Below are 576716 nucleotides of genomic sequence, written 5' to 3'. Positions count from 1 at the left end.
CCTCCTGAGTGTTTATTTAGGCTCTTTAAAGAACAATACTCCAGGGTTTATGTTTCTATTTCACCATCTATGAAGTAGAACTTGACTCCTGATCAGGTTATTGGAAACATTCCTCATTTAATCTATTTGTATTATATCTTTAATTGAATTTTTACCACTTTATTTTGAAATGATTTCATAAATATGAATTTCATAAAAACTATTTCATAAATATCATAAAAATGTTAGGTATAGTTTAATTACAAAACTGCATCTACTTAAAGTATATAACATATGAGTTTTAAAAATGTATATACATGCATGAAACCATCAATGCAATCAGAATACAGAACATTTCCACCACCCAGCTTCTTCCTTACACCGTTGGGATACTTGCCTTAATACTGATATGACTTTTGTTGCTCTAGGCTAGTGTACATTTTCTAGAATTTTATAAGTAAACTCATACAGTGTGTGCTCTGTTTGTGGCAAACTTTTTTTACCCAGCCTAATGATTTTAAAATTAGTCAGAGTTGTTTCTTTGGATTAGCAGTGTATTCCATTTTATTGCAGAGTAAACTTAAGATGAATTTAATTGACACAATTGTCCAGAATAAGTCAACTTTGCAAGAGTCAAGATGAATTGCAGAGTCAGTGTATATGCCTTGATATCTCTAGTAGAAAGTTTCATGAAAGAATCTCACGAAAACATTTTAATTCTGAATTACCCAAGAGGGATGTGGTAATTCCTAATTGAAGGGGATATGTGAAATATTTTTATTGTTAGTTTATTATGGTTCACATAGTAGTGTTGAAACCTAAGAAACAAATTCAACCAATGTCCCATATATATTACTTGGTCCTTTAGAAGAGTAAAAAAGAATATGTGAAAACAATTTTTTAAAAAAATTTTTTCCTCCATCACTTTTAATGTAAATATTTAAAAAGCCTTTATGAGAACAAAAGTTGTGACAAATTGGTCTCTTTTAATGAATATCATCAGAAAGAACATAAACTTTAGGTATTCCCTCCCTCACATAAATAATCATTTTGGTAATTTCTATATCATCTTCAGAATTATATGATTTATTTTTAAATAATGGCCCACTTCTCTTTTTTTCAGGGCTTCTCTTGCTTGGAGTCTTATTTCTGCTCTAATGTATTTCAGATTTTGTTAGCAATTTTACTATTATATTAAGCTGTAAGTTTTGTTCTTTGTTACCGTGTTCGTCACCCTTGCCTACTGAGTGCTTTAGTCTCATCCCATTTGCTATGATGCTAATAACGTTGTCCATCCCTCACATTTCCTCTATCTCCTTCTGGTAGCATTGACCTTGTAACTCTTCTCTGTAAAATAGGCAGTTCCCTTCTCGCCCTCTTCTTTGACATATACATATATCATCATAAAAATCCAGATCTATTAATAAAACGTATGCCTTAGCTCTAGTGAGGGTCTCTATTATTTATCCTTTATATTGAAACTCAGATTCCACCTAGACTGTAACTGATGTGTCTTTCCCTCTGGCTTTGACCACGGGCCCCAGCTGTTCTCACACAATGCCTCTCTGCCCACTTGGAAGCCCTCACCAAGGCATCCAGTTGTGTTCACGTGGGCCCTTCCATCCACTCTGGTTAAATGTCCCTCCTCACTGCTTCCTTTGTCTTATTGCCCACACTTGTCTTTATGACTTTTTTCCACTTAAACTTTGACATATAGCATGGCATGCCATCAACAAGTTGGTCCTTTGCATTCCTCTCTTCGAAATCATCCAGAAACCCCACCTATTCCAAGAAACCATCTCATTCCTGCCCTTCTCCCTGACCCCCTGCACTGTTGGCTGTGTGTTGTCCTCTGTCCCTGGGGCCTATAGACTATAAGTGAGTGCCTTTAGGGACGAGGCTTTGTTCTTTGTTTGAAACAGTCTTTTCTTTTCTAAAGTTTTGTGTTCATTTTTGTTTCCATAGAAATATAAATTCCAGCAAACACATAATCAAATGAATTCCAAAAATAGTTACTTGTGTTGTTATGATTTTAAGCTTTATGGCACATATTTTCAAAGAACAATACAGCAAGACAGAAATTGAATTTTCAAAAGAAGGGCTGATATGTAGAATTTCACATCAGGCACACTAACAGCTAAATTCATGAATTGAAAAACTGACGATATTGCTTATTGTTAAAAAGGTTTTTGAGTGACAAAGCTTTGAATTTTTCTTTAGTAGTTGTTTTAAAATTTTATAATTTGGCTTAAATTATCAGGGTTTTAAAAATTGTCTCTCAGGAGCTCCTTTTGAATTCTTTTTTCCTCTCACTTTCCCAGAGGACACCAAGCTTCTAATGTGTGTTTTAAATATTTTATAATTTGGATTATATTGTACATATCCATCTGCAAAACGCTTTTTCACCTGATGTTTTTGGAAACTTATCTATGTTGAATTACAGACATCCAATGCATTTGTTTTAACTGCTGAATAGTATTTCACTTATTGACCGATTCTACTATGTTTTTTTTTGGGGGGGGGTACCAGGGATTGAACTCAGGGACACTCAATCACTAAGCCACATCCCCAGCCCTATTTATTTTATTTTATTTTATTTTTTTTTCTTTTTCTTTTTTTTTTTTTTTAATTTTTTATTGTTGGCTGTTCAAAACATTACATAGTTCTTGATATATCATATTTCACAATTTGATTCAAGTGGGTTATGAGCTCCCATTTTTACCCCATATACAGATTGCAGAATCACGTCAGTTACACATCCATTGATTTACATATTGCCATACTAGTGTCTGTTGTATTCTGCTGTCTTTCCTATCCTCTACTATCCCCCCTCCCCTCCCCTCCCCTCCCCTCCCCTCTTCTCTCTCTGCCCCCTTTACTGACATTCGTTTGTCCCCCTTGTATTATTTTTCCCCTTCCCCTCACTTCCTCTTGTATGTACTTTTGTATACCTCTGAGGGTCTCCTTCCATTTCCATGCATTTTCCCTTCTCTCTCCCTTTCCCTTCCACCTCTCATCCCTGTTTAATGTTAATCTTCTTCTCATGCTCTTCGACACTACTCTGTTCTTAGCTACTCTCCTTATATCAAAGAAGACATTAGACATTTGTTTTTTAGGGATTGGCTAGCTTCACTTAGCATAATCTGCTCTAATGCCATCCATTTCCCTGTAAATTCTATGATTTTGTCATTTTTTAATGCAGAGTAATACTCCATTGTGTATAAATGCCACATTTTTTTTATCCATTCATCCATTGAAGGGCATCTAGGTTGGTTCCACAGTCTTGCTATTGTGAATTGTGCTGCTATGAACATCGATGTAGCAGTGTCCCTGTAGCATGCTCTTTTTAGGTCTTTAGGGAATAGACCGAGAAGGGGAATAGCTGGGTCAAATGGTGGCTCCATTCCCAGCTTTCCAAGAAATCTCCATACTGCTTTCCAAATTGGCTGCACCAATTTGCAGTCCCACCAGCAATGTACAAGTGTACCCTTTTCCCCACATCCTCGCCAGCACTTGTTGTTGTTTGACTTCATAATGGCTGCCAATCTAACTGGAGTGAGATGGTATCTTAGGGTGGTTTTGATTTGCATTTCTCTGACTGCTAGAGATGGTGAGCATTTTTTCATGTACTTGTTGATTGACTGTATGTCCTCCTCTGAGAAGTGTCTGTTCAGGTCCTTGGCCCATTTGTTGATTGGGTTGTTTGTTCTCTTATTGTCTAATTTTTTGAGCTCTTTGTATACTCTGGATATTAGGGCTCTATCTGAGGTGTGAGGAGTAAAGATTTGTTCCCAGGATGTAGGCTCTCTATTTACCTCTCTTATTGTATCTTTTGCTGAGAAAAAACTTTTTAGTTTGAGTAAGTCCCATTTGTTGATTCTAGTTATTAACTTTTGTGCTATGGGTGTCCTATTGAGGAATTTGGAGCCCGACCCCACCGACTGTAGATCGTAGCCAACTTTCTCTTCTATCAGACGGCGCGTCTCTGATTTGATATCAAGCTCCTTGATCCATTTTGAATTAACTTTTGTGCATGGCGAGAGAAAGGGATTCAGTTTCATTTTGTTGCATATGGATTTCCAGTTTTCCCAGCACCATTTGTTGAAGATGCTATCCTTCCTCCATTGCATGCTTTTAGACCCTTTATCAAATATAAGATAGTTGTAGTTTTGTGGATTGGTTTCTGTGTCCTCTATTCTGTACCATTGGTCCACCCGCCTGTTTTGGTACCAGTACCATGCTGTTTTTGTTACTATTGCTCTGTAATATAGTTTGAAGTCTGGTATCGCTATACCGCCTGATTCACACTTCCTGCTTAGCATTGTTTTTGCTATTCTGGGTCTTTTATTTTTCCATATGAATTTCATGATTGCTTTCTCTATTTCTACAAGAAATGCCGTTGGGATTTTGATTGGCATTGCATTAAACCTATAGAGAACTTTTGGTAATATCGCCATTTTGATGATGTTAGTTCTGCCTATCCATGAACAGGGTATATTTTTCCATCTTCTAAGATCTTCTTCTATTTCTCTCTTTAGGGTTCTGTAGTTTTCATTGTATAAGTCTTTCACCTCTTTTGTTAGGTTGATTCCCAAGTATTTTATTTTTTTTGAAGATATTGTGAATGGAGTGGTTGTCCTCATTTCCATTTCAGAGGATTTGTCGCTGATATACAGGAATGCCTTTGATTTATGCGTGTTGATTTTATATCCTGCCACTTTGCTGAATTCATTTATTAGCTCTAATAGTTTCTTTGTAGACCCTTTTGGGTCTGCTAGGTATAGAATCATGTCATCTGCAAATAGTGATAATTTAAGTTCTTCTTTTCCTATTTTGATGCCTTTAATTTCTTTCGTCTGTCTAATTGCTCTGGCCAGTGTTTCGAGAACTATGTTGAACAGAAGTGGTGAGAGAGGGCATCCCTGTCTTGTTCCAGATTTTAGAGGGAATGCCTTCAATTTTTCTCCATTCAGAATGATGCTAGCCTGAGGCTTAGCATAGATTGCTTTTACAATATTGAGGTATGTTCCTGTTATCCCTAGTTTTTCTAGAGTTTTGAACATAAAGGGATGCTGTACTTTGTCGAATGCTTTTTCCGCATCTATCGAGATGATCATATGGTTCTTATTTTTAAGTCTATTGATGTGGTGAATAACATTTATTGATTTCCTTATATTGAACCAGCCTTGCATCCCAGGGATGAATCCTACTTGATCATGGTGCACAATTTTTTTGATGTGCCTTTGTATCCGAGTGGCCAGAATTTTATTGAGGATTTTTGCATCTAGGTTCATTAGAGATATTGGTCTGTAGTTTTCTTTCTTTGAAGTGTCTTTGTCTGGTTTAGGTATCAGGGTGATGTTGGCCTCGTAGAATGAATTTGGAAGTTCTCCCTCTTTTTCTATTTCCCGAAGTAGCTTGAAAAGTATTGGTATTAGTTCCTCTTTAAAGGTTTTGTAAAACTCTGCTGTATACCCATCCGGTCCTGGGCTTTTCTTAGTTGGTAGTCTTTTGATGGTTTCTTCTATTTCCTCAATTGATATTGGTCTGTTTAGGTTGTCTATATCCTCCTGACTCAATCTGGGCAGATCATATGACTTAAGAAATTTATCTATGCCTTCACTATCTTCTAATTTATTGGAGTATAAGGATTCAAAATAATTTTTGATTATCTTCTGTATTTCTGAAGTGTCTGTTGTGATATTGCCTCTTTCATCCCGTATGTTAGTGATTTGAGTTCTCTCTCTTCTTCTCTTCGCTAGCATGGCTAAGGGTCTGTCGATTTTGTTTATTTTTTCAAAGAACCAACTTTTAGTTTTGTCAATTTTTTCAATTGTTTCTTTTGTTTCGATTTCATTGATTTCAGCTCTGATTTTAATTATTTCTTGCCTTCTACTTCTTTTGCTGTTGTTTTGCTCTTCTTTTTCTAGGATTTTGAGATGAAGTATGAGATCATTTATTTGTTGGTTTTTTCTTTTTTTAAGGAATGAACTCCAAGCAATGAATTTTCCTCTTAGAACTGCTTTCAATGTGTCCCATAGATTCCGATATGTTGTGTCTGTGTTTTCATTAATCTCTAAGAATTTTTTAATTTCCTCCTTGATGTCTTCTATAACCCATTGATCATTCAGTAACCTATTGTTCATTCTCCAAGTGATATATTCTTTTTCCTTCCTTCTTTTATCGTTGATTTTCAGTTCCATTCCATTATGATCAGATAGGATGCATGGTATTATCTCTACTCCTTTGTATTGTCTAAGAGTTTCCCTGTGACATAATATATGATCTATTTTTGAGAAGGATCCATGTGCTGCTGAGAAAAAAGTGTAACTGTTTGATGTTGGGTGGTATATTCTATATATGTCAATTAAATCTAGGTTATTAATTGTGTTATTGAGTTCTATAGTTTCCTTATTCAACTTTTGTTTGGAAGATCTGTCCAGTGGTGAGAGAGGTGTGTTGAAGTCTCCCATGATTATTGTATGGTGGTCTATTAGACTCTTGAACTTGAGAAGAGTTTGTTTGATGAACATAGCTGCACCATTGTTTGGGGCATATATATTTATGATTGTTATGTCTTGTTGGTGTATGGTTCCCTTGAGCAGTATGTAGTGTCCCTCTTTATCCCTTTTGATTAACTTTGGCTTAAAATCTATTTTATTTGATATGAGTATGGATACTCCTGCTTGTTTCCGAAGTCCATATGAGTGATATGATTTTTCCCAACCTTTCACCTTCAGCCTATGTATGTCTTTTCCTATCAAATGCGTCTCCTGTAGGCAGCATATTGTTGGGTCTTGTTTTGTGATCCATTCTACTAGCCTGTGTCTCTTAATTGGTGAGTTTAAGCCATTAACATTTAGGGTTATTATTGAGATATGGGTTGTTCTTCCAGCCATATTTGTTTATTTATGTTACTAAACATGGTTTGTTTTCCACTTTGATTATTTTCCCCCCTTTAGTGTCCTACCTCCCACTGTTGGTTTTCATTGTTATTTTCCATTTCCTCTTCCTGTAATGTTTTGCCAAGGATGTTTTGAAGAGATGGTTTTCTAGCTGCAAATTCTTTTAACTTTTGTTTATCGTGGAAGGTTTTAATTTCATCTTCCATCCTGAAGCTTAATTTCGCTGGAAACACAATTCTTGGTTGGAACCCATTTTCTTTCAGTGTTTGAAATATGTTATTCCAGGATCTTCTAGCTTTCAGAGTCTGTGTTGAAAGATCAGCTGTTATCCTGATTGGCTTACCCCTAAATGTGATCTGCTTCCTTTCTCTTGTAGCTTTTAAAATTCTCTCCTTGTTCTGTATGTTGGGCATCTTCATTATAATGTGTCTAGGTGTGGGTCTCTTATGATTTTGCACATTCGGCGTCCTGTAGGCTTCTAGGATTTGGGGTTCTGTCTCATTCTTCAAATCTGGGAAGTTTTCTCGAATTATTTCATTGAATAGATTGCTCATTCCTTTGGTTTGAAACTCTGTTCCTTCCTGTATCCCAATGACTCTTAAATTTGGTCTCTTGATGTTATCCCATATTTCTTGGATGTTCTGCTCATGGTTTCTTAACAGTCTTGCTGAGCTGTCTATGTTCTTTTCAAGTTGATATACTTTATCTTCATTGTCTGATGTTCTGTCTTCTAAGTGTTCTACTCTGCTGGTAGTATTCTCAATTGAGTTTTTAAGTTGGCTTATTGCTTCCTGCATTTCTAGGATTTCTGTTTGTTTGTTTTTTATAACCTCTATTTCCCTGTATAGTTGATCTTTTGCTTCTTGGATTTGTTTATGTAATTCATTGTTGAAGTGATCTTTCATTGTCTGATTTTGCTGTCTGATGTCTTCCTTGAGACTCCAGATCATCTGAAGCATGTATATCCTGAACTCTTTATCTGACATTCCATCAGCTGCAGCTATTACCTCTTCTAAAGTTGAGTTGACCTGCAATGCTTGTGGTCCTTTCTTTCCTTGTCTCTTCATACTGTTCGCGTTCCTTTCTTCTTGGTGAAACTGTTGTGGTATTGAATTTTCCCCCTATATATTTATATTGGTCTTGTATAGTTGCAAAGTCTCCCTCGCAGGCACGGGCTGCGGCTCTGCCCCTCCGCCAATTGGGGCAATGTGCCTACCACGCCGGCAGGCCGCTGGGCCTGCTCTGCCAGTCGGTAGCAGGTCCGCCGTCCTTGCAGGCGCGGGCGGCGGCTCTGTCCCTCTGCGGGCCGCTAGGCTTGTTCTGTCGGTGGTCGCAGTTCTGCCTACTTTGCAGGCGCAGGCAGCGGCACTGCCCCTCTGCAGGCCTCTGGGGCTGTACTGCCAGTGGGTCGCAGGTCCGCCTACTTTGCAGGCGTGTGGGGGGGGGGCGGCTCTACCCTTCCTCAGGCCACTGGGCCTGTTCTGTCTCTCGGTTGCAGGTCTGACCTGTTCTGATGGTGGTCTCAGTTCCGACTACCTTGCAGGCGCGGGGGGGAGGGGGCGGCTCTGCCTCCCAGCAGGCCGCTGCTCCTCTTCTGCCGGTGGGTCGCAGGCCCGCCTACCTTGCAGGAGTGATTGGAAGCTCTGTCCCGCCGCGGGCCACTGGGCCTTTTCTGTCGGTGGTCACCCTTCCCCTACCTGGCAGGCCAGGGGGGTGGGGGGCGGCTCTGCCCCTCAGCAGGCCGCTGGGCCTGCTCTGTGTTTGGTCCCAGTTCCCTCTACTATGCCGGCGCAGGGGGAGGGGGCGGCTCAGCCTCTCAGCAGGCGGCTGCTCCTCTTCTGCCAGTGGGTCGCAGGCCCGCCTACCTTGCAGGAGTGATTGGAAGCTCTGTCCCGCCCTGGGCCACTGGGCCTTTTCTGTCGGTGGTCACCCTTCCCCTACCTGGCAGGCGAGGGGGGTGGGGGGCGGCTCTGCCCCTCAGCAGGCCGCTGGGCCTGCTCTGTCTTTGGTCCCAGTTCCCTCTACTATGCCGGTGCAGGGGGAGGGGGCGGCTCAGCCTCTCAGCAGGCGACTGCTCCTCTTCTGCCGGTGGGTCGCAGGCCCGCCTACCTTGCAGGAGTGATTGGAAGCTCTGTCCCGCCCTGGGCCACTGGGCCTTTTCTGTCGGTGGTCACCCTTCCCCTACCTGGCAGGCGAGGGGGGTGGGGGGCGGCTCTGCCCCTCAGCAGGCCGCTGGGCCTGCTCTGTGTTTGGTCCCAGTTCCCTCTACTATGCCGGCGCAGGGGGAGGGGGCGGCTCAGCCTCTCAGCAGGCGACTGCTCCTCTTCTGCCGGTGGGTCGCAGGCCCGCCTACCTTGCAGGAGTGATTGGAAGCTCTGTCCCGCCGCGGGCCACTGGGCCTTTTCTGTCGGTGGTCACCCTTCCCCTACCTGGCAGGCGAGGGGGGTGGGGGGCGGCTCTGCCCCTCAGCAGGCCGCTGGGCCTGCTCTGTCTTTGGTCCCAGTTCCCTCTACTATGCCGGCGCAGGGGGAGGGGGCGGCTCAACCTCTCAGCAGGCGACTGCTCCTCTTCTGCCGGTGGGTCGCAGGCCCGCCTACCTTGCAGGAGTGATTGGAAGCTCTGTCCCGCCCTGGGCCACTGGGCCTTTTCTGTCGGTGGTCACCCTTCCCCTACCTGGCAGGCGAGGGGGGTGGGGGGCGGCTCTGCCCCTCAGCAGGCCGCTGGGCCTGCTCTGTCTTCGGTCCCAGTTCCCTCTACTATGACCTATTTATTTTATTTAGAGACAAGGTCTCACTGAGCTGCTTAGAGCTCGCTTTTGCTGAGGCTGGCTTTGAACTCGTGATCCTAACTGGTGGATTTTCTTAATGCATATGTCCAATGTCTCTCCTTCATTGTCCTTTCCTCTGCCCACCTGTTCATTATTGACTAAGCTAACTAACAACTGTCTAAAGCCCACTTATATTTCACAAAATTATGACTTTAAAATGAATGTTTTGATGCCAAAGAATAAATTCACACATGTATAAGGCTGGAAAAAATGGCAGAAAGGAAAATACACAATTATGTATTCTGCCTTAGTCTTTGTAAGTAAAAGTAAGGACATTCTCATTATGACTGATTAAGTTTGTAGCTAAATTATAGAGAGTATAATGCTGATCAAAGAAACAAAAGATAAAGCACAGAATGCAATAGGATAAAGATCCTAGAAAGCATAGAGTAATTTTTAATGTTAGTGCCCTTCATGTCTCCTATTATTACATGGCTGAGAGTGCTCCTTGGGTGGTTGGCTGGCAGGCTTTATTGCTTTTACAAGGTTAAAAAGGCTCAATTGCTATTCTACTTGGAAATTGCATATCCCATAGGGAATAATTAAGAATAATAAGAAGCTGGAAGCAGAACCATTAATTGAGTTAATGTTTCATTCTTTTTTCCCTCCTAGGATATTTTATTTGAAAAGAAGGTAAGCACCACATGCTTTGATTACTATGAATGACTCTGAAAGCTTACATTATCAGATCAACATTATAATTCACATTAGAAGCTAAGGTGTGACTAAACAAAAATGCTTAATTCTTTTCGAACCACTCTCTTTTAAAATAGTCATCTGATTTTTCTGCCACTATATCCACTGTAGGTTGAAAAATTTAGGAAAAGTAGGGACTATTTAATATGATTAAAAAATAATTTTAGAAATCAGTGATAACCAAATGGCATAGTTTTTGCTTACTTTGACATGGCTTCTTTTATTCTAAACTCATCTCTGACATCAGCTACTCGTGGAGTCCCTGTACTTGGGGAGATGTTCCCGGTATTGGCTAGCTTATGGTTAGTGCTAAGAGAAAAGAGCTTAGAATCATCCCCTGCTGCAGGCTGGTTGACTATAAGCTCATTGTCTTTCCTGTTGTGGAGAAAATTGGGCCTCATGATGGCAACCAGGGCATAGGACAATGGAAGCTGGCCAACAGCAATAGATTGGATAGGATATTGCCCAATAGATAATTATGAGTTTGCTGAGGATTCCCGAACAATGTGGGCATTTCTTAAAAGAAAGAGTTTGGAACATCTGAACTTTTTTCAATAAACTGCTTAACATCAGGACATTTACAGTTATCATTGCATAAGATAATAGAAGTCAACCAAACCTTGTAAAATATCAGGTTTCATTGAATTATGCACAGATACAACATTATTTTATGTCCCATCAATAAAGGAAACATCTTTGCCCATTAAACAGTGATACAAATGCCTTCTCATCAATTGCAACTTTTATTTTACATTTATGGAAAGAATCCTTTTACATTTATTTAGATACAGACTTTTAAATCCTGTATTACTTTTTTGCATATATATGGAGAAAAATATAAGCAAAATAAATTGTTTTTTTTTTCCTAAAACTTCACCTCAGTGTCTAAATCTTGAATCAATGCCCTTGTTTTTCCACATAATTCTGGCCTCTGCACCATCAAAACCATTGTCAATGAAGCATGTTTTTTGGTGTTCTCTGGCATTTTCTTCCATTTCATTCTGTAAGTCTTGAAGTGCATGTGCAGAAAACAAATACTTTGTCATATTTGACCTGTTAGCTATTCTAAGACTCACTTTGATTTCAGAGATGTTAATATGAGGAAAAATGTGCTTCTTAGGATTGACAAAATGTGGTATAAGTTAAATGTTTTCTTTTGCTAAGTAAAGGAGAACTTAATATTTGTCTATAATGAAGCGTTCATGTGTTATATAGAAGAGTAGAGCAGATATTCCAAAAGTCCACTGAAAATGTTTATTTTCCTATTTTAATTGGTATCTATAAATCTTTGACAGAATATCTATTTTATTTAACCATAGCAAAGTTTAATAATACTTTAGTAGTTGGCTCTTAATAGACCTGAGTTTGCCTGGAATCATTTAATAGAGCAAAATCTCCATAAACTTGCAAGGTCAGCTTTCTCTAAGGGAGTGTTCCAGTTGTGTATTGGATAATATTTGAAATGCTATCCTAACTATATTTCAATGTGTGCTTAATACTGTGTTTCATTATTGATTTAGTGTGAACGCAAGATCTGTGAATGTGAGAAGGGGGATCCAGGCGAACCAGGGCCTCCTGTGAGTATATTATTACTTCAAACTTGAGGCTGATGAAGACGGTGATGGCACAGTGATGAAACTGCTTTCAGAAAGGGCTTTTCAGTGTCATTGCTTATTGGATAATGGGGGCCCATGATTTCTGAATAATGAAGTGAAAATGCAGAAAACGATAATACAGGTCATCAGTACTTTAGGAAAGCTTTGTTTTACTAGAAGCAAGGACACAGTCCTCTTGGGAAGCTCTTGCCTTCACAGCAATGCAGCAACTGGAGAGGCCAGTAGGGCATTTTGGGAGATTCGGTAAATTCTGTCAAATGGAAGCAATCACTGGGCAATCAAAGATAAATGGTGGGATTTAGTATGACAATTCGATATCTGATACCATCGTCCATTCTAGCCTAGGATCAATAGTGCCATCTGTGTAGTTGGAAACCATTTGAAATGACACTAAGACTGCTAGAGATGCTGAATATTTTTCTGACTGATATCAGAAAGCATCCAAGCTGCTTATCACGCATTTCATTTATTGATGGGATTGCAAACTTTATCCTTAGAGTTCAGAAGCCTGGGGAGATGTTTCACAAAATACATGGATTCGATTTTGAACTAATGCTCCTATTTGGGGGTGGGGAGGGGTATGCATTTTGTGAATATCTGAGAATATGACACATTTTACCTTGAGACTTGATTCCAAAGCTTGTTCCTTTTCAAATCAGTCTAGCACTGAAGGTGTTAAGAAGTGAACTTGTTTGTCCCCACAACCCCAATATAAAGTTGCCAGAGGAAAGGATATTCTGTTTTAAAATGAACAGTGCTAGTAAGAAAGTTTACAGTTGCTAAGCTAAGCTACCATTTCAGCCACTTATGTTTTAATAGGGGTAAACCATAGAGCTATGTTATTTAATATTTATTAAGCTCTCCAAAAACAGTTTTCAGAAAAGCAACATTTTGGGTGGCTTGAGCCTAGTAAAACAAAGTGCTTTTCTGGAACAGGATTGGGGAGCTCCCTTCTCCTATCTTTTGAGGTTGTTCCCTGTATATCAGAACCTCTGTGACCAAAGACAAGCAAGCTGGTCTGGTTCTTTCAAAAGTGACTCAGAGGTGGGGGACTATAGTGGTCCACAATGAAGTGAGAATAGGAATAACTCCTATATTTTTGCCTGTTCAGTCATTCCTTTCAATCTTTGAGTTTGATTTTGTTTACAAAGCAACTGAAAAGTAATTATTTGGGGAAGAAGTAATTGTTGGGAAGAAAGAGATATTATCCTTTTAAACAATTGCAGAATTTGTCCATCTGAGACAGTACAGTAGTAAAGGGGAGAAAAGAGTCGAATCTCTGTGAAGGTTTTATAATCTTCCTTTGTTTGTGGGATGTGACAGATCATAAATTATGATAAAGAAAACTAATAGAATACTTGCTCAAAATAATTTTTTCTCTCTTTGCCTTCAGGGTAGACATGGAAACCCAGGTATTAAAGGTGAGCGAGGACCAAAAGGAAATCCGGTAAATGAATAGACTGCTTTCTTTTAAATCAGTGTATATCTGTCTAGACTTACTTAAAGAATAAACATAAAGAAAATAAAGAGCATTGCAATATATGGCAAGAATCTGATGAGTTTTAAGAAGAATATAGGACATTGACTTCCTGTATTATCTATCTTGTTTTTGTTTGCTTGCTTTTACAAATTCTAAATAGAATTTGAAAGTTTTAGACTGTAAGTTTAGGAAATCTAGGGACATTAGCTAAGCAGAATTTTTTACTTGAATAATAATGGCCCAAATTAATTAGGACAATGTTTCATGAACCACTAATACATGTGCCACATCAGATTCACATTGGCACTTGTGTTTTTTATGGATCTGCATTATGGATAACTGACTTATACCAGATGTTTTCTCTGTCCTAGAACATCATTTGTCGTTTCTCTTAATTCTTTTTATTTTTAAATGTGTATACCTATCCAAAAAATCACAGATTAAAAAAAATTACCTATTTATATTACTGTTGGGACAATAGTGTTCTAAATTCAAGAAAGATTGAAGGAATCACAAAGAGAGAGAATAGAAAATATAACTATGTGAAAACTTAAGGCAAAATTCTGTACAGTGAAAATAATAGTTAAAATGTGAAGACATCGAATACAAGGGACATTGGATTAACTTCTATAGTACATAAAAAACTTGTAAAACTGATGAGAAAATATAAAGTTTTTAATAATTGAGTGGGCAAAGGACACAATTTTCAAGAGAGGACATAAAACCAGTAAAGAAAAAAAATAGAAAAACATTTAATTTTATTAGGTAATGAAAGAAACTTAAATAAAGACAATGAGATACCCTTTAACACTAATAATTCACATTTTAAAAACTTGGAATCCAGAGGCTCCTTAGAAGTAGTTTTCTAGTTTACCTAGTTTGCTTTTTGGGTGTTTTGAATTTTAAGAACATTTCTTTTCTTATAGCAACTAACATGGCAATTTTAAAGTAATAACTAATGATAGTGATATGGTAGTGAAGCTGGTTTGCTCTTCATTGCAAAGATAACTTGGCACAGATATTTTGGAATAAATTGGGCAATAAAGAGGAGACATTCAAATACTTGAAATTTTGACTCAATCTATTTCTGAAAATACTTTTAGGAAAGTATGGAAAATATAATGTTATATGCATGAAAGTATTTTTGGCAATTGCTTGCTTGCCAAGTAAAGGGAATGTATAGCATCTTTGGTTCATTCTAAAACACACACACACACACACACACACACACACACACACACACCCTATATTCACTCATCTTACGTAGGCTTGAATTGATGCCATCATGCTGTTTGTTGTTGTTTTAAATACCTGTTATAAGTTAATGTGTACCAGTCATGTATTTAGTTTGTAATTTCTTGCTCCATAATTTATTTTCCTAAGTCTTGTTGACATCAACCAATCACTCCTAAACACATTTTGGAAAACATTCCAAAGCCTCTTGGAGAAAAGCGAGGGTGTCCGGCTCAGAGCAAATACAATGCTCTATTTGAGAAAAAAAAATGACCATGTTGTGAAACTGGGATGTGTCCTAAGCTGCAAAAATGTACCTGAATCCTGTATATTTAGCTTTATACTCAAAGGGCAAAGTTTATCTGAGCTGCTGTTTTCTTCCTTATATTGTATGTGATAGTGCCAATAGTAAAGTCTTAAGATTCTTCCCTAACTGGGTTAACCTATTAGTCTGAGACTTCTGAATTGAATGCATTCATTCAACTGAGCAATAATCACTCTGCAAGCCTGTGGAATTTTGACTGATTTTTGTTTGTTGTAGGGTGATGCTCAAAAAGGAGAAACTGGAGAAAGAGGTCCTGGGGTATGTACACAACTGGAATGCCTTCATATGGAAGTGATCTCGGGATGCTAACATTCTGGGATTGACCATTTTGATCCCCTCAGGGCAAATGCAAACCCGACTTTCACCTACCTGTGCTCTGATGGTTCAGGCAGGCAATCAGACATATATGACCTTGGGAAATAAAAATGTGAGGAGAATATACTTTGATGGAACCAGGGGTTTTCAACCCTATGACAGTCCCTGAAGCTTAACTGGACACTTGTGAAAGGCTCAAATGACAAAAGCAGTTTGCTTTATTTCTTGTGTCCTTTTTCATGATGAAGAATAAGTTGAGTTTCAATGTCATAATAATTACATTGTCTAAACTATGCTGTTGTCAATACAATCTACAAACAAAATAACATTTATCATTTTAGTTGATTTCTTATCTCCCAAATTAAAAGATAACAAAGATTGCTTGAGAAATAATATAGTGCATGTCTTATTTTTCATTTTCCTGAGCATTTTGGTAAGGGTAGCAAATAGCAGAGAAAGTGAAAAAAGGAGGCCTTGTTGTGTGGTGCCTCTCTGCTTGTCCCCTTGGGTATAAGCCCTGGACTCAGACCAAGAGATTTAAGTACTGTTCTCTTGGTATTTTTAATTAACTTTGTGAAAGAATCTGATAGAAACTCTTACAGTCTCATTAAGCATTCATTCAGAAATTTGTGTTATTTTATTCAGGGAACATTTCTTAGGGTTCTTATAGATATATGCATACTAGTAAGAAAAATAAAAGTATATTTTTAAAAAGCTTATTATGTCTTAGGAGAGATAAGATATTCCAAATAGCTACAGTTTGAAACAGAATATCAAAATATTGTTAAAAGGTCATGAACAGGTACTGAGAGGAAACTGGAGTCATCCAGGTATATTTTACAGGATGATTCCTAAAGATATAAGGCTGCAACAGGCAAAGATAGGACAGGTTGGGGAAAAGACAGGCAGATGGAGAGAATGCCATAAACACCAATCTAAGGGAGGATACTGATGGGGAATGGTGAAATGGGTTTCTTGTGAGACTTAGTGTGAAGGGTGGATTGGACAAAATGCCCAATCCTGCTGCAAGGTCTGGGTTTTACTAGGTGATGAGAAGCCCCTGAAATTTTAATGAGGTACAATGACCCAAAAGCTGTGTAATGTGATGATTAATCTAATGAGACTCTAAAAAGGAGAAAGAGAAGCACTTAGAAGAAGGTCTGCTACTGTAGTGGACAGGAGAGTTAACACAGACATTGGCTCAATCTGCTCTGGCCAGTATGAAAACCACCAATCAAATGTGGCTATCGAGCCCTTGACACATGGCTACTCTGAATTGAGGTGTGCTATAGGAGTAAAATATACATTGAATTTTAGAGCCTTAGTTCAAAAAATTATCTCATTGGTAATTTTTATATTGATTAAATATTAAAATGACAGTATTTTAAACCTGTTGGTATAAACAACATATAATATTAATTCCACCTCCTTATTTTTACCTTTAAAATGTGACTATTAGGACATTTAATATTATATATGTAGTTCACATTTTTGGCTTACATTAAGTAAACAATATCAGGCTACAGCAAAGACAAAATAGAAAAGAAGACCATTGTGAGAATCCATGAAGTGGTGGAAATGACCACATGTGTTGACTAATTCTAACTCATATATTCAACAAATATTTATTGAGTACTTGCTATATGCCAGGCACTCTGTTAGGTGCTGGGGATTCAGGCGTGAGCAAGACAGTCCCTGTCTTAGCAAATGTTTCAGTGAAGGAAACAAGAAATAGCCATACAAATAGATAATTTCAGTCAGAGAAGTACTATGAAAATATAAAACAAGGCAATGAAAGTAGTCTAAGAAGAAGGAGCAGAGACAAAGGCCCAGAGACAGGAACATGCTTGGTAGACTCAAGAAATGGAAATAACCCCAGAACATGTTAATGAGTGATGGGCGACAAGGCCTTAGAGATAGGCAGGGGCTAATCATATAGGACCTTGCAGGCCAGGATCAGAAGTGTGGGCTTAAAGTACAGCAGGAAGCGGTTGCAGAATTTTGAACAGGTTGAATTAAAGGGATATAATGGTAAGACAAGGAGAGAAAAAACAAATGATGATAAAATTTTGATTCTGTGTGATTTGAAATGTGGTGGTGCCATTACTAGAAATAGGAAAATGAGAAATTTTGCAGTTTGGGTGCCATTTTGGATATTATAAATTTGACTATATAAAAACTAGTAATTAAGAGAGGTCATGTATAATGGCCAAAAAAAAAAAAAAAAAAAATGCCCTGATGTAACAACCAAACAGTAAATTGACCATGATTTTCAGAAAGAAAACAGGAAGAAAAAGAAAGAAAGAAAGACAAGACTACTTAAAAACAATATTTCTTTATTTTGTAAGGCTATATTGTCTCCTTCCAAAATATAATCTTAACTCTTTTAGTATAAAGTGATGACAGAATTATAAATATGGATGTGTGTTATAATGGGTGGAGAGTGCCCTAAGGTTCCTGAGATTAGAAGAACAGGCTTTTTTAGCATGAATGGTTTTAATAGGAATTCCATTATAGGTGGTTATCTATAATATGACCTTTAATTTTAAGCACACTCCTAATTAAACAACATGAACAAATAAATATTTCTAAACTGGATTAAATTGTAGTTTCACCATGTCTTCCACTAATTCTACTTTTATGTTCTATTCCTCAGGGACCACTCATTTGGAAAGAAGGTTTATTTCCTTATTGAAGTTTCCTTTTGTTAAAAAGTCATAACAGGACAAAATGTTGTAGTCTGACTTACATGTAACAGCAATAATAGCTTGTTTATGCCATTGGTTTCTCCAGCTTGATTTAAATATGCCATATAATTTTGTTTTTGTGCTTGAAAAATATAGTTGTATGAAAGAGGTATGAAATCCAATTTGGAAAAGATTAATTTTGCTTAGAGTGGATAGCTTCCTGGTTCATTTAATATTCAATACTGTATCACTTAAAGGGCTTATGGGTAGAGTCACAGTGGAGGAGGCTGTATGAGATTTCCAGGACTGACTCAGAAGACAGCAGAGGTGCTGGCCCCATGTCCAGCTTGATATAAAAGACAATAACTTAAAAGGCCACTGTCTCATCAGGTTGATAGAGGAACCATTCATTTTCTCAATGTTATATATTTGAAACCAAATTTGAAAGGAGGGCCATAATAGATACAGTTATTTACCTATATTCCAAAGGCCATTATCTCAGCTCATTTTCAAAGCCAATTTCTCTAATGGCCTCTGAGAGACATTCTCAGCTGCCATAGTTCACAGTTTAAAAGTAAATATAACAATTTTGAAAGAATTGTTATGGGTCATCACTTTTACAACGACTTTCAGTATAGCTTCTCTCCTTTAGTTTGATGCCAAAGAGTAAGAGATTAGGGTTGGAAAAAAAATGTTTGAAATAGAATAGAAGACAGTAGGGAAACATAGGTTCTTTTCTTCTCAATAAATGCGTACTTCCCAAACATAAAGTGAAATAGTTCACATGTGTATTATCTTATTTTCCAAGACTGCATAGATATGTATAGGTATGTTTTTATTATATCTTATATATGAAAAACATCTAGCTCTTCCTCTAATTCTGCTTTATAATGGTTTACTTTTTTATTTATTTTTTAACTAGGGAATTCCTGGGTACAAGGGTGACAAGGTAAGAATTGTCTATGGGTTCCATTTGACCTCCCCACTTCCCACAGAGTCTGCAGGGGGAAAAGACTGTTCCTCTTCTAGATCGTATTTTGAGTAACCAAGACCTCAGAAATTCCTGCAAAATGGCCCAAACCTGCTTGAAGGGCACACATAAAATCATTCCTGTATCTATTTTCTTCCTAAGCCTGAGAGGGAAACAAGAGATGGCTGTTTCTAGGGTCAGGAGGAGTCAAGATATGTACTGAGTATCTATAAGTCCTTGAACAACTCAAGATCTCTGGTAATACAGTCCTGTCTAGAATAAATGGAATAATGGGTGTGATAATGTATTGTAAATTGTTTGCAGGACTATAAATGTAAGGTTCAATTATGAAGAGGCAAGGAAAAATGTTAACATAGGAAAGTTGAAATTTTTCATAATTATAAAATTATAAATTTATCCTGAGTAAAATATGAATTCCCCCATCTTGATTTAAACAATGAGGTAGTTATTCAACACCAGAAAGCTCTACACATGCACGCGCACGTGCACACACACCCACATATATTTAAAGATTCATATAACCTTCTGGAGAATTTTAGATTCACTGAAAGAGTTCTCACTTGGAAAATACAATTTTTTCAGAGAAAAGTGACCCTGAACCTTCGACATTCAAACCAGAATTTCACTAGGAGAAGCAGTATCAGAAATCCAAGGCTAGGAACAGAGCTAATCTGTTTATAGCTTTCTGAAGTACTTGCTCCCTAGAACTATATAATTGTGACTATTCCACAGGGATTGATGATCCCACCAAAAAAATAAAACGCCTTTCTGAGGCAAATAACATGAATACAATATTTTCATTGATGGGAATCTGCCCCCCAAACAAATGCTGTTCCTCAGGACCCTAGAGCTAACAAATTTGTCTGGACAAATGGAATGTGAATTCTAGCCAAAAGGATTTTTGAATGTATTTTTGGTACTTTTCTGTTTTATATTTTAGTGGTTGACTCATTTTGTTTCCATCTAACATTACTAAATTAATTGCTTTCTAATTGGGTCTTCAAGAATGATTTTCTATTTACATTCAGAAATTAATGTTCAACTTGTTCTGAGTGAAGACTCAATTTTCCCTGAGTTAGTCATGTTCAGCCAGAGGAAGGAGAATTTGTGCTCCATTCCTGTGCCATGTGTCAAAATGCATTCTACTGTCATATAAAACTAATTAGAATGAATTAAAAAATAAAATAAAAAAACAAAATCTGAAAAAAATGATGTAGAGAGAAAGATTGCTTTTTAACAGATAGCTGACTCAGAGAATTACACCGTTTTCTTTTCTGCTCCTGATGTCAGTGAAACTCCAGGTAGACCTTGGGTAGAAATGCCAGGTCAATGACCTTGGGGGGAAAAATAATACAAGGGGGACAAACGAATGTCAGTAGAGGGGGCAGAGAGAGAAGAGGGGAGGGGAGGGGAGGGGAGGGGGGATAGTAGAGGATAGGAAAGGCAGCAGAATACAACAGACACTAGTATGGCAATATGTAAATCAATGGATGTGTAACTGATGTGATTCTGCAATCTGTATATGGGGTAAAAATGGGAGCTCATAACCCACTTGAATCAAATTGTGAAATATGATATATCAAGAACTATGTAATGTTTTGAACAGCCAACAATAAAAAAAAAAAAGAAAAAAAAAAAGAAATGCCAGGTCAATGGAAATAACTTATATCCCATGATAAAGTGCCCTGTTTGGCTATGGTGACTGATACATGAATCTGGAAGTCTTAACAGACTCAAGTCTGTGATTATAGGCAAAGAATTTAATCTTTCTGAGTTTCATATTCCTTATATATGATTGGATATATGAATATATGTGTGTATATATACATATATCTTGTATATGTACATTATGTACTGTGCAAGGTGATATACTTATGGAGATAGCAATCATGTAAAGGCTTTAGCACACGCTTTACACCCATAATTGGTGATTACAATTGTTATTTCCTTCCTTAGGGGAGTGCTATTCTACATGTGGTCTTCAGGCTGGCTGCCAGTCTTGTTAATGTTTGCTGTTTAGCAATGAGAAAAAGCTTAAACCAGAATATAAGTTTACTGTATTACTATAAACACTGCTAAATTCAGCTGAGAGTTATTTCCCATGACACAACTCCCTTGATGAAGGAAGCAATGCATTGAATTACATTCTGGTGCAATTTCCTTATGTAATAGTGACACACCAAGTAGCATGTCCTAGAACAGCACGTAGGTAACAAAGCTGCAGCAGAAGCAGAAATTGATATTGAAGGCACTGGGTTAGGAGTTATAGGCTAGCATGTATGTGTCATAAGTAAAACATTTAATCTCTCCAATTGTTCCCTTATATTAAAAATAAGAATTGATTTGAGACTCAGAGTAAATATATATGAAAGCATTTGAAAATGCTAACATTTTATAAGTAAGAGATGATTGTATTATGATTGTGAAAGTTTAGTCATTTTTCTAATTGGATGTGACTTTTTACTTTTAACTCCTAAAAGTCTTCAAAGTCTGATGTGATGAGTTAGTATTCAGAGATTCCAATTCTCATCTGTTTGGGCAAACCACTTAACCTTTTTTTAAAAATAAACATTTACTTTTATTGTAAAATAATTTTGATTGACAAAAATTTTATAGTTTGTAAAATACAATATGATGTTTTGAAATATGTATGCATTGTGAAATGGTTAGATTGAACTAATGAACTTATGTGTTACCTAACAGTTACCATTTTGTGTGTGTGTATGTGTGTGTGTGTGTGTGTGTGTGTGTAATGAGAACACTTAAAAATATTCTCTTCTAATGCTTTTCAAGAACACAAGATGCTGTTACTAATTATGGTCACCATGTTGTACAATGGGTCTTTTGTAGTTGTTGCTCCTGTCTAATTGAAATTTTATATCCTTTGAGAAATTTCTCCCAAACTCCAACCTGTTACCCCTGGTAACCACCATGCTACTCTCTGCCTCTGTGAGTTCAACCTTTTTAGGTTCCCCATAGAAGTGAAATCATGAAGCAGTTTTCTTTCTGTGTGTGTCTGGCTTATTTCATTTAACTTATGTCCCCTAGTTTCATCCATATTATCATGAATGATAGGATTTCCATTTTGCAGGCTAAGTAGTGTTCCATTATGCATATAGACTACATTTTCTGAATCTTTTTGAATTGCAAATTTTCAGTCTGTAAAATTGGATTAATAATATCTATAGCAGACAGGTAATATCATAAATGTCTGTTAAAACCATTAATAATTTCTAAAGCGTAATTAAATGTTAGTTTTTTAAAATCAACATTCTAGAGAAGAGGGTACAGTAGAGCATAATAGTGGAAAATATGTAGCATGCTCACTGCTATGCCCCTGTCTCTCAGCTGACCTTGCTCACTTATCACGGTACCCTTCTAATACATGGTGGATGATCAGTTACTTTCCTTTTAATTTCATTCCTCTAATAATATGTCACAACTCATTAGGTGGCATGACTGGTTTGATCCTGTCAAGTTAAGGACAACTGATGGAGAAAGGTTTTCAGAGTTCAATGCCCATGCAAATCTCAGTATTGAGGATAAAATTGTAGAGAATTTGCGTGGAGTGCTCATGTCCCATAAGATTTTGCTGGGAATCTTAAGAAAAATCCTACTCTTGACTGACTGTAAATGTCCTCTTATTCACTTTATGCATTTATTTTTTAGGGTGAACCTGGAGAATGTGGTAAACCAGGAATAAAGGGTGACAAAGTAAGGAGGATGTTTTATAAATATTAACAGCTGTGATACCTTTTGGTCTGTTTTCTTAAAAGGAAATTCCTGGGGTGAATTATGTGGATCTAATAGAGATGGAGAATCAATGGACCAATTTTCACATATGTGGAACATGAAGTAGCAAACAAAAGGATGCCTAACTTAGGGAATGAAGGCCCAATGCCTTTCTTATAGGGCATAAGACTTTTTTCTGCAATACCTTAACATTTGAGGTCATTTCTACACAAAGTCATGGTGGGAAGAATGAGATTACCAGTAAAGTCAATTCAAACTCCAACACTGCATTTTAATCTATTTTCTCTCTTGATGTCAACACTGAGATCATACACATTCCAAAGAGTGAAGAACTCTGTTAAATTAGTGAAATAGTTAAAAACAGTTTGGAAGAACTAAGCATGGATAGTGGCTTGAAATTTTGAATTTATTTTAGCTAAAATAAAAATACAGATAAAGAACTTAAACTAGAGACAGTATTCAGTACGTTAAAAAGTTTCTTAATAGAACAAGAATATAGAGAATATTAAAAAACATAACGATAAAAGATCCAAGAAAGTACAGAGTAAAACTAAATAGCTTTCATTATAGCTAAGAACTATTAACAATAGGCCCCCAAGATATTAAACTTTTAAAATATCTTTAATTATGGGAGGAAGACAAAGAGAGAAAGTAAAGCAGAAGGTTAAAAGAAGAGGATAGAGTAATGACACCGGTCCATGGAATTAAACACTTGAAATAGCTTGAGACTCCCTGGAAGCTTTTAAACTACTATAGAGTTAAAGGTCAGGTGGATCTGCAAAGTGTAGGCTTAGTAATTATCTCTGGGAAAAATGAAAAGTTTAATGATGAAGAGGTTCTTCCTAGAGGACAACTGAAAAATGTGAGATGAACATGGGGTCATGGAAATACAGAAGAAAGGACACTCAGGACAAAAACCAAAGTCAAACAATACCTGAAAAAACATGAAGTAAAAAATGTCAGAAAAATAATTAATATAGTTTCATTGAGTAAGATGCCAGATATTAAGTATTTCATTGTTTTCTGTACCAAAAAGAAAGAAAATACTGCCAATTTGATGTGATTGTACAAATGTATGATGTGTTTGACTAAGAATCTCCAATGTCAGAGATCCAAATATATGAAAAAAAATGTGTCTTATGTTCAATGAAAGAGGGTCGTTGATACAAAGAGTTCACACAAATTTATAAGAAAAATATATTAAGAGCACGAAGAGATACAAAAGAGAAATGAGAAAAATGTCCAAGCATAGTAACTATCAGATAAATGAAATTAAGACATTAAAATATTATTTCACAAATCAGATTAGCAAACACTGAACTAGTATATGATATTCAGTCTTCATGGGTATTCTATAAGATAAAGATGTGCTTTCTATATTCAGGTGGTAGGAATGGACAAAAAACTTCACAGAGGAAGTTTCTTTCTATATGTGGTTTGAGAGACAAGGGAGAGTGATGGAGAACCCTAAATGTGTTTCTAGTCTCTGCCTCAGTTTATCTTCTTCTAGGAAACTATTCTTAGGAATGAATCACAAGTTGGACAAAAATTTGTACACAGAGATGGTTGTGATACTACTACTTAAAATAGCAATCATAAATACTTCAATGTCAAAATGAGGCAGATGAGTAAATAAATTGATAGTTCTCTATTCATAACAAATGGAATCTGGGAAAGGAGATATTAGATATTATTCGTATAATATCTAAAATAACAGTATTTTGCTAAATCCCATATCTTGAAGAGGGACAAAAGAGCAATCTAGATACAATGATAACTCACTAAATTGTTAACTAGTGACATTCCTTATTGGAAGGAAACTATTCTACCAAAACATGCTGCCTTCCAAAGGATTTTGTGAAGTAATTGCTTTACTCTGATCAAAATGTCAATATGTAGGCTAAAAACTGACATGTACAATTGGATTTTCATGGAGTTTGTTTATTAAGACAAAGTCTGACCTGAGGTCTCTTGTTAAATAATCATTTCAACTTGTTGGCTTTGGTGTTTGGATAACCAGGGAAGACTGGCTGTTGCCACATGACATTCCCTTTCCTCCCACCTAAAATAACTGCCCTTAGGAGATAGATATTTATAGATACTTACTATTAATTTCATTCCACAGGGATCTCCAGGGCCACCTGGACCAAAAGGACCAAAAGGACTTCAGGTAAGGTTACTAAAACCAGATCTAGGTTTGGATTAGAATCACCTGGGAAACTTTTTTTAAAAATCCCTTTACCCACTTGTACCCTCTTCCAATTAAATCAGAATGTCTGCAGATTGGAACCAGATATCAATATTTTTAAAGATCCCCAGATGATTCCAATTTTTCAGCAAAGTTTGAAAACAACTTTCCTCATGTTTTGATTAGCTAACTCCAGGCTCCCTAAAGACAGGTACTGGCCAGCAAATCTACTTACTGAGCACCTTAAGGAGACGAAAATAATTCAGAGTCTGGGTACGTGTAGAAAGTCAAAGTATTTTTGCATTGCTACTATAATTGGAAGAGTTGTGCTTTTCTCTAAATTATAATATTTGTATTTTTCCATTACTATAAGTACTTAGTCCTCTATAATATGGAATGATCATTTAAGGAATTTGTTTAATTTAGACAAATTGCATGGATTTCAGAAAATAATCTGAATTTGTTTTTCCAGCCTAGGGACTTGTCTCTTCTAAAGTTACACTGAGTGTATATATGTGTGAAGAGTTAATTTTATTTAACCTTTCAGAAAGTTTGCTGAAAGTTGTACTTTTACCAAAGATTTCCTACATAGAATCTAGCCAACAACTTCTTTGCTTTGGCCTGAAATTGTCAGAGCAAGCCAGTATCTCTGGTTATTGGAAATGATTAATTTCAATTATATGGTTTAGATACTAAAAAAAAATTGCTTAATAGGAAAAAATTTTTTTTTCAAAGTCTGGCATGGGAATAAGTTTAGAAACACAGGTTTAGGTAACAAATACCTCATTAATAAGATGTTTGCTCTCAGCTTATGTGCTATTTTAGAAGCTGTTCATTCAACTCAGAATTTTACGTCAGTCAGTTTCTTGACTGAATCTGATGCCAATGTAACTCTGAGCTATATAGTCTGACTTCTAACTCTAGGATATCTAGGAACCTTAAAGAAAGGTTCATTCTTGGTTAGCCTTTTGTACACAGAACTAATTCTTTGTTTTCATCTTGGAGCAGGGCATTGGTGGACCTCCAGGAGATCCAGGCCCAAAGGGATTTCAGGGCAATAAGGTAATCTGACCCTGTGATTAGAGACAGGCAGAGTGCCTTCCACCCCGTGGCTTTATGGTAACGCATGTTTTTATTAGACTGACATCAATGGACTCTTTGAGGAAGCATCTTTGGAAATACTTAATAACCTGCAGGTGTACACACAGAATCAATCAAGTATATGCAGGAAGCCAGTGGCATAGCTTTATCATTTATTAGTCTATTACTCAAGGGGGACATTGTTAAACATAAACCATTATCTAGATTCTTCACCGTGTTGTTTTCCTACTCATGTCCTTTAGTCATTTTATGGCTCACTAGAAACTGAAAAGCACTTACCAAATAACACAATTCAAATATTCTCTTTTCCACCTACAATGCCATCTTAGTATACAGTTTATTAGGGAATGGAGCTTATAACTGTTATACCGACAGAGATTAAGCAACCACAACTATCAGTACCCTGCTTGTAATGTCACCCATTGATGATAAGGCAAGACAGACAGGGAGGGATTTAGTGAGAACCAAATACAAAGCGAGGACGCCAAGAGGGGTCTATAAAAGACCTGGTTATAAGACTCCCTTTCCCAGTAAGAGCGACTTTGATTTGTTAAAAGCAATCCTACTGTTTTCAATGCTTAGTACATTTCACAGATGTAGTAAATATTCCAATAAATGGTGTTGTCTTCATGACTGAAGTTGTGTGGAATTTGTAGTGATTGTTAGCTACAGAAGCTGCTCTCCCAACTGACCCTAGAAAATGCTAATCTTTTAAGGGTGCAATATTGGACTTAAGTTGTAGGAGCAGTTGGGCTATTTAAGTGTTAACTTTTCAGAGAGAAGAAAGGGAGTGACAAGTATAGTATTTTAATGAGATAATGACAGTTTGAGATTTCCCAGGCCACTTTTAATTGGCAAATTAAAATAGAATGGGCTTCTCAGAGGGAGCAGGCTCAAGCTTCATCTGGGGAGATTGTCTTTTCCAGTGCTTGCCCCTGATTAATTTTCTCTGGGGGAAAGAAATGCCTTGTTGAATACTGAGTAGAAGTTCTCATGAAATTGCTTTGACTATAGGTGAAATCCCCCAGCAAGCAAAAGATCTATATTTTGATGGTACGTGCATGTTTCTAGAATTCGTTGGTTACCTAAGATGATAATGTTCATGTTTGTGAAATAGAGGCTTAAAATCAGGGATCAGGGCAGGAGATTGTAACAGCAATAGAATTATAGAATGTTTGAGCCATAAATGATTTTAGAGATCATTCCAGTCCAATACTTTTATTTTGGAAATAAGAAATAAAGCCTGGAGATCAAAGGCTTGCCTTAGTAGCACAGGCCACTCCATCAGCTCCTGAGGGCTCTGGGGAGGTGCTGGGCTGGGAGCAGTGTGTGTGTGGTAATGGTGACTGTGCAACAGTGGTGATGAGGACAGGTCCACAGAAAGCTGGCATCATGTGATTATATCTCTTTGTGTTTAGTAGATTTACTTAATACTTAGGTGGTTTTTTAAAAATATTTTTTAGTTGTAGATGGGCACAATATTTTCATTTTATTTATTTATTTTTATGTGGTGCTGGGGATTGAACCCAGTGTCTCATGCATGCGAGGCAAGTGCTCTACCACTGAGCTACAACCCCAGCCCCAGTTTTTTTTTTTAAGAACAATTTATCTGAATAAAATTTGGTTTTTAATTCAGACAATGCATTAGTTCTTAATAAATAATGAGTCAAGTGGGGTTTTCTGGGAAGGAGGAGTGGCTATGATTTTTCTGACATAATAGTACTTTGTGTTTGAGTTTTATAGCATAGGCATAAAAGAAGTAATTTTTTCCAAAAGTATTGGAGGAGTTCGTCTGTTTCCTAAGGGCATCTCTTTAAATTGAAATTTTAATTGTAATAAAATATATGTGACATAAAATTAACACTCGGGTTTGAATCACAAAGTTCACTGCCAAGTGAACACAGATCATTGCCAATTGAAAAGGTGTCACTTCTAGGCAATGTTGGGAGTTGTTAGGAGGCTGGAAGGAGGGCATGTGAGCTTCCCTGTCTCCCTCTAGTGCTATTTCTGGTTTAAGGTCACAGATGTAGATAGAGGTCTCTCAACTCTTCCTTTCTTAGAGTATTACTGCTTTCTATATGATTTCTACTACTCTTTGGATCCATTAGCTAGAGATCCATGTCACGTTGATCATTAGTGGACCCTTATTTTGCATTTTATACATTTATTAGTGTGTTGTCTTAAAAGTCAGCTTTCAGGGAATGATTTCATCTTGCCTCCCAGAAAGTACTTCTACATTTTGAAGGCATAATAAACGAATTCGTTCCTTGGCCTGTAAACAATGTTGTATTAGATAGTGGCTTCTTTATTTTCACCCATTATCTTTTTATTAGAAAATGTTTTCAAGAAACTGATATTGTAATTTATGTAAATAATCTCTAAAATCCAGTAATTGTGCATTTTAAAAATATATTTATTTTTTAGTTATAGGTGGACCCAGTATATTTATTTTATTTTTATGTGGTACCGAGAATTGAACCCAGGGTCTCACACATTCGAGGTGAGCGCTTTCCCTTGGAGCCACAATCCCAGCCCATAATTATACATTTTCTAATGAGCATAGGGAGGATTATTTATTTTGTAATTTCTGTAATACTTGTTGATATCTTACAAATTAGGCTACCAAGGCACAAGGAGTTTAAGGAAAGGGTCCAAGTCTATGAAATTAGTAAGGGACAGAATCAGAATTCAAACCCAGAAGTCTGTTCTTAACTACCCTGTGCTATTTATCCCTTTACAAAAAATGGCTGAATTTCCTGAATATTTTTTTCTGAGATAAATGCTTTACTTTTAAACAGTATGGAAGTTGCATATTTTCTCTTCTAGTATATTCTGGCTGAGCACAACACTCTGTTGAAAGGTGCATTTCTACTTGACTATAATGTTCATCTGAAAGTAACAGGAAAAGAAGGAAGGGGATCACTTGGGGAAAAGAAAACAGCAATTCTAATTTTGCATTTTCAAATACTGTATTTCTTATGAGACCTTAAAATAGAAACCTTAGGCTTGTAAAATTTGCAGATTCTGTGAGTTTCTAGATGGTATATGCCCATATTTTTGAATTTATGAATGGTCTCTCATCAACTACAGTCACTTTCTGTTGCTCTGGGAGTAGAATGTTCTTCATCAAAGGGTTTTTCAGAAAAGGTGGCCAAAGGACAAAAGGAAAAAAAATAACATGGGTTGAATCAAGGGAAAATAGGCTTCTGGCCATTTTACAAATAATTTTTGTCATTAATATTTTCCACATGTAAAGTAGCTCCTATTCTGCACTGAATGCCCTTGTTGCCTTAGCAACAAAACATAGATGTTTCTCAGAATGACACATTGGCTCAGAGGCCACCTCAACTTCTTTTGCACATAAGGCTCACGTGGTGGTATTCATGAGAAGAACATCCCAGTAGTCTGTATGTGAAATAAATTGGAATTATAATCACATCGGTGGCCAAGAAGCCTTATACCTAGTACCAAACTGAAATGTAACTCAGGAGACAGCACTCTCTGGGCTCTGAGGAAAGACTGGAGTCCCTGTGAACCCAAGGCTACCAACTTCCATGGGGCTGCAGTGGCAGCCCAGGATGCAATCACATCTGGCTGCCAAAGGAGCTCTCATAAATAGAAAAAAAATGTCTCACTGGATAGACCTTTCAAATCACAGAGAACAAGTTACCAAAATTAATTGTGAACAAATAAACCCAGTGGAACATTGGGTGGGTCCAACCCAAATTAGGTCATTTTTGCCATTTCTTGATGTCTTTCTGAGGTTATTTCTGAAGCATACTTTCTTCACAAGCCTCATGCAAATCTGCTCCTTCCAAGATAGCCTTTGTGTTCCTGGGAGCTAGGGATGGACTGTGGCATGGATGGAAGCAGCTGTGACACTCAGAGGTATCCTAGCATTAAAGCTGTAGAATTAGGGCCAAAAGAGCATAAGAAGATATCCCTGAAAAAATGCTCACCATCTCTAGCAGTCAGAGAAATGCAAATCAAAACCACCCTAAGATACCATCTCACTCCAGTTAGATTGGCAGCCATTATGAAGTCAAACAAGAACAAGTGCTGGCGAGGATGTGGGGAAAAGGGTACACTTGTACATTGCTGGTGGGACTGCAAATTGGTGCAGCCAATTTGGAAAGCAGTATGGAGATTTCTTGGAAAGCTGGGAATGGAACCACCATTTGACCCAGCTATTCCCCTTCTCGGTCTATTCCCTAAAGACCTAAAAAGAGCATGCTACAGGGACACTGCTACATCGATGTACATAGCAGCACAATTCACAATAGCAAGACTGTGGAACCAACCTAGATGCCCTTCAATAGATGAATGGATAAAAAAAATGTGGCATTTATACACAATGGAGTATTACTCTGCATTAAAAAATGACAAAATCATAGAATTTACAGGGAAATGGATGGCATTAGAGCAGATTATGCTAAGTGAAGCTAGCCAATCCTTAAAAAACAAATGCCAAATGTCTTCTTTGATATAAGGAGAGTAACTAAGAACAGAGTAGGGTCGAAGAGCATGAGAAGAAGATTAACATTAAACAGGGATGAGAGGTGGGAGGGAAAGGGAGAGAGAAGGGAAATTGCATGGAAATGGAAGGAGACCCTCAGAGTTATACAAAAGTACATACAAGAGGAAGTGAGGGGAAAGGGAAAAATAATACAAGGGGGACAAATGAATGTCAGTAGAGGGGGCAGAGAGAGAAGAGGGGAGGGGAGGGGAGGGGAGGGGGGATAGTAGAGGATAGGAAAGGCAGCAGAACACAACAGACACTAGTATGGCAATATGTAAATCAATGGATGTGTAACTGATGTGATTCTGCAATCTGTATATGAGGTAAAAATGGGAGCTCATAACCCACTTGAATCAAAGTGTGAAATATGATATATCAAGAACTGTGTAATGTTTTGAACAGCCAACAATAAAAAATTTTAAAAAAAGAAGATATCCCTGAAGTCTTTTCCCAAGATGAAGTACCTTATGTAAATCCTCAAATAGTTAAAAATACTAGGATATTGTATTATGTATTAATTGATCTTTATAGATAAATTGCCTTCTTTTTCCACCTTCCACTGTGCTATTTTAGAATGTTCATATTTCCTGTAAGTTTTTTCCTGTTTTCTTCTTCTGCATTTAAGAAACTTGAAGTCCTCTTACACATGAAATTGGGTCTTGCTTTATGTTCAATTTAGCCTCTTCAATATTAAGAAAACCCATAGAGAAATTGGAATATGGCGGTGGTTTCAGAGGGAGGGAGGTAGCACTCAGGGATGTTGACCATTTTCCCATCTTATTTGGGTAATACAGAGTAAGTGAAGTGCTGATGTGACCCATTAAAAGCTTTTCATACATTAATAATATAATAATAATAATAACATAATAATTATTAATAACATAATAATAACACATAATAATCTAATGTGTTATTTCTACTTGTACTTTCTTCTAAGAGTGTCATAAAGACTTGGGATTTTTTTTGTTTTGCCTATATAATTTGTCACTTTTTCATAGTTACTATTTTCACTAGAGCAGAAGAATCACTACTGAAGATTTGGTTGTTTTAAAGACACATTTCTGTTTTGATCATTACTTAAAAACTTAAGTTGGTCCAAAGTTAGCTTAGTAGCTTTAGTAGGTCAACCTATAAAATATAACTAATATTTCCGAATTGTGGTTTGGAAATAGCTCAACACCACAAATTCGAACACCTATACAGAATTTTAAACTTTCTCCTCAAACAGGCATCTTGTATAGATTTATTTCAGCTCTCATATAACTCAAATACCTAACAATCTCCTAATATCATGATGTTGCTATCAACCAGTTAAAAAATCAGGATTTGTTACAGGATATTTAATTCCTCATAATGTGAGGTGGAGTAAATGAGGTGAAACATATGTAGTGCCTGTAGTTTCTAGTAAAGAATAATTAATCAAACAGAAAGGTCTTGAGTTCACAACTCTCTGAGCAGAATTGACTACCTGCAAACCATTTTTAAAAACAGGGTCCTTGAATATGTCAGCTTTTCTAGTTATCAAAACCAATAATGCTTTCTGGTCCTTCTGACAGGCTAACAACTTTGAACACAGTTGTGACTGTTCAATCTACAGGAAGAATCCTTTTATAATTGTAATTATAAGTATCCATTAAAGGAAGATCATAGCCAAATTACGTGAATGTTTTTCCTTCAGAGATGTCAAAGTCTAAATGCTATTTCTGTACTGGGCCTAATTAAAAGGAAAGAGTCATTAGTAATCTAGCAATTCTTATTGTGGAGAGTGCTGTGACCTATACACACATCTGCCCACCAGGACTCTAAATGAGCTTATTAACTCACTTGACATGAGACAACTGATACAGTGACAACGAGAAGTGGCTGCCAGAACATGTGGAATGTCAGCCAGTAGCTTCAAGGTAGATGATTTCCATGCAAATCTCTGATACATATGGTCCTTAGCAGCTGGGCTATGATGTGTGTGTGTGTGTGAGTGTGTGTGTGTGTGTGTGAGTGAGTGTGTGTGTGTGAGAGAGAGAGAGACAGAGAGAGGAGAGAGAGAGAGAGAGAGAGAGAGAGAGAGAGAGAGAGAGAGAGAGAGAAAGGTAGACATATGTACCTGAAATGCAAGTGAATCAGTTTGTATAAATTATGTTTAATCTTGGCTCATATTTTTTCTTTTAGAGAATCTTTGTCTTCATATGATGGGCCTTCAGTTATAAATAGATTATAACTATCTGGTTTTGTAGTTTTCATCCAATTCCAAAGAAATGAATTTAGTCTGTAATGAAATTATTTTTGAAATTCTTTAAGAATAAAATGGAAAAGTCTCAAGAGGCAGTTTATCATTGTTTTAAAGCCAAATTGCTGGGATGGAAACCAGGCCTTGGCTTTATTAACTCTGTGATTTGGGCAAGTTCCTTGACTTTCCTACGACTCCATTTTCTTGTCCATGTGGCAAGTTGATAACAGCAGCCAGCTCTTACGGTTGTGAGGATCAGATGAGTTAAAACACAAGATAGCCTTTGTGTTCCCGGGAGCTAGGGATGGACTGTGGCATGGATGGAAGCATCTGTGACACTCGGAGGTATCCTAGCATTAAAGCTGTGGAGTTAGGGCCAAAGAGCAGAAGGAGATATCCCTGAAGTCTTTTCCCAAGGTGAAGTACCTTATGTAAATCCTCAAGTAGTTAAAAATACTGTGATATTGTATTATATATTAATTGATCTTTATAGATAGTTTGCCTTCTTCTTCCACCTTCCCTTGTGCTATTTTAGAACATAGAACACTCAGCACCTGTCTCATAGTGAGAACCTTGTGTGTTGACAATTTTTATGAAGCAGTTAATTTAACAATATATATATTTTTTACAATAATGTAGACCAAGTGTATCCTGATGTTTTCTGAAAAATAGCCTTTTATTACACATAATTCCTCTGAAACAAGAGAAATTAGGTACAAAAATGGAGCCTGATTTAAGATTTACTTGATAAATATTATCTTCTTATCCCCTGATTGTTTGCTCTCTCCCTCTCTGCCCCCCCCCCCCCTTCCTTCCTTCTGAAAAGGGACTTTTCTGATTTTTCCTCCAAAGCCTCTGTATGTATTCATGACTTCATGGAGTTTCAGCTGAGGATGGAACCTGGCTGTGCTTGAGCCACTCTGCACTTACAAAAATACTGTCCCTCACTTTCTTCCCTTTGGAATGCATGAGCATAACTGCCACAAGACTTAGCATATAGTAAAGCTGGTGTCATCCATATCTGAGAAATGATTTGAATAAGTTGCTAATATATCTTTATCATAATGTTGAAAAGATCCCAAGGAATGATTAAATTATTCATAATTGTATTATCCAAGAAAAGGTAAAGTTCTGTTCCTAAACAACTCAGTATTTCAATAAATTGGATAACCATTTATTGTCTTAGAAAAAAAGAAGATTGCTTTGGTTACAGCTAGTGCCAGGAATGGGGGGATTGGGTTTTCTTTTGCCTAAACTGTTCTTTAACCTTAAGCTATTTATTGTGATTTTGTTACTTTTTCAGCTGGAAAAGAGACTAATTGTATTTTGGGTGAGTTTGTAGAAGAAACTGTTCAATAGGTCCTTGATATCATTATATAATTTATGTACAACTGCTCCTGATTGAAACTTATATGACCCTAAAGGAGCATTTACAGACACAACTTCTCCTGGTTTAGACCAACTTTTCCTTTCATTTGTCTTAGACAGCTAGCATGATCCTTACTCCCTAGCTGATGTTCAGTAAATGTTTAATGCATGGGTGGTTCAGTGAGTGACAATAGTTAGCTTTGCATTGAAAATGCAAAGCAAAGTGAAATTACATGCATCCTCCCTATAGTCTAGGGGAAAGGCATATTAACACACTTAGAAATGCAAAAGCTCCAGGCTCTTTAATTTCTATGAAACCGTCTAACAAAGTAGCCACATATAATTACTGGGCAAAGTTGCCAATGTAGTGAGTATAAAGAAAAAGAGAAAAATGGTGCTATTTATACTGTAGTGTCTACAACAGAGATTTCACTTGATCAGAAAAACCCTCCTTTAAGCCATGGTTCTTAAATTAGTATAAGAAAGATGAGAAAGAATAACCAGATAAGAGGGAGGTAAGAGCATCCCAGACAGAGTGTCATGTGCAAATATCCTGTGGCAGGAGGGAGTAAGTCAAGGGCAAGGAACCAAAGAGACAGTAGGATCATACCATGTAAATATCTCTGTTTATATCCTGTGAGCAAAGGAAAAAGCCTTGAAAGGTTTTGTTCAGACTAAAATTAAAAGATTTATCTGATAGCAATGGAGGGAACAAACTGGAGTGTGCAGGTAAGATATTATAAGGACATTGTTGGTGTTTGAACAAAAGGTGTTTTGATTTTGGTATAGACTATAGAGATGTAGATGGAGAAGGGGATAGTTTGAGACACATTTAGGAAGCATACTGACATGTACTTGGGATATAATCATTACACATGGTGGGAGGAGGAGAGGAAGAATAGTCCCCTCAATTCTGGTTTGACACAGGAAAGATTGTAAACCCCTTCCTTAGGTAGAAGAGACTGGAGGATGACCAAGTCTGTGAGTGAAAGGTACTACGTCTGTCTTCAGAAATGACTTTTGAAATGCTCCTTTCCTCCAGCCTCCTGCAAGATATCTTGCTAGACTTCCATGTTTCCTCCACCTAAATGTTGTTACTGTCCATGGTTCTGACCTGAAGCTCCAGGCTTTTTAATTTCTATGAAACTGTCTAACAAAGTAGCCACATGTAGCTACTGAGCATTTGAAATGTGGCTCATCCAAATTGAGATTGCTGTCAGAATAAGACTGGGTTTCCAAGGACTTAATATTAAGACAAGTGAAAAATATAAACATCAATGCTTTTAAATTATTGATTCCATGTTGAAATAATAACATTTTAGATATTTTAAGTGAAATATATTTATTAATTATAGTCCACCTGTTTCTTTTTATCTTCTTAATAAGACTATTGAAAAATTTAAACTACATACATAGTCACTGTGTATTTCCACTGGACATTGCAGCTCCAGACAGTGACCCAATTGTCACTCTGTTTCTGGCTCTTTGTACTTACTTTCTGCAGAACATTTCATGTCATTTTATGCCTCACATTTTCCTCTCTTTGAACGTTTGCTCCTTTTCTTTCCCACCAGGTTCACTATGATTGCTACCTCTTCATTCAGCTCAAGTATTCCCTCTATTATCATGAAACTTTCCCAGTTCCTTGAGGCAGAATTAAATATTTCTGCCTCAGAGACTTGTATGCTCTGTTAATATCTTTATTATACATAATTTACATGCTTGTATTTTGTTTCATATTCATTTGTGTCTCCAGCCAGATTGTAAACTTCTGCAAAGTGCAGGCGCAATCTGATTTATGTCTCTAATTATGTAAACTGGTACTCAATTATAGGCATAGATTTTTATTCACCAGACCTTTTATTGAGCACAAAACCTGGTGTCAGCTTGGTCAACAAAGACCTGGTGAATAACAATTGAATCTACATATATTAAACAGCTATTTTACACACAATATCTTGAATCTTCTCAACCACCCTGCAAGGTAGATATAATCATCATCATTTTTCATTTTGGGATCTTGCAAAAGTTCAAATTATTAGTAAGTGATAGAACCAGGGATAATTCCAAAGCCATACCTCCCACACCCCATAGATTCCCTGCATGCTGAAAAGTCAATTAAAAAATAAAGATTATATTCCTACAGTATAAATGGAATCAAACCCCTATTTTCTAGGATTATCATAAGATTAAAAGAGATAATGAAATAGTCGGTCTCATTAAACATGGGCTTCCTCTGTTCTTGAGGTCCACAGAAGTAGGGGTGTTCTTAGTTTCCGAGGAGGATCAAGGTGGTCTCATTGCTCCCACACATGTTCACAGTCACATTCATGTATATTCACAATCACAGAGATTATGAAACAAGACTTTCTTTGGGGCTACTCCTCTTTGTTATCCTCACCTGTTGACCCAGGTCATCAAAGAAAGTGAAGTCGAGAAATAAGTACAGTTGGTACTATAGGCATTGTGGGCATGCAATCTCTCTCTCTCTCTCTCTCTCTCTCTCTGTGTGTGTGTGTGTGTGTGTGTGTGTGTGTGTGTTGGTGAGGGTTGGGGGCAGGAATAATAGGAGGAAAGGAATCAAGCCTATAGTATCACCCACGGTGTGTTGTCTCAGTAAATTTCCAGAAAACTATTCCAAGTAGAGTGCTGCCTCTCCTCCCATGCTTGGTCTTGTCTCAACATCATCTTTTACAATGAGGACCACCTCCATTACTACTATAAGAGTTTTTGTAGGAAAGGTCAAGGGAAAATAATAATTATGTACCGATATTGGTCAGTGGGTCCTACATTGAGATGTTAGGCTCCTGAGAAATCAATATAAGCAAGGGAAATGTGAAGTTATGTTTCTGAGGGACTGTGTTAAGGTAAGGGAAAGCAATCACTCTGAAATCTTTGGATTCCTGTAATTCCCTTGAAAAAAGTAATAATAAAAAATTTCTCAGTTGTTTTTGGTACTTGGCCAATCCTAAGGGGAACCCATAGACTCAAGAGTAACAGAGTTGCTTCTCTTGATTTCCTGGTTCACACGTTTAATATAACAACCAAACCATGCCTTGAAAGTAGTCAGAAAATACTCTGTCACAGACCTGTGCTGTTGGTTTGTTTCTGATCAAACCTGTAGTTAAGTACTGAGTAGGGCAGAGCTCCCACTAATCAAAAATCCTTAAGTTCACTACCAGATGCATAGTTTAAATGCCTTATCACCTCTTACAAAACCAAAGGTACATATAGGAAGTATAGAAAAGAAAATAAATGAACTTAGGGTTTAAAATTATTATTGCAGTTTTTTGATGGTGCATCTCTTGAGCCAGTTCTCTAAATTTAGGAACCGTGTCCTAGACTTCTCAGTATTTACTTCCTAACCTTCCACAGAATAAGTAGTTGGTGTTCATTTGTAGAGTGAGGGCAACAGTCCCCCATGTGGGACTTCTACAATTTACAAGGAGATTTCAACTTGAGTAGAGAGCACAGAAGTTGTTAAACAAAGAAAGAAGAAATAAAGGTTCCTTGAAGCAAAAAATTTGCTCTAGAAAGTTGAATAATTTCTAGCGTTTACTTTTACTTTGATGTTAAGAAACCAGCTTCAAATTTAGTGCAAATTTTTATGTCTGATATTATAAAAAGAGAGAAGTTCCTTGACAAAGAACATGTAAAATAAGAATGGCTGTCATCCGTCTACTCTAGATTTAAACTACACAGAAAAACAAGTACAACCCAAAGATTTTAAAAAGTAAATTCTAGTTGATTTATCTGCCAGATTGACTTGTCCTCAATAGCATGAACAGTAAATACATTTATATCAAACCACTTATTTGCCAAAACATCAAAAATTCTGGCAACTGATTTTTTTTTTTTTTCGGTAACAGGGAATGAACCCAGGGACATTTAACTGCTGAGCCACAGCCCCGGCCCTTTTAAAACAATTTATTTAGAGACAGAGTCTCACTGAGTTGCTTAGCACCTTGCTTTTGTTGAGGCTGGCTTTAATTTGCAATCCTTCTCCTGCTTCAGCCTCCTGAGCCACTGGGATTATGGTTGTGCACCACTGTGCCCATCTCAGGCAACTGATTTTAGGACATGTTTCTTTTGTTTTAATTTATCTTGAGTTTGGGTAAATATTTTGGGGAGCTGATTTCTTCTGTCCCTTCTTGTTCTCCTTTGCAATGCTCAAAGTTAACAACTGCTCTAAAATAATTCCCTTACTAACAGCACATTGCTCTGATTGTTAAGTGTCCCCTGCAAAATCACAAGTCTCCAGGGGAAAGGGAGATTTTAAAATTAATGAAAAGTATTTTATTTCCCTTAATCTGAGAGAAGGCTAGTCTCAATTTATGTTCCACTTTTCTGTTTTCATGCACAAAGAGATAAATTTGTAAGTTGAATGAAATTTTCAATAGCAAGTATTCATTAACTCAAACACAAGAGTATTCAGAACTCTTCCTTAGCATAAAGATTCACGTGTATTTACAAAAATTGGAAAGAAACACACCAAAAATTAATAGGAATTATAGTTAAGTGATTTAAACATTTCTTTAAGTGTATGCTTTTTAATACATGACAGGTCTTCTACAATGACAATATATTATTTTAATAAATGAAAAAAACTTAGCAGTATTAAAAAAGGCAATTGGAATCCTTTTTCCTATCATCATGTTATAGGGCCAGATGCCTGAAAGACTGGAAAAGTCCTATCTGTAAGTGATGTTGAGGTGTGAATTGGGACAGATCAGGTAACTGTCTGGACTCAGGTTTACCATTTGGGAAATGGACAGGGTTGAGTGTCATGGTCCCATCTAGTTCTGAGATGCCTGAGTTCTATTATGGGCATGCCCCATGGTAGTCTGAATTAATAAAAAATGTTTTGGCTTTGAGTTACAACATCTTGACTAAGAGTGGCTTAAATCACAAAAAAACTCTCACTGTTGAGTGAAGAGAATGTTCGCAGTAGGTAGTCAGGGACGGGACTGGCTGCTCAGCAAGATTATCCAGCAGTCAGGCTCTTCTCCAAGTGCTCTGTGTGGTCCTCTTCTGCTCTTGGCTTCTATAGTAGAGATTGTTTTATCATGGATACAAGACAGTTGCCACATCTCCATGTAGCAAAGAAAAGACAGAGGCAAAAGTTTTTTCCTTTACATCCATCAAGGTCCCTCCCATCTCATTTGTCAGAACTGAGTCACGTGATCAACCTAGACTAATAGGTAGCAATGTGAAAGGGGATCCCAGGCTTGAGTTAGATTACTTATCATTCATCCCATACCTGTGAGAGCAAAGAGCAGCTGCCCTTGTCATGAGCAGATCAGAGTTCTTCTACCAGCAGGCAGGAGACAGGGAGAGAGGGTAGCCATTGGAGTCTGCCAAAGCACGGAACAAAAATATTGATGAATGAGTGAGGGCTACACTGCGACTTTCATAGGTCCTAGAAACGTTTGCCTTAGAGGATCACTTCATCCAGGAAAAAATATTTAAAAATGTATGACTGAGTTGATATAAAGATAAATATAAGCCAGGCTCAATTCATTATTACATATTCATTATTTATGATATTTATTTTTGTAATAATTTAAAAATTTAAAATGGAAACATGTTCACAGGTTCCTACAAGTATTGTGGGCCCTAGAGACTGTGCCCACTGAGCCTAGGAGGTAATTCAACTCTGGGACTCTGTTGTCTTTCCAAATGGATTTTAGATGATTGAGGGTAGAGGCTGTTTTCTAGGTTCCTCTGTTATCCCAAAGCCCCTATCTCAACACTATACATCTCAGAGTTGCTCAATGACTACTACTGAGTTGACCTAACATAGCACTCTTTCTCCCTGCAGGGTGAGCCAGGTCCTCCTGGCCCGTATGGTCCTCCAGGAGCCCCTGGTATTGGACAACAGGGGGTTAAGGTAAAGATGATTGTTTCTTTGTCTATTGATGACTATTGAATTTATTGTAAAACCTGGGGAAGTGTGATTTGAACCCAATTCAGCCTAATTGTAGTAAACATGAGGAGATTCCCTGCAGAAGTTACTGACATTTGCATCTTTAGACACAGCAATGCTCTGACCAGGGGCAGTTGTCACAAGAATAATCAATTAATCATATTTTGATTGAAATGAAAAATTTGCTTATCTCTAAATATCCACTCACTCATAAAATATGTGTAGCTCTTTTGAGTTTCCACACTTTAAACATTAACATACAAATATGTTATTGCGAAGTGAAATATCTTAACACATCAACTACCACTTGCTCTAATTAAAAAAGCATAGATGGGCAGGAACTAGAGAAACTAGGACACTGAATAAATAATTGTTGACAGAAAGGTTTGCAGGGAAATAGAAAGTAAGAAACATCCCTCTTGGGATGCTCTGTACCATACTGGATAGAATGGAGTGGAAGTGCTTATTTTAAATGACTCTTCTATGTGTTTGGGACAATAACACCTTGATGCAGTAGTAAAATAAGACTTTGATGCAGCACTAAAACTGTACTCTGAATGTAATCCAGTGTCAGCATAGGTAACATTTCAACAATAAGTACATTGAGACTCCAGGGAAAGCAGGGTTTCTATGGGCAGAGTTATTGGAGAAGCATTCTAAAGGAGATCAAGTATGAAACAGAGTTTAGGCAGAGGGAAAGGGACAGAGTAGGGACAAGGGACAAATACATTCCAGGATCATGGCTAGGAATAGCATAGATATCATTAGTTTGTCCCATTGGTGTCCAAAATGAATTGCCATGCCATTCATCTTACCATTACTATGGGATAGATTGTGAAAGAGAAAAGTGCTGTACTGCATTTAAAGAAGAGATGATAAACATCTGAGGGTAATTTGTTTACTTAAATTTACTTAAATTCAAATTAAATTCATTTTCTCTCTCTAGATTTTAAACATGTTTATGGATATTAAAAGTTTGGCTATTTTGTATTTATCCTTGTTGAAATCTCCAGATTATTTTATGCTATGTTTTATTTTAAAGTGCCCACTGTACTTTTTCAGGGAGAAAGAGGTCAAGAAGGAAGAACAGGAGCTCCGGGACCCATTGGAGTTGGTCAGCCAGGACAGCCGGTAAGTAGCAAACATACAAGATGGAACAAAAAAAAAAAAAAGAGCCACACTATTTTCATGTGTTCTTTTGGGTCAGAAAAAATGCTTTAAGCTATAATAACAAAAATAGCATGGCATTGACCAAAACAGGCAAGAAGACCAATGGAACAGAATAGAAGACACAGAGACAAATCCATATAAGTACAGTTACTTCATACTAGACAAAGACCCCATAAACATGTATTAGAGAAAAGATGGTCTCTTCAGCAAATGGTGTTGGGGAAATTGGAAATCCATATGTAATAGAGTCAAAGTTCACTCCTATCTCTCACCCTGCACAAGAATCAACTCTAAGTGGATCAAAGACCTAGGAATTAGACCAGAAATCATGCACTTGCTAGAAGAAAATGTAGGCCCAGAACTTCAACATATTGGCTTAGTTACGAACTTTCATAAAAAGACTCCTAAAGCACAAGAAATAAAATTAAAAAATCAATTAATGGGATGGCATCAAACTAAAAAGCTTCTTCACGGCAAAGGAAATAATCAAGAACATGATGAGACAGCCTTCAGAATGGGAGAAAATATTTGCTACCTGCACCTCAGATAGGGTGTTAATTTCCAGGATATACAAAGATCAAAAAGCTTAACACCAACAAAAAACAAACAAACAAACAAAAACAAAATAACCAAATCAATAAATGGACAAAGGAACTGAACAGACCCTTTTCAAAAGTAGAACTACAACTGGTCAATGAATATATGAAAAATATTCAATATTTCCAGCAATTAGAGAAATGCAAATTAAAACTATACTGAGTTTTCATCTTACTCTAGTCAGAATGGCAACTATCAAGAATACAAATAACAATAAATGTTGGTGAGGATGTGGGGAAAAGGGAACACTCCTACATTGCTGGAGGGACTGCAAATTGGTGCAATCACTCTGGAAAGCAGTATGGAGATTCCTCAAAAAACTAAGAATGGAACCATCATTTGATCCATTATCCCACTGCTCAGCATGTACATCCAAAGGATTTAAAATCAGCATACCACAGTGATGCAGCCACATCCATGTTTATAGCAGTTCAGTTCACAATAACTAAGCTATGGAATAATCTAGCTGCCAGTCAACTGATGAATAAAGAAAATATGGTAAATATACACAATGGAGCATTACTTAGCCATAAAGAAGAATGACAATGACATTTTCCAGCAAATGGATGGACCTGGAGACTATCATGCTATGTGAAATAAGCCAATCCCCAAAACCCAAAGTTTTAATGTGTTTGCTGATATATGGAAGCTAAACCACAATAAAGGGGCTGGGGAGGGGAAGAAGAGAAGTTCAGTATATTAAACAAAGAGGAATGAAAGGAAGGGAGGGGGGGGAAAGAATTAGGAAAGAATGTAGAGTGAGTCTAACTTTAAGTGAATCCCACCAGCCTGTCCACTCACAAGAATAGGGTCCAAGGCAGGGTATGGTGGCTCACACCTGTAATCCCAGCAGCTTGGGAGACTGAGGTAGGAGGATCACGAGTTCAAAGCCAATCTCAGCAAAAGTGAGACAACTCAGTGGGACCCTGTCTCTAAATAAAATACGAAAAAATAGGGCTGTGGATATGGTGCAGTGGTCAAGTGCCCCTGAGTTCAATCCCCAGTACCAAAAAAAAAAAAAAATGTGGTTCTAATTAGAATAAGATATATTCCATACTTGTATAATATTATCAAAATGGTTTCTCCTGCCATCTATAACTAAGAAGAACCAACAAAAATTTTTTTAAAAAGAATGAATAGTTAAATGAATCCACCTTGTATCTTTTTGGATAAAAAGAAAATATGTATGCAAGGACCAGATCCAAGCATTATTTTTCATATACTTGAAGTGGGGTTATATATATTATCTATCTATATATGTATAACATATACACTTATATACATGTGAACACACCCATATATATGTGTATATGATACTTACATCTGTCTCTTACTATAATCTCTTAAAAATAAATCAGCTTGTTTAAGAAGAAGAGATCTTATATGTCAACATTTCCTAGGAGTTGATAGTTGTGGATTAAAGCTTAATATCCATACATTTGTAATGGACTTTCCTATAATCATGAGAAAGATTCCTGAGACTAAGGATATTATTATCAAATCCATGTGTGTGATTTAAAGCTAGGATGGATGATTGTAAAAAGATAAAACCTGTTTTATTCACTTCTGCCTGTGTAGCTTTGAAGTTTGTTACTGTTGGATAAAAGAACACAGGTTATCAAAACAGATCTGAAGATAAAGTGAATGAAACCCAACTATTCTGGTATAAGAAGCTTCTTAACTTCTCAGGTAACCATTATTTTCCTAGAAAATAACTGTAGCTGACTTACTGAGGAGTAGTAAAAACAACCAATTGTGCATAGTTGTTGTCCCAACTTCGTTTTGCATGGCATAGTTACTCACATGTAAATAGTATCAGGTTCATACGCTTCTTCCTTGCTTTACTCTGAGTGAAATGGCTGCATGTTATTTGTGCACCAGAGTTTTCACCAATGCCTGGATATGCTAATTTACGAAAAACTTAATGTGGAGGAAAAATACACAGGATGAAAGTTTTGAAAATAAGTGATGTAGTCTCAATTTCCATTAAATATTGCTCTTAAAAGTGAATCACTAACTTCTTTGAGTATCCAATTTAGTAATGCATTACTGTTTAACAAATCATCTTAAGATTTAATGCTTTAGAACAATAAATAGTTATTTCTCATGATAATGTGGGTGGATTTGGGAGTTTCATATAGTGGGAAGTCAGTTGGAATGGGTGAAGCTGGGTTTGCCCAGAAACCTCAGTTCTCCTCAGTTTGCCTCTACATGTGGTCTCTGGGCTTCCTCACAACATGGTAGCTTAGATAAAAGCAGGAATGTTCCAGCAGGCAGAAACTACTTGTCATGTAAAACTCAGTATCAGAAATCACCTGGTACCATTTCTGTGATGCAGTTGGCTAAAATAAGCATAGAATCAGCTCAGATGTGAGTGGAATAGAGATTCCTCCTCCCTACGAAGATAGAAAACTCATGGATATTTTAATACACCATAGTCTCACATTTTAACTTTTGTAAAATTAAAATATTAATTTTATGGTTTTTAGAGTTTGAAATATTGAAAAAAGTTCTGTAAATGTTGGGAAAGCAATTCAGAACTTTTTATTCTTTAAGTTGATGGATATTTTTCTCAAAGAACTGTATTAAGACTTTTCACACTCAGCAATAAACTTAAAAATTTATTTCACTTATTCATTCTAGCATTGAAAACATTTTTATTTTTAAGTAATGAAATATTTTAAGCATATTTAAAAAGCAAAAAAAATGATTTAGCAAACCTCCAACAAGACAAAACTACCTACCCTTGATTTAGATTATCTTTAAACTGTAAAATATTGTGGATGGCAGTAAAACTTTCATGACCTCTTCCAGAAAATAAAGATGAGGAAAGAGCATTTACCAACTTATTTTATGAAGCCAGTTTTTCCTGACACCAAAACAAATAGTAACAATACATAAGAATAAAACTACAGACCAATATCCCTCATGAATATAGACATAAGAATCCTTAGCAAGGCATCGTCAAACAGATTTCAACAACATATAAAAATAATTATATAGCTTCACAAAATAGAGTTTATTCAGTGGATGCAGGACTAGCTTAATAATTGAAAGTCAATGTAATATATCATATTAATTCACTAGAGAAAAAATCTCATAATCATATCCAAAGAAATCAAAAAGCATCTGACAAAATTAAATCCCTCCAAGACCCTAATAAAACTTTGACAACACCTCTCAGAAAACTGAGGATAAAGAGGAATATCCCCAACTGCTATAAAACTTTCAGCTAATATCATATTTAGTAACTAAAAACTAATCATGCTGCATAATCTTTTTAATGTTGAATTTGGTTGAAAAGTATTTTATTGAGGATTTTTGCATCTAGGTTCATCAAGGATATTAGTCTGCAGTTTTGTTTTGTGTGTGTGTGTGTGTGTGTGTGTGTTCTTATCTGATTTGGGTATGAGAGTGATACTTGCTTTGTAGAATGAGTTTGGAAGCATTACTTCGCTTTCCATTTCATGGACTAATTTGAGGAACATTTATATTGGTTCTTCTTTAAAGATCTGGTAAAATTCAGCAGTGGATATATTTGCTCCTGAGCTTTTCTGTGATGGGAAACTTTTTATTACTGCTTCAGTTTCATTGCTTGTTATTGATCTGTTTAGGTTTTATATCCTTTTGACTCAATTTTGGCAGATTGTATGTATAAGTTTTCAAAATAGTCTTTAATGATCCTTTGGATTTCAGTGGTATCTGTTGTAATATACACATAGACAAGTGGAATAGAAAAGAGGATAGAGACAAACCTACAAAGCTATAGCCATTTGATTCTTGCCAAAAAGGTGCCAAAAAACATGCATTGGAGAGAAGAAAATGGTGCTAGGAAAGCTAGATATTCATATGTAAAGAATTGAAGCTCACCCTGTATAAAAAATCAACTCAAAATGGGTCAAAGATGTAAATGTAAGACCTGAAACTTTGAAATTGCTAGGACAAAACATGGGGGAACCACTTCAAGACACAGGCACAGTCAACAACAACTTCCTGAATAAGACTCCAATAGCTCAGGGAATAATAGTGAGATTCGGCAAGTGGGAAGGCATCAAATTAAAAAGTTTCTGCATACCAAAGGAAACAACAGTGTGAAGAGACAGCGTATAGGATGGGAGAAAATCTTTTCCAGCTACTCTTTGGGAGAGGATTAACATCCAGAATACATAAAGAACTAAAAAAACCCTTCACACTGAAGAAACAAACAACCTAATCAATAAATGGGCAAATGAATTGGAGAGACACTTCTCAAAAGAATACTTATGAATGGCCAATAAATATATAAAAAGTATTCAACATCTTTAGTCATTAGAGAAATGCAAATCAGAACTACATTGAGATTCCATCTCACTCCAGTCAGCATGGCAATCAGCAAGAATACAACAACAACAAATACAAAAAACAATAAATACTAGAGAGGATACAGGGGGAAAGGAACCCTCATACACCATTTGTGGGGATGTAAATTAGTACACCCATATGAAAATCAGCATTGAGCTTCCTCAAAAAACTATATATAGGACTACTGTATGATCCAGTCATACCACCTTTTGGGATATAACCAAAGGAATTAAAGTCAACATATATAGAAAAACCTGCATACCCATGTTTACTGTGGCATAATTCCAAATAGCCAAGTTATGGAATCAGCCTACATGTCCATTGGATGAAGAGACAAAGAAACGTTTTCTCCTGCACATGGACTTTAGGGAAAAAAGATGGCATATAAGCAGTAGGGAGACTATTAGAAAAGAAGAAAGGAACCAAGTTGAGGGATGAGAAGAGGGCAAGATTGGGCAATGGGGGCTGGATACAATCAGAATATGTTATTTGCATGTGCAGAGGTACCACAATGAAATCCATTGTTCTGAATAATTAATATGTACTAATAAAAATTAAAAATGATAAATATAATTGTCTTCTAACTTCCCTAAGGTATGGTAATCATTATCATTGTTATTGAAATAGCAACAAGTTGAATCAGTAGTTCAGAGCTGACTTAATTGCTGCAAAGATGCTTGAATCTGCATTATGACACTTCCTTATACCAAATATTTGAAAAGAAGTAGGTAAGACATTATGTTCTTTAAGTAGCCCAATTAAAAGTGGGCTAATAGGTTTTAAACACAATTTCTGGAGAATATTTTGTAGATTATTTAAAGATGTGGAAACATGCCAGAATAAGTTTAATTTCATGTGGTTTTCTATGTAAAAGATGTTGGGCATATTTATATATGCTGTAAAAAGAAATTTTATCTTTTTCAATATGTCTCATTGATGAAAAACTGGGAACATAATGTCAACATCAGTGTTTAGCTGATCATCTAAACACATAGTAATAATGTAATAAATATACCTGTGGTCTATTTATTAAAGAATCTGAGGGTTTCAATAATCTATTATTTGTACCTTTAGAAGTATTTGTGTTTTGTTTTATTTTTGCTAATAAACTGTGTTATCAGGGTATCAAAAATACCATATGATTTATGATTGCTATAAAAGAGAAATACTTGAATATATATATATATATATATATATATATATATATATACACACACACACACACACACACACACACACACACCAGTTACTGTGGCTTATGCCTGTGATCCTAGCAGCTCAGAAGGCTGAGGCAGGAGGATCTCAAGTTCAAAGCCAGCCTTAGCAAAAGTGAGGTGCTAGGCAACTCAGTGAGACCCTGTCTCTAAACAAAATACAAAATAGGGCTGGGGATGTGGCTCTGTGGTCAAGTGCCCCTGAGTTCAAACACTGGTACTTTCCCCACTAAAAAAGTATACAATTTGTATAAGACTACAAAACATTGGTGAAAGAAATTAAAGACTATTTAATAAATTGAGAAGACATGCCATTTTCATAGATGGAAAGATTAAACATCATAAAGATGTACATTCTTTCTAAAGGTTTAATGGAAGTCTTTTCATTATACCACCAAGATTTTTTGTAGATATGAATAGGATAATTAAAATTTACATGCAAAGACAAAAGAGCTAGAATAGCTAAAACAATTTTGAGAAAGAATACACTTGAAGAAATCACACTTCTTGGATTAAGACTTAATATTTAGCTACAGTAATCAAGAATGTGTGGTATTGACAGAATATAGATAATGATCAATGGAATAGAATACAGAACCCAGATATGAACCCACATAAGTATAGTCAACTGATTATTTGATAAAAAAAGTGCAAAACTGATCCAATGGAGTAGCATAGTCTTTTCAACAAACAGTGCTGGAGAAATTGAATATCTATGAGGAAACAAAACAAAATCCAAACCACCTCAAGTTAAGTCTCACATCTTATACAAAAATTTACTCAAAGTATTTAAATACGCAATGCATTTAAATATACAATGTAAAAACTATCAAACTTTACAAATAAAACGTAGGGAAAAAATCTTTGGGACTCAGTGCTTGATAAAGATTTCTTAGACATGTCACCAAAAACATGATTCAAAAAAGAAAAAGGTAGATTAACTGGACTTCATCAAAATGGAAAATATTTTTTTTTTCTGTTAAAGATTGTTAACAGGCTAAAAAGACAAGCTACTTACTGGGAGAAGATATTAGCAAACCACATATGTGGCAAAGGATTTGTATCTCGAACATACCAAGAACACTCAAAACTCATTGATAAAACAAAGATCTAATTAGGAAATGGCAAAAATATCAAATATTTATTAAGAATATACACATATATGTATGAAGTTACATGGTATGTATATGACTACATAGGTATGTATATTTGTTATTTCTTAAGTGGTCTCTGGACTTTGTCATGTATTATAAATTAGCAAGTTTGAAATGTCATCAGTAGTACTACCCATTCCTGAAAACACACTGACCACAGAAGGATTTTACTCCAATCATCTCTTCTACCTTCAAAGTATTATTTTCTGTTAGCTTTGATCTACCTTATTTTATCCCATCTAACTTATTATTTTTTATCAGTATTTAATTTAGTTTTACCCACATATTTGCCAATTTTTTGGCTCAACATAGTTTATCAGTTTCCCTCTTTTCTTTTTTTTTTAAGGAATATATTTCTTAGTTGTTTCCAATCAGATTATGTGTAAACTCTTTCGGTTTTTAGCTGAAATGTCATTCTTTTTTTTTTTTAATGATATAGTTTAGCTGGTGTGAAAATCTTAGTTGTGTACTAATTCCACTGTCTACTAACAACAGTGGTTCCTGTTGATTTGTTTGCAGTTCGTTTATAATTTCTTAGTAATTTGCCTTTTATCTTAGGCTGCTTTTGTAATTTTTCTTATTAATATTTTTTCTTAAAGTCATTATGATACATGTAAATATGGATAAATTTACAATTTTATGACTTTAGATGCACTGTTCTATGAATCTGAGGATTTGACAATTTTTAAATTTCTTAGCTGTCTCTTCAAATGCTCACCCTGCCCTCGTTCTATTTATTTTGAAATCCTATTGGACATTTGGAAGCATTTTGGGTAATTTCTTTAAATGTAACTTGTAATGTATAAATTTAACTTCATTAGGTTATTCAGGTTATAAAATGTCTTAACTCATCCATTAAATTTTTAGTTTAATGAGTATTTTCAAAATCTATCATCTATGTATCTATCTATCTATCTATCTATCTATCTATCTATCTATCTATCTAACTAACTATCCATCCATCCTTTTTACCACACTAGACTCTGATTCTTGTGTTTTTTACTCTTTTTAAGACATTAAGCATTAAAGTACACATTTAAAAAATTTTTTTAGTTGTAGATGGACACAATACTTTAGTTTATTTGTTTATTTATATGTGGTGCTGGGGATTGAACCCAGTGCCTCACACGTGCTAGGCAAGCACTCTACCACTGAGCCCCAAGCCCCAATCCCCAGCCCTAAAGTATACATTTTGTCTCCTATTATTTGTCAGTTTGGGGGGATTTTATGTTATCTTGGTTCACTTTTATTCATTGTGAATTATTTTCTATTATGTTCTGAACTTTGGAATCTGAACTGATTTTCAGTAGGACTTTAGTTGTGAAAACTCCAAGTGTCCTGTGTGAAGGGTGTTTGAGAGGAGTTTGTGTTTGCACCTTTTAGGAAGTCCAGGAGTTTTCTTGATGATAAAGCGTTGACAGAAGTGTTCAGAGACTGCCTAGGTGGTGTCAATAGAAGTTTCGAACCCAAACACAGCACAAGTCTAGTTTGGGACTTTCTAGTCTTTCAGAGGCCTCGCCAAGGCAGACACAATTCTTGTTGCCCACACCCCTGTGTCAATGTAAATGACTATTTGCTAATGTCCTTTTCATTGAAGTTTCACAACTTTGAAGGTCTTCACTTTTTGTGGGATGTCAGCACTGATTTGCTCCTCATTTTCCATTGGGTGAGCCAAAGTCTCTGCTACTATTTTTTTCTCTAGGCTTCCTTGACTTCTTTCTACCCCACAAATGTTTTTTTTTTTTTTTCCCCCTACCCAGCACAGCCACAGCAGCATCTTAGATGCATACACAGTTTTCATCTCTATTGTTGAGCCCTACTTTATTTTCTCTGGGCTCAGGTATATCTTTATAATTCATTTTGGAAAAAAAAAATCATATTCCTTATCTTTCTGTCTGGAGCGAGAGTTTTCACAATATTCTCAGAATAGGAAATTCTTGTTTGTTGGCTTGTTTTCTAAGCCACAATTACACCAATGAGAGTGATGCTGTGAAGTTCTGACTTATTTGGAAACAAAATACTAACAAAGATGAGAAGAATCCCAAATAAAGTGTCAGACTATTGCAACAAAAATGTCATAATAAAAAAAATCAACGAAGTGAGTTTTTTAATAATTTAGAAGTGACATAAAGACTTACCTGAGGATTGACAGAGATTCTGCTGAAAATCCTTTACTTTGTTTCTTTGCGCCAATCATTTCAAATAATTTCAGGTCTAGGGCTACTCTCGCCAATGCGGCAGTAATGTAAATCTACCAATAGATGGAATTAATATTCTCACTCTAATGCCTGCCTTTGAATAGTTAGCTATCATTTTTGTGTATCACTTGTTTTGTGCTGATATGATAAGCATAGTGATTTATAAAAAGTAAATCAACTGAGACTCTCAAAGTGATCTGCTTTTTATGCAAGGTCATTCAGAGTACTCTCAGGGGAAAAAAGATATCCCCTGAAGTATAACTCTAATTACTTTGAAGTTAAAAATAAAGTAGATGACACTGTTTGAATATAATGGGCAATTTTTATTATTATTTCACATATTTATCTTTAACGCTTGCAAGTAGTCTGAAACCATTTTTAAGGTTATTAACACTGTTGATATTATTAAGGAAAGTAATAAGATAAATATAATGCACAATCATTTTAATTTCATTGCTAATGTTTCAATAAAGCATTTCACTGATTAGACTGTGTTAACTGGTAATTGGGATTAAAGTATAAATGGAGGAACCTAATTATATAACTAATATATATCTCTAATAATTAAATATTAATCTATTATATCTAATGATATGTTAAAATATATTATATAATAGATATAATCATTATATAAGTAAATATATAATGATTATATATATTTATAAAAATATATAAATAAATATATTTTAGAGATGTTTGTTAAAAACAAACAAATATGCCATAGTTCTAACTGGTTCTCATGGCTTTGAAAAGGACACTGACATTTTTATAGAAGCATTTATTCTTTTTTAAATGACATACAATTATTATCTGTCAATAAAAATATTTTTAAAAAATTATCCTCTGGTCTTTCCTGACTACTAAATTAAAAGTATGGTTCATCTAACTCAAGTACCTGCTACTTCTCTTCTCTGGTTAATAATCATCTTCTATCCTGACTCTTTAACTGGAAAACTTGAGAACATACTGATGGTATGGAATATTTCTCTGACACTTCACAGTAATTAAACCTTGGATCACTGATTTTTTAATTCCCCTAAGTGCTGGCCCAGGAGCCTTAACTCCATTCTCAACAGACTTAACAGACTTAACTCCATTCTCAACACATGATTCCTTAACTCCTCCATTACTTTCACTTTCATTGCTGTATTCTACAAGTGCAGAGGAGGAGGGAAGAAAATTCATTTATTCTGTGCAGCCAGAATAAATGCCTGTCACCACTTTGCCTAATGTAGACCAACCTCTGAGATTTCCTTATTTCTAAACACTCCACAAAGGAAATTTGTAACAATGGTGGAGCTGAAGTAAAATTAGGTTTGATAATTGCAGCAGGCATGCAGTCATATGTAAGAGCTCTAAATGTCTCTGAATCTTTACAATAATACTAGTGGCTGAGGTAGTACTGTCATCATCATTCTGAAGATGATGCTGAGCTTTGGAGAGATTGAATTATCTGATCAAGGTGACATTGCTAATATATAGCAAAAGTCAGACTTGAACCTTGGTTTAAAAGACACCAAAATCTCCTTTTAACTAGCATGCAAGACTAAATTCCATGAGACAAGGAGATCTGTCTGCTATTCCTAGTACAATTCCTTCCACTTCTTGGGTGTTTGGTAAGTATTTGTTGAATGAATGAAAAAAAAAAAAACTGAGCTGGGAAAAAGACTTTACTATGTTTAATATAATAGGTTTCATTTTAATTAGTCCTATCATTAGGGAAGAAGAAAAATTTGCTGTTCTTTGAGAACGTGTATGATTTTTACTTGGCACTTTTCAGTTTAGTTTGCAATCCAGTTTCATGCTCCTTTTTATTTCCTCCCTAGCTGACTGCTCTACCATTAGAGTAAGCTGTCATGGATATTAGTGCTTTGATTAAGATTTTGGATTGTTAAAGGTCACAAGCATTATAATTTAAATTCAATTAGATGTTAGCTTTTTCTTTTAATTAAAGTCTTTACTGAATAATAAAAAAAAGACTGTCTTTAAAAATATGCAATATTAGGGCAAAGCACAAAGAAGTTAAACGCTGGGATACAGTTAGTTTTCTTTCTTAAATACAAATTCATAATGGGTCTGCTACTGCTGAACATAATGCTGCACCCTTGTTCTGCCACCAGTCTAATGCATCTCTTAGGTAATCCTGGATTAGTGTACCTAGAGCCCAACGACCTTGCAGCCTGCAGTGTGCTGGCTTTGGGCCTTGAGGGAAATTTATTAGACTGTTCCAGGACTTCCCTAGTTAGCTAATCTGAATCATCTGAAGATCATTAGAGGAAATTCTCAAGTTTTTGCTTTTAAGAGGTTTGTTGTTAGTTCCTTTACATTTCTTTCTTTTTAACCTTTTGGACAAGAAGAAAAGGGGAAAATTCATAGTTTAATTTTTTTTTCTAGTTTAAATGAAAATCTTGCTAGTGTTTTATGTTTTCCAATTAGGGTGTTTTCTGCCAGTCCATTTCAAAGCCTAGGACCGAGAAGTCCTCTCCTCTTCTAGTGCCTTTAGAAGTGCTCCTCTTCTGAGCAATAGTTATCCAGACTTAATTTTAATCATCAACATGGAAAACCATGTTTCCCTTCATTGATCTATCAAGATATCAGCTTATGCATAGAACTGCCAGTGGAGTCAATGGGTTCCTGAAATAATTCAAGTTTTAGTCCAAGTATATCAGGACAGAAATCAAAACACATGTAAGTAGTATCCAATGCTTTGCAACAGCTGTGCAGTGATTTCTTCACTGGGCTCCCTTAAAACTTAACCAAATTTTAAAATAACACTGCATCCTTCTCCAGATCACATAGTCTTGAATTTTTAGCCTTTCCTCATAGGGTTTATTTCCTAATCCTTATTCTGAAGCATCACTTAATTTCAATTTTCCTCTAATTTGAGGATACTAGAAGTGCTTATGCCAATCAAACAGAATAAGTATTTGAATACAATGTGAATTTCTTCTTTACAACTCTACAATTCTGCTGATCAATGTAAATGGTTTTCCAAAATACTTTGGGAGATTACTAGAAGGACACTCAGGAAAAACTTAGGAGGACTATATCTCCGCCATATCCTTGTGAACTGAAATATAACTATTCTCTTTCTTCCCTCTTCTTCCCTTTCTCTTTCTGCCTTTCTTTCTTGCTCTCTCACCTGCTCCTCATTCCCTCCTACCCTAACCAGGGTCCCCGTGGTCCTGAGGGAGCACCAGGAGAGAGGGGCTTACCTGGAGAAGGATTTCCAGGACCTAAGGTAATAAAAGCCTCTGAACTAGGGAAAAAAAAAAAAAAACCCATAGCACTTTGTCCTGCATAGTCATGAATCACAAATTTTTAAAAACACAGATTATTAGAAGTTAAGTATTTCCTGACTATTTGCACCGTATTGTGTGAAGGAATTTGTCAATTTTCTTTTAATGTAAAAGTATGGTGAAATATTTAATTATAAAATAAGTCATCAACAGATTTCTATTTCATGTAATTACCACATATGAAATTAGAAACTCTCAGTTTGCAGTCATTAACGCTCCAGTGATAAATAGCATATTGATGCCCAGAAGTCAAGTTATTCAGTGTAGCTATGGCAACACTGCTCACAGCTTTGTTTTATGAAACACAGATAGGATACAAAATCTAATACATCAATTTATACTGCCATCAATATCATAAGAAAACTGATTTTTTTTTACCACACAGACCAACTCTTATGAATTCAAACTTTCCTACTGCTTCCCACATATAATTCTTGGAGCTCAAGTTCCTCTGCACCAGGGCATGTCAAACTTCTGTAAAGGGCTGGATAGCAAATATTTTAGGCTTTGTAAGCCATATGGTATCTGTTGCAATGACTCAACTGTGCTGTTGCTGCATGGAAATAGCCATAAAAACGTATCGATGAATGAATCTGGCTGCTCCAACAAAACTGTGTTTACAAAAAGCTGGCTATGGGATTTGGCCAGTGGGCTGTAGTTTGCTGTCCTGTTGTCTAGGTGGTTTACCCATATCTATAACACATCTGCCAAACACCACATAGGAAATGGTTCTCCAAAATACGTTGGGCACTATTAAAAAAATTTCACAGCAAACAATAATGCATTTCTGGGTTCTTTCTTCATTTCTAAAGTCTTCCCCACCCCCCACGTAGACACACATCCACACAGCCCAGAGAACCATATGCTGATTTCTCAGACCCTGCACAAGTTATTCTGTCAGGTCATTCAGTTCTGACCTTCTCAATATGGCCTCATACTCTAAAATTGTATCTCATTCTCAGATTCTTTCATTATGATCAATACTCAGTTGTCTCTGAGAAACCCAAATCTCAAAAGAGGAAAAGCAATTGCTGTAACAAATAATTCATACTATGTTGTGAGCTGAATTTTGAAGAGGACCTTGTTAAGACATTAAAGTTGCCACAATAATGTTAGTAATATTTTGGATAAATATGATATTTCATAACTAAAGTATCATTCTTAGAAAACAGGTCAAAGACTTAGAACTACATTTTAGAAAGTTTTATGATACATAGTTTCATTAAAGTTTTGGCACATCACAAATGTCTTTTTTTATGTGCAGCCCAAACAATCCGGAAAATTCAAATTGTGAAAATTATTTATCTTTATAATCTCTGTGTGTTTGTGTTAAAGATAAAGAAACAAATGAGGGCTGGGTGTGGTGCTGAACACCTGTAATCCCAGTGCCTCAGGAGACTTAGACAGGAGGATCACAAATTCAAAGCCAGCCTCAGCAAAAAGCAAGGTGTTAAGCAACTCAGTGAGACTCTTATCTCTAAATAAAATGCAAAATAGGGTTGGGGATGTGGCTCAGTGGTCAAGTGGCCCTGAGTTCAATCTCTAGTACAAAAACAAAACAAAACCCCCACAAACCTCAAAACAACAACAACAACAAAAATAAATAAATAAATAAATAAATAAATAAATAAATATGTGAAACACTAAGAAGTATATTCCAGGGAATGCCTTAGTGACATGTTCAACATACTTTTATGTTAAATGAAGTATAATGTGATGATATACTCTTTATAATAACCCCAGGCTCTGCATTGGCCTCTGTTTCAATAAGGAAAGAACACATGGTTTTCAGTGTTTCATTAGGGTCAAGTACATGGAACTTAGCTCTGTGGTAATGATCAGAAGAACCCACCAGTCAGAGCACTTCATTCCCCAGCCTGGCAGACCTGTTGACTCAGTCAGATTGTGGTTAATTTGTAGCGAGTAAGTGAATAAATTATGGATAGAAAGATATAGCTATATTTTCCTTTTTCTTAGGTTTCTTAAAAATGTTCTTTGATTTTATTCTTGGTTCTAATGAATTTATTAAATGAATGTTGTTTCTGATTGACATGGTTTATTTTTTATAACAAAGGCATGACGTGCTATGACTTCATAGATATAGTAAGAACAGCTGTTCACAGAGATCATTTGATCATAGAAGCAAATACAAGGTTTTCCATGAAGCCTTCTAAACCTAGATTTTCAATGAATGTCTCTGTAAGTTCAGATATAAAACATTTAATAAGTAATCCAATCTTGCGAGTGTTGGTTCACATATATGAGAGACAAATTTTCTTGTACCATGGATCCAATTGTAGCCATGTTAAGGAACAGGAGGCTTGATCCAGGTAGTTGTACTACATGATTTATTGATTAGGTTCCTGGTTTCAGTATTTCTATTGAGATTGGAAATTGAGCTCTTTTCCAATTTCAGCAATGCTATATATGTATTCTGCTGGGACAGACTCCTTCCTGTGAAAATGATATGACTAATTTTTTTTACAAGTTGCAAATCTTAGAGTCAGTGGGCAGTGAATTTGGATACTTGATTGAAAAAATCAATTTGAAGTATAATTCATAGTAACTTTAATGTAAATCTTTTAAATAATTTTTATCAATGCGCTGATAACCCTTCTATGCACTTTCAGGGTGAAAAGGGTTCTGAAGGACCAATTGGCCCACAAGGGTTACAAGGCCTGTCAATCAAAGGGGACAAGGTACTGTATACAAGGTGTATAATGGAAACAATGCCAGTAAAATTATTTTTGTCATTGCTTTTAATGAGTGTACACTTTAAAACCAAATATAACATGACAATCATGACACATAGGTATCCAATTAATTATAAATCTTGTCTATGCAAGGTATATTTATTATATTGGATGAATTATGATCTGGGAAGTCCCATTATTTAGAGTAATGTGTTACTTATTTGGTTTCTAACTTTCTGTGACTTCAGTCATCAGCAAAGCATCTTTGAAGACAGACATTAGCAAAAAAAAACACCTGTCCTTAGTGTAATAGAAAATAGTTGTTAAAAACACTTTGGCCTCATTACAGTCCATCTCTACCTTCAGGCATTCATTCAAAAATATTTACCTTAAAATGAAGTTAAAATAATAGAACTCATTTAAGAAAACTAGTGTTGATACCCTACAGCAAGAAACAATAGGAGTCCACCTTTAGTTAAACAAAGGTTTACTGACTCATTGCAACATGGAGACCATAAACCCTGGGCGACCAACTGCAACTAGGAAGGAAGAAGAAGAGATTTTTTATAGAACTTGGGTTTGTGTTGGGTGACTTTTGGGAGCTTTCAAGACAGCATAGGTTGCTTTGCGTTGGATGCTACCAGAAAGTGGGAATAATTTTAAGGTTGAGTATTTTAACGAGTCTCATCTAGAAATTGGGAAAAATGGTGTTAGGTTGAGATGTAATAGTCAAAGAAGTAGCAGCAACTCATTTCAGCCAGAGCAGGAGGATGTTTGGCCATTTCTAGGGATTTGGACAGTGTTTGTGGTTTTGTCTGTGCTCAGACATGAGTACTGAGTAGTCTTGCTTTTGTCTTGGTCTGTCGCTTTGATGAACTTGTTTATGTTCAGCACTGCAGCCCAGCTGCCAGGGTCAGGTCAGCTCCAGGCCATCAGACGTTGCTTTACTCTTTAGCATTAGTTACTCATTTTCTTTAAAATATCTGAAGATCATGACCCTGATTAGAAGCGGGCGGTGAGGCTGGTGACAGAAGTTACTGCAAGCTGCTCAGATTCTAAAAAGCAATGTGAAGTGAAAGTTGTCAAGGGGAGGAGACAGAAGATATGTGCAAAAACCAGAGACCTCATATCAATTTGGAGTCATTTATATGCCAACCGTTAAGCACACATTATATTATTTATTAAATTAGAGTAATAACTGATACTCATGATTATCCTCAATCTTGAAATGACTTATTCCTTTTATTTTCTGGTAGTTATTTCTTCTGGTTGTCTGTATTTGAATAGCAGAGATAATGATAAGTAATGGATCATATAAATTTCTTTCTTGCTTCAAAGAGCTCAGCTCTGGTTGTAACTGCAGTTCCAAAATACTTCCAAAATATGTAAGATGTTCTTTTTTCTTTGGGGGCAGTGGGAACTGAATACAACAGAACCATTGTTTTGTGAGTTCAGTAAATTAACTTTTTCAAGGGTTGTTGTGACATGGCATTTGTGTTTTTACATCTGGAGCTCATGCAAAGAAAACGCTCTGCATAAAAAGCTTTTATTTGCTATCCCCTTCCTAAATCAATACTGTCTTCTCTTTCCTTTCCCCCTCTCTTCCTCTCCTACTCTTTTAGGTGTAGCATTAGATTCAAAGACTTTGGTGTGATTCAAGCGATAACATAAACACCCTATGATGAGGGCTCACAAATGCATATATTTGCAACAAAACAAAAAATTAGTTATGACACAGACTTTAATTGTAAAAAAAAACTGTACAAAAGGATATAATTTTTATGTGTTTATTGAATACATGCAGAATAGTGGTTATGAGTTGGGTTGAGGAGTGAGACAGAGTGTAGATTTGAATCTCATGTCTGCTACTTAATAGGTATGTGACCTGGAGCAAATTACTTAAGGTCATTTGGAAAATGGTGATGCCCACCATAGAGAGTTATTGGGAGGATTAGTGAGAAAAATCATGAAAAGCATTTAGCACAGTGACTCTTGCATAATGAACAATCAAGTACTGAATCAGAATAATCGGGTTCTGAATCAAAACTTGAGTCCATAATATTTTCCTTATTTATTTAGACCAAGGTGGACAATATACTAAGAAGTATGTTCCAGAGTGTGTCTTGGTACAAGTTTTATATAATTCAATATTATTTATATAAAGTATGAGTAGCATTTACTTTTGTTCATAAAAACATATTTACATAGCCTAAGCTGCCTTTCTGTGACAACATTATTGGAACACAAGCACAACTGCTGCTTTGTGTATTGTGTATGGCTGATTTCACACTCTCAAAGCAGCATTGATCTGTTACAAAAGAGACCTAATTTTCGTCCTCAGGCCCAAAACATTATTATCCCACTGTTTAAGAAAAAGGTCGCTGACTTGAAGTTGTCTAAATATAGTTGCCATTGAAATAAGCACACCTACCCATGTAGCTCAACCCAGTGGTCAGTTCTCAGTTGTCATTTTACTTGACCTATCAGTACCCTTTCTTGCTCCCTCACCTTCTTGAAACCCTCTCTTTGCTTGGTCTCTCTGGCTGCTGCTCCTCAGTCTCTACTGCTGTTTCTGGTTCATTCCTCTGACCTCTAATGACTGGAGAGATTAAAGGACTCAGTCCTTGGACCCTCTCTTTTTTTCAACTCTTGGTGAAGTCACCCAGTTACACCACTCAGAGAAGAGCAAGAACAAGTACCATTGTCTCACAGGACCTATTGATCCTTCTGCCTGGCCACTGCCATGTGTCACCTACCACTCTCCCTCATGGTCCCCATCTCCACCCATACAGTCTCCTTGCTGTTTCTGAAATGTACAGGGATCATCCTTACGCCGGCTGTGTGCTCTGCCTGGAATGCTCTTTCTCCAGGTTTCTACCTGGCTCATTCCTTGTCATCAGTGAGGCCATCTGGGTTCATTTTCCAATTGTTACTGCCACGCCATTTTCTCAATTAGTTTTTCCCCTAAATCATTATTCAATGTAGCATTTATCTTCTTGTCTTGCTTATTGTCTTCTGTTTCCCTTACTAATATTGTAAGCTCTGTTAAGGATAGAATTTATTTCATGGGAGTAGAAGGTAGGGTTCTTTAATTTTGTAGGCTTCACTTTAGATTTTTCTTAATTTCAAAATTGAAATACTAAGAAGTACATTCCAGAGTGTGTCTTCGCACAAGTTTAATATAGTTCAATATTATGTAAAGTATGAGTAGTATTTACTTTTGTTCTTTTAATAAGATTTGGAGAGGAAAGTTACTTAGAAAAATTTAAAAATATCTTCTTCAATTTATCTTTCAAATTCCAGTTTTCTTATACCCCAAGAATTTTAAACTCTTAAATATTTATGTTATGGTCCTAACAGGAAGTTTTTATATTATTATGATAACTATTCAGAAATTCTGGTTGTGAGAAACATAATTTCTAAATATAAACCCATGTACATACCAACCAGTTTAGACAAAATAGTGAAAATGTCATTGACTCTTTTGGCAAATTTGATCTAGAGATCATCAAAAGCAATGAGGTCTTATGATTTTACTTGTTGAATTTTTTGAAGTGTAAATATAGATTTTAATCAAGCCTAAATTCAGATTGGAAAGCATAAAAGAAGGAGGTTTTATTTATTGTTGTACTTCTGACGTTTTCTATACAGGGAGATTTGGGACCTGTGGGACCTCAAGGACCAATGGGCATCCCGGGCACTGGGAGTCAAGGAGAACAGGTAACTGATGCTTGTTTTCATTCTCATGGTACCAAGCATTCCAGCCCAATCCTGGTGTTCATTGAAGGCCAATCCTGCAAATATCTATGAATACATTTGACAGTCAAATTGCAATGAAATATATGTTAAGTCCAGAAATGAATGTAGAAGGAGAGTTTCATGGAAACATTTTCATTTTACAACTTTCCAAGACTCAAATATAAATTTTATGTTTCTTGGTGCTTTGACTTTTATCACTAAAACCTAATTAACCAGGGTATGAGTTTGGAGGTAACATTTTATATTTTTAGTTCCCCTTGCGAGAGCAGTAGTTACTTACGTGTCAGTTTGTATGTTATTTCCCCTCAAAACTTTGTGATTATGTCCCACTCGGTCCCAATGCCAGGGGAGTTCTTCCCATCCTTATCTACACACCAAACTAAAAATGGTATTAAACTTAAAATAAGGACCAGAATTGGAAGTGATCAATTTATTTAAGTGGCGTCCTTCCTGGATATAAGCAAACTACAAGTAGGATTTTATAAAAGTCACCTGGCCCCTTTTGGTCAGAAGAAAGGAAAGACCTCTGCTTCTAAGATCTGATAACTTTTGGAAAAACTGGATAATTGTCTAAATAATGTGAAAATAGTATAACAGTAATTTTACTATTATTATTTACCATACACTTTGAAAATTAAAATAGTGTGTTATATGTCATAGTGGGGTTCATTTTGACATACTCATAAATGCATGCCACATAGTTTTACCATATGCATTTGTCTACATATCTCATTTAATAAAACGTCAGCAGCAAATACAGATTTATCATCCAGGTTAGAAAGTGACAAGTTGGTTTGATGAAAATTTATGGTTAAGGTTTGGATTATCCTGTGGCCTAGAGCATGACTACTGCTTCCTTTATCGAGGGTATTAAGGAAAGAAGAAAACCTTGAGACAATTCCAAATCTCACTAGACATTTAGCTGTAAGTTTGTTTCTAACCATCTGCTAACTTGTTATTATTATTACATATTTTTGTCATCCCAGGCAACAGTGAAGTTGGCTATTACTCCTCTTTCCATTTCCTTGCTCTTGGCTGTGTTAAGAGGATTAAGGCGCAGAAGAAGCCAAGATAAATCTGTAAATAAATATTTAGATAATAATTAAGATTTGGGTGTTTTGACTCCTGAAGGATCCTGGATTGACTCTTCCACCAGGCCTTCTCAGGATTTCTAGTGTATTTTATGGGTTCATCAGGGCTCACATTCTGGTCCTGAAAGCTGCTAGATGGTACTGCCACATCCTGTGTCTTATGCTGAGTTACCACTCTGGTGGAGAATGAGGTTCAAAGAGAGACGGGTCTGTCCAGAGGGCCAGTGGATCCCAGCCCGCCCACCTGTGGCTTCCTGTTTCCTTTAATGCTGGTCCTTGATGGAGTTTGTTGCAGCTTAAAAAGCAAGCAAACAAACAAACAAACAAACAACCCCAAACCTCCTTGACTTCCTTCATTTTCTTCTCCAAGAGAAAAAACCAATTTTTGAGTAAAAATGTCCTTATAGAACTGACCCCTAATGGATAGGAAAGCAAATGGAATGTATTCTTTGTAAACTGCTTTAAACAAGAATTTATTTACCCCATTAAGATAAATGACATAAATTCTACTTAAATTTAACCTGTGTATGCAGTTATTCAATTTTCTTCTTATCCTTAATTTAACAAGTTTATCCACTGAATTATTGTGATTATTATTTCCTCCAATGTCACTTATAGAAATGAGTTTTCCTACTCATCTGTTTACGAGTGAACTTCTGTTTCCATCATCATGTTTACAATTTTTTTAAATGACCTCCAGATTTTCCCTAAATATTTGGAGGCTTGATAGCTTCAGATGTTTTACAAAATAAAGTGGAATATAAATAACCACATACACACATGTACATCTACATATGGTACATCCTGTAATTTTTTTGTCCTATTTGTATGCAACTTGTGGACTACTGTAAAAGTCAGAAAGGGTTATGTTTTGAAACCAGTCCATATTGACAGTGCAACAACCTTAACTTCCCTAAATTGTTTGGGCTGCTTACCTTTGTCAACCAGAGAAAAAGGGACTAGTATTTGTATTTTTAAAATGAAAAAGCAGTGGTATCATCTAAGGGAGAAAAGGGTATAACATCTATTACATTATAACTGTATAAAATAAACATTATTTGTGGGATATAAGCAAAACAGATTTTTTTCTCTCTAATCATCCTTTAATGTCCCCCCCTCCCCGTGGGAGACTCTTTTTCTGTCTTGAAAGAATTTCCAACAGACTATAGACTTTAAAAAACAAATAAATCACTTTTAAGTAATAGAAAATTGTAGGGTCGTTGCAAGTTACCAGTCTCTTAATTCTGTAACAAAAAGTGTTCAGTCAATATGTTACTTTGCTTTTAGTCTTCATTATCTGGTACCATCTGTAGGGAGGGAGTATTTCTCAATTCTCTGGGGCTGAGCCAGGGAGGAGGCTGGGTGTGAGGGCCTGAGGACTCTTTCTTGTTTGGTGCTATAGCAGGTGGCTTTGGGCACTCAGAGCTTTGCAGATGTGTGAAGCTGACCTCTTCCTTGTGGGGCTCCTTCATGGGTCTCTTTGACTGTCCCTTCTAGGGTGTGGATGAAGAGTCCCTTCCTACAGCTGCTCCTCCCTCTCTGCCTCTGCTTTACTGGGGACTTTCTCTGTTGGAGTTCTGTTATCCTTCCATGTCTCTTGGGCAAGACTGATAATAGTTCCAGGCTAACGCTGTCTCACACTTAGCATACAATTTCTTTGCAGGGACATCTCATGAGACTTTTGCTCTGGTAGACTCTGGATCCACAGACGGCCCCTGGCTTCTTTTGGCTACCACAGGCCATCTTAGCTTTCTCAAGCTTGAGTTGGACTCTGGCCCCTTGGGTCCCCAAAACAAAAATCAAACTATACAAGTAAGAAATATCCACTGAAGTCCTCTTTCTAGACCAGTATAAAGAAAGAAGTAACTCAAACCCCTTCCATTTTCTAAAAAACAACAACAACAAAAAACCCTCCTTAAAATCTAGACTACTGGAGAACTTTACAAATCCTCTCTTCCTCCCACCTTTTACATCTGCAGTGTGAGGGAGAGAATCAGTCTGGTCATTCTTCAGTGTGGCATCTCCTGGCTTGTTGCTTCTTAGAGCCCAGATAAACTTTCAATTTAACATCTCAAAATATAATCGGTCCAAGTTAGGGGTATAGGGTTTGCTTGCATGTGACAGAAATATGAATTGGGTCAACAATTTGATGAAATTTTACTTTTCTTACTCAAAATTCCAAGCTGGCCTGGTGACTCTCCATCAGTGTTAGGGGTTCAGGCTGTTCTCTTCTGTTAGTCTGCCATCCCATCTAGGTTTCAACTAAAAGCCCTTGCCACTCCATTTGAAAAACATTTATGTCATATAAATCATCTATTATGGAATGAGAACTAAATCATCGCGTTAGAGGACTTGAAACTGTTCTTACCCAAATATCTTCTTGATTTCATTAATAACATTCTTAAATTTTTTATTTCAAAGGGAATCCAAGGTCCTACTGGTCCCCCTGGTCCACAAGGACCCCCAGGACAAGGCTTACCTGGTTCTAAGGTAACTTTCTAAATGACAGCAGAGTTTATCTATAGTAGAATTGCTGTTTTCTGGTCAATGTTATTTGGAAGAGAACAGATAGAGTGAACTTAGAAATCAGAGATCTTTATACCAAATATTACTGATATTCCTAACAATTTATAAATTGTAATATATATTCTTTATGCTTTAAGAAGGTTTTACTTACACAGACTTATTTATATTCTTTGATATTTTGGGGTAGTAGACCCTATTCTGGCAACGCAAACTGTAATGTCAGTAGACTGTGGCCTGTGGTTCCAGGCCTCTCTGGGTTTTGGCTAATTGGTTTTCTCATAAGCACTCCCCCAGGAGTGCTGTTAAGGAGACAGTCAGAAATGAGCTGAATGGAACCATTACTTATCATTCTGCAATATATTTATACTTAGCCTTACATTTTATTTGTGTTTTTATATACCTCTAATTCTATGAACATTGGTATCAAGTTACCGCTTTATTTGGAACTGTTATTTATCTCTGGAGGAAAGGCATGCCACTTATTATTTAGCTAACTACTTTTAATGTTGTTTCAAGGAATCACTAATCGGTTAAATAAACCAAATGCTCCCAAGAGACTTCTCACCTGAGAGTAAACTTCCTACAGCTGTCCATATGAGAAGTAGCTCCATAGAAAACTACTGCTTTCCTTGTGGTTTTTATTGAAGGCGTATCATTGAAAACTCAGGTTGCTCTCTCTGGTTATGATGTTGCTCTTGATCAGACATCATTTTGGCTTTCAATGTGTCTGTTTTAGTTGTTCTAGAATGTAACTGCCTATCTTTTCTAGGTGCCTCCACAGGAGCTCTTAGCCAATTGTGAACATACTACATACCCTATATTTTAAGTCGGTTCACATTTATATGTTCCAAATATGATAAAAATCCATCTAGCCTAGAGGATCCCAGGCAATACATGTATGAATTAAGCACATGAAACTATTTTATCTCACTTTGTTGAAAGAAGACAACTCTTAGGAGATCAAAGGCAGGAATATGTTGTTTTTATTTTGCTGCAATATTTCAGTACTCTTTCCTTACCAGGGAGAAGTAGGCCCCATAGGACCTACAGGCCCTAGAGGACCAGTAGGGATTGGAGCGCAAGGTCCAAAGGTGAGTTGACTCTGCTGTTCAGATGCTATTAAGAAAGTTATGTAACATTAAACCTTCCTTTATGTCCAATTGCAATACAGATCAGCATGTGCCATCTATCTAACTTGATACAACTTAAAATGTGACTAATAGAAGAATTCTGATTATATGCATGGCTTGCTTGATGATTGGTATTATACAGTGCCGTTCCAAAAGAAATGCTTCACTTGGGGCTTCACTTGTTTATCTTGTTGATTATTTTGAGGACCTGATAGGCACTCAATAAATACTACTGAAGAAAAGGATTCACCCTTCACAAGTTCTGTAACTCATTCTCAAAGTGTGTAGGTCTGATGAGCCATGCTGAGCACTACACTTCACCCTTGTTCTATTGTCATTGCCTTGATTCTTACAAAGCATTTGGGTATTAGAAGAATATGTAAAGTAACCTGGGCATGGTGGCGCATGCCTGTAATCTCAGCGGCTCAGGAGGCTGAGGCAGGAGGACCTCAAGTTCAAATCCAGCCTCAGCAAAAGCGAGGTGCTAAGCAACTCAGTGAGACCCTGTCTCTAAATAAATACAAAATAAGGCTGGGGATGTGGCTCAGTGATTGAGTGCCCCTGAGTTCAATCCCGGGTACTACCCTCCCACCAAAAAGAAAAGAATATGTAAGTTGAGGGTCTAAGAATAATTGACATGTTATATGTGTAATTATAAAGAAAAACATATTAATATAGCATAATAGCTACAGTTTTGTATGGTATTGATGTGCTACTTAATATGCTAAGTGCGTGGCATATGTACATACACATTATGTCATTTATATATTAATTCCAGAGAGGCAGTCTACAATATAGCAAGGCTAAGCCTTACCACCTAAATTCAAATCCCAGTTTTGTCACTTACAAGTTGTGCAACCTTAAGTTTCTCTCACTTTTAAAAAGAAAATATTTCAAATATGCTCACCAGTATACATAATAATACAAAGAATGCACATGTATTCCACTGCCCAGCTTCATCAAATGATAACATTTTGCCGGGTTGACTCAGAATTCAGTTTTAAAGAAGCACTACAGATAAAGCAGAGACACAGGCTCCACCCTGTCTGAGGGCCTTTGCTCTGCCTCCCCTCCCCAGACATACCCCTATCATGACTTTGGTGTTTATCATTCCTTCAAATTTTTCTAGTTTCCTACATGTGTTTTTATACATAAACCACATATTACTATTTTGTGTTCTTAAACTATACATATCCTGCAATGTAGTTATACTTAGTCTTGTGTGTTTTATTAGTACTTTTATATGCCTATAATCAATTAATTCATTTTTATTGCTCTATACTCTTCTATTGTGTGAAAAATCTCATTCTATGTTTACCCATTTGTTGATGGATATTTAAATTGCCTTTCATTTTTTTGCTTTTGTCAACCATGCTCCATTGACATTGTTCTCTTTTGTATAAGTTAGAGTCCAAGGTTCCCTCACTTGTGGAAGATAGAGGTAGGACTGGAAGACTGCACAGTATGCAAGTCTTCAACTTTGCTTTGCCAAAGTCCTGTTCAACAGGGGTGCCATATGATGCTCCTAATAGCAACAGGCAGTGACTTCAGCACAAAATGTGTAAAATATACCTCATTGTTTTAGTTTTTTTCCCTGTTACTAAATGAACAGTTTTTCATGTGCTTAATGGACCTCTAGCTTTTCTCTTTGTAAATTGCTATATTCATTCTTTTTTTTGAGGTTAGGTTTTTTTTTTTTTTTCCTTGTTCTTTATCTGGATGTTATTCTTTTGTTAGATGGGTTGCAAATATCTTCTCCTAGTCTGGGGCTTGCATTTCCAGTTTGGAGTATCTTTTAGTGTATGGAAGTTTTACATTTCTATCACCTTATGACTTCTGCTTTAAAACTATTATTTAAAAAGTATTTATTGGCCTTATAGCCATAAAGATATTCCTGTGTTTCTGAATATTTTTTTAGTGTCTTTTAAAAAAATTAGGTCTTAAATCCACATGGAATCTGTTTTTGTATATGGGCTAATGTAGGATTTATTTTTTCCCTCACATTGATAACCAGGTGTTCGTGCTTCAGTTCTTGAATAAACCATCTTGGTCACACTGATTTGTAATGCCATCATGTTCTATGTCAGGATTCTGTATTTGTGAGGATCAGTGCCTGAGCGGCCTATGATGCTTTCTTTGTATATCTCTCTCAGTGCTACTTCCTGCTATTGACTATGACAGATTAAAAATAAGTTTTGCATTTGATGGGAAAAATACATCGTCTTCTTTCTTGCTTATTATCTATTGATTCTAACATGTATATTAGGATTAGATTGCCAAATTTAACAAAATGTCCCATTAGGATAGCATTGAATCTAGAGACCAAACATTGAAACTTTTAAACTACAAGATAAAATTCAGATTTTTAGGAAAATATTTATCATTTTCTCCAGAGATTTCATAACTTGAACTTCTTTTGTTAAAATTATTCTCAGATATCCAGGAAAAATGTTTGTAATTGGAATTTTTCTCTTTTTCTGTATCTCCTAGTTATTAGCAATCTATAGGAAAAGTTTTTAATTTGTTTGGTATTAGTTTTGGTATGTTGATTTTTTAATCTATTCACAATGTGAACTCACTTATTCTAATTGTAGAGTCTCTTGCTTTTTTTTTTTAACACCGTGTGTACATGATAATGTTGTCTGAAATTGAAAACAGTTTTTCTTTTTTAGTCCTTCTGTCTCTTATTTATTTTTATATTTATTTCCTCTTATTGATTTATTAAAGTGCTAGGATCTTAGGTAAATTGTTGAAAAGAAGTAACCTCAAAGGAAGTGCTTCTGAAGTGGCACTCTTCAGTGTGATGTTTGCTGTAGTTTTGGGAATATACCCTCTATTAGGTCAATGAAATTCTCTTTTATTTCAACTATACTAAATGCTGTTTATTAATTATAAATGAATACTAAATTTTATATAATTCTACATATTTTTAAATAATTGTATCTTTTTTTTTCCTTTTAACCTGTTAAACGGATACATTAACAGAATTTTTAGATGTTGAATCATCCTTGTACTTTTGAGTTAAATCAATTGATAAGTATATTCTTTCATGATGATGATTCAATTGACTAATATTTTATTCAGGATTTTGCAAACATCTAAAATAATTGTTTATTATATGATTAGCATATAATAGCTATACATGCTTAAACTTCACTATTTGATGAGTTTTAGTATATGTTTATGCTAGAAAACCCTCTTACAACTAAGATAATAAAGGCATCCATTACCCACAAAAGTTCTGTTACCTTCTGTAATACCATCTTTCCCTCTCTCCCTCAATATTCCTGTATAATAATACACTTTTCAATGATCTGCTAACCATTGATCTGCATTTTGTCAGTACATATTAGTTTACGGTTTTTAGAATTTTGTATAAATGGAATCATATACTATGTATTTTTTCCAATTTCTTTTCACTTAGCAAAATCATTTTGAGATACATATTGTAGCATTATGAATGGTTTATTTTTCCATGTTGCTGTGTGGTTTTCCATTGTGTAGATACATCACAACTTATTCATTTGCCTCTGGTAAGTTCATTGTTTCTAGGGTTTGGATAATTTAAATAAAGTTGCTATGAACATTTATTTATATGCTTTTGTGTGGACAACAAGTGCTTTCATTTTTCTTAGATAAGAACTCAGAAGTGAAATTGTGAAATTATTGAGTCACATCAAATTGGGTAGATTTCCTTCTTTTTCTAGTTTTTAGAAATCCCTTTTTTTAATTGAAAATGCATTTGTTTATTTTTTTACAGAATTTTTTTGTTGATTTTTTAAAAATGTGAACAACAATGGAATGCATAATAATTCTTTTTTAAATTTTTAAAATTGATTTTTAAAAATAAATGACAGCAGAATGCATTACAATTCTTATTACACATATAGAGCACAATTCTTCATATCTCTGATTATATATAAAGTGTGTTCACACCAATCTGTGTCTTCATACATGTACTTTTAATAATGATGTCAAACTTTTTAGAAAACCTTGTATAAAATTTTAAAATTTTCTTTTTTAAATGTTAAAAATTCCTGTTAGAGATTTATTTATTATTATTAGTTTTTAAAAACTGTTGCCTTAAAAAAAACTGTTGCCTTTTAATTTTGTGAATCTTTGTACATTTTATTTTCAAGTTTATTTTTTATTCTTTCATGTTTGTTGTATTCTACTTTTTTAAAAAAAGTTTTACTATGTTTTTTACTCCCACTAGCTTTTTTTATATTAGCAGAAATGTTTTTTGATTAAGTCAATATTTTTTTGCTTTTACTAAATGCTGTATGAACACTTTTATGCTCTCTGAAATTAGCATTTTTAATGAATATTTTAAATAACTTTTTTTTTCTTTTGGGGGGGGTACCAGGGATTAGACTCAGGGGCACTCAACCACTGAGCCACATCTTCAGCCCTATTTTTGTGTTTTTTAAATTTAGAGACAGGGTCTCACTGAATTGCTTAGTGCCTTGCTTTTGCTGAGGCTGGTTTGAACTCATGATCCTCCTGTCTTACCCTCTTGAGTTGCTGGGATTACAGGCATGCGCCACCACACCCAGCAAGTACTTATTTTTAATCACAAATTAAGTTGAAAGCAAATAGAATGATTGAATATGAGAACTGGAAGTGGTGTTGGGGCCCAATTTTTCATTTCATTTTATGTTAGTTTTCCAGAGGTAATGTTATAACAAAGAACCACAAACTTGGTGGCTTAGGAAAACAAAAAAATCATTTTCTCATGGTTTTTGGATGCTAGAAGTCCAAAGTCAAAGTGTTCACAGGCCTTGCTTTCCCCCAAGCCTGTAGGCAGAATCCTTGCTTGTCTGTGTAGCTGTGGTCCTGATCCTTGCTCTACTATTATTTTCACTTTTGTCTTTGCCTCTGTGGCCACATGATAATTTCCCTATGTATTTTTCTTCACTTGGAATTTTCCTATTTTTATCAAGACACCATTAATACTTTATTAGGACTCATCTTAATTACCTGATCTTAACTTGACCATATCTGCAGACTCTATTCTAACCAAGTTCACTTTGGGGGGCTTGCTATTGAACCCATGGCCATAGAATACAAAACTGAGGCACATAAGGTGAAGTAATGTGCCCAAGGTCAACCAGCTTAGTTACTATTAATTACTAATCATATTTCTCCCCTCAGAGACTTTTCTCAAACATTGTAAGTGTATCTAATTGCAAGTACCTCGGAATGTAGGTGGTTGGTAACTACAACCTTAAAGGAGATAATATATTTGTTTATCCACCAGGGGGAGCCAGGTTCAAAAGGTTCCCCGGGTCAACCAGGAGAACCAGGAGAAGATGGAGCTGCAGGGAAGAAGGTAAGAGTAAGGTTTTCATATTATTGGAGTCCAAACCATTGGACCAGACTGGTATCTTGGTCCTGAAGGAGCTCAAATTAAACCATCCGGGACAAAGAGTATCCTTAAAAAGAAAAGTCACACAATTTTAAATTTCCCTTTCACTTACTCTGGATAGAAAGAGTACCAATTTAAAGGCTAAAATAGTGTTTCACATTCTCTGCCTCCTCTCTGGTATTTTGGCCTTGGCATTTTCCAGTAACCTAGTTCCTTCAGGATTTCTAGAAAGCACATTAATTTAAACTTAAAGAAAAATACCCCTTTTACCCTTTCCAAAAGGAGAGTCTGTAAATGCATTCAGGAAGTAAGACCATTGTAAAGATTTCCTGAATAATTTTGAGTTGACATTTGAAATACTCATTTTTCAATAAAAGTACTGAAAAACAGCAGATGGAAAGGCTGAAGGTCTTTCTTGTTAAAAATAATATCCACCAAATGTGAATGAAGAGCCAAAGGAAAGTGAGCTTATTGCTTTGAAAATTGGCTGAGAAATTAGACTTTTTCATGATATTTCAGCTGCTCTGGTTGAACTGAAGTTTAATGTTAATTTATTCATTGATATGCTTCCAAATTAATTTTGAGACTAGAGTGGAGGGTCTCAGCTGAATCTGCTGGCAATAAGAGGAGACAAGGTAGAATTATGTATTCTGTCTATGGAACGTTAGCTAAGACTTCAGTGTGATTTCCTCTAGGGAGAAGCCGGGCTTCCAGGAACAAGAGGCCCAGAAGGACCGCCTGGAAAAGGACAACCTGGTCCCAAGGTTTGCAAATGACGAGGTGTTGGGGGAAACAGCCTGTCTATGTTCTGGTCCTGATGCTATGGAACCAACCTATTATTCTTGCTGTGTCAAATGTATTTACATCTGGCTTTAAATTATGGATACTATCTTGTAAGCTTTTGGAAGACAGCAATGTATTATTCATTTTTATCTTCCTAACATCTATCATAAGACACAGCATAGAGAAGAGTTCAACACATGTTTTCTCAATAAATGGTCACATTGACATTTAAAAAACACATAGAAGGAGAAGAGGCCTCAGGACACATTGTTGAAACTTGAAAGTCCATAAATTTTCTTTAGATCTTTATAGAATCTCATACAATAGTAAGAAATATAACTTTTTTTAATGGCCATCTAGGGGGGCGCTGTGTAAGCTGTGTGCTTGGCCTGTGCAAAGCCCTGGGTTTGCTCCTTGACACCACAAAGTAAATAAATAGATAAGAATTAAAAAATAAAATAAATGGTGATTTTATTTCACAATGTGGTATGTTTTACACCCTGTAGAAATGCTGGTTGAATGACATCTTTCTGTGTGAAGATGAGAAATATAAATTCATGAGTAGGGTGAGGCTAGTAGTGACATAATTGACAGCCTCCAAGGTGCCAGATGTCTCTGTAACTTTTATAAAATAGTCATCAATATGCATATAAAGATTCTTATGGATGATATATGAATAAAGTAAAAATGAAATTTGTATACTTATTAATATTTTATTATAATTCTAATAAAATTATGATTGATAGCTTAAGAAAAGTCTATGTCCTGTGAAACTATAAATACTACAAAATAAACAAGGAGAATGTGCACTGCAGGGAAAGGCCACTAGACTTGTGGCTTTGAAGTGGTCTGTGGCTTCTGGAAGGCCATTGGAGAAGAGGGGGCAGGATCATCTTACAGCCCAGGCAGGTCATGGTGCAGTGTTGACACTTCATTTCATTTAGTTATGTTCCTTTTCTTCTGGGGTAATTGAGGCCAATAAGTAGGTTTGGAAGAGAGTGGAAGAAAATAAATAGTGTTGGTTATGTTTTGTCTCTAATGACAGTAATAATGATGTGATAGTGATAATTGGACACCTGTTTTTTTAACCTATGTTGCTGCTGTCCGTTAGTATGGACTCTGGGAGTTCATTTCATCTGTCCATTCCATGGGAGTCCACCTCTTCTTCTTGATGGAACATTTTCTTTGTTGATGACTGTAGAATAGTCTATTGGTCATCAACGTGTGGTTCCAGGACCAAAAACAGTCACATCACCTAGGAATGTTAGACATGCAAATTAAAATTGGGCACCATTGAAGACCTACTAATTAAGAGGTGCTGGGTGTGGGGCCCAGCCATCTACTCTAACAAGCCCTTAGGATTCAGATGCTCAAGTTTGAAAACCATGGTTTAATCATTTATATCATGAATATTTAAGTGACCTCAACTGCAAACCCCAAAGAGCAATTCCTTTGGTGGGGTGGGTCCACACATGGATTTGACAGTGTTAGGCAGTAGTTCAGGATGCCAAGATGGTGGAAGCAGGGTTTAAGAAAGATGCTGCTGAAGAATAGACAGGGGATGCACTCTCATGTCCCTGTGTAGGGTAAGTCCCATTACCATGACAACTCCCGCCACTGAGGCCTTAGAACCATGACAACTTCCGCCACAGGTTTGGCATTTTAAAATGACCAATGGGGATAAAGTGGGCAGTATTGTAATTAGGTTTTCTAAAGTAACCAATGGGGGTAAATTGGACCATATTTGAATCAGGTATATAAGGTAACCAATAGGAGCAAGTGAGGTAAGGCCTTGAATCAGGTCCATCTAGGGAAGACAGCACCTCACAGCTCCACATATAAAACTCTAATTTCCAGACATTGGGCCCCTCTGTTCTACCTTAAGGAGTGCTACTTTTACCTTCACCTTCAATAAATCCATACTTTGCCTGTTACTTCTGTACACTTGCTCAATTCTTTGGGGCACCAGGACCTGAACCCCAACTGGACACCCTAATGATAACAGCAGGAGAGCCTTAGTTGAAACAGTGCATAAAGTTGGGAGGCTTCCTGATTGAAGGTAACAACTGCTTTGGGGGAGCCCTGCCTGACACAGCCATGCTTGAAACATCCAGAAGGCTGTTTTTGGATCTGCTTTGGGTTAATGCTGAAATATCTTACTACAGAACCTATGTTACCATGATTTGTCTCCTTGGGAGGAATGAACTAGACTCCCCACTGGGGAAGAAATGGGATTGTAAAAAATGTCTTTTTTTAATGTTTTAAAACCGAAATAGCATTAAAACAGAAAGACAAGATGAAAAAGCATAGTCAGATCTCTTTCCCGAAACTCTGAATGCCTCAGAACCATCTGTTAATAGACCAAGGGCGCAAAACAAGTATAAATTCAAGTAAAAGTTCTCAAAGATTCAGAATGTAGATTTTTAAAAATATTAAATCATATTGAATAATTGATGAAGACAGAACAATTCTGGAGTTACTCAGTTTTTCTGAAGAACATTGACAAACCCTGTACAACTAAGCTGGGCTCAGGCATATCGCCTTAAAATTGGTATTTGTTGAGAATCTGGCTTGGAGGTGGTCATTGTTAGGTTGGGAGAGGGTTTGTTACTACAACATCTATATTTTCATAATTATTTTGTCAGGGTGATGAAGGAAAGAAAGGAAGCAAAGGAAATCAAGGACATATGGGATTTCCAGGACCCGCGGGACCAAAGGTATGTTTCTTATATTCTAATTTTGCTTTCAGGAGATTGTAATTGTGTCTGGTTTCAATAGATTAGAATTCCACTGCAAATTTGATTACTTGTTTCCTTCCCAACAAATACAAAACAAAACCCCCCAAATAATAATTTTAAAAAAGCCTTTAGAAAACATTCTACTCCCAGACCCAAATAGAATTCAGTAAAGAGATCCATGGAGTATGTAATCTTCACAGGAATATTTATGCTTCTAAGAGGGAATCTGTATGTCAACCTGCTCAATTACCAAACATTCAAAAGTTGAGATAAAGCTGGGGCCATAGAAAATACCAATTCTTCATTATATCATTTTGCTGAACAAGAAGTTGGGGGACTGAGAGGCAGCACGGCCTGAGGAGGAGCAGGCTTCAGGAGGCCCCTTCCATTGGACTTGGCTCCAGCTTCTCAGAGCCAGTTGCTTCCCATATGGAAAGAACAAAATATGATTAATTTCACAGAGTTATTGTGAATATAAGGAGTTAATAAAGCATTCAGCATGGTACCTGGCACCTAGTAAGTATTCATCACATGGAGTTATTCAGAGAGAAAAAATCCATACTGTGAAATAGAAAATAGGGGCCTGTGATCCTCATAAATTGTCCAGAACAGGGAGCTGAGGAGGAATTGAAGGAGATTGTAAGGCAAGGAGGTGTCCTGAGTCAGGTGAGAACATTATGACTGTTTTGAATATGTCAAGAAGTAGACTGCAACCCACTTGAATCAAAGTGTGAAATATGATTTGTCAAGAACTATGTAATGTTTTGAACAACCAACAATAAAAATTAAAGAAAAAAAAAGAAAAAGTAAAACAAAATGAAACAAAACTAAAAAAAAAGAAGAAGTAGACTGCAAATTCAAGAGAATTTATGCCCCTCGGAAGATGCTGATTGTAAGAAAAGAGATAAGGAGTATATTCAAGGATGAGATGATTGAAGAACAAATGTTGAAGAATGGTATTAGCAAGAGCAGGTAAAAAACCAAAGCCTCACCTGTAGACCAGTGATTCTGAAATGCTAGCGTCCATCAGTGTCACCTGGTGAGTTTGTCACAAATCCATATTTCTTGGTCCTATTCCTAGAGATAAGGATTCAATTAGTGGGTGGGTCCCCGTAATCTGCATTTCTCCAAGAAAGTCCTCAGATATTGGTAGTTCAAGTAGCACAATTTGAGAAATGTCCACTATATAAGAAATGTGTGGTATTAGTGTGAATAACGGGGCTTACTTTTAATGTTTTTGTTGCTCCTACTCAAAGTGAGTATTTTTATATTTTGAAATAAGGATTTTTCCCCCTTAAGGTGGAGTTGCAGAATTGCCATATTTTAAAGCATAATCGTACCTTCATCCAGGGGCTTTGTATGCCTAAAAACTATATACTTTCTGTGATACTTTTTATAGTTTAAAATGAGCCTTTAAAAATAAGGACAAATTAAATCTAGAAGCATAATTTTTCTTTGCCTCTCATTTTAGTGAGGAATTTTAACAGGTATCTTGTTTCTTTGTCACAGGATTGAATAGGGGGTTTATCTGTGGCCAGATCCTGACTGACATGTATGTGCCAGTACTGGTTATGCATTGTGCCAAACCCTACAGGGTTCAGGTTTAAGGACTGGCTTGTACATGGCCTCACAAGGACTGGGCCCCAGCAGATCGGTGTTCTTACCTTGTGGGTTGTAATGGATAATTTTACCACCCAGTAGAGGTCTTAGGTGGGAAGATGGACACTGGCTCTTCAATGGTGAATCAGACCCATGGAGTCCCTCCTGGAGGAAGTGGGAAACCCAAGAGACAGCTCAGAGGACATGAATCAGGCAGAGGAAGGATTAGTCATCAATCTGAAGTCCTAGCGGGTCAGATAGAAGCATAGCATAGAAATAGATCAATCGCTAGTGCAGTTCTCCACGGTTTTGTTTTTGTTTTTGTAAAGGGCAGATGGTAAATATTTAAATTCGTGGGCTAAGAAGCAAAATTGAAGACATTGCATCCATGAAAACCCATTGTTAGCCCAGTGCTCTTCAAAATCTGGGGGCAGGGTGGCTTTGGCCACATCTACTCCAGAGCAATAGTTTCCAAATTGTTCTGGTTGTAAAAACTCTGGCAGTAAAATTCTGATCACACTCCAGTATAGATTTGTTTATTTATACATATTTGAAATTGAACCCAGGGGCACTTTAACACTGAGCTACATCCCTAGTCCCTTTTTAATTCTTATTTTGAATTAGGGTCTCAGACCAGTCTCAAATTGTAATCCTCCTGTCGTAGCCTACAGAATTACTGGGATTATATGTGTGCATCACAATGCCTGTCTTGTTTATTTTTAATCAATTTTATTCACAAACTATCTTATATGTTATGGATTTTCATAAACAATGGGATTTGTGGTGTGTGCAGTGAAAGTTGCTTTGAAATATGGTTTTCTAAAGTATGGTAATGGGGTCCATGTCAGAGTCATCAGAGGTACTTCATGAACATGCCTGTTCCTGGGCTGCACCCCTAGATCAAATCTGAAGCTCTGGGACTTGAAACCTAGGGCTGCATATCCACCTAACTCTTTTGATAATTCTTATACTTACTAAAATTTGAGAATTGCTGGTTTACATTTCAGGTGAGACAGAGGAATTACCTCTTGCTCCAAATTGAGTCTCTATGACTTACTATTAAATCCAAAAAGGTAGTTAGGGAGGAAGAGAGCAGAAAGGGGAGGAAAAGAAAAAAAGTACTTTAGGTTTTCTATCCAAAGTTAATTTTTTTTATATTTATTTTTCAGTTTTTGGTGGATACAACATCTTTATTTTTATGTGGTGCTGAGGATCGAACCCAGCACCCCGCGCATGCTAGGCGAGCGCATTACTGCTTGAGCCACTTCCCCAGCCCTATCCAAAGTTAATTTTTTAAAAAAATCTATGAACTCTCAACTTCTAAAAAAGGATGTAAGATAACATACAGTGGAAGATTGAGCCCGGTGCCATGGCACACAACTGTAATCCCAGCAGCTCCAGAGGCTGAGGCAGGAGGATTGCAAGTTCAAAGCCAGCATCAGCAAAAAGCAAGGTGCTAAGCAACTCAGTGAGATCCTGTCTTCAAATAACATACAAAATAGGGCTGGGGATGTGGCTCAATGGTTGATTGCAACTGAGTTCAATCCTCTGTACCCCCTGCCACAAAAAAGATATACTATAGGCCATTAAAATGAAACAAAAAAAAGGAAAAAAATTGAAATTTGAAGTGTACTCTAAAACTTATGTGGAAGACATTGCTATAATTTAACAAAACATTTCTTTCTGAGCTTCCTGGCATACAATACAAAAGGGAAGGACGGTGGATTGCAACATCTGTATTAGCTAGTGAAAAGTTGCACAAGAGATTAAATTTCTTCTAACACTCAGGAATTAACTGAATACATTTAATAGAGAACACTGAAATCTTATGGATTGACTACTTTAGCAATGATTTACAAAAGGTGCTCAAATTATTTTCACATTAATTTATGAAAGACTAATATTCTAAAATCTTCAGACATTGAAGTTTTTTTTTTCCTCTTTTTAAGGGTGAACAGGGCATTATGGGCCCTTTTGGAATGCCTGGACCATCAATTCCTGGACCACCTGGGCCAAAGGTATATATTCTTAGAAATTTTTTCCTTTTACTTGGATCTGTGGCAGTTAGAGGGGAAAAAATTTTATATTTTATGATCCCAGTGGATCATGATTTAGTGAACTAGAATTTCTATTTTGGGAGATCCCTAAGAAATGGTCTCATTTAACCCTGATATTTCACAGATAAGCAGACCAAAAGCCAGCAGTAGAGTTAGCCACTGCAGTTAGCAGAGTTTCCAGTGTTAACTTCATCCTGTACTACTTCTTCCAAATCCTAGACCCCAGGGCAGGCAAGAATTTTATTGCATTTATTCAGAAAAAAGTCTACTAGGATGTATAATTGAAAAGCTTGGCAGAAAAGAAATACACTAAGTTTTAAGAACATCCCCAGGCATTCTTACAGCTTAAATATTTGAGTCTAAATTGCCACTTATTATTTCAGTGAGTTTTCTCCAAACAGCTGTAGTAGTCTTTATTGGCAAGTTTTATTAGGATTTGAACTTCCCCTCAAATTTGTTAAAAAAATATAATATTTTAAGACTTGAGTTGGTAGATTAAGCTCTTTCAGATTGGCCAGTCTCTTTTATGCTGTGTGCCTTGTGGTTTTTCACACAACCTGGAGCCTGTGAATGTTATTTGAAATGTACAGGGAGATAGAGGAGGTCCTGGGATGCCTGGATTTAAAGGAGAACCTGGACTTTTTATTCGAGGACCAAAGGTACGCTTTATTCATGTTCTTTTCCTTTCTTTGCATGTGAGAAGTCGACTTAATGCCTGCTGTGTTAGCTTTTCATTGCTATGACAAAATACTTGAAATAATCAACTCCTAAGGAGGAAAAGTTTATTTTGGCTCATGGTTGCAGTCCATGTTTTCTGGGCCTTCTTGCTTTGGGCCTGTGGTGTCATAGTGTATGATGGCAAGAACACATGGTGGAGGCCTTTTCAACTCCAGGCAACCAGGAAGCCAAGAAAGAACAGGAAGAGGCCATGCAAGGTCCCATTGTCCCCTTCAAAGGCACATCTACAATGATCTAGCTTCCCCACCTCTTAAAGTGTCTACCACCACACAATTTTAGTGCCACAGACTGTGGTCTAAGCCTTTAACACATGAACCTTTGGCGGACAGTCAAGATCCAAAGCCTAGTACTTATTTTTTTGTTTGTTTTTTTTTTAAATTTTGTTTTTAATGATGGAAACAACAACAAAAATATCTAAAACCGAAGCTTCTGGAAGAACCATTTGTTCTTGCCTGTCTTGTACCTCTCTTCAAACTTAATCTTGGCTTCCCGACGGGCCTTACGTTTAAGAGCAGGGTCTCTGAAGACATCCTTGTTGACGACAGTTTTGTCCAAGGGGATATCGACAGAGTACCTTGTGGGCATGAGGTGATTGTAATTATAAACTTTCACAAAAGACTTGATCTTTGATCTTTTGGCGATTTTCTTCTTGCCCATGGAAGCTGTCACTTTGCAGGTATAGCGGTCGATTCCAGCCACCAGAGCATGGCTGTAGGGACGGTCTGATGTGCCATCATCAATATTCTGTTTAGTCTTAGTAAATTACTTAAGTCCTCTAAACCTTAGCAATAGAAAGGAATTCTTTCATAGTTTAAGCAGAATTATATGACTACACCTATAAGGCGTCCAGTAAACGTAGACCACTATTATAATTTAAAGCCTCTTTGGTGGAGAACGTCTCACATTTATTTTTATTTTGCATCTTCCCTTCCTCTCTTAAAAACCCTCATGTATCACCATTCCCTGGAAGTAAGTCTAAAAGCCTAGTACTTATTAAGTGGATTTTTCTACTTGTAAATTCTCTGTATTGATGAAATAAATTTTAGAACTATATTCTTTAAAAATCAGTTTATTTTTTTACATATGTGGAAAACAGTAGTTCCTATTGTTATATTTTTGCTGATTAGACAATTATTTGAAAATGCTGTTTTTGCAATGTCTGTGATATAAGGGTTTTAATGGCCTCTGGCTCTTTCATTTATTTACCAATGAGAGCATAGCTGTTTGCAAGACACTGTCCAAAAGAGCTCACATTTGGAAGCTTTATTGGATCAAAGTTTTGCTTGCTTTGATTTTTCATCCTTTTGAGTTATTTCAGGTGAAAACACAAATAATTATACAAGATCCTAACCAACTGGTTTTCCATGATCACAAATCACCATTTCCCTTTTCACACTATACCCAACATTGCAGCAAAATTTAGCATTTATAACATTCCTAGGTATCAACCATCTCTGTTTATGGGAACAGACTTCCAGGCCCCATAATTAATACTTATTAAATGAATAGCATATTGCCATGGAGCTTTGAGGCACATTTCTATATTCTCTTATCATATGTCGTATCTTATGTCTCATTTAGCTAAAAAGGTTAAAGTACTTAAACTGAAAAAAAAAAGTTGGAGTCGTCTTTTAAATTAAACATAATTCATAACCTATTAAAAACAGACATAAATTGGAGTGTTGAAGATCCTCCACTCTTCTTACTGTTTTAGCACTTCTTCCTGCTGGAGTGCTGAGTGCCCTAGTTTGTCCAAGATTGAGGGTTCTTAGGATGCTAGGCTTTCAGGACTGAAGCTGGGAAAATCTTATGCAAACTGGGATGGGTTCTTCACCCTACCCCAGACTTCGTGTTATATGGAACCTAAGCTATGTAGATAGCTCAAGAAAATAAAATTCCTTTATTTTTTTTTGGGGGGGGGGTACTGGTGATTGAACTCAGGGGCACTCAGCCACTGAGCCACATCCCCAGCCCTATTTCGTGTTTATTTAGAGACAGAGTTGCTTAGCGCCTTGCTCAGTTGCTGAGGTTGGCTTTGAACTCATGATCCTCCTGCCTCAGCTTCCCAAGCCACTAGGATAACAGTTGTGCACCACCGCCCCTAGATAAAAATTCCTTTTTTCTGGTGAGAAACTGCAGACATGACTTTCTTTAATTATATCAGTGTGACAGTTTTCATCCTGTTTGATAACTGTGTATGCACAATCCATGATTTATACTTATCTCTCTGTACTTCCTTTGAAATAAGAATAAAGTCTAATTAAATGTGCTGCTAGAGTTTTCAAACCTCACTTCTTTCCTGCTGATGAACACTGGGCATTGTAGGTAATTGTATTTAAAGATATTTGCTTTCAACCAAACATTTTCCTAATCCTTTGGGCTCTAATGCTGTTCTTTCTGCCATTATTTCCTAATTCATTAGCTTTTACGGTTTTGGAAGGTCACATTCTTCTTTGAATGGCCAATGGAGGTTTTGGCATATGAATTCACTTTTGTGTACTATTTCAAGGAACTCTCGGACCCATTTCTAAACACCAGATTTCAATTTTCATCCAAATTTCTGTTGAATGAAAGACTTCAAAGTAAATCATTTTTAGGACATTCCCTTGAATCCAGTGCAGAAAGGCCAAGTGGCAAAATTCCATATATAAAAACACTGTGAAGAGTTCAAAATAAAAGTCTACCCCTATTCTCTTGATATTTCCTATTAACATTAGAAGCAACTAGTTAAGTAAAATTTTTTGCAGGAGAGAGGGCAAAGATATCTAAGAAAAGAAAATGTTTGTAAACTGTGTTTCTATGTTTTGTTTTGTTTTTTGCCCCATACTGTGGGTGCAGAGGTTAATCAATAACAGCTGATGATTGATTATTGCTTGGAACTTAGATGAGAGATTTGAAAAGTGAATTTTGATTCCAATTTTTTTTTTTTTTCAGCTTAACCAGGGAGGCAGTTATTGCTTTATTTTGTTGCAGGCCTTTTCCTGGTATAAGGATGGGAAGAAATGGGAATATTATTTGGGGACAAGTCTTATACATGAATGTTCAGAGCTTAAACCTTAAATGTAATTGGAATAGCATAAAAAATTGCTTCTGAGTTTTCAAACTCAGTGACCAATTTCCTGTAGCAGGGGACATACTAAAATTTACCTCCTCTAAAGATTATGTGCTTTTTCTTTATTGTACATCTCTCAAAAAATCATAAGTTTTTGTTGATGAAATAGTGCATTAAGTTTTTATATGGGGCTACACATTTCTTAAAGATGATCATTTTTAAGAAGTCTAATCACATAAAACTAGTCTCTTAGATTTACTAGGAGAAAACAGCTGCTGCATGGTTTCAAAATAAATTTATCATTGCTTTAAAGGTATGTGCTATTTTTCCTTCCCCTAATCAATCATTCAGTCATAGAATTAGGAAATTTTAGAGAGTTAACTTTTGGACAACATTTTGGGTTGGAGTAGTACCAATTTGATCTCAGAATTTGCTTGTATGTAAAGAAAATTCTTGGGTATTGTTTATTTTTACTGTTTGAGGAAAATAAAGTCTGCCTATTTTTAGAGTTTTCTCCTAATGTAAAAAAACACATATTTTAAAACATGAGCACCAGGAAGGGTGGTTTACTTTGATTGACAAGGTTGTAGGAGTTGCCACAGTAACTGAATGGCATGGTTTATTAGACTTTATATTTAACAAATCTTCTAAAAGATTCATTTTTTTCCTTCCTGTTCCCCAATTTTACTTTAGTCAAAAATCTTTTGGATTTCTATTTGTAAGAGAATTACATATTAAATTTTGTGTAATTACAATTACACAAAAATTACCTCTCCCTAATCTCTGAATGGAAAGTGAATGACTGCTGCTCAAAGTTTTGATGCCTGAGATTGTCACTATTAAGCAATATTTATAACTTTTCCTTAGTTCCAAAGATAGTGAACCACAAACTATCAGTGTCCCATCCTTTCATAACTTAAAAAAAAAATCTCCTTTTGTTTTCGTTTGGGTTTATTCATTCCCCCATGTAATTTGGGTACCATCGATGAAGATAATAGGTTTAACACAACAGCAAGGAGTGTAGAATTATCTATTCCACCCTGAAATTTTTGCTATGAATTTACTTTGCTTATCTCACATTGTGCTTACTGAATTTTTTATGTTCCTCCCAGATTTATGATATACTATTTATTATTTTGAAAATTGAAATATTACCCGCAAGCCATTTTCTAATTCCTGGTAATTGTGTTTCCAATCGAGGACTTTATAATGGTTTCTATATATTCCCTACATTCAAACTGTACTTCTTCCCCCTGAGCTCAGGTGGATAAGGCTTCTGAAGAGGTAACAAATTGTTGAATGTGGTAGGATTATCTCCTAACATTTTTCAAATTATTCCTTTGCACTCATCAAATATTTCTTTGGTATATTGAGTTGGTGTTGCTTAAGTTTTGCCAGGTGTTTCATGCTTTAGCCTCATGATATCACCTGGTATTGAAATTTACCTAGGGTGCCCAAGGCCCTCAGGGACCCAAGGGTGCTCCAGGACTCAAAGGCGACGGCTATCCTGGTGTGGCTGTAAGTGTGGATATTTCCCTTTTTTCTTTATATTTGTATTTTTTTTAATTTTAAACTTACACATAATTGTCCATATTTGTGGAATACAATATGATAATTTGATACATGTACGTAATGTACAATGATCAAGTCAGGATGTTTAGTATTTCAGTCTCCTTAACCATTTATCATTTCTTCATGTTGGAAACATTCAAACTACTCTCTTCTAGTGTGTTATAAAATATGTAATAAAGAGTGTTAAACTGTGTAATGTTGAAAATATTATTCTCCTACCCTTCTTTCCTCTGTTTTTTCTGAGCATTGCATTTTACAAAGATGCTCATTGCCCCATTTTGATGTTATCTCAGGGACCTAGAGGATTACCAGGACCCCCTGGACCAATGGGTTTACGTGGAGTGGGAGACACTGGAGCAAAGGTGAGATTTTTTTAGCAGGCAGTATACTAGTTTCTAAAAATGCACCTATAAGTACGTGACTTTGGTGAAGGTGATTTTAGCATAACAGAAGAACAGAGTAGTCTGAAGCGATTGATGAAGTTATTTATCTTTACCTATGGACTTCCTGGGGCACTTGCACCATTATGAACTTGTAGATTGTATGTTTTTTTCTCCTGCTTTTCTGGTAGCAATTCTCACATTCCCTTGCTGTTTCCTATTTCTGTTCCTAGATCAGGGTCTAATTCAGAGTCCGTCTCACTGTTCTAGCCATCTCTTTCCTAGGAACTTTCACTCAGCCCTGTGTCTTTAACCATTACTCATGTACTGATGGTTTTTACATTTCTAAGTTCACTCCCTTAAGCTTAGGCCTCATGAATCTAGTTTCTTACCAGATGTCTTCTCTTAGATAACTTATAGACATTTCTATCTTAACAACCAGAATAGAACCTTGGCTTTTATTACCCCCATAACCCTATCAAAGGCATTTACATCTGCCTCATGCTCAAGCTAGAAGACCTATAAGTTATCCTTGGTCCCTTCCCTTCCCTCTTCTTCCTCCATATCTGGTCCTTTGGCAAATGCTGCCAGGTCTAGCTTCAGAATGTATTTTGACTTTTGTTCCTTCTTCCACCAGGCAGACTACCACCATCTTTTGCCTGGTCTACTAACATGGCCTCTTCACTGGTCTTTCCTCTTTCAACTCTGCCCTCCTAACTTAGCAGGCAGAATAATCTTTTAAAACCACAAATAAGATCACATTCCTTTCTTGTGGGATATGACTTGGTGACTTTCTCTGTGCTTAGAACAAACTTCAACCACTTTCCCTGGCCTTAGAGGCTCTTCAGGCCCCGACATAGCTTCTGTCCACTTCTCTCTTCTGCCTGTGTCTGGCCAATGCTGGCCTACCCTGTTGCAGCTCCTCCAAGCTTAGGGCCCTTGGCTCTGTTGGATGGCCATTTCTTCAGGTCTTAGCTCAAATCTCACCTCTCTGATCACGCATACAAAAAATCACTTTCCTCCCTTCTGTGTATTTCCTGTGTAGAATGAATCACCTTCTGAAATGATTGTGCTCATTTATTGCTTTGCATATTTCATGAGAATGTAAGTTTTCCTGAAGGCTGGCTCTTTGTATTGCCCCCTCCTCACTTCCTGGCAGAACTAAACATGCCACCCATTAGGAGCCCTATGATCTGTCGAATGAATGGAAAATGAATGAATGATCAGTATCATTCCAAACAGAGAACTTTTCCCCCAATATAATTACTCACTTAGTTTTTTTCATGCTTCTAAGTCTCTTGAGAGAGAAGATATTATATATGTTCCATGACAGTCTTTTTCTTTTTCCTCTCTGCTACAGCACTTAGAGATACTGCTCCTTTAAATGGAGCTGGTGACAATGGAGCTATTCCCCTGTCCCAGCTGGAATAAAAAATTGGAGACCCATGACACTAAACATCATCTCTAAAGGAGATCGTAACACTTGCTCCATTTCTGTTTCTTGAGTTAATTATGAGAGTCCAGTGAGAGGATGTATGTGAAAGTACAATATGAACCACAGACAGAGGACAAACGGGACATGGTTTGTTCAATGTTCCAGCTTGGCCTGACTTAGGACTAACTCAGATCCTTGAACAAGCCTTGACATTTTCAGTAGATTATACTGAATTTAGGTATTAAGATACTATTTTTTTTCTTTAAGGTATAGTAGCAATCAAAATGTTAAAAAAAAAAAAAAAAGCCTTTAATAGAGGGCTAAGGTTGTAGCTCAGTGGTAGAGTACTTGCCTAGCACATGTGAGGCACTGGGTTTGATCCTTAGCACCACATATAAATTAATAAAACAAAGATATTGTGTCCATTTACAACTAAAAAATATTTTTAAAACTTTAATAGAGAAATGCAATAGGTAAAATCACAAATAGGTAAAATAACTTTGTTATTTTCTGCTGAGAGTGAAACATCGATAAAAACTTTTTTATACTGAATACTTCTGTAGTGAAGTAGAAGCTTATTCTTATTTAAAATAAGACACAAAATAAAATATTAAACACATACTGGACTGTGTTTGTATTCCAATTGAAACCGGTGATCATTTACATTTTCATGGAGTAGATTTTGAATGTTTTATGTAAGGATATATTACGTTATATTAAATTGTACTATTATGTTAGTGCTTTACATTTAGTATTAGTAATAAAGGAAAGTACTTAAGCACTGATGAAGAACATTTAAAATTTGGATTCTTGTGAATATTCCACTCTGATTATTTAAGATACAGACCAAAACATTTGCTGAATGATTTCATATGCAGTTCCCTCTAAAAGCTTCCCATATTTGCTTTTCATGTATATCTTTATTTTAAAACACCAAGAAAAAAGGTGTTCCTTGCTAGACGTCATCCTGCCTTTCTATTCTTTTTTTTGAAAGACTCAATGTATCCCCAGAAAGTGTGTCATGAGTGAGACTCTCTTGCCTTTGTTAGCCCATAAGGAAGGCTGAGCGGAAGCATTAACTTCCACTGGCTTCCAATTGTGGGTAGAAGGGACAGAGGGAGCATTAGCCAGGACTTGCCTCTCTGTTCCCTGCCTCCCTCAGAGGTACTTTCCCTTCTCTCCATTACCTCTTATCTCTTCCTGTGGAAAGTATGATAATCTAGACACACCCAGCCAGCCACAGGAGGTGTTAGGGGAGTGAATTGGTCTTGAAACTTAGGAACTTGGATCATAAACTTGAAGGAAATTCTAAAAGCATGTATCAGCTTAAATAACTTCCAAAATCATCATCTCTTCTTCTTTTTTTTTAACAGAGGCCTTGTGGCCTTTCTTCTGAAGAAAACATTTGGAAACACACACACACACACACACACACTCACACGGTAAAGAATGGAAGAAATTTTGAAAAATCTAATTCCAGTTAGCTATGTTCCTCTGATAAAGTGGAGGTGAGACTCAAAATAGCAAATATAGTCAATGACGGTGAAAAACTGAGAATTCAAATGTGTGCCAAGTTTCTCTCCTTCCATTTTGAGTTAAAATGACAGAGAAACTAAGTGTGTTGGAAAGGGAGAGCAAAAGGGAAAGAGAGATTATATAGGTATGTATATCCTGGTATGTTTTTCATTTAAACTCTGTGTAGTTACCTTAAAATTTTGGCCTTAAGGCATTAGCTTGCAAAACAAATGTGTTTTGAAATAAGGAAGCTATTAAGGTTGACGATTAATTTATGGTGGGTTTTTGTGATGTTTAGTTAAGGTCACATGTGTTTAGCATATGATACAGGCATTAGAATCAAAGTTTTTATGTTTTAAAACATATAAAATGCAAACCCTGACATCTAGCACTCTTGTGGTACTCTACGGCTTTTCCCAAGTGGAAAATTTTTTTACAGCATTGGTGGTTACAGTCCTTTTACCTTGAATTTAATTCAAATTTTGACAAGACCTTCTGAGATATTTCAAAATTTCTAGTAAGAACTTTCAAGGATAGGGTAGATGTAATTTTAAAATCGACTTGCAAAATACGCTGGGAAGAGGAACTGACAGTTGGTTTCCTGTTAAGTGGGAAGTGTTCACCCAGTGTCCTATGTCTGAATGCACACTCCTGATGGGGAAGGCTAGTTTGGAGATTGCACCCATCACATTCTGCATTTCTTCACTGGAGTCCTGGAGGTGTTAGGAGGACTCCCGATGATTTAAGAACAATCATGACATCTCATGTCCTTTTCAGAAGCTGTAGATAATTCTTGGCTCTTGAATTGTCACCCCAAAGGTCCGAGAGATACTTGTAGCCCAAGGGCCGATTTTCTGTGTCTGAGCCTAAGAGTTTGTTTCTGGCCCTTATAAAAGTGGACTATCAGGCTGTCTCTCCTGAGCTCCTGAAGTACAGAAACCTCCCTGGTGTTCTCTCAGTTCTTTCAGCCCTGTCAGTGTCCTAACTCATCATAGGGAAAGTCATGCCTTCCCCTAAAGCTCTGGAATGGTTTATCTTAGGCCAGTCTTTAAATCTAGTCTGGATTTGGGGGCCTTCCAAGGAATTTTTAACCATCAAATGCTTAGAATAACATCTGTGGATAGAAAAGACTCACTGGATTGTTTTTTTTTTGAATTATTATTATAATTATCACATATTACCTAAATGTTTCCAAAACATCATGGTATTTGTAACAACTCCCCTATTTTATACATAAGGAAATCAAGACCAAGAAGGTTGAGCAACTTGCCCCTTTTAACATTTTGGATACTAGGTTTTGTGTATGAGAGGTAGACCATGAATATGATGAATGAATGAGAGACTGAATGGGTGAATAAGTCAAAGCAGAGGGAATGACTTACCCTGAACTACAGATGCTCAATCTCTAATGCAGTCCATCTTCTAACCATCTCAACTTCATACAGATGGATTGTTTTCCTTTCTATCCTAGCTTTTCCATGGTCAAAATCTGTATTACATAAGCCTTATAAGCATACACTCAAACCCAAAAGAGTTAAACATTTTTCAAAAACTTTAAATGTTTGAATATTGTAAATACATGCTTTATTTAACAAAAGTGGCCCATAGTCATAAATTAAAATGCAAGTCCATGTGAAAATTCCACTGAGTGTCATTATTCTAAAAATGTTCCCAGTGTCTGAATCGCCCCTCTGTTCTCTGCAATGGCTCACATATGTGCACACCACCAACAGGCAGTGATCGAACAGAGGACCGATTCACACAGATGCATTAGGAATTTGTGGATTCCACTGGCAGACATGGACTGGACAAGGAACTCCATTTTGAACAGGCCTGACAAAGAAGGCTGGCTTAATGATAACAAAGTTAAGGGTCTGTAACTCCAAGTGGACTTGAAACCCACCTCCCTCTAATATGCCTGCAAAATTGCTACAGGCCAGACCCATTATTTCAAAAGAGGGCTAATTAAAAACAGAGCCATATAAAGTTTGAATGTCAGGCAATTTGACCCATAGGTTTCAGAAGAGGTCAAATTCAAGACCAGGAAAACTTGACTAGGTGACTTTTCAAGGTTACTCCCTGATTCAGCTCTATGCACAATGCCTGGAGTCTGAGCTCACTTGAGGTTACCTTATGACTTTCAGTGTTCATTTAGTCTCTTCTTGCTATTTCCCTACACTCCATTTTTTTTCTCAAGAGTACCTGCATCCTTTCCCTGTAGTCCTGAAGATGCACATTAAATTCTCTGAACATTCACTGCCCACATCCTGTTAAACACATTTTTGTTTTTAATAATGCAGTCTGCAGAAACTTGCCCCCAGTGGAAAATTATGTTGAGAATGAGTACCAGAGAGCATTCTCTTCTCTTTTCACTGGGAGCACTACCAGTGTTTCTAACTTAACTAAATGAGAAAGACTTTCTCCAGTGAGATTCTTGGCACAGGACAATCATGAGTTGATTTTGAGAAAATGAAGAAACAATAAAAAACAAATACCCAAAAACCTTTAGCAAGTTTTAAAATTATCAGGGACTAGTAGATATGGACTATTTTGGGTGAATATTATAAAGTTCTAGGAGAGAAATTGATTTGAAGACTTGAAATTATTTTAAATACTTTAAAATTTAAAGTTGGGAAGATACCAAAGGAAACCTGATAGCAATTTGAATACTGTGTTTTCTAGCATCTTCTTAATTATTTCTTCATTCCCATAATAATCATGCTGGTAATTGTCACTGTTTCCCTCTTTATATCAAAGCCTGTCAGGAGAAATGACCAGGTGATATGACAGCAGGCAGTCATTAGTCAATGCTCATGGCCAGGACCTGGGTTATGTCTATAAACTTAGAATAAAACCTCTAAATTTTCCATTGCCAATTCTGGCAGCCACAGGGAGGTATTCAAGAGTTACTAAACTGTGACATATGCTGAATTACATAATTCATTCCAGAGTGGTATTTATGTTTGTGGAAGTTGAGGACTTAGTAGTTATAACTTAATTTTATTTAAAAGCCAAAAAGAAAGAACATCAAGCAGATGTTAATTATCACTTTGACGTCTCCTACCTTATTTTAAAACTCAGTCACTCCTTGGCTTCACCAGTTAGTGGAATCTTCAGAGTACCATTCTTTGAAAAATTCTTAAGAGTGATTTTTTTTACAGTGAATTTCATTTTGTTTTTATTGTCCCCAAAGTGAAAAAGCATGAAATCTCTTTGTGAACAACTGTAATTTGCTTTCACAGTCCTCTCAAAGAGTGTCCTGGATTTAACTGGCACAAACAAAGGAAGAGATAATGACTAAAGCTTTGTTAATATGTGTGTGTTTTAGGGTAGGGGGAAATAGTTTAATGGGCTAATTATTTCCCCAAATATTATATTTAAATTTTTATAAAATATGTAGGATATAATAATGGGTTATTTTCTTATCATTGCTCTGCCCTGAAACCTCTGCCACTTATTTGCTGTGTGACCTCAGCAAGTCATTGAATCTCCCTGAGACTCAGCATCCTCATCTGTGATTGGGGACAATAATGTCTACTTCACAGGGTTATTCTGAGAAAGTAATAGAATAATGTATATGAGACTTTTTAAATGAAGTCTAATATATGAAAGCGTTATAGTTAGAAGTATTCACCTATGCTTTACTCTGCCAAATCAAGCACATTGTAGGATGGATGAAAAGAGAGATTAAGAATTTGTGTCGGTAGGATGCCCGGAATTAGACCAATGAAAACCTTGGGGTAAACCACAGAATTAAGGAATGGCAGTGGAGGGAATATGTAAAGGGAAGCCTGAGGCAGCTGGTGTTTGTTCAGGTGTTATGGGCCTCATATAATCCCAGATGAATTTTTGTAATCCAGGATGTCTACTTCTTGAGCATACAATTGACTTAATGTAGGAAAAAGACTTTCACAATCACATTGGTGTGGTCTTTGCATTAAATGGCAGCTGGAAGAAAATCTATGGAGAAGTTAGCCTCTTCCATCTAGTTCTAGCCAATATTAAAATGGTAAATGGGCTTGGTATCGTACCTGGACTTGACTTGTGTCAGGTGGCATGAGTTTGGACAGTTTATGTACCCTATGTAGCCTCAGTTTCCTTACCTATAAAATGGAATAATTTGATATTAATAGGATCAGCTGAGATAATAAATGATGAATACTTGCTGTGTAATAAACTTAATACCTGTTCATTATTATTTATAATTATAGTTTCAATATTAACCAAAGCAGGGATTTGCTAATGAGAAGGTGCATGTGATAGTGTGCCTGATTTCTTTTTCTTTTTTTTTTTAAAGGTGAAGGTTTTGATATATCTTATTATAACATCATAAAAATTTGTATGTTTTTAAAGGACTTAAAGTTAACCATTCTTCAAAGTTATGATCTAGGTAAGACCTTCACTGATTCATTCACATAAAGAAGTACTGCAGATAATCTTAAACCTGCCCATTTCAAGTGAAAATGAGAGGAATATCTCCCATCTTGAGTCATTTTGTGAGCCCAGAGGAAGTGCAAGGCCATCTAAACAGTTATTCTTTTCTTAAGGAAGTGAAGACAGATAGCAGTGGAACTTAGGCTGTAGTCCTATGGACTTGATGGATGTAGTTACAAATGGAAACTCCAGAATTTGCTCAGTTCTGTCCATTAACTCCTGGTACAAGGGCTCCCTCTGCAGGCTCCAACAACCCTCAGACGTTACACGGGAAGCTAAATCCATGCAAGAACCTATTGTAATTTCCTTTACTTGAGAATGTCACTCTGAATACTGACAACAAAGTGCATATCTGAAAATATCACAGGTAAACACACTTCTGATTAGGCCCCAAAGGTGCTGTCAAGCGGCAAAGACACTTGCACGCAGTCTTCTTGCTTACATTCGTCAGGTTTCACAACCTAACATGAACTCATGGCCTATGAAACAAGAGACTTGACACATTTTCCAAGTGCCCACTATATGGAGAGCCACTATCTCTGTGTACTTGCAGTCCATTAAGTGCCTGATACTCAATTGAGAGTATGGTACATATACATTGTAGAACAACTCTAGCATCTGCACGACTGTTAAGCCTGTCAGTTTCATAAAAGAATAGGTGAATACCATATTAAATTTTTATAGATTGAAATATACAAAAGATTATTTTGATAGATGAAACATAGCTATTTGTCTACAATTATATGGATAAGGCTAGGCAATTGTGTGAGGAGCACCCTGAAATTCCACAGATGACAGAGTCACATCTCTGAGCTCATTGGTTGCAGCTGCAGGTCAGAAAGGGCAGTAAAGCATCTTCAGGATCAGCTGCCTTACTGCAGTTAACCTTCAGATAACCCTAATGTGGAGTGAGAATAAGAGAATATGAAGAGAAAGTGAGTAACAACACTGGCACTGGCAGGTTTGGTCTAGGTATACTCATAATTCATTTCAACTGTTTTTCCCACTCGGTTTCTTATCTCTCTGTGTGTTATGTTTTAATATGGTTAAACTAATCAAATAGGAGGTTTTAACTAAAATCATCAAATTTTTCATAAATTGAATAATAAGAGTGTTAAATTCTTAAATTTTACTTTCTAAGAAAAATCCCTGCCTTCTTTCTATATCCTTAGTTTTTTAAAAATTAGGTAACATTTAGCACATACCAAGAGTACATGGCATACATATAAGTTTTACCAATAATGTTAATCTACCTGAGTGTTCCTCTCCTATGGCCATTTAAAAAAATCTTTAAAATCTTGTATTCTTCTCCTTATTAAGGGTAAATATTATAGTAGTACTTGGTCATGCTTATTGCTGAAATTTTTGTTGGATGTTGTTCATGGCTTTTAAAAAATGTTACTTGAAGAATTCTATTATAAAAATTATCAAGTATATACAAAAGTAGAAAGATAAATGAGATGAACTTTCATTTAGTCATCACAGTTCAACAATTTTCAACACGCAGTCCATCTTGCTTTATCTGGATTCCTCACTCCTTCTCTAACACATTATTCTGAGGCAATCCCCTGACATCATCCATCTAAAGCTTTAGTATCTGTCTCTGACACAGAATGACTCCATTTCAAACATAACTACAGAAACATTATCAAACCTAAAAAATTAATTCCTTATTATACCAAATATCGAGCATGCAATTTTTCCAGCTTATCTCAGAAATTTGTTATATTTATTTGTTTGAACTAGGATCCACTTGATGTCCACACATTGCATTTGATTGAGCTGTCTCTGAAGTCTCTTGTAATCCTGGTTTGCTCCTCCCTCATTTTTTTCCCTTGCATTGTCTTTGTGGATGTGTTATTTGTATTTGGGGATTTCGCTGATGGTATGTTGTGGTGTTGTTTAATGTGTTTCTCTGTCTTCTGTATACTCTTGCAAACCAGGAGATCTGGAGGCGGGCTCTGATCCCCGTCTAGTTTTTCTTGGCCAGGCTATACATAGGTGGAGCTGTATATTCTTCAGGAGGCACAAGGTGTCCAGCTATACCCTTTCTAAGCTCTAAACCACATCCTGGAAGGTCAGAGGAGAGCAGGAACAAAGCAGAGAGAGCCATCCTGTTTGGGATGGGGTTGGACTGAAGAATTATTTTGGATAAAACATTTAATAATTCTAGGTAAAATCTATTTAACGGCATTCACTCATGTTCTGTTTTGTTAGGGTGGGTCAGAATGCTTGGAAGAGAAAAGATCTGTCTCTTTTAGGAGATATCAAAGTCTGTGAATCAGCCAGGTGTCATTGGAGGCATCACACAGTGAACATACAGATACCGCCTTTAAAACATTTCAGAGCTACTCAAGAAAGAAGAGATCATAGACATACAGCTCCATGTGGGAATGACCATTTAAACAGGGAGGAATTTGAGAGTCCATAGGAGAGAAGTGTTAGAGAAACAATTAGTACCTGGAGCCTCATAAGAACCCAAGCACTGAGTGGAAGGGATGGAGATAGGAGACCAGAATCATTTGCCCGTTGGCAAAAGAGAAGTACGTAATTATGAAAGAAGAGATTTAGACAGTTAAGTCAATAATAAAGTGTGGTTTTAAAGTAACCCTCATTCTTTTGATTTAATCTAGAAGTATTTTGGAAAGGCATAGATCTTGGAAAATAGAGATGCAAAGTCTGGCTCTGGTTCTCCTATTTTTTTCTTTGTAACTTTATTGAGGCATATTTCACATTCTAGAGTAAATCTATAGTTCGTGCCTTACCACATTCTCTATCCATTTGCTAGCTAATGGCATTAAGTTGTTTCCAATTTTGAGCTACTCTGAATAATGCTGCTAAGATCATTCATTTGAAGGACTCTATATGGACATGTGTTTTTATTTTCCTTGGATATATGCCTAGAAGTGAGATTGCTGTATCATGTGGTAAATATATATTGAACTTTTAAAGAAATTGTCAAACTGCTCTCAAGGAGCTGTGCTAGCTCTTGTGAGGGTTTCTGCTTCTCCATATCATCTAGCCCAGTTTTTTAATAGTTATGCAGAACTGGGTAAACTTTGGTTTTCTCCTGAATAAAGCAGGGTAGCAAAGTGAGCTGCTCCAAGTGCCTACTCCATGTTAGACAAGGTGATAGGAACAGTCTCATGCCTTGCACCACATCATTCTTATTCCTATGAAATATAGATTTTTATCTCCTCATATCTGATAAATTCACTGGGTTGGGTAGACTAATCATCATTGTAATCAGGGTTGTTGTGGATACTAACTAATATGAAATAACATACATGGACATGCCTAGCATAATTTTAGGCATAGAGAAGGTGATTAATGAAGAGGCTTTTATGTCTCTGCTTCTTTCCTTTGTTAGCATTTCAGGGAGACCCTAAGCACAGGGCCTGAACTATGTTTATTGGATCTCATCACTTTTCTGGTAATACTGGTAGTTTTCCCTAATGAAACTGCCACACCTTGGAGAAACAGAAAAGGCATAGAATGTACACTGTGGTCATAATCTCCCTAGGGCACAAATACCATAGAGCCAATCCCTAAGTCCAATAGCATAATTTCTGTTGCTTAAAACAGTAACAGGAACTAGTTCAGGCTGTGGTTATGTCTCCTAATGGCTGCTTTGTATTCTCGTGTGCTCTTTTGTCCTCTATTCACAATAGCAGTAATTACTTTCCCAAAATCTAGAAAAGGGAGTTCTGAAAAAAGTACATAATTAATGTTGCCAAGAAGTTAATTAACTTGATTGACTTAAAGTGAATCTTTATTAGTTGCTTTAAATATTGTACAAACGGCAATAAGAAATGAAAAAAAAAAGGGAACAGAGTGATAGTAACAAAAACTGCATGGTGTTGGCATAAAAACAGACATATAGACCCATGGTACAGAATAGAAGACACAGAGACAAATCCACACATCTATAGGCATATCATCCTTGACAAAGGTGTCAAAAACATACATTGAAGAAAAGGCAGACTTTTTAAAACAGAATTAAATTTATTATATATGACAACAGAATGCATTACAATTCATATTACACATATAGAGCCCAATTTTTCATATGTCTGGTTGTACACAAAGTAATGTCACATCCTTCATGTCTTCATACTTGTACTTAGGATAATGGTGACCCACACATTCCACCATCTTTCCTACCTTATTCCCACTCCATTCCCCTCCCTCCTCTTTTCCCCTTTGTCCTATCTAGAGTTCATTTAATTCGCCCATCCCCGCCCACAGAGCATATTATGAATCAGCACCCTTAAATCAGAGAAATAACTGGGCATTTGGTTTGGGGGATTGACTAATTTCACTTAGCATTATATTCTCCAACTTCATCCATTTACCTGAAAATGCCATGATTTTATTCTCTTTTAATGGTGAATAATATTACATTGTGTATATAGACTACATTTTCTTTATCCATTCATCTATTGAAGGGCATCTAGGTTGGTTCCACAGTTTAGCTATTGTGAATTGTGCTACGATAAATATTGATGTGGCTGTGTCCCTGCAGTATGCTGTTTTTAAGTCCTTTGGGGTAGAGACCGAGGAGTGGGATTGGTGGGTCAAATGGTGGTTCCATTCCAAGTTTTTCAAGGATTCTCCATACTGCTTTCCATATTGGCTGTACCAACTTGCAGTCCCACCAGCAGTGTATGAGTGTGCCTTTTCCCCCACATCCTCACCAGCACTTATTGTTGTTTGTATTCTTAATAGCTGTTATTCTGACAGGAATGAGATGAAATCTTAATTTTGATTTGCATTTCTCTAATTGCTAGAGATGTTGAACATTTTTTCATATATTTGTTGATTGATTGTAAATCTTCTTCTGAGAAGTGTCTGTTCAGTTTCTTGGCTCATTTATTGATTGGGTTATTTGTTTTTTTGGTGTTAAGATTTTTGAGTTCTTTATATACCCTAGAGATTAGTGTTCTATCTGATGTACATGTGGTAACAATTGGCTCCCAAGATGTAGGCTCTCTATTCACCTCATTAATTGTTTATTTTGCTAAGAAGAAGCTTTTTAGTTTGAATCCATCCCATTTTTTATTCTTGATATTAATTCTTGTGCTATAGGAGTCTTATTAAGGAAGTTGGGGCCTAATACGACATGATGAAGATTTGAGCCTACTTTTTCCTCTATTAGACATAGTGTCTCTGGTTTAATTCCTAGGTCTTTGATACATTTTGAGTTAAGTTTTGTGCATGGTGAGAGATAGGGATTTAATTTCATTTTGTTGCATATGGATTTCCAGTTTTCCCAGCACCATTTGTTGAAGAGGCTATCTTTTCTCTAATGTATGTTTTTGGTGCCTTTGTGTAATATAAGATAACTATAATTATGTGGGTTAGTCTCTGTGTCCTCTATTCTGTACCATTGCTCTATCAGTCTATTTTGGTGCCTATACCATGGTGTTTTTGTTACTATTGCTCTGTAGTATAGTTTGAGGTCTGGTATAGTAATGCCACCTGCTTGACTCTTCCTGCTAAGGATTGCTTTAGCTCTTCTGGGTCTCTTATTTTTCCAAATAAATTTCATGACTGCTTTTTCTAATTCTATGAGGAATTTCATTGGGATTTTGATTGGAATTGCATTAAACCTGTATAGTGCTTTTGGTAGTATGGTCATTTTGACAATATTAGTTCTGCCTATCCAAGAACAAGGGAGATCTTTCCATCTTCTAAGGTCTTCTTTAATTTCTTCCTTTACATTCTCTAGTTTTTGTTAAAGAGTTCTTTCACCTCTTTCAGTAAGTTGATTCCCAAGTATTTTATTTTATTTATTTTTTTTAATTTTTATTGTTGGTTGTTCAAAACATTACATAGTTCTTGATATATCATATTTCACACTTTGATTCAAGTGGGTTATGAACTCCCATTTTTACCCCGTATACAGATTGCAGAATCACATCAGTTACACATCCATTGATTTACATATTGCCATACTAGTGTCTGTTGTATTCTGCTGCCTTTCCTATCCTCTACTATCCCCCCTCCCCTCCCCTCCCCTCCCCTCTTCTCTCTCTACCCCCTCTACTGTCATTCATTTCTCCCTCTTGTATTATATTTCCCTTTCCCCTCACTTCCTCTTGTATGTAATTTTGTATAACCCTGAGGGTCTCCTTCCATTTCCATGCAATTTCCCTTCTCTCTCCCTTTCCCTCCCACCTCTCATCCCTGTTTAATGTTAATCTTCTTCTCATGCTCTTCGTCCCTACTCTGTTCTTAGTTACTCTCCTTATATCAAAGAAGACATTTGGCATTTGTTTTTTAGGGATTGGCTAGCTTCACTTAGCATAATCTGCTCTAATGCCATCCATTTCCCTGCAAATTCTATGATTTTGTCATTTTTTAATGCAGAGTAATACTCCATTGTGTTTAAATGCCACATTTTTTTTTATCCATTCGTCTATTGAAGGGCATCTAGGTTGGTTCCACAGTCTAGCTATTGTGAATTGTGCTGCTATGAACATCGATGTAGCAGTGTCCCTGTAGCATGCTCTTTTTAGTTCTTTAGGGAATAGACCGAGAAGGGGAATAGCTGGGTCAAATGGTGGTTCCATTCCCAGCTTTCCAAGAAATCTCCATACTGCTTTCCAAATTGGCTGCACCAATCTGCAGTCCCACCAGCAATGTACAAGTGTACCCTTTTCCCCACATCCTCGCCAGCACTTGTTCTTGTTTGACTTCATAATGGCTGCCAATCTAACTGGAGTGAGATGGTATCTTAGGGTGGTTTTGATTTGCATTTCTCTGACTGCTAGAGATGGTGAGCACTTTTTCATGTACTTGTTGATTGATTGTATGTCCTCCTCTGAGAAGTGTCTGTTCAGGTCCTTGGCCCATTTGTTGATTGGGTTATTTGTTATCTTATTGTCTAATTTTTTGAGTTCTTTGTATACTCTGGATGTTAGGGCTCTATCTGAAGTGTGAGGAGTAAATATTTGTTCCCAGGATGTAGGCTCCCTATTTACCTCTCTTATTGTTTCTTTTGCTGAGAAAAAACTTTTTAGTTTGAGTAAGTCCCATTTGTTGATTCTAGTTATTAACTCTTGTGCTATGGGTGTCCTATTGAGGAATTTGGAGCCCAACCCCACAGTATGTAGATCGTAGCCAACTTTTTCTTCTATCAGACGGCGTGTCTCTGATTTGATATCAAGCTCCTTGATCCATTTTGAGTTAACTTTTGTGCATGGCGAGAGAAGGGGATTCAGTTTCATTTTGTTGCATATGGATTTCCAGTTTTCCCAGCACCATTTGTTGAAGATGCTATCCTTCCTCCATTGCATGCTTTTAGCCCCTTTATCAAAAATAAGATAGTTGTAGTTTTGTGATTGGTTTCTGTGTCCTCTATTCTGTACCATTGGTCCACCTGCCTGTTTTGGTACCAGTACCATGCTGTTTTTGTTACTATTGCTCTATAGTATAGTTTGAAGTCTGGTATCGCTATACCGCCTGATTCACACTTCCTGCTTAGCATTGTTTTTACTATTCTGGGTCTTTTATTTTTCCATATGACTATGCTGAGATTTCATCTCACTTTAGTCAGACTGGCAGTCATCAAGAATACAAATACTAAATGCTGGAGAAGATATAGAGGAAAAGAAACAATTTTGTGTTGTTGGTGGAATTGTAAATTAGTACAACCACTATGGAAGTCAGTATGGAGTTTTCTGAAAAGACTAGGCATGGAATCACCATAACCCAGCTATACCACTCCTCAGCCTTTGACCTGAAGAATTGAAGTCATCATTCTATAATGATACATGCATACCCATGTTACAGCAGCACGATTCCACAATAGACAAACTATGGAATCAGCCTAGGTATCCATCAATGGACAATGGATGAAGAAAATGTTATATATATATATATATATATATATATATATATATATATATATATATATATATATATACATATACATACACACACACACACACATACACATATGCATGGAGTTTTATTCAGCCATAAAAAAGTGAAATTATGTCATTTGCAGGAAAAACAGATGGAAGTAGAGATCATTCTGTTAAGAAAAAGAAGTCAAACTCAGAAGGTGAAGGGTCGTATGTTTCTTCTCATATGAGAAAGCTAGATTGGAAAAGGAAAAGAAAGATGGGGGTGGATCTCATGAAAATCAAAGGGAGATCAGTAAAGGAAAGGGACCAAAGGGAAAGTGGCGGGATATGTGTTGGGGAGTGATATTGGCCAGGTTATATTATTATATTTTGTGCATGTATGACTGTGTAACAACAAATTCTATCAGTATGTACAATCATAATGCACCAATAAAAAATGTGGAACAAAAGAGAAATTAAACAAAAGGAGATAACACATAGAGTCAAAATAGGAAAGCGATGTAGGAGAAACGGGCTCAATATCTTAGTGAAATTCAGGTGTTTATAAAAATGTTTAAATATATTTTTGAAAATGCATATTTAACATGAGATATACCCTAAACATTTTTAAACCAATAACTTACCATTCATTTTGTCTTTTCAGGGAGAGCCTGGAGTTAGAGGCCCTCCAGGTCCTGTCGGGCCTCGGGGAATAGGAACCCAAGGGCCAAAGGTGAGTTCTCAGGTCTGTGCTCTACGTGAGAGTCAGATGCAGGTTGAGCATCCCTAAAAATCTAAAAAGTCAAGAATCTGAAGTGCTCCAACTTCCAAAACTTTTGAACACCAACAGGATAGTTCAACATCTGACCTCATGTGATGTGAGGCAGTCAAAACCTCGGCCTAAAATTATGCCCAGCTATATGTATAAAGTGCGTATGAAACATAAATGAGTTTTGTACTTATATTTGGATACCATACACAAAAGGTCTCAGTATATATATGTAAAAAGATCTGAAAAAATTCCCCAAAATCTGAAACACTTCTGGTCCCAAGCATTTCAGATAAGGGATACCCACCCTGTACCTGTGCCATCAATGCCAAACAAGTGAACAGCAACTTCAAAGTACGTGTTTGTGTTGGTGTTGACTTGTTCTTTCCTTGATTACCTATGAAAAGTCTTATTTTTTCACATCATATGAACTTTCAGTAAAATGGACCATTTAAATTTATAAAGCCATGTGCTTCCTCAAAAGAAATTAGAAAGCGGCCTCCCTTAGGTAGTTGCCAAGAGCTCAGAATATTTCTAGGTTTCGTATAGGCTGTGCTGTCATCAAGAAGCACGTCTTTGCTTTGGCCAGAGGTGCTTCAGGTGGCCTTTCAGCAGGTCACTCAGGGGCTCATGTATCTACTGTGTCATATGCCACATTCGCTTGGGCAGAGCCTGGGTGCAAGGATCTAGATTTATTGTCCCCATAGAAGGTGAGAACTTCCTTTGTCCCCTTTGCCCTTATTTTTATGTCTCCTTCTTTTTCTCCTCCAATTTTAAGATAATTCATCCTTTTATTCTTTTAATCCAGTATTTCTCAGTGAGGGAGATTTTGTCCTTCCCCCTGACCTCCAGAAGGACATTTGGGCTGTCACAGCTCGGGGTGCTACTAGAATTTAGTGGGTAGGGCCCAAGAACACTGCTAAATATCCTACAATGAACAGGATGGCTTTTCATAATAATCATCTGATTCAAAATGTCAATATGTTTTCATAGAGTTTGGAAAACTGTTTTGTTTATTCATTTATTTAGGAAATGTTTTTGATTTGTTCAAAAAAATGAGGTGAGACGTATCAGACATGTTCATAGGGAAAATAGGTATCAATGAACTGTCATCATAGATTCAAATTTCAAATAGATATATGCACACCCCAAATGTACAGAGTGAATGTGAACCCCATGATCAGAAAAAAAGACTTTCTGAGTCAAAGATTTTACTGAGAATCCCAGAATTACCAGGATTGCAATTTATCCCTTATTTGTCTATTAACTCCATGTGGCAGCAAGCTATTTTTGAGCCCTAATAGATCCCTTTATATATAAAGATCCCCTACCATCCCCCACCCCCAGATGTTAAAAATCATTATCTCACTGGGTGATGAGAATATGGATCCACTTATCTCCTTATTGTCATCTTCATTTCTGGTCTTAAATAGTTTTGCAATGAGGAAGTAATCAAATAAAATAAACTTTTTTTCATATTGAAATGAAAAAGACTGACTTATATGGTAATGTATATTAACCCACAATTTCTCAGAGTTTGTTCTATTCAATGTTAATATAGGAGTTTCTGAGATAAACAAAGATAATCCCTATTAGGAGACTTCTTTGAACCTTTCATATATGTGCCATATAACAACCTTTTGGTCCAGATCATACTGCACATATGAGGGTAGGTGTAATGCCTAGTGATGTCACAGCCATCTTAATTTGTATAAGTACATTGTGATGTTTGTACAAGAAACAGTCACTATGCATTTGTCAGATCATATCCCCATCCTTAAGGGCTGCATGGCTGTATTAATGGGCACTGGAGATTTCCATGGGGAGGCACATAGTGTTTTCTAATCTGACTCCACCATTAAAGAGTCTTTCCTCAGAAAACATGGGGTCATCTTATGAATATACCCTGGGAAATGCTGCACTTACTTACTATCTCATGTTTTCATAGAAAGTTGAATACGGGCCCACATCAACATTCACTAAACCTTTAGCGCCATATTGAAGCAGAATAACATGTCACAGGTCCCACAGAATCCTGCATCAGTGGTTGTCAGATTTGGTGTGGGGCAGAGGAGCCAAGCAGGGCCTCTCCTTCTGTCTACTCCTCTCAGCTCTGCCTTTACCTCTTTATTTATATTTGGATTACATGTAAGATTTTGTTTGCAAACCATCTGAGTAGCCTAAAAATATTTAGAACAACACTGCTTTAAATAAAATATAAAATAGCTTATGGATAGCAAGAAGCTCCTAATTAGGCTAAAGAAAGAATTTAAGCTGAGAGTAGTAATATTTACAATTTTTTCTCCCTCAATCTTCTTACACTTTATTTTCAGTTTCTCTCCATTTTCTCACAGGGTGATATTGGGCAAAAAGGTTTGCCTGGCCCCCCTGGTCCCCCTGGCTATGGATCACAAGGAATTAAAGTAAGTGAATGTGATTGTGCTGGAATCCTTGCTCAACTCCACAGGGCGATGAGAAGAGGCTGTGGATAATGCAAAATGTGGCTATTATGAAATGGATTTAATGCAAGGTTAGCAGTTAAAATTGCATCTAGTATTTAGAGAGATCATCCAGAAGTGTAGAAATGGTATAAGCACAATAGTTTCATGGAGGCTTAACATTATCAAATTGGTTGGTGGAAAAATCTGGTGGTTTCTTCTTTGTGGTTTCTGAGCTGAATGGAGACTTCATGCCAGCTCTGTGTTCCCTAGCTCTCACCTTCCTGACCTGTAAGCTTCCTTCCCTGGTTGGGCACTTTCCAGTCTTAGCTATGAATGGAATCACATGGGGGAGCTTTCTGAATAGTATTTATATCCTGCACTAGAAGACTAAAATCTGAATCTCTGGGGGGCTAGCTATTGAGTACTGTTCTTTGTTTGCTTGTTTGCAGTACTGGGGATTGAACTCAGCGTCTCCTGCATACTAGGCAAGCACCTCAGCACTGAGCTACATCCCCAGTCCTTTTCTGAATTTTATTTTGAGACAGGGTCTTTCTGTGTTGTCCAGTCTGGACTCAAACTTATAATCCTCCTGCCTTGGCCTCCTGAGTAACTGGATGGCACATGTGGGCCACTGTACCAGGCTGGCTGCTGTGGTTTTAAAACTCTCTGGGTGATCCTCCTGAGTAGCCTGGGTGAGAATCAGTGCACTGATGGCCTGAGTCTTTGTTACTGGAATTCATGGTCATTTGTATTCTGCTTTATTTCTACTCAGCAACAACAAGGCAATCTAGAAAGAGGGTATTGTTAGGGTGTCCATGTCTCAGTAGACAGTTTGATGTCTACATGTTACTAGATAATTTCAAACAATTCCCTTCCTTCTTCTAACATATTGGTTTTGTTTTTTAACCATCCCATTCCCTGTAATAAACTGGCTTTTATTTATTAACATGCAAAAACTTTGCGAGTGGGCAATTGAGAATTGATAATTGAGATTGACTCTAAAAAAAGTAGAAACATTCAAAACAGACTCTTCCAAGTAGCAGAACTTCTTAGTAAGTAGGAGACAGCAGGGGCCTAAGATAATAAATGTGAAAATCCTGTGATGGAATTAAACCACCTACTCCTGTGTAGAGAGAGTGAGCTAAATCAAGAGCAAAACTCACTGAATCTGTGTTAAATCTTACAATTCATCACACAACATCTAGGGTTTCCATGGCAGGTCTTTTAAATAACAGTTGTTCATCTGTCAGACTAAGTATCTAAGCAAACAGCAGGCCGCATGTTGTTGATAGTACACAAGCGCTGGAAAATAAAGCAAAAACTCTGCTTCCTATAAACAATAACACTCTCATACTTAATCCTTAAATTCTACAGTTAAAAGAGGTTAACACTTTACATAATGTTTTGTATGAATTTTTATAGAAAACAAACGAGTGTTAGAGCCCCGGGCTTGTTATCAACATGAGCCCAGCTCACATGTGCTTGGAGTTCATGTACCTTTCTACTTCTTTAAATCTGGTGGTAATTTTTTCCCTTCTGTTTTCAGGGAACACTTTTATTTATTTATTTTTTAATTCACATTGAAGCACCTTGAGTTGCATTAAGTCAGTCTTCACCAACCATGACTCATTTGGCTGGGGGCCTTTCTTATGCCCTCCAGGTTATGCCATGTTCAGATCTATCCTGAGTGAAACTAGGTCATGAAGCCCAGCATCATAAGGAAAGAAGCAAAGTCAAAACTGCCACATCACATATTCAGAGATGAGAAGCTTTCTCTCCACGTAGGGCTGTGACCTGATGCTACTTGACCAAGGCTGACTCATAAAACCTTTCAAGACCTGTTGGATTGCCTGGTGCTGGCTGGCAGCAGGCAGAAGTATTTCCCTCAGGACACCTACCTCATCTCCTGACCCTTGGTTATACCATCACGGCCAAAGGGAGGGAACTAGAAAACAGTTGGCGGCATTGCTCCGAGTCATGTTAAGACTACATAATCAGTGAAAATTCACTCCTTACAATTGTTTGTGGGTGTATTTCCCACAACTTTCCAAAGGCTTTTTGAATCAGAGAGACTTGGTCCTGCTTTTATTCTGCTTTGCAGGCTTTGATGGGAGCCTTTGTCGCTGCTAAGCTTTAACATTGGTCTGAACTACACTCTGTCTCTCTGGGCCTTCTGAGCCATGGGGACAAGAGGGGCCAGGGCTCAATCACGGAAGTGATCTGCTTCAGCATGCACCTGACTTTGTTGCTGGAATATTGTTTCTTTAGTTCCGGCATTGCACCCACCCAGCCAACTGACTGAACACCATCTGTGTTAGGCAGGTAGGCTAAGTGCTGACATAAAAGGGTGAGTGAAAAGACATGAACTTAGTCTTTGTGGAATTTACAGTCAGAAGATAATCAATCTTTCCATTCCAGAGAGAATGGAGGGCAACACAATGTGATGAGTGGAGGTCACAGGGAAAGAACCAATGTCAAAACTCTCACATCACATACCCCGTCCTCACAGAGATGAATAAGCTTTCTCTCCACTAATCATGGTTCCTACAAGATCCTAGAGACCTCAATAATAATTTTGATCTTAACCTTAAGAGCAATTAAAAGTCAGAGAAGGATCATGTGATTGATTCAGAAATGACTGACACTGGTTACCATCTGTGGAAGGGATGGACATGACTAGAAGGAATGGGGGGATAGAGGGGATCCCCTTCCTATGCCCTTTCTCATTCATTTGATTCTTCATGTGGAAGAGTGTATTCTTTTGGGATATTTTTCCTCCTGCCTTCCCTGAGACTCTGGGACCATCCAGGTTGCTGCTGTGGCAACCTTGGGTACCATGACAGCATTCCAATGTTTCCTGCAGCCCCTCCTGAGGCCTAGCTGGCTCTGCATAGCAGAGGACTCCAGCTCCTTGAGGGCCTTAGTGCTTTTCCTCAACCATGAATGTCTGCTGATTGAATGAATGAGTATGGGGATGTGGTCTTTGATCCCCAAATGGCCTTGGCTTTTCAGGTCTGTAGTCTGGGTGAGGAGGTTATATAATGCCACCATCTTGTATCATTGTGAGCCTCCAGTATCCACCACTGCTTTAGAGATAGACACTGGATATGTTAATCATCCCATAGATTTTTGGGAGGGAGAAGGGATGGCATTGTGTCTTAAGGGATTCCTTGATATGCCCACGAAGCTCTTGTGAGGCCAGGAGGGACGTCATAAGACAGTGGGACATTCAGGTGCAAAAGCCAAGTGTGGGCCACCAAGGTTGCTGTTCTCCAGTTCTTCAGTTTCCTTTTCTTCATCTATTCAAGTCAGTTTCAGTGTTCTCTCAGCCCAGACATTCATTCCCCTAGTATTAAGTAAGGATCAGGAGGTCCTTTCATAAATAAGTTTCCTGATACCCCTCCTTGACTTTAAAGAGTTTCTCGGTTAGATTTGTGGACTGGTTTCTCTTATAACTCTTCTTATTCCTGAATTCTTCATTCATTGAAAGGATTACCTTCTATACAACCAGTTTCAGTTCTTCCTTCGAGCTTGAGGTTACTGATCCAACCCTGGGGCATTGATGGTACTTGCCACATCATGAGTCTGGGGCAGAGGATGGGTTGATTATTTTAGGCCTGGCCAGTTTATTATCAGTGTGTAAAAGTCCTCTCCTTGACGAGCTGGGGAATCTGGTCTACGCTGTTTAACAGAAACCTTAATGTCTCCAAAGCAGACACATAGTCATGATTTCAGTGGTGAAACTGTTCCAGGGCTGGCAGACCAAACTCCAGATCAGCTGGACCCATAAATGTAAGGCAGTTTAGTCGATATGACCTCTGTCTTGTATCTACATTCTGATCTTCATGGTGAAAGAGTCTTAGAGCTGCTCAGACCTTGGTTGGATTCTTTCGAGCTGTATAACCTTGGATAAATCATTTATTTTTGTTCAACATCATCTTTCTTACTTTTAAAACAGGAGTAGGGAGGCCTCATTTACAAGATGCTGTGAAGATAAAATTGTATCAAATGTTGAGTACTCAGTGGTTGTTACTCAACAACATGGGCTATGGAGTCAACAGATTTGAATCATGATTCCTCCACTTTCTGAATACTGCATCTCTGCCTCAGTTTCCACATTGATTAACAAAAGATAATAATAGTACTATCTTCTAAAGTTGTCATGAGGCACAATAAAAATAAGATAGTATACATAATATACTTAACCTATGGTTATGTATGTAGTAAATCTTCACAGTTATTCACATAATTATCTCTTCCTGCTTTCTTTCCCTTTCTACTAGTTCTTGGAACTTTCTAAGAGGAAGGTTTAGGATTCTAACATTCAAGTGATTTAATATTATTAAACACAATCTGCTGGTTTCATTAGCTAGTGTTGTCCTGACTCCAGTGCCACATATATATAATGACTCATATAACAGTCCACTGTGGGTTCCTGGTTGATGGGCAGTTTTCTTACACACAGAATTTCATTGAAACTTGTCTTTCATTTCTCGCTGCTCCCTTAGCTGAGCCTCTTTACTGTTTACATCCTCAGATAGAAAAAGCATGTGTGGAAGGGGCACAACTGCTTCTTAAAAGTCTTGATCAGGAGGAGGCACACATCCATTCAATTTTATTGCATGGCTGCATGGCCATAGTTAATTGCAAGGGATCTTGGGAAAGGTGATCTATGTGCCCAGGATGAAAAGGAATCACCAGTTTGGTAAAGAGCTGGAAATTGCTGCCACACATAATTGAACCCATTTCTAGAAAAGATGGAAAATATAAAGTTATTTGTTGCTCGGAAGTATGTTGGTGCTTCTAGAAGAGAACAGAAAACACGGGTGGGCTCCAAGGCAGCTTCACACACTCTCTCATTCTCCTGATACTGTGGGAAACAGACACCGGAGCTTCTACAGACTGAGTTCAGTCCTACCGTTTCTTTTATCCTATTCTATAAAAGAGAATCCTAGAGCCTTGATCATCTTATTTCAAGCATCATCGGAGCACCTGATGGATTAGAACTTGTCCGAGGAGGCAGACTGAGTGCCAGCCAAAGAGCTGGGGGAGGCTGGAGGTTGGTAGGACCAGGAAACGAAGAGGAAATGCTCATCCATGTCAGTGGCAAAGCCATGGACAGAGGAGGTGGGACGCGTGACATCTGGGAGGAGAGCTGGACTCACAGGATGGGAAGAGATGGCAGACCTCAGGGAGGGCATAAAGATGGAATGAGGAACACAGTGTTGACGTCGACAGACAAGGCCAGCACTCAGGCTCCTGTGGGGAGTCGGGGAATTGTTGGAGACCTTGGGGATTACTTGGGAGGTCAGTAGCCTTGAAGCCAGCAGGAGTGTGGTGGTGGATGGGTCAGCCCAGTTCATAGAGCCTAACATGGGGAAAGCCTAAAAAGTGGCTTCTCCTGCCAAAGCTCTCTGATTCCGAAATTTAGGATGGAACCCAGACCCTGTAAGATTCTTTACTCACTGTTCAAGATTCATGTAATTTCCTAGGTAGGTTTCTTTTGGTTATCTCACTTGTGCTGAAATATCTGTGTTTATGTTCAGCCCAAGCTCTTTATTGATGAAATCAAGTATTTTTGCTCATTCTGGTGTCCCTTCACCAAAAAGGCTGTTTCAAAGAATGTCAGGAATCTGTAGTGGAAACTTCAAGAGCCCAGCTGCCAGCCTCCTGTTTGGCTCCTACCTGTGACCTGATTGCTTTGAATGTGTTTCCAGAATCCATTTGACTAGATTTGTGGTTAGAATGGATCTATTATAGTACAGAAAATTGCCACCCTTAGAGGACAAAGAGAAATGATTTATTCATTGAAAAAACTGACATAAGGGGAAGAAAAGAATTTCACTTATAAAAAGCCAGGGGTAGATTTGATATGTACAGAGTTGCAAATGCCTCAAATACCTGCAGAGAGGTTAAGAACTATTAATTTTTTTTTAGTCTCTAAACTCATAAACCACCATAGATGGTGTTAATGTTAGTTGGGGAGAAACATGTATACAGACACATACATTAAATTAGGACTCTTTCTTGTTTGAACTTGGAGTTATTTCCTCCTCTTTTGACTACAAATGAATAACAGCATAAAAAAACAGAAAATAAAGCCAACCTTGGTAATAATATGATCACTGCATTCTATTTGCATATACTTCAGAAATTAAATAGAAATGTTAATCAATGTAGTTAACAGCATAGTAAAGACGATGTGGATGTGCTTATGCTAAAACCATCTTTGAATTAACTTCTGATACTTATCCTTTATTGTAACTTTCAAAACCCACACAAAACACAACAATTCTACATAAAAATAAAAGTCAAAACCCAGAAAGGAGTTGGATTTATAGTAGTTTGGTGTTTTGAGCCTATACCTGCCCCAAACTGATAGTGGTAGGGGAGACTGGCTACAAGACGATCTTGATTATAAATGTCCATAAATGTTTCTTAGGCTCTCTAAATCCCATGCACTGTGTGAAGGCATCCCCATGTTTTTATACATTAAGTTTTAATGTACAAATTTTAATGTATAAACTGAATACAATTATATGGATTATAAAGCAATCCCCAAAAAGCTGAGTGTGCAGTATTCAGAGGCGTCCAGGTGGCTCACATCAGGGAACGTTGGTGTTATTCAGTGGGACTGGCCTGAGACCAAGAGCATTTCCCACTTGCAGGTTCAAACTTGCATTTTCCTTCTGGGCAAAGTTGTTTTTATTCCTTGAAGCCAGTGAGGGAAAAAGATGCTTCTTCCCCTCCTCTCTTCTTCCTTATCTTTCCCCCTTCATTTTCTTTCTTTCTACTTCCTGCATTGGGGGATAGAGTAGAGTGTGTTCCTCTTTCAATCTCATTATTAAATTTTTCCTTTTTAATAGCCAATTCCCCAAATCAGAATTGGAATGAAATCTTGAGACTTTGAACTTAGCCAGACTTGAATCGTCGTTAGTAACAGCTTATCCTTCAAGCTGTTTACTGTGAATAAGGACCCGTGCAATGACCAGTGGCCATAACAGATTTGCTGAGCTTCTATAACACTCCTTACATTGTTGTGAACCTAAAAGGAAAAACAATCTTGAAATCATTTTCCCCCCAAAGTTAATATGGTTCTCTACACCAGGCTTTGTTGTGGTGTCCCAACCCCAAAGGAAAAGTTGAAACAACTACTGACTTAGGAAGAAGACATTATTGTCCAATGCCATGTGCTGATGCTGAATATTTTAAAAAGAGATTGGAAATGTCACCAAAAGCTAGAAAATCATATGAAATATTTCACTTGAGTCGTTATATATCAAAGCTACTCATCATGCTATAATAGCACATTATTTAAATTACAATCATTTGGTTTAAACTGCTCTTTCCTTTCCCTCTCCTTCCTCTCTCCTGTCCTCCTATCCATCCACTATCTGTCTAGTATATAAAAGTAGGGACACCATATATATATACTTATTCCTTTACATTCTTGTAACAGCATCCATATAAAACTCAGTTGAATAAAAGACATGATTAGCTAAGCAACTCAGTGAGATCCTGTCTCTAAATAAAATACAAAATAGGGCTAGGGATGTGGCTCAGTGGTCGAGTGCATCTGAGTTCAATCCCTGGTAACCACCTACCCCAAAAGAGACATGGATAAATTAGGTGCTATTACTGTCTTTCTACTCCCTGAATTTCAGTATAAAAATTTATAAAATGCATTTAATTTTTTACCACCAGAAACAATTGTTCAGAAATAATTTTACTAGTATATATTTTCACCCTTTTTCTTTCAAAGTTTAGAGCTCCTAGAAAGAACAAGGACCTTCTTATGCTATCTAAATACCATACATTATTTTATTCAAGGCTCACCATCCTGTGAGGTAGGAAGCCAAACCACAAAGATGGTAAGTAAGACCTCGGAGGTCTGAGTGACCTAGGAAGCCAAGGTAACCCAGAGCTACTGTTTCTCCAAACTCTCTGAATTACCAGATAATAGGAGCAATCAAGTCAAGGCAGGTTTCAGAGAGAGGAAACATAAATTTGAGCCTTTGAAAAGGAAATGCCACTCAAAATTTTAATCTGCATCTTAAAATTAAAAATTGACACTTCAAGATGTGACATATATGTGATGTCTCCCCAGTCCCAACAATGTAAATTAAAAAAAAAATTCCCTCGTCAATCTAAATTTTTTTTTATAAAAAGCAATTATTTTTCTGCAAATGCAGTCCCATCAGAATTTAAGGATTGGAGTTAGTGACCTTTTGATTTTTTTGCTAGGTTTACTGAAGTCTCAGTGGGATCTGGCTGGATCTGTAGCTGCATCATGTGAAACTGTAGCAACTGCTGCAATGTCACACATTTCAAAGGCTTAGGGAGTCCTTTCCCAGTTAGCTTGTGGAAGGGTGGACTCCTTTGTAGGCAAGCTTCTGTGACATATCTCTAAGGAGTCTGCAATCCACGCTGGTTTTCATAAACACATGAAGAACATTATGACTGTTGGCTTTTTATGGTTAGCACCTTTCTTTATCCAGTTGCAGAATATGACTTGTCATTTTGAATATAAGAAGTGAGAGAAAGTAAAATAAGTTACCTGTTCAGGGTCAGAGAATCCCCAACAAAAGAAAGATTATGAAGTTTTATGAGTATTTATGACTTAAACTGGCAAGCCATAAAGACAGCTCCATAATAATCTTTCCTTCATCTTATAAAAAATTCTTCAACATCCATTCTTTAGGACTGCTTTTCACTTCCTAGTGAGATGGGCAATACCAGAACAGACATCTACCATGCCCTAAGGATATCCAAAGAGAAGACCAGAGCTCTGAATGAGGAGAAACAGAGGCAGAAAAATATTCCACTTCTGAGATAGAGGGAATTTGAAGGAAAAGGAGAAAGATACATTTTTTGAAAATCTATATATAAACATTTAATATATATGCATTTTGTATATATACATATATATACATATATGTGTGTATACATATTAAAATAAAATATATTGAACAAATATTTATTAAGTGCCTACTATTTTGCATGCTGACATCCTAGATGTTAGGGAACTTGAGACAGATAAAAGAAACCAAGTTTAAATACACACACACACACACACACATATATATGTATATATATGTACATACATATATACACAATAAATATATTTTTTAAAATATTTTTCTAGCTGTAGATGGTCACAATACCTTTATTTTGCTTATTTATTTTTATGTGGTGCTGAGGATTGAACCCAGTTCCTCACACGTGCGAGGCAAGCATTCTACCGCTGAGCCACAACCCCAGCCCACACAATACATATTTTTTAAAAGTGGGATTGAACCCAGGGGCACTCTATCACAGAGCTACATCCCCAGTCCTTTTTATTTTTATTGTTTTAAGACAGGGTCTTGCTAAATTTCCAAGTTCAGCCTTGAACTTGTGATTCTCTCATCTTAGTCTCTTGAATTGCTGGGAGTACAGGCATGTCTGCCACACCTGGTACAAGTTTATTTTTGACTATTGCATTTTTTTACCACACTATCTTACCTCTACTCCATTCTCCTTTGTTCTATTATCTTGTTTTATGGTTTCATAGTACTTTCATTATCTGAAAACATTCGTCTTTATTTACTTGGTTAATTATCTGCTGTCTTCTGATAAAAAGAAACTGTAAGAGCAAGGGTTTTGTTTCTTTCATCCGTCTCTAATTCCCTCACACCTAGAAGGATGTCTGCAATATAGTAGGCACTTAGTAAATATTTGTTCAGTGAATGAACAAAGTAGTGAATATGTGAATGGAAATATGGAGGTTACGGGACAGGTGATGACAGAACTTCCCTGTAACCATGCTCTTTGACCCACAAAAAAAGATTTATTCATGTATACAATTCAATAATTATTGAATTCTATCAGTAGAGAGAGCCCTAAACTTGTGAAATGATTAATTCTTTTCTAGATTCTAGTTTTTCATAGAATGGGGTTACTTGACTCTTTGGTAGACCTGATTGGCCTAACAGGTAAATATTTACTTAGAAGAGTTGGATTTGGCTTTTTGTATGTGTGTCTTTGTAATCAAATTATCTATTGCTAAAATAGGATGAAAAAACAAACAATTTACTTGTCTGACAGAAATAAACCTGAGGGTATTGTGTGTAGTCGTTCCTTTATATGTCCAGTGCATTCTGCTCAGTGATAGGGTACGTATTCAGTAAGTTCTTGATTGGTCCTACTTTTAATATAGGTCCTACTTTTAATATAGGTCCAACTCATATTGTCTTAATTAAAGATAGAGGAACCTTAATATATCATTGCCTGTCACTAGATCAGCCAATAATTATGCAATGTTATTACATTTCCCATGATTCTCTTAGGTTAATAAATTAAAAATAAATGAGACATCTGGTGCTATCCACTTGTTAGATTTTCACAACTGTGGTTTTTACCAGGAAGTTTAAGCCTTGGGAATGGACAGATTTTCCTGTGAATTCTTATTTGTAGAGATGATATTTAGAGTAGTACTAACACATTCATTATAATTTATTTTCATTGGCATAGACTATGAGCTATTATAAGACTTTTTTTTGGTGTATGCAATTAAGGCTTTAAATGGTTTCAAAGCAGAAAATAGATTTTTAATCCATTGGAATACTAATCTTTTAAAAGTTCTCTAACTGGCTTCTGTTGGTCTTGAAAGAAGTAGTTAATGAGTTAATAGTTTCCATTGTGTTTATTGTGCCAGTTTTAGAAAGAAATTAATCTTTCATAGCCCTCGATCTGTCTTTGCTTCTTAAATTACCTTACTATTGTGATTTTTAAAAGTAAGCCATCATATTTGCTTTGTTTCCTGATATGAATGTACTTAAATAATAACACACACATACTCTTTGCTAGGGTCATGAGACAAATAATGTTAATGTGCTTCTCAAAGTAGAATTTGCTTTCATTTTGCATATCAGGAAGACAAGTTAATATACATGTTTACATGTAAATTCATCTGTTCTTTCTGCTTCAAAAAGGAACATTGATTCCACTAGTAAGTATTGGCTAATTGTATGCAATTTTATTTCAAGCAATTCATTTAATAAATTTTTCTTGAACTCATGCAATATAACAGGCTGGGTTCTAGATGCTTGGGGTGATATATCAAAACAAAAGAGGTAAAGATTCCTGACTCCATAGGAATTGAGTTCCATTGGTAATAAGTATAATAAAAATGGAGATTATATAGTATGCTTGAAGATGAGAACTTTTGTAGCAATGACAAGAGCAGGAAAAGGAAGAGGGAAGGGTGTGATGAATCTTTAAATGGATGGCCTTATGACAAGATCCCATTTGAGTGGAGACCTGGAGGAGGCAAGGGGCTCTTGTGGATTTCTGGGAAAGAACATCCCAGGAAGAAGAAAGAGCTCCTGAAAAGGCTTTCTAGTGTCAGGAGTGTGCCTGACGTGTTCAAAGAATTGCAGAGAGTCCAGCATGGCTGGAGATGAAGTCAGGGAGGTCACAGCAGTGAGGTTGGGGAAGGGCCTGTATCACGGCGACTTGGGAGAGCCTCTGCTTTCCCACAGAGAGGAGTGGGGAGTAGTTTGCTGGGTTTTGACCAACAATGTGATACGGTCTGACTTACTTTTTGAAAGAATGACTATGACTACTGGGCTGAGAATAGACTGTCACAGGGCCAGGATTGCACCAAGGAGGCTATGGCAGGAATCCAGGCAATGACAAATGGCATTTAAAAATCTAGCTCACATAAATCTAACTCCTTTGGAAACGATGTGTATCTAGTGGCCAGTGTCTGAAAACTGAAGCATGCAATGGAAAACATTCTATTATGACAGAATTGATGCCAGATCCATAAATCTGATTATAAATCTACCCACAGAACTTAAGGATGTTGAAGCATATCAAACTGTATTTGATATCTGGATTGTAGCCCAAGATAATAACCATAACTCTGGATTGTAGCCCAAAATAAAAACTTTAATCCTAGATAAATATTTTCATTTTACCTTTGACAAGAACAAAGGTGAAATCTGTCCTTTTTCTTTCTTGTTCAATCTATGATTATGACATGCTAAGACATTAGAGGTGAAATTATCAGACCTAGGATATACATTTAACACACATACCACTTGCCTTACTGGCATCCCTGACAAAGTCCTACAAGTGTTTGTATTCTGTTGGCTGTTCACATTTTTCAGTATACTTTTTTTTGGAGTAGGGGTACTGGGGATTGAACTCAGGGGCACTCGACCACTGAGCCACATCCACAGCCCTATTTTGTATTTTATTTAGAGACAGGACCTCACTGAGTTGCTTAGTGTCTTGCTAAGTTGCTGAGATAGGTTTTGGATTCAAAATCCTCCTGCCTCAGCCTTCTGAGCCGCTAGGATTACAGGTACACACCACCACGCCTGGCTGCAGTATGTTTCTTAATGAATTAAATCTTCATCCATAGTAACTGTGGGTGTGAATATTTTATCCAAAGGCATTATATAATTTGAAAAAGGCTGTATTTATTTATCAAGAAAACAAGTCTAAAAATGTTTTTAACATGTGCCCAAATAACGATCAACTTTAAGAATTAGCAAGACACATATGATCTGAGTGCTCATTCCTGACTTTTCTCAATCTTTCAGTCCTCTAAGATCAAAGTCCTACTGATCTTTACATTCCCTATGACAGCCCTTACTCTTGGCCCTTTACCTTATAAGGATACTTAAACTATACCTTGTTTTGTATCTTGACTTAATATTTATCTAATATCTGGTAGAGTTAGTTCTCAGATGTTCAACTTGTGATGAAAACTGCAAGTCCATGTGGTCTGATTCTCTAAACATTTGTACAAAACAATTATCTTTAAATCTGAAATGTCTGCATTTAGCATGTCTCTTATGCTAATTTAGTAATGGATGGTGTTTGTGATCAAGAGTGATATATGAGGTGGGACTGGGAGCTAGTAAGACTGAATTCATATACCATACACTAAAATGAGTCCATTCCTTCTGAGTCACAGAGTACATGTATTTATAATCTACCATTTCTCATTGCATATGGTGAATGACATTGCAACCAGATTTGACAAGCGGAAGCAAAATGTTCTGAGGTTTAACCTTGGTACTTTGCTGATGAGATCATCAACTGTAACTAATCCTAATAATGTCAGCCAATGTGCAAAAATAAACAATTTCCCAGAGTAACCAGTTTTATTAAAGTGGATTTTAAAGTGTGAATTAAAGGATCAAAAGACTCAGGGCCACACCTTGCTCACTGGAAGAATTTCTTATTTCCTGCTTTTGCTTATTTTGTCAAAAACACTTCCTTGTTAGCAATGATCTTTGTCCTTTATTCTATGGTCTTGACCTGTGATGTTCAATGCTGCATGTTTAAAAGTGGGGTAGAAGTTCAGGCATTATAGGAGGAAACTGGGGATTTCTTAGGGATTTGGGTAAGAATCCATGCCTGGCATAGTTGGGGAGCATCAGTGACAGCTTGACTGGAATGCGGTGAGCTATGGGTGATATGAGAAGTTCTTAGAGGGTGTCACACAGAGCAGTGACCTGATATAAATCATGTTAAGTATGGTTCTGGTAGTATGTGACAGTAGACAGTGAAGAGATGAAGAAGTGAGATAGAAAGCTATTGATGGAAAGCAGGTTAGGGGATGGGGATGTAGCTCAGTTGGTAGAGTGCTTGCCTTGTGTGCACTAGGCCCTGGCTTCAATCCCTAGCACCACAAAAAAAAAAAAAAAAAGAAAGAAAGAAAGAAAGAAAAGCAGGTGAGGGATGATGATGGCTTAGCCAGGGTGGCAATAGTGAGAGCAGCGATTGTATTCTAGGTTGGATCTGAGGTCTAATATAAACAAAGGAGTCAAGGAACATGAAGATTTTTGACTTGGATGACTGGAAGGCTGGAGCTGCCATTTCCTGAGGTGAGAAATATAGAAAGAATGGAGGTAGAAATTTAGACTTGTTCCTCTAAAGCTAAACCTATCAGTGGTGCTATTCCATAGGTATTTGAGAGCTAGAAGACTACAGTTTAGGGAAGAGGTCAGGATGAGAAATGTAAATTATACTTAACAATATATAAATGGTATTTGAAGTGTTGAGACTAGATGAGAACATGTGGAGAGTGAAATTAGAGAACAGAAGAGATCCTAGGACAGGGCTCAGCTCATCCTGCAGTGCTGGAAGGTTGCATGATGAGGAGGATCCAGCAAAGGAGGTTGGGAGGTTGGGACAGTAGGGTGGAAAGAAAACCAACCGGAAGTGATGTCCAGAAGCCAAGTAAAGATGTTTTAAGGAGCACTGATTTTGGTACTGCTGATGAGATGAGAATTAAAACATGATCATTAGATTTTTTGACAATATGGAAGTCACTGGTGACCTTGAGGAGAGCTATAGGTACACACATATCCTCCTCCTATCTTCAAGGATGCAGAGAGAATATGTAAAACAGATGTGGGAGATATTAACAACTGATTAATCTGGATGAAAGTAATCTTGGGAAAACATTCATATTATCCTTGCATACTTTTGTGAGTTTGAAATTATTTTAAAAAGAAGTTTTTGAAAGGAGAGAATAGTGAGGAAGGAAGCAAAGATGGAGAACATAGGCAACACTCCGAAAAGAGGAACAAAGAAATAGAGTAATTCAGGGAGGAAAGTATATGATTAAAGAAGATATTTAATTTAAAGATGGGAGATATTAGAGTATGTTGTATGCTGATGGGAACAACTGAGGAAACAGGGATAAAATTGTGATTGCAAAAATAAAGGAATTGCTAGGTGTGTCTTTGATCTTTCAAATCAGAAAAGATTTCCTCTAAGCCCCCTCCCATCCCACACAAGATTTCATTTTAAGTCTACAACATTTTTTTTTCTTGCAGTACTGGGGATTGAACCTAGGGGTGCTTTACCCCTGAGCTATATCTACAGCCCTTTTTATTTTTTATTTTGAGACAGGGTTCTGCTTAATTGTCCAGGCTGGCCTTGAACTTGGCAGTTCTCCTGCCTGGGTCTCCCAAGTAGCTGGTATTGTAGGCATGTGCCATTGCACCTGGCCATTCTACAACATTTTAAGAATACCTGACTGTTCAGAGTATGAACATCCCTGAGAACAGAAGCATTCTTCTTTTATTGTATGTTTTCCAAAGACCTCGTAGCTATTTTACAAAACTTTGTTAGTTTAAAATATGGCTATAATGCATCCTTGTATTATATCTGCATCCCTCATATGATGTAAAGTTGTAAAATTTTCCCCTTTCCCTTCATTCCTGTCTCTATAGAGACGATCACTGTTGCAGTTTGGTGTGTTTTCCATATTCTAGAGTAGCTGTGTATACATACAGATAGCACAGTGTCTTTAAAAAAAATCATTCTATGCATAGTTTTTTCAACTTTCTTTGCTTCCTCTTCCAGTTGACATAACTTGGATGCCCTCTTAATCAACATAGAATTTATTTGTAATAGCTATATTATAGTACACTAAATGCTTGTAATGTCATTTATCTATATATTTTTCTCCCCCTGCCAGAGATAACTTCTCATATTTTCTCATACTATACTAACATTTTCACTTCTTTGTGTCTTGAAAGGCTTATTCCTTTAGCTATTGGTAGACTTCCCTTTCTTGTATGCAAATGAAATCTGCCTACCTGAAGATTTTTCTGCTGCTGCTTGCTAATTCTTTGATGTAATTTTTCTATTTCACTTTGAGTATGAGTCTAGGTTATAAAATTTTGAGAATACAGTTTCATTATCCATATACTTGCCTCTTATATTATACTTTGACTCGGGGGTTTTCTTGATATGTCCTTGAAGTAAGCATGATGCAAGAAAAACTGAGTTAACTTTGGTAATGAATGACTTTAAAGGTATGCTTTTATAGGAGACTCTGATTCTATGGATCTTTTCATAGTTTTATTTCTTGGCCTTTGATGTGCTATCCATACATGCAATGGTAGAGGAAGACCTACTATTCATGTGTCATTAAGTAGCTTATGAAGAAAATCAAGAGAAAATCGTCCCTGAGTGGGTAAGAGTTGCCTCTCTGAATCTGGTCTGCATTGTCAGGAATAATTTCTGTGTTAAGTTGGAAATGAGAAAGGAAAACAGGGCATATAAATGAGTGAGGTTAAGGTTTGCTTACAGGAAGTGTTAATCATAAAGTTCTCTTATTGAAAGAATTCATAGGACTTTATAAATATTACTTCTTTAATCCCCATAGTATATCCAAAAAAGTGATTTATAAAAGGGCTAAAGTTGTGAATCCTCTGCTGAAAGACATTTCCTGAAAATTAGTTGATAGTCCTTTTTGCACTAATTCCTGGTGGAAAATCACAGGTTACAGAATGCACTGTCTTCTAGTAGCTATGATCCTTTCTGAAGATGATACAACTATGAGAGCAATGTAGAACTTGTACCCTATAATTCATGCCTCAAACAGAAACACTTAGAAGCATCCATAATTTCTGCACAGGCAGATATGTTTTTTTTTTTTAATTGACAATGGTGATAAGTTTATGTCTAATATGTGGGCAAAAAGTGTGAGAGAGGCCAGGTGCAGTGGTGCACACCTGTAATCCCAGTGGCTGAGGAGGCTGAGGCAGGAGGATTATGAGTTCAATGCCAGCTCAGCAACTTAGCAAGACACTAAGAAACTCAGTGAGACCCTGTCTCTATATAAAATACAAAAAACGACTGGGGATATGGCTCAGTGGTTGAGTGCCTCTGGGTTCAATCCCTGGTAACTTCCCTTGCCCCCACCCAGAAAAGTAAGAGAGCCAGAAATAGATGTGTGTGAATGAGGATTAAGGTGAGATGAAGCCTACAGAGAAGCTGGCTGGGGACACAGGCAGAGCCAGATGGTGCAGAGCCTGCCTTCATGCCACGCTGCAGAGCTTCTGCAGGATCTTGTCCCCTGGCAGTTCTCTAGGCAAGCTGCCTTTGCCTCTCACCCCCCACCAGTGTCACCTAAGGACCTGGTAGACACTCGGTTCTTGGGCTCTACCTGAACCCCCAAAGCCAGTAACTCTGAAAGTGGAACCCAGAGAGTAGGATCCTTATTTTCACAAGTTCTACAAATATTTCTGATGTTCATCAAAGTTTGGGTTTACAGCTCTGATGACAGGAACCCTAGAAAGGGTTGTTTGTTGAAAAAGAGCTCTCGGCATGAGAAGAAGATCACCATTAAACAGGGACGAGAGGGGGGAAGGAAAGAGAGAGAAGGGAAATTACATGGTAAAGGAAGGAGACCCTCATTGTTATACAAAATTACATATAAGAGGAAGTGAGGGGAAAGGGGAAAAAAAAACAAGAGAGAGAAATGAATGACAGTAGAGGGGGTAGAGAGAGAAGATGGGAGGGGAGGGGAGGGGAGGGGGGTAGTAGAGGATAGGAAAGGCAGCAGAATACAACAGACACTAGTATGGCAGTATGTAAAAACATGGATGTGGAACGGATGTGAATCTGCAATATATATACGGGGTAAAAATGGGAGTTCATAATCTGCTTGAATCAAATGTATGAAATGTGATATGTCAAGAGCTTTGTAATGTTTTGAACAACTAATAATAAAAAAAATAATAAATAAAAAAGAAAAAGAGCTCGGATATTATATAGTTCACTCCTTGAAGGTAGATACTTCGATAATTTTTTAGAATTTTCACAGAACTGTGCAAGTATCACCACAACCTAATTTTAGACATTTTCATCATCCTCAAAAGAAAGCTCATGTCCCTGGCAATCACTCACATTCCTTTCTCATTTAACCCTGAGGCCTGGAAAACACTAATCTTTCTGGCACCATAGATTGGCCTATTCTAAACATTTAATACAAATGGAATCATAAAATATGTGGTCTTCTGCGTCTAGCTTCTTTTGCACATCATAATTTAAAAAAATGCATCCCTGATATATCAGAACTTCCTTTCTTTTTTAAATTAATTTTTAAAAATTTATATATGACAGCGGAATGCAATACAATTCTTATTATACATATAGACCACAATTTTTCATATCTCTGGTTGTATACAAAGTATGTTCACACCAGTTTGTGTCTTCATACATATACTTTGGATAATAAAATCCATCACATTCCACAATCATTTTTAACCCCATGCCCCTCCCTTCCCCTCCCACCCTTCTGCCCTATCTAGACAGAACTTCCTTTCTAAGGCCAAATTATATCCCATTGAATGAATATACTCCATTTTATTTATCCATTTGTCCATTGATGTATATTAGGGTTATTTCCACTTTGGGGCTATTATAAATAGTGCTATCTTGAACATTCATGTGCCAGTTTTTGTGTGAACATATGTTTTCATTTCTTGTGGGTATATAATCTGGAAGGGTTTTAAGGACAGAGTGACCTGGTCAGCTGAGTGTTGGACTCTATTACAGCTTGGGAATATACTTTCTTCTCGTTTTTCTTTCTCTACACCATTTGCATGCTCAGTGCATTAACTCAGCAATGATTCCTTGTTTGACAGAGGTATGGGGAAGAGGAGGTGGACTGTGTAGTTAGAAGTATCTACCTCCCTCAGATTCTCAGGGTCTTCTGAAGTATCATTTCCTGCTTCCTCACTTTTGAAGATCTCTGGAATGGATGGATGTGAGCTGAAGAAAGACATAGATTAAAAAAACTATTGCAACAACTTAGTTCACAAGCAATGTGAGTCTAAACCTGAGCAAGTTTAAAAGAATAAGTGTGATGTTTCTGAACCATTGGATTTAGTGATTCATAGTCTTCTTCCAACAATCTCCAGCCATATTGCAAAGGCAAGCTGATACATTGAATAGCCTTCTCTTCCTCTTAGTGTGAAATATTATTTTTCAGCATTGCTTTTTCTCCTGAAGAGAGAAAATTTACAGAACACCACTCCCTGAAGAGCCATCTTTGGAGCCACTTGCCTGTAAAACCCAAAACTGCTCTGAACACTGCTGATGGCCTCCTCATTTTAATGTCAGAGTGTGCACTTCTTGGCACTCAAAATATTTTGGAGCCAAATTATTTTTTCAATAATTTAATGCAGAACACTCTTGTTATGGTTTGATCTGCTAAAAGTAGGAGGGACAACAGTATCCATTTCCATAAATTTAGTGGCAACTAAATGCAATTTAGTGGTAACAATTCAAAATTATTCTTTTATAGTTCTGGAGCCCCGAAATCCAAAATGAATCTTAGTGGGCCAACATTAACATGTTAGCTCTGGGAAAGAATATACTTCCTTGTCTTTTTCAGTTTCTAGAGACACATGGCTTGTATCTCATCATGCATGTTTCCTTCTTCCATCTTTAAAGTCATTATTATATCTTTTTGATTTCTCTCTGCTTTTATCACATGGCTACCTTCTTTGCTGTCAAATTTATTCTTCTTCTCTCTGATCTGATGTACCCAGATAATCCAGGATAATCTCCATGTGTCAAGATCTTTAAAGAAATCATGTCTGAAAATGACCCTATTTTTATTTAAGATTATATTCACAGGTCCCAGGACTAGGACCCAGCTATATTTGGAGGCCATTATTCAGCCTACTCCACTATTAAATCAGTATGAAGGAGGCTTTGCCCTTTCCACTGCTTCTGGGTCCATTCTTATCTGGCATATTGGGGAAAAAAGAGCAGTTTGAAAAGCATACAACATTTCATGGAAGTCTTTCATTCAGCAAATTCAGGCACAAGGATTGAATATTGCACTGAGGCCCCATTTCCTTCTGCTGAGACCTTGGCTGTGTCTGTCCTGGTCAGCATTTCCTGCTGTCTTTGCACCTTGCAGCACTGCTTTAGTGGCATGTGCCATCAGCAGAATGCTTCTTAAATGAGCCACAGTGGTTTTCTAACTTGTAAAGATCCCCTTACCTGTTTTATTCAACTATCTCAGAGGCCAATATGACAGGAGCTATTAGTAAATTGGCTTGGACTCAGTTCTACAGTCTAAGTCCAAAGAACCTTCTTCAGTTGATCCACATAATGAATGATCGGCTGGCACTTTTCCACACATTCCTATTATCTCTTTTTCACATTGATCCCTGCAAAGTTATCATGAAATTTGCCTTGAATTAACCTGAGCAGCACCTTGACATCTATGGGGTATGCAAGGCTAATTAAGACAAGAGTTTAGGGTGCCTGGTCTCCAGGTAACTTCTACTAAAAAGAAGGTTAGCCTCTGCTTCCACTGACTCAGCACGACATGCTGTCCAAAATAGGCACCTTAGATAAAAAGGCAGAAAGATAAAATGCATTGCCTCTACTTTGGGAGTTCATGATAAGTAGAAAAGAGATGATGTGAACATCCAAGCATCTTAGGAGATGAATGTTACAAGAGAGGTTTAGGTTGATATGAGGGCATTCATCTGGACTGGGGTGAGGGCAGATCAGGGAAACCTTCTTAGAATAGTTGCAAGGTCTGGGACTCACCTACAGATTGAGTGAGGGTGTTGGGGGAGCACAGAGGTCAGGACACAAAATCATTAGCATGAGAGACTGAGAGGTAAAGGAAAGCAAACATGGCTCAGTAAGATTATTGTAGTTGACAGATTTGGTTCTGAGATGTTTAGTATGTGGGAAGCTCTAGAAAGTACATAGAAGTCAGGCATGGAGTTTGGAGACAAAAATGGAATTGGGGACTAAAGGATTAGAGATTAGCCTTCTGAGATCACCACTAAAATCATAGATGTGGACAAGATTGTTAAGGATATTAAAGTAAAAGTGAAGGACTATGGCAGACTTTGTGAGGACACAAGGAGCACCAAGAGAGAAGTGTGGAGGTCATCAAACCCAACTAAGAGCATGGGCTACTAGAAATACAGGGAGAACTGGGAGACTTGTGCTATGCAGATGGCCAGCAAAGGGAGCATTCCAGATGTCCTTGTCCCTAGCACAGTCAACTGCCACTCAACCAACCCTGTCTCTTTGTATTTATCATTGGCAGTACAAGTGTATTCAAATGCTATGTAAGATGTTCATAAAATTTGGCAGATTTTATAGACAGCTATTTAGACAAGAGGGCAAGACGTGTTAACGTATGCAGCTGAGACCAGCTGGTAAAGCCCTCAAAACCACGGCACTCTTTGCACTGTGACCTATCAATGCATTTAATTTTCGGATTTAAACTAAGAATAATTATTATTGGAACACCGGACTAAGTTTTGTCAATCAGATAGAAAATCAACAGTGAACACAGGTTCATGAAACAAACAGCCCAGTTACCGGGCTTGATTTTGCTGAGATTGTTTGCAAATGTTCATCTGTTACTTGTTCACTCATTTTATCACCTGCTAGTAATTATAAACAGAAAAATGGAAATAGAGACTAAAAGTTTGAGAAAAATGATGTGGAAAACTTGACTCACAAAAGTGAGAATAATTTGGTTGTAACTTACATGAGCTGAGTGGGACCTAATTTGGATATTTATATTTTTTACTCTCTTGGTATCAGTGGCCTGTAAATATTTACAATAACCTATTTCTTCCTAGATAAGCCTGCTATCTCAGGTGGTATGTTTTCATTAAAGCAAGTTTCAGATAGAATTCTACTCTAAGTTTAACTCCTTATTAGCAAATGGGCCCCCACACAACACATTGAAAGGTTCCAATTCCATGTCTTCTTCAGCATTTTTATAAGCACTACATAAATAATCACTGTGAGGAAAATGCAACCCTATTCCCAGGTCCAGATCAAGTTAGATCAGGTGAAGAGTTTCTTCATTATGGAATGAATGTATGAAGCACCTGTACTGAAGGGAGTTTTGAAATTGTGGTGCTCTACCAAAAGTATATGGCTTATGGGTTCACCTGACTCTTGGGCCCCATTCATGCAGGGGCAAGTGACCTGCACATTTCTAGCCACCACCTATCTTGAACACCCCATATTTCACCAAAGATGAATTGCTTTTTTTATGTCTCTGGAACAATAGATAGCAATATTTGAAGTATGCTTCTTGGAAGTATGGACTACTGATTATGGTACAGTCATGCTTTGCTTAAGGACAGGCAAATGTTCTGAGAAATGCGTCACCAGGCAATTTCATCATTGCACAAATATCACAGAGTATAGTTACATAAACCTAGATGGTACAGGTCAGTTACTTGATATGGCTTCTTGATGCAATCAAGCAATGTAGTAAACATGAGATGTATGAGGCTCCTCCTTGTGCATATGTTTTACAGTAAGGATGTTACGCACACACACGTAGGAGTATGTTCTAACAATGATAAAAAGTATAGTATAGTAAGTACACAAATTAGCACCTAGTCATTTATTATCATTATTGAGTTATGTACTGTACAGAATTGTATTGCTATACTTTTAGATGACTGGCAGCACAGTAGGTGTGTTTTGGGCAGCATCACCACAAATGTGTACAAAATGCATTGTGCTGTGACATTATTGGAATATGATGATGGCAATAAGTAATGGGAGCTTTTCAGCTCCATTATAATTTTATGAGACTACTGTTGTATACATGGTCTGTTGAACAAAATGACAATATGCAGCACATGACTATATTTTAAGTTTAAACTCAGCACTCCTGGAGTGCAAATGACATTAACCTGCACATATACATATTAATCTTGTCTAAGAGAAGTATATTAAATTACAGGCAACACAACAGTGATCTTACTTTTTTTTGCATGAATGGGACAAAAGCCATTGTGGTAGGCCGAATAATGGCTCCCAAATATCTATGTCCTCGTTCCTGGAATTTGTGTATATCACCATACACTGCAGAAGGAATTCTGGGGTGGGGAGATTATCCTGGATTATATGGGTGGGCCCTAATAATTACAATTAAGAAGAAAGCAGAGGAAAATAGACTACAGAAGAGGTGAGGTGGTGGTGGGAACAGACGGGGTACAGGAAGATGGAGAGAAGTGGAAGACTGTGGACAGGTACTAGAAGATGGAAAAAAAAAATCAAGGAAACAGATTATTTCTTCAGAGTCACTAGGGGAACCTGGCCCTGTCAACACCTTGACTTTAGCTCAGTGGAACTGGTTTCAGACTTCTGACTTGTGGAACTATAAGAGAATAGATTGGTGGTGTTATCAACCACTAAATTTCTGGTAATTCGTTATGGTAGCCATAGAAAATGGATACAGCATTATCTTGGTCCAGCTCATGGAAGTTTCCATGGGAGCTGTTTAGAAAACCCTTGTTATGAGGCTGACTGTTTTCCCGGTTTCAACAGAGGCTCTGAAGAAAGAAATACAAATCACCAGGGTTTTAAACTGTTTCTACGAACAGACTCAATATCAGTGTTTCAATCTGTAAAGAGTAAATGCTTTTCTGGTCTCTCACCAGACACAATGGAGCTAGATCACCATTTGAATGACAATAAAATATATTGAAGCCATGTTTTTGTTCTGTTAAGCCCATTGGGACTGTATTTTGGCCAGGTACCACATGCATCAGAGCTGCAGTCCAGCAAATGCTCCTCTGATAACGTGTAACTCACTCATTCAGTCTACTCCCAGCCAAATGGGCTGCTGTATCGAACAAGCATTAGCCTGTCGTAGTGCCCATTAGAGAATGTTAATGTATGAAAATGGGACATTAAGTGAGAAGAGTTTAATTCCTCAAAGGAAAAGGATTTAAACAAACTAGAAACTATTGATTATCAGGTTAGAGAAGGGGAAACTGCCCAGCTTCTACTATACTCTGTTCCAAAAGGAAAAATCAGTGGACCTTTTGTTTTGTTTTGGAGGGACTGTCAGCTTGCAGTTTAGAGAGAGAATTACTGTTGAAAACATTGTTATGAAATCAGATATAATCCAGGGTGCTACGGAAGAATTGCAAAAGCCTAGCTTTTCTCGTTTATATGTTTGTTCCCAGGATTATTACAAAAATTAAATAGGAACATAAACTCAGTCCTCTGCACATAGGGATACAATAAATGTTTCTAGTTGCAACAGGAGATGATTATGATCAGAATTTCTGGGATAAGGAGATAATGCCAAAGTTTGGTTGTTCTAGGAGTCTGTGGATAAGTGCTTCTGATCGACCTGCATGATTTTATGTACTAGAAAGGCCACAGAGAAAGTCCATTTTTCTTCTCAAGTGAACTGGCTATTACTAAAAAGGAGAAAGCAATCCCTTTCAATACAAAGTAGTTCCTGGATTCCACATTAAACACCAGATGACTGTTCAGACAGGTCACTGTTCTTTCTTTCTAACTCTTCCATGTCCCCACTAGGTCAACCAGCATCTTAGTTCAACATTGATTGCGCTATTCTAGCTGCAGAAGGCTTTCACTCCCCATCTTCAAAATGTATAACTCCTTTTTTTCCTTATTAGCAATACAGTCAGCACCATCAGAAAGGAGGAAAGGCAAACTAGAGAAGAAGCTGAGGAAAGAATTATAATTTTTAAAAAGTTTGGTACATGTGAGGGCCACTACAAAGTAATGGGGATAGGTTTGGGCTTTCAATAGGTTATATGATTGCATCTTAGCAAAGAATATTCCTTACAAATGCAAAATGCCCCCCCACCCCCCCCAGTGCTTCTACAGCTAGCCCTCTCAGCCTAGAGTGCCCTGGTTAACCTGTAGCTGTTTAGCTAGAAGTGCTGTTTGTTTTCAATATATAACCAGGTCGTGGCAGTTTCTCAGACAGGACTGCAGCCCTTGACAGGAGGAACTTGAATTCCATTTGAACCGGAAATACTGGACTTTGGACATTTTTTATAATTACTGATTTTAACCTTTTTTCTTTGAGCAAGTTATAGAAAATGATAAGAAAACAGCTTAACAGTAAAATTGAAAGTCATAAAGTTTGTTGATAAAAGTGTTGTCTCTACATTGAGCCTGGGTTTTGGTTAAAATTCCAGTTGAGTCTGTTTTCTCTCTCCTTCCACATTTCAGTCCAAGACAACAGGCCTGTGTTGAAATCTTAGAATAACTTGTTTCTTATCTTACTTAATAATGGGCACCTTCATACCCTTTGGTAAAAATGAAGTATGTATCTCTTTAGATATAAGTATTGCTGTGTTATAAATATCTCTATTATCATCTTCGGGATGACAGAGGAAACTTGGGAGATGTGACTCAAACAGGAAGGGAAAATGGCTGTTGAAGGCTCCCTTTTTGCCTTGCAGCCTAAGTATCTACTTTCTGTTAGCATTGCCCTTATGCCTAGGCAGGCAAAGGTCGGTCTGGTGGTGGTGGATAACCAGTGCTGGGCTTATGAACTGGCCGTGTTCAGGCAGGACAATGCCATCTCTGGTTCAAGTGGTTGAACTGAAGTCCATCTTCGGTTCAATCCTGGGGAAATACAAAGGTTCTTGGTGATGATAGAAGCCTCCTGTATATAAAGAGCTGGAGTCACCTCAGGAAACCCACACCAGGGCTTTGTTTTAGGTCCCTTGGTATTCTTTTGGCCTGTGGGTACCCAAAACTTTGGGTAGACAAAACACTTGTATACTTATATTTTTTAGCTGCTGCCGGGATGATAGCCGATGCCTGTGTGCAGTCATTTAATGCATTCATTTACCTTTACACTCATTCATTTTATATGCTGTTTTAACCTTAAATGTTATTTGAAGTAATTCACACTTACAGAAAAGTTATATAGTACGAAGAATTCCCGTATCCCCTTTACCAGATTCCATAAAAGTTAACATCACCACATTTGCTTTATCAAAGTATGTGTGTGTACCAACATTCATATTCTTTTTCTCTAACTTTTGAGAGTAAGTTCCAGCTACAGTGTCGTTTTTACCCTAACTGCAGTCCTTTTGCTACAAACACATTCTCTTACATAACACAGTAGGGTGATAAATAGCAATTATTATTGATATAATACTATCAAATCTAGAGGCATTATTTGCATTTTCCCAAGTATTTAATTGATTCTTTTTACCTTAAAAAATTATTATTTAGTAAAAAATGATTTAGTTAAAGTAACTTTCACCCTCTTTTAAGTGTGTGGTTCTATGAGTTCCAGCAAATCTATAGAGGCCTCTAACGGTCTTGGCTGAGCCTGACTTTATGAACCTCCCCAAGCAGTGTAGCTGCTCTACAGGTCGGTGCCAGGATTCATTCCCACAGATTGACTCTGTTTCCGGCCCCCAGTGGGCATGGGTCATCCGCTGTGCCCTCAAGATAACAATGTTTGCTGCCTTTCCCTAGAGTTTTAGGACTTTTGTTTCACAGGGAGTGTCGTACCCTGCCCTGGGTGGTATAGTCTGAACATAAAATCCATGTTGAAATGCTACCAGGCACTCAGGGGCCTTGGGGAGGTAATTAAGAGATTTGCCTTGCCCCTTCCACCATGTGAGGACACTGCAAAAAGCACCATCTATGAACCAGGAAACAGGCCCTCACAAGACAATGAATCCTTTAATGCCTTGATCTGGGGTTTCTCAGCCCCAGAACTATAAGAATTAGATTGCTGTTGTTTATAAGCAACCTATTTCCATGGTATATTGTCAGCACAGACAGGCCAAGACACTGGAGATTCCTACTTCCCTCTGCCTGCACCAGAAGAGAGTTTCTTCAGACTCTTACTTGCCCTAGGTTTCTTATGAGCACTGGTAAGGTCCCCAAAGAAGAAGAGCCTGTGATGGGTGCCATTTCCCCTTGTGCCTCCAGCTCTCCTCCTCTCCTGGTAGCCTGTATTGGCCTTTAGCAATTTATTAAAAATTTTAGTCAAATCCTCCTTACCAATCCTGGGCTCTCCCCCAGGTATTGAGTGGTCAGGTTCTGCCTCTCTGTGGACGATTCGTGCTTCCTTATATGTGGAGTTGGCCGATTTCCCTGAAACCACAGCTCTATGACAGATTCAAAAAAAGCTGTGACTCCACAGGTTGTAAGTCATTGTAAGAACAAGGGAAGGATTGACTTTTTACTTTTCTATATTCTGAGCAGAAGCCAGATGTCCCCTTTACATTCTTTGATTATCTATGAATTTTATTTTTTTAATTACTGCATCTTATAGAACATTTAGAAAAAAACACTATTGTTTCCTGACATCAGTAATAAAAAAAAAAAAATCATTGAAGCATTCAGGTAGTTGTGCATTACACTTAAAAACTTCTTTCCTGGAGATTAAGCAATCATCTGAAAACAAAACTATCACATTGTTAACAGGACAGATTTAAGAGTCAACAAAGTGGTACAGTGATTAAGAAGCTAGGTTTAAAGTTTGCACTTAATCATACCTTCTGAAAGGTTGTTTCCTGCAGTTGCTTTGACTCGCGCTAAAAACATTGTTTATCTTTTTCCTGAGACTTATAAAGGGAAAAAAACAAATCTGATTGTATAGTGTCCACCTCTGCCAAGCTAAGATATGGACTTACGTGGTAAGAGGCTTTTAGCCTGGTAATCTACTCTGAAAGTTATAGGAAGCCTTCAAGTATTTTGAAGGGAAACTGGTAATTTAAAGTGGGGGAAAATGCCTTCACTATAAGGAAATCCAGGTGCCTGGAATGACTATAGTTCTAGCAATTATATAGAAAATGTTTATGTGTGAAGTATCCCAAAATAAATTCCTGAACATAGAAGGATCCAAACATGATAACTGGCTCTCTGAGGTTTTCCCCTCAGGGTGTGGTGAGGAAGCCACAATAGCTTTTAACTTTGTTAGGAAATTGTGTCATTTCTTAAAAGCAGCTAGTTAGTCACCAACTTTTATTGGACGTCTTTTGTATTAGCTGTTGTGGAGATCTGAGATGTTGTCAAAGAATAATTATTCTGAATAATTGTTGAAAGGTGGACTCCCTTTGTCTAAATATAGATGTCCCAGTGATAAGTCACCACTGCAGCTGGGTCCCACAGTGATTCGCTCTCTGGCTGTCCTTTGGGGTTGGGACAGAGCCAACCATTCGTTTCTTTTTAGTGTTCTCCCGTGAACTTTTAATTTCCTCATACCTGGCCAGAAACCCTCCTGGATCTCTGATCTCAATTCTCCCAGTTCTGATCCCAGTGTCTGAGACTCCCTGACAAGCCAAAGCTACCTTCCACAAATAGCTCATTCATCTCATAAAAATCTGAGAAAACAAACCTCCATCAAAGTGTTTTTAACTGGAACATCTTCCTTAAGAGAATACTTCCTTCTCATATTTTTTTTTTTCCTTTACATTTACTTAGAGCAAAGCACAGTAGAATTCTAGGCATGCAACTCCTCGGGGTGTTTCAGGCCACTTTAAGCTCTGGCCTTCCAGTCTGTATGTAGACAGACCTTCTGCCTCCTCCTCCAGATGAGGCTGCAGATTCATTCCTGCTGAAGCATGGCTTTCAGTGTGTGTAGTGAGGGTGATCTGTTTCCTGTACATTCCTGCCTCTTTGTCTTCCTGATACCTACCTGTGGGAGGAGTGCCTTCTCTGAAAAAGAGAACAGATTTTTCTCCCTTTCCTTGAATCTTCAGCTTCACATCCAAGTGTTGACTTAATATTTAGGGTATATGTAACCGATATCAGTCCCTATCCAGGTTCAGCACCTCTTAAAACCTCCAGATTCCCTGGTGAGAAAAGAGGATTCTCTCTTGACTCTAAATTGAATAGAGACCAATAATCTTTACCTGTCCACTTCAACCAACTAAGCAATTAATAAAGAAAGCACTCCTTCTTCAAGCATGAGTCTCCTTAGCTGAGCCCAGGATTTGTACAATACTGCATAAACTTTCCTGGTGGGTCCGCTATATTATAGCACTGGGCTTGGCCCAAGGGATACCAAGGTGCAATGCCATTCAGGGAATAAGTTCTGAGAAGTCTGACCATGGTAGGAAACTTGTTTTAAGTCCTCTTGTGTTGAATTGAGGAGGCAAGAGTGTAACACCACACTTGCAATCCATTTAGAAACACAACATGTCAGAGGATTAAAAAAAACCTTGGAGTCTAGTTGTGAAAATCTGCTGTTAGATGTTAGGGCTGGGCTCATGAAGAACTGAGTATTTCAGTTCAACTTCAGAAAGTATTTACTTGTGTTCATTTTATTTTGTACTATTCTGTATATTTGTTTTGATGTAAAGGTTTCCTCCTAGGGAAGTGTACAATTGTGCAAAGGTATGTAAAAATATTCATTGAAGCACTATTTTTAATATAGAAATATTAGAAATTAATGTTCATCCATAGGATAATGGATAAATTATAGTCCTGTTATTTAATGGGATACTATACAGCAGAGAAAGTCAACAAAGTCCAAATATTCTGAGTTATCCTGGACAATTAATGGAAACATTCTTTCTTACATCCTGTATAGGGAGAACAAGGACCTCAAGGTTTTCCAGGGCCAAAGGGCACCAGGGGCCAAGGCCTCCCAGGTCAGAAGGTAAGTATTTCAGGATATTAGAGAAATGCTGTGGCTTAAGCTCTCAATAGCTTAACTTTGACTTTAAATGAGCTCTCACGTATGCATCACACTTCTTCCTAACACTCTCAGACACCCATGTGGAATTGAAACCTTGTGCATAGCCCTTTCTACTTATAAATGTGCTCATTTTACAAAATCTTGCCTTCATTCTTAAAAGCCAGCCAATGAAGGGATAAATCCTTACAACACACATACAGGAGACAACAGATAACTCAGGAATCTGGACAATTGTGCAATAGCCTTCCCTGAAGTTGTGGAGTTGATCACATGGCCACTTCATATCTCTGGTTCATTATAAATTGGATAACTATGGCTGAGGGAGTGTAAACAAATTGCTCTCAATTTTTTTTTCATATTATATATTTGTATCAACAAGAGCTCCAGGTCTTGAAGAGATACCAGCTGCAAATAAACCAAGTTGCAGAGTTTTTGCTATTTGACTTTAATGCTTATACTTTAAACTTGTCTTTTTTATCATATTTTTAAAGGGTGAGCATGGAGAACAGGGTGATGTGGGAAAGAAAGGTGAAAAGGGGGAACTTGGAGACCCAGGATCTCCTGGAAAACAGGCAAGATGCGATTTAAAAAGTTGTGATTTTATACTCATGACTGGTTCCAACTATATTGACTGTTAACTCTTCTTGCACTATGTAGGGATTACAAGGACCAAAAGGAGATGCAGGACTTACAGTGAGTATCTGCTCTAGTGGGTAATTGAGGGTTTTGTGCTTGCAAAATTATTGCATTCATGTTTTAGCTTTAGAATTATGAATTCTTTGGATGCAGGATTCTAGTTGGTATTTAAATGATGGTTACTGCTACCAGCCCAGTGTTGAATTAGATGCATGAGGTAATTGCATTGGACCGTGGAGGAGAAATTACACCAGGCAGCCTTGGCTAACTTGTGGTGGAGGTGTGACCAGTCCCCTCACACCCCCTGGTAGAAATGCTCACACTGCTATTATTGGCAACAAGGAAGTGAGCTGTTTACAAGAAACTGAATGTCCAAATGATTTCTTATTTTATCTGATCCTTCTCATTTCAGAATGGGGGCTCTTTTTCCTGAACTGGTTTCTGTAAGAAGTGTTCCAAGGAAAACAGCAACACAAAATCAGGATTATGCTTATGTATTGATTTACCTTTCAACAAATATTTGTTAAGCAGCCACATTTTCCTGCTCGTTTCCACACAATTAAAAACAGAAAAAAAAAAAAACTGACTCTTTAGACACACATGGATGGGAAGGTTCTAGAGTTTCTGTAGTAAATCCTAATTCTTCCTTTCTGATTCATTCTTGTCTGATCGGAAGATACTACATCTCTTGGAGTAGAAGAGGAAAAGGGACCTTTTCTTCTTGTTGATTTTTCTCTAGGTCATGGTCTGGAGATGCTGATGTTCTGTGCCAGGAAAATCCAAGTGTGAGGGTGTGGGAGTTCAGGTGCTGACAACAAGAGCAGAGAGGCACACATGGAACCTCTTTTCCTCCGACCCCAAAGATGCCTACAGTGGATGAAGCAGCTATATAGACAATAATTTCCTCCCCACAAAACAAGCAGCAGGGGAAAGTGTACATAAATGACCAGTGGGACTTTACTATTTTATCCCAGCATGGGGAATTGGACTTCATCCATGTATTCTTCATCCATTTATTTGCTCATTTATTTCTTTCTTTCACCAGTATTTTAGGGGAGTGTAGTGAGTCAGGCTCTGAGATAGAGAGGTACTAGGGAAATAGTAGAGAATAAGAGTCTGTCTCCCTGTCCTCAAAGAGCTGACAGCCCCGTGGGAACAAAGACATAAAGGTTGTTTATCCACAGTGTGATGAATGCCATGACAGAAATAGTTAGGAGAGTCCAGAGCGCACGGTGATGTGTGATATTGATACCACTGGTTACGGGTGACGATGAGTTCTGTTTCCCAGAGGTGAAGATTAAGCACCAGAGAAATGCAGAGGTAAGCGTAGAAAGCAAGTTTTATTTAAAGAATAAAACAGACTTCTCCCAGGAAGAAGGGGGCCATAGCTGGTGGGAGTGTCCTGTCCCTTTTATACATCTTAGATTTTCTTGTTCTCCTGCCCTCTTCCTCCTTATCTTGCTCCTTCATTTCGCCATCTTGCCTAAGTGATTGGAGGCCAGGAGATGCCCATGGGATGGCCAAAAAAGCAGCCCAGGCAGTATCAATTAACAACTTGTAGGAGGAACCTTGGGGCAGGTCACCTTAGCAACAGTTTGGAGCAGGAGCAGGAGGAAGGGCTTTGAAAGGAGGATGGGGAAAGGGCAGCATTTGATTTTCTTACTGACCGACCCCCACCTTCCCCATCAGACCCAATTATTTATTATTTACATTGATTATTTTTTTGCCCTCCGGCCTCAAAATGTTTGGAGCAATAGATAAAGGCTCCAAACTTTATCTGTTGAGTGCAGGGTTTTAAACCATAAAGCAATGATCTTAGTAATGGAGACGACATCATTTTATTGACATTGGTTTTCAAGATTTTAGAACAAGAGGCTAGCAGGATGGGAAGAGTGAAGGGAAAGAGAATGTACATTGTTAAAATCTAACAGGTGACAGGCACTGAGCTAGGCTCCTTAACATCAGTATCAGCTTTTCTCAGCCACCTAGGTGCTCAAGCTTTGGAGAGCTGTACTCCTTCTTCTGGTGAGCATTCCTTGGGGCCAAAGGGCATGGCCACTCTATGCATAACCACCACCTCCACCATTTGCCATAGTCTAAATACACCTGACCCTATTCTTTCTACCACACACCCTGTGCTACAAATTTAGTGAAGTACTACCATAATGCAATGTGATTTGTGTGACTGCCACTCCTTCTGCCTGGAATGTTCCTCCTCTCTCCACCCACCCCACCCCAAAGGACTCATAGTTTGGAAAGTCAACAACATTGGCCTACATGCCTTGGCCCACCTAAAGGGTCATGTATTTTCAGAGGATCTGGGTTAAGTTTGGGAGTAAGGACTAGATTCACTGCATGAATGCTGGCCAAGGCCTAATGCAGTGTAGGGTTGGTGAGGATAAGGATGTTAAAAAAAAAAAAAATAAGGCAGGCTGATTGGCAAGGCCTTCTCAGGTCTAATACTCCATATTTAATGTACATGACAGCTCCATGTGGAAGGTCGTATTGTCTTTACTTCTGATGAAGACATACTAAGTCAGACAGAAAGATTGAGCAATATACCCAAAGTCACCTAGTGAGCAAGTAAGCAGGGCTTTTTAACTAGAGTTGGCCTGTCCCTGCCAAATCCAGGCTGCTCCCCCAGGAAAGCTCCCCTTGGAAGGCCTCTCTCATTTCCCTACCCTCATTCTCTTCCTGAACAAATGTATCCCCCAAATAGCTATCAATTACAGATTCCTTCCAGACTAACAAATGCTTTTAAGAGGAAAATACTATTGATGGAGTGAAATATTTAGATAATTCTCAGCAAGTTATGTAAAAAGATTCTGTTATTCCACCTGTCCCTTCAATGTTGGCATTTCCCAGTGACAACCCTCAGTCTTCTCTTCTCCATCTTCAATCTCTTATAGAGGGACAGCCACGAAAGGCAGGGGGATGTACAGTTCGAAAAGGCTAATTGAACAGCACAGTAAAATCATAGGATAAATTAAAAATTATTATTTTTTAAAATTATAACGTAGAGTATGTTTGTCAAATGGGGGTGGTTGGTCACATTGGTAAAAGCATGGCTGAGAGTCCCTCTTCCAGGCAATCTAACTGTGGTCCCTGTTTGAACAACTAAATGAACACTAGCATTTCTTTAATCTGTCTCCAGCGGGGACTGCACCAGAACTTACATCCTACTGCTACTGGGCTTCTCTAGTTGGATGTCCTGGAGGTCCACCAAATAATTAGCCAGGCCCAATCATCTTCACAATCCCACCATGCCCCTATTCCACTCCTCCCTACCTTAGAGCAAGGCTCCACCATGTTTGCCTTCTCTTTGACCCCTTCTTCCCCTCATCCCTTCTTTCAGTTACTCTCCAGTTCCCTTCATGCTCCATCTGGAATGTTCTTCCAGGCCTGTCTTCCCCACCCATCACTATCACCACTGCCTTCTGGTATCATTTTCTTTGCCTGAACTATTTAGGAACTTCAAACCCCTCCACCAGTTGCTGTGATCTTCTTTCTTAAACAGGAGTGAGACCAGAGCTCTTCTGCTCTTAGGGATCACCTGTATTCAATGTGCAGCTCAAGTTGACACCTTCAACATAACACCAAGGCTCCCTGACTGCTACATTTCTGTTCTTCCTACCACACACCTGGAGTCACCAGCTTACTCAAGTACTATAATGCAGTGTTCTTTGTGTGAGTGCCCTTCCGTCTGCCTGGGATGTACCTCCGGTCTCCATCCACCCCAAATCAGTCAGAGCCTGCCTCTCTGGACCACTGCCCCAACCCCAGCAGACCTCGTGGTTCTCTGGCTCTCTGAGCACTTATATAAGTCTTTGCCTATTTGTTTACTTCCTACTAGACTGTGACCTCTTTCATAGAATAAATTTGATGCCTTTGTTGTTGGCACCAGATAGCCAAAGTAGTTATTCAGTGACTTTAGTGAAAGAATAAACTGTTCCAGTCACTTAATAGAAAAGGGAAAGGTTGATATGTATACAGCCAATTAAAGTATTTTAAACCTACTCATGCCATAAAAACATGTTGAAAAGAATTAAAATCCAGCCTTAATATATACAGTGCCCTTATAGGCCAACAAAGGACCAACTTTATAATTAAAGAAAATGGGACAAAATACAGACTGTGTGTTCAAGAATATAACTTGGAAACATGCATATGAAATAAAATTTGACTTCACTAGCAATTCAATAAATCAATTTAAAACAATGAAATGTTTTGGTCTATGAAATTGCAGTGATTAGAAAATAATAACAACTAGCATTGTATGTCTAAAATAAAATAGGTTTTCTTATATAACTCTACCATTTACCCACTAGGTCAGCCATCATCTTAGTTCAACACCAACTGCTTTATTCTAGCTGCAGAAGGCTTTCACTCCCCATATTCAAAATGTGTAACTCCTTTTGTTCCTTCTATATTGCTATTGGAGATGTCAGTTACTGTAACTTCTCTGAAGGATACCTTAGCAGCATTCATCAGAGAGCTATATATCCAAAAATGATCACATTTTTTACTTTAGAGATGAAGTTTTTTAGAACATTTAACAATATGGGAAATTAATTATGATATAAGGTCAAGTGCAAAACTATAATCATAAAATTTAGTATAGAGTTATTTTCTCTACATTAAAAAGTTAAACATGAAAATATAAATTTATGTTTCCCCTTTCTAGTTATACTTAATATAAATTCATACATGTTCCTTTCCATATACATTCTAATTACAGATTTATTAAATGTCTCTCTGAACATGGAAAAGTATAGCAAAGTTCTGAGAAAACATGGTTGAACTCTTCATTTTATGTAATTTTGTAATGTAACTCAGCATGGTATTAGAGGGTCTTCTTACATAGTTACTTGGAATGATTGTTTTTTGCTCAGTTTACGATTTAAAAACTTAGATTTAAATGACTGAATAGTTCCCATCTCATTGCTGTTAATCCATGTTACCAGATATGTCACCTTTATCCCAATTCTGTCATTATAGATTAATTCCTTAAAATTTTGTTCCTGAATCTGTTAAATTTTATCTTCTTGGATTAGGTCCAATGGCTCCTTCCTATTGAAATCTAAGCTTCTGTTAATCATCCTTTTCAGCTTCATGTCTTTGGCAAATGTGGTCTCCTGCCTTCTGTAGTCTCATCTCAGTCACTTTAAACCTGCCACACAGGGCAGGACATCACAAATTGACTTCTGGTACCCATGTGATCTCAGGCCCTTCTGTGGAGCTGACGTACTGCAGGATGAAGGAAGGAGCATTCAGAAACACAGGGACATTTCCTAGAAGAGCCAAAGTGAGAGTAGTAGGAAGCTGAGGAGGGGACTTTCAAAACTGAGGATTGGTACAGAAGAAACAGGAGAGACTTCAGCCTGGAATGAATTCTTTTAGACCCTGAAGCATGCCTTGGTTGCTCATTACACTAAGCAACTAAGTGGTTTAAGTCACATTACTGAACGCGCACGTCTGCACCTCGCTATTGTGTAGGTAGTGCTTAGTGGGGACAGACCTCGGGCTAAGAGCTGTATGTGTATTTACCTCATTCCATCTGCACCACAGCCCTGCAATCTAGACACTGTTAGGTCACCTAATAGCCAAGGTTACAAGCTGATAAATGCTGAAATTGCAATTGAACTTTAGAACTCTGAGCGATTAAGTTTCACAACTGAACCTCATTTCAGTTATGATCTATTATACCCAACTTTTAAACCTCTGTGCTATTTCATTTTCTGCAATGGAAGGATTACATCAAATGGCTCACTGCTGATTATAGTAAGACAACTTTTAAGACTCTGGGAAAAAAATACTATAGTCATACATTTAATGCTAATACATTTTCCTTTTTCTCCCCAGAGAGAAGAAATTATTGAGCTCATTATTAAAATATGTGGTAAGATTTAACTATCAAAGAAAAAAGTCCATCCATTTAAGGTACCATCCTCACTATGGTCTGTGTTGGTGTGGTAAGGAGTTCCCTCGGAGGATGTGTATTATATGGCTAGTGAGGGGTGTACAAAGTCAGAGAGAAACTGAGAGGAAGCAGTGAGCGAGGCTGTGGGAACCCTGACTGAGCAAAGGAAGTTGTCTTTGCTGTGGTTAGGGAGCCTGAGGTTCCTGACTTAGTGTGTGTGGGTAGCCTGGTCTTTTGTAAGCTCAGTGCTCATGTCTGTGACATTTACCTGAACTAGGGAAGGGAAAAACAAACAAACAGGAAATATGACTACAAAAACCAACTGGTACACAAGTCCAGTCTAGCTGGTGGCTTAATGTCTGTGTTTTTCCTGAAGTCAAGAAGTCTGAGTTGAGTTTTGAACATGATTTCTAGGGCTATCCTGAATCTCAAAGGCAGAAGGACATTCAGTCGTTCATTTTGCTTCACAGTGATATCTAAATGAATCTATGATGGACCACTTTAGACTTAAAATAGTTGTCAGAAAGAGGAAGTAAAGAAAAGAGATCAGCCAAAGGCAAATAATAATAATAACAAATAATGAAATAAAGATGAGAGAGACTCCTGTGCTTAAAGTGGTCGAAGGCAGGGACATCACTGTCTTGCCATACAGGGAATCCCAGAACTGGCTTGTCCCCTAAAAGGCATCTGGACCTAAGAGCCAGCCTGAAACTCTATGATGACAGACCAATATGGACATGGGTTCTGGGTACTAAAAGCCCTGTGAAAATAACACCAGTTTCCTGATGACTTTCTATGGTTGGTTGGTGAGCAACAGGAGGAGATATATATATATATATATATAAAAGAAGAAAACTTTGATAATTTTTTATCCTCTGGGGACTCTTAGAATTGCTTTGAATGATTGTTTACTGACTTAAACAAAAGCTGTTTATTGACCAGTGCTCTCTGGAATCCCTCCTCCCAAACAGTTTCACAGCTTGGATGGACTAACAGTCTCTTTGATAACGTGGAAGCCACAACAGTTCTCATTGTGGGTGATTAGACATAAATAGAGTAGTTGTGGGCAGCTACTCTTGTGTATAGTTTATGACCTCAATCCTTCCCCCACACAATTAAAAATTCTCATCCCAATACTTCCTCCATGCCAGAGAGCAAATCTCCAGTTTCATGTAAGGGTTGAAGCTTTCAGCTGTAGATTAAGAACAGATGTTGAAATGATGAAGAACAGATTTTGGACAGTAGTTACCTCTTAGAGGAAGAGTAATAAAATTGGGAAGGCACACACTGGGCATGCTAGCTTTTATTTTTTATTTTTTTTATTTTTTATTGTTGGCTGTTCAAAACATTACATATTTCTTGATATATCATATTTCACACTTTGATTCAAGTGGGTTATGAGCTCCCATTTTTACCCCATATACAGATTGCAGAATTACATCAGTTACACATCCATTGATTTACATATTGCCATACTAGTGTCTGTTGTGTTCTGCTGCCTTTCCTTTTAAAAAATATATTTTAATTTAAGAAATGAACACATAGGTGTTTATTATTTGTTATGGAATCTGAGTCAAGTATAGAAGCCTGGAGGGAGACAGATGTCAGCTGTTCCCAGTCACAGGAAAGTAAAATAATAGTTCAGGTCCCAAGTTAATTCTTTCCTCTCTTCTCCTAATGTGGTGCTAATCAGTGATGGTTTGGTTTCATTCCTGCAGTTTTTTTTTTTTTTTTTTTTTTGGTCTCAACATTTGTCTTGTAGGTTGTGGTCGCAAATGCAAAGACACTCCCCTGGAGTTGGTGTTTGTGATTGACAGTTCAGAAAGTGTGGGGCTAAACAACTTCCGGATCATCCAAAATTTTGTGAAGTCTCTGGCTGACCGCGTTGCTGTGGATCTCGCCACAGCCCGCATAGGCATAATCAACTATAGTCATAAGGTGGAAATAGTGGCTGATTTGAGGCAGTTCTCCAGCAAGGATGATTTCAAGTTGGCTGTAGACAACATGCAGTATCTGGGGGAAGGTACCTATACGGCCACTGCCCTGCAGGCTGCCAATGACATGTTCAAGAGTGCCAGGCCAGGCATCAAGAAGGTGGCCTTGGTCATCACGGATGGACAGACAGACTCCCGAGATAAAAAGAATCTGACAGAAGTGGTGAAAGAAGCCAAAGACACTGGTGTGGAGATATTTGTGATTGGGGTGGTGAAGAAAAGTGACCCCAATTTTGACATGTTCCTTAAAGAAATGAATCTAATTGCTACTGATCCACAGCATGTATATCACTTTGATGACTTCTTGACCCTGCTAGGTAAGGCTGGGTGCCCCAGGAGAAAGGAATTTGCGTTATTCTTTCAAATATCATGTCACTAGATTTTTACCGAAAATGAAAATCAGGAGATTAATGAAGCTTATGCCAACATTAAATTGTAACTCATAAACTATCAATGTTCAAAAAAAATTTTAGTATCCTCCAGTTTGGGGGGTAGAATACCATGTCTTTATTCATGCGTAGTAAGGGCTGAGTTGACCTTGGAGTTGTTTAACTGAAGTATCCATGGTCAATGGACAGGAATGAAAAAAAAGACTAGGACTTGGGGATATTGTTAAGACTGGTTAATGTTCAGAAAGTTACCTAACTAGAGTAAGGGATGGAACAAGGCAGGACATAACCATGGACAAAAAAAAAAAAAAAATGTAGTTAAAGATGCTCGTCAAATGATAATGTTACAGTTAGCTAAAGAGATGGGAAACACAAGTAATTGGGATTAGTTAGAGAGCTTGTTCTGCTCTGTGGTTTTATGAAAACGTGCTGATATCAGGAATTTATCTTGGAGAACGGCCTTTTGGATATGCATCATACTAATGCTAATCTGATGGGCTTCCCTGTGCTGAATTTACCCTTTCACATGAACTGATACTTACTAATGAAACTGCCTAATATCCTGACTCATCTCTGTTTAAATTGTATCACTTTACAGTGAAATATATTCCAGTTCTTTGGAAACTGATGACTGATGCTGGCAGGGCCCAGACCTGGAAAGCTTGTGATGTAAAATTATGCTTAATGCATTTGCAGGCTTCAGTTTGTCGTTATCTTTCCTCCACCATCTACCTGGGAGTGGGGCCTGACATGGCCGGGCACCAACTGTCCAGGCCTCATGCCCTGCCCATGCCTTAGTGCCAGCACCACCAGTCCTAAGGGTAGCATACCATGCTCAGAAAGCTTATGCTTTCTATTCCTCCCTTCTCCAAGCTTCCTGATCTTAACCCCCTGCCTGGTGACTGGTGGGTCTGATATATTCAGTCTCACTGGGCTGTTCATGTGTTAGAATGGCCAGAAGTAATTCATGTTTCAGGAAAAAAATTCTATTTTAATAACCTAAGAGCTTTATCATCTTATCTGAAGGAGTTTTTACTTTGCTACAGGCAGTGAGGAATATACTTCTTTTGCATTAGCTGGCTTTTTACTCTCCCTAAAACCAGACTAAGTGCCTATATAACTTAATGTGGACAAAGCTAACCCTTTACATAGAGTTAGGTTTACATTCACAGCTAACTGACACTTTAGATAAGTAAGCATTTAAGTTCCTCTTTTGCCTCTTTGTGGTGGTGTGTATTATGAAATTAAATAAAGTTATTTTAGATAACCTCTTATACATAATGAAAAAAATGAACTAAATCAGTTCACTTTAGCAGTCTATTTCAAAGAATGGGGAATTTCTTATTATTTCTTATGCTGATTGCTTTAAGCAGGTTTTAAGTAATGTTTCATTGCTCCTACTTTCTCCCTTTCTTTTAAAAGACACCCTGAAGCAGAAGTTGTCTACAAAAATTTGTGAGGATTTTCCTTCCTATTTAGCTAAAGTTTTTGGCTCCTCATCATCTCAACCTGAATTTGGGGTGCTGGGGGAAGAACTTGGCGTATCTACTCCAGAGCCCCCAGAAGAAATTTCTGAGTCAGTAAGTAACTGTTTTGCTTACTTTTTGAGCTAATAATGGTGTATTCTATTTTGTATCAAAGACCTTCTTGCTCTGCGCTGTCAGAATCAGCTGGGATATGGATATTTTCATGTGCTTGGCTCCAAATATTACCACCTTGACCCAAGATTTCCAGTTCTGAAACAGCTCTAGGGCTTATAAACAAGAATATGAGATCTTTTTAAAATTCCATATTTGATAAGTAATTACCCACTAAATATTGCAAACAATATTTATATATCACAACTGTCACTACCAAAGCAATCGAGTGCACTAGAACAGGTTAATAATACACTATTTGCAGATTTGTTTATACCAGGGCCACAACTCTTCTTCTTTCATCTGTGCTTCCACTCCCCACTTTGTATCTTTTCAAGTTTTTCTGAAGTATGCACGTGTCCAACTGGTCACTCTCCCATGTTCCATGCCACATTCTTGCTTACTGAGCTTCCAGCTCTATGCTTAAAGTGGGGATGGAAGGGAGGTATACATACATGACCAGGGCTTCCTGGTCATAGGGCATGAAAATAACTAGCTCCTGAATGAATTTTGAGGTAAATGTGACTGTCCTTATAGCAAGCTTCTGGAAACAAATTTAAGCCAATCATACCATGAGCAGTTAGTAGGTTATTTTAGGTGCAAACTAGTAAGCAACTCCTACAGTCTCTTCTTCACCAATTTATGACTAAAGCAAGTCTAGACTGGTGTCTGCTACATATACGGACATCCTTTAGCAAGTGGGCAGGCACAGTCATGCCCTGTTCTTTAAGTTTCATGAAGTCCCTGTGTTACTCTCTCTCTCTCTCTCTCTTTTTATTTTATTATTTTTTTGGTACTAGAGATTTAACTCATGGGTATTTTACCACAGAGCTACATGTACCCCAGTACCCAGGCCCCTTTTATAAAATTTTAAGACAGGGTCTTGCTAAGTTGCTTAAGGTCTCACTAAATTACTAAGGCTGGCCTTGAACCTGCAATCCTCCTGTCTCACCCAACCAAGTTGCTGGGATTACAAGCATGCACTACTGTGTTATCCTCTATATACTTGTTTTATTTTTATGAGGTGTTGGGGATTGAACCGAGTGCCTCACACGTGCCAGGCAAGCTCTCTACCACTTAGCCACAACCCCAGCCCCTGTGTTATTCTTTTATAAAGACTTCATTGAAATGAAAGAGCATCATGAACAAGAGTAAAAATAGCTGGGTGTGGCGTGCTTGCTTCTGATTCCAGTGACTTTGGAAGCTGAGGCAGGAGGATCGCAAGTTAAAGCCAGCCTCTGAAACTAAGGGAGATCCTGTCTCAAAACACAAAATAAGGATTAAGAAAGGCTGGGGATATGACTCAGTGATTAAACACTCCTGGGTTCAATCTCTAGCATAAAAAAAAATTCTAACATCACCTTCTATTAAACTGAGGCCTCAAGAAACATTAGATCAGTAATGGGACCAAGGGCATTCAGCCTAGGATACAAATCTTAAGGGCACAGACTATAAGTCTCACTAATTTTTATACCCTGTTCCAAAAAGAACAGAAAGGCCTGCAACATATTTTTGAGTCCCATAAACACTGACTTCAAGATGATTAATACCAATTAGGGCCACAAACTGCCCCTGGATTGTTTTGAAATTAACACACACTTTTATACCATGTGGTCTATTCCAGGGTCAGCACACTTTGCTTTTCATAAAGGGTCATATATTGAACACTGTTGGCTTGAAGGTCATTCAATTTCTGTTCTAATTAGAAGTCTTTGAAGTACGAAAGTAATCATAGATAATACTTTAATGAATGAACATTACTGTGTTCTGATAAAACATCACAAAGATAGGCTTTGTGCTGTGGTTCAGTGGCAGAGTGTGGTTCAGCATGCATGAGGCTTTGGATTCAATCCCCAGCACCAAAACAAAACAAAATAAAACAAAAACTTTTATAAAAACAGATAGAGACCCAGACTTGGCTCAGAGAGATTTGCTGGCCGTGGTCTATACTGAGCATTTTAAAGTAAATTATATACAATAATATACATAGTCTATCTCCTCCTGAGTACCATCTGCTGCTGGGACCTTGCCTCCTTGTGTGACTTATCACTTTGTCCCTCTTGTCAACCCATGTAAACAATCAATTTTCCAATAGGTATTTAGATGCTTCCTAATGTCTTCCTTAAAAAGATTAAGCTCAGGATTCATCTGGCAAGTAGTGTTTAAACTGAACCCTCCTCATAATCATTGAATCACATTTCTGCTGTATTAATACTGATGAATTTCAGTAGCACATATTGATCATTTACTGCTATGCTAGGTTATGCAAGGTGGTAACTCTTAACACATGGTTTCTGCCTGAGAGAAGGTCACACAGTCCAGCAGGGAGATAGATAAATACAAGATGCACTGATGCTTTAAGCGTTTTCTCAGAGCTATGGATGAAGCATGAGAGATGGAGCATTTAATCTCAGGGAGAATAGTGGAAAGTACCTTAGTTGGCTTGGGATGAGGGTAAAAATATCATGAACTGGGTGGCTTAAACAACATTTATTTCTCACAGTTCTGAAGACTGGGGTTTAGGTTTCAATATATGAATTTTGGAGGGACGCAGCATTTAGTCCATAACTGAAGGTTTCACAGAGGATGTGGCACTGACCCCAGAGTTGACAATAACTAAGAGTTTTTCAAAGGAAAAGTAAAAAGGGAAGCGTATTCCCAGCATAGGGAATATCTAGGCACAGGCTGTATCGACAGGGGCATGGCATTTCCGGAAAAGGGGACAAGTTCAGTCTAACTGTAGCCTAGGGTGTGTATGGAAGAATGATGAGAGTTAAAGCTGGACAGGTCATTTGAGGACTGATCATAAATGGCTTTATGTGCCAACCCAAGGAGTTTGAACTTCATCTATAGGCCAGCTAGCCTGGAGACAGCAGAGGAATTTGTAAAGTAAGGGTCCTGTGGTCATATTCGTTCACAAAAAGAATAACCCTGGTTGTAGTGTGACAGGTAACTAGGAAGAGGAGTGAAGAAACCAGATATGAGGTCTGATTGTCTGGGCAAGAGATAGCAAGGCCCTAAATTGAGGCAGGGGTAGTAGGAATAAAACAGAGGCACAGGTAGGAAAGCCTTTCCTAGCAGAATTAAGCAATTGAGGGTTAGGGAGAGGGATGGGTTTTGATATGACAATTGGGTGCCTGGATTGGAGATAGGCTAGATTGAAATATGGAGATTATAGGACAGGGTTTTTAAAGTTATAAAATAAGTTTAGTTTGTACCATGTAAAGTGCCTGAGGAACATTCAAGAATGTTCTGATATGGAATGAGGAACATTAAGGCATATGCCTCTGATGTCATGTTGCAGGAATTTGATGACTCTGAGAGTCGAGTGACATTAACAGACCATAGCAGATGAAGCATTCTAGTAACTGGGGAGGGGAAGGAACAAGAAGAGAAAATCCAGAATAGTTTGGATTTATAAAACCAATTGCTGCAAGGAGGGAAACTGAGCATTGGCCAGGTCTCTCTAGGAGGGCTTTGGTTGAGGTAGTGGGAGCTCACAATGCACCTGAGCTTCTTAGCCCCTCTTGTTGCTAGACCTTCTCACACTGGTTCTCTCTGCAGAAACACCAAGTCAATTGTGAATTTTTAAGCAATTAGTTTCTTAGTAGATATTTTAATATGAGAAAACATGTATGCATTATTTTCATCTTTAAATCTGAAATATCCTTTTATCTATAGTCTGCCTACATATAAATATAAAAACATTTGTATTTCTGTGCCTATGAAGCTATCTTTGTTTAATACCTATCGGTTCAGGTTGTTTCCTAGCTTACTCTAGGGAATAATGGAAAACCAGTAAATAATCTCAGAAGTTTTTTGTGTTGCTTTTTCCTTTCTCTGTGGTTTTTATTGCTTCCTTCAGATACCTAGCTTCTTTCAGTCTTTCATTCTGTCTTTTCTTCTTCCATTTCTTTCAAAAATCTGTTCTTAGGGGAAAATCTGACATCAGTTATTTACACTTCAGTGTGCAATCTAAGTCTGTGATTTCTACCTCAAAGAAGGACCAGCATTTTAAGCATTCTATTTAACTGTGGAATGAGATTTGATCCTGATTTACATGTGCTCTAAGTATCTGGGAACAGGTATGTTGGGAAATATGGAATGCAGAAAGATCTCTTCCTACTAAAATTTGTGACATTAAGCAACCCCCTGCTCTATTTCGCTCACAGGCCAGTTTCAGGAAGCTAAATATGTATGTCCATTAGAACTGTATCTCTCCTGAAATCTCTGGATAATTTATGTTTTCTTCTGGAATCTATTGTGGTAATAATTATTTATGTGTGTGTCTTAATTTTCCTAGTGCATTTAAATTTTTTAAGGACATGATCTTTGTCTAAACTTTGTGTCATACTTATTTAAAACAGTGCTTTGTTTTACACACAGTAGATGCTCAATAAATGTTTATGACCAAATAAATGCCACACCAGTTGTTGAGTTAAAAGAGAAATCTGAAGATTTTTTTTTCCAATGAAGGACAACAATTATACTGTAATAAAAAGATCCTTATTTTTATGGTAGTAATAATGTTAACACTTTCATGTTCATTTATTCTTTCTGGTCCAGTTGGGTTAAGGTTTCCAAATAGGAATAGGTCAATAAAATTCCATAAATAGGAACAGGGCAATAAAATCAAGTGAACTTCATTTTATTAGGCCAACTGGTCATATCCAGTAATGGTCCATTAAGCCCATAAGCATATTAATTTCCTGCATGAAGTCACTTTTTGTCATTCTGAAAGCATTAATAAATAATGTCAGTGTCAGTTTATTTGTAGGAGTTGGTTTCTTATAATAATACCTTAGGTATTTTCTCTTCTTGAAGAAGTAGAAAGAAACCCTATATACCCTTTCTGAAAGTTTCTTTTTCTGTTATTATGAAAAATTATTCCTTGACTGCAAGTAACTTAGATAACTGGCAGCAAGACTTTTTCCTCTCGGTAGAAAGGAGACTGTGGCATTCCTGTGCAGAGTGATTCCACAGCAACATAGTGATTGACACAGCCAAGCTGGCGTGGGAGGTCCCTCTGGTTAGCTCAGCAGGAGGAGGCACAGTGGAGGAATAAGAGGGCGTTGTTAGTCTCCGTGTTCTGAGAGCATCCTGATTCTTCCTGCCAGTCTTCAGTCTAGCATGCAGGCTCCTCATTTATATGAAGAAAATGTACATTCTGTGCCAACATATATTACAGAAAATTAGCCTAGTGGCTGACTGCTGGCTGTCTCGCCGTCTTTGTCTGACTTCTGTTTTATTTTAGTCCAACATCTCCATTTCCATTTCACTCTCACCATCTCTCCCATCTCATACCTTCTTTTCCCCACAATTATCATTGTTTCTTACTCCATGTCAAGATCCATTTAAGTAAAGCCACTTCTGAGACCAGACTCCACTGGACATTTTTTTTTTAAAGAATGGGAGCACTGAGCAGATTCAGACTTGATGTTGGAATTGAATGTCTTTTCCTTTCCAAATCTGACTTTGGGCTCCATCCTCAACTCTGATGTGAGACCTTTTAATCGTCTACCTGTGCCCTGAGGCCTGTTCCCTTCTACCTCTTGTAAGGTCAGAACTTTGCTCCAATGGTGTGCCATTTCCTACTAATATTTCAGACTTCTTCCCTAGAGTCAGTAAAGAGACTTCAGACTCACCCATCTAAAAGATACCCCAAACCTCTCTTAATTTACACATCCTGCTTGCTAATATCCTATATCTTTCTATCGTTGTATAATAAAATTATTCCTCAGGCCAGTCGTTGCTGTCTCTTTGTCTCTCTTTCTCTCCTGCTCCTTGCTCCCTCCCCTCCCTCCATCTTCCATTTCTCTCTCTCCTCTCCCTGTTTCTCTCCTTCCTCTCCCTCTTTCTCCACCTCACAGTCCCACCCAACCACCCACTCCCTCTCACTGTCATTCATTCAAAGCTTTCTGACTTCCCATTCACTCAGGAAACCCTCTAAAGTCAGGTTACTACCTCTACTATGCCATTGAAATTCTGCTAGAAAGGCCACCAGTGACCTCCTTAATTTCCAGATCCTTACTGGACTGCTCTTTTGCATGTAACACCATGGCCACTGTTTCATTGAACCTGTTTTCCTTGACTGTGAGAGCCCTCTCTTGTTCTCCTGCCACCCCTCTGAGCACTCTGTATCAATCACTGTTGGGGGGTAATCTTTGCCTACCCCTGAAACATCAGAGTCTTGATTTTTCTGATCTCTGTCCTCAGTCTGCTTCTCCTCTTCTTCCATGTTCTCGTTCTGAGTTCCAGTGTTGTCCATGTCAACAACTGTCACATTTGCTTCCCTAGACCAGACTTTTTCTTGGCCTCATAGTCACACATAGTCTTGGCCTGTGCCCGGGGATTCCACAGACATGCATCGTGGAATATATTCACAGTGCTGCTTCTCCAGATGTCCTTGTCTCTCCTTCCCACCAACTTGCCAAGTATCCATAAGAAGACTGGGATGAGGTGGTAAGCCTGTCCTCACAGCACTACTGTCTCCTTCAGAAAGTTCCTATCATCCCTCTCTCTGCTCGCCACCGCTCACCCTCCTCTCCTCCTTGCCTCTGTCACTTTAGATCAGAACCGCTTCATTTCTCACCCACATTAATCATATCATATGGCCATAATTTGTGTCTTTGCTTTCTTTTCTACATCCTTTCCAGCTTATTTAATACCTGTTAATAGTGTCATTTTATTTATGTGTTTCCCCTTTTAAAAATAGCATCATCAAATTATTTCACTTACACATAATTTCATTTTGGTTGGATTTTCTTTAAAAACCTATATAAAACACAATGGCATATATTTTAGCTTGGTACTAAGCCTCTGTGACAGGAGAAATAGTATAAAGTCTGAGTGCATCTATATTTTCTTTGAATCTTCTATGCAAATAAAATTGTGTAGAATGCTCAATCATATTATACTGACTACTAAGTAAAGTAGCCTATTCAGAAGCCATAATCAATGCTATTGAAAACCTCAAAAGACATGGGACCAGGCCTAGTGGTTAGTTTAATTTGTCCAATGACCAAAAATAAATGGATTTCCAGAAATTAAACCCAATTAAATAAAATGGATTTCCAGAAATTAGACCCAATTAATTATTCACAAATGGCCTTAAGTTAGTCACATATATAGATATTGTTATATTGGTTAATATAATAATTTACTTATTTATAAAATAAAATTAATATTTTAATTGTGATCAAAAATGCAATTCTTAATAAAACTCTACATAACAACTAACTCTTATTATGTAGAGATGCTGGCTAAGCATCATAAATCACTGAGAATATATTTATTACCCTTAGAATCTGAGATGCTTCTATACCTGGAAAATTTGATTTGTAGTCTCAATACTGAAACTAAATACTTAATTTCCTCAGCTCCAATGGCTGTATTCTTCCTATTTTACTTCTGAAATTAGGACGCATCTATTAAATATGTGTGGTCTTTTTCAAAGACTGTTAAGTTTATCCTGTTATCTCACAATGAATGAAATTCTAGAAGTGAAATCTGATAGAAGCCTGACATCTGACTGAATCATCTCTTCTCTTGAGGTCTGTTTTCTTACCTGTAAAACAAGGGATTATTATCAAAATGTTCTTTTTTTTAAGTATATGATTACAGCAGTTCAAAACTTGTACTGGGCAATGTCATAGTAGTGGGCATTATACTAATGTGTGAGAGGGGTTTAACAGAATAAAATCCTGCATTCCACCTTCATGAAAGAAAGCTGCAGTGAATCTGGGAGGTGTAACCCAAGCTCAAGGTGTTCCTGAGGGTCTTGCAACCTTGAAATATAAGTAAAGAACCTTCTTTTGAGTACTTGGATTTAAGTGCTGAGAGTCCTGGCAAAGAAGTGTTCTCCCCTGGGAAGAGTCCACCAAGAAGGACTCCTGAGAAGCCGGACACCTTGAAGGTGCTGGCCGTGGAGCCATTTGGCAGTAGCAGAATCCTCACACCCAAATGGGAGAAATTTGACCTGCAAGGCTAGGACAAGGCTGAATCTGAACACAAGGGCTAATGCACAAGATAATTAGCATTCATCCAGAGCAGACATGAGCTCAGAGTTGAAGAGCTTGTCTGTGATATATAAAAGATTCTGGGTAATGAATTAGGAGGTAAATGTTTGGAAATCAGAAACCAAAAGACGCTTTGGAATGGTATGTGGCATGGTCAGCGATCCTCATTAGCTCATGCATTCATATTCTGCGGATGTGGCAAAGTCTGTTTTCCTCCTATTGAAGATCAGCGTGAAGGCTGAAAGAGCATGATGATAACAGATCTGCTTGTCCAGCTGCATGGAGCAGTCCTGGACTCCAGGTGTCAGCCCCCACACGCCCCAGACACCTCTTTTGCGCCCTTTGCTATGGTGAGCCCCTGCTTGGAACTGGAACCATCCTTCCTCACTAAGGGGAAGCGTGGCAGGAATAGAAACGTGCACACCCATAGGCAGGCTTGTGTTTTTAGGTTTAATATGTATAATATAATAAACACCTGAGTGCACACCCTGCCCCCAGAAGTGACCAGTGTTTCCATTTGTTTACTCTCCAGAGATCGTTTTTTATCCTCCTCTCCAGAGGCAGCCACTAGCAATGAATTGGTGTTTATTTTGCCAGTTAAATATGAGTGCTTAAGTCCCCCTCTTACAGTTGGAAGGTTATGTTAGGGCTGATCTTTTTTATTCTAAAAACTATGACCTTAAAGCCTAGAGGAGTTGAGTAATCCAAAATTGTCTTTCTTTCTTTCTTTGCACATCCTTATTAAGTTTGGCCTGAAGAGAATGTAATAGGAAGACTCTAACAGTCTGTGAATTTATTCAGTGTCTTCTCTACGCTATTGAAATAAAAGAAGAGAAAATAGAGAATAAAAGGAAGATATAAAGAAAAAGAACCAATGGCATTGTTCAATATCTCTTATCAGGGCTGTGATGTTTATATATGTGAACTAGGAAATGGTATAAAATAGTGGCAGGGAGGAACATTTTTCTTTTTCCTCTACCCTCTTAAGCTCTAGTCTGGAGCTCTGTAAATTTGACTGACAAAAGACAGATTAACAAGAAGAAAACAAACAGAAGTTTATTAACATGTGCAGCGCACAACACATAGGGGCATTCAGTGATGAATAACTCAAAGGGATATTAGCACTGGGAGCTTGTATAGAATCCTAACAAAAGGACAATAAATTTGTAAAAAAGTGACAAGACAAAAAGGATTTCGAGTTTCCAGGGTAGCAAATTGTGGGAAGGTGAATATATGGGGGAGCTAGTGGAAGATAAGAACCAGTTATGTAGAGTCCTCTGGTGCCAACTCTGGGATAAGAATCTAGGGTGGTCTTCAGTGATTAACTCTGTCCTTCCTGATAGAGAAAGAAGGACATCTTTATAAATTTAGGTCCTGCTTTTAGGCAAATGGAGAAAGGGCAGATAGCTTTTTCTGCATCTGCTTCTTCTCAGTTGCCTCAAAATAAATCAACATGCAAAAGTGGCATATTTGGGGCTGGCATGTTCTGCTTCCATACAGGGTAGGGCTAAAGGGTACACTCTGTATATTCAGAGCCACGTACAGAAGAGTCAGAAGGTATTATGCATTATCTAGAAGAGGAGACTCTGTACTGAGTAGTTACTGGAAGTTTTATAAATGGAGAGCAACTCTAAATAGGTTGCAGTGAAGGGTTGGTTTTGAGAGCCTGAGGCAGAATGAAGAGGAAGAAATGAAGGGTCCTGGAACATTATCATCCTACAGACAGTATATCTGAGGGTCATAGTGGCAGGTGAGATCGTATTGTGTGGAGGGGGCAGATTATGCCAGGGGTCTATAGATCAGCTGGAGAATTTTTCAACAGTGACACTGGTAATTTATATATCTTTTCAATCATAATAGCTAGTAAAGGGTAATAGTTTAGGAAATACACTCTCACTGAATGTTCAAATTTGTAAAAAAAACATGTTTGAAGGGGACTTTGTCTCAAAGCCTTAAATATATGTGTTCTTCAGCCCACAAAGTAGACCTGAGGTTTATAATAGAAGAAAAAAAAAGGAAATAAATTTCAAAAAAGACCATTGTCATTATAGATATTCTATATTTAAAATAGTGTTGCAGTCATGGTAAAATATATGGAATGATCATAATATATACTAGGAACATAGTATATATTAAGAATGAAAAGCATAGAAAAACAAACATGCAGCATTTTTTTTAAATATGCACATTAACTGGGAAAAAATTATACCTTAATATTAACAATAATTATCTCTGGGGGGTAGAATTACTTCTGATTTCTATTTCTTCTTTTTCCTTGTTCATGTTTTCTAAAATTCCTTTCAATGAATGTTTGATTTTATAATAAGTAAGAAAATTATAAAAATTACAAACCATAACAATTATGCATTTGTTCAAATATCTGAAATATGTTGATCCCGAAGATTGATGAAAATAGTTTCATTTATAAAAGAAGTTATGCTTATTCTAGAATGTGGTGTAAATTACAGTTGTCAAAATTCCCAAATGACCATGTGACTGAGAAAAAACCCAGACATTCTTAAGCTTACAAGACATAAAGAATAACTTAGGCGGTCTCAGAACAGAGTTAGGTAAAGATTTAAAGGCTGAGTTAATTCATTTAAGAAAACGGTGCTCCCCAGAGCACTTCAAAGGAACATTATCATCCTATATACAGTATATCTGAGTTAGACTAATATCAGTTGGTTTTTAATGTTTGATAAACTACTCTTCAAACTCTTATATTTTGCTTATCATGACATATGCAAGCAAAAAACAATGGTACTTCTTTCCTGATATGGGACTTAGTTCTCCCCAATGCAAGAGACTGAGAAAAATTTCTTCTAGCCTTATAATTCTCAAGTTCTATGATTGTAGCAAAAGCTAACATTCAGATTGCTGTGTTACTCACAGTATCATTCTGAAATAAAGAGGAACCTCAAGTGATACAAAGTTGTACATTCATTTAAACCACTTTGTGTTTTGAAGTCAGTGAAAAGTTACTATTATATTTGAATTAAGTGCTTTTTGTGTAGGGCCAGTGACCAATTCTAATGGACTTAATCTGACTCATGTAGCAGTACTTTAATAACTTTAAAAATACACATACATGAGTATTAGAATTAATTAGCTCTTCCACCATGGGGTGTGTGTGTGTGTGTGTGTGTGTGTGTGTGTGTATGCACGTGCCTACACATAGGTATGCACACAGCATCAGATGCAGGATAGCTGAGATAGAAGAGAGCAACTGATGACGACAACTGCCTCTTGTTACAGTGTAACAAGGGTAAAAAAGCATCCCAGGTAACTATGTTACCTCATTCACAGATATACCTATTTAAATAAATTAAAAAAAAAAAAAAGCAAGCAAACAAACAAACAAACAAAATAACAAACAAGTGGGGAACATGCAAGGATAAATAACCATACTGGACCAGAATTGAGGTGAATCACTGATTCAACTTCGTATAGTTAGGATCCAAATGGGGGGAAAAAGAAAAAAAAAGAACATAATTGTTACCCTAAAAGATTTGCCTAACTGCTGGAAATACAGTCAAGAAAACTGACACAACTTTTCTTTTTTTTTCCAGCAAAAACTTTTCTTCCTTGTTCCATTACATAAGGTGAATTTTGATGAAACCTGAAAGTTTTAGTCCCAGAAATTTGCTTTTGAAATTATATTGTTTGTTCCTTAGATGTCCAACATATCTTAGAAATTAAGTACCCACAGCCTTTAGCATCAGCTGGGATCTGGGTGACAGGAAGGGCAGGTGTTTTCAGCTGAGACTGGGCAGCAATCAAATTAGATGACAAATCATTGCTATTGTTTTCATCTCAGCTGTGTTATTGTCCTCTACCACCCTGATTTCCATTCTCAAAATTGATTGGAATCATGGCACATATTTTGGAATGCATTGTTAAAATCTCTAGTGTTATAAAATGGATAGAAAAGGCCACGAAAACATTAAATTAGTGGTTATTTTCCCTCCTTATAGCAGTGACTAAGAAAAGAATGAAGTTAACCCCCTCCCAACCTCACATCATTCATACCCTGTACACAGAGCTCTCTGGAATGCATCTGTGCTTGGAGGTGGGCAGTGTGTGTGTGTGTACATAAACACTTACGCAAAGTGGTAGGGAAATTCACAGCCCAGCTATTCAGAGATGCCTGACACAGAGAAGGGGCCTTATTTCCTGAGCTTTTATTTGAAATAGTAAGTATCAGAAAGTTGGGGGTACATAGCCATGCGGAATTTTTCCTCAAATGTTCCCAGAAGCAAATTAACTTTTTTATTTGATATTATCATAACAAAAAAAAATATAAATACTTTTGTGTGTGTGTAGTTCAGTGTCCCTGGACCCGAGCATGAGGAGAATGAGCCTCCAGAGCCAACGTGGGCTCATAGTTTGGTTGTTACTTCCTCATCTGAGGCTGTTGCCACTCTTGGGCCATTGCTCAGCACCCTTGAGAGTATGAAAACCAGAACTCCAAGTCCTGGACTGATTTTATACCAGGATAATTTGGTGCACAAAGGTAAGAGACACCTAGCAATCAACTGCAGTACCTACCACATGAGGCAGGCACAGAAAGATGGTCTCTAAAATCTCATTTAAAAAAGAACACTCTGACTCTAACCAGGGAGGACAAAAGATATTTTTTGCTGGGTTATAGATAAGACTTGTAAACTGGCTGACTGTGGAATAAATTTTATTATAAAAGTTTTAAAGCTGTTTATTTTATTTTAAATGTTATTTCAAACTGAATGCCTTTAGAGAAGATTGTGTTCTGTTTGCCATAGTCCAGCTGCTCCCTGTTGTCTTACATGTGGCTTCCATACAAGTAGGCATTTGAGGTTTGACCTCTTGATTGCACAAGAAAGAGAAAAAAAGATAAAAATTTAGATTTTGATTTATCAACATATTTTCTTTTTTTAAAAAATTGGTTTTATTTTTTAAATACATGACAGTGGAATGCATCACAATTCTTATTGCACACCAACATATTTTCTATGGAGTTAATATATATGAAAAATTATATATATGCATATGTATATGCATTTTTTTGTGAAATATGCAAGAAAAACAACATCCCTGTTTAGATTGGCTTGAAAACAAGTTATACAATATACAATATTTAGTTTTTAAGAGCAGAGGTAGAGGAAGTATGTTTCTTCCTATTTGGTCTAAGGAGCCTTTATAAGAGCTGGAGAAAGAACTCATTTGCTACAGAGAAATGAAACTTGTGACTCAAACCAACTCACACAATAAAAGTCACAGGCACAGTTATCCATTTGGTCTTTTAATTAATTTATTTATTGGCTTCTCCCACCTTGGATTAACTTCAGGTAGGAAATGTGAATCAAAGTACTATGGAGAATCACAAAATAGAAAGGGATTTAACATTGTTGGCATGGTGGTATGGTCTTGTAGTCCCAGCTACTCTGTCGGCTGAGGTGGGAGAGTCACTTGAGCCCATGAGTTTGAGGCCACATGGTGAGACTCCATTTCAAAAAAAAAAAAGAAAATAGAAAAGGATTTAGCATATTGAAAGTTCTGTGATTAGAAGAATCTCATTAGTATAATATGACTTTATTGTTATGACTCACCTTTGCTTTCTTACACTGGGTACATTTCTGAAGTTTATTTGTAAATTGACTTTAGAATGTCATATTTTTAGCATCCTATAAGAGTTGTCCTTTAGAGGAATTGTGATATAAAGAGCCTCTCATTTTCCTGCCTTTGGTGACTTACAGGGTTTTTCTTTTTAGGCACACACAGTGATACTTTCTATGAATAAACTGAAGGTGTAAGTCATTTTCATTCCAAATATTAGCTTGATTTAAAATCAAATCCAAAGTAAATGGAAGAAGTCCTATCTTTCTCATATCAACAAATCCCCACAAAAGTATTAATAAATAAATTCTCACACTTTCAGGGAAATGTGCATTTTTATTGGGGTTTCATAAAGATCAAAAACTTTTGTTTTAAATGAATGAATATGAAGTGGTAGAGTTTCAGGTAGTAGGCAGAATATTTGGGGTTTTTTGGATCCCTTGTTTCACTCATTTAGAATCATATTTTCTTAGTTGGTCTGCTAATGTGTCGAAAGCATATTTTAAAAACATAACTTCATAAAGCTTTTACTTTTCATCCCAGTAAAGAAAAACCTCTAGTAATGCATTATCTTTTTCCCATCCCAGATCCTAGATGTTTGGAAGACTTGAAGCCTGGAAACTGTGTCGATTATGTAGTTCGATGGTATTATGACAAACAGGTCAACTCGTGTGCCCGCTTTTGGTATAGTGGCTGCAGTGGCTCAGGAAACAGATTCAACAGTGAAAAGGAATGCCAGGAAATCTGCATTCAAGGATGAGTAAGTAAATTAACCTATCTCTATTGAAAGCCCAGAAAGAATCCAATACAAAGAGGGCACCATTTTGTGTTTTTATAATTTAAAAATGTAATGAAATCCTCACAACAACCTTATGATGTGGGTGGTGATGTTAACTTCTTATATAGATGAGAAAGCTAAGACACTGACAAATTTAGTAGCTTGTCAATTGTCAATCAACTAAAAGGTGGTGGAGCTGGGGACTGGAACTCAGGGCTGTATAACTTTGATACACAGGCTCTATCTGCTTCATGACCTGTGATCTGAGTTTGATTCCTGTTAATTCCTGTCATACATATTATGTTAGGTCAAACACCCACCTCTGCCCATGGCCCCACTCCCTCACACCTTCACACCCTTGTCACTAGCAGAAGGTAAGTGGTGGGAAGGACTTTGGTTAAAATTAGAAGTGATCAGGATTTTTTTTTTCTGTAAGTGGACACAATACCTTTATTTATTTATTTTTATGTGGTGCTGAGGACCAAACCTAGTGCCTCACACGTGAGAGGCAAGTGCTTTACCACTGAGCCACAACCCCAGCCCAGTGATCAGGATATTTTTATGCATGAATGCTGGTTAGGCATGGATAAGGTGAGGGCAGTGAGATTTTTGCCATACATGCCCCAAAAGTGATAGTACATAGAAATCAATCTGAATTAAGATTACTACAGTGTATTATAAACTGTTACTTCCTGTTTCTCCAACATGTTTGATAAGACCTTCATTGTATGTTTCAGTTAAAAATTTAGACACAGCAACTTTAAAAGTACATGAATGGAATTTTTGATTTGATGGGAATGGAATGAGAAGGCACTTGGCAGCCGAGAACTACTTGAAGCCCACATCTACTTTTGAGCAGGATAATTTAAAGATAGGACTCACACTGAAAAATGAGCCATCGAATTGAAATATGAGTAAATGGAGAGTTCAGTCTGTCATTTTATAATAATTTTGTGACATCAAGTCTGGGAAGACCATTAGTTCTTAGCTGAGCTCAGACAGCATTTGTACGGATCATCTGACAGCATACTTTCTCCTTCTTTCAGACTGTGACTCTCATTCAAGTTCAACAATACAGAAAAGAACTTTCAAGGAAGAAGGAAGTGGAAGAATAGCCATCTTATCAAAAATAATATTATAATTCTGGGATGTAATTAAAATTGTATTATGTAATATTTGATACTACAAAAGAGTCCTTGTAAATTTAAAAACATAATTGGATGAACACCAGTGAACACATCATCACCTAGGGAATGAACCAAACATTACCCACTCTATTGAAGTTTTTCAGTGCCATCTGCCACCACAGCCCCCCATTCTATGCTAGGGACATATTTTGAACATATACAACTGTTGCTACTGGTTTTATTGGTACTTTTACACGTAAAACTATATGTATCTCTAAGCCATGTTTAGTCTTGAATATTTTAGAGCTTTGTAAAAGTGGCAGCAGACTTTAGTCTTCAGCAACTTCAACTTTATAATTAATCATATATTTTTCCCATATAAAATATATTCCTAAATAACTTATTATTTAGTTTTTTGAGCTTTAGAAAATTGGTGTTATAAATGGATGTGGTGGCATATACCTATAATCCTAATGACTTTGGAAGCTAAGACAGGAAGATTGAAAGTTCAAGAATGGCCTGGACAACTGAGTGAGACCCTGTCTCAAAAATCAATCAAGCAAGCAACAAATTAATGAAGTAATTAATTAATTATATGGGCTGGGGACAGCTCTGTGATAGAGCACTTGCCTAGCATGCTCAAGGCCCTGGATTTGATACCTATCACAAGAAAAAACAAGTATTAAAATTGTGTTATATAGTTCTCCATTGTTTGCTAGACTATTAATTGTTTATATGCATTTATTTCACAGTTGTGTAATGTTTATGTGAATATACCACAATATATTTAACCCTTACTTTGGAATGATCAAGTTGTTTCTATCTCCTTTTTTTCATTATTTTATCAACATTGTCATGAAAGCTTTTATTCATGTCACATCCACATCAGTGTTTTTCTAGTGTATATTGCTTGGTTGCAGGGCATGTGAATATTCAAAACTAGTATATATCATACCAATTTTTCCCCAAAGTGTTTGAACCAATTTATTATAAGTTCCCAGGAGTTATACAGAAGAGTTATCAGAGTGCTTAATTTTGTTAAGTTGAATGAAAATGGTATCTTGTTTTAAGGTAGCATTCTCTGGTGCCATCCTACAATGCCTAGTCAGCATCTGTGCTGCTGTTTCTGAGAAATGCCTATTTATAACTGTGGGAAATTTTTTTTTTATTGGACTTTTTACCTTATTGAATTCTTGGAGTTTTTTTTTTTTAATATAGTCTGAGTTTTAATTCTTTGCTTGGATTTGTTTTGCTGACATCTTTAAAGCTTATCTTTTAAGTTTTCTTTCCCTCCCTTCATTTCTTCCTTCCTTTCATTTTTCTGTCTACCTTGATTGTAGAGCAGTGAGATTTACCCATCTCCCCTTTTGCAGTTAACACTTTTTGCTCCTTCTTAATGCCTCTCAGCTTCTCGACCATCTTTATTGGATGAGAAACTTCTCCAGGACAAAAGTCATTGAGTTCTCATCATTTCTCTAGATTCCCATCTTTATACCTAGTTATTCCTTATTAACTTCTTCACTCCTTGATAATTTCTAGATGATATCTTTTCAATTTGTTTAATTTTCTTTAGTTGTCCTTGGCATGAAAGTATGAGCTATATAAATACCTCCCCCCCCACCGCCCCTCGGCTAGGGATCTATCCTTGCTAGGCAAGTGCTCTACCAATGAACTATAACCCCTAGAATTCTATCAGTTTTGGGTTAGGGCTTCACATGTTTTCTCATTTCCTGGAAACTCATCAATGCATTAAAAAGTATATATCAGCCACCATAGTTTGTTGAAAAGTAGGACACTTCAGGGTATCTAGGCTGTTATTTTAGTGGGATAAAAAGTATTTTTATTCCTCTTTCAAGCTTTTCATAACTGTACCCCCACAGAAAATTGATATGCAAACATATTATAAGGTCAGTTTGGGTATTTGTCTCTTCTTCTGAAATATCCTTGTTTTTCTTCCGTAACTAGCAAAGTCCTAACACTCCAATGACAACTGGGAGGTTTCTTCCTTTGTGGTTCCTTCTCATCCCTATCTTGCTCAACACCAAGGACCCAAAGTACTTGGTTTATGTCTCCGTTCTGCACATTCTCCACAAGCTGAGCCGCTTTGTACTTTTTTTGAGGCACATCTGCATTAATTTCCTTTTGCTGCTATAACAAAAGACCACAGGTTTGGTATCTTAAACAACAAAAATGTGTTATCTTAAAGTCCTGTACCTCAGAAATCTGTTGCGGGTCTCCATGGTCTAAAATCAAGGTGTATGTAGGGCTGTGTTTCTTCTGGAGGCACTGGAGGAGAATCCATTTTCTTGCCTTTTCCAATGTCTAAAGGCCACCCACATTCCTTGACTGTGGCCTCTTCCTCTGTTTTTAGAACCAGCAACTGCAGGTTGATGTCGCTCATGTTGCCATCTTTCTGGTTTATAGTCAGGAAAGGATCTTTGCTTAAAGGACTCATATGATTAGATAGGTCCACTTAAATACTCCAGAATAATCTTCCTGCCTCAAAGTCCTTCATTTTGGTTACACCTACAATGTCCTTTTTGCTATGTAAGATAGTGTATTCACAGATTTTGGAGATTAGGAAGTAGACATCTTTGGAGCCCTTACACTGTCTAGCTGCTCTTGGAGCAAAGACGTCCATACCTTGTTTGTCTCCATGTCTCTACTTCCTTACACACAAGACAACCTCAATAAATTTCTTAAAAATTGAATTCATTTTATAAAAGTCATTACATAAATAAACAGCTACTTGCAAGAGAAATATAGGAAAATTAGGGGAAAAATCATATCAGTTTAAAAGGAGGCTAAGAGAAAAGTGACATGTCAATGAGTGAAAACTATTACCTTCTGATTCACTTTGAGATTAGCACCCACTCTCTCCCTCCTCACCCACCATTAGCAACCCAAAGGGAAAAGTCAGAGGGATTATTGTCTAACTAGATTAGAGATCAAAGAAAACAAATTGAACTTTGTGTGAATTAATTCTGGACAAGAGGCTGATGGTTTACATTCCATTATTTCCATTTTAGCATACTCTTAAAACTCCTAATGAGAACATTTCTTGACAATTAAAAAGCCAACAGAGATGGGAGAGGTACATGACATTTTGTTTTTCTATTCTCATGAAAAAAGGACAGAATGTGTATATGACATGCTGAAAACAAGAATATGTATCTAAAGAAGTCTCCATTTTAAATTAAGACATGAAGAAATTTTTAGAATTTTATTAAGTATTAATGATGTTTCACAATTTTACTAATAAAAAATCATTGGTATGTTAAATATCTCTGATGATTATTTCTATTATATTTATTTACTGGAAAACTCAGCTTTAGTAATTCCAATAAATCCTCTAATCAGGTGTTTGTAGAGTATTCTAAATGTATAAAATGATAGGCTTCATGACTTTAGTCTTAATACTGATCTTAAACACAATATAAGTAAAAAAAATCAATGAGAGAAAGTTATTTGCAATACCGTGTAACAGAAATTTTTATATGTCTAGTTAGCCCAGAGATCCTGCAAATCAAAGAGAATAAAAAAAGAAAACTAGGAAAATGAAAAGAATTAGCAATTCAAAGAAAATGGACAATAAATATATGGAAAGATATTCTAATTAAATTATGGTAGAAATGCACATTAAAACAGGCCCAGATAGGGTCAGGGTATATGAATAAGTACAAGTGATTCTCCTGAGAAGCCCTGTTGAGAACCACCAATGGGTATTTGAATTCTGCCAGCCTTAACAGACAGCCTAACATTTGACTTGAAATGTTAGCTGTTTAGCTTGTAAGGGCCCAGCTAACACCGGAGGAAGAGACCACCAAGAGACTGACTTTATACAATAAGCAGGAGGGGGTTTATTGAGATTCCAGCATGCTGGGGCTCCGTGCCCACTCGAGAAGGGAGAGCAGCCCAGAGCCCAGAGCCGGGGTTGAACAATGCTTAAGTACACTTTTTGGGGGGAGGGCGGGGACTTTACATACATCACAGTCTCCTTTAACAAATCACCATACACCACGGGAAAGTCAAACAACAATTCTTAGACTTGATTAGTACATACATTGGCGGGAACAGGGCAGGCTGGAGTGATAGGTCATTCCTAAGGAGGGGGTTACATTCAAACTGATTGGTTCGGGCCCTGTATGCCTACGTGACAAGCTGCACAGAGCCCTAGGCTATTAATCAACTAAATGGCCAGTAGGGCATTGTCTTAACTGCCTCAGGAATTTCAGGTTCTGGATGTAGCAGAGGAACTTAACAATTCCTGGTTCTTCACTTTTTAACTCAGGCCTTGCAGCTTAGAAACTTTACAATGCCCGTTCTTTTACATTTTAACTCGGGCTTTGCAGTTTAGAAGCAGCTTAGAAACTTTACCCTTTCAAGCTATTTTATGCCCTTTCCTTCTACGAATCAATAATTTAATGTCTTTAGTGAATAGCATTGCAAAGACATATTTTGTTGAAATGTCCAAGATTTTTTCTCCTCCTCATGGCATCTTGAAGTGAAATGTCACTAAAATAGGTTAGAATAGTCCAGAAATGTGTGCATGTGCTTGCTAAAATAATGACAGTCACAAATCATCTTTCACACATTTATTTGTGACATTTCATTTTTTATTTTTTTTTTTAAATACTGAACTGACTTCACTCTAGGCAATGATTATTTCTTATCATTTCATAGAAATCAGTGCTCTTTGAAAAAAAATCTTTGAACAATTTACTTAAAGTCATACCTGATTCTAAAACATTAGAAATTTTTGATCTTATTTTAATCTGATTAAGAAAATAATGGCTCTTAGACTCACCCAGATTCCTTTAGAGTCATGTATCTCCTTGGTTGTTTATCAGATTTAGACAAATACCCTGAGGGACTTGTCTAATACTGCTTGGGTTTCTGGTAGGACATTTTCTCCTCCTGCGGCAGCCCATTTCTAGGGAACACTGACTCTCATTGCTGTAACTGGAGCTGGATGCCTCCTGGCTTCACCCCTCACACATTCCTGCTCCGACCTCGTGGAGCCATAATAACGATTGTGTTATTATTTTAAGATAGCCAATATTTTAAAAAAAAAAAAGATAGCCAATATATCCTCTTTCATCTGACTTTGTCAGCAGCTTCTCCTGTTTCCAGCTCTTTCCAGTCCTATCCTCCAATTCAGAGCATGCCCCTCCAGCTTCTGAAGATATTCTTGGTGACTAGAGAGGGGTAAGTTAGCACATCCTGTGTTCCAAGTATTATATTCAATAGGGATTCCACCCAAGATGGCTGCCACATCAATTGGAGACAGGAAAATTTCCCTCTATCTTGGAAGCAAAAAGAAATATAAGAATTACATAATAGGGTATGCATCCCCCCCCACCCCCATAGTAGGGGAAATAGGTAGTAAGGTAGTAGGAACTCAGGGACTTGCACTTGCTAGGTAAACACTCTACCACTGAGCTCCACCCCCAGCCCCATAAAGGGAATTCTAAATAGCAAATTAGGAATTGTGGATTGCAAAGACAGCCAAGTACAGACTTCTCTCCATACTTTTCTCTGAAATTGACTGGAGGCTTCAATTTTATTTTTACCGTCCTTCAAATTTGCCCTTACACTCCCCACTCAAGAGTTTCTTGACATTATTTTAAAATACTAATGAAATTCTCCAGTTATTTCCTCCTTGGCATATTAGTTGGTGTTATGTTAAATTTATCATTTGGCCATTTTTCCTCTCTTGCATTTTAATGAGGAGAGCTATGTTTTGCCAGTATCTGGAACTTGGGATTTTTTTCAAACTGATTCTATTATGAATAGCACTGCTCAGACTTGCCTTCAGCTGTTTAAAAAGCAACAATAACAAAACCAGAACATGTCCCTGCTGGAAAACACAAAACCAACTCCTTCCCTTATGTAATTATCTCATTTCTAATCTTCTAAGAAATAAATATTGGAATTAGTGCAGATTTTCTCTGTGGTGTATTACATGCTTTATTATTAGAAAAACATTGACAAATGCTGTAAAATTGATAAAAATTGTGCTGCTTCAAATTTTGGCATATTATTTAAGCTGTTCCCATGCGAAAAATTTGAAGCAAAGTCTACTAAATTTTGCTTCATTGCAAACCTGAAGTCCCTCTGTATTCCATTTTTACATGAGTGTACAACCCCCAGCCAGTGACCTCATCTGACCACAGAAACATTCTAGACTTTCTTCTTTCTCATTCCTCATGTCTGATTGCTCAGTAGCTCTGGACCAACTTACTTCTTCCTGTTCCTCTCCACTGTGGACTCTTCCTTGCTCCTGGCTTCCCAATTGGCTTCCTCACCTCCAATCTTACCACTCACCTCTCATCTCTACCTACACAGTGCTGGGGAATTATAGTAATTCAGACCCAATCATCTTCCTCCTAAAAATGTTCTAGGAGATCTCCATTTTATTCAAGATAAAGGGCAAGCCTTTTAGCATAGTATTCAGGGCTCTTCAGGACCTCACCACTGCTTATATTTCTAGTTTGTTTCCCTCTGAGTCCTTGGACATGCTCTTCAACGCAGCCGTACTCAACTGTAGGCCCTTTTTGAGAGCACCATTCATTCTGTTTTGGAATTTCCTCCTTACTTTTTTACTGCCATTATAGGATTCATTCCCTATCAGAAGACAAAGAGCTACCTTATTTTTTTTAGAGTATCAGAGCTGGTCTTTTCATTAAGCAATCAATTTTTGCTGGACATCTAAATGTTTCTAATATCTTGCTATGATGACCAATGCTTCATCAAATGCCCTTGTACCCATTAGTCTTCAAGTCAGTATTGAATATATTTACAAAGACAAATTGTAAGGACAAAGAAATGAACTTTTGACAGATATACCAATTACCCTCCTTAAAGACTGTACAATTTGCATCCTCCAACTTATAAGCATGGCTGGCTTTCCTCCTCCTTACCATCCATGAGTATTATTAGGTTTTTAATTTTTGTCCATTTGATGGGTGAAAAAAGAGTTTCACTTTAGTTTTAATCTGTATTACTCCCATTTTCAATTTTTTAATATTGTGAAATATTGGATCTATATAATAGAAGTTGCATGTTATATATAAGCAGGTTATAAGTTGCATAGTATATTAGTGTACATTATATATAAGTAGGATATAAATTGTATGTTTTACATAAGTAATCATTTAATCATACAAAATCCTGTGTATCTAGCCCCTCAATTAAGAAACAGATCATTACAGTACTGTTGGATTCCCCTCAAAGTTTGCCACCAAGTGGACGAAGTTCAAATTGATGTGAAAATAAGTTATAATGATGATTTGGGATGTCCAAGGATGTGTTACATAAATCTCTAGGGCTTATTTAGTCAGCAATGTGCTATGTGGATCCTGAGGTTAGTTATCCCTATAATACCCTGTGTGGGTCCCTAAAGGTCATTACTTTGGCACAAGACAGACATTAATTAATTGCAACCTGGGACAGTAAGTTGGGCTCCTGCAATGGTTTGGGCTGGGAGAAGTTACTGAAATAATTCAAAAGGAAGTAGCAGGAAGTGAGGGACTGCTTACATGGGAGGTTGCAGTATACCCCTTTCTTGAATCCACTTAGACACTAGAACATTTTTAGAAAAACAGCAATAAAATAGAAAGAGCAGTCATTTTTCTTAAAATAGACATAAGGAAAAAAACTGGAGCATTTAGAAGTATCAATTATTAACATACCTGGGAAAGAATTTAATGATAAAGGGAACCATATCATTCTAAAGGAGACTATGGCCAGGTATTTTTATTTTTTAAGTAACTTTTTAAATTTATATATGACAGTGGAATGCATTACGATGCTTATTACACATATAGAGCACAATTTTTTGTATCTCTGGTTGTATACAAAGTATATTCACACCAAATCATGTCTTCATACCTGTACTTTGGATAATAATGTCCATCACATTCCACCATCATTTCTAACCCCATACCCCTTCCCTTCCCCTCCATCCCCTCTGCCCTATCTTGAGTTCATCTATTCCTCCCATGCTCCTTCTCCCTACCCTACTATGAATCAGCCTCCTTATATCAGATAAAACATTCAGCATTTGGTTTTTTGGGATTGGCTAACTTCACTTAGCATTATGTTCTCTAACTCTATCCATTTACCTGAAAATGCCATGATTTTATTCTCTTTTAATACTGAGTAATATTCCATTATGTATATCACCACATTTTCTTTATCCATTCATTTACTCAAGGGCATCTAGGTTGGTTCCACAGTTTAGCTATTGTGACTTGTGCTGCTATAAACATTGATGTGGCTGTGTCCCTGTAGTATGCTGTTTTTAAGTCCTTTGGGTATAGACTGAGAAGAGGGATAGCTGGGTCAAATGGTGGTTCCATTCCCAATTTTCCAAGAAATCTCCATACTGCTTTCCATATTGGCTGCTGCAATTTGCAGTCCCACCAGCAATGCATAAGTGTACCTTTTCACCCACATCCTTGCCAACACTTATTGTTATTTGTCTTCATAATAGCTGCCACTCTGATTTGAGTGAGATGAAATCTTAGAGAGTTTTGATTTGTATTTATCTAGTTACTAGCGATGATGAACATTTTTTTCATATATTTGTTGTTTAATTTTATATCATCTTCTGAGAAGTGTCTGTTCAGGTCCTTGGCCCATTTATTGATTGGGTTATTTGGGGGTTTTTGGTGATTAACTTTTTGAGTTCTTTATATACCCTAGAGATTAGTGCTCTATCTGAAGTGTGAGGGGGTAAAAATTTGCTCCCAAGATGTAGGCTCTCTATTCACCTCACAGATTATTTCTTTTGCTGAGAAGAAACATTTTAGTTTGAGTCCATCCTATTTATTAATTCTTGATTTTAATTCTGGTGCTAAAGGAGTCTTATTAAAGAAGTTGGGGCCTAATCCAACATGATGAAGATTTGGTCCTACTTTTTTTTCTAATAGGAGCAGGGTCTCAGTTTTATTCCTAGGTCCTTGATCCACTTTGAATTGAGTTCTGTGCATGGTGAGAGATAGGGGTTTACTTTCATTTTGTTGCATATGGATTTCCAGTTTTCCCAGCACCATTTGTTGAAGAGGCTATCTTTTCTCTAATGTATATTCTTGGCACCTTTATCTAATATAAGATAATTGTAATTTTGTGGATTAGTCTCTGTGTCCTCTATTCTGTACCATTGGTCTACCAGTCTGTTTTGATGCCAATACCATGCTGTTTTTGTTACTATTGCTCTGTAGTATAGTTTAAGGTCTGGTATAGTGATGCCACCTGCTTTTCTCTTCCTGCTAAGGATTACTTTAGCTATTCTGGGTCTCTTATTTTTCCAGATGAATTTCATGACTGCTTTTTCTAATTCTATGAGGAATCTCATTGGGATTTTGATTGGAATTGCATTAAATCTGTATAGTGCTTTTGGTAGTATGGTTATTTGGATAATATTAATTCTGCCTATCCAAGAGCAAGGTAGATCTTTCCATCTTCTAAGGTCTTCTTTGATTTCTTTCTTTATGGTTCTGTAATTTTCATTATATAGATATTTCACCTCTTTCATTAAGTTGATTCCCAAGGTTTTTTTTTTTTGAGGCTATTGTAAATGGGGTAGTTTTTCTCATTTCCCTTTCAGAGGATTTGTCACTGATATACAGAAATGCATTTGATTTATGGGTGTTGATTTTATATCCTGCTACTTTGCTGAATTCATTTACTAGTTCTAGAAGTTTTCTGGTGGAATTTTTTGGGGTCTTCTGGGTATAGAATTATATCATCAGCAAATAGTGCCAATTTGGGTTCTTCTTTTCCTATATGTACCCCTTTAATTTCTTTCATCTGTCTAATTGCTCTGGCCAGTTTTTCAAGAACTATGTTAAATAGAACTGGTGAAAGAGGGCATCCCCGCCTTGTTCCAGTTTTTAGAGGGAATGCCTTCAATTTTTCTCCATTTAGAATGATGTTGGCCTAAGGTTTTGCATAGATAGCCTTTATGATATTGAGATATGTTCCTGATATCCCTAGTTTTTCTAGTGCTTTGAACATAAAGGGGTGCTGTATTTTGTCAAATGCTTTTTCTGCATCTGTTGAAATGATCATATGGTTCTTATCTTTAAGTCTATTGATGTGATGAATTACATTATTGATTTCTGTATGTTGAATTCTGTATGTTGCATCCCTGGGATGAATCCCACTTGATCATGGTGCATGATCTTTTTGATATTTGATTTGCCAGAATTTTATTGAGAACTTTTGCATCTATGTTAATTAGAGACATTCGTCTGATGTTGTCTTTCTTTGATGTTTCTTTGCCTGGTTTTGGAATCAGGGTGATATTGGACTCATAGAATGAGTTTAGAAGTGCTCCCTTTTTTTCTATTTCCTGAAATAAATTGAAGAGTATTGGTATTAGTTCTTCTTTAAAAGTCTTGTAGAACTTGGCTGTGTATGGCCAGGTATTTTTAAAAGGAGCTCTTGTACCAGGAACAAGAGGATCAGTTGTTTCTCTACATTGACCAGTGTAGTTAAAGATTAATTGAAAGATCGTACACATTCTTTTTAGCTAGTGTGGACATTGTGATTCATTTTAACCAGAATTTAATACTACCTGAGAAAAGCAACCTGGTATAAGGAAATACCGGGTTTTTAATATTTGTAATTAAGTTGGTTTGTTTGATAAAGATAGATACAAGCTAAATATATTAAGATTATAAAGCTTTTAAACTTAATCTTATAGACAATATTTATATTGTCAGTATCAAAATGCTCTGGAAAATAATTTTTAAGTGGAATTTTGGCACAAAGAGGTGGAAAGTTTTCCTGTGGTATATTTTTATCTGTTTTTTTGTTTTCCTCCATAACAGTTTGTTTCAAAATTAATGAAGATATCTCTTAAACAAATTACCATCACAAATATTGGCTGTACCTTCAGGTCATTTTTATTTTACATTAAGCTAAAAGAGCATCAAAAATGAATAGGTTTTTTATTATTTTATTTTGAGGAAAACCTCTCAAATCAATTTCTACAGGAAATTGAAGGTTATCATTTGATTTCTGGAACCATCAACTGCAAAATAGAGTGGAACAGTTGGAAGACTTGAGAAGTTTTCCAGCACTTTCTGTGTGTTTTCCTTAGCTTCCACTTCCACAATGGAGAATTGTCATTTTCTTTCCAATACAAACAACACTGTGCGGCCATTAATAAACAGAGCTATTTTATTCTCTAGATTCTCATTATTTTAGAAAGAATATGTGTCTTTTTTGGAAGTGTTCTCTAGTAAATATGGGTTCTTTTTTTCTGTGGTTCTGGGGATTGAACCCAGGGCCTTGTGCATGCAAGGGAAGCACTCTACTAACTAAGCTATATCCCCATCCCTAAATATGGGTTCTTATTTAGTAATCAAAAGCATTTTGAACCTATTTAAAATTAGAGACTTATGTTCCTGGTAATATGTAGGGCTACTTAATTTGGTGAAATCTTTATGCTGAAAATAACTAATTTCTTGAAAAAATAGAGTTAAGTTTTTAAAAAAATATTTTTAAATCCTGAACTTTTCCTCTTAAAATCAGCTAATGGTATATTAAATCATCACAAGGCCCCAAAATCTGAGGGAAAATGAGAAGTCAGAGATTAGTAGAACACTGGAGTTGGTCTTGCCATTGAAAACTCATTATTTCAGAATGTCTTAAAGTTTGGTCTCAGTACTTTTGAAGATGAAAAAGACAAAATTTAAAGATCAGGGTCTCACAAAACAGGAATTTTAACCAGAAGTTTGTGCCAAAGGAATAATGACTGCGAAGGGACATGAAAGAGCTTCTAGTATAATGAAAAGAGTCTGTACTTAAAGAAGTTGGAATAATTATAGACCTAAGAAGCTAAGGAAACTCAAAAAGGATTCATGCAGAGAAAAGCACACCTAGATGTATCATAGTCAAACTGCAAAGCCATAAATGAAGATAAAAATATTGAAAGCAACCAAAGAAAAAGAACACATTACATACAGGGGAACAACAATAGATTCATAATTGACTTTGTTAACAAAAGTAGTGATGTCCAGAAGACAGGGTCTCATTTTCAAAATGCTGAAAGGAACTGTCAACCTGTGTCTAGTGAAGCTATCTTTTAAAAAGTTCAAATTTTAAAAAGGACCCAGAAAAATAAAAACTGCAGATAATTCACTTTCATTAGATATACACTAGAAAAATCATGAAGGAAGCTCTCTGTTACCTTCAGGAATACTATACCAGATTGCAAGCTGAATTACAGGAAGAAATGAAGAACATTAGAAATGGTAAGTATATAGATGAAAGTAACATACAAATTAATTAGTACAGTATATTGGATTGTATCACTTGATTTCCTGAGTCACAAACCACAAAATAGTAGTGAACATATTATTTAAAGTCTTGAATAGATTTTTAGAACTTACTATATGCTTTTCAGTTTTTATTTTTAGTTTCCACTTTCACCATGGAAAATTATTTTTCTCTCAGTACGAAAAACATTGTATGACTTTTAACGAGAGATTTTTAAATTCTCTAAATTCTCACTAGAAAGAATTTGTATATACCTACATATACATATGTATCATATACATATACATATGTATCATATACTTTAATGCATTTAAAAGATATATGAGGGCTTAAATAAAAATTATTGCTCTGTAATTTTGGATTTTTACAGATATATATGACAAATAGCAAAAAAGAAGATGACAGAGATACATTAAACTGTATTGTTGTAAGGTTTATATATTTTATCTGAAGAAATTAAATAATAACTATAAGAATGTTGAGATACATTTAAAAATATATATTATAGTTACTAGATCAACTTATACTAAGAATAATGCAAAGAACAGAACTAACGAGGTGGTACAGGATTAGCATGAAATTCTAAAAATAAATCTAAAAAGCAAAAGAATGAAAATAAATACTTTAAAGAAATAACACAGATACAACATATGATCAATAAATCTGATTCTTTGAAAATACTAATAAAATTGACACACTTATGATGCTGATCAAAGGAAAACTTGGAGAAGGCGCAAATCCTATCAAGTCATCCTTCTATAGGAACCTGGAACCCTGGAATTTCTCCCCCAAATGGTTTCAAGTTTGTTTTCAGAGCCTGTCCATGCCTTAAGTGGTCAAGTGGCACTGGTGTGAGGGCTGGCTACATATGCATGTGCATGACCTTTTGGGGATATGTATAGAATATGGTAGAAAAAGAAAGGATTGGGCCTTGCTCTGAAGCTGGTATGAGCAGTTCTTCCCATGTGGCCAGATTCAGATGCAACTCTGACGAGTCCAAGAATTCTAAATTTAAACTTGGCTGCCTAGTTCATTATAATGGCATATTTACCAAGGTGGGAGGTCAAGCTTTTATAGTGTGTGTGGGTCTATGTATTTACTTTTCCCCAGAATGCAAAAGATTATAGATGGGCTTAGAGGAAGGACATATAGCCTGAAAGGAACCAGACAGTATTGTAGGTACAAGATAAAAGACAGATTAGAGGTCAAGCAGGATCTTGAGTAAAGGGGAAACATAGAAAGGGATTACTTATACAAGGTGCTAGTGCTTAAGTGCAAATCAGTGATATTGAAGCCTATAAGGAGCCATTGAACTAACTGCCTAGGATGCTATCATCCCTAGCTAGGAGGTTGCATCTTCAGATAAGCCAGGTGGCTCACCTGTAGAGGGTGCCACCTATGGGAAAGGAATCATGAAGTTCTTTTTGCTGTGAGCTAGAAAAGAAAAACAACAGTAATAGAAATATAAAGAAGCCCTAAGAATATATGTTAGACCACACTCTTGGACTGAGTTAGTTTAGCAGGGGTTCTGCTGTATGCCAGCATTATTCACCTCCCCAGGAACCTTGTTGGAAAGTTCAAACAGGAGCATGCTTGATGCGTTTTTCATAAATATTGAGGTGATGCTTTTAAAAATTTTAATTTGTTACCAAAAAACAATAATGGAAGGACTATCAAACCAACATTTGTGGAGGACTTGCAAATTATTTCTCTTAGCTACTTTCAGATTTTCATGAATGAGCAAATGTTCTTTCTAGGTATTATAATCATTGTAGAAACAATCTGAAAAAAAAATCCAAAAAGCCAAAAAAAATTTAACTTTCTTACATTTTCTTATTTAATATGTACTACTTTTTCACCACCTGTAAAGTACTAAAATTTGTGGGACAAAATAGCAGGGTGATTCTCATGTGGTAATTAAATAACGTATCTTTTTTTTCTTTTTAAATGGAAATTAAACTGTAAAGACTACACGAGGACACAGTGAGAAAATGGCCATCTGCCAGCCAAAGAGAGAGGCCTAAAGCTACTGAGAGACTGATCTTGAACTTCCAACTTCTAGAATAAGAAGATACATTGCTGTTATTTAAGCCACCCTGTCTTTATGTAACAGTCACTCACTGCAGTAGTCTTTTTCTCTGTGCACATGTGTGCTGCATTCTGCTCTCCTCTTCTTATAAGGACACTAGTCATATTGGATTAGGACCTGCCATGTGTCCTTAGTTTATCTTAATTTACCTCTTTACAAATGGTCATATTCCCGAAGTACTGGGGATTAGAGCTTTAACATGAAATTTTGAGGCACACAATTCATTCCTAAACTGAAACTGGAAGTGAAGGTGTTCAGGAGACAGTGGCTTTGCTCAAGTTAAAGAACCAGTGTCATTAGAATAGAAAAAAGAGAACTGAAAGAACATGGTTTGTGCATAGAGAGTTGGGTGTTTGAATTTATTGCTTATAAGGAGCAATTGCTCCTCAGATTATGACAAAGTGTAAAGAGGGCCATGAGAGTAGGTAGCTGAAGAGGAGGAGTAATCAGGAGCCCAAGAGGACAGAGTCCTGGAAGCGTTTTCACATGGAACTGGAAGAGACTCCAGTTTAGGCAGCACTGGGGGTAGAAGGTAGTGATGAGGGAGGATGAAGACCTTTGGTGACTATGAAGCTTTTAGGGACTCTAGGCCCCTTGGAAGGAATCAGCTCCAGACTGGCTTGAGTGTGAGGATGTGAGGACTCAGGACAGAGTCCCTGAGCCCAGGACCCTGGATGACAGGCTCTGGGGTCCTGGCAGCCCTCCAGAACCCAGAGATCTGTGAAATGGTGGTGATTTCTGTGGAGAGGGGACAGGGAGGAAGGAGGCACAAGGCCCTCACACTTTTCCCTCTGAGCTAACTCAGGTTGTAATATCACTCCTTCATTTACACTTTCCAGTCAGCACACAGCAGTAGAAAAGAGCAGCAAATACTGCAATATTGGGAAAATAAAGATGACTCTACCTATTGTTAAATCACACATTTTGAATTCTAGAGATATAGTTCCTGGTGCCTCCATTACTATGGTTACCATATTTTCCAAACCCCAAACCTGAGACACATTGACTGGAAAAAGACAGAAATTCCAAACAGTAGGGTCTGGGACATTTGTTCTGATAACTGCTACACATACTAGCATATATCAAGTTTATGCAACATTCTATGCTAAATTCTACTGTAAACCTGTATTAATTTATTTAACCTTCATAACAATCTGTCTTTTAAATGGATTTTTGGGGTATTCAATATTTTGGATTAGCATCAATTATATATGTGTTGGAAAAATCCTTTTCTATGGATTGACTATTCACTTTTAATAATTCTCTTCATGAGCTTAAGCATACAGTCTTATTTTTCTTGTAGTCCTATTTTTTTCCTGCATTATAGCATTTTCCTTTTTAGTTTAAGAAATACTTGTCTATTCTAAGGTAATGAAGTTGTTCTCCTGTAATTCTAAGCATTGTATTGCTTTCTATTTCACATGTAAGTCCTCAGTACATTTGGAATAGAATTTTAGGAAAGATGTGAACTGAAGATTAACATTGGTATCTTTCCACATGGGTACTCAGTTAACTGAGGCCTGTTTATTTAAGTGATTATCCTTTCCTGCTGCACAACAATAACACTTTGTTATAAATCAGGTGAGCAGATGTGGGTGATGTCTCTGGATTCTCTATTGTTTCACTGCTGTTTGCCGCTGTAAGGTTACTACATTAACCTAATGTTACAGATCAGGAAACAGGCACATGAAGGTTGATGACTTGCTCAGGTCACATATTACTAAGTCTATCTTGTTAATCATATAATATATGTATTTCAAGAGCAAATTTATCAGAAGTTATTGCATCTTTTTATGGAGGTTCCTGAATTGATTCTTCAAAGAATACTTTCCCCTACATTGGAAAATATATTAAGAGCTAATGGCCAGGCGTGGTGGCACCCGCCTCTAATCCCAGCAGCTCAGGAGGCTGAGGCAGGAGGATCATGAGTTCAAAGACAGCCTCAGCAAAGGCAATGTACTAAGCAACTCAGTGAGACCCTGTCTCTAAATAAAATACAAAATAGGGCTGGGGATGTGGCTCAGTGATCAATTACCCCTGAGTTCAATCCCCAGTACCAGAAAAAAAAAAAAAAAAAAAACACGAACTAATGCAAGAAAGTTCAAATCAGACAGATATAGGAATAAATCACCATTCCAGCATTTGTCAAAAAGAATACAGGCAATTACACCCTCCAAAATATTTCTTTATGTGTGAAATGAGATAAGCAATACCTACCAAGAAAATTGGACAAAACCAAATCAGACCATGCATTATAACCTAGCACATAATGTAATTTGTTTCTTAACCCCTTGACAAAACTGCTTAAACCTGAAGAAATTTATAGATGATTTTTTTGACATAATATATTCTGTGAAGTTACATGTGTTTGTTTTGCTTTTGGGACTGACTTCAATCTGAAATCAAGTATTGGCCTTACTAAGAGAAATAAATGAGTAATTATCATAACTAATGGCAATAAATAAATAAAAATGAAAAGAAAAAAGAGTACAGCTGAAGGAAAAAAGACTAGTAATTTTGGTTAGATACCATCGTGGCTAGCTAAAAAGTCTTGATTTTCATTTCCATTTTACTTTGCAAATGTTAGTTTTTTGGGGATTGTGGGTTAAAAATACACAGAAAGTCAGCAACTACCTAAGGCACTACTGTTAGATTGACCTAGGATTAGGATGCATTGCTTGTTTCTCAACTTAGACACTAGTATCATTTAACTTGCTCCCAGGAACCTGTGATCAAGGAAGTAGTTTTTTGAAGCAATTTATATCTCCAACAAAAACAGATTCTTTTTAAAAATATTGTTTCTCCTCTTACCTGCCCCCCACCATTTACATCTTCCAATTCTACTCTTTCCCCTTCCGGTTCATCTTTTTTTCCTCCTGTGATTTAACCTGATGTTCATAGAATACCACCTGTAAGAATTTCCCTCTGGCCTACTCAAATGCTGCCTCCTGCATCAATATAGAACAGAATTTTGGAGTTAAGCTTATTCTAGACTAGTGAAAAGTACTTGTACAGCAACCCAATCCTACTCACAGTGGCTTTGCAAAATTACTTTTATTCTCGAGATACTCCACTATTCTGAAATATTTGCAAACCAAAATAATTTTAATTCTACCTTAAAACTGCATATCCTGTGCTGGAGGAAGTATGAGGGGAATACCACCACCTAGCTCCAACTGGCATCTGGATGACCCTGCTGTGGATATCTGTTGTCACAGCCTGATGTTGGCAAATATTTGCATCATCCAAAGTCCTCTTCCTCTGATTCAAGGCTCTTGAACATCCTTTGACTATAATTTCCATGAGATGTGCCTATGGGGAGAGATGAAACTGATCTTATTTGCCTACTAAAGAATAGGAGAGACTTAAATTTCTTCAGGCAGTAATTTTTTTTTTTTTTTAAAAAGACTTGAGCTAATGTAATCCCTCTGAAGAACTGGGAGAACAAAACAGAAAAAGAAGCACAAAATTTGCCCTGGAGTCACACTCCAAACTTGTTAATATGCAGAAGTCATCTAAATGGAATAAAACGTTTAATTTCAGAATATATAAAGAATGTGTGAGAACCATTTTAAAAAGCAGAATAGGTCTTACACTAACCATTTTTCTTTCACTTGCAGAATCTGAAGCTGTTTTGTAACTTTATTAAATAGTATCTGCCTCAGGCTTTGCTTTTTAATAATTCCATTTTCTGTGGAACTCTCTGAAACATTCCGGGATCTAATGGTACACTAGAATTTTAAGCATGTGAGGAGAATAATTGAGAAACACAGGTCTGCTTGCTTCCCCCAGCACATTAGAAATCAATTACAGGCATGTCTGGCACCATTGAAAAGACACAGCCCTTGACATTTTGGGTAAAACGTAGGTTTTTCCACCTCTGTGTTCTCACCAGATTAGGGCTAATGCCTGGGAACTAAGGGGGAAAATGGAAAGAGACCTGGGAGGCTTTTGAGTTAAAACAGAATAGAATGGTCTCAGCTCTGGAAGGGGAAGAATTCATGGTAGCTGTCTTTATTCCCTTGAGGGGATCTAGAAAACAAAACAAAACAAAAAGTTCAGATCTAAGAAGCAAAAGGTGCTACCTGAGGTTTATCTCTGAAAGTTCCAGGTCTTGTCCCATCTTCCTTTTTATCACCCCAGCTTCTCTTCCCGCTCTGTGTACTAATGTCACTGAGGAGAGAGAAAGCCTGCCAGGACCTTTAGTGAACAAAAGCTCAAATTCAAGGGGTTATGTTTGTGGATACACCAGTTCCTAGAATTCACTTCCTCTTGGCAGTGGTTTCTTAGCAGCACCTAGAGGATGAAGGCTTAAACTTGAGGTGAGTTCAATGCCTCACTAGCTCTAAAAACAACCAGTGACGGGTAGACAGAATCTTATTTCCAGGCTACTAGGAGAAAGGAGATTTTGTCTTGGTCTCAGTGACAGGCCAGCACACTTGTCTGCTCTGTCCCTAAGATGTAGCTCCATCAACTACAGATGTAACTCTGAGGCCTATTTAACAGTGTGGAGTCTAATGAATATAAAACTGGAGGAGATTTTTGTAAAGTTGCAAACAGACAAAAAGAGAAGATGCCATTGAGGCAATTTTATCTCCTTGGGCAACTGAGAGACTAAATGTATTTAGCTGCGTGTATATCGGGGGAGGGGAATGATGAGTTTACAAAACTTTCTTGGACTTATGCCTCAAGACTCAGCTCCAGGGGAAATCAAATTTCTAATCATTGTACAGTGAGAAGAAGTGTACCACCTGGAGAAAACCAACAGGTCTATGCATGTAGGTAACACCAATATGCCAATTTACTTACTAAACTTTCTTTCTCTGTTGTCCTAGAGAGACTCAAAGCAGAAATCCCCTAGCACCACAGAGGTTTGCACGCTGTTCTCTTCTTACCCCTTGATGTTGGAAGCAATACTTTTTGGGTCATGCGTTTTTTATTTCTGTATAGCCTGACGACCAACATATAATAATCATGGAGCAAATTTCAAAGCAAGATTCAGTGAGAAGATGCAGAAAAAGATGAAAAAAAAAAGTGTTTTTCTTTCAAATTAGAAAAATCATAAACATGAGCACTGTTTGTTATTTGAGTACTATTTACAATAACGAAACAAGAACTTGCAAAAGTTACCTAGAATTGTCAAAATCCTTTTTTTCTGCTTTGATATGTGCGATAATTTTTTATGTGTCACAATTGCCTAAGTTTTAGTGCCCAGATGTTTTGGGCAAATATGAGTCTAAATGTTGTTTTGAAGGAATTAGAAATTAGGTAGGATTAGTATTTAAACTAGTAGAACTTTGAATCAAGCACATCACCTTCTACCATGTGTGGGGGCCTCCTCTAGGCAATTGAAAGCCTTAAGAGAAATGACCAAAGTCGCCTGAGTCCTCAGGTCTTGGGCCTGTCAGCCTGCCCTGCAGATTTTGGATTTACCAACAACAACTATCCTGTGATATTTCCTTAAAATCAGTCTCTCTCTCCTCCTCCTCCTCTCCCTCCCCCTCCCCCTCTCCTTCCCCCTCCCCCCTCCCTCTCCCTCTCCCTCTCTCTCTCTTTCATCCTCACCCTCCTTTCCTCCCTACTCTCCCGGCTCTCTTCCAAGAACCCTAATATAACAAATAACAGTTGCCTTTTAGAATATAATCAGGCATTGACAGTGAGAGTGTGGGGTGTTGGGACCGCTCTAGAAATGTCAAAACTTCAAGGATAGCCCACAGGGAAATGTGGGAGGCACCTGGACCTTTTATCTTCCCTGATAGAGTACACATAAAATCTTCCTAATAGGATCACTCTGGATCTCATTCTCGGCCGTGACCTTCTTTAAAGGGGAAGATGAAGCATGTTCTATGGTTAGTTTGCTGACTGATTAGCTAGCAAGGCAAAAGTGGCGTTTAATCAGGGGAATGTCCACACCAGTAGCAATGTCCTTCCCCCCTGACTGCCTAGATTGAGTCAATAATTAGATTATTGAATGCTGACTATATTTAGAGTACAGAGTTAGGTGTTATTGGAACTTAAAAAGAAATAAAAGATATCTTTTATACCCTCATTGAGCCCACATAATAAAGGAGTCAATTTAAGATGAAATCTACATGTAGACAGTCAATACAATATTTCATAAAATCATCATTGTCAGGGAATGTCAAGTACTATTCAAAATAATTACAATCTAAACATTTTCATCTAAAACTGAAATTTTATTCTATCTTAGACTAAAAATATTAGGGGTTTTAATGAAGTATAGGGGTTTTAATGAAGTTTATAACCTATTATTAATGAAATCCAGGATTCTATCAGTTAAACATCTTTTAACTCCCAAGATTGACTTAATGGAATAATTTTAAAAAATACCTTAGAGAGCTTCAGATGAACAAACCTAGAATTTTCATTTTAATACTTACTCCCTAAATTACATAAAGTTGATGTTTCTTGTCATAAACCTGAATAGAATTTTATAGTTTACTAGCTGTCACTGCATTCAAGACTTTTATCTTATAAATGCTATAACTCAGTTCCTGGAAGTGAAATGATTTGCTCACTTTTACTTAGCTAGTCACTTTAGTTAATTTAGTTAGTCTATATAATAAAGTTATCAATAAAGTCACTACTAGCTATATACTAAAGTTACTACTCAAATTTATAACTAAGAAATATGTTGCTGTTGCTTTCACTGCCCAGGTTGTAGCTCAGAGTGTTTAGAAATGGGGTAACTGACCAGCTAGACTGGAACCCACTCTTAAAAGCTGATCCAGTTCTGACTCACTTCTGGTCCACCTCAGGGTACAGTCCACTCTATGGTTGTTAGGGCCTCAGAGTCTAATGGTGAAGAACTATAATTTCTAGGCTTTCTTGCTCCAGGCCATTCCTGGGTTACAGGTATCCAGAAGGTTTGAGCGGCTATACGTCATACCTGTGGTTTGGTTGAGTTGGCAGCCCAATTATGGAAACAGAAACTCAACTTCTTTTTATATGGGAAATGTGTTAGAAATATGAGTCATAAAGCAGTAGTTACTTGCAATACTTCTTTTTGACCATTAAAAATGCCTCTTAAAGTTGAGTTGGAATTGAAGAGATGTTAAAGGGGTCTCTTGAGTGTATGGTCTAGACCTAGAGTGTGACCTAGAGCTGGGTGTCTTAGAATTTTAAATCTAAACAAACTCCTAACTCCCTTTTCCATGGTACCAACATAGGTCCTTTCCAGTGCTTGATTTTCTGGAAAGCAATTGTAATTTATGAGGGACCCAGAGCAGGTATTATCAAGACTATGCCCATTTTCTTGCATGATGCTCTAAGTATTAATTACATTACAATTACCATTGACAACTATTTGTAAAACACCAGCTATTCTTTACATTAATACTGAATCTCAACTGCAATTTTCAATTAGGAAGTTTTAGATGAACCAAACCTATAATTTTCATTTTAATACTTTAATTTTATTTTACTTAATACTTTAATACATTTAATACTTCTCCTAAGAGTCTGACAATGTCCCCATAAAAATTGGACTCATAGCTGGCCCTGATATTCCAGAACTACCAAGAGAGACATGAAAACAAGATCTAGCTATGACCTTCATTTCATACATATAAAAATCACAGGTGAGAACCTATGGATTGCAAAATCAGCAATTGCTTTTCATTCAATAGTCATTCTACATTCCTTAAGATTAGGTTAGAGGTGAGCACTTCAACGTTACAGAGGAAAACTGATGTATCATAGAATGAAACCCAAGTGCCTTAGTAAGTATTAACATAATAGGTGAGAGTGGGCAAAGGTGACCCACTGAGTGTTTTACTCTTTCCACCTGGATGTAGTATCAGGCATACTTGTGAGTAGATTGGATGTTTCCTAAGAAAAGGTTATGTCCTAACAAGAGGTTACCACTGAACAAGATCAGGTGTAGTCATCTGTGTATCACCAAGGCATCAGTGGAACTTATCTTCCAGGGAGTCCCAGTACTAATTGTGTTAATTAGTTAATACTTAGAATACCACTCAGATCCTGGTCTTTGTTTTCCATAGGGAATACCCTTATCATCAGATGATACAAAATCCACATCTTCTTGCTCTTGGCCCATTGCCCTTTCCGTACTGCCTTCCTGTACCATTCTGTCATTCACAGACAGCTCTTTAGTGACCCAGATGTGAAGAGAACAAGGTGACTCCCAACACCATTTGTACAACAACATCATATACAGGCAGTAGCTGAAACACTTAATGCATCCACTTTCTTATGGCAAAAGTGATTTCATGCTTTTTCCGTGGTTTTTTAATTTGTTTTAATTTTATGCTTTTCATGTTCTGCATCCACTTTTTTGTTCCCAATTCTCTCATATTCCCTTCAATTATAAAACCATAGACTTAGTCTTCTTCAACTCTTCTGAAAACAGAAGTAGAAAACCATGAGCCTGGAAAATCTACTTTCCCTTACTTTCTATAGAAGAGTCTAACTTTGGGGAAAGATCATATTCCTTCTCTTCCCACATACAGGGAAATCTATCCATCATTTGGCTTGCCTTGTGAACAGCAAGATAGTCATGCTTGCTTCTATGGAATCTGGTTCTTTTAAGTTATATTATTAGTTAGACTCTTCCAAATAGTGAGGAAGAAATTTGATGATATGATTTAGCTGATAATACCCACAGAGAGAGCAGACAGCATGGAAGCAATCTCTTGACCAAGTGTTTGCTCCAATCGCAGTACTTCCAAGACTAGGATGTTCAGAGAGCCAGAGGGAGAACAGACAGAGCAGAAATCTCATCATTCAAGTTAGAGAAGTTGTGTTGGTGACCCAGATGTGGTACCATCTACCATTCATTTCTGCAGCTAATTGAGTAATGATTTGTTCTTAAGTTGAAATCTTAAAAGTAATTAGTGGTATTTGAAAAATAATTATGAAGAAATGAGGCTGATTTTGCAATCCATAGGTTCTCACCTGTAATTTTTATATGTGTGAAATGAAGGTCATAGCTAGACCTTGTTTTAATGTTTCTCTTGGCAGTTCTGGAATATCAGGGCCAGCTGTGAGTCCAATTTGTATGGGGACATTGTCAGACTCTTAGGAGAAAAGCCAAAAGCAACTTGAGATTGGAGGGTAAGATTCTGGAGGTGGAGTGACTAGGCTGGCCAAAAGGTGTGTCTACAGAAGTCCCCAAGTCTTTCTCACAGGGAATCAAGGAATTGTAAGCATTTGGGGCTGGCTGTAGATTCTTTGGTTGCAGAAATGGGGAGGAACAAACCAAGTAGGGGGTCACAAGGAAAAAGTTGATGTTCAAGTACTAGAAAAACTTTCTATAAACGGTCATTAGCAAGGATAATGGACTCTGTCAGATCCACAGTCTAGGGTCAGAATCACAGTGATTTGAGAACAGGATGGGACTATGTGAGGGAAACGTGGCAGTTATTGAGGTAACTCCAGAGTTGGTTGTTAGAAGTAAGTGGAAAGTGGATTTATTGGAGCTCAGAGAACTAAAGGCAGGAGCACCCAAAACACTCAAAAATTCGATCTATCTCTGGATGGATAGTGAGTAGCAGCAATGAGAGGAAAGGGGAAACATGAATGTCCAGACAGGAACAGCTGTTGCTAGGTGGACATTAAGCAATGAGAAGAATGTGGTCAGATACCCCCAGTAGGAAAGACACAGTGGTCACTAGGGAAAACCAAATGCCATTGAGATCTTTGGAATCTGGGTGGGGATGGAATAAATATGCTTCCCCAAGCTGTGGTTCTTTCTCCTTAGCTGTTGAAACTGCAGAAGGAGGCTGAGGGAGGAATTCCCCAGTTTCCCACAGTCATTCTCTACTCTCCTCCCTCTAGCCCCAGCACATAATGTGTTCTCCCATGACTGCCCTGTGGTCTTGTCCCTCTAACTTATATAGAACCATGGTCCTGCAATGGATCTTTCAGTGGCCTCTCATTAAACCAACAAGGCAGTGCCCACTGTGAACGGGTTCCTGCCTACTTGAGTCTTTCCCACTTCTTCATCTTCATTTTCGATGCACGCCGGCCACACTGGTATCCTTTCTATCCCTTCACAAACATGGCTCTCTCCCACCTCAGATTGCTTACACTTACTATTCCTTAAATCTGGAAGTTTCTTTTCCAGTTATTGCATTGGCTGGTGTGGTCTTCATGTCTCAGGTTTTCCTTGATATCCCATCTAGATTCAACTTTACTACAATGGTTACTTTTTATTACCTCTTTTGAAGACAAGTGCCTTATATGTCTTGCTCGCTCTATCTCCCCAAATCGAGTACTGTGTTTTGTGTATAGTAGGTGCTCTAGTGAATTTGTATTAGTTGAATGGATGAATCAAAGAATTCTCATTTAGGAGATGAGCAAAAGGTTGAAGAAGGAGAACCACCAGGCAGTTATGTTTTATTGAGGTGGTTCTGTAACATTGCCACCTTGTTCTCCCCTGGGGTCATTTCTCTCCTCTTTCCTGTTTGTTGTCTCTAGTACCTTAAACCTAATGAACAAGCACAAGGAAGATAGTAGCAGCAGCCAGAGCAGATTTCAAACTAGATGACACCAGTCCCAGGGTTCTATAGGGGAGGGTAGATATCTTTTTCTTTACCCATACTGGGTTCATTGCTAAGGCCCCTATAACACAAGGTCGATTAACAAGAGAAAAGTGCACAAATTTATTTAATGTAAGGTTTATTCGACATGGGAGCCTTCATCAGGAAATGAAGACACAAAGAAATCTAAATAGGTGGAATATCCCTTATCTAAAATACTTGGAAACAGAATTTTATATTTCAAATTAGTTTGGATTTTGGAATATTTACATAATGAACTATCTTTGGAATGAGACGCAGGTATAAACACAAAATTCACTTATGTTTCATATGTACACCTTGCCTGCATAACCTGAAGGTGATTTTTATTATAATACTCTACATAATTTAGTGCATTAGACAATTTTGTGGTATAGAATTTTCCATTTGTGGTGTCATGTTGATGCTCAACAAGTTTCTGATTTTGGAGCATTTCAGATTTTGTCTTTTTAGACCAGAGATGCTCTGCCTACAGTAGGTTTGATGAGGGAGTATGAGAAGCCATCTGTGAACTATGTGTGAAATAAAGTGATGAAGCCATTAGGCAGAAAAGCTGGGTATCAGAAACCCCCAGTAGGAACCCTGCTGGTTTGAGAATGTCATTTGTGGCATCCTGCCTAGCTCCATCTCAAATTCAGCACAGCACCAGAGATGGGGTGATCCCCTGCAGCCACACAGCCTCTCTGAGATGGGTGTAGCTTGCCAAAAATGCCAGTCAACCTGTTTACTGCAAGACCCTTGCCACACTGAGAAGCAAGTACCAAATCAAGATTCCTCCCACTGAAATCTTATCCCTGCCTTTAATGTACTCCCCTTAAATAAAGAATCAGAGCCCTTTTTCAGTTGTTCAGTTCTAGCTCCTATCAGGACTGGAAAACCTCTCAGGCGCTCACCTTTTCATATCTCTGCATCTCTGTGGGTTCAGTTTCTTTCCCCCAGCTATAGGGAAACAACTATCACATGAGGAACTTATTATTTGCTTCTGGAGCTGATCAGAAAATTCTTCCTATGATTCATGAAGGGTAGGGGAGAAGATGAGAGGTGACCTTCTGGCTTCTTCTGTTTTCTTAAATGCCAAGATGCCACATTTGGGGTAGTGTGTCCCATCAGTTCTGTGGGGTTGGGCAGTTCTCTGTGATCTTTAAATATCTATTCCATCTACTTATTACATTATCTGAAGTCCTTTTAGCATAGTATGGTCATGACTTTGAGATAAGACATTGCCTCCTGGGGCCTCCTTTTGTCCAGTGAAAACAGCTCTGGACAAGGAACACAAAAACTTAACACCAGCTCCCTGCCATCAATTGCACAGAGCATACCTGTGAGCTCCCTGGCCCCAGGGACCCTATAATCTTTCTTGGGATTACCAGATGGCTTTTCTTTACCAAATGTAGACACTATTTAAGAGACCACCATTCTTGTGCTGATGATAAGAACAAGCCCAATAGGGTACAAAAACATCATTTAAAAAAAAAATGAAACATTTGAGCTGTAGGAGAAACATAATAGTTCCCAATAGGTTCTTAGTTGGAATAGATCCCTACTGCAAAAGACAGATTAATAAGAGAAAAATAGGCAGAAGTTTATTAACACATATATTTCATGTGTATGTGATAATGTACAATGAACAATCCCCAAAGTGGTGGCTTCACATCCCAGTTCAGATAGCATCTTCAACAAAGAACAGTGGAAAAAACAAAGGAAAAGGACCTTGAGTCTCTATGGTGATGACTTTGGGGAAGACAAAAAAATGGTAGCTGAAGGGTAGTCAGTTAAGTTTGTTCATGTAAATTCTTCTGATAGCATCAGCAGGCTGATGAGGGCCTAGAGCTGTCTCCAGTGATTTAAACTTAGTTCTCCCTGGTGGAGAAGTCGGGGTGGGGGATAACTATTGTCTTTGTAAATATGTGTCCTGCTTTGTAGAGGGAGGGCAGAGAACTCTTCTGTATCTGTTTCTTCATTGCTTTCAGCTCAGTAATCCTTCATAATCTGGACAGTGTATTTCCACAGATGCAAGTAGAGAAGAGGATCTTGCTCAGAATATAACAAAGCTGGGTCAGCTCAGCTCTAGAGAACAGGATCTGGGCCCCTATATAGTGACTCTACTGCAGCTGCCACCCAGCTTGAAGAGTGCAGCTACAGGAAACTTCTCTTGCAGGCTGCTCTTCCACAGTGTAAGAGTGATAGGTCTGAATGTGGTAATAGCCCTGGACCTGCCCAACCTGCCCCACAAGGTAATTATGAAGTTGGAATGGAAAGGCTGAATTTTGTCCTAGGTTATGCCAATATAAGCATTGATTCTGACATAAGCAATTCTGCCCTTGGGCTGGGACTGTTCCTTTCTCTGTGTCTCAGATAGCTTTGGAGGGTTTCCACCAAGGAAAACACTGACTTGGAAATAGCACATTCTGTGCTGGCATGTCGTAACTTTAGTGTTTGTGGGTGACACTTGAGAGTCATTCTTTTTTCCTCCTTCTACTTTTTCTTGTTTGACACCCCCCCCCAACACACACACACACACACACACACTTACATAGTTAGCCCTATTAACCTGAAACATTAGTCTTGAGCAGGGAAGCCAATACCCATTGAGGTTGACCCCCATGATCCTGCCTTCCCTCTGCGGGGCTGGTGGGTTCCATCAACATTTCTAGCAGTTATTGCTAATTTCTTTTTTCCTGTAAACCCACACCTGTACAAATCACTGAGACCTTTGACAAAGTTTTCTCACTGTGTAACTCAAATCGAGGCTTTTAAATGTGTCAAGCCTAGTATTGTTCATTTACAACTGAAAGTTTTGCTCTTGTGTTTGCTTTACCAGGCAGTCACTAAAAGGCACGAAGCTTTCTATTTAGTATCTCGGTTTATATCATTTAGAATCTCGATTTTATTGTAGTTCATGGATTATTTCCTACATTATTAATCCAGTCTAGGTCCCAGAGATGTACTACATTCACATTTAATTCAAGCAGCATAACCAGACAAATTTACTGATAAAACTAATTTTGAAGAAAAATTGTATAAAGGAAGATGGACTCTTCTAATATACCCATTTTGCAGACAAAGAAAGCAAAGTTTAAACATTTCTCAAGCAACTTCACCAAAGACACACAGATATGCAGGACTAGCTGAGAGGTGGTGGAATCACGGCCTGCTGTCTCCAGCCCTGACTGACTTCCATTGTGTAGGATGGTGGGAGCTGCCTGGCAAGGGGACCCACGGGTGAAGAATGTACCAGCATATCATTTAGGGTTAGGGGTCTGTTGTCATAAAACGGAAAACAAATGTATCATAGTGTTTAAACAAATTAGGGAAGTCTGCATTTTCCCTATGAGAAAAGAAATCAAAAGACAAATCTACGACCAACATGGAGATGCCATAACATCTCTGGGTAATCCAAGCACCTCCTGGCTTCCTGATCTGCCTTCTTTAGGGTGCATCCAGAGTCTTTCTGGTGTCAGGATGAGTTGCTAGCCATTGCATCCAGGTTTCAGGTGGGAAGAGGCAATAAACTAAGGGAAATGGGCACTCATGACCGCTGAGTTAGTCCCTTGTAAAGAATGTTTCAAATTTTTGCTTCTGTGTACCTCTCACTGGCTAGACCTGTGCCATATGATTCTTTCTAGATTTAGAGGCAATAGATACATGGCCATCCTGGATAACTGGGACTCTATAAGGAAAAAGAAGAAAAAATATTTGATAGGCAAAAAGCAGTCACCCTAAACTGGAGAAGGTCTTGGGCTCTAGGTGCCACAGGGATGAACCTATTTTATCAAACAGGAGGAACATGTAGGAGAGGAGCCCAATCTAGTGGAAACCCTAAGCCTCATTTAATCTTGTGGCAATCTTTGGAACAGTTCATCACTCCCTCCTCCTGTTTTGTATTATTAATTATTATTATTTTTTGGTACTGAGGATTTAACCCAGGGGTGTTTTACCACTGAGTCACATCCCCAGCCCTTGTTATTTATTTATTTATTCATTTTTAATTTTGAGGCAGGGCTTCACTAAATTGCTGAGGCTGGTCTTGAACTTGTGATCCTCCTGCCTCAGCCTCTTGAGTCACTGGGATTACAGGTGTGCACCACTGTGCCTGGCACTCCCTCCTTTTTAAGTGCCTATTTTTCCTTTGGTTTCCAGAAAATAATTTCCTGGTCTCCTTCGACATTGGCCACTTCTCCTCAGTCTCCTTGGCTGCATCCTCTTTCCTTTCCTGACCCCAGCACCACAGAAGCAGTGGATTCAGCCCCCCAAATGAGTTCTCCCACTTTGTTCTCCTCCATGATAGCACTGCCATTCACATGTTCATGCCAAACACTCAGCCTTAGACTCTTCTATAAAGCCTTCAAAATGGGTCCAGAATCTGACCATCTCTTATCAAGTCTGGCACTGCATTGCTGGCCCAGCTCAATATCATATTATCTAGTTATGCCTCGTAACCAGTTTTCTTACTTCCATTCCTGCTCTTTTATAGGCAATCCTGCACACTGCAGCCAGAGTGAGCCCTTTAAAATCTAAATCAGGTCTGTTCCTGGTGTGTCGCTTGGAAGTGATTCCTGTCACTTGCAAAGCTTTCTGTGTGAGTGGCATATACTTTGTGATACAAACCTGGAGTGAATCCTCCTCCCTGTGAAAATGTTGGGGTATACCTACCTTATCAGATCACATGTGTGAATTACTGCCCTTACCTCCTGGACCCCAAAACACATACATATTGGGGGTTTTGACAGACACTTTGAGGGCTTGAGCAATGGCAGCAGGGTTACTCTCTGCCAGCCTTCAATCTTTTCAAAGCCTCTCCCCACACCCAACACTGCTCTCTTACTAGGAGAACCTTACACATTGTCATGGCTCTCCCCTGTGTGGGTGAGGCCATCGTCCCAAGAACGTCTTCTAGAAAGTATACTTCAGGACTTGGATTTAATTTTGTGACCACAGATGCTGCCACTATCCTGACTTGAGCAACTAGTCTTTAATAACTGGAGTCTAAATGAAATTGGAACTCACTCACTCTGTGGTTAATGTACCTCATCTATTCTGTGTATTCCCTGTGAGATTTGTTCTTGTTATTTTTCCCCACATTAAGCATTGGAAAGGCGGGGGTGGGGGGTCCACTTTGTATGGCAATAAACTATATGATTCATGAGATCATACTTTGATCCGCTCCTTATTTTAGCCATATGAAACAGTCCTGTTGAAAATTGGCTAATGATCCACATTATCTTCTAGAACCACATACCTAGTCTTTTCCTGTTCATACTTGTCCAGCTACGCTGACCGGCTTGCTCTTTCTGGAACACACCAAGCACATTCCTGCTGTAAAACTTTTGTGCTTGGCTGTTCCCTATTTCTGAAATTCTTTGCCTTCAGATCTCCACAAGGTTTGTTCCCTGCATTGATCCTGCTCTCTGCTCCGACATTCTCTTCCCAGAGAGACATTCTCTTTCCCCGCTGCCCTGGTCCCTATTGTTCTTCATCCCCTTGCGCTGCATTATTTTATTTTCATAGTAACATTTCTATCAATCTTATGGTACATATTGTTTAATTTATTTTTTTGGCTTCTCCATGAGTGTGTGCACTCCATAAAAATGAAGATTCAGTTGTGTTCACCATTTTATCACCAATGGCTAGTGTATAGACCCTGCTCAGTGAATATTTGTTGAAGGAATGAGTAAATTCATAATAGGGGGGAAAACCTTTAGAGATGTTAATCACAGTGTGTTTTTTCAGTCTTTATTAGAAGGTTACATTCTAGCCCTTAGAGAAATCCCAAGAGACAGGCAGATCAAGCTGGCAATAGCCTAACAGGAATCCTCCAATGCAGGACACAATGTGCCCTACAGAGCTGAATGTGAATTCCTTCTACCTTCCAATAAGCACTCCTGACTTTCAACAATATAATCCCCACTCAGCGGGTGATGAAAATTCTGGAAAGTGCCATGTAAAGGCATTGCTTCATTTTCAAAATGGAATTGAAAATACAAGTCTAAGCCCCCAAAACATGAGAAAAGATTATATTCTGCTTCATTGAAGTTGTTGTTGATCTCAAATTTTAGAAACTGACTGGGTTCCTAACATCAGCCCAAGTCCTGCAGGTGGCATAAAAATATCATGGACTTTCTATCCAAGCCATTCCTTACATAGAGATTCAGGGTGACGGTGAGAGGGTTTGTGCATGGAGTAGGAATCAGTATATTCATGTGGCAAAGTGAGAAATAAGAGCAATTAGCCAGATGGTGGTGGTTCAAGAAAACCTTGAAAGACCAATGAACCACAGCAAATTAGGACGTCAATGACAGGGATTAAAGAACTCAAGTAAGAGTGGAAAAGCCACAGTGTATGTTCTGTCTTAAAGGCTAGTTCACATTTCTCAAAACAGCATTTACAGACATGAGAAGAAAGTACTAGAAGAAATCATGAAGCAGTTGCTTTTACTATTAATTCAGGGAAAGCTCTTCTTAGCAAGATATAAACACCAGAATCCACAAAGGAAAATAAGAAATTAATTATATAAAAACACTGTAGGAAAAAATTCATTAATGACAAAGGGATGGCACACAAATGACAAACGGGGAAAAATATTTATCCAACACATGATCAAGTGCTAATTTCCTTAGTAGACAAAGAACTCTTAATTAATGAACAGATATAGATAATAAGCTGGTAGAAAAACAAACCAAGGGCAAAAGAGAAATTAAATTGTTTATAAATCTAATTATGTGAACAAGCAAGCTCAACTCAATGGTATATAAACAAAATATAGTTTTAATTTTTCTAAAAGCTTCAGCTAACTGTACTCTGCTGAGCCACCAGCTCCTCCACTATCCACGCTTGCTAACAGTTGGGTAACTTAATGTCTCCATCTATCTCCACAAATTTTCAATCATTAAAATAATCTAATTTCAATTCTGATTATATCAGTTGTATTCATTCATAAAATTTCAATCTCCAATTCAATAAAAACTTTAACTTATAAAACTTCAATATCATAATCCACCACCAGTTCCCCCACCTCACAGCACAGGCTAGACTGCTGGTCAGGAATGGAGGAAGGGGCCATCTGCCCTCTCTATACCTCTGCGGCTCTGTGACTGGTCAGGAGTCCAGAGTGATACTTCTAAACAGGCAGCTTGTCCCTTTCTCTTGGTTGTTGCCATGTCTCTCTCTAACACTGATGGCCTTGGTTTCCATAGATGGGGATGGTGGTGAAAGCCAGCTCTGCAGGACATGGGTCATTTGTTTTTCTAAGGAGGCCCCTGTCAGGGGCTTTCTTTGCAGAGTCATGGCTCTGGGAGCTCTGGCTGGGCTTGATCTTTTCCCCCTGCTTTTCACACATGATGTCCATATCAGTGGTGGTAGGTCTTCCTCACCTGACCTTCTTGATGGGTTCCTGCCTCTGTACTCTCCTGTTCCTATTCCAAGGAACTTCCTGGCCCTGAGATGGGAGATTAGCTCTAACTTCTATGGCTAAGATCTTTTTAAGGATTTGCATTTTGAAACTTAGGTGTTGCTTAGAATCAGGAACAAATGTATTAACTGTTAGCAGTTTTGAAGGCCTGAGATGGTAGGTGGTTTAGATAATTTTGATATAAGCCTCAGTTTACAAAGACAAGTATATGAGCATTCCCATCTCTGTTTTTAAAATATATTAATTTCGTTTTAATTTGTGTTCCCTTGACCCTAACCTGGCAGCAAATCTACCTCATCTATTCTTAGGCACCATTAAATCCTCTTGTCTGGATGATGTCAAGTTTCCAGGGCTGACTTATTAGTGCAGAGGGGGCTGTGCAAACTTTGGTTCGCCTGTTTTATATCCATAAATAAATAGGTCTGTCTATTGTCCATGGAGGGTATGGTGGCTGGAGGCCTGTGCAATCCTTCTTCCACCTACATTTGGCATAGAACACTGTGTCCTTGTAGCCTCATCACCTCCTTAGATCATTATCCTGAAGCAGAACCACAGCCCTGCTCCTCGGAGATAATATATGCTCTCTCTTCTCCTCCAGCCAAGGGGTGTGTCAGGTCTTTCTGAGGTCTTTCTCCACCTCTGTCTTCTCCCTCTCTCTAAGAATGATCGCCTATCCCCTGCAATGCATTGACCTGCCCTTTTGTCTTGAATCTGAATCTTTCAGTAGGCGTAAGCCTCTAGGAACAAATCTGTAAAAGTCTCCAAGCTTTGGCACACCTCTGCTCTGCAGCCTTCCACATAATCCCTCTGAAACAATGGAGCACAGAGCACAGTGAGGAAGAGGGAAGAGGAGGGAAGGGTGGGGTGAAGGAGATAAAAAAATATGGAGAGAACAAAAATTATACAATTAATTCTCCAAAACATTTCCAACATGTTCTTGTGCTCTATTTTCTCAGTGCTGAAGTCACCCTGATGTGGAGGGTGTCCCTTCACACCTGAAATCAATGCAAAATTCATGGGAAGTGGGTCTGCTGGCAGGCAGTTTCACACAGGGTTACCTTCTGTGTCAATCTTAATATGAATAAAGCTCCACACAGGATGGAGAGAAGAAAGGAAACTCCATTTCGAATAATCCCTCTTCACTCCTGTGGCTGGTGAATTACTCTACTAAACACTCTACGGTGGAGCTTTGTCTTTGGTTGAATGCACAGGCATTTAATAGTAGAATAATTGGACATAAAGAGATTGTCTGGCTGCATAGCTAATGAGGTTTAAATGCTCTTTTTACACTCTCCTTTCGGCTTGCCTGACTAGCTGCCATTCTTGGTTCAGGATGGGACCTGTTTATAATGGGCAGGTTATAATGTCATCTCTGTGTGTGATCTAATGGGTTCAAAGTTTTGAACCCCCAAAACAAAAAGTATAAATTACCCAATCAGACTGTCATTGCTATTAGAAATTTGACTAGTTAACCATTTATTCCTCTGTGATAAGAAATGTCTCTGGAATAGTTACTATGTCTGTTTAAACATGCAAATATTGTCCTTGGGAGACAGAATACTTTTATGTGATGTGATTTTTATCTGATGCTTTGAAAAATAAACTGCTAATATCTAGACTCTACTTCTTCTCTCAGGAATGTGGACAATGATTGCTAAGAAAATTGTGTGCAGTAATCTATGCCCAGTCTTAATGTACCTGTGGGTATTTTTTTGAGTATGCATACTTAAACAACACAAAATCTTCATTCCTTAGAAGAAAATCCATTTTTTTTTCTCCCATTTTGTGTCCCCACAAAAATCCCAAAAAGTGATTGGGGAATGTCTACCTGGTCCACAGATTCTTCTCGGCAGTGTGTCACCTCTGCTTTCCTCTGAGCTCTACTATCCCAGAGCCTGAAGTCACTTCCTGATGTCTTGTCGTTGGCTTGTGTAGGTTGCTGCCTTTTCTTGTCTTTCTTTTTTAATCACTCTCCTCCATGTAAGGCCCCTTTGCTAATTCCCCAAATACAGCTAAAATCAGGTAGAGGGTTTAGGAAACTTTACTAAAGAATTTAGGACAACAATAGAATTAAACGCCAAAAAAGAAAATCCAAAATATTCCTGGGCTCTTATGCTCCTACAGCTTGAGACCTCATACCCTTCCACAAGGAGTATACCCCTGATGACTGTCTCTCCTTCACCTCTCCCAGTGTTGTAAGAGTGACTTTATCTTCCAACAAGAAAAAGCTATTTTTCATGTTCTGCCTACTGCCAAGCCCCACAATCAACATAAAACCAACAGTTCAGTTCTGCCACTTTCAAGCAATTCTGTCAAGTTATTATGCGTAGCAGTTTGGCATCTCATCTCTTAAATGAAATGGATGAATTCATAGAAAGATATGAATTACTCAATCTGACTCAAGAAGAAACAGAAAATCTGAGTAAACCCATAACAAACAAAAAAGTTAATTAGCAATTAAAAATTTTTCTACAAGCCTAAGGCCAGATGGCTATGCTTGTGAGTTGTATCAAATATTTAGAGAAGAAACAATATCAATACTAAACAAACTGTTTTAGAGATAGGGAATACTTCCCAATTCATTTTATGAGGTCAGTATTACCCTAATCTCAAAGACAGTAAAGGCATCACAAAGGAAAAAACAAAAACTAGGCCCATGAACATAGGTATAAAAATCTTTAATAAAATACTTGCAAACAAACTCAGCAAAGAATAAGAAAAATTATATACTCTAAACAAGCAAGATGCATCCCAGAGTGCAAAGTAGATTTAACGTTTAAAAATCAAGTAACGTGATACACTATATTAATAGGATAAAATAAACAAACACATATGACCATCCCAATAGAAGCAGGAGAAACATCTGACAAAACCCAATGCCCATTCGTGATTAAACTTGAACACATCAGGAACAGAAGGAAAGCTTCTCAATCTGACAAAGGACATCTATAAAAAAAACCTACAGTTCCTTCGTTCTTAATGTGAAAGAATGCTTTTTCTCTGGCATAAGGAACAAGGCAAAGATGTGCTTGAGGCTTCATCTTTAAGCTATGTTAAGGTACACAAATTGGAATGTAAAAACACAGATTGGAATGTAAAGTCATACGGATTGAAAATGAAGAGGGAAAATTGTACATATTCACAGATGGCATCATCTTAGGCATAGGAATCTGTAAATCCTAAGGATTCTATAAAATGTATTATAAGTACTGAGTTTAGCAATACTACCAGATACACCATCAGTGTACAAAAATCAATTGTATTCCTATATACTAGCAATCAGCAAGGTAAAATTTAAGAAAACAAGAGTACGCGAAAATGTGGCTCAGCAATAGAAGAATGAAGTCCTGAATTCGATCCACAGCACAACAGAGACAGGAGAGAGAGAGAGAGAAAGAGGACAAATAGATTCACAATAGATCAAGAAGAATAAAATACTTAGGAATAAATTGGACAAAATAACTGCAATATCTATGCAATGAAAATAATATAACATTGCTAAAAAATTTTAAAGATCTATATGATGAAAAGATATATCACACTTACAGAAAAGAGATTACATATTGTCAAGGTTCAATTTCTTCCAAATTAGTCTATAAATTGAAAACAATCCTAATTGAAACCTCAGCAGCGCCCCCTCCCCCGTTTTTTTTTTTTTTTTTTTTTTTTCTTTTTGGATAGAAATTGACAAGTTGATTCTAAAATCAACTTTGGGATCATGCATTACATGGAAACGCAAAAGACTTAAAGTAGCCAAAACAGTTTTAAAAAAACAAACAAAAAAAAAAAAACAGACTTTAAACTTATATAAAGCCACAGTAATTAAAGTAATATGGTATTGACTTGAAGATAGACATTCAGACTAATGGAACAGAATACAGAGTTCAAAAATAAATTTATGGCGAGTTGATAATGGACAAAGATGCCAAGGAAATTCGGTATTGAAGAGATATTTTTAACCCTTTGTGTTGGGCAATGGGAGATGTGTGCGTGCGCACATATACATGTATGTACTGAAGGTCACTAATGGTTACCTTTTAGAAGGTAAAATGGTATATTCATTTTGGAAAACAGTTATTTTCTTAGGTTAAACACAGACTAACACATGATCCTAATTTTAACCCAAAGCAAATGAAGAATGTGTCTTCACAAAGACTCATATAGGAATTTTCATTGATAGCATTATCCATAGTAGCCCCCAACTGGAGGCAACCAAATACCCAAGCATCTGGTGAATAACTAAACCATGCTGTCTGTACATGGAATACTATTAAGCTGTAAAAAGGAATGAATTACTAATACTTGCAGGAGCATGGGTGAACCTGAAATGCTTTATGCTCTGTAAGAGGCAAGCCTCAAACAACTACATATTGTGAGTGGTTCCATTTGCCTAAAATTTCTAGAAAAGGCAAAATGACAGAGACAGAAAGCAGATGGGAATGTACATTGGCTGCAAATGAGCATGAGGGAAATTTTTGGGTGACAGAAATATTCCAAAACTCATCTGTGATGGTAGCACAACTGTATAAATTTACTAGAACTTATGAATTTTTTTGTGTGGATGCTTCTGGGGCACAATTTGAGGCATTGTGCCCATTGGCCCAGAATAGAAGATTCCACTCTGCTGCACCCTGCATTCATCCCCAGCTCCCGCACTCCTGCCTCTGAGTTGTCCACAAGGCCTCTCATCCTGAAGGATCTCTGTGGCTCAGAGCATGTCTTTCATCAGCAGTGCTGGCCTCTATCCTTCAAGACACAGAGCAAGGCTATCCCCTAATTCTAACAGATAGTGGCAAAACTATTTGTGCTTGCTTGGCAATCAGATATCTTTAGTTTAGCAGATTTTACTCTGAGAATTGTCCTAGTTATCTTTTATTATATGATAATGTGGTTTATGGCTTAATGATTGACTTAATGATTGTGAACTGCCTCTACTTAATTCTATAGATGACCTCTAAACTGAGACTGCCATCTATGACCATATTGATCTAGGTGTGTTCTACATAGGCAGCATGTGAAGCTCAGCACCACCCTGGGCATTCTTTTAGAGACATTCCCATGTTCCAGGTCACCTCCTGGCCTGGGAGTCTCATACCCACCTTATTTAAGTGTCACTGCCTCTGCTTATCTGTTCTTGTTCCCTGTTAGACACATTTCATGGATCCTTGGATTGGATCTCACTTTCCTTCCTTTTCTATTTTCATTCCTTTGTTGTTGTTTTTTTCCTCATACCATCTTTTGGGGATCTCCTCAACACCAGGTCCCTCTTGTTTTGAACTACAAAGGAATATTGTTTGTTGATTGTTTTTTTAAAAAAACCATTATTTTACTTATTTATTTTTATTGGTGCTGAGGCTCAAACCCAGAGCCTTACACATGCTAGGCAAGTGCTCTACCTCTGAGCCATAAACCCGGCCCCTGTTGATTGGTTTTTAGTGAGACATTTCAGAATTCAGTGGAAACTCTGTGTCGGTTATCTCCAATTCAATAAGAAGTCATTATTAACATATGATGTTATTAACCTGGTGAAGAATAGAGTCAAAGACAAGAAAAGACTAGAGATAAAAATACTGGATAAGAAAACAATTGTAACCTGCCAAGCCAGAGCAAATGAGTACCAAAGAGACATTAGGGACCTCTCACAGGTAGAGGATTTGTAAATTCAGTAGGAGGGAGGAGGAAAATCAAAAACAAAAAAAATGCTCCTAAGTATCCATGACCACAGCTAATAAGGGAAGTCAGTGGTAGTGTTTTGGGTGAGGTTGGATCTCAATGGTAGAGTTGGTTTTAAGTTTATATAGTGTGAATAACCATGATAACATAAAGGAAAAGCTGTGTAGCAGGCAGGTGGAAATGCAGATCTTAAGAATATATTCAGGGAAGAGGTCAGTGCTGACTTAAGAGTAGATAGAAGAACACACATGGTCAGATCCCAAGGAGGGAAAGAACTAAAGGGACAATAACTGGTATAGCAGTAACAAGATTACAAAAATTTTTGTGCAGATGGGTGAAGGAGCTGTTAGTTATTCTTCCCATAAGTTTGATGGTGAGAAGAAAGGGCACTGGTGTGGCAGCTCACTGGGGGAGCTGGGTCCTGGAGAATATTGTTCCAGGTATAGGGGAACTTGATAGTGTAAAATGACAGAGGGAAAGAAGAAATAGGGAGGGAGAGACTGAGCATACAAAAGGGATGAAGAGTGACTAAGGAATGATATGAGATCAAGGTCATAGACCAAAGAAGCATTCTTAGAAACTATACATTTCACTTCTTTCTTTCAAAACAGATGAATGAAGACAGAATATGTGTGTGTGGGGGGTGGAGTTTGTAAGGTCTTGTCTATATAAACAATTTAATTGACACATATTACAAAATTTATGGGCCTATATGAGGTCTTATTATTTGTTAAAATGAAGATTTAGAATAACAGAAAGAGAAGAGGTACTAGCATATTTATTTATTGTCCAATCAGTGCACGTGAAGATTCTTGGTAATGTTTCTCCCTGTTCATGTCCAGGAACCATCTCTTTGTACTTTTTATTGTCAAATGTACAATTTGGCTGGCTAATTTCTTACAATTCTGTGGCTCTTAAGAATTTGTTGGAAGGCTGGGGTTGTGGCTCAGTGTTAGAGCACTTGCCTGGCACATGCAGGACACTGGTTTCGATCCTCAGCATCACACAAAATAAATAAATGCAGTAAGGATGTTGTGTCCAACTTCAACTAAAAAAAATCTGTTGGAATGGAAGGAGATAGAGATGTAAGGATATTCTTGCTGCCATGGTTTCCTGATACTCCTGGGGTAATGTTGGTTACATCATCATCTCTCCTGCTATCCATGAGCATTGGCTTCCAAAGACTCCCTCAAAGATTGTTACCACTCTTTGCTGATGATGACCATACATGCAAGTCTTCCCTAGGGTATGTAGGGAAATTTGAATAAGTTATCTTCTGGTCTTGTGAAGTTCATCATTTGAAATTTGATAACATAAAAGTAGAACAACACATCTTCCAATCTTGTCTTCTCTACAATCCTTTAGACTGTAATCACTCTGTCTCTGGAATATGATCTCTTTCAATGATGACTTTTCCTTCCACATGCTACCGCCAATATGGAGAATAGGAGAGGGACCTGAGGACAAGGCTGGAAGGGCAGTTCCATCCATGCAAGAAATATCCTTTGCTCATCTGGTCAGGAGGGTCTGCTGTTTCCATATCAGTTGAAAGCATAAGAAGACCTTGAACAGAGGGGTTCACAGGTATTATGAGGCAATGGTCTCAATAAACCTCACAGCAGATAAACACTGCTATGGCTCTCCCTAGAGGTCTACTGACTTGGGTGCACAGGAGAAGGGCATCTGCCACATCACCCACCTTCAGGAGCTGTAGACTGGAGGCAGAATCACAGTGAGGTCACTGATGGGTGAGAGCCTAGATGTGGGTTCACACACACAGATCAAGCCCAGGTCAGTAATGGATTTTCAACTTGCCACAGTTGCCCTGCAGCCACAGAGCAACCTCTGTGGGTGAAACTAAGTGACTGTTTACATGGGAGGTAAGTTTGGTGTTAAATGCTACAACTTTTCCTTTAGCTTCTCTAAGGCTATGATCATGCAAATCTCTTGCCTCATATGAGGCAATACCTAGCTGATTTTTCTCTATTTTTGAATGTAGAAACATTACAAGGAATCAAAGACTAATTCTTAATCAAGAGGGATTTTAACAGGAAACTTGCTGTCCTGGTATCTCCTGTATGTGCTGTCACTAAGAGGTGACACACAATCTTATACCTTGCTTAAGAACACCAGACAATTATCAGAGTCCATGAATGCCACCTGTTTTCCAAGGAAAGACAACATCACTGAAAGTGGGTGCCAATAAGTCTCTGGCTCCAGATAGAGATCTTTCCCAAGGTTTTTCAAAAGAGAGTATGCATGGGCAATGTAAGGGAATCCTATAATTTGACAGGTTTTGCAAAGGGTTGTTTAATTAGAGGAACAAAGGTGGGTAAAAGCTAGAGTTGATGGGAGTGGACAGAGAAATGTGTGAACAGTGATGATCTGAAGCAGAGATCTGACTGTAAGAACCAATCCTAAGCGACCTTAGACATCAGACCCAAAAACTCTTTAAAACAAGATTCCTCCATATGTCCTTATGGCAAATAGACATCACTTTATATTCATGAAAACAAGTTAATTAAAACACACAAGGAAGCAGATTACATTTAGATGAGTGGTAAAGAAAAAACCTAGCACACTTGTCAATAATTTTTTGGTCTCTGATTCAGTTCTTTTCTTTTTAAATTTTAAACTTGGGATGACATTCTTTTTAACGTTTATTTTATTTATTTATTTTTATGTGGTGCTCACTTGTGCTAGGCAAGTACTCTACCAATGAGCCACAATCCCAGCCTCTGATTCAGTTCTTAAATTAAGAATTAGTTTTATGAACAAATAGTCTTTGCTGAATTTTAATTATTTTCTTCTTTGTGCTTCTCTGTACTTTCCACATTTTAAAAATTAACGTGTTACTTTGAAACACACAATAAATACTATTTTAAAATTTGAAAAAAAAAATGTTAATTTGTGTCAAAAGAATAGAGTTCTAATGTTTCTAGATGGTTCATTCATCAAGAAGTTAATTGCACATGCAAAAAAACACAGCATATGAAATAGTCATATGTTGTCTTTATCTCTGCCACATACACCTGGAGTCACACAGCACTAGGGTAGGAAAGAGAGGATATTGCACATTCTCTAAATTCACAATCTTGATTTTAAACTGCTTTTTTCTTCATTTTGGCACCTGGGTCCATCTAGCTCCAAAGCCTTAGGCCACAGATCTTCTTGTATTTTTTTTATCTCACTTGGCATAAATGTTGGCTCTGTTCAATTGTCTGTGTCCAATCATTAGCTCTCCTTATGATGTTGTTACCTCTGGCTGTGCCAGGTAAACGTGCCTTCAAGGTTGGCCCAGGTGAATTCTGCTTCTTGTGGCTGACCAGTGTGAGTGGCACAGTCACAGGTTCACCGTGAATAAGGGGCAGTTCTGGACAGTAATCAACATACCTTATATAAAACTGTCCCTAGGAACTTGCAGGTGAGAAAAATAATTTATACTAAAAATGGTGCTTTAGCAAACAAAACAAGTGAATAGCCAACCTGAGATGACCAAATTCCCAAGGTGGCCTGACACCAAAAGATAAACTGCATGGGTTAATTTTCTCGGGCTGTTGTAACAGAGTACCACAAACTGAGTGGCTTAAGACAACAGAAATATTCACTCAAAATTCTGGAGTCTGGAAATCTGAAATCCAAGCATTGGCAGAGAGAGCCATGTTCCCTTCAAAGACCCTAGGGAAGTTTCCCTCCTTGCTTCCTTCAGTGTCTGGCGGCTGCCAACAATCCTTCTTATTCTTTGGCTTGTAGATGCCTCACTCTGATCTCTGCCTCTGTTCTCACATGACATTTTCCTTGTGTGAGTATTTTTTTTTTCTGTGTCAAATTTGACCTCTTCTTTTAAGGACATCAGTCATATTGGATTTAGGGCCTACATGAATGTAGTATGACCTCATTTTAATTAGATAACATCTGCAAAGATCCTATTTCCAAGGAAGTCCTACTCATCAGTACCAGGGGTTAGGACGTGAGCATATCTTTTTGAGGGACATGACTCAACCCTGAAAACTGGTTTAACCAAGGTCACTCTCTTGGGACTGTGAACTAGAAACACGCCTAAAACTGCAGTTGATAGTGGAGTTCAAAGTCAAATGACATAATGGGCTCTAGTCAGGGCCAAGGCAACACCAGCCATGCGCAAGCAGGGGTTATTTGGGTACAGAAAAGAGGCAGTGTAGAAGTCAAGGAAGCTGGACAGAAAGAGAGGAGGCTGGAGTAGCCACAGAGAGTGAAGGAGAGCCTCCTGAAGGTAAGGATGGAGAGCCTCCTGGAAGCTTCTCTGCACTTTTTCTACTCCCAGTCCTTAGCCTATGCTAAACCTCTTTTCTCAAGATAACTGCTTTAACAGTTTTGTTTTTTGTGACTTCATGAACTAAGATAAAACAGTTCAAGGAGAATCTTCTTTTAGAGGTGAGGGAACAAAGGCTCTGAGACATGCAGTGACTATGGCCCAGGGTTCTGCCTCTGAGTGTGGCCACCTTCCAGTGTTATTTCCTCTTGACCTCTAGATCCTGGAAGGAAGCCAGGGTACCAGAAAGCAGCAAATGGTTTTGGTCAGCACCTTCCTGGAAGAGCAATAATTACACACAGGCCATCGGGGAGCTGCCCAGGCCTGCTCAGGAAGCCCAAGAGTGCCACAACAGTTGTCCTTCTAGTCTGATTCCCAGATTCCAGGCCAAGTCCCAGGCAGACGTGAAGGTTAGGGTATGCTGACTGCTGATTATCCTGTCAATCTCACATTTGTGGGAATGGAAGCTGATTCTGGGCCTGGAATATGCCAGAAGGACTTAGTCAAGAACTTTCCTGCTTACTTTTCAGTCTGGGATTCCTCTGACCTGGTCTCTCCCCAGATGGCATATATATATATATAGTTCATAATTTTCTACCACTAATGGAAATTCAATTGTACCACCCCTGGAAGTAAAGGGAAGAGGGGGAGAGAGAAAGAGATAGCAAAAGGGATTATTTGGGATCATATTATATTCTGCTCCAACTTGTTTCCTACTTTCTTTCCTCAAACAAATGTTTGTGTAAGCATAACATAAGTTGTCATTTCTGGAAACAATATAATAGATGCTTGTTAAGGACTTCCTTAAACAGCTTTCAATGATGAGTGATTAAATGACTGAGGAGTTTGTTTTATTTTAAATTTAAATTCCAGGTAAGAGGATAAATGCAATTTGGAAGTCAGAGAAGTGGCCTCTGGTACTTGCTCTGACAAGCCATGGAGCCCCTGCCAGAGGCATTCTCTCTCTAACAAGGGAGAAGGTGGAAGCACATCTTGAAGGTCCCTGGTTCATTCCCTGGCCCATAACTCTCATGGGACTGATTTGACTATTGCTCTCAATGCAGAAGTATAGTGAAGGCAAGAGTGCTTAGACCACCAGAAAGTTGACCATTTGCAGAAATATGAAGGCATTGACTGTAGAGTACCTCATTTAATCCTCAGAACTATTTTTAAAAATTGGCTTTAACAAGCTTGGCATGGTGGCATATGCCTGTAATCCCAGCAACTCGGGAAATTGAGACAGGAGGATCACAAGTTTAAGTGCAGCCTTACAATTTAGTAAGACCCTCAATAGCTTGGGAAGACCTGGTCTCAAAAGAAAAAAAAAAAAAAAGAAAGAAAGAGGACTGGGGATGTTTCTTGGTGGTGGTGGTAAAGTGTTGAGTACCCAGTACCACTAAATAAATAAATAAATAAATATTTTTTAAAATTAACAAATGAGGAACTGGAAGATCAGAGAGATTAAGACTTCTGGTACTTGAATTTCTGGTTGAACAGGAAATCCTGTGGAATTGGTATCACTATACATTTTCTATTTGTATTGGCCTTCTTTCTTTAGAAGGAAACAGGAAGTTAAAAAAAAAAAGAACAAGAGGAGGCAGTTTAGCCTTGAAAGACAGAAAGTTAAGTATCAGTCAATAAATGCTGGAAATGTAGGAAGACGTTTATGTTAAAATAGTACATCCAAAAAGCCAAAGGCTAAATTACAAATTATTACCATCTTTGTTTCACAGTCCTTCCTAAAGTAGTGAATCCAAACAGAAATGGAACTGCTTTTCTAGATCTGGAGATAAATAACACCAAAATATTAAACAATGGTAGAGATATGAATAGTCTTTTCTATTTTCCTGATTTTTTTTTATAACAAACAGTATCTTATAGTGAAAAAAAATGCATTATAATTATTTTAAAGATAATTTCCCCAGACTTAAGGCTTCCAGAAATGACGTCTTGAGTACTTAGAGAAATTCTGAGTATTCTCTGTGGCTGAAACCTGGAAGTTTCTATTCCGAAGGCTAAAGGAAGCCAGTGAAGTGTTCAAAGGGAGACTATTTTATGGTCAGATTTGATTTTTAGGGAGACTACTGTGTGACCCTGTGCAAAATGAATTGGAGGTCAGGAGATAAAGGAGAGGGGACCTGTGACATCTGTCATGGTGCATGGGATGGGGTTTCACCTTAGCCCAGGGGGACAACCACAGCATAGGTATTAGAGAATGCTACCCCAAATCCATGGCCACTGCACAGAGCTTTGGGTGGTGTGTGTGTTAGGTCGGTTTGAGGTGAGGTGAGGCGTTAGGTCGGTGAGATTAGGTCGGCTAAGGGAATAAAGCACCAGGCAACTGGCAAGGGCGAAGGAACAACCAATCAGGTGCTGACAGACAAGGAGTGAGTGAACCACCTGTCAATCAGCTGGGTCTCCTGACCAATCCTGGAAGGATACGGATCTCAGCAAGATCCCTAGACCAACCCCAGGAGGACAAGGGACTCTAAAAACCTCCCTTTCCTGTCCCAAGCCCTCCCTTCCTGCCCTAAGCCCAATAAAATTCCAATCCGGCTGAGCCTGAGTGCAATTCCCCTGACCCGCTCTGTTGGACTGGAGGGTCGGGTCTCTCCCGGATTGAATCTCAATAAACCTCCTTTAGCAGCTTTTAATCTGCCTCCTTTTGGTCACCAGCGCCTGACCTTACATCATGTGTGTGTGTGTGTATGTGTGTGTGTGTGTACATGTACGTGCACACACATAAACACACACACACATATGCATGCTGGGCAGAGTTTCCAGGACAAGGAGGATGTCACCCCACATAGGGGAAGATGCCTGCTGGAGATTTTGCTTCTCCCCAAATCTGCCTCTGCACAGCATCCTCATGGTCTTTCCTTAGGACTGTGTGCTCTGCAGCCCCTCTGCCCACTCACCTAGTCTCTCCAAGCAAGAACACTGCCTATCAGGGTGTTGGGATCTTTCAGAGGCATTCTCACCTTCCTGTTTGCACTGAGAAGGCCTGAACTTGTGTCTTTCTGTTTAGAGGTCAGCCAGTGGTGTTGTGTGCAAGAGGAAGAGGCCCTATGGGACCCCTTTGTGATGGTAGTGGCTGTGTCCCCTTCCCCCAAGACAGGTCCAAGTTCTGACTCCCAGTGCCTGCCAATACAATCTTACTTGGAAATAGGACTTTTTCAAGTGTCATTAAGTTCAGGATCCCAAAATGAGATCATTTTGCACTTAGGGTGGGTTTGAATTCCATGATTGGTGTCTTTATAAGAGAAAGGAGAAAGAGTAGACACCAAGAAGCACACAGAGAAGAAGGCCAGGCGAAGACAGACGTTGGTGTGACATATCTACACCAGGAGAAGGCTAAGATTGCAGAGCCACCAGAAGCTGAAGAGGCTTGGAACTGATTCTACCTGGAGGCCTGCAAAAGGAACCAACATCTTGATTTTGGACTTCTGGCCTCCAGAATTTTGGAAATGAAGTTCTGTTGTTTTAAGCCACCAAGTCAGTGGGTTCCAATAGCCCTAGGAAATTCATGTGTGATCTATTTAGTGAGAGCGTTGCTGAAAGCTTGATCCTTGTTCCCAATGCCAATTCAATAATGAAGACATGGTTTATGAGAAAAAGAAAAAAAGAAGTTTTATTGCTTTGCTAGCAAAGGAGAAACACAGGGGCCTCCGTTCCCAGAGGCTGTGATTCTGCCCATCAGGGGCAACAGGGGACTTTTAAAGAGGTGATTCAAAGGCTATATTCCACATGTTCTCTCTCTGGAGTTGTAATTCACTTGTTACTTTGGGAGATAGTCATTTCTGAGATCTTCTGGTGCCATCCCCAAAGTCTAGAATACTTAGTTCCTGTGGTGGGTGTGTACTCAAGGACAGATAATTCAGCCTGGGTTGGGGAAGCAAGGTAATCCTGTTTCCCCAGAGAGTAGGGAGGGGAGAGATTAGGGAAGAGAGAAAGAAATGGCGCTACCGCTTGCCTGGCATGCGTGCAGCCCGGGTTCGATCCTCAGGACCACATACAAACAAAGATGTTGTGTCCGCCGAAAAACTAAAAAAAAAAGAAGAAGGGATAACCATCAGACGTTTGGACTGCTAACTAGAGAGAGATTTCCACACAGGCAAGAGACAGTGATGTCTAAAGCAAAATGGGGGCTTGAGAACGGGGAGGAGAGACGTTTGAGCAAGGTGTGTTTCCTGAGTTTAAAGCAGACTCTCCTCCTTGAACTCTGAGGTCCCAGAGTGGAGATACATCTCAGTGTCAATCAGACATGGCACACTGCTGCTTCTCCTCCTTGTCACTCAGAGTCTTTTCCCAAATTGGTGTTTTAAAAGATGTCACCTAGAGTTGAGAGCATAAAATGCCACAAGGTACCGGAATTGGCCTTTCTCTTTGTCTTAAAACTTCAGCAGAGACCCCAAGTTTCAGGAATAGGACAATAAGTGCCAAGTACTTCCCCATTCCAGAGCAAGGCAGTGGGTCACCTGTGCAGAGTGCGTGGAGATGGTGATGTCAGCACTCACCCCTCACCTCCCTCCAGACTGTAAAAGAGAAGGTGAAGAATCACAGAGAGGTGAGTTGAAGAGTCTCCCAAGAGGTTTTTTTGCAGAGAGATATTGGAGTGGTCCCTAATAAAAGGATTGAAGAGGGGAATATTTCCTCCTTTTGCTAAGCTGATGACAGGAACTTAGAGAAAAATTGCATTTGAAGGGCTTGAGATTGTGTTTCCTGATGTTTGAGGGTTATTGGAGCCTTGCCGTCTGGGAATGCCTGAGCCAGGAAGCAGGAGGCTGCAGTGGGCACTGGTCCTGTATGGCAGCATTAGGAAGAGAGCTTATTGTCCAGGGTCAGCCTGTTCTCTGACAGTTTGACAGGTAAGAATGTTGGGTGTGAATGGTGGGCTCTGTGGACCATATGGAGGCAGCTGGATGGGGTTATTTTGAGAGGGACCCCATCCAAACAGACTGTGTTGTAGGGGCTGGGGTTGGCCATCAACGGGAACAATTGAGTTTACTCTGAGAACCTGGTGCTGAGTGGGAACTCACAAAGCAGACACTGGAAAAGGCATCGCTTGTATCCAAAAGCTGTCAGGTGAGAGATTCATCAGTGATGGGGATTTCAGAGAACCCACATAAACACGAGGCTCTGGCTTTCATCATGACCCAGGAACACTGATAAAAATAACAGCTATGCCTTTAAAGAAATTTATGTGTGTGTGTTTTTTAGGCACATTTCTTCTAATCACCAGTTTTCTAGTGCTGTTTCCCTGGAGGGGCTCCACACAGTATCCAAATGGAGGAGGTAGAATAGCACTAAAGAATCCTAAAACTAGAGAATCCTCCGTTGCAGATAGCTCAGCCTGGATTTTTCAGGGAAGACAAGTTTTAAATTAGAAGAGACTTATGAGTTTCACGACTACCCTGGCCTTTGGGATGTTTTTGTTTTGGACAGTTTTAATCGGTTCTTTATTCACCTTAGCTCACTAAAAGATCCTATAAATATCCTATAACATAACCACCAACCAATAAGTGATACACGTTATCTGTCTTAGCATAGTTTTTTTTCTTTAAAGTAGAATTATAATAGTTATAGACAGTCAGAAGTAATGACAAACAATCTAAACAAGACTTTTGAAGTTATCCCTCTGACAGGTGCATGTAGGGAAAAAAGCAGATCGTAAGAAGTTGAGAATCCATTTATGATCTGTTTGAGATACTATTTGTAGTGAAATTTGCTCTCCTCCATTAGAGTAAATAACTTTCATTTACAGATACAAAATTAAGTACACAACTGTCACCTCTATGTTATGGTGACATAACTGACCTATGACATTCCCATGAAAACTGTAGAGTTAACCTCCAACCCCAAGCAGTAGGAAGCATCAAGTCGTTTACTCTAGGTCAAAATTTTAAATTATTCAAGGTTTTTATTAAGCAGTATTCCCCTCCCTATAAGTAATTGTTCAGGCTCAAACCAAATAAAAACTCATTAAGACTGCAAAAGAGGTAAGAAATGCAAATTAAACTACACCAAGATTCTATCTCACTTCAGTCAGAATGGCAATTATCACGAATACAATGAATGTTGATGAGAATGTGGGGAAAGAGGCACACTCATACATTGTTGGTGGAACTGCAAATTGGTGCAACAAGTATGGAAAGCAGTATGGAGATTCCTTAGAAAACTTGGAATGGAACCATCATTTGATCCAGTTATCTTACTCCTTGGTCTATACCCAAAGGACTTAAAATCATCATACTATAGTGATGCAGCCACATCAATGTTTATAGCAGCTCAATTCCCAATAGTCAAGCTATGGAACCAACACAGGTACCTCTAAACAGATGAATGTAAAAAGAAAATGTGGTATGTATACACAATGGAATAATACTGGGCCATGAAGAAGAATAAAATTATGGCATTTGCTGGTAAATGGATGGAACTGAAGACTATCATGCTATGTAAAATAAGCCAATCCAAAAAAATAAAAAATAAAAAATAAAGGCCAAATGTTCTCTCTGATATGTGGATGTGGACTCACAATAAGAGGTGGGAGGATAAGTTCATTGGATTAGACAAAGGGAAATGAAGGGAAGGGAGAGGAGATGGGAACAGGAAAGACAGTAGAATGGATTATACATTCCTTTCCTATGTTCCTATATGAATACAGGACCAGTGAAACTCCATATCATGTACAACCACAAGAATTGTGAGCTACACTCTATGTATGTCTAACATGTCAAAATACGCTCTCCTGTCATGTATATCTCAAAGAACAAATTAAAAAATACTTCCTATAAGGGATTGGGAACCTCAAACATCACTTCAGAATCAGATTTCTAAAATACATAAACCTCTAAGTACTGTGCTCTGCATCAACTGGTGTGGGAAATGAGCTTTGGGGGGTTATGCTCGACAACGTATGTTTAAAGAGCCTTTTGAGGAGATTTCTCTAGTTGAGTAGAAGCCTATAAAAAGTTGGCAGGCACTGTGAACCTAAAGAGAAGACATAATGTTTCTCTGAATGACTTTACTGCTTGAATTGCAAATTCATATCGGGAGAAAAGTTTTATTGGCAACTTAAAATGCGAAGTATTTTATTTTCAAACTTCTCAAGCCTAAGTTAAGTAATAAAGTTTTCCAAAGCTGAATGTATTCATTTGGTGCTCAGTTTTTCTACTTGAAATTTAATAAAAAGAAAAAAAAAAAAACTTTCCTAAACCTGTAAACATTAGAACTGCTGTTCTAATGCCCTGTGATTGGTTGAACTTTTCAGTTGGTAGCATCCTTTTTTTTTTTTTTTTTCTTGTTACGCATTTAAAAAATTCTAGAATAGGGGCTGGGATTGTGGCTCAGCGGTAAAGCGCTCTCCTCACACAGGCGGGACCCGGGTTCGATCCTCAGCACCACATAAAAATAAAGGCATTGTGTTGTGTCCATCTACACCTAAAAAAAAAAAAATATTAAAAAAAAATTCTAGAATAGATACATCTTGCTAGTCTTATACCCACATATTCATTCCAAATGTTTTCTAAGAGTCATATTCTACATGCAGGAATCTATCACAATGCTCACAACATTGTGTCCATTCACCAACAGGGAGAAGGTTTGATGAGCATTCAACTGTAAGCACCTTCTAATTACTTCCATCAGTGGTTCATGTTGAAATTCTCTGACATAAGAGCATGGTTTTATCCAGCATAGAACAATGCTTCTCCCCTTGTATCTCTGTTATCCCGGGGATTTTGCAAAAATGCTGTCTAGGGTAAGTTGGTCATCTACCCTTTGTTCAAAGGCTCAGTGCTGCATGAAGGTCTTCTCCTACCATGTGACAAGGGGCAGCGGTGCAGTGTTTCTGACATTTGTGTCTCCTCAGTTCTGCAGCTGGGTCAACTAATAGCACTTCTTCTTTTTTTTTTTTTTTATTTTAGTTGACTTTATTTTTTCTTTTTTACAATAGTTTTTCATTCACTACAAAACTGAGTGGAAAGTGCAGAGATTTCCCATAAGCCTCCTGCCCCCACCTACCCTCAGCCACCCCCATTGTCAATATCCTCCCTGAGAGTGGTCCATTTGTTAGCAATCAATGAGCCTGAATGGATACATTATTATCACCCAAAGTCCATCATTTAAATAAGGGTTCACTCCTGGCACTGTGTAATCTATGGGTTTGGGCAAATGCATAATGACATGTTTCCACCAGTATAGTATCATGCAGAGGTGTCTCACATCCCTGAAAGTCCTCTGTATATTGCACTTTTATATTATGTGACAATGACCAGAAAGGGTTACAGAACTTCCACAGCCGGCCTAAGGTGAGGTTTGAGGGGGACAGGTGAGAAAGAAAAAATGTTGCTCTCTGCTTTACCTGCCAACTGCGACCTTCAGTAGGCCAGCTGTCACAGGACTAGGAAGATTTGGAGATTGACAAATGTCATGCAATATGGGTCTCTTTGTGTTTACCACTTATCATGTTAAGGTCAGAACAAATCCCACAACCTTTTACAGCAGGGCTTTATAAATAGGCTGTGTTGGGGAAAGGGGGGAATTATTGGACTGGGTCATCAAGGGAAAAATAGCAGGAGGTCTCCATCCTCCACCCTCCCATGAGGTGTGCCAGGGCAGGGCTCCCTGCAGAATGTACTCTGGGAGTCTGTATTCCATTGGAGGAATCAGCACCCTTGATACCCTTCCTTTTTATAGAGCAGATGTGAGGAAGCAGCCTGTTGCAGGGAAAGGCAGCCTGTGACAGGCTGCTGTTCACAGAGCTTGTCTGGAAATGCTGGTTGTCCTGCTGGTGGAAGCTTCATGGGGTTATGTGAGGAAGGGGAGAGAAGGGCCCCCTGAGCAACTGGTGTGAGTGGGAGATCTTCTACTGTGAGAAGGAGCATCCCTCCCGCTGGCCCATGGTCCTGGCAACCAAGAAAGAGCATCTGAAGTCACTTCAGGATCTTCTGACCATTTTACCACAGTGTGGAGGAGAGAAAATAGAGCAGGGCAAAGATGAATCCCACCCTCCCGCCTGCAGAATTGAGTGTCTAAGACTGAAGGAGGAAGGGGTGGGTTGAAAGAACAGGGAGCATGAAGGAAGTTTGTGGAAAAACTTTTTATATAAAAAAGTAGCTACCATTTCCTTAATTGCACAAATGAGAATGTGCTGAATACCAAACTAATAAGCCTGCCAGGTTCAAACCACCTCATCAGCTATTTTCCGATAAAATAGATTAGAAGATGAAAACCTACTAATTTATTTAAGAAAAGAAAAAAAAATAATGTGCTCTTTTGCTCTAATCACACTCTCAGAATAGACGAAGAAGCCCACGGTTTCAGTACTGTCATAAATTTGTTTAATACAGTTGGCCGGCATCTGTTTTTACTCCTGACATAAGTTAGTTGAAACCCAGTCCTCCCCAACTTCCCCTCCCTTTGTGGTGGTTTGCAATAGAGCCCACGTGTCACTCATCCCACAGACACAAGCCCAACGCTTCCCACAGCTGCTGACAGTGATAAACCCGATGGGCAACACGAGAGTCACGTGACTATGCCCCATGCACGGGCTTGCTTGGAGCCCTCCAATCTATAAAACCTCATGGAAGCCTGAGTGATGCCTGGGGACTTTAATAGGGCGTGATCCCTGGGCTCCTCTCTATCTCGCTCCCCAGCTGCTCTCTGGGGACTCCCTGTTGCCTCCGGATGTCCCATCAGCCTCTTATCGCACTCCTGACCTCTCTGGGATATGTAAGTGATACATTTCTCTCTCTCTCTCTCTCTCTCTCTCTCCTTTTGTCTCATTTCCTCATTGTGACTCCCCTAATGGATGTACCCAAAGCTAACCTTTATTGGCCAGGGCAGTACTGGAGAGTGGCTATCTTGGCTTATGTTTTGAAATAATAACAGGGTAAAAAATGTAAATGGTTATTAACAGGGTACTTATTACATCAATGGTTACATAATTACTAGAATATAATGCAGCTGTAAAAAAGATGAATATACTTTTTTATATTTAATGATGTCCAAGTCATTCTTACACAAAAAGGTAAGGTGCTAGTGTAGGTTCTATGTTATCATTAATGTATTAAAAGATGATTGTGGAGGGTATGTACATATAGTCATAGATGCAGAGAACATTTCTGGAAAGATATGCCTTCAGGAAGGAGCACTAGGTGGTTGGGGGTACAGGTGAGAGATTTCACTGAAATACATTTTGTTTCCAACCATGTGAAATGTATCATCTGCTTTGGAAAAAAAAAAAAAAAAAGATTGTAAAAGAGCATATGAAACCTCAGATTTAATACCCCTTCCAGACAAAGACTTTCTGCATTTGCTCATGGCCTTTTGTCAAAATCTGTTATATCATTTTTCTGAACTCATTTCTGCAAGGCAATAAAGCTTACTTTTAAGTGTTGAGAAGGGAGAGGTTGAAGTCAGACAGACATATGCTGAGAACTGGCTCCACCACAACCTGGCTGCTGTGGGAACGGCTGTTCTACCTTTACGGGAATGTGACAGGAACACATTTCACGGGGCTTGTTGTGAAGTGTACGTCAGATACCCTATATGAAATCCTTAAGCTAAACTTTCCATAGAAATAAGTGCCCAGTGAGTGTAGCTCTTACTGCTGTTAAATGTAATTTAGTGGTGAGTTTTTGCTCTGCCATGCTGGATGGGAACATACCAAGAGGGTTTGAAGTTCAAGCAGACCTAAGGGCAATTTGGTCACTTTATTTTTCGGACCTCCTTGGTAAATATCAGTAAAGTCTAAAGATGAGAATTGCTTGAAACTATAGATAGTTATCTATAATAAGAATTTTCTATCGTTGCTTAAAAATGACTTCAAAATTTAGCAACACAAAACAAACATTTACATCCTTGCACAGTTCCTGAAAATCAGGAAACTGGTTTTCCAGCAGCTTAGCTAGATGGTTCTAGCCCAGGGCCTCTCATGAAGCCGGAGCGAGGCTGTCAGCTGGGCTGTAGTCTCTGAAGTCTTGGCTGGAGCCAAAGGATCCACTTCCAAGATGGCTTGCTCCAGGGCTGTTGGCAGGCGTCCTGGGTTTCTTGCCATGTGGGTTTCCCAGGGCTGCCTGGGTGTCCTCATAATGTAGAAGCTGGCCTCCTCTAGAGTGAGTGATCCAACAAAGAGCATGGGTGACTTACATGACACAGTCACTTCTTCCTTATTCTATTCCTAGATGCCAGTCACTAAATCCAGTCTACACTACTTAAAGGTTGGAAAATCTGTTTTTATCTCTTGAAGGCAAGAATGGCAAGGAACTCATGGACATGTTTTTTTAAATGTCCAGAGAGGCCAGGGATGTAGTTCAGTGGTTGAGTGCTTGCCTAGCATGCCTGAGGGGCCCTGAGTTCAATCCCAGCACCCACACACAGCAAAAACCAAAACCACAAAAGAGTAGCCACATAATTTATCATTCAGACTTAGATACTTTTAGGAGTGAATATTGGCTTTATTAATAATGAACTGGACAATGAATGTAACTGGAACCCTCCTGGGCAAACCAAGATGTGTAGTCACTGAGGTATGTGTCTTCCCACAACCTCTCATGTACTTAAGCCTCAGACCAAGATACATGTACCAGTATCTATTATAAGCAGGCTAATTCCAAGGCAAAATGAAAACTACTTCTTCTTTTAATTGGAAGAAAAGTGAAGTTCATAATTGAAACAGAAAATAAAACACTCCATTAAGGAGAAGAGTGCAGGACAAGGTTGCAAATTTTAAAGTCTTTTCTCAAGGTGTTTGGCTGCTAGGCTCCTTGGGTTCTCACACACCTGTTCATCTGAGAGTGAGGAGGCAGCACTCATTTCACTGTGGAAAATGGTCTTCTACTCTCCCTTTACAGCTCTCTAAGTGAAGATTCAGTTAACAATTTTTGAAGCTCTTGCAGAAATGTCAACCAGAGTAAGGCACTTTCACATGCAATCCATCTTTCAAGTGTGAATGTATGATTGGAGGACTCTGGGTGTTAAACATCTCCTTGGGTATGGATTAAAGCCAATTTAAACACACACCTACATATCACACTATCTATGCTGAAGTACTTAAAGTTTCAGACAGTATGAAAAAAACTCAATAGCTGGGTTCCTAAGCAACCTTTAGTTTTTAACAATTCCATTATGAAGAACAATCATTTCCAAGGGAAAATGAAAGTTGAAGGCTAGAGAGATTGACTAATAATAACAAGTTTTTCTTGCAGAAATTTCTATGCATTTTCTTTCATATGTATATAATCTTTTTCCCCTTCATTGAAGTATGATTGACAAGTAAACATTGTGTGTATTTAATGTGTACAACATGCTTTAATATGAATATACAATGTGAAATGGTTTTACTAATCAAGTTACTCAGTCACTTTTTTATGGTAAGGACACTTAAGATCTTTCAGCAAATTTCAAGTATATAATAAATAAACTATAGTTGCCATTTTATACATTAGATTTCCAGAAGTTAGTCAAATTCTAACTGCAAATGTGTTCCCTTTGACCAACACCCCACAATTACTGTTCTATCTGCCTCTATGAACTCAACTTCTTTAGATACTGATTTTTTTTAGGTTTTAACTTAAGTGAAATCATACACTATTTATCTTTCTATGCTTGGTTGATTTCACTTTGCATCATGTGGTTTAGGTTAATCTGTATTATTGCAAATGGCAGGATTTGTGATCCATTTATCTATCAAAGGAAACAGATATTTTCATATCTTGGTGATGGTGAATAAGGCTGCAATGAATATGGGGGTTCAGATAGCTCTTTGAGATATTGACTTTATATCCTTTTGGTAAATACACAAAAGTAGAATATTTGATCATACAGTAGTTTTATTTTTAGGATGTGTGTGTGAGAGAATTTTCATATTATTTTTCATAATGCTGTACTAATTTACATTCCCTCTAATAGTGTACAGTGTTCTCTTTTCTCTATATCCTTGCTGACACTGATTTTTTTAGGCTATTTCTTTTTAGATATACATGACAGTAGAGTAAATTTCTTGACTTTTTGAAAATAGCTATTCTAACGTATGAGATAATATCTTGTGGTTTTGATTTACATTTCCCTGAGGATTAGTGATATTGGACACCTTTTCATATTGCCAATGGCCATTTTTATGTTGGGAAAATATTTATTCAAAGGATCTTTGCCTATTTTGGGGGGGTGGGAAAGGGAAGACATTGAGTTATGAGTTTTGCTGTATTCCATAAGTTTTGGCATGAGGAGTTTTCATTTTTGTCTATCTTATATATATTTTGATTTCTTCTTTGATCCACTGTTCAGGAATGTTTTGTTTAATTTCTACTTAGTAAATTGTTCATTTTTCCTCTTTATGATGTTATCGCTTTTATCATTTATTCGTACTACAAATAAAATTGTAAAGCACCCATTCAAACAGAGTAGCTTTTGTTATAGTCCTTTCCCACCCCTTGGTTCTTGCTTCTGATTATGAAGCACTATCACAAAAGTAGCATGTGCCCTACCTTTTTTATGGTGTCACAACCTCCTCACCTTTCTAAAAGCTAATATTAAGGGAGAAGTGCCTTTTAAACACTGTTATACAACCTAGGCAATAATTTATTTCTTTTGTACCAGAATTATACCCAAGGGTGCATTCATAGAGCCACATTACCAGGCCGTTTTATTTTTTATTTTGAGACAGGGTCTTACTAGATTGTTTACAGCCTCTCTAAGTTGCTGGGGCTGGCTTCAAACCTGTGATCCTCCTGCCCCAGCCTCCTGAGTTGCTGGGATTATAGGTGTGTACCACTGTGCCCAGTAGCTAGGCAATATAACACAGTGAAACCCAGTAGAAAAATAACATGAGCCACATATATAACTTAAAGTTTTCTAGTAGCCATATTAAAAAGGAAAAAAAATAAACAGGTGGTTAATGTTTTATAATCTAGTTAATGTATGACGTAACATTTCAATATATAAATCAATAAAAAATGACATTTTACATTTTCAAAATTTAGGTGTTCCAAATCTGGTGTGAATTTACATTTGCTGTAAGTTTCTGCTTAAACTAGCCACATTTTGAGTGCTGAGTATTTCAGTGACTTGTGGCTTGTGGCTAACATATAGGAGAGCAAGCCCTAGCCTACCATGGTCCCTTCAGTTCCTATCAACCACGTGATTCTTCCCTGCTATAATCTGAATGCCTGGGTTCCCCCAGAATTCACATAGTGAAATCCTAAACCTCAGCGTGGTAATGTTAGGAGACAGGGGTCTTTGGAAGGTTATTAGATCATGAAGGGTTAATCCTCATAATTGGGATTAGTGTCCTTATCAAAGAAACTGGAGAGAGCTAGCTACTCCCTTCCTTCATGTGGGGATGCAGCAAGAAGCTTCCATCTATAAACCAGAAAATGGCCCTCATCAGACACCACATCTGCTAGTACCTGGATCTTGTACTTGACCATATCTAGAACAGTGAGTAATCCGTTTGTTAATTTATAACTCACACAGTTTATAATGTTTTGTCACTGCAGCTGAAATGACTGAGACATTTCGAATTCATCTGCTTCATATTTGACACACTTTTTCCTTTCCTAAAAAACTCCTTTCCTTATCTGAGTATTTTAAATTTTGCCTACCTTCCAGTGTCATCTCAAATGTAAGAGAAAATTTTTCCAGTTGGATGAGATGTGCTCACACATCCTAATCTGCAAAGATTATAATAAATTATGTATCATTCATGTGTTCCTTTTTATTGTCTTTAAGAGAAAGTACTGAGACTTATTTTTATTTCTCAGGCCTAAAAGATGGCCTTATACCCAGTAGGTACTCAATGAGATTGTGTTGAATTCATTGCCAAGGGTAGGAAAGTGTCTATTGCAAATCACACAACTGATAGTGAATAAAACATTTGCCAAACCAATATGTTTTCCTCTGACAGGGAAAGCAGAGGGCTGCTGTCTTAGTCACTATATCCAAAGCAACATTTTATGGTAATTCATGGAAGTCCTCATCATTAAGTTGATGATTATATCTTATTTAGCTATTATCACTTTAAAATTGCACAGATCACCCTCTCCTCTTTCGGTCTATTGTCTATTAATCTGAATATTCTGTTATTTCTTAGAAAATGCCACTTAGCCTGTATAAGCCATGAGTATCATTGAACAGATGGAAAGGAAGGGTACCTACATTGAATAAATACTTCCAAAGTGGTCAAGTCTTCCTGTGCCTGTTCTAGGAACTCTGGTGGTCAGGAAGCACTGGAGCACTGGACTTCCTCCTGGGTTCTGCCTTCCTCCCTCTGCTAGTTTCTCCCTGCGATAAGCCTGTAACCTTCTGAGCTGAGAACTACTTGTAGATTGTATTACAACATTTCCTGTTGCTACTATCATAACACCATCAACTAGTTGACCAAAGAAGTTTGTTTTGACTCAGTTTGGAAGGCTGAAAACCCCCAAAACACAGTGCTGTCTCTTTCAAGGGCCCCTCTTGACTATATCACCTCATGGCAGTTGGCAGGAGTGCATGAGGGAGGAAGAGCTCGGATATCCAACAGGAAGCCAGACAGCAATTCAGGGGTTGGGCTTGACCTTGTAACAACTCACTCATATGAGGGCTCAGGTACCCCAGGAAAGCTATCATAATCCCTTCTGAGGGCAGTGCCCCAGTGACATAAGGACCTCTCACATCCCCCACTGAGGATCAACCTTCAACACACGAAACTTTGAGGGACAAACCACTTCAAAATCTTACCAATTTTCTTTCCCAAAGAATATGATGGGTTACCTTAGGCTAAAGAGCTATTTACTAATAGTATGTAAAATATTACTTAGGTTATTGGTAGTGCATTTATTTTGGTAATAGAAATGAAGCCCTTGTGAGCATCTTACCTACCCTGAGTCTTACCTACTCTTTAACTCTCTAATTGTATTATAGTTGGGAGGTGTATGTGGAAGAAGAAACCTTTCCTTTACTATCCTAGGTTCTAAACTCGAACCCTGGAAATTAAATTGATAAAGGACATATTAATAGGAGAGAAACATTATTAGCACATGCTGCACAGGCACATGTGGGAGAAACTGTATTTCAATGGGTGTTTAGGACATAGGCTTATGTAGCAACTTAGCAAAAATTGTGGAGGACAAGGAAGGGTTTGGGTTTCTGGTGGGGGCACACTGTGGAGGGGTAAAAGTGTGAGAGATGTGAATGAAAGATAGGGTTGAAAAGTAAAGTTTGTTGCTGAGATTCTTCTCTGTGCCATCTCTAGGCTGGAAAGAGTCTAGAGTTGTCAGCAGTGATGAAGAGTTTGAGCTTTCCTACCCTTCCTCTACAGGAGGAGAAACCACATTTACAAATGGAACTTTATGGCCTGCTTTTAGGCAAATGGCGGGAGAGAAGAGGATTGTTTTCTTTCTACTATTTGTTTGCAACTCAGGATAATCTTTGAGCAAAACTGGCATATTTTAGGCTAACATATTCTGCTTCCCTACAATACAAAGATAGGTTTTTCATTCAACAATAGTACTTCCAGTAAGTAAGCTTTCTGTTGCTCTTGCAAAATACCTAAGATAAAGGCACACTCATACATTGCAAATTGGTGCAACTCATATGAAAAGCAGTATGGAGATTCCTTGGAAAACTTGGAATGGAACCACCATTTGACCCAGCTATCCCACTCCTCAGTCTATACACAAAGGACTATAGGGACACAGCCACATCAATGTTTATAGCAGCACAATTCTCAATAGCTAAACTGTGGAACCAACCTAGATGCCCTTCAGTAGATGAATAGATAGGGAAACTGGTTTCTTGGAACAGGAATATTACTCAGCATTAAAAGAGAATAAAATCATGGTATTTGCAGGTAAATGGATAGAGTAGGAGAATATTATGCTAAGTGAAGTAAGCCAATCCCCAAAAACCAAATACCAAACGTTTTCTCTGATATGTGACTGATCCATAATGGAGATAGTGGGGGTGGGAATATGGGAGGAATGGAAGAACTTTAGATAGGGCAAAGGGGGAGGGAGAGGGTATGGGGGTAGGGAAGACTATGGAATGAGATGGACATCATTACCCTAAGCACATGTATGAAGATACAAACGGTGTGACTCAACTTGGTGTACAACCAGAGACATGAAAAATTGTGCTCTATATATGTACTATGGATTGAAATACATTCTGCTATCATGTATAACAAATTAGAATAAATAAATAAATTTTTTAAAAATACCTGAGATAAACAACTTTAAAGGTTTTGGCTTATGGTCTAGAGATGGTCACTTGACTCCATTATCTGTGTGACTGTGGTGAAGGAAAACAGGGAGCACAGGGAGCACAGGGTGGAGTGAAACTGCTCCCTCAGGATGACTGGGCAGCTCTGTGAGAAAGAGGAACAGGCCAAGGACGAGATATACCCTTCTAGAGCATGCCCTCAATGACCTGCTGCCTCCAAGTTGGCCCCGCCTCCTACACCACCTCCCAAGATCCTATTAATTAACGAATTCATCAATGCATTCGAGATCTGCCTTGTGAAGAACTGGGCTCTAGAATGAAAACCCCTGGGTTCAAATACTGGATTAATCATTCACTATGGGCTGTGAAGAACAGGTTAATGAACTTTCCCAAACTTACTTTCTTTGTGGATCAAATGCTATTTATATTTTATACTATTCATAAAATCATTGTGAGATTTGAATTGTTATGTAAAGTCCCCGATATATGGTAAATGGCCATAAATTTAAATCCCTTCTTTTGCAGGGGAAAAATATTTCCTAATCAGTTACATGTTTTTTAATGCCTTCTATAGTCCAGACCCTGCATTGGGATTTTTATATTTGTCATCTTAGTTAATCCTCCAAACGGCTCAATAAGGCAGAACTTCTTTTCATGTCACCACCCACACAGAAAATTATAATAGCTTCTCAGCACACTGGGGCAGGCTGCTCAGAACCAGAGGTGAGCAGCCCAGGGGTTACTAACCAATGTCTTTGTGCTTTTATAGCATGTTTGGGATATTTGGTTGCCTCAGCAAGTAATGGGGAAGCTTTGCTAGAAAATATTGTCTCTCGCTATACACAGGAGGTAAATTGAGACTTTGGAGAATTAAGGCCATGTAAATCACAAAAAGCTAGGAAATTATGAGTGCTAGGGTCTGAACGTGTCCTCCTGAAACTTATATGTTGAAACTCAATTGTCAATGTGATAGCACTAAGAAGTGGGGCATTTTAGATGGGATTAGCAGCCTTATAAAAAGGCTGAAAGGAACTAAGCCCTCTTGCCCTTTTGCCAGGTGAGGATACCACAATAAAGCACCATCCTGGAAGGAGGGATAGGGACTTGCCAGACACCAGCACCTGATACTTGATCTTGGATTTCAGCCCTGGGACTGTAAATGGTGCATTTCTGAAATGGGCTCACTTGATGCCTTGACTATATCCCTTGTGGCTTTGAAACTTACATGTTTTTTTTTTTTTTTTCTTTTTCCCAGTCTTCTTTTCCCTAAACTTCTCCTCTCTGATCTTCTTTTCCCCAATCTTCTCCTTCCTGATCTCTCCTCCCTAATCTCATTTTCTCTGAATCACCTCTACAAAAGCATCCTGTTCCTGCTGTTGGGAAGAATCACAGCTTTTGCGACAGGAATCCCCTGTGTTCCTTCTTTGCTAGCCAACCAATGAACCTTCTTTCTCCTTTTTCTCAAGACCTTGTCTTCATTATCAGATTGGTGTGGAAGACAAGGACCAAGCTTTCATTTACATTTCCATTGTTTATATGTTCTGTCTCAGGCCCTTTGTTATAGTAACAGGAGCAGACTAAGGCACTAGAAGTCCGTTTTTAATAATCCTGGAAATATTTGGTCAAACCAACATATATTTAGTATAATGTGTCAGTCATGTTTTTCATTAAACTTAATTTTAAGGTAATTATAAATTTGTGTACAGATATAAGAACTTGCAGAAAGCAAGAGAGATTCCAGTTTTCTACCAGTGATAACTCCTTGCAAAACAGCACAATATCACAATCAGGATACTGAAATTGAGCCATTAACATTCAAAACATTTCTCAATACCGTTTCATGACTGTACGCACTTGCCTTCTGCATCCCTCCTTAACCCCTAGAACGTACTGATTTGTTATCTATAATTTTGTCATTTTAAGAATGTTTTATAAATGGAGTGACATGGATTTCTATGAACAGTAGAGATATGAATCAAAGCTTATGTGCTCTTTCTGTGAACTACAATGTAGGGTATATATGAAACTTGTAGTCTCTGAAGTTGGAGAGGTGGCAAGGGTTGGATTATATATACCATCTAAAATAATTAGGACATAGTTTTACAGGCCACAAAAAGTTGCTTAAAGATTTTAAATAGGAAAATAACAGTTTCACCCATGTGATTTAAAAATCTCATTCTGGTAGCCAAGAATTGCATTAGTCTTGACTAGAAGTGGGGGGGGGAAAATAGGACATAATCTCAATGGTCCATGGAAGAGATTAGGTAGGGCTGACTATACAGTGACAATAAGAGGAGGAGAAGCCGCATAGAAAAGATATTTAAGACGAGGCATGGAGGTGGAGGGCTGTAGCATGGGACTCTGGCCTGGGTGACTGGTTGGGTAGCAGGGGATGATGCACAAGTTCAGAGTTAAGAGGATGAGTTCAGTTTTCAAATACTAATTTTGTGATACCTGTGTGATATCAATGGGCAATGTCCAGGAGTGGGTGGGGTTGGAGCTCTAAAGAGAAGTCCATATTAGAGATAATGATTTGTCAGTCTTCTACCTATGTCAGAGGTTAGGGCCTACATGTTGTGAGAGGAGTCCTGCAGAGAGCATGGCACAGAGAGAAGACAGTGAGCAACACAACATTTTGCTTGTTTTCTAGTATCTAATTGGTTATAATGGTAACCATCAGGCCTACAACATATTCTCAGGGGGAGAAAGTATACATAAGGATACTTCAAAGAATTTTATGCCTTCAAGATATTAATATTGCAATAAAATAATTTTAAAACATAGAAATTATAATGAGATACCAGCACATTTTTAACCTTTCCCAGTTATGTCATGCTCCTATTTTTGCAGAGCTCAGAGTGGCAGATGTGTAATTACAGTGATATTCTGAGTAGTTGTTCAGGCATAAACAACAGCTTCAACAGCCAGAATCTTATAATTAGGGCCAAGTCCTCAACCACAATTCCCTAAAGTGTGGGATGGGATCAAGTAAAAGCACCAAAGGAACAAACTCTCAGTGAAAAAGAGGCATCTACATGCGTCCTTTCTTCCACTGGCATATTTATTTCTGAATTTTCGTATATTGTTCTGAATACTTTCTGTCAGCACAGCTGATGGAGTAGAAGAGACAGTCAGGGGAGAGAATCCTCTTGCAAATCAAAATGGATCTAGTCATTCAGAAGGAACTCCCTCCTCTCTTGCCACCGTCTCTAGTCTGATCATGGAGGTAATCTATTCCTCCACTTTTTAAAAATATCTGTCTGCATTAATAAGATGCATGAGTATTGCAGTAAAAAGCACGAGAGAAAAAGATGCCAAACTGATAAACGTAAGATGCACAGAAGAACCTAACTGCATAAAATCTGATGCTAAATCCTAACAGGCTCTGCATGTCAGAAATGCAAGATTCCAAATATTCAAGAGAACTTGCATATTCTATCAAATATACACCTCTGTCTACTGGCTTGTTTCTCTCTTGTTAAACTGAGAAAAATAGGAATAATTTATCCAAATTTTCATGTCACATTGATTAATGAATGCTTTTTCAGTGAGGGCTGTGATGAAGTCACTATGTTAAGCTTAGGATGAGGACTGGAGAGAAAAATTGCTCAAATAATTTATAATCTGGTAGATGCTAGTGATTTAATAATATCTCAATTGTAATCTTGTCAAAAATCTATCTGCATTTTAACAGAATTCTGATTCACTTCAGGAAACCAAAAGCATACCTACTGCAAATTCTCCATATTTCCTACTTCTTCTTTTCTTTTTCTGGATAAAGCTGTCTATAGAGAATTAGCTTATTTTTCATTGCCTAATTTCAAAAAGGTTTGGAGGTAGCAGCTAAGGATCTTAGGTATAAGTTGAAAAAAAAAAAAAAAAGAAGATCTGCCTAAGTATAATGAAGAATCCTAATTATCTAGACAATGTGACAAGGCTACAATCTACCACTGGGGGAAAAAAAATAAGTATTCCTGTAGGAAGTCACTCTGCCATTCTAAAGCCTTACTGAATGTAGTTGTGCAGCAAGCTAAGGCTTTAAATCAGGGCTGACGCATGGCTCAATAATAGATGAGCTTCAGGATGATGTAAAGTATCCTACAGGAAGGCCCTCTCCATCCCTCATCCATATTTTACTCTGCTGTTTTGCTAGGCCTTATCTGTACTGGGAAACATTACTCCCAGTTATTACCTCCCAGTTATCTTGGTGGTGCTGAGAAGAGCCCTCATGTTGAGGAGCTGGACAATGCCCTACCTACCTGTGTGGTTCAAGAGAGATGGGGCAGGAAGTGAGTCATCACTCTGAAGTCTTGTGCTAGGACTTGACATGCACAAAACAGATTCTTTGCAGATAAAGGGGAAAGGAAATAAGTGGTGTTGGGTGTGAAAAAAGAAAACGGTAAGAAGCACAAGAGGGATTTTCTGCTCTTACCTGAACGGGTGGCTTCTAATGCTTTGCAAATCCGGAATGGATTTTTATAGGCTGAATGGCTGCCTCTTCATCTGTCTGATAATGAAAGTGAGATGGAATACTAGCCAGTTTAATTAATCACTTCTTCAGCAAACATTTGTTGTGCACCTGTTATATGCCAAGCTCTCCGGCAGCTGGGAGATAGGGGGGAACAAGACAAGATCTCATATTCTGCACTGGGGTAAGATAGGGGGATGAACATTCCAACAGCAGCCTCCTGGTCATCCCAATGCCCCCAAACACATAGTTGGCATTTACTTGATTGTGTGTCCTGGGCCTCCCATTCACTGGCTCTGCCTACATTGGACATGACGAAAGGTCCTCATTCTCAACTCCCAGACACTTGGTTTTAGCCCATGTAATACTCAGTCTCACTTTCTGCCTTATTCACTCCTATGTATTATCTGTAACAGAAACCCCAAAATGAGCAGTTTTTAGGACTTTAAAAAAGAAACGAGGTTCTACCTTATCCCATTTTTCATTTTTATAGATTTTCCAGATTAGCCATATACTCTGCTCTGCTCAAACTTTGCATCAAGCCCTCAGCTTTTGGTATGTGCCCCGCCCAGTGTTGATTTCTGCATACACTGTTTTCTGTATCTACTATCACAATCAACTGAGATATGACTCCCTCACATTCACTATTCTGATGCCCACCACATGTATTGGTCCTGAGAAATAACAATATCTATCTTTCTCCGCACTGCAGGTTATATTTTGCCTATAAACCCCAGTAGGAATGATGCCCATCCATCATGGTCTAAAAAATCACTTAGTCCTATTGGAATTATTCTCACATAGACAACTGCACTCATCAAAAACTAGAATAACCATAGCTCTTTATACTCCAGGGAGGGTGAAGAAGTGGAAGCCAAAGCCTCTCAAATCCTGCATAAACTGGAGCAAACATGAGTTTGTACCCTGGGCTGGGACATTTGTGAAGCACTCCCCCATAACCTCCAATTTGTTATTGCCTCTGAGGATTTTTTTTAGGCATCATCTATCATGAGAATCATTATAATTTGTGCATGAGATAATTTTGCCCCATAAAAAAAGTGGTTGGTGCTGGTTGGTGAGCAGCTCTGTGAGGCACTCTGTAATGAGACAAGACCAGAGAGGCAAAGAATTCTTGCCTAGCATCCTTTCCATCTTCAGGGATGGGTACCATGGGCACTGTGACTTTGAATTGGTTTTCATTTCTTCCCAATCCCTTCCTCTTTCCCACTCAATTTAGGACATTTTCTAGGCTGCAAGAGAGTTTGGGGTGGAAACACTGTTCTTAAGACCATAAACTAAGTCAAAGGTACAATCTCTGGGGAACTTCTCTGTGTCAAAGATAATTGGACCCTCCTGGAACTTCAATCTACTGGGGAAATTGGGCATAAATTCATAAAGTAAGAAAAAAAAGATGACATAGCACACAAATGCAAATTAAATCCATCCTAGTGCAACTATATATTCTAGAGAGACCTGGAATAGAGATGTAATATAGAGATCACAGTGAAAGAAGGTTTTCTGGTAACGGAATCCTCTCAAGATCATAGTATGGTGCCTCTTGGCACTCCGTAGCATCACAACCGCCAGAAAGGAAAACCAGCCAGGGACGCCAGGGAAAAAATCCAATGTCTGTGACAAGCTGTCAGACAGTCATTAGCATTCCTCAGACCACAGAGGAGCTCAGATTTGAAGGTCTTGCCTGATCAAACACACTTTCTCAGTAATGAACTATTGAGCCAATCCTTGGAATAAAAATCCTATCAGTCTCCTTGGAACAGCACTGTCATTTGAAATACATCCATCTCCTGCTTATGGGCATAGCCCCATGGGGTCCTTTTTCCTTCTAACATTTCAACTATCAAAACAGAAGAAAATGATTTTCTGTAAGGTGAAACTGACGGCTGATCTGTTCTTTCAAACTGGATAACAAAGGCGTTGGTAGTGCTGATGTAATAAATGGTACTTATGTTGATATCTATTTTTGAATAAGAAACTAATGCAGTTTTGAAACAGTGAGTCCAAACAGGAAAAAAATTTTCTTTCTGATAAATTTATTTTGTCCAACTGTGTATTATGTATATACTATAAATGTGTTTGCATTTTAATTAACAGAAGTCAAACCTTTTTCTGATATGAATCTTAGCATTTTTTTTACTACATATTACTGTTAACAAAAATATATCCACATTTCCTAAAAGAGGTCACTTATAAATGCCAAGTTTACCTAAGGTAGATTTGAATCTATGAAACAGCATGACTTGGGAATCAGAACAACTGGGCTGCCACATAATTCTTAGATTCTCAAGAGTCCATAATAGATTCTTCACAATTCACCTAGAGTGTATAGCATTGCAATCTGCCTAGACAACAAAATGTTAAGGAACCTGCAGCGTGAATAGCATTATTGGTATTAGTTCCTTATCCAGGTACTAAATTTATTTCTAGGTGTTAAAAGATGCAAGAACCACAGAAGTAGGGGCTGAATTGAACTGTAAGACTGTGATTGTTTGTTTGATTGTATCCTTTGGCTCAATGACCTAGAGGATTATGACGTTGCTAATATTGACATTAGGACATTATGATATTGACATTATGACATTATGATTTTCAGCCAGATTGAGGATTCTAAACACACCTAAGGAAGTACTATTTAAAGTTGAAGAACTTAAAATCTTCTACAGAAAAAATAGACACACTTTGCAGACTCAGGTTGTACGAAAACTTGGGAATTCTCTTATATTCCTAGGTTTTCTAAAATACCACAGACAGAACCCCAAATAGAAATGATAAATTATTTTGCTCATTTTACATAACAATGAGTAACTCGGTTAATTTCCATTTATCATCCCTCATTCACTGGAAATTTAATGGCAGTCCCTTACCATTTTAGCAAGAGGTAGCTAATAGTTTTATTTTGTTAGATACATTTTCAGGAGTATTGTGCTTTATCTGGTGGGTCTCTTCCCAGATGTGCCATATTCTATCTGTTAGAAATGTGCTCTGTTTCAAATATCAAAAAATGCCATGTACAAGGCTTTCATTGGGAATTCCATTCCTTCCATCTTCCAGCTCCTTCTGTCTTTGGTCTTGTAGATTTCCTCTTCATAGTTGCAAGACAAATGCCTAGTCTGCAAGCACCGGACCACTCACGGGGCAGGAAGAAGCAGAGAGTGCAGAGAGGAAGAGCACTGTTCTTGGGATGTTTGGGGAGTTTGTTCTTGGGGTTGGAAAGAAAGCCTCCAGGGATATTCTACATCTTTCTGGTGTCATATTGCACCTTTAGCTGAAAGCAAGTTCAGGAAGTTCAGTGTTTTGAACTGATGACATTTCTGCCCTTTAAAAAAAAAAATGAGAATTTTGTTTTCCCAGAACCAGGAGAAAAATAGAATCTAATAGATAACTAGCCATATTTGATGCAAATTTTTTTTCTGAATTTATAACTCTGCAATGGTTGACTTGCCTTCTACCTCCCAGCTTCTCAACTCTTCACTTCCTCTCTCCACTTTCACTTCTTCAGGCTTTCATTATTAGGCCTTTCATTATCTCCAGCTGTCATCTTTTATCTTTCCAGTATATTCAGCTTTCTGTATCTGTGGGTTCTGCTTCTACAGATTCAACCAACTTCAGATCAAAAATAACTAGGATGGGCTGGGGTTGTGGCTCAGTGGTGGAGCGCTCACCTAGCACACACAAGGTTCTGGGTTCTATCCTTAGCACCACATAAAAATGAATTAAAAATGTATTGTGTCCAACTACAACTAAAAAATAAATATTTGAAAAAAATAACCAGGAAAAAAGTTGTATCCATGCTGAACATGTACAGATTTTTCCTCATATCTTAAATAATGCAGTATAACAACTATTTATACAGATTCATATTATATTAGGTAATATAATTTGGAGATGTTTTAAATTATAGGAGGGTTGTGTAAAAGTTACGTGCAAATACCGTGCCATGTTACACAGGGATTTGAGCATCTGGGGATTTTGGTGTCTTTGGATGAGGGGGTTGTCCTAGAACTAATTCCTTACAGATATGAAGGGACAATGGTACTTGGTTGAACAAACCTCTATTCCTTTCCTGTCTCCTTTCTCTGACAGGAGCTGATCCTGATCCAGAATGTTTGTTAGCCAAAAAGACCCCAGAAATAAATGCATGTATCCTCTAAGTCTCATTAAATATTAGGAATTGGCTGAATATTTTATATCTATAAAGATTTATTTCTGTAAAGTTGGTGTGAGTTTGTTGGGAGCTCCTCCAAGGTGGAGAGTATTCAGGTAGGTCTTTGGTTGTGAATCAAGGGGCATAAACTCAAGTGACCCAAGGATATGTTACTGGTCCAAAGACATAGTCCTACTTGAAAACAGGGTGTAAGTGCAGTGTCTTGGAGATTCTGGCAGGAGCAAGACAGTTGGAGATTGAAATAGGATTGTATAAGGGATGTGTCTGTGAAGCATTATAGAACATCTTGCAATATTTGTTGATTTATTAATTAAATTGTGAAGAGTGTATACATCCAAATCTGAATCTACTCTGAGCACTTGCTGTGAGTGGGGAAAGGAAAGTGGCCAGTTTGCTGAAGTGTGCACCCAGGCTTACCCAGATAGCTGAGAAATGATTACATCTAATTGGCAGAGAGGAGCCCTATAGCCACCTGCAGCAGTTGCAGCAATCTGAAAGAACTCTAGTTCCTTTGCTTCCCAGAAGCAAGCTCACACATTCCAGTGGGACTTAGGGATGTGACTGTGAGACAGACTTTCCTCTTAGGAGAAGCAGATTTACTTGGCAGCAAAACTAATTTTGAATCAGACAATCTTTCTAATTTGTCCAACTCTAATAACCAATGTACTCTTTGATAAAATGCTACTCATGTAAGGATTGTCCACACTACCTGTGTCCTCTCATGGAGAAGACCTTAAAAATGAATCTGGTACCACATTAGAACATGAAAATAACTGGATAAGTAGAGGGATAATGAGGAAGAGAGAGAGGCTAAGATGTTGGGAGTAGGGACCAACATTTTCAAAAAAGGCTGGCAAATGGATATTGAGGAAGTGCCCATTGGAAGAATATAGCAGGTGAGGTGACACAACTTAATACACTGGACACAGACATGTTGCATCTTCAAGATCCAATCGAGCATAAGAAGAATGTCTATTTGAAATAATTTTGTTCAGCATGTGCTCTTACAATTTAGACCAAGTTACTACATTTGTTTTATATCATTGAGTGATTATGTGAGGCCATAGCTTTTCAAGTTGCTCTTTAACATACATTATATTTTATCAAAACCTATAAGACATGGTTTAAAATGAAAAGCAAACGAAGGCCTTCATCAGATTCACTTACCTTTATGGCAGAGTTTGTGTTGAATTGCTGCCGTTGGAACTTAAGCACCAGATCTTTGGAAAGCTAGACTTGGTTTAGATTTTGAACCCAGCCCTTAACCTTAGGGAAAATCGCATTCTATTTTCCTCAAACTAGGCTAATACAGCATGCATTACAAACCTTTGAGAGGAGATCATGCTTTTTGGATAAATGTAGAATGAAAATATAGTTTATTATAATCCTAAATTAATAAGAACAAATTAAATTATAGTGATATAAAACAATATATTCTGCAGTTTTGTTCAAAGATATCAAAAAATATGGAAATTTTTTTGGATATAATTATATTCATGTCATCATCAATTTCTAGTCCTTAGTTTGATGTATATAAGTAAGAAAAATTTCAGATTACATAAGATCTACACCGTCATTTGCCATTTGTAGGATATGCTCGTCAAGTTGACTAGAAAGTTCTAATAAAATAATAAAATTCTAATAAAATTGCTAAAATTTACTCACTGAGTTGTAATTCAATAAAATAATCTTTTATATAGAAGACTATCATGGGTAGAATTGGGTTTTATGTTTCCCCGGTAGCTCTAGTATGCTTGGTTTTTCATTTTTGAGGAGAAAAGAGTTATTTGAGAAACCTTTTCTCAAGGCAATATCCTGACTTAGAAGACAGTCTTATTTCTTGTGCTAGAATTTGAATAATATATAAGATGTTTTGTATTCTTTCTTACTATAAATCCCAATTTGTACCACTGTATACCTTCACCTTCAATTAATAAGCACCCAGGAACACCAGCCTCTTGGGTGAGCAAAAGTAAGAGGATTTTACTGATGTTCATAACTGTTACAAATTATGTTGCTGAGGGAAGTAACCTCATTTCTATGTGAAAATGGCTGATGGGCCAGCTGCCAATTCCTTTACAAAAATCATAGAAGAGCAAAAAAACTCCTGGTGGAGTTTTTGTTACTATATAAAGATAGAACATTCTTCATTTTTATAGACAGCAAGTGCATTATATTGTATTATACAAATAGCAACTCATTTAAAAAATATATATAGGCAGTAAAGCTTGACATTTTTCCAGATATAGCAGGGGGTACTATCAGCACAAATTGATCCACACATCCACGTGTTATCTTGATTCTAAGAGAAATCTTGAATAAGATTGAATACATTGATTCCTGTCATAGTGAACTGAAGCACTTCAGAGAAGGAAGGATTCATCTACACTCTCCCCCTTAGATACTGCAAAAATAACAACAGTTCACTGTATCCATTACTACCACATGGCTCAATAAGCTGAATACCTACTTTAAGAGGGATAGGTTTTGCATTCTCTATAATTTGCTTCTAGATATCCTGGATTTTTACCTAAATTTTAAGACAAATTTCATCATTACAAAGGAATATGTTGGTGCTTCTTTGGTACATATTCCTTTCAATACAATTTTAAAAACACATTTCCAATACTCAGAAATTTATGCTTAATGCTCTTTTCCTTAGCATAAGAATTTGCCACTTGATAGGACCTGATGTGATGTTTCTATCCAGAGCTTTTTGAGTCACACTAACTCACATGTTCTCAAGGTTTTATTGTGATCAAGTTGCTTCCTGGTTTATTCATAAGAAGTATATCTCCTTACATTAAAAAATTAATATCAGAATTTCAATGTTCAGTTCATATTGCATTTGCTGAGTTCAATCTCTGCTTCACAAGTGAAGTTGAAAGTTCTGGTTCTATATGTCTTTATGACAGGGCACAAAAAAATGATAAAGGTATTGGATTTTGCTATGGAATAAACCAAGCTACGTATTAACAGCTAATGGCTAACAGCTTAAGCAAACCTATCTGGAAGACTGATGTGTCATTATCTGCATATGTATCAGAAAGCACCCCACCAGGTGGCAAAACAGATGAAGACCCAACAGAACAACTCACTGTGAGTCAGCTTACCACCACACACATTATGACTGTTTTTTTTTGTATAAACTTTTAACTAATAGTAGTGGGCTGTACTTGATTCAGTTGTATAAATTGAACTAGGAACTAGCAAGATAGCAAGATGTGGGGTGTGTGAATCCCACCACGAAGTCTAAATTTGTGTTCTCCATGGTGAAACCAGGCATGTCTCCCTCTCCAGAGAGGAAAGAGTGCCAATAAATTGCCTTTACTGTAGAGGATTGAAACTGAACATGCACGATCAAGATGCAGTGCAAATTCTATGTGTGTCATCTCAGATGATATTTGGAAATATTTTGTAAACTTACAACTATGAGTATCTGGATGCCCTTTAAATTTAATCTCCAAATATTTCTATATCACTTACTTGTAGTTGCGTCTGGTAGTAGTACACAGCTTAGGCCTCCATCCTTTTAACCCCCAGAATGCTCAGTTAACTGAACACTGGCATTACTCCATTACTCCAGAATGTCCCTGGAGGGCTTAGCTTTCATCCTTAAGGGTCTATCAAAGTATTCCTGACTTACATAGCGCTATTCCTGAGAAAGTTTAGGTCAGTACTTTTCTTAAAGAAATGTTCTGGGTGCTTTTTCCAGATGCCCCATTGGCTTAATATTTAATCTGGTTTTGAAAACATCTAAACTCAAGAGAGTTTTTCTTCCTGCCTCTGAGTGGTCACATGTTAATTATGTTAACAGGAAAAGTGTTTAACCATGTTATAGAAGGTTACAAACTTCTATAATTAATATTTCATGGGACTGTGGAGTGAATAGAGGAATGTTGAGACCCACAGAATCGGGCAATCAGAGATGGAAAATGGAAATAGAGTACACTTTCTTTTCTCTCTCTCTTTTTTTTTTTTTGACATGAGTATATGTCTTTATAACCTAATCACAATCATGTTAATGACATGATCATACATATTGGCAAATGGGATTCTTGGGCTGCATTTTCCTTGCTAAGAAATAAAACCTCAGTCATGGAGGGTGAGGGCTGAGATGCCTTAGCTTGGAGTTAGACCTTGAGCATGAGAATGTAAAACTAGAGTCAGTCTCTTTGGCTATTTTGTGTCATAGATCTGATTGGTTCAAGTATACAACTTAGAAGTATTAAGTATAAGTATTGAATATCAATTATTAATTATCAAGTATACAAAAGAATTATTATGTTCTTTCATGTTCCAAACACTATGGCCAGTAACTTATTTATATGCTCATATTGCTTATCTCTATTTTATAGATATAGAAAGTTAGGCTCAAAACTTTTAATAAATGTACTTAATATTCTCCAGCTGGTAAGAAGATGCACTGGGATTCACACTCAAGAAAACGAATGTCATCTTCATTAGTAAATTGGATTAATTAAGCTACCTTGTAGTTATTGCAAGTATTCACTATTAATATAGGGAGGACTAAGCATTGAGATCTATGTATTTTATCTATTATTAAACTTTGCTTCTCCTAAATGTCTTTTCTACAGACTGAGTTGTCCATTTCATTTCTTTTCCCAACTGTGAATTAAAACTTACTCAATAGTCTCTCTGTTCTGTTTTATTCTTGTGTTAAGTTATTCTGTGTATAATCTACAGTGCACTGTACCTTTACCTATTAGGATTTAAAAATCAAAGCAAGGTAATGTATTTCTTAATGCATTCTTTTTCTTTCAAATTTTGTACCATGAATATGCATTAACTCTTCAAAAAGTAGAGATATTTATCAAACTCACTTAAGAAAAGCCTGTTGGAACATACTTGCCTACTATACCTTATCAATAATTTTTCTGTCACATTTATTACCAAAATGCCATCCTTGAATTGTAATACAAGCATACCTTGGAGATATTGAGGGTCCAGTTTGAGAATACTGCAAAGAAACAGATAGTGCAATGAAGCAAGTCTCACACATTTTTTGGCTTCTAGTACATATAAAATTTGTTTATGCTATAGGTTGTGTATAGTATGTACATTATGCAGTATGTCTAAAAAACCCAATATTAAAACTACTATATTGCTTTAAAATACTGATTTTAAAAAAAATACTAATAATCCCCCAGGCCTTCAGTCTTTTCTTAATCTTTTTGCTATGGAAGGTCTTGACTACATGTTGGTGGTTGCTCACTAAAGAGGACAGTGGTTACTGAAGGTTGGGGTAGTTGTTACAATTTCTGAAAATAAAGCAAAAATGAAGATTGGTACATCAGTGGACTCTTCATGAAAGAGTTTCCCTTTCATGAAAGACCTGTCACCTGCATGCTGCTGATAGTATTTTGTCCACAGTGGAACTTCCTTCAAAATCAGACTCCTCTCAAGCCCTACTTTATCAATTAAGTTTCTATAATATTCTAAATCCTTCATTGTCTTTTCAACAATACTCACAACATCTTCACCAGGAACGGATTCTATTTCAAGAAAATACTCTTTGCTTATCCCTAAGAAGCCAATGCTTTATTCACTTAAGTTTTATCATAGAATTTTAGCAATTCAATAACATCTTCAGACCCCATTTCTAATTCCAGTTCTCATGTTCTTTCTACCACATCTGCAGTTACTTCTTCCACTGAAATCTTGAGCCCTTCAAAGTCATCCTTGCAGATTGGAATCATCTTCTTCCAAACTCCTGTTAATGTTCATATTTTGACCTCCCATGAATCACAAATTCTCTTAGTGGCATCTAGAGTGGTAAATACTTTCTAGAAGGTTTGCAATTTTCTTTGCACATATCCACCAGAGGAAGCACTATCTGACAGCTGAAGCCTTATGAAATGTATTTTTTAAATAGTAAGGCTTGAAAGTTGCAGAATAGCTTTTGTGTTAGTGGGCATACAGTAGCATTCATCTCATTGTATATCTCTGTGAGGGCTCTTGGGTGACTGGGTACATTATCAATGAGCAGTTATATTTTAAAAGGAATCTCTTTTTTTTTTTTCCTGAGAAATAGATCTCAAGAGCACATTTAAAATGTTCAGTAAACCATGTTGTAAAGAGAAGAGCTACTTCTGGGCTTTGTTGTCCCATTTATAAATCATGAGAAGAGAAGATTTAGTATAATTCTTAAGGGCCTTAGGATTTTGGGTATGACAAATGAGAACTGGTTTCAACTTAGTGGTTTGATGCAGCACGTAACTAACAAGAGAGCCCATCTTTTGAAGCTTTGAACCCAGTTATTGACTTCTCTAGCTATGAAAATCCTGCATAATCTTCTGAGATAAAGCCGTTCATCTATATTAAAAGCCTGCTGCCTGGTTCAATCACCTTTATCGGTGATCTTAGCTGAATCTTCTGGGTAATTTGCTGTGGTTTCTACATTACCATCTTCTGCTCCACCTTGCTCTTCTGTGTTATGGAGATGGCTTCTTAAACCTTAGGAACCAACCTCTACTGGCTCCAGACTGTGCTTCAGCAGCTTCCTCAGTTCTCTCAAACTTCATAGAGTTGAAAAGGCTTTGGCTTAAGGGAGTGTTGCGACTGCTTTGATTTTTCTATTCACACCATTAAAACTTTCCATATCATCACAACGCTATTTTACTTTCTTATCATTCATGTGTCCCCTGAAGTAGAACTTTCATTTTTCTTCCTTCCTTAATTTCTCTTTGTGCTCACAACTTGGCTGTTTGGTGAAAGAGTTCTAGATTTCAGCTTTTCATGTTTCAACAGTTTCCTTCACTCCATGATGTCTATCTAGATTGATAAAAAGTGAGAGGTGTATGGATCTTCCTTTCACTTGAATACTTAAGACACCCTTGTACGGTTATCAGTTGGTCTAATTTCAGTATTTTTGTACTTCAAGGAAGAGGGAGGACTGAGGGGAGAGGGGGAGATTGAGGAATAGCTGGTTGGCACTGTCAGAACACATACAACATTTATGAATTAAGTTCACCGTTTTATATGGGTGTGGTTCATAGTACCCCAAAACAATAATGACACAAAGGTAACAGATCAGATTGCCATAACAAATATAATAACGCAAAGTTTTAAATAGGGAATTACAAAAACACGACATAAATTGATCACATTATTTGAAAAATGGTTCCCGTAGATTTGTTTGACACAGGATTGTCACAAATCTTCAATTAAACACACACACATATAAACACTCACAAACAATATCGGCAAAACTCAATAAAGAGAAGCACAGTAAAGTAAGATATGCCTGTTTAGGGATTTTAGGATTGGTAAATTCCTTAGAGGTTAGGCTTATGTTTTTAAACATATTTGGTACTTAAAGAGCAGTATTTTCATGCAGAAAGTATTTGTGTAGTAGAATCTTGCTAACTTACGAATATCTCTGGAAATGCCAACAGCCACCTGAAAAATCCTCAATGGTTGACACAACAGACCTGTGAAGAAGAATAGCTATTTGTTAAGAGTGGAAAACTTCTTTAAGACATAGTTGATTTAATATTTAGATTAAACTTTGACAGATGTGTATCAAAAGCTAACACCATCACTTCAAGAACTCTTTAGTTGAGAAAACTACCAGTACCTATTTCAAATACCAGTTTTTTCCTCAGTTCTTGGCTCTTAAAATCTCCAGCCATCCCTGTAATCCTGATCTATGTGTGCTTTCAAGTCTTTCCTCTTGGCTAGCCAACAGTGTGGATTCAGGCCTGGTGAGAGTTAGGATGGAAAGAGTACAAGGGAGAATGGAAGGATAATCTGATATGGAATCAGACTTTAAATTACTCTTCTATTTATATCACCCTTTCTCCCAGATTCCCCAGATAGCTGCCCTATTAAGTCTATATCACCCTGACAGACAGATATCATTCATTTCACTATCAGCACAACCCAGGGATTTTATGTGGATATTTCTGCTTTATAGGTGAGAAACTTAAGGCTCAAGAATTACTTGCTCTAAACCTCAGCTCAGACAACCCCTCTTCTGTGAAGTCCCTACTGGTTCATTTCTCTATATGTGCTGGCCCATAATTAGTAAATTCATTCAACAAATGACTTAATTTTTTACTTTCATGAAGCTGGGCCCTTATTCTTTACAAGTAAAACGTAGAACTCAAAAAAGGGGTGAAACCCAACTTCAACCATTCTCCACCATCTTGATCTCTTATAAGGAGACACTAGTAAGTAATAACAAGGCTTGGGTAGTTTGGGGCCATTGGGGTATCAGCAGGTTTCTCAGGACTAGGCATAGATGGTGCCCAAAGACAGATTTGCCTGCTCCATCACAGTTCTGGTTCATTTTCTTCCAAAAGCCATGTGGGAAATTGTTCTGATGATTTCAGGTCAGATAGTTGGTCAGAGAGTAGACAGTTATTGACTGCATCTCAGATTCAGTCTCTTATCTTGGGTTGCAAAACTAGCCCAACTTAGTCCCTGCCTTCTAAGAAACCCAGTTTATGTATTAAAAGATAAAATGTTTGTACTAAAGTAGTTGTAACACAAGTCCATGAGACGCACAGAGAAGAGTGGTGGGATTTGCTGAAGGTGTCTGCCTTGAGCCTGGAGAGAGATAGTAGGACTTGAACAGTAGAGATGGGGAATGTGGAAGGGACAAAACAGACCCCAAAGGGATGTGTGATCTGGAAACACCATAGGTATGGGGGAATGGAGGCTGTCGGCAAGGTCAACCTGAAGCATGTGGCCGGGTTTCCCCCCAAAGGAACAAAGGAACCCTAGCTCACAGAGACTCATTCTTCATCTATACAGCACAAGGAGTAAAAACCACTAGGGTGGGGAAATAGAGGAGCAAGTGGTTATTTCCCCCACAGATTCTTCTGAAAGTGACTTGGCAACTGTGATTTTTATAGGAAAAATATGTCAGTTTTAGTGATGAGCAGAGGATGACCAGATTCAAATAAAATCTTTGATTCATTACATGAGATTTCTTTTCCTCCCAGGTGAACAATTAGCCCTTTTGATGTTGGAGCAGTTGTAGAAAACTGAATTTAGAGTCCTTTGTTTGTTGTTTGCTTTTCGGTTTATAAAAAGCTTGCCCTAAGGTAAGAAACATCTGTTCAGAGAGTCTGGAGAAAACAGACTTTTATTTCTTCATATGCTCAATGAGCTGCTGATTTTTGCTGCAAAATATCAAACTGGGATATAAAGAGGATGAAGTGAAAAAGAAAAGGTCAGAAAACTTGTGCTTTGGGCATTCCCGGTGAATGCATATTAAAGCTATACATGGGTCATGCTGTGTAAAACATACAATAGAGAGTTATATTCATCAGAAGAATATTAGATTCTAAATTTGAGGGAACACGAATTCTAATTTTATGAAAGAAACTCATTGTCTACTTTCTCCTTTTAAATGGCAGAATATTATTTATTGAGGATAAATAGTTATTTCTCTGCTCTATTTAATCCTCATGCAGCAGATGAATTCAAGGTAGGTTTAAAGAAGAGAACATCAAGCATGCTGTGAAATGAACCTGGGAGAAAATACACTGGAGTAAACTTGGAGAGATCTGTTTTACCCCCTGATCTTTAGAAATGGACTTTTCTTTTCAACATTTTGGATTCTGACTGAGGGAATGAGATGGTGCTATAATCCAGTAACCTCACAAAACACAAGTTCCCAAAGTGTTAGGGACCACCCCTGTCTTCTGGGATCCTACAGATGACATTGTGAACACCCCCTACTGTGTTCATGCATTGTGCTGCAGGCTGTGGACAGGAGAGAGGTGAGTGACTCCTCAGTGAACCTGCACACAGCTTTCTGTGCATAGGAGCACGTCCAAAGCTGGAAACATCAGATGACTGTAAGGTTAGGATGAAGACACTCTAAGTTAGAAGATATTCTAAGTGGGAAGTCAAAGATTTTGGACAAACAGATTAAATTCACACACACACACACACACACACGTATGTTAAGGTGTGTTCTGATATGCAGAATTATCAAATTTATAAAAAGTTGTATAAATGAATATAGGTAAGCATTTTCAGAGACCCCGAGAGCTGCTATCCTGTCAGCAGGTCCTATGCAAGCCACGTGAAAAATGAATGCAATTTTGGTTGCTCCTTCTTGTCTACACATCCAATATTTCCTGATTTGTTTGCAAATATGGGTTTTACAATCTGGTGTATATTCTCCAACAAAAAGCTTATGGGCATGTTTTCTCTGGATTTATTCCTTATTATTTTATGGCATGTCTAATATCAACATATCCGTGGGGAATATGGTAACACGGGAGCAATACAGATGTCTTTCCATTTGTTGATATCACCAAAAAGTGGAAGATACATTGACCAGGGAGAAGAAGCTTTGTGACCTTACAATGGGAGTACTTAAGACTTTAGCTGGGTGCTTGTTTAAAAAGTAAATCATCTAGGCCCCACCAATAGAAATTCCCATTTGTATTCTAAATTAGTACTATGTACAGCAAGACATTCTTTCAACTCTAAGTAACAAAACATCTAACAATCATTTAGTTATCTCACACAATTCTCCTAGGAATGTGGCTTGTATCCAGAGAGTCACAGTTTCTTTATCTTCCTGTCTTATCTTCTGGGCATGTTAGCCTATCAGGTAGAGATGACTTGGTGGCTACTGGTGACTGGTGCTCCCTGAAGCACATCTTCCCACTGCCTTGCCCAAGGAGTGGCACAGACAGTTCTCCTTGTGTGACTTCCTCTTTCTTTGAAAAAACAAAAAAACTTTTCCCAGAATTTCCCTATTCCTGGAAGTGTTTTTTTATACATTTTTGGGCAAAGCTGACACTGGTTGCCTCTTGCTCCAAGGAGATGGGAATGATTATATTGAGTCAGAGCTTTCCAGAGAAACAGAACCAGTAGGATGGATTTACATAGAGATGGTCCAACTTATGATGGTTCAATTTATGATTTTTTGACTATATAATGATATCAAAATGACATGCATTCAGTGAAAAACATTTTTCAAATTTTGAATTTAGACCTTTTCCTGGCTACTGATGTGCTGTACAATACTCTCTTCTGATGGTGGGCATCAGCAGCCACAGCTCCCAGGTAGCCATGTGATCATGATGGTAAACCCCAAACATGCCACAGTGTAACAGAGCATTCCCATCATGCAACCGTAAATTTTATTTTAATTTTTTATTTGTTATTTTTATTTATACATGGCAATAGAATGTATTTTGACATATTATACATACATGGAGTATAACTTCCCATTCTTGCAGTTATACACGATGTGGAGTTTCACTGGTCACATATTCTTATATGAATATTAGGAAAGTAATATCTAATTCATTCTACTGTCTTTCCTATTTCCATTCCTTCTCCCTTCCCTTCATTCCTTTGTCTAATCCAAAGTACTTTTTTTCTTCTATACCCACCCTGCTTATTGTGTGTTACCATCCACATGTCAGAACATTCAGCCTTTGCTTTTTGGGGATTGGCTTATTTCACTTAGCATGATAATCTCCAGTTCCATCCATTTATGGGCAAATGCTATAATTTCATTGTCATGGATGAATAGTATTCCATATTGTATACATACCACATTTTCTTTATCCATTTATCTGTTGAAGGGGGTACCTAGGTTGGTTCCATAGCTTAGCTATTGTGAATTGAGCTGCTATAAAAATTGATGGGGCCGTGTCAGTATAGTATGCTGATTTTAAGTCCTTTGGGTATATGCTGACGAGTGGGATAGCTGGGTTGAATGGTGGTTCCATTCCATACTGCTTTCCAGAATGGTTGCACCAATTTGCAATCCCACCAGCAATGTATGAGTGTACCTTGTTCTCCACATCCTTGCCAAAGTATATTGTTACTTGTATTCTTGATAATTGCCATTCTAACTGGAGTGAGATAGAATATCAGTGTAGTTTTAATTTTCATTTCTCTAACTGCTAGAGATGTTGATCTTTTTTTCAGTTTATTGACCAATCATATTTCCTCTTCTGTGAAGTGTCTGTTCAATTCTTTAGCCCATTAATTGATTGGGCTATTTTTTATGTTTTTTTTTTGAGTTCTTATATATCTTGGAGATTAAAGCTTCATCTGAGATGCAGGTAGCAAAGATTTTTCTCCCATTCTATAGGCTCTCTCTTCAGTTTCTCTACTGTTTCCTTTGCTGTGAAGAAGCTTTTTGGTTTGCTGTCATCCCATTTATTGATTCTTGATTTTACTTCTTGTGCTTTAGGAATCTTTTTGAGGAAGTTGGTGCCTATGATAGCTCACGCCAGCAAGTAGTAGGTGTACAATAAGTTTTGGATCTCAGTCTACCCACTTCTTATGCCAGATGGCTTTAGAAGCAGATTCTGCTTCCTTCTACAGAGATTGCTTTTTCAAAACAGTACACTTGTTTGTCTTGGCTGCTGTACTAGTTTTCTATTGCTGCAGTAACAAAGTACCACCAATTTAGCAACTTTTAACAGTACTGTTCATTATCCCAGTCCTGTGGGTTATAGGTCTTGGTAGGATGGACTAGTTTCTATACTCGGTCTCACAGGCCCAAATCAAAATGTTAACTATGCTGGAGGCTTGAGTAAATAATCCACTTCTGAGCTCATTTAGGTTGTTGACTGATTTTAGTCCCTTGTGGTTGTAGCACTGATGAATGCCAACTGAGGTCCCCTTTCTGCTCTTGGGGGCCAATCACCTTCCTTCTTATATCATCCCTTCCATCTTTGAAGCAGTAACAGTGTGTCAAGTCCTTCTCAAGCTGTAATAGTGACTTCCTCTTCTGTTCCCAGTTGGAAAAGCTATTTTTAAACTGTGTGGATATTCCAGGATCATCTCTTTATCTTAAGGTAAATTGTACTTTATAACAGCACAACCATAGGAGTGATGTATCATCATAGTCATGGGTTCTAGGATTCTAGGGATTAGAACAGAACATATTTGGAGGAATACTGTAAAAAATCTGCCTACTATAGCTGCCCCTCCACTTCCTCACCTTTTTCTCCCAGTGGCTTTCATTTGTCCTACAATCTGGTTATTGCTGGTATTTAGCAATCCTCCAGAGAAGTGGAGAACCTATCACATCTTTTATTGCAGCTCTGTGTGAGTATAATTATGTACCATACTAGGCAAACACCAGGGCTCGATGGGGAATAAAGCCGGCTTTGCCTATGTGCTCTGACCATGGATGTGGAGGAATGTGGTTCCTCCAGATTGTGAGCTGGCCTGACCTGGAGGGGCTGAAGGCATCAGGTATTCAAGCCTAGGGATTTCAGTTGGACACAAAATGATAATGAGTAAGAAGGAACAGTTTAATCCAAGAGCCAGGTGAATGACATAAGCAGGCACCACAGGGTTTCAGAATTAGGAATGAAAAGGATTTCGGGATAGATGATCCTGAAGAATCTTTCTATGACCATTCCAATCACACCAGAGAGCAGGCAGCCAGCCACTCCCTCTTTCCTTAACTCAATCCTACTTTTCCCAGAAGCCTGACTCCATGTAGACAATCTGAATTTACTCTTTTGGAGCAAGCCACACCTTAAGGTTGTCCAGAGCATTTTTTGAAAATTCCTAGGCCAGCATTGTTTTAGTTTTAGTTTTAATTTTCAAACTGGGGAAAATTTAAGTATTTTAAATCAAAGCTTTATAAAGAGATGTACTGGTAGTGGGAGTGTCTAGAATAATCTTGAAAAGTCAAAACAACTACGGGTCTGAAGACAATTTTCATGGCCACTTTTTTTTTTTTTTTTAACTGTGATTCTACAGTAGACACCGTGGTATGGGATCCAGACACTCTTCAAGTTTGAGGCTCTCATTCTTCAGCTGCTAAAAGTGTTGGGTTCTTATCTGAGCACTTGTCTGGAAGGGAAATTGGCCTCTGAGAGTTATCCTGTCCAAGTTCATGGCCCCTTCATGGGTAGGCTTCCTCCAATGACAGGTAAACGTTCGGCTATAAAGGTCACTAAGCCTTACTTCAAGCAAAGTAAAAATGAAGGACTATCCAAGCATTAGCCTTTCTCTAGGTTAGTGACTTAGGCCTTTGTTACATTTGCTTCTCAATTCAACACCTGCCTCCGCCCAATCCTGCTCCCTTGACCTCCATGTGGGTGTTAACCCAGTGGCATTTACCACAACCTCCTGCACACTCACCTTTGGCTGGCAACAGATTCTGAGGTCCCATCTGAGATAGTTTGCCAGAGGCCTTTACAGTAGGTGCATCTCTGTATTTAGATGCACATGTGTGTTTTTTTGAGTTGAATTTGAGAAAAGGCAAATGAATTAGCAGATTAAAATATGATTCAAAAGTACAGTTTGGGATTTTAAAATCTCGATATGAGCTTCAATTTTTTTTAAGATCTTAATTTCATTCCCAAGAGTTTTAAAAGGAAATATTGGAAAGGTGAAAATTTCAGAGGTCATAAATACATATAATGTGCTAGATGTATCATGATTTGGCACAGCTGAGATGAGGGGTAAATTGTCGATCATATATAGATACCTAAGCTATGGCATTTAGAAAATAATGGCACTATTTCAAAGTTCAAATTGGTAATATTTAATAATGTTCCACCACCTTTTAAAAAATAATTCAAGGAAATCATCATACTCCTTGAGACTTGTATACATATCTATTTCATATCTTAAAATACAATTCTATAGATACGTCCTGGTCTGATAACCTTGGTTTTCATAGAAATTCGGATAGTTTAAAAAAAAAGTGCTTTTTAGCCCAACATTAAGCAGGACATAAAGTGCTCTTAAATGTCAGAAATTAAAGTCAGCTGTAGGTGAAGGGAAGGTTCTGGTTTCCAGTGGTACATTTTGGTTAAAAAATTGGCTTTAAGATTCTTTAAAATGTGAAATATAGAGAAAGAGGGAATTATCAGGGGTGAAAAATTATTCTTTTAAGTCATAAATACTATATGAATGGCTACATTTTAAACAATCACTGGAAGCAGAGTATGTAAATAATTCAGTGGTTTTAAAGCAAGGTTTTATACGATATATGGTAGAATAATCTGGAATGATTTTTAAAATTCAGATTCTCCAGCTCCACTCCAGACATCTGCCACCCAGGATTCTAGACTGTCACTGGCACAGCAGATGATTCCTGGCATAACAGGATGATTAGCTTTAGGGCTGGAGGAGCCTTCAAAGGTAAATTCAGCTCAGACCCCTTGGATTGGATCTAAAGCACATGGGTATGTTACAATATACATTTTAAGTAATGGTCTGAGATCCTTTGAGTTGAAAAATATTTATGGATGACCTATTCTCTGCAAACCTCTGAGGAATATATAAAGTGGAATGCAAAGTAATTCTTGTCCTCTGTCATCCAATTTTCAACTAAATATGTAATTTAACCTTTTCCCAATTCTGTGTTTTTATTCTTCATGAAGGTTGCCTCCTGGAAATCATTAAATACAATGCTCATAAAGTTCCAACTAACAATTTTATTTATTGTTCTGAATTCATTTCCCAAATCTAAGATCAAGACCAGTGTGTTGAATGAGTTGGTAAATAGGACTATTACAGTTTACTTTGTTATCAAACCTGAAATCATATCAGACACATGACTTTAATATTCAAAATAAAAATTAGCATATTGACAATATATGTGCTAATGTTCTACATGCTGTATGCCACAATCCTATTGATAATATGAGGATGTCCCAGTACATTAATTGTTCCAGGGAATTCTTAGATCTATAAACTTAAGGCTTGAGCTCTAAGCAAGAAAAGCTCAAAGCTGGGGTCTGTCTGTCTTTCTGTAAATATGTTTATGTTCAGATATATTTATGTACATCTGTACATCTATAACCTAGTCCATATTTTAAGACTTTAGAAACTGGAATGATATCTGTCTAGAAGATACCTTAGGATTTTCTATTTAAATAAAGACTCTAAGGTTTCTCACAAATATAGCTTTTAATGAATTTAGATCTGTAAGGCATGTTTAGTTAGCTTGCTTCTAAGACTCAACAGTGCTGAAAAAATGCAAAAGAATTTTCTCAGTACTTGTAATTAAGTTATTAAGTTTGAAGCCACATTGAAGTAGAATAGCTAAGGGATTAAGTATAAATTTATCCTCCCTTCTAAGATCACATAGGTTTGCTCATCCCTGATTGTCTAAAATGAAATGATTTTATTGGGTTGATTACTATTTAATATAATGTGGGCGTTCTACACATTGCAGGAATTAAGGTGGGACTTAGTTTGGTTCTCTGAGAACAATTCTTTGTTGAACCCTATAACTTTGCTAAGAAGTCAGTCACAGAAAGTGAATGGGGTTCTTGGTTTGTCAATTTTGTAAATGCCATTGCCACTGGAGGACTTGGGTAGAACAGATGTCATGGTTTCCATAAGGTGAGAAATGGATTCATTCTTCCTACTCATAAGGCTACTGAGAAGTATGATGTACCTTCCAAAGATGGCATTCAATCCAAAATAATAAAACAAGAAAACATAAATGAATAACAGTATATCTAGAATGAAAGGCAATCCAAATAATGGAGTTATCAACATGGATACTACTATGATTATGCTTAATATGTTGAAGGAAATGAAGATTGAGAATATTGCCGGAAACCTAGGAATTACTTTTTAAAAATGAGTAGAGGAAAGGGACCAAGGGATAAGAGGAGGGGAGGAAAATGTGAAATACCAAGGAATGATATTGGCACATTATATTTTGTGCATGTATAAATATGTAATACAGATCACATTATTATGTACAACTATAATGCACCAATGAAAAAATAAAATGAAAATTCTAGAATTAAAAATTAGATAAATGAAGAACCAAACTCAATAGATAAGGTTAATAGTGGATACAAGCTACCAACAAAACTTTTTGTTATAGAAATCACTGGGTGACCTCCCTGAAACTCTAATCTCATGAAAATCTTGGCTTCCAAAAGGCAATTTCATTTGCTCTGGAGAGATCACCTCGCAGGGCTTTAAGTAAATAGGCATTTGTCATCCTTGAGTTGCTCTTCACTTGTAAGCACTTGTTCCTAAGTGCTCATTTTGGTTTGACATGTTTGATGCATGTCATGCCTCCTAATGCTTGAGTTGGAGGAGTCCTCTCTAAACAGTGAGCTCCTGGCGGTGAGACTGTATCTTTTTCTCTTTGCAACCAAAGACCAACAAAGTAACTAGGGGCAAAAAACAGTAACTGATATGAATATAAGAACTGGATTTGAAGAGTAGGGGGAAACTGTGTATGAGGGGGAAACTGGTTAATGAGAAACACTTGAAATAAATACACCTTAGGTAAAGGCTTGACTTCAGGAACACTTGGAAGAAAGTTGCTTCTCCTCTCAAGCATAGTTTACTGCCTGTGCTTCACTTAGCTCCTCACCACCACCCTCAGACTAGCTAGTCCTTCCTTCATATCAGAGATCCTCTTCTTGTTGCAGAAAGATATTGTGTTTGTTCTCACAAACATAGTATCTGGGGTTGGGGGAAATTTGGGAATCAATCTAACAAAAGAGGTAAAAGACTTCTACAGTGAAAACTTCAGAAAACTAAAGAAAGACATTGAAGAAGACCTTAGAAGACGGAAAGATCTCTCATGTTCTTGGAATGGCAGAATTAATAGTGTCAAAATGGACATACTACCAAAAGTTCTATACAGATTTAATGCAATCCCTATTAAATACAATTCCTCACATGTTTAGAGCAAGCTCAAATGGACCCACAGCTACATTTTATCCAGTGGGAAGGAAGTTGTAGGGACCACAATATATAACTGAAAAGTTACTCTTTAGTATTTTAGCCTTGAGTCAAGGTAACCAAAGACTAAATAAATAAATGATGCTATGTACCTTGTAGTGAGGTGGAAAATCAAGTCACTGAGCTATGTTCCCTTCAGATGCATACCCCTTCTCCAAACCTAAATGAATAGTGATGCCCTTGGGGAAGCTAGTATTCCTAAAAGAGTTCTGAAATGTTGTCAGAAAAAGTCAAGAGTTAGTAACAATCATCCCTGGCTCTAGAAGCCTGATCCTTACCTGTCACATTGTTTCTGATGTTCTTTCCCATGCAAAAGAGGTCATTGACTAAGTGGTTCTTAAGGAATTGGGGGATTTGATGTCTATATTACCATACCCCAGCCTCCTGGGGTTTTTGACATATTAAAGCTAGCAAAATAAATCAACTGTTTGCTGACTTGTGTGTTTAGGATAGGTTGGGTTGCATCTTGGATAGAATTACTTGTTGCAGAAGTGAAAGAGGAAGTGACTCTGACAATATCTGATTTTAACACACCGTGCCATAGGGTGAAACTAGCTTTTAACTCTTCAGAGAGAAAACAACTACCATCCTGCCATATAATACAGGATGGTAGTTGGGGAAAAACAACTACTGGGGAAAAACAAAAAACAAAAAACACTGTCAGTTCAAAGGAAATCCCTACTTTCTTAACTTTGTTTAAAAATAATCACCCTGATGCTAACAAGTGGGCTGCAGGGTAAAGTCACAGGCTCACGTTTTCACAGATCCTCTTTCCTTCATTCACTTCCCTTTGAGTTTCTAGGCAATGACATGGTGTAATCAAAGAGCAAACTTAGGATTTGTAAAGACTACAAAATTAATAAGAGGCAAAAAAAAAAAAAAAAAAAAACCCCAAATTTCTACTGCTTACCAAATAATCCTTCCTTAAGATTTATGAGATGCAGCAGATTTTTATCCCTACTCACCTTCTAAGTCTGTATTGTTCAAGTACAGAGAAGACTGGATCCTGATGTGTTTTGAAACTTAATTCGGGTGACATTTCTCTGCTCCTTTCTATGTTACTTGTTCTCACTCCACACTTCGATGCTAGTTTTCCATTTGGCAAATTTGTTGGAGGATTTGTCCAAGTAGCCTGAGCAGATCTAAATACAATAAGACATGGAATAAAAGGGATAACCTGGTAAAGATTGTGACTTTCAGATAGATAAAATAGTTTACTTTAGAAATAGCTGGTCACATGATGATAGGCTCCTTTAGAAAATACAGAAATCACTTATTATCTTCCCAACTCTTTGACCCTTCCACTTCCAAAATTGATATTTTAAAGAGATTGAAATCTAATGTAAAAACAGCTGATTTAAAATAGGAATGTGGTATGAAGGAAGTATCAAAGTACCATTCTGCTATGTTTCAAGGCTGATTAGTGTAATCAGCTGACCATGGCAGGGCTGGGGCCTAGGATATGTTTGAAACCCTTAATGCAGTGAGGCGAAGCAGGAACAGAATCTAGCTTGGCACAGCCTGATCTGGGGTTGGCTGTTTTTGCCATCACATGTATAAACAAGGCAGGCTTTGTGAAAGCTTCTTAATATCAGATCTTAATTTCAGATATTTTAATATCAGATCATTGGGAGATTTTTCTTATGGGGACCAAACTTCCAAACTCCAGACCGTACTTCTCAGAAGAGAGCAAATGTTTTTACCATCAGCTGGGGAACAAGCCAGTTCTCCAGGAGGAATAGGGGTATTATCGAGAGTATTAGATTAGGGTGAGTGGAAATCCTCATTTCTCTTAGTACAGACATCCATTGGGCTTAGATTCTAAAGATGGAGTAGTACCTGGAATGCTTGAAGTAGGGGTGGTCAAGCTACCTCTGGTGTCTTGGGTACAGGTGGCAAAGAAGGCGGGGGACCAACATGGTGTGGAGTGAGGATCCTGCTGGAGCTTGGTGGCTCTCATAAATGATTTCTCTGAATTCTTCCTTCCATTACTCTGGAACAGTCAGGGAAGTCTGATCTCTGCTGTGTAATAAGAGTAAGACAAGACTTTACCCCAAGGCTACACATGATGGTAGGAGGGAAGTCGCCACTAGAAGATGGCAGTGCCCACTGGAGCAGCTATGTCATGACAGTGAATGCCCTGGAGGAGTTGGGTTGGAGGGACTCCAGATTGGGAAGATATGATACTGTACCTAAGGAACCTCTCAGGAATAACCAGGCAACATTTTAAAGATGGCTATTTATAGCAGCAATGCTGGAAGGGGTTCAAGGGATAATGCCATGGTATGTAGCAGAGTCATGTTTCAGTAAGTACCTCACCTAAAATCATTAAAGCAATGGAGTACACAAAAAATAGGCAGATGAGCAGACCAGAACAGAGTTCACATATAAATTGATGTTTCATATATGATACGGGTGACTTACAATCAGTGTTGAAAATGAATTATTAAAGTCTTTTGGGACAATTGGGTAGCCACTTCAAAATTATTTTCCTGTGTTAATTCATATAAGAAATTCTGGAGGGAATCAAAATTGTAATATTAAAAAAAATGAAACTCATAAGAGTAATGGAGGAAAACAATAATTTGTTTATAAACTTGGGAGAAATACAATATTCAATATCTCTAAGGAAAGACTAATATATTTGTATGAATAAATTTTTAAAAGTTAGGAAACATTTTCAATAATTCTCTCTATATACGTGTGTGTGTGTATGAAAATGAAATGGGCCAGTATTTACAGAGTTTGTAAAAATAAAAAATTACACAAACTTTGAGTTTGAATCATATAAACATCAGATGTTAATACAGTGATATAATAAACATTAAAAAGCTTGATAATTTTGGTTTTAAAATGGTGGGAAACATAGTCTGTCAATTAGAAGACAATTTGGCAATACCTATAAATATTTAAATTCTTTGATCCAGCAGCAATTCCCCTGCCAAAAAAATATCCTATGGCTCTACCCACATAACCATTTCAAGGATGTTCAGTGTAATAATGGATGCAATAGGAGTCTCTAATCGGGCTCAATTGTCCATAAACAAATGGTTAAATAAATCATGCCATACCCATACAGAGATCTAAAAAGAATAAAGTCCAAGTTATTGAACAGATTTAGACTCAAAACAATGATGTGTATAGTTTGAAAATTAAAAAATATAAATACTTTTTTCCCCCAGAGGATATACCTGTTTAAGTTTGGATGAAAAGGACTGTTTGGCAGAGAGAATGGGGGAATATTGCTTTTCATTTTATACCATTCATCTACTTTAGTAATGAATATAATGCCTTCATATTAAGTGAAAACTAAAAAAATTAATAGGACAATATTATTCCTAAACAATGTAATAACACCCTACTTGAATGTAGTTGTTTAAAATGTAAGGAAGGCAACTTCAGGAATTCTAGAGTTACTGAGAAATCAACCAAAAAATATGCCAATGAAAGAAAATTATTTCAGGCCTAAGGGAAAAATGACACATTGATTTCACTTGGGAAAGAAATTATTCTGTATCAGAAGAATGCATTTTACCTGTTGCAAATATATCTTCACTTTCTCATGAAATTGAAATTGCAATTCATTCTTTAATATCTAGTTCAAATGCCACCATCTCTTTGGAACTTTCCAGATCCCTCAACCCTCCCTTCACGCACAGTCCTGCTATATATAGCTCTTTGTAAATGCCTCTATCACTTTGTAGTGAGGCTGTTTGTTCACTCACATGTCAACCCCAAACAGAATGTAAGGGCCCTCACAAAAGCTTTGCCACAGACTCAGTTCTCTTTTTTTCTTCTATGTTTGACAGACCAGATGTGTCCATTAAAAGTTCATGTTGAATGGGTAAATTAATGAATCCATCATTGAATTAATGACTGGAGGAAATAAGAGCTGTTGCTATTTTGGATTTTAGAAATTTCTTCTAATTGGATATGAAATTTGTGACTTGAAAATTAAAGACTATCTGTACATACTGTTCTCTCCTAACCAGTGTTCAATACCAATTTAACCAAACACTCTGCATGTGTTTTGCCAATGTAGAAAGAAAAAGTGCCTTGGAGTTGGAATGGTCACTGTAGAGAAATGGAAGCCCAACTTTTCTAACACCAAAGGAACAAAATCTTCTATTCACAAAGAAGATTTTGTTCTGTCCTTTTTGGGCCTATATTCTCCTAAGATAAATGCCAGGCTTTTTGCTTGATGGCATATGTAAAAGCTCAAACCAACATTTTCTTAAACAAAAACCCTGTTGAGGGGTCACTCTGCATCCACAAGAATAGTGTTTTGTTTTGAGGTTTCCTTAAGTATGGTGAGGGATATGTGTTAGCCTGAGAACTTCTCTTTGTAGTGACAGGGTGCTCACCATTTCTCTGTTCTAAAATATAAAATTCCTATTTTGACCCAGGCAAAATAGGAAACCAAATCCACATGATCCCTGTCTCATAATGCATCACAGCCACCCTAGACAATTTATAAAGCAACTGCGTTAAACAACAACAAAAAAAGTGCTAAGTGCTGAAAAGAAAAGTCTAGAGCGGGAGAACCTAACTCAGAAGATGCTTCTGGAAAGGAAATGGCATTTAATCTACAATTGAAAGGACAGACACAGACTAGCACAGTGAAATGGGATTTTCAGACTGAACAGAATCCTCTCCACGTTCTTTATAGTTCCCAAGAGCTCTGGTGTCAGAACCCTCAAAAGTTGAATTTCCTCATGGTCCTTTTCCAGCTCTGTCATAATAAGCATTATACTATTTCTTTGGGCTGCTATAAAAAATAAAAATTTAAAAAACCCCACAAACTTTGTGGCTTAACATAAGAGAAACTTGGGCTGGGTTGTGGCTCAGTGGTAGAGCACTCACCTAGCATGTGCAAGGCCCTGGGTTCTATCCTCAGCACCACCTAAAAATAAATAAATAAAATAAAAGCATTATATATATATATATATATATATATATATAAAACTTATTCTCTTATAGTTCTGAAATCCATAAAGTGAAATCAGGTGTTGGTAGGGCCATACTGTCCAAAGGTTAGAAGGAAGAATTCTTCCAGCTTTTGGTGGCTCTTGGCACTCCTTGACTTGTGCTAGCTTAACCCCAATCATCTTCTTCCTATGGTCTTTTCTGAGTCCTTCTCTGTGTTAAATCCCTTTCTCCTTTCCCTTATAAAGACAACTAACATTGGATTCACACCTAAATTCAAGATGATTTCATCATGAGGTCCTTACCCAATTATGTTGGTGAAAAAGTTCCTATTTTCAGATAAGTTCACGTTTTGAGTTCTGGGTCTATGCTACATTTGGAGTTCAAACTGCTACAACCTCCTTGAACTTCCATTTTCTATTAACAAATTGATTCAACTAATATTTATATTGTAGTACTTTCAAAATGAGTAGAGAAAATCTAAGTAGATAGCCTGATATAGTGCTGAGACACCATTACCATACCTATTTGCAAATGATAGGAAAATGCAGAGAATAGATACATTTTGAGTTTTATTTATCAGTAAAAAGTATATAGCTCAGGTTTTTTTGAAAAAATAAAAATTGTGATTTGGTGCCAAGGCCACTGACCTGGGAGTCAGGAGAATTGAGTTATGTTGTGAGATCTGGCATTAATTGTGTTATCTTGGCAAATTCATTTCTGGACTTGCTTCTGTTATCTTTAAAACAAGGGGTTTAAACATCCTTAAGCTCTAGAAACTGGCAGATTATGTGGCAAAGAGCTCACTCATTATCCTCTATCTCCATGAAAGATAAAAGACGACAAGCCTGAAGAGGTGTGATTCAAGGAAGATATGAAAATAAAGTAGATGCTAAGGCTTGGAGAATAACTACTGAGTAGACTTTGTCCTTGAAGTAGTGGAAGGAAGGGTGCTAAAATGGGTCAAGATGGGGCTGCTGGCGGTTTGGTATGGGTCAACTATTTCTCATGGTGAAATGTGCTCTTCATGGAGAACATTCCCCTCATCTATTATTACCAACCAATTCAGTAGTCTTTATACACTCTATTGAAGAAAGTAATTCCCATGTCGGCTTTGAGATCCTTCCTGTTCATGTGTACACACCTGCTTAACTGAAATGCTGCTTAAGTGTATCTGTGGTCATTCTTTACCCTGGTACTAAAAATCCTAATGAGCTAGGGTCAGTAACTTCTCCCAACCCGCTGCTTTAACTCCTTACTTATGAAAACACATAAACATGATTTTTAAAAGTTAAAAATACAATACAATGAAGAGCAAATCTCCTCCCCATTCTAGTACTACACACCAGAGGTAATCACTCTGGGTAATTGTATATATGGTGTTATATATATATATATATATGTTATATATGTATGCTTACATTTAGTTGTAGATAGACATAATACTTTTATTTATTTTTATCTTATTTATTATAATCAAATAATCACTACCAGTCCTCTTCCCAATTGTCTCTAGATTTTTCAAGAAGTATTCACCAACGTCAAGTTACCTGACTTTCCTCACTTGCCTTTATATTTAAAATCCAGTTGGCTTTTGTTTTTGTATCCCTCTGAGAATTTGGTAGATTTTGCTATAGAGAAGCTTAAATCCAGTCTTTCTTCCTCCCTCTGTCTTCCATTCGAAGAGAATGGTGACTTTATTGTTGCTTAGATGACATTTTTTCCCAATCTGGGTCAATCTGCAGATTCTGGCCAAGCTCAAGAACAACTATATTTAAAAGAATATTTATAATATTAAAATTAGCATTTACTACATATTTAGCTTACTATTATATTTGTAATTATGTATAGTTAGATATCCGGGATTAGTTTTGGGGATTGGGGCTTGGAATATTTTTAATCTTTGTACTTTAGTGAAAGAATGTCTAAACTTGTAATGGATCTTCTCAATTGAGTTAACATTGGTCTATCAAAAAATCAGGAATAAATAGACATAAGAAGCTTAATTTTGGATAAATTTTCTGACTTTTGCTTTTCTGTATGTTTTGAAGAAAATTATCACAAAGGGGGAATACATTTTGAATATTTAAAAAGTGGATATGGTTTTTTAACCTTCACCTCTTGATTCTGACAACTTGGTGGCCCTTTTCAATAAGATTCTGTTGACTCCTACTCTCTTTCTGTATAAGATCTGTTTCTTTTACCTCCCCTTTCTTATATGCTTCAGGTTAACAAAATAATCAGTTCTGATTTTAGTAACATTTGAGATTCTTCATTATCACCTCTAACTTAGGCATTCAGTAGAGAAAGCTACTGCCACCTAAAAGAAACCTGTCTTGTAGTACATATTCAAGATGTTCAACTATTATCAAATTAGGAATTCAGAAGGTTCAATACCTAATGTACCAATGAAAACTTTATTTCTCATTCAACTTGTGGGTTATTTCTGTTCAATTATTTGCAATCATATTCCTACAAAAGGATTTTTTCTTTTGCATTCTGGGGTTCTATAGAAAGAACATTATTTTAGAATTCATCTATTAAAAGGCACTTCAGGATATGCAAATATATGGGTAAAAGAAACCACTCCAGGAGAGGCTAAAATCTGTGTAATACACAGTACACTCTAAGACAATTTGCAATGAGTGATTAAGATACAAACTAAAACTCCACAGAACTTTGTTTGAAAATTTTTGCATACATTGTTAGTAAAAAAAACTTTTTAAAACATGTACCTTCAATATGTAAGCACTAATTTATCCATCTCTTATATATATATATATATATATATATATATATATATATATATATATATATATATATATATATATCAAAAACATGATGGACATAAGCACAAATGTATACATATGCCCATGAAATCAAAGAGGATAAAAAGCTAGTAATCTGTTCATACACCACTGGAATATTTGAACAGTGCTACAGAGCATAATAGAGAAGGAAGAAAACACTTCTGACTATGGAGAGCTAGGACTGCTTCATTGAAGAGGTCATTTTTACTAAGTAAGATCCTGACAGGGTAGCAGGACATGAAGTCATTGGGTAGAAGAAATTAATTGGGGTTTAAAAAACACTGGCAAATGAGAAATTATCTCCCATCTGATTCAAAAGTATGATATGTCAAGATTATTGTACTTTCATGTATAACTATTTAAAACAAATAAAAAATAAATAAATAAATTTAAAAAATAAACACTGGCATCAGGCTGGGGTTGTGGCTCAGTGGTACAGTGCTCGCCTAGTGCGTGTGAGGCCCTGGGTTTGATCCTCAGCACCACATAAAAATAAATAAAATAAAGGTATTGTGTCCAAATACAACTAAAAAATAAATATTAAAAACAAAACAAAAAATACTGGCAATCTCACTCCAGTCAGAATGGCAATTATCAAGACTATAAGTAGCAATAAATGATGGCGAGGATGTGGGGGAAAAGGTACATTCATACATTGCTGATGGGAACCTCAAATTGGTGAAACTACTATGGAAACCATTATGGATATTCCTTAAAAAACTTGGAACGGAACTACCATTTGACCCAGCTATCCGACTCCTCAGTTTATATCCAAAGGACTTAAAATCAGCATACTACAGTGATGCAGCCACATCGATGTTTATAGCAGCTCAATTCACAATAGCTAAACTATGGAATGAACCTAGATGCCCTTCAACAGATGAATGGATAAAGAAAATGTGGTGCATAATACACAATGAAATATTACTTAGCTTTAAAGAATGAAATTATGGTATGGTATTTGCAGGTAAATGGATGGAGCTGGAGATTATCATGCTAGGAGAAATAAGCCAATTCCAAAAAAAACAAAGGCCAAATGTTTTCTCTGATATGAGGATGCTGATCCATAATGGGGGGCTAGGGAAAAATGGAGGAACTTTGGATTGGGCAGAGGGGAGTGAGATAAGAGGAGGGGGTGCTGTGATGGTGGGAAAGATAGGGTAATAATGTCCATCTCATTCTACTATGTACATGTATGATTGTATGACCATTGTGACTCTGCATCATGTACAGCCAGAGAAATAAGTTGTGCTCCATTTGTGTACAATGTGTCATAACTAATCAAAACAAATTTAAAAATTAATTTAAAAAAATGAAAAAAGGCATTCTGCTATTATGTATAACTAATCAGAACAACAAAAAAATCTGAGCATGTAACTCGGGATTAATGCGACTCTGTGTTAAATCTCCACTGCCATAGGGAAAAAAAAAAGGATTTGTAAACAAAAACAAAAACACTAGTAAAAAGGGAAGACATGTTTAGGGAAAGTTCTCTTTCCATTGTTAATCCTTATAGTACACATAGGACTGTTCTTAATTACTTAATTACTACTATCTTAAATTCCTAATTCATTTATGTACTGAAATGCTGATTCTGCACCCAAATAGTCTTAGTAAATTCATTTCATCATCTACAAAATGGGATAGTGGTGCCTGCCCACCAGGACTATAGTTAAAGATTAAAGATAATGCAATACAAACTAATTAGCACATTGCCTGAGTATACAGAAGGTGAATTCCTTGAAAGCACCAAAAGTCATTCGCCACTCAATTATTGGTTAAATGTTGATTAGAAATTAAATTTGCCTGTAGTTGAGCTTTTGGGTAGTAAGTAGCAATAAACTAAAGGGGAATTACATCCTAGGGGGTCAGAAGGTGGAAGGTCATGCCACCTGAAGAATACATACTTCATTCAAAAGGTGGAAATGAACGTTTCTGAGAGGACCATTTTAATACTGAAACAAATCTACAAAGATGTTTCTCTCTCCAAACTAAGACATGGAGAGAATGTATAAATAAATAAATAATTTTTTTTTGTGGGGGTGGAGGGGGTACCAGGAATTGAACTCAGGGGCACTCAACCACTGAGCCACATCCCCAGCCCTATTTTCTATTTTATTTAGAGACAGGGTCTCACTGGGTTGCTGAGGCTGGCTTTGTACTCGCAATCCTCTCATCTCAGCCTCTTGAGCAACTGGGATTATAGGCATGCGCCATGCGCCTGGCTTGTAAAAATATTTTTTATATTTTTTCCTAAGAGATGTTTCATTCTATGAAATATACTTTCCATTCTTTTTCTGGTTATCGTTTGTCAGTTCTGAAAATCATCAAGATTAGAAACCTAATTAACTATGATGTTAGAGGACCAGTCATTTCAGTTCCTAGGCCACTATTGATTTCATATTTAACAAGGTAAGAATTTGCTATCTAATTAGAAAGAAATGGATCCAAACCAATAAATGAATGTATATTTCCTTGAGGTCATCAATCTGTAGGCTAAAATTAGGATTTTTGAATCTATTTTTAAATGCTTGAAGGCCTCAATGCTGGTTACCCTCCCTAATGAACTCTCTGTACCTCATCCCATTGTTAACACTGCATGTTGTACAACTAGGAAGAAAAGCTTAGTGCCTCTCACATATCCCCCGACCATTTCAATCTGAAGAAGCTGTGCTTTCTTTCAACTGGGCAACAACTGTTTCCCACACTAGCAGGACCAGAAGTTCTGGCTGGCAATTATAAGAGATGCTACCTTTCTATGACAACTATCCCTGCATTACATAACTCTCACCTATGTAACACACTGTGACTTAACCTCACCTGAAGCAAATGAGAATAGTCAGCCTCATTGTTTCAAATAGGTGGGGGGAAAAAAAAAAAACAACAACTTGTAATTCTCTTCCTAAACTCTATAAGTGTCATTGAAAAATCTCAGGCACCACTTTTGCCAGAGATCACATCAGTTGGGGGTAATAAAAGTTGGACCTGATTCTCACTGGTTCTCAAGCAAGCACCTATATTTTCACTGGGTAGGTTCTAGATAGCATGTGTTAGCATGTATTCTCTGAGTCCCATCTTTTTCTTCTCTTTTCAGTGGCTTCTAGAAAAGTTGCTTAAATTAGTAAGAGGAAACTTATGTTTTTGAAACTGCATAGATTTTTTTGAACTTATCTACCAGTGGAAAATGGGAATAATAAAAATTGTAGGAAACTAAAGATCTGTTGCCAATGAGAAAAAAAGGCAGGGGGAGAAAACACAAGGAGTAGGGGGAAGGTTCAAAGAGCCAAAGATTCAAATGCAAAGGGAGGAGAAATTCAATTGGGCAAGCAGATTTATAAAAATTACTTTATAAGCCAGAAATAATATCTGAGGCTAATTGTTCTAAACAGAGTTACCTTGAATAAAGTTGCTTATTATATAAGCCTAACCAGCATGAGAAAGTTTTAATATTTTAAAGTCTAAGTATTAAAATACAACTATAACCATGTTTTTCTGTCCCTTGTTTTCCATCCTACTAAACAGTATAAAAACAAAAAAAGACAGCCTTATGTAGAACTCAAGTAAAAGCTGAATCATTCCCTTACAAACAACTTTCAGGATTTCATCATCACCTCTCCACAATCTAAAAATGACAATGAAATTAGTGGAAAGTGATATTCAACAGTTGACATTTTAGAACTGAATTTCATAAAGACAGTGAGTATTTTGTTACTGCAAAGTAAGCTTCGGGATTCAACTACACTATATAATAGGGACAACATGTATGAGAAAGTGTATTAATGTCCTTGAACAAATTTTCATTGCTAGAAAAATAACAATACAAGAAGTATTAGCACAAACTGGTTGTTCTTTTGGCAAAAGAAATAATGCAATATAGACAGTTTTAAGAACAGTAAAATTCTAGGCAGCAATACTAAATCCATTAATAAACCAAACTCATGGCAAAACAAGTTTCAGTCATATTTTACTAATATTTCCAGATCTGAAGAATACCAATGATGCTGAACTTAATTTTAGTTATTAAATGCTCACTCAACGAACTATTCAAGGAATTTCTCTTGGACAATCTTTATTATCAGCATCATTAGATCTGATGAAAAATTTGAGGTAGTCCCTTTCCTTTAGCAAGAAGATAAATTCAGCAATAATCCTCTTTTCTCCCCAGTCCTGAGATTATACTTTTGGGAAAAATAAAATAGGTAGTGAAATCTGTATGTATTTAGGTAAATAAATCTACTTGCACAACTAAATACAGATCATTGGAAAAGATAATATATTATTTCATATAATTCTGCTACTAAAGTCACACGAAGTAGTATTTATCTCCTTAGCTCTTCTAAAGCTGCCTAATCCAAATAACAATGTATATCTTGTGTGTGTTAAATATGAACATACTGGGTAGCAGGTTACTGAAAATTGAGGAAGATAGGCAAGACTCAAGAGCATTATGGACACTGTTAACAGTTTGCCTAGGAATAATACTCAGTAAATTTTTTTCATACCCTGAAATCAGACAAATTTAATATCAATAGACTTGAGCTCTGGATGAAATATGCCTAAAAATACCAAGGGTTTTTTTTTTTTTTTTTTCCTACAGATCTTACTTCAGTGAGCCTTCGTGATATGCCCAAAGCATGAATAAGCAAACATTCTAGCAGCAAAGAATTTGACAGATATGGAACTTTTGAAATATACAAAATGTCCATCATTCAGGTTTCAGCTCAAATATTACTTTCTCAGAGGTCTTCCTTGAGGTCCCATCCAGAAAACTGCTCTATTATATAATTTTATTTTCCTAATATTTTCTGATGTATCTTGTTCACTCTTCTATTGACTTGTTTGTTTTCCAACTCTAAGGCTCTGTAAAAACAGGGATCTTGTATGTCTTGCTTACCACTATACTTCTAGCAGTTGCTTTTAGGTACAATCATCTGTTCAATGAATTTCTTAGAGTACATGACAAATGAAAATATACCAAATAGAAAAGTAATCTGTCTTCCATCTACACACACACACACACACACACACACACACTCACACTCTCTCTCTTTCTCTCTCTTCCCCCACCCCTATCCCCCCTCCCTCCCTAGCCCCCTCTCTCCATCTCTTTCTCACCTGAACTATACAGAAGGTATTCTAATTTTTTTAAGGAAAATTATCCTAAGTTACAGTGGAATATTTTGTTACCTTAAATAATCTATATTGCAGAAAAAACATGAAAGGTTTTTCAAACTGAAAACCTTAGACAGAAAAAAACCCCAAAACTACCCATAAAAGAGTATTAATCCCACAACTTTTATCTCGGTTAAAAATAATCAGATGAAACAATTTTGAACATGGTAATTTATTTTATGCAGTTGTTTAAATCCATTGTTTAAAAATTTTCAAAAGGCACTTTAAAAAACATTTAAAAATACATTTTTTCTGACTTAATGGTGATCACTTAAAATAAGCAAGTCACCAAACATTTTTAAACCATTCATAACACAATTACTTTTAAATAATTTTTAAATTCCAAAACACAAACATTCACTATATAGTACAACACACTGCTTAGCAGTAAGATTAGTTTCCCTCTAATATACTTCACGTAGATTATTAATTTGTAGGGCCCTGCAAAGTCATTCAAAACTAATATAAACTGAAACTAGAGAGGAAGGGGGTTGAAGTAGCACAATTCAATTCTACAACTACTTTCTAGAGTTGGTTCCTCTAAGAGAATTGGTAAACGTTCTTATTTTAATCTGTTAAATTTTTTATTTCAACTGATATATAAATGTGTCATTTTAAAATCAATAGATGTTACACTTAGCATAAAATATACCACAGTTTATCTCCCAGATTTAAGTATGTTTCTGTCAAACCTACTATAAAGAAGTAGAGAAATAGCGCAAATGAGTTTTATTTTTAAGAGGGTGAGTAGGTAAGATTCAAGTAACTACCTCCTTTAATAAAGATGGAGGGTTAGTTTAAAATTGTAACTTTTTAAGTAGGGCAAGTATCCTGAGAGCCAGCAGGCATTATTTGATTTTAGACATTTAATCCTAGGGAAACCTAAAGTTAGTAGGTATAAAATTATCAGCAAGTCATACAAATTCTAATCACCTGTAACAGCCAAATTAACCTTATGAAGGCAGCATTAAGAGTAACTAAAAGTGGTACTTATAAAGGAAATAAAGAACTTCAATAAATACAAAGGAACAGAAATTAACAGAATAATAATCTAATGAACTGAAAATTTAAATGAAGAATAAAAGGCTAGACATGATCTGATCAATTAAATGAGGGGGTCTTTCAAGTACAACAGTGTCTCAGTCTGCTAATACAGCTTGATAGTAGGCTCAAGGAAGTGAAAAATAAACAATTATGAAAATAATCAGCAAGTTTAATGCTTAAGTCTAATTACCATATTCAAAAACATTAAAAACTGGTCAGCATTTTCTAATCTTATTACAGTGACAAAAACTCCTGAAAATTAAGGTATTTGAAAACAAATTCTGGAACAAAAACCCTGCCTCAAACCTATGAACTTCTCACCTTTATAAGTATACTGTATTTAAAAAACATAAGACAGCAAAAGCCTTATGCTTTGAGATCACACTAAAATCATTTATCCAAATGACAAAGATCTTAAGCTAAAATGGTGAATCACCATGAAATCCTGTTTTATGTGCTTTATCAAGAACTTAGAATTATTTTGCTTCTTAGATCATATAGGATAGTCAAAATCTTGAAAGTGATGGAATTTAAGTTGATGGTATGAATTAGCAGAAAAACGCTTTGCATTTTATTAAATAGCACTTTGCTACTTCTATTTAAAAAGTTTTAATAACAATTGTGGCTGGCTCAAACTTGCAATCCTCCTGCCTCAGCCTCCCCAGTTGCTGGGATTACAGGCATTCTCTGCCATGCCTGGCTAGTTGTGGATATTTCTTATGACACTAATGATGTATGTTTTAAATGAATTACTGTGTACTAATTAGCACTAATCCTTCCTGTCCAATGGGAAATTACTAAACTTGGGAGAATTGTAGATTTTACTGTAGGTCTCAATATTAGTCAATATGGAGAAGCTAAAGTGTATTGTCAAAATCAATGATCCACAGACTCTTTAAATTATCTTTAAAGTATTTTACCTTTAATATAGTGTGATCTTGGACTACACTCATTCAAAATATTCTGTGTCTAAACCTTTGAAAAAATTATTTATCCATGGAGTAGTAATCCTGAGTGTTTGAGACTATTTGCACCAGAATCATGTAGGTAGCTAGGCAGTGGTTCTCCTCCTAAGATCAGTAAGACTCGCCTACATGGTTTGTTTAAACAGAACTACTAGCCCCTGTCCTGGAATTTCTGATTTAGGAGGTCTGGGCTGGGGCCCAAGAGGGGCTGCATTTCCAACAAGTTCCCAAGTGATGCTGACTCTGCTTCTTGGAACTACACTTTGACAACCACCACTCTAGATTATCTGGTAAGAATGTAACTCCTACAGCCCGTGCTAAAAATCAGAGTTTCTGGGCTTAGGGTCTTGAGACCATTTAGACAAGCTCCCAGGCAAGAGCGTGAGATAAGAATCACTATGAGAATTTGGCTGGTCAATATGACTATTACTGGCCAATATATCAGAGGTCATACCATGTATATGAAAATGGGAATAATACTAAATGACTAACTTCAAGGCTAATACAAGTGAGAGAGCACATAGAATGAGTAAAAATCCAACCTCTGTTACTTACTAGCTTTGTGACAGTGAAAAAGTTAATTTTCTGAACCTCAGTTTCTTCATCTGTAATATAGGAATAACACCCAATATGTGAGGATTAACTCATGTACACAGAGTAAAGCACAGTACCTGGCACACAGTAGGCACTAGATAAATACTAGCTATTACTTATTATAAGATATATACAAAATATTTCCCTCAGTATCTGATTTGATCCCTTCCCTCATTTAATATTTATACTCTTTAAGATTACAGAACAATAAAACCTTATACTTATTGCTCCCTATTCTGAGCCAGACAGTGTTCTAAGAGCCTTACATATATTAACTTATTTAATCCTCAAAAAAAAATCCTGTGAGGTAGGTAGTATTATCATTCTTAATTCACAGATGAGGAAACTGAGGCACAGAGATATAAGTAAATTGTTCAAGATTACAAAAATAATGAAGTGATGGAACAAGGATTTAAAACCCAGGCAGTCTGACTGCAGAGCCCAGGATTCATTGCAGCATTCATTTCCTACAAGTGAATTTTAAGATTTTTGAATGTTCATACTAAGCCATTTACATTTCTAGTAAAGAAAGCAGATAAGTCCATGTCCACACCATGGTAAATAGTTGTTCAAAGAACAGAATGAATGGCCTTGAAATTTTGCCAGATGGAATGAACCATCATGAAATCAACAAGAACAAATGTATTGGATTAAAAAAGGTGTTTGTTTTCACTATGTGGACATGGTACTCCATAAATAGCCACTGAAATGAACATCCTCTCAAATATACCACCCAGAGAAGTCATGGTTTTGACATGTTTTGGCACAATAAATATATTAGCCAAGCAACAGTCAATGAAGGGACAACCATGTAAATTTAGCATAATAAGAAATGTAAATCGTATGCAACATTAATAATAATCTTAACTGTTTTTTGATGGCAGTCTTGAATGGGTATTCTGCTTTGTTAGAATTATTCACTGGCAAGACAATTATCCCAAAGTAATAAGTCAGCATCAAACTTAGAATTAAGTATTTGGTCTTTTAATTATATGACATTTTAGTTTGTTTAAGCACTCTGTATTTTCTAATGTTTTAAATTAACTGGTCAAAACCTGCATTCAAAATATTTTGCCAGTGTATTAGCCACCTCAGACTAAAAATGAATTTTAAAATGGCTTTAAACAAGTTATGAAAGGCACAAACAAGTTCTCATCTTAATAGGATGAGAATGAAAGGAATAATATTCATGTAGTTGGAGTTTTAAATAATCGATTGAAAATGTCAGCAATACCTGAGAATGGCACTGATACAAGAAAAGCATGCCCAAATAGCTTTAATACCCATAATTAACAATGGGTAAACCTGAAAAATATTTTAAATGCATGCTAACAGAATGATATTAATGCTTTGTAAATAAACATTAATAGTGGAGAACAGTATTTGAGAGTGGTTAAACATATTTGGTGTGGAGGGAATAGGGACCAGGTAAAAGATTAATTAGAACCAAGTATATAATATAGTCAAGGCCCATGATAACTTTGAAAATGTAATTTTATTAATGCACTTTAGGATAAGTGCCATTCTTATTCTACCTTTTTTGAATAAATATTGCTGATTATAAATAATCACAGCAGAATTTTCATTAGACAACTGTGTGGTGGGATTGTTTCATTTATATCACACAGCAAATGAGTATAAACAACACTGAGCAACAATATTTCCTTCTAAATTTTCTTTAAGGCAGATCTGTTTAGCATTGTGTATGTTACATGGTACAGTGCAGTTTTAGCAAATTTAACTGTTTCAGTTTTTCAGTGACAATATTACACACGGTCAGGAGCAGGCAACAAAATCTCTTCTAGTTCTTCTACCTTGCCACTGTCTTAAGAAAACACAAATTTTTCATATATATATGTATTTATATTTATATATTACTGTATCAAAACACATTTTAACAGACTTCACAGCTCATTTAAAGCTTAAGTTTACAGTCTTTCAGTTGAAAGATTTCTATACGGAATGTTCTCATAGAATGAATTTCTCAATGGGATTTCAGGGTTCTATGTCAGAAATGCAGAAGTTCTTCACTGCAATGCTGGACATTTTACCTCGGTTCATTCACATTTTTCTTTCAAGGGTTTCCTAATTTTACTTTTGTATCTTCATTTTTGTTTTCTTGATTTATTTCCTTTAATATATTCTCAGGTAAGGCAGGTTGATATCTATATAAATAACCATATGGACGAAGATGATAAACGAGGTATTCTAATTCATACATAGTTGTAGAATCAACATAGTGAAAAGAAATTGCCAGATCAGAACAGCAACCAGGACCCTAAAAGAGCAGCAGAAACAGATATTGTTAATCAACAGCACATATGACATTATAACACTCTTAGAGGGTATACACTAATTTAAAAGAATCCAAGCATTAAACTGGCAAGGTAAAACAGAAGCACCTAATTTTTAGACCTACAGGAAAAAACCAAAAGTACTTTGAGTTCCTAATGGTTTAATACCAAACATGAAATTACCAAAGTATTTCTAACTGATACAATATTCTTTCACACTCTTCAGTGTTTCAGCAGATAAAATTATTCAAACTTCCTCAAATGAAAAGCGCAGGTATACAAAGAATTAAGATTAGATTTGTTTTCAACTTTTGCTTTTACTTCATAATTTTCTTACTGTAGTTTTTCACTTGGCTGAGACTCAGATACCTCTGGAGCATTCAACAACTACAAAGCCTTGTCCATTATGGTCTGCAACCTAATACTTTGTCAACCCAAATAGTATAGTATGTGAGAAGAACTTTCAAGTCAGACCTCGATTTGAATACAAATTTGAGTATACGTACTTGATCCTGGGCAACTTATGAAATCTCCAAAAGTTTCAATTTTCTTATCTGCAAAAGGTGTTTATTAAAAGGAGATCTTTTTATAGAACCTTTTGTAACCTTTTCATAGAATCTTTTGAGGCTCTCAGGTAAGCTGGTCAAATTTAAACTTTATTCAATTACATAATTCTCATTAATTCTTAATAGGGTTGGTGAACAGGTTTAATTCCAGCACCAGTCTTTTTTTTTATTTTATTTTAACACAATATCAATATCAATCTAGGATAGGAATTAGTATCTGAAGAATTAAAAAAAAAAAAAAAAAAAAAAAAGACACGATCTGATGTTTCTGTCAGGGCAGCAAATTCCTAGAGAAGGTTCATGCTGATCTATTCAATTGAACATTTAATCTATTTTGCTCATTATCCCAGATGTGGAACACCTATAAAAACTTAAACATAGTGTATAATATATATTACAATTACATAGTAATATTAATATACCTATATAAGCTCTAGACTATGATTTCCACTTATTTTAACTCTTAAAAAGGAAGACAGGATATAAGGATATATTATGGTTATAAAATAATCACAATTATGTTGTCCTTTTGCTATTATAACGTATGTACCAATTATCAGATATACTTAGTAATACTAATACACATTTTGGTGTATTAGATGCTTTGTAAAGTTTTTAAATTTTAGAATGTTTTTTAATGGGAAAGGGGGCAGAAATAAGGAAGGTCAAGTAATCTTGAAATGGTCAGAATATGTTAAGAGATCTGTTTTTCCAAAGAAAAATGGATTATCAAAAAGCATATCGGGATACCTACTTTACAACTGTTGTAGCTAGAATAAGCAATAAAATGCTAGCATAAAATTATAATAGTCTCATTACATAGAAATGAATCTTAAAAATTCATTTATTAACATAGAATTTTACCTCAACAATGGAATATTTATTTTAACATACCCACCCTGATCCACTTCTTTTGGTACACATCCTATTAATCACCGAGGAGCTCCTTAACAGTACAATGGGAAAGACTTTTTTAAAAAAATAATGGTGGTTTGCAACACTACCTAAACTATTACCCGGTTAGTCAAGTTACTTAACTTTCCTGAGCTTCAGTTTTGTCACCTATTAAATACAACAACATTTTAAGGATTAGATGCCACGTCTGTATAATACTAAGAGAACAAAGGTGGTTGACAGCAGCAGCAGTAGTGATTTACCTTAAAATTTCCTTTTAAAGCTAGTTATGTTAAGCTTGGGCCAGATGCTTTAGGCCAGAGTTTCTTAACCTTGGCAATGTGTTTTGTACCAGATAATTCTTTGTTGGGGGATGGGACTGTTCTGTACATTGTGAACAGTTAAAAATCTAATGGATTTCTACTTACTAGGTTGGAATAGCAACTTCCCTTCTAGTTTTAATATATATTTTTAATATATCTTTTTTTAGTTGTAGATAGACACAATACCTTTGTTTATTTTTATGTGGTGTTGAGGATCAAACCCAGTGCCTCACATGTGTGAGACAAGCGCTCTACCGCTAAGCCACTACTCCAGCCCAACCTCCTAGTTATAACAACCAAAAGTTTCCAGACCTTATCAAACACCCACTGAGTATCAAAATCGCTCCTGGTTGAAAGCCATTATTCTAGATAATGATTTGAAAGCACTGGCTTGTGAAGAAAAGAGTGGTATCATGAAGTGAATTGTTAGTACGTAGGGCCAGACAGAAGAAGGCATAGAGAAGTAACAACAGAATCGAGTATAAAAGCTAGGTTTCATGATTCCTAGCACCTTCACTTGTTCAATGCAGCATATTTTACAACCGTGGAAAACTAGAATAACCAACATGAATATCCAATGGACAAATTGCTGTATGTTCATAGATTACTACACAACAGTTTAAATTAATTAAGCTAATACATGTATCTCAATGTGTGAATTGTGAAATTGGTAAAAATGCAGATGGTATAATTCTATTTATTTAAAAAAATATTTAGGGATACATAAGTATGTATGAAAAACAAAAACATGCATGGTAATGAGTAATATCAAATTCATGATATTGTTTGATTCTGTAGAAAGTAGAATGGGAACTAAGGAGGATATTAAATAAGCCTCAACTGTAACACTTTTTTTCTTTGAAAAGATCTGAAGCAAATATGGCAAAAGATTATATTCATCATCTAACTTTAATAAATACTAGTTATCGTTATTCTGAAATGTTTGTAAATTTAAAATATTTTACAATTTAGATAAAATTCTCAGGAATGTAAGCTAAGGTACAAATGAAGAAACTGAGGTTCAGATTTTAGCCAAATTCTGTCCATTCAATGTCATTTAACTCTTAAATAGGAGAGCAGAATTTGAACCTCAGTCTTTCTGAACCTCAGTCTTTTCATAAGTTGTTTCTGAGGAATAGAAGGATCTTTAACCAGGGGCTGGGGTTGTGGCTCAATGGTAGAGCACTCACCTAGCATGTGTGAGGTACTGGGTTCGATCCTCAGCACCACATTAAAAAATAAACAAAATAAAGGTAGTTAAAAAAAAAAAATGTTCTTTAACCAGATCATCTCAATCTACTCTCTAGAATCACTCAGGTTTTTCTTCAAAAGTTATATTGGGCCAGTTGTGAGAGTGCATGCCTGTAATCCCAGTGACCTGAGAGGCTGAGGCAAGAAGACTGAGGCCAGCGTGGGTAACTTATCGAGACTGTCTCAAAATTTGAAGAAAAAAAAAGCGGGGGGGGGGGGGGGGGGGGAATGTAGTTTTTAGTGATAGATACCTCCTAGGTTCAATTCTCAGTACTAATAAAAAATTACCCCTTAGGATTTCCTTAATCATCATCTAACAAAGAGTATATCATCCACTATAGGTCATTCTTCACTTTCTTAACTGGCTTTTTTTTACCCCTATTACTTACCACTACCTAAAAACATATCTTTACTAGTCTCCCTGTTCATTATGTATCTCTTCATCTAAAATGTATTTATAGATATTTGTTGAATGACTGTGGCTGATGCCCGTTCTCATCTGCTTTGTTAAACTGCCATAGGAAGAGTTCTAGTTGTTGGTACTAAAAAAATCTATACATATTAGCTAGTTTTTTTTTAAGTTAACAAAAGTCCATCAGTCTCAAATATTTATAAATATCAAAATTTCTAAACTTACCTCTACAGGAGGATAGTAGTTATAATTCCAGTACCAAAAGGTTTTGGGTAGATAACCTTTGATTAAGTGGTGTTCTGGTACAAAGGGATGAAAAGTTTCTTTTCCAGTGGTATCTCTGGAATCTCCAGCTTCTACGTTTATGATTTCCATGCATTTTCCCAGGGCTAAGTCTTCAATGGAGGAACTATGTGTACATTTCTCTGTTTTAAATGCATCAACAAATCTCTTCAAGGCTTCTTTGCTTAGTACGTATCCTGCTCCCCCACTCATGTAACCCTGCTTTACATAGGGCTTAAATCTTCTCCCAAAGTAAATAGGTTCTTTAGGGTCATAATTTGAAAGCAGCCATCTCAAATTGTCTAGTATGACATATGTATCATCATCTGCTTTCAGAAACCAATCAGCATCTTCTAAATAATGGTCATGAACATACTGAAAAGCTTTAATTGTTTTCCAGTAGAGTTGATCTCTGCCTTCTTTGGTTTTTAATCCCACAGTAGGAAAGTCTTTATTTTCTTCTGAACTCATAAACAACACTTTATTACAACGTTGAGCCCATGTAGCTTTGACATGTTTGGCCTTTTTCTCTAGATTCTGAGGGCCTGTCATAACCCAACAAAGAATTTTAACTTTCTGAAAGAGGTTTTCAGCGATGTCTGTGTTCTCATCTATTAAACAAACATTTTTAAAAGTTACACTTAGACTGATGCAAAATCCAAATTATGATGAAGTAAAACATTTCTTAAACAATTTCAAAAAACTATCAATCCGTTAGTAATTTAGATGAAAGAAAACAACCTACTGTGAACTACATTCTGATTTATTGGTTTTATGTCAGTTTCATCCAAGGAGTTCACTAGACTCACTAGGACCTTAATTCTTACTACTCAAACTGTAATTCACTGACCAAAAGTATCAGCATCACCTGGGGGGTTTCTTAGAAATGCAGAGTTTCAGCCTTCACATCAAACATACTGAATCAGACTCTGAATTTTAACAAGTTCTGGTGATTCAGATGAACATTAAATACTACCTTAAATAGTCTCTGCTTGGTACTTTATACTATAAAGAGGACTTCAGCTCTTTTTTAGCACAACGTTCATAGGAATTTCACACTGCTCTGAATGAGCTTCTCAAGGGCAGAAAAAACATGCTGCTGAAGTTGACAGTTCATTTTTGAAGGTCCACTGTTATCAACTGTCCACAGGAACCCTGAAGGTGGCCCTAAAACATCTCATGATTACACCTGTTTAACTTAGCAAAGGAGTTAATGTATGGCTGTGTTTACTTCTCATGGTTCTATACATACCTCATTCAAAAATGCAAATCCGCCATTCAAAAACAAAACAGAACAAGGGGTACAGGATTTCCAAGATTGTCTAGAGCAGTGTGTATTCAAGACAAGCACTTTACCAACTGAGCTATATCCCCAGCTTTAGAGCAGTGTTTTTTAAACTACTACAAAGAAATAAGGTGCTTCTTTAATCAAGGAAGGCTTGCTACCATAAAGGAAGGAGGAAAAAAAAAAAAAGGTATTCAACTAAGTAGAGAGCTTAAGTACTTAAACGAATTTATATCTGGGTGCAAGCTTCTTATTTGGTTGTTAGACCAGCACCACATTATAAGAAGCACTGGTTTAGTCTTGAGGAAGAGCCCAGTTATGATTCTAGACTAGCACTTCTCAAATGATTTGTGGTGAAGGACCAATTTTTATTTCTAATCATTACAGACTTTTTAAAAGAAAATTAAAAAATCATTAGAAAATGTGAACTAAAGAAATATAAAACATAAGCCCTAATTCTTTATTTTTAGATTCAGACAAAATACTTTGTCAGAATTATCATAAAAGTTTGTCTACTCCCAACTTCAACACTTATTTAGCTGCAGACCAGCATGAGTATACAAAATACACTTTTGAGTAGAAATGTTTTAGGGTGGTTATTCTAAAGAAGCATACTTTTAAAGTTGAGGTTAAACATTGTGTTATAAAACTTCAGTCCTGTGAAAAATTTACATTAAGGGTATAATTTGCTAGTTAACTGAGAGAACAGAAGAAATGTCTGGGTGGGGCATGAGCATGTATTCTCATGGTCCTCTGAAGATTAAGAATTCACAATCCAAAAGGATAAAAGCAGGAAAAAAAAATTCCACTATTTTTAGTAAAAAAGCATTCACTGCTCGCATACCCAAGAAACCCAATCTCTAAGCTATACAGACATCTCAAACACTGAATGGACACAGAAAATGGTATAGGTGGGAGTCATTGATCTGTCTTATTTAGGAAAAGACAGCTTTCTCCCCACTTTTAGACCTAGCAGATATTCTCATTCTTTTAATTATTCATTAAGTACTTTGTACCAGGCATGTACTAGCCTAGGAGATGAAGGTGAGTAAAACATACTTCCTGCCACATAAAAATTCAGTTTAACAGTGGAGATTGACATGTGAAGAAATAACTGCTACATACTAAGAGAATATATGTACAAAGGTTCCATGTGCTGAAGGAAAAGAAAGTAGTAGATGATAAATCCTATAGAGCAATGACATAAGGACTTGGGATAATATAGAAAATAGAACTTAAAATGAGTAGAACTCGTCAAAAGAAAGAACAAAAGATATGGGAAAGTTCAGCTAAGTGCAATTATGTGAATACAGCTAAAGGCTTGAATTAGGGAAAATGTACCATGGACTGAGGGGAAGAAATATCTAAAATTACATTAGAATTCAGTGACAAATGGAATTGATTGGTACATAAAGTAGGTACCATGAGTTCATAGTTTCTGTTTCAGGCAGATGGTAATATAGGAAAAACAAGTTTTAGGAGAGAAGAAAAAGAAAAGGAGTTAAATTTTTAGCATATCATGTAGTGTGTGGGCCATTGGGTGGAACAAAAGGTATCAAAAAATGCACCTGCAGTGAGGCATAATATAACCTACAGGTAGCAGGGAAGTCTGACTCAAATTAATGATCTGAGACAGATATGCTACAGAACAAGTACACAGTGACCAAACTGGTCTATAATAAGAACACAGAGGGCTAGTCAGAGCTCAATCATTGTTATATAAACATTCATGTAACATGACAATTTGTTCATTGTATGCATGGTTGATAAAACAACTGGGCTATCATACCTCCACCTTTGATACCTGCATGAAAGGAAGGGAAGAATTAATTTACTAGTGGAAAGAAAGAAACAACTCAAAGTGTCTGGAAGTGGGCTGAAGGTAAACACTATAAGGAACAGGTGGAAATTAAAATCATGAAAGTTGACGATATTTCACATACAAAGGAAATACTGAAGATAGAAATGTGCAGAAAAACAACATTAAGTGGAACATGGAAGACTCAACTGAAAATATCTGGTTAAAGAGACCAAGAGAAAAATGAAGTCATTATAACACATCCTTTGTACTTTTACTTCCCTGTTTTTTTTCTCAAAAGGATAGAAGATCACTTATATAAACTTCAATTTTCAATTTGTATCAGTAGTTAATATGTAAATATTATTCTATATTTACATTAAACATATGTAACACTTCATACTTATAATATAAATATTTATAATATTATAAGATATAACCTTGAGTTTTGCTAGAAAAACAAGACTCAGCATAAACCGCGAGCAAAACAAAAGAACAGCAAAACCCACATATACAGATGAACCATGATAACAAAATTGAGCCTAAAGAAAAACTTTCTAAAACTTGGTCCTTTTTCCAAATCATGGTTTCTGAACCATTTTTACTGAAAAATAAACTTAAAATAACTTATTTCCTAAATAAATATGGGCTTTAGCAATTCCTTCTCATTAGGCAAATAAAATTTTGTTTTAATACCTGGAATAATCCATAGTGATATAACAAAATTCATATAGATAAATTTCCCAACACTCAATGCTTAGACTAATATACTCCTTAATAACATAAACCATACCTTTATGTTGGCTAGAATCTGCATTGAAGTTCATTTGTCCTTGCAGATGATTCTGTCCATTATCATCAGAATGCCTAGCATGAGGATCATTATGAAGAATATTGGGCTGTGTGTCACCCTGTTCTCCCAACAAAATACTAAATAGCTGAGAGCATAAAAAAAAACCTATTACTGATCCACAGAGGAAAATTAAAAAATTCAACCAAGATTTAGAGGCCATTTCCCGAAAGTGTATTTCTGGAGGGGGAAAAAAAAAAAAAGGTGTTATAAAAGTATAAAGCAATATACATAAGAATAAAAAGTCTGATGTTTACAGCAATCATGGAAAGTTAATTCCTTTCATACAGAAAAATACTCTAACAGTATTTAACTTATCTCTGACTTTACCACCTTATTTGCTGCTATAACAGCATATTATAGACAATTAAATAAAACACATGGGTAATAAGTTGAATAACCATTGTTGGCTTGGATGATTGTCAGTATTTGCATGCAGAATTTCCCATTCTTCCCACCAGGATCCTTCATGAACCCAAGACTGCTTGCCATGATCTTTTACTTCTTTAGTTGTCAATAACTCAATAGTACTTAAAATCTACCTTTCTTTTATAGCAATCACAAGCTACTCTATTCTCCAACTCAGGGGTTAACAAACTTTTTCTGTAAAGGACTAGAAATTAAACTTTAGGCTTCCAGGGTCACATATTGTCTACAGCATCTCATTCTTTCTAAACAACTCTTTAAAAATGTAAAAGTAGCCAGGCATGGTGAATGCCTAGAGGCTGAGGCAGGAGGATCGCCAATTCAAAGCCAGTCTCAGCAACTCAGCAAGGCCCTAAGTAACTCAAAGAGACTCTGTCTCTAAATAAAATACAAAATAGGGCTAGGGATGTGGCTCAGTGGTCAAGTGCCCCTGAGTTCAATCCCTGCCCCCCATACCAAAATGTCAAAGTAATTTAGTCTGTGAAGGGGCTAGCCTCATATCTGCTTTTGTAAAGAAAGTTTTATGTGAACATATCCATACCCATTAATTTGTGTGCTGGTTCTGATAGCTGTAACTTGGAGTAAGAGTACAAAAGCAGAGTAGTTCTAAAAAGATAGTATGGCCCACAAAGCCTTACCTGACTCTTTATGAAAAAAGTTTGCTGGCTCCAGCTCTAATTAATACCCCAACTTCATGATATTGGAGTAACTACACCATGCTCTTACCATCTCTCTCTGCTATCCCACTGGACTGCAAGATCCTGGATCATATCTATCTATTACAAGATTAACTAGGATGCTTGGAACACAGTTGCTGCTCAAAAAATACCTAATGAACTCTCCCACAAAATATATGGCCCCTTTAAGCATTCATACATTATGAAATTATAAATTCCTCTAAATTGCTATTAGAATGGTCCTAGATGTATAGTTTCTAATTCTCCAAGATAATTTAAACAGTAAGTTTGCTAAGCATTTACCATATGCCAGGTACTGTCCATACATAATTTCGTTTTCATTCTCACTATGCCTATTTCACAGATGAGGTAACAGAACTTTTTAAAAGTTAAATAACTAATATATGTTGGCACAATCAAGAAGAGCCACAATTTAAACCCAGATCTGACTGCTTAAGAAAAGTCAGTGCTCTTTCCATTACATTTCTCAAAGTCTACACCCAATCACCACTCACGCCGAAGGACAAAGGACATATACAATAAAGACCAAAGTTTGGGAGATAAGCCTCCCAATCAAAATTACCTTTAAATATGAAACCAAGATGTACAAACTAAGATTATCAATATAACGACAAATATCAAACAATTTCACATGGTTATATCTCAAGAATATATATTATTATATATAATTATTAAATATATATTTTATATATATTATATTTCCAGAGTGGCTTTCAGACCAAACATCAAAGCACAATCAGAAAAATCTACTCAAAATATATAAGTTTGAAGACACTTAAGATATCAATGCAGTGAGAATTTGTGGTCCAAGATCTGTAAGAAAGGAGAAGTCAAGAGAGGTTAACCAGATATTTGGCACAGTTCTACTCTTCAAGACAATTATAACTGTCCCTCAGTATCTACAGACTTTGATTCCAGAACTCCCTGGAGACACACACACAAAAAAAATCCACAGATGCTTAAGTTCCTTATTTAAAATGGCAAAGTATTTGCAAATAACCTATATAAATTCTGTCACATACTTTAACTCTAGATTATTTGTAATACCTAATACAATATAAGTGCTCTATAAATAACTGTTATACTGCAGAAATTGTTATTAGGGAATTTAGGGGAAAATGACAAGAAGAAAGCCTATATATGCTCAATACATATGCTATATTTTTCTCCTAAGAATTTTTAATACACAGGTGGTTGAATCCATGGATGTGGAACCTGTAGATTTGGAGGGTTGTCTGTACTGATTCTGAAAGAGAAAATAGCTTCATTTTCTCTCTACTAAGAAAAATCAAAGCTCAAAGTCTATCTTCTAGGAGGTCCTGGAAAACAATGCTTGATGTTATATATAATTTGATTTAATTTTAAAATGTTTTGTGATGCCATACTCTTACTCTTCTGCCCTCTCAGCATACGCTGGCTTCTCCTTGCTACTTTTACCTCACCCTCTTCCAATTTCAAGGACACCTGCCTTAATGACTAAGTATCTGTAAGCTACTTTTCTTTCCTGATCCTAGGATATCTCGGATAAGTAGAATGTACCCTCAAAGCCCACTCAGATTTCTAGCAAAATCATGTGTACCTCTTCAGATTTTTAACAAATCTGAAACAGTACTGCAGCAGAACAGACTAGAAGATGAGATTGCTTAACCATGCTGCAATTATGGGGGCTTCGAATTTCAACTGAATTGGGTGGAGAGAAGTTATTTATGCCAAATGCTTTCCAAATCTGATGCATCAGCAGAATCACTTGAACATTTTAAAAAATACAGATTTCTAGGCTTAGCATTTGAGATTTTAAATGCAAAAAAGTGCTAACACAACTAAAATTTGTTTTTAAAGAGAGCTCTGTTATTTATTGTAAAGAAAAAATTTCAATAAATAGAGAAATGCATGAAAGAAGAAATCACCCAAATCTTATCACCCAGAAAAAACTATTAGCATTTGGTGAATATCATTACAGATCTTTCCTTCTGTGAATAACAGGGTCATAGAAGAGGTAACTATAAATTTATGTGCTGTACTAAGAGCTTTACATGGATAAAGCAGGTAATATTATTCCCATTTTACAGATGTAACTCAGAGATTAGAAACATTCCACAGACACACTATGAGTCAAGAATTCCAAGTCTTAACCACATTTAAGTTATAATTTACAGAACTGGAAATAGTCATGTTATTTTAAGATTTAACATATAAATTAGAGCTATCTGAATATAGGAAGACACTGAAATGAAAAGAACATTTAAAGTATGACCCTCTCTTCTCCGAATGATCCCTTTTAAGATTAGAAAAAGAAAATTATGAAAAACACAAAGCAGTTGGAGGCCCTTTATTTAATTACATATTTCCATTTTAGACAGTATCTCTTGGTTTCTTGATGTATGAAATGTGGAAATCAGTATGCACACACAGTTTTTGTGAATTATTTTTGTTTGGTAAAAATTTATTAACTGTAATTTCATGACTGCTTAATCTTGGACCCATTAAACTGGATTTCAGCTCACTAACAGTAATTATATTACAGCTCCTCTAAATTTTGAGTTTTTCATTAATGTTACATTTTTTGAGGGCTGGATTTCAGCAAGCAGTTCTTTTATCAGTGCTAACTGGTGCTACACTGAAATTCTTGCATGTCTGAGAATGTCTGCTATTATCTTCGTATGCAAAGCACAACTTGACCATGTACAAATATTATTCTCCTTAGAACTTTATAGATATTAGATATTATTCAATAGTCTTCTTACATAGGCACTAGAGAAGTTTGAGGATTGATTTTTTTTAACTCTTGTAGATACAGACATATCTTGTTTTACTGTTCTTTGATTTACTGTGCCTCAGAAATAGTTTTTTAACAGATGGAAGAGTTGTGACAATCCTCTATCAAGCAAGTATTTCTCCAAATAGCTCCTGCTCCCTTTACGTGTCTGCCAAAATTTGGTAATTTCCCCAACATTTCAAACTTACTGAATCTTTTATGCTGCTTTGTGACCTTTGTCTGTATTATTATTTGGAGGCATCATGAATTGCACCCAAGTAAGACTACTTAAGTTTTGTGTTCTAATTGCTCCACCAACTATCTATTCCCCATCTCTCTTCCTGTCTTGTGCCTCCCTACTGCCTTAAGACACAACAATATTGAAGTTCAAGTCAGTTCATAATCCTACAATGGCCTATAAATGTTCAAGTGAAAGACTGATTTATACATTTCTTATTTTAAATCAAAAGCTTGATCAAAGTCAAAGAAAACTTCTTGAAGGAAATTAAAAGTGCCATTCCAGTGTACACACAAATGATAAGAGAATGAAACAGTTTTACTGCTAATATGAAAAGTTTCAGTGGTCTGGAGGATAGATCCACTGGAATACTCCAACAGGCCAAAGCCTAAGCCAAAGTGAGGGTCTAACTCTCTTCACTTCTATGAAGGTTGAGAGGTAAGGAAGCTATAAAAGAAAAATATGAAGCTAGAAGTTGATTCATGAGGTTTAGCAAAAGAAAAGTGCAAAATGAAGCACAAAGTGCTAATGTAGAAACCACTGTGAGTTACCCAAGATCTAGTGCAGATCATTAGATGAAGTTGACTGCACTAGATCTCCAAGTAGATGAAAGAGCCTTATGTTGGAAAAAGATACCAAAGAGGAAGCTCATAGCTAAAGAAAAGTCATAGCTAAAAGCTTTAAAAGACAGGTTCTCTTGTTAGGAGCAGCTAGTGACCTTAAGCTGAAGTCAATGCTTATTTATCATTTAGAAAAATCCTAAGGCCCTTAAGAATTACATTAAAACTACTCTGCCTTAGCTCTATAAATGGAACAACAAAGCCTGGATGAGAACACATCTATTTACAATAAGGCTTACTGAGTATTTTAAGGGCACTGCTGATATCTACTGCTTAAAAAAAAAAAAAAAAAAAAATTTTTTTCTCTTTCAAAATATTACTGCTCACTGATAATGCATCCAGTCACTGTAAGAAGCCTGATGCCTGATGGTGGCCTCTTAATAATATTGTATCCATTATTAATGTTGTTTTCATGCCTAACACAACCACCATTCTGTAGCCCATGGAACAATGAGTTATTTCAAGTCTAATTAAGAAATACATTTCATAAGGCTGTCTGCCATACTGATTCCTCTGGTTTGGACAAAGGCAAATGAAAATCTTCTAGAAAGGGTTCACCCATTTTAGAATGCCACTAAAAACATTTTTGATTCATGGGAAGTCAAAATGTCAATATCAATAGGAATTTGGAAGCTAGCTGATTCCAATCCTCATGAATGACTGAGGGGTTCAAGACTTGAGTGGAGGAAGTAACTACAGATGTTGAGTTTAAGAATGTGACTGAACTGTGGAATTTCATGATAAAAATATAATGAATGAGCAGTTGCTTCTTACAGATGAGCAAAGAGGTTTCTTGATATAGACATGACAACAAATGAATGATAATATCACATAAACTTAGCTGATAAAGCAGTGGCAGGGTATGAGAGGACCCCTCTTTTTTAAATTGTTATCAGCAGCTGGTATGCTACAGAAAAATCTTTTATGAAAGAAAGAATCCAGTGATGTAGTAATCTTCATTGTTTTGTTTTCAGAAATTATCACAGCCACCCCAATTTTTAGCAACCACCATCCTCATCAATGAGCACCCACTGACATGGAGGCAAGACCACCAGCAAAATTATTGATTCATGAAGGGTTCAGGTAACTGCTGACATTGTTGAGCAAAATTTTTAAATTAAGGTGCATACATTTGGGTCTTTTAGACATAATGCTATTATTTACTTACAGTATTGTGGACACATACTTTACATACATCGGAGAACCAAATTTTTTTTTCTAACTGGCTTTACTGCGACATTTCCTCTATCAAGTTGGTCTGGAACTGCACTCATGGTATCTTTAAGGTGTGCCTTTTGAATCTTCTTTTATGCTTGGTTTTCAGTCACTTGATCAAATCACCAATACTCTCTAAAGACTTTAACACCCTTAACCAAGAAAGCAAGTCTTTGCACAATTTTTAGGCTGAGAAAGTCATGGCAATTCCTAATAAAGTCCTTAAAATCCTCTATCTTTTTTTTTCTTTTAATTTTTTATTTCGTGCTTTATTCCATATTTTACCAATGCAAAATACCTAGTACTTGTAATTTTGTTCTGGATTGTGATTTTCATTTGTTGCACCTACATATTCAAAGTATACTTCTCTCTTCAAACTACATTAAAATGAGCTGTGATTTTTATTTTTCTAACACTTTCCTGGTAAAACTGGGATGACTCCTATATAGTATTGCACATTTTAAAGGTTTAAAATACAGTACACGTGAGGTACCATGTTAGAAACTTAACATTTTCTCTGATCCCCACAGCAACCTAAAAATTTGATAGCAGTATCCCTATTACAAATGAGAAAAATGAATATCAGACCTGAACCACAAAAGGCAGGGTGGGGGCAGGGGAATGAATGACATACAGATTGAATGTAAAATTAAAACTGTCCCTACTTGCAGAATACATGATTATGAAAAAAAATCTAGAGATCTATGGAAAAAAAAAAAAAGACTAGTTGGGTGTGGTGGTGCATACCTGCTGTAATCCCAGCAACTTGGGAGGCTGAACCAGGAGGAGGGCAAGTTTGAGGCCAGCCTCAACAAATTTGTGAGGCCCTAAGCAAGCAACTTAGCAGGACCTTGTCTCCAAAAGGCCCAGGGCTGTAGCTCAGGGGTAAAATGCCACTAGGTTCAATCCCTAGTACCCTGCTGCAGCATCCCCACCCCTGCAAAAAAAAAAAAAAAAAAAAAAAAAAATCCTAGAATAAGTGAATTCAACAAGGTCACAAGATACAATACAAACATATCAAAATCAACTGCATTTCTGTATGCTAATGATGAACATGTAGACACCAAAGACAAGCAGTTAAAAAAAAACTCCCTTTATATACATTATATCAATATTAATAGGAATTTGGACATCAAATTGCTCAAAAAATGTGTATAGCTAACAAAAAATGTTCAAGACTTCTATAATAAAAGTCAAATGATGCTGATGAAAAAAAAAACAAGTCCTAAACAGACATACCATGTTCAGTTTAAAAAAAAAAAAAAAGATGTCAAGTTTCCCTAAAATGATATGCAAGGTTAATCAATTCCTATGAATGTTCCAACAAACTATCTTGTAGACATAAACAATATTATCTTATAATTCTTACATTAAAGCAAATGAACCAGAATAGCTATAATTTTGAGTCAGTCTACATAAGTTCAAGACACACAGCTATCATAATTTAAAAGTATATAGTACCAGCAGAGGGCATGGATCAATGCAACAGAAGAGAAAACCCAGAAACAGACCCACGTAAAAATGCTCAACTGATTTTTGACAAAGGTCCATAAACAAATGAATGGAGAGGCAGAACATTTTTTTTAATACTAGGCCAAAAAAAAAAAAAACAACAAAATTAAAACATCCAAATAAGAAACCTGAACCTAAGTCTTATCTCTTAGATAAAAATTAATTCAAAATGGATTACAGGTTTAAGTGCTAAAACATGCAAGTATAAAACATTTAGGGTTAAAAAAAAATCCTTAGGATCTAGAGCTAGAAAAAGAGTTCTTAGACTTCATATCAAACATAGTCAGTCACATACAGCAGTGTCTTTAATCTCAGTGACTTGGGAGGCTAGAACAGGAGGATTCTAAGTTTGAGACCGGCCTCAGCAACTTAGCAAGACCCTGTCTCAAAAAGGATGGGGATGTGGCTCAGTGGTTAAGCACCCCTCAGTTCAATCCCTGGTAACCCCCCTTGCCACCCCAACAAAGAGCACAATTCATAAAAGGAAAAAACTAATGAAGCCAAAACACTTAAAAAATTCAATTAGAAAATGTACAAAACACATTTTGCCAAAGATGTAAAGATAACAAGATATTCAACTTGATTTACCATTAGAAAGATGAGACTAAAACTAAAATCTAAATACCTATATGAATGGCTAAATTAAAAATATAGTGACACTACCCAACACTAGTGAGGATGTAGAGAACATGGATCACTGTACACTGCAAGTGGGAATGTAAAATGGTGACCAGTTGCTATGGATCAAGATGCACAGAAAAATGTACTAACACATTAAGCATAACTTATTGTCAAAGTAAACTACTCACCCAGACAAAATAAGAAAAATACCAAGTTTGAATGATATACCTCTAGACTAGTGAAGTTTTCTGACCTCATCTCTCCTTAAAAAAAAAAAAATTACTGAAAAGCAGCTGCCCAAGGTGCCACACCTTGCTTATTTACCCCTCTCAGGAACCAAATGACTAGAGAGAAACCATTAACCAGCAGTAGCACAAAGGAAAGATCCAAATGGTACATAAAAATATATGGAGGGTAAGTAAAAAAGGTTTCCATCCAACACAATTTTTAAGCAATACCAGGAGAATTGATTCTATTTAAAATAAATAAATAGAAATTATAGAACCTATATAAAAATCTTGCAGTGGGGAAAAAGGATGCAAAAAGATGAAAAGAGCAATTCTAAATATTTCATTAAAAACGAAAATGCAACTGTATAGGACTGCTTTGTATTAATTTAGAAAATGACAGACATGAAAGACAAGCAATGGAGAGCCAAAAGAGAATAACACATTCTCCAAACAATAGTGTGTGTGTGTATGTATAATATATAAATAGAAAATACATATATATATATTTTAAAACATATCTTTAAAAGTACTAAATACTGTAAATCTGAATAAAGATCTCATACATGACCCAAAAAATCTGATACATATAGATCAGTACTTAAAAGATATCTTGAATTTCACTCAGACTCTGATAAGTATCCAGGAACAAGCAAGACAAAAGCAAAACATTAGGCAGATTTTTTAAAAAGCGCCTAGTATTATTTAATGACAAATACGACAAAACCTAAGTTTCTCAGGGGGAAAAACGTGTGCTCATAGGCTTAAATATGAAGCAAGTTGTCATTTAAGAATCAAAACAGGAAGAATTTTCAAATATGCAAGGGTTCAGTACCCATATACCTTTAGGTGGTATATTTACCACCTAAAGATATAATTCAGCTAAGATAGAAATCTAAATATAAAAGAATACCTCTCAGAAATGGAGAAATCATACCATCGTTGGTAAGAGACACGTGATTCTTTCCAACATAAAACTATCAAGAAACTGTGGTAACTATTTCACAACGTAGAAATGTTATCCTGTAAAAAAAGCTATGTAGGCTAAAACAATACTAGTAATTAAGAGATCTAGGCAAAAATGACATCAGTTCCAACTACAATGGAGCTGGAGAGTGGGGAGAAGGAGGAAAGATACTGTGCTTCTAAGAATTATGTATTCTAATTTCATCATGGGGCAACTCAAGAGTTGTTTTTTTAAAGTTCAATTATAAAAAATCTTTGCACATTAAAGTTTAACCCCGCCCCCCAAAAAACCCCATATATCCAGTACACAGATTGATTATAACTTTAAAATAACATGTATTCATTCTTCAGTTAATTATGGTATTTTAGTGCCAGTCTCAGACTCAAGTCATCTTATCTCTAAATACTTTGATAGTCCTCTCTGAAAACATGAACATTTTCTTACAAGCTACCATGCCATTATCAAATACCTAACAAAACTAACATTAATTCTTTGGTTTCATCTAACTCACAGTTTGTAATAAATTTCTCCTACTGTCGTCTGTAATCAAGTTACCTCAATTAGCTCAGAAATGTCTTTTTGCCATTGGTTTTCTCAAATGAGAATTCAAACCATATTCATAATCACAGATTTAAAACAATACTTTAATATTAAACATAAAAGCCCAAATGAAACATATTTTTTTTAGAAAGCTAATTATCAAAGCTCACTCCAGATATAAAACCTAAATAACCATAAAAGAAATAATGTAAGAGAATCAGACATCAAGAAGGTCCAGACTTTTCCTGGATGAAATATTTCAATCCCTCAATAAATAATTTTTATTCTACATAGATCATTTTAGAAAATTCAGAATTTAATCAATTCTTTTACAGAAAAGTTTGAGACCAATATTTGAAAGAGAATCTCAAAAATATATAACACAGTAAACCAGAATCCAATCTCATTCTCCCATGTTAGAGTATTAAAGAAAAAGCAACACAAATAGTAATTACCTTAAGTTGAGTCCAAGGCACTTGTGTGAAAGTGATTTATTGGAGAACAAAAAAATTAAAATCACAAAGATAAAGGCAGAGTAAAGCCTCCCATAAGAGTGGAGAAGGACATGAGAGAGCAGACTTTAATCACAGCTACCTTCAAATAAACTTTGACCCTGTGCAACTTGCTATATTCTGTAATTTAAGTTCTGAGAGCTATAGTTTTCAGTAGAGCAAAAAATCTTATAGCCATGAGGGTCATCTAACTCCCTTTGTTTCCCAAGAATTTATCTGTTCTTATTCTTCCCCATCTCCTAAGAACTGCTTTATGTATATTCTTCAAATTTTCCAGTCTCTAAATTATTCTTGACAAACAACTGATGTAATCCCCCTCCTCATTTGGAGTTTTTGCCTTTATTATTTGTTAAGAATCTCAGAGCACATTTCAGCTGCTTGAAATTTGTGTCTACTAATTTCCAATTCAGATTAACCCAAATAAACTTGTTCCTTAATCAACTTGTACCTCGGTTTCTCTTAAAGGTCAACAAAAGTATTTCCTGGAAACTTTTATAAGGTAATAAAACAGGTAGAGGAACAAAGCAAAAGGAACATACCAAGCAAATTCCCATAGAGGGCAACTGTAGCTCATGCTGAGTAGCTCTGGAAACAATAGAGGTTACAATTTAGTTTACTCCTACCTTCAGTCACTGGTTAATATCTGTCCTAAGAAATAGATTTCCCAGATGCTTCTATAGCACCTATATAGGTAAGTGCAGGCTTTGTCACTATGAGAACAGCCATCCCACAAAAAACCATAGGAGCTAGAATTGGGAATGCATACACACTAGGAGACTACCATAGAGCAAGAAGGAGATAGCAGATAATGCCACTGCTCTGTTGATGGGTCTGTTATGATTTTTAGGAGGGGAAAATTAAAAACTACTTGGTCTGGAATCACATTATGGATTCCCCAAAAGATTGCACAATAAACCACTTCAGTAGAATCATCTTACAGTTGACAATCATTGGCCACAATTCCCAGACATGTACAGAGATCAAAAATTAAAACATCCTCACGTAAACAAAAGCTAAAGGAATTCAATACACTAGACCTGCTCTCAAGAAATTCAGAGTCCTGCAGGTTGAAACAAAAGGACACTAGATAATAAAGTATAAAGAAACAAGAATCACAATAAAGGTAAACATGGGCAATTATTAAAGCTAAACCAACAATTTATCTTTACAACCTAAAGAACCAAAAAAAACCCAACCAAACAACAACAAAAAACGTAAACTCAAGGCCAACAGAAAGAAGAAAATAACAAAGATTAGTTATTTTGTTTGCTGTTGTAGTGTAATCTTCTATCATATTTGCTGATTATCTATAAATGAGTGATTAATTTTACAAATAGCTGCTTTCAATGATTTTTCTGTTTAATAGTATTTCAGTTTTCTTCAAAAAATGGCTAGATTATCAATATTTAATACATGTCTTTTCACTATAAAAGTTGGGTCATCAAAAACATCAGCAAAATGACAAACCTTTAGGTAGGTTGACTAAGAAAAAAGTAGACTCAAATTACTACAATCAGAAATGAAAATGGGTTCACTGCTACCCTTTCCACAGAAATAAAAAGAATTATAGGAGAACACTATGAACAACTGATGCCAACAACTGTATAACTGATGAAAACTGCTGGAAACAAAGTATAACAATACTAAGTCAAAAAGAAAAAAACTCTGAAGATCCTTACTAACTGGAAGGAGAATGAATCAGTAATCAAAAATATTGGATCGGTGATAAAAAAAAAAAACCAAAAAACTCCCCCAAACTAAAAGCTCTGGATTTGATGGATTCAAAAGGTGGTTCTACCAAACATTTAATGAACAAAAGCCAAGACTTACCAAATGGTATGGTTTAGATATTAAGTGTTCCATAAAAGTTCATGTGTGAGACAATGCATGCAAGAAAATCTACAGATGAAATGATCAGGTTATCAGAGTTTTAACCTAATCAGTGCACTACTCCCCTGATAAGGACTAACTTGGGTAGTAACTGCAGGCACGTAGGGTGTGGTTGGAGGAGCTGGGTCAATGGGTGTGTGCCCTGGAGGTTTATATTTTTGTTCATGGTGATGGGAACACTCTCTCTTTGCTTCTTGGTGGCCATGTCCTGACCTGCTTTCCTCCACCACACTTTTCTGCCATGATGTTCTGCCTCACCTTTGGCCCAGAACAATAGGAGCCAGTCATCTACAGACTTACATGTCTGAAACTGTGAGCTCCAAATAAGCTCTTCCTCCTCTACATTGCTTTTGTCAGGTCTTACAGTCACAGCAGTGAAAAAGCTGACTAAAACACCAGATTATTCCAAAAAATAGAAAAGGGACACTTAACTCATTCTGTGGCGCCACTATTACCTTGATAATAAAGCCAAAGACACTCCAAGAAAACTACTAAACAATAAGCAATATGAACAACAATTATTGACAAAACTCTAGCAAACTGAATTCAGCAGTTTTACACCATTAGCAAATGGGATTTATTTTGGGAATGCAAGGATAATTCAACATATGAAAATCACTCGAGGTAGTATACCACACTAACAGAATGAAGTGGGGGAAAAACCCAGTCATTTCAATTGATGCAATAAAAAGTATTTCGCAAAATTTAATACCCTTTCATAAACATTCAACAAAGTAATAGCAGATGGACACTACCTCCACATAATAAGTCATAAACGAGAAATCCATAGCGTACCTCATACACATGGTAAAAGCCTGCAAGTGTTTCCTATAAGATCAGAAACAAGGCAATTATGCTTGCCTTCATTGCTTATATTCAACTTAGTAATGGAAGTTCCAGCCTCAGTAAATAGGCAAGAAAAAAAGATATCCAAATTGGAAAGAAGTATTTAAAATTATCTCTACCTCTCTACTTATACATAGTCTGATCATATATGCAGAAAATTCTAAATTAGATTGAAAAAAAACTAATACCCAGACAAACCTGTTAGGTCCAATAAGTGAATTCAGTAAAATTATCAGGATTCAAAATCAGTATACAAAATAAGTTGCAAATATAGAAACCAATAATGAACAATTTAGGAGGAAAGTTAACAATTTAACTCACAAAAACATTAAAAAGAAACCAAGGAATTAACAAAGGAGGTGAAAGATTTGAGCAATAAGTACAACCAAACATCACCAAAATTAAAGAAGACAGGAGTAAGAAGAAAAAATTCCATGTTCTAGGACTTCAACACTTAATACTGCTAAGAGGTAAATACCACTCAAAGCTATCTACAAATTCAATGGAATCCCTAATAAAATCCCAACAAAGTTCTCTACAGAAATAGAAAATCCATCCTAAAATGGAATCTGAAGAAACCCTGGGTAGTCAAAAATAATCTTGAAAAAAGGAAAGCTGGAAGACTCAGCCCTCCTAATTTCAAACTTGTTACAAAGCTACAGTAATCAAAACTGTGTGGTACAGGCATAAAGACAGAAATACAGACCAATGGAATAGAGTCCAGAAATAAAGCCATACTTTTATGGCCAAATCATGTTTGGCAATGGAACCAATACCATTTAATGAGGTTTGAAAAAGTCTTTTTAACAAATGGGGTGAGAAAACTGGATAGCCACATGCAAAAGCATGAAGTTGGTCCCTTACACAACACAATATACAAAAATTAATTTAAAATAGATCAAAGGCCTAAACAGGCAAAAGCTTCATGACATTGGATTTGGCAATGATTTCTCAGATATGATACCAAGGGCAGAGTCAAGGGCTGGGGATGTGGCTCAAGCGGTAGCGCGCTCGCCTGGCATGCGTGCGGCCCAGGTTCGATCCTCAGCACCACATACAAACAAAGATGTTGTGTCCGCTGAGAACTAAAAAATAAATATTAAAATTCTCTCTCTTTAAAAAAAAAAAAAAGGCAGAGTCAATAACTCCAAGTAAAATAAGCAGCAAACTGGATTTCAGCAAAATTTTTAAAAGAATTAAGAGAGATTATCAACAGAAAAAAGGCAAACCACAGAATTTGGGCAAAATACTCACAAATCCTATGAAAAAGAATAATATTCCAAATATATAGAGAACTCTTAAAATTTAACAACAAAAAACACATTTCAAAACTAGACAAAGGACCCAAATACACATTTCTCCAAAGACACACAAATGGCAAGTAAGCACATAGATTCCTAACATCGCTAATTATTAATAAAATACAAATAAACAGCTGTAGAAAACAGCATTAGCAGTCTGTCAAAAACTAAGAATTGGATGTGGTGGTACACACCTATAATCCCAGTAGCTTGGGAGGCTGAGGCAGGAGGATTCAGAGTTCAAAGCCAGTCTCAGCAACTTAGCAAGGCACTTAGTAACTCAGCAAGACCCTGTCTCTAAATAAAATACAAAATAAGGGCAGGAGATGTGGCTCAGTGGTTAAGCACCCCTGGGTTCAATCCTCAGTACAAAAAAAAAAAAGAAAAGAAAAAGAAAAATTACCATGTTATCTACCAATTCCACTTCTGGATATTTGCCCAAGTGACTCGAAAGCAGGGTCTTGAAGAAGTATTTGTACATCCATGTTCATAATAGCAATATTAAAAATAACTAAAATGTGGAGGAAAACCAGTATCCACTGGCAGATAAATTAATTAGCAAAATGTGACATTTAGGCACAAAACAATAATAATCAGTCATACAAAGGAAAAAAATTCTGACACAGTCTACATATGAGCCTTGAGGACAAGGTTTCCTATAAGATCAGGAACAAGGCAATTATGCCCAAAGTCAAATAAGCCAATCACAGTTGCTATACTATTTTACATTACTACCAAAAATGTACAGAGGTTTCAATTTTCTCCATATATTTGCCAGCAGTTGTTATTTCCTGATAAGAGTGGCCATCCTAACCGGTACGAAGTGGCATCTCACTGTAGTTTGTATTTGTATTTCATTAATAATTAGCGATATTAGGAATCTCTTTAGTGGCTTACTTGCCATTTGTGTGTCCTTGGAGAAATGTGTATTCGGGTCCTTTGTTTAGTTTTGAAATATGTTTTTTGTTGTTAAATTTTAAAAGTTCTCTATATATTTGGAATATTATTCTTTTTCATATGATTTGTGAGTATTTTGCCCAAATTCTGTGGTTTGCCTTTTTCCTGTTGATAATATCTCTTAATTCCACTTAGATGAAATACTTAAAAGTAAAAATGAGAATTTTGATGGTTAGGGGTTGTGAGAAGTAAAAACAGGGAATTATTTAAATGGATACAGTTTCAGCTTTACAGGATGAAGAGTTCAGGAGAAGGATGGTGGTGGTAGTTGCAAAACATCATAAATGTACTTAATACTACTGAGCTGTAAATTTTAAAAATGATTGAAATGGTGATTTTTTTATATCGTGTATTTCACCAAAGTAAAAATAATTTTAAAAAAATAATCAACGTTAAAGGTGTCAATTTTCTGCAGATTCACCTGTGTACGTAACATGATCCCAGCTAAAACACAGGAAGATTTGTTAAATAACTTCGCAAAACTTTTTCTAAAAGTGTGGAAAAACAAACGCGAACATAAATGGGAAGTTATAGAAAAATGAAAAAACAATATCACAGAGATACTTTTTTCAACCCTATCAGATCCCCTACCCTGCTTTTTTGGTACTAAGAATTGAACCCAGGGACACTTAACCCCTGAGCCACATCCTCAGCCCTTTTTATTTTGAGACAGGGTCTCCCTGAGTTGCTCAGGGTCTCACTAACTTGCTGAGACTGGCTTTGAACTTGTGACCCTTCTGCCTCAGGCTCCTATGCCCTTGAGATTACAGGCATGCATCACCATGTCCAGCTATCTGATCAATTTTAAATAAAATATTTTTTAAAAAATTAAATAACATGGTAAATTATTCTAAATGTTTAAAAAAATAAATATGTGAGTGTAATTAGAAAATTCTTAAAAGGGGAATGGAAGGGAGTAGACAAATTCTACCACATATTAAAATATACTACCAATGAAAAACAGAATAATTAAAATAATCTGATATTCAGAATGAACAGACAAGTCAACAATTAGTATATAAAATGCATTTTTAATTAACACTCAATACATAGTACTGAGAAACTTTTCTCTATAATCAATACTGTGTCAGAAACTATTTTATTTGAAACTGTATCCATGAGAATGGACTATCCCATCCTTGCATGAATGACAGATTATTATAAAACAGAAGCAGCTTCAATTTCCAACTCAGAACTTCAGATAAAGGGTTTCCAGACACAACATTCCACATTTATCTTAACTGTAGTCTCCAAGGAAACAAGTACTTGAGTCTGCTTCTAGGCCCAGGCCTCATATTTGTTAACTCCTTGACACACAGTCCTGCTATGTTTTAAACTATCAACTACTGCTGCATTCAAGTTGTGCCTTCACCACTGTCTGAAATCCTATAACCCTGGTTTATTCTTCATTGAATGCTGGTACTTAACTTGCTGCATGTCTCCCTTATAGGAGCAAGTTAGGCTAAGGCAGGAGGATCACAAGTTTGAGGCCAGCCTGGGCAACTTGGTGATATCTGTTACAAAATAAAAATTAAGAAGAGCTGGGGATGGATGGATGGATGTAGCTCAAAGGTAGAGGGCCCCTGGGTTCAATATATAATACCAAAAAAAAAAAAAAAAATGAAATAATTGATCTTTTGGAAAACATAACAAGTAAAAAGCAGGATCTCTTTTTATAATTAACAATTAAATTTTTTTAAAAAATTGAAGTTAAAACTAGGAGAAAACACCTAGAAATTTATCTCAAGGATATAAATCACAGAATCCTTCCGTGGTGTTCACAACAGCTATAAACCAAGATGTTTGTTGATGAAATGTATGTATGGAGGTATCATACCATACAACAGAATATAGTTGTCAAAATCAATCATCTATGTGTTCTGGTAAATGTTTGTACTTTTGGCTAAGATTAGTATTAATGATGAATAAGGTATGCTTTTTAAATCAGAAAATGAGATAAGAAACCCAAGCATACTTAGAGAAGGAAAAATATACAAAAAAGTATTATATACACTTTACCATCTCTATCACTAGTTCTCACCAAAAGTAACTATTATCCATTGTTTAAAGACTTAACAAAAAAAAGAACAAGTAAAGCCTATGTCACCATATATGTATATTCATCTTTTAATATGCATTAAACAGATCATGTTATATCCATTAGCCACTACTTTATCCTTTTCACTTGTCTTTTTATACCACAACCTCATTCATTTGAACTATGTAAAAGACTTATTTTTTTAGACAAATTACTGAAGTTTGCATAGCAGTCCCATTTTAAATGCTTATGTGTAAGTGCACATTTACATATATATAAAATACAAAAAATATATATAAATGTGTGTGTGTACACTGTATAAATAAAAACTTTAGCAAGGTGGCATGGGCAAGAAGGACAATTTTTTTTCACTCTTAATTTTAAATTAGTGCTTAATTTTCATGTTTATTTTTTAAATCAGGTATACACCGATTACTTTCTGACAAAAAAAACTAAATAAAAGTAGACTACTTTATCTAGAGAGTGAAAAATCAAAGTGCATTAATTTTTCCATACTTGTTACACAAAAGGATCTCTTGATACTTTTCAAACTTTAAGTTTCAGAGTCACATGCACAGATACATGCTAAATACTTCTACCTGGACTACAGGCATCTCAAATTCATGTCCAAAAGTGAATCATTACTTTACTCCCTTAAAACTTCTTATATTAATTATTGGTGGTTATCTAAGTTACTCACCAATAGGTTCCCTTCTCATTTAGAGCTATCTTGATTATCTACAGGAGAAATTGGGGACATTTTTGTTTTTTTCTGCCAGGGAAGGGTTCTGGGGATTAAATCCAGAGCTGTGCACATGTGAAGCATGTGCTGTCTCACAGACTTACACCCCCAGGCCTGGGAGACATTCTTAATGATCCCCCTTATCCTCACCCCAAATCCAATTATCAAGTGTTGTCAATTTTATTTTCTAAACAGTTTTCTAATCCATCATCTCTCCATTTCTACTCTTTGCCCTATTTCATACATTCTTCACATCTAAGTACTGCAATATCTAACCTATCTCCTCTCTAACTTAAGTGCTCTCTCTCTCTCCCCACCTCATCCTGTTGCCATAATGACCTCTATAAAATGAAGCTAACTGTGTCATACCATGAAGCTTTTCATGGAACTTCACTGCCTACAACTCAAAAACTAAGCATCTTTAATTAACATGATATAAAAGATTCTCCTTGATCTAGACTCTCCAGGTGTCCAGTTTCATCTTTTGCTATCCTGTGCCTTACACTTCAGCAATTCTGAATTATCAACAGTTCTCTAAGCATCCAATGTATTGGCTTCACTATTCCTACTATACATCTGACTACAATGACCTCTCTTCTCTCCACTATCACCTCTGAAAATACCATGAAATCAGGGTTTCTTAATCTTGGAACTACTGACATGACACCATGAGTTGGATAATACTGTTGTTGGAGCGGTTCTGTTCACTGTTAAAAGATTTTTAGCTACATCCATGGCCTCTACTTCCTAAATACCTGCAGCATTCTCACTGGTTGATCAAAAATTCGAGACAGGGCCAAATGTTCCTGGAGAAGAAAATCGGCCCCAGTCAATAACTATTCCTTTAACTTGTTGAGACTTAAGTCTCTCATATGTACATAAAATACTTTATATATATATATATATATATATATATATATATATATATATAAAGAATAGCTGCTTTTCAGGAGGGCATATGGATGACAGAGGTAACTAGATAAGAAGAAAAAAAGTTTACTTTTCACATTTACTCTGTTTTTAGTCTTGTACCTGTTCTAACTTCTCCACAACTACAGCCCTGGTCTGAGCCACCCCTTTCTCTTAACTGCTGCAAAATCCTTCTAATCAACTTTTTTTCCCCCCCTTTAACCTTTCCTTCATTCTATTTTTTAGAGTAGTCAGAGTGATCTTTTAAAAACTGTACTTGTATCTTGTCACCCAACTGCTCTGAACCCTTACAACTTCCTAATCTCACTTAAAAAGCCCAAACCTTAAAATGACCTTCACATAATCTGCCATCCTATTTCACCCCTTTCTTTGTGATCTTTTTCCTTGGACTTAGTGGTTTTGGAGGTAAGAAACAAACAAATAACAATTTCACAGGATCGACTTTAATACTATTTCTCCATGTTTTACCTTTGAATTCACTGACATCTCTCTAACACGCCCATGGTCTTTATACTTGCTGTTATCTGCTGGGGACATATGCCCAGACACTAATATGTCTCACTCCCCATGGTCTTTATTTCTTCAGGTCTTTATTTCTCAGTGGTCTTCCCTGACCATCCTACTCTTACTCATAGCACTTATTAATATCTAACATTATTTTTTAAATTCATCTTGTATACTGTCTTTCTTTTCCACCCTGATCAGTGTTCTCAAACCTAAGTCTGCATCAGAATCATCTGGAAAGTTAATTATAACAATTTTCAAAACAAAGATCTGGACTCTGAAAATGTGCATTTCTAACAAGTTCCCAGGTGATACAAGAATCCAGGGACCACACTTGTAGTACTAATGTTTCAGAGCCACACAGGGAGAATGCCACGAAGTGATACAGCTACAAGCCAAGGAATTGTCAGTGACACAAGAAGAGGCCTAGAACAGATTCTCCCCTAGAACCTTGACAACATGGTCCTGGCAACATCCTGATTTCAGACATCTAGCCACAAGAACTAGGACAATAAATTTCTGTTGTTTTAAATGGCTGTTTGTGGTTATTTATTATGGCAATCCTGGGGGGGGTGGGGAACAGAATGCAAACAACTACACCAAGCTGTATGTAATCCCAAATTCTGCCCATTATCCAACTTCTACCAGTTTAAGTAATGTTTTAAATACATAGCTTTCATTTTAATCAGATTTCCTGTTTGAGAATTTCCTCAACATTGTTTTTTGTCCTAAATGTGTCCCTTCAATGTGCAAGACAGATCATTCTACATGGGCTGGACAGTTTATTTGAATTTTCTTTTTGGTTTTTCCCAGCTTCTTAGGGGTTTCCTTAACTCACAAGGAGCATCTTCTTTATTTTTTTCCTCCAAAGAAGACTTCATAATTTCACACATTAAAATTTGGGCACATATTTTCCCCTGGGATGCTTGAATTAGGTGCAAAATAAAAATTTAATTTCACACGGAGTTCCTTTATAACCAGATTTTAAAATAAAATGCTAACTTCACATTTTAAGGAACAGATTTTTTTTCCTTCTTCACTTAAAAATTTCTATTAGGAAACCTAAACTTTTAATGTAGCATCAAGCTGATAATTTTCTATTAAAAGATTTATAAATATACTGTCACAAAAATTACTATCAGTAATTTTACCACATGAAGACTCTAAATTAACATGCCTTACAAAGGTAATCAGTATAACATAATTTTTACTGCAGCACATAACAACATACAAATAGTACCTCGCATATAATTAACAATATCACTTTTATATTTCTATCATTAGGTAAACATTAACTCATCGTCTGTGCCTAACTAAATCTGCATATTTATTTCTGGATATTTAATTTATTCAGAAATATAGACTCATACAATCTAAAGACAGTATACTTAAACTCTAAATGGATAATAACCACAAACTATCTTTAAATGCTGAATCCTAAGCAAAAAGATATTGAAAAAACACAAATTCCAGGCAAATTTGAGAAAGATATTTAATAGTTCTCCACTAGTCCTGAAAAATCATTCTCTTTCACTATGAAGAATTTTAAATGAGTCATACTTTCCTTACTAAATCACTGTTTTACTTAACATATGGTGAAAAGAGTTAACTGTTTGGTAACTTGAAGCTTTATATTCATTTAAACTATACATCAATATATACTAAAGCTGGCAGAAAATAAAACAAATACAGTTTATTACATACAATATTTAGAACTCTCCATATCATGTGCATGAGCCTCATCTGACATTTCTCTGATACTGGAGTGAAAAGCTGTCATCTAAATACCTTCAAAAACTCGGATTCCCACATCCCAAACTTACCAGAATTAAACAACTTGAAATTAAGCACAACACTTTTTTTCTTGGCACCCAGGCGGAGCTATGTTCTACATCCATCTTTTACTAAATTAACATATTTCTGGCCCTTACTTATTGCCTAATTATTTAAAGTTCTAACTTTATAACTTTTTTTAAAAAATTAAATATTTTTATAGTAGATGGACACAGTGCCTTTATTTTATTTTTTATGTGGTGCTGAGGATCGAACCCAGTGCTTCACACGTGCTAGGCAAGCACTCTTACCAATTGAGCTACAGCCCCAACCCACTTTGTAACTTTTTAATTCATAATGAAATCAATTCATAGCATTGTTTTTAATCATTAAAGCATTAAAAGGAAATAAGGCTATATACTCACAATGAATTTAGAAAACTGAATACTTAATAAGCTTTTCCAGAATGTGAGTCTTGTGTTGTTGTTGTTGATGATGTTATTTTAAAAAATGGCAAGGGGGAGGGGGCGGCTAAGGGCTAAAACTGAATAAATCCCTACCCCTAAACTGCGGTCTATTAGAAGCATGCAATTTATCTAAACTCAAAGCACTATGGACAACTTGCCAGAATCCAGTAATCCATCACACTTTGCAGGGGGAAAGGGGAAAAAATTTTGAGTTAAAAAAAAAAAAAAATTCCCCCCTCTTTCTGGTAGCAAGTGCCCCGATACGCACCTGGCTTGTTCACTGTCAGCGGCAGGGAAACTTTAAAAAATAAATCAGCTACAGACAAACCTGATGATCCAAGCAAGCCCCAGGCACTTCTGGACGGCGCCCGCTCGCTGGGCGCTCAGGCTGCGCTGCAGCCGGGCTCTCGCGGAAGGTGCCCACACCTGAGTCGAGTTGGCTAGACCGCCGCTGGGGACCCGGGCGGGGAGGACCCGGGGGCGGGGCAGGCAGGGCCCGGCAGGACAGGACCGCTAGGTGATCCGGCCCGCAGCCGGGGCGCACCCCGCGCCTCACGCGGACGCCCGACGCCCAGCAGCACGAGCGCAGGAGGTGAGTTGTGCGGGAGGGCGAAAGGAAGGACCCGCCAAGACAAGTGGCTACATGTCGTCAAAATAACGGCCCGTGGGCACCCGGCCCCCGTGGCAGCTCGCGGAGGCACCAGGAGTTCGAAGTGCCCCGCGCCTCCCTCAGAAGCCCGAACGCCCCAAGCCCGGCCCCGACCCCAAGACACCTGTTTGGCGGCGCCTGGCGTTCGGTTCCACCCTCCACGCTCGGGCTCACACACCCCGAGAGGGGGGAGGGCGAGGGGAGCCCAGACCTCCGACCCGCAGCCTGAGGGCGCCTCTCCTGGCCGTACCTGACATCAGCAGCTGCTCCCTCTCGCCCCTCCTGGGGGGCGGAGAGGGGGTCGACTCGGGGCTGGCGACCTTTGCTCGTCTGGGCAGCCGCAGAACTGGCTCGTGGCCGCTAGCCCGGGCCGCCCGCTACCGCCCAGATCATTCTCCCGCGGCGGTGGCGGCGGCAGCCGAGGCGGGCCCGGCGCGCGCTCCCGCCCGCTCGCTCCGCCCCTCCCTGCAGCGCGTCCAGGCCGCGGCCCGCCTACGGCGCAGCCGCCACCCAGGGGTCTCCGAGCGCTGACGTCGCCGCCGCCGCACCAGCCCCAGGGAAGGGCGGAGCCGGAGGGGGCAGGGAGGGGCGGGGCTACGGCGACGTGCGGACGCGGGGATAGGGCGCCGACCACGAGCTCCGCCCTTCTGCGAAGGGGTCTGGGAAGTCGGGGCTTTCAGAAGCTGTACGCTTAGTTGCAGCCCTGTTGCGCATCTTATCTACGGGTTTCACCTTTCCAACTCTGCTGTTGGGTTCTGCACTAGCTTCCATACTTGGAGACTGAGGAGGAGAGGAACGTAGTGAAAGGAAGGAAACTAGAACTGAGACTGGTCGTGACTGAGGGACCTTTGTCTGAGAGACGGACTCTTAACTCTGTAGTAGTATCTTGGCCTCTAACCTGCTCTTAACCCGTCCTTTTTTTTTTTCCTCGCTAGTCCTCTCCCCATATTCTCACTTTCTCTCTGGTCTTAACTAAAGGAAATACGGCAAGATGAGCTATGCAGAAAGGTGCTACATAACGTGATGTGTGAACCAGAAAGAACTGAAAAACAGTGATATCAGAAAGCCTTCTGCAAGAACACGTGCATAAACTTTGATTCTGTCAGTACTTCATTTCTGTCCTACAATATAGCAGGAAGAAGTTCTTCAAAGCTTGCAAAAATCATCTGCCCTTAGGGGGTGGTTGCCACCTGTCGAGACAACCCCACCACGTAGTGAGGAGGTGAGTGGAAGGTCTATATGTCATTGGCTTTAACCCTCTACAAGGCCAAGCTCCAGGATCGGAAAGCTACTGCCTGCTTCATTTAAATGCGTGACTTGGGCAGTTCTTTAATAACCTGTAAGTGTTAAAAGTAGACTCTGAAAACAGGCTGGTTGGTCTGTTTCACTTCATTTTCTGTTGCTAAACTATAACATAGCTTGGTTCCATATACTTCCACAAGGGAACTAGAAAAGATACTTCTCTAGGGGTCACAATGTTCCAAATACAAACCAAACCAAACTCAGGATTCCTTGTGTCATTTTAATTTAATAATTGAAAGTTATAGTGAACAAAGAATAATCTCCCCCCCCCCCCAATGAACAAAGGTAAACCTTTCCAATGATAAGATTAGCCATAGTCAAAATAAAGAAGAGCTTTATTTTGGCTGTGGTTCTGGGCAAAGTTCTGGCCGATGGCCTTCTTGCTGGCAGTGCCCTGAAGCAAAGCAGAATATCACCTGGCAAGAAACAGGGAGCTCATAATAGACCTAGCCAAGCTCCCTTTTATAGCAGACCTGCTGTCTGGACAGCCATTAACCCATCAATACATTAATCAGGTGAGTGGATTAAGCTATTCATGAGGGCAGAGCCCTAATCAACTCTTAATGGTTCCACCTCTTAACATCTTATGATGGGGAGAAGCCATATTCAAACCATAACAGGCTGGAACCTTGCTTCCCTTCCCCTATTTATTGGCTGTGTAATGTTAGCAAGTTACTTAGCATGCCTGGGAGAAATAATAAGTAGCATATTTTAGTTATTGTTATTTTTCCTGTAATTTGCTTGGGTTCAGCTTTAGTGTATAGTTTGCCACGAGTTAACATCAGTAGATCCAAAAGAGTCTTCCAAAAGAATTTTAAAACTTAATGGTCAGGCACAGTGGCACACGCCTGTAATCCCAGTGGCTCAGGAGGCTGAGACAGGAGGATAGCGAATTCAAAGCCAGCCTCAGCAAAAAGCAAGATGCTAAGCAACTCAGTGAAACCCTGTCTCTAAATAAATTACAAAATAGGGCTGGGGATATGGCTCGGTGGTCAAGTCCCCCTGAGTTCAATCCCCTGTACCCCCTCTCCCCCTAAAAAACTTAAGGAACATCTAGTGATTCTAATTTAGATGTCTTTTTTCAGATGAGGAAACTGAGGCCAGAAAGATAAACTAACAGAACATGCCAGAAGAGAAATGCCAGAATCATGACAGCCAGGTTGGTGCCCTTTCTTGTCCCATGCCTCCAGACTTCTCTTTACTATATCCCACGTTTAACTTCCTTTCCTCCTCAACTTCTGTGTAGTTGTTGCCCAGGCCCATCCCCCACCACAGCTTGGTTCCATATACTTCCACAAAGAAACTAGAAAAGATACTCCTCTAGGGGTCACAGTGTTCCAAATACAAACCAAACCAAACTCAGGATTCCTTTGTGTCATTTTAATTTAATTGAAAGCTATAGTGAACAAAGAATAACCCTTTTATCCCCAGTGAACAAAGGTAAACCCTTCCAATGATAAGATTAGCCATAGTCAAATCTAGGGAAATTATATGCAAAAAGGAATGTTGATCAAATCGCCCATCCCTTTTCTGGTGTTTTTGAAAAATAGTTATTGCTTTATGAAAACAGTACATGCTTATGCAAACAAATTCAAAACCTTCAAATAAAAATGTAAAGATAGTTATAATTTGTTCAAATCCCATAATCTAACCATTAAAAAATTCTGTTACATTCTTCTAAACATCTCTCTAAAACTAAATAATACATTAGAAAATAGAAGTAAATATTTCATAAACTATATCTTGCATTCATAGTTCTTTTCTCACTGTCATAGATAACATCATTTTTAAAAAGTTGCATAGTATCTATTAAGTGAATGTGTGTATGATCATAAATCTTGGCAGTATTGTATTGATTGACATTTGTGGGTTTTTTCCCCAAGTTTTTACTGTTGTAAATACCTCTTCAATAAACTGCTTTATGCAAACTGTACAGTTATCATCTTGGACATGTTCCTAAAAATGACATTTGTGTCAGCTGATTATTCAACATTATCAACTAGGAAAAACAAAGTTATGGTTACTTTGAAAAATATACTTTATATGTGAACTTAAAACTGAACAGATTTTCCCCTCTGAACCACATTTGAAACATTAATAAACCTTGGATAGTGTTGTCTGGTTAGTGTCTAATGTTTTGATAATGTATATCGAAGTTCCTTGGAGCAGGAGGGTAGACATTGCTAGTTGTCTAAACCGAAATCTTTTTTTCCTACTAGCAAAACCATGATTTTTTTCAGGGTAACAATGTGTCCAGTTAAAAACATTCACTTCTGCAGACTCTTTTAAGTCAGTACTGGACATGTAACCTGTCAATGAAATGAAAGTTAGGGCTTAAGGAAAGCTTTATGGAGGAAATGTTTCTTAGCCATTTGACCTACACCCATCCTTTTTCTTTCTTAGAACTAGGACACCATGCTGAAGGTAGAGCCACAAAACTTCAACCATGATGACAAAAGCCACACACTCAGTGTTAATGGTGTAGGAAGCCAGACGTATCTGGGTTCATGATTGCTTTGGAGGGCCAGCTTACCAGCTAGGCTGGCCATTTCTGGGTTGTTGTTAGGTGAGGAAAAATAAATTTTTTCTATATAAGATTTTGTTATATGAGCTTTCTATTATAAGTCTTAAAATATAGTTCCTTATTGATATAATGAGGTAGATTATCATTTATATAGCAGTGTGTTGACAATTTTTTTTGATAGGGTAAGATGAAAATGGGACAGAATATGCAAGCTAACCACAGTGATAAAATATTCTCTAATAAACTTAGTTTTCCATTGAATATCCAAATATTAAATAAGTCATTTTATAATAACTTGAATTTTATAGATTAACTTAGTGGTTTTAAAATATATCCACAAATTCTTTCATGCTTCTTTCAAAAGATAGAGCTTAATTCCCCTAACTTTAAGTTTGGGCTGTACTTAGTAACTTTTCATGAATAGAATAAAATGAAAATGACATAGTGGACTTCTGAAGGGAGTTTATAAAAGATATGCCAGCTTTCTTTTTGTTCACTCTCTGGAATTACTTGCTGAAAGTGTCACCAGACAGGGGTCCAAGGAGGTCTCTCTAGGGGACATTGGGACCCTCCATTTGCCCCAGGCAGGTTCTTGCCTTACACCATGTAAAAGCATTTCAGGATGTATTGAAAGCAAGGCACAAGCAATAATTTATTAATAGAGACAGCAAATTAAAGGTATACACACCCCAAAGGCAGGGTGCATATGCCCCTGGCCTCTCATAGAAGGTAAGACAAGTTATTCAAACAGGGTTGATCTCCCTGACTATATGAATGATTCTCCTAGGAGGAAAAGTGCAGGTTCCCGGGCAGGCTTTTGTGAATCAGGATGTTTCATCTTATTTAAATAGTCTAGCTACAGATCAGTTATGGGTATATTGTGTAGCTTGAATCTGATGACATTTGAATTGATTATGTTTTTGTTCAAGTTGATCTCATACAAGCATATGTTGAATGCTTTTTTCCTCTAGCTAAAAGGACAAACATGACTGATCATGCTTATAGGTCTAGATCTCCATCTAGTAAGGGTGTCCTTTTCTCTCTCCCTGAAAGCCCAACTATCTCAGGGAAAGGTAGCCGTCATGTCTTTATCATCAGGTCACTTAGGCAACTTATGGAGAGGCCCGGTTGGTGAGAATTAAGGCTTCCAGCCAACAGCCATGCAAATGTCCTTGAAAGCAGATCCTCCAACAATAGTCCAACATAGAAATGACATCATGCATCCCTGGCCAGCATCTTAACTGTCACTTCAAGTGAGACCCTGAGCCAGAACCACTCAACTAAGCTGCTCCTATATTCCTGGCCCCCAGAAAATGAGATAATACATGTTTAAATAATTGTTTTAAGCCACTAAGTTTTAGGATACTTTGTTATATAACATTCAATAACTAATACAGTTAACTATAATAGAGCCTAACACAATGGGCAGCACATAAGTGGGTGTTATTTGAATAACAATTGATTAAAGTGGAGTTTATCTTTTTTACTTTAATAGATTACATATAATGCTATTATTACCTGTGGTCCCTGACACCTAAATTATATAAGGGTTTTTTAATATGATCATAAAGAGATCAATTGTGAATCTTACTGAGATCGAAACAATGGTGGTCCTCGATGTTAAAAAAAAAAAAAATCAGAGTGGAATGAGCAATAATATCCTGAAATTGGAATTATGTCTTTAGTCTTATCACTAATTAACTGGGTGACTTATGAAAAGTCACTTAAACCTAAATTTCAATTTCCCTATTCATTAAATGGGGACAATAATCTCAATCTGTTTTCAAAAGATAGTCAGTATGATTTTATGTAATAGTGTATTAACACTCTTTCAATTAATTTGGTTAGATCTGCCTTTTTAAATTTTTAAGCAAATAAGTGTTACATATTTAGGTGTGAATCCCATAGAGAATTTTCTTTCAAATGGTGGTAATTTACTTGCTGATTTTACTGTGTGCATTTGTAAATATTAGCATCATTCATAGGCAAGCAGTTTAGGCTTAAGTGTGTGTGGCAGGATGGTAGCTTATTAAATGTCAGATCTCATTTTATTAGCCTGTTGAAAATTTACTATGCTTTAAGAAGAATACATAATTATGACTGACTCCTTTTCCTTTTGATTAATTAATTTCTAACTGTAGCTAGGTATTTGCCCCAGCAATACTTAAATATTCTTAGTAATAAATACACATTTAGCTAGTTTTAAGTGTTCATCCTAGAGCAAAATTGTGCCCAACAGCAAGTATATATATGGTAGAATATATGTCTTTCTCTTTTACAGAGGAGGACTTGTGCACACAGAGAAAGGCTTTATACAATGAAATGTCAGAAGTAAATATTATATAATTATGGACAATGTACAGTTTGGCATGAGTAACCTAACAGATAAATATGTTAGGATGAATAAGATTTATTTAGCCTTAGTGTAGGATTCAAGTCTTGATTACATAGTAGATGAATTATCCTAGATTTCTGGGTTTTTGAACAGTGGTCCCCCCTTATCCATAGGGAATAAGTTTCAAGACCCCATGGATACCTGAAACTGTACCTAGTACCAAAACCTACATATACGCTGTTTTTACTACATGTAGTTACCTACGATAAAGTTTAATTTATAAATTAGGCACAGTAAGAGATAATAATAACTATAATAAAAATAGAATAATTTTGACTGTGTACTATAATAAAAGTTATATTAATGTGAATGTATCCTCTCTTCCCAAATATCTTCTTTTAGTGTATGTCTTAGCAATCTCAGCATATGCTTTTGTTTTCTTTCTTTATTAAGTCAAGAATTTTCACCTTTCATTTAAAGAAAGTACTTTATTGTTTGTTTGTTTTTTTTTTTTGCCATCCCAAGGTTGTTAGCATCACTACTCTTGCACCTTGGAGTCATTATTTAATAAGTGAAGTGAAGATTATTTCAGCACACTCACTACAATACCATGATAGTTGACCTCATAATTGAGATGGCTACTAAGTGAAAATGAGCAGCCGGTGTGTACAGTATTGATAGGTTGGACAAAGGGATGATTCACATGGTGGGTAGGATGGAGTGGGATGGCTTTAGGTTTCATCACATGTTCAGAATGACACACAATTTAAAACTTCTGAATTGATTATTTCTGGAAATTTTTAATACTTTTAGACTACAGTTGACCATGGGTAAATGAAACCTCAAAAAGTGAAACTGGACAGAGGAAGATAGCTGTATTGTTTCTTGCTTTCTGCTACTTGCTGTAACCCCAAATCACATGAAATTACTGGCTTAACTAGACACTGGACTATATGTGGTTATAGATGATCTATGGTAGTAATGAAAAATTCTAGGGAAAAAATGGACACTAGGAAACTGAGAAGAGAGAAGACTGGTGACAGTGTGTTTTCAACAAAATTTCTCACAATACTTGCCAGTTCAGAACGAGGAGAAGATAAAGAAAAAAGAAAGTCTAGGAATTACTTTTAACCTCAAGGGAAGAGGATTCAGCATGACTACAATGTGTGCATCAAGGAATTAGTGTTATTGCAAGAAATATTCTCAACTTGTGAGGTTAGGCTTGATGGTTTTACTCTGTATTCTTCTAGTTCCTTGGAATAAGAATCATAATGTTCTTTAGTTGTTTTCCTTGGTGGCTCACCAAAAGCAGAAAATGTTTTTTGTAAAATGGAATGGGCAAAGCTTGCTTTAGTTTGAAATTCCACAGGAGTAAATTATTTATGAATGTTGATATTGTTATTGTAAAGAACTAAACATATTTAGTTATGTACTATGGCATATTTTTTCTTTCTTTTAAATTTTATCTTAAAATTTAAAAATGAACTGTAGTAGATACCATTTTGGGTTTTTGTCACCTCTGCTGAGATGCACCCTGTTCTTTAGCCCTTTACTATAACTCCCATCTATAGGTTGGTTCCCTGTTATGGTTTAGATATTATGTATCCCCCAAAAGCTCACATGGGAAACAATGCAAGAATGTTTAGAGGTGAAATGATTGGGTTATGAAAGTCTTAACCAAATCAAGGCATTAATCCCCTTATAGAGATTAACTGGATGGTAACTTTAGGGTGTGTCTGGAGGAGATAGATCCCTGAAAGTGTACCTTTGGGGTTTATATTTTTGTCCTTTTTGAGCAGAGTGCGCTCGCTCTCTCGCTCTCTCTCTCTCTCTCTCTCTCTCTCTCTCTCTCTCTCTCTCTCCTTCCTGGTGCCATATTTTCAGCTACTTTCTTCTGCCACACACTTCTGATATGATGCTCTGCCTCATCCCAGACCTTGAGGAATAGAGTCGGCCACCTATGGACTGAGACTCTAAAACCATGAGCCCCCAAATAAATGTTTCCTCTAAAATTGTGCTTGTCATGTCTTTTGGTCACAACAGTTAAAAAGCTGATCAAACCATCCATTAGGTATATTGATATGAGAGGACCTTTCTCCCTACCTGACCATAGTGATTGGATGAGGTTTGGTCATTGATAGATTCTGAATCAATGAGATTCCCACGTCTGGAATTTGGAGTTGGGACATAAAGGCTTTTGCTATTCTCTGTTGAACACTAAAACTATAACCAAACATGAGTTTTAAATCAGGCTAAACCCAAATAAGAAATCATTCTGCAGGGAGAGAAAGGAATGAAGCCAATTGTCTGAGAAAACTAATTAACCCTGAGTTATGGGGCTCCTTTAGAAAGGGAAAGAGAGGAGCTTTCTGGTCCCCTTCAGATTTCCCCTGGCCACTACCCCACAAATGGCCCTACTGCCCAATTCCATGAGCTCTTACCCTGTATCCTTGTATTGAATGACACTTTTTTGGTTAAATTAGTTAGAATACATAACTTCTGCACTATTTAAGATATATTTTATCACTTCATTTAAAAGAAACCTAAATATTTTATTTTTCTACAAGAAGTAAAACACATTTTGAAAACTTCGGTCTAAAGGAATAGCATAAAGCCTATGAAAAAGCCTGCAAATATTACAGTCTTTTGAATAAAGACAACAAAATGGCAGAGTAAGAAGCTCTAAGCTCTTGTTCTCCCACAGAGACATCAAAACACACATATGCACACATACACACAAACACAAGCAGAAACTGTTAGAACTGATTTTGCGAGAGTTCTGAAAAATAGATAAAGGTAAACAGCAACCAACTAAGCACTTAATCAAGAAAAAGGCACATGAAACCAGTAGGAATGTTTCATGGTGATTTTGCTTGTCCTTACACTACCCCCTTTCCCTCATGGAGATATTTAGAGTGGCAATAGTCTTGTGGCAATAGTATGGCAAAGCAGCAGCAGTTATACAATTGCTACAGTCATAAAGAAGCAACATTCTGACAGCAGTACAGTCTAAAAGCATTAGCAGCCCCTATCCCTAGTGTGGAGCTGTTTACCAGGTTCGAAAAGGAGCAAGCAAAGCAGACCTTGTTTGCAAATTATTGTATTCTAACCCGATTGGTTAGAACAGGTACTCTGGCCTGAATTCCTTTGCGCCCACACATTCATATGTTATAACTCTAACCTCCAATGTTACTGTACTTAGAAATTAAGTCATAATAAATTAAGTCATAATATTAGGTTCCAATCTGATAGGGCTGGTGCTCTTATAATAGGAAGAAACACCATAGTGTGCTTCTTCTTTTCTCTCTCTCTCTCTCTCTCTCTCTCTCTCTCTCTCTCTCTTTCTCTCTAACTGCCTCCCTCCCTCCATCCCTCCTCCCTTTCTCCTTTCTCCCTCTCTGTCTCCCTCCCCTCTCTCACTTTTTCCACTCTTCCTTCTTTTCCATCTGCCTCTCTCCATCATGTGAGGACACAGAAGGAAGTACCCCATCAGCTAAACAGGGTGAAACTAGAAACCAAATCAGCTAGAACCTTGATCTTGTACTTTACAGCCTCCAGAACTATGAAAAATAAATTTCTGATTTTTAAAAGATATTCAGCATGTGGTATTTTGTTATAGCAGCCCACACAGACTAATAAAGAAGTACTGATTCAAGTGCTATTCCCTATTTCAACTAAGTCATAACTTAGGCCAAAAAAAACTAAAAACACTGCAGGCTGAATTAACAACCTAGGAGTGAGATTATAGTTGAAACATATAATACTTAGGCAAAAGTTGGGTCAAATTTCTTTGGGAAATTAGGAAATTCAAAAGCAACCATATACACGTGGGAATTTAGAAAGCTATGCACATATACCAGGGTAAGACATATGCTCAGAAAACACTTGAGAAATCCCTAATAAGCTTTCACCTTGAGCTGATCCCTTGGCACAGTGCAAATGTGAATAATTAAAGAATGACCCTGGCTCAGAGCCAATTTGTAAGACTGGGAGAGTAGATGGCATTCAGGAAAATCCCTGTCAGAACACTAGCTGAACACAAGCCAAGGAAAAGAGACTTTAGTGACCTCACTGACAATGAATACAGTCTGCAATAAAAGTTTGGGAAAAACATTAAATAAATGAACTGCCAATTGGTTTGCAGTAAGTCACAGTTTTCCACTAAAGGAGAGGGCACGGTAATATATGAGACAAGCTGAAGTTAGAAGAATTCCTTGATGGAAAAAGTTTACCTTTGCATGTTGTTGCTTCATTTCCTGAAAATAACTTAGGAGATTCTCCTGATTTGTCCATCTACTGCTTTGATTCCTTGGATCCCACCCATTATTTTACTTTAAAAAAAAAACACAAGTAATTATTACAGAGGTCTCTGCATTTTACAGCTGCCTTTTTTGAGAGGCATTTTCCCCCGATACAACAATAAATAAATAAATAAACTGCCACAGTCTTTAATATTCAGGAAACTGAAGTCCTGGAGAAGGGGAAGGGGGAATCTCATTTCCAGTTAACATATTACAATAGCCAAATGTCCAGTTTTCATTTTTTAAAAAAGTTACAAGTTATACAAAGACATAAGAAAGTATGACTTACTCAAAGGAACAAAACAAATAGGCAGACACCATCCCTGAAAGATTCGAGATATAGGAATAACAAGACAAAAACTTTAAAACAACTGTCTTAAATATGCTCAAAGAGCTAAAGAGAAACATGAACAAAGAACAAAAAGACACTAGGAAAAATGATGCCTGAACAAAATTAGAATACTAATAAATACATAGAAATTGTGAAAAGGAACAAGAAAGGAATTCTAGAGCTGAAAAATACAATGATTAAAATGAAAAAAATATCCAGGGAAATTGAGCAAGCCTATAAAAGATTCAGTGTACTTGGGGAAGGACAGTTGAATTAAAATTATTGACTTTAAGGAGCAGAAAAAAAGAAGAATGAGGAACCTTCTTCATTGTTGGAATGCAAATGCAAAACCACTTTGAAGGAGGGTTTGGCAATTTTCTTACAGAACTACATAGTCTTGATACACAATTCAGCAATTGTTCTCCTTGATATTTACTCAAATGAACTGAAAACTTACGTCCACACGACCAACTGCGTGAATATAGGAGCTTTATTAAGAATTGCCTGCACTCAGAAGCAACCAAGATGGCCCTCAATGGTTATTCTGTGGAGTAAAAGTTTGTGTAGTGTCCAAAATTCATATGCTGAAACCCCAATCTCCAATGTGGCTATTTTGGAAATGAGGTCTCTAAGGAAATAGTGAAGGTTTTATGAGGTCATAAGTGTGGGTTCCTGCTCCAAAAATATTGATGTTCTTATAGGAAATGTCAGAGCACTGGTGCATACTCTGTCTCCCTCTCTTCCTTCCTCCATACTTATAGGTAAAATTTTATGAGGATATAAGACAAGAGTACCATCTATAAGCCAGGAAGAGAGCACTCACTAGAAACTGAATTTATAAGCACCTTGGACTTCTAGTCTCCAGAACTGTGAGAAAATTAATGTTTGTTAAGTTACCTAGCCAGTGGTATTTTGTTCTAGTAGCCTAAGTCTATCACAGGTAGGTGCATAAATAAACTTCTGTATACTTAGACAAATTAATACTATTCATCACTATAAATTAAGCAACCAACATACAAAAAGATATGGTAGAGCCTTAAGTGCATGTTACCAAGTAAACAATCTGAAAAGGCTATGTCTTTTATGATTCCAGCCAGATTATATTCTGGAAAAGGCAACAATGTAAAAAGATCCAGGGTGGGCTACAGGTTTTAGGGGAAGGAAGAATGAATAGATGGAACATAGGGATTTTTAGAGCAGGAAAACTCTTCTTTATAAAACTATAATGGTGGATAAATGTCACTATAAATTTGTCTAAGCAGAATGTATAACATCAAGGATTCACCCCAATATAACCCTGTGGACTTTGATTGATAATGATGTGTCAGTGTTGTTTATTGATAGAAATGTAGCATGGGATATTGATAGTGGAAAAGGCAGTACATATATGATAGTAAGGAACTTATGAGAAATCTACCTTCCACTCAGTTTCACTGTGATTCTAATTGACTTTTTTAAAGAAAAAAATAAAATATGTTAATTATTAAAAAGTGAGCAGAACCTAAGATATATATGGGATACCACCAAGTGAACCAACATATGTTACAGACATTCTAGGAGGAGAAAAGAGTGAGAAAGGGGCAGAAAGAGTATTTGACGAAATTGTGAACAAAATCGTCCCAAATTTGATTAAAGATATTAACCTACAAATCCAAGAAGTTCAGTGCATTCCAAGTTGAAGAAATTCAAAGATACCCATAATGAGACATTCTAACCAAACAGTCAAAAGCAAAAGGTAAAACGTTTGAAGGCATCAGCAAAGAAATGACTCATCACATACAGGAATACTTAATGAGATTAAAGGCCTATTTCTCAACAGAAACCATACAGCTAGAAGACAGCAGGGAGAGAGATTTAAAGTGGTGGGGAAAAAAAATATATTGTTAACTGAGAAGTCTGTGTTCAACAAAAATTGTCTTTCAAAAAATCAGGAAGAACTAAAGACACACTCAGATAAAGAAAAGCTGAGAGATTTAATTATCACTGGATCCACCATACAAGAAATGCTGAAGGGAGACTTTAAAGTTGAAATGAAAAATACTAGAGAGTATCTCAAAGCCATATGAAGTAATAAGTATTTCCATAAACATTAATACATGGGAAAATATAAAAACAAGTATTCTTTTATTTTTGTTTATAAGTCTGCCTTTTATTTCTGACAGGATTTAAAGTCACATAAATAAAAATTTATAAATCTATTGGGCATATAACATATAAAATATATTAAGGACAGTAACAACATAAAGGGGGAGAATAGTTTTTGTATGTTTTTGAATAAGTTGGTACCATTTCAAAATAGTTTGCTATAAATTTAAGGTGTGAAATATACTTTATATATATATATATATATATATATATATATATATATATATATATATTTATTTATTTATATATTAATATATATATTTAAAGTTATTTAGACTCACCATGGTAACCAAAAAGAAAATGTCTAAAAATATATATACAAAATAAAATGAGAGTTAAATAGTTCACTACAAAAATTATCTAAACATAAAAGAAGACCATAAGGGAGGAAATGGGGGACCAGAAAGTTGTATGGAAGACAGAAAACATGGAGTAAAATAACAGAAGTTCTTCATTGCAAGTAAAATTTTAAATATAAAGCGTTAAATGCCTCAATCAGAAGGCAAAGATTTGCAGAATCGATAAATATATATGATTCACTAACATATTTTCTACAAGATATTCACTTTAAATCCAAAGACGCAGATAAATTGGAAAGGAAAGGTTACTATGCTAATATCAGGCAAACAAGACTTCCAAGTCAAATGCTGTCTTAATGCCAAAGAACGCTGTATGTTGATAAAGGGGTTAGTTAGTTCATGGAGAAGATATAAAAATCATAAAAATATTTGTACCAATAAACAGACCCAAATACTTGAAGCAAATCTTGACATAATTAAATGGAGACAAACTTCTACAATGATAGTTGAAAACTTCAATATAGAACTTCCAAAAATAAAATACCTAGAGAGAAGATAAGCAAAGAATTAAAGCATTCGAACAACATAATTCACAAACGTCACTGAATAGGTATATAGAGAACATCCCAGCAATAACAACATAGTACATATTCTTCTCAGGGTACATGGAACATTCTCTAGGATAGACCATGTATTAAGCCACAGAAGAAATCTTCATGAATTTAAAAATGTTAAAATCATACAAAGTATCTTTTCTAACCATAGTATAATAAAACTATATAAATCAAAATAGAAGGAAAACTGGAATATTCACAAATAGTGAAAATTAAATACACACTAGTAGATAACAAATGGGTCAAAGACAAAAATACAAGAAAGATTAGGACATAAGGCCAATGAAAACAAAAGCATACACATGTTAAAACTTACAGGATACAGTGAACACAATATTGAGAGGGATATTTATAACCGTATATGCATTCATTAGAAAAGAAGTAATTAATGATCTATCTTTCTCCTTTGAGGGACTAGAAGAGGAAGAGTGAAATAATATGGAACCAGCAGAAGAAAGGAAATAATAAAGACTGGAGCATAGATAAATAGAGAACAGAAAAACAATACAGAAAATCAGCAAAACAAAAAAAATGATTCTTTGAAAAGATTATTGAAATTGACAAACCTTTTAACAAAACTGGCGAGGAGAAAAAAAAGACAAACGAAAATCAGAAATGAAAGTGAGAACATGATTGCCAACTTTAAAAATTAGAAAGGAATAATAAGGAATACCATGAACAATTGCATACCACAAATCAGATAACCCAGGTGCAATGTGACAAATATTAGAAACACACAAATTATTAACTGACTCAAAATGAAAGAGAAAAATCTCAATAGTACTATAACAAATAAAATGATTGAATCAGAGATCAGAAATCTCCCAAAGAGAAAAGTCTAGGGATAGGTGGCTTCAATAGTGAATCCTACAAAATTAACACCAATCCTTCTCAAATTCTTCCAGAAAATAAAAGAGGAGGAACACTTTCTAACTCTTCTATGAGGCCAGCATTTCCCTGATAAAATCACCAGAAAAAAAAATCACAAAAATATAGGCCAATATCCCTTAAGAATATTGAAGCAAAAATCTTCAACAAAATACAAGTAAACTGAACTCAACAGCATATTAAAAGACAAACAACCTGACTAAAAAATGGAAAAGGAGTTGAATAGACATTTCTCCAAAAAAAGATAAACAAATGACACATGAAAAGATACTTAGTCATTAGAGTAAAATAAAAAATAGAAATCAAAACAACCATGAGGTACATTTTCACTCTTACTACCACAGCTATAAGAAAAAAGAAAGTAAAAGATTTTGACAGGATCTGGAGAAATTGGAACACTTGTACATTGCTAGCAGGAATATAGAATGGTACAACCACTGTGGAAACAAGCTGGGTAGTTTCTTAAAAAAGCTAAACAGAATTACCATACAATCCAGCAATTCTACTCTTAGGTATAAACCTGAAAGAGTTAGAAGAGGTTTTGAAGAGATATTTATGGTGACATTATTTATAATAGCCAAAATATAGAAAAATCCAGTGTCCATCAATGAATGAGTGGCTGAACAAAACATGGTATATATGTACTGTTGAAAATTATTCAACCATAAAATGAAATAAAGCTCTGATACATGACAAAACAGGAATGAACTGTAAAGTCAATATACTAAGTGATTTAAGCCAGATACAAAAGGACAAGTATTGTGTTATTACACTCATGAACTGTCCAAAATAGACAAATTAATAGAGATTAAAGATCACCAGGATCTGGAGGAGGGGACAAGGGTGAGTAATTGCTTAATGACTACAGAGTTTCTGTTTGGGGCGATGGAATATCTTTGGAAATCTTTGGTGGTGATATTTGTGCAATAGTATAAACGTAATTAATGCCATTAATTGTACCCTTAAAATGACATAGTTTATGCTGTATATATTTTGTCACAATAAAAAGCAATACAGCTTGCATATGTTTTTAAAAATTATAATCTTTTGCTAAAGAAAAATATAAAATTGCAGAAAAGGCAGATGTGTTTATTATTTTAATTCCTTTTTATGGGGACTTTAATTATTTGTAGGTAGACCATCTAGGTAAAGTGAGCTCAACTGTCTTTTTAAAACTGCTGGACTTCAGTTTTTAAGGAATCAAGTAAAATAGATGGATAGTTATTATACATAACTTGATGAAACATTTTATAGCCATAAAATAATAACTGTTATGAATTGCTGCAACAGCACAAACAGGAGGTTTGCTGGAAGAAATCTTGCTGTCTCAGTTGAAGCCTGAGGGCTTTTCCTTTACTTTTGCAATTAGTTCCCTTCTCCATTTCCCATAAAAGTTAATTGAACCGGGTTGAGGTTGTGGCTCAGTGATAGAGCACTTGCCTAGCAAATGTGAGGCATTGGGTTTGATCCTCAGCACCACATAAAAATAAATAAATAAAATTATGTGCACATCTACAACTAAAAAGAATTTTTTTAATTACTTGAGTCAATATCCTTGCTCCCTTATCTACTTTCCCTCACCCTTTGTTCTAACCAGATTATTTTGTTGGTACCAGGCATTGAATCCAGAGGCACTTAACCACTGAGTCCTTTTTAATAGTATTTATTTTGAGACAGAGTCTTGCTAAGTTGCTTAGGGCCTCACTAAGTTGCTGAGGCTGGCTTTGAACTTCAGATGATATTTTAAAAAATAATTGCACTCAGCTCTCTTTTCTACCTGCAAACTTCCTACAGTAGTATCCTCCTCCATTTGAGGTTGTCCTTTCAGCCCCATCCTGTTCTGGAGACCCTTTCCCTTCTTTTGAAGCCTGGACTAATTTACACATTTCCTATATTCCTAATTTCTCCTGCACCTCTGGTTTTTACATCCCTTTACCTTACTGTCCTCTACAACAATTGCACACACCCTTCCTTCCTTTTCTCTATCACCTGTCTGCATTCACTATCTTTTTTCATGAATTTATTAATTTCCTTGTGAAAGTAGAGAATTTTTTTTATAGATTGTACTAGAATTTCTCTGGAAGAAAAATGTCTTTCTTTGAAAGGAAATCAAAACCCTTGTTGAGGGCTGGAGTAGAACATAAGACTCTGGATTTTATATTTCCAACACCAACCAAGCCTTTAGAGACAAGAACAAAGCTGCTTGGTCTGGAATGAGGAGCTGATTGATTTTGCTCATTCAGAGAAGGGAAAAAAGAGGAAGACAGAACAGGCTTGGGGGAATAATAGTTGGTTACTATGAGAAGATGGGTGGGGGCCATTGGCCAGGGAATGGTTGAGGTTCCAGGGGATCCAAATTTGGGGGAATTGGAATGTCTAAGAAGAGACTTAAAGACGTCAATGTACAAAAAATAGCATTTGTTTTGACTCTTGTTACCCGTATCCTAGGCTAGAGGCCTGACTTTGAATCTAGCAAATCAGGTCCATCCACTTGTCCCAAAAACCAAACAAAAAAGGTAATAGTGAAAGCATGGAAGAAGCTTCAATCAGCCTAACGACACTAGGAAGACAAAAGGACCCATATTCTTAGCCCTGTCTTTAAGGGTCTGAGGATGACTTTGAAGTTTTATAGATAAGAAAGTGAGGGAAATGGTGGGGGGTTCCCATGGCCCAGGGCTGCACAGTTGCCAAAGCAGGTGATATTGATCAGGTATGGTCTGTCTATCATTGTACTAGGACTGGCCAGGCAGGGCCTTGTCTGGCCCCAATAAGAAAGTTGATGTTAATTGGATGGGGTAGCTTCCTCTCATAAAAAAGATGTTCATTCAATCAAACTTTGTTCCTGGAATCCAAGTTCTCTCAGAGAACTGCCTATTCCTGCTTCTTTCTCTTCCTTTTTACAGGTGTTGATCTCAAAAGCACTCACTAATATGCTTTCTGCATGCTGAGCTCCATTTCATTCGTTTTCTGGGAACCAGCCCATAATAAAACCTGAAGCAGAAAGAGAGCTCTTTCTCAATCCTCCTGAAATTCAAGCCCCTTTTAAGTATCTAAAGTCAATAGGTGACATAATTTTGACTAAAGTGAGCTCTTCATCCATGGTAGATCCATTAACATCAATGTTCCAGATGAGAAATGAAGAAAGATAGACCCTGTGAAAACCTATTGGTGGTGTTATCCGCCCCCAAATGAGCTCATAATCATTTATCCATGCTGACCAATGGTGATTTGGACAATTACTGAAGTTTTTGAATGTTTCACATTTAACTAGAGAATTTTCAAATACTTTCAGTATTCCAGCCCTTTTTATGACCTCTAATACTCTCTTTGCCATGAGGTAAACCTCAGTAGAATCTGCCCATGTACAAATGTTTTAATTTTAAGGATATTTGAAACAACATATACTATACAAAGTTGAGAAAGTATTCATGTTATATTTCTGATAACTTTTTGAAAATTCCACCATGGCACAACATGATGGAGTACAAACTATTGAACAAAAGGTGTTTTAATCCTGGCTCTGTTACTCAGTAACTGCTTTCTGAGACATTTGATCCTCAACTGTGAAAGGGAGATGATGATGCCCCATCTTTTAGAGTAGTTACATGGGAGCGTATTTGCAGAGGCCCCAGTACATTACAAGTACTTAGTAAATTTAGTTATTTTTTTATCAACAGTTATAATGATAATAAGAAGATTGACCAAAAATTTTAAGTGGCAATATCTTCTCAACAGATGTTTAAATTTACTGCCACATTTTTTAATCCACTAGAAGCAAATATTGATTAGGAAACATAGAGATACTCACCATAAAGATGCTTATACTGAAATGTGTGTAAGTGATTTTCACCCAAGAGGCAGTTATCTCTAACTAGATGCGTTAGATTAAGTGATTTCTAAATTCATTTTCAACTATTAAAGCCTCAAGAGTCTATGGATTAGAATGATTTTTCAAAAACCAGAAGTAACTGTTTCTAAAAATTTGCTTTGAGTCTGTCTTTGGTAAGAATGGGCACATGTCAGCTCATTGGTAAAGCACCCCTGTGTTCAATCCCTACTACAAGAAAAAAAAAAGGTTACATGTCAACATCAACAGAGCTGTAATTCTAAGTCCTCTTTACTAGTGGTCTAAGTGCAAATATTTTAGACTCTTAATTTTATTACAACATTGTGTAAAATATATGTCAGGATAGAGTAGTAATAATCAAATTATTACAAAAATGGAAGTTACTGTCCATTATTTTGTTCCAGATTTGTAGTTGCTTAAACTGTATTTAAATTAATTTTTATAGCTCATTGTTTTTCTTGCAATACTAATTATTTCTGATGATGAATACTGTCCTTGTGTATGGAGGCAGTTCTGTCTAAACAGAAGGCAGTTTTGCTTTCCTTTTGTTATCTGTTAACCTTAGTCCTGGAAACTGGTTTCCTCTGGAAAAATTCCTCCTACTACTTCACACCTTTGAACAGCTACTTGGACACACATCCTCTGTTTCATCTTTTGTGGCTAGCAGTGAGTTACATGTATATTATGTCCATACTTTGGAACCAATAGAGTAAAACTTTACCTCTACTTTAAGCTGGACTTGACTTCTCTTTTACTGAATAGATCCAAGGTAGCAGAGACACAAACCAGTTTTATTTTCTTCCTCTTCTAAATATCTGTTTCAATATTTATCTTCCTACTTCTTACCTAAGAGGAGTTTGACCTCCTTTCTCATGAGAAACAGGATAGCATTTCTCTCCCTCTCTGCTGTACATCAACCACCTAATATACATATTAGAGCATTGACAATCAAGATACTACCCATTCTTTTATATGTCAGACTTTTGGCAAGGATATACCTGACTGGAAATGGCAGGGGCTAAGGGTTGAAGGTGGAAGGTGGAAATGGAACAGGGAGGTAACACACTGTATTTGAAGAGTGAGAGATCTAGGTGGAAGGTGAGATGGTATGCACAAGCAGAACAGAAAGAATCTTCTAGAGTTCGGAAGAATCAGCATTCCAGTTCTACTAGGAGGTAGTACGGTGGCAGGGCCTAACCATGGACCCTCATGGAGGAATGCTTATCTTGCTCACTGTGCAGAAGGAGAGTCCTAACATAGAACACTATGTTTTGGGACAAAGTGCTGTCAGAATACTGGCAAGCGCAATTTTCTTGCTCCTTTGAAAAGAAGTTATTCTCCTGTTGGTACAAGGTCGACCTCTGTGGCAGTTCTTGAACTCTTAGTGTCTGGACTCCTATAAGATGATATGTTGTGCATCACCTCTGGCCTATCATGACTATTATATGTAAATTGGCACATACCCACTATAAAAGATATTTTTGCTGTGCCACAAAGCAGACGCTGTTCTCTGAAACCATCTCTGGAGGGGTTTCTCCATGCTCTCAAGATCCCCACAGTCAATGCTGGAAGGGCAGGCCCCTCAGCATACAACTAGAATAAAATAAAATGTGGAGAGGTACTAGGGGCAGAAAGGACACATATGTGGAACAGGAAAGAATTGAGGGAGAGAATAAGGATCAGGGAATTTAACTAGTTTTGCTTCTTATGTACAGATGACCATTTATGGCGTTGCTTCCTTCTATCTCTGAAGTGCAAACATATCCCCAAATTTATAAATATGGGTGGGTAAAAACCACCCTAGGGTATGAGAAAGTAAATGAGAAGAAATGCTATGTTCCAGTTTGCCAAGCTCAGAACTGCTAGCTGACAGGCTAGTTCCCTTTTCTTCTATTATATTTTAAGTGTATTTTTATGAAAACTGTTGATGACACTGCTTCTATAGGGAAACACATTCTTGGAATTGGATCAATACAATCCATATGGAGACAAGACCCTTTTCTACTTTACTAACATTATCTGAAGCTTGTAGATTTAAAATAATAATAATAAAGTGGAAGAACACTGACTTGCTGAAGGTATTACAATCAAATTAAGCTAAAATTAGAATTCACACAAACCTTCATTCAGTGTGTAAGGCTTATTTTTCTATTGGACTTTAGGCAAACCTTTGCCTTGAGAAGATTATTGGAGAGGAAAACAAGAAGTGAGGGAACCAACCATCAGCACCCAACACCCTACCCACCACTTTCTCTTCCCTTACATTTCTGTTTCTCTCCCTATCTCTTTCTCCTTCCCATTCTTCTTCCTCCTTTTTCCCTTCTTTTTTCCCTTTGCTTTTTTAATTTTTTGTATAACACTTAGTATTTGGCCTGCCTCCTTCTAGTCTTTTCCTTTTTATTTTTCAGTTCTAGTTTTTATACCTGTCCTTCCTAGTAGAGGAAAAAAATGTTGTTATTACTGTCATAAAAATTAAGTTCTTGACTCTTTATGGTTCTGTGACAAGCATTGTAAAAAGGCAATTATGTGGATAGTTTCTGATCTCCAAAGTAGACAAGCTATTGAGTTCCAGTGGTTTTATAACATCCTTGTGATTCTTGACTTTTTTTTTCCTGTTTCTCAGACCCATTAAAAATCTGGGGACAACCATAAATTACCTCCCTCCAAAAATGTAAAAGTTACAAACTTACTCTATTTAATACAACTTTGGAAGGTTCAAAAACTCCCTGATCCGTTCAGGAGTTTAAACCTCTAAAACCCTGCTGGTCATCTCAATAAATTTCACAGATGTCCCACAATTACAGACAGGAAGAGTGACTTGAAACATTCTTAAAAATAAAATAGATGTATTTCATTTTATTAAGAAAAACAATATGCCATGTAATAGTCATTTTGTATGGTTGGAAAGAAAAAAAGAGGAAGGAATATTATCAAATTATAAGTAGGTCATAATATTTTCCAAAAGAACATTTATTGAGTGCCTGCTACACACACACACACACACACACACACACACATATATATATATATATATATATATATATATATATATATATATATATCCTTTAGTATTAATGGGGGATTGGTTCCCAAAACCCCCAGATACCAAAATCTAAAAATACCTAATACAAAGTAAATGTCATGTGAAGAGTTGTTATACTGCATTGCTAGACAATAAAAAAAGTATGTATATATTCAGTACAGGTGCAATTTTTTTGGAATACTTTTGATCCATGGTTAATTGAATTCATGGATGTGGAATCTACATATGGATGGCTCACTGTATGCAAATATATATATATATATATGTGTGTGTATATATTTTTATAATTATATATTATATTATATATATATATAATTTTCACAACAACTGTATCACATAGAAATTATTGCACTCAGATATTGAAATTGAAACAGAAAGATTAAAGAGCTGACTCAGATAACCTTCTAGTAAGTAGTAAATTAGAATTTTAACCCATATGTAACTCCAGTATCCAAAGGATGATTTCTTATTTATCTTTTCTATTCAACGCAAAACTTAGCACATAGGAGGTACTCATGATTGAACTAAATTGAGAAGAGTGAGGCATAGAACTCTGCAGTAGATCACTGGAAAGTAGAGACCAATCTCCCCCACCTGACCCCAATTTACCTCCCATTTCTCTGTACAGAGAAGAAAACATTCTAACATTCTAAGGATGAGGGAGAACGCTACAGACTTACAGAGGAATGCCTAATTTTACTTACTCATCAGAGAAATATGTCAACTCTAGCAATGTGAGGGTAACAGGTTTGAATATTCTACTTTTCATTTGAAAGGAATATACTATAAAGTCAAGACAATAGTAACTTGAGAAAATTGTTTTTGGTTTAGCAAGTCCTCTGAACTTTAAGGAGGCATTGTGACTGGAGCTCTGGAAATTTAAAGAACAATTTGAAACATGACTAGGAGAAAAATACAGCAATTTTAGTGTTAATACAGTTCTCGATTTTGATTTTAAAGGAAAAAGTATCACTGATTGAGGAAATTGTTCAAAATGTACATGCCGTTTTTTAACTGAGGCTAGCTAATGAATGAAACTGAAATTTGAAGAGGATTGGTGAAGCAAGAAGAAGCAATATTGGAATAGGGGTAACTCTGAGATAGAGACTAATTATAGTTCCAAATAATATCTTTAGGGAGGTTAACAAACTACTAAATTAAAGAGAAACTATATTGAAAGTAAGTAAGTCTTAGAAGCCAGACAAGACAAGAGTGACACAGAGATAGTGACTGAGTTGTCTTGATTGATAGGTTCACGATTTAAAATTAGCCCATTTTGAGTTTAGGTCAGGGCAAGATCCTGATACGTAGCTTTTCAATTTCTCCAAATCCTTTCCTAAAAACATAGTGAGCAACAAAAATAGCAAAAGTTCAACTTACCACATCCTCCCCCAAACCAAAAGAAAAACATCCTCATAAGCCTCAGAACAGTGAGATAGTGCATATTGCCCCACCCAAACCACAGATAATAGCAGGATCCATACAGGGCATGGGTTTAGCAGCTGTGCAGATGTTTTGGTGAGGAATGAGTAAGAGTTCTGCTCCTGCAGAAATTTTGAACAAATCAGTATAAAGAGGCCACCTTGAGTAAAAATCTAAGCAAGTAAATATTGTGAAAATAATAGTTAAAAAACAAAGAAGGTTCCATGCTCCAATTTATGGGTGAATAACATGAAAAAGATCTTAACCATACACTAAGGATTCATGGAGATATCAGAAGGCAGTGGGATGGCTAAAATACTCAGAAATATCAGCATGCATTGATCAATATATGTACCCGTCTATTGTGTTAATACCAGAGGAGAGAGCTTTTAAGTAGTGTAAGGCTAGTACAGCACATCTGTTAGGGTTTGGATGTGAGGTGTCCCCCAAAAAGCTCATGTGTAAGACAATACAAGAAAGTTTAGAGGGGAAGTTATTGGATTATGAAAGCCTTAACCCAGTCAGTTAATTAATCTCCTGATGGGACTGAGTGGTAACTGTCAGTGGGCAGGGTGTGTCTAATGGAGGTGGGTATTGGGGGCGTGTATATTGGGGTATATATTTTGTATGTGGTGAGTGGAGTCTCTCTCTCTGCTTCTTATCATTCATGTGAGCCACATCCCTCCACCACACTCTTCCACCTCACCTCAAGCCCCCGAGGAATGGAGCCAGCTGTCTATGGATTGACACCTCTGAAATCATAAGCCCCCAAATAAACTTTTCCTATTCTTGTTCTGTTGAGGTCTTTTAGTCACAGCAGCGAAAAATGTGACTAAAACAACATCCCAGTCTCCTGCCAGACAACCACTTCCTAAAAGCACAGAATACCTGATTTTTTTTATATGTAATCTATAGAAAAGGATATGGTTAAACACCAAATCTACTACTACAGAAAAATGAACTAAATTATGAAACAATAACTATTTATGTTACAAAATACATAATCAGAAACTTAGAGCTAAACTTAATAATAACAAAATTATCTAAAAGAAATTAGGAAAACAATAGAAACTATTTAAAGCAGAATATAATCTAACCAGAAAACTCAGAACTGAGATGGCTAAATATCAACGGAAGATTGGCATAATTCAGAACTGGACTGAGTCATTGACCTGTGAGGGTGTCCCTTCTCACCCATACATGATGGTAAGATGGATTGCAAGGAGTAGGATATATTACAAATTTCTTCCTCTCTGAAGACCTCTGAACTCCAATTTTCTCTAACCTCTTGAATTGTTCTCAAATAATCAAATAACTTAGTAATAAAGGTGATGGCCCAAGAAGAAATGCAATTGGTGTGTGTGGGTGTGGGTGTGTGTGTGTGTGTGTGTATGTATGTGTGTGTGTATATATATATATATATATATATATATATATATATATGAAAAAATGTTCAACATCTCTAGCAATTAGAGAAATACAAATTAAAACTACACTGGGATTTTATCTCACTCAAGTCAGAATGGCAATTATCAAGAATACAAATAATAATAAATATTGTCAAGGACGTGGGGAAAAAGACACATTCATACATTGCTGGTGGGACTGCAAATTGATACAACCACTCTGGAAAGCAGTATGGACATTGCTCAGGAAAATTTGAATGGAACCACCATTTGACCCAATTATCCCACCCTTCAGTATATACCCAAAGGACTTAAAACTCAGCATACTGTGGTGCCAAGACCACGTCATTTTTTATAGCAGCTCAGCTTACACTAGCTAAGCTATGGAACCAACCTAGGTCAGATGACTGGATAAAGAAAATTTGAATGTACACAAAATGGAATATTACTCAGCCATAAAGAAGAGTGAAATTATAGCATTTGCCAGTAAATGGGTGGGACTGAAGATGATCATGCTAAGTGAAATAAGCCAATTTCTGAAAACCAAAGGCCAGATGTTTTCTCAAAAATGTGGATACTAAACACAATAAGGGGTAGGGGGATGAAAGAATAGAAGTACTTTGGATTAGACAAAGGGGAATGAAGGTAAGGGAGTGGTGATAGGAATAGGGAAGACAGAAGAATGAATCAGATATTGCTTTCCTTTGTTCATATATGAAAACACTACTGGAGTAACTCTGCACTCTGTACAACATAAGAATGGAAAGTTATACTCCCTGTATGCATAATATATCAAAATACCTTCTACTGTCATGTATAACTAAAAAAAAAAAAAAAAAACAAATAAAAATTTAAAAAAAATAAAGGTGATGACACATACCATGTGATTTCCTTTTCTTCTGAGTCTTGGACTCATGAATCCTTATTGAGTGCCTTTCAGTACCTTCAAATTGTTCTTACTCAACCTAGCCCATCATTGCCAGCAGTAGGATTTGAGAAATACAGTTTTAACAAAAGGGGAGAAATCAGAAATAAAGAAAAAGAATACAAGAGAAAAAGGATAAATATTGAAGATAGGAAAAGAGAGAGTAAGTGTTGGAAGAGGAAAACCAAAAGCAATGAAATAAAGAAAATACAAAATTCATAATCCAAGAAGATTTTTCTGAAGTTAAAAAAATCTATGTTGAAAGAATACACTAAATCCTTGAAAAAATGAACACTGAATAGTCAGTACCAAGATATATTTGCAATAAATTGGAAAACAGAAAAAACTCTGTCATTAAAGACCAAGTCACTTATGAAGGGAAAATAAAATCATATTTATATCAAATTTATTTTCCATTATAAAATTGTAGAGCCACATATTTAAGATATTAAAAAGAAAGAAAATATAAAACAATGATTTTTATATGCAACCCAAACTCATTTTGAAGCATAAAACCTATAAAAACAAAACAATTATGAACATACAAGCACTCATGGACTATGATTCCCTGAGAAATCTACCTAGAAAGTGAACTTCACCAAAAAATTATAGGAGATGCTTCAGTAGAATGAATCAAACATTATGTTCCTATGTTCATATGCATAATCGGACATTACTTTCATATGTTCCAAGTGCATAATAGTTTGCCAATAAATGTTATTTAAACAAATGGATAGATGTATGGATACAGGAGTGAAAGAATAAATTAATGAATTTTAGAATATATCTGAAGAGCAAAAAAAGATACTCATAACCATAGAATTAAGAAGGTGAAGTCAAAGAATGTTAGTCTTGGGGAAAAAATATAGATTAAGTACTTTTACATCCTTATTTTTTTTTAGATTGCTAAACCGTATCTCAGAGTGTTTTGCCCAAGATACACAAATGTTCCACGGCTGACCTAGGAAATGGATCCAGAGTTTTCTGATACTTAGTGAAGTTCTCTTTAAAAATGTATTCACTGATATTAACTAATTATTTATTTTCCCCCAAAATAAACAAATACTACTCCCTATATTCCATAGTCAAATGTTTCTTGAGGACTGGGCCGTGATGTTTTTCATTATCTTAAAATTTACAACCACAATTTATTTTCATTGTGGAAAAATTAGAAAAACATTCTTTACTTAGTCCCATTATCCAGATAAAGTTATTATTAAACATTTTTGTTTTTACCTTTCTAGGCTTTTCTACTCTTTAAGAAATGCCCAGTTACATGCTTAAAACAAAAATAGGATCATATTGCCTATATTAGTTTGCAGTCTTTTTTACCAAATATTTCATGATAATCCTTTATTATCAATAAAATCACAAAGAAACTTTAAATAGATTTGATATCAATGGAAATGTAAACTTTAGTATCACCTTGTATTTATTTTCCTGAGCCTTTCATGAATGCAATCCATTCAATGTAATTTTAAAATAATTCATCTTTTATCAGTCTCTAATTTATGTTCTGCCTTTATGTTTGGCAGACATATCTTAAACTTGCCACACTGCAAGTCTGAGATCAGTTGCAGCCTCTTGGTACCTCCTAGAATCTGGAGACAGCATTATCAGATGGGTTTCCGTTGGGTAGGAAAGAAGGGCAGAAAATAAGAGAGGAAGGGGGTTGCTATTTGCTGAGAAGAAATGAGCCATGAGTAAGTAAACTAGAAGTTAAAGTGTGTATACATTCTATATGCCTGCAAGCCAGGCTTCTCATGGAGATGCCATAATGGGTGTGGCTCTAGAGAAGAAACCTCTCCTGTTCAAGGCCTGGAATGGAGAGGACTGGGGATGCCATGGGGAGCAGCCCAACCTGCATCTTGGCGCTGGGCTAGGGGAGCACTACTCAGACCCTCTGTACTTATGGGCTCTATCTCACATCATATCAAATATACTAAAAGGCGAACATTTCTCGCAGAAAGTACCATTTCCATCTAACCAAATGAAGGCTTAGCTGCAATTGTCCACTGTACTTAAGACACTGTCCTTTATATGCATTTATTTTAGTACTTGTTAATTTTAGTTTTTATTTTTGTATTATGAGTGAAATAATTTTTTTTTTTTTAGGTATCAAACCATTTTTTATGAAACTACTCTGCCTATATTGCCTAATGCAAAGAACAGGAAGATTCTGCAACTCATACTTGGGTTCTGCTCTACTACACAGTGCCACCATATTTTTAGTTATTATTATGTATGGATAGGAGCCCCCTAACTCTGCTGGAAATGGCAATACTATATGTGATGCTAAAGCAAATAAAGTCCTAGTTAGAAGGGTTTTGCCTAACAGAGCAGATCTGCAGGCTTATGTACGCCCAATCCAGAATAAACCCTATGGAGAGGAAACAAAATCATTCTTGTGTTTATGATACAGAGATAGGAATCAGAGTTATTTAGTTTTGAGATTAGTGTGTATTGTATATCCAGTTGTTGAAATGACTCAAATCGATTACTCTTAGTTTATGGAATTAATTTAAAATTTTACCAATAGCAATAACGTTCTGGTGAATCTTGGAGAATTGGACTCATTTATCAGCTCTGCCACTAGCAACTGAGTCATTTAAGAAAATTATTCTACCTTTTTGAAACCTCAGTTTTCTCATCATAAGTATGTCTATACCTACCTCATAGGATTGTGAAGACATGATATAATAAGACATAAAAAAATCACTAAGAACAAAGCTTGGCATATATTAATCTCTTTGTAAATTTTAGTTATTATTACTATTAGTATCATTTCTGGGGCCCACAAAAGTGGTGAGCACCACCTCAAAATATCCAACTAGTCTTTAATATAACCATGCCAAAAGAATGGCATCCCTCCCTAATATTAGAGAGGAAATTGCATACACATTAATATGGTGTGAACTACTTTTGATAATAGGTGTGATCTTTGCTCCAAAACAGGAGTTACACACTCTAGTCTACAACCTAGTTTTGTATGTCCTATAGGTTAAAAAACTGTTCTTACACTTTTAAATAGTTGGGGAGGAAATCTGAAGAGTTTAGAGGTGATAAATCTTTGCATGAGACTATGGGGATATAGGATATAAGTTATATTAAATGTTGAAATTTCTTCACTGAAGATACAGTATTTCTATAAGAAATCAGAATTTATAGAGTAATGATTAAGCTTTCAGGAGCCATATTGCTCCATGAGCCTCCATTTTCTTATTTGAAAATAGGAATATCAAGAACACCCTCCTTGGAGGAATTTTGTGACCAAATATGTTTCTGTTGTTTTTATGCTTGCAAAGTGCTTAGCATAGTTGTTGATAGGCCTCAGTAAGTGTTCACTGCTGCGTTATTATGACTACAGTGATCTCTTGAGACAGATACAGAGGTCACATCTGTTCCTCACCCTGACTTCCTGTGGGTATTTTTTAAGATTTTTTTTTTAGTTGTTGATGGACTTTTATTCATTTATTTATATGTGGTGCTGAGGTTCAAACCCAGTGCCTCACACATGCTAGGCAAGCACTCTACCACTGAGCCACAACCCCAGTCCCTGTAGGTATTTGTGTAATGGGTTTTCACCATTATCAAATGTCACCCACTTACAGGTGAGAGTGGCTTTTCCTTCTCTACCACTTCACCCTCTGGATGTGAAAGACCCCACCCTTCTTCAGGTATTTTTATGATACAGTGGGAGCCCTGCTCCTTCTAGAATGCTGGTGGGCATCTTTTGTTAGATTTTTGACTGCCTTCCTGGCTCTTCATCATAATTTTGTGTCTGATGTATTAGTATTATTATTGTTACTTGCTCTGGAGCTCAGAGTTCACTACTGTTCCACCCCATCCCCAGGCACCCAGAATCATAGCCTGAACTTCCCTTATGTAGAGATCAGAAAAGAGGCTGGGTCATGAAGAGGAATAAATAAGCTTTTAGATTCAGGAGAATCTGAGTTCAAATTCCAGTATCAGAACTTCCTGGTTTTAAGACTTGATCCATTACAAGACCTCATTGTGAGGCACTTTTATTAGTAGTAAAATAGATAAGATAATGCCCATCTCATTTGAGTTTGGAGAAGATGAAATAGAATAATGGATATGCTTGGCCTGAAGTAAATTTCTCCAGTTGTTGGTTTTTACTTATATATATTTTTTTGTATTTAAATTTACATGTGTTTGGAGTTGTGCTTTTCCTTCCTTTTACAATTTTAAAGTTTGAAACAGAGATATACCTAACAGTGATTTCAAATTTGTTTTCCTGCTATATTTGAATAACAGAGATAATTTTCTAGGTAATAATGTTTCACTGTAATATAGGTGAGAATCTGTTTTCTCATTTTTTACTACTCCTTAGGCAACCACTTTCCTTACAATCATTTGTTTCTATGTACTTGACCTTGGCTTATGTCCTGATGTTATTACTTAACATAACCATTAATTTGTTTGATTACCTTTAAGTAAGTTGAATTGGCATCTGAACATGGAGATGCCCTTGTTTCTTGGAGGGTCAAGTCTCTCCTTTGCTGATTGTGACAATTTAGTCAACTCATTGTGCCCTTTGTAAGTAGTGTGTACTTTTGTTTCCATACTTCACTTAGAGGAAATATCAATTAAAACTATGCTTTAGGGAAATGAGCATTTTAATAATAGTATGGGTTTTTAATAATACAAATTATTGTTTTCCAATTAATAAGAAGCTTATTTATCTTGTAGCATTCAACTAAATTTTGTATTTAAGAAACCTGCATGCTAGATATGTTCCACAAGCTTCCATCTAGGTCTGTACATTCCTACACCATAGCTATATGATTTATAATTAATTAAACAATGTCTTCCTGATAGTGCCTTAGGCCCTTGGTTAAGTCAGTCATTTCTCACTATGGTTTATATGAAAAAAAAAATGGGTTCAGTTATATCACTTTGAATTCTAGCACTATTTCAATTTCCCCCAGTGGTCAAATAGCAGGAATAGCAAGGTGGGGGCCTATTGGAGAAGGGAGACACGGGTGAATCCAGAAGAGAAATGGTAGGAACACATATACATACTCAATATTGAGAGAGGTTAAAGGAGAGTCTGTATTCTTTAAAGTTTCCAAATTCTGAACCCTTTTATCCTCCAGGTTGGATCAACTGGCTTTTCTGTGGTCTGGGCCCTTTCTCAAAGGTAGTGAAATTCTGTTTTCAGAGAAACAGGAGACATTTTGTGCTCTAAAGCCTAAAGGAGAGGGAGATGGGGTCCAGAAGCTTAGTGTGAGCCCAGAAATTGTCAGGAGCAATGCACAATTAAAAGAACTTCTGTGAATAGCCAGCATGGTAGCACATGCCTGCATTCCTAGCTACTCAGGAGGCTGAAACAGGAGGATTGCAAGTTGGAATCCAGCCTTGGCAACTTATCAAGACCCTGTCTTGAACTAAAGAGGGCTGGGAATATAGTTCATTGGTAGAGTGCTTGACTGGCATTTGTGAGGGCCTGAATTCAATCCCTAGTACTACAAAAACTTCCTATGGATATGGTTACATATAGTATGTGGTGATCAGATGGGGAGGCCTTTGCAGCTCTGTGTTCCTGGGATCACTTGTGGGAATGAAATAACATGTCTACCAAGTATGCTCCCACATATCACATGAGGGAAAACCTTGAGAAGTTTTAAGTTTCCCTTGCAGGTTCTCCTTTGATTCCACTGGTCTCTAGGACCTGTGGCACCCTATCATGCTCACTGGGAAACACCCTAGAGACTCATTATCACCAGGAATCACTGACTACCTTGTAATCATGTGACCAAGATTTAGTGAGAACTTGCAATATGTCAGGTTCTTGATCTGGAGTTAGACTTTTTAAAGGGGAGAACAAAACTCCTTTCCTTTATAAATCTTAATTTTAGTGGTTGAGGAGAGGGCCACCATAAGCCAACAAACAAAATACTCAGAATATCAGACAGTGATGAATACAATGGAGAAAAACAAAGCAGTGAAAGTGGATAGAGAGTGCTGGGGGTGGGAGCTGTACTGTTAAATAGGGTGATCACTGAGAAGGGAACAGTTGAGGACAGAATCAAAGACTGTTACAGAGAAAATCACCTGATTATCTCAGGAAGGAACATCAGTGGCAGAGGGAATAGCCTGTGCAAAGTCCCCTAGACCTGCATACCCTGCATTTTGGGGGAACAGCAAGACAAATGAGACTGAAGCTAAATGAGGAAAGAGGGGACTGGGAGTAGATGAGGTATCTGAGGATATACAGACCTTACAGACCTGTTAAAGGACTGGCCTTGCCCTGAGTGAGATGAGGAGCCATTGGAGGGTTTTGGACTGAGGAGTGACATGATCTGGCTCTGTTTAATAGAGGTAAGAACAAAAGTGGTGATATCAGATGGGGGGCTACTGCAAAGGCAAGATGACTTGGAGTATGGTGGCTCCAAGGAGGCAATGAGAAGTTACTTGGTTCTGTTTATATTTGAAGGCAGAGTCACTAGTGTTTGCTGATAGATTAGATGTCATCAATCTATCAAAGATGGTTCCAAGGCTTTTAACCTAAACAACCAAAGGGATGAGTTTTTTGTTTTGTTTTGTTTTGTTTTGATTACTGGGATGGGGAAATGAGGAAAGACCATATTTGGGGAAGATCATATATTTGCTTTAGGGTACATTAATTTGAGATGCTTATTATATATGCAGATATTGAGTGGGTAGTTGAATTTGTAAGTCTGGTGCTCAAGGGAGAAGCCTGTGCTATAAGCATAAATTAGGGAGTCATCAGCTAACAGATGGTATTTAAAAACCACATGATGGAAAAAAATTCTTGCTCTCCTGATCCTGATATTCTAGAGAGACTTTGGGGCATAGTAGAGCATTCTTACATATCAGACTGGACATAACCAGGTAAGGGGGCACCCCTTTGACATCAATACTGCCTACATATAAATACTTTAATACAATTCAAGTACTTCCTATGAGGAATTCTCATTGATAATCATGTAATCCATTGGAATTTCAGTTTCATTAAGGCTGATCCAAATGTTTCAGGTGCTAAACAAAAGCAATGGTGAGTAATATGAGAGCAGAGAACAGAAACTTTTTGCAGTTATAACTTAGCAGCTTGTGTGGATCCCAGAAAGAAGTGGTGGGAAATGTAGAAAGTTCTGTGAGCCCAATGTGAACGAGAGTGGGGGTATGTACTGTTGCCCATAATAGTAGTTTTCTGAGATGTGGGACCCATGAGAAGTAGTTCTCAGAACATTAGCTGCAACAGCAAATAAGAGGGGAAGCGGTGGTTTGTGACAAGACTGACCCAGACTCTTCCCACTGCAAAGAACCAGCATAATGCTCTTGAGTAAGGTTTTCAAAAAATATGACTACTTTTTAAATTTGACCATAATATTAAGAAGCAGGCTCACAGTAAATGGTAGCATGGTAGAATCCCTTTGTTTTAGTTAATGAAAGTCAAGTTGAATGTGTGGTTAGCCTTTTAGTTGGTCTTAGAATAACATTTGTAAACTTGTAAAATAGCTACAGCCAAGGCCAATGAAAAGTCAATGAGCTATCCTGCTTGCCTTAAAGAGAGAATAATTACTATTTTGTTAGGACTATTTGAGCTTATGTTATGAAGCTACATGACATTTTGAAGTCAAAAGGCAATTTTAAGAAATTGACGTTTTAAAACTTATTTGTTCTAATTAGTTATATATGACAGTAGAATGCATTTTGACATATCATACATAAATGGAGTATAACTTCTTATTCTTCTGGTTGTACATGTTGTAGAATCACATTGGTCATGTAATCATATATGTACCTAGGTTAATAATGGCCAATTCATTCTACTATCCTTCCTACCCCCATATCCCCTCCTCTCCCTTTACTTCCCTCTGCCTAATCCAAAGTACCTCTATTTTTACCTAAATGCCACCTGCTTATTGTGAATTAGCATCCGCATATAAGAGAAAACATTCAGCCTTTGGTTTTTTGGGACTGGCTTATTTCACTTAGCATGATATTCTCCAGCTCTATCCATTTACCTGCAAATACCATGATTTCATTCTTCTTTAAGGCTGAGTAAGACTCCATTATGTATATATATATCACATTTTTTATCCAAAAATCTGTTGAAGGGCATATAGGTTGGTTCCATAGTTTGAGCTGCTATAAACATTGATGTGGCTGTATCACTGTAGTATGATGATTTTAAGTCCTTTGGGTATAGACCAAGGAGTGGGATAGCTGGGTCAAATGGTGATTCCATTGCAAGTTTTCTAAGGAATCTCCATACTGCTTTCCACAGTGGTTGCACCAATTTGCTGTCCTACCAACAGTGTATGAGTGTGCCTTTTTCTCCACATCCTTGCCAACATTTAATGTTGTTTGTGTTCTTGATAGTTGCCATTCTGACTGGAGTGAGATGAAATCTTAGAGTAGTTTTGATTTGCATTTCCTTAATTGCTAGAGATGTTGAACATTTTTTCATACATTCGTTGATCGATTGTATTCCTTCTTCTGTGAAGTGTCTGATCATTTCCTTGACCCATTCATTGATTGGAGTTTTTTTTTTTTTTTTTTTGGTGCTGAGTTTTATGAGTTCTTTATAAATCCTGGAGATTAATGCTCTATCTGTGCATGTGGTAAAGATTTTTTTCCCATTCTGTAGTCTCTTCATGTTCTTGATTTCCTTTGCTAAGAAGAAGCTTTTCAGTTTGAATCCATCCATTTATTCATTCTTGATATTATTTCTTGTGCTTTAGGAGTCTTGCTAAGGAAGTCAGTTCCTAAGCTGACACGTGAGGACTGGGGCCTACTCTCTCTTCTAGTAGGCTCAGGGTCCCTTTTTTTGATAATGGTATGATGCCCTGGATTCAGATTCATTGGTGTCTTTAGCAGACTTGACTAAAAAAATTCCTACAACAGTTCACAATTGTCATAGTTTATTTTGTGCTGCTGTAATAGAATACATGACACTGGATAACTTATGAAGAACAGAAATGTATTTCTTATAGTTCTGGAAGCTTGAAACTTCAAGATCAGTGAGAGCTGGCATCTGGTGAGAGTCTTCTCATTCTGTCAACCAATGAATGCCACAGGCAGAAGGAAAAAGGACAGATAGAGGGTGAGAGAAAGAGCAAAAGAGAAAGAAGTGGTCTGGACTTGGGATTTTTGTATTTTTTTTTTAACTAGAAAACCCAGGGGTAGTTTCCCACTGAGCTATGTCCTCAGCCCTTTTTATTTTTTATTTTGAGACAGGATCTTGCTAATTTGCCTAGGGCCTTGCAAAGTTGCTGGGGCTGGCCTCAAACTTGTCATCCTCCTGCCTTACCCTTCCAAGTTGCCAGGATTACAGGCTTGTACCACCATACCCAGCCCCAATGACTTCTTACAAGTTTTTGTTTGTTTGTTTGTTTATTGCATGTTTCTCTCCACTGGGATGCAGAGCCCAAAACAACATGAATTTGTCCTGCTTATTGCTATTTCCCTAGCGTTTAGGATAGTGCCTAGAACATAGTATGTATTTCACAAATATTTGATGAACAGACGATTAAATGAATCCCTTTGTTTTAGTTAATGAAAGTCAAGTAACCTTGTACATTATTTTATCTTTCCTTTTAAAAATGCTCTTATGCTTCTTATACCTAAAATAAATATTGCCTTTTCTGCCTCTTTTCCAAAAAGTGCTTATAGTGCTGCATCATGTACAGTACATAGAGCTGCATAATGAATAGCTAAAGTAAAAAAAGGAACATTGTAAACCCTGTGGAGTCTTATAAGAACCTTGTATGGCCAGTTCTTTTAAGAGAGATGTGTATAGTTTCATAATCTTCTACTTTAATTTGTTTTTATATTAGAAGACACAATGCATCCAGTTTTTACATGGAAAAACATCCTTTATTGGTTTCTGTATGAGTGTGTCCTCAGAAGCCTGCATCTGCCTCCTTCCCAGCTCCACTGCTGTTGCTTAGATTCTTCTTCCTGCTCCCCTCCCACACCTGAGAAAAGGAAGAAGGAAAAGGTAGAGAAGGGCAAGCAAGCCACAGTAGATTAAGGAAAGATTATAGAAATTTAATATAAGATGCATTATTTTCTCTTTCTACAGAGTTATTTGCTAATATTTTTATAAAGACTTGGTCCTTATGCCAGAAAAAAAAAGTAATTATTTAGACAATCCCAGTGACCATGCCTTCGACTTTTCTTTCATCAGATATCAATGACAGACTCATTCAACTTATCTGGCACGAGCTCCTTTTAATAAAACCCGTGTCAGTAGGTTTCAAACCTTTCATCACTTGGAGCTTACATATTGATTTCTTTATATTGTTCTTGACCCTTAATTTGAAAACGAGCATTAGCTTTTAGCATGCTGGGGTTTTCTTTCTTTTCCTTTCTTAAAGAGTTTGATCATTTTCTGTATTTTGCCATTTGGATAGTCTTCCTAACTCCTAAGATTTATAATGCTTTACTATTTTCCCTAGTCTTCCCCACCCCCTTCCTATACTATCCTTTTAAAAACTTTTAAAAATATAATCTACCTCTTCCAAAAGTTTAGTAGAGCATACTTGATAAAGGAGAAAACAGCTCAAGTGACATTTTTTATTCTAATTTGTTATATATGACAGCAGAATGCATTACAATTTATATTACACATATAGAACACATTTTTTCATATCTCTGGTTGTGTATAAAGTATATTCACACCATTTGTGTCTTCATACATGTATTTAGGATAATGATGTCCATCTCATTTCACCACTTTTCCTACCCCCCATGCCCTCTCCCTTCCCCTCCCACCCCTCTGCCCTATGTAGAGTTCATCTATTCCTCCCATGCTCCCTCTCCCTACCCCACTATGGATCAGCCTCCTTATATCAGAGAAAACATTTGGCATTTGGTTTTGGGGGGTTGGAGAACTTTACTTAACATTATATTCTCCAACTCCATCCATTTACCTGAAAAATTAATGCTGAGTAATATTCCATTGTGTATCTATACCACATTTTCTCTATCCACCTATCTACTGAGGGGCATCTAGGTTGGTTCTATAGTTTAGCTGTTGTGAATTGTGCTGCTACAAATATTGATGTGACTCTGATCCTATAGTATGCTGTTTTTAAGTCTTTGGGTATAGACCAAGGAGTGGGATAGCTGGGTCAAATGGTGGTTCCATGCCCAGATTTCCAAGGAATCTTCATACTGCTTTCTATGTTGGCTGTACCAATTTGTAGTCCCACCAGCAATGTATGAATGTGCCTTTTTCCCCACATCCTTACCAACATTTAATGTTGTTTGTATTCTTAATAGCTGCCATTCTGACTGAAGTGAGATAAAATCTTAGAGTAGTTTCGATTTGCATTTCTCTAATTGCTAGAGATGTTGAACATTTTTTTTCATATATTTTTTGATTGATTATATATCATCTTCTGAGAGGTGTCTGTTCAGTTTGTTGGCCCATTTGTTGATTGGGCTATTTGGTTTTTTGTTGTTGTTGTTGTTGTTGTTTGTGTGTGTGTGTGTGTTTGGCTTTTTGAGTTCTTTATATACTCTAGAGATTAGTGCTCTATCTGATGTACATGTGGTAAAAATTTGCTCCCAAGATGTAGGCTCTCTATTCACCTCACTAATGTTTCTTTTGCTGAGAAGAAGCTTTTTAGTTTGAATACATCCCATTTATTGATTCTTGATTTTAATTCTGTTGCTACAGGAGTCTTATTAAGGAAGTTGAGGCCTAATCTTACATGATGCAGGTTAGGGCCTACTTTTTCTTCTAATAGGCGCAAGGTCTCCGTTTTAATTCCTAGGTCCTTGATCTACTTTGAGTTGAGTTTTGTGCGTGGTGAGAGAGAGGAGCTTAATTTCATTTTGTTGCATATGGATTTCCAGTTTTCCCAGCATCATTTGTTGAAGAGGCTATCTTTTCTTCAATGTATGTTTTTGGCACCTTTGTCTAGTATGAGATAACTGTATTTATATGGGTTTGTCTCTGTGTCCTCTATTCTGTACCATTGGTCTACCAGTCTGTTTTGGTGCCAATACCATGGTGTTTTTGTTACTATTGCTCTGTAGTATAGTTTAAGGTCTGGTATAATGATGCCACCTGCTTTACTCTTCCTGCTAAGGATTGCTTTAGCTATTCTGGGTCTCTTATTTTTCCAGATGAATTTCATGATTGTTTTTTCTATTTCTATGAGGAATGTCATTGGGATTTTGATTGGAATTGCATTAAATCTGTATAGTGCTTTTGATAGTGTGGTCATTTTGACAATATTAATTCTGCCTATCCAAGAACAAGGGAGATCTTTCCATCTTCTAAGGTCTCCTTTAATCTCTTTCTTTAGCATTCTGTAGTTTTCATTGTAGAGGTCTTTTACCTCTTTTGTCAAGTTGATACTCAAGGGTGTTGATTTTGTATCCTGCTACTTTGCTGAATTCATTTACAAGTTTTCTGGTGGAATTTTTTGGGTCTTCTAGGTATAGAATCATATCGTCGGCAAATAGTGCTAATTTGAGTTCTTCTTTTCTTATGTGTATCCCTTTAATTTCTATCTAATTTCTCTGGCCAGTGATTCAAGAACTATGTTAAATAGAAGTGGTGAAAGAGGGGATCCCTTTCTTGTTCCAGTTTTTAGAGGGAATGCTTTCAATTTTTCTCGATTTAGTGTGAAGTTGGCCTGAGGCTTAGCATAGATAGCTTTTATGATGTTGAGATATGTTCCTGTTATCCCTAGTTTTTCTAGTGTTTTGAACATGTATTGGTGCTCTATTTAGTCAAATACTTTTTCTGCATCTATTAAGATAATCATATGATTCTTATCTTTAAGTCTATTGATGTGATGAATTACATTTATTGATTTCTGTATGTTCAACCAGCCTTGCATCTCTGCAATGAACCTCACTTGATCATGGTGCACTATCATTTGGATATGTTTTTGTATTCAATTTGCCAGAATTTTATTAAGAATTTTTGCATCTATGTCATTGGCGATATTGGTCTGAAGTTTTCTTTCTTTGGTGTGTCTTTGCCTGGTTTAGGAATCAGGGTGATATTGGCCTCATAGAATAAGTTTGGACGTGCTTCCTTTTTTTCTATTTCACAAAATAATTTGTAGAGTATAGTTATCAGTTCTTTTTTATAGATCTTGTAGAACTCAGCTGTGCATCCATCTGGTCCTGGGTTTTTCTTGGTTGGTAGGCTGCTGATGGTGTCTTCTATTTCATTGCTTGAAACTGATCTGATTAATTTGTGTACATCATCCTGATACAATTTGGGCAACTCATATGACTCTAAAAACTTGTCGATGCCTTTGACATTCTCTATTTTATTGGAGTGCAATTTTCAAAATAATTTCTAATTATCTTCTATATTTCTGTAGTGTCTGTCGTGGTGTTTCTGTAGTGTCTGTTTTGAAATTTCCTTTCTCTTGGTGTATGTTAATGATTTGAGTTTTCTCTCTCCTTCTCTTTTTAGCATGGCTAAGGGTTGGTCAATTTTATTTATTTATTTTTTTTGAAGAATCAACTTTAAAAAAAATTTTAGTTGTAGATAGACATAATACCTTTATTTTATTTATATATATATTTTTATTTTTATGTGGTACTGTGCTGAGGATCACCCTGTGCCTCATACATGCGAGGCAAGCACTCCGCCACGGAGTCACAATCCCAGCTTGAACCAACATTTTGTTTTGTCAATTTTTTCTATTGTTTCTTTTGTTTTCATTTCATTGATTTCAGCTCTGATTTTAATTATTTCCTGTCTTCTACTGCTTTCCATGCTGATCTGTTCTTCTTTTTCTAGGACTTTGAGATGTAATATTAGGTCATTTATTTGTTGACTTCTTCTTTTACAGAATGAACTCCATACAATGAACTTTCCTCTTAGTACTGCTTTCATAGTGTCCCAGAAATTGTGATATGTTGTATCAGTATTCTCATTTACCTCTAAGAATTTTTAAATCTCCTCCTTGATGTCTTTTGCAACCCATTGTTCATTCAGTAGCATATTATTTAGTCTCTAGATATTGAAGTAGTTTTTATTTTTTATTTTATTATTGATTTCTAATTTCATTCCATGTGATCTGATAGAATGCAGGGTAGTATGTCTACATTTTGGTATTTGTTAAGAGTTGCTTTGTGGCACAATATATGGTCTATTTTAGAGATACAGGTGCTGCTGAGAAGAAAGTATATTTGCTCATTGAAGGATGAAATATTCTATATATGTCTATTAAGTCTAAGTTATTGATTATATTATTCAGTTCTCCAGTTTCTTTGTTTAACTTTTGTTTGGAAGATCTACCCAATGGTAAAAGAGGTGTGTTAAAGTCACCCAGAATTATTGTGTTGTGGTCAATTTGACTCTTGAACTTGACAAGAGTTTGTTTGATGAACATAGATGCTCCATTGTTTGGGGCATATATATTTATAATTGTTAAGTCTTGTTGGTATATGGTTCTCTTGAGCAGTATGAAATGTCCTTCTCTATCCCTTTTGATTAACTTTAGCTTAAAGTCTACTTTATTTGATATGAAGATGGAAACATGTGTTGCTTCTGCAGTCCAAGTGAGTGGGATGATTTTTCCCAACCTTTCATCTTCAGTCTGTGTCTGTCTTTACCTATGAGATGAGTCTCTTGGAGTCAGCATATTATTGGGTCTTTTTTTTTTTTATCCCATCCATAGCCTGTGTCTTTTGATTGGTGAGTTTAGGCCATTAACATTCAGGGTTATTGTTGAGACATGATTTGTATTCCCAGCCATTTTTGTTTATTTTTGGAATTTAACTTGACTTAGTTTCACCTCTGATTAGATTTTCCTTTAGTGTAATACCTCTCTCTGCTGATTTTCATTGTTGTTTTTCATTTCCTCTTCATAGACTATTTTGCCAGGGATGCGCTGTAGTGCAGGTTTTCTAGTTGTAAATTCTTTTAACTTTTGTTTATCATGGAAGATTTTTATTTCATCATCAAATCTAAAGCTTAATTTCACTGGATGCAACATTGTTGGTTGGCATCCATTTTCTTTCAGGGCTTGATATATGTTGTTCCAGGATCTTCTAGCTTTCAGGGTCTGGGTTGAAAAATCTGCACATAACCTAATTAGTTTCCCCTGTACATAATCTGATTTCTTTCTCTCATGGCTTTTAATATTCTCTCCTTATTCTGTATTTAGGCATTTTCATTATAATGTGCCTTCATGTGGATCTGTTTTGGTTTTGTACATTTGGTGTCCTGTAAGCCTCTTGAATTTGGCTTTCCAGTTTGTTCCTCATGTTTGGAAATTTTTTTGATATTATTTCATTGAATAGATTGTTCATTCTTTCAGTTTGGAACTCTATGCCTTCCTCTATCCTGATAACTCTTAAATTTGGTCTTTTTATTCTATCCCATATTTCTTGAATGTCCTGCTCATGATTTTCTACCATTTTCACTGTATAGTCTACATTCTTTTTAAGATTATATATTTTGTCTTCATTGTCTGAGGTCTTGTTTTCCAAGTCTTCTAATTTGTTGGTGATGCTTTCAATTGAACTTTTATTTTTTTAGTTGTTGATAGACTTTTACTTATTTATATGCAGTGATGAGAATTGAACCCAGTGCCTCACACATGCCAGGCAAGTGTGCCACTGAGCCACAGCCCCAACCCCTCAATTGAACTTTTAATTTAGTTTACTATTTCTTTCATTTCAAGGATTTCTGTTTGGTTTTTCTTTAGAACCTCTATCTTCCTATTGAAGTAATCTTTTGCTTCCTGTATTTGCTTATGTAGTTCTTTGTGAAAATGATCTTCTGCTGCCTATATTTGCTCTCTTATATCAACCTTTAATTCACAGGAAATTTTAGTTATGTACATCCTGAACTTCTTATCTGTAATTTCATCTGCTGTGCTGTCCATGGATTCTAATAATGTGGTTTCTTGATTTCTTTGGGGGCACTTTCTTCCCTTGTCTTTTCATGTTGCTCGTGTGTCTTCCTTTCTAGCTCTGTGGATCTGAGGTGTTACCGTTTTTACCCTATAGGCTTATAGTGTCCCTGTAGAGATCTAATACCTATCCTTTGAGGGGAAGGACAATGTTAACAGATTCCAATATAAACAAAATACCACCTAAAAACAAATCATTGTTATTAGGACATTCACAATTTTGGCAACAATGTACAGAAATGGTGAATTCAATTATTATCTACAATAAAATCAGTAGGTTTGTAAAAGGATTTACAGTTTCTGATGGTGGACAAAGAACCGGGGGTGAGGTGTAGGAAGATATGCTGAGGAGGTATGAGATGAGGATATACAGTCATTATATCTTAGGAAGTTTAAAAGAGAAATATAAAGAAGAAGATATTTCCTCCCTCAGAATGGTGGGGGTTACCAGTGTGCTGTGGGGGTTACCCATAGGTGCTATACCCCACTTCCAGGTGCCCTGCAGGTTTTGGGTGCAGGGCACCTGGAAGTGGGGTATAGCACCTGTGGGTCCTACTGGGAGACTGCACCTCAAGGATCTCCTTTTGGGGTCTGTTCCTGTGATGTGGGCACCAGGTCTTATCTCCTCATCTTGCCTGTAGACCTCACAATTCCTGCCCTCTAAATTAGTCTGTAAAGTGTATCTCCCTCACTTTCACCCTTTCTACTTTCTAATCAGGAACCTTTCTCTCTGGGGGTCTTGTGTGTTGCACTCCGGTAGCTGCACACCTGTCACGGAGGGCTGTTTTGAACTGGGCAGTCACTCTGCCAAGTTAACAGCTGCTGGGGATTAGGGAGAATTAGAAAACTATGGGTACCTGCTATCTAGTATTCAAAACTGGTATTATCCCAACAAAAGATGGTGATGGAGGTAACGCAAGATGGAGGCAGCTGCTTTCAGCAATGAGGTTTTGGGTTGGGTGGGGGGAGCTAGGTGATGGTGTTGTGGGATGCATTAAAAAAATGAGCTCTGTGGTGTGCAGTGTTGCAGCTTCCCGCTTTCTTCAGAGTCTGTGATGTCCCCAGGTGCAGGCAGGCTTCCACGAGTAAGGGACTATGGCAGTAGCTGCCAAGTCCCAAGATGGAGGCAACTGGAGGAGCCCCACATTGATAGATGGGAGTCCACATGGGAGTAGGGGTCTGCGTTCCTGCGCATGGGTAGTGGCTGAGTGTCCTTTGTGGGATCAGCATTTGAGAATTCTGCTGCATTGCTGATGCCAGTGGTCCTGCTAAGTCATCCACAAGAACTGCGTGGGCGAGTAGTCAGTAGTCCGGAGTCTAATGCTGAGGCCTGGGGCCCTGCGCAGCATGGAGGTCATGATTCCTACACTGGATCAGCTGAGGAGGGGTCTTCAATCATGCTCAGCAAAGCAGTATTCCCACTAGTTGAGACCAGGGTCACAGAGCGACACAGAATGCTGCCTCCCTCTAGCCTGCCATCTTGGATTCCCCCTCAAGTGACATTTTTAATGCTCAAAGTTCTCTTAATGCTTTAAGAGTTCTAATTTCTTTTTATGCAAAAAAAATTAGGTGTCTTTTTATTTTAAAATAGTAAATAAATACTTTTGGAGGAAATTTTATCATGTATAGTATAAACTACCTACGTTCAATCCCAGTTTTTTCTTTTAAGCATTGCTGTGCAATTTCATCTCCCTACTCCTTATCTATGAGATTAATGCTGAGTGCTCATGGAATGTTCATTATGTATGAAAAACTAAGATAAGCACTGTTCTTGCCCCGTCTCATTTGAGCCTTACCACAGCCCCATGAGATAGGCACTATTCTTAAACTTATTTTTCATATGAAAAAGCAGACTCAGAGAGAGAATCCCAACCACAATAATAGAGTAGTACTTGGCAGGGCTGAAATTATCTGTCTCAGGAGTTGATACTCTTAACAGTATAATATAATGCTTCTTTATGACTCATACCTTGGATAATGATCACTTTCCAAGTCTATTATTTCTTCAGTTTTCAGTCCTGTCTTCACTATAGTTGTTTATACTTTTGCTAAGGCATCAAAACTGGTGGTTCAGGGCACAGACTTTGAGCCAGAGAAAGTGGACCCAAATCCAGGGCATCAACACAAGGTATATAATCTTGAGTATATTTAGCTTTTTAAGTCTCAAATTTCTAATCTGAAAGTGGGAATAATAGTTACCTGTTTACAGGTTGTAATGTTTAAATCAATAAATGCAGAGTGTTTATCTCTGAGATAGGGGAAGTGCCAATAATAGCACACAATTACTGAATGCTTTACTCTGTTACAAAGTGCCAGGCATCATGCTAAATTCTGTTATAGAGAAGTGATTAAAGTAGAATCTTTTCTCTACAGTGTTCAAGTTTAGTGGTGGGTCATAAAAATAGTGCACATGATGGGGGATGCCCATGCTTAAGAATGCATTTCAGATGGTTAATCTAAGGTTGCTATATGTAGAGAGAGAATCTTTTATGAGTGGTGATGGGAGCATCTGTAGGAAAACTGTAGATATCTCAATCTTTCCCACCGGGTGGTTCATTTCTCAAGGCAGCCTCCATAATCCTTATGATCCCAGCCTCTTTTTTAGAATCAGGAACTTTTGATGTCTGTTTCCTGTACCTTGATTTTGGACTAGCCTTGTGACTCATTTTAATAAATAGAATGTGGTAAAAATGATGCAGTGTGGCTTGCAGGCCTAAACCTTAAAGATCTCACAGAATTCATTTGACTTTTGGGTCAAACCTTCTGTAAAGAAGTAGTGGCTGGATTACTGGAAGATGAGAGGTGGAGTGGGAAAAGAGAAACACACACAGTCCCTGGTTGTTTCAGTCTCCCTGGCTAGGGCTCCAAATATGTAATTGAAACCTTGCACCCTGAATCTGGTAGTTTTTGTCAAGCTGCCCTACTCAACACCAAGTGGAACAGAGGCAGATTGCCAATGCCTGCCCAAATTGCATACCCATGAGCAAATACATAAAATACAGCCATGTGCCATATAACAATATTTTGGTAGAATGTGTACATGATAACTGTCCCATGAGATGATAATGGAGCTGAAAAATTCCTTTTACATAGTGACATTGTAGCTTTTACAATGTCCTAGTGCAATGCATTACCCGCATTTTTGTGGTAATGCTGAATAAAATAACCTAATGTACTGCCAGTCATCTAAAAATATAGCACATACAATTATGTATAGAACATAGTACTTGAAAATGATAATGACAGCTTACATTATTGGTTTATGTATTTTGTATAGTAGACTTTTATCATTGTTTTAGAATGCACACTTCTACTTATTAAAAAAAAGTTTGCTCTAACAAAATACACTTTACCTTGGCAGAAGCCTTGTATATCTTGTGTTTACATTGTCTTTTGATTGCATTAAGAAGCATGTTGAATGGTTGACCTGTATCACATAAGTTTGTGTAAGTACACTCTATGATGTTCACACAACAATGAAATCACCTAACAATGTATTTCTCAGAATATTTCCTTATTGTTAAGTGACTCATGACTATCCATGTTTGGGTTGTTTAGGATGGTTTGTTTCACAGCAAAAAATACCTGGAAAAGGCCTTGCAGCTTCCATTCTCACTGTCTTGAAAGTCAGCCACCATGCATAAAGAATTAGATTACCAAATGATGAGATAGTGTGTGGACAGAGTGAAGCTCCTGCTTCTAGCAAAAAGCCCCTCAGCCAGGAACACTCTGCTCACCACGGCCCACCCAAGTGTCATCTCCATTCATCTCCCAAGACTTAGAGATGAAGCCATGAAGCCACATTACCTATTTTCCCAGGCACAGTTGACCACTCCATACTTCAGCCCCCACTTAAATGAAGCTCTAGAGAACTTGTTACTTGAAGTCAGTTTTTAGCAACCAGCCTCAGAGCTCCTTAATCTTTAAATCATCTGTGCCCCTAACACCTGGCCTGGACTGGTCCTCAAGTGAGAAGTGCTACAAAAAGAAGAAAAGTGAGATTCAGCAAGTGTCAGTCACATTACCAAGGGCCTTGGATGCTATACTAGTATAATCCAAGTGTCTGCCACCTGATGTCCCAAGTCCCCCATTTGTCTAGGGCCACCTTTTCCTCTAACATCCAGCTTTTTAAAGTCTCCAGTTTTCATTCCCAATCTATGGAAAGACCATCACCTTCCTCTTCATTGCCCTACCCACCCCTATAAGTGTTGAGGAGTAAGGAGATGAGTCAGGGGCTCATCTTGATCTCCTCTTGCTCGCCCTTCCTGTGTATCCTGACATTATCTGTCTTCCTGTGGCTTCTGTCATCTTTCTGTACTGCTTTACTCAGGACAAACTTTGTCCTATTTTTTTTTATTCTGCAAAAATAGTTTGAATATAAGACTATGATGATTGGAAGACTTCTAATTTTTTATTGCTTTCAAAATTTTTGGATAGATAATATATTCACATAATTCATAGTTTATAATATATGAAAGGGTCTACAGTAGAAATCCATGCTCCCAGCTCTGCCCTCACTTGCCTTTTTCCTCCCTTCCCCTACTCTACGTAGATTCTTGATTAGCTTTGGTACCCCTGTAGGTTATTTATGTATCTATAGTACAATGAAAATATAAAAAAATAATTCTGTTGAATATCATTGGCAGAAGCAATGAAAATATGCTGTTTGGACCCACTTTCAAATCCGTGCTATTGTCTCCTCTCTATGGGGTCTTACATGCTGCATAGAAAAATCTTTTCTGTTTTCTTGCAGAGATGATTTCCACTGTGACAATATTTTTTTGAAAAAAAAAAATGTGGGAGAACACAAACTCTAAGAACTGCAATTTATAAAATATGGAACAAAGTAGTGGAGTTGCCTTAAGAAACATGGGGTCAAGATCTTGGCTACTATTCCAACACTCCCTAACCCTAAAGGCCAGACCCCTACTCTGGGCTAGCAGACTTTTAGTGTTGTTTAGGTCCTAGTCAGGACTACAGCTAAGGAAATAATTGATACTGATTTAAACTTTACTATTAGAGATCACTTCCTGACACAAGAGATGTTGCTGGCTACCTTTCTGCCTGTGGCCATCTGGCTGAAATATTTTGAGATCCTCCTCTTCATTTTTTTCTCTCTTCAAAATCCGGCACACTATCACTGTTGCCTCTCCCCTCCTAGGCTACCCTGAAAACTCCCTAATATCTTTTTTTTTTTAAATGCATGGCACAATTTAGTTTTGAGGGGGTGACATGTGATGCACTTCTTTGGGAATTCCCAGAAGAAATGGGGAGTCTCTTGAGTAGCATTTAATTTAAGCAATCATCCATGCTATAATAATTCACATACAGTTAGGAAAGCATCAGAGCATCGCCTTGTTAAGATTACTGATGATAGCTCCACTCACTGGACTTAACATCTAACAAATACCTGACCTTTTAGGTTAATGTATTTTATACACTTATTCTCTATGTTGGTTCATAGCAAAGACATTCAGTGTCCCCTCGGCTGTTCCTGGTATTCTCCTATATTATCCAGCTTCACTTGCAGTTAGGTTGGAAATCATGTCACTTGTTCTAGCCAATGAACTATTAGCAGATATGACACTGTCTCTTTTGGATTGCCTTCTATCCCTTTCTTTCCTTTCAGTGTAGATCAGGCACTCTAGGTAGCAGAGTAGCAAGTTGTGGGAAAGCCTGACCCATGCTAGACTATGATGTGAATGGAAAACAAATATTTATTTTGATAAGCTATTGAGAATTTTTTAATATTTTCATTAATATTCAATTGCATAGCTATGCCACTTAAGCCAGTATTTTTGGAAATAAACCTAAATTCTCCAAAATAATGTATATAAATTCCATTAAAATTTTTCCAATATCTTAGAATTCCTATTCTCAAAGATAGCAAGGACATTAACTATTAAATATAAGCCTTTACTCTATTGCCCTTTCATGGACTCCTAATTCTGGACATTCAGATATAGGTACAGTATCCTGTGTGGACCACTTCCAAATTTATTTAGACCTTCACAGAAATAATTATGTAAAATTCCAATTTGAGATTTATTTTCCTAAGCCATTTCAAGGTAAACTTAGAAATCTCTCTGTTGTAAGGGAAGTGGAATTAATTTAGAAACTTTCTACTTATCCTTTTTGAAATTCCTAATGATCAATCCAGATTCCTATCATCCAACATGGACACATACCAGGTCCCACTCTGGCTGCTCTGATACCTATTCTTCTCTGAGAAGCTCAGGTGCTCTCTCACACAGTGCATATTTGAACTGAAATTTTAGTCATATTGCCATAGCTACCACTTAATAGTTTTACTAGTTTTCTAGGACTCCTAGAACAGAATACAAACCAAGTAGCTTATTATCTCACAGTTTGGAAGCTCAAAATCCAGGATAAGTTGTCAGTGGGACCATTCTCCCTGAGAAGGCACTAGGGAGGCATCTGCCATAGGTCTCTCTCCTAGCAGCTGGTAGTTCTTTGACTTGTGGAAAGATTAACTCCAGTCTTCAAAGGGCATTCTCTATGTGTGGGTGTATGTTCAAATTTCCCCCCTCTTTTAGAGGACATCAGTCATAATGAATTAGGGGTCCGCCCTACTCCAGGATGACTTCATTGTGACTTAACTAATTACATCTGCAGCAACCCTATTTTCAAGTCAGGTAACATTCTAAGATACTAGATCTTCAACAGGCAAATTTTAGGGCATATAACTCAATCCATAGCAGTTGTCAGCATAACTGTGTAACTATGATAGTTAATAACAAAAGCCTTAGAGTCAGACTTACTTGTATTGGAACCCCATTTTTGACCACTTGAACTTCAGTTATCTGTTTTTAAAATGAGGTCATTTATCGCTAACTGGTAGAGTTGCTGTGATGCTTAAATAAAAATAGGTATAATGTAGCATTAGAGTGGGACTCCTTCTGTCTTTTAGCCATAAACTCAAAAGCAATACAATTAATTTCAAAGTATTCTTGTATTCTAAAGTGAGTGGCTAGACTACTCATATAGGTCATGCTTGGAAAGTCTAAAGCTATTTGGGCTTGTATAGGCAATCATCTGTCTCTTCTGGAAAAGGAATCAATGCTGATGAGGCCAAGGGAATTTCTTTTAGAGAAAGTTTTTCTTCCTACTATCTCAAGTCACTGGTCAGGGCCCATGAAGGGAGGAAGAATTGATGTTCTGTTCAAGCCCAGGATAATTATATGTAGAAGGTGACAGCTGGCAATTGCATATTTAGTGGCTACAGGAGCTTAGATGTTTCCCACTGACAGCAAAATAAAGAAGAGGGAAATTTCTAGTATGTCCAGTGGGCCTGTGGGGTGAAACTATCCTGGAGTCATTTCAAAAGACTTTGCCCGGGGGACTTTCTGCCAAGATGAACCTCAGGCAAAAGAAGATGGAGTGTACTATCGAAGGTAGAAACTGAGGAGAATTCATTACTGACCAGTCTAGAGAAGTCACAGTTGGAAGGCTGCAATGGGGGTTTGTCTGAGGAATCTATATTAGCACCCAAGCAGAGAAAGAATCAGCACTGGGGAATATGCCACACCCAGAGGGCCCTGATGTCTGAGTACATCCAGACCATTCTAGAGACTTCCCCCATTCTCTGTTTTTCTTCTCAGTTACATTCCACACCTAGAGAATCTTGAGGCAGTCTAGAGGGAAAGGGAGACATTGGAAGGGGAAAGGTAAAGGGGAGAGGGAGAAGCCTCTTACAGAGTCATAGAGCTACCACATGGCAGTAACCCATGCCTCTAACCCTAGCTACTCCAAGGCAGAGGCAGGACGATCACAAGTTCAAGGCCAGAATGGACAACTTAGCAAAAGGCTGTCTCAAAATAAAAACATTTTTAAAAGGGTTAGGGATGCAGGTCAGTGGTAGAGAGCTTGCTTAGTAAGCACAAGGCCCTGGGTTCAATCCCAACAAAACCCACTACACACACACACACACACACACACACACACACACACACACAATACAAGCTGAAGCCCAGCATGTCCTCTTCATTGGTAGGCTTTCCAGTCCAAAGGGAGCTCAAAATTTAAAGTGAATGAAAGTTTTAGGTTATATATATCGAAACTAGACTGAGCAGCCTTCAGAAGGATCTGCTGCCCCTAGAGGGGACATTATTTTTATACCTTTTTTGCAGGTGTTTTTTGAGGTGGCTAATGGATAGCCTCAAAGCTTGAAACTTCTTTGATTTACATAATTTTCAAGAGTTGCAATCTTTTCAACATATATTGATTACCTAAGATATTGAATACACTGTTTAAAATATTTTCCCGTAACCTTTGCCAATCATAATTAAGTTTTTACATTTTCACCTCAATCACTAGGTGCTAGACTACGCAACTAGACTACATGTCTCCTGATCTATTATTAACTTTTAATTTTAGAGCATACCTATAATTATTTCATTAACTTTTAACTTGAAAGAATACCTGTGATTATTGGTAAGCTTTCTTACTTCTAATCTAAGGTCCCAGTAAAACACACGAATTGGTGGGAATATACTTTGTATACAACCAAAGATATGAAAAATTGTGCTCTACATGTGTGATAAGAATTGTAATACATTCCACTGTCATATATAAATAAAAATTAATTAAAAAAAAGAGTCTGCCATGGAAATTTTTGAATCCTTGAACACACTGCTACAGTTGCAATCTAAGAATGGTAAAGCCACTGTCATCATTGCAGCCACTGACTGTGACACTTGTGAAGCTAGATGCTGGATTTTGAAGTGCTCTTATAGAAAAACCTAATGCCTCCATAACCCTAATTGCCAGTAGCAACAAACATCAGAGCAGGCAGGTGGCCCTAGCCTCATTGCTGCCTTTCAAGTCCCTTTTAATAATAATTAAAGTGCTAGCTATGAAGGAGTCAGAAAAATCTAATTTTGAGCTTTTCAGCCTCTATAGTTCAGGAAGAGACCTTATAAAGTGGTTGAAATCTCCCATGATGATGATTTCATGCATATAAAATGACATATTATGCCAATGGCCCCAGTCTCTACCCAAAGGACTAAATATTGGATTCATCTGGGCTTTTTAAAACAATCAAATTTATCGAGGTAAAATTTGCATGTGATAGAATGTATTTACAGATATTGTACACCTATTTTAGTGCACAATTTAATTCATTTTGACAGATAATGTAAATGTATCACCACCACAATCCAGATATAAAATCACCAGGCACAGTGGTGTATATGTATAATCCCAACCACTTGGGAAGCAGAGGCAGGGGGATCACTTGAGCCCAGCCTGGGCAACACAGTAAGTTCCCATATCAAAACAAACAAACAAGCAAATAGCTATATAACATCTTTCATCATTCCAAAAATGTCCTTTGTAACCCTTTGTAGGCAATTCCCTCACCTCAAGAAACCATATCTGCTTTCTATCTGCTTTCACTACAGACTTGTTTTTCCTGTTCTAGAATTTCAACTGTTTCAATATCTTCTAGAAGTTTTTTTTTTTTTCTTTGCTAAGAATGCAGTATGGCATAGTGGAATAAGTTGGGAGGGTCAAACAAAGTTTGAGTTGAATCCCAGCCATACTATCTACTAACTTTGACCTTGCACAAGTTGAATGTGCTGAAACTAGATTTCTTATCTCTACAGTAGTAGTTCAAAACAAAGCCAAAAACATACATGGAGAGTGGAAATAATCTATGAAAACACAAAATTGCACCCCATGAATTGTATCTATCCTTATTCTAGACGATGGCCTAACATTTTTGGTTTATGCTAGCTTTCTCGTCAAATTCATTAATCTATTGTGCTTCTGTAGAGACTTTTACTGCTGGTTCTCACTTGTGACTATCTTATCAGTGATTAGAAGCTATTCTCTGGAGTATAATTGCTTAGGTTCACTTCTGGATTTTACCACTTGCTGTGTGACCTCATGCTAATTCTGAATCTTTTGATTCTGTTTTCTCTTCCTGTGAAATGGCAATAATAATAATAATGCCTAGGATAGTTCTGGGAATTAAATGAGATAAAAGCATTACCATGGCTAATGCTCAATAGAAGTTAGCTATTCTTAATATCATCATTATTTCACATTGACACTTCCCTGTGATTTCTCAGAGTGGATTCTGTCTCTATACCTTCCCCAAGCTCTTTTATAGCTAACTGCATTTTCCTAATTTTGTTCCTAGGAACTTCTCCCTTCTACAAAATACATTTGTACCCTCTCATTTGGAACTTATCTCACACTTCATTGAACCATAGAACATGTGAGATCCAAAAAAAATGGTTCACTCAAACCCTTCATTTCACAGATGGCATGATAGAGATCCAGGAAGGATAAATTACTTTCTCAAGGTCACATCTTTAGAACATAGACTGAGTCAGAACTGGGTCTGCTAACTATCAGTCCTATATCTATGATATGATTTAAAGTGTTTAACAGAGTCCCTGCACATTATTGACTTACTGTAGGAATTCTTAAAGTATATGGTGTTTACTTTATTTTAGACCTAAGTCTAAGAACTCTGTTTGCCATAATGCATAAGCTCTTTTTGTTCTCCACAGTTAAGGAAATTACACTCAACTCTGTCAAAATATAATCATAAAACTTATCAGGAAAATAATCTGAAAATAAGTCATGATGTTCCACAACAGGATATGGATGTGCTTCAAAGCAAAATATTCTGTATAGATTTTACATGGTGGGTATAAATTCCTGGTCTGTTCTTTTCCGTAACTAGCCATAAACTTAAGAAAGCCTGCTATGTAATTACAAAGTAAATACTTTTCATCACCAAATAAGTCTTTGGGTAAATACTCTATAAAGAAATTTCAGAGATACCTTTAGCCCAAGAAGATAAAAAGCCTTTATACTACACCCATGAAAGGAAAGCACAGCTGGATAAAAAGTAAAATGCAGACAAACCAGTGTTATATTTGTTTGCAAGGTAGGAATTTTACAGCTTCTCTAGGGCTGAGGATCTAAAAGTGTTATTGCTGACAGTTATGTTTATGTCCACATGCCATTTTGGACTTTGAATGGGGAAATGAATGGGGAAAGTCGGAGTAAATGCCTTGGGAAGGATGAGGGAAAGAGGAAAAATGTGAGAAAGTTAGGGATACCTCCTTTTATGAAAGGTGAAGAACAATCTACTCTCTCACAACTTTTAAAGCCCTATGTGTGTCAGGGGTTCCCAAGACTAACCACAGGTCTAGTAATTTGATGGAAGGATTTGTAGAACCAGCATATATTTGGACCATGGTTAAGATTTACTATCTTGCCAAGACATAAGCCAAATCAGAAAAGGGAATGGGAGCACAGGATGAAGTCAGGAGGAAACCAGGCACAAGCTTCCCAGCGTCCTCTAACAGGGGAGAGTTTAATTCTCTCAACAATAGCTTGTGGCTGTACAGATATAGTGCTGTCTACTGGGGTAGCTCATTAGAGACCTGCTGCCCAAAGTTTTAAATCAAGGATTGGCCAAATAGGAATCCTCTGCCTATTACATACCAAAATTCCAGACTTCCAACAGGAAAGGAGGTGTTCAGCATGAACCCTGTTGTTTGCACAGTCTAGACATAGTAAGCTACACTTTTGTTCAGGCAAAGTTTTATAATAGTCTCAGATACTTTTTGCCAGCCAAGTTCCAAGGTGCCAGTTAACAGCTGGCCTTGCAAGCAGGCCTCTCTAAGGACAGCAGTCTTGGGCCAGGATGTTAACACTTTTCTGCAATATTATTTTCTTTATTCCAGCATGAAAGACACATAGATGACAACTCTCATAATCCTGTCTGAGATAACTAATTTGTAGCATTGACAGGTTGATTAGCTTGTCTAAAGCTGTATCTAGTTAGTTAGGATAGTTCAATTAGGCTATAGATCTAGGGAATCAGTTCTGGATGTTGGGTTTCTTTGTACTTCTCCACTTTGTGGTTGTCATAATGGGGCCACCAGAACTTCTTCTTACATATTTGGTTCCTGGTCTGAGGTGGCTGAAACAATTGGGCCTAATCCTATGCCTGTGCAGGTTCACCAGATGGATGTCTTGGCCTTCCTTAGAGCTGGGTGGGCTCAGATACTTGCTACATGATGATAGCTGGCTTTCCCCACAGGAAGCATTCTAAGAGACCCAGCAGAATCACTGGACCATCACTCTGTCACATTCTATTAGTTAAACAAATCACTAAGACCAATCCAGATTCAATGCAAGGGAAATTAGACTCAATAGCAGGAAGAGAAAAGGATTTGCAACGATCCTTAATATATAAAAATAATTTATCTGAATTATATCCATTTCTATTATAGTTATCTACTTTGCATGTTTTATCTCTGCTACAGGACTGCATGTTCCTTAAAGAAGGAATGCAGTCTACCTCAGTTTCCAGGTCCCTGCAGTGTTCAGCAGTACTTTGCTTGTAGCACACACTGAGTAATTATTGAACAACTGAATGCTATGAAATACTTCATGCCAAGAACTATACCAATGTCTTTGAATATATCATCTCATTTAATTGCTCCAACAATCTTGTGAGGGAGGCATTTTTATTATTTTTGTTTTTAGATGAGGAAACTGGAGCACAGTGGTCAAGTAATTTGCCTAAGCCAGGATTTGAACTCAGTTTGATTCTAAAGCACTGCTAAATCAGCACACTCTGCTGGTTTCATCATGAATTGGAATTTGCATACAGAGGAAATTCCCAAAGAATTCAAATTATGGTACTGAGCTGTGCAGAAAGTCAGAGAGGTCTTAGAAGAGTGTGTTGTTTAGTTACTTTTCTTCTTTTTATTGAATAATTAGGGAAGGAAATAGGGAGAGAGGGAAAAAGAATGGTAATCGTTTTGAAAGACATTCCAACTGGCAAAGCCATGTTATGTAATCATGAGGCCTTTGTAATCTTATAAAGCTGCTTTTTAAAAAATTGTGAAGTGAATTCAGAGAACAAGATAAGGAAAATAACTAGAAATGCCATATCATGTTATGTGGGCTTTGGGTTATATTTGATCTGTAGTGTACTCATTTTTTATTTTTAAATTCATAGGTGTTAAAATATGAAGTCTAAGGATAGAATTTGACTCCTAACATATCTGTCATTGGAAAACAATTAAAATTAGAAACTCTTTTCCACGAAAAAGTAAAGTCCCTACCAAGTCAGAAAGGTTATAGAAAACCCTTTCCTGTGAAAGTAGACATTTATGATTGGAATTAATTGAAAAGGAATACAAAGTATCTGAAAATACAGGGAGGAAGAGGAAGAGGTAGAAGAAAATACTCAAATTACAGAAAAGGGGGGGGTGTGTGATTAAATCATGAAAGCTATCCAGGGGACATTTTCTCTGGGATGGTAACTAGGGCATGCAGGATTATCGGATAGATTCTGCTGTAAGTAATGGAAAAGATAAGATGATAATGTCTGATACAAATTAAATTTATTTCTCACTGACATGAAAATACATCTGAAGAGAGCACTTTTGTGGATCTAAGTTGGCTCCATAGTCTTCAGAGGTCTTTCTATCCTGTTGCTCTCTATGTGAACTGACCCAAGCCATTTGGTTCCACACAACTCTTGGAGTTTTTTTGGTAGAGAAGTATTAGTAGCCTCTCCAACCTTGCTACCAGGCTGAATGGAATGCAAGCCCCAGTACAAATTCTGCTAAAATACAAACCTTTATAACAAAACATTTATTTACAGCAAGCAGAAAAATAGTTGATATGATTTATTCTTTCAATTCAATGAAGTATCAGCTCTTACTCTTCCACTTGCCAATCTCGCAAGGCATGGAAAATTCAACTGAGGCAGGCATGACCATATTCCAAAAGTAGTAAACTGTTATCTGTGTAGTCAGCGTCAGGAAGTCCGAAATCCAAAGGCAGGACCTAGGATCATTTAGAGATTAAGTACAGGCACTATTCCTACAGGCACAGGCCACTTCCTGAATTCTGCTCTACTCGTGCAAGAATAACAAGTGTCTCCAAAATATTTTAGTCAACCTTGTATTTTAAATATAGTCAACCTTATATTGTAAGTATCTTTATTTTAACCAATGAAAGTTCCTTTAGTATTCATTATTCTAGTTAGGAGACTATTAATTCCATTAACCCTTAAAAACCCATTTCTGAAATTCACTGAGAATATTAGCAGAATCCAGTGTTGGACCACATTTAAATGACAGGAACAGAGTAGTCACTTCTAAGATATGGGTTTTCCTATTAGAACATTGATGCTACTCTTGGAGTGGAACTTTCAATTTACATTTTATCTGACTGCACCCGGATTGTAACTTAACCTAACTAGGATGATGATGATGATGATGATGATGATGATGATTTATCATCTTTAAAACGTGACTTGTACATATGCTTCTGCTTTGGTTCCATTGGCTGGAACTTGGTAACATGACCATATCCAGCTTCCAGTGAGTCTGGGAAATGTAGCCTATATTCTAGGAAGTCAGGTGCCCAGCTATGATAGGTTGACTGTCAAGCAAAAAGAGATGAATGGATACTTTGTGATCTCTAGAAGGTTTCCTATGCGGAGCAGGGACTCATCACAGTTGCTCAATACTTTCATTTGTGATGTAGCCAATAAGCCCTACTCCACCCTCATGCTAGGAAACTTTCCAGATATGAGAAATAGTCCCATGTCTTCCCTGAAATGGGTCAGGGTTGTGGCAACTGCTCAGTAGCTTAACTTTGCATTTTAACAAGATTGCCAAATGATCCCCCTATATAGAAGTATTATTTTTGGATCGTTCTATCTCTTCCCTCAAAACATACATACCTGATTCTGTGATTGGGGCCAAATCATTTCTCCCAGAAGAGTAACTTTGACCTAGAGTACAAGGGTAATTATGTGTGAGTTCATGAACAAATGGAACATTGTAGTACAGATAATAAGTAACTTAACCTTTCATGTAGACTAGGTTTTTGGTTTTTTTTTTTTTTGTATCAGGAATTGAACTCAGGGTCACTTAACCACTGAGCCATGTTCTCAGCCCTATTTTGTATTTTATTTAAAGACAGGGTCTCACTGAGTTGCTTAGGATCTTGCCATTGCTGAGGCCGACTCTGAACTCTCGATCCCCCGTCTCAGCCTCCCCAGCTGTTGCTGTTAGAGGCATGCGCCACCGTGCCCGGCCCCTTAGATTAGCTTTTTATCTTATATAAAAAACAATTAATGTATTTTAGAGTATATGATAAGAAATAATCAGAGAATATGTTAAAGGTAGATCTTGAAGGATGGAATTCTGGATAATATTTTTTTCCTAAACTTAACATATTTTTCAAAATTTCTTTTATGAAGACAGACTTTTTAAAAAATGGGAAAAAATCAATATGATTACAAATTTGTTTTAGCTTTATAAATCATATATGAATAAAAAATAAATCTCTAACTGGTCTGGGCAGGAACAGCAATGACACAGGATAGTTATGAATCCACCCAAGAAAAGCTTCTGCAGTTGCCAAAATAAACTGCTTATTCACAGGAAATAGGCTGTGCTTGTTTCAGAATTTACTCTTAATTGCTTACTTTTGCAATTCAAAAAATTTAATGTTATTTCCAAACTTTGTCTGAAAAGTATTTTCATATTGAAACTTGGCACAAAATTTTAATAAAATTTTCTTCTGGTAATTGAAATGATTCAATTCAACCCACAACTGTTGGACAGCAGAAGGTTACATAGCTCTGAATCTACTTTATTCACTTTGTAGGGAACAAACAAAGGAATTAAAGGACATAATGTCTGTATTTGGGAATTCATTTTGTACAACTATGGTAAAAGTAATTTATAACTCTCTTTCAAATTTATAGTTTATTTAAGTGTGTTTAAATATTTTTATAATTCTATACACTCTTTCTATAACCCATGATATAGTTGATACATTTGATATAGAAAGAAGAAGAAACTCGAGCTTCAAAGGTCATGATGCAAACAGCAGAACTCATTTCACAATGACAACATGGAAACACATTGAAGGACACTGGGTCTTTCACCCACTGATTCTGGAAAAAAGAGGAAGAAGGACAAAAGGAAGGGAATGCAGGAAGCATTAGGTTTCCCTAATCAGTTGTTGGCAGGAACTCTTACAGGAGAGCTTGCAAAGGAAATCTTGACTCTTGCACCAAGTTTTCTATGGAAGAAATTTTAACTCTAGTAGCCGGAATTCATTAGGCACACTAAAAGCAGTCAATGATCAGTGAGGAACATTTCACATTCTGTCAGAGAACTTGTAAAAAATACCTTCTGCTAATTCTCTGATGATTTGTGTACTGATTGATGGGATGTCAATATTTATGCATAGTTTTATTAATAAAGAATTATTTCCCTTTTAAAAACAAAAACTGGGAAATTAAAATAATAAAGTTATAGCATTTATTTATTTATTGTAAAAACTGGAAACCTGTCCAATCTAGCTTAGTTAGAATGATTTATGTGATAGCCATATATAACAGAATTCTATGCACTTGAGCCTCACACAGATTAGAAAGCTATTCAGAACCGAGATAAATCCTCTCTCTCCTTCTCACTTAATCCCAGCTTCCCCCACCACATATATACATTTTAATCTCTCTGAAGATTATTTTTCATTTGTTTAATTGTCATCTTACAAATAACTTCCTCAACCACTAAGTTGACATCACTTTTCTATTCCAATTCTCACACCTGAGCAGTAACAATTTCTATATTTTATAATTTGGATTAATTATGGAGGAAATCTGATTGTTATAATCATCTGTTCTAGTTAAGCCATACAATGAAGGTCTCTGATCAACCAATGGATTGGCTACCCATTAGGGATAGATATCTGGCTTCATCAGCCATGCATGGGAAAGGAGAGGTGGCATGTGATGTGCTAGGTGGCCAGTTCTTCTGGGCATTCCCTTCCTTCAGATAAAATCAAAGAAATACATAATCATGGTTGGCCTTGACAAACCAAATCTATATGGTTAAGTTATAGAAAACAACACATGAAAATAATTATATCATTTTACTAAGTGGCCCTGTGAGTAGTATGATAAGAAGTACCAAGGGGTGAAAATCCAAGTGACCCGAGAAAGCTTTTGACAATATGGAATGTTGAAAAAAGCTGAAGATATCGAAATTGTCACATACGCTTAAAAAAATCTGTTAAAAAATGTTTGTTTTCCTCCAGTAATAAATTATAAATTAAAATGAACTTTAAATTGTATAAATATTTTTGGTTCAAGATGGCTAATGAAGCACATGCACAGGAAAAAATATATAAAGAGTAAAATTTAGGGGCTGCGGATGTGGCTCAAGCGGTAGCGCGCTGGCCTGGCATGCGTGCGGCCTGGGTTCGATCCTCAGCACCACATACAAACAAAGATGTTGTGTCTGCCAATAACTAAAAATAAATATTAAAAAATTCTCTCTCTCAAAAAAAAAAAAGAGAGTGGAAATGCACATCATTAAAAAAAAGAATAAAATTTAAAATAATAAAGAAGAATGAAAGGGATAATTTGTAGGCAAGAAATTTTAATTATTTTTTGGAAGCTTGACAATGATGGAGCAAGTCAGAGAAAGCCATAGCTAAGGGGATGCCATGGAGCTGACTAAGAAGGTCCCTAGAGAGGCTCTAGACTTGACATAGCTTGTACAGTGGGAGATGGACCTCAGAAATTGGACTGAAAGGACTTGTAGACAGTCATTGTGTTTAGTCATCTTTCCATCACTGAAAAATTATTGAGATAAGCCAAAGGAGAAAAGGTTTATCCTGTCTCACAGTTTCAAGGGTTTCAGACCAGGGCTGCTTGGCCTTATTGCTTTGGGCCTGTGGTAGCATAGTACATGGTAGAGGGCCTACTTGATAGAAGAGGCATCCAGACTGCAGAGAAAGAGAAGGGTCAGGGTCCCAGAATCCCTTTCAAGGGTGTGTCTGGAAGGACTTCACTTCCTTCCGCTAGGCTCCGCCTCCTGAAGGTTCCACCTCCTCCCAGTAGCACCACAGGCTGGAAGCCAGGCCTTCAATACATGGGGCTTTGGGGGATGTTCCAGATCCAAACCCTAATAGTCATTTACTCCAGGCCCCAAATTGGAGGGTTTAAATAATTTTTAAAAACTGCCTAGAAAAATATAGGGCAGATGACAAGGGAAAATACTTCCAGTGTAAATAAATACCTCTTAATTCTGTCAGTTGAGGGTTCCCAGAGTTCAAGCCGGCTCATGCCTGCGCACATTCTACTGAAGCCTGTCACTAACAAGCCCTCCTCTCATCTCCCAGAAAGTCTTTGTAAACCTTTTTTAATTTTAGCATAATTTTAGATTTACAGAAAGGTTGTAAGAAATGTACAAATATTTCTATGTACAGTAAACTCAAGTTCCTGAAATATTATCATTTTAACATAACATTTCTCTCTCTCTGTTCCATAAATAGACAGGAGATGGTGTTTTTCTTAGTGTATATCTCATCAAGAAACACATGATGGTAATCTGTTCATTATTGTCTCATTCTTTTTTGGGGGGTGGTGGGTACTTGGAATTGAACTCAGGGGTACTTGGCCACTGAGCCACATTCCCGACCCTATTTTGTATTTTATTTAAAGATGGGGTCTCATGAGTTGCTTAGCACCTCCATTTTGCAGAGGCTGGCTTGAACAGGTGATCCTCCTGCCTCAGCCTCCCAAGCCGCTGGTATTACAGGTATGCGCCACCATGCCTGGCATTATTGCCTTGTTCTTTTTTTTTTTTAATTTTTTATTTGTTTTAATTAGTTATGCATGACAGTAGAATGCATTTATGCACTTTGATATATTATACATAGATGAAATATAATTTCTCATTTTTCTAAGTGTACATGTTGCAGAATCATATTGGTCATTCAGTCTCATATATACATACAGTAATAATGTCTGTTTCATTCTACTATCTTTCCTATCCTCACATCCCCTCCCTTTCCCTCCCATCACTTCCTTCTACCTAATATAAGGTAATGAATGATATTCTTCCCTAGTGCCCGCCCCCCTTATTGTGAATTAGTATCCATTATTAGAGAAAACATTTGGCCTTTGGTTTTGTGGGACTGGCTTATTTTGCTTAGCATGATATTCTCCAACTCCAACCATTTACTGGCAAATGTCATACTTTTACTCTTCTTTAAAGCTGAGTAATATTCCGTTGAGTATATATACCACATTTTCTTTATCCATTCATCTATTGAGGGACACCTGGGTTGGTTTCACAGTCTAGCTATTGTGAACTGAGCTGCTATAAACATTGATGTGGCTGAGTCACTATAGTATGATGATTTTAAGTCCTTTGGGTATAAACCATATTGTCTCATTCTTAATGTGAGCAACAACCAAGGATCACAAATTATCAGATGAAAATCTTCAATATGAGAAGGAAAACTCTTTTCACATAAAAAAAAAAAAACGTATAACAGAAGAATTATACTTCAAAATAGGAGAGATTTTCCAATTGGTGACTTCTAAGATTTGGGAAGTTAATTATCATGTACATAACCAAGAAACATTATGCTATAAAAAGAAATACTCTTAGAAAATAAAATAAAATAATAATTACATAAATAAAAGATAAGGTTTCAAAGATGAAATCAACAACTTCGCCTAGAAATATAACATGGCGGGGAGGATAATAGATGAAAGACATTGATCAGTATAGAATTCTGTTTACTGGATTTGACTATACATACCTTAGAAACATCACAAAATGATCTAAGGTAGACAAGATAAAAGTTTCTCATTTGATAAAATTAAAAGGAATTTCAAGGTATGAGATGACTTTCCATTTCTGCCATTTAACAAAAAGATTTCTACTTACATAGCCACCTGGTGGTCCAAGATGGCTATTGGAACTGGAGTCATAGTATCTAGATTCAAGCCAGAAAAAAAAAGTCAAGTCAGAAAGAGAAGTGGGGGGAAAGAAAGGCCTCTAAAGCTGTGGCAACTAGTTTTAAGCAGCTTTCCAAGCTTACACCTCATTCACTGAGGGAAGTATCCTTTATCTACACAGCAATATGACCAGATAAAAGGTCAGATTGTCTTACTAAGGCAGGGATTATTGCTATTCAGTTAGGCCAACGGCAGATTCTGCCATGTGGTTTAATATGCAACATAATTTCTTGAGCAGAAAGGAGATATAAATCATTAAATTAAAAAATGTCTAATAAATACCTATCAGGATACATGTTACATATATAGTCATAACAATATGAAATTTTAGCAATCTAGTTAAAAAGATAGTATAAATACAAAAAATGTTTAGCAAATATTTTAAAAGATGCTCAACTTATTTTTTTAAAAAACCAGATGACTATCAGTGAAAACAAAGATGAAATATTTTTCAGGATTTCAAGAGGTTTTGAGAGTTTTTCCTCATCAGCTGTTGGTATTAAGTATTAATGAATTCAATTTTGGAAGATGAAATTTTGGCAGCATTTATCAAAATATAAGTATATTAATGTCTATTGATGTTGTATCAAATGATCACAAATTCAGCAGCTTTTAATGCTGTTAATAATATTAAAAGACACACAATAAATTTATTAAGTTCTATAGGTTAGAAGTCTGCTACTGGTCTTACCAGATTAAAATCAAAATACTATCAGGTCTGTGCATGCTCTATGATTTGTTTGTAGGATCTAGGATTTCTAGGCTGTAGAATCTATTTCCTGTTTAATGGCTACTGATTTAGAAGTCCACCTGCATTCTGGGGTTCATGGTCCCCTCCTCTGTCTTCAAGGCCAGCAGTGGTGGCTCAAGTTCCATACATGTTTCAATCTCCTGTTTCATTTCTGACCCAGTCAGCAAAGGTCCTCCTCTTTCAAGGGCTCATGTAATTAATTATGTGTGTGCACCCAGATAATCTGAGATAATCTCCTTATCTCAAGGTCATCAACCCAACCCTAATCATCTCTGTCAAATCCCTTTTGTTCTATAAAATAAAAAAATTCATCAATCCTAAGGATTAAGTCATGGACATCTCTGAAGGGGAGCATTATTTTTCCTCCCACAGTAAGAAACACATTCCTTTTTACCCAGCAGTAACCACATAAACAGCTCATATACCTTAAAACCTGATGAGAGGGAGGGAGGGAGGAAGGGAGGGAAATAAAAGTCTACTATCATCAAGCTTCTTATCTGTATCATGAGCTACTAAGAAAAATATGAAGCAAGACTTTCAAAATTCTGAAGAAAATAATTTTAAATCCAGACTGCTATGCTTAGCCAATCTTTCAATAGATGGGGAAATGCATTTCAAATACTTAAGGATTAGAAATTTTATCTCTAATATCCCTTTCTTAAAAAGTTTCTTGAAGGTGGGTTTTAGCAATTAAAGAGAGTAATCTAAGAATGAGAATTGTGTATGTTGGCGCTGAGGTGAAAATAGTCACTGGAACCCAGTGTAGCAGGGACCATAAAGCCCCCAAGTGTGAGGCAGCAGCCGAAAGCTTTAGAAATCAGCCTAAAACCAGCCCACATTGCAGCAGGACTACGGATTCCACATGGAAAATGTTGGGGGAGACTGGGATGAATTGGATTGATTTATCATTGACAGCTTGAAAACCTGAGGATGTAATAAGGGTACAAAATACATGGAAGGTCATGTCCTGTTTTAAGCCATTAGTGAAATACAGAGACAACAACAGAAAAAAAATAGAAAAAGAAAAACACCCCACAAACCCACAGACTTTTTTGAACTCATGCAAGGAATTGTGTCTTTTTCCTAATTTCAGTTGTGGCACTAAAACTAAAGAAAAACATCTCCCACAAATTCGATCAAAGTTGAATGTGTTTGTATGTAATGACTTTATGTGGGAAAATATCTTGAATAATGTGTACTATGATGTTAACAGGGATTATAGTTAGAGATGGGATTTTGAGTGATATTTATTTATCTGTATTTTCTTAAGTTTTAAAGAGCAATCATATACTTGTTAACATGTAATATAGATAGTGTCATTGACATTTTAAATAGTATAATGAAAATTATGACATTATTTTGAGGGGCAGGACTGATGCTAATGGTGATGAAAATTATAGAAGGCCGAGTTCTGTTTCCCTAGATGTGAAGATTGAACACCTGAGAAACACTGAGGCAAGCATAGAAATCAAGTTTTATTTAAACAATGGAAACATACTTTTCCTCGGGGGAAGAAGTGGGCCATGGCTGGTATCCAAAGAAATAGGAGTATCCAGTCCCTTTTATACATTTTAGAATTCCTTTGTTCTCATGGCCTCTCCTCCCATCCTGCTTAGGTTGACGTGTGACCAAAGTGACTTGTGACCAAAACATGGGCCAAGGGCTGAAGAAAGCCACCCAGGAGTCTAGGTCCCAAGGGAGAGGCCCAGGAAGCATTCATTAATAGTTCCTTGGTGGGAGGAACAATTCCCTGGAAGCAGGTGGCATTTCAATACCCCCAGAGGCTGGTGCAAATTCTTTCCAAAAGGAAGAAGATTCTGAATGAAGGAGTGATATTGGTGAGCCCTCATTAATTTTATTCAAGTACCATCTTGTGCGATTTATTCCATTGTCGTTTGTAATTGGGCATGTTGAAGCCTAGAATTTAGGAATGAAATAAAGACATATATCTAGAATTCTTAAAAATGACACTTGTGTGGGGCATGTTGACACGTACCTGTAATACTAGCAACATATCAGCAACTCTGGAGGCTGAGACAGGATTGTTAAGTTCAAGGTCAGACTGGACAGCATTAGACTCTGTCTCAAAAAATAAAAAAAGGCTGGGGATGTAGCTTAGTTATAAATGGTCCCTGGATTCAATCCCTAGTAACAGTAACAGCAGCAGGAGCAATAACAACAAAAGGCCCTTGTGGGCATTGCTATTGTTTGTCTCAAAGCAATTCTGCCATCTATTGGTCAAAAAGGAGAACTTGATCTCAATGTTTTATCTGCAAGTCTTAAGGATGAAGAGTCCAGACAACAAAAATAAAACTTATGTTAATTCAACATTCACATCCTGCCCACCCCGACAAGCTTCTGTCAAATATATGACTCACAGAATTCTTAAAAGTAAGCCATAAGATCAAATAGATGATGATTCCAGTGAGCTGGAATTTTTGCCTTCTATGTTTGCTTGAGTGAAATTTCTAGGATCTAGTAGAAGCTCCACGGACTGCAAGTCTGAGGACAATGCAGCAAAGGAGAGGCAAGACTTATGAAGTAACACTGCTGCCTGGTTATATGCATAGTGGGTGAAATCTCTCAGGACTCAGAGCGGAAAGGATTTTACTGAATGCTAGAGAGTGACCCTAACACAGTAGATGACTGCAGTGAAGAGGACTGAAAGGAATTATAGCTGGATGGCATGCACATTAGCAAGCAAGGAAAAAGCAGGCGTGTAAATGCCTGCCTGGAACCTGCTGAGCACAGAGGCCTATGTTCCTAGGAAACCCATGCCTCACAATCTCCACAGTAAGGCAGGTTGAGGCCTGTTGTTGAAGATGTGGAAGAGCCTGCTGTTTATCTCCAGTCCTCCCTTTAATCCACCCAAACCCTGCTGTGTGTGTTTCTGCCACATAATCCTGTCAATAGAGGATAATTCATTCTTCATTGCCTACCCGTTGGCTATTACTTCTTTTTGCCAGTCTCTGACTCTGTTCAAGTTGTAGCTCCAGCTAATAATAGATTGTCACATGGACTTTCTCTTCTACCAGCAAGGTGATCACAATGCCTATACAATTGTGTCCATGGACATTTTTTCATATACTTATTAATTGTATATCATCTTCTGAGAAGTGTCTGTTCAAGTCCTTGACCCATTTATTTTTTGGTGTTTAGCTTTTTGAGTTATTTATATACCCTAGAGATTAGTGCTCTATCTGATGTATGAGGGGTAAAAATTTGCTCCCAAGATGTAGGTTCTGTATTCACCTCACAGATTTTCTTTTCTTTTCTTTTTTTTAAAATAATTTAGCAATGCATCATTTTTTTTTTTTTTGAGAGAGAGAGAGAGAGAGTTTTTTTTTAATGTTTATTTTTTAGTTTTCAGCGGACACAACATGTGGTGCTGAGGATCGAACCTGGGCCACACGCATACCAGGCGAGCATGCTACCGCTTGAGCCACATCCCCAGCCCCAGATTGTTTCTTTTGCTGAGAAGAAATTTTTTAGTTTGAGTCCATCCCATTTATTGATTCTTGATTTTAATTCTTGCACCAAAGGAATCTTATTAAGGAAGTTGGGGCCTAATCCCATGATGGAGATTAGGGCCTACACTTTTTTCTATTAGACGCAGGGTCTCTAGTTTTATTCCTGGGTTCTTGATCCATTTTTAGTTTTGTACATGGTGAGAGATACGGGTTTAATCTAATTTTGTTGCATATGGATTTCCAGTTTTCTCAGAAGAGGCTATCTTTTCTCCAATGCATGTTTTTGGTAACTTTGTCTAATATAAGATAATTGTAATTTTGTGGGTTAGTTTCTGTGTCCTCTATTCTGTACCATTGGTCTACCAGTCTGTTTTGGTGCCAATACCATGGTGTTTTTGTTATTATTGCTCTGTAATATAGTTTAAGGTCTGGTATAGTGATGCCACCTCCTTCACTCTTCCTGCTAAGGATTGCCTTAGCTCTTCTAGGTCTCTTATTTTTCCAGATGGATGAATTTCATGATTGTTTTTTCTATTTCTGTGAGGAATATCATTGGGATTTTGATAGGAATTGCATTAAATCTGTATAGCGCTTTTGGTACTATGATCATTTTGATAATATTTCAAAGATTCCATCTCACTTTAGTCAGAATAGTAGCTATTATGAACACAAACAACAATAAGTGTTGATGAGGATATGGGGGAAGAGATACACTCATACACTGCTGGTTGGGCTGCACATTGATGCAGCCACTATGGAAAGCAGTATGGAGATTCCTCGGAAAGCTGGGCATGGAACCACCATTGATCCAGCTATCCCTCTCCTCAGTTTATACCCAAAGGACTTTAAAGCAACATACCACAGGGACACAGCCACATCAATGTTTATAGCAGCACAATTCACAATAGCTAAACTGTGAAACCAACCTAAATGCCCTTCAATAAATGGATGGATTAAAAAACTGTGGCATATATACACAATGAAATATTATTCAGCAATAAAAGAGAATAAAATCATGGCATTTGCAGGTAAATGGATGGAGTTGGAGAAGAAATGCTAAGTGAAGTTAGCCAATCCCAAAAAACCAAATGCTGAATGTTTTCTCTGATATAAGGAGGCTGATTCATATTGGGATAGGGAGGGGGAGCGTGGGAGGAATAGACCAACTCTAGATAGGGTGGGAAGGGAAAGGAGGGGGCGTGGGGTTAGAAATGATGGTGGAATGTGATGGACATTATTATCCAAAATACATGTATAGAGACATGGATTGGTGTGAATGTACTTTATATATAACCAGAGATATGAAAAAGTGTGCTCTATATGTGTAATAAAAATTGTAATGGGGGCTGAGGATGTGGCTCGAGCGGTAACGCACTCACCTGGCATGCGCGGGGCGCTGGGTTCGATCCTCAGCACCACAAAAAATAAAATAAAGATGTTGTGTCCACAGAAAACTGAAAAATAAATATTAAAATCTCTCTGTCTCTCTCTCTACCCCGCTCTCTCTTCTCAAAAAAAAAAAAAAAGAATTGTAATGCATTTCTGCTGTCATATATAAATCAAAAAATTACCCAAGACTGGAATTAACCAACTGACCACCCTTCAATTGGCAAATGGATAAATTATAGTATATTCATAAAATGGAATACCACTCAATTGATAAAGAGAAATAAACTCCAAGTCATGTGAAAACAGAGCTGTCTTAATATTTTAAAGAAGTCAATATGATAAGACTATATAATATAGGATTCATATATTTGAAATTCTGGAATAGACAAAAGTATAGGGGCAATAAATAGATCAATTCTTCCCAGGAGTTTGAGAATAAATGGTTGATTAGGAGAGAAGCCCATAGCACTGTTAGAGTAATGAATCACTGCTTGTGATTCTGTAATAATGTATAGATGGCACTCTATGTTGCTATAACCTATGAACATTACAGCACAAAGGGTGAACCTTAATGTATACAAATTAAAATTCATTTAGGAAGTCAAGGAATCCCAGCACAGAATAAAACATGTGACAAAAGAAAAACAAAACACAAAAACAATTGTGTTAATGGAGAAAAGCCAGATGTCTTCTTAAATTATAGTACAATATTGAAGTCAGATTTAAAGATAGGGAGGTAGTGTAGCTAGGTAAATCGAATCTGATATCAAGTCTAATAAAAAAAAATGGAGTCCGGTCTGAGCCCGGGAAATCAGAACTACACCTGGGAGATTGAAATGTCAATGTCCCCAAGGCCCAGGTCCATTCTGAAGAACTATGAATGAAGCAGCCCCCGACAAATGGAGAGGTGCTAATCAAATCACCAGTAGGCTCTTCTTGCCTGGATCACTCCCCCGCCCCATCGCCCCATCGCCCCATCGCCCCCTTGTCCTCCTGTTTTCCAATCTTTGGTCTTCCCACCTGCATCCACAATCATGTGCAGGATAGAGGGAAATAAGCAAGATAAAGGACAGAAATGTAGGAGGACAAAAGAAGACCTTAGATATAAAAGGCATAAGACCTCCCCATCCCACGGATTCCACCTTTGGATTCCACCTTTCTGATCCCTTTCTTGGTGGTGGTGGTGGGGTAGTCTTCTCTACTATCCTTGAATAAAGCCTTTTACTTTCCACTCTACACTTTCCTAGGCGTGATTCTCTGGTGTCATACTTCAGCATTCATTGGTATTAATACCTTGCAGGGATGTAAGGAGGGGGCATGGGGTTAGAAATGATGGTGGAATGTGATGGACATTGGAATCCCACATTAGAAGTGGTGTGAGTTGTGGACAATTAAAGACCACCCTTTTTAGCTGTGTCCTGAGACAGGCCTGGGACCAGGGCTCTCCAAGTGAAGGATTAAGGCAAGTGTCTGGAGAGAACCACAATAACCAGTTTAATTAAAAAGCCCTTCAATAGATGAATGGATAAAAAAATGTAGCATTTATACACAATGGAATATTACTCAGCACTAAAAAAATAACAAGATCATGGCATTTGCAGCGAAATGGATGGCATTAGAGCAGATTATGCTAAGTGAAGTTAGCCAATCCCTAAAAAACAAATGCTGAATGTCTTCTCTGATATAAGGGGGGTGACTCAAAATGGGATAGGGAGGAAGAGCATGAGAAGATTACCACTAAATAGGGAAGAGAGATGGGAGGGAAAAGGAGGGAGAAGGGGAATTGCACGGAAGATGGAAGGAGACCCTCATTGTTATACAGAATACACATATGATGTTGTGAGGAGAAAGAAGAAGGAGAAGGAGAAGAAGAAGAAGAGTGTCACAACATTAGATTGGGTAGAGAGATGTGATGGGAGGGGAGGGAGGAGGGGAAGGGGGGTAGAAAGGGCAGCAGAATAAAATAGACTTTATTATGGCTGTATGTATATAGGTGACTGTATGACCAATGTGATTCTGCAACCTGTACAATCAGAAAAATGAGAAATTATACCCCATTTAATTCAAATGTAAAAAAAAAATTAAAATTAAAATTAAAAAAGGGTCGGGGGACAAATGTACAATATGCAGCTTACTTAAACAACACAGAGTAATTTTTAATGATACTCTTGCTATTTTGGTCAGTATAATATACCCTCCTTTTCTCTCAGAAATGGAAACTTTGCTTCTGCCATCAAGAATGAGCTGACCCTTTTGGTCTAGACAGACCAGGACAAACAGCACCACAGGAATTAAGATTGAAGATGCCAGCACCCAGGGCTATTCTTTGCCCTTATTTCTTGAGCCTTAGACACTGGGTCAGCTCTATTGCTCAGCACTTGAATCGGGAAGGGGAGGTTCCTCGTGAGCTGTTTAAAGTGGAATAGCCAAGGAAGGAAACCTACTTTCCCCTGGGTTCCCTCTGCATATCTTAGGTATGAGTCTGACCCCAGAGCTGGCATTTAGAAGCTAAGATCCCTACCTGACAAGTGTCTCTGAAAATAGCCACTGTTTGGGTAAATGGCTTGTAACCAGGAGAGGATAGCCAGAGAATGCCAGTGTTTCTCAACTCTATGGGTACAGGGAGCAGTGGCCCATGTACTGGGGCAAACAAATGTCCTCTTTCAGTCAAGACAGTAAGTAGGGGAAAACATACATTGTTTCTCCCTCTAGAGAGAGATCAATCCTTATGGCTTAATGTTTTGTACTCTTTGGGGGTAACAAGTTTCAACCCAGACACCCAAAACAACATATTTATTCAAGGGATGCATTTTGTTGAATGAGAGGGGAATAACCTGTTTCCCTAAGCTGCAGATCCATTAATTTCCTAGGCATTCTATCTAAAAAGCATGGTTAGTTCCTCTTTGATAAATTATATATCTGAGTCTGTCAGTCCAATAGTTTATATAGCGCAGGGAAGATTAAAGCATGCTTATTTCACTATTGATCATCAATAAATTCATCACTTTTGGGACAGTTTTTATAAGTTGCTTGTGTCCTGTCTTGATTCTTCCTTGCTTTGTGGCTCAATGATTGGGGAATAGCTACAGGCTGATCTGTACAGCCCAATGTAGATATCTATCCACTCTCCTCATCAAGGTTTGTAGAAATGTTCTCTTCACAAAGCACATACGTGCTAGTTTTTTTTTTTTTTAATTTCTTCTTTTTAGTTACATATAACAGTAGAATGCATTTTGACATATTTTACATACATGGAATATACCTTCCCATTCTTGTGGTTGTACATGATGTGCTAATTTTGAGTATGCAATAAGTAGAAATTTTCCATTTTGTCCCTTGGGAATTTGATCCAAATCTGTAGACACGGTGGTCAGAGAACAGTGAATGTGTGAAAAGTTGGTTCCTTAGACTTGAGACTGAGGAGCCATCTTTTGCTAAAAGCTATGTAATAAATAGAAGAGAAATATGTTTCCTGAAATAAGCTAAAGAGTAGAGCAGATATACAGAAGTGAACTGAGAAGAGCCAGAAAGAGAGGATAAACTCCTAATACACTAGGTTTTAGCTCATTGTGCTTTTGATTCTGTCAAGTTTCTTTTCATTTTATCAATAAATCCTTTGTTTTTTTATTTACACAAATGGGGTTTTGTTGCATTCACTAAAACAGGTAAGTCTGAAATTAGACCTGTGCTTCATTCTGATCCATTATTTGCATCTTTCTCAGACACCATTCTCCTATGGCCTTTTCATGTGGTCACAAAAGTTCTTTTGGCATTTGTTTTTGTTTTTTTAGTTGTAGTTAGACACAATACCTTTATTTTATTTATGTTTATGTGGTGCTGAGGATTGAACCCAGGGCCTCACACATGCTAGGCAAGCACTGTACCACTGAGCCACAACCCCAGCCCCTCTTACTGTGTTTTTGACATTATAAAAGGAATGAAGGGCTTTTCATTTCAACTCTGAGGACATCTGATACTTCTAGGTAATTTTGAAGTCATGCAGGACTGCTTTAAGCCTATAAAGCACATTTGTGAATACTTTTTAAAGGTGCCCCTTCACAAAGATACAGGATGGAGGATTAGAGGAAGGCTGCATTCCTAGTTGCTCAGTGGCTTGGGATTCAAGCAGCGGGAGTACTGCTTCTTAGTGAAGTGGGTGAAAGATTTCACTAAAATTCAGTGTGCAAAATTTGGGTACATTGAAGGAAGAAGAAAGAGTACATTGGAGCTGAGCTAGTTGCAGCAGGCAATTGGCAACAGTGATGGTTCACCACAGAGGGGAGGAATAACAAAGAGAGTAACACAACAGATTTGGTGGGAGAAAACCTGGAAAACATCAGAAAAGCAGCCTGCACTCAGCTGATCTAAAGGCTGCTCCACGAACTGGTGTTTGAAAAGTACTCCATGTTTCCCAACTGGCCATGGAGAACTGAGTCAGTAGCCATCTTGAGGTGGCCATGCTGCAGCTGCTGTTACAGGATCTGGGAAGTTGTAGCAAACTTTGACCTTTGACATACTGTCCTGGTAAGCACCTTACCTTTCAGCCTAGGGTGTACCCAACAGAATGTGAGTGAATCAGGCACAGAGAAGATGGTACCCAGGGGGATTCAAGTCAGAAAAGGAAAAGGGAGTGAAACTCACTTTTCCTTTGAGTTGACTGGCTCATGTGACCTGCTGAAGCAGATCAGGAATCTGAACAGGTCAGTGAGAATACACAGAGGCACTAATCCTGAGAAGGTTATAGTGGGCAACAGAGTGTGTGGAGGATAGGCTCCCCTGTTCTGTGAATAGAATTCTTGGGAGGCTCCTGAAATCCAGACTCCTAACAAAGATCAGCAACTGCTGGGCCCTAGGGGGTGTGTTGATCTAATCTCTCCAGAGCACATACTACCCAATAAAGCCCTGAAGACCTGATTAGACCTAAGCCTCAGTACCTGGAACTCCTCCCATAGGACTCTGCCACAGCCCCACTGTGGGAGTGCATGGACCTGGTCTGTGCAGAATAAACTCCAATTGACTGTATTTTCTATGCCATCCTACCTTATACTGGTGAGAAGGGAAGATGAGAGCTATTGCAAACAGTTTCAGTCTTAGGCCACTTCAACTGGCTGCTGAAAGAGCAACATAAAAAGAGGAAGGGGTTAACAACCCCTATCCCATATGTATGTGTCCCCCCCCCCCCCGCCCCATCTTTGGTCCAGGGACAATTAACCACTGGTCCACAAACCCAGTCCTTTTTATTTATTTATTGTTTTATTTTGAGACAGAGTCTCAACAAGTTGCTTGGGTCCTTGCTAAGTTGCTGAGATTGGTCTTGAACTTGTGTTTCTCCTACTTCAGCCTCCCAAGTCTTTGGGATTACAGGTATGCTCCACCACACCCAGCTGAATAACCTCTTCAGGAAAATAATAACAGAAAATTTTCCAAACTTGGAAAATGAGATGAACATCCAGATAGAGGAGGCATTCAGAATCACAAATAGAGAAAATAGAAAAAGAACCTCTCCACAACACATTATAATGAAAATGCCTAACATCCAGAATAAGAATAGAATTTTTAAAAGCCGCAAGAGTAAAACATGAGGTTGTATTTAGAAGAAAGCCAATCCAGAATCACTTCTGATTTCTCAGTACAAACTCTAAAAGCCAGGAGGGAATGGAATGATGTGTTTCAAGTCCTAAAAGAAAATAATTGTTGGGCTAGAGATATAGCTCAGTGGTGGAGGACTTGTCTAGGATATAAGAGGTCCTGAGTTCAATCCCTGGCACCATAAAAAAAAAAAAAAGAAAAGAACTGTCAACCAGGATTGCTGTATCCAGCAAAGTTATCCCTCAAAATCAAAGATAAAATGAAAACCTTCCAAGATAAGCAGAAACTAAAAGAATCCATGACTCTAAGCCAGGACTATATAACTTACTTAAAAAACTACTCTGAACAGAAGAAGTAAAAAACAAACCCCAGAGTTCATAAAACAACAAATCTCACTTGAAAAGTGGCTAGGCAAATGAGAAACAACACCAAATTTAATATTATTAATTAATCAAAATGGTAGTAATTAATAAACATCTTTCTATAATAACATTGAATGTAAATGTTCTCAACTCAATTAAAAGACATAGGCTGACAAAATAGATTAAAAAACAAAACCCAACTTGATGTTGTTTGCAAGAAATTCACAGTCAAAGGTAGCCACAGACTGAAAATGAAAGGATGGAAATTGATATACCATATGAATGGAGCTCAGAAACAAGTAGGAGTAGATACTCTCGTATCTGACAAAGCAGACTTCAAATCAAAAATAATCAAAAAAGACAAAGAAGGTCACTTCAAATTGATAAAGAGAGCAATACAACAAGAAGTTGTAGCAATAATAAGTAATTATTCCCTAAATGTGGGTACAATTAATTACATACAAGAGACACTACTAAAAATGAAGCCTGTGATAGACCCTAGAACAATAATACTGGGTGATTTCAACACACCTTTCTCACCATGAAATAGGCCATCCAGACATAAACTCAGTAAAGACTCTTTGAACCTGAAACATCTATAGAATATTTCCTCCAACAACACCTGTAGACACTTTATTCTCAGTGTATGATGGAACCTTCTCCAAAATAGACCATATTTTATGCCACAAAGCAACTCTTGGCAAAAAAAAAAAAAAAAAATATATATATATATATATATATATTTCCTTGCATCTTATCAGATCATAATGGTATAAAATTAGAAATCAACAAGACAAAACCCTGCAAAAACTATATAAACACATTGAGATTGAATAATACACTTCTGAATGATGAATGGGTGTTAAAAGAAATTGGGGAGAAATTTAAAATTCCTTAGAACCAAGTGAGAACAGTGATATGGTATTTGAGAACCTCCGGGACATTATGAAGGCAGTTTTTAGCTATGAGTGCCTACATAAGAAAATAAAATAGATGCCATATAAACAACCTAATGATGTATCTCAAGGCCTTTGAAAAAGAAGAACAAACAAATTTCAAGATCAGAGCTGAAATCAATGAACTTGGGAAAAAAAAACAAAAACAAAAGGATCGATGAAACAAAGAATTGGTTCTTTGAAAAGTTAAATAAGATTGATAAAACCTTAGTCAAACAGAGGTGGGGGGGAGGGCCCAAATTAATAAAATTAGAGATGAAAAAGAAGAGATCACCACAGATATCTCAGAAATCTAGTGGATCATTTGGGACTATTTTGAAAATGTATATTCCAATTAAATGGAAAACCTAGAAGAAATGGATATATTTTTAGATACACATGATCTGCCAAAAATCAATCAAGAATACATAGAAGGGCTGGAGTTGTGGCTCAGTGGTAGAGCTCTTGCCTAGCATGTGTGAAACACTAGGTTTGATCCCCAACACCACATTTAAAAAACTAAATAAACAAAATAAACATATTAAAAAGAAGAAAAAGAAGACATAGAAAACCTAAACAGTCCAATAACTTGTAATGAGATAGAAGCAGTAATAATAATAAGCTTAGGACCATATGGATTCTCAGCTGAATTCTACAGATTTTTAAAAAGGAACTCCTTAAGTTATTCCATGAAATAGAAAGAGAAGGAACACTTCCAAACTCCTTCTATGAAGCCAGTATCACACTCATACCAAAAGCAGGACACATACAGGAAAGATACATACAGGAAAGAAAATTATAGACCAATATCCCTGATGCAAAAATTCTTTTTTGGGGGGCGGGGGGCGGGTACTAGGAATTGAACTCAGGGGTACTTAGCCACTGAAACACATCCCCAGACCTTTTTTAAAAATATCTCGTTGGGTCTCTCTGAATTGCTTAGGGCCTTGCTAAGTTGCTGAAGCTGGCTTTGAACTTGCAATCCTCCTGCTCCAGCCTCCCAAGCCACTGGGATTACAGGTATGTGCCACACCTGGCTTGATGCAAAAATTCTTAATAAAATATTAGCAAATTGTGCTCAACAACATATTAAGAAGATTGTACATCACAACGAAGTTAGCTTTATTCCAGATATGTAAGAATGGTTCAACATATTCAAATCAGTGTAATTCACCACATAAATACAATTTTAAAAATTACTTAGTCATCTCAATAGATACAGAGAAGGCCTTTGACAAAATCAGCACTCATTCATGATAAAAAACACTGAGGAAACTAGGAATAGAAAGAACCTACCTCAACATTATAAAGGTTATATATGAAAAACCCAAAGCCAACTTCATAGTAAATGGGGGAAAAATTGAAAGCATTTCCTTTAAAATTTGGAACAAGACAAAGATGTCCACTCTCACCATTTCTATTTAATATTAAGAAATTAAGCGAGAGAAGGAAATAAAAGGGATTAAAAATAGAAAAATTAGATGTCAAATCACAACTGTTTGCAGATGCTATGATCCTATTTTTTAGAAGATCCAAAAACTCCACCAAAAGACTACTAGAGCTGATAAATTTGGCAAATTTGGCAAGGCTGATAAATTTGGCAAATTTGGCAAGGCAGAAGGTTACAAAATATATCAAATATGAATCTGCTAAGAAAGAAATCAGGAAAACAATCCCATTCACAGTAATCTCAAAAAATTAAAATACCTAGGAGTAAATCTAACCAAGGAGGTAAACAACCTCTACAATCAAAGCTAGAGAACATTGAAGAAAGAAACTGAAGAAGACCTCAGAAGATGAAAAGACCTCCCATATTCATGGAAAGGCAGAATCAATATTGGTAAAATTGCCATACTACCAAAAACAATATACAGATTCAGTGTGATTCCCATCAATATACCAATGAGAAGCCAGGTGTACATGCTTGTAACCCCAGCAACTCAGGAGGCAATTTGAAGCCAGCCTCAGCAATTTAGTGAATCCCTACTCAACTTAATGAGACCCTGTTTTAAAATGAAAAATACAAAGGGCTCAGGATAAGGCTCAGTGGTTAAGCTTCCTTGAATTTAATTCCTAGTTAAAGAAAGAAAAAAAAATGAAAATATATACCAATGACTTTCTAGATCTTCACAGTACTAGAAAAAAACAGTCCTAAAATTTATTTGGAAAATAAAAGGCCCAGAATAGCCAAAGCAATCCTAAGCCAAAAAAAGCAATGCTGGAAGCCTCACAATACCTGAGGCTTTAAATTATACTACAGAGCTATAATAACAAAAACTTCACGGTTCTGGCATAAAAACAGATACATAGACCAATGGTACAGAATAGAAGACAAAGAGGCAAACCTAAACATCTATAGTCAACCGATTCTTAACAAAGTTGCCAAAAAAGGTACATTAGAGAGCTGGAGATATAGCTCAATTGGTAGAGTGCTTGTCTTGCATGTACAAGGTCCTGGGTTTGATCCCCAGCACACACACACAAAAGTACATTGGAGAAAATATAGCATTTTTAATAAATGGTGCTGGAAAAACTGGTTATATAGAAGAATGAAACTGATCCTTATTGCTCACCTTGCACAAAAATTAACTCAAAGTGGATCAGACCTAGGAATTAGACCAGAAACTATGCAACTCCTAGAAGAAAACGTAGTGTCAACACTCCAGCATATAAGCACAGACAACTACTTTCTCAGTAGAACCCCTGAAGCTTGAGAAATAAGGCCAGGAGTTAATAAATGGGATAGCATCAAATTAAAAAGCTTCTGCACAGCAAAGGAAACAATTAGGTTTTTTAATACACTAATTATGACTCGAGACCCTATCTGCCAAACTAGTGGGATGCCTTCTTTGCTTTTTCTTTTATTATTTTTTTCTTAGCTTTCTTATTTTAATTGCAATAATCTAAAAGTGTGTTCAAATTTTTTATTATATATTTTTAAAATATTTTCATTTTGATACATTATAATCATAAAGAAATTATAGAGAACAATGTAAAGAATACTCATACATTCATTGTGCAAAGATCACATGCAAAAATTTTTTAAAAATACAAAATTTTAAGTGCAAAATGCAGTGCCATCTTTTAAAATCCCAAACACCTATCAACACCTCTAAAACGTTAATGTTCCTATGTATACGTTTTGGAGCTCATGTGCATAGGGCTGTGTGGTTCCCAGCCTCTGAGATACTCCCAGCAATCCCAGATTCCCAGCATTTACACCTTTGCATAACCTCCTCACGTTCAGGACTGAATCTAACAACTCATTTTTAATGAATAGATTATGGCAAAAGTGAAGGAATGTCACTCTGAGACTGGATTTTACAAAGAGTAGTGCTTCTGCCTTAAGGATTCCCACTTGCTCTCTTGCTCCCCTGCTTTGATAAAGGTCAGATGTTATGTTGTGAGCCACTCCACGGACAGGCCCATATGGCAAAGAGAGGTCATTGGTTAACAGAGAGGAATTCCATCCTGCCAGCCACAACATCCGTGAGCTGGGAAGCAGGTCCTCTTTCAGTTGAACCCTCAAGGGGAAACCAGAGCCATGGGAAGCCTTAGGCAGAGGTACTGACAAAACTATGTCCAGAAACTGAGATAATAAATGCTTGTTGTTATAAGCCAAGAAGTTTGGGGGTGATTTTTAATACAAGATATTGTACATGCCATGGTTCTCAGCAACATGACTAAACCAGGAAGGATATAACTCAAGGACTCAACTGTAGCAATGTCCAGACAAGTTGGCTCAATGGAAGCAATCCATTTTAGCAGGATTTAACTATAGTATTAGGAAAGAGAAATAATTCCCTTGTTATTATTGAAAGTGAAATTATGAGTTATCATGATACAATGTTGTGAAAAGTGTATTTAGGAAAATTTCAATTATTAACAAATTTGAGGCTGGGAGTGGATGATGAGTATTGTTTTGAAATGTCTGAAGGAAGCCAGGAGTGAGCATCTTAGCAGGGGAGATCAGGCCATTTGGGAATCTGAACACAGAAGCAGGGAGTAGCTTATATGGAGCTGGCTATATCATATATCAGAGGAAATTCTTTTAAAAAGTTAGTATGAGTTGAACTGATTGTATAAAAAGTTGTTTCTTTCTAAAAACTTTTTTTTTCAAGTTTTTCAGAGATGCTGCCTTTTTCTACCTTACTAGAATTAGGTAAAATATGTTTTGGTGATTATTTTTTAACCTTTTGTCAAACTTTCCTCTTTCTTGAATATTGAGCCCTACTTTTTCAATTTCTTTAGTCTTTCCCCTCTGTTAATTTATATGCAGGCTCCATGTGAATTCTTTGGATTCTTTCCTTTTTTCTCATTTCCCTGACTCCTCCTTGTCCACATCCTTATTACCTCTTTCCTGGATTACTGCATAACTTCTCAGCAGGGCTTTCTCAGCACAGCAGCTGCCAGCAAGGTTTCTGAGCTGAACTGTAACAGCAATTTACACAAGATATTATAGCTCTTACTTTTATTATCATCTAGCAAAACTGCAGCAGAGAGATAAAAAGTGTCTGACCAGGCAGATGAGAATGGAATTACCTGGGTGGAAGCAAGAAGCTACTAAAAGATAAAGAAATATGGATACTCAGAATCAGTATGACCAGCAATACAGTCTGGTAGGTCAGGATATTTACCAGGATGATTTAAGGCTTAAAGAGGTAGCAGATTTGGTGAGCAATTACACTGAAGCCAAACAGCCCCAAAGATCCAGAAGGCCAAATTAAAATTATCAAGCATAAGACACCAAGTAAGCTGAGCTGTTTATCACACTGTTTGTAATTATGATGAATAAACTGCAATATTGTTCCTCCCAGACTTCCACCCTAGGGGCAGAGTGTGGATGAAATGAATGTGACAGTTTAAACATAAACATTCTGATTTACAAGACTCAAAAATATGTTGGTTTATTTCTATGGTGCATCAACTGCCTGAGTCGTCCTGGTTGGGATGTAATTCCCCCACCTGGATGTGAGAGTCACTTGGGGTTTCTCCCAAGACCACCTCTCTTATAACCTTCTTGGTAGGAGCCCAGAGAACTGGCTTTACTTTGGTAATTAATTTGGCAGGATCTTGGCAACTGATTAAAGGGATGTAGACAACAAGGAAGATCCTCCTAATTTAGTGCAAAATTCTTAGTATGAGCCAGAAAATCAATAACTCATATTTTAGTGGCACTCCTGTCCTTCTCCATGTACCCAGAAACTGCTTCAGATTGAGAAACTGATGTGACTCCATTTTTGAAAAACCAGCTTGTACCTCAGAGCAGGGCCAGTCCAAGGGGGTTGGGGTGTGTGTGTGTGACACTTGTCCTTTGAAAACCCATTCCTAGGCATATACCCACCCTGCTGAGTTGTTTAACAGGAGAAATCTGAAGTGCCAGGTGTCCCTAACTCAGTTATGCTAGGTGAGGACCCATAGCAACCCCCAGCAACCACCAATCAGCATGAGACAGGGAAAATATCTGAAATGCCAGGTCACCCTCCCAGTAGTTTCGGTGATTAAAAACATGATTAGGTCACCCTGCAGTTTAGCATATACACTCTTGCAATCCCTCATGGCCAAAACCAATCAGTTCCAATGTATCCACCACTTGAACTCACCAATCACCCTTACCCAACTTGTTCCCGCCAGTGAATGTGCTAATCGATGTTAAGAGTTGTTGTTTGATTTTCCCGTGGTATGAAATGATTTGCTGTGTGATGTTGTGACTCATAGAGTATCCCCCCAAAACCTATAAATTCTCACTGAACTAAGGGTCAGGACTCACTCCTCGGGACCACTGCATCAGAAACGGTTGTGAGTCCAGGCTCGAGCTCACAATAAAGACTCTTGTGTGATTGCATCGGATTTGGCTTCTGGAGGTCTATTGGGGACCCACAAATCTGGCATTACAAGATCACAGCACACAAACCTTCCTATGAACCTGCCCCTGTCCTCTTCTGGCTCTTTTGTATGTAGGCTAGAATTTGCAGCTGATCTTCTGGCCTATAGCAGATCCCATCCTGTGTAGCAAGAGAAAATGGAGGACCTGAAAATATAACCCAGAGTAACTTCTTCCTACAGATAGCCCTGCAGAAACCTGAAGAAAGCTTTGTTTGTTTGTTTGTTTTTGCAAAGGATCTTCATACCTGTGAACATGTCACCTGACTATGGGTGGGAATTATCAGAGTGGGGAAACCAGAGGGAACCAATGCTCAACTGTCCTGCAGCTCTACCTTACCTTGTCTACTCTCATAGCTTCCTTACACAATAGGTACTCTTAGGAGAAAAAAAATCAATGAAAAATTACATAAAATGGTCACACACACACACACACACACACACACACACAATGTTAATAAAACAAAGAGAAAACTTGCCCAGACACCAACTACCAATGAATTAACTGTTGTGATTTTTCCATTTGCCTTTCTGATCTTGTCTATGTGCAATTTTTAAAAGAGAACAGATATAATCTGTAAAATCTGTGAATCTGAGGATTTCCCTCACTAATCATCCATCCTAAATTGAATTGATATCATCCACCACACTGAAAAAGATAAGACCTAAATTCTGGAAATTTGTAAAAACAGTATTCATTTTCATTAAATAGTTTTGTGTCATTTATATCATTTCTCACTTGTTTGGTTCAATAAGGAATACTGGGAGAACTTGGAGGTGGCAGAATATAAGGTAGGAGGTGAAGAATATGTTAAATCTTCCTCTCCAATCCTATCATAGGTCTTTGGGAGCTCTCCTGGATATATGGAGCCAGAAGTAGAGGAAAACACCAAAATATGAATTAATTGTCATAGTTATTGCAGCAACTCGGCCATCCCTTGCCATGATTTCTCTGCTGTACATTTATGGCTTCCATTGACTGTTGGTCCCATGTTTTTCCCTAGCCAATAATCTCTTTTACCAAGAAAATAGATGCCATGAGATATAAGCTTTTCTATCTCTCAATTCCTCTTTTGAGGCTTACCCCTAGTAATACCCAAAGTTTGCCATTTTATCTAATGCAGAGAGATAGGAGCCCCTTCTCTCATTCTGGGGACAAAGCTCCTTCTCCTTAGCCATCCTCTGGGAAATCTGTTTTGCTTATCAGCCTCCATGTGAAAAGAAGATTTTTCTGTAGTCAGAGTTTTTTCTCTCACCCCCTGAATTTATCTCCTCCATTCCTAAATAAAAGACCTTCTGTCATCAAAACATTTCTGACCATAAACTCTTAAACCTCCATCCTAAATAAAAGACCTTCTGTCATCAAAACATTTCTGATCTGGCTGGGGATGTGGCTCAAGCAGTAACGTGCTCACCTGGCATGTGCAGGGCACTGGGTTCGATCCTCGGCACCACATAAAAATAAAGATGTTGTGTCCACCGAAAACTGAAAAATAAATATTAAAAAATTCTCTCTCTCTCTCTTAAAAAAAAATCTACAAAACAAAACAAAACATTTCTGACCATAAACTCTTAAACCATCTTAAACCATTGTCCACACTTGTCATCATCACCTTCTTATTCCTTTTTTCTCTTTAAAGCATTGTGTTTGGCTTCTACCATTAATTGCAGTTTAGAAGACCATCAGGATAGTGGGATGTTGATAAGGGGATGCCATTTTTTTCAGTCTTTGAGATACATCTCATGGGATGATTCTTTACTGGGAAAGTTACGATAACCTAGGGTTTGATAATCTGGATTTTTCTAGGGTTGATCGAACCCTAGAAGATTTAATACTAATCAAACTTATAAGTGACTGATGTATAAGGTAAAATATTAATCTATTAGGTTACAATGATAAATATTATTGTCATGTAAATCAGAATATTTATGTACATATTATGTGACTAATGCATTCTTTCTTAGTAGAAATTAAATATAAGTGCTATTGGAAAGCTGGGAAATTCAAGCCAGGGAATTTAATTGTATGCTTGTATGGCTAATGGCCTCAAGTTTTAAAAGCCAGACACATCTATTTTTATAATACAATATTCTGAAGGACCAGACTTCATTTGCTTATAGTTCAGAGTACTTAGGATAAAGCAAGATACTTGTTGTCAACTTTTATGTTTTAGTCTGACTCTGCAATTCATAAAGTTCATTCTATTCTTTTTCCTTTGGACATGTTGCTATCTTTAGTTAACCTTCTCTTCTTCACATTAACGTAACAGCCAACACTTACTGGACAAATTTTATATGCTGGGCATTTTTTTTTCAACATTTATCATCTATAGTCCTTACTTTGAGCCAAGAGTTGTTAGTATGTCTATTTTGTAGATGAGACTTTGCAAGACTTATTATTTTGCTCAAGACCACAGAGCTAGTAAGTAGCAGAGCTAGGACTTAAACTCAGATTCCAATGACATCAAAGCTGATCTTCTTAAGCATTGTCCTGTCTTTGACCTAGTATATCTGTGGATAGACTCTGGCTTGGGTTCTCAGGTAATGATTTTCTATCTCTGCTTCAAATAAGATTGATTCATGAAGATTGAAAAATACATATTTCTTTTCCCTTTAGGCCCCGGTGAAACAGAATTCCAAAGGGTGAGTCTTCCATCTGTGATTTATTTTAAAGTTTCATAAGTATTTTCACTTACATCAAAGAGTGACAACCTATGTTCAGAAGACTTACATCTAATTTTCTATTGCATATCAATGGGATGTTTGTTTGCCATGTTTGAATTTAAACATGACAAAACTGAGTATTTCATCTTCCTGCAAAATCTGCTTTATTAGTATGCTCAGCAACAAAAATACACAGGAAGAAAATCTCAGGTGGAAAGGTTTACTGTTGAGTAAATGAATTCAAGTCAGATGATCTTATTAAACAGACTTAATGTTTCTAGTGCCACCTTCCACCCGGTCTCCAGTGATAGAAACATCAGAATCATCCTGTAGCTCCCTCATCTATCAGGCAGAAGTACAGACTGTACTGCTGCCTTCCCTCTTACCTATGTACTTAGTGTGTGCACCAGCTCCACCCTGTACACTGTCACTAGTTATATTGCCAATAGATACATCTGATCATGCCACCTCCTGCTTAAAAACCTTTCTAACCCTGTTATCTCCAGAAGGAACTATGCTCTCAACATTGTCTCCTACAACTTCTAGAACATGAAACAGTGCCTCTGCATAGCCTTAACTTCCACCACTGCTCATCACCATCTGAGCTCTGGTAGATGACCTGGTTCAAAACTTACCTAGACTTTCCCTGCTGTACTGTCACTGTCCATGTGTGAAATGTCCCTCCATTGGTCTTCACTGAGGGGCAATGCAATGCTTCCCAAGCCTTGCTGACTGTGAAAATCACTAGGGGGTGGAGGTGAGGGGTTGCTTTAACACACATATGCATATATTCTCTCCCCACCCCCAACCCTTGGAGGTTTGAATAGAATATTCTTTCTTTTATTTTTTTTTTAATTAAATTAAATTTCCTTCCAAGAAAAATCTACCATCATTCAGTTTTTAGAAAGTGCTATTTTATTGGAAGTCACATGACATTAGAATCATTTGGTCTAAGATTTGAATCTCATCCCAGCTACTTAATTCAGTCATATCTTAGCTATAGGGTATCTGGCAAATAATTTCACCTTTCTGAGTCTCCACTTTTCAGGTGGTAGATGAGGATAGAAAACATTCATTTTATAATGCTGGTATAATTGCTAGAAATGAAATATATAGACTATCTTAAATATGTTAGCTACTTCACAAACCATAGGTATCCTTATTGTTATCATTGGTAAGTGTCACTTGAAAAACCAGCCTCTACCTCAGAGCAAAGCCTGTCCAAGGAAGGAGGCATGACCCTTGTCCTTGGAAAGACCCACAGAGCACTCCTAGGCACATACCCACCCTTCTGAGTTGTTTATCTACAAATAACAGGAGAGATCTGCTGTGCCAGGTGTCCCTGACTCAGTCAGGCTAGGTGGGGACCCATAGCAACCCCCTAGCAGCCACCAATTAGCATGAGACAGGGAAATACCTGGGATGCCAGATAACCCTCCCAGTAGTTTATGGTGGTTGATAACTTTTGGGGAAACCCTGTAGTTCAGCGGGAACACCCCTCATGGCTTAAACCAATCAGTTCAAAGGAATCCCCCTCTTTTACTAGCCAATCACCCTTACCCAACTTGTTCCCACCAGTGAATGTGCTAATCCTGTTTTAAAGTTGTTTTATGATTTTCCTGAGGTGTGTGATGATTTGCTAAGAGATGCTATGAGGTATGTGAAGTCCCTGCCTTCCCCAAAGAGGGTATAAAACTGCTGCAAACCCTGGGCTTGGGGCCTCTCAGCATCACCAGTTGCTGTGTGCAAGTGGAGGACCGAGCTAGCTCACGATAAACACCTCTTTGCTACTTACATTGATCTTGGTCTCTGGTGGTCTTTTGGGGGTCCCGAATTCGAGCATAACACACCTGCTCCACAAAACTTTCCCTTGACTTTCTCAGACATCTGGTTATTCTCTCCCCTAAAGCAAAATTTTGCCTTTTATTTTAGGATAGGTAGTATATATGTAGATTTAAAACTGTAGTAGAAAAACAAAGAAACATTATTTTGTTCCTCTAAATCCAATTCAGTTTTTTTCTGAACTCTAGTATGGATGGGGTGTTCAAGCTAAGATATTATTCAGTATATTGCTTCCTTCCCTAGGCTTAGGGAGTCCACACAGCCCTGGAAGGAACCTCTCATCCTAAGGCCACTGTGGTCATTGTTATAGTCCACATGATCCCTTTAAGGCAGATAGCTTCATGACTTCTGTGCCAAATTTATACCTAGAGATTGGAATAGTGTCCAACCATCCAGAAAATTACTAAATGGGCCACTCCCATCCAAGGTCCATTGCTCTCCGAGGCATGGCAGTGAGAGTTTCTATTAACCCAGAGCCCTGTCCTCTGAGCCACTAGAGAAATTCTAAAGCCCACCCCTGCCTTTCCTTCTCTTCTCCAAGAGATTGTCATCTTCTACTTTCTTGGAGATATCCTTTCTCCCTGGACAATTCAGAATTCTGGTTCCATCTTGCATAGAAATGACTTCTAGGTACCTGGCAAACTTAACACTTCTGGCTTACAGAAACTTTTAACACATACCCTGAGGCAAATTAACTCTGATTACTTTTTGCAGAAGATACAAGAGAAAAGTAATTACATTGATGAGAGTGATAAATAATTTAGTACTTGTATCACTTTTCTATCAGTTTTGTGTTAATTACTTTGTATTCCAAGTCTTCACCTCTTTTAACTGTACAATGAATCCGATTAATTAGCATTAGTTTTGGGGTTTATGCATTTCATATATCCAGACTAGCCTTGATCTCTGTACCTGTGGGATATTTAATAAATGATAGTTGAGACAATGGATAAGGCAACAAATAAGTAAGTCTCTAATGCATGAATTACTTGGCTCTACAAATTAGTTCTTTATAACCTTTTGAAAATACATTGCTTTATTGCACTTTACAAAAGTAACTTAGGCTGTTGTCAAGTCAAATAATATAGAGAAGTATGAATTTAAAAGATAACATTTTATAATTTTTAATAGTGCTGTCCTTGTTTTATGTAGGAGGATTGTGAGTTTCTAACTGATTTATGAGGAATTTGTATTAAAGTTGAACATAATATCTAAAGTATAAAACTTCTTCAAGTTTCCTTCCTGAAGTTAGCACACTTACAGGAATTTATAGAGCATGAAAGAGCCTGATGGTAAAAATCTGTAGTTCTGCACCTGCACAGTTCTTTTTAGTGCCTGGCCTGGGAGAAGTATTGGAGAATACACAGCTAACAAATAGTTCACATTTTTAGAAATGATAATTAATTAGAGATCTAATCAGGGGTCTTCAGCTCCAGTCATGGGACCAAACCTGTTTTTGTACATAAAGTCTTAGGGAAACATAGCCACTCCCACTCATTTACATTTTGCCTGCTACTACAATGTCACAGTTGAGTTGTTTGGACAGAGACATAAGTGACCAGCATAGGTGACTTGCTTTTGGCCCTTGGCAGAGAAAGTTTGCTGACCCTTCTAATTCACTGTTCCCATTTGCTTGCTATGGACTCCTACAAGCCCCTGAATTTATTAAAAACACCCATGAATCTGTGTATTTAATAAATTTGACTATGGTGAGAATGTATCTGACTCAAAGATGAATTTTCAAATGTATGTTGTAATAAAATGCAAATTAATCTCAAGGTAGTTTTTTTTTTTTTTTTTTGTACTAGGAATTGAACCCAGGGGCACTTAACCACTGAGCCACATTCCATGCCCTTTTTAAAATATTTTATTTAGATACAGGGTCTTGTATGAGTTTCTTAGGGTCTCGATAAGTTGCTGAGGCTGGCTTTGAACTCATGATCCTTCTACCTCAGCCTCCAGAGCCACTGGCATTACAGGCATGTGCCATTATGCCCAGCCTATAGTAGCTATTTATCTTTGTGTGTGTGTGCTTTAAATTAGGAGATATCAAAAAATACAATTTATATTGTGGAGTTCTGTGGATTTGTTTTTGTGTTAAGGATTTAATTTTTGAAAAATGATTGGGAAACATTGGTCCAGTTAACTCATAAACCAAGAAGACTGCCTTAAAAACACAAAAATCATAATCAATTAAAAATGTGAGATTAATTATACCATATATGTGTTCACTGATGCCAAGACCAAATTCTATTTTGTAATAAATATGGTGGGTAAAAAATAATAGCTTGAGTCTAAGATGAAATAATAGCAACCATTTCCTGAACATTGAGCTGTGCCAGACATTGTCCTAAGTGCTGTACATGAACTGACTCCTCGAATCATCACAACATCATATGGTATTGTCAAGCTATGAACAAAGCCCCATGTTATGTTCAGATTTAGAAACTGCCAGTACTTTAATTTCCTTATTATTTTAAATATGATCATTTTTTTGTAAAAATAAAAGAGTAATAATTAATTAACTTTTGCAGGAGGGAGCTCAATAATCTTTATTATTATTTCTAAAACACAAAAGTTTTCTCAATTAATGATGTCTCTTTGAAGAATAAAAAAGAAAAGAATTTATAAAACATCACTTACACCTTAAATTAAGTAATTGTCATTTATTTTATGAGTTAGAAAAATTCAACCACAGAGTCCCATTTCTTTATAGTGAAAGGAAGAAATCACAGAGGAAACCTGTTGTGAGTCACACAGAACAATTAAAATGATTCTTTGTTAGGGCTGTGCTTTGAGGGGAGGTTTCTTTTACTTAAATTTTGATTGATTGAATTTTGTTTCCTTACCTTCTCAAAATAAGGCCTTTTATAACAACTGTATATGTCAATAAAGTATCTGTACTTTCCAAATCACTCTTTTGTCTTCAAGAGTGGCAAGATCCAAGGTTCCTGAACTGATTGATTTATAACCAAGGACAGAGTATAAGACAGATGTATTTTTTTAGTTCCAATTTTATTTTAAGAAAAAGAAGGTGTGCTTTACAGTTCTACAATAGCTACCAATATTATTTTAACTTTTAAGGAAGTGAGAAACTGAGACAGAAGGTGGCCAGGTAACTTGTGCCAAATTATATAGTCACCAAATAGCAGGAATCAGACTAGGATTTTCACAACCATCTTCTTCTGCTTCATTGTGCATAGGAGGATTTTATTCTTAAAGCTTGAAGATTCAGTTAAGAAATTAAAAAATGTACCAGTAGGACTTCAGTATTGGAGTAGGGTGAAGTCATGAAGACATATTTTATAATAAATGGTAGAGTTGAAATATAGTTACATTCTGCTGTACAAAAGTAGAGTATTTGCATTATTATCCACTTTCTTTGGGGCTACTGTTCTGTCAGTCATCCTTTTCAGGGTACTGAAATTATTATTAATTAGATTAGGCTTCCTTAGAAAAAGCAAAGGGCTAGAATGGGAAGAATTGGGGCTCTGTACTCAGACTTAGGGGTGATATGGGGGTCCTGAACTAGACCCAATACTTGTGTATCATTTATAAGTGATTCATTTGGGATCTGTGTTTTCATTTTAAGTATGGGGAAATGCTTATTTTTGAAAGTTGCTTGATTATTATCCTAAATATTAATAAATACTTACTTCCATTCTTTTAGTGCTGTGTTGCAAAATAGCCCATACTTGTTAAGTACTGTATAAAGGGGGCACACTTTATTTTGTGTCTGAGTATTGTTTTTTCTTCCTCTCAGACTACATAACTCTTTTGAGAACCACTGACTTACTGCATAGAATTTGAGGGCTGCAAGTATTAGGTTGAATCATAGCAAAATAGCTTATTAGTTACTGTTTATGAACTCCACAAGTGTCATTGTCATCTGGTCCAACATCATCCTTTAGGAAAACGTGAGTGTAGCTACATGGCCAAAGGCCATATAATTAGTCAATGATAAAACTGCACAGGTAACTTAATGCTCTTGGTTTCTGGTTAACATTGTCTCCCATTTCATAGAAAAGATGAACCTGGTCAATAATCAAATGTCTGGTCACTGTGCTGGGTGTCAGTGGCTAAAAAGATGAAGAAGAGCTTGTGGCTAGGGTAAAGCCACAGCTCCAAGTGCAGCCACCATATTCCAAGGCTGGTATATACATCAGCTTTCCTGTGTAGTCCAAGTGTGATATGTGCAATTAAGAACAAGGGATTGGTTTCCCTGGGAACAACTGGGAAGGACTGGCCCATTTCCCTTTATATGTGATAGCATAAACCCATCTCTCATCCAGCTATGTCCTTTGTTATCAATCTCATTTAGGAGACATTCTTGGAGCATTAACTTTCTGTCAAACATTATGGAATATTTATAGTAGGGTAGTAAAAATGAACACTTATAGAATTCTTAGGTTGTGACAGATACTGTCCTATTGAGCTCACAGGTATTACTTAACTTTATTTTTTACAATAACCCTATAGCGGTAGTATCAGTATTGTCATCATGTCACTTTTATAGATGAGGAACTGGGATTATATAGCTTGTCCAATATGTGAACCCAGGAAGTTTGATTTTATAGCTCGTGTCCATTACTATGCTTTGCAACCTGTTACTTAAAGTGGTAAATAACATACAGTCATACTACTCTCTACATACAAAGAGAGAGGAATTAGAGGGAAATAATAACCATGGTGATTAGCCTTTCCATTAAAAGATGTCCTTCAGGGGCCTTGCTGCCTTTTTAACTGCATATCTTCTTGAAACACTTGCTACATTTAAGTGGGATCTACCAGGAGGTTTAGGGTCTCCCTTCTTCTAGTACCCTGGAGTTAGAAGAGAGAAAGTCTTTGTTCCGAGATACCAGCAGTCTACACTTCTCTGATGAATAGATTGAGGACAAGCATTGCCCAGAGAGGTCCACACCCTTCCTTCATCTCCAAAGAAGGATGCTTAGCTGATGTTGGGGTAAGAAGGGATGTTCAAATGATTTCATTGCTCAACTCTCTTGTAGTTTTCCCCCTTAGATCTTGGGCCCCCACGTCCCTCTGCACCCCTTTCCCCTTTCCTCTACCTAAAACCTTGTTAATGAGAGCTCACAGAATGTATAATTTACCTTTTTGAAATGTAGTGCATCTGTAAAGTCGGGCTACTTTGGCACATATGTCAGAGATTATAAGGATTAAATGTGATAAGAACATCTGGATCATCTCTCTTATTGAAGAAAATTCATACCACAGATTGTACCACAAACCATTTTTCCCTTCCCTTCCCTTCCCTTCTGGATCCTCAGTGGTGCTCAGTGAATCCTTTAAACTGTAGCTGGTTAAATCCCTTTTCCTAGTTCCTTACTGGGGATCATGAAATCACTTTATCCTTAGCAAGCTCACACTCAACAGACAACTTTGCCTTTTATTTTTCAAAGAAAACAGAATTTTTAAAAAATTTGTTCTGATTAGTTATACATGATAGCAGAATGCATTTTTACACATTGTACACAAATGGAGCACAATTTCTCATTCCTCTGACTGTACGTGGTGCAGAGTCACACCATTAGTGTAATCGTACACGTATATAGGGTAATAATGTCTGTCTCTTTCTACTGTCCTTCCCATCCCCACAACCCACCTCTCCCCTTAATCCCTTCTACACAAAAAAAAGTTCCTTCATTCTTCCCTATCCCTTCGCCCCACTATGGATCAGCATCTGCTTATCAGAGAAGACACTTGGCCTTTGTTTTTGGGGGGATTGGCTTATTTTATTTAACATGATATTCTTTAGTTCCATCCATTTACCTGCAAGTACCATAATTTCATTCTTCATTGAGGCTGAGTAATATTCCATTGTGTATCTGTACCAAATTTTCTTTATCCATTCATCTGTTGAAGGGCATCTAGTTTAGCTATTGAGAATTAAGCTGCTATAAACCTTGATGTTGCAGTGTCCCTATAGTATGCTGATTTTAAGTCCTTTGAATATAAACCAAGGAGTGGGATAGCTGGGTCAAATGGAGGTTCCATTCCAAGTTTTCTGAGGAATCTCCCCTGCTTTTCATAGTGTTTGTACCAATTTGCAGTCCCACCAGCAAAGTATGAGTGTACCTTTCCCCCACATACTCACCAACATTTATTATTGCTTGCATTCTTGATAATTGCCATTCTAACTGGAATGAGATGAAATCTTAGAGTAGTTTTGATTTGTAAGAAAACAGAAATCTTGAGATACAATCTTTAATGCATCTTTCCTTCTTCTAAGAAAACACCTGAATGCATTGCCTGATTGTTTATTTCCAAAAAGTGGAAATTCTGCCTTTTCAAGCTCAAGTTTTCCACCCACACTAAAAAATAAGGTCCTTACTCTTGGGGAGGTACTATGCCAAAGTGGAGAATAGGTAATAAACACACAATCCATGAAGAATATTTTCTGCTAGCCAAATATGCTTTGAAGATAGCATAGGAAAACTTGACTTGAAGTGGTAAATAGAAGCCTTTCTGGGTGACATGAAGCTAAGACAAAACAATCATGTGAAGATCAATGAACATCAAGTCTCTACAGAGAGAACAATCTTTAGAAAAACCCTCTAGGAATAAGGAGCTTGAGGCAGGTGAAGAGAGAAGGTCAGCCCATGATGCTGATCTGCAGTAAGCATGAGAGAGCTCAGGGGACACCAGATAAGAGCAAAGCTGTCCAATAGAACTTCTGCAGTAATGGCAATGTGCAAGATGCTAACCACTATGCAAATGGCCATTTACATTTAAGTTCATATAAATTAAGAAAAATCTAAAAGAAAGCTTTTCAATTTCACTAGCCACATTTCAGATATTTAGCAGCTGCATGTGGCTGGTATTGGATAGTATGGAGTTACAGAATGAGCAGAAACTACCTAAGTGAAATCTTTGCTAACTAAGATAAGGAGTCCTCCTGGGATTATTTGCGAAGTGTGATAAGAAGCTACTGAAAAGTTTGAAGCAGGGGACTGCTGTGGTTAATTTACATAATAAAGATCCTTAGGGCTGCTGGGAAGAGAGCAGGGGGTTGGAAAGCAACCAAGAGAGGAAATGGGGAGACTGCAGAAGCCACTGCAGTTGTTCAGAAGAAAGATGGGGTTGCTTGGACCAGGGTGATGGCAACAAGTCAAAGTAGAGATAGATTAGGGATTTATTTTGGTAATAAACCCAAAGTTGATGAATCACACGTGAGACATGAAGGAAAGAAAATAACCATGGATAATTTCAAGATTTTTGGTTTAAATAAAAATTATTCCATTATATGTATTAAGGTCGTTAATTAGGTTCCTCCTGTTTTTAATGTGGATTCCATTCTCTTTCTTCTAATGATTGATAAATTTCCATGATTAAACTTAGAGCACTTCAGAATTGCGTGAGTCAGCTAGTGGGTTCTGCCAGTCCCTGAGACCTTGCTTGACATTGCTGTTTTCCAAGCAACCAGTGACTTTCTCACAGGCATGAAAATGCCTGTCTGTTCCAATCCTGCTTAACGGCTGTAAGATGTTTGTTCACCTGTTGGTTCACTCCCTTCCCCCACTGACTCCCAGACCCCTTGCTCCTGACACTCTTGCTGCCTCCCACCTATGCCTCTTTTCCTCTCCTGGGCTCCCTCCCAATGTTGCATCCTCCAGACTCTTTTTTATCTTTCTTATGAATCCATGTAATCAGATCTACTCTGTCATCTACATTTTTCCTCTACACTTTGCAAGTTCACAAATTTATAGAATGACAGCATCAGGCATTTTTGTGAGCCAGGAACTTTGCTAATTGATTTGCAAACATCATCTCATTTCCTTCTTCTGGAACATTAAGGAGTAGGTATGACTATTCTAATTAAAAATGGCGGGCTTGGATTTAAAGCTGCCCCACCCAGTTCCTGGGCTCTAGTCCTGACTACTGTGGCTTCTGCTGTACAGTCCCAGCTAGGACCTCGGGTTTCCACACTGATGCTTTGAGCTGCCTAGTGGAAAACACATGTATAGAACTCAGGCATGTGAAAATAGACATAAAAAACATTTTTATTATGTGCTCCTTCCTATGAATGACATCTCCCAGGAGATAAACAATACAAAATGGAATTACAACCTTTTCTTGTATTCCTTATTGGTTTCATGGTACGACAGCCAAGCCAGTCTCCAAAACTAGAAACATTATTGTCTTGCTTCTCTTCCTTCCCAGGTCTTGAAAGGTATACCTCAGAGGTGGCTTTACCTGTAGGAACTCAGGTAGAGTTTGGGAACTATTCTGGCCTGCATTAGGATCACCTGGAGGGCTTGATAACCCCCAGATTGTTGGGTCCCATACTCAGAGGTCTGAAGGCAGGGGCAAAAATGTGCATGTCTTTGTTTCCAGTTGATGCTTCTTCTTCAGGGACCATGCTGAGAACCATGGTCTACAGTAAGTCATGCATCTCAGCTCCACTAACCATGGAGCAGGTGAACTGGAAGAGCACTTGGCACTGTGTCAAGTGCCGAAGAAGTAAAATGAAAGAAGATTCATTTTGTTTGGGGATGCAAAGGAAGGCTCTGGGAAATCTGCTCTGAATTGATGAGAGTCTTCTACTGTTCTGACTCTTCCCGTTCACCTCATCATTTATTCAATACATTCAATCTGTGGAGTAGATGTTCTAATTTTGGACTGTGAGATTTTTTATTTGAAGATGACAACTAATAGTTTAAAATTAAGGGAGTCGGAGAAAATAAGATGCAGAAGGGAAAAATAATGCTGATATTGTTTAGACTCTTTTCCCTGAAAGAGGATAAATAAATATAATATGTCTGGGAATGTCTGGGAATAGGGGCTCTTTTCTCTCTGACAAATAGACCTTATAAGCCCAAACTTCATCATCCAGAGTCACATTTCTTTCCTGGCTTACAAATACAGCACTGATTCCTCCTCCTCCTCTCCAACATCTCCTTCCTGACACCTCAGCCTCTAGTCTAAGCTAGAATCTTCGTGGTGGCATCAGAGTCCATTCCCCTTTTCATAAGTACTTGTTAAAAATGATGAAATGTCTGGTCTGCATTCAAATTGCCTGATGAGCAGGGCATAAGAGGGCAAAGACAGCCCAGGGGAAAACTGCGGCTGGCTGCTTCTGCTGTCTCCATCTCTCCCATTCTTCGAGACCCCCACTCTGCTCCAGTAATTTGCAGAGCCCCATAAACTTTAGACTCCACTCTCCTGGGAAGGTCACATCATCACTGTGTCCCTGCATCTGGTGGGCTGAGGATACTTGGCTGACTAATCCAACAGCACATTATGGAGAAAAGCCAACACTGTGAGGGTCCTGTTTATTTCTCTCCACCTAACTTGTTTTCTTAACTTGTTGAAATATTAAATATTTTGAAGTAAGTTCTGATTCTTGTGTGGTAGAATATTTTGAAAAATGTTTTCCCATGAGTTCTTATTATTAGTTAAGCCATGATTCAGTATCCCAGGGCAGGGCTCACCGTGTGCCCCAGTTCTCCCTTTACCACCCTGAGAGAAGGATGCGGGAAAAGGAGACGTACAGTGGAGCCAGTTCTTCTCAAGAAACATGCCTTCGGCCCAGTGGTTGAGACTTGTAAATGTTTGGTACCATTTGCACATTGCTGTCTCATCAGGATGGAAGTCCAGTTGGCTCTACCAGCAGTTTTGGGTCTGGTTCTGGTTGAAAATATGGCTGTCAAAAGGAGGGGCCTTCTCATTCTTGGTTTTGGTCTTAATATTTTCTGCATGGTGCTAACTCCTGGCATGGGTGTTGGTGTTGGTAGGCGTTCTGAGCAGCCTAGAGATGCCCCCAAAGCAGCTCAACAACACTCAATAGATTTCTATGTGAGAGAATCCTAAGAGACCTTTGACTTTTTTCCACCTTTTTTTTTTAAACAGGTACATTATTTGTATATAATGGTGATATTTGTTGCTACATATTTGTACATGCACACAATATAATAATATAATTTGATCAGTATCATTCCCCAATATTTCCCTTTTCTCTTCCCTCCTCTCTGCTCCTGGTGAGACTTTTAACTTGTTAATAGATCTAATATAGGAAGGGGTTAATGTCAAGAAAAAAGTAATAATAATTCTTTAGTAATAAGTTTGAACTGCAGTATGATATAACTTGGTCTTTAGCTGCATTCTGATTTTTTTATGTAATTTTATTTTATATTTTTTATTTGTTCTTTTTAGATATACATGACAGTAGAGTGTATTTTGACATATTGTACATACATGGAGTATAACTTCCCTTTTTTTTTTTTAACAGAAGGAAGATTGGGCAAGGCTCTCTTTTATTTATTTGTTTATTTTGCCATACAATTTTTGTTTTAATTTGCGCAAGTACTGATCCTCAACTGACTGGAATTTTTTTGAGGGGAGGGGTACCAGGGGTTGAACTTAGGGGCCCTCAAACACTGAGCCACACCCCCAGTCCTATTTTGTATTTTATTTAGAGATAGGGTCTCAGTGAGTTGCTTAGCACCTTGCAGATGAGGCTGCTTTGAACATGCAATCCTCCTGCCTCTGCCTCCTGAGTTGCTGGAATTACAGGTATGCACCACCATACCCTGCTAACTTCCCATTCTTGAGGTTGTACACGATGTGGAGTTACACTGGTTTTGTATGAATATATGAACAAAGAAAGTTATGTCCATTTCATTCTACTATCTTTCCTATTCCCATCCCTCATACCTTCCCTTTATTCCCCTTGTCTAATCCAATGACATCTTCCCGACCTGCCCCCCTTATTGTGAATTAGCATCTGCATATCAGAGAGAACATTTGGCCTTTGGCTTTTGGGGATTGGCTTATTACACTTAGCAAGAGAGTCTCCAGTTCCATCCATGTATCAGCAAATTCCATCTTCTTTATGGCTGAATAATATTTCATTATATATATCACATTTCTTTATTACATCCTGAAATTTAAAAAGGAGGCTGGAAATTACTTCTCCTCCCAGCAAAGCCATCTGTTCTCAGGCAGCAGCATTAGGGCAACTGTCTCTTTGAGTTACTCTCTCACTGGAGAGGCCCCAAGTGAGAGCCAGATTCCAGGCTAGATCTCTAATTCTTTAATCGTCCCAAATCTCATGACAATTCCAGGAGGTGGTTCTTTTACTGCCATTTGACAGGTGAAGGGATTGATGCTTAGGGATGTAAAGTCACCTGTAGGAAGGTCACACAGACTGTAGAGATGAGTGTTTCTGATACTTGCAATGGAGAACAGGCAACAGGAATTTATTTAGGGCTATTTGCTGGGCACTGGATTAAGTCAAGTGAATACTAAAGGAATGAAGAACTGGAAGTTGGAAGAAGGGAAAATTATCATTTTGAGTAAAAAGGTTCTTTTTTTGGAGAATGACATCTGTGATGTCTTTAGAGTATGAAATACAGGGGTGAGAGCTAATTTACTCTATCTGGTTGTGGTTGGACAATAGGCAGAAAAACATATCCATCTTTGAATGGAACTCTTCAATTCACTGGGGGTCGAGGTTCTAGTCTAGGAGGTAGTTAGTCTGAGAAGGGTGGGGAATCCCTTTGATGAAGAGCATAGTGGTAGCTGATAACATTTTTGAGAAGGAAGGCATTTCAAGAGACAAGCTAGGGTCAATGGTGCAAGTGAGGTTGGGAATGATGCTTGAAACAGAACTCTAGTCAGGTTTTCTGAAGGCGTTTGAGATAAAGAGTGGTGTGGCAGACCCGGGCTGCCCAGGCTTACCTAGTAGCTAAGTGTCAGGGATAGTGATGAGTTGAAGAGACTAGACCAGGGCTACAAATTATAGTTGTGGCTTTGGTTGAAGTCTGTGTATTTACTTGTGCTGATAAACCTGTCACAGGTTCTACTGTACTCCAGCACTACTGCCTTAGGATGCCCTGATCTTCAGGCAGATACTTGGAGGAGATGTGTTTTTCTTTTTCCTGTAAGGGATACAGCCAACTAACTCCTGCTGGCGTGGTATACGAGGACATTAGAATGCTACTGGACCCAAATGCAATGGATCTCAATTGAAGTATGAAGTGGTAGAGGGCAACCTCCAATTCATGGCCAGTTTATTTCTGCCATTCATTCAACACATGCCCTTGCTAGACACTGTAATTTACACCTTTCCAGGCATCGTATGTACTTCTATACCTTATAAGTTTGCAGTGTGAATATTTTAATTTCACTTAACAGTTGAGGCACTTAAGTTAAAAGAGGTAAAGATACTTGCTTGAAGTATCACAATTTGCAAGGGGATGAAGTTGGGTTTTCATATAATTTATGTGATTCTAAATGCAGTGTCCTCTCTACAACTTTGCTTGGCAGTGTTAGGCTGCAGAAATGTGCTCAAGCATGTGGTCTATACACTAGGCTTGGAACTAGGTGGCTGGAATTGAATGGATCTCTATTATGCATTCTCAATGAGGATGAAACTGCCCACGAGGGGACACTTAAAAATTCTTAGGTCTTATAATCATTTCTGGCAGAAATACACACACACACACACACACACACACACACACACAACTGTACCTTTAACACAGTAACAGCTATTACTTTTAAATCCACATCATCACCTTGAGCGAATGCCTGATCAATCTCCCCTTGACATACCTGATTCAACTTATTCCAGTGGATCCAATGTTATATTTCTTCTTTCCTGATCCAACATGTCTGAGGATTCATTCTTTGTGGACAAAAGAATGAGAATAATGATGGTGTCCACTAGCAATAGGAATATTTGAGTGAGAAACACTATATTTTCCCTCAGTAGATAGTAGAAGGCCACTGTGGAAAGGGTTGAATTTGGAATTGATTTTGGAAATGAAACTAATGGCATTTGTGGATGGATTGGATTTACTAGAGAGGGAAAGAGCATACTTGCCCATTTTTTGTTTGAATATCATTTTTAAACCAATATTCAGATTCTTTTGTTTGTTTGTTGGGAATGAAATGGGCTCTTCGCTGTTGACAAGATTATTTCTGAGTTGCAAAAATTATCCTTCCTCCCCATTTTTGTAATTGCTATATTTTCAATTCGATTTTGGCCACAATTAGATAGATAGTGAGGGGATACTCTTTTCTTATATCAGTAGTGGAAACCTTAGCAAGAGGCATTAACTGTTCCAGGTATGTCAAATAGACCTATCAGTTTTTCTTTTTTAGCCATATTAGTACTATTAATGATGTTCTTGTTTTGAAGCCTGGTTATTTTTTCTCCCTTGCAATTATGACATGATACTGATAATTAACCTTCTATAGCTCCAGCAATGCTGCCACGCTGCCCTGGTATTTCCCCATTGTCCTTCAAGCATTGGAGCTCCCACATTAACTCAAGATTAATGTTCACTTTCTATCTTTAGGATTGGAATCTACTTCCTACTTGCTGAAACTCTTTCCTCTCTCTCTCTCCCTCTCCCTCTCCCTCTCCCTCTCTCTGTGTGTCTGCTTTCTGATGGCCATGTCCTGAACTGCTTTCCTCCACCACATTCTTCCTTCATGATGTTCTGCCACATCTTGGACCCAGAGCAATGGAGTCAACCATCTGTGGATGGATATCTCTGAAATCATGAGCCCTAAAATAAACTTTTCCTCCTCTAAAAGTGTTCTTGTCAGGTTTTCTTGTTGCAGCAGCAAAAAAGCCAACTAAAGCAAAGTTTAATACACATAAATCCACATTAGTATTATCAGTCTCACCAACCATTTCATCACTCCAACTCCCAATCCCACCCAAGGTATACAACTCAACAAAACATACCTACTCTGATAGTTACTCTTTAAAGGGTAATACTCTTTGCAAAAGTTTTCAAATCTAGAAGCATCTCTTGACACTCCATTTCCTATATTGTCCATATCTGATTGTTCACCAAGCCCTCCAGGATTGGGGCCAGAGGTGTTTCTGTATCACTGTGGCTCCTGGCATTACTTCCTGCCTCTTTCCTGACCTCCTGCCACTGTTCTTCCCATATTTCATTTGACTTTCCACACTGCTGACAAGATCATCTTCTGATCCTGCCAGTTTGCTTTAAAACCTCTTGACTCTATTTTGCCCACAGGATATATTTCAATATCTTCCATATGCCACCCAAGGCCCTTAACAATTGGCCCAGCTTGTCTTATTTTTTCAGATGGATGTGGAAGCTATTGAGATGCAGAAAATAAAAACTTATTTCAAAATTTGACAGATCATTTTGACTTTTTAATCACATATTTTTCTCAGTCTTTGGTTACTAAGAAAGAACAGTTGGGGGGTATAGTTGAAATTTTATGTTTGGTAGTAAAGGGATTCCCAATATAAATAGAAGGGACCAAGAAGATCAAAATTTTCATGAAATATTTTTCCTACATTTGAGAGTTCAATGATGAAAATAGTTTTCTTAGCCAAGCTTTAGAAGGCATAGATTCTCATTTCAAGGATGAACTTGAACTATTAAATTTGGTATTTGGGGGAGGAATGAAGGAGGATTGTATGGTAGGATACCCTAAAGCCTGTGTAGAGCAAGGAAAGATTTTATTCTTCATTTTCAATCATTTAAACGAAATAATGTTAAAGTCTTCTGGTTCTATTAATGGGCTCTAGTAAGAGAATTAAGGCAGTTAAGAAAAAGACATCATTTAGTAATACTGTAATGCCATGCTATGAAACTCTTCAATGATGGCCTATGACAAAAAGTAGGATGAAAATGATTTTTCATTCTAAGGAAGCCACCAGTTCAGCCAGTATCATCAGGACATCCTCTGGTCAGTCCCCAAAAGAAGAATGTGTAGAGGTTATGGAGGGTGGACTGTGGGTTCAAACAGATTTGGAGGAGGTGGGTCACTGAGGATGTGATTAAAAAGTCAAAATGATTTGTCAAATCCTAGGCATACTATGTGATAAATAAATCAAAGCTCTGAGATTCTTTCTTATTCTCCAAATGAGAATAATACATATTTAAAAGTTATTCTGCTGTTTCTACAAGTCAGGCTGATCAGCTTTACTATGGTGCCATGTTTTCAGATTCCTCCTCTCTATGTAGTACTCAATTGGTAGGACTGGAAGCATCTGCAGAGCTGGTTTAGCCCACTCATTTTACAGATATGGAAATTCAGATGTCTCAAGGTTATTTGCATTTACATTAAAAAGGAATTTTATCACTGGGATCTGCCCTTATGCTTTTTTCCCCTCTCCAGCATTGATTTCATTCCTAGTGATGAAGGAATCAGACACTGGTCAAGTAATACTAAAATAGAATGTTGACAAATGAAGCAGATATCCCAGCCCCTACTCAATGCCAGGAGTTAGTGGGTAAAGCAAGTTCTTTTTCTGAATTTTCACTGCCTTGGCAGGAGACATGGACTTAACCTAAGGTCTCTAGGTCAGGTTAGACTGGAATAGCCACTATAAGTGAAGCCCCAAGTGCTTTGGACCCAGAGGAAGGAGGGATGCATCCAGTATGGGGACAAAATAGAAAGACTTTTGATGTTGGTGGCAGTGTGTGTAGAGGGCTAACAGATCACCACCCATTAATTCAATACCAATCCATGGAACAAGTCTGTGTCAGTTACCATGTCCTCTTAGTTCTGACTATAGGAGGAGAAATAACATAGCAGATAATGTACAGTCATGGGGGAGTGGGGACAGGAAGAAAGTGCAGAGAAAAACAAAAACATGGCAATCATTGTCTCTGAAGGAGATATAAACAAAAGCAGAAACAACATATATGTGGTGCAGCAAACCAGGCAGCCTCTGAATAGCTGGAATGGGGCTCACTTTTCTCTGCAGAGATACTTTGGTTATTCTGACCTATTTCTTTTCTGATTGCAAGACATAGTTCAGAAGAGAGGGAAGCAGAAAAGGGAAGGGAAAGAAGCTAGGCAAGGGTAACATTTTAGAGGTAGTTCCAGCCATAGCCTGATCTCACAGGAAGTTCTGGAACATAAATTGTACCCAACTTTGTACTTCCTTGAAGAAAAGGAGCAGAGGTTTCCTACTCTCACTTTATTCATTCATTGCAAGAAATATAAACTTCCAGTCACTTCCAGGACACTTCCTGGAGGTGAAGTGACTTCAGGGTCCAAGGTCAATTCTCTGAAGAAGATCACAGTAAAGCAGTTAGCAGCAAAATCTTGCAGAAGCTGGAGGATTAGTGCACAGAGCTGCCAGAAGGCATCCAAGGGGGATTTTAATGGGGCACTAACAGTTTCATACAATACATAAGTGGTTATTATTGCTATTTCTAGGTCTGCTTTAGTTGGTAGTGGTCTGAGGGAATCCATTAGGGAAGCCCATTATATAAAGTTTCTGCTTCAAGGATTTAAAAGCAATCTTTATTGCTAATAATACTTGCCAAATGTCAAGAACCGTAAAGTGTATGAGGTTTTCCCCCTACTTGCAAACTAACAAGTTAGCCTGACAGTTTTATGAATGTTGACAGATTATATGAGACCCTTGAGTCAGAGACAAAGGATTTTATTATAGTAATAGCAGTAGCGAGAGTATTTTCTTGCAATGGTTCTGAGACTCTAATTCCCACAGGGCAATGCAAAGAGAACTAGGTGACTTCTGCTTATGCACTGAGCAGATAGGTACAAAGAAGAACCTTGGCATTATAGAACCTGAATCTTTTATGGTGAGCAGTAAACAAAATTTCCCTTTGCTCTAGAGAGAAATATTATCTTTATCTTCCAAGACTATTCCTGTACAACCTATTCTTGAAAAGACAGTTTGATACAATCAGTGCCTCTACTCACAAGACATGCAGAAACACCAAAAACCTATGGAGAATTGTCTCCCAGCAAGTAGATAAAGAAACAGGGATCTCTTTGGCAGCTAAACACGCTTTGTTGAGTATTGTCTGAATAATGGTACTGAGGCCCTTGGTGTTGAGGCATAAGGCTAAGCTGAGTCCGGCTTGGCCAGAAATTGGGAAAGAGGAGAATAGGGTTTTTAGTTGGTATAATGTCACCAGCTGGCTGAGCCAGCAACTAAAACACCACACAAACATAGAAATACCTTTCTTGGTGGTCAGGGATGGCTCTGAGACCTCAGGTGTCAGCTCCCATGCTGGAACGCAAGGGGAGCAAGGGAGGCAAGAGGCAAGAGAGGGAGCGTACCCCGAAACCCTGTTTTTATTTAGGGGAAAGATATTTGATGGAAAATTCCACCCAAATAAGGGAAGAGATTGTGTTACAGCAAGCAGGGGGGTGTAGCCTAGTCCTATTTGGTGACACCCACTCCCAGAGCTGCACTTCCTTGCCCAGTGAAGATGAGGCCCACCTGCCTCGCACTGTATGTGATGCCAGTTCTATTACTCAAGGTTAAGGGGGCGTGCTCAGCTCCTGTTCAGGGTGGCCCCTGACAGTTTAAGACTGCCATGAGACCCCCTCTTACCTGCATATGTTTTTGTCTGTTTTGTTTTATAAGACTCGTTAGGGTAGAGAAATGAGAAGTGGATTGGTCATCTCTAACAAACCTCAGAATTCATGCATCTCTGTGTCCTGGAGTTTTTCATTAGGAGCCTGTCAATCCTTTGATAACCCATAATTTCTAAGAGAGTGGCAGGCCAAAAGAATTCCCATCATTGATTCTTAATATTTAGTATTTTAAAAGGTTTTTAATTCATGTGTAGCTATTATTTTATTTTATGATTTTAAAATCCAAAGTAGCTTCCTCTTCCAAATCTTTGTTTCATCTCTGATTTTTTACTGTCTTACCTATTACAACTTGCTCAATATTTTGGATTCTGTTTCTTTCTAATTCTCTATACTCTCTGTTAACTTGCCTGTGTGGCTTTACTTCTTTCTTTGTCAACTTTACCACCTCTGGCCCATAATTTCAATATTTCTCCTTCTGAAACCTTATTTTTCTTGCCCTTTCATCTTTCCATATATGTGTAACAATCTCTAGCCTTGGATCCACCATCTTCTTTCTTCATGTCTCTGTAAGACTCCCAGTTGTTTTAGAGAAATATCTTTTTTGATTCATATCATTTTTTTGTTTGTCTTTAGCTTTGCCCAACTTGATCATTTTTAGCAATCCTTGTAAACTTATTGGCCTTTGTGGTTTTTCTATAATTACCATTTCATGATACAATGACATTACCTCTTTTGTTTTTCATATCTGTAAACTAAGAAAGATTTAAGGCTATACCTTAAACATGTATGAAGTATTTGGGAGCATGATAATTTTAGAAATAGGTAATAAGTAAAAAGAAAAAAATACATTAATATCAAAACAACAACTTGATTTAATTTGAAATTATCATGTTTTAGAATGTGTCTTTTATTCAGTTTATCAAGCAACAGTCTCAGAGAAATGACTTGTCCAATGTCTTATAGTTACCCAGAGTCTTCCTAGGATTTGAGCCCAAATCCTTTTGAATTCAGTCCTCTCTTTCTGGTTACCACAAGATGCTGCTTAAAAAGCCAGTGGATTTACTAAGGTGGAAAATTGTTTCTATCTTTCCTTTTTGTGTGATTGTACCTTAAATTTTACTGTATTACAATTGGGATGCCTTTACTTCCAAAGAAGTAACCTACCAAAGAACCCAGTTTGTTTTAATTGAATAAAAAATGAAGTATAATATCTTCTCTATTTACACAAGTCCTGGGAGAATTTCCTTTCCACCCCTCAGCCTCATTCACACTGTATACACACATTCTCACTCTAACATAAAACTAAACACATTCCAGCCAAATATACCATTATTTTTTAAGTTCTATATGCTTCCAATAACATTGCCTTAAAAAGTTACTTAACATGAATAAGTGCTGAAGGACTTTAAAGTAAGGCCATGATGCTAAGTGATATAAAGTAGTCACAGAGGAACAAATACTACATGATTTCACTATTGGAAGTATTTAAAATATTTAACATAGAAGCAAAGAACAGAATAGTGGTTGCCATGGGCTGGGGGTTGGAGGGAAATGAGGAATTGCTAATTAATGGATATAAAATTACAGTAATACAAGATGGATAAGTTCTAGAGATTTGCTATACAACATTATCCCTATAAACAACAATACTGTAGAGTAAACTTAAAATCTGATACAAGGCAGATCTCTGTTAAATATTCTTACTATAATTAAAAATTGTTATTATACTATATAGTATATGATTTGCTTCCAAGTTTTATAGTATGAGAATCTTTTCTTTTAATTTTCAGAAAGTTGCAATTTTACATGCTAAAAGTTATACTTTTTTGTATCCCTTTGATTGAAAAATATTTGAATAAAATCAGTATACATTCATTAAAACTTTGAAATGTATCTATATTTTCTTTAATATACGGCATCTCTATCTGTTTGAAAAATTTTCACTCAAGTGTGAAAAATAGCTAACTATAAGGAACCTGGACCAATTATTACAGGCTTTGGGAGACATGCCAGGAAGATTAAAATTTATTTTGTAGGAAAGATGAAGTCAGAAGAGGATTTAAAGCAAAGTGACAGAATTTGATTGATTATATTTTCTGAAAAATAATTTTGGCAGCAATGTGGAGAGCCAAATAACATATGGAGAGTCCTGTAGCAGGAGGTCAGTTAGGAGGTAGATGATGTGAGGAGCCACAGTGATATAGAGACACCTCTAACCCCAGCTAGATGGGGCATGGCCAAGGATGTCTCCATATTTGAAGAATATGTTGGAAGACAGTACTATGAGTAGAATAAGAAATATCAGAGGAAGCAATATTTCATTGATTGATTTGTTTTGGTGGGGAAGGAAATTGGAGTATGGGCAGATACAAATAATATTGAGTTAGATTTTATATATATATATATATGTTGTGTTAGTCGGCACTTATTTCATCACTGTGATAAAAATACCTGAAGGGGGAAAATATCTAAAAGAATAAAGATTTGCTTTAGCTTCCAGTTTCAGAAGTTTCAATCTATGGTCACTTGGCTTTGTTGTTGCTGAACCTGTGTTGAGACAGAATATCATGATGGGGAACCCTGTCAGAGAAAACTGCACAATCATGGTGGCTGGGAAAGAGAGTGGGTAGGGAACATCCAGGGACAAGATATACCCTTTAAGGACAGAACTTATTTCTTCCATATAGGTCACATGATCTGTCATTTCCATCACCTCCCAATAGTCCATTCAATTATGAACCTATTAGTGGATCAATCCATTGGTAAGACCCAGAGTCTTCATGGTCCAATCATTTCCCAAAAGCCCTACCTCTGAACTTTGATGTTAATCTTCAACACATAAGCCGTTGGGGGACATTTCATATTCAACCATAAACATATATATACATGAATTTCATATATACATATATTCATTACATATTGTTAGGGTTTGGATATGAAGCGTCCTCTGAAAAGCTCATGTGTTAGAAACATGATATCTAATGCAGCAATATTCAGAGGTGAAATGATTATATATTATTAAAGTTGTAACATCATTGATGGATTAATCCATTTAATGGATTAATAATTTGAATAGATTACTTTGTGGAAATTATAGGTAGGTAGGGTGTGACTGGAGGAAGTAGGTCACTGGGGGCATGCCTTTAGGGAGCAGTATATTTTGTTCTTGGCTGTTCATCCCCGCTTCCACCAGTCTCTCTGCTTCCCAGATGCCATGAGCTGAACTGCTTTCTTCCACCCTGCTCTTCTACCATGATGTTCTGCCTCACTTTAGACCCAAAGCAATGGAGCCAGCCAAGCACAAACTGAACTTCTGAAACCACGAGCCAAAATAAACTTTTCCTCTCCTAAGTTGTTCTCATCATGTATTTTTGTCACAGTGATGAAAAGCTGACTAAGATACATATACATTCAATATATAAAGATTGAAGTATGATTTACATCCAGATGATGTCCATTAAGCTGCTATATATGTGGGTCTAAAACTGATGCAATATGAGTAAGAGCTTCAGATAGCCCTGGACCATCTCCCCAGTGACATAAGCAGAGACTAAGGAGGAACTTAGTGCAAGTGTTTGTTCTTCACTTCTCTTGGGAGAAGAGCAAATTTATTTAGAGTATGTGTGTTCCACTTGACCCCTTGCTGAAAGAGTTGAAATTTCTGAAAATTCTATGTGTTATTCCAAATACATCTTCACTCCAGCTGATAAAACTTAAAGGTCTGTAGAGTGTGTGTGTGTGTGTGTGTGTGTGTGTGTGTGTGTGTTTGATTTCTCTTAGGAACAGAGACTGAGACAAGCATTCTTTGAAAACAGTTCATTTGGGAATTTCAGAAAACACTGATATAAATTGGAGTAGTAAAATAGGGAAGGGAAGGCAAATAAAAAGAGGAAATATTAGAACAAGCAATCACAGTGAAAGGCTAGAGCTTAATCCCATGAGGACTTCTGGGAAAAGATGCAAAATGCCAAGGGGTTAGGCAGCTCAGGTATTTATAAGCCAATTCCCAAGAGTTACTGAGGTCATTCCTTGGGGTGCTAATTCCCTTGCACTTTTCACTTGTCAGAAGCGTAGATAGACACATTGTGCTTCTGACAAAAATACTCCAGGCAATAGGGATAGATACAGGCAAGTGGAAATCACATAAAGCCCACTAAAAGGTCTGAAGGATATGGAAGGAATACTGAGTCTCCTCTCCCAGTCCAAGGGAAATGACTGTATGCATTGGCAACAAGAAGATGCCCGTAGGCCTCTAAGAGATTACCTATTAAAATCAACAGGAAACATGGAAAATATATCTTAATTGAGCAGGAAGGGGAAAAAAATCACTGTAGCCCATATGTTCAGGCTAATGTGTTCAAAGGAAGCTGGAATTGTCATCAGGAAAAAACAAACCTGGAAAAAATATGTTGGAGCTGCATGGCTGTAGACCCTGAGTGCTCTTATTAGCAAACTAATTAGTTTTCCAGCACCTTCAATAATATCAGTGTGTTAGCAAGGTTTTCATCATTGTTACAAATTCCTGAGATCATCAACTTGAAAAGAGGAAAGGTTTATTTTGGCTTACAACTTCAGAGTTTCAGTCTGAGGTGGGTTGGTCTTGTTACTTTTGTGCCGCTGATGGTGGGGGAGGGGCAGCACATTCATGGCAGGCACACATGGCATACCTGTTCATCTTATGGCCAGGAAGTCAGAGAAAGGAAAACGACCACAGTCCCATAATCCCCTATGAAGGCATACCTCCAATGACCTAAAACCTCCCACTCAATCCTGTTTCTTAAAGTTTCTACCACCTCGCAAGCTGAGGACTAAGCTTTGGACATATGGCCTTTGTGGAGGTGGGGTCATTCCAGATCCAAATTATAGCATTCTGTCCTGGCCCTCAAAGGCTCTCGTCCATCTCATAATGCAAAATGAATTTTGTCCATCCCTAAGAATTCTGAAGTCTCCTCTAAGACTCAAGGAAAACTCAGTCTTTATGAAAAATCAAAAGGAAATTACATACTACCAAGATAAAATGAATAGACATTCTCATTCTAAAGAGAGAAATAAGAAAATAAGGAAGGATTGGATCTAAGTGAGACTGAAACCCAGCAGGGTAAATGTCAGATCTTAGTGTCGGCATCTGGGATACACTGTGGCAGGAGGTTGGCTGCCAGTGGTTGAGGCAGCCCTATCCCTATGATTTTGCTGGCTGCAGAACACAGTGGCCTCTCTTGGGCAGGTTTTGCTAGCTGCCTGCAGCTTCCCTTGGCAGGCATTGCACTTTATTGGCATCTCTATCTTCCTGGGCTCTCAACTGCAGCTTTGGCTTCACTTTCACAGCTCCACATATCACCCCGTCAAGGCTGGTTGGAGAGACTAACCCTGCCACACTCTGACGGCCTCTTAGGCTTTCCTTTGAAATCTTGGTGATAATTTTGTGACCACATAACTCTTACAATTAGTATTTTAATTGAGTTGAGGGTAAACTTTTTTGTAAATGGGCATATAATATTTTAAACTCTGTAAACCATACAGTCTCTGCTATAACTATTCAACTATTCCACTGTCACATAAAATAGGCATGCCTATATCCAATAAAACTTTATTTATAAATGCTAACATTTGAATTTCAGGGTTTTATTTGTAATAAAATAATAACTTTCTTTTGTTATTTTTTTAGCCATTTAAAAGTGTAAAATCTCTTCTTAATTTGTTGGCCATACCAAAAGAAATACAGGCAATATTCAGATATGATTCACGAGCCACAGTTTGCTGACCCCTGCTGCAGAAATGAAAGGAGATGGATACCTCCATCTATGACAACTCTTGGTCATTTGAATGCCCTTATCATTCTGTGACCTTGCCAGAGCTCAGCAAATGCTGTTCTTCACATACTGTGTCATTGACCCTCAGACACATTGATGATGGCACTTTCTTAATCTCATCAGCAGTTTTAGTGTCATCATTGTTGTCATTTTCCATTTTTGACATAGGTTTTATGACTTCTTGTTAAGTCCTCTTTTCTGTGATATATTCATAGACAGTAACATTCACTCCTTTAATGTATACAATTGCCATCTAATTCCAAGACAGTTTTCATCACCCCAAGCAGAAACTCTGTACCATTAGCAATTACTTCCCATTCTCTTCTTTCCCACCTTCTGGGGATCACTAACCTCCTTTTTGTTTCTATGGATTTGCCTATTCTAAACAATTTATATAACTATAATCATATAATATATAGCCTTTGATGCCTGGCTTCTTTCTCTTAGCATAACATTTTCAATGTTTGTCTATGCTACAGCATGAATCTGTACTTCATTCATTTTTTATGATACAAAAGTATTCCATTATATGTATATGCCACATTTTATTTATCCATGTATCGATTGATAAACATTTGGTTGTTTTCACTTTCTTTTGGCTACTATGGATAACAAGTTATAAACATTCATGTACAAGCTTTTGTGTAGATATGTTTTTAGTTCTCATGGATTTACATCTAGGACTGGAAGTGCTGGATCAGATAGCATCTATGTTTAGCTTTTTGAGGAACTACTACATCAATAGGTTTTAAATCCACTATGTCATGACTGCCACCTAGCTGACAATGATTATAAAACACGGTCAATTGTAAGAAGCATTCTGATTTTGAGGAGGTTAAAATTGGAAGGAAACAAGGTGTGTTTTAGTATTTCTACCACAGAATAGAAGAATTAGACTTTTATTGTACATTTACAATTGAGGGAAAAAGCAATAATTGCTCTTGTGGGTGCAAGCATCCTGTCCCACAAGTCAGATGATATTTCTTATTTTAAAGTAAAATATTGGAATTCCAATTTACATCTCAGAATAAGTCTGATCACCATGAATCTACTATAGATCCTGAAAATATATAATCTTTTGGATGCAAAAGCAAAAATCTGAATTTTAGATCCTCACGTCTTCAAAAAATAACATATTTCCTGAGGCTGTGTTGGCTTGCCACCTGTCAGCCAAGCCTAGACTTCACCTCTATACCCATCTGTGCTCTTTAAACTGTTTTTAAATTTGAGAGGTAAAGGGGTAACAATGAGGAGGAGACATATGGAGACTTCTTTTTGTAAAATTTCGAAGGTGAAGGCAAACAGAGACATAAGCACTTTCGTCTCTAAATTGGCTAGATGGCAATGGACCTTGGAGGGTAGAACATGGAGAATGGGTAGAGAATGGATTAGGTAGTCACCAGCATTAATGTAAGAGACTGGTCTGGATGGGTATCTTAGTCTATTCATGCTGCTATAACTAAATGTCTGAGATTATTGCCCATAGTTCTGGAGCTGGGAAGTCCAAGATCAAGATGCTGAAAAACCAGCCCCTACCTCAGTGCAAAGCCTATCCAAGGAAGGGGGCATGACCCTTGTCCTTGGAAAGACCCACAGAGCACTCCTAGGCACATACCCTGCTGAATTGTTTATCTACAAATAACAGGAGAGATCTGCTGTGCCAGGTGTCCCTGACTCAGTCAGGGTAGGTAGGGATCCATAGCAACCCCCTAGTAGCCACCAATCAGCATGAGACAGGGAAATACCTGGGATGCCAGATGACCCTCCCAGTAGTTTATGGTGATTGATAACTTTTTGGGAAACCCTGTAGTTCAGCAGGAACACCCCTCATGGCTTAAACCAATCAGTTCAAAGGAATCCCCCTCTTTTACTAGCCAATCACCCTTACCCAACTTGTTCCCACCAGTGAATGTGCTAATCATGTTTTAGAGTTGTTTTATGATTTTCCTGTGGTGTGTGATGATTTGCTAAGAGATGCTATGATGTTTGTGGGGGTCCCTGCCTTCTCCAAAGAATGTATAAAACTGCTGCAAACCCTGGTCTCAGGGCCTCTCAGCATCACCAGTTGCTGTGTGCAAGTGGAGGACCTAGCTAGCTCGCGATAAACACCTCTTTGCTACTTACATTGATCTTGGTCTCTGGTGGTCTTTTGGGGGTCCCGAATTCGAGCATAACAATGCCAACAGATTTGGTGTCTGGTGAGGACTGCTTTTCAGCTGCCAAGATGGTGCTTTGTTGCTGTGTCCTTATAGAAGAACAGAAGGGCAAAATGGGAAGAGTGCTGGATCCTTACATAGCAGAAGAGATGGATAGGCCAGGCAGCTCTCTGAAGCCTCTTTTATAAAGGCATTAATCCCAATCATGAGCATGGAGCCCTCTCATATCCTAATCATCGCCCTGAGGCCCTACTCCTCAATGCCATCACCTTGGGGTTTAAGCTCCAACATGTGAATTTTGGAGGGGCACATGCATCAGACCACAGCAGAGGGGGTTCAATGTTTTCTTCTCTGAAGTCAATGGAGCCAGAGTAGCTGAGCCAGTGACATTTGGTTTTTGGAGGAATAACCATAGGGAATCTGCAGATATACCTTGTATGGACTATTGTGTGTGCTTGGGAAAGGGAGGATAGTTAAAGCTTATTTTAATTATTCTCTAAAACTGGAATAAACATCAGGGCTGAATAATGAAGACTAAGTGATTATTTAAATCATAAGGATAGAAAATAATTTTCATGCTCAGGGTTGTCGTTATTAGTTTCTGAAAAGACAGAGTTTGAGAAATTCTGAGTTGAGTGTGCCTAAGTGTTTGCTGAACAGATTTGGTGTCTGGTTGAGGACTGCTTTTTAGCCACCAAGATGGTGCCTTGTTGAGGCACCATCCATTGGGTTCCAGCGATATTCAGTGAGGTCAGTATTGGGGCAACAGAATCCTGGATGATGCCTGGGAATATTCTTATGTGGAATATAGTTACTCCAGATAATTACATTCTGAAAATGTTTTTCTTAGATTCAATGCAGCAGGGGCAATTTGGAATTATTCCAATTATTATGGCCACATAACAAACCTCCCTAAAACTTAGTTTTACATGTATTTTCCTCACATAGTCATTGTGTTCAGTGTTTGTTTCAGCTCTGCCTGGTGTCAGCTGAGGGAATTTGAAGATTGGGGGCTAAAACTATCTGAAGGTTCTTTTGCTCATATGTCTGACAGGTGATCCTAGGAAGACTCAGACATCTGGAGTTAATAGCTGGGACTCCTTGGACAGGTCTTTTTATTTTTACATGAAGTCTTTCCAGCATGGCAATTTCAGAGCAGTGAGGCTTCTAGTACATCAGCACTTAGGGCCTATGTCCTAAGAAATACAGCCAACCAGTTGGGACCCAATCACCTTGTTATGATTTAGCTTCGAAGTCCAAGCGTGTCACTGCCTCAGGGTCTTAGTTGATGCAATTACAATGATCTAAAAGAATGGCAATGTCACAGTGTAAGAAGAGCAGTTAGGATAGCTGTGACCATCTTTGGAAAATATACTCTCACAGGCCAACCTTTAGTCACAACAATTATATCTATATCATATGCAAAATATCATTTTTTTCCCTCAAGACTCTCAGTTATCAGCTCTTTATGACATCAGATCAAAGTCCAGGATCTTGTCATGTAAATCTGGTCCTGGTGAAGAGGAGGATGCATATAGTTCCTTGTGTTCAGCAACTTAAGTACAATTTCTCTTGATCTGAAAGGTCTGAGACTAGAAAGACAAGTTCTATGCTTCCCAAACATCCAACACACAATAACAGATTTAGGATCACTACTAAAATGAAGGGAAAATGGGAAGCACACAGGAGTCACTGTTCAAAGCAACTTTGAAATAAGGCCGGGTACATTCTATTCGACCAGTTTCTTGATTAGAAATCAGCTTTACAGTCTATAATTAATTTTTCTTAGTTCCCTTTTCTGAGTTCTTTGCTTTAGCACTAGAGTCATCAATGGTTTTCATGATACAGAATGAAAAATTGGCTTCAGCAGCCAATTTTCTCAGCTTCCTTCCTACCTATAGTTGTTTGGAAAGTGAAAGCCCTCTTTTGATTTTGTGCTGTTTCTATTCCTTTTAACTTAAACTGAATATTTCTCCCATATAATTCTCTTAAAAACTGTATAGGTCTTCTCTGAAATTTATTGAGTTTTACTCCATTATGTAAAAGCCACACTCACAGATCTCATTGGCATAAGACTTTCTTTGCCCTGGGTTGGTGATAGGAAGATTCAAATAGCTGGGGGCTGGCCCAGTTGGGCTTCCTGAGCACCTTTTCCTATTTCTATGAGGCTTCACAATGTGGCCTCTCATTAAAGCATCTTCAGGATAATCATCCTTCTTATATATCAGCTTAGAGTTCCCAAGATACAATCCTAGGGGACAGAACCTGGAAGAATCCTTATGGCCTTCTATGATCTAGACTTAAAAGTGACATTGCATTACTTCTGCCACGTGCTGTTGTTGACGCAGGTATAAAGGTCTCCCTGTGTAATGCCAGATTCCTGAGACCCCAATAGACCTCCAGGAGCCGAATCCAATGCAATCATACAAGAGTCTTTATTGCAAGCTCGAGCCTAGACTCACAAGTGTTTCCAACGCAGTGGTCCTGAGGAGTGAGTCCTGACCCTTAGTTCAGTGAGAATTTATAGTTTTTTGGGGGATAGTCTATGTGTCACAACATCACACAGCAAATCATTTCATACCGTGGGAAAATCAAACAACAATTCTTAATATTGATTAGCACATTAACTGGTGGGAACAAGTTGGGTAAGGGTGACTGGTAAGTTCAAGTGGTGGATACATTTGAACTGATTGGTTTAGGCCATGAGGGGTTGCAAGAGTGTATATGCTAAACTGCAGGTGGCCTAATCATGTTATCAGTCACCGAAACTACTGGGAGGGTCACCTGGCATTTCAGATTTTCCCTGTCTCATGCTGATTGGTGGGTTGCTAGGGGGTTGCTATGGGTCCTCACCTAGCTTAACTGAGTCAGGGACACCTGGCACTCTACTGTTATTTACAAACAACTCAGCAGGGTGGCTATGTGCCTAGGAGCTCTGTGGGGTTTTCCAAGGACAAGGGTTACGCCCCCTCCCTCTGGACAGGCCTTGAGGTAGAAGCTGGTTTCTCAAAAATGGAGTCATATCAGTTTCTCACCTGATCAATGGGTACAGCTATTTTTTTGGAAATCCTATCTTGTGTATTGCTTCCAGTTGTCATTTCTCAGCTCCTAATTCACCTCCTGCTGCCAGTCTCTCCCCAAACCATTGGTCCTCCTCTTTAATTTCAGTTATTTTTTGAAAAAAAAAAAAAAAGGATCCTATTATTCTACTTAAAAACCTTTTTTTTAAGTCACTCAAGCTTCTTTACTATTGTCCCACTTGTCCCCATGCATATGATTATTTTTCAGGGAAATATAAGCATTATAATGAAGGAAATTAAAGTTTGTTTAGAGGATTTTACTTCATGGCTGCTTTTCATGATCTATCTCTTCAACAATGACTTACTGAAAGTACAATTTATGATGCTAGAAATCTCTTGATTAAGAAGATTTCTCATATTTGAAGATGTATATCAACCAATCAAATCTTTTTATAAATACCCTCTTTTGGTTTCAGAGCTTGGATCCTGAAGCCAGAGGCATATTCTTTTGAGTAATTTGGGTTTGTGTGGAAATGTACTGTGGGTGTGAGGTGGGGAAGGAGGTCATGTTAGCTTAACTGTCTTTATTTAATAGGAACTAATTGCATTCTTGTTTTTTTAATATTTATTTTTTAGTTTTAGGTGGACACAATGCCTTTATTTTATTTTTATGTGGTGCTGACGATCGAACACACTGTCTCATGCATGCTAGGAGAGAACTCTACCACTGAACCACAACCTCATTCCCCTAATTGCATCCTTTTTAAAATATTTGTTTAGTTTTACACAGACATAATATCTTTGCTTATTTTTATGTAGTGATGAGGATGGAACCCAGTGCCTCACATGTGTAAGGCAAGCGCTCTGCCACAGAGCCACAACCCCAGCCCCCAATTGCATTCTTTTTTTTTTTTTTTTAAGAGAGAGAGAGAGAGAGAGAATTTTTTTTAATATTTATTTTTCAGTTTTCGGTGGACACAACATCTTTATTTTTATTTTATGTGGTGCTGAGGATCAAACCCAGTGCCCCGTGCATGCCAGGCAAGCACATTATTGCTTGAGCCACATCCCCAGCCCCCCAATTGCATTCTTTTTTTTAAAAAATTATTTATTTTTTTTTTTTTAGTTTTTGGCGGACACAACGTCTTTGTATGTAGTGCTGAGGATCGAACCCAGGCCGCACGCATGCCAGGCGAGTGTGCCACCGCTTGATCCACATCCCCAGCCCCAATTGCATTCTTTTTTTTTTTTTTTTAAGAGAGAGAGAGAGAGAGAGAGAATTTTAATATTTATTTTTTAGTTTTCGGCAGACACAACATCTTTGTTTGTATGTGGTGCTGAGGATGGAACCCCGGGCCGCACGCGTGTCAGGCGAGCGCGCTACCGCTTGAGCCACATCCCCAGCCCCCCAATTGCATTCTTAATAGCTCAATTCAAAGAATTTTTAAATATTTCTAGCACTTATCACTAGTTCTAAAATGTGAAGGGACATGAGTCATGAAAGTATATTTAGTGATAATTTCATATTATTAATTCATTACAGTTTATTCTTCCATTATGTCCTGTAGCAAAAAGAGGATGAAACAGGGTTATATCTCAGCAAAGCCACCTACACGTCAGTCTTGCAGTCATGGACAATATGGTGGGTTTTTGGATTTGGACAGTTTGAGTTCAAAAGCTGGATAATCATTCTGACCTTGAAAAAGTTGCATCTTATCCAAGTCCTGCCATACCACCAAGGAAAAGAAGAATAAAATACTTTAAAAACATATTGTCAAGTTTAAATAAATTTGATCTTTAAAGATTAGCAAATAGTATTTTCTCTACTTTAGAGTGCCATGCTTCACCAACTTATATCTGTTTAGTGCTTAAAATTCTAGGGCTAAAGAAATCTTAAACTATATTAAGTAGCACAATTTGGCAGGTTAAAGCTTCAGGAGGGAATGCAAGTTGTTTATGGTCACATCCTATGTGACCACGTGACTGGGGCTTGAGCCCAGAGACTTACCTGACATGCCAGCTCTGCTTTCTTTGTATGGATGTGGAGATTAGCCTGCAAGTACATACTGATGAAAAATCAACATTGCATTGAATTGAATAACAATCTGAGTTTCCTTAGTGCTGGTGAATGTGTTGGTATGTAAGCTGCTTTCTATCTAAAGGTGTTCCCAATCTAAGGACACCAAGACTTAAACCAACCTTTCTGCAGTTGTACTGGAATAGCAGCTGAAATAGAGACTTGTGACCAAAGAGGGAGGGTGGTATTAGTTTTGCCTGTAGACAAAGGGAGCTCATCTCTAAAGCTTCATAATTCTAGCCAGTCTTTAGAAGATATTTGTTAGCTCAACAGATGTTTAAGATGTTAAGTCTTTACCAGGAACTGTTTTTAAATTGGTCAGAGGAAAATCAGGCAAATAATGTGCCAAATAGTTTACAACAAGGGAGAGAGATTAGATAAAGAGAGTAATTACCACCATAGGTAATAATTTCCTCATTAGCACTTTGCTCCAGTGGGGAAAGATTTTTTTGTGTTTTGTTTATTGCTATATTCCTGGGCTCATGTTAAGATCTGAGTAAGTATTTGTTCAATCAATGGACTTCCTCAGAAGTGATGTGAACAAACATAAAAGGTATTGACATTTGAAGAACATTAAACTAGACAATCATTAAATACTGGGGGAAAAAAAAAGGCACCCCCCTCCATATTCTCCATGCAAATGAGAGACATTCATCCTACATGGTTCAGAGTAGCATGTGTTTTTCTGACAGCCTGGCTCTCAGATGTAGTTTTGGGGTTTTTTTTTTTTGTTTTGCTTCCCCGCCCCCCACTTTGTTCAATATTAATTTAGAATTTTTCTCTTGCTACAAAACTTATACAAAGAAAAGAACAAATGTACATATCTTACGTATAAATTCACTGAGATTTGGCAAAATTATTCACTTGGATAATTTAAGCTCCTACCAAAATATGAAAATTTATATCACTTCAAAAAAATTCCCTTTTGCTCTTTCTCAGCTATTGTATAAATTAGACCAGGAACTTCTCTATGAATTTGCCTCTGGATTATGTCTTCACTACAGGCTGAGAACCATTACATCAAAAACCCATTAATGCCAAATACAAATCTATGCATACCCAATTATTTTACAAAATAGCCTAAGAAAATGATTTAAAAAAAAAAGAATCAAAAAATGTAACACCAAAAAAAACCCAAGTAACTCAATCAATAAATTGGCTAAGGAATTGAACAGACATTTCACAGAAGAAGAAATATGAATGGTCAAAAATATAGAAAAAATGTTAAACATCTCTAGCAATTATAGAAATGCAAATCAAAATTACACTGAGATTCAGTCTCACCCCAGTCAGAACAGCATTTATCAAGAATACAAGTGACAATAAATGTTGGCAAGGATGTGGGGGAAAAGGTACACTCATACATTGCTGGTGGGGCTACAAATTGGTGCAACCAATCTGGAAAGCAGTATGGAAGAGACTCCTTGGAAAACTTGAATGGGACCACCATTTGACCCTGTTATCCTATTCCTCAGCATATACCCAAAGGACTTAAAATCAGTATACTACAGTGACACAGCTACATCAATGTTTATAGCAGTTCAATTCACAATAGCCAAGCTATGGAACCAAACTAGGCACCCTACAACAGATGAATGGATAAAGAAAATGTATATATACACAATGGAATATTACTCAGCCATAAAGAAGAATGAAATTATGGCATTTGCTGGTAAATGGATGGAACTGGAGAATATCATGCTAAGTGAAATAAGCCAGTTCCCCAAAACTAAAGACAGAATGTCTGTGATATGTGGATGCTAACCCACAACAAGGGAGGGGAAAAATAGAAGTTCATTGGACTACACAAAGAGAAATGAAGGGAAGGGAGGAGGGATGGTAATAGGAAAGACAGTAGAATAAAATGGACATATCTTTCCTATCTTCATATATAAATGACATGACCAATGTAACTCCACATCATGTACTACCACAATGATGGAATCCTAATCAGAACAAGTTATACTTATTCTATGCATATATAATATTTCAAAATATACTCTATGGTCATGTGAAAAAAAAGATGTAGTTTCAATATGGCCATTTCCATCTCTCCTTTCTCACAGTGTCTAGTTAAAGATGGATTTTTTTTTTCTTTTGCAACAGCAGATTTCCATACCCCTTTGTGACCCTAGTGGGGCTTTGCAGAAATTATGTAATCTGCCTCGTAAGTCGAAATATCCAGGTATGGGAGGCTGAGGAGAGCTGAGGGTATTCTGTGGCCTTCATAGACTGCATAAAGTATGTATCCTGAGCATCAGCTGAACATGGACATGGAGAATACTTGACCATGGATTATAGCTGGGCAGAGTGGGTTGAGATGGAGTGTGGGGAGCACCATGCAGGTGATGCTGTTTTGGCACCTTCTTATAGCCACACCCTCTTACTCTTCCCTGCCTTCTAACTAGCTTCCAAGTGGATGTTTCCTTCTGGAAGCGAATGACTCACAACCCACAGACACATGATATTATTTTGCATATCTTACAAATAACAATCACAATAATGAAATCCACTATCTTAACAAGTTGACTGCTATTTTTCCTTGAGCTATCAATTCCTTCATTATATTTGCATAATTTTGAGATATTCGTATTCAGAACAGGGGTTAGCAGGTTTCTACCCTGGTTGGTCATCAGAATCATCAGGGGGAGCTTTAAAGATGTGGCCACACCAAACTCACACATACATCATTTCTGGTTGAGGGCTAGGCATCTGTATAGTGTAGGTGACCCCTGACTTATGATTTTTAAACTCTACAATGATATGAAGAGATATGCATTCAGTAGAAACTTCATTTTGAATTTTGAGTTTTGATCCTTTCCCTAGCAATACGTGGTGTGATATTCTCTCTGGCAGCTGGGAGGCAGTAGTGAGTCACAGCTCCCAGTCAGCCATGTGGTCCAAACAATACTTGCTCTACAGAGTACCATGTTGCTAAGCTCTGATGTTCAGTAGGTGCATTGAATGCATTTTGATTAATGATAGTTTCAACTTGTGTTGGATTTATTGGGACACAACCCCCCACCCATGAAAATCCAGAAACATGTGTATTTTTAGAAAGCTCGACAAAGACTCTTAATATGCACAGAAAGTTGAGAACCATTGAGAGTAGATTCAGTTTTATGCAGCATTTAGAATTAGAAGTTCATTTTTCTGTGCTCACATAATAGCTTAGTCCTTCAGATAATTATTAGATTAAAAATTGGAAGTGGCTAAAAAATACACCCCCCCCCCCCCACACACACACACACATCCCAAATATCAGGTATTTCTTTCTTAGTTTTACACACAGTGCTGAGAGGTGAGTTCCAGGAAGCCCTAGGGGTAGGTGGGAAGTACGTGATTCCTCTCCACAGGCCTGGGGAGACGATTGTTCTCCTGGCAGGACCCAGGAACAAGGCCTCTAATTTGTGAATATGGTGTGAAGCTGAAGGGCAAGAACCACCTCAGGTCTCACATTGGTAATCATAGATGCCAGTTTTTTTCCAGCACACTTTAGTGCATGGCACTATGTTAAGCGTCTATAATCTTCTGTTTATCTCTAATTTTCTCAACTGGAGATAGAAAGTTGATTTGCTACTTTCAGCTGACAGCAGAAATAACCAAAGCTCAATGAAGTAAAGCAACTTGCACAACATCGCATATCTTGTAGGTTATTTATCCAGGATTTCATCATCTATTATCTGACTGTAAAGCCAGATTCTTTTGCAGATCCACAGCATGAATACACAGTCTAGGCTTCCCAAGAGAGAGCCCTGGTTTATTCTTCTTGTCTCATGTTTTTTTTTTTTTTTTTTGTACTAGGAGTTGAACCCAGGGCTGTGTGCATGCTAGGCAAGTGCTCTATCACTGAATTATATCCCAGGTCCCTTTTATTTTCAATTTTGATACAATACAGGGTCTTACTAAGTTTCCTAGACTGGCCTTGCACTTTTGGATCCTTCTGCCTCAGTCTCCTGAGGAGCTGAGATCTCCTGTGCCACCATGCCTGGTTTTTCTTGCGATTATTAATAGCATTTCCTTTCATTCTTATAAGCATCACACAATAAGTTATGTGGTCATCTTTTACATATTGTAATGACAGTACCACAAAACCAAGGCTTTAATTCAAGTGCAGAGGGTGTCAAAGAGTCTAAAAGGAGCAAGGGGGAGGATGGCAGGGTGTCCTCTTAGGTGGTCCAGAAATAACTGATAAGGCAACTGTAGATTTAAGAAGAATGGAGACCTATTAGTTAATAGAAGAGCAAACAGTAAACTGGAGGTGAGAAGGTGTTCTGTAGGGGGAGGTGGTGCTGTGATATATGCACATTCCAGAGGCAGGGTGGGGAGGAGAACATGGTGTCTGTGTCAGGAAAAACAGAAGAACACCAGTGAGTGTCCCCTTGAAATTCATGTTGAGACTAATCCTCACTGTGGTGGAATTAGCAGGGAGCCTTTTGGGAAGTGATTAAATCATGAGGGCTCCACCCTTATAAAGGAACTGAAGGAATCTGGCTTGGGGCCTTTTTTGTTCTTCCACTCTTGCCACAAGAAGACACAGCCTTAACTCTTTTTCCCTCTCAGCCTCTGCCATATATAAGGATACAGCAAGCAAGCCCTCCCCAGACACCCAACACCAGGTGCCTTCATCTTGGGCTTCCCAGTCTCCAGAACTCAATATGAAATAAATTTCTGTCCTTAATAAATTACTCAGCCTTCAGTATTCTGTTATAGCAGCACATACAAATGAAGAAAGTGTTAAAATATGATTTTCAAAAAAAAAATTTAAATTATGATTTCTATGACAGGGACAAATAACATCATTTGAATTGGGGGATTACCTTTACAACATATGAACTAGTAGGGGTCACATTCAGACGACAGCAGAATGGTTAGAACTTGGGCTTATATACCACCTTAGCAAAGAATAATAAATTGGTAGAAAAGTGACAAGATGAAGGAAAAGTGTGTTGGGCTTCCAAGGGTGGCAAAGCATGGAAAGGTAAATAATTGGGGAAACATTGGAACTTAAAGGTTGTTGTAGTATGATTTGCTGTGCAAATTCCTCTCAGTAGCATCCTTTGTATTATCTTTAGTGATAAGTTTATATCCTTTTCCTGATGTAGGAAGTGGGGCCACCTGCTCAAGGAGGATTTTATGATCTGCTTTGAGGCAGATGGAGAGGGTAGAGGGTTGTTTTTATATTTGCTTTTTCTCAGTTGCCTTCAGTTCAAAATAATATTTATGCCAAACTGTCATATTTTGGGATGCCAAATTTAGCTGCTCTGTACCTATGAATGTGTCAACTTACATGGTAAAAGGAACTTTATAGATGTAATTAAATTAAGGATCTTGAAATGGGGAGATGATCATAGATTATCTGGGGGCACATTATAATAGGAATGCAGATGTGTCAGAGTCGAAAAAGAGGACAGAAAGTGAGAAGCAGAGATCGGAGTAATGTGAGGAAGAGGCCATGAGCCCAGAATACAGGCAACCTCTAGAAGCCAGAAAATGCAAGGAACTAGCTTCTCTCTTAGAGCCTCAGGGGAAATAAAGCTCTTCTCATATTTGGATTCTAAACTTCTAACCTTATAAATAATATTTTGTTGTTTAAGCAATAATGTTTCTGGTAATTTGTTATAACAACAATAGGAACCTAATACAGATCCACTGACTCTCAATTGGAGTTATTTTTTTTAATGTTTTTTTTTTTTTTTTTTTAGAGAGAGAGAGAGAATTTTAATATTTATTTTTTTAGTTATCAGCGGACACAACATCTTTGTTGGTATGTGGTGCTGAGGATCGAACCCAGGCCGCACGCATGCCAGGCGGGCGCGCTACCACTTGAGCCACATCCCCAGCCCTCAATTGAAGTTATTAATAGAAGGTTTACAGCTAAGACTCTCTTAATCTCTTCTTCAAAACCATCATTTCGCTGTTTGCACCAATCCCAGACCTGCATCAGTATCCTTGCTCAATTCGAATCAACTCCTTCCTTCTTGCTTTGAAAGATCCACTTTAAATAAAACTTCTAATTCTTAAAAAATTCTGACCTTGCTGTAAATACGGTAGAAAACACTACCAAAGCTTCCAGTAGAAGGTGGTTTTCCTTACCACAGTAAACAATACACTCAGCTTTGTCTAATCAACACATTGTGCTTGGTGAATGCCATGGTTTGGCATTGTTTACTTGTGGTTTATTGTTTAATGTGTCCCCCAAGAGCCCATTGGGAGATGGTGTATTTTGGTGTATTTTGCTGTAGTCATACAAAGATGACTAATTTAGTAATGTTTGGGGAACTAAATTTTGACTGTCATCTGGGTAAAGCCATCAACATTGGCTAGTTTCTTAAGGTGCTGCTTCTAGGGCTTCATAAAAGCTTTGGCTAATACTAATTCTTGCTTTGGGTTTCCTGACCAATAGGTGAAATGGTACAGATTACAAATACTGCATCCTGCTAGAATATTCAAGCCCCCATTGGGTGTGAAGTTTATGCTTCTGTCCTCTCATAGAGGGCCAGAATTTGGGCAAAGGTGAAGAAAGACATGTGCTCCCCTAGGGCTGCGCTAGTGTCTGGGATCTAGCTTGGGTAGAGATTGTTATCAGGATACTCAGGGTAGATCAGTAAGGTTTGAATGGTTCACATTCAATAAACCTCAAGAATTACCGGATGGCAGTTTCCCAAGGTCTTTCAATATAGGGGTCATAACCAGACATTTGGAATCTGTGAATGGGTTGGCCCAGAATTTCCTGGGGAAAGTAGCTTGAAATGCTGTCTCACCACACAGCAGTCCCATTTGGGAAATTAAAAAAAAAAAAAAAAAAATATATATATATATATATATATATATATATATATATATATATATATATATATATATTTAGTTATAGGTGGACACAATATCTTTATTTCATTTTTATGTGGTGCTGAGGATTGAATCCAGTGCCTCATGCATGCTAGGCTAGCAATCTACCTCTGAACCACAACCCCTGTCCAGGAAAATTGTTGATTGAGTCACTAAGACAAGAAGCTTGTTTTGACTCCATTTACTTCTCTAATGTTATAATCCCTGTGACTACCATCATCTTCCATTTTAGCACCCTTTAATTTCCTTATCACCCCCAATAGGCCTGGATTCTTCTGCTTTTCCATACTCTCTATTCAGTTAACAGAATGGTTTCACATGGCTCATGGTTTCACATCTTTGCCTTCTCAATACCAAACCTCAGTTACATCATATCAACGATTCCTTCAAAAAGCCTGATTTTCTTGCCCTTTTGTGCTTCCCCCTTTGTTCCAGTCTGGAGCATCTATATGAACCTCTCTCAGGCTGTCTTCACTTCTGGCTCTGTCTGTTAGGTATTTGTCCCTTCCTGGATTGTGCCACTAGAAGAGAGTGGTTTCTGGCCTCTGTGGGATAGTCATTCTTTCATTTATTTGCCCTTTCACTTCCTTTTTGATGTGCCTTTCTAAGTATGACAGACTTTTGCCAGTCTCATCAAGCTCCACTCCCTGAACCTGACACTCTAAGCAGAAAAAAAAAAAAAAAAAAAAGGATTCCCTGACATCCAAACCCTTTTAACTTTTTTCCCCCCCTAGACTTACCTATTATTCTGCCCATTTCTACCCCTTCTCTCCTATGACATGGTCCCCTGAGAGATCAGCCCCAGGCATGAATTACAGCCAGCACCTCCTTTCTTTGTCATACTCCTTGAAGATTTTTCTTGTATCGCTCCCACCACTTCAGAATGGGAGAGACTTGATTTTCACAAGGTCCTTTCCTCTCAGCCTCTTTGACCTTAACGTCAGCATAAACTAGAATTCTGTGTACTTCCCTTTCTTGTCCTCAGCCTAGACTACAGCTTAACCCATTATCACCTTTGCCCATTTAAAGAGCACAGAAAATAAGCACCAGTTTACTAGGTAGGTGTATAAGATGACCATCAAATGATTTCATGGGAATGTGTTATTTCCTGTAGTTATCAGAACAGGCTTTAGACCGCAGCTTTTCCATTCACAAATGGAAATTTCCAAGAGTTCCAGAAGTAATTTAGGTAGAGAGATTCATGGTTACCAAAATCATGGTGGCCTGATATTAAACCAGAAACCAACATACCACTTTGAAAATCTGTAAGTATTTTATTCTGTGCACCAAAATTCTTTCTCAGTAATCAATGCACACAAGAAAGCCAATTATGTAGTTATTAAGCAATGATCATGATGACTTAATAGCAAGAATAGGGTTCATGGTTTCAATTTATCTTACATGGAGGTAACTGTCTAGAACATTGACATTTGAAGGGCCTAGAAAACTAAATTTGTAGGTCAGAGTTTCCGAGGCCAAGGTTGTGCTGTACAGATATTATTTCTTTGATCTTTAAAATTTATTGGTTCTTTTTAGCTATACATGACAAGTAGAATCCATTTTGATATAATTATACAAACATGGAATACATCTTAGTCTATTAGGATCCCATTCTTGTGGATGTACATGATGGTGAGATTCACCCTGTTGTTTTCATATATGTACATGGGAAAATTATGTCAGATTTATTCCACTTTCTTTCCTTTTCCTATTCCCCCTCCTTCCCTCAATTCCCCATTATCCGATCTACTGAGCTTTTATGTTTCCCTGTCCTGCCCTTATTGTGGGTTAGTTTGTACATATCATTTGACCTTAGGCTTTTGGGGACTGGCTTATTTCATTTGGTGTAATAATTTCCAGATCCACTCATTTGCTGACAAATGTCATAAAGTCATTCTTCTTTATGACTGAGTAATACTCCATTGTGTATACATACCATATTTTCTTTTTTTGATAGGTATTGTAATGTTTAAAGTTTAATATCTATTTTTTTATTGGTTGTTCAAAACATTACAAAGCTCTTGACATATCATATTTCATACATTAGATTCAAGTGGGTTATGAACTCCCATTTTTACCCCAAATACAGATTGCAGAATCATATCGGTTACACATTCACATTTTTACATAATGCCATATTAGTAACTGTTGTATTCTGCTACCTTTCCTATCCTCTACTATCCCCCCTCCCCTCCCCTCCCCTCCCATCTTCTCTCTCTACCCCATCTACTATAATTCATTTCTCTCCTTTTTTTTTTTTCCCATTCCCCTCACAACCTCTTATATGTAATTTTGTATAACCATGAGGGTCTCCTTCCATTTCCATGCAATTTCCCTTTTCTCTCCCTTTCCCTCCCACCTCATGTCTCTGTTTAATGTTAATCTTTTCCTCCTGCTCTTCCTCCCTGCTCTGTTCTTAGTTGCTCTCATTATATCAAAGAAGACATTTGGCATTTGTTTTTTAGGGATTGGCTAGCTTCACTTAGCATAATCTGCTCTAGTGCCATCCATTTCCCTGCAAATTCCATATTTTCTTTATCTATTCATCTGTTGAAGAACACCTTGGTTGGTTCTATAGCTTAGCTATTATGAATTAAGTTGCTATAAGCATTGATGTGGCTGTGTCATTATAGTATGCTGATTTTAAAACATTTGGATATATGCTGAGCAGTGGGATTACTGGGTCAAATGGTGCTTTCATTCCAAGTTTCCTGAGCAGTCCCCATACTGCTTTCCAGAGTAGTATGTTCTCTATTTCATCTTCCTTTAAATCTGTTGGGATCATCAACTGAACTTGAGTAAAGTCTGTTCTTGCTTAGCCTTGGCTATTTTGTGCACTTCAGAATTAAATATTGATTTTACTCATCAGGCTTTCAGAGCTCTAACTTGATGGCACCACGTCAGATCATCAGTGCCTTCTTGATTGCCAAATCCAGTAGCCAATTTTCATTCCCAGCCTTCCTTTAGTATGTTAACTAGCCCCTGGTTGTTCTCTCACATTATTCCCTTGGCTTCTTTCTCCAATCTTGTCTTGATTTTCTCTCTCTCTCTCTCTCTCTCTCATTTTCTCCTTGTATCTCTGATATTGAAAGGGTACTGGGATATGCTACCTCCAACTATACCATTATGGCGTAAAGATTATTTCAAAATCTGAAAGCAATTGAGAAAACTTAAATGCAGGGAAAGCTCTCTATCCTTCTCCTATCTACATAAGAATGGAGCATACATTTCCCTTTGTGAAAGTGCCCTCTTGTTTCTTAACAGGGAAGGAAAAACTCCTTTTTATCAGTGGAGTTGAAGATAACACTGAGATGGGTCTGCATTTTTAAAAAAGACCTCACTGAATAACCCTTACCCTCCATTAGTCTCCCTCTTGTATTTACTTTCCCACATTTACCACCCCTTTTATTAAAATGATATGAAAGTCAATGGGTCTAACTGCTGTTTTGGGTTTTCACTTCTCTCTGAAGGCTTCCATGTACATATAAAAATTAATTTCAAGGAAAATTGTTTGCCTTTTTCCTGCTAACCTGTCTTTTGTGAGTTTAATTTTCAGATCTCATCTAGAGAATATAAGAGGGTAGAAGAAAATGTTTTTCCTACCCTCCAATGTCTTTGCTTGTCTCTGCCTCCTTTAACAGGGCAGAGACAAGCTCTTTTCAACAACTCCCCTTATCCTCTCAGGGCCCCTGATTCTGATTCCTAAATATGATGTTGCTTCTTAGATCTTTATCATTTATTCATCACCTAATATTTGTTGAGCACTTGCATTGTTATCTGACCCTAGGAACAATGACTATCAGAAGAAATGCCTTGAAGTTTACTTTCTAGCGAAGTGAATTTTAAAATAAGGACATAAATTTATAATATATCAGATGTTAGTAGGGAAATGTAGAAAAATAAATCAGGCTCAGAAGATAAATATAATAATCACACTATTGATATTTAGCAAATATCATTCTTTAAATATTATGATATGTCAAGAACTGTGCTAAATCACTTGTCTTCATAATTTAATCCTTAGTAAATATTATTATTCACATTTTGCAGAAGAGGGTTCTCATTGTTCAAAGTCACCACTAATAAAAGAGTAATCTAACCACAAAACTGTTTTCTTAATTCACATTCTACAGTGCCAAATAAACACCAGCAATTGCACTCAAACCATCTGAAGAGATCTGAAAAAAAAGTACAGACATCTGTGCTCTAATCCAGTTTATATTTCAATAAACATCTTTAAAAGTGGAATTAGGAAAAAGTGCCAGAAAATACTGGAGGAGAGACAGACTTCCCTCCCCCCTTAGTTCTTATGTGGGCTCTTTGACTGACCCTAGGAACCCAATTACCACAAGTTCTGATTAACAGAGAAATGCATAAAATTTTACTATATTTACATGTGCAAGAAGTATCTTCACACGAGAGAGAAAACTGAAGACACCACCAAGGCATGATGCTTTTATATGTTTTAGAAAAAAAAAAATTATGAAGGAATGACACAACAGAAGGATATCTGGACCAGGGTGCTAACTTCTAGGGATGTTAATAAGAGATATAGGAGGACGGTGGCTGTGCAAGCTAGTGGAAGATAAGGGTTACTCTGGAGTTTGTTTATTCAGATCCAGTGCAGCTCCAATGATCAGTCTGTAGAGACCAAGGCTATTTTCCATCTTTGATATGGGAAATGCATCCCTGCTCGAAGAATGTTCATGGTTTGCTGTATGTAGGGAAAGACAGGCTAAGTGGCTCCCTCTGAAGTTAGTTCCTCAAGTGATTTCAGCTTAAAATAGTCAATATACCAATATGGCACATTTTAAGATGGCATGTCCTTAATTCTTTGGACATGAGACTCTATTCTTGACCCCTATTTCCAACTCCTAATAGTCTGTCAAAAATCTTATTTGAGCCGGGTGCAGTGGTGCATGTAATCCCTGTTTTCTTAATTTGCATTCTACAGTGCCAAATAAACACCAGCAATTGCACTCAAACCATCTGAAGAGATCTTAAAAAAAAAAAAAAAGTGCAGACATCTGTGCTCTAATCCAGTTTACATTTCAATAATCATTTTTGAAAGTGGAATTAGGAAATATCTATTTTGGAAAAGTGCCAGAAAATATTGTAGGAGAGACAGACTTCCCTCACCCCCTTAGTTCTTATGTGGGCTTTTTGACTGACCCTAGGAACTCAATTAATACAAGTTCTGATTAACGGAGAAATGCAATTAACAGAGGAGGCTAAGGCAGGAGGATCACAAGTTCAACACCAGCCTCAGCAACTTATCGAGGCTCTGGATAATTTAATGAGGCCCTAGGCAACTTAGTGAGACCCTCTTGCAAAATAGAAACTAAAAAGGGCTGGTGTTTCAGTTAGCATTTTCAGAATAGGAGGAAAAGCTGATTTGGGGGCTCACGATTTCAGAAGTCTCAGTCCATAGACAGCTGGCTCCATTCTTCAGGGCTTTAGATGAGACAGAGCATCATGGTGGAACAGTATGGCGGAGGGAAGCAGCTCACATGATAATCAGAAAATAGAGAGATTTGCCACTTGCCAGATACAAAATATATAACCCAAAGGCATGCCCCCCAATGCCCACCTCCTGTAACTACACCCTACCTGCCTTCAGTTAGTACCCAGTTAATTCCCATCAAGGGATTAATTCACTTATTGAGTTAAGGCTCCTATAATCCAAACAATAATGGATTATAAGGCTCTTATAATCCAAACCCTTAATGTTCTTGCATTGTCTCACACATGAACTTTGGAGGATACCTCAAACCAAACCATAATAGCTGGGGATGTGGCTCACTAGTTAAGTGTCCCTGGTTCAATCCCTGGTATCAAAATACATAAATAAATGAAAATGTGTATAAAACAGAGAAAGCTACTTTCTTTCCAGACCTCCTCCTTTCCCTCTATTTTTCATATTTATTTATAATTATCATTCTTACAAATTTAGAAACCAGGTATATTAGTTTATGTCCAGTCAGGAGAGAAAGGACACAGTAATCAGAAAGTTTTATATATATACCTTACTATAACAGGGTAAAAGTAAAAAAATCTAGGTTAGAAGGAAGTGAAGTATAGAGAATCTAAAAATGGCAGATTAAAGAAGGAGCCACCAACCCCATGGCTGAAAGAGAACAAAGAAGGACCCTACCCCTCCAGGACTGGAATTCAGGCCTTATTGGAGAGGATGGTAGAGGAGACGCTGTGCCTGCAGAACTTGCCAGAAATCAGTCTTCTAGGATGCCAAGGAAAGCTGTTCACTGGAGCAGGCATTCCACTAAAAACCATCTGAGGGGGTCTCCTGAGGGGTGACTGAGAGCTGCCAAGAACTGGAAAAGCTTCCAGTGTTAGGGGGCGGGCTCTGGAAAAATGCGCAAGCATGAGTGCACCAGGAAATGAACCCCTTTCCTCCTGTGCCCTTTACTGACAAAGCTTAACATTGTGCCAGCTGGCAAAGGAAACACATTTAAAATTCCGGTCTAATCTCACAGAGCAAACTTTGAGTGAATTTGGATCTGAGAGGTATAAATTGTTCACTGGTACATGGGGGGATTATCCAAGGCTTCTTCCTTCCCTGGTTCAATTGGCACCACATCCTGCTGAGCTTCTCCTGGAAATGTGCAGGCATCCCCATGACTGCATCATCATCTTCTGCCTCCTCAGTGGTCGTCTGCTGCTCAGCTGTCCCCATTTCTGTATTCTTCCCTCTGCTTCCAGAGATATTTTTCTTGAAGTCAAATACATCTAGTGATGGACTGGGCAAATAAATCCTTTCTGAATTTATAAAGGATACAAATTCAACTTTTTCCATTATCTGAATAAAGTCCCTTTGGGTATTTCGATTAATACCTTCCAGGAAGGGTTCATTCAAGACAAATCCAACAATAGTTCGCAAGTAGGATATTATAGCCCTTAGGCCAGACATTCATCAATCAGCAATTGAAACTGATGACTGGTCACAGGACTGTGTAACTGATGTGATTCTGCAATCTGTATACGGGGTAAAAATGGGAGTTCATAACCCACTTGAATCAAAGTGTGAAATGTGATTTATCAAGAACTATGTAATGTTTTGAACAACCAACAATAAAAATTAAAAAAACAAAAACAAAACCAAATTTAAATGATATCCTTAAGAGTACAGCTAGAGACTGAACAGTAATGGTCAATTAGAATGGTCAACTTGATTGGATTAAGAAATGGGGATTGAGAGAATTTGGGGTGTGTTAATGAGGGTGTGTCTAGGAATGATTGGCATGTAGGATAGCCAACTGAAATGGAGACTCCCTAAGCGGGTAGGCAACACCGACCAATAGGATAAGGGCTTGGATGGAATAAAAGTTGGAAGAACAAGTAAGCAGCAGCAGATGCAAGCTGGATTCTTTTTTTTTTTTTTTAATTTTTATTGTTGGTTGTTCAAAACATTACATAGTTCTTAACATATCATATTTCACACTTTGATTCAAGTGGGTTATGAACTCCCATTTTTACCCCAAATACAGATTGCAGAATCACATTGGTTACACATCCACTGTTTTACATATTGCCATACTAGAGTCTGTTGTATTCTGCTGCCTTTTCTATCCTCTACTATCCCCCCTCCCCTCCCCTCCCCTCCCATCTTCTCTCTCTACTCCATCTACTGTAATTCATTTCTCCCCCTTGTTTTTTTTTCCCTTTCCCCTCACTTCCTCTTATATGTAATTTTGTATAACCATGAGGGTCTCCTTCCATTTCCATGCAATTTCCCTTCTCTCTCCCTTTCCCTCCCACCTCTCGTCCCTGTTTAATGTTAATCTTCTTCTCATGCTCTTCCTCCCTACTCTGTTCTTAGTTGCTCTCCTTCTATCAAAGAAGACATTTGGCATTTGTTTTTTAGGGATTGGCTAGCTTCACTTAGCATAATCTGCTCTAATGCCATCCATTTCCCTGCAAATTCCATGATTTTGTCATTTTTTAATGCAGAGTAATATTCCATTGTGTATAAATGCCACATTTTTTTAATCCATTCATCTATTGAAGGGCATCTAGGTTGGTTCCACAGTCTAGCTATTGTGAATTGTGCTGCTATGAACATCGATGTAGCAGTGTCCCTGTAGTATGTTCTTTTTAGGTCTTTAGGGAATAGACCGAGAAGGGGAATAGCTGGGTCAAATGGTGGTTCCATTCCCAGCTTTCCAAGAAATCTCCATACTGCTTTCCAAATTGGCTGCACCAATTTGCAGTCCCACCAGCAATGTACAAGTGTACCCTTTTCCCCACATCCTCGACAGCACTTGTTGTTGTTTGACTTCCTAATGGCTGCCAATCTTACTGGAGTGAGATGGTATCTTAGGGTGGTTTTGATTTGCATTTCTCTGACTGCTAGAGAAGGTGAGCATTTTTGCATGTACTTGTTGATTGATTGTATGTCCTCCTCTGAGAAGTGTCTGTTCAGGTCCTTGGCCCATTTGTTGATTGGGTTATTTGTTTTCTTATTGTTTAACTTTTTGAGTTCTTTGTATACTCTGGATATTAGGGCTCTATCTGAAGTGTGAGGAGTAAAGATTTGTTCCCAGGATGTAGGCTCCCTATTTACCTCTCTTATTGTTTATTTTGCTGAGAAAAAACTTTTTAGTTTGATTAAGTCCCATTTGTTGATTCTAGTTATTAACTCTTGTGCTATGGGTGTCCTATTGAGGAATTTGGAGCCCGACCCCACAGTATGTAGATCGGAGCCAATGTTTTCTTCTATCAGACACAGTGTCTCTGATTTGATATCAAGCTCCTTGATCCATTTTGAGTTGACTTTTGTGCATGGCAAGAGAAAGGGATTCAGTTTCATTTTGTTGCATATGGATTTCCAGTTTTCCCAGCACCATTTGTTGAAGATGCAAGCTGGATTCTTTTTGAACAGGTTCTTGATTGCTGCTGTGATATATCAGACTGTCACTTCTTCACTCTTCCAAAATGGACTCAGCCAGTGATTCACCAGAAGCCTTTGGTCTCACACTAGGGTAACACTGTTGATAGCTCTTGTTCTGGGGCTTCAGCCTCTTGGACTGCACAACTACTGGTTCTTCCAGATCTCTAGCCTGCAGATGGCCATTGTGTACTATCCAACTTCTGGTGGCCTAAGCCAACTAAATCATCTTTTATAGTTATACTTCCTGTTGATTCTGTTCCTCTAGAGGACCCTAATACAAACAGTTTTATCCAAATTTGTTGTTCAGCTCAGTGATAAAATTTCCTCAATTCTTATGTTGATGCTATATGACTATTAAAACACTTCTCTCCATTGCTAGCTCACCATTCCTTATTATTATTATTATTTTTTATCATCTCTGCCTACACTCTCAAGATTTGCTTAATCATTTTCTTTACTCCTACTATACTGGCATTTTTAAGGCCTGGCCCATAATTCCTACCTCTCTTGCTCTTTCAGGATGATTGTTTCCACCCTCAAATTATGTTTCTGATTATCAAAATCTGCCACTTTTTGGGGGTGGGGTGGGGTGGGGGAGTTGAGTACCAGGGATAGAACTCAGAGGCACTCGACCACTGATCCACATCCCAGGCCCTATTTTGTATTTTATTTAGAGACAGGGTCTCATTGAGTTGCTTAGCACCTCATCGTCATTGCTGAGGCTGGCTTTGAACTCATGATCCTCCTGCCTCAGCCTCTGGTGCTGCAGGGATCACAGGCATATGCAACCGTGCCTGGCTCAAAATCTGCCACTTTTTGAGCAATTATTATACGCCAGAAACTATGTTTATTTCTTTGTATGTTTTATCATATTTAATTCTTATAATAATCTTAAAAAGGTATTATTACAATCCCCATTTGCATAAAGCTAAAAAAAAGTTGTATAATTTGCTCAATTCACAGCTTACAAGAACTAAGATTTGATCTTAGATCTGACTGCATAACTGTTGCCTTAATCTTATTGTATGCTAACAAACATATTGCCAACCCAGATTTCTATTTTGAACATGAGACTGGGGCCTCACACCTGTGGGGACACTTTAGAGACAATCAGTAAAGAAAAAAAAAATGGAGACTTGCTTTGTATTTCCCAATTCTTAGTGGAAAAAAAAATCTTGGTAGCTGGTTTTGATGCATGTTATTGATGTGCAACAGTTAATGAGAACACCAGGTTTTCACTCAGGAACTTTGACATTAATGTGAACAAACTGATTCCCACATTTCTCCAATTTTTCCCTTCTTATATTTCTCATATTGTTAATATATCACCATCCATGCAAATATAAGACATTTTGGAGACATCCTAGAATGCTTCTGCTCCCTTACCCTCTTTAATTGGCTTTGAATCCTAAAGAATTTACCCCAGAGATATCATTTCCACTATCACTTCCTAACTGATCTTCTTTCTTTTAATGTCTCCATACTATAAGTTCATCCTATATCTTGCTGCAAGGATCATCTTAATTTTTCCAAGATTTGTCTTTTGAGGACTATTCAAGTAGCTATTTTATTATTTTGCACAAAGAAAAATGAGGCAGGGATATGTTGAATATCTAGTTAAAATATCAGAAAGCAAAAAGATCATGGCAGGGCTGGGAATGTGGCTCAAGTGGTAGCGCACTCACCTGGCATGCGTGAGGCACTGGGTCCGATTCTCAGCACCACATAAAAATAAAAATAAAGATATTAAAAAAAATGGTCAAGATGGTAAATTAAAATTTAAAAATATCATGGCAGTTAATGGCATATTGGACATTCTTGAGTCTTATTTTTTGCTGTTGAACATTTTGAACTGCAGTTAGCATGTGAGCAGATGCAAGGAAAACCATAAGACAAGCCTGAAGAGCTAACCAGGAGGATTTTTGTTTTCATCATTCTGAAATAATTTGTAAACAGAAAATCTCTGTAAGTTATGTCTAGAAATGAAAACAGGAATCAAGTTATCTAGGTTATCAAGTTATATACAGTTCATAGAGTGAACTCAACCTCGAACACATAAAGATTTTGGGGTGTGGTGTGTGTGTATGCAAGAAAACTATATATATGTTAAATGTGTATATATGTAAAGTATGTATATTTTACACACATACATATATATATAGTCTAGTTGTATGTTTTTCAACTGGTGGATCCTATATCTGAGTTATGTAAAAGGGAAATTTTGAGTCCTAAATATTGCTCTCATCTACAGACTGAAATAAATGTAGTTGGCATCTATAAAAGTAAGTGTTCAAGCATATGAAATAGTAGTGAAACACAAACTTAAAGTGTGACCAAAGTCATAGTAGTTTGCTTCGTGATAAGTTTTTCTATCAATGGATGCTAATTATAACTACCCTTGTGCAAGCTTAATTCTTTGATGTTAGGAAAGGGCTCCACATACTTGAAAATATTAGCCAACATTAACCTAGCCAAATATATCTCAATACTTTATAGTTTTGGAAAAAAGGATTTCAAGTGGAAATGCTGAATTGAAGATGGATGTAGTAGTCTAGAATTTCTGGAAAGTCTGGACTTAAAATATAAATTGTGGAGTCATCAGCATGTAATATTGTTTTAAAGTCATGAGTCTTGATTTGATTGCTGACTGATTGCTCATCACTCAGATTACAGATTTAAAAAATAGGAGGGGTTTTATAGATTTTTTAAAATATAGGAGAGGCTCAAGGACCAAGCTGTAGATTTCTCCAATATTAAGAGACCGAGATGATATTCAGGAATAAACAAAAGAGAATGACTGCTGAAAAAAAAATAGAAAATCAAGATGATGTGTTTCCTGGAATTCAAATGAATCAAGCATTTAAAGGGAAGAGAGGGTGTTTAATTGTGTAGAATGTTGCTGACAGGCTGACTAAGGTGAGGACTGAGATTGGCCATTGGATCTCACAATAGGACCATCACTGGTGACTCTGGCCAGAGTAGTGTTGGTAAAATGTGGGGAAAAAACTCTTTTTGAGTGGTGTAGGAGAGAATAAAGCAAAACTGGAAATGAGGAATTTAGAATTTGGAATTAAAATAATTTTGCTGTGAAGGTAAGGAAAATTAGAACAGTAGATGGAGGAAGAGTAGAATCCTAGAGTCAAGAGGGTTTATGTGTAGTTGTCATTGTGGTTGTTTTTATGATGGGAAAAATAATAGCATGATCGCATACTGAGGGGAATATTCCTAGAGAGAGCTACTTCACATCTGTTAATTCTACTAATTAATCTCTTCCTGTTTTTAAGCTAGATTACATCTCTCTCTCTCTCTCTCTTAGAATTATATCTATTTTTGATAATTAAGCTTTCCGACTTCCAGGAAAGCTGAATGCTATCTCTGTGTCCTGCCTCTACCCTATTTTTCTTCAAACTACTATTTAGGTCAACAAAGAAATCCTCACTGGCAGTGCTAATAGTTATTTTTTTCCACTATTTCTGCTTAGTGGGATGATTCTGATCCACCCTCTTACTTGTTGCTACTCTTCTAGTTGGTTTACGGGTCATCACCCTCTCCTCAGTCTCCTTTCCCCTCCCTCTGTGTCTTCTCAGCCTATTTCGCCTGCTTGTGCTCTGCCCGCCCCTCAGCAGTTGGCAACCCTGAGGCCCTGTCTTGATTCTCCTCTCCGTGTACTTCAGGGTTATCAGCTCCAGTCCCGTGCCTTCAATTTCTAAGCTATTTATGGCTCAATAACTTATAGAAAAATGAGGACATCTGCATTGACTGTGTGCCAGACACTTTGCTACCTTTATATCTGCCTTGTCTCACTCAATCTACACCACTTCTCTGAGTATTTCTGACTTCACTTTCAAATAAGGAAATTTAATGCTCAGTAAGGCTCCAAATCTCACCCAATCCCACAAATTAGTAAATAGCAGAACTTTGAACCCATTGTCTATTTGACTTTAAAGCTGTTGTTATAACGACTGCATTTTATTCTCCTCTAAACCTCTAACTCAGTTAACCTTAGTTTTAGATGGGGACATTCGACTACCTAATAATGTATGTAGCTTAGCATTTCCACCTTAGTGGAGGTTAAACTAAACTCATTACTTGCCCCTTACTCCAGTCCCCTTCCCATACCAGCCAAATGTCCCTATATCAATACCTCCTCCTCTAATATTCCTTATTTCTTATCATGATGTCTCCTTCAATTCATTCTTTAAGTCTAGAACATTTTGGATTTTTCTTTTTTTGGATATTTCTCATATAATCTTTTTTTTTTTATTAGTTACACATGACAGTACAATGATCTTGACATTTCATATATTTGAATCAAATGGGGTATAATTTCTCATTTTTCTGATTGTACAAGTTGCAGAATCACATTGGTCATACAGTTTGGATTATTCTTAATCCCGCATCCTTAAGTTTGTTGGTCTCCGAGTCACTGGAGAGGTGCCTCTGCATGGCAGTACAGGTGACATTTTCCTCTGCTTCCTAACTGACATCTTGCTGCCTGGCTCCTTACCACAGTTGATCTGCCTCACAGGTATCAGGATTAGCTTTGGAGAAAGTCAATCTGATCATTCCACTTCACATAAAAATTTCTCATGGCCCTTGTCACTACAGAAGCATTTTCATTCTCCTTAGAATATCACTCTATAAATGGTCTTGCCTTCCTTTTTAGTCAGAGACATCATGAACACATGCAAAGGCTTATATTTCAATATATACATAGATACCTCTTTTGCTAAAGGAAAGAAAATTAGTTTCAAAATCTTTGCTAAAGCTTAAGTACTTTAGCAACTAAAAATAAATTACTACTTATTTTTCTCAATGGGTAACATATAACTATTGTCATGTAAGTCTTCTCAATTTTTTATGTCAAAACCACTCTTATTCAAAACTATACACCAACAATAATTTCACGTAAAAACTCTCATTTTAACTAATATTCTCATCTAGGTTTGTTCTCTGGCTGTGGATCTTGAAATTAACACTTACTAATTTTGCATAAAAAATCTTTGGGAACATATGAATGATAGAGTGGAAATGGTGAAGGTAGGGATACTGACACAAGGGTGTTTTCAAAACAGGATCAAGATGAATTTGTTCTTTTTTTTTTAATGTGCTTATTCACCTGAGAAACATTTAATCTAATTTGGATATATGCACAAACTTAAAAGGTTCAATTTTAACTTGATAAGTAAAGAAATATTGAATGTAGGGTTATTTCAAAATTTGTTCTTCATTAATATTCACTTTTTGCTTTTATTGGTACATTATAGTTGTACATAATAGTTGAGTTCATTTTGACATAATCATACATGCATGGAATTTAATTTACTCCATTTTGAATTCGTTCTTAATAGCCTAATTAGACTAAAAAGAATTCTTTATGGTCTTTTATTAGATTCCAAGAAAGGAATTCAGATAAAGCCTAAAAATGAAAGATTACATTTGGTAACATACTAAACATATCTGGGACCAGACCTCAATATTCTAGTCTTTCAACCAAACATTATTAATGTGTTTCCATGAGGCTAGTAGGAGTTTACAGCCTCTAAACATTCCTGCAATTTCTCACACAGGGGCCACCTCGTATCCAAACTATAACATACTCCAACCTACTTATCCCACACCAACTCAATGATTAGTAATTTAACAAGCTTTTTTTTTCTTCCAAATGCATTCTTCCCATTTCCTGCAGCTTCCCCTCAGCCCTGTTCCATTTAATTTTTCTTGTTCTTTTATAAGGGAATCTCTTCTTCATGGGCACTTCCCATTTGTTCTATATACTGGCTCCAGCTGTCCTCAGGGACAAATCAAGACTTTTCATGTCTCACTGACATTTCTTGGAAGGGCTCTTTACCTGCTGAGCCTGTTGTGCAGCTTCCTGGGGAGACATGAGCACTCTGGAGTCACCACATTAGGTTTGAAACACTTGGCTCAGCCATTTAGTAGCTGTTTGGTATTGGTATTTTAATAAACCTTATTGAACCACTTATCACATCCTTAATTGTTAAAAGAGAAGAGTAATTATTATTTTCCATGGTTGATGTAGCATACAGATAACTTATACTGAAATGCACTGCACTTAGGAGGTCCTTGATAAATGGCAGTTAATGTTATTATAACAGTTTCTGCTCCAAAATCATCTACTCTGTGAGCTTTACTCTGAACCATACTTAATTGTTCTCTGTGTTCATGGCGCTCTGTTCTTAAGTCCTTTAAAGCAACAATTACTCTGATTCTAATTACTGGTTCTTACGTATAAATTTTTAATCTTTCAGATCAGACTATTTTTTTTCTGTTTCTGTGTCCATTCACCCCGCCCTCAGCTCTGTCAGTGTTTTCTTATCTATGCCTCACCCCAGGCTAAGTCTTCTTTTATTTGGGACTAAATAGATGTTTTGTAGGAAGAGTAATTAGTTCCTAGCTCCATAAAATCTAGAGTTCTACAAAACAAATATGTACACAATCTATGTTAATAGTTCATCATTTGTTTTACCAAATGATGACTTTTAAGGCAGTGCTGGTTCTAGTGTTTTTAAAATGGAAAGTTCCTCTCCCAAATTCTCTGTGCAGATTATGAATAGGAAAAATATTTAATTTAAGGGTAACAGGGTAACACTGCAATATGAAAATTGAAATAAAATCTGGAAAAGAAAATACATTTAATTATAAATGGAAATATTCATGTTTAGTAAAAATAACAAAATTTATGCCAGCCCCTTACTCCTTTATCAGCATCTCTAGGACAACCCAGTTATTCTAATCATTTTTCTCCATAGGCACATTGAGATGAAAATAGAAGGACCTGGTTTCACATTCTGTGTCTACAAGTGCAGGTACGTGAATTTGAATAATTTACTTCTAATTGACCTAATGCAAAAATTTCCACATTGTAATGTTATTTTTACTTTAAAATATTAGATAGGTAGTGTAGGATGACAATGAATTAACTTCCCTCCCTCAGTACAATGGCTCTCAAGAGCTCTTATCACTTCATGACTTAGAATTTCAGGGCTTGAAGGACCTCTTTCGGGTTTTCATTTCCTTATGTTAAAGATGGAGAGATAGGCTAGTATGCACAAGGCTCTGTGTTTAATCTCCAGCACTGGGGGATAATTCTACAGATCAGAAAAAAGATGGAAACCTAAAGAGCTCATAGGATATACTAATAGTCACTCAAGTAGTTGTCAAATTCAGGCAGGAATTCAACCTTAAAGTGAAATGTGTCAAAAGCCAAGTATAATAAGGAATACAATTGAATCAAATATATGTCTAGGAGCCACATAGCGGTATTTGCTGAGCTCTGAGTACTCAAAAAGTGAAGACATCAACACAACCAGGAAGGTCACAGCTGGTTGAGCGGAAATACAACCACGACCCATCACAAAATACAAATATACTGAGATATAGTATATCTACAGGAAGGCAAATTTAATGCTGCCTGGAGGTAGGCAGAAGAACACAACAGCCATCCTTTGAGTTATTCTTCTCCCCATTGCTGGTTATTATTTTAGCAAATGCTTACGTATCTACATGTATGTATCAGACTGTCTCTTAGAAAAGGAGAACTCAAGACTTTAAATTAAAGGTATGAGTAGGGACACTGCAGCCCAAATCGGTGATGATTTCCCTAGGAACAAACCAAGTACGTTAGGCCCTCTAATTGCCAGACGGTGGGGTAGTCCTAGGTACCAGGGTGGCACTTAGCCAGACCTCTGAAGCGATCCTTTAACAGGTAACCCAACACCTCAAGGAAACGGAAGCACAGTCGCTCCTCCTCGCTCCCTACCACTCCGCCCCCTCCGCCCCGCCTTGGGCACCGCCCTCCGCGTCTGCAGGCCTGCACCGGAGGCCACGCCCCTGCGCGCTGGTTGGTCCTCGCCGGAATGATGAAACTTCCCGCACGCATTACAGGAGCCAGGCGGCTGTAAGCCGAGAAGAGGCCGGCGGTCCCTCCAGCACTTCACAACCTTGGTCTCCTTCCCTCTGCCCGTCCGACCCATTCACTACTAGGTAAGCCGGAGCCGCTTAGCGCAGCGCCCTTCGTGTGCCCGGGAGGGCGAGGTTGATGTGTAGCAGCCTGGCACCCGACACACGCAGCTCCCTAGCGCCAGGCGGATGCTGCAGCGCCGGCAGAGGACCGAGGGCGGGGCTGAAGCCTGCGATTGTTGCGCACCTGGCCCCAAGTTGGCCAGGGAGGACCTCCGTCCCGGTCCTGAGGGTTTGATTGAATGGCGACCCGGGGCCAGGCTGCTTGAGAGAGAAGGTAGCGGCAGCCAAAGTTTGGTCTCCGTAAATGTTATTATTTTTAACCATATGGCGTTGAATCCTGTGAAACTGTAGCAGTCCCAGGGCCCTGCTACGGACCTGCGGGAGCGTGCACGTGGCCGGTGCGCCGTCGGGTGTGGAGGGGCGATGCAGTGGCTAGGTCCTGGTTCAGGAGGGGAGGTCTCTGGCTTGGCAGTCGTCGCCTGGAAGCCTGTACGTGTGTGTTTACTCCTCCTCCCCCACCCCTTTCCCACCCCTTGTCCCACCCCTGGACTGTAGACCAGCCACTCTCAACAAGTGACTTGCTGAACAAACCCTGCCAAGAAAAGATCTGTTTAGGGAAATAGGAGGCTAAGTGCCGAAAAAAGCAAAAGAACTACATGCCTTTACTGAATGGACAGCTGTTCTTCAGGGCTGGCTTCAAATTAATGTTACTCTTTTAAATAAAGGGAGTTTTCTTCTCAGCCCGTGGCCTACATTATTTCTTCATTTCTCTGGGTGCTTGATTAATAATTTGGAAGCACTGAAAAACTATTTTTTCATTGATAACATTACAAGTAAGGTAGGTCTTGCACCTGTCCCTTAGTTGGTTACTGAGATCATAAGTAAAAACTAAGCGATCTGAGGAAGTTTAAGTAATTGGTAAGCACAGAAATTAAATACACTGAAGTGGCTAATTTGGTAGCTGTCGTGTTATCTTATATTTTGAACATTTGAACTTCTGGCTGGTCTGAATTGGAGATGTGCTGTACATGTGAAAAACACCAGATTTTGACGAATTTAGTAGGAAAAGCAATGTAAAATATCTCATCATTTTTTTCATATTGATTTCATGTTGAAATTAATTACATGTTAATACTGTTTTGGGTGTATTGTGTTAAATGTTTTAAATTCCACCTTTTGTACTTTTTTAATGGGGCCACGTATGTGGGTCATATAGCTATTGCATAGCACAGCTGTGTAAGTTTAGAAGGAAATATGGAAAATGACTGGGAACAGGCAAAAGCAGTAAGGAATAAATATAGCAAATAAGACAACCTTTGCTGACTTATAGGAGTGATTCCAGTAACTATAAAAAATAGGTTATGGTTTTAATTTTTTTTCCTTCTAGAGAAATAAGTATGCTTCACAAAATATTGTTCCTCTTTTCCCTTTAATTTAGTGGTTAGGGTGTGTTTCCCTGTTACAGGCTTAATACTGGAATTCACTAGTTAGCATTAAGAAGTTTAAATAAATGCTTCTGATGATCACACTTGATTTTCAAAGCACTTTCCTACCCTATTTGTAACCTTTATAGATTGTTTATTAGTAGTTATCTTAAGTTGTATTGAATCTTTCACTAAATTGGTAATTCTTTCATTTTAGGCTGTTTGGCCAAGTGCATGCAAGGGACTGCATAGGACTTATGCTACTTCATTTCCAAACTGCTTAAGTTGGTACCATTTTCCATTATTTTGATCAGGTCTTAAAGGGCAACCAAAGCTTTGTTTCATTTTAAATGTCCTCAAAAGATTGCTCAAAGTGAATGATGTAATTTGAATATATGTTATAGTATATAGTGTGCTTGTCCCAAATTATCTGGACATTTGCTGCAGATTTGCATTTTTAAAAAATATAGAAGTAGTTATTTTTTCAAGTTACAGATTCAATTAAAATAACTGAGCTGGCAGTATCCAAATGAAGTAGCCTTTTATTTCACAGTTGATAATTTGAAATTGGAAATTGAATTAACGTTTTTAAGGATTATTTACTTTCTGGGTTACAGGAATGTGCCAAGTGTTTTTTAAAAATTTTTTTTTTCCAGGGATGTTGCTATATACTATGCTTTCTTACTGACCAGTGCAGCCTTGACACCAAAATATTTGAGAACAGTTTTGTCATCTAGGACATTTTGATAGTGAAGATTTTGTATCTTGTGTCAACGAAGAATGTTTTGTTAGAATATTTGATATCAGATTATATTGCTTTGTTTTTCTGATTCTTCAATCACATTTGAATAAATTACTTAGAGGTAAGCTAGAAGATATGAAAATCTTGCAAGAACTGAATCTTAATATTATACTTAGCATATAACATCTCTAGTATACCTGCCATATTCCAACTACAGTTAGTTAGTATAGTTAGAGGGCATTTAATCGTCTAGGACACCCAAGAGGATAGTTTCCTGGATTGTTGAGGGCTTTTGTGATTCTGGAGTGGAAAAAGTTTGGCTAGGCTGGAAGTAGCCTTTATGCATGTCTGTATCTTGGGAGGAAACCTAGGCTGCAAAGACTGAATTTTACCTGGATGCTGCCAGGTGTAGTTGACCACCAAATCATAAGGTGGGAAGAGATGTGGATTTTGCCTGGGTGCAAAAGAAAAAACTGCTGTAGCTGGTTAGGTGCAAAGGTCATCCATCCTTTTTGCATACTTGTAAGTAAATCAAATCTTCTACTTCTGTGTGTTTGCCAACATAATGGAAAATTGCTGTAGATAAGATGGTTTATGTTTCACCCTTTGAAGTGGTTAATGCAGGTTTCTAGAATGGAAGATTAATCAGGCTTGGATTGGATGTTGAATATTTGATTGGTCTGCTTTTTCTCTTCATAGAAAGTTTATAGCTTCATTGCACCATGTGTGGCATTTGGGCCCTCTTTGGCAGTGATGACTGCCTTTCTGTTCAGTGTCTGAGTGCTATGAAGATTGCGCACAGGGGTCCAGATGCATTTCGTTTTGAGAACGTCAATGGATATACCAACTGCTGCTTTGGATTTCACCGGTTGGCGGTGGTTGATCCACTATTTGGAATGCAGCCAATTCGACTGAAGAAATACCCTTATTTGTGGCTCTGTTACAATGGTGAAATCTACAACCACAAGGCGGTAAGCAAAAACCTCAAAACTAGTCAAGTGTTTTAAAATATTTTGTATAATGCTTTTTTACTTTTTACATTTGCTCTAGTCATACAAGTATACAAGACACTGATACACAAAGAGGTGAATTTTCTTGGTCACCAAAACAAAAAAAAAAAATCAGCTCTTAGAATTTTTTTCTATTAAAATTTTTAATATTAATTGTGCCTGTGCTGTTTTTTGTATTAGATACTGGAGTTACAGTGGTAAAGAAGAGGGGTAAGATTACACTTAAGTGGAGCTTATTATGGAATATATAGAGGAAAAGTATCATAGTATCTACAACATATTCTCATGTAATTCATCTAAATAATGACTGTGTGCATTTGTGTACGAGATATTATGCAAATATGGGCAAATATTAACAGTTGATTTAATCTAGGTGCTCATTGCTTTAAACTGCATATTTGAAATTTTTTCAAAATTCAAAGTTGGGAAAGGAGGTAAGCAAAAATAACTTGCAAATTGTATATGAACTTTATATGAAACTCTAGCCAAATAATCCTAGATTGGAAATTCTTGTCAAATTCAGTATTTGGGTCCTCTTTGGCAGTCATGACTGCTTTTCTGTTCAGTGTTTTTGCTGTAGAGATGTACATAGGGGTCCAGGTGCATTTCGTTTTGAAAACGTCAGTGGATAAAACCAGCTGCTGCTTGGGGTTTTACTAGTTGGTGATGGTTGACCAGCTGTTTGTAATGCCCCCCATTTTGACTGAAGAAATATTAGGGAACAGGAAAAAATTTGTTCATATAATAGGTTTTCTGAAAGAACACATACACAGGTGATGAATATGGGAGACCCACATCTAAGATGGTGGTTAGAAAAGGGCTCTTGAAGCAGCACTTGAACTGAGACCTGATGGACAAGCAAGGTTGGGACAATCACTCTCTTTAGAGGGAGATTGCACGTGGAATAGCCCTGTGGTGGGAAGCGGCCCTGGGATCTTAGTAAGTGAGTTGGGGGCAGGTAAGGAAGGTAGGGTTGGGAAGGTGGGCAGGACCATGGAGCAGCACTTCATAGCCACGCTAAGAAGTAGCAGCAGCAGTTGAGGTTTTTAAGGAAGGTATGGAATTTAGTAGTTTGGAGATGACTATACTTACAGTGTTTACATAATACTGCCACTGAGTATTACTGTAGTTGCATACTTAATTAGAATCAAAGGACAGAGATGTGGGTGGGCTGGATGCAGTCAAGAACATTAAGACTTTTAGCAGTACTAAAATTGGAACAACTTTCTAATCCAGTGAAGCTTATTCTCAGGGTAAGAGTGGGTGAGAGGATGGAAATTTGGATCCTAGGAAGCTGAATTTGACAAGAATCTTCTAATACAAGATTATTTAGCTAATGTTTCACAAGTAATTTACATACAATTTATAAGTTATTTTTTATCAACTCCCCAACTTTTTATCTTGAGAAAGTTTTAAACATAATAAAAAGAACAATGAGCATCTTGATTAAATAATTCTTAATATTTATTTGCTTTATCTCTTAATATAATATGCTTTATCTATTAATATATTCATTATTTGGCTGAATAATTTGAGAGTATGTTACAAATAGGAAGATACTTTCCCTCTCTCTGTTTAAGCATTTGTCACCCAAGAATACACACATTCTTCTACCTAACATCAATACAATTATTAAACCTAAAAATCAGTAATATCATCTAACATCCAGTTCATATTTAAATTTCCCAAGTGTCTCTAAGAGTATTTTAAGAGCTGTTTGGATTTTTTTTTAAAATTTTGTTTTGTTTGGTTTTAAGGCATATTTTAGTTAAGGTTTAAGCATTTAGTTGTGATTTTTCTTGGTGTTTTTTGAGACTTCTTTATATATTCCATCGTCATTGGTAGGGATTTATATTCTAGCCACCCTTTGGCTATTTTTATCTCTGAACAATAGCTTTTGCCTTGTTGTTTGCTTATAGGAATTTTCTTAATAGACTTCTCATTTGCAGAGCTTTTTATTATTTAGAAAATTCCTTTCACAGATTTATTAAGGGTCTATATACATGGTCATCATTTTTCTAGGTACTTGGAGATGAAATGGGGAAGAGAAAAGGTAAGAATGGAGTTTCAGGCTAGTGGGAGTGAGAAGAGGGGAGCAGTTCAAATGTCTTTGGAAGTCAAATCAATATCTTATACATCATGGGAATACTACATTATACTATAGCAATATTGGCCTGGGGTTTCCCTTAAATGAAGTAAGAAATACCTTATTTTGCTTAAACAAAATTACCACTTGTTAATTTTGTTAATAAGTTATAAGTTAAGTATTTTTTTTTTTTTTTTTTTTTCGAAATCAGTTAAGTATATTGAATTTGCAGAGTTCTATTGCTTCTACCAAGTATCTGAGTTTGGGCTGCTAGAAGCCTACCTAAAGAGTAAAATAAATATTTTAGTCTTATCTAGAGTATTCTGTAACATAAGCTACAAAGCTCCTTTTTTTTTTTTTTTCTGGGGTCTGGGTGAAAATAAAGTATTGCTACTACAGAAATACAGAGTGCTGGGATTGGAGGGAGACTGAATGGAAGTCTGGGGTCCACAACCACCAAGTCAAATGCCAGTATGACTTTGGGATGGTGGAAAGATATGGGGCTTTTATCTAAAGGGAAACATTGAAGTGTGTTTTTAGGAGAGTAGCAAATGGTACTTAACCATTGAATTGTCAACCAAGTGACCCCTCTACTCTTTGAATAAATTGCCTGCAAGGTTTAGGTCAAAGAGAAGAGGTTAGAGATGGGAGAGGTAGATTTGGAAAGCTATTACTTGCTATTATCATCAAATGCATTAGGATTAATTATCCTTCAGGTATTTCTGCCCAGAAGGGTTACCAGGAATCTTTTCAGATCCCACCTGCTAATGATAGGACCATCCTGGTAGTCTCTCAAAGCAAGGAGGCGTGACTAGGTGGTGGGCACTGTAGAAGTAGCCAAAGCTCTTTTTTGTGTAGACTGTGAGTGCTTTTAGATACAAGGTTCAGACGTTAGGAAGTAAGCTAGACTGTGAAGCATATTTATAGGTCATACGTTATAGATTTACTTTTTGAAAATTGGAAGCATGTTCTGAATGTTTAAGTTTATTCAAGCTTTCCACCTGATTTTGTTTCTGCTAACTTCTCTCTCTTGTCAGCCAACAATGTGAGTTTTAGTACAAAGAAAGCAGCACACACTAAGGACTTGACACCCTCAGAAGTTTGTCAGTGGTAGTGGAGAGCCACTGAATTAACCACAGTTTAATCAAGCATTCTGCATGTGGTGGCAGTGACCATCTCTTCTGTTCCTTTGGGGCATGTGGACTGATAAAGCCCCACTGTCATTTTCTCTATCAGTGAGAAGTAGCTTAAATGCCACTGGAGTGGTGGAGTCTGGATGTGGTAGTTCACCCCTGAGGACACGTAGCTTTGTTTTGGATTATGTACTTGTCATTGTGGTAGAGTCATTTATTTGTCAGAAAGTGGTGTTTTTTTGCTTTAAATTTTCACAGGTAGGTCTTTGAGGCTGATCAGGAAGAACCTTAGGCAATACTCTATTCCCAGACCAAAAGTTCATAGTTGCTGAAAACACATTTTTAGTGTCATTGTGTTTTGGCAACTGGGTGAACTGTTTCCTTAACTTAGGCATATGCAGTCAGCCCTCCATGTCTGTGGATTCTGTATCCACAGATTCAACTAACTGGATGGAAAATATTTGGGGGGGAAATTTTCTCTGTACTGAGAATGTACAATTTTTTTTCTTGTTCCCTAAACAATATAGTCTAACAACCATTTACATAGCATGCATTTATATTGTGTCAGGTATTATAGATAATCTAGAGATGATTTAAACTATACCAAAGGATATTTGTAGGTTATATATAATAAACATTACAACATTTTATTTAAGGAATTCAAGCATCTGCAGATGTTGTTATCTGGGTGGGATTTTGGAAAAAATCCCCCATGAATACTAAGTGATGACTGTATATGTAAATATAGGTGTATTACATACAGAGTATGTATATAATATGAATTTTCATCCCTACATGCCTTAACTGTTCTGGTACATGCCACTGTACATCCCATTTATAAGATAGCAACTAAGACAGTAACCTTATGTTGTAAAGAACTACCAGAATCACAGGTTGAAATAAGCTGTATTTTGATAATGCCACAATTCTTCTAAACTACTAAAGTGCTTGAAATAATTATAAAGCACAGAAATACTGAATCAACTTTGCAATAAAAAATTATTAGTGAACACACAAGCATGCTGACATTTTTGTTTTGCTCTGTTTCTTAAGTTGCAACAGCATTTTGAATTCGAATACCAGACAAAAGTGGATGGTGAGATAATCCTTCATCTGTATGACAAAGGAGGAATTGAGCAAACCATTTGTCTGTTGGATGGGGTGTTTGCTTTTATTTTATTGGACACTGCCAATAAGAAAGTGTTCCTGGGCAGAGATACCTATGGAGTCAGACCTTTGTTTAAAGCCATGACAGAAGATGGATTTCTGGCTGTGTGTTCAGAAGCTAAAGGTAATGAGGGAATTTTTTTGTGATTTTTCGTTCGTGTCCTGGTTTTGTGTTTTCTTCTAAATCATATTTGATAAACCCTGGGGAGGATCAATGACAATTTTACATGTGACTGTCATGGATCCTTAAAGCTATGTTTTCTTTTTAAACAGAGGAATGGGCCTCCCTGTTCCAATATTTAAATTCTGTAATCCTTGAGGTATGAGTCTATAGTACATTTATGTTTTTATTATGCTGATATACTCTGCATCTAGTTTGATCCTGAAGTATATTACCAGTTTTCCTGTGTCATATTGTAATCCCAGGGTTGGCCCTGTAGTTATTGCACTGTGGAACCTTATCATAGCTACTGTCACAGATATGTGTAACCAGCACTCCAGATAATTTTAGAATATTTTTTATCACCTCAAAAAGAAATCCTGTACCCTTTATGTATCATTCCCCTTCTCTTTTTATCTGTCATCTACAACATTCCTTACCCTATCCTCTAGCCCCTGGCAACTACCAATCTGCTTTTTGTCTCTGTGAATGTCCTATTCTGGATATTCCATATGGATAAATTCATATCATTATATGGAATTTTGTGAATTCTTTTACTTAGTAGAATATTTTCAAGATTTATCTGTGTTGTGAGCACTTCCTTTTTATTGCCAAATAATACTTCATTACATACCACATTTGTTTATCCATTTATTAATAATGCTGCTATAAATATTTGTGTGCAAGTTTTTGTGGACATGTGTTTTTATTTCTCTTAGGTATATACCTAAGAGTGTAATTCCTAGATCATATGGTCACTGTATTTAATTGTTTGTGGAATTGACACACTGTTTTTCAAAATGGCTGTATCAGTTTATGTTCTCATCAGCAACATGTGAAAGTTTCAGTTCTCCATCTCCTCACACTTACATGTGAATATTTTGAGTCTAGCCATCCTAGTGTGTGTGACATGGTATCTTGCTGTGTTTTTGGTTTTGTATTTCCCTTCTGACAATGATGTCAAGAATCTTTTCATGTGCTTATAGGCTATTTGTATGTATTTGGAGAAATGTCTACAGAGTCTTTCCCATTTTTTTCTTCCTGCTGAGGATTATTTCATTAAAAATTAATAGACTTTTTTTAAAGAGAAGTTTATGGTCTCAAAAAATTTGAGTGGTAAGTACGGAGTGCCCATATATTCCCTCTGTCCTCCTAGTTTCCCCCACTGTTGGCATCTTGCATGACTGTTACATTTGTTATGATTGATGAATTGGTATTGATATATTAGCTGTCCATTGTTTACATTGGGGTTCACTCTTTGTATTATATAGTTCTTTGTATTTAACAAATGCATACTACCATGTATCTATCATAAAGTACCCATGTAGAATAGTTTCATTGTCCTAAAAATCTGTGATATCTGTGATTCACCATCATCTTTTCTCTTATTCTGGCTCCTGAACCCCTGGCAACCACTGATCTTTTTAATGTCTATAATTTTCTCAAGAGTATTTTAAAGTTATACTCATATAGTACATAGCCCCATCAGACTGGCTTCTTTTACTTAGCAATGTGCATTCAAAGTTCCTGAATGTCATTAACTTTTTTTTTTTTTAACATCAGACTTACTTGCTTTATTTTCAGTAATAGATGTTATCAGAATTTGGAGATTGACTGCATATCAGAAAGCATGTGTCTAGGGAAAAATATCTGATTTATCTTTTTTTTTTCTTTTTTCTTTTTTCTTAGTTGTTCAACTGAATGTCATTAACTTGATGCCCCCCTCCTTTTTTTTTTAAATCACCAAGTAATCCACTGTTTACAGAAGAGTTTATTTGTTCTACAGAAGAGTTTATTTGTCCCTTTCTGAATTACCCATTTGTAATTGAGTCATCTATCTTATTACTTAATTGTAATAATTCCTTGTATATTTTAGATACAAATCTCAGAAAGATGTTCAGCAAGATTGCAGTATACAAAATCAGTGTACGAACAGTGTATTTGATTGACATATGCAGTAAACACTATACACTTTGCAGTGAATATTCTGAAAATGAAAGAAAACAATTCCATTTATAATGGCATCAAAAAAATAAAGTACTTAGGAATAAATTTAACCAAAGAGGTGCTAAACTTGTACTTTGAATATTATAAAACATGATTAAAAATGTAATAAAATATAAATAAATGCAAAAGTATCCCATGATTATGGATCAAAAACTCAACATTGTTAAGATGACAGTACTCTTCAGTGCAATCTCTGTCAGAAACCCAGATGACTTTTTATAGAAATTGACGGGCTGACTCTAAAATTTATACTGACTTATAAGGGGCCCAGAATAGCCAAAACAATCATGAAAAAGAAGAAAGTAGGAGAACTTACTTTCCAGATTTCAAAGTTACTTAAAAAAAAAAAAAAAAAAGATTCCTACTTCTACTGGGTCTCCTTTAGACCTTATGGGCTCTTGATATGGAACTATAGTCTCAGTCCAATTTGTCCAAAATTTCTTGATTTTCTTGTCTGTATCCTTAACTGGTGCCCTTTTGCATACCCATTTTGATCTTGATACATTCTACTTAAAGCCTTTTCATTACCCTGTAGCCCTTGCAGGGGTATGTAACTCACTTGAGCTCTGGGAGCTAGTGAGAACATGTGGGTCCTTTGTCTGATCTTTGTAGTCAGAGATTACTGGGTTAATAAGCTCAGGTAGTAAATCGTGCTGTGTATTCTGTAGAGATAGGCAGTAAAACATTGACTTTCCTGTCAAAGGTAATGGTGATGTCTGTTTAGTAACTGCCTGTAGAAAGTTACTGAAGAAATTTAAGTTGTCTGCTTTTATGCATGCATGGTATATAAAGATGATTGTGGGATAGATGTGTGACTTTTACATATTAACAGTGGAGCATTTTGCTTGTTAAAGGATCTTTTCTTAAAATACCTCAGTGATGACAAAGAAATGACTGCCATTATATCATAAAATTAACATTTAAATTCCTCCTTTTTCCCTTTAATTGTATCCTTTCTTTTTGTGTTTGTTTGCTTTATTGTAGAAAATAAGATTTTCCTGATCAGAAATTCCAGCTAGGGAAAGGGAAGGTTGGAGGTTCTTCCGTTGTTTTGAATTACTACAAATTAGTGTAATTTTGCTGTATGTCACTATGCCACTTTAATCTCCCTAGTAAGTAGATGGTAGAACTTTGGCTGATTAACCCCCACCTCCATTTTACTTATATAATGGACATGGATGTATATTAAAGGGGGGAAATAAGTAGGAATTTATAGGATGTTACTTAGTTACTATGAGGTGTTCCCTTATTTGAATATTATCTTTTTGGATTTGTAGGTCTTGTTACATTGAAACACTCCACAGCTCCTTTTTTAAAAGTGGAGCCTTTTCTTCCGGGACATTATGAAGTTTTGGATTTAAAACCAAATGGCAAAGTCGCATCTGTGGAAATGGTTAAATATCATCACTGTAGGGATGAGCCTCTGCATATCCTCTATGACAGTGTGGAGAAACTCTTCCCAGGTAACAAAAGCCCACCCACCCCTGCAGCACCCCCCACCAAAGGAAAATGGTCATGTTCTCATGCCAGTATGTTTCCTAATTCACTTGGAGGTGATACATTGGGATTTGGCAGGCTCCCCAGTTGAGAGATTGCCATCATGGTGGAAGTGGGTGATTGTGGACCTCATTTCAATAACTAACGAAGCCCCAGCCTTTCTGGAGCTGTTTCATTTACTTTGTGTTTATAGGTTTTGAGATAGAAACCGTGAAGAGCAACCTCCGCATCCTTTTTGACAATGCTGTTAAGAAGCGTTTGATGACAGACAGACGTATTGGTTGCCTTTTATCAGGTGAGATCTTTCTTTTTAAAAAAAAAAAAAAACTAGTAATATTTTTTGTATGTTTGTTTAAGTGAAATGATTTGTAGCCACCCTGAGGTTTGACTATAAAATATTTTTGTTCTAAGATTTAATCTTTCCTTTATTATAGGACATAAAAGTTTTTTGTAAGCTATTTAATATTCATATTAATACTGTGACTTAGAATTACACTGTTGTTGTATTATTAGTGTAAGAGCTAGTTAGTACACATTCTTTAGAACTCTAGTGATTTTAACCATTTCATATAGTTACCTTATCAAGTGTCCAATAAAAAACATTTTTCTCTTATTAAGGTTCATTTCAATTTAAAAAACTTGGGGATCTTAAATAGTAAAACTACAGTCTAGATGTATATCATATGCATCCCTGTCTAATGCTAAGCACCTAACTTGTTCTTTTTTTCTGCAGGAGGCTTGGACTCCAGCTTGGTTGCGGCCACTCTGCTGAAGCAACTAAAAGAGGCCCAGGTACAGTATGCTCTCCAGACATTTGCAATTGGCATGGAGGACAGCCCCGATTTACTGGCTGCTAGAAAGGTAAGACACTGTGTACAATCAGTGACTTGAAAAATTGTGCTCTATATGTGTAATATGAAATGAATTGCATTCTGCCATCATGTAAGACAAATTACAATAAATTAATAATTTACTAAAAATAAAATTTTAAAAAATGAAAGGTAAAAACGCTGTCTTTGCCCATTATGTATTACAGCAGTCTTGTTATTAGAATGAAAATCAAGCATAGATTCTATTTGTACCACTCTTTTGACCCTAGTAATTGTTTTGAATTAAATATGTTAAAATAGATTGAAATGCCTTTTGAACATCAGCTGAGTTGAATAGTGTCCTCTAGGTACTGTCATCTACCATGACCCATATAATCCTCACAAAGACCCTGTAATAGTATTTCTGTACTTCAGAAAGTAAGGGCTTGGTGTGGTGGTATGATTGTGGCTTGGGGACTAGCTGCTGGTTTCGAATCCTGGCTCTACCATGAAAGTCCTTACTTATGTAATGGATATAAAAGTGTCTATAATGGGATAGTTTTGAGGTAAAAAAATAAATAAATATATATATATATTATATATATATATATATAAATTCATTTGAAATATGTGGAGTAGAACCTAGCATATGTAATAAGTAGTGAATATTAGCTGTTTCTATTTTTTGGTTTCTTTTTAATAAGTCATAATGTTTTGACCTATGGGCAGAGGGGGCTTGTACATATTCAGTGTGGGACATCTGGTTCTTGATCTGGAAGAACTTAGAATGGATAAGAAAGAGCTAGAAATCAATCTCAATGAGAGTTGATTGCAAAACAGCCTGAGAAAATAGAAGGAGCCAAGGGCCATTCTATGTAGGAATAACACCGAGGGTCTAATATTAGACATTTTAGGAGTATAAAAAGGAAACCAAGTTCAAAGTGGAAGCACGTTGAAGTAGAGAAAGATACTAGATTAGATAAAATTGGTGGGGAGTGAGGGATACTAATTGGGAGCCTCTTGACTCTTTTTGTTTTAGTCTTGAAGTGGGAGGGGCTGATGGGAGATTTACTTCTTGTGGTTGAGAGGTCAGGAACAGGCAGAGGCACTTGGCAGCATGGGGCTTGAATGTGGTGGCCTGGAGAATTATTTCTTCTTACTGTGGTGACCTGGGGAATTATTTTTTCTTATTTTCCCTTGTTTATTTTTCACTACTAAATTCATCTTGTTTTGTGAGGTACTATCTGTTTCATTTTCAGGGTTATTTCCTTTAAATAAAAGAATTTGAATATTTCTTTAATCAGGTGGCAAATCATATTGGAAGTGAACATCATGAAGTCCTTTTTAACTCTGAGGAGGGTATTCAGGCCCTGGATGAAGTTATATTTTCCTTGGAAACTTATGACATTACAACAGTTCGAGCATCAGTAGGTAAGATATTTTATGTTATTAAAAAGTTTTTTTTTTTAATACTGAAGACAAATAATTTAAAAAATTATTTCAAGAATTGATGTGTTAGCTTTCTTCTGCTGTGACAGATACCTGAAACAATTAATTTAAAAGGAAAAATGGTTTATTTTGAAGCTCTTGGTTTCAAAAGTTTCATTCCTAGTCAGTTGGCTCTGTTGTTCTTGAGGTGAGGCAGAACATTGCAAAAGACAGCACATGTTAGGGTAAAGCTGTTCTCCTCATGCTGACCCAGAAGGAAAAAAAAGGGGAGGGGCTAGGGTCCCAATAACTCCTTCCATGCACACCCCACTCATCTACTTCCTTCCAGTCGCTCCCACTTCCTAAAGGTCCCACTGTCTTCCAGTAGCTCCACAGGCTGGGAGCCAAGCTTTCAACACATGGGCCTTTAGTTTAAGAAATGTTATTTAAGAATGAGTTCATGGGGCTGGGGTAGTGAGTGGCTCAGCGGTAGAGCATTCGCCTAGCATAATTGAGGCCCTGAGTTCGATCCTCAGCACCATATAAAGCAATAAATAAAGTCCAAGTACAACTAAAAAATAAATATCTTAAAAAAAAAAAAAAAGAATGAGTACAAACAAAAGTCCTATATTGCAAATTATTTAAGATCACTTAACAATTCCATGGATTTCTTTTGGAGTGAAGGAAATACTAAATGCGCAGTTTAGACTCCACATTTATGTTGTCACTGTTTATATTTCCCCAAAGAGTGGATACAATTTTTCACCCTTTTTCCTTCTTGTTTCTCTAGTTTCATTGTGCAGTTTCTTGGGCTATCAGTTGGCCTTCTGTATTTGTGAGTTCCTCATCCTTAGATTCAACCAATCGAGGATTAACAATATTTGAAAAAAAAAAAAATAATTCTGTACTGAACTTGTGTAGACTGTTTTTTTCTTGTCATTATTCTCTAAGCAGTATAGTATAACAACTATTTACATAGCATTTACATTGTTTGTATTAGGTATTATAAGTCATCTAAAGATGACTTAAAGCACAGGCATACTATGCCTCAGAGCGATTATGATTTCAGTTCTGGACCTCTTCAGTAATGCAAATACTACTAGAAATTGAATCATGAAGTTTCTGGTTTCCCAGTACATAAAAAGATATATTTACACTGAACTGTGTGATCTGTGAAGTATGCAGCTGCATTGTCTGAAAAATATATGTACATTAATTATAAAATTCTCTATTGCTAAAAAAATGCTAATAGTCATCTGAGCTCTTGGGAAAATAAGTTTGTAAGAAACAAAATATCTGAATCATAATAAAGCTAAAGCATAATAAAATTAGTCATGCCTGTGTACAGTAAGTTGTGTGGGGTTATATGCAGATACTGTCCATATTATATAAAGGACTTGAACATTTGTGAATTTTGGTATTCACAAGGAAGGGGTCCTTGAAACAGTCCCCCACGGATACATGGATGGAACACTAGTCTTTGGAAAATGGGGAATTACGTGCATGTTGTAATTTATTTTCCTTAAGGAATTCTTACTTTAGATGTATTTTGGTAAATATTCCATCTACAACTTCAGTCACTAGCAGTTATTTAGCTCTACAAATAATGCTAGTTTTATCTGATGGATACATATTGATATAGAAAATGTACCCCAAATCCAAAAAAAAAAAAAAAGCCAATGTTGTTAAGCCTGTAAAATAACAGTAGCTTAGATAATCCTCTTTTTAAAAACATTTAACTTGGAGGACAAAAAAAAAAAAAAAAAAAACATCTCTTGCCCTCTAAGACATTACAGTGAGTAAGTAGATACACAATTTATCTGTGTTACTGAAATTTAATGGGGTTGGGGGTAGGATTAGCGGGGGGGGGGGGGGGAGTTTAAAAGTTTCCCTTGAGGAGAGGGAGGTAATTAAAAGAAAGGTTTAAAAGAGACCACTCGGGTTGGGGATTTAGCTCAGTGGCAGAGCACTTGCCTAGTACACACAAGGCTCTGAGTTCCTCAGCCCTGAGGGGAAAAAAAAGAGAGAGAACACTGGTTTAGGAAGATGTGGAGCAGGGATCAAGCAGACATGTTTCAATAACTTATGTAGCTGCCTTAACTATATAAAATTTGTAAATGGGAGTCTTGGGTGAAGTCAGTCCAAAAAAATTAAAACTAAATTACCTCTGTTAGTGTATTTTATGTGACTGTAATGAAATACCTGAGGTTAGATAACTTAAAAGGAGTTAATTTGGGCTGGGGATGTGGTTCAAGTGGTAGCGCGCTCGCCTGTCATGCATGCGGCCTGGGTTCGATCCTCAGCACCACATACAAACAAAGATGTTGTGTCCGCCGAGAACTAAAACATAAATAAATAAATATTAAATTTTTTTTTAAAAAAAGGAGTTAATTTAAGTTGAAGTTTGGAGGCTGAAAGTTCAAACAGTGTGGCAGCCTGGCAAGACCCCCCCAGCTGTGCCACCTCATGGTGGATTGCATCCAGGTGGGAACATGCATGAGAGCGAGAGATTACAAGGAGACACAGGAGGCCAGCACTCAGGAAAGGGCTCTTTTATAATAATTAGCCCTTCCCAGAGCTAAGAGTCTCATAAGAACTACATCAGTCCCTTCCCTTACACGGGGATGTCTCCAATGACCCACCCAGCTCTTAGCATGCCCACCTTTTACAGATCCCACCACCTGTCACATGGCCACACTATAGACCAAGCCTACAATGAACCCTTGGGGAACAAATGACATATCTAAATCATAGTAAAACCCTTATTTTTGTGTATTAATACCAGCATGTAAAGCATGATTTTTATGTGTTTGAATATTATTCAGTTTAGCAAAATTTCAAGGTATATGTTCTTGGTCTAAAAACATTAGAAATTTTAAGCTTGTTTACAAAATTGTAGAATGATTTCTGGCTGTTTATTGCAATGGTACAACTTTTGAATTAAGTACATATAAATGGCTTATCTGTGTAAGGTCATTATTTTGGAAACTATTTTCTGTTAATACAAAGTCTAGTATAATAGTAAAACCTGCAGTTGTTTCTGAAAGCCAAATAAAAAGATATTTTTGGTGGAGGGTTATGTTGACATTAACATTGATTTCTTTCTTACTTAAGGCATGTATTTAATTTCCAAGTATATTCGGAAGAACACAGACAGTGTGGTGATCTTTTCTGGAGAGGGATCTGATGAACTTACGCAGGGTTACATTTATTTCCACAAGGTGAGCACTCTGAAGCAGAGGACATTTGTGCTAGTAGGAAACATTTGACTGTTTTCTATTATCTGTCCTTTTCAGTGTTAGCAGTGACTTTTCTAAGTACCTTCTGAATTTATGAGGAAATCAATAGTGTCTGTTTCGTATTTCTTTGGGGAAGAAAGAAGTCTTAATAATAGTATCAGATGATTTTCATTCTTTAAAATGAACAAAGTTACAATCACCTTTCTATGTCTTCATCTGTTTTATCTGTTGTAATGTTAGCAGTTGTGGTAGGTGTGTTTTATAAGGCATTGCCTGTCTCTAACCAGACATTTACTCCTGTCCTTCCCCTTGCTTTGCTTTCTATCTTACCTGCCTTTAGTGTTGGAATATGCTTAAAAGGGAGAAGTAAAAGTAGTTTGGTATGCCACAAACAAAGCTGTTGTTCTGTTCTTTCTTTGTAAAATAGGCACCTTCTCCTGAAAAGGCTGAGGAAGAGAGTGAGAGGCTTCTGAAGGAACTCTATTTGTTTGATGTTCTCCGTGCAGACAGGACTACTGCTGCCCACGGGTAACTTGACAATTGTTTAAGAAAAAAAACAGTCTTCAAAAATGGAAAAAGATCAGTGGCCAATTTTTTTTTTTTTTTTTCCCAGTCGGTATATATGTAGTTAAGTATGACTTTTATGGAACAAATGAAACTGGTTTCTTAACTTAGTCCCCAAGAATTGGGCTGAAGTCAAAGTGCTATTGTGGTAATGGGGAGGAGGAGTCTTCTGTGGGTTGCCTCAGACAGTTTCCGTCTTTAAAGTTTAATAACATTCTACATCTGACCCACAGGGAAGGCAGCTAGAACTATTTTTAAGTCTTTTTAGAAAAAGCTAAGGCTGTAAACTCCATATAACAAGTATTGAGTGCCCACCATGCCTCTTTGATGCTGTAGTGACTCTAAGGGCACAAAGATAAGGAAAGTTTTATTAGATTATAAAACCAGGGTTCTCGTCCCCCTTGGCTAAAGTTTTCATGTTTTAACTGGTCATTGGAGAATTGACGACTCTTTATGTGATAAACAACTGACGTTAAATATTTTAGTTTCTTCTACTGAATCACACTTAATTTAGGAAATAATTACATGGGAGATAGAGTTTAGGAAATAATTATATGGGAGATAGGGAATAAGCCTGATGCATGATTAATACCCTATTCTGTCTGCCCTAACCAGAGTCATTAGGATTCAGGGCACAGATAATGTGGCATTTGATGGAATATTGTGAAACATTGGTTTCTTTTGCATACTATATATGAAAATTTTAATCAGTGGTTAAAAAATACTGAATTGTTATTGCAGTTGTTAATAAGAGAAGAAATTATCTCATCTAGAAAAAACTTGGAGTCAGTTCCAAACAACGTACATTCTTAATTATCAGCTCACTCATGATCCTTAACTTTTTCTGCTTTTCAAGTTATACATTTAACTTTTCATATAAGGGAAAGTAAAAGTAATAGTCTCAAAACGATAATCACACACAATAGATGAAATGATATTTATTATTTTGAATGAAGATTTCTGTATTCATCTGTTAGTGTAGAACAGTCAGTAGGAGGTTGTTGAAATGGCTCTATAATCCCAACATTAATCAATCTGGTTCCGTTGCTCGGAAGTTCTGAGCCTGAACCTAAATTGACAGGTGCTCAATACCCATTTTGACTTAGATCTTTCAATTTTCTCCTTTAAGCCTTGAACTGAGAGTTCCATTTCTGGATCATCGCTTTTCTTCCTATTACTTGTCTCTGCCACCAGAAATGAGAATTCCAAAAGTAGGTAAAATCAAGTCAATGTAAATACTGCCTGTTGCTCTCAGGTTACATCTGTGACTTTTGCTAATGCTTCTTCTGTTTTCATGTCAGAATGGGATAGAGAAACATCTCCTGAGAGAGGCATTTGAAGACTCCAACTTGATTCCTAAGGAGATTCTCTGGCGACCCAAAGAGGCCTTCAGTGATGGGATAACCTCAGTTAAGAATTCCTGGTTTCAGATTTTACAGGAATATGTCGAACATCAGGTACGAGATCTTTAGTTTGTGCAATAGAATAATTTAGATGCAGATCTGGAATCTCAGTTCTTTTCATGTTTAGTTTGAATGTTTGCTGTCTGTAGGAGAGAGTCATAATCTCTATAAATAGCATCTCTTTTAAAATAATTATGTAAGAAATAAGGAAAGAAGGTTTATAAAGTAGTATTTAGAATTGAAAGAGGGAGAGGGGAGGCTTACTAATCAGCACTGGCCATTTAACCTATTTTGGGATACTTACAGACATTAGACACAAGTGAATAAAATAACCTCTAAGTATTAGAAATATGCATGTGAATACTTTTTGAAAGTTAACTATAGCTGTGCATGTTATGGATATTGAAGCATTTTCCAAGTGATGTGTGTACAATTTATTGTACAATTTATTGTCATGCTTTCTCTTTATTTTGGTTTTGTGGTAACAGCAAACACAGGTATTTCCATGCCATTTAAAAGGCTGTTCTGCTCTTACACTCTTATTCTTACAGGTTGACGATGCGATGATGGCAGCTGCAGCCCAAAAATTCCCCTTCAACACTCCTCAAACTAAAGAAGGCTATTATTACCGTCAAATCTTTGAACAACACTATCCAGGCCGGGCTGACTGGCTGACCCATTACTGGATGCCCAAGTGGATCAATGCCACTGACCCTTCCGCTCGCACTCTGAGCCATTATAAGTCAGCTGCCAAAGCGTAGGCACTCTCCAAGCCGTGAAGTGAAAGTAGATGTTTCTTCTTGGGGTGTAGAGGCACTGGAGACAGTCAGGGGAGCAGTGAAAGTCAACCACTTAGGCCTACTTGGGCATGAAAAAAATAAAAGTCATACCTAAAACTTCGTTCTACTCATTTGTATTCCTACAGTTCTGTCATTAGAGGTAACTAGAAATGGAATAGCTGTGCCATATCACAGTAAGGAGGATACAGTGAGCTAGGCCAAGAGGGAATGGTCTGATATCTACAAGAACTATTTGGAAGATGTTTGGGCCTCATGCACATGTGGTCTCCCAGTCCTTGTCTCATCTTAGTGTGGTCCTCTTGTGATTGCCCTCTTAGTTCTGCCCACATTCCTTACAGTAGGCTGGAGATGTGAATCCTTTATAGGAGTTTGGGACCATTCTATTGTGTAATATAGTGATTCAGTTTTTTCTTTTGTAGGTTGAGCCATTGACCCTCCTGGAGACTATTTTTCCAGAACTGAGGTCAAACTTTTAAATGAAGTGACCTTTGGTGTGATTGTTCAGCTCTACTGTTGTACCAAAGTTGTTACATAGACAATATATAAACTAATGGGCATGGCTGCATTCTATTAAAACTTTATAAACAGACCTCAGTCCCTGTTCCAAAGCAATAACCCAAGCTGTGCATTTCCAATAAAAGGAACAAAAGTAGGTTTCTCCTAGTTGGAGAAATAGGAAATTCAGAAACATTTAATGAAAGGTAGATTTTTTGTTTGAATGCTCACTGGTTTTTTCAAGATAGCGTATTCAAATACATAAGAAAGGTGAATTTAGCTATTAAAGACTTTTGAAAAGGGAAGGGTTGGTACACAGGTAAATATAAGAATGATTGATGAGAAAAATGGGTAAGCCAGAAATTTAGTAGGTTGGAAGATGAGGAATTGATGTTAGCTGTAGGCCTTCATCTATAATTTAGAAATGCTTCCAAGAATCTAAAGAATGTCACTAATATTGGATGACTTTTAATGATTGTCTTGTATGTGTAGGTGCATAAATTGTTTAAATACAGCATGATTTGTCTCTGGGTATGTATTCCTGGTAAAGTGTCACCCAGCCAAGCTAAGTGGTGTTAAGAATGCTTGGGAAACTTGGTTGATAATGATAACACAATGTACATTGCAAGATTAAGTATGGCGTAAACCATGAACTGCCAGTTTGTAAGGTTGTGGGGTTTGACTTCACATTTTTAACTTTAGTGACTGTGAGATCTGGAATATTCAGGTACCACCCAGAAATTTGGTGGTTGAGATACTTAGTTAAGCCAATTTCATATCATCAAACTGGCAGCAACTTGCTAGATTTCAAGCTACACTTAAGATCCATGTAAGTTTTTTTTTCTTTTTTTTTATTTGCAGGTGGCGGGGGTACCGTGGGGCACTTGACCACTGAGCCACATCCCCTGTTTTGTATTTAGAGACAGGGTCTCACTGAGTTGCTTAGTGCCTCGCTTTTGCTGAGGCTGGCTTTGAACTCGTAATCCTCCTGTCCCAGCCTCCTGAGCCACTGCAATCATAGGTATACCCCACTGCGCCCGGCCCATTTAAGGTTCTTGGCACACATTATAAAGTGGCTAAAAGTGGCAGTCTCTGGGGCATGTTCTTGTAACTCAGCCGCTTTCAGATTGGCCAAGCCTGTTTTCCTGGACCATTCTGGTCTTGGTAATTCAGTGATGAGGAGGCACATGGCATCTAATACACACAGCACCACTAACAAAAAATTGTTTTTGAGGAGTGAACTAAAAGAACAGCTGATGTGATCCTGTCATTTCTGCCTCATGAGCACTTTATAATAAAACAGCCTGCTGCTTGAAGTTCCTCTCACTTTGATCTAATATCTGCTCTAAAAAAGATATCATATAGTTTGACAGTCTTTTTATACTTTTGTTTTTTAAGAAAGTGAATGTGGGCTGGGTGTATAACTCAGTGGTGGAGCACATGCAGAGCACAAGGACCTGCGTCCAACCCTCAGCACCAAGAAATAGAAACCACAGAATATCCTATCACTACTTTTTAAAGAGTTCTAACACATCCTTGCAGATCTCTTGCTAAAAAGACACCATTGTGCATGTGTGGATCAATTATCTTGGATAACACACAGCTTGAAAGTATCTTAAGTCTTTTATAAGGAAAAAATATAGAAAGAAGCTAGCTTATCCTGAGCCTGTGAGCCTTCCCACAGATGACGCCCTCTTTGTGGAAAGTTTCCTTGTGTCAAGATTGTTGTATGAATAGATCTTGTTGAAGCCACAGGGGCCAACCGTACTCCGTAATTCCTCCTGTTTGGGGGTTGCCTTGGTTTGGTCTGGGGTCTGTGCTAAGGGGTCCTTTGCATTACCATGGAAGGGAAACCTGGCTGTGAAGAAGTAGAGTGAAAGCTGACAGGGAGGTGGTTACAGAGACTAGCCATGTGTAGTGTGTGAAGCTCTATCGCCCAGCACATACGCATTCACCGTCCTAAGCAAATTATTCTGTCAGTCTTCTCAACCTTAACTGCAAGTGTGGCAGCTTTGATTTTCTTTAAAAGTGGCCACTGCAGTATTCCTGATCCCATGTACCCTACTCAAGCCTTGCTATTCTCTAAATAAGCAGTCTACTTACACTCTCTATGAGCCTGGCTTGATTTTATGGTTGTTTTGAGTAGCAGAATTTGGTGGAAGTGATGCTGGGTGACAAAAAGTGATTTGGGGCAGGAGTAGTGGTGCATGCCTGTAATCCTAGCAGCTTGGGAAGCCGAGGCAGGAGGATCACAAGTTCAAAGCCAGCCTTAACAACTTTTCCAGGCCCTGTCTCAAAAAAAAAAAAAAAGGGCTGGGGGCTGGGGATGTGGCTCAGTGGTTAAGGGCTCCTGGGTTCAGTTCCTGGTTAAACACCCCCTCACAGCACATGCACGCGTGGAAACACACACACACACACACACACACACCATTAAGTGACTTGGCTTCTGCTTTCTCTTTGTACATGTTACAAGGAAGCATTGGCCTCATGGAAAGGCCGGGTACAAGAGTTTGAGTGAAGGTCAACTGTTAACAACTACCACCAGACTTGTGATAAAGCCTCTAGAAGGTTCCAGCTGCTAGTCTTTAAGTCTCTCACCTGAGCCCCCAAGCATGGGGAGCAGAGAAGCCATTATGCATATAATAAGTGGTCAGTGATAGTGTTAAGTTTTGGGTAGTTTCTTATATAGGTACAGTAACTGGGACAGGTGAACACCATTACCCTAGTTTTACACAGGTAATGTAAATCACCAGACCCAAGAGTTAATTACTAAGTGGTACAGCCCCAAGTTAGCCAGACAGATTGGCTTCAGAGGCTTTGTGCTCTTCTTTCCTGGCTATTCCTGCATTGTCATCATGGAACTTTAGCCTGTGTCTCTGATGGGAATTGAAATACTAAGGGAAAAGACTTCCATTGGGTTTTCTGGGGATCAAGAGCAGGGAGAGCAGGATGCTGATCAGGGTATCAATGTGCAGCTATCATTTTCTGTGATGGCATAGGCTCAGTGATGCTGAAAAAACCCCAACATTTAGGTGCATTAGTACAACAAAAGTTTATTTTTGTTGAAACTATATGCTTATGGAGGGCTGTGCTCTTTATTGAGGGGTTTATACTCTGGGCATCCAGACCATTGCAGGAAAAATCTTGACTCATACTTCCAACATCAACAAGGGAGGGGATGGAGAAAGTGGTGAATCATGTACTGAAACATAAGGCTTCCACTCTGAAGGGACACATCATTTTGGTTCAGATCCTGTACTAGTCACATGACCACCACTAACTTTGGAGAAAAGCACCAATGACTCCTCAAATCCACTCTTTGGACATCAAATAATCTGTTCACCCTCATGTGTATGAAACATACTCACCTCCTTTTCAAGAGTGATAACCTAAGAATTCCATTCCACCATGGTTTTAGGTCCTGAATTCAGACTCTGTGAGTGATGTACTGATAGGGGAGTCTGTTTCAGGGCTGAGAAGTGGCATTTCTTCATGAACTAAGAATCTGCTCTCCACCTGCCTGATATGTAATAATAATAATAATAATGTAATAATAATGCAGCGGCAAACAACACCTATTCAAAAAGGAGAGAACCAGAGTAATTTTGATGTGCTGCTAATTCACCATTTAAAGGCCCCCATGTTCAGCAAAAAGTTGTCCTTCATGGTCATCAGTAGCTAAGATGTCAGGATGTTGGCAGTAAGAAGCAGGAGAGAAAGGGTGGGGGAATCAGTACCTGGCGTGGGGGGCAGTGGGAACACTTTGATGAGGAAGGGCTGATTTCTAGCAATATTATCAATAATATCAATTGCTGATTCTTAGCAATACAGCTAATTTGGCTCAGGCATTCTAATTTTGGCTACAGAAAAAGAGTTATCAGTTATTGATCATCCTTCCCAACTGATGAAGATCGCTTGAGCTATCATCAATCAACACAGCAGCTTGGGGAGGTGTGTACTCTTGAGCTCATCCCCATTGGATAGATAAGGGAGGTGGTATACAGAGTAAGTTTGTTGCCAGCTAAAGGTCACATGGCTAAGTATTAGGAGTAGGATATTTGATGCCAAGTTCCAGGGTTTTAGAAACTTCCTACTGTGAGCAACCTTTCAAAGGAACAGAAATATAAAGTGTAATTATGGAAAAAAATTCTATATTTTAAACAGAAGTATATATTTCCACTCTTGAGTATTTCATAAGCTATTTAGCACATCTAATTTAAGCTCAGTTTTCTATTTCCATTTTAAAAATTGGTAGTAAACATATAAGTACACTTGTGATTAGATCTTTTATGAGTTCTTTTCTTGATTTCAAGACCTAACTAGCCAGTAATTGGGTACCAAGAAATTAATTCATAATTTTCCTTTCAACTTAGAGAATTTTAGATAATGCTGAGGGTAAAAGCCAGTATATTTTAAAAATTGCTGCAGTATTAAAATATATGATTGCTGAGGACTAATAATACAAAAAAACACAAGGTGGCAGTCATGATATACTTTTCTCTTCAGGCAATTTTGTGCATTTCTCAAAGGCACTGGTGTGGAAAATCTATTTTATGCTATATTGAAGAGAGGACATGTTCATTTCATTGGATAAATCCAAGCACAGATGCTCCATAGGTAATTATTGATCAGTTTTAACTCAATAACAATATGGCTATTGTACAGGTCCCTATGAGCTTATGTAGGTATTTTTTTCTGAAACCTTTCATTTCCTCTTTCCTGAATTCCCCTGTCCTAAACATACCTGCAGAAAATGTGTCCTTTTAAAAATGAAATCACTTATAATCTGGAAGGTAAGAAAGGATGTGGACAACCCCAGATCGCTTTATTTACTTTATGAATGTAATTAAAATCTGCATAACTGTCATTTTCCTAATCACTCATTCTACCTAGCCCTGATCATCACAGTTTATTCAAATACAATCAAAAGACAAAACATTTATCAGTTATTGATACATAATACATAACTTTGCACATAATATCAGCTAACGTACTGTGTGCTTAACACTGGCCTAAGCCCTTACTCAGTGTGTAACACCTTGAGAGACACCTACTATTGTTGCCATCCCTATTTGAAGATTAAAGAAACAGAATGCACAGCAGACTAAACACTGAATAAGATGGTCAAGTTGTGGTTAATGGAATTGCTGTCAATTATAATGAATAGCACAGAAAAATATTCTATACTAGCAAGGTGATTTTCATATGTGGTTAGATGACTCATAGAAACTTGGTGAGCCCTAATTACAATGACCATCTTTCTGTGCTGTCTTTAGTTCTCACCAATAAAGCAGCAACTCCTCTCTATTAAGCTTATACTTTATGGACTTGAGTTCTTGAGCTGAGGATTTAGTGGGAATGCTAGAAGTTATGGAGCAGGTGGTTTGAAAATGGAGGGACAGGGAAGAACCCTATATGTTGGTCTATTTCAAGGGTAAAACGAATGACTCATTATCCAGTAGCAGGTTTCTGAGACTATGCATTAATTGAAGAGCTCAGATCAAATTGTATAAATTACTAGCTTGGAATCTTTGCTAGAACACACTGAATGAAGCATTATATCAATCCTCTTGCATTTTCCTCTGACCATGCTACATTATGTTGTAATTGTCATAGGGATTATTGAGGATGTGTGGCTTTCAAAGACCACAAGGTGGGGCAAGATAATATCCAACTGAATATGTTCCATAAGCTTTATGTCAGTGTTAACATATGAATCTGTCTCTATGTGCTTGCACACATTTGTAGTTTAGCACTTTCTTTGTGATCATAGGTTAAAACCATAACCTCAGTCGCCAGCTTGTAGCTGATGAAGCCCACTCAGGCTGCTCCCACAGGGACTGTGGATGGCATCACAAAGTTATCTCATCTTTACACCCAATCCTTGGAGAAAGGCTAAACCTTAGGGGAACTTCCATATGGGGAACTTTGGAGAAGGCTGCAGCTGTGAGCTGTTGAGGGCTAGCATTCACAGTAGCTGGGGAATTTGGTGTACCAATTTGGTAAAGTGGTACAACATCCCTACATTTTGCCATTTTAATATCTACAAATGTGCAATGAACCTTACAGAAATGATAATTGGGTATGCAAACTGCTAATTTTTCCTCCATCTGCACACTAAATTTAAGCCTATAACTTTAACAGTCTTGTGTGTATGTTTTCACTTAAAACACCACTGTATTTTTGGTGAAGTAAACCTTCTAAAATCTTTTTCTCCTAAATATTTTAGTCTCTAACTCTTTCTTTGCACCTAGATGGTTTATTTATTTATGTATTTTTGCCTTGAAGTGCCACCTTAGGTGCCAATTGAGAAATTGGCAGTTTCTCAATGCCTCCCCCAGTCCTCCTAAAGCTGGAATGCTTTCTTGTTACCAAGTCCTCAAAACCTGACACATTCCCATCATCATTATACTATAGTGATGCTGTAGAATGATCTATGTGTCTGAGTCAGCCAGTTTTTCCAGGAAAACAGAAGCTTCTTCGTGTTTTCTGGGCATAAATGGTTTGCTATTAGGAATTAGAGTAATTCCCATTACTAGACTATGGGAAGAGCTTGGGGGTTGGAGGCATGCAACTAAGGCCAGGAAATCATGGGGAGAGGAGCTGTTGCTGAAGATCTCTACCTCCAGTAACAGCACAGGTGGTTTTCCGAAGCTTACCAGGAAGCTGCTGTAAGTCTTAAGAATCCCTGGGAGTCTCCTGCTGTTGTAGGCTGCAGCAGTACCAGGAAACCATTCTGAATCTCATTTGATAAAGAATCTTGCTGAAGTCATTTCTATATGGTACAACTTCTCTTTCTCTTCCCTTTTTCAAGTCTTGAGCAACTTTATGGGCAGCTCCACAGTTCAGGAAGAGGATGGTAGGAGAAGATCCTAAAAGGGATGGTGGTTTTGTTCAGTTGATAACAGGCAATCTGTCACAATGCTTGATGATAGATGTAAAAAAAAAAAGTCCAAAAGTTTAGTTAAATAACCTAATTGGTTTTATTTGCCATTTATGAATCAGGAAACATCTAAAAATAGAGAGGTTCTCCATCAGACATGGCAGAATAGTTGTAGGGTAGCTTGAACAGGAATAAGAAAGTAACATAATACAAAGAGTAGATTGCTTAACATCAGTTTACTGGTAAAGGTTAAAGTCAGAATTTCCGTATCATGTTGGCTACAGATGGCCTGTTTGGGGCTTTGGGTCTTCTCTCTCACATTTCCCTGATTTCTCAGAAGTTCTGATAAACAATTTAATTTCACTTGGGCAATGTGGAACTTTAGCACAAGTGATTCCATTTTGGTTTGGTTTGTTGGAATTTAGTGAAGAGGCTCAGCTCAAATAAGTGATCTTTTATAAATTTTATTTAACATGCATTATGAGCTTCTAACCAGGTAGAGAATATAACTTACCCATTGTTATGTTCTCAGGGCCTAGTGCAGTTCCTGGAAAAGATACTCAATAAATATTAGGAAATGACTGAGTAAGTCAATGAGGAGAGGGCAATAACTCCTGGAAACCCCATGATTTGGGTTGTGTTGTAAATAATGCCATGATAGATCAATGTCATTCTCCAGAAGAGCCTTATATTTGTGATTTATGGTAGAGATAATGGTAATTCAGGATGATATCTTTGCCGGGCTGATCAGAACTGTCACATTTCTGAAATTTAAAATACTCAGTAGGAAGGAAGCTTTGAAAGTCAGGCACTGAAGCTGGTGAGACACCTTGGGCTAGAGTGTTAAACTATAACACCTGTTTTCAACTTCAAGAGCTCAAGAATCATTTGCATATTGAGATGCCACTAGGTGGTGCTCTTGCTTGTTTGTGTAGCTGGCCATTGACTTCCAGACAAGGAGATTGATAAGGCAGTCACAAATGTTACAATTCTTTTAAAACAACTGAGCTGTCCCTCAAATAAGAACTATAACATTGACTTACTTGATATTAGATACACACAATATTTCAAGTAAGAATTAAAGCAAACCTGAAGATTAAAGAGCAAATTAGAGCATAACATAATGCTTTCACAATCCGAGAGTTACCGTACAACTGGCACTAGAATCTTGTTCTCTAAGTGTCCCCAGGGGCTCTTATCCCCAATTACCCTGTCCCCGCTTCCCATGTGTGTGGGATGATTCAAAAGCTCACTGTCTTACTTTTGAAGTCTATGGCGGATTCACCCCACCCCCAGCCAGTGAGTAGGTTCTTAAATTAGCTCAAATTATGGTTAAGAGTTGAACATGACAAATAGAGGCAAAATTGCTACAGCATGACTAAAATCCTTCTCTTTAAGGTCCATAAATTTCTTTTAAACCAAAGTAAAGCTCACTGGTGTCCCTAGTCCAGTTTTTGTATTAGGCATTATTTTTTTTCCTTATTTATATGGAAGGATTCTTTATATATTTAGGTTATTAACTTTTACAATATGTTTCTAGTTTGTTGTCTTCTATTTTTATTGTATTTTGGGGGGAGGTTATGTAGAATTTCACCTTTTATTTACTCAAACCCTGTTTTCCTTTAAGGTTTCTGATTTTAGCTCCTTTATTTGGTATCACTTAGCTAGAAGTGGAGGCAAGGATGAGCAGTTTTATGGCTCATTACAAATTATCCTCTAGAATTAGTTTTCTTTTCTATCTTTAGTTTAGGATTCTCCTAAAAAATTCTTGATCCTTACAATAATGAAATTACTTATTTCATCCTTTTGTTCTTAGGGGGAAACTTTCCAATGGGAGGGAGGGCAGCACTATTTCCCTAGGGGCAATTTTGAAGTCTATGGAGGCATACTTGACCGTCATAATTGAGAGAACCTACTGGCACTTAGTAGGTGGGGTGCAGGAATACTAAACATCTTGTAATATACAGAATGAGGAATTGTTCCTCCTGAATGCCAGTATCATCTCTGATTGAGAAACACTGAGCTAGACTATCATCCACAGACATCTTTAAAAAAATACCAGCCTCGCAACATTCTACCAAGAATATTTCCATTTAAACCTTGATGGTAGTGTATGTTTTCCAGCAGTGTATGTATTATATATGCAGACATAATGGAATGGAACATATAAACCTTTGCTTTAACAGCAGATTACATAGGCTAGAGTTGAGTCTGGGCACTGGACAGATACTCAGCTTATGACTGGTTATCAATTTCACTTATCAAGTACATTAAATTACTGATTTCCATGGAAAGTGTTACAGAGGGTGTTAAAAATAAATTAATTGAATCTGTCAACTAAGAACAGTTACAGTCTTAGTGATTCTCCAAAAATATAAAACAAAAATATGTGCTGTTGGGGATACATCCATTTCCCACCTTTATCAGGCTTCCCATTTCATATTTTCTAGTAAAGACTGCAATCTCAGAGTTGTTAGTGCAGCTGCTTTTGCTCAATATTATTTTTTTGATTGCTGTGGGTGCTGTTTGTTCCAATGCAAATGTGTGGAGGGCAGGAAATTACCAAGTCTGTTTTTATCTGTGAGTACATTGTTCCTGGAAATATAATTATTTTGTCCACTTGAAATTGCCTTTGATAGAATGACAAATTGGTATAAACCAGAGGTGTTTTCTTGCCTGCAGATGGCAGTGATTATTAACTTGTCATTCTAAATACAAGGTGTTGGTTTTACCCAGTTCTAAGGTGTTATACTAATGGCAGTGCTTATTGTGTTCTAATAGAAATTAATAAGATTCAGACACCATCTTTGGAGGGGATACTGAATTTATATTCTTAACATGATGCCATTTACAATATTAAGTAACCAGACATGGAACTCAAAATTTATTAAATTAACATACTTCACCTGATTAGTGAAAAAAGAGCTTAAAAACAACATTTGATTATTGTGGCTAAACCCAAGTAATGCATCTTGGAAAATAAGATTCCAAAATATACTTCAGCTATTATAAACTTTGTGCTTTTAAGTTTTAGCTCCTGAACAACATGTAGCTGTAATGTTGATTGTTCTTTGAAGACATCAGCAAAATACATTCTGGAATGCAGACAACAAACAATGCCATCCAAATGGATGAAGTTGTCTATCTGAAGTAGTACAAATCAAATCACAAACACCATCTTCCTCTTATATAAGCTCTTGGATAATGTGTGCAGTTCTAATATCATGAGGGTGATATGGTGGAACTGTGAAATCTGGGAAGGATCCTCTAAAACGGCCAAGGAAAATGAATAAGAATTATGTGAGGGTGAACTTGGAAGATGAGCCTTCCTCAGAACAATAAATGGAGAGTGGTAAGAATCCCCCTCCCCTTCCTCCTTGGCCATTGGGCATTATTTTACCTTGGGCATAGAAAGAGGTGGGTTTTTTTTTTTTTTTTTTTTTTTTTTTTGTTGTTGTTTATAATTTGGAAAGCAGTATGGAGATTTCTTGGAAAGCTGGAAATGGAACCACCATTTGACCCAGCTATTCCCCTTCTAGGTCTATTCCCTAAAGACCTAAAAAGAGCATGCTACAGGGACACTGCTACATCGATGTTCATAGCAGCACAATTCACAATAGCAAGACTGTGGAACCAACCTAGATGCCCTTCAATAGACGAATGGATAAAAAAAAATGTGGCATTTATACACAATGGAGTATTACTCTGCATTAAAAAATGACAAAATCATGGAATTTGCAGGCAAATGGATGGCATTAGAGCAGATTATGCTAAGTGAAGCTAGCCAATCCCTAAAAAACAAATGCCAAATGTCTTCTTTGATATAAGGAGAGTAACTAAGAACAGAGTAGGGAGGAAGAGCATGAGAAGAAGATTAACATTAAACTGGGAGGAGAGGTGGGAGGGAAAGGGAGAGAGAAGGGAAATTGCATGGAAATGGAAGGAGACCCTCAGGGTTATACAAAATTTCATACAAGAGGAAGTGAGGGGAAAGGGGAAAATAATACAAGGGGGAGAAATGAATGACAGTAGAGGGGGTAGAGAGAGAAGAGGGGAGGGGAGGGGAGGGGAGGGGAGGGGGGATAGTAGAGGATAGGAAAGGCAGCAGAATACAACAGACACTAGTATGGCAATATGTAAATCAATGGATGTGTAACTGATGTGATTCTGCAATCTGTATACGGGGTAAAAATGGGAGTTCATAACCCACTTGAATCAAAGTGTGAAATATGATATATCAAGAACTATGTAATGTTTTGAACAACCAACAATAAAAAAAATTAAAAAATAAATAAATAAATAAATAAATTCCTATGTTCTTACAGTCTGAGTGTTGAGAATGTATAGAAGATAAAAATGTAATAATGTTTGAAATGAAGTACCCAAATATGGGATTTCCTAATACTTTTCAAAAGGGAAAAAATGGAAGTTTTAAGGATATGTCTGTATGTCTGGTCTTTTGAGGCTGAAATAACTGAGTGAAGATAGTTCTGCCTGTCTACAAACTACTCTGGGTTATGGAGACAGATTGCTTGAGCTGGCAGGACTTCAAGTTAAACTCCATGCCAATGCTTATATTCCTCGTGTCATCAGAATTACAAATCAACTTTGAAAGGCAAATATAAATTACTGTACCATTATGAATGTAGACAATTCACAGATGTATTGGATGGTCTTATTAGAGGTGTTCAGAGGGACTGGACAACATCTTGTTGAAGATGCCAGAGGAGATTTAGGCATTAGATGTGGCCAGATTAGATTTGTGATCCTGTGACTACTTTTGTGAACTGACTGTTAAGGGAGGAAAATGAGGGTCAAGTGTATGAGCAGGTTGAACATGAATATACAGTGTTTTGAATTAGCAACAGACAGGAGCTGCCAGCTATCATTTCCTTTTTTTCCCCTCCCTCCAAGTTGAAATTTCTTCACTTATTTATTCAAAAGATATTTATGAAACTCCTCCTCTGAGCTGGCATTAGGAGACAACATTACTCTCTCAAAACATGTTTATTTGGTGGATAAATTATGAATACAAATTGTGTGTTAGTCATCTTTCCACCACTGGGACTAAATACTTGGAGAAAACCACGGAGAGGAGGAAAGATTTATTTGGATCACAGTTTCAGAGGTTTCAGTTCATGTTAATCCAACTCCATCCAACTGCTTTGGGCCTCAGGGGAGGCAGAACATCGTGACAGAAGGGTGGGGCAGAGCAAAGTCACTTCATGGCAACTGGGAAGGAGAGAGAGAGAGAGAGAATGAGAGAAAAGATACAGGGACAAGATATATCCTAATATCGTTTCAGGGCATGCCCCCAGTGACCTACATCCTCCAACAAAGTCCTACCTCCTGCAGTTTCCACTGCCTCCCAATAATGCCATCAAACTATGAATCAATCAATGAATCAATCCATTGATGGGGTCAGGGTCCTCATGATTGAATCACTTTCCCAAAAGCCCACATCTGAACCTTGCTATATTGGGGACCAAGTCTTCAACACGTGAGGCTTTCAGGGACATTCCAGATAGAAACCATAACAAGTAGCAAGATGAAGAATAGATAGGTTTCCCTTCTCATGTGGGCAAAAAGAAAGTAATGAGAAATAGAGGAACAGAATTGAAGAGATGGGATGTAGATCTACTAAAAAAATAACCATAATGTAATATGTGTTAAGTTTCTCTTATGCTGCTTTAGCATCATCATAAATTTTGAAATACTGTGATTTCATTTTCATCTGTTCAAAATACTTTCTTTTTCTTTTCTTTTTTTTTAATCTGTGGATTTCTTAGGAAAGTATTATTTAGTATTTTTAGTAGTAGGGGATTTTCAGATTTCTTCCTCTTATTCATTTCCTAATTTAATTATACTCTGGCAAGAAAGTATACTTTGTATCATTTGAATTCTTTTAAATTTCTTGAGTTTTTTTAAATGACTATACAGATTGCAACTCATTGGAATTGATAGTATATTATCAGCTTAAGTAAAACTACCTGTTATAACAAACAATTCACAACTGCCTGTAGCTTAACATAAAAAATGTTATTATATTTTTCATAGCCGAAAGAGTGCTTGGTGGGCAAATTTTCCAAGACAATTTAGGTACACAGTTTCTTTCACTTAGTGACTCCATCATCCTCTAAGTTCTCTTCAAATTTCTACATTGGAATCTCTGCATTCAACTGCCTGAACGTACATGAAAGTGTACATAAGAAATTTTAGAAGATGATTCTGGACATGCTTTAAATCACTTCTCATCACTTTCCATTAGTAGAAACCTGATCACATAGCCTAAGATAATTGTTAGTGAGAGGGAGGGGGTGCAGAAAATAATGCTTAGGGGTATTCTCAGGACAAGGATAAGTCTAGAATTATCTGAAACAGTCTGCCTTAGATGAAGTCTTTGTATTCCTTGATTTTTTAAACTTTCTGAAGTTATTGGTTACTTGCATCTCTAAGGAAATCATCTCAAGCTTTCTTTCTGTAAAACTGCAGAGAATTTCAATGAAGCCTTTATAGGATTATTGCTTTTCACCTATTACCAAATAGCTGTTCCTGTTTTTTGATATTTTCTCTCTACTACTTCAGTTTTTCACAATTCACTACAAGTATGAATACTGATCCCTTTCTTCATTTTCTAAGACCACACTTTTTTCATTTTTCAATAGATGATGAACAGTAGTGGTTATTAGCAAAGCTTTATTAAAGCCCTGGATGAACAATCAAGGGAGAATTTCAACATGGAAACAAAGATACTTGACGTTGCTATTTCAAAACTCCAACAACAAAATACTACCAGAGTAGGCTCCACATGGTCATTTCTCTCCAGATCTCTGGATCTGGCATATTGGCATGAAACTGAAGATCATTTTAGGGCCATTCCCCCCATCTCCTAGTTTCTTTATCCTCTTCCAAAGGCCTTCTGTAAACAAACAAACCACACAAACAAATGCACCAGCAACTGTTTCTCAGCTACCAGAAGAAATCAGCAAAGGGCTTTTTTAAGAAAACCAAAGCTGTTGGATAACCAACCAACAAAACAACAACAAAACCAATAGGAAAGAGTTTCTCTGCTAAAGGGAAAGATGTTTTACCTAATTATCCTGAATGATTTCAAACCCTTTAAGACTCACCATTTCTCATATTAAGTAGTCTTTTGCCCTTGCTTTGTCCATCTAAAAAGCCTTTAAGTAATTTCTCCAAAAAACAATTTTTCTCTCAGTTCCTAGAAAAACTACTTTGCTCTGTGTTTAGTTTCTTTGTTTGAGTCCCTCTGGCATTATTTCCTTTTACACTAGTGGTCTATTTGAATAATATATTCATAACTTTATGGATTTGTTTAAAAAGTGAGAGGAAATCTGAGCTTTCCAAGAATCCTTAGGAAAATAGCACAGCCTGCACATTAGGATCATCTGGGGAGCTTAAAAAACTCTTGGTTCTCAGACCACACTCCAGACCAATTAAATTAGAAGGGGATCAAATGGGAGCTGGATATGGGTGTGCTTTTGCATGCTCTTCCTGTGATTCCAACATGCACATAAAATCGAAAGATACTGGATTAGAGAGAGATCTATCCTTGATTTCAGGAAGTTAACTTTTTGGATGATGGCTAAATTGCAACAAGATTTATGTGTTTTCTAAAGTAAAGAACTAGGTATACATTTAGAGCCATTTTTCTTGGGGAATAGCCTACAATTCTCTTGGATTGTCGCTGTTTGGAGATGCTGACACTGGGATATGATGTATAAGCTTCCAGATGGGATTAGATTGCAGAATTTTCTGCAAGCAGTAGCATCAACCATAGTAATAACTTGGATGTCAAATTTGTACATTTCAAATCTGGGAATGATTCCATTTACCAGTTGAATTTTATCTAGGGGTTATTAAAACATTTCACCATAATTATAATTTAAAGCAGAGGAAATTTTATTTAACCTCCCATTGCTAAGATTATTAAACAGCTGGCAAGGCTTTTAGAATCAGTGATATGTAGGAAATGCAAGAATGATTAAAAAACTTCACAGGTATTCTATATTCTCAGCCCACCCACTGTATAATTCTGTGGTACTAATAATTTTGACATTAACTTTCTGAGCTCAGAGTTATCTGTCCAAAATAGTAAAAATTGTCTGGATTCCATCCCTTCAACAATTCAATAAATGTTTAGAGAAGAATTTTGTACATTATATGCTAAGTGCAGGACACTGGTTTCAAAATGTCTTTCCTACCATGAAAGTACTTCCAACTCCACTAATTAGGGAATGATTGAGTAGCTGTCTTCTTTCTATTGTGGTTATAGAGACTATAAACTCCTTAGCCTTCTTTTTAAGGCTGTCCAGAAGCAGGATTTTCTCTTGATTCTACTATTCCAATATCCACCTGTGCTAGCATTGTAGCTTTCCCATAGGAAAGTCTTCAAAGATATGAACGAAAGAGAAGAGAGATAGTATTTACAAGCAATTATTAGGTGTCTTGAAAATTGCTCTCAATGTAACACAACTCCCTAAAGAGGCAGTCTGATTGATTTTACAAAAATGCAATTCATTTATTTCCCCTAGAACCAACTGCTCTGTGCTTTGGGTAAAAATCACTTTGCTGCTTACCTGGCTATAAAAGGATTGTGGCAACTTCTGATCCCTGTTCATTCCTTGTAATAGTAAGCAGCCAAAAAGATAGTAGGCAAATAGATGCAGGGCTCATGCCAAGTTCGGAAGGTCTTCTTTTTGAAATATGTGCAAACGGATCCCAGCGTCTCCTGCCTCAGGAAGACAGCACTGAAGATGCTTGTTAGGCTGTCTGCTTCCTCAGTTGCGTCCACTCTGTGGACTTACTCAGTCTTCAGCACACCTGAAAGGGCAGGCACAGGTGGTCAGGTTTTTCACTGTATAACTGGATCTCCCTTGCTCTTTGGACCAGAAAGTTCTTCTCAGACTGGTTTAACAAAATATTGAAGACTGGGTAACTTATGAACAACAAAAACTGTTCTGGGGGCTGGAAATCCAAGAGCAAGTTACTCGCTGATTTGGTGTCTGGTAAGGACCTGCTTTCTTGTTCATAGACCCTTGAGCTGTGTCCTCATGGTGGGCTGTGTGTGTGTGTGTGTGTGTGTGGTGGGATAAGGTGATTCTGGTTTCTTCATTATCTTAGAAGGGCATTAATTCCTGAAAGTCAGAGAAGATACTACTTCTGAAAGACCTTAAGAAGAAGGCTAAGAAGTTCAGAATTTGCCTCTTTACTGAAAGTACTGATCAAGTAGGTAAAATTCACAGAAGAGCAGAGTCAACTAAAAGACTGTTAGAAGTCAAGACTCTACTTAAGTTCAGTATCAAAGACATGATCTACAAAAAAAAAAAAAAAAAAAAAAAGCGGCTGAAATGTAGGGATACAAAACATCTGACAGATATTCCAAGGTGAGATATAACTTATTCTGATGGCCTTGGAGTTTGGGGGTGGAACACAATAAAAATCAAAGGTGACTTGAAAGTCATCTCTGGCTCTTCAATGACCATGGTGACAGCAGGAAGTACCTTGAGACACTAAATGTCCTAGGAGTGCCAGATTCCAATTTCAGGTGCAGTTCACCTGTATCCTTGAAAAATATTTCTTGAGATAACTTAAAGAGTTTTCTGATTCTCAGAACCAAGAGTCTAAATAGAATAGGTACAGAGTTAAACTATATTGAAAAGTTTCTGTCATTAGTATTTAAAAAAATATTTTTAGTTATAGATGGATGCAATACCTTTATTTTATTCATCAATTTTTATATGGTGCTGAGGATCGAACCCAATGCCTCACATGTGCTAGGCAAGCGCTGTACCACTAAGTCACAACTCCAGCTGTCATTACTATTTTTATACATTTTGTCCAATCTCTAATATTTATTATGAAAATTTTCAGACATAAGAGTTGAAAGAATAAACATCTCTATATCCATCACCAAAATTTCACAATTGTTAATATTTTTTCATATATACATTTTCTTTAGACTATTCCAAACTGAGTTCCAGATATGACACTTCTTTCCCTAAATACTTCAATATGCATCTAGAAATAAGAACATTCTCCTAAATAATCACAGTATTATCATTAGAACCAAGAAAATTAGCAAGAGTTTTCTAGTATCATCTAATATCTCATTCATATTCAAATTCTCCCATTATTTCTATGATTTTATAGGTCATTTGTTTGTTCAAGGCATATTCAACTAGGATACATGCACCACTTCATGTTAAAGTATTATGTCTTATTTTATAGTTTAGTAAGTTTTATTAGAAAAGAATTTTAAATTTTTGCTGAATACATTTTGGCATGTCTGGAGAAGAACAAGTGATTTTCTTTCCCTTCTTAATGTAATAAATTTTATATTAATGGATATTCCAATATTAATTTTCTGGAAACAAAAACCCACTTGGGGGGCTGGGGATGTGGCTCAAGTGGTAGCGCGCTCGCCTGGCATGCGTGCGGCCCAGGTTCGATCCTCAGCACCACATACAAAGATGTTGTGTCCGCCAAAAACTAGAAAATAAATATTAAAAAATAAAACCCACTTGGTCTTAATAATCTTAGAAGGTTGATGGTTGATTTTGTTTGCTAATATTCTATCTCAGACATTTGTAATGCTCTAAGTGTGAGCGTTCCATAGCTTTGTTCTATGTGCACAGGTGCCCATGTTCAGTGTTTACTAGGTTTTGCTATCAGTGCTATACTTACTTCAAACCCTTAAGAGTTTTCTTTTTTTTTCTTTCTCTGTGCTTTAGAACATTTTAAATAGATTGGTATCATCCAGTCTTTGAAATTTGGTACATTTCCATCAGGTTGGTTTATAGGCCTGGCCTTCATGAGTGTAGGGGCAGCTCTTTGACTATTTTTATTATTTCTTCTTAGAAACAATATGTAGTGGGCACACCAGTGCATGCCTGTAATCCCTGTGGCTTGGGAGGCTGAGACAGGAGGATCTCAAGTTCAAAGTCAGCCTCAGCAAAAGTGAGGCACTAAGCAATTCAGTGAGACCCCTGTCTCTAAATAAAATACAAAAAGGGCTGGGGATGTGGCTCAGTGGTCAAGTGCCCCTGAGTTCACTCCTCCTCAACCCTCCCCCACAAAAAAGTGATATGTAAACATACTTTTGCAAATCTTTTTCTGGGATTAGGTTTGATATATTAAGGCTTCCTAGAAAAGTACCCATTTGATTGAGGTTTGGGGATATGGTTTGCTCATTTTTTTTTTTTTTTTTTACCATCCATAGAAGTAATTTTTTATGATTTTTAATTGTCCCTGTTTGATGGCTACTTCTTCATTGCAGTTTCTTATCTTGCATATGTGTAGTTGGAGTCCTGTTTTATCCTGATGAAGTTAGCTAATGGATTTTCTACTTTTAAAAAACATCTTTTTACATTCATAATTATTTTTACCAATATTATATTATTATTTTATGAATTTATTCCTTCTGTTTTTCTGAGGTGGTTGCTTTCTTATTCTTTTTCTAATTTTAAAGTTGGATTTTAGTTTATTTCCATTATTTTATTTTAATGTTTATTATATTTAAATTTCCAGATAAGAGGATCTTTAAACTTTTTATTATGAATGTATAGTTTATTGCATTGTGATTAGACAGTATTTTTGATTATCTTTACTTGGATGAGATGTATGAAGTTTTTCTTTGGGAATTATATGTGGTCAGTTTTTATTTGTGTGTCATGATTGCATAGAAAACAAAGCGATAACATCTAAATTTTTGTCTGTTCTTGCTTCTCCTGTACCTTGTGAAGGTGGTTGTGTTATTTGGATACATAAGATATATTATGACATTTTGTAAATTGTGGCCATTGGCATTGATTGAACCTTGTCCTTCTTTGTCTTGTTGAATGCTTTTGGGGTTGAATTCTGCATTGTCAGATACCCAGATTTTCAGTTTTTGTTTTTATTTTTTCTAACATGGCTTTGCTTATTCTTTTATCTTCACTCTTTCTGAATCATTTTAAGCATGTCTCATATTTTGCAATCATGACTTGCTTTTTTTTGTGAGTCAGTCTAAAAATTTTTAAGTCTTTTTCTGATTATAAAAGCAATATGTGCTTAAGAGTATAACATTGGGAAATTACAAAAGGTATTAAAAAAACCCCAAACATTTCTAATCCTCTACTCCAAGGACAATTGCTATTTACATTGAACTGTATTTGATTTAGTTATTTTTCTACTCATAAAACAGTTGTGGTTAAATATTTCTACTTGATATGTTGCCTAATTTTTAAAAAGAAGCATTATTTTTCAGGACATGAATTGAGTCTTCCACTTGTCAGAACCATCAAGTGCACTTGATCTATGCTCCCACATCCAACTCTTCAGAATGCCCACTCATGTATTTATACTGAAATTCACATGTGGTTTAAAAAAATACTGCCATTAAATAAAAAATTTGAGCCTTACAAATTTTGTTATTATGTGGAATATACTCTCTGTTCTGGTCTGACTAACCTCTTCAATGGGGGTCAAGATATGTAGGTGACTGTGTGATTTGACCTTTGAATTAAGGCTTCTTTAAAGTGAAAGTGAGTATATTAGCTTAAGATAATAGGCATAAGCCAAGAGTTTTTAGGGCAAACTGGGGTCTGTAAGCACTACATCTGGATGAGACCCACCTTGGGAAGACCTCCAGACATTTCTGGAAAACTGCCTACGTGCTTGTATCACTGAGAAAGATGCTTTTTCAGGCCTTTTTTTGATACAAAAATTATTCTTTCTCAAAGTCTGATTTTTTTCTAACTGGTTGACATTTTTATTGCACTCATCAAGAATTTTCTGTTTGTTGTCATTACTGATGCTGCCTTGATATTTTTCACCTTCCAGTTTGGTCTTTATGATGAATACATAGGGTTTGTGTGAATTCTTAAAATCAACTTGCTTCTCTCCTTCTCATCATTAATGTTTTATTTTTCTCCTTCCTGGGACTATATGCTCAATATCTTCCTTGCTTAAATGGTATTTGTCATAGGCTGGTTCCCTTTTTCTGACCTCTCTCAATTCATCAGCCATACTGAGAGTGCCTAAAGGTATCTATACCAGATGTTTTCTAATTTGAGAAATCCATGTGAGCCCAAACTTGCCAGACATATTAGTACTCTCGGTTAATGCACACCTGACTTCATAGATCTGAAGGAGCACACCTGACTTCATAGATCTGAAGGAGCACATCAGAATGATTTTTTTTAAAGAAGGTAATGACAGTCCCTACTTGGCTTAATAGTAAAACCAAGGACTAGCAAGCACTGCAAAGAGAGCAGTGGAATCCTAGATGTGGCCACTTTTCTCCAATTAAGGACAGTTGCTTTGATATCTATACCATAAGCAGTAGCTTTGTCAGTGTTAATGCTATGGTTTAGCTTCTTACCATTGATAAGTCCTGAAGGAACATCTGAATCTGGAGAATACAGGCAGAGACCAACCAGAATGTTCAGGGACCTATGATTTGTTTTTATTGAGAATATGAGGAGCTTTCTCCACCTGGTCCAGCATACCACCAAACATGTCAGCATTCAGTTACTGAAATGGATGTGGGCAAGATTGATATAGAGGGAAATTAATCTAAACTTTGTCCTAGATTCTGAAAGTGTGTGTGTATGTGTGTGTGTGTGTGTGCTTAGTAGCTCCGAAAGTACCGCAGAAGTGTCAGACAGATTTCTTTGTTCTCACTAATTTGATGAAACTTTGACTTTTGGTTAAGTAAGTTTTCTTCAGTCAAGTAGATGTCCCTAGCTGAAGAGTAGATATTAAGGATTTCATCCTCAAAAGGAAGGGTGGATGCATGGAAAGTGTTAACCATCAGAGATCAACATAGTTCATTTGATAGCAGCATCCTGCCAAGGCAGGAGCCCCGGGAGTGGCATTTGGTTTATTGACAATATAGAGACAATGTTTCTAGCATTGTTTGTGCCTGGACATTGGACTTTATTGAAGCTCTGATACTATGGCAGTTTTCCAGAATGCCAAAGTTAGCTGCTGTAATGTTCAAACCAAACTTGAGATAGTTTTTAATCTCCTCCTTACACCTCCTAGAAATTTGTCTTGCCTGTATTATTGGAGAATTGAAGCATCAAATATATGTGCAATCATATATTTGGCACCAATATTGGAGGATCAATTTGTAACTTGATTATTTGCAGTATAAGTGACCATTTTATTCTGTAAGGCTGATGTAGCATGAGTGATCTCCTTTGCCTGATATTTGGAAATGATCTCAGCCGTTAATCCTGGAATAAACTCTCTTAGAAATGCATAGTATAGGATCAATGCCAATTTCAAGCTTCTTTACAGGGGCTACTGGGGAAGATGGATCTGACTCTTTGGAAACTGACATATTCACCAGAGCTGGTACTACATTCAATAAATTTATTATTTTAATATGCAAAAATAAAAAGTCATACAAAAAGCTGTGTGATAAGCCTGACTTTGGAATTTAGTATTTTATTCTCATAGACTTCTTTGTACTTTACATTAAATCATTTTAATGTTTTTAAAGTGTATGCATGCTTATATTGCTTTCTGTCTTTGTGTTTCTCACTCAGTATTTTGTTTGTGTAATTTATCTATGCTAATCTGTGTAGCTCTAATTCGTACAGCATAACATTATGAATGTTATAGAAGGCATAACATTCTATTGTTGGAGTATATCCAAATTTATTTATTCACTTTTCCATTTTCCTGGTGATATATAATTGGATGTTTTGATTTTTATTAAAAATGATGCTACTGTGATATGAAAGAAAAGATCAATGGATTCAATTATATTATATATACAGTATATCCAAAACAACTTAAGAAAGTAGAAAAGATAATCTGCTAAATATTTTTTCTGTTCCTATAATTATCAAGGGCTTAGTATTCATGATGCAGAAAGAATGCCTACAAATCAATAGGAAGACTATGAAAACTTTCCTGATTGCTAAAGATATTGAAATGTTTTTTCACATATTTGTTGGCAATTATGTATTTTCTTTTGAAAAGTGTCTGTTTAGCTCTTTTGCTCATTTACTGATTGGGCTATTTGTATGTGTGTGTGTGTGTGTGAAGTTTTTTTAAAGCTCTTTATAATTCTACATATTAATGCCCTGAGGAGCAGGTGGCAAATATTTTCTCCCATTCTGTAGCTTCTCTATGTTCTTAATAATTTCCTTTGCTTTTGAATTTGATGCCATCCCAGTTATTGATTTTTGGGTTTATTTTACAGATAAATAGATAAAAGAAAGTGTAATATATATATACACACATACACACAATGGAGTATTACTCAGCCATGAAAAAGAATGAAATTACTACATTTTCTGGTAAATAGTTGAAAGTGGAGGCTACCATTGCTAAGTGAAAAGAGTGAGATCCAGAAAGCCAAAATTTGAATGTTTTCTCTGATATGTGGAAGCTAGTCCAAAATAAGGAGGAAAAAAAGATAAAGAGAGTGAGAAATGGAAAAGAGGGAATTCTACCAAAAAAAGAAGAAAGACCAGTGGTCTAGATTAAGAGGGTTAAGGGGGAGGGGGAAGAGATAGGATAGGGGAAGAACTGAGGAATAAATCTTACCTAACTTTTCTATGTACATACATGAATATACCCCAGTGAATCTCTCTATCACACATATCCAAAAGTCACTAACCAAATAGAAAAAAAATTCTAAAAGTAATTAGCTGAAAGATTAATAGAGTAGAGGGAAGGAAATAGGGAGACGGAGGAGGGAAGGGAAAGGGGAAATACTTGGGACTGAATTTGAGCAACTTTTATTCTATGCTCTTTTAGTTATGTCAAAATAAATCCTATTGTTATGTATAACCAAAAGAAAACAATAAACATCTTTTAAAAATAATATAAAAACTTCAATTAAAATAGGAAAAAGTTATGAGACAATTTACAGAAGAGCAGAAGAGAAAACTTAAGTGACCAATAAAATATTAAAATATTTCTCACTAGAAATACAGAAAAATGGCAAGAAAAACAATAACTGTACTTATCACACTGTAAAAATTAAAAAAGCACGATAAGCCCCCAAAGATGTAGATTGATGAAAACCGTCTTACCTGGCTTGAGGAACTTTAAATCAGAGCAACCACCATTTTGGAGAGCAACTTGATAATATTTAATAAAGCTAAAGATAGTTAAAGAATACCCTCTGATTTATCACCTCTGCTGCTGAGAATATATCCTAGAGAAACTCTCACCTACGTATCCAAGGAGATGTTGGCAAATGTTTTTTAGTCTTTTCCAATGAACATTTTTCTCTAAGAAAAATGTCGATTGTGCAGGTCATACTAATTTTTAAGTTAGAATGATTTAATTATTTGCATCTTTAACTTATCCGTGTGGGTTAGTTAATATAAAGTAAATCAGCATGTGTTAATATAAAATAAATTTTCGTGCCCAGTAAAAATACCTAAGGGTTCTCATTTACTCATTCATCTTCTTTTATGTTTATTGTGTGCCTAGAACATGCTAGGTACAGAGTGAACCAGGGGGGTGAAGGAGGCGCAGTAGCTATTGGCTCTTTAAAGTTTTAAAAAACTACTTATATACTTCTCTGGGTCCTTACAAACGTCTCCATCCCAGAAGGCAAGTTCCTGCTCTGCAGACAGTGCTACATTATCTGGATTAACCTACCCTGGTTTCCTGTCATCCATCTCTTGTCCTGACCACAGAGGATGCTCAGGAATCACTGGTTGATGGCGATCAGTGATAAAGTTCTTGTCTGTCTATCTCCTGGGCTGTCATCTGGAAAGAGACATTAAAGACATTCATTTAGTCACTAGCAGGAAATGAATAAACAGATACAGAATGGCTTGTGAAATTACAAGGCACAGGCAAGAGTAATTCCCTGAAGTTCCATCTTTTAGAGCTGTTTCATTCTCAGCTTCTAAGATGCAGAGGAAATAAGAAAACAGATAAAGAAGAAAGAGCAGAGAAAGTGTTTCTGCAGTGCTTTTAATGTACTATCTGAGCATTGCTCCTAGAGCACTTCAAAGCAAAAATGAAATGCATATTTTTCCCCTTAAATCAGAGAATGTTGACATCATTTGTTCCCCCTGTGTAGCAAACACAATATCCTATATATTTCAGAAAAACTACTTTTTCTATTACACACACTCACCAAATTGATAAATACTTCTCTGTTAGCAAATTGGATGTTGTTCTGATAAGTTTGCCTTCAGAGTCTTCGTGTTCACCCCATCAAATCTGCCAGTGGAATGAAAATATGGTAGGCAAGCAATGCCACTTCTTTTATTTACATTCTACTATAAGTTATAAATAATTGTTTGAATTCTTGTTTAAAATAACATTGACTATAAATGACATGAAAAGTTTCTGCGGTGATAAAAATACTCCCCGCCTGTAGCAACAATGAATCTTTGCCTAGATTGGACCTACTTTATGCAGGGGCATTGAGGAACAGAGGTACATTTTGCTCTTCCTTGACTTTCCTCCACACAGATTCCCCAGACTCAGGTGATAGTTAGTCCTCAGCATCTGGAGCAAAACTTTGTTAATTTTATAGTAATTATGCATGACAGAGTGGGTGGACAACTGAACAAGCCACACCCTCACAAGTCTTACTAGAATACTTTGGGAGAATATCTGCTACACACTGTGACCTCTCTTGCTCTTCACTGCTAAAGGGACCTAGTCTTTGAGGTCCTGGAGGGTCTATTATATTCCAATAAACTATATGTCATCACCCCTCTGCAGAAACACAATGAGTTCCTACCCCAAATTCAATTTGGATGTCAAGATTACTGATGCTATACACATGTAGGAGGCCTGGGATGTTTTATTACTTATATAATGAGTCTCTCTGGGAAGAGCAAGAAAGCCTGGCCTGGTGTTTTTATAGTGTTTAGTGGATGGGGTAGAGGTTTCTGCACATAAGCAGGGGGTGTGTAGTTTGACTTTTCCCCATAAACCAAAGGATGGCGCACCCATAATTTTGTGTCAGCTTGTGCAGAGATGGGGCAGAAAGTAGGGCATAAAAGTTGTCATCAAAAAAAATTGAGCAAGACTCCACTATACCGTGGGTGTCTTCTGTTTCTGTCAAGCAAACCTCCCACTCCTTAGATAAGGGGGGAAATTGCTATATTTTTCCCCAAGGCACTGATACTTAAAAATTGCATTCACACTTATCAGCACATTAACTCATTATACTTAAACTTGGACTCATTTTCTCTATTTATTTGTAACATCACACATTGCATTAAGCTTTCTTTAAATTCAGCATTTGCTTCCATATTTTTGGTTGTTTAAACTTGTCAGTATTTAGTGTGTTCAAGTAAAATTAAAATAAAATACATACTTATACACTCAATCTGATTAAGTAGTTTAACAACATACTCTCAATTTTAGGCTGAACAATGACTTTAGTTCCAAACAATACTATCCATAGAATCCTTGAGGAAACAGAGTGTGCTAACAGGAGGAAAGCAGAGAGGTCACAGGGCTTTATTATCCTCTGTAGCTTTGTAAGGAACCTGAAATATTTTTTAAAAATTTCGTAAGCAGAGGACACCTCCTTCTCCTTTTCTCGTTAGAGGTTGAAGCATTTCTAGGCAAGATGGAGGAAATCATCTAAGAAGAAAACCAGAGAGACAAGGACTCCCGGGGTTTGTGGCAACTGTGGAGAAGAAATCAGTGTACATCAGAGGCAGGAATTCATGTCCAGACCCACACTAGGCAAGGCTCTGCCCTGGACCAAGCTCTAGGAGATGCTCTTCTTTCTGGGAAAAGCAAGGAACAGCTCCAACATTAGGGTTGGGGAATCAGAGGCTTTCCTGGATCATGGCTTCAACACAAAGGTGAAAAGCTGGCAAAGGCTTTTAAGAATTCTATGAGGCTCTGGAGGAATTTAATAGACAACCAACTCACAAACAAATAGAAATGTGAGAGGAGAGGTTAAAAATATGAAATCAATACTTTGGAGTCATGCTTGATATCAGCTACGATTCTATGTATGAAGGTGAAGAGGATGCCTAATAATTCTTAGGAGAAGAACAGCACAAAAATTCCAGATTGTATTCAACTTTGAACCACCAACAAATCTTTACCAAGTACTTGTTATATGTCAGAGCCTATTTTAGGTATAAAGAACAAAAATGTGGAGAAGATGGAGAATCTACTTTAAAGAAGTTTGTGGTCTCGTTCAAAGACCACAGTGCTTAGAAGGATGGCGGGATGAGGTCTTGACTAGTGGAAAATCCCAGGAAGTACAGGAGATAGGATGAAGTCAAGAATAGCCCAAGATCTACCTAGGCTTTTGCAAAAGAAGAATGCTTTTTTAAATTGATAAAGGAGCTGAGGGTGTATTTTTTAAAAAAAATAAAATATCCTTTAAAAAATAGAAATGTACTATAAATGTCAGCTAATGACTTTCCTACCCCTGAAGACTTAGATGAAATTGATGTAGACCTTCATTGTGTGTGTGTGTGTGTGTGTGTGTGTGTGTGTGTGTTTTCAAAGGTAGGAATGAGGATTAACATTAATAAAGTAGAGCTCAGTTTATCTCTGGGGCTGTGGGCTTTCACCATGACAACCTTCACCTGAACTTTTGCCTTTCTTTTGGTTTTCATTCCTGTACACAAAGCCTTCTTCACATCAGGTCTGGGTCCCTGAACTAATCACTGACAAGAAGAAATGATTGCCACCATTGACTTAGAGCAGGGTTTCTCAACCCAGCCCCATTGACATTTTGGCTGCACAATTCTCTGTCATGGGGGATTGTCCTGTGCATTTCAGGTGCTTAGCAATACCTCTGGACTCTACATTAGAAAACTTTCTTTCTTCAACTTGAGTCTTGACAACTAAGACTGCCTCAAAATTACCCTGTTGAGAACTACTGGCCAAAATCAGTCATTGTTTACTGTGTAGTGGTGCTTTGTCAATGGTCGCTGATAGAAGGGTAGTTGTGCAATGGATGTTGAGGAGTATGGCAAGTGTTGCTAGTTGAGGGCCATCTCGTCACACAACTTCAGAGGGAACCCTTCCATTATGGTGTTTTTAACTTTTTAATTTTTCTGCCTTTAATCTCCTGTTCTTCTTCTTTTTAAATTTGCTCTTTTTAGATAAACATGACAGTAGAGGGTATGTTGACATATTTATACAAACATGGAGTGCATCTTATTCTAACTAGGATCCCAGTCTTGTGGTTGTACATGATATCGAGATTCACTTTTGGTGCAGTCATATGGAAACATAAGAAAGTTGTCAGATTCATTCCACTATCTTTCCTATTCCTGTCCCCCTCCCTTCCCTTCTTTCCCCTTTGTCTAATCCAATGAACTTCTGTTCTCCTCACCCCCTTGTTGTGTGTTAGCATCCACATATCAAAGAGAAAATTTCGGGACTGAAGTTGTGGCTCAGTGAAAGAGCGCTTGCCTCGTATGGGTGAGGCACTGGGTTCGATTCTTAGCACCACCTATAAATAAATAAAATAAAGGTCGAACAACTAAAAAGCATTTTTTAAAAAAAATTCAGCCTTTGGTTTGAGGGAGATTAGCTTATTTTGCTTAGAAAAATAGTCTCCAGATCCATCTATTTATAGGCAAATGTCATAAAATTTTTTATGGCAGAGTGATATTCCACTGTGTATATATGCCACATTTTCTTTATCCATTTATCTGTTGAAGGGTTCTATAGCTTAGCTATTGTGAATTGAGCTGCTATAAACATTGATGTGGCTATGTCACTCTAGCATGCTGATTTTAAGTTTTTTTTGGTGTAAACTGAGGAGTTTGATAAATGGGTTAACTGGTGGTTCCATTCCAAGTTTTCTGAGGAATCTCCATACTTCTTTCCAGGGTGGTTGTACCAATTTTCAGTCCCACCAGCAATGTATGAATGTGCCATTATCCCCCACATCCTGACTAACATTTATAGTCACATGTATTCTTGATTGTTGCCGTTCTAACTAGAGTGAGATGAAATCTCAGTGTAGTTTTAATATACATTTCTCTAATTGCTTCCATTGTGTGTGTGTGTTTTTTTTTTTTAAACAGCACACCTAGCACATTTCCACCATAAATCATGCTCCTAGAGTTGTTTGAAGCAGAAATGCTGTGATCATCACCTACAAGACTGGGATCCTGATTAGAATAAGATATACTCTATGTTTGTATAAATATGTCAACATATACTGTACTGTCATGCTGATCTATAAAGAACAAATTAAAAAAAGAAGCAAAGGAAATGAAGGGCAGAAAGATGAAAAAGTTAAAAACACCATAATGGAAGGGTGTCCTTTGGAGTTGTGTGACGAGATGGCCCTACTCAATATGCAATCTGCCCTCTCACTCCAGTAACAAACCCTTGCCCTGACCTGTCAGAAAGGTCATCCGGACACAGCTGCAAATTAGACAAAGTCCATCTTTAATGCTTCCAACACTCTCTGTCTACAGCCCTTTGCTCTCTTTAACTTTTCCCATCTGCTTCCACTCTGAGGTTTCCTTGCATTCCTGGCCTCCTGAACAGAACAAAGTTCTCTGGCTCTTCCCCAAGTCTTCTGGGTCTAAGGAAAAGCTGATAAAGACCCAAATCTCTAATAGTGGGAGCACAGGTTCTGTAAGATCTGGTGATAGTAATAATGACTATATATCATTAGATAATATATTGACCCCTTACCACATGCCAGTAACTTTGCTAAGCACAGAATTTTATGTTTCATTTAATCTGAACTGCCATGCCATGTGGTAAATGTAATGTCATTTCCCCAAAGAAACTCTTTTTAATTTTTTAAAAATTTGTTCTAATTATACATGACAGTAGAATGCATTTTGACACATCATACATACATGGAGTATAACTTTTCATTCTTCTGGTTGTACATGATATGGAATTACATCGGTTGTGTAGTCATATATGTGCATAGGGTACTGATGTCCAATTCATTCTACTATCCTTCCCACCCCCATACAATTTTTGGAGGGGCTGAGGAAATTTTAAGTGGTAAACAGGTAATGAATGTGGGTATTAATCCCAGGAGATCCACTGCAGGGTTTGGGATCTTTACTTTTCTGCAAAATGGTCTCTTAAACCACACATGTGATCACTGTGCACGTTCTGAACCCATGTGTAGGGCTGGCCTTGCCTATCAGACCACTGAAGAGAGACAGAGGAACTCAAGTTGGAGCTGGGCTCTATAGGGTGGGGGCTTGGAAAACCAGTGGAAGTGCTAGCCAGAAACTAGGGTACTCCCAAGGTCAGGCTTCAATCATGTAGATGGATACTTGGGCAGCTAGAATTGTATAAGGGTGAAGAGAATAACAGAGCAGAGGTGCTAAAGTCTCAAATAGGAAGAGCAAATTCAGAGCTAGTGGACTGAAAAGACGCCCAGGAAGTAAAGTGCAAGTGGTGTACTATGAGGTTCTGGACTTCAGGACACTGGAGTGCTTGCAGCTGGCTGTCCTGGGGATCTGGGCCTGAATGAGGGAAAGGAGGAGGACTGCACCAACTCTACCTGGTTGTTCCATCCTGCCCTATGGGAACATAGAGTAAGCCAGTTTTATTATTATTATTATTTTATCCTGGGGATTGAACCCAGGGGAGCTCAACCACTGAGTCACATCCCCAGCCCTTTTTAATATGTACTTTATTTAGGGACAGGGTCTCAATAAGTTTCTTAGGGCCTCTCTAAGTTGCTGAGGCTGGCTTTGAACCTATGATCCTCCTGCCTCAGCCGCCTGAGTTACTGGGATTACAGGCATGTGCCAGGCACTTGGCAAGCCAGTAATTCATAATGAAGAAATCACACACAAAAAAATAAAGAGACAGAACTCTGTCTGCTCCTGTAAGGCCAACCACCATACAGCTTCAGGGGACGATGGAGTTATTAATATAATTTAGGGAAACCCAAAACACTACTATCCTGCAAAATGTCTCTTTTACTTGCCTTTTATGGCTTTGGCATGTAAAAAATAGTTTCATTATGAAAGATTCATTTGTTTGGATGAAAGCTCATGCAAATGCCCATGGCAGGTATGATGGAAAGTCTTCATTTTTCATTAGTACCTTAAAGAGAGGATGAGTTTCCATCATGAAAACTGAATGAGCACCTTGTTGAAAAGACATGGAGCAGATGAGTTTTGATGGTGACTTAGAAGGAAAGGACAGATTCTCTAAGTGCCGGGCAGGTGGGCACAGCCATGGTAAATCATTCCAGTAGAATGCAGAATGTAACCACAGGAACACAGTGAGATGGAAGCTATAGGAAATGAGAAGAAGAAAAAGGAAAGGGAGGTGAGTGTGTGGTCAGAGTGGGGTGGTTGGCGACACATTATAAGTTGACTTGTTACCTCAATATTTCAGGTTCTCAACTCCATGATTAGTTGGGAAACTTCCTTTCTGAATTATGTTTCTCCTCTCTAAAAAAAATTTTTTTAGTATGTTAGATTCTTCTTTGTTATTTTAGGTTAACCCATTTCTTTCTCTGTACATATTGGGTGTGGCAACATCAGTCTGAATAATTAGAACTAAAAATTTCTCTGTAAAATGTCCCTGCCAATATTCAGAGAATTCAACTCTTTCAAAAGTCTAAACGTCTTTCCGTGGTGATGGAAGAGTGTTATGCAGCAAAAACCTTCTCAAAGATGATATATTATAGCATCATTCCACCAAATGCTAGTTGAGCTTTGGGTACTGTGCACAAAGAATATGAAGAAATAGTTCCAACGGTGGCAATAAAAACTTGGAGAATTTTATACTTCACTATTAAACATAGAGTATTAAACAGAGAGTTATAGCTATTTAGGCAAAATATCAAATGGGAAAGCCAGCTTTTTACATGAACAAGTACTATGCAAGAAAACAAGTCACTCTGCAGACCTCATCTGTGGTTCAGTTAATGAGAACATTCTGTAAATACTCATGCCGGGAGAGATGTTTTATTAATACCATATCATTGGTAGTTTCCAAAATGCCTGAAAAATGTCTCCTGAAACATTTCATGAAACTGAAATGTACCAGTGAAAAGTGGAAATAGCTAACACAGGTTGTGTGAGGTCTCTTTTGTCAGGCGCCTGGCTGAACAAGAAGATGCTGTGGAGTAGGGAAGGCTGAGTAGGGGACAGCAGACCTGGCACACTGGGAGGGGTGTTATTTGAAGGCAATGTGGGGAAGGAGAAGCAGGGCTCTAGGTCAAAGGAGTGAGCACTGCAGTGGAAGGCAGGTGCATGGTCACATCTAAAGTGGGCCATACCCGGGGTATGGAGTATGCACCGTGAGGAGGGTAGAGCCTTGCCCAGGTCTTCAAAGAGGAGTCTGTTCATCAAACAGACTGCCCTGATCATAGCTCTGTCTCTAATTTTTGTCACTCTTTTAAAAAAATAGATTTTAAGCTTTTAATTAAATTAAATATAAACTATTTCAGGCCACACAAATAGTTATTAAGAGGCTAATAAACACCCATATTAACATTGCTCAGCTTAAGAAATAACAAAACACATCTCAGGAGGTAGGTACAAGTATATCTCGAGATTTAAGTACCATCCTCAATTTCATGTTTATTATTGCTGCTCGAGTCATTTTATATCTATGACATATGTAAGTGTTTATGCATAAAACATAGTTTTTTTTAACATATTTTAAAAATTTTAATTAAGGATTTGTATTTTCTTCAAAGTTTATTTTTCCCCCCTCAACACTGTATTTTAGCAACTTATCCATTTTTTAAACATTGTAAAATGTGCCATTGAATAAATATTCTGAGTTTCTTTCTCCATCTTCCTATTGATGGATACGTGTGAACTTTCCTAAGAAGGGTGTGTTAGTCAGTCTTCCATTGCCGTGACCAAAATGCCTGACAAGAACAACTGAGGTGAGGAAAAGCTTACTCTGGGCTTGGTGTTTCAGAGGTCCAGTCCGTGGTCAGCCAGCTCCACTGCTCTGGGCCTGAGGTGAGGCAGAACATCATGGTGGAGGAGCCTGTCAGAGGAAAACGGCTCAGCTCAGGGCAGCCAGGAAGCAGGGAGAGCTTGAGGAGCCAGGGACAAAATATATAATCCCCAAGGCCTGCCTCCAGTCACCTACCTCCTCCAGCTGTACGCTGCCTATGGTTGGCACCCACCACAGGAGTCATTTCAAATTTTAATCCATGGATTAGGTTGCAGGTCTCATAATCTAGTCGTGAGCTTTTTGGGGACTCCTCATATCCAGACCACAATGAAGTAAAAATTCTAGCTCACAGAAGTTGTGTATCTAAAACATCCCAAGTTGATTTTGTACATGAGGGGGAATTTATTAACTTGTAAAAGTTATTTATTTATTCTAGGCACAACCCCTTATCAGTTATATGCATAGCAACCAGTGGTCTCTCTTACTTCATGATGCCACTCAATAAACATTGTTTAATGCCATTGAATAGATTTCTCTTTACATTCAGATTGGACTTTTTGTACTTCAGAGTCATAGAGATGTTCTCCCAAACTTTCTTCTTAAGTTGTGAAGTTTTGATTTTCAAAATTTACATTGAGTCCTCATCTGCTTAGAATTTATTTTTTATATGATGTGAAGTACCAGTTAACAATTTTCCCCATACAATTGTTGGAATCCATTTTCCCTCCACTGATCTGTGAAGGCAGGCTACTTCTTTTTTTTAATTTTTAAAATTAATTTATTTATTTTATCTGTATTTTATTTATTTATATGTGGTGCTGAGGATCGAGCCCAGGGCCTCACACATGCTAGGTGAACACTCTACTGCAGAGCCTCAGCCCCAGCCCAAGGCAGCTATTTCTATACTTCAGTAGGTTTGCTACCAGCATCTGGATTATGCCCTGCTTACTCATCTATAATGCCAATACTATAAGATGTTATTTACCATAGTTTTATAGCAATATTTACATTAGGAATATTTATTTTTACTTTCCTTTTTTTAGGCATCAAACTCAGGCCCTTGTGCACACTAGGCAAGTGCTTTGCCACTGAGCTCCACCCTCAGCCCTGTATCAGCATATTTTTGACATGAGGTTAAATTAAATTAAGCTAAACTGGAGAGTATTTTAACATAAGTGTAGAAAGCATTAAACTACACATAGGGATTTTCTTCCATCACAAAATTATCTTGATTATTGTTATTGACCCTTTGCTTTCCCATATAAATTTTATGAGAAGGTTTTAAAAATTTCTTCAAAAACCCTCTAGTCAAGAGTTTGGCAAAGCTTGTATTTGGAGAATCTAATTATTTCTGAAACAAAAATGTTACTTAGATTAAAACAACAATGAGATACTGCTATCTATATTAGAATGAATAAAATCTAAGATAAACGGCACCAAATACTGGTGAGGATGTGGAGCAACAGGAACTCCCATCAATTGTTGGTGGGAATGCAAACTGGGAGAGTCTCTTTAGAAGACAGTTGGCAATTGCTTACAAAAATACTCCCACCACACAATTCAGAAATTTTGCACCTTGGAATTTATTCAAGTTAGTTGAAAACTTACATCCCTATGAAAACTTCACACAGATATTTATTGCAATTTTGTTAATAATTGTCAAAACTTTGAAGCAACCAAGATGTCCTTCAGTATGTGAATGGATATAAAAATGGTTCATCCAGACAGTAGAATATTATTCATCTATAAAAAGAAATGAGTCACCATGTTACAAAAACACACAGAAGAAACTTATAAATATTGCTAAGTGAAAAAAATTGTAAAGGTCAATTGCTGTATGATTTTAACTACTATGTATGCCTGGAAAAGGCAAGATGTGACAGTATAAAAGATCAGTTATTGCCATGAAGTGGGGGAAACTTAGAGGAATGAACAAAAAAAACCGTATTATTGGAGAACAAACTTTCAAAATAAGGCAATGAGATTGAATATGATTGAGTTGGATGTCCCATTGTATTAGTCAGTTTTTCATTACTATAACAAAATAACTGAAACAGGCTATTTTTGAAGAATAAGAGGTTTATTTAGCTTAGTTTGGGAATCTCAGGGGCACGACTCCTACATCAACCTAGTTCTGGTGAAGGTCCCCTGGTGGACAGCAGATACCAATGATGGCAGCTTGTGGTAGGTAAAGTGGTCACATGTCCAGCCAGGAAAGGGAGGAAGGAGGGGCCAGGCTTTCTCCTTTTATAACAATCCTTTTTGGAGGTCTACCCAGTAATTAGCAGTTGGAACAGTTCCAGCACTTCCTCCTGTCCCCAGGGATCTCAGGACATCCCACTGGGTCCTACCTCTTAAAGTGCCTACCACCTTCCAAAAGTCCCACCCTGGGGACCAAGCTTCCAATCACATAAACTTTTGAAGGCACAAACTTAAACCAAAGCATAGCATCCTATTACATGTTTCCATAGCATTATTTAATCACCTGTATTGCAATTTTTTGCTGCCTCTCATTAGGGTGTGAGCTTCCTAAGAAGACTGTCCAATTCTGTTTATTGTTTTATTACCAGACAACTTGACACTTGGCAGGTGTTCCCAGCTTTTGTGAATTAGGGTGTGACTCTAATCATGCAACTTAGAATTTATAAAAGAGGTGGAAGAAAGGCTAAATAAACAAAAAAGAAAATCCTTAATTCTTATTTGTCATAAATAAACAGAATAAAAATAAAAGAAACCATAAATCACAGTGTATTTGCCACCATCACATTTTATGTTTGGACATAACGTTTCTACTCTCACAGGCTTTACCTGTTCCCATAGAAATAAATCTGCAGTTAGAGGATGCTACTATGTTTGTGAGACTGACTTCCAGAAAGTATCTGGGGTGGGTGGAGGCAAACATGCTTTTATTCCTTAAAAAAAAAAACTACCTTTAATATAGCTGACTTGGGAAAAAAAAATGTTAACAGGCTTTATATTCAAAAGAAAGTAATGTGGATCAGGAGTTTGGAGGAAAACACCGAGGTACAGTTTGGTGTCACCTTGACCTGGCTTATTCTAACCTTGTATCAGAAATTGATTCTATTCTCTGCTATGACTCCCTGTTCTCACTAATCCCACCCAAAGCTTTTGGGTATTCCCTTGTAAATCCCGTTTTCCCTCTGCCCAGCCAAAAATGTTCTCTTACTTAAAGACATTTGAAGGGACAAGCCAAGCCAATAACTGAGAAAAAAATCTTTCAGACCTCTCGTTAACAAGAAGTTAGCACCTAGAGCCTTATGAGTAAATCAGAAAAAGGAAACCAATTCAAAAGAGGAAATAGACAAAAGAAAGAATGGAAGTACTATTTAGTACCGCAGAACAATTCTATGAAATTGCCAGAAGCCAGAAAGACTAATAATGCCAAGAGCTGCCAAAATTATAGAGTTGAGAGAATTCTTACTCCCTGATGTGGGAATGCAAACTGGTATGTCTACTGTTGAAATCTGTTTGGGTTCCTGGTAGTGTAGAATGTGACCAGACTTTGCTCAGCCATTCTCTACTGAGGGGATATTCTTGGGAAACTTCAGCACGTGTGTACCAGGAGGCAGCCACTTGAATGTTAACAGCAGCATAGTTCATAATAGGAAAAAATCTTGGGAAACCTAAGTGTGATCCTAAATAAGTATGGAAGAGTTACATAGAAAAATATTGCACCCCAGGGGAAAGGAATCAACTCTAGAACATACATCAGAATGGATGTTCTCAAAGGCATAAACTTGAACAAAAGCAAGTTATAGAAGAAGATACAATATTATTGTATTACAAATGTTCAAACTGAAGGACGCATGGTTCTTAAAGACTAAACAAAAACAGAAACAAGCCAGACAATGATTACAGATGATTTCAGGGTAGTGTTGACCTCTAAGGAGAGTTAGCAGGAGTGAGCGTCTGAAAGGCTTCTAGGATTGGTCATGTTCTGGTTCTTGGCCTGGTGTGGCCTCTTGGTGTTTCTTTTGTCACTACTCTCTGAACTGTACAGATGCTTTTTCAAGTTACAAGTTACATTTTACACTGGTAGGTTGTATTTTGCAATTCTGACACCAGCACCTGTAGATGGAGAAGTAACCTCCCCAGATTTAAGGCAGCTTAACTGGATCTTAATGCCTTTAATTTGCTCTTTGATTTTAGGTCCTCCCTTCCCAGCTTTCAGACTCCTGCTATTTTATGCCTTTCTAGTCCCCAGCAGTTGCTGTCTCCTGGCTCCTTGATGCTCTGCACACTTTCCAGAAAGCTGTGCACATATCCCAGTAGTATGTGTCATTGGTCCTGGACAGCAGTAAAATGCAGTGATCTATGAGGAAAGAAATACTAGGCAAGAACCGAATTATGTAACTTAAGAAGTTAATTAATTACCTAAGCTCATTTTTTTATTAAAGACTCGTTGTGTGCCAATCTATCTGCTAAGTATTAGGCTTCCTCCCTTATCCCTGAGCAGGGGACCCCCACACCCCATTACAATCTGACGGGATAGTTTTCCCTGGCTTGCGAATGCTGATCAATTGGTGGTAGCTGCTATTGGCTAGACCATTTTTGGGAAGCATTTCTCTGTCTGCCAAAGAGCAAGATATTAATCTATGCAATAGATTTGTTATCCCTGGGCCTAAAGTCCAGGCACATGAAAGAAAGAAGAGGACAAGGATTACTTCTGTAATGCTTTTCAAATGTGTTAACATATGTACACATGTTAAAATAATAGGCACTCTAAAGCCACATGGAGGAAAACAAAGTCTGCTCAATAAATCTTTGTAGTGAAGTCCTTTTTCCTGTGCATTTCCATAGTGCTATTTGTATATTTTATTTACTTGGCATTAGTCATGACCCCCTATGTCTTTAATGTGTCTTTGCTTTGTCAGTTCAACTCTAGCATTAGCTTTGTAAAGGATGAAGAACTTGCATTTATATCCCATGTGTAAATTAATAGATATATCTGTTATATGTCTAAATAACTGTTTATTGACTGATTTGCCTAATGTGCTTTCAATATTAGAATTGCACGAAATGTTAAGTACCACTTAGATACAATGGCTCTCAGTGAACCAAATTTACCTTATTGGTTTATCTAAGGGGGTATGGCTTATATTTCTTAGAAATCAAATCACCTCAGACTGAGATTCTATCTTGTAAACCAATGATAAACCTAATAACACACAGGAAAAATTTCTCAGTATTTAAATTATGTCTTCTTTAAGTAAGCCTTTTTAAAAATTCAAAATAATGTGACATAGTACTTAATTTAGTACTATGTCACATTCAAAATAATGTGACATAGTACTTAATTTATGTTGTAAAGCACTTAATGGAGGCATTCTACCTCCATTAAGTGCTTTACAACATATTTCAAATACAGGCTATCATCTTAAATATATACCTTTTATTTTGTTACTAGAAGTGGATATTTGTGTACTATGTACCAAACAACATAATGATATCATCCTCTCTGTTTTAAGAACATGCTTCTAGGGAGAGAAACAAGTAAACAGTGGATAATAAAAATCAGCCATAGAGAAAGCTTGTGAGCATGATATACTTTTTATGCATCACACATGTGTCCAATTTTTTATAAAGGATTTGGGAAAGACATGCATTGCATATACAAAGAAGAACTAACAACTAATTAAAACAACAACATATTTAAAAACTTGAGCAAAACCTTAAAGAAACATGAACTATATTCTCTGTGTTTTAAGAACTTTTTTTTTTAGTTCAAAAGTTCAACTCTATGAAGGTTTGGCCTCCTAGGTCCACCTGTGTTTTGTAGTTTCAGGTACATATCTGGATCTTTCTCATATTTTCCATGACCATTGCCCATGTGCTGGAAGACACTGTGAATGTCACATCCACAAGGGATCCATTCATTCTAGTTTTGGACTTAAGGATTAAAGTGAAGTTCCCCTGGGAGAATATAAGAGAGTGATCTGATTCAATAAAGGCCATCTTTACTGATAACCAGACCTTAATTAGAGCAGATTTTGGTAGATGGATGAGGGAGGGAGTATAGGAAGGAACATATCAAGCATGAAACATCCAATCTAGAAACACATTTGTCTATTATGATTTCTTAATAAAATTCAATTGATTGCGACTTATCTTCTAGAATGTCAATGTCATAAGTAAAAATTTTAAAGTGTGTGTGTGTGTGTGTGTGTGTGTGTGTGTGAGAGAGAGAGAGAGAGAGAGAGAGAGAGAGACAGACAGACATGCCTAAAGTATGTAGGAAGGCAACTATGTCCCTAATCCCTTTTTAGCAGTGAGTTCTTTATCACATTCCAATCCTGAGAATCATGGTGTGAGAAGCTCAACTTTATTATACTGTATGAACACAGGAATTATTATTATATACTTTCCATTGCTTCAATTGGTATATCTCTCATATAATTACTATATGATTAAATTAGTACTGTATGTGACAAATGAGAAGTGATTTGGTTATCAGTTGTGTGATAACCAAATATTGCTAGAAAAATGTCCCTTAAATATATAATATTAAATATGGAGAAATTTGTTAAATATGGAGAAATTCGAAAACAAAACTTGAACTTTCTGTTCAAGAGAGACAGAAAAGCAAAGAGAGCTTTATCAAACTCTCAGAAATCTAGTCTTAGAATACATGTTCCAGACAAAATCCATTGGTTGGGTCAAATGAAGTTTAGCTGCATGTTGTGAACAGATATTTTTCTTGGCTATTAAAAATTTGAGAGATATTTCTCAATATAATGTACTCAATAATTTGACTATGTGACTAAATCGAAATAATAACATTAAACTTTCTGCAAAGAGGAATTAAGGTTGGAAATTAATGGCATCCTGAGTATTAGGATTTGGAGAAAGTACATGAATTTGAAATACTCACATTTAGAATTATTCTGTGAATCCACTGTGTTGCAGAATGACCTTGGAGCATCCCCTAGTGCTTCAGTGTTCCTCAAAACTGGGCTAAATTCAGTGCAGCTGCAGGAATCTTGAATTACTCAGGGGAATTGACTTTTTCTTTGACTTTGTTTCTGGACATGTATATTAAAAGGACACACAGTCATGAAGCTTTTGAAGACAATGTTATTATAAAAATGGGTAATACATTTTTGGAAGCAATTAAAAGGAAAATTGGGAATGGAACCACCATTTGACCCAGCTATTCCTCTCCTCAGTCTATACCCAAAGGACTTAAAAACAGGATACTACAGGGACACAGCCACATCAATGTTTATAGCAGTACAATTCATAATAGCTAAACTATGGAACCAACCTAGATGCCTTCAATAGATGAATAGATAAAAAAGTGGCATATATACACAATGAAATATTACTCAGCATTAAAAGAGAATAAAATCATGGCATCTGCAGGTAAATGGATGGAGTTAGAGAAGATAATGCTAAGTGACGTTAAGCAATCCCGAAAAGCCAAATCCTGATTGTTTTCATTCATATTAGGAGGCCGATTAATAGTGGGGTAGGGTGGGGGAGCTTGGGAGGAATAGATGAACTCTAGATAGGGCAGAGGGGTTGAAGGAAAAGAGAGGGGGTATGGGGTTATTAATGATGGTGGAATGTGATGATCATTATTATCCAAAGTACAGGTATGAAGACACAAATTGGTGTGAATATACTATGTATACAACCAGAGATATAAAAATTGTCCTCTTTATTTGTAATAGGAATTGTAGTGCATTCTGCTGTCTTATATAAAAAAATGAAAAAAAAAAAATAGAAGGACTCACAGTCATAAAGCTTTTGAAGACAATGTTATCATAAAAATGGGTAATATGTTTTTGGAAGCGATTAAAAGGAGAAATCAGTGTGGGTTAGCACTTCTAGAAATGCTAACTGTATGAACATAGGATTATTATACACTATTATTATTATTATATACTATACTATATTATATATAATATAATAATTATTATTATATTATAATTTATTATCAGGTTATGATAATAGATTGAAAAGGAATCATCAATCTCTAAGACTTTATAAAATTAGCAAAAATAAATAGTAAATATCAAAAAAATCACTCACAGCAATCAAATGAAAAAAAAAAAAAGAGGCATAGGCATTGCAGCCCTCATTATCAGCAAAACTTGGCACATGTGGGAAGAAAACTGTCCAAGTCCATCAGTCAGGATCGTAGCAAGAAGGATGGCAAAACACAAAGGTTTTAATTGAAAGACAATTAATGAAGGAGCTATTGACTAAGATGTGAATGGTGTTAAGTAAGCCAACAAAAGATTGATTTCCTTTTCTAAAAGGAAGGAGAGGATGAAACTGTGTTAGAAGAGTCATGTGATAGTAGGATCCATGGAAGAGGGACAACCTGGTAAGATTGTGATGGTGGAGGAATATAGCCATTATAAGAGCTCAATAAGACAAGCAGGAATGAGGCAGGAAGTATCTTTTCTCTCTGCCTCTTTCCCTCTCCCAGCCCCCTACCAGCTCTTTCTGTTGGCAGAACCCAACTAAAATCCAGAGGACAAGGGAGTCTGACAAGATAAAGAAATACACGGAACTCAGTCTCCTTGGGCCAAGAATCTGTCAGAGGAGTTATGAATGGATCCAGGGGTGGCAGGAGAAAGGAGAAGAATCAGCACATGAAGTATGGAAAGTACCTAAAGAAATGGAATGGAAACTACACAAACATTTGATAGCAAAATAAAAAATGAGTATGCAAAAGACAGCAAATCCACTCCTTGAGAAATTGTAAACCAAGGAACATTTACTTGAAATCATAGAAAAACTTAATAAAATTGAATCCAACAAATAAAGAGCTCAAAGATAGCATGCTAATAAAACAAAGTGAGCTGAAAAGGAAACTTGCAAACCCAAGGAAACAATTGAGGACCAAAATCTCATAATCACAAAAATAGTACATGTATGTAAATATCAGAATTAGTATAGCTAACGGTGGAATTAATGACAAGAACAAATAATCACAAATATTAATGAAAAAATAGAAAGATTAAAAACAGTTGGGGAAATTAAAAGCTATTCAGAACAAAGAAGAGCCAATATAAGAATGGCAGGTATTTTTTAAGTAAAACGCAAGAAACTAAAACAAGTATTAACAAATACAATATGAGAGGGCTGGGGTAGTGGCTCAGTGGCAGAGCTCTTGCCTAATGTATGAGGCACTGGGTTCAATCCTTAGCACTGCATAAAAATAAATAAACAAAATAAAGGTAACCTGTCCATCTACAACTAAAAAAAATACAATACGAGAAAATATGCCTGTAATAAAAGAAATATTATAGTATTCAGATTGGAATGATAATACATTACAAGTAAATTTCATATAGGATATTTAACATTGAAACATACTCAAGTTATACTATCTTACCTTAAGTATGAAGAATACTCTGAGTCTATGAAAAATGGCCCAACCTTCTATAAAGGGAGAGAACAAGGAAATTAGAGATCTGTTTTTTCACTCAGAAATTGCAAATTGGAGAGGCATTAGAGAAATCTCTGTTCTGAGGAAAAGAAAATGTAACTTAAGAATATTATACCCAGGCTAGACATTGTTTAAGTGAAATGCAATGTCAGATGTTCTCAGGCATTGTTGGAAAAGGTTCCTGAAGGAGCTGGGATTTGAGAACATCTTGTTGATAGACTTTGGATGGGCTTGGAGGGGAGTAAGGAGTCTTTTTCAAGGAAAAAACAATCAATAGCAAAGGTGTGAAGGACAATATAAAGATAACAAAAAGATCAGGTGGCTAGAACTGAGATTATATATAGTTAGACAGGTAGGGTCGGGCCAAATTGTGGAACATCTTTAAAGTCAGGGTAAAAAATGACTTGTTTTCTTAGGTTAAGAATGGATCCATAAAAATTCCTGTAGAGATAGATGATATGTCAGATATATATCTCTGATGGATCTTTGTAATTTCCATTATCCAGAGAGCTTGGGACACTGATCACTTACCAGTTAAATTTTCACGATCGTGCTAGTGCCCAAGTGACTGTTTTTCTCAGTGCCTATTCAAACAAATGCAGTTGTGGTCCTGCTTGTAAACTTGGTATTTAGAAATGTTTGTCAACTCTTTCAGCTCATTGGGTAAATCACTTGTTCTTTCTTATGTGTGTTCTTAATCTGTATCATCATTCTCATATATTTTATTTGCTGCTGTAACTCAGTGACCAGGATGTTAATTCATCTCCCTAAATGCTAACTTACTACCAAAGAGGTGACTAAGCACATGGCTATATGGTTAGATATCTTTCCAATGGGCCAACTAATAAAATCATTTATGTGAATTCTCCCAACCTCAACAAGAATGAGTCAGTATTACATTAGGCTTACATATCAAAAGACAATAGTGGAGAACCCATCCCTTCATTCCACAAGTAAATACATAGAGAACCCATTAAGTGGAAAGCACAGTGAGATACCTCCACTCCTGAGAAGCCTAGATCCCTGCTCTCAATGCACTTGCTATCTAGCATATCCACAGTACAAAGAAGAACAGATAGTGGGGTAAAAGTGGAATAAAATAGTCTTGTAGACTATTTTATTAGAGGAGAGATTCAGTACTTCTCAGAGGTTGGGAATTGCTGGGCTGGGAAGAGCAGGTGGAATTTTCACAAACTCAGGTTACATTTAGGAGCAGAGCAGCAGGGATTAAATTTGCTGAGAGTGTGCAGGCTTGGTTGAAGAGGAAAAATGGAGCTTAGGACATAGTGAGGGGCTAGTGCAATTCTAGGAGAAAGAGAATACCTGAAATAGAGCTGTAACTATAGAAATGGTCAGAGAGGACAACTGCCAGCAGCATCTGGCATATTTTGTTCTGTATAATAAATTCATCATTCCTGAGTTCAAAAAAGAAGCTAGAGATGACTGTAGCTGAAGAATTGTCTTAACAATTTGCAAATCCATCTTTTGCTATTCCTTTTATCTTTATGATGGAGGGAGAATCAGAACACAGTTCTTTTATAGGAAGAAAATAATTTCAAACCATTAGGTATATATACATAGGTAAAATCGCAAACCAGAAATCACGATGTGTTCCTGTTTCCCTCAATAAACTTGTGTGATTTAGTTTTGATATTTCTCCCTTACATAAAGCTTTGTAACTCTCTAAAATTTTTGTTTAAATTTTGCTGAGTGAGCAGGAAAATTTGTGGGCATTAATCTCCATCCCCATAATCTTCATAGCATTGCCCTCAGCAAATGTGCTTTCTTTTAAGATCAATAGAGCTCACAACTGGGCCAGTCATAAGACAGGCTTCTGAACTGCTTGGACTCTGTGGCAGGAAAATATTAAGATCATCTCCAGCCATCCAAAGCAGAAGGAACCTGTAAATACAATGGGTTATCACTCTCATGATTAGGCTAATATGATAGGCTAATATGAAGAGGCACATTTGGATTTAAAAGAGGGGGGTTATTCTAGAGGGGCCTGACTTAATCAAGTGAGCCCTTAAAAATGACTGAACTCTCCCCGAAAAGAGATTCAAAGTTTGAGGAATTTGAAGTAGAAGAGGATTGGGATTGTGGAAGTTTCTCCATTGTTGGCTTTGAGCATTAAAGGAACACAGTGGGGAGGAAGGACAGCATCTAGGAGCTGAGTGCATCCCTCAGGGGACAGCCAGCAAGGAACTGGTAAGAATCCCTGTGAGAAAGTCAATTCTGCCACAACTTCATGAGCTTGGAAAAAACCCTGAGTATCAAGGAGAATGCAGTTTGCTGCAATTTGATTTTAACCCAGGCAGAAACGGAGCCAAGAATTCCGCTATTTTATGCTGGGGTTTCGGACCTACAGGACTTTTAACTAATAAGAGTTGTTTTAACCACTAACTTAGTGGTAATTTGTTAAACAACAATAGAAAATAAGTCAGATGCTAAGCATGAAATTTATCAAGGTTTCAGAAAAGTCAGCAAGTGATACTTCCCTAATTATAGGCAAATAATTATATTGGGGACTAAAAAGAAGTAGGTCTTGACCTGGCTATGCAGTGTCACTGAGGAACAGTGTGTCTTCTCTGGATGTCATCTTCCTCACCCATAATTGAAGTGGTTAGCTAAGGTGCTATATGGTTTCTAGAGCCCCAATATTCTATGATTCTCTGGTGGCCACTTCTGCCTATAACTGACAAAATGAAAGCTACTACTCTTAGAGTAATTCCATGCTCTGCTTGCAGCATTGAGGGGGAGAAGGAAGTGTAATTGCTGGAAGTAATGTGGTAGTGCTTGCTGAAGTTATGGTATTATTTTTCTATTCCTGTTTCCCGGCTCTGTCACCTGTGCTGCACTCCTGAGACACACGTGGAAACCTACGCACACAGCATTCTGAACAGATACCTTAACACTTTTGAGAGATTTATGAATATAAATTGAATTTGAAAGTTAAAAGTGTCATATTACAGGTCTGCCATCTCAAGCACTCCTCTCCTTATGTTATTCACAACAAAACAACGAAAGCCACACGGCATAAAATAAGGATATAAAAACATCTCAGTTAATCCAATCAGGACATACTGTCTCTACTTCATGACAGGATGAATATGCAATTTATTTTCAATGTAAGAGTCTTTCCCCATCATTCTGGGTATAAAAATATGTGGGATGCTTGCATACCAACCGGGTGTCAAGAGAGAATAACAATACCATGGTTGTTGGACTGCATCAGAGGCCAGACTTCTGACTGTCAATAAACTGGTTTTTCTGTGACTTAATGGATATTAATAATTAAAGGCACATAATGATTCCAGTTTTCCTATAAGCTTGAGTGAAATTCTAAATTGTAATATATCTCTACCCATCTCACAGTGATTTGGGACTCCTATTATTAACACAACAATTTCAAGAAGACTCTTAGGATTTGTTTTGTTTATTCCTCGTGTTATTTTTGAAGATGAAGAAGAATTGTTTCTCTTTTAAATTATAGGATTAATTTAGGTTCATTGTGGAGATATTAAAAGTGCAGGTAAGCACACAAAAAAAATTCCATGGTTGTAATCAGAGGAAAGTGGTTGTTAAATTCTTGATGTGCCTCTTGCACTTTTAAAATACATACACTCATAAAAATGTGATGGGATCGGGCATGTTCAGGGCCTGTTGGTGCTAAGGTACTTGTTTTAGTTAGATTTTCATTGCTGTGACCAAAATATCTGACAAGAACAATTTAGAGAAGAAAAAGTTTGTTTTGGCATTTGGTTTCAGAAGTCTCAGATGGCCCAATGCCCAATGGGCCACAGACTTCGTAGGTCTAAGACCCAGATGAAACAGAACTGCATGGTGGTAGGACACTGAAGAGGAAAGTAGCTCAGGCCAGGACAGCCAGGGAGCCAAGAGAGAGCTCTGCTCACCAGGGACAAAATATAAACCCCTAAAACACTCCTTCAGTGATCAACTTCCTCTAGTTACACCCTACTTGCTTATAGTTACCCACAGTTAATCCATCAGTGGATTAATCCATAGATTAGATCATACTTCTTATAATCTAATCATTTTGCTTCCAGAAATTTGTGCGTTATCTCACACATGAACTTTTGGGGATATTTATATCTAAACAATAGCAAGCAGTACTGCTACTCTTCCCCTTCCATCTCTCCCTACATGACAAGCTCCAGGTACTTCTGACCCAGAGCTCAGAATAGTCTCACTAACCTTTCCCACTATGCTTTTATTCAACCACACCTCCCTTTCCCTTAAAAAATTACTTTAGTAAATGGCTTTTTACTCTAGCTACTGATCTGCAACCTGTTTTCTTCAATGCACTGTGTATTGAGGATGTCAGTTCATGTCTATGAAAGCTGATCTGCATCATTAGTTTTAGTGGTTGTGTATTATTTCTTGGGATGCCTGTAGTATAATTTGTTTAGCCAACTCTATGCTATTAAATAGCTTTTGGTTTTTCACTGTAACCAAAACCATTGGGATAAATATCTTATTTACAAGTATTTTTACCTTTGTCCAATTATCTTCTTGGAATAAGGCACTACACAAGGTATATTGCTGAGAAAATTACTGCAATGAATATTTTTTCACTTATGATCATTCAATATCCACTCACTGCCTAGAAATAAAACAGAACATTCTTAATTCCTTTGAGGGTACCACTTTCTGTGTGTAGTCTTAGTGGGACCGTCCCACAAATTATCCTGTCTCCCCAGTCAGTTGAAGCCAATCAGATTATCTGTTCCTTTTGGTGGTAATTATTGAATGGAATGATGTAAAGGCTTAAAAATGTTGGGGTTTCTTTCATTTGTTCATTCATTTATTCTAGTGGGAATGATCTAATGACTTGTACAATTCTGTTTTTTTTTTCCAGATTTGGTTCTCCATCTTTCCTTTTAATTCTGTTAACTATTCAACATCCTTTGATATTTTTTTAGACCTCATTTATCTAGAGATAGTATCTGTTAATTGTAACCCTAATAGAAACAAATAAAACTAAAATTTTAAGATTTTTAAAAGCAAATGTTCAAATTGACTTTCAAAATGTGTTTATATTTCTATCAAGTGTCTTAAACTGTCCTTTATCTCATACTTTCTTCAAAACAGAATATTATGAAACATTTTAATCTTTATTGAACTGATGGACATTCTTTGATTTTGCTATAGATCTTTTACTTTATGTATATTTATTTCTAGTTTACCTTTAAAAGGCTTTCTGTACCTAAGAATTCCAAAAGGATTTTCTCTAATTTTTTTAATCAATGATTTTTTTTAAAAAAATATTTAGATCTTGAAACTATTAGGTCTTGAATTTACTTGGAATGTTTTGAAAAAACAAATGCCAAATGTCTTCTTTGATATAAGGAGAGTAACTAAGAACAGAGTAGGGACGAAGAGCAGGAGAAGAAGATTAACATTAAACAGGGATGAGAGGTGGGAGGGAAAGGGAGAGAGAAGGGAAATTGCATGGAAATGGAAGGAGACCCTCAGGGTTATACAAAAGTACATACAAGAGGAAGTGAGGGGAAAGGGAAAAATAATACAAGGGGGAGAAATGAATGACAGTAGAGGGGGCAGAGAGAGAAGAGGGGAGGGGAGGGGAGGGGAGGGGGGATAGTAGAGGATAGGAAAGGCAGCAGAACACAACAGACACTAGTATGGCAATATGTAAATCAATGGATGTGTAACTGATGTGATTCTGCAATCTGTATATGGGGTAAAAATGGGAGTTCATAACCCACTTGAATCAAAGTGTGAAATATGATATATCAAGAAACATGTAAAGTTTTGAACAACCAACAATAAAAAATTTTAAAAAAATTAAAAAATAAATAAATAAAATATTTAGATCTTGAAACTATTAGGTCTTGAATTTACTTGGAATGTTTTGAACTTTGGTGTCGGGTATAAAACATGGCTCTTATTCTTTTGGGGATAGTGTTGGATATGGTTAGCCAATATTGATTTAAAATGCCTCTTTATCACCTGCTTTTGAATATGAAGTTATTTTTCTTTTTTAGCAAGTTGAGTCCTAAAGCATATGTTGTTTCACCTGAGTTCCTGTTACTCATATTTTTTATACCCTCTTTTCCCTACTAAATTTTTACTAAATCTATCAAAGATTTAGGAGGGATGCTAAAATTTTAAACCACTATTATGTTTTTGTTGATTTCATCTTTATCTTCTAGAAGTTTTCACTATCTATATTTCAATGTCATGTGGTTTGTAAAATAAATATTTATGAAAGTATGTCCATTGTGAATTGTATACTCTTTGTCCCATCTAGATGTTAGATTTTTTTATTGCTTTGAGTATTGATATTAATTTCATAATACTAGGTTTCTCCTTTGTTTTATCTCATTTTTAAACTCATTAGATTTTGCCGCAGTCTGGCTGGGCACAAGATCACGAGCCACCACACAGCTTGTAGATTCAAACAGCAACTCTTTATTCCCGAACTCACACCAGCCGTCTACAATCACGTTCTGGGGAAATCCACGTTCTCTGCCCAAATCCACCCCCACTGGGCTTCTGTCTCCCAAAAAATACTGTCTGAATCCCGTGAGAACTCAAGGGGAACTCAGGCAGCAGGATACGCCCTATTCCCAGCAGGAATAACCTTAAACCTGGAACCACCCTAAACCTGGATAGTCCTAAACCGGGAACGCCCTAAACCCGGATCATCCTAAACCGGGAACACCCTAAACCCGGATCCGCCTTGGTCCTTGAGCAAGGTCACCTACTTGCAATGTCACTGCAAAATGTCCTATTTCCACGAGTCCTTCCACTAAGCAACATGGGGTACGCTGGCAAGGAAATTGTCATACCTACTTGGCTAATGGCTCCCAGCAAGATTTTGTATATTGTTGTTTAGTTTTGTGGATTCTTTGTTTTAGATAAATCTCCACATGCAACATATAGCTTTAGTGTCTTTACTTTTTTGGATGATTTTATCCTGTTTAAATTTATTGTTATATGTTTTTGGTTTTGTGTCTGCTATCTTTGCTTATGTTTTCTATTTTAATTATTTCTTGATACATAAATATTTTTCTCTTTTTATATGTGGCCTCTGATTTTCTTCTCTTCCTCTTCTCTCTTTTCTTTTTTTTTTTGCTCGGAAGGCAAAAACATCTTTTTTTATTCTCCTAGTAATTTTGACTACATTTTTCAAATAAATTATATGCCTACCTTTCCATTTTGGAAAGCATCCCAAGCAAATAGTAAATAAGCACTTTTATATTGTCAATCCTACCTTTCACCTCATTGCTTTGGCCTTTCTGGAGTTTTTCACCAAGTCTGTAAAACTCATCATGTAGCTTTTAAAATAAGGACTATAGTAATTATATTTTGCCTTGTAACTTTTGCTAACATAGTTATTTAGGCCGAACTAAATGGTCATCAGAAGTCAGTTTTTTTTTTTTACTTTATCTTTCAATTAGCTGGGTAATGTTTTAAAATAGATTTTCAAGACAAATTCATGGGTATTATAATTCTTGATTTCTTACTTAGGGTGTCTTTTTTTTTTAACCTGGGCAAATGAATGGCCTTCTGGGAATACCATGTTCTAGGTAAAATCTTTTCCCCTTAATACCTACTGGACATCACTCCAGTGAGCCGAGTTACTTGCTCACTTGTAATTAATTCTCTCCAGCCACTGCTTTCTCTGCTAAAGTTGTTCTTATTTGTTTATTTTCCCCCACAGAAAGCTTGTGGAATTTCTTTTTATCCTTTAATTTCTGTAACTTCTTGTTCTTCGTGGTTTAATACCAATGTTTTTCCACAGTGAGCTCCCTTCTTCACATTGTATATATTTCTTGTCATTATTAATAGTGTTTTATATACAGTTTTATCATACTTCTGAATGTATTTGTATGAAATTTTCTAGACTTCCCGGTTTGCATAGTATACATATGCTGTCCTTTACAAGATAATGCTAAATTATTTCCCAAAGATTTTTTAACCAACTTCTATATCACTAGCCATATAATGTCAAGTTATTTTCCAGTATTTAACCAATTTCCATATAAAGTTAGTTCATAAGATTTCCTATTGATGGGCCAAAATTCATAGCAAAAACAGATATCACATACATAATCACTTGTGCTTACAAAGTCACTGTAATATCTGGGAAAACAAGTTATGTGTGCCAAGAGAATATGGAGCCCACAGCTGAGATACATATTGCAACTCTGCTTCTGACTGTCACACCTGTCTCCCATTGCTCAAGTTTCTGACTCTGCCTCATTTCACCTTCCAAATATTTAGTGCAACTGTATGGCCAACTCTATTTTTCCTTCTTGATTTTTTTTTTCCTCTGCAGGAAAGGGTTTCCCTTCCTTTCTTCTATTTTTCATTTCCTAATCTTTGTTATATTTAGCATTGCTTCAGTTTGTCTCCCTGTCCTGCAAAGTCAGCCCAATGGTTAGTCCAAACAACCATATTTTACCTCCACAATGTATAAAATATCTAGGCTAAATTTTTTTTAATGGAAACAACCAATTTATGGTTCAAAAAATTAATTTAGTAGCACATGACCAGAATTAAAAATGAAATAAAACAGTGTAAGTGAAGATAAAAATCTCAGAATCCATCACATATACTCATATAGTAACAGTATTTTTTTTAAAACATCAATTTTATACATATATGCATATAAATATATGTGTACATATGTTCGTTTTTTTATTATAAGAGAAATTTGTTATAATAAATTGTGACAAATTTAGTGTTTTAAAACCAAACCGTTTGTTACCTCACAGTTTAGTAGGTCAAAATTTCCAATTCCATCAATATTGCTTGTTTAAAAGACTTCCTGTGGGTGGGTACAGTGTGGCTTAGTGGGGTCCTCTGCTTGGAGTCTCAAAGTACTGAAATAAAAAGTATCAGCTGGGCTGCATTCCTTTCAGTAGACTCTGGGGATGACTTCACTTCCAAGATCATTTCCACTGCAGGCAGAATTTAGCTCCTTGTGGTTGTTCCACCAAGGTACTCATTTTCTTGCTGGTAATCAGCTCAGGATATTTGTAGCTTTTAAATTCTTTGCATAATTTCCTTCTTTTTTTAAAGGCAACAGTGGTCAGTCAAGTCCTCATGTTTCAATTTTCCCTGGCCTCCACTTTTGTTTCATGTCCAGCTTAATAGAGTTCTGTCTTCAGGGGCTCATGTGATTATATTGGGAATCCCTGGATAATCTAGGATAATCTCACTATTTTAGGTCATTACCATAATCACATCTGCAAAGTCCCTTTTGCCATGTGAAGTAACATATTCACAAGTTCCAGCAATTAGTGTGTGGGCATCCTTTTGGAGTCATCCCACCTGGCCCTTTACATATGTACACACGTGTGTGGGTACATGTGTATGTTCTTAAAAGATGAAATTTTAAACAGGGCAAAAATCATGATTTATACAGCTATAAAGATAAACACATTGAAGGTTTTATTTAAGTCATAATCAATAAGGGGAACTTATCATAACCAGTGCAAAAGGAAATTTAAAGAACAAATACAGTTGTTGATCAGAAATTTTGAACTGAAAGTGCAAATGGAGGCAGATTTTGCTTCCCACTATAGGGAAGAATTTTCAACTAAATTTTTACTCTACAGCACAAAGTTTGTATATCTACTGATAAAACTTATTTTGCATTGCTATCAATTATTTCAAAGATGTCAATTGGCTCAAAGACAATGACTAGTTAAGACCAGATACCAGGGAATCATGTATATAGATAATGTGTGGTTTTTCCACTGAAGCAAAGATTTTTCCCTATAATGTGGTGCTGGGACTAGGATGAGATGAATGAATGAATTAGTGTGCAAAGTTAGAGGAGGTGTTCACTCACTTAAGTGCAGATGCAGGACTTTAATAGTGGGTCCCTCCTTTAATTTGATATTCTGGAACCTCATTCACCTTACTTCTGGCCCCACTGTAGTGTGTTTGTACGGTGCCACAAAGGAAATTTTCTGCAAGCTAAAAATGTTTGGAAGGCATTACTCTAGTCTAATGTCCTCAAATTTCAATGTGCTTAAGCCAACTGGGGATCTTGTTAATGTCAGTAGATTCTGATCTAATAGGTCTGGGATTTGCCATGAGAACAATTTCAGTTTTAATTTATAATAATTCTACTGAATCTGACGATACAGTGAGGAAATTAACAGGCTTTCTATAGGAGTCTAACACAAGCTATAATTTTAGAACCACGGTAGTCTCTCTTAAAACACTGATTAGTGGGTTCAAATCCCAGAATACTGATTTAGTAGGTTTAGGAAGGGGTTTAGGAATATACATCTCTAGCAAGTTCCTAGATGATGATGATGCTACTGGTCCAGAACCAGTACTGGGGAGGACCACCTCAGTGCTTTGGGCCATGGAATACCAAACTCATCTTCCCAGGCTGGAGTTCCTGCCTTGCTACCAGCCTTGCATTATTTATCCATATAGTAAATAAATCCTATATAATTTCTTATAATGTCCTTCATAGATACAAAAGCATACTTTGTAGTATTTTTCCCTACAAATATTTTTAGGTGGTTTTAGGCTAGACGGCTTTGCACTTTCTGATATCCCATATTGCCTGAAATTGAACAAAACATGCATTTTTTTCCTTGATAGCTGTCAGTGTTCAGCCCAATTCAATTTTATTGAGAAGCTATCTATAGGTTTCATTCATCTTTTTGGTTTAGGAAGCTGTTCATCTATTTTAGTTGTATATGGGATGCCCCATCTCCCTTTAATTTCAGAGAAGAAAGGAAGTAGCATAATATGCTGGCCAATAGCTATTCGTATCAAAAACTCACAGGAAACAAAAAACCTGAAATTTTTCTGTTCAGCTTCTCTGTGAAACAGTGATCAGTAAATATACACTAAGTAAAAGAAGGAAGGTGCTCAGTAATTTTGAAAAATAAAATGATCCTTAAGGAAGATTTTACAAGTTGTCAGTCATAGAAATCCAATAAAAAATAGCAGTTTGGCATTCACAGACATTCAACATATTGATATTAACAGATGAAACTGATTTCAGGGGCTCCCCAGTTGTCTCCATAGCATCTCTGTCTGTCACAGAGCCTGACGCCTCACAGACATTCAGTGAATATGTGGCAAGTAAACAGCGTGTGAATGAATGAACCAAGGAACGAACAATATGGCAGTGTTGGCAGCGAGAATAAAATTTTGGTGTTTATGAATCAGACTCAAAGTAAATCACAACAAATGTGTTAAGAAGAATGGTTAAAATTCTAAGGTTTTGAAATTTAAAAAGAGCATGATAAATGGTGAGGCAGCAAGATAGCATTACTTTTATTCACTTGTACTCACATATATTTTCTTAAGTCTGTCTTTTGAGGGTAGCATTGTTGGGAATTGTTCATAATTTTCACAATATCTTATTTGTTCTGCAGCCCTCCATCTCTCCTGGGATTGTGTCACACATGATTTGTGATTATTATGTGTCAGTATCATGGTGCCACGATGAAGTCATTATTGAGAACCACTAAAATATATCATTCCATATACCACAAGGGATTTTTGGTATTCTTTATTAAGGATTAATAGAACTTTCTAAAGTTTTCTGTAAAAAAAAAGCTGCCAGGATTTGAAGGGATTAACAAATTGCTTTTGTTCTGGGGTAAACTGTAAGGACAGAGTATATTAGAATATCACTGAATAATGGTAGGAATACACAGTTAACAAAGAAAGATGGTGGGCAGCAGATTAGTCTATCCTGGACATTGAGATAAAAACACTGTTATGTTTTTAGCATGTAAGACACTGACACCATCAATAATGTATTAAGTTGAATATACAAGAGAAATCATATTAACCATGTAGAAACAAAGACAAGACCCTTTTATGAGTCATCCCATGCTTTTTAAACTAGGATTTCCATTGCTTTAAGTTTGCAACACTGCAGGGTCTTATACTAGAGATGCTCATCCATTGTTTGAAATTTTGCAAGGCTTCTTTTTTTCTCCCTAGTTCAGCAGCACCTCTCTGTTTCTCATTAATTTAAAGAATTTTTGTTCTATGATTCTCTTTACCATGATGATCTAAACCAGGCATGGTATCTCTTGCCTGTAATCCCAGCTACTTGAGAGGATGAGACTGAAGAATTGCTTGAACCCAAAAGCTCAAGACCAGCCTGGGCAACACAGTGAGACTCCATCTCATTTTTTTTTTTAAGATAATCTAAGGATTTCAAGTTGTTAGTCTTACCTTTCTGCAAGTTTTTATTGAGTTGCTGGCAACTCAAAAGCTCTAGTACATAGTTAATTAGTACTTCAGTTTCAATGAGCTTTTAAAAAACATTCCATTGCAGTATAGTGCATAGTTGAAGATTTATTTAAATAAAATAATAACGCAAACCAGTCTTCCTTTCACTTCATATACTTGCCATCATGTACAGAAAATGCTCGGAGGTGGTAACTGGAATACCTCTCTAAGATATTTGGCAAATATTGTTCAACTGATCTATTTGTACATTTAAGTAGAGGAAATATCTCAAATATCAAAACCATTTTGAATGAAAAAATGTGATCATCACAGATGTTTAAAAGTAGCTGGCCCAGATTCTGAAGGCAATTTCCAGAATTCAGAGTGCATAATCAATAATATTTGTATCGTGGACTATGTTCATAACATCCCTATATGACTTCTCTGAAAAGACCAGCATTCATTTGATGGTTGGATTATAGTTGAACAAATTTCTCTTAATTCCTGGACTGCATTTGCCCTTATGTTCATTTATGCTTTTTCAGGTGGTTTTGACAGAACAGTGTGGAAAGGAAGGTCAAAGATCTTACTGGTGTACTTACTGTTGAAAAGAACTGAATTAGAGCAATCAAAATGACTCAGCAGAATTACCTTCATTCTTGAAACTGTCATCAATCTTCTGATGACCAGACTCTTCCATCATCCAAGCCCAGGTCACATGTTACCTGCTTTTTCATTCTTTCATCCCCCAATGCCACTCAAGGAGCAAGAGTACTTGTGACAATTCTGTGCAACCCAGGTGCAGGGGATTACCAGAGAGCTAGAGTAAAATGGTCTCTGCGGTTACAGAGGTAATCATGTTTTTTTTTTTTTTTTTCTGTATTTCTGTTACAAACATTAATGCTATTAAGTTATTTGGCATATCTTGTCTTTTCATTATACAGTAAGCATTTTGATGTTAGCTCTATTGTCCAAGTCATGGATATTTCCCCTACTGTGCTTACCACAATATCTTACAGCTGTGTAAGACAGTTGAATTGTGATGAATGAATGAATGAGCGAATGAATGGAGAGATGAGTGAATCAATCTGTCTTTCTGATCTATTATGCCTGAGGAATGCAATATAAGCTTTACCCTCCTGAAATGGTACAAAACAAACTCACCCTTGATCATTATGGATTAGAATCATAAAATACTGGGGCACCAAAGAAGCCATTAAAATAAAAAAAAAATTTTAAACCATCCAAAATATATCTATGCAACAATAGAATACATTTTTTATAGCCTAACATAATTGAATCAAAATTGAAAAAAGGCTGTAGTGCAGAATGATGTATTTACCTAATAGACTTAATATCTATTTAAAAGAGGTCATTAATGTGCATTAGGAAATAGCATTTTATGAAATTGCAGTAAGAGAAGTTTTTTAACTTCCTTAAGTATTTCTTTATGCTTAATAATGAACAAAATTAGAAATTATCTCTACTTGTAGCAGAAAGTTTTCTTTTGAATAAACAGGATATATAGTAAATATTTTTTTAGAATTGAGGTTACATGCTTCAGCTTAGGGAAGAAAGAAAGGAAAGGAAATATCTACCAAAATTGTCTTCTACTGAGGCTCCCTCCCTCCTTTCTGTGGAGATTTCAACTTGGGGTGGGTTTATTTCTCTCTTTTATTAGCTTTTAATTTCTTCTTATCCCTCTTGCCCCAATATTATATTTTTATCTGCCATTTCTTACAAACCTAAATTAGTTTTGCATATACTATTTGGTCCATGAGATGATTCACTTACAATATATTTTTTAATACAAAAGATTTTATTTAACTCTTTTAAAGTGCTTTTCAGTTTCAAGGGCATGGGGTCGAAGGGAGGAAGGAGACTTTATTTCAGTTTTATGTGTTGGTTCACAATTGGGGGGGGGGCAAAGTCAGCCAGCAACATTAAAATGCGTCTCTGGCTCCTTGTATACACAGTTTTGCTTCATGCTTCCTTTCAAGAGGCAGGTTACTTCCTGGTCAGCATCACTGTGCTGTCACCATGCAAGATTGGTGTATGGAGGACAAACTTCAGATGATGGAGCTATGGCAGGGGCTTGTCTGAATAGTGTGACTTTTAATTGTGTGTGTGTCTGTTATGCAGCATGTGTACTAAAAAAGACATAGTTCATATACATAAGGTTTGAAGAATGTCTATGATTATACAATTAACAGGTTAAGAAATTAAATATACTCCCCAATTTTAAATGCCTTATGTAGCCTTTGCTCCCAAAGAAAAACACTTTTCTATTTTTTGTGTCTATCAATTCCTTAGTTTTTCTTTTTTTTTAATAATTTTGCCTTCTGTTTATATATTCTCTACACAACATATTTATTTGTTAGTTGCATAAAAAGTGCAAACCTTGCTGTGTGAAGAAAAGGGAATATTGCAAGTATTATGTGAAAGCTCCAAGAGAAGAGAATTTCTAGCCTATAAGCTGCCTATAGTTTTCTTTGGAGCATACAATTATCCTTTTCTGTGAACCAGTGGGCAAAGCCAAGAATTAGTCCTGGGACACAAGAAATTTGGCAGAAAGGTGGGATAGATCTGGAAGTAGATACCAAGAAAAATATGATTTGTGGAATGGATAGCTTTCTGTTTTCTGTTTGTAGCTCACCCAGGCCTGATCTCAGGAATATATTAAAGCAAAACTTTTTCATGGATGAAATAAGGGTCCTGGGATGATCTAGGCATAGGACTAGGAAGGAAGAACACAGATGTTATCAGCCCTGGGCCAGTTCTCCTGAACCTTGTGCCCTTGGGTTTAAGAGCTGGTAGAATGTGAACAGGGATCCCAGTGGTGACAACCCTATCCTATGCTACATGCTAACACTTCTCTGCCTAAGCTAGAAGTTCTCCTTTTCTAGGGCCTCTCACTCTGAAGCGTACCTTTACAATTTTCTGGGGGAGTTTATTTCATTTCTTTCTTGTGTCTAGGTTTGTTTCCCACATTTCCCACTTTTCTTTGGTCTTCTCCTCTGCTGTGCATATTGACAATCAAGATTTGAGGGACTGGGGTTGTGACTCAGTGGTAGAGTGCTAGCCTAGCACATGTGAGGCCCTGGGTTTGATCCCCAGCACCAGATTTAAAAAAAAAAAAAAAACTAAATAAGCAAACTAAAGGTATTATGTCCATCTGCAGCTAAAAATAGCTTTTTAAAAAATTTGAGAAAGAGCTGAGCACAGTGGTGCACACCTGTAATCTCAGTGGCTTGGGAGGCTGAGTCAGGGAGATCTCAAGTTCAAAGCCAGCCTCGACAATTTAGAGAGGCCCTAAGCAACTGAGCAAGAGCCTGTCTCAAGAAAATGAAAATAAAAAGGGCTGAGGATGTGGCTCCTAAATGCTCCTGGGTTCAATTCCTGATACTCCCTCCTTCTCACTCCCCCCAAAAATTTAAGAAAGAGTACATGCGAGGTAAATTCTGTTTGTTTGTTTTACTTGGATTGCCTGAAAATTTCTTTAATCTATCTTCCTACTTGTATGATGGTTTGGTTGATGTATTAGTCTAGATTCTCCAGAAGCAGGAAACAGTGAAAAGCCACCAAACTCTTACTCTAGGGGGTGAGATCTCCCTAGAGGATAACCAGGCTGGACTCTGATGTGTGCGAACTTTTGCTGAAATCTTAGTTATTGTAGCTATACAGAACTGGCTGCTCTTAGGTTCTCAAGATCCCAGATGTCAAGTACTTTCCTAGTCCATAGCAAAAGCAAATTGACCTCTGATAAGGAGCCTTTCCAGAGAGCTTTTTTTCTTTTCTACTGAAGCAAGAAGAATATTCCCTCTTCTTTTCTCCATAGTTTTCTCTTTCATTGTCCCAGAAAAAACTGTAAACACCCATTCCTTTGAGAGAAATTTATGGGAAGGAGGTGAGGGATCACTCCCACTCCAACCCACAGATTTCAAGGCTCAGGCAAAGCCTTCACAATAGGCAACCATGTGTTCTCCTAAGTCCTGCTTGTTGGGAACATGACCATCTGTGGGAGCACGGCAGTACAGTCTACCCTACCCCAAATCCAGGCACATTTCTTTCCATATTCTTGTTTGTCACGGTGAAGAAACAAACATGAAGAACTTCCTGGTCTCACAATCTTCCTTGAGCAAATTTTTGAAGAAAAAGAGGTGTATTTTTTTTCAAGAATAAATAAGTAATACTTTTCAGGCACAGGGCAGCCAAGATTCTATAAAAAATTTCTAGGGAAAAATGTCGCTCCTGAAAGGCAATGGTTCTGCTGTGGTGCATTTATTAGCATCATCAGAACAGAACTCAGCCGAGAACCTCTAGGTGCAGGTTTACCAGACTGTGACAGGTGCGTATGTACATCCCTCTTCTTTTGTGTTTGTTCCAATTAGTTACACATGACAGCAGAATGCATTTGGATTCATTGCACACAAATGGAGCACAACTTTTCGTTTCTCTGGTTGTACACCGTGCAGAGTCACACCATTCCTGCAATCATACATGTACATATAATGTCTGTCTTATTCCATCATTATTCCACCATTTTTCTCATCCCCATAACCCCCCATCCCCTCACTCCACTCTGCCCAATCCAAAGTTCCTCTATTCTTCCCTTGCCTCCTCCCCACTCCATTATGGGTCAGCATCCACATATCAGAGAAAACATTTGGCCTTTGGTTTTGGGGGATTGGCTTATTTTGCTTAGCATGATATTCTTCATCTCCATTCATTTACCTGCAAATGCCATAATCTCATTCTTCTTTATGGGCTAAGTAATATTCCATTGTTTATTTATACCAGGTATCTTTATGCATTCATTTCTTGAAGGACATCTAGGTTGGTTCCACAATTTAGCTATTGTGAATTGTGCTGCTATAAACATTGATGTGGCTGCATCACGGTAGTATGCTGATTTTAAGTACTCTGGGTATATATCAAGGAATGAGATAGCTGGGTCAAATGGTGGTTCCATTACAAGTTTCTAAGGAATCTCCATCCTGCTTTCCATAATGGTTGTACCAATTTGCAATTCCACCAGCAATGTATGAGTGTACCTTTTCCCCCACATCCTTGCCAACATTTATTCTTGTTAGTATTCTTGATAATTGCCATTCTGACTGCAGTGAGATGAAATTTTACAGTAGTTTTGATTTGAATTTTTCTAATGGCTAGAGATGTTGAACATTTTTTCATATATTTGTTGATCAATTGTATTTATTCTTCTGTGAAGTGTCTGTTCAGTGCCTTAGCCCATTTATTGATCAGATCAGTTTTTTTGGTGTTAAGTTTTTTGAGTTCTTTACACATCCTGGAGATCAGTGCTCTATCTGATGTGTGTGTGGTAAAGATTTTCTCCCATTCTGTAGGCTTTCTTTTCACATTACCGATTGTTTCCTTTGCTGAGAAGAAGCTTTTTAGTTTGAAACCATCCCATTTATTGATTCTTGATTTTATTTCTTGTGCTTTAGGAGTCTTGTTAAGGCAGTCAGGTCCTAGGCCAACATGAGGAAGATTTGGGCCTACTTGTTCTATTAGGCTTAGGGTCTCTGTCCTAATTCCTAGGTCCTTGATCTACTTGAGTTGAATTTTGTTCAGAGTGAGAGATGGAGGTATAATTTCATTTTCCTAAATATGGATTTCCAGTTTTCCCAGCACCATTTGTTGAAGAGGCTATCTTTTCTCCACTGTATGTTTTTGGCGCCTTTGTCTAGTATCAGATAACTGTATTTATGTGGGCCTGTCTCTGTGTACAGCCCTCCTAAAGAAGGAGACAGAAAGGGAGTGACAGAGAAGGGAAGAAGAGGTGAGGAGGGAAAGGAAACCAATTCCTTATCGGTAAAATCTTAGCAGCTATATTTGAAGGTTAAGAAAAGCCTTAAGATCACATATTTCTCTCTCTCTCTCTCTCTCTCTCTCTCTCTCTCTCTCTCTCTCTCTTTCACCAAACTTCCTATTCTCATACCCCTTATTTACCAAGAAAATAATTAAGTACAACCCTGTGGTTACAGTTTGGATCTGGAATGTCCCCCAAGCACTCGTGTGTCGAAGGCTTGGTCCCCAGCTAGTAGCACTGTTGGAAGGTGATGGAAATCTTAGGAGAGAGGCCTCATTGGAAAAAGTAGGTCACCAGGGATGTGTCCTCCAAGGGCATCTCTTGTCCTTCGCTGCTCCCTACCCCTTCTGTCTTTCTCTGCTTCCTGGCTGCCATTTGGTGAGTAATTTTGTTCCAACACGTACTCCCCTCCATGATCTTCTATCACACCGCAAGCCCACAGTGATGGGGGCAAGGACTGTGGACTGAAACCTCTGAAACTGTGAGCCAAAATATATTTTTACTGCTTAAGTTAATTTTCTCCACTATTTTGTCACAGAAATGAAAAACTAACAAACCTGTCGTACTGTATCTATGTAGTAGTTAGTAGTCACTTCATTATCTCAAATGTTTTGAAATGTTTGGAGAAATTATATAAACTACTAAAACAATGATTATTGTGAAAATGAACAGTGACTTAAGTGTCTCAGTAGTAAACGTAAATGATCAAGAATGGGTTTGCCAAGCTTAATCTTCAAGATTCATTGCATTCAATGTCCAACAAACCACCATTTGTATTGTATTTCTACAGTGTCAAGAGATCCAAATGCTTTAATAGGAGAGTTTTTCTTAATACAATCATTCCTGGAACTTTCTTTATAAAGCTCAAACAGTGTGAAATACTTCTTGTTTGGTAACAATGCTTTTCTTTCACATGACTTTGTCCAAGTACAATTCTTGATTTTTTTTTTTTCTGATAAAGTCTTCCTTTTGCTGTTAGGGTTTGTACCTGGAATGTTCCCCAAAGTCTTATTTGTTTAGAGGTGGGGCTTATGGGAAATGATTGGATCCTGGAGGGGGGGTCTGACCTCATCAGTGGATCAGTCCAATGACACTGACTGGGCTACTGGGAGGTGGGCCCTTGGTCGAGAAAGTAGGTCAATGGGAGGGTGCCCTGAACAGGTTTTTATTTTCTCTGGCTGCTTCACCTCTCCTCCTCCTCCCTCTCCCTCCTCCTTCTTCTTCTTTTTCTCTCTCTTTCTGTCTCTCTCTCTCTCCCCTTCTCTCTTTCTTTCCTGGCTGCCGTGAGCTGAACAGCTCTCCTCCGCCACGCCTTTCCTCCATGATTTTCTGATGCACCTCAGGCCCAAGCAATGGAACAAGGCAACCATAGAGTGAAGCCATGAGTCAAAATAAAACTTTCCTACAACAAGTTGCTTATGTCAGGTATTTTGGTCACATCAGTGAAAAGTAAACAACACAGCTATTATGTGTTGGAAAAAAAATGGAAAAAAAAACCCTGCCAAAGTACATTGAAGTCTTCACCTCTACAAAGAGAAACTTGCTTATAACTCTTTAGTGACATTTCTTCCATATCTGAAAATAATTAAAAAAATAAAGCTAAGGTACCCCATTGTTCCTAATATGGAATCAAGAGAGATCCTGTATGAGCTCAGGCAAGCCTGTCTGTTCAACCTCATCTTTCACCACCTGCTCTGTGCTGACCACCATGCTCAAATATTTGCACTCTTTGGAACACATTGGTTTTTGCCCCCACCTTTTTGTCTTTGTTCATATTTCTTGCTTGTTTTGGAGCTCCCTCCTTTCCTGATCCCCTGAAAAACTTGTCAACCTTCAAGATTCATCTTTCTCTTAAACAGGAACTACTTCTCCAGCCTCCTAAGTGGTCCCCTCTGTATTCCACGATACTTCCCACTTACTGCTGGGATAGCTTCATTAACTTGCATGTTAGTCATTTATTTTTAACCTGCATGTTTCCACCACTTACTGTGAGCTTCTTGAGATCACAGGCTGTGACTCATATATTGTTTAATCATAACTGAATATCATTATCATATCTAAACATTAACAAGACTTCCTGCTTGTCATCAAATATCCAGTGTTCAAACTTTTCTGATTGTCTCATAATTAAAAAAAAAATTCTTCAAGTAGGAGTCAAAGAATGTCTTTAGATTGCAATTGTTTAATAGGTTTCTGAAGTTTCATTTCATCTATAAGTTACTCTTCCATTTCCTTTACCTTAATCTTAAAATGTATTTGTTGAGGATCTCAGTACTTTTCTTTAGACTTTACAGTCTGGCTATTTATGATTGTATTCATATGAAGTCATTTATTAGGTTTCTGTGACCTTTACACTTCCTCTAAATTGTTAGTTGGATCTAGAAAACTTGCTCAACTTTGATTTTTTTTTTTTTTTGGCAAGATTTCATGTGTTATGTTGTGCAATTCCACCAAGAGGCACATCTTACCTGCTGATTTCTCTTTTGTGATGTTAGCAGCCAAAGATGACCACTGCCTAGATGTATTTGTTCTTTGGGTGCTACAAAATAGTGCTATACTAATTTTTACATTTCTTCTTCATTTGTTCGCTAGCATACTTGAACACAGAGAAACTGTATAACAGATTTTATAGTAAAGATAGGATATATGTTTGATTTCTTGCCTTTATTCACCACTTTTGGAAATAATGTGTTGGTTCCCGGGCAAAAGACTAAGATGTATCTCACCTCTGCCACGTTAATGCTTAGTACAATGGCTATTACAAAAATGAATGTCACAGTAGTGTTTCACATGAGTCAATAGTCAGTAAATTTATAAGTAAATTAATAAGAGAATGATTGAATTCCATCAGTTGTTCACAACCCTATACACACAATACGTAGTAGCACTATAAACATCTGCTTCTTAAGATGGAATGATCTGAGTAGGCTCTGAAGCAAGCCCTTTCAGCTACAGTCACCCCATTGTGTGCTCTATGGTCCCAGGTAGGATGGAGAGAAGGCTTCTTTCGCCCTGCCACAAGTATGTACAGCACCAGTATGTGGCTTAATGGGCTCTACATTACACTTTTGACCATATTCTTCATGCCTTGTGTTTCTCCATAATAGGACATTTCTTAGGCATGCCACAGACATGACAGTATACAGTGAATTTTGTTTTACTATAGTATCAGAGCATCACAAGTAATATTAGAACATGGTTATTATCTCAGAAAGAAACTCTCTACTCTTAGCAGTTATCCCCCATGTACCCGACCTGTCTACTCCTTAGCACACACTAATCTACCTTCTGTCACTGTGGATTTGCCTCTTCTGTGATTTATTTTTTATTTTTTTGTGAATGGCTTACTTAGCAAAACATTTTCAAAGCTGATCCTTGTTAAGCCCTTTTTAATATTTTATTTTATTGCTGGATAAGGTTCCATTTTACAGGTATATTGTGTTTTGTTTATTCATTAATCAGTTGATGGACATTTGAGCTAGTTCCACTTTTTGTCTCTGAATTATACTGCTATAAGCATTTAAGTACATGTTTTTGTGTAAACATGTGTTTTCATTTCTCTTGGGGATACACCTAGGAATAGAATTTGTAGGTCATTACAGTAACTCTTATAATTAACGTTTTGAGGAACTACCAAATATTTTACCAGAGACTGCAGAATTTTGCATTCTAAAAAGCAATGTATGAGGGTCCCAATTTCTCCACATTTTTTCTTACACTTAGCATTACCTGTCTTTGATTATAGCCATCCTAGTAGGGGTGAAAAGGTACCTCACTGTGAGTTTGATTTACCTTTCCCCAGTGGCTAGTGACATTGAACAGCTTTTCATATCTTGTTGGCTATCCATATATCTTCTTTGAAAATGTCTATTCAGATCCTTGCTCATTTTATAATTGCCTTTTTATTATCAAGTTCTAAGATCTTTGAATATATATTCTGGATACAAGTCCCTTAGTAGACATTTTCAAATTCTTTCTCACATTCCATTGGTGCTGTTTTCACATTTTAAATAGTATATCCTTTGACAGAGAAACATTTTTAACTGTGATATGGTTTAGAAAACTTTGTCTATTTTTTCTAGTATCACTTTTGCCTTTGGTTGCATGTCTATGAAGCATTTGCCTAAATCAAGGCCATAAAAATTTATTTCTGTGGTTTCTGCCAAGATTTTCATAATATTAGCTCTTATATTTAGTAAGTCTGTGATCCACTGGGAGTTAATTTTTGTATGTGGTGTAGGTAAGGAGTCCTACTTCATTCTTTTGCACATGGATATCCAGATGACAAAGCTATCCTTTCCTCCACTGAATTCTTTGAGCACACTTGATGAAAATTAATTGACCATAAATTTTCAGTTTGATTCTGAATTCTCAGTTCTGTTCCATGGATCAATACGTCTGGCCTCATGCCAGGGCAGGACTGTTTGGATTACAGTGGTTTTATAGTAAGTTTTGATGTTGGAACGTATGAGTTCAAGTTTTTCAAGATTATTTTGACTATTTTAGGTCACTTACACTTTCATATAAATTTTAGAGTCAGATTGTCAATACCTCCAGAAAGGCAGATGGGGGAGAGCAGGTACAGGCAGAACAGAATGTGAGATGAGCCTTTGTGTTTATGCTATTGAGGTAATTTATATGGATAAGCTTCTTAATGTTGTGTCTCTCCAAAATCTTATTTAATTGTTTTGTGTGAGTATATGTATTATGTATTCGTCTATATACATATAAGATTTTTATAGTATATACAACATATAAATATGTAATATACACACATATACATTATATAATCATATGCTGCATACCTTTTATATAGCATGTATAGTTAGCATGTAAATCAATTTTTAACTTATATTATTTGCTTATGTAGCATGTGCATGACCTACAATTTTCTAGAATTCTTTTTGGTTTTGTATCAGGTTAGACTGATCTTATTAATGAGTTGGATATTTTCCTTCAGGGTTAGACTGACCTTGTTAATTGTGTTAGGTGATTAATTTGGCCTGATTTCCTATTTTATATTTACAAAACACTTTGTTAAAAAAAAAAAAAAGAAAAGGAAAATGCTGAAGTTTTGGTTAACATTTTGTATTCAATGGCCTTGGGCCACTGCCTTTTGGGTGTTTCCTGTGGGGGAGGGGTATGGTTAATGAGTATAGTTATAAATTCATGGTTATTGGTCTATTTTAATTATCAAACTTTAATATTTATAGCATCTAATATTAAAAACTATGGGCTCACTGATATTTTCACATAAATTGGTATAGAATTTTATATCATATTAAGAGTGTTTTCAAAATCCTTTTATCTATAGCTTAGTTTTCCATCAATGTCAAGTTTTACTTTGTCTCTTTTTTCTTTATTATAACTTTCCAAAGCTTATAATTTCAAAGAGGTAGGTCTATTATTTGGTGTCTGTTTTTATAGATTGTTGTTTTCTTAATATCTAGCTTTTATATTAATTCTTTTAATCTGCTTTCATTGGACTATTTTATTCATTTTAGTGTCATTTATTTAGTTCACTTATTCATTGAACTTTAACCTTTTTTATCTGCAAGAAATCCACTTATGGCTCTACATTTCCTCCTGAGCATGGCACTGGTTTCATATCCAGGTTTTGATACAAGTCTTACACAGTATACAGAAATAGGTTAACATGGCAATTCTAATATTGCTCTCCTTAAAAAGACCTGCAGACTTGAAGTTGGCCAGCATCTGAGAACTGGACTGGTTAACTCACTGATACAAACTTTCCTTGTAGGAAGAGAGTGTTGCTAAGTGTGACTAAACTATACAAACAAGGTGCTTTATGCTAAACAACTGCTTTCCTTCTGGGAGTCTGGAGTTTTGTTATGGGGCGGGGGGGGGGGGGACCCTTTGGGTTCTAAGTCTCTAATAAGCTTTCCTAGGCAGAAACATTGTACACATGCTGCTGTATACTTATTGCTGGGAGAGGAGTGCGTTGAGTGCCCCTCATGGGAGGGAGAGAGTGTTAGAAAGCCTGTACATGGGTCTTTTTTCATCTTATGATCTGGATGTCTATCTTTATCACAATATTGTAATAACAGTTAGTGATGGGTACAGCTATATGCTGAGTTTCATGATTCCTTTAATGAATCTCCAAATATTGGGATGGTCTTGGGAACCTGTGACACTCATTGTTATTCAGCTCAAAATATTTTGGAACTATCTCTTTGATTTTGTCTTTATCTCAAGACTTATTTGAGAATCTGTTTTAAACTCATGATATATAAATATTCTGGCAATCTTTTTATTTTTATTTTTTTTACAATGTCATAAAAGATTATTAATATTTTAATGAGTTCATCTGTGTTATGTTGCTTTTTATGTCTATTTTCTGAAGATTTTTAATTATATTCTCCAGTTCTTACTCCTGCCTACTTTTTGACTAATCTGAAAAACTATGTTTCACACAACTATTAAGAATTTGTATATTTTGAATACTTACAAATATTTTTATTAACTTGTATTTTATATATTTTGAACATACTTCATATCCATAAAGGTTCATTAATGTTACATCTTTCTTAAGACAATCTCAAAAAACCAAATGCTAAATGTTTTCTCTGATATAAGGATGCTGAATCATAATGAGGATGGTGTGGGGAAGCATGGGAGGAATAGACGAACTCTAGGATGGAAGGGAGTACGGGGGAAGGAAAGACAGTGGAATGAGGTAGACATTATTACTCTAAGTACATGTATAAAGACATGAATGGTGTCTCTACGTTGTGAACAACCAGAGATGTAAAAAATTGTGCTCTATATGTATAATATGAATTGAAATGCATTCTGCTGTCATATATAACAAATTAGAAACAATTTTTTAAAAATAAAAAGTTACAGCTTCCTAGTAGATTTTTCCTTTATCAATATTAAATATCTTTTTTGAGTTCCAGAAATTTTTACCTTGAATTCTACTTCGTTTGGTAGTACTATTGTTGTAGAATCATCATGTGAGTACTTGGAAAGTATATATGTTTTTTTATATTCCTTCATTGTCAACAATTCTATTACATGTTTTTACATTTGTCTCTGGTAAATAATAGATAGATAGGTTCTATTTTTAACCAAACTGACATATCTTTCTTACTAGGGCTGATAAAATTGTTTACATCTATTGTAGATAGAGATAGATTTCTATTAGTTTTACTATTTGTTTATTTATCAAGATAATTTTAAGCTTTCTTGCATCCTGTGGATTAGATTGTATTTTTCAATGTGTTCCTCCTTCTGCTTTGATGGTAATGTATTTTTATCTATTCTTCAGTTTGGGGCTCTGTACATTTTAATTCACATATAGAAACTCATACTTCCTTTCTAAAATGTCAAGAATATCTATGTGCTATCCTTCTTTACAAAACAAAGAATTTAGTGTGCATATATTTCCTTATATACTGGTCCTTGCTCCCCCCACTACTATATTAATAATTTATGGAATTTTATTTCCAAATTGTTTATTTAACACAGATATATATATATATATATATATATATATATATATATATATATATATACACACACAACTAATTTCAAGTTAGCAACATTTTTAAAATGATGCCTTTGTTCACCATGTTTTTTGTTAATTATTTTTTCTCAGATTTGGTTTTCTTCTTGCTGAAATCATCTGCTAATAATTCTTTTTTTTTTTTTTTTGCATTTTTTGGGTTCTTTTTTATCCTTAAATACAATAGAATTCATTTTGACATAATTATAAAAGCATGGAATATAACATCCTCCAGTAATTCTTACAAAGAAGGTAGATATAAACATTGTTTGAAAATGACCTTAATTTTGGAGAGAAACTGAACATCTGATTTATTCCATAGATGCTGGGAAGATCTGGCCTCACCTCTGCCTCCTCGCCCTTCCTGCTAAACTCAAATGACTACCAGCTGCTGAAACCTTAGCTCCTGTCTTGCAGTCCCCAAATCCTGTCCCATGACTCAGGCAGTCTGAGTTCCTCATTCCTTCTGTCAATTGGACGGTGAACAGTTCTCAGATCACAGTGGAATACCGACTGAGCTTCCTCAGTGTAGCACGTCTGTTCTTCAGCTGTCTGCTCCCAGCAGAACAGCTGTCTTAAACTGAACTTATGTTGTGGTGGTTTTAATAAAGACTCAAGCTAATGGCTTCTACTTGTTTTCTTCATCCACAAATTCATCCTCTTTGTTAAAAAAATAGTTTGACTAAATATTGTTTTCCTTAATTTAAAAATGTTTTTATTAGTCCATTATAGTTATACATAACAGTGGGGTTCATTTTGACATATTCATATATGCATGGAATATAATTTGCTCCGTTTCAGTCCCCAGTGCTTCCTATTCCCTTCCCTCTTCCCTCCACCTGTTCCCCTCCTTCTACTCTCCTGGTCTTCCATTGATTGATTGTTTTGCTACTGGGGATTCAAGCCAGGGACACTCAAATACTGAGCCACATCCCCAGCCCTTTTTTGTATTTTTATTTAGAGACAGGATCTCATTGAGTTGCTTAATACCTTGCTAAATTGCTGAGGCTGGCATTGAACTTGTAATCCTCCTGCCTCAGTCTCCGGAGCCACTGGGGTTACAGGCATGTGCCACCATCAGAGCTATTTATTCTTTCTTCCTTCCTTCCTTCCTTCCTTCTTTCTTTTTTTCTTTCTTTCTCTCTTAAATTGGTGCTTTGTACATACATTAAGGTGGAATTCACTGTGGTATGTCCGTATATGTGCATAGTGTATTTTGTTTAATATCATTCCACATTTCCTCCTGCTTCCCATTCCTGCTCTCTCCCAATCAATCCCTTCTTCTACACCACTGATGTCCCTTCTATTTTCATTAGATCCCCCTCCTTTTCTTTCCCCTTATTTTGCTCTAGCATCCATATGAAAGGAAATATCTGACCTTCGACTTTCTGGGTCTGGCGTATTTCATTTAGCACGATGTTTTCCAGTTCCATCCATTTACCAGCAAATGCCAAAATTTCATTATTCTTTATAGATAACTAAAACACCATTGTGTATATAGGCCATGTTTTTTTTGTTGTTGTTGTTTGTTTTCTTATCTCATGGCTTATGACCTTGCCACTGAGAAGCCTGTTTTCAGCGGTGATCAGTTCCATATTTTGGAATTGGCATTTTTCCCTGCTTCTGTAATTTCCTGCTAGGGCTGAGAATTATTGCTGTGGTTACCCATGTACTTTCCTTTTTAGGGATCCATACAATTTCTGGTCCACCAAAAACCTTTCCTCTGTTTCACATAAATCCCAATATACTTAATTTTCCTTAAAATACAGCTTTACAAATCACACATAATGATTTTGTGTTAAAAGGGAAGATTTCAGAATATGTACAAATTGAAGAGTTATTTCTTATTTTTGTTTGTTTGGATGGGTCCACGAGAAACTAGCCCCCTGGGGTGTCCAGAGGAGAACATTTGGTTTCACTCTAGATATTTCTTTATTTGAATTTCAGCTTAGTAGCTTCCTTTTGATTCAAAACAATGAAGGACAAAATGTATTGATTACCTTCCTTTCTTCCCTCCTAAGGTTCCTGCCAGTTTTCTTTACCTGAACAGGTGCCCTGAATGTGCTTCTTACCTGTGTGAGCAGCATGACAGGCTCCTAGTCCTGTTTTCCAGTTGGGTTTGCTCAATGGGAGGCTTCAACTGGGGATCAGACAGTGGGAGGAGAATAAGGATGGGATATTTATCCCTGGCCTCCTGTCCTGCTGTACTTTGCCTAATCACCTTACATTGGCTCCATTCCCTTACTGAAGACAACAGGTACTAGGCAGCCCTTTGCACACAATGAGCCTTCCTTCCTCACCTGATCCTCTGGCCTAGGGGTAGCCGTGGCTCCCTCTGTGTGGAGAACTGCCTTTCATGGCTGGCTTCTCTGTGCCCTGCCTACACTTGGTAATTAGTTCCTTTATTAAACCCTCCTCAAATGACTCAGCTTGAATCTCACTTATTTTTGTCCTGGACACCAACCAATATAAAAACAAAGTCAAACAGAAAAAAAAAAAAGAAAACATAAAGTGTACAGGTAACTTAATTATATAGCTTGGTCTTTTTGGTGTTTCATAACAGAATAACATATTTAAGGAAGAATGTAGGTGAAGAAAGCTTATTTAAAGAAAATATGCCACAGAGGGAAAGTAGTAGTAAATGTTTTATAAGTACAAAGTTTTCCTCCATTTCCCTGTTCAGGCTGTTGCTGGGTTTGGGGGCCTACAGGGAAGGAGTGAGTTCTCGCTGATACTCGTCTTGATGCAGAGCTGTGGGATTATGCTGGGAAGATTTATAGACTCTTAGAGCCAGAAGGGGCCAAGGGGACTAGCTAGTGCAGCCATGAACCGCACAAAGCACTGCATGATTTGTGATACAGCTTTAGGTTGAATTCGTGAGGCAAATACTTAAAAGCCACCCGCACAGTGCTGCTTTTTTCAGTGTGCCTATTAAAATTTTAATGGCTAAAATACAGTACTAATTTCCTCACTGGAATTTCAGAGTAGCTAACAATGACAACAAGTAACACACGGGAACACGGACTGTGTATAAGAGACTATGTTCAAATTTCCCATAGTTCAAGGCTTTATGGGTACCATTTCACTCAATTCTCAGCTGAACTCCACATAGTGGATACTGTGGTTATTCTAATTTTACTGATGAGGAAAATAAGGTAAAGGAAAGTTAAGGGACTTATTCATCACTACAAGGTCATTAAGTGATGGAGCCTGAACTCAAATCTGAACTGTAAGACTCCGAATGCTCTTGTATACTGCATTGTTCCTTTAGTTACAACATGTATGCAGAAATGTGCATGTACATCTAATAAGGAAATATTATTTTGTGTCTAATAGCATATCATATGCATTGTTCCATGTTTTTAAATACAACATAATGTCAGTTTTTTTTTTGTTTGTTTGTTTTGGTGTGTATGTGTGCGCACCAGGGATTGAGCCCAGGGGCGTCTAACTACAGAGCCACATCCCCAGCCCTTTTTATTTTTGAGATAGGGTCTAAGTTGCTAAGTTGCATAGGGCCTCATTAACTTGCCAAGGCTGGCTTTGAACTTGCAATCCTTCTGCCTTTGCCTCCCAAACTGCTGGCATTACAGGCATGAACCACTGCATCTGGCTCATATGTCAATTAAATTATTGAAACATATTCTGTTATATCAATGAATATATTTTGTTAAATCAATTTCATTGTCAAATACAAATTTGCTCTATTTCCCCTTCAATTATTCCTTTCTGATCTTGACTTTTTTCAATGTTATAATTTTTGACCCCAAGTTTTCCTTAACCTTCATATTCTCATCTGTAAAATTATAATTATAATACTTCTGTCATTGAATAATTAAGTAATATAATATATAAGTTAGCTACTATTTATTATACTCATTGTTATTCAATAGAATGCTATTTATTATAATAATTATTATTGAATAAAATGTTGCTCTTTGGATTCCAAAATGCAGTTGTTTTCTCTGCATATCACCTCATGTCAAGTGACTTAGCAAAAAAAAATGTGTGTGGGACACATGTGTGTAGGTTATGTGTGTGTCTATATGGATGTGAGAAAGAGAGCTTGCATTTTAATCAGAACAACATTTCAGCTACTAAAACAGAGGTTGCTGATTTGACATAGTGTTAATGAAAGAATATTCCAAAATACTTATTTTTTTTCCCTTTTATTTAAAATGTAGTTGTCACAACACATCATATAATGAATGAAGACCTTAGGATCACATTAAAAATTTTTAAAACATCTCTATATAGTCACAAAACATGAAACATGCTGCAAGGACACAAATGCAGTTTGATACCACAGTCTCAGTACATTTTCACCATGAAAACAAACAGGGAAGCACAGACTGTACAAGGGTTTTCTCCATTTCAGCAGGAGCTGACGTGTCTGTTCAGTGGGGTTCTTTCCTTGGAGGATGTATCATTGACAGAGTTTCACAATCTCATTGAAATTACCACTGATTTCTACTTCTGAAGGAGTCATCATGTTAGAACCACAACACAAGTTTGCAACACATATTGGCACAATATGAAAAATAAACACTTTTTTGAGTTTTCAGCTCATCACAACAATTGTTTTTAAATAAATAATTATTCCTTATAGTGCATATTTTATTTTACGGTTCATTGCCCATTGACACAAATGATGCTGAATAAATAATACAGTAGGTAGTTTATTTACGTCTTCTTTCATAATTCTGCATTGCACTCCTTTCATAAGCCACTGAAAACAGAGGGGAAATAAAGTGTATTTTAAGAAGACTGAGTGAGTTAAATAATATTCAGTGCACACAGTAAATTAGTATAAATTTGTAATAACTGTTTCCCTCCACTGAAGCATGGCTAAGAATTTTATTTTTACATCTTCTAATCCCGCCTCACTCTCTATTCTGATTCTAAGTGATCTAACCACAGAATACTTGGACTCTTTGGTCATATGTTACATATTTGATGCCTCAAAAGCAATATATTGTATTTTTATGATATAGTGCAATGTTGATCTTCAGGAGCTTTTTCTATGTATCATGGCAGATATAGAGACATGCTTAGTAAATTATGGAAAGGATCATGCCTAAAGTAACTGGGAATATTAGTAGGATGAAAGTGAAGTATGAGACTTTTATTCTAGGATGAAGGTCAATAAACTACTGACCATGAGGCAAATCTAGCTCACCCTTTACTGTTGTAAATAAAGGTTTATTGGAACACAGAAACTCAGTTTATTTATATATTATCTTTGGCTGCTTTGACTTTAATATGGCAGATTCTAATAGATGCTATCAAGTTGGCATGGCTCACGATGCCTGAAATATTTACGATCTGGTTCTTTTCTGAAAAAGTTTGCTAGTTTCTGTCTTAGAAGTACATGATGCTATGAGGGTCTCTTCCTCTCTTGTGGATACCTCCCAATGATGGACTGTTCTTGAGGTGACAGGCAGACTCATTTTATGTAGGTAAGTCAATTGAGCCCTCTAAATACAGCACAATTTAACTTACCTCCTAGCACCCTACTGGCCAGTGAAATATTAATTACTGCTTCCAAAGGTACTTAACACAAAACTCGTAAGAAATTTAAGTACTTTGACTCTCTGGACAAAAAAAAATGCAAGCATTTTATTATGTTTAATTTCAAAGGGATCTATAAGCACAAATGGGTAGGGATCAGACTCTTGAAATACTATATCTAAGAATATTTTTCATCAACTTAGCCAATATTTCATATACTTAGATTTACATTATAGTGAAACTATAGTGCTTTTTGAAATTCAGTATGCCCTGTATAAAAATACTTAATTTAAGTAGAAACAGCAGAAGGAAGATCCGTAGGAATCATAGAAGGTACCCTACAGTTTCCTTACTGAGAAAGGTTTATTGAGAGAAAAGATAAGTGCAGACACCAGATTTAGCACTTCCTCTAACACTGACCTCTAATGTCCACCCACCCTTAAGTGAGGTGAACAATAAGTTGAATGTTTTGCATCAATGTTGTCTGCAGTTCCGAGGTGGGACAGACTGAGCCCCAAGATGGACAGTTCTGAAGGAAGGAAAAGTTCCTTGGTCTGCCTGGCTGGCTTTTATCAGAAAGAAGGTGATGAGCACAAGCTCAGTCCCTGGCAAGCCAGGGTAGCTACCTTTATTCCCACAGTTCCATTAAAGAAAGGAGATGAATCCTAATTAAACTGACTACAGACAGATTAACGATTTAGCTGGGGCAAATATGTTTTTCCATGGAAGCAGAATTTCTTACCTGCTCCTTAAACCCTCTGAAGATGTATGCCAACTTTTGTGTGCCTGAGCTGGTGTGGGTTTCTCTGGGAAAGGGTTTCTAGATCATCTGTGACTGTGAAAGGCTAAGGATCAAATGGCTGTGGAATGTGAGTAGGATAACCTTGTCCCACTGACCATATGAAGAGGTTCTTGATAGACAATGGATTATTTTTTTTTCTTTTTAAAATTTTTAACAAATGGAAGAACAAAGATTTACTTAGAAGATGATTCTGCTTTATGGCAGTGGTTCTATGTATCATTACCTATAATTATTACTTTAGGTACAATTAATCTGTTCTAAACTGCACAGCATCTATATTATTTGTCAAGCATGTTCTGACAGCTATATCAAATCTGGAAATAGAGAGTAGATGACTAATACAATTACGAAGAAAATCACAGTGAAGTAAGGACTAGCATATATGGATACAAATAAATGTCTCTGTGGTTTAAATTTCTATCCCATTTCCTAAAGCTAGAAGACAATATATAAATTAAACAATTATAAGTTTTTCATGAAGTACAGTTGTAACTGTACTTAAAGCAAGATTTTATAACATAAAATTGAATCGGCCCAGAACTACTGGTGACAAAATACAAAGGTAGCGTCTACATTTAGAAAGAGAATAATCAATAAAAATACTAGTATGACTATTTTTTCATGAATCTAGATAATTAAGAATTAAGTCATCACAACTTAGTTATAGATTTTTCAGAAACTAGATACATTCTAAATGGATAGGACAGCTGCTGAATACTTTCTAAGTAATTAGATGACTACTATTTTAATTTATTTTCATTCAAAGTAAAATAAAGAGAATATGAATAGCTTTTCCAAGGAGCCATAGCTGAGGGCTAACCAGGCTTGAAGGTGCTTGACAAAAAGTCAGTTTCCATGAATATGATAAAGGAGTTATTTAACCTTGAAAATAGTATGATGAAAGAGTTAAGAAATAAGGGTTTTCAGATATACGTATGTAGCATTTACACAGACAATGCAAACTCAAGAGAAAAAGAAAACATGCAGCCTTTATATCAAGCGAAGGAGTTGTTCAGATTTAAGATGGGTTATGAAAAGTGTGGCATCTCTTCTCTCTAAGGGTTCCACAGCCAGAACTGGCTAATAACACTCAAGGATAATTTGACTGTGTTCCTTTTTGGAGGCCTTGAAATGTATCATAGCACTTTCATCCTTTCTAACATGCAGCAAGACATTGAGATTTGAACTTCTATAACTTTATAATGAGCAAGTGATTTGAATAACATTTTTCTTTGTTTTATTATTATTTATATTTGTCCTCCCTGTACCCACTCTTCCTGCCTCATAAGGTTGAATAGAGCTTAGTGAGCATATCTAAGAGAATGAGCATGACACCAGCCCAAAGATTCAGGATGGGTAATGATTAAATTGAACAGACTCTGGTAAAGCTCACGGTTTGAGAGAAATCAACCAATACTATGGTGATATTAGTATATATATATATATATATATATATATATATATATATATATATATAATTAGCTATAAATCTACTCTTGGCTCAGGTGCTACAGCTAAATTTTTTCACTATCATTACTCATTTTAAGTCTATTATTCCTTTTGAATATTTTGAAAACTATGCCTTATAAAAATAATAGAAGCAGATTTGAGGTACTGTCAGTCATGATTTCATACATACCAGAATTTAAAGCTCTTTTGCCCATTAGTCCAACAAAGGAATCTGTTTTATGCCCTGAAAAAATATATTTAGGGGTATTTTAATATGTATATCTTTGAGGATATAACTCTTATAACTAGTACAAAAAAGCACACTTTTGAATATATGCCTATATAAAAAATATGCATCTAATTCAAGTTTTGGCAAGGCTAAAGAAATAAAGATTCCTTGTAAGTTGTATAAATTATACTAAAACAATACAATGAGAGAACTGTTCTCGATTCTTTAAATAGTAGCAAGTACCTTTCATAATATTATGTTTTATCTATTATACAAAGTTGTAAATACTGTTGATATTTGAGCCAGCTTTGATTTTGGGGGGAGTCAATTTTACATTTGTGTGAGAGAGAAATAACCAAGTTTATTTCTTCACATTATTGAATGTTACATTTCTTAGCAAGTGAACTTTAGTCAATTCTTGTCCTTGGCGATTGTAATCTTCTAAAAGGTCACTATTTTATTGAATTAAAAAATATACCTTGGGAAAGTATATTTGTTTCTATGTTAGTAGAGTACATTTATTTTTATTATATAGATTTTCACTATGTATAGACGACCCTTGAAAGTCAAATCCTTAGAAAGTAAATATGAACAAAATATATTTATTTGCATAAGTAAAGTCTTCAGAAAAGGTTATGATTTCGATGTTAGTGTGAGAATTTCTCTTGGTTTTTAGTGTATTAGTTGAGAATAGGGCTACTACCTTACTAGGGCCTACTCTGCCACCCAGGGAATCAAATCCAAGACAGGGTGCTAAGTGGGCAATATGACTAAGATGGATCCTTGGGACTCCTGTCGACTTTGGTTCTATTAGCTACAAACTAGGATCTACTGACCTTCCAGTACCACTGTTCTTCACTGTCCTAAGAAATGTTTCACTGTACTTTGATAGAGCTTCCCCTTTCAATTATGGGATCAAAAAATTGCATTTCTATCCATCTTTATGTTTAGTGTGGATTCTCTGCTCAGATATTCACTCACCCACTTTAATTGGCTGCTACATGATCCCCCAAAATGATGTTATGGGGTTCATCTCACTAAAATGAATTAGAAGATATCTATAAATGCTTGGGATTTTTTGCTGTGTAAGTGTGCATGAGGAGGGGCTGGAAATGAATGTGTGGGATGGATTTCTAAGCCTAGTATTAAAATTCTAAAACTAACAATTTAGGGTAGTTAAAGGACATTTTCTTTTTTAATATAATGCATCTTTTCAGTAAGTATAAGTCTAAATAACAAAGTTTCTCAAATTAATTATTCATTTAACCATATTCTGGATGAATTTCCTGCATTCTGACATTGTATTACATAAAGTAGAATTCAATACAATTAAAATTAGCATTTGATAAATGTCAAAATAATTTAGAGCTTACTTTTGTGAGAGATCTGGCCATGTCCTAGAAGAAAGAAAGATAAAATTAGCAAACACATATAGTTTTGTTTTAAAGAAGTTACACAATATCTTTTAGAATTATAAAATAAATTGATTTTCAAAATATGTAAATTTTCCACTTATGTGCTATCCTGAAAAATACAAAATAGAACTAGAAATGCTAATCAAGTTAATAATAATAATAAAGCTAGATATTTTAACAAACAAAAGGAATATCTATTAAGCAACATCCATGGGTCATGAATTCAAACCCAGAGGGACTCTTGAGGCTTGTTATTAACTATAAATCTATGCCATTTAAGAATAGCCACCCATTTCTCTCTCTCTCTCTCTCTCTCTCTCTCTCTCTCACACACACACACACACACACACACACACACACTTGCATGCATGCACACCCCACATTTGGAGGGTATGCAAATCTATCTCTTAATTAAACAGAAATAATTAAGATCTTGTATTTCAGCCCATAAAATATTTCTTCACTTTCCTCCTACATGTGCATTCACAATAGTAAAATAAAGATTTATAGGAGTGTTTACCATAAAGAGCCTTTAACAGGGCCACTTGTTTTTCAATTGAGGAATCTGACAAGAGACGAATGGACATTAACTATTCACAAGTTTCAGGGATGGTGGGATGAACTCAAGGAAACTGAATATTTCTATCACGCAACAAGGGGCAGCCAAATCTAATCTAACCCCAGACAATGTTCTGAAGTCAGTTTCCACATGCACTTGAACCATTCGGAGTCTCTCCTGGAGACCCCTGGCCTTCCCCTTCTTAGCGGGGGGGGGGGGGGGGGGATCTTTAGTCAAGAGTGTGCTTAGTAGCTAAGGTTGGTTCCTGTTTTGGGTCTCTTGAATTCCATGAAACGGGTGAAACAGATCTTGCCCTTCTAGGGGCAAGTGCATGTGTTAGGTGCGGGCCAGAATCTCATCCTGAGAGTTACACCTCTCTTAGGGTGGCAATGTCTATCAAAAAGCAAGAGACACTTGGCTGCTCCAGGAGCAAGCTAGCGAACAGGGCGGCTTGCACGGGAAGACCTAGGGACCCTTGTTTATCTCACCAGCATCCCGTTTGCCCATCAATCCAAAGAACTGCTGAGGTTTGGGTCTCCGGGCGATTCTCTGCAGAAGATGCTCAAAGGGCTCTGGCAGCTCTTCCTGGGGGACAAATCGGCATGTAGGTAACTAGAATGAGGCTCCCTGTAACCCCAGCCATTCTCACCGTGAGCTATAATACCTCACCAGCCTGGACTGCTGGCTGATGTGCTCACTCGGGAAGGCAGCTTCGCCCAGAGAAGCTGGCGGGCTCCCCAGTGCAGAGACTAAGTGGAGCCTGTCCCGGGGGCTCCACATCTCTGCCTCCACCTGCCCGGGGCTGCCTCCTTCCCATAAGCCGACCCTGGCTGGTTGGCAGCCCCGCGGCATCTTTCAGCCCAGAACGCTCTCCGCTCTTTCCTTCCATCCCAAAGAATTTTACTTCATCCGCCGCGCTGCCACCCTCGACTGGCCACTGGTGCTGGCTTTGGAGACCCCTCACTGCCCCAAGGTACACAGGTGTGCGGGCGGCGGGGTTGGGGTGGAGAAGGGTGACAATGCTTTTAAGCGACCTGCACCAGCCACTTACACTGTTAGCACAATGCTCTCAGCCTCGCGCCAACATGCGAGCCATCTAAAGGGAAACTTGTGGCTACTTTCTCAGATCCTCAAAGTAAGGATCCAGGCAAGAGGTTAGCTTCCCACCCACCTCGGCCCTTCTAAGTTCCCTGAAGCTCGCCCTAGTCATCGCTTCTGCCCGCGACCGACGCGCCCTCTTCTGTCCCTAACATTTCCAAACGCTCCGGCAGCGCAGCTGGACGGAAGCCCCTGAAATCTCTGTTACTAGGGAATGAAATCTTGTGAGGTTTCCAGGTTTGGGAGGACAGGGGCTCATCAGGAAGGCGATCACTCATTCAGGGAGTTCCTGGACCCGACTGTGTAGGAAACTTGGATCTTGGGCTCAAAATCCCGAGGAGAACCTGGGGGTGGCGCCCCTTTACACCCCTCCGCGCGCTTCTACTGTCTCTGGTCGCGGACTCGGTGCCCGCCAGGCTAACTCGGGTGCTATCCTAGGGGAATGGTAACGGCTCCGACCCAGGAAAAGGAGCGCGGGCCGTGCCGGGATAGAGTCTCACCTTGATCTGATCACTGTCGGACCAGTCGGACCAATAATTTAGGTCATCGTTGGCACCGATTTCTTCCGCAAACAGTTGAGTGGAGACGAGAAAAAAGACTGCCAAGGCCACGAGGATTTTCATGTTGGATTTCTGGGAAGGGTGCAGGAGAAGACACCAAAGAGAGGGAAGGAAAAAAACACGTATATAAACCTCTAAGAGTTAGAGCGGCAGAATATTTGGCCCCACAACGGAACTCGGGTCCAGTTTAACCAAGATAAAAAGCATAAGAGGTACATCTCTCGCCTGGACTCTTTAGGAAAGAGAACCACTCCCCAAGGATTCTCAAATCCCCTTGTCCCCTAGTCTTAGCTCCCCAGACCTAACCCACTAACCCATAACCTCGAGTCTGGAGGCTCTGCAGGTGGAAAACAAAGAGGGGCGTTGGCACTTGAGAAACAAGTCTCCCCACAGTCCCCAGAAGCAGCCGCGCACCGGAAGGTCGCGTGTGGCCCCCTTGGACAGATGCGCAATGGGGGAAAGCCCGGCAGCCACAGCTGGCGGTACGCGGGTACTTACAGTGGCGGACCGACCCGCAGGGATCCAGTGGCGTCTGAGCGCAAGCTGAGCGCTCAGCACTCTCGGTTGCAGCTGTGGTGGAGGAGGAGGTCCGATCGCGCTCTTTTGCCTGCTCGGTGCTTCGCGGTATTTATCTCAGGCGTGACGAGCTTCGAGACACACGTGACACTCTCCCCACGCGACTTTCAGCTCAATATTTAATTAGCCGCTTCCTCTCCTTTCGCTTGCGTGATTGAGAGTTTCCGAGACAGTAACCCGTCGGTTCCCATAACATCTGGACTCAATTGGGTTCTAAATGACGCAATTTTAGGAAAATCCAGGTCTCGCCATCCAATCCAGCGCAGTCTGTCTTCTTCCATCTGCAAATCTGACGCCCCCTCCCCTATCCTTCGGAACAAGGCTCAGGGACACCTGAGATTACTCATCAAAATTGAGCAAAGTGACTCATTCCTCGGACTTCTACAACTTTTTTTTCTTTTTCCATCTGGAGACGTCAGGATAAGTTGCACTTTTGAGGGCGGCCAAACAACTTCAGGCGTTGAAATTCTGCCTTAGGAAATCAGGCTACGAAAGAAACACCTCGGTTGGGATGTGGATTTCCCTTCTCTCTCTCTCTCTCTCTCTCTCTCTCTCTCTCTCTCTCTCTCTCTCTCTCTCTCTCTCTCCTATTTCTACCTTCCTAGAGTTTTTAGTGTTTCTGAGGTATAGCATCTTCCTATGACTGCAACGTTCCTCTCCTAAATCAACCAGAATACTGTCATTTCTTCAGCATTACAAAAGGATTTTCGGAGGATGGGACAGGTTTTACCCTTGGGAGATAGGGGAATTGAAACTTGGCACTGCTTGTAGAGATTACTCTTTCATCAATGCAATCCTAGAATGTCTTTTGTTTCAAAAAGTCCTATTCCTTGCCACACCCAGGAGCAGGGGTCGGGTGGGGTGGAGGGGAGTAAATGTCCAAACTGTTCTTGCTGAAAACCCCAAACCAGCAAGACGGTATGAGGATGCATATACTGTGTCACTAAAGAGCTTACAGATCAGCCATAGAGTTCTCTGTATCTGAAAGTATAGTGACAATGCCAGCTGCGTGGTCACTAGCAAATAAAATTATTTGACAAATAACATCTGTCAAAAAAAATAACATCTGTCGCACAAATTACATTTCTTTCACCTCTAAAGGAACTAAGTGCTGTCACATCTTGTTTTGAGTTGTTCTTAGTATTATTTTTTCAATTAATTATATTATGTAGTGTGTAAAAGGAATAGATTTTTGCAACTCAATTAAACCAATAACATTTTCCCCTCTAATATTTGTTCTTTCTTAACCTTGAAGTTATAAATACCCACGTGTCTCATTTGTTTAAATGTAAACTCACAATATAAGCATTTTAATTTTGTTTTCAAAACACTGTATAGGGAATATTATAAACATGCACAAAAGTAGAAAAGCTAATCCACTTAAAACAATTTTTAAGTTTTTATCTACAACTTTTCCTAATCCCCCCCACCACCAGAATATTTTAAGCAAATTCCAGACATTTCATCATTTGCAACTGTAAATGTTTCAGCCAGTCTATCTAAAAGGTAAGGATTTTTTTCCTAGTAAAAACATAACCACGTTAACATTCCATCTAAAACAACATAATTCATTTTGCCATTAAATATCCATCAACATTCAAATGTTCTCATATAGCTCATAAGTTCTCCCTACCTCATATAATTTACTGGTTGAAATCAGAATTATAATGAAGTTCATACAACACATGTCTTATCTTTATCAGACCAGGCAGCTATAATGAAATTCCTTGAGCTGGGTTTCTTATAAACAACAGAAGTCCCTCAGTCCCCACCCCCCCAAATCACAGTTCTGAAGTCTGGCAGTCTGAGATGAAGGTATCAGCACTGCCTGGTTCTGGTGAGGGTTCTTTTCTAGGTTACAGGCTGTCTGTCATCTTGTCTCCTTTTTGTATCTTCTAATGGCATAAAAAGGGCAAAAGACCTCTATGGAATTTCTTTTTTGAGGACACTAATCCCATTCTTTTTAAAAAATATTTATTTTTGAGTTGTAGGTGGATACAATATCTTTATTTCATTTTCATGTGGTGCTGAGGATCGAACCCAGTGCCTCACGGGTTCTAGGCGAGTGCTCTACCACTGAGCCACAACCCCAGCCCCACTAATTCCATTTTTTAAATTGCTTATATTTTTTACATACATGACAGAGAAATGCATCACAATTCTTATTACTCATATAGAACAAAATTTTTCATATCTCTGTACATAGAATATGTTCACACCAATTCATGTCTTTATATATGTACTTTGGATAATACTGTCTATCACATTCCTCCATCATTGCTAACCCTCTGTTCCCTTCCTTCCCCTCCCACCCCTCTGCCCTATCTAGAGTTCGTCAATTCCTCCCATGCTCCCTCTCTCTACCCCACTATGAGTCAGTCACCTTATATCAGAGAAACCATTCACTGTTTTTTTTTTTTTTGGGGGGGGGGATTGGCTAACTTCACTTAGCATTATCTTCTCCAATTGCATCTATTTACCTGCAAATGCCATGATTTTATTCTCTTTTATTGCTGAGTAAAATTCCATTGTGTATATATGCCACATTTTTTAAATCGATTCATCTACTGAAGGGCATTTAGGTTGGTTCCACAGTTTAGCTATTGTGAATTGTGCTGCTATAAACATTGATGTGGCTGTGTCCCTGTAGTATGCTGTTTTTAAGTCCTTTGGGTATAGACTGAGGAGAGGGATAGCAGGGTCAAATGGTGGTTCCATTCCAAGTTTTCCAAGGAATCTCCATACTGCTTTCCATATTGGCTGCACCAATTTGCAGTCCCACCAGCAATGTATGAGTGTGTCTTTTTCCCCACATCCTCGCCAACACTTATTATTGTTTGTCTTCATAATAGCTGCCATTCTGACTGGAGTGAGATGGTATCTTAGAGTAGTTTTGATTTGCATTTCTCTAATTGCTAGAGATGATGATCATTTTTTTCAAATATTTGTTGATTGATTGTATATCCTCTTCTGAGAAGTGTCTGTTCATGTCGTTGGCCAGATAGCCTCTTCAATAAATGATGCTGGGAAAACTGCAAATCCTCAACTCAAAGTGGATCAAGGACCTAGGAATTAAACCAGAGACTCTCTATCTAATAGAAGAAAAAGTAGTAGTAGTAGTAGTAGTAGTAGTAGTAATCTTCATCATGTGGGATTAGGCCCCAACTTCCTTAATAAGACTCCTATAACGCAAGAATTAAAACCAAGAATCAATAAATGGGATGGAATCAAACTAAATAGTTTCTTCTCAGCAAAAGAAACAAATCTGTGAGGTGAACAGAGAGCCTACATCTTGGGAGCAAATTTTTACCCCTCACACATCAGATGGAGCACTAATCTCTAGGGTGTATAAAGAACTCAAAAAGCTAAACACCACTAATCCCATTCTCAAGAGCTCCACCCTCATGACCTAATTACCTTTCAAAGGCCCTCATTTCCTGATACTGTTGCCTTGGGTTAGAATGTCAACAAATGAAGTTTATTAGAGACTTGAACATTCAGTTCATTGTATGTCTCTTATATCTCTTCAACCAATACTTCTTTCTTCTCTTCCCTTCCCTGTATTATAGTTGTTGACAAAACAGGTCAGTAGAGTATATTACATTCTGGAATCTGTGAATTGCTTTTAAGCTTTTTTTCCTGTGTCCTATTTCCTATTAATTGATAATTGTAGTATCTAGAAAATTGTAGTATCTAGTGCTATTCCTATTTTATCATTTATCAGCTGGCTTATTTATTTCTTATAAAGAGAAACATTTTTGTCAACAGCTATTTAATTTTTCCAAGATAATTAATATAGGGTAGATGGGATAAATGCTTAATTATGTGCTTCTACTAATTTGAAAAATGAGTTGCCAAATTAATACATTCAAGTAAGACCAATTTCTTTTAAAATTTGGACTATGATGGCCTCATAGATTTAGACACATTTGAAACATTTTAATCCATGGTAGATAGTCTTCCAATTTGTCCTCCAGTTATGACATTCTTCGCCAGCAGGAAACCCTTCAAATTGACTCCTGGGACTTTTTATATGCCTTTAATAAGATTTGATAGTGTTATGGTGTTATGGTTTAAAGCTCATGTGTGAAACAATGCAAGAAAATTTAGAGGTGAAATGGTTGGGTTATGAGAGCCTTAACCTAATGAGAGCATTAATCCACTGACAGGAATAACTCTGTGATAAATAGGTAGAGTGTGGCTGGAATAGGTGGGTCCTGGGAGGAGTGCCCTTAGGGTTTTTATTTTGTCCCCTGGTATGGGGGGGGGGGGCTGTCTGTTTCTCTGTGCTTCCTGATTGCCTGTCCTGAGCTGCTTTCCTGTGCCTTATCCTTCCTCCATGGTGTTCTGCCTCACATGAGTCCAGAGCTGTGGAATCAGCCATATTATGGTCTGAGACCTCTAAAACCATGTATGCCAAATAACCTTTTCCTCCTCTACAATTGTTCTTATCAGGTCTTTTGATCACAGAGACAAAAAGCTGACTAAAACAAATAGTTTTGTTGGTTTCAGTGCAACACAATGTTTCAGGTTTAAGTTATGTATTTCCTGCCTCAGAACTGGAATTTCTCCGGAGAAGCTTCAATTTCCTCTGGATCAGAAATGATAATGAAAGATCATAATCAGAGTATTAAGACTGCACATTACCATCACGTTCTTTAGCACTTCAAGACCTTTCTACAGATGGAGCTGAGAAACGTGTATGTGCACATATAAAATCATGAGTGTATGCTGATGCTATTCAGATCAGGATATCATAAAGTCTTTATTTAACTTCATCATTTTGTGTCTTTTTCCTATTCCAAAAATCCCAGTTCCCAATGACATCAACATGATTTCTCATTTGCTGTATACCGATACACAAATCCAACATGATCAATCATTATCAGAAATGGAATGAGTTTTGTTTGCAGTGTTTTTTTTTTAAAAGTCTTTAAGGAGACATATCACACTAGATATGTTCAATCAGATTACTGTGTTTTAAAATCATTTGAAAAATTTTGTATATGGTATGCTGCCAACTCATCAGATAGGTTCATTAGCTCTTGACTTTTAGGAATTGCTTTTTAAACTTAAATTCAGAGCTGTGTAAAATACATGGTTTTTAATGTTCATGTGCTAAAAAATAATATTAAAGAAGCATAGCTTCTTTGTCTCTCTTTCTTCTTCTCTCTCCTCTCCTCTCCCCTCCTCTCCTCTCCCCTCCCCTCCCCTCCCCTCCCCTCTCTTCTCTTCTTTTCTCTTCTCTTCTCCTCACCACTTCTTTGTTGGGGGCTTGCTTTGTCCTGTGCTATAGTTTGAATGTGGTTTGTCCTCCAAAGGTTCACGTGTCAGAGGCTTGGTCCTCAGTGTTGAAAGGAGGGGAAATCTTTAAGAGAGGGAGGCTCAGTGGGAGGTCCTTTGTCATTGGAGGTACTGCCCTTGGAAGAGATTAACATGATTCTTGTGGGACATCTGGGTTATTCCTAGGAGAGGTTGTTATGACAAAACCGTCACTTGTTTCTGACGTGATCTTTTCCTTTCACATACATTTCTATGTTGTAATACCATTTGCTATGAGGTCCTTGCCAGAGCTCTATTGGTAGTGGCACTATGCCTTTGAACCTACAGAACTGAGAAGGGAATAAACCTCTTTTTTTTAATATAAAGTAACCCAGCCTCAGTTATTATAATAATGATATTGTTGTTATTTGAACATAAAGAAATATGTCTTCTTATCCCTCTCCACCTCATAAAATTCCATATGAAAGTACATTTTAGACTAACTTTTTTGTTTCTTGGTGATGTAGTTTATGAGGGAGCAATAAAAACAGTTATTTCATAACGTCTTCCCTGTCAGCTCAAGGTAAGCAGTTGTAAACTCTGTTCATATGCCATATGTTGTAAATATGTCACTAGGGCTTAAAATAAAATTTTTCATAAAATTGAGTAATAAATAATGAGATGAAATATTAATTCAAGAATACATTTTCTACTTTTTTCCCATGTCATTCACTAATTGCTAACTTAATGCTTTTAGTTAGACCAAGGGCTTTCTGACAAACTTTTTTTTTTTTTTTTAACATAGCATGGTTTGGGATATTTGCATTCTTAATTACTTGGTTCTAGTTTCAATTTTTTGAGCAACTTCCATACTGTTTTCCACAACTGTTGTACTCCATAAGGGAATCTTAATTCCCTGTGCATGAATTTAATTCTCTGTATGCCATGTGCCAAGCATATATGGTACTGGGAATATAGAGATGAATGAGTTATAGTCCAGGGCTCAAGAAAATCAGGGAAGCAGAAAACATATTAGAAGTTGTAACAGAGGAGTAAGCATTGCACTATGAAAAGAGGGAGTGAAATTTCCCTACTTGGGAGGGGGTGGGTTAGAAGTCATTCCAGGTAGAGGGAACAGTTTAAGCAAAGGCAGAGAGGTAAGAATACACAGTGGATATTCCTTAAAGAAGCTAGAACCAAGGTGGGAAATGTTGGAGGGAGACACGGATTAAGAGGGAAAAAAACAAGATAAAGTCAACTGACATCAATTCTTTGTTTAGAAGAAACATCAGCAAATTCTATTATCTAGCAGAAATAACTTGCTCTGGAGGAAAAGTAAAGCTCACAGCTGTGTGTTTTTTTTTATTGTTGTTGTTGTTTTGTTTTTTAACCCTATAAACTCCTAGTCACTGGTGGTTGTTCAATCAAATGTTTAGGAGTGTGGTGTTTTTTTCAACTGAATACACACCATCAATGATAGTAGTCTTTAAAAAGTCTTTAACAAATGTATTCTTCTTCCCCATTGCACCCATTGCTTCTGGGTACAATTAAAAAATACACATTGTATATACTTGCCAGGAGACTGAAGATAATCTCCTTATTCAACATGACTCTGCAATCTTAGATAATAAGCCAGACTAATAAGTCTACTGAAAATACTCCTAATCAGATATCAATTTGGCTAAACTGGATCCTTAAAGGTCAAAAATTCAATTAAAATTAAATATAGCCAACCCAATTATCTTTGCAAAATGGCAAGTTTATAATGCATCAGAAATACTAGTTAAGAAATCAGGAAATAAATCACATTGAACTAGATTAGTAATGGGAATGGTCACATTTAGATTCATTGAATACTAATAAAACAGAAGCAACTGAAAAGCCCATTGTGGGTATAATAAACAATGAGCAATATCTTATTGTCTTATTTCTGTAGGCATTAGTTTAATAGTTAATGCAGCTGAAAAATTACTTTAACTTTCTGCCAGTTGAAGTATTAGCTACACGACACCTTTCCTTCTTGATTATCATAGTTCTTTTGGAATGTCTGGCCATTTAGGGTCCACAGCCACTCTGTTTTCCAGCAAATGTTTTATATCCTGACTGTCTGGTTCCAGAGCCCACACTACTAACTCTTACCTACTTGGTGATCTGTAGAGTTGATATTACTAATGTTCTGGGTGTTTGGGGTTGGGAGGAAATGTCAGGGAACCACTAACTGTTCTTATTTTCTAAGACTTATTTCTGAATCAAGCCAAGTAATTGTAAAACCCATTATCTGAACTTAATTGCTCTTACTTTCTGAAAAAATTCCATCCGAGGTCTATGGTACAATGAGTTCAACTTTTATCCAGTGTTTAGCATATAAGACATGAGAGTTTTCAATTTAACAAACTACTTGTCAGGAGTATCTATATTTTAAGCAAATATTTATTATGGCATAGTTTATTATGATCTTTAATTTTCCCTTAATAAAAGATTATGATATGTATTTCTTTTATCATTTAATGTTTCTCCCCTGGAAAAGAGCTATATTTCCATGTATCAGATGGGAGTTACTTAATCCATTTCCACCTCCTCCACCTTCATTTTATCTTGTTATTTTACTTTATTTTTCTTCTCTGTCAGACAACTGACTCAGAGTTAGTTTTGGGGCTCAGTTGTACTAACTTGCCAATCTAATTATCCACATTTCCCTTTAAAACTAGCTTTTATTCCTCTTGTGTTTTTACCTTCTAAAAGTTTATTTTGTTTATTTATCTTAAATAGCCTCAACCAAAATTATTGAATACGTTTCATACAATTTCTAGTAGAAATTGTTTCATAAATTTTCTGAATCAGGTTTGTGATCTCTATTTTATGATGTTAATAATTCATTAACTTCCTATGACTCCTAGCATTTCTCTCTAATCTACCTAACCTAAAAGAGTTTATTGTACAACTCTGGCTATATTATTTCCCTCTCGAAAGCCTTTCATTATTTTTTTTTCTTTTTCAATAAAACAAATACAATTTACTTAAGATATTTCCTAAAGTAGATTCAGCTTAACTTTTAGGCTTTTGTCTCTTTGGTATTCCTCTTTGGAAAATATAATTTAGTCCCACTTAATTACCTATGAGTAATAAAATTGCCTCAGCCAGACCTTAAACATCAAGATTATTTTTTTGCTTCTCTTTCACTGTTACCTCCTCTACATTCAATCCATCAGTTAGGACCCTCATCATTAAATGTATCTCAAATATTTCCTCTTCTACTCCTTTTAATTGCCACCATGTGAATCCAGGTCATGACTATATTTCTAGGACTGCTTCAATAGTCTTCCAGTCTGTTCTCTGCATAGAAATTAAAATGAATTTTCATACCTAAAGAGTATTACTATCCTACTTAAAATTTTAAGAGACCTAAATAAAATCTACTAAAATCCAATGTTCTTACCATGAGCTTAAAGCAGTGCATGATCTGGCTCCTGCTGTCTCATCAAGCTCTTTTCATGCCCCTCAATTCCCACTTACTTGATTTTATCCATACCAGTCTTCTATCATTTTCTCGACACAGCAATCCTTGCCTCATGTCACAACATTTGCTCAGGTAACACATCCAGCTAGAGCAGGAACTCAAAAGGTGTATCTCCTAGATCAAATCTGGCCCATTGCCTTGTTTTTTTTTTTTTTCAATAAAGTTTTATTGGAACATTGCCACGGCCTTTGGTTTAGGTTCATTCATACTCTGATGCCAGAATTGATTAGTTGCAGCAGGAAGCAAATGGCCTGTAAAACATGAAAATACTTACTCTTTGTCACATTACAGAATGTTTGTGGATCTCTATTTTTGAGCATTCACCCTCCCTGTTCTTTGTAAAACTGGTCTTCTCTCATTCTACAGTTCTCAAGTAGAAGGTCTGCCCTACAAAGGCAGAAAAATCATGATATCTAAGGAGGCTACCTTTAAATTTTCTGTCATTTTACCAAGTTTGTCATTCCTTTACATTCACCAGAAGTTGTATTTGAATATTATCATTTTTAAATTGTGACTATATCTTTTATTGGACTATATCTTTCTTAAGGACAGGGAACATGTCAGTTTTGTTCTTCATACTCAGTTCCTAAAATAATACTTGATCATAATAAGTAATAGCAGATCATAAATATCCACTGAACAAAAGAACAAAAATATCCTGTTTTTCCAGTTCCACTAAAAACATATTTCCTTTGTTTGATGAGTACTTTGAGGTCTTTCATGTGTCCCCCTTACCAATTTAATCTGCACTGAGTGAAGTCTTCCTGAGCACTGTCTTTGTGGGGCCCACATTATATCTTAATCTACTTCATGTTGACCAGACAATAGTCTTATGTTTTATTCCACCTTGGGTTGGTGTGACACTGCATTTTTTCTGAAGAGAAAAAAGTGGATGTCCCAAGAAACATTACTCTCATTGAATAGATAACTCAATTAAGATAGAGTAAAAGAAAAGACAAAAAGAAAACTATGACTCCTAACATTTCTCTCTAATCTCCCCAATCTAAAATAGCTTATTGCACAACTGTCTCATTGTAGCCATTCCATAAGATCCAACCATTTGCTTAGAGATAATTCTCTAATTAAAAAGTACAGAAACATCCAGTCTTTAAAACAATAAGACATATATAGATAAATTTCCTAATATGCTTTGCCCTTAGTAATGAAATTAATTAAAAAATACTCTGGAGTACCTACTTTGATCATAGCATTAATAAAAATAAGTAGAATAAACTTTGCCTTCAGTTGTTATAGTTTTTATTAGAATAATTTCATAGGTAGATTCCAGGGATGTTTAATTGTTCTGCAAGTATGTGTTTTTAACCAAAAATCTGATAGTTTTGATATGTTTGATGTATAAAGCTAATTAATTGTGAAATCTTATTTAAAGAGTTATGCTTCATGATATTTTGAGTAGATTTGTCTGAAATGAATGATGAACAAGGTGTAAGGAAAGTATAACAGGGACTTAAAGTCTCTTTTGTTAAAAGCACTGACTCTTCACTTGGGCCGGCAGATGTCTGATAAATAACTAAAAAGAGGATAAAATTTCGACATCTGTGCCTTCATATGGCATCTCTCTCTCTTTTCGCTACCTTAAACTTCTGATCAGATTCTTATTTAACTGTGCATGTTAATCACTGAAAAAATGTTCTCTGGATGGGTAATCCTTCATCTTCAAGTTGGAAACCATCAAAATAAGAAAGAGTAACTAAGATACTTTTGAAATTTATAAGAACATCATAATGAACAGATTGCCACTTGTCAGATTTTATAATGTCCTATTCTAGACCTATTAAGTAGCCCTTTGAAGTCCCCCAGTCATAGCCCTAAACCTGAAGGGAGGCTCCATCATTGACAGAACTAATTCCCTCTTTCCTTTTTGGCTAGAGGGTCTAAACAATAAATATCTTGTGACAAGAGTTGAAACTGTTTTACCAGCACAGAGTTCCATGGTCTGACAAGGATACATGATCAGTCTTAGGATAGTGATCAACCAAATGATGACCTGTCTGAGCAAGATTGCTGGCTATGAAAACCCCCTCAGTTTTTTCCATATTTTACCCCAAAGCTACTGTTAATACCATGAAACACTTTAGATCTGTCTTCCCAGTGTGGACACACTAAGAATAAATTTCTTTCCTACTTCACCATCACTTTTTCCATTTGGTCTTGGGGGCAAGTGTTGGGTCTGTTAGAACCCACCCTTCCCAAAACCAGATCTCTGGTAACAAAAAGACTATATTCCAAGGTATCTTATTAAAGTAACTGGTGAAAACATCATTAAAGGGAGAATTGATAAACCTAGGGAGATCTGGTTAAAATTATTAGTGGGCTGGGTTTTTTCCCAAAAAACCTTGCACATAAGGACATCTAGTTCATAAGCAGAAAGAGAAAGGGTGGGTTCCTGGGAGACTTCATTGAGCTTTGATAATAAAAAGTGATAGTCTATAACATAAAATTTGAAAGAAATAGTAAGTTCTTATTTGGGGAAATATCCAGCACTACGCAGTTCAAAGTATAAGGAAGCCTGAAGCCAGTACTGCACTAACCATGGAGAAATCAGATTCTTTGGTCTTGATGCTTATTCTATAAACAGAAAGTAAAAAGGCCTGCAGACTTCTTAACATAGATCATGAATCATTATTGATGATACTTAAAAATCAGTCATAAAGCTATCCCTGTAATAGAATTATTCTGGAAGCAATTGCCTGGGTTAATAATTTTATATAAAATAGTAATTTATTATTCTATATTTATGTTAGCCACAAGAAGAATCAATGACATTATGGGTAAATGGATTTTTATTTAAAAGGAAGTAGTTTTAGTAGAGGTCCAATGATTTCTCTTCCTGTCTTCTGGCTATTTGGAATTCAATGGATTTGAGATTGATTCTTCCAAAATTAGCAAAAAACATTAAAAGCAACTCAGAATTCAGAGAATCCCATCAAAGGATTAATTACCAGTCTCTTTTCCACTGGCTTCAGTTTGAATTCTCCCATCATCCTTACAGTGCATCAATCAGAAGACTTCACAAAGGAAGGAAAAGCCTAGTCACTTCTCATTTTTAAAAGTTGTACTAATGGTAATTTCATTTGAACTTCGTTCCACCAACATTTTTTAACATTTCTTTGAGCTAGACATGTGAAAGAAAATATCATTATTATTCCCCTTCAATGTGACACTCAGGTGTTGCAGGGGACACCTTCAGATTCCACTGAGAGACAACATTGGTATGGAAAATATTTCTACAGAGGAGTTAGCTCTGTATATATAGATGGAATTTGCTTCCTTGGCATTCAATTTAGGTAAATGAAACCATACGCAATGTATCCTTACTTTTCTTTATTACATGTCTAAGCCTGTGCCACAGTCCTGTATTGTGTGGATACAGGCTTCCCTGAGTTTAGATAGCATAATTAAGGCATAGCTTACTTTAAACAAACGGATTTGAAAGATACCTTGAAAAATGAGATGAAAGAAAGATTTGCTTTAATATTTGCTTATTGTATTTGCAGGAAGATCATGATGTGATTTTTGAGTTAGAAGGTATCTTAGGAATAATTTAGCCAATATTTCCTCCAGATGACAAAACTGAAGAATACAAGGATATTCCTAAGGTCATATAGCTAGTTACCAGCAGAACCAGGATTCCTTACTTGTAACTAGCTCTTCTTCTTATGCCTGGCTCTGCTTAGTTCAGAACAATTTTATAGGAGAGGTGACATTTGAATTGGTCCTGCATTGAAAGTTTTTCCAAATGTTTAAGATATTATTCTATTTGTAAAATTTGATTCTTGCTACTGACATTTTGAGGGAAATATTGACATTAGTTTTGATAAGGTCTAGAGGCAGGATGAGCCACTCCCTCCCTCATCCCTTGGCATATTGATAACTAATACTGCTTGGAGTTCAGGTAACTGCTGGTCTCTTATCTTGTGCCACCACAGGGGAGCAGAGGTAGGGTATATCAGCTATAGGCAAGAGATGCATTTCCTGGGAAAACAGAGGAGATTTTCCACACAGTGTGAGAGAGGAATGCTTTTCCCTGTAACAACACAAAATCTTTAGTAAAGTACTGATTTCTCATTATTGCTTTTGTTCCTATTATTTAGAGGTGTGTTGTAGGGGCTGAGAGGTCTGCTATATGTTGAAGCGCTGCTGATCCTTGATATGAGCAAAAGGCATAGCGATTGCACAGAGTGTTAGGAACATGGAGAATACTGATAATTGTTTTTATTGAGTGCTTACCAAGGAGCAGGCTGTGCTATGTGCTTTACATGCCTTCCTTCATCACAAAGGGTCATCATGGTGACCTTATAATGAGAATACAGCTATTATATAAGATTTTTCAACAAGGCAGCCAAGACTTTGAGAGATCAACTTAACCAAAGTTTACAAGGGTGAACTTTGAGATATACAGACATATCATCCATTTCAGATCAATTTATGCTTTATAATAAATTATCTTCCCTGACTCCAGAACTCCTGCAAAGCCTCATTATATTAATAAAGATATGTCTTTGCATCAATACCAATTTTCGTTTTCAAGGAGGGCTGTGACAATTATAATATATGTATGTGAAGCTAGGTCAATTCATTCTAAATAATTAAGATAATTTGAACAACAACAAAATGACACTCTTTTTATGCTATGTTTTATATCCTTCAAGAAGATTCCGGGGACCAGCTTAGTTTTGACCCTAGTTCACTGTCATCCCACCCAACTTCTTCCTTCACCAATGTGTGAGTACTTTTCCTCCCCAGCCAGCCAGACAGGCAGATGGAGGAGGCAGACAGAGGAGGCCTCCATTGTCAGTTGTTCTCAGTCCTTTCAGGCAAAAAGGAGGCAGCACAGTCATTTAAACCTGATCCAACCTCTTCGCATCTTACAGTGTTAAATAACCCAAAGAAGTGAAACAAGAAGGCGATGATTGAGGAACATACAATGCATTTTGGCATACATGCCTCGTTATGATTCATCTGTTTGCCTCTCTAGTTCAATTGTTTCTTTTGAAGGCAGTGGATTCTTCTTTTGTATCTCCACCCTCTTCAAATTCTGCTTATTGAATCTCTCAATCTCAGCCATGTCAGCTTTGTCAGACATGGTTGCAGAGAAAGTGGAGCGAGGCGAGGAAGCCTATGGGATTGGGTCTGTGCAGTGGCTGCTGCCAAGCCTCCTTTGATTTTTAAGCACATGCTGCTCAGCCAGAAAATTGGAAAGAATAGATATAAATAATCTTAGGCCATTTAAGACAATGAGCTGTATTTACTGCCTTCATTGTTAGTAAGTACTGACTCTGTACTTGGTAAAGCATGAATGTCTACTTGCATAATGACTTCAATCTTTTTTTTTTTTTTTCCTCATCAAATTCTCGTCTCTTCACCTTCAACTTCATGCTCAGGGTTTTAAGTCAAGGGCATGTGCTCTTGTTTTCATCGTGGAACATGACTAATGGCAACGCAGCTAATCGGTCTTAAGGTCTAGCCTCAGAGTCCACTTGATTTGTTCCTGGTTGTATAAGCAGAAGCAATGAAATAAAGGTTACAAAGGAAGCATTAAGTTCTAACTTCCCAGGATTTGGTGATTATTAAAAAATCACCTTCTTTACCATCTTTTTAGTCCCTTATAAAGGGCTATAATTATATTTTAAGAAAAGTGTTACACAGATGTAATTTACCATCTGCAGAGGAAGCCTGTTTTTAGGGAGTTTGGCAAAACTGCCTCACACCTTCATAATGGTGGTGTTGCTCCTGGTACTACCAAGAAGGGGCTTGATATTTTCCTTGTTATAGTTTAGTAGTCCATGCTTCAAATTTGTTTTTCTCTGCCAGATATCAACACAGATGAATATTCATTCAAGTTCTACTTATGCTTCTTTGACTTCCATGAAAAGATAGGAAAAAACCTACATTGTCAAAGGCACTTGTGTGGGGAGACAGAATATTTACATATGAGCAATAAAATTAAAATTCTTGTCTTTGGAAGTTCTATGGATTCCCTCCTGAATTATTATAGACCTTCCTGTATCTTCTTTGAATATTCATTCTCTATTGCTTAGGGTTGAATTCTATTCCATTGAATCCTTCCACCTTCATTATACAGAATAAGTTACCTTTCCAGCCATTTCTAATCTTGACTTTCCTTCCACTATACTAAGTTTTTGTAATATGTTCTGTAAAATAATCACTAGACTCTAGTTTCTTCTGTTTAATGACTAAAAGAACCTCTAAAGGATTTTACATGTTCATTTTCCTTTCTTCCAGGACCAGTTTATCCATACAAATTTTGAAGACAGTCAGGAAGAATGATGGGGAAAGGCCACAAGCTAGAGTATATTGAGGATGGATTGAACTGAAAATAAGCTGGTCAACTTTGCAGACCAGAGCCACAGGGAAATTGGGAATTTGGAAAAGTCAGGTGTGACTAACAGTGAGCATAAAGTGTGGGTTGAAAATGGAAAATTAATTGAGTGTATATAATATGGTCAATGTCCCCCATACTGCCATGCCAAATGCTCAACATCAATATATATGGTCTAAGCAAAACATATGAAGATCCTTCTTCAGGAAATTAAAAGCCCCCCCCCCCCCCCCCCCCCCCGCAGCTAAAAATCCAAAACTTTCACTTTTCATGCTCTTAAAGCAGTGGCTCTGAAACCCTCTGCGGATTAGAAATTTTTGGAAAACTACTTTATAGAATTTATACAAAATTTATAGAAAAGTAATGCCTGGTCCTGCCTCAGACCAATTAAACTAGAGTTCCTGGAAGCAGAACCAGCATTCTGTATTTTTTAAAAGCTCTCCAGCTGATTCTAAATTGCACTGAGAGACCATAATCCACTACCCTAATAAGAAGATGACCATGTGACAAAGGCCATCTATATCATAATTGAAAATTAGCATTTAGAAACTGGCATTGAAATATGAATAGACAACCAAGGAGCATCAGAAACTTGAGAAAAGCCTTCAAAGGAAGGAAAGAAATTAAGACAAACAAACATGAACAAAATAAAACAATTCAATGGTAGATAGTACCCATAGATTCAAAAAGTTACTGCACTCAAAACAAAGACCATTAGATAAGAAAAATGCATAATTAGTTAGAAAGTAGCTCTTACAAATTAATAGAAGAGGTGGCTGGGGCTGGGACTGGGGCTCAGTGGTAGAGCACTCACCTAGCACGCATGAGGCACTGGGTTCCATCCCCAGCACCACATAAAAATAAAATAAAGATATTGTGTCCACCTAAAACTAAAAAATAAATATTTAAAATAATTAATAGGAGAGGTTGCAAAAATTAAAACACATTCAATAAAAGAAATGAAAGATAATGTGGAAAACGTGTTCCAGAAGTTGCAATGAAATGGTAACTTATGGAAAATAAACAGAAAACATAGGTAGAATAAAGAACCAGGAACATGGTTCTAATATTGAACTAAAGAGAACTTCCAGGAAAAAAAAAATAGAACACAGAGGGGAAACACTATCAAACAGAAAATCTAAACAAAATGAAACAAACAAATAAACCAAAAATAAAAACAAAAAACTTACCAGAAATGAAAGACACAAGTCTCCAGGTTCAGAGAGTCCTTGAGTCTAAAGACATCCTAATATCTGTGATACAAATATAATCTTTAAGATAAAGGGGAGATAATTGAATTGTCCAGAAATGAAAAAAATGAGCATGGAAACAATTACATGCACAAAAATAAATAAAATAAAAAAAACACAAACTAGAAAAAATTAGACTTTTTATCAAAAGCACTGAATACTAAAGATAGCATATTGAAATTCTGTGGGAAAATGCTTTTCACCCATCAATGAAGAGTAAGACCGTAATAAATACTTGTAAATATATACATGTAAATGCATGTAAGTAAACAGAAAATTCATTTTCCATATATCATTTCTTAGGAAGTCATTTGAGGATATACTTGAGAAAAATGAAGTAAACCAAGGGGGGAGAGGTGAGATTCAAGAAAAAAAAATGTACCAATTAAGAAAATCAGTAAAAGGAAATCCCAGGATGACATTAATTGTATTAGTGTAGGGAATGAAAATGTAGACAGCAATGGAAGGATGAAGGGAATTAGGAAATATGTTTCTGAGGGTGGGGGAACCCTAAAGATTAGACAGACATTAGATGGAGATAGTGGAAAACTTTGAAAGTCAGTAAGTAGACTTGGCAACTGTGATCATATAGAAAAAATACCCAGAATTCAACTGGACATATCCTTAAGAGATCCTAAGTCCTATAATATGATGTGCATAAAAAGAACATAGGCTTCCATTAAGTTTAAAAATCTTTTCACTCACACAAAACATTTCCATACTGTACAGGCCAAAGAAAAGCAGTATCCAAACAAGTAATCAATTTGAATGAGGTTGTAGGTTTGTATGCATCAACTGAGGAATTAGATAGTATATTTAACTTGGATACATATATATGAGCTGCCTGCTTTCTCTGCTGGTATAAATATGTTCAGTGCTTCATATCAATGTCCCCAACCAGAATCCGTGGCATCCCAGCCAAAATCTGAGCATTTAATAAGACAATCTACAAAGTCCATTGAGATGACATGATAGTTTTTAAATGAGTAGTGATAATATTTACTGTGGATGTCTGTAACATTGTTTTCCTTGCCCAGTTAAAATGTTTGGTTTGAAGTAGCCTCCGTTAACCAAGAAATTGTTTCCTTAGGAAATGAGTATTGTTTAACCATGGGAACAAAAATAATTAGGTAGAGAACTGCTTAAAAGTAGTCTTACCTGTAAAGATAATTGTTCTCTTTTGTGGAAAAGTATCAGAAAAGAATCAAACCCCAGAGCACCGCTCCCCACCCCGAATTAAGGAACTTATGCAAACTTAGAATTCTATCTTCTTGTTAGAGCAATAGTCTTGTGACACTAACTTGAAATCTGTAATTGAGTAATTGAATTAGACTAATCATTTTTAAAATAAAAATTACTTGTTAGTTGAGATCTTGTTTTAGGGTAGAAAACTGATATTTAATATTAAATTTATAAATGTAATTCAAATATTTAAGGGTCTAATTAGCTAAATTTATAAATGGAACAAGCATTTTTCAAAAGTGATTTTAAAAATAATTGCTCAAATATGCTAGATTTGTAAATAGGAATTATGATTTATAACATTTACTCAAAACCCTAAGGCAGAACTAAACTTATGAATTTTTAACTTTACCACTGTGTATCAACTATACACTAACTTTTAAAACCAACCAACCAAACAAACAAAAACCCTAAACCCTCTAATTTTTTTTATGTAATAGGTTATTTTTTAAGTTTTTTTTTCATTTTTTTATTTATATAAGACAACAGAATGCATTACAATTCTTATTACACATACAGAGCACAATTTTTCATATCTCTGGTTGTATACATAGTATATTCACACCAATTTGTGTCTTCGTACCTGTACTTTGGATAATAATGATCATCACATTCCACCATCATTAATAAGTTAACTAATCCCAAAAAACCAAATGTCTAATGTTTTCTCTGATATAAGGAGGATGATTCGTAGTGGGATAGGAAGTGGGAGCATAGGAGGAATAGATGATCTCTAGATAGGGCAGAGGGGTTGGAGGGAAAGGGGGGGCATGGGGTTATTAATGATGATGGAATGTGATGATCATTATAATTCAAAGTATAAGTCTAATTGTCTTTTTTTGCGAAATATATATAAAAAAAAGAAAAGAAAAACCTTCAATGGCATAAAAATTCTCATTTACAAATGAAGGTTTTAAAAAATACCTTTATTTTGTTTATTTATTTTTATGTGGTGCTGATGTTCAAACCCAGTGCCTCACATGTGTGAGGCAAGTGCTCTGCCACTGAGCCACAACCTCAGCCCCAACAAATGAAGGTATTTTTCTTAAAAAGAAAATAACCAATAAGACAATTAAACTCTAGAATAAACAAAAAAAAGTACAAGAAAAGAAATGGGATACTGATTGTTTTTCTGCATTGGGAAATATGTCTCTGGTCATCATAATGTAAACTGGTTCTAATTTTTAACTTCTAGAATAAGGTATTGGCAGAACCCAGAGGACTTGCTTATGGTTCCAAATAGAATACACATTACTAATCTTCACAGTACAACATTAAGAGTAAAGATGGCAGTAATTGGAAAGTGAAGTTGGGTAAAAGACAGTCAAAGAGAAGAAGTAGAAAGCAATAGTTCAAGATTACTATGTGTCAAGTAAACAATTCTAGGCAGTATGCAAAGATTGCTAATGAAGAAAGAAGAAAGACATAGGAATTGAGAAAGAGGAAGGAATTGAGAAAGAGGAAAGGGAGCATTTAGAGCAGCATAAAACTTCATCAACCATAGCAGAAAGTTCATGGAAAATATCAAGAATTAAGGACTGATAAAACAAAGGATTGATAAAAAAAAGAGCTCATGAAAATATTAACAAATGCTTAATAAAATATGCATACTAATAAAACATTAATGCATATAATATAAACATTAAATATAATTATATAAATAATGCATATAATCTGAATTATGAATATAATGTAAAGTGTTAGCAATACCTAGTGATAAAACATGCATATTAATAAAATTTTAATAAATAAATATTGATAAATATTCTGTAAGGGGAGATAGCAGGAACACTGGAACAAACAGTTGGAAACTGAGTCTGTTTGAAAGAAGGGACAGGACTGGGGAATGTTGCTGCTCGGCATGTATATTTCTTACGTTGATAAACAAGTAGAAAAAATTAGTACTGAAAAACAAATGTTATAGAAAATATTTAGAAATTATTCTTTTTATGCTTCCCTGCCTCCATCATTTAATCTTTTGGATTAAAGAAGTATGGAATTACTCAGCAATTTGCAAGTTTACATGAGCTTGGAAAGAGAATGCGTGTCTAAAGAAGAGCAATGTTGTCATTTTATTACCAGAATGACTACAAAAATGTCACTCGGACTATATCTAGGCAGCAGGGACAGGCCACAACAGGAAGTCCACCAGAACTAGAGGTGCCATGGTGATGAGAAATAGCGCCAGATGAGGGCAGGGACACAGCTGCTCAGCATGAGGGGTGGGCACAGAAACAAGGAGCAAGGTGCAGACCAGTGAGGTGGACCTCAGGCAGTGCCAGGGCTGATGACAACTTCAGGAAACCCTCTCCACCTTCCCCACCAGAGATGCAACACAAGGAGGCAGTTTTTAATTAATTAGTTAATTAATTAATTAATTAATTTTTTACTGATATAGGAAGAGAACCCTGAATTGATTGGAAAACAAACAAACAAAAAACAACAACAAAAAACTGGGATCAAATAAATTCTCCTTCATCAGATAGAATAAGGGATTAAAATGGTGGCTGAGTTAAAGAATATTATACTTCTTGCACTTTTCATGGTGATATTTGTGACCGCAGATTATGGGGGAGGCAGGATTGGGGTTAGCAAGGTAGCTGCAGAGCACTGCTCATTGCCAGCACTGCCCTCCAGTAGGGGACCCAAGCTGAGTCACTTGAAGATCCTTAGCATGGATGGCAGAAGAGGTAGTACCAGAAGGGCAACAGAGAAGTAAGTACCTTGGGCATTTTAAGAAAAGTATCATGAATTACCTAGACCTGGGGGGATGGGAAAAGATCTACCCAGAAGAGGAATTGAGCTTGGCCTTGAAGAAAAGACAGGACTTAAAACTATTTAGGTTTTATTATATATATGTAATATAAAACTGGAAGCCCAGTTGACCTAAGCTTATCTCTCTCATGACTGGGATAATGAGAGAAAAATTAAAATTATTAATATATGTCTTATTTTAAAATTATCATTTAAATTTTACAAATTTGATTATAAAATATATACAGTATATAATGATCAAATAAGGGTAGTTAACACTTCCATTTCTTACACATTTAAAAAAATTTTTGATTAACACATAATGATTATACATATTTATGTGATACAATATGGTATTTCAGTGTGTATGTGTGTGTACACAATATGCTCTGGTCCAATCAGGATAATTAATGTCTCCATCTCTTTATCATTACTTTGCACTTGGATGCTTTGAGTACCTCTCTTCAGTCGTGCTTAAAACATATACTAAGTTATTGTGAACTATAGTTTCTCACTGTGCTCTAGGACACTAGACCTTATTACTTCTATCTAATTGTGTTTGGTGCCCACTGTCTACCTTTCCTCTAAACCCCTACCCCCTACAATTCCCAACTTCTAATAATCACTCTTCTACATTTGGATCAATCAATCAATCAAATTTAAGTACAAGTAAGAATTCTTATGTATATTATTATATAATACATGCTCCTTCCAAAGAAATTACTGATATTCCTTAATTCTTTAAGAAATATTTAAAATTTAAAAATTGGAAATATTTATAGACTGCATATATCAGGAGCTTTTTCACTGGTGGCAAATCCTTTAAACTTTTATAGTGAAGCAACAAATTGAAAAAACTGACTTTAAATAATTCTTTAGATAAAATTCCTATTGTATGTTTCTGTTGGTCTTGTGTGTTTCTGTTTACATCTGCATTAAAAATTTGTGTTTGTCAAAGCAGTCTATTTTTTAAAGAAGAAAATTATTATTATTTTTTTTTTGTTTTTGAGGCCTTATGGCCCATGAAGATTGCTTTTGTTCAAGTAAAGATAAAAGTGCTAGTTCTATATTCCATTTTGTGCACTATCTTCTGATTCACAAAACAAAGAGAGAATTGGGAAAGTTAATGAATGCTGGAGAGTACAAAATTCTTTCTACTGACTTCTGAGCTGGTTCTTCTTGAAGTTCCTGGGTAATTTTCACTAATCTAGAAAAATTACATTGGCTTTTCTAATGTCATCTCTCAATCTTAGCATGTAGTTTTAAGTATATTTAAACTGACATCTTCTTGAGGGAGAGATCCTGGATTTATCTGAGGCCAAAATAGTCAGGTAAAAAGAGATAATTCTAACCAAAGTAGGATGTCCTTTTATCTTTCCAGCCTCATTCATAATTTGGATAAATTTAAGTTTTTGAAGACCAGTGCAAACAGGTTTGGGTAGGTAAATGCAGCTACGACCTTGCATGGTTGGCAATTTCTCTTCCAGTGTTTCCTTCCACTCAAGACCATTTTGAGCCCCTATAGTGTGCTGGGCGCTAGGGATATTGATTGGATTATATTTTAGTGAGGAGATAGAATAAAAACAAAAACAACAACAACAAAAAGAGAAAAACACAAATGAAAGAGAAATGATTATAGATTGTGATAAGTACTTTTAGGAAATTAAAGGTGTTTAGTTGGTTCAGTGCTTAAGGAGGTTTCCTTTGAGTATATTTTGGTTGGTATGTGAAAAATCAAAAGCAGACTGACATGTAAAGAGTTAGATTATGGGCATTTTAGACAAAGAAGACAGTAGATGCAAAAGCCCAATGGCCCATGAGCCACTAGTTTAAAGTGAAATTCTGGCTGCAGTGGCAGAGCTAGGTTATGTGGAGTCAGGCCACAACACGGAGTTGGGGCATGATTGTTGGTATGATAGGACACATTAAAGAACCACTGTAGCAGATAGGTTAGTGTCTCTTCCCTCTCACCTTCTGTAACCTCCTGCCCTGTGGTGTGCTTTCCCTTATAACACCCAGCTTCTAAGTCCGAACTGCTGTCAGGTTATTGGAGCAACTTTGCCATTAAGCACAGAGAGACAGAAGCAAGTGCCTGAGATTGTGTGACTCGCTCATCCCCCAGTCCTTGACCCTTGGCTTTTGACCTCCAAATGAGAGGTCATGAAAACTCAGCTCCCTTGCTTTCAGTCTAACTAGGACTCTTCTGAGTTGAGGTGTAACTTATATTTCAGAGATTCCTGTGGGGTGGGGTAGAAGCCACATCCCCCGGGGGGACTTGCCTAAGATTATACCCCAGCTTGACTTCCTCCTTCCTTGCTTGCTCCCCCCCTCCTGGGTGTTTTTCCTAACCAACCCCCTGTATGTGAATCCTGGCAGCAGGGTCAGCTTCAGAGCTCCACCTTAGACAGTTGCCCTGTTGCTATTTCAAGGATGAATTGTGCAAAGATCTTTTAAATCCCTCTTCAACCTCTTATTGTCTGTGCGTCCTGGGACACATTTCCTGACTGCAATCTGACAAGCAATCATTCAATGTGATCTTTCAGTGAACATTTGCTGAATGCCTACTATGTGTCAGGCATCTTTCTAACACTGGAACTTCAAGTGAACAAAACCGGCAAGACCCTGAGTGCTTGTAGAGCTCAGGTTCTAGACAGGGAAACAAAATCATAACCAAAACAAAATAAACAAGTTCATCAACAAATAAACAATATAGTTTTCAAGAAAATGACAATTTAGAGGAAAAGACAACAGAATAAAGGAAACAGGGAACAGAGTGGGGACAGGAATGAGTGTCAGAATGAGCGTTGTAGTTTTCAAAAGGGTGGCCTCTTTGGGAAGGTGTCAGTGGAGTCCCCACAAAGGTCCTGGGGCTCAAAGAGCCATGCAAACTGTGCATGAAGGACAGCAAGGAGGCCAGGGTGGTTGGGGTTAAGTGGGGAAGGGAAATGTAGTAGCAGGTGAGGTCAGAGAGGGAACAGAGGACCAGAGTCTGGAGCATCTCCCAGGCCATTTTAAGGACGCTGGCTTTTACTCGCATAGAGATTGGGAACCACTGAGGCCCTTTAAACAGAACTGTGACTACTCTGACTTAGGATTTTAAAATGTCACTCTGGCTGCTGTTATGAAGACTGTGGCTGTGTGGAGCTAGGGATATAGGAGTTAAAAGTAGGCTCTGCGTTACAATATCCAGAGGTTAAAATGAATTTGCATAAGCGAGTATTCACATCACCTTGCCTGTTATTGTTCTTTTATACTGACTTCAGTAGCAAATAGAGTGATTTTAGTAAAAAAAAAGACCCTCTGCTTAGTGTCACTCTGATAGAGGTATGGACATTTATTTAATTTTGTAGAAGAAACGATTAGTTAAATTAGGGTCCCCAAAAAGAAGAGAATGTCCCCGATTGTTAGAGTCTGTAAACAAGTCTGGATGGCGCCTGGCAAAATGCCAGAGGGAGTAGTTTGTGAAGTAACGCCAGCAAGCCATTAAGTGTGGAGATTCCTTATTGGTTGACTGATGTATCTAGTTTATGCTAATTAAGATAAGCTGTGTGGAATGTATAAATACCTCTGTTGTCCTACAATAAAGGGCTTCCACTCCTGCTGTATCAATCTACACAAGTTGTTCGTCACCCCCTGGTTATTTTGCTGCAGCCGGACTGTGGCACCCGATCATTGACTTAAGATGGCATTCTGTTGAGTGGATGTTGTGGTTTGGATGTGAGGTGTCCCTCAAAAGCTCATGTGTGAGACAATGCAAGAAGATTTAGAGGTGAAATGATTGGCTTATGAGAAGTTTAACCCAATCAGTGAATTACTCGCTGAGGAGATTAGCTGAATGGTAACAGAAGGCAGGTAAGGTGTGGCTGGAAGAAGACATGGGTGTGACTTTGGCATTTATCTTGAGAGCTGGGTTTAATCTGTCTCACTCTCTGCTTCCTGGGTGCCTTGTTCCAAGCTGCTTTCTGCCACCACACATTTCTGTCATGATGTTCAACCTCACCTCATGCCCTAAGGAATGGAGCAGGCTGTGGACTGGGACCTCTGAAGGTATGAGCTCCCAAATAAACTTTTCCTTCTCTAAAACCACTCCTGTCAGTTCTTTTAGTCCCAACAGTGAAAATGCAAACTAAAACACTGAATTTCCCAGATTTCTACAGCAGGCATTTGTGCCCCTTTGAGAACACTTGGGGAAAAGTGATTTTGAATTGAGGTGAAAAGGGAAATATGAAGTGCATTTTGGACAAACTTATTTCATTATATTCTTGACCAGGTGCAGTTTGAACAGCCCAATAATTGGATTAGGTCTTATTTGGAAATTCCAAATTACTTGGAAGCAGATGACCCTTTACTTCTTAGGTAGAGAATTTCCCCCTTGGTTTCTGAAGTAGATTTTAAATAGTGGAGAGGTAGAGAGACTTCAAGGAATGTACTCTAAATAAGAATGAAAATGCCCTTACTTTCTGAAACTTAGGCCTGTTTTGGGTCTGCAGCTTCTGTGCTATGACATTTTACTAGTAGATTGGAAGAGTCCCTCCTCTGTCAAGACAAGAAGCTGCCAATATGTGGCCAACCATCAAGGGATGGGCACAAGAATCAAAGTACAGCCACAAATGCTATAGGGGTAAGGTCAGGCACTGATGACCAAAAGGAGGCAGATTAAAAGCTGCTGAACAAGGCTTTATTGAGATTCGCTCCCTGGCAAGACCTCCAGACTAACAGAGCTGGTTGGGGAGAATTGCAGTCAGGCTCAGCCAGATTGGAATTTTGGGGGGCTGAGGGCAGAAAAGGAGGGCTTGGGACAGGAAAGGGATGTTTTTGGAGTCCCTTGTCCTCCTGGGGTTGGTTGAGGGATCTTGTTGGGTTCCATGTCCTTCCAGGATTGGTCAGGAGACCCCATTGATTGACAGGTGGTTGAGTATAAGGTGCCTGATTGGTTGTTCTTTCCCGCGCTTGGGTTGCCTGGTGCTTTGTTCCCTTAGCCACCTCAAATTGACCTAAGCATTTGTGGGTGGTTGAAGAATTACTATTAACCTGGTGAGGCCCCCAGACCTTGGGACCAGGGGCATTGAGACTGCAAAGAAAGTACATGTCGTGAAATGAAATACATGTGTGGTGAGAGGGGGATAAGTTGCTCCAGATGATGTAGAGAAGTACAGGAAAAGAAGGAAAGCAGGAGCGCAGTATTCTGCACAAGGAGGATAAGGCACATTGTTAGGTTTCTGGAAAGTGTGGTTAGACAGATAACTGGAGATTGACTAAACAGGAGGTGGGGGGTCTCTGCAGATAGCCCCCTTGTTTTCAGTGATGGGATTCCAGCACCAAAGGGCACTTTCTGGCCTGAGATTTTCAGCTTCACTTAGTAGACACAGTCTAAGGAATAAGTCCATTGAGATTTATAACATCTATTCTCACTAAAATTAAAAGGAGGAGATGAGACCGTCTGAGAGGCTGAAATCAGAGTATGCAGAGCTCCATGACAACCTCAAGCTTTGTGAAGCACATTCTTGTTTTTACTTATTTATGATTTTTAAGCAAGTTTCTCAGGTTTCCACTTATTCTGGAACTCAACATTTAAAATGTAAAATTCCTAGAGACAGAGAACAAAGATTGATAATTCTTGTTATTATCAAGAGTCATGTGAATGATCTGCTTGAAACTGAATAGGAAATGAATCCTCTGTAGGTATCTTTCAGTTTAAAAAACATTGTTTTCTAAAATTTGGTTTCCTTTTTTTTTCTCCTTTTTGCCTTTTAGCTAAAGAATGGTTTCTGAAATATTTATGAGGGAGCCCAGTTATAATTAATGGCAGTATACTGTGCTACAGCATCAGTTTGTTACAGTCCTAGTGACACCAAGTCCAATTAATATCCCTGAGGGGTTCATCAAGTGTCTGCTGCTCTGTCATCTAACTAAAGACAAAAATATATGATTTTTTTTGGTGATCTCTCTGGGAACAAAAGTAAAGCCCTACTATTTGATGAAAAATATTTTCTCTGTAACTCAATTTGCTTTATTCAGCACTGCAGAGAGTTTGCAACAAGTAGCTGTTGAATGAGTGAGCGATGGGTACATGGACTAATGGATGAATAAATAAAAGCAAAAATGAGTAAACTTCCCATGAACTGGCTTCACTCCTACCTTCATCTGACAAATGGTTTATTCAGAACATCAGCTTGTATTCATTGTCTTTCCACCACATATCTTTCCTGACTTCTTTCTTTTGTTGTTGTCTCTTACTTCCAACTAGAAATTCAACTAGAAAGGCTGATTACTTGTCAATGGTTTAGATATGAGGTGACCCCCAAAATTGCATGTGTGAGAAATGCAAGAAAATTCAGAGATGAAATGATAGAGTTACAAGAGCCTTAACCAAATCAGCACACTAATCTTCTTGAATGCGTTAACCGGATGGTAACTGTAGGTAGGTATAGCTAGAGGAGGTGGGTCACTGGGGCATGACTTTGGGGTTTATATTTGTCCCTGGTGAGTGGAGCTCTCTCTCTTTGTTTCCAGGTGCCATGTTCTGAGCTGCTTTCCTCTTCCACACCTTTCCACCATGATGTTCTTCCTCATCTTGGGCCCACAGCCATGGAGTTGGCCATCTATGGATTGAGACTTCTAAATCTGTGAGCCCCAAATCAACTTTACCTCCTCTAAAATTGTTCTTGTCTGGTCTTTTGGTTGTAGCAACAAAAAAGCTGACAAAAACACCACTTTTCCAGCATTTTCAAAGCAGGAGGTTGTCTTCACCACAGGTGTGGATATAAAGTGTATAGTATTTGCCAGGAAGAATTAAATCAGCTCAAGATATTTGTTAATATGCAGATGTGTCTAAAACAAGAATTCTTGTCCTTGGAAATTTTAAATGCTTCAGTATATTCTAGGGTCTTTCTTGCTTCCCTCCCCCCTGCCCCTTCCTTTTTCTTCTCTTCTTCCTTCTCCTCAACTTCCCCTTTCTTTCCTATCCAGTTAGATAGCTTTATTTTTTGAATGGGAATATTTTCCTCCAAAATATTTGTGTAAATGGACAGGAACAACTCTTAATAATGTGTTTCCCAAATTTAATAGTATTCCATGTTTCATCAGTCCCCTCTGCATATTAAATGATATCATATCATACTATTAGAATCTTGTGCATTCTCTTTTCCTGAGTTAAATGACTGACCAGCTCTTTGGAAGCAATTTCTTATCACTTTTCACACTCAGGGAAACTGTGATGCAATAGCCTCTTGGACATGGTCCTGCCAAACAGCATTAAGAGAGGTGAGGAATGATTTGGTAATTATTATAACATTTGTTTTCCACATTATTTTAAGTCATTGCAATATTTTCCTGCTGGTAGTAAAGTCGTAGGATATATTCTGTCTTCACTCTCTTCTTTTCCATGAAATTTTTTTCTTGTAGGACCTTTCAAAACTTTACATCTTATTACTATACATCTCCTTTCCTTCACTGGCTTCTCCTAAGGCACCCCAACATTGAGAAGTATTATATGTTGGGTAGAGAGTTAACACTTCATGTCTGTGGATGGAAACACAGCTTGTGGAGAAAAGAAAGGGACAAGGGAATCCAACTGCCAGTTCAACCCATTGCCTCATTCTAGAGTGGATGTTATGCAAATTTAGAAAAGGAAGCATCCTTTGTAGTATGGTTTCAGGGCTCTGAAAAGCCTTCCTCCATCAGGCTTCATACACAGGGTTGACTCAACTCATTGGAGTTACTGCTGGGTGTTTCAGGAATATGAGATCAGTGTGCCTATCCTCTTGAATTTTGTTAAAAGTGAAGACTGACATGCTCAGACATTTTATAAGGCACAATAATGCTATATTTAAGTGCTCTGACAGCAGTAATAGATAAAGAGAGTTCACCAGCGTAAATGGGGAAGACCACATGGGCTTCAGGCATTTCTCAATGGGATGCAACCATCCTAGAGAAGTAATTTGTCAGAGTAGTATTTACTGTTTACAAACTATCCTTCAATATTTATTAGTTATTAACTTTCTAGAAGAACAGATTCAGTGCCTAAGGGAATGGTTGTAAGGACAGAAAAGTGTGTGATGGAGAGGGTAGAGAAGGCGGGGGGGGGGGGAATGTTGCTGGGGGAATACCAGAGAGGAAGCAGATCTGAATTTAGGGTGGTGCTATGCAGGAAGGATCTGGGGAGGCCAAGGGAATCCTGTGGTGTTGAGTTTTGGAGAAGGGAGAAAGGTAGGAGAGGATGGTGAGAAACAGTCTATGCAAGGAATCAGGGAATACCATTCTGTTGAGGTACCTTTCTTCACAAGCTGTGTGATTAGGTGTTAACTCCCACAGAGCTGCTTCCTCTGGGAGAAGAACAAACACATGCTGCCCTTGGCTCTTTATCTAACCTCTTGAAACAAACCTAGCCATTCCCTTATCAATTCTAAAGGAAGCAGATACCCTAAACCATGCTTGATGCATTTTCATTAAGAGTCATATGGTGCTCTCCATGACTGCTGAAGTCATGTTTAAAATATCTCTGCTTTTGATTTTTGAATGAATGAATGAGAGTTGAACAAATGTGTGAACATTTTCCTATACATAATATTCCACCTGATTTTTAAATTGAAAATCTGTAACATTCAAATGGTTCTGGCAAATTGATCATATCACGGACAACTCATTTGCTCCTGTTGAGACAGGATTCCAAGTTAGTTGAACTTTTGGTCTGACGGAGTAGGATTGAGTAAAGTATGTTTCCTGAAGCCTTCAATAAAATGCGTTTTCTCATTTTCGTATATTCAGTCTTTCTTTCTCTGGTTACTATACATATATTTACACATAAACATACAAACATATTAGTTGTTATTTCTGATGTAATATGATTTTTTCATTGCTATTTGAGTACAAAAGATAAGTTAAAACTTAGATAATTCTATCTCCTATGTCTGATAACTCATTTGGAACAAGTTTCCATTAGTATGGATTTGAGGAGACCATGAACATGTGATAATACCTTGGAATGTAATAAATTACACCCTGAGAAATCATTTAAACCTATATTTAGATCAACATTTTGAAAAGTGTGGAGGAGAGGAAATCACCATGCGGAGGAGAGAATCTTTTTCAGAAGCATGTGGGTTGATGTATTTTTATCTTTTTTTAGAAGTCTATGACAGTGTAGGCTTGGTGAATGGTAATGAAAGAAACAATACATCACATATTCCTAGGTGTTAGTGAAACCTATTGACAGAAGATTCATTTTTTAAAGTTAAGGATGTACATAAATATGGACGATGTAGACTCACTACTGTAGGACCTACAAATTATATAAAAGGAAATATTCATCATTGAATATAATATTGGCAACAGTTGTTACTGCTAATGTTTCATGTCTATGACAACATATATTCAAAACAGTATTATGTGCTTGAATACTTTTTTTTTTCTTTCAGGGCATTAAATGTTTTGAGTATCCTTCTTATATTTGGTAAATACCAACTCAAATGAGCCTCTTCCTCCCATTATAGAGATGCAAATATTTCCCCTGCCTTCTATTTCATTATAGTGCAGGAATCTGACCATTTAGTTTAGTGTGTGCCAATTGGATGCTAGTGATGAAAGAAGTAGGTGCCACATAATATCCATCCTGGCTTGCATGGTAGTTGCCTCTGCAATTTCTGGGTTGATGGTAGCAGAGGTTTTAGTGGTAATAATCAATGCACAATATTGGTGTCTGTGCTTGCTGGGAATAGAAATAGTAACTTGCTATTAAAGAGGCAGTGTGATATGGTGGTTAAAGTTGCTGGACTTCAGAGCCAAAAGTCTACCTGGAATTGAATCTCAGATTGACCATTTATTAACTGTGTTGATCTTGGTCAGTGACTATCTTCTCTGTGCCTCAGGTTTATCATCTATAAATTGGGAATGATAATAATATCTACTATCTTGGGTTATGACAATAAATTAGTTACTATTTGTAACATGCTTAAGACAGTGTCTGGATCATAGTAAACACTTTCAACAAGAGAAAATGTCTCAAGGGAAGTAAATTTTAAGGAATCAATGAGACAGAATAAGATTTATTTGAATTTACCCCCAAGAGACTAGCCATAGTTCCCAAACTGTGTGCCAAGGTGTCCTAAGCCACAGGGCCATGGAGGGATATTTTAAATTTGGGTGGGGGAAAAATGACCCTTGACATTTCTCAAATATCATGCAAACTTCTAGCTCAAGGCAGTCAGAGCACCAGTGGTTTGTGATTTTTTGATAATGTTAGAGTTTTTCAAATCTGGACTTTTTGGCAGTTGCTATGATCAAATGCTAGTACTCTGGTAAAAAAATAGTGTGAAATAGGAAGTGAGAGTGGAATTTTCTAATTTGATTCCAAGATACGAGAAGTCATACAGTGCCCATAGATGTACGCATCTTATTAATAAGTGGCTTTGTTTATTCAAGAATAAAATGCAGGGCTGGGGATGTGGCTCAAGCGGTAGCGCGCTCGCCTGGCATGCGTGCGGCCCGGGTTCGATCCTCACCACTACATACAAACAAAGATTTGTGTCCGCCGAAAACTAAAAAATAAATATTAAATTCTCTCTCTCTCACTCTCTCTTTAAAAAAAAAGAATAAAATGCAAAGACGTTTTCCTTTCAATAAAGCGTATTACTTTTTCAAACAGCTACTAACTTGTTAGGACAAATATACTTAACTTGTTTAAACTTAGCTAATTAATCAAATGAACTGTTAGATATTTCTTTTGGTCTTAGGACACTGTAGAAAAATTACTGTGACTTCAAGGACATTGTATAACAAGAAAATTTGGGAACTTCTGAGTTGCACACAGTTTCAGCAACAAGCAGAATCCTCAGACCAGCCTGCTGATCTATAAAGTAAAGAGAAAATAGTAAGTGACAAGTGGAAATCATTAGCGGCCCCCTTGTTGCAACAGCAGAAAATCAAAAGCAATATCACTCTCTAGGGAGAATTGCAGAAGTTGTCTCTGACATAAAGACTTGACAAACGAGGGCTCCTGATGCCTGTAATATCTCAATTTATCTTACTTGTTTGTCCAGTACAGAAGGCTGGTGGGTCATGAAGATGATGGCTTAAATTCAGAGAGCATTTGAGAACATCTCTATGGATTTCTGTGAACATTTCCATTTCAGAACTACATTAAGTCAAATGCTCAACTAGAAGATTTTGAGCCAACTTGAGTATCATTATTAAAAGGCTGTGAGATGGAGGTGTTATTGCTGGATTTGCATTGGCCGCCACAGACATTGCAATTTATACAGAGCTCTGCACAAATCATAGCTGAGGGGGATGTCACAAACATCTCCCCTGGCAGGTCTTAACATCCCAATGGTTGTGAACTCCACAGATCTCTCTGTGAATTCTCACTTTGCCCTTGCTTTTTACTGGCTCAATACATGAAGCTTCTTAGACTTCACCATAATCCCTGGCTTTTGCTTCAATGGCAGTACTCCATGCTCAAGTAGTTAGTAACTATTTCTCTCCGTCTTTGCAGATCTTTATTTTTCTAGCACCTCTTATAAGCCATGATTCTTATTTTAAAATTATTATTTTAGCAATGCTAATACTGGTTCTGCTTCCTTCACAAACAGGATTTCATGAAAATATAGAATTGATTTTCTGATCTGAGTAGATGTAAAAACAACAATGACCCTATTGTCAATGACAAATGGAATTCTGGTAGTCAGTAACACACAGTGGCCAAACAGGTACATAATTGATCACTCTGGTCATCTAGAGTCAAATGTTGATCAAAGACTAGGAAGACAAGTTAGTTGCAATAGGGGATAATAATGGAATAAAAAGTATAGGATTTGTGGGTGAGTCAGTTACTTCTAAGTACACTAGATCACTTAGACAAGAATAATAATGACATCAGGACTATGTATTTGCAGGTCTGTGCTTAAGTTAAAATTCTGAAAACTCTCATCATTACCTTGAAAAAATCTTTATCTAATGTGCCGTGCTGCAGGGTCTAGATTATGCAAATGGCTAACTTACGACACACATCAATTCCATTGTCTCACAACTTATTGAATTTTAAAGTTGGGAAAGAGTGGTACTCTGAAGAGTGAGATGGGGACATCTATGCATTCAGATTTTTCCCCCAGTAGAAACAGCCGTCTTTCCCCAATCTGAGGCAGTTAGCTTTCACTTAACTAAGAATTTGTAATAAATTCTCCTGAGGTTTTATACTTTGCTACTCTCCTTCCCTACCTCTCTTAGTTTCTTGACCTATACAAACAAGTTCCAAGGAGCCAGGTTCAAAAGATAATCTGAGAGAAGCACATTAACTCCAAATATGGCACATTATATAAACAGAAATGTGGGTGTGTATGTATGTATGTATGGAAATGAATCATTCATTACACCAAGGTGGAAAGAATATTCTGTTGGATCAGACTGAATTTATCAATGTGAGTGTACCAGACATCTGGTTTTAGTATGTTAGCTCAAGCACTTGAGAGTGGCTATGACAATTTGCTTGGTTATGTGATTAAAATTTGGACCTGACAATTTCATTCATTAAATGAAGATGAATTGCCAGAATGTTCTTGATGTTTTTTAGAGAAAATTATTCAATAGTTTAGGGAAATAAGAATCTGAATGAATTTAATATACAGATTGCCTAGCTACTCCCTGTCTCCCAGTTAGACCCAGGAGCTTATTTGGGTGGGCTGTCCTGCCCATAGCCATCCTGCCTGCAGCTTCTGCTGCTCTGAAGAGCTGCCTAGATCAGCTTTATTTAAGCAGGGGGTCACATACTAAGGTCCCTCAGAAATAACATTTTGTGTTACCCATCAAGTGAAGACACCAATCAACTGTGTTGCTGACTTAAGGACCAAAATACACAATGTAAATCATGAAAGAAAAACCATATATATCAACTATAGCTTTGTGCTTGAAGATGTGACAAATAATATGTACATAATAACTATTTTGACTTATTTTCCTTTTTTAATAATTTCCTGTCCCCTATATTTTTTAATAGAGTTTGCTGATGACAATTTCAAAATACATTGATTATATGTTATTTAAAATGGGATTAAGAAGTGAAGGAGAAATAAACAGACCCCAGGGATCTTAGACTGGAGCTTATACAATAATGAATACAGTTGCTTGGATGTTTATTAATGGAAGAAGGATATGTGAGGAGGCTAGGTGGCAAAGGTGTGGACTGTAATGGATAATTTTCATTATTTTTGGCTTCTTTTTGTTTGATCCTTTTTAAACTTGGGGAAATTGCTATCGAACGCATAGGGCTCTCACTATGAAAGCCAGAAACTCCCTTCTCCAGTTTCATTGTGCAAAAAATACAAATTTGAGATCCAGACTTCCCCAGTTGGACATGCCCATGCCAGTCTTTGAAGGTGACTATATGTAAGGAACAAGGGCCATGCAAAATTCATTCTGTGGGGTTGTCAGAAGATTGACAGATAGATCCAGTTTCTAGAGGTAACGATGGCTGGGGTTGTGATGGCAGCATCCTGTTTCCAGTGATAATGATGTCAATGCAAACTACTGTCAGTCTGATTTAGAGCACTGGTTCTGACTACATAGCCTTTAAGTGTGTTGCTCTGGATTTCCTATAGCTCACATAGCTGCTTAAAAGTATTTAATAAATTCTATTTCTGCTTACACTGGCTGGAGTTGGATAATGATTTCTTAAAAGTAAGAATCTTGTGAGTAGGCAATTTTCATGTATCTCTTTAATCTTTCTAATGACTGTGTAGGGTAGGTTTGATCATCCCTATCTGTGATAAAATAAATTAAATCACTTATAACAGATCACATGACTATTAATAAGACAAAGGGCTTGAACTCATGTACAAAGATTATAGTTTGTATTTGTTAACTTTCACTTATAATTGGTTCTAATACTGCATAGGCATATATTACTGTTCAATTATAAACAGTAGTGAAAATGCCAATATCATAATTGCATTTATATCTTGTTTCAGTTTTCTAATTATTTTTACTTATAGAACTTCTGCATAGTTGTGAGTCATAAAAGATAACTATTTTGGTTCCATTATATTTAATATATTTTGTTCTCTGGGACTTGAAATACACTCATACTTCTCAGTAGTATCCTTATGCAAATATTTAATTAAGAAGTCTCTATACCGTTCAATTTTTTACCAGGATTCCTTTTCTCAATGTTTCATCTATCTCTATATTTTTTCCCTCAAATAGATATTTTTTCTTAGACCCGAAGCATAGCTTTGAAAATGAATAGATTTGGGAACACAGCTGCCTTTGTATATAACAGGAGGCAATAAGGAAGTGTAAAAAAATATGCTAAGTCCAAATGTAATGACAAAACAAACCCACAGCTGTGCTCATACTAAATCAGAAGCTAGTGACTTCACTCATAGTCAGTTAGTTAAAATATAAACATATTTTCAAAATTTTAAATTCTATTTTGTAGTTTCAGTAGTAATGGGAGCCATTTATTTATGTAAGCATAAATAAGGTAATGAATATGTTTTGGAAAGGAACATAACATGTAATCAAAAAGTTGTTTGTATATTGCTCCATTAATATTTATGCTTACACACCCAATATCATGATATTTCCAATGCATCTTGTACATACACAATCTATGGTGAGAGATTAAGAAAACAGAATATCCTCTTTAAAGCCCAGCAGAACAGAACTATTATTATTCACTCTAGCAAACTTTCTAATGATTATGGGAAGCTACCAAGTGGTAAGGAAAGAAACACTATGTTGGGTATAAAAGTTCTCTAACACACTTTGTTACTCTTATCTGCCTTATCTAGATGAAAATTGCATTTGAGAAAAAGTTGTGACCATTTCAATCACCATTTAATTTACCAATTCAGATGCACTATTAAAATTTAGTAAATAATTGCCAAGACTAGTAAAATTCTTCAGATTCACCATTCACTTAGCATCTTATGTGTGTAAGGTACTGCGTCAACCATCTCCTGGGTAAATGGGGCAGAATGACTCACTGCAGCACTGATGGTAGGAATTCAGAGCCCAAGTCATGGTTGCATAGATAGGCCTAACAACTTCCCCTGCAGACCAAGCCAATGAGCTCAACAAGTACAGAGGCCACGCCAGTGCTCCCTCTCAGCCAGAAGTCAGTGAAATATTCACTCAGATTGGATTTTCCTTTCTGAAGATTCTTCACAATGTGTTATGATCCCTTCAAAGGCAGGTGCCAGTCATATGTAGTTTATCCTCTTTGATAGAATTGCACTGACCTGAACTATGAACCACTACCTGGTGAACCTTAGTTCTGTGAGCCAACACAACTCCTGGTGTTCACCTTTTACTGAAGATGAGCAAATGATACATTCTTCCAGAGTTTCAGAGATCCTCTCCAGGTACATGACCCCTAGATTTATATTTTTATCTTTGGTCTCTCCCCTGAGCTTATTACTTACCCAACCAACAAATATAGTAGAAATTCCTTTGTTAGCTTCATCTTAACCTTTACAACGATAACCGGAGGCAGTGTGGGTTCAAAAGCTGGGGGCATGATGGATGGCAACCAGAGGGAAACTTTATCTCTCATGTTTTTATAATGAGTAACCTCGTCTCTGTCTCCCCCTCTCTCTCTGGCACTGGGGATTGAACCAAAGGATGGTTAATCTATGAGGCACATCCCCGGCCCCTTTAATTCTTTATTTCAAGACAGGGTCTCGCTAGGGTTGCTTAGGGTCTTGCTAAGTTGCTGAGGGTGGTCTCCAACTTGTGATCCTCCTGCCTCAGCCTCCAGAGTTATTGGGATTACAGGTGTGCTCCACTGTACCTAGCCTCTCATCTTTTCTTTACACTCAGTGGGTGGTTACATATTCAAAGAGTATACAATGCTTTGGTGCAAATATGGAGAAAAGGTATTCCTTCATTAAAACAAAGCTGTGAATTAGAGATGTCACCACTGTGGTTGTCATCTGAGGGGCTACAACCTCCATTTTGCTGAAGTTGCAATAGAGGATGGAAAGTTTCAAAAAGCTGTGATGAGACAGGGTGTTATTGCCCAAGTTACAAGACACAGGTGGCCAGATATGGGATGAGACCAAATTGAATGTAGAAGAGGAAGAAGGGCAACCATAACATATTGGATTACCTTATAACTTCAGCTTAATCACCACTTGCCTGTGCCACAACCAAGGGTTAAGGGACTTGCACATGTTGAAGTCTGTTCACTTTGTTTGTATCAAAGCTTGAGCGTGTGACTTCTGTATTTTCCTATGGCCTTGTTCCTTTCTGCTACCATGGTTTCTTCCACCGCCATCACATTTCTGTTTCTGCTTTCTCCCTCTCAGGATCTTTGCCCAAGTTCCAGATGCCAAATGAAGACAGGCATTGTGGTAGGCACCATGGGAGAGGGAGCCTTAAAAGGAGACATAGTTATGTCCTTCTTCAATCATATAACCTTTATTCTAGGTGTCCAACCATGTACTCATTCCCCTTCACGTGCTTGCCCAAGAAGCCTCTTGTACAAAGTATAGAAGAGCAACATCACATTTGCAGAGTTGATATTCCACCTTCAGAGAATAAACTTGGATCCATCTGTGGCATTTCTCTTCTTTGAAACTCTTTTATAATATGCTACTAGTCATTGTGTGGCAGAGGGTGGGAAATTTTTCTTTTGACCCTTCCCATGAGGAAGGTGTGAACAATTTGACTGGGAAGGAGAATTTTGGAAAGGGTGTAAAGAGTATCTATGGGGTACCAATGGAAAGAATAGATAAGGTCAATTTTAGAGGGCAATCATAGGTGTAAAGTGCTTAGATAGGAAAACATTTAAAATCAATCATCAGTTGTAGAAATATCTGATAATGGCAATTTTGCAGTAAGAATTTAGGATCATAAAACTGTTGAAGAAACAGTTGAGGAAACGGAGACTTAAAGAGGTTACGTAAGTTATTCAAGGTCAATCACAGAGCTAGTGAGTGATAGAGGGGGCATTCAAGCCTTGGTAGTGACCACACAACACCTGTTCTTATCTACTGCGCCATGACTGCTTCACTTTGAACATAAGAATTATTGGGCAGATATTATAAAGGGCTGTCAGCAATTGGAGAAGATTGGACATGTCAGATATTTTATTTTTCTCAGATTTTTGTCAGGTGCTCTGTGATGATATGTGTTTTCCCTGAGTGAATGTTTAATGGAGTACCATGGTGCCATCATTCTACGGAGGAGAGAACACACTGGTCCTCACCACTGTGGTTTTCCTCTCATGAGTAATGTCCCAACTTGAGCCTAATGGATAATATCCTCTCAGCAGAAGGACTTAGATGGGGTGGGGATGGGGATGGGGAAGCACATCAAAATCTTAAGATATTTATCCTTGTGACCAGAATGATAATAAATTATACCTTCATTGAATGTTTTAAGTCTTGCATCTTTAAAAACAGATTTATTAACCACGAAAATATTTTATTACATGGCTACAGTGTGCTACGTTATTTTTAAAACTCCCCATAAGTATTTACAGATGGCTGCCTCAAGAAAACTACTAAAAGTTAATTCCACAGCAACTGAATTTCCCCTAGCATCACAGATTAATTTGCAGAAAATTGAAGCATAAAGCACATTTTAGAACAGGAGTCATACATGTCAGAAGGTCTGAAAATCTAGAGAGTTAGTATAAATTGCTCTGTTTCTACATACTGTATATGAAAATATTTTTATATAATGCATTCTATAGCTAAAGAACTCTATGTTCTCTCAACAATTTAAAACAAAGGGCATAAAATTTACCCAGAGGGGAAAAGGAATGTTACTTTATTGCTGCTGAATTCATGAATCTATTAGGGAAACTCAATTTAATCTCTAGGTTTTGTATGTCCTCTATACTGAAAATGAGACTTTTCTTTGTGTCTATAACAGAAAAATGACACCAATTTAGTTCGGTACTTTGCCAACCCCCGCTTGTCATATTTCTTGAATTATCACAGTTGTCCATCAATTTTGCCAAGGAAGAACAGGAAATTGGGCTGCGGGTTGGGTCCTGTTAACGATGTATACAGATTCCTGTAAAAGGTTCATAAGGAACTCTTATTCTCTCTCTGTCTCTCTCTCTCTGTGTATGTATGTATGTGTGTGTATGTGTGTGTGGGGGTGTGTGTGTGTGTCTTTCTTTAACTTTTGGAACAATATAAGCAGTTTTATAGTCACGAAGACCCTTTAGAACATTCTTACTTTTATAGCCTTTGTGCTCTTGCAGTTTAGTTTGTAGTTCTTGAGCTGGGCTAATTGTCTGAGGTCATAGCACTTTATTGATAGTTTTGCATATACAAGTGGATATTCTGAATTCTGCCCAGAGTAATGGATTGAAATTAGAAGTTAATTCAAGGTTTAAAAAATTAATATAATCTCCAATTTTAATAGTGCAAGGAAATTCAAAGGTCTCTTAGTTCAACACATTTATTTCGCATATGAGAAAACAAAGGTCCAGAGAGCTGGTAGGTTTTTCTGAGGGTCACATGGGTGGTTAATGGCAAAATTAGTATCAGATCAGTCATTTACCTCAAAATACAAAGTGTTTTCTTTTTTTTAAGTTATCAAATGCTAAGGCATAGTGAAAAGTCCAGAGAATTATAACTACTATCTACCACACACTTTTTCACATCTTATATATAACTTATTTTTTAAATAAATGAAAGAGATCAATAAATGTCCTGTGTAATTTTTCTAACAATACTCTCTATCTTCCAAATTTACTATGTTATATGAAGATGCAAAACCAACATCTATTTGTATAATATGTATCATTGTTTTAATGAGTTACAATAGCATAGAAGTAGAATCACACCATATGTATTAGAGGGAAACTTGCTTTTGTTTGCTTGCTGTTGCTTTAAAGTTTCTTTTAAATCTTGAAATGCATAGCTATGATTCATTCATTTTTGCTGCATTCCATATTGTGAACATATTAAAATCTGTTTATGCATTTGCCTGTTGATGGATATATAGATTTTTAAAACTTTTTTGAATTACAAACCATGCTGTAACAAATATCCTTTTTTTAAAATTTGAAAAATCTATTTAATTCACCACATTAGTAGAATAAGAATAATCAGATGATTATCTTAATATGTACATAAAAAGCACTTGATAAATCTTAATATCCATTAAGAATAAAAATTCATTGCAAACAAGCAATAGAAATTTTCTTCAATCTTACCCATGCTATCTACATAAACTTACTGTACATGTTGTATTATTTGGTAAATTTTTTAAATTGATTTTTTAAAAAATAAATGGCAGTGAAATGCATTACAATTCTTATTACACATACACAGCACAATTTTTCACATCGCTGGTTGTATTTAAAGTATGTTGACATTAATTCACGTCTTTATACATGTACTTTGGATAATGATGTCTATCACATTCCACCATCCTTCTTTATACATGTCTCCTTGTGTGCAAATGCTAGAATTTCTTTGCTATATTCTTAGAAGTTAAAATATTTCAACATCACATATTATTGCTAAATTACTCCACAAAGTGTTGCACAACAGTGTTAAGAAATGTTGGTCCAATAAACAAAAAATGATTCATTACCATAGTTCTATCATTATTTTGTAGTAAATAATGTTGAATACCTTTTCAATGTCTATCAGTTAGCCACTGCTCCAATAATATTGGGCAACCAACCACCCAAAACCCTAGAGGCACTAGTTTAAATTTTATGGGTCTGCAGGCCAACTGGTATGGCTCTACTTTGCGTTGCTGGTCTGTGAGTCCAGGTCTGTCCCTCATGTCTCTTATTCTCCATGACCTGAGACCAGCTAACAATGTTTTTCTTGCAGCAAAGGCAAGAGCCCCAGAGCACAAGCCCCATTACTCAAAGACATTTCAATTCCCTATCTGCTTTATGCCCCACTGCCCAAAGCTAGGCACATATCTGAGTCCACCTTCCATAAAGTGGGGAAATAATTCACCCCCTGAGACCAGGCAAATGCATGAGAGCATGTAACAACTAGCAGGGAAGAAGTGTCACCAATGGTTTAATTTACCAACACTCACAATTGGCCTCTGGTTCCATCTTCTATGACTTGGCTTGCTTGTCTTTTATTCAGTATGTTGCAAATATTCTTTGTATAATACATATTCTGATTTTTAGCAATTACAAGTTTAGGAAACTCTTCTTTTAGTATCTGGCTTGATTTCAGTCTATAATTCTTTTCTTGTACAGAAGTTTAAAATGTTACTGCGATCTAAATACTTATCAGTGCTTTCTTTTGTAATTTATGTTTGTTTTTATTGATTTAGAAAATTATTTCTATCCTAAGGTCATTAATATATTTTCACTCTTTTCTTCTAAAAGTATTAAAGTTTAATTTTCATACATAGGTACGTGACTTTTGCAAATGAATGATGTAGATAGCTTATGTTTTTCTATACTCATTCCAGTGTATTGGATGGTCTATCATTTACTCGTTTTTGTAATACATTTGTCTGTTGTATACCATTTATATATAGAAAGGTAGACAGACTGATACCTTGCATCACTTTTATGCTCCTTGGAGTAATGGTGAAATCCAGTATCAATACCACTTGTCTTACTCATTCTACTATTATAATAGCTCTTGAGATTTTATATGGTATATTCTCCTATTTTTTTTCAAAATTGTGGATAGTCTTGGCTTTTTGCATTCCATGTATTTTGATTTGAAAATTTACACAAAAAATCACTCTTTTGATTTTGATTAAAATTGTATTTTATGTAGATATTTATTAGTATGGGATTGCTGTATTTATGATATTGTTTCTTCACATCCTTAATCAAATAATTATAACTTTCTCCATAAAAGTCTTCAATTTCTTTTATTGTATTGATTCCTAGGTAACCGTATTAGGTCTCCACTGTTGTATAATAATTATCACAAACTGAGAAGCTTAAAGCAATATCCTTTCATTGGCTCAGTTTGTGTAGGTCAGGAGTCAGGGTGTAGCTGAGCAGGATTTTCTGCTTAGGATGTCATAAGACTTCAGTAAAGATGTCAGTCAGACTGTTCTTTTCTGTGGAATTGACTGAGGAAGAATTGACTTCTGTTGTCACTCAGGAATTCATCTTCTTGAGGCCTTTTCTAGATGGTTATTGGCTGGAATTCACCCACACTCCCCAGAGGACATCCCAAGGTCCTTGCATGGTCTTTCACAAAACGTTTGCTTCCTTCATCCAGCCAACAAGGAGAGTATCTAGACAAATGCTGCTGCCGAGACACTTAAACAATATAAACAATTACCTTCGTCATATTCCTTTGGTTGAAACAAGTCAGATGTCCTGCCCACATTTAAGAGAGGAGGATTAGATAAAGACTAAGTATGAAGGGATCAGAGGCACCACCTTGGGGTCTGACCTCTCCTTCATTTTTGCTGGCACCATAGAGGGACTCCATGACTTGATACACTCAACAACTATTCCTGTAGCGTGTAATGATTCAATGGCTGAAAACCATGTTTTCCCAGTGACTGTTGTAACTAGAATTCCAGATGTGATTTATAGTCATTTCTCATGAATATTATATTAAGCAATACTGAACCACTGCCCTTGGGGGAGACACAGGGTCAGATTCCTGAGGGAATCTAGTCATAGTATTTTTGTCAACCAATCAATACATAACCTTGTTTTATGTGTGTTCTCTTTAAAGACACCCAATTTGGTATGTCTCATTAATTCATTAATAATGAATGCATGGCTAACAGCACTATAACTCCTTGCTGATCAAAGCTCATCTAACTGACATATTTTTTTCCCTAAGGCACATCACAGACTTTTTTTCACTTAGGAACTCTGGACAGTACTTCACGCCGTGCTAGGGGCCACGGGGCCAAGACAGAGTGTTTTAAATAGCACAATCACTAATGAAAATGCAAAAACCATGAACAGCAAATGTACAATAAAAAAGACACTTGCTGACAGCATGAAAGAAAGGACTATCCTCTTTTCAGCCCCAACTGGAAATGTGTGTACCTGATGATTCTTCTTTTTCTTCTTTTTTAATGTGTACTGATGTGTTTGTCTGCAAATGACTGCAAAAGTTCCCTAATGGTTGATTTTATGTTTACAAATAAACAAATAAATGAATTCACAAGTAGATGAATTCACAACTATCGAATCATGAATAATGAGGATCAAACATTATCCACTACAATCAAATGTAGTCATGCAAAGGCTGGTGATGCCAAACACAGTCCTACGAGCCTCATCAGATACAACACTTAGTTCAATACTGGTCTACTAGGGTGCCTCTCAAAAAAAAAAAAAAAAAGAAAAAAGAAAGAAAGAAAAAGAAAAAAGAAAGAAAAAATCATTGCAACTCCTTTAGATTCCTCTTTTCCTATTATCCAACCTGATATAACTAGGATCCATATCAAAAGCTAGAGAACTAAATCAGCTATTTGAGAAGTCATATAGCTGTGCAAATTGGAACTTTAATGGAGTCATGGTTTCTGGGCTGTGTAGTATCCACTTGCCCCTAGATGTCCATCTTTCTTCCATCTCTATCCAATCTGTTCCCTGGAAGCCTGTCCTTTATGAAATGCACCCACAGGCCTTGGGCAGGAGAAAGTTAGTACAGGTTTTGCTTTGATGACTTCCTCTCTTTCTGTTTGGTCATAGGTTGCCAACAGCCACATTTTGCCACTAAATGTGGTACCTCCTGTCAAGGACCCCCTTCTCCTTCAATCTCCTCCAAGTTTGGGTAATTGCTGCCTCTCCTTACCCTGCAGGCTGAGGAATGGTAATTTCTCCACTGCTGCTAGACCTGGAGCATGTCATTCATCATCCATGTTGGATTCCTTTAACCTTTACCAAGATTTTTTTTTTTTTTTTTTTTTTTTTTTGTGGTGCTGGGGGTTGAACCCAGGGCCTTGTGCATGCGAGGCAAGCACTCTACCAACTGTGCTATATCCCCACTCCTTACCTGGATCTTTATTAGATCTGTATTAGAATTCTCCAGAGAAACAGAACCCATGGAAATATATGGCTTATTATGAGGAATTGGCTCATATAATCCAAAGATCTGCACAGTGAATCAGCAAAGTGGATGCCCCCAAAGAGTTGATGGCTTAGTTCTAGTCTAAGTCTGAAGGCCTGATGGAGTATGATGGTGTAGTTCTAGTCTAAAAGCTGGCAGGCTCAATACCCAAAAAGAGCTGTTTCACTTCATGTAGGCAGACAAAAGTTGATATCTCCATTTGCAAAAGCAGTCAGGCAGGAAAAATTCTCTTACTCAAGGAAGGAAGGTTCTTTCTGTGGAACAAAAAGAGGTCTTCAACTGATTGGATGAGGTCCAACCCAGTTAGGGATGGCAGTCTACTGATTTAAATGTTGATATCATTCAAAAATACCCTAGGAGTTTTGCTTAGGATGTCACAAGACTTCAGTAAACATTCATGTTTAACCAAATCACTGAGTACCTTGTAGCCCAGTCAATGTGATTAGAAATTAACCATCACAAAAGCCTTTTTTTCTTCTTTTTTAAATCAAACCCACAATGACCCTGTTTGAATGTATTCTTTTCTTCCAAAATTATGACTAATAATGCCTTCTGATTTTTGGGTTATCTGTCAAAGTTATAGATTTGGTCTCTCACTTTGTCCCCAAGAAATGTTTTTCCTCTCTCTCTCTCTCTCTCTCTCTCTCTCTCTTTCCCATCCCCCATCTCTTTCTCTCATTGCTTCTCATTTTTCTACCCGGCACATCTTCCTTTGCCTGTTCTGTAACTACTAGTTTTTCCTAGAGTGTCTTCTACTATCCACTGTTCTTCCCATTCTTTAGGTTCTCTCTGGGAGAGTTCATCAATTTTAATAAATCTGTTTTTACTGTTTAAGTCAATAACTCCCAAACCTGCATTTCTCTTTTATTCTGGCCTGTGCTCTAATAATCCTTTCCCATTTGCTTAATCCAGAATCTTGAAAGTCTTTTGTAGACTTCCTTCTGTGACCTTGTCACTTCAAACCAGTAAAGGCTGTTGATTTTCTCCTAAATATTTTATTGATGCTCCTAGCCCATCCCTATTTCCATACTCTACTTCATGCCCTCTATTGCAACGACTGACTGATGGGTCTAACTGCTTATATCCATGTGTGGCCTTGGAATGATATCCAGTGCCCAGCACAGCTTAGCAAATACTGTATACTGTTGACAGATCTGATGATAAAAGAAAATCTTCCACACTGCTGGGAGAATGATTTTTCTAAACAAATATTTGATCATTTTGTTCTCTTCCTTTCAAATGATAAAAATAACAGCTTTAAGTAAAAATTTTAGCTTCTTAGCATAACATATAAGACCCTTGTCACTTGCTCTTTAGTCTCTTCTCCTACCACTCCTCAACTCTTAGACTGTGGTTATTTATAGAAAACAAAGCAACATGGGGGCCTCTCACACTGTCTGCTCCACAGAAGAGGCACCAGAATCTACAGAGGGGCTTTGCTATCCAATAGACTCTGTTTCAAAAACTTTGGCCAAAACTATGGATTCATCCCTTAGCCTCTCTGAGCTTTGATAGTGGTAGATAGTTCCTACCTTGCAGAATTGTTGAAATGATTAGAAATATATGTATCTACTCCAATTGATGAGAACATACTGTCTGCTCTTTATAGCTCGTGTTCCTTTATATCTTTCTTTCTCATCTTATTTTTAAAGTGACATTGTTAAGTATCTTGGTCTGCACTGTGCTGCTCTGACATAAGACCCGAGATTGGGTGATTTATAATGGAACCAATTCCACCCATGAAAGGGGAGACCTCACAGCCTAATCTCCTCAATACTTTACAACAGCAACTCAATTTCAACATGAATTTTGGACACAACAAAGTTTCAAATCATAACATCAAGCTTATTTGTTCCCGCTGCTCAGAATGTCCTTTAAAACTTTCTTTTCCTGATTGGTTTTACTCTTCCTTCAAGATGTAATTTGATATTTATCTAAGACAAAAAGCCTTCTCTAAATACCAGACTGGGCCAAATGTCTCTGCTCTATTCCTTTAATTCATTCAAGACACTTGGACAACTTTCTCACAGCTTGAGCAAATATTCACAGGAAATTTTGTGAATATATTAAAATCACACAGTTATATGACTGCTCTCATTTTCCTCTGAGCTTTTGCAGCCTGATTTGTCCTTAACCTAGCACTAACAGCCCCTGTCACATAGCATACTTACTCAGGACATTGACTGTACAAAAATGTAAAACTAGAAAACGGATGAAAATGAGCAATGACTCATTTAATAAAATGTTTACAATATGACATTTTAACATTTAGTGGGGAAAAGGCAGATACCTGATTACATCTAGTTTTCAGTTTGCAACTAACTACTTACAAATTGTTTTAAGAGTGTTTTGTTTGATACAGAGTGACCACATGGAGATACGAAGCTGAGTTTAATTGTCTGCACTTTGTCTTGGGTTGACTTCAGAATACTAGAATAAAGTTACTCTTGCTATTTCATTATTTGAACAGACCGATTCTTATTTGAGCTGTATTTAGAGTAGGACCTTCTTTTTTTCTATATTTCTGGTGTTATTCTCACATCCAAATAAGAAAATGTTCAAAAGCCATGAATGATCTGTTTTATATGTTAAAACTATAGTGTGATTTTATTTTTATATTTTTATTTATTCTTAACTGTGAAGAACACTGACTTGAAAAGGAATAATGTAGTCTTCCTTCTATTTTTAATGAAGGCTTCTTTATGACTCAGGTTACATTTAGAATGTGTCACATTTAACTTGGATACATGCTTGGAGCTTAATGATTGCTGAGTCATTAGAATAGGGCAGGTTTATTAGATTCGGGGGTTATACATAATCTTGAAAAGAACAACTGGACTGTTTACTTTTTTGGTTTCCTAGCTTATAACCTATTATTATTATTATTAATTATTAATTATTATTTTGGTCCCAGGAATTGAACCAAGGTGTGCTTAACTACGAAGCCACATCCCCAGCCTTTTTTTTTTAATTTTATTTTGAGACAGGGTCTCACTAAGTTGCTTAGGGCTTCACTAAGTTGCTAAGGTTGGATTTGAACTTACAATCCTTGTGTCTTAGCCTCCCAAGCCACTGGAATTACAGGTGTGTGCCACCATGCCTGGCCCAATTATTTTAACATTCTACATCCAGAAATGGGTTGCAAAGGACCCAGCAGATAAAGACAGGAATTTTTGTCAAGAAACATCTCTCAATGTGCTTTTTAACATTTTCTCAGATGTCTGATAAATTTTGTAGAGTTCTATACTCTGTAACTGAAGACTGTGTTTTGAAAACTTCCCAAACAGTTGTGACTACAACAGAGAAACGCCTCATGAATGAGCCTGTGTGTGTCATCTTAATCTGAACCATACAACACACTGATGCCCCAAGTCACCTGCAGAACAACATCCCCAGCAGCCAAGCATGATGAGCTGCCTTCAATGTCCATTGTCACCCAACTAAATGTGGAAAATGTCTTCCTAAAAACCAATAATTTTAAATATACTCTAAGATGCTATTATTTTCAAGTCTTTCTGAAGTTGAGTGTTTAGATTCAAAAGACCCTTTGAAAAATAAGGTAAATAAGATAAAATTGTTATTCCATCATTTTGTACTTTGCTTGATCTAATCTTGAAGACAAGATAGAATTCAAATAATCCACAGTATTTTTAACTGAGAGTTGATGTGACAAATGCAGATTCCCTTTGAAAGTAAAATAACTAATAAAATGAGTTTCTTCAAGAAGGAACCCCCTTTCTTGATTACTGAATTTCTTGTTATAAAATTAAGTCTAGGTGTCTTAAATTTTATAACAATGTTTATACATTTGATTGCTGATCTAACACCCAGATAGAGTTCTAATTTCTCTGTATTAGAATCACAAAAACTAATATATTTGAGAGACTTGGAAATTTCAGATGATAAATTAGATAAAACAAACAAGTATAGTGAATGAACTAATGTATTTTAGCTAGAGTGTCACATGATACAAAGTATCTAATGAATTTATCCAAAACAAAACACAGTTTGAGTTACTTCTGGCAAGATAAATTGAGAAAAAGAGATTAAGAAATAAGTAGGGATGAGAACTATTATACAGTATAATTTCATGTTATATTTGATTCATATGAACTGTTTTAAATGTACAGACTGGTAAAGACTAAACACTTTTGCACATCATCCATAGCAAATTCTAACATCTTGTCCTATCTGGAACAGATGTGTGTGTGTGTATGTATTTGCATTGCGATTTGGCTTCAAGCTCCCCTGTGTCCCTGTTTTCTTTTCCAAATCCATCTCCCATCCTTGCTGGCCTGGCTCTGATTTGTAGAAAGTTTCAGTGCTCTTCCTCCTAATCAGAAACTTAAGGAATCCTCAGTTTCAGGTATGTGGATTTCCTACCCCTCCCCTCCCCTCCCACCACCAGTACTGGGGATTGAACCCAGGGCATGTGCCCAGAATACCACTAGGCAGCCAGAAGCCAAGGAAGTGAAATCAGCAAGAAATGGGGGAATCATCCAGCACTTCCTCTTAGGTGTGGAAGACAGTTGACCCTAGACAAACTAGATTTTTAGAAAACCAGGGTAGTAGGGAAACCCATAAGAGCAATACTATGCTTCTTGTTCATCTGAGAATGGGAGTTTGATCTAGTTTGATTTTAGTACAGAGAGAAATATGGTCATATTAGATCCTGTGTATTTACAGAACAATTTATTCTCGGTGACAATGCAAAGAGTTGGTTTTCTCCTTCTCTGTCCTTCTGTTCCAGTTATCTTCTGTTACATAACAAAGTATTTCAAAATTTGGTGGCGTATAACATCCATTTATTAGGCTCATTGGTCTGTGGGTCAGGAGTTTGGGCAGGGGACAAGAGTGTCTGTCTCTGCTCAGCAGTGCCTGTGGCCTCAGCTAGAAGATTCCAAGGCTGAGGGCAGCTCATCAGCTGGAGGCCAGGATCATCTGAAGGCTTGTTTACATTCACAGGTCTGGTGGTAGACGCTGGCCCTTGGCTGGGATCTTAACTAGCACACCTGCATGTGGTGTCTCTTTATAACCTGGGCTGCCTCACGCCATGATGGCTGATTTCCAAGGGTGAGAATACCAGGGGAGAAAGCCAGGAAGAAGCTGTATCACTTTTTCCAATTTAGCTTTAAATGTCATGCAA

The 576716-nt window shown here is 37.2% G+C and overlaps 5 protein-coding genes and 2 long non-coding RNA genes across 15 annotated transcripts in view; 3 read left to right on the top strand and 4 right to left on the bottom strand.

Moving 5' to 3' along the window:
* The window catches only part of Col28a1 (collagen type XXVIII alpha 1 chain), a 165245-nt gene extending 6889 nt beyond the window's left edge, over nt 1-158356 (top strand). The window contains exons 4-36 of one of the 2 annotated variants that reach the window (XM_071612512.1): nt 10324-10344; nt 11928-11984; nt 13417-13470; nt 15278-15319; nt 18986-19012; nt 22724-22768; nt 24933-24977; nt 26004-26057; nt 40029-40097; nt 41196-41264; nt 53980-54048; nt 56737-56805; nt 60451-60519; nt 64071-64139; nt 65198-65266; nt 70566-70637; nt 71369-71437; nt 74102-74173; nt 77743-77811; nt 78441-78509; nt 83090-83158; nt 83506-83574; nt 99494-99562; nt 101953-102021; nt 131195-131263; nt 131794-131874; nt 131960-131995; nt 137801-137837; nt 139621-140169; nt 141664-141821; nt 154220-154409; nt 156076-156248; nt 157313-158356. In XM_071612512.1, the coding sequence (XP_071468613.1) occupies nt 10324-10344; nt 11928-11984; nt 13417-13470; nt 15278-15319; nt 18986-19012; nt 22724-22768; nt 24933-24977; nt 26004-26057; nt 40029-40097; nt 41196-41264; nt 53980-54048; nt 56737-56805; nt 60451-60519; nt 64071-64139; nt 65198-65266; nt 70566-70637; nt 71369-71437; nt 74102-74173; nt 77743-77811; nt 78441-78509; nt 83090-83158; nt 83506-83574; nt 99494-99562; nt 101953-102021; nt 131195-131263; nt 131794-131874; nt 131960-131995; nt 137801-137837; nt 139621-140169; nt 141664-141821; nt 154220-154409; nt 156076-156248 (2748 nt within the window). In that variant the 3' untranslated portion in view covers nt 157313-158356. Of the gene's footprint in view, nt 1-10323; nt 10345-11927; nt 11985-13416; nt 13471-15277; nt 15320-18985; nt 19013-22723; nt 22769-24932; nt 24978-26003; nt 26058-40028; nt 40098-41195; nt 41265-53979; nt 54049-56736; nt 56806-60450; nt 60520-64070; nt 64140-65197; nt 65267-70565; nt 70638-71368; nt 71438-74101; nt 74174-77742; nt 77812-78440; nt 78510-83089; nt 83159-83505; nt 83575-99493; nt 99563-101952; nt 102022-131194; nt 131264-131793; nt 131875-131959; nt 131996-137800; nt 137838-139620; nt 140170-141663; nt 141822-154219; nt 154410-156075; nt 156249-157003; nt 157064-157312 lie in introns of those variants that run through there. The other variant, XM_071612515.1, reaches the window with a different exon arrangement.
* Nucleotides 158357-203344: 44988 nt separating this feature from the next.
* LOC114106048 (uncharacterized) lies at nt 203345-245266 on the bottom strand. The gene is made up of 4 exons (XR_011707622.1): nt 245106-245266; nt 244232-244408; nt 232958-233017; nt 203345-203754 (listed from the first exon to the last, which is right to left on the bottom strand). It is a non-coding gene; the product is annotated as an uncharacterized lncRNA (long non-coding RNA).
* Nucleotides 209317-288772, top strand: LOC114106047 (uncharacterized). Of its 2 annotated transcripts, none has more exons than XR_003585138.2 (3): nt 209317-209442; nt 274444-274552; nt 288573-288772. It is a non-coding gene; the product is annotated as an uncharacterized lncRNA (long non-coding RNA). The 2 variants fall into 2 exon arrangements; XR_003585139.2 differs by lacking the exon at nt 288573-288772 and adding an exon at nt 274640-274945.
* Nucleotides 259740-291581, bottom strand: C1galt1 (core 1 synthase, glycoprotein-N-acetylgalactosamine 3-beta-galactosyltransferase 1). Of its 2 annotated transcripts, none has more exons than XM_027952810.3 (4): nt 291411-291581; nt 268676-268912; nt 264743-265410; nt 259740-261055 (listed from the first exon to the last, which is right to left on the bottom strand). In XM_027952810.3, the coding sequence occupies exons 1-4, from the start codon at nt 291415-291417 to the stop codon at nt 260852-260854; spliced, it is 1116 nt and encodes a 371-aa protein (XP_027808611.1). In that variant the 5' UTR covers nt 291418-291581; the 3' UTR covers nt 259740-260851. The 2 variants fall into 2 exon arrangements, with proteins under 2 accessions (XP_027808611.1, XP_027808612.1); XM_027952811.3 differs by having other exon boundaries at nt 268676-268820.
* A 279-nt stretch (nt 291582-291860) lies between these two features.
* Asns (asparagine synthetase (glutamine-hydrolyzing)) lies at nt 291861-448862 on the top strand. 3 transcript variants are annotated; one of them, XM_071612524.1, is made up of 15 exons: nt 291861-292382; nt 293548-293621; nt 428085-428141; nt 429220-429318; nt 432163-432434; nt 436746-436983; nt 440304-440489; nt 440717-440818; nt 441257-441384; nt 442637-442763; nt 445875-445981; nt 446427-446527; nt 447693-447774; nt 447865-448020; nt 448518-448862. In XM_071612524.1, the coding sequence occupies exons 5-15, from the start codon at nt 432186-432188 to the stop codon at nt 448725-448727; spliced, it is 1686 nt and encodes a 561-aa protein (XP_071468625.1). In that variant the 5' UTR covers nt 291861-292382; nt 293548-293621; nt 428085-428141; nt 429220-429318; nt 432163-432185; the 3' UTR covers nt 448728-448862. The 3 variants fall into 3 exon arrangements, with proteins under 3 accessions (XP_071468625.1, XP_027808605.2, XP_071468631.1); XM_027952804.2 differs by lacking the exons at nt 291861-292382; nt 293548-293621; nt 428085-428141 and having other exon boundaries at nt 429180-429318; XM_071612530.1 differs by lacking the exons at nt 291861-292382; nt 293548-293621; nt 428085-428141; nt 429220-429318 and adding an exon at nt 431563-431584.
* A 71616-nt stretch (nt 448863-520478) lies between these two features.
* Tac1 (tachykinin precursor 1) lies at nt 520479-527671 on the bottom strand. Of its 4 annotated transcripts, XM_027952817.2 has the most exons (6): nt 527549-527671; nt 526439-526535; nt 525912-525956; nt 525350-525373; nt 523938-523991; nt 520479-520714 (listed from the first exon to the last, which is right to left on the bottom strand). In XM_027952817.2, the coding sequence occupies exons 1-6, from the start codon at nt 527669-527671 to the stop codon at nt 520665-520667; spliced, it is 393 nt and encodes a 130-aa protein (XP_027808618.1). In that variant the 3' UTR covers nt 520479-520664. The 4 variants fall into 4 exon arrangements, with proteins under 4 accessions (XP_027808618.1, XP_027808622.1, XP_027808620.1 ...); XM_027952821.3 differs by lacking the exon at nt 523938-523991; XM_027952819.3 differs by lacking the exon at nt 525912-525956.
* Nucleotides 527672-541935: 14264 nt separating this feature from the next.
* Nucleotides 541936-542070, bottom strand: LOC114106030 (thymosin beta-4-like). The gene has a single exon (XM_027952793.2). It carries the CDS (start codon nt 542068-542070, stop codon nt 541936-541938), a length of 135 nt encoding a protein of 44 aa, XP_027808594.2.
* Between the last annotated feature and the right edge of the window lie 34646 nt (nt 542071-576716).

Source organism: Marmota flaviventris, chromosome 1 (assembly GCF_047511675.1).
Source record: "Marmota flaviventris isolate mMarFla1 chromosome 1, mMarFla1.hap1, whole genome shotgun sequence".
NCBI classification, from domain to species: Eukaryota; Metazoa; Chordata; class Mammalia; order Rodentia; family Sciuridae; genus Marmota; species Marmota flaviventris.
Note: the sequence above shows the minus strand (reverse complement) of the source record. Positions and strands in the feature narration are given on the sequence as shown.

Bases quoted from the DNA above. Each gene is read 5' to 3' on its own strand.
- Tac1 (XM_027952817.2), bottom strand. From the start codon at position 527,671: ATGAAAATCCTCGTGGCCTTGGCAGTCTTTTTTCTCGTCTCCACTCAA. The intron at 526,536-527,548 runs GTGAGACTCTAT...TTTGTCCCCCAG, and splicing joins CCGACAGTGATCAGATCAAG to GAAGAGCTGCCAGAGCCCTT. The intron at 520,715-523,937 runs GTATGTATGAAA...CTCTGTTTTCAG, and splicing joins CAAAAGAGCTTTAAATTCTG to TGGCTTATGAAAGGAGTGCA.
- LOC114106030 (XM_027952793.2), bottom strand. From the start codon at position 542,070: ATGTCTGACAAAGCTGACATGGCTGAGATTGAGAGATTCAATAAGCAG.
- C1galt1 (XM_027952810.3), bottom strand. The intron at 265,411-268,675 runs GTATGGTTTATG...TTTGTTTAATAG, and splicing joins AGATTCTAGCCAACATAAAG to ATGAGAACACAGACATCGCT. The intron at 261,056-264,742 runs GTAAGTTTAGAA...CTGCTCTTTTAG, and splicing joins ACTACTATCCTCCTGTAGAG to GGTCCTGGTTGCTGTTCTGA.
- Asns (XM_071612524.1), top strand. From the start codon at position 432,186: ATGTGTGGCATTTGGGCCCTCTTTGGCAGTGATGACTGCCTTTCTGTT. The intron at 446,528-447,692 runs GTAACTTGACAA...TTCTCCTTTAAG, and splicing joins AGGACTACTGCTGCCCACGG to CCTTGAACTGAGAGTTCCAT. The intron at 448,021-448,517 runs GTACGAGATCTT...TTATTCTTACAG, and splicing joins AGGAATATGTCGAACATCAG to GTTGACGATGCGATGATGGC.